This window comes from Stenella coeruleoalba (genome assembly GCF_951394435.1).
Source record: "Stenella coeruleoalba genome assembly, chromosome: 18".
Lineage (NCBI taxonomy): Eukaryota > Metazoa > Chordata > Mammalia > Artiodactyla > Delphinidae > Stenella > Stenella coeruleoalba.
This window is the reverse complement of record NC_137164.1, coordinates 44,615,982-45,192,697: the sequence shown is the minus strand read 5'-3', so window position 1 is coordinate 45,192,697 and position 576,716 is coordinate 44,615,982. Positions and strand designations below refer to the sequence as shown.

Sequence of the window (576,716 nt, the reverse complement as noted above, 5' to 3'; positions counted from 1 at the left end):
GCCCAAGGGATATACAAAGAGTTAGCATTCTAAACTACAACAAAAATGAAATTTTAATGTTAATTTGTATGAAGGCTTTACAAAAAACATTAAGAATTTCAAGCAAAGAATTGTCATCCTAAGTATAAAATTATCTACAAGATAAAAAAGTAATTATTTCCTCATTATATCATTAGCCTCTTTATAATTTTTTCTTATCCTCTTCTAATATTTTCACTTCTCTATGAACAAACATATGTCTATATATGTATATAATGCTTATATATATATATATATATATAATGTGTATATATATATGTATTGTATATACACACACACACATACATTGATATGTAATATTATGTTGGAAAATACAAGAAAGTGTTTGCTTAGCTAAATAGAAAATTAGTTTATATTGCCCTTCCTCACATGCTTTATTCTCAGCTTAACACTTAGATATCTTTTCAACAACTTAAAATCACTGCTCCTTCTGTTCTTCACCATGAATTTCACTGCACACCTGAACTCTGAGTTAAACCATTCTGATTATTAAGATGAGGATTTTTGAAGAAAACAGAAACAGGAAAATAACCAAAATTTCTGCCAAAGTGAATGTACATCAATAGTCAGATGGAATTGAGTAATGGCTGCCCTAGAGATGGGCATAGATGCCCTCCTTTGCCAGAGTCATCACCACTCCTTAATGTTTTATGCCAGTCCACTTCATGCACTTACCTGCCAGGCTATTACAGGCAATTACATTTGAAACCCCTGATAAATATTGAAAGTGGCTAGAAGCTCTTCAAGGGGAATCATTTGTTAAAATTCAATTCCCTTTCATGATAAAAAAAAAAAAAACCCAAAACTAAACAAACTAAGAATAGAAGGAAAGTACCTCAATATAATAAAGGCATATATGAAAAATCCACAGCCAACATTATACTCAGTGGTGAAAGACAAGCTTTTCCTCTAAGATCAAGAACAAGGCAAGGATGCCTGCTCTCACACTTCTGTTCACATTGCACTAGAAGTCCTAGCCAGAGCAATTAGGTGAGAACAAAAGGCATCCAAATTGGAAAGGAAGAAGTAAGATTATCTCTGTTCATAGATGACATGATCTTATATGAGAAAACTCTAAAAGTTTTACCTAAAAAAACCTGTTAGAACTAATAAACAAACTTAGCAAAGATGGCAGGATACAAAATATACACACAAAAAGCAGTTACATCTCTGTACATTAACAATAAAAAATCTGAAAAGGAAATTAAGAGAACAATTCCATTTACAGTGTCATCAAAAACAATAAAATACTTAGGTATAAACTTAACCAAGGAGATAGAAGACTTTTAAGTGAAAACTACATGACACTGCTGAAAGAAATTGAAGAAAAAAAACAATAAATGGAAAGACATCCCACGTTCATGGATTAGAACACTTAATCTTGTTAAGAAGTCAAAACTATCCGAAGTGATCTGAAGATTCAATGTAATCCTTATTAAAATTCCAATGTTATTTTTGCAGAAATAGAAAATATCATCATAAAAGTTTTATGTCATCTCAAGGGACTTTCAATAGCCATAATAATCTTGAAAAAGAAGAACAAAGTTAGAGGTCTTATACTTCCTGTTTCCAAAACTTACCACAAAGGTACAGTAATAAAAACAGGGTGATGCTGACATAAAGACAAACATAGCCCAATTGGTATAGAATAGAGAGCCCAGAAATAAACCCTTGCATGTATAGTCAAGTGATTTTCCATAAGAGAGCCATGGTCATTCAGTGGGAAAAGGACCATTTTCTCAACAAATAACATTGAGAAAACTAAATATCTAGAGGTAAAATAATGAAATTGGATCTTTACCTTACACTATTTGGGAAAAATAACAAAAAATAATCTAACTAAAAATAAAAAACTATAAATATTAAATAACTGTAAAACTCCTAAAAGGAAACATGGAGGAAAAGCTTCAAGGCATTGGATTTGGTGACAGTTTCTTGGATATGGCACCAAAAAACAAGCAATTAAGGAAAAGATAGATAAGTTGGACTTCATCAAAACTAAAATCTTTTGTGCATCAAAGACCTCTATCAACAGAGTGAATATTAAACCCAAATAATGACAGAAAATATTTGCAAATCTCATATATGGTAAGAAATTAATACCCAGAACCTATAAAGAATGCCTATAACTCAAGAACAAAAAAAAAAAAAACCCTAGATAACCCAATCACAAAATAGGAAAAGGACATGAATGGATATCTACCTGTAGAAAATATAAAATAAGTACTTAAAAAGATGTTCAATGGCTATTTATAATGAGGTGGATAGACATAGAGTCTGTCATACAGAGTGAAGTAAGTCAGAAAGAGAAAGACAAATACCATATGCTAACACATATATATGGAATTTAAGGAAAAAAAAATGTCATGAAGAACCTAGGGGTAAGACAGGAATAAAGACACAGACCTACTGGAGAACGGACTTGAGGATATGGGGAGGGGAATGGGTGAGCTGTGACAAAGCGAGAGAGAGGCATGGACATATATACACTACCAAACATAAGGTAGATAGCTAGTGGGAAGCAGCCACATAGCACAGGGATATCAGCTCGGTGCTTTGTGGCCACCTGGAGGGGTGGGATAGGGAGGGTGGGAGGGAGGGAGATGCAAGAGGGAAAAGATATGGGAACATATGTATATGTATAACTGATTCACTTTGTTATAAAGCAGAAACTAACACACCATTGTAAAGCAATTATACCCCAATAAAGATGTTAAAAAAATAAAATAAAATAAAAAAATAAAGAAGATGTTGGGGGTAAAAAAAAAAGATGCTCAATGTCTCTAGTCATTAAGGAAATGAAAATCAAAACCACAATGAGACACCACTTCACACCCATTAGGATGACAATTATGAAAAACAAAACAAAACCCAGAAAATAGAAGATAACAAGTGCTGGTGAGGATGTGGAGAAATCAGAACCCTTGGGAATTGCTGATGGGAATGTAAAATGATTATAGCAGCTATGGAAAACAGTATGGAAGTTCCTCAAACGTTAAACATAGAATTACCATAATATATGGCAATTGCTTTTCTGGGTATATACCCAAAATAATTGAAAGCATGGATTTAAACAAATAATTGTACACCCATGTTTATAGTAGCATTAGCTGCAATAGCCAGGTTATACTGCAAAGCTAGAAGAAACCCAAGTTTCCATTTACAGATGAGTAGACAAATGAAATGTGACATACATATATATATATATATACACAATGCAATATTACTCAGCCTTAAGAAGGAACGAAATTCTGACACATGCTACAACATGGATGAAGTTTGAAGACATTACACTAAGTGAAATAAGCTAATCACAAAAGGGCAAATATTGTATGATTCCACATATATTAGGTACCTAGAGAAGTCAACTTCATAGAGACAGAAAGGAGAATGGTGGTTGCCAGGGGCTGAGTGGAGGGAGAAATAGGCAGTTATTGTTTAATGAGTACAGAGATTCAGTTTGAAAAGATGAAAATATTCTGGAGATGGAGAATGAAGATGGTTGTGTAACATTGTGAATGTACCTAGAGCCACAGATCTGTACACTTAAGAATGGTTAAACTGGCAATTTTTATGTTATATATATTTTACCACAATGAACAAAAAGTGGGCAACTGTTTGCAAAGAAGAATAGAATAACAGAGGTAATGGAAGACAAGGAATGTAAAGAGATAGGCTGTCTGGACTTGGGAGTAAATTTTAGACAGAGGGTGGAAAATGCAGCAGAGAGACATTTTGGGGGAAGCATTTACTGTTTGTGTAGAAAATATGGAGAATAGTAAAGAACTGAGCAGAGATAATTTTTCAAAATCTTTTGCTTTATATTAAAAATTCATTTTCTTTTATTAATAGTCTCAGAGATATGTCAGTAATGAACTACATTGCTTGTAATTTATTTTGGTTGATGGACTCTTTTTATTTTTGTGAATCCACATCGATTTTTACACAAATCCCAGGTATGTTGAGGTTACACACTTGTTTGTTCAACACTTATTAAGAACCTACTATATCTCCTTTTAAGGTAATTTCAGATATTAGAGAACAGGAATTTAAGATACATATTAAAAGTGTTTATTCTTGCCTTCTGAAATAACATGAAGGAGACTTGTACATATCCTCCTTTGAGTTGACATTATCCTAAATATCCCCAAAAATGTTTGTAGATTTTTTTTGAAGCATTAGATCTTTCCATATTTGATTTGCTCACTTAGAAAAACAAATTGAAACATTAAAAAACAAGGAATGACCTCTTTTGGTGGAGAAGTGCTAAATGTTCTATTTTTAAAACAACAAATGAACAGAGAAATGGAAAAGGGCAGAATAAACATTTCATTTGACAATCTGTCACATACAAAATCGAGCAGCGAGCCTGTGATGAACGGACCGCTACCACAGATGAACCGCTACATATGGAAGGAACAATAATTTCTCCTCGAATGCTCTTGCTTTTATTCTTCTTCCACAATTCTCTGTAAACTTCCAATCGCACAGCATACAAGCATCAATAGAGGGGAAAATGAAGACATGGCAAATTCAAGAGCAAATGTGTAAATTTAATTTACCACTGAAGAATATGAGAAATGTGCATAGAGAGGTTGAAATTATGTTTTCATCCTTTAAGATAACAAGAGTTTTCAGCCTTCTATTGAAATAAGTTCAATAGGAGAAGCTTCTTTTTTTTTTCAAAACACTTTAAAGTTAAAATTCAATTGGAATATCGAATTAGCTTTCTTCTCAGGGAAACCCCACAATTTATCTATTCTTCTTGAAAGATTGCTTTGTTTTTTTTTTCAAGAAGAAAGAAAGTTCTGATGAAAATCCTACAAATGTTTGGATTGATGCTATCAAAACAATGCATGATCTCTTTAGTGTACCTGAACCCCTTGTTCCACTCAGCAAAACTTTTCTTGGCCTTTGGACAGCTCTCATTCCCATTTGGTTTTATGACTCTCAACCTTTTCAAGACCACTGCCTAATAACTTTCCACTCTCCTCTTTCTCCTGTAAAGGAACTCGTCAGCTTATGGCCTTAACTGAACTTATCAGAAACCCACTGCTTTGCATTTTACCTTCTTACCTATATCTGGAAACATCCTATTTCCTTTACAAAAAAGTGCTTAAACTCATTAAATGTCAGATTTTCACCTGTAAACTGGGGTAATATAGGATGGTATATGAATTGATTAGAGTTAATAATAATAGGTGTATTACTCAGGATTCTCCAGAGAAACAGAATCAGTAGGAGAGAGAGAGAGAGAGGTTTATTTTGGGAATTGTTGGCTTACACAGTTATGGAAGCTGAGAAGTTCCACAATCTGATGTCTGCAAGCTGTTGGAAAGTCAGAAAATCCAGTGGTGTCATTTAGTCTAAGTCCAAAGGTGTTAGAATCCAGGACTGATGTTGCAAGTCCTGGTCTGAATACAGAAGTCCAAGAACCAGGAGTTCTGACATAGAGGGCAGGAGAAGATGGATGTGTCAGCTCAAGTAGAGAGAGAGAGAGAGAATTCACCTTTTCTTTGCCTTTTTGTTCTGTTCAAGCCCTCAGTGGATTGGATGATGATAGGGAGGATGATCTTCTTTACCAATTCAAGTGCTAAGCTCCTCCAGGAACAGCTTCACAGACACACCTCGAAAAAATGTTTTACCAGCTATCTGGACATCCTGTCTAGTTGACATATAAAATTAACTATCCCAATAGCTTAAATGTATTGAGTGCATTATGTGCCGAGCACTGTTTGCTGTCTAACCTTGGGAACTACACCATGGTCCAGAGGTTAAAGCCCTGGATTCTGGATTCAAACTGCCTGGTTTGAAATCTTGCCAATTATTTTCTGCCAATTATTACCACATCATCATGGGCAGGTTACTTCACTTCAGTGTATTCATCTGTAAATCATAGTACCTACAGGGGCTTCCCTGGTGGCGCAGTGGTTGAGAATTTGCCTGCTAATGCAGGGGACACGGGTTCGAGCCCTGGTCTGGGAGGATCCCACATGCCGCGGAGCAACTAGGCCCGTGAGCCACAACTACTGAGCCTGCGTGTCTGGAGCCTGTGCTCCGCAACAAGAGGCCGTGATAGTGAGAGGCCCGCACACCGCTATGAAGAGTGGCCTCCGCTTGCCACAACTAGAGAAAGCCCTCGCACAGAAACGAAGACCCAACACAGCAAAAATAAATAAATTAATTAATAAACTCCTACCCCCAACATCTTAAAAAAAAAAATTATAGTACCTACCTCATAGGGCTCTTATGAGGAGTAAATGAGTTATTAATAGTAACTGCTGTTTGTTAAATAAAAATATACTTACATAGAATGAATGCATCACATTTTAAATACTTATCAAGTGCTTGAATATCATGAACACTTAATAAAAATTAAGTTATTATTCATCTGTGTTTAGGTATATTATTTTTTATAGTATTGATGCGGTTGGTAACTGAAAAACAGAGTCATTAAAGCAGGAGTGAAAGACAACACCTAGAGGTCTGACTTAACAAGACCATCCTTCTCCCTGGCCAGTCACAGGACTGATGTTTCTGTAATAGCTGGAGAGAGTCGTGGGGGTGGGCAGGGTCTTCTGTGAGAATGAATATAGTCTTCTTAGGAATTTTTGCTGTTCTCCTTTTCCACATATCGGGACTTCCTCCAGCTCAGGCACTGTGGAGAAGAAATACAATTGCAAATTCTCTGACCTCTGTAGTATCTTTTCCTAATAACCTGGGGGGGGGGGGGTCACAATGCACAGTTGGAGACATACTGGTTTAAGTTATATTTTCTCTAATGGTTGATGAGTGTGTCATATGGGACAAAATCAAAAGCCATCCTGGGGTTGAGACGTATTGCGTTTATTGCTTTTCTGTTATCTACAATGTGCCTTGCTCTGTCAGCAAAGGCTATTAGATTGGTCTTTGATAATTTGCTTTTCTAACTCCTGTTAGTTATTACTCTGCAATCTTAGTGTTTACGAATTGATTTTCTGATGATATGCTCCAATATTTTTCCATATACTAAAGCTAACATGTACTGGTCTATAATTTCTAGCATTTAGAAAAAAATTAAACAAATCTTTATAAAGATTTCTCTTCTCCTTTAAGCATCTCTCCCAACACCTATACATCCTCAGAATAACTCAGCCAATTTATTATTACACTGCAGGGTGGTTGCCATCAGTCCTGCTGAGAAAAGCACATACATGTATTCTAGGTGATTAGACTTTACTGCTTGTATTTAATCTTGTTATCCTTCCTTTTTATCTCTCTCTTTTACTCCTTCTTCTCCCCACCTCTCTACCTTCTCTCTTCTTTCCTTTGTTATACAAGTAAAAATAAAGGCCATGTGAAAAAGTACTTGCTATGAACTTCCTTTAAGTTTCTATCCCTCCCATAATGAAATACTGGTAAACACCTCCCATTCCAAGTCCACTGCACAATGCTACTCCTCTCAGAGCCACTTAAAAACCAAATTCAAAGTCCTGGGAAGATCTAGGAACAAGCTAGAGCTGAGGCTGTCTTGGATCTGTAGCCATATAGATATAGATATATATACCAGAAGACACACACACACAACTGAAACAAAAATTTTGCAAGCAGAATGTAACTTTATTGCATGTGATAAAGGCTATTTTCTAGTCTATTCTATTTCAATATAAAAAAATCTACTAAATTCATTTAATAAGCTACCAATGATTTGTGATTTGCAGTTTGAAGAACCCTGCTCTAGAGGTGTCTGGACAAAAGGGTTAAAAAGCCTGCCTGAAAAACTCAAAGTAATACATGACATTAAAATAGAAGTCTTTCTCTTTTCATGCAGAGTTTTTTGTGTGTGTCTGTGTATGTTGTGTATGTGTGTGTGTACATGTATATGTGTGCCACGTGATAATACACTGCTTATTTATTTTAAAAAACAAAATATTTTTCTAAAAATTGTACCAGGCAACACATCAGGATACTTGCCTAATAGGAAAGCTCTTTCCATGTAGCTGCAGCCACTGTTGTTGTTGTCCTTTTGCTTAGGGAACACAGAGAAATGAGATCTATCCTCTGTATTAATTTATGTGGTGTGTATTAAAGGCATTAGGAAAAAAGTGAACTGGAGGGGTTTCACCTTTGCAAAGTTTGGTTTCAAAGTCTAGAATTTGAATTTTGCTATTGACTGGGTAATGAAACAAATTCAATCTTGTTTTAATGACATTTAATATTAATTCTTCCTCTCTTCTTTTTTACAGGCTCCGGACGCGCAGGCTCAGCGGCCATGGCTCACGGGCCCAGCTGCTTCGCGGCATGTGGGATCTTTCCGGACCGGGGCACGAACCCGCATCCCCTGCATTGGCAGGCGGACTCGCAACCACTGCGTCACCAGGGAAGCCCTCCCACTCTTCTTTTAAAAAATAAGCTGAACTTGATTCTTAGGTAAGTGATATTTACATTTGTTTCACATGTAAATTACATATTTGTGCACATACAAATGTGTGCACGCTAGTGCACTCTGCTTGTACTTTTGATGTTTTATTCTCATTATGAAGAACCTGGAGTAACAAAGCTGAGAACTGCCATTATTAAAACGGAAAGAAAGCATCGGAATTGAACATGATAGTAACAAATAAGATTTTGAGAGAGCAGAAGGAATTGTAATTAAAAGACAAAGAAGAACCTAGGACTCAGCCATGTAGAAAGCAAACCCTGGCAAGCAAAAACATTAGAGTCACATACAAGATTCATTAGGTTGAACAGAAGCAGCAAAATCCCAGTGTGCGACTAGAAAAGATGCAGACGTTAGATTTAGAAAATGAGGGTGATTTTAGTTGAAGAAGTGAATGGCTCTAGGCTGGCACTAAGAGATATTTAAAAATATAGGACTAGTTTTGGGGACTGAGTTTGGGAGGAGTTGTCAGTGTTAGGATGAAAGGGAAACAGTGCCAGATCAGAAGAATCCTGTTTTGTAGCACAGGAAGGAGTAGATGCAGGAAAGTGGCTGCTCAACTTGTTGGTTTCCTTTCACTCAAGTTTGTGCCCAATCAGAGTGCCTCTACAATCAGCAAAATGTAGAATATGAGAAACTCCACGGATTCTCGCTCTTTCAACAAATGATTTACAAGGGGGAACACATACAGTGAAAGAGTTAGGAGATCTATCAACCAAAAGTAATGCATGGACCTTCCTTGCATCCCAATTTGAACAAATTAACTCAGAAAAAACTGTATGAGACTGACTATTGGGGAAATTTGATTTCCCCAACATTTGATGATATTAAGGAAATACCATGAATTTTTGAGGTGTGATGGTATTGTGAATGTATTAATAAACAGTGCTTATTTTTCAGTAGTACATGTTAAAATACTTAGGGATGACATTATACGATATCTGAGGTTTTCTTCAAAGTAAAGCCATATTACAGGCAGGTTCAGGTAGACGATAAATTTTCCAAGGCCCAGGAAAGGAGTGTTTGCTGAGAATTTTGTCTCCAAATGGGTGAGCCACAGAAATTCTGATTCTGTGATTATGAAGAGAATCAATCATGCTCTATGTGTGACATTATGACAATATTTCAGAGGTCTTTATTAATACCCATTTATCAATTATTATTAATTATAACTTATCTAAGTGTGCCTAGGAAAAAACCCTTGATATGAGGATTTCCCGCTATATCTTTGTTCCTGCTCTTTTTCTGCACCCTCCTTGTCACTGTCCCCACATACTTCACCATCATCTCTGTAAGTTCAAAGGCTGTGTTGTCTTCCAGCTCAAATGCCATCCCTACAAGAAGCCTCAAATTGTTCCCTTCTATGGATGAGACTCTGTCTTGACCCCTTTTATGACATTTACACACTCTGCAACATTCTGTAGCTGTGTCTCTACATGTTCCTATCCTCAACTGAACCAGGAGCTTCTTGAAGACAGGGTCCATTCCAATCTGCTATGTCTTTGTATCCAGTCACATTCAGTGCTTTGCTTGGCCTGAAGAGGGCCTCAGTGAATGTCTATTGACTGATTTAAATGAATAAATGGTGAGCGAAAATGTTTCCAGGAAACATCTGCAAGGAAAGGCGAAAGCAAAACAACAGCATCACTTTGGATTGCTGTAAAGTAGTCTTCAGAGATGAAGAGATTCTTCGAGACTTAATTAACAATAAAAACTTCAACAACTCATAACAGCAGCTAGTTTTAGTTGCAGCTTTGCCACAGAGCATCCTTCGCTTTCAATAGCAGATCAATGGCCGCATTTTGTAGAATGGTTTGCTCATAAACTGTCAAAATCCAAACAGCTCTTTGGGACATAAAGTAAGATAAACTGAAGTGGAATCAGCTATCCTGAAAGTTAAACTACTCTTCTAAGTACAGAATGCATGTTTACTGTTTCATGAGCCTGTTGGTAGTTTCCCTAAAATGACCAACATTAGAACCTTGGAAACATTTTGCAGATTACACCATAGCCATTCTTGTCTTTTCTCCTCTGTAACGATTCTATAATGTGTTCATTATGGGAAAGCACACCCTAACAATGCCTCATTGCATTTGAAGGGAGCAATGTTTGAAAGAATTGCTGTGAGTCCAACAATCATTAAGAGATCATGATGTACAGACCAAAACTTCTTTTCAGAGAAGTTAAGTTGCAGAAAGGCTCCAGGGCTGTATACTGTTTGGGCTAGTTTATACCCTGCTGCTAAATACTTCAGTGGTTGGAATAAAAACTGTCAAAGAATTTTAAGTTATTTGATGTTTTAAAAATTCTTATTTTAAAATAATGCAGAATAATAATATTGACACTCTTTAAGTTAAGGGATAATTGCAAAAGATTTTTTTAAATGTACAAATCTAATTATTGCAGCATAATTGCAGAGAAAAACAGAAGGGAATAATTTTTGATTCTACATGAGGTAATGAAATAAGTAACCATCAGACAGTGAACATTTTATTTGTTTTCACAGTAGTCTTGACAGGTAGATGGATGTGGAGAGACTGGCTATTTTCTCCTCAAATTCTTTCCTTTGGGCCGGGACTCAGGCGGGGCAAGTGAGACATCTAGGGATACAAAATATGAGGAGGCACCCGTTCTCAGGTTCCTGCAAATACCAATCCTGCACTCACAAGACTCTGCCCTTGCCTGACCTTGAGAATGAGGGACTCCTTAAGTTTTCATGCTAAGCACCTTTCTTGTTTCACCCTAGTTCCAGCACATTTCTTGCTGGGTAATTAGACATTTCCCAGCCTCCCAAATTAGGAGTTTACTTGTGACCAAATTCTGTCCCATGAAATAGAGATGGAAGAAGTGTTTGCCCCTTCCAGTTGTGATCTATGAAATCCTCTGAATTACCATCCTCTGTGGTATTTTTTCTGTTTTTCAGCTGAATAGAGAGGACTTTAAGGACCTAGGTGAGGGCAGAGCCACAATTTGGAAGGAATCTGGGTTGCTGACTTGCACCTTAGAGAAGAAATGCTCAAGAGAGCTACCTCAGCAGGTATGCCTGTGTTAGGTGCTCAAGTGAGTGAAAAATAAACTTTTGTTATCTTAAGACAGTAAAATTTGGAAGTTGTCAAGCGTTTAGCCTCAGATTTGTGGTAGGTATAATTCACATTTTTCTGGAGGAAACTGAGGCTCAGAGAGCTTGAGTTAGCTGCCTAAGGTCATATAGCCTGTGATGGTAAATCTAGGAGTTGAACTCTAGTCTATCTGACTCCAAAGTTCATGCTTGTTCAACCTGCTCCCATTATGTTCTAGACATTACTGGAAGTGACTACCAAGAATATACTCAATGAAGGCAGCAAATCTTTCCAAATATGTATGCAATGTGATAGTTTCTCCAACTCATGAAACCATAGAGGTTTTAAGTTAAGATGAAATGCCACTGAATGCCACTCGAATGGCATTGTCCTTTTCAGTAAGCCATTTTGGGTAGGTAAATTTACTTGCAAAAGGCAGCCCTGTTGTTTGGATTTAAGCAATTCCAGAAAGCTTCTCCCACCCCACCCCCCTCTACACACACATTATAGCCCCTGCTTTCCCCTTTAGTTCACCAGATCCTTCCAGAAGCTGGCTCTGGTTTCCATTAGGTTCAGCCCAAAGATTGTGGCATGCAAAAGTTGATGAAATAATAACATGTCATAGAGAAGAAATATTCCCCCTTCTTCTTTATTGATCCCCAAATTTTTCTGGGAAAAACTCCTATTCAAACAATGAAGCCATTATTATCTATTTGTTACCCTTGCAAAAGAGAGCTCATTTAGAGATCTATAATCTGCAATATGAACAGATATACAGGGTCTGTTTGCTTTTTTGTGGAGAGAGGGGGCAAGCCAATTACAGGGAGCAACACAGAGACAAGGGCAGGAGCACAGCCTGTGGAAGTCCACTTTTGATTCATTTCTTAGCACATTAGCACTCCAAACAATGAGGTTACCATTTTTTCTCTCCTCAGAGCAAATCAGCAAGGAGAGATGTGGGCTCAAAAATAAAACAATGAGATATCTTTTACTTCTCCATGGTTTTAATGAATCGCTCTATGGCAGTTTCCCTCCCAATGTTTCCTAACTGGGAAATGTGGAAACATCTACCTTTCTATATTGTTTCTTTTACAATTGGATAAATAAGGACTCAACATAACGTAAATGTTGGCTTCCTTAATTGAAATAGTGAAGTAATGTGGCCTGATGGAAGACCACAGTATTTGCTTTTGGAAGAGTGTGGTTATTTTTTCTGGTTCCTTTAAATACTAGATAAATAATAGAAACATCATCGAATGTCTCTAAGACTCTATTTCCCATTTATAAATTGAACACATTAGTAATACCTGAATCACAAGGTAAAATGATACAGATATCCTTATAATAAAATTGATCATGGAGGATAAAATTAAACCATTTGTATGATAGTGCTAATTATGGATATTCTTTTATTTCTCTGTTTTTCAGGTTTTGTGATGTCACAGTAAACTGAGGTATATACAGACATAGAGCTAACAAGAAATGAGAATCTTTTTTAAAGGGCACTGCTTACTTGGTTTGGCCAGCGAAAGCACCACAAGTTTGATTACAGTTTTCAGGTAGAATGACTTTTCTAGATATCCTTTCAACCATTTTTTCTCCACCTACCCTGGGAACTCCAATAGAGAAAAAAATATGCCTGTACTGTTCTCTTTCATAACTTCAGCCTCTAGAAAAGAACTTTCTAAAAATACACACATTCCTAGTATTCTGTTCTAGATACATTCCTCATCACACTAGCTAATTTTATCCACTCTCAAGATTTCAAACCATATTTATGCTGAAGAATCTAAAGTATGTATCTCCTGATCTCTTGATGTCCTGATATATATATACATACACCCTTTCCCACACTCAGCCATCTGTGTACATATCCTATTGAATTTTCTGCAGATATTTTTTTAAATTTTTTATTTTTATACAATTTTTAAGGGTACTTTCCATTTACAGTTACTGCAAAATATTGGCTATAGTCCCCGTGTTGTACAATACATCCTTGAGCCTATCTTACACTCAATAGTTTGTGTCTCCCATTTCCCCCATTATACTGCCCCACACAACTGGTAACCGCTAGTTTGTTCTCTATATGCGTCTGCTTCTTTTTTGTTATATTTACTAGTTTGTTGTATATTTTAATTATTTTTTTAATAAATTTATTTATTTTATTTATTTATTTTTGGCTGCATTGGGTCTTCATTGCTACTCTTCATTTTGGTGCGTGGGCTTCTCGTTGCGGTGGCTTCTCTTGTTGCAGGGCATGGGATCTAGGCATGCAGGCTTAGTAGTTGCGGTGTGCAGGCTCAGTAGTTGTGCACGGGCTTGGCTGCTCCGCGGCATGTGAGATCTTCCCAGGCCAGGGCTCGAACCTGTGTCCCCTGCATTGGCAGGCGGATTCTTAACCACTGCTCCACCAGGGAAGTCCTGTTGTATTCTTTAGATTCTGCTTATGTGATGTGATATCATACAGTATTTGTCTTTCCCTGTCTGGCTTATTTCACTTAGCATAATGCCCTTCAAGTCCATCCATGTTCTGCAGATATTCTTTTTTTTTTTTTCTGCAGATATTCTTAAACTCAACAGCCAACAGGGATCTCTTGACCTTCTCCCAAATTCTTACTTTTTCTGCTTTTCTTTCACCAAATGATGACACCATTCTTCAACTAAGACAGGAGTCATCAAACTACAGCCAGAGGGTTAAATTTGGACCACTGTGAATTTGGCCTGCTTGAAAATAAAGTTGCATTGGAGCACTGCCATCCCATACATTCACACACTGTTTCTGGCTGCTTTTGCACTTACAACCACAGAGTTGAGTAGTTGCAACAGAGATCTTATGACCTACAACCTTAAAATATTACCTGCTCCTACACAGAAAGAGTTTGCCAATCCCTGATCTAGGGCAACCAAGGAAGAAATCCAGGACAGATCATTGATGTCACCCCAAGCCCTGTCCCTCATTCCCTCATCCAATTAATTTCCATATCCAGTCATTTTTACCTCCTAACTAGTTCCTCAGTTCTCTCTCTGTCTCTGTTTTTACTATCATTGAGGCCTAGTTTGGGCCCTGATCAATTTTATCCAGACTATTACAGTATCCTAACTGCCCTTCCTGCCATTATTCTCGATCATCCTATAACTATCCTCCACACTTTAGTCAGAATCACTAATTAAAAAATAAATTTGATTCTATCCTCCATTCCAAAAATTCCCTTTTGGCTCTCTAACAACCAAAGGATTAACTGTCATTGCCATGACATAGCCTACAAGAATTTGTCACCTTTAAATATCTGTGGCTTCATCATCCACCACTCCTTGCTCTATTTTAGTCTTTAGCGTCACGAAACTACTTACCGTTCCCCTTCAGGCAATTTGCTATTCCTCACTTGAGTTTATGTCTTTGTTCATGCTGCCCTTTCTTTCTGGAATGCCCTCCCAATTCCCCACCTTACCGCACCTGACCAATATGCACACATTTTTTCATTCTCACTTGTTATAGCCAAGGATGGATCCCATCTGAGAAAACAGAGTCCTCAACTTCTCCATCTTAGTGACATGGATTTATTTAATCCAGAATCCCTTTGTTTAAGCTAGTTTGGGTCTGCGATTGTGTTTTGCTTTTTCACTTATAACCAAAAGAATTATACTACTAAATATCCTCAATACCCTAAGAGTACCTTGAAGAGAGGAACTGTGCTTTACACATCTTTGTTTCTTCATTGTCTCATGGAGTGCCTAACACATAAGAGCATCTGAAAAAATATTTCCTTAATTAATAAATATATTTGTAGCAAAGGCTTGAAATTACTCTATGATGTAAAGCCTATCTAAATCAATAAATTTACTCTAGTTTAAAATGACTGAACTTACACTGGGGATTGACTAGGAATTGAAAGTCATATAAATTCACCAATATATAACCAGTTTACACAACCAATGATAAATAATATTCAGTATGTTTTTTTTGTTTGTTTGTTTGTTTTGCGGTACGCAGGCCTTTCACTGTTGTGGCCTCTCCCATTGCGGAGCACAGGCTCCGGACGCGCAGGCTCAGCTGCCATGGCTCACGGGCCCAGCCGCTCCACGGCATGTGGGATCCTCCCGGACCAGAGCACAAACCCGTGTCCCCTGCATCGGCAGGTGGACTCTCAACCACTGCGCCACCAGGGAAGCCCTTCAGTAGGATTTTGACAGCCACTTCTAATCTACTCTCACTAGGAAACTATCATAATCTTGTACCTATGGAAAATGTCCCTCCCTGTTTTTATCCAGTTGTTTAATTTGTTTTCACTGGGTCTGTGCCATCTTCTCATCTCCTGCATCTTACATTGTTCTAGGTTTTATTGAGATTTCTAGACAATACTGGTTTTCAACATGTTTAACTTAAAACATTGAAAGAAACATTTTTATTCTCCCCAAAATTCCATTTTAAGTCAGACTATTCATTCAGTGTATTTACTGAATTACTAATGCAATACTTCACAAGTCTGGGTAACCCTATTAATTCCAATGCTTACTTTGAACAATGTCTCCTGCCTGTTAGCCCAAGAAGAAATTCTCTTTTGGTAAACCTGTACTGGAAGAACTTCATTCTATTGCACTGCAGCTTTCTTTCTTTTTCTCATGGAAATGAGAAAAATTTTACAGTCACTTCCAATTTTCTTATTTTTTTTCCATCAAAGTCACCATATGCATTTCTACCAATTTATGACTCCGGCAGCTTCTGCTCCAGATCAGCAGATCTTAGTTGCTGTATCTTTCTGGACACACCTGTCTCTCTGTTTGCTCTGAAACCTCAGCTCTCTGAAGAGTCAATGAACAGTCCTTGATTTTCTGTTTGTCCAGTTTCTTCTTGCAAGGATAGAAGTGATGACTTCCAAGCTCTTTACATGTTGAGTCACAAGTCAGCCCATGCTTTTTAAAGAGTAAGAGAATTGTATCTGGGACTGAAGATAAACTGTCCCAATTCATGTAAACTGATAATCCAATTATATTTTAGATGTCACTAAACATATATGTCAGCTTTCAGAAATCGTGATTTTAACATTTAAGCTTCATGCCTGCTTTAAGAGATCTAAATCACAATAGTATTCGAAAAAAATAAATAACTGCTCTTCCAATAGTTTTACCACTCATGTGCTAGTCATGATATCTGCCTGATCAAAACTTGATCTAAAGGAAATGGCTCTGACCATATGGTCACCTATTATGGATGACACTACCCAGGAAGAAATGGAGATTCTGACTTAAGAGATAGGAATTTGGAAAGGCAGAGGGAATTAATCACTAGTGGTGGGAGAAGTAGCTAAAAGAATATACCACCAGAAACCATTATGCAGAGAAGAAACAAAGAGGGGTGAAGGTCACAAGTGAGTCAAATACATAAGGAAGCAGGATACAAGTAGGCAGATGCTTTGAGGGAAGAGCAGAAGGTGTGGTGGTGAGAAAAAGCAGCACAAACCCAGAAGAGAGCAGACTGAAGGGAGTACCAAATCCCACCAGCAGTAGGTACTTGAGGGGAAGGGGAAGCGGGGGTGGGGGGTGCGAGGTGTGGTCATGCTCCTGCTGTTAGAATTCCAGAGAAGCCTGTGGGGTTTTGAAAGCTACCCTACACCACAAGCAGCACCAATTCTTACAGCAGTGAAGATCAACCCTATTGTGGTTCCAGCTGCAATTGAGTTCTGCTTGGTTCCTTTTCCTGGGGTTTTTTTGGTTTGTTTTTCGTTTTGGGAGTGTGTGTGTTTTTGTTTGTTTGTTTTTGGTAAAATCTACTTGGCTAAAGGTCTTAATTCTTTATTCCGAAATGTATCCAGATAATAAACATTTTTATCACTTAAAATAACTTGATCATGCTTCCCTGGTGGCGCAGTGGTTGAGAGTCTGCCTGCCGATGCAGGGGACACGGGTTCGTGCCCCGGTCTGTGAAGATCCCACATGCCGTGGAGCGGCTGGGCCCGTGAGCCATGGCCGCTGAGCCTGCGCGTCCGGAGCCTGTGCTCCGCAACGGGAGAGGCCACAACAGTGAGAGGCCTGCGTACAGAAAATAAATAAATAAATAAAAATAAAAATAACTTGATCAACTCTGTTCCATAAACTTAGAGTTTATCCAGGGGATGAAAAGTCAGACCAAATGTCAAATTTTAAGTAAAAGAAAAAATTTCCATACCAAACATAAAATAGATAGCTAGTGGGAAGCAGCCGCATAGCACAGGGAGATCAGCTCGGTGCTTTGTGATCACCTAGAGGGGTGGGATAGGGAGGGTGGGAGGGAGGGAGATGCAAGAGGAAAGAGATATGGGTACATATGTATATGTATAACTGATTCACTTTGTTATAAAGCAGAACCTAACACACCTATAATTGTAAAGCAATTATACTCCAATAAATATGTTAAAAAATAAAATAAAAATAATCACATAAAAAAAATTCCATAGTGTTTATCTTGAAACCTTTTCAACATCTTTTCTATTCATGTGCTTCTTCATAGACACTTTACCATCCTCCAGCTTCCATGATGTTAATTAATAAGAACAAAATGTTAATGCATACGTGGATGTTAATGGTGGGTTAATGTGTCAGTTTTTCCTAGGTAACATATTTGCTTTTGAAAGTTTTTCCACAGTACAGATGGAGGCTGGAATCAGATAAAAAATGTATTATGGTTATGATTAATGTCATTCCGTTTTTACCCAGGTGCTGCTTTGGAACTCATGCTGGTAGCCTTGGAAAAGAAGTTATATTTGTCCCACATTGTTATACAACTGGATGCTCCAGCTGTCAGAATTAAGTAATTGTTGATTGAATACATTTCAATCAAATCAATATTTTGATGAGTCCCTCTATTTTGTGCATTTGTTTCACAATGCTTTTTTTTTTGCTATACAATAGGTCCTTGTTGGTTACCTGTTTTAAATATAGCAGTGTGTACATGTCAATCCCAGACTCCCACAATGTAAATTTATGAGGCCTTTAATATTCTCTTTCACATGACTCTCTAGATTTCTTGTATAGGGCACCTTAAACCCATTTACTTTTTGTAAGATTCTACCATTGCATTTTTCACATATCCACATATCACAATTCATTCTTACACAACATAATAAAACACTTCAAAATTTCTCCTCCCTATTCTTCCCCTCCCTTTTTCTATTCCCTTGATATTATCCAATTTCAAACATTTAAGCTAATCCAAAGAATAAGAGAAAATTCAAGAATTTTTTTCAAGATTCATAAATAAGATTCAACTTAGAATTTAGAACATTCAACTTTCACTTAACTTTTGGAAGCTACACTAAATTTTTAAAAAAGGATTTCCTTCCTTTTGCAGCAGTGGATTTCTTTTTTGTAAACTACGCTTGGAAAAACACTAGATATTCTACAGAAAACCTCAAGTGCCTTCTCATGTAATAGGGTGAAGACCAGTAGACAGTGCCAAGACAGAAATCTCTTGAAGAAAGAATCTTACTACTAACAACAAAAAGTCTAAAATAGAATTTAATACAGTAGATACCCATATACTTCCAGTCCTAAGTATATCACACAATCAGTGAACTACTATTACTATTAGAAAATCAATAGAGCTGAATAAATAGTAGTATGATCTTATAATTCAAAAACTAAAAATAAGTGCCACTATTTTTTGTTTAACCAGTTTTATTGCTCTACGACCTAATGATGTAGAACACTTATTTTCCAAAAGAATTTAGGATCATTGTTATGTAGCAAGTAATTTCATGAGAAGGTTCGACCTCCACTCAGAGAGTTGATCAAACTTCCACAGTGCCAGACCATTAAGTCATTTTTGTTTCCTCCCTCAGTACCTGCCCTCCAAAGTGCATACTCTGCAGGTTAATCCACAGGACATAGTGAAAATGCCCAGATGTTCTCTGGAGTAATCCAACCCTGCATACTGATCAATCAGAGAATACATTGTCTTGCATACTGATCAGCCTTGAAAAATAAGGTTCACTAGCAGTAAAATGGAGAATGAAAGCAATCATCCACTTAAATTTGGACGTAAACATGATTTACCTCAAATACCCAGACAACTGCATAAAAGTAAGAGTTGTTACAGTTTTGGTTTTGTTTTAATTCTAATTTTCTGGGTAATTGCTTTGGATCTTTTCCTTTTGCTCGCGTAGACCTTGGGAAGGTCATATTAGTCCTATAAACCTGTAAAGGAGTAATTTGAAATACCATAAATAACAGAATATATGGGCACATATTTATTTAGGTTCTTTAAAATAAAAATATAAATTATTCACATATTTATATGCTCTCAGGTTATAGGTGATTATCACTGTGCAAAATATTGTACCATGGATTCAATTTCTATTACATTTATACTAGCACACTATGATTTATAATCCTGTGAAGACTCATGTATTGCAAAAACATTTAGAGAAGTATGTAATGTACACCAAATGGAAGAAAAATCTGCTTTTTTAAGGAATATATAAATGCATCCTAAGTGCATGCCATTTGATTCATATACAGCAGCTTTCAAACGATGCATGCAGTTCACAAGCTATTGGTAAGCATGCCTATTCGGAATATAAGGATAAATATGTGATGGAATATGGGAACATTTGATAAAGTATGATAGGTATCAAAAGTCAATAGTTATAAAAATTATTTATTGCTTACTTAGCGAAGCTTGTATAACTCTGTTTTTGTTAACATTTAAAGAGACAAAATAAGAGCTAAGACTAATTTTAAATTTCTTTTATGTTTTCTATTATATTTCTAACTTGTATTCTAATTAGGAACTCCCAAAGATCAAGAATCCCCAGCTTCCTTGAGCAGCTGGACTCCCAGCTGGGCATGTTGTATGTGTAACAGCTTCAGTAATTTCCTTTCTTTTCATGTGTCTTTTCTCTAGGTTAGCTGCATTGTTTAGAATGAGATTTCCTTTGCAGTCAGTACTGTGTCTATTGTTTTGTTAAACAACCTGCTTTATAAACTCACATTTTACTTATTTTAATCATTACTAAAAATTTTTTGGATCAAACTCTTCTTGCAAAAGCCCTTTATTTTTACCATTATTTGAATATAAACTCAAATATATTTAAAATAATCGTTAAGTATTTTATATAATATGATATTTAACAAAAGGTTGATCATTATAAACACATTAAACTTTGTGATGCATAATCACAATTTGAAATAGCTTTTATTATTTAGTTTCCTAATAGAATACAGAAGACATATTGAGTAATGATAATTAAAGAATATTCATTTTAGAGCTTAGAGACCCTTCAATTTAAAGCAAATCATAGATGATTGAAGGGTTAAAATATAATCTGAATGAACAGAATTGGGATTTTTACTCTGGAGTAGAAGTGGTTAAAGTTTGACTTTATAACAGTGGAAAATAAGTCAATCACCCAGTGCACGGATACAAAATTTCAGTCTAATCTTAAACAAGAAGATGCCACTTCAAATTTCTCTCCTCTCACTGCCCTTCCCTGGAGTTTTTCCTCCTTGGTATAGGCCATTCTAACCTAGGTATACAGATACAGCTGCATGATCACAAGAGGAATTCATAGAGAATACTGACTAACACAGCCATGCTGTGTTCCGTATTTGTATGACACAATCATTTATAGTACTTAACTCTGAACAATAAACGCTATGTATCAGTCCTTCACGATATTTAAAGAACTTGGAATCATAGGCAAAAAGGCCTGAGTTTTAGGATTTTTTTTTCTGCCCTAGAATCACATCTGTTGTTCAGAGTCTCATAACCCATTAAACATATCTCAGTCACTTAAAGAAAAATTTCCTAACTCATTCCCTAAATCAAATTGATTGAGAATCTAGAAGAGTGAAAGAGGGGACGATGTTTTATAAGAGCTGATTTCATATCTTTTCATATCTAGAATTAAATAGTTCATGTAAGGAGGGATCATAGAGATCATTAGATTCAGAACATTCTTTTCACCTGCTAATTTGCTAGTTGGCTTTGGATAACTAAAAGATATGGCTTATGGCAGTGCCTTAAAAAAAACTCAACAAAATTACCTCCCTCCCTCCAACCCCTGGAAAGTGGTGATCTTTTACTGTCTTCACAGATTTGCCTTTTCTAGGATATCATATACTTGGAATCATGTGGTATGTAGCCTTTTCAGATTGGCTTCTTTCATGCAATAATATGCATTTACGGCTCCTCCTTGTTATTTCTTTTTATCACTGAATCATATTCCATTGTCTGGATGTACCACAGTTTATTTATCCATTTACCTACTGAAGGACACCTTTGTTGCTTCCAAATTTTGGTAATTATGAATAAATCTGCTATAAACATCTGTGTGCAGGTTTTTTTTGTGGAGATAAGTTTTCGACTCTTTTGGGTGAATACCAAAGAGTATGATTATTGCATCATACAGTAAGAGTATGTTGAGTTTTGTAAGAAATCACCAAACTATCTTCCCAAATGGCTATACTATTTTGCATTCCCAGCAGCAATGAATGAGAGTTCCTGTTGCTACACATCTTCACCACACTTGGTGTTTTCCCAACATTAGCCATTCTAACAGATATGTAATTGTAGCTCATTGTTTTAATTTGCATTTCCTTAAACAATGTGTAATGTGGAGCATCTTTTCATATGCTATTTACCATCTATATATCTTCTTTGGCAAGCTGTTTATTAAGGTCACTAGCCCATTTTAAAATCTGGTTGTTTGTTTTCTCATTGTTGAATTGTAAGTGTTCTTTGTATATTTTTGGATAACAGTTCTTTATTAGATGTGTCCTTTGGAATATTTTATTCTTTTTATGGCTTCTTTTCTCATTCTGTTAACATTGTCTTTTGTGGAGCAAAAGTTTTTAATTTTAATGAAGTCCATCTTATCAATTTTTTTTTCATACACAATGTCTTTGGTGTTGTACTTAAAAAGTCATTGCCATACCCAAGGCCATCTAGGTATTTTCCTATGTTATCTTCTAGGAATTTTATAGGATTTTATTTTTTGCACTTTACATTTAGGTCTATGACTCACTTTGAGTTAAGTCTGAGAAGGGTAGAAGGTCTGTTCTAGATTCATTTTTTTACATTGGATGTCCAATTGTTCCAGCACCATTTGTTGAAAGACAATCTTTGCTTCATTGTATTGGCTTTGCTTCTTTGTCAAAGGTCAGTCGATTATAATTATATGGATCTATTTCTGTGATCTCTGTTCTCTTCCATTGATCTATTTGTCTATTCTTTCGCCAGTACCACACTGTCTTAATTACTGTAGCTTTATAGTAAGTCTTGAAGTTGGGTAACGTGAGCCCTCTAACTTTGTTCTCTTTCAGTATTATGTCAGTTATTCTGTGTCTTTTGACTCTCCATATACACTTTAGAATCAGTTTGTTGATATCCATAAAATAACTTGCTAGGATTTTGACTGAGACTGCAATGAATCTATAGATCAAATTGGGAAGAACTGACATCTTGACAATATTGGGTCTTCCCTTCCATAAACATGAAATTTCTCTTCATTTATTTGGTTCTTCTTTGATTGTGTTCATCAGAGTTTCAGAGTTTTCTTCATACAGATCTTGTAAGTATTTTGTTAGATTTATACCTAAGTATTTAATTTTTTGGATGCTAATGTAGACGGTATTGTGTTTATAATTTCGAATTCCACTTTGTTGTTGGTATAGGAAAGCAATTGATTTTTGATATTAACCTTGTTATAATTGCTCATTAGTTCCAGTTTTTCTATTGATCCTTTCTAATTTTCTACATAGATGTGTTTCTTTTTTTACTTGTTTTAATAATTTTGTTGAGAGAGACTTCTTGTATGCTACAAAAATGTAATAAAAATTGAGAAATGAAAATTTTAATATAATTCTCAGACAGTTAAAATTTTCTAATTTTAGGGAGTTTGTAGAGTTCTTCCCATATAGTAGAAATTCCGTCTTTCACTTAGGAGCCATATTTAGTAATTTAATAGCAAAAAAAAAATAGGGGTATTAGGGCAAAGAGTTAAGTTAATGCAAATACAACAAAAAGTCCAACAGAAGTTGCTTAAAGGGTTGTTTTCTTTTTTCATGTGGCGAGGCTTCCTTGCTTCATATGATTATTCAGAAACCTATGCTTCCTCCATTTTCTACTATTCTCTAGGATGTATTTCTAATTTCTGTGAAAGCTGTGTCTCATCTGCGTTCTTACACTTGTGAGGGGTATAAGTATGAAGAAGCAAGAACACAGACACAAGTTGTGACACAGCTTTGACCCTGAAATGTTTTAAGAACTAGATCTGGAATTGGCAGCCACCATTTATGGTCACATGCCATTGCCAAGAATTTAGTCACATGGTCACAACTAACTGCATGCCATGGGGTGAATAGGAAATGTATTCCTAGAGAGACATGCCAGCTACCACTCTATTACTATGCAAGAAGGTGACAACTTACTTGGCTAGACAATTAGCAATCTTTGCCAGAGTAAGTTAAAGCAGAGAATGATGATGATGATGATGATGATGAAGAAGAAGAAGATAAACATACCAATCTTGACCATTTTATTTTAACTTAAAACCAAGTCTATATTTATTTATAAATATTCCAATATAGGGCAAATACTTTCCTTTGAAAATGGACCTATCCCAATAAAACCCAACATAATCTTTCTTCCATTAATTATATTCATAATGCATTTCTATGATATTATGTATTGATTTTCTTACAGTGAATTAAACTCACAAAGCAATATGATTACAAAATAACTTTTAGATTTATATTTTCTGCATTTTTTGTAGCTCTCTTGTCCCCATCTGAATTGACACCATTTTAATGACATTTTTAAATTTTATAATGTTTTACTTATATGAAAAATCTTTATGCAATATACTATTAAATTATATTTTTACAATAATAAGAACAATTGCCAAAACAGATTCAAGAACAAGCAACTGACCCTGCGTAAGTACTCTGCTCACCTGGCAGGAGCAGAAAGGGGCTGGAAGTTCTAGAAATTCACCAACGGTTGTGAGCATCCCCTGTGCCAGTAGCATCAGTTCCTGCATTGTATCAAAGGAATACTCAATGTCAGTTAATCTAAGGAGTTGTTTGTAATACATTTTTTTAAAGGGAACTTTATTATTTTGATTTATAAAATCAAAATTTTATATTTTGGCTGCGTTGGGTCTTCATTGCTGCACGCGGGTTTTCTCTAGTTGCGGCGAGCGGGGGCTACTCTTCGCTGCGGTGCGTGGGCTTCTCATTGCGGTGGCTTCTCTTATTGCGGAGCACGGGCTCTAGGTGCGCAGGCTTCAGTAGTTGTGGCTCGGAGGCTCTAGAGCGCAGGCTCAGTAGCTGTGGCACACGGGCTTAGCTGCTCCGTGGCATGTGGGATCTTCCCGGACCAGGGCTCGAACCCGTGTCTCCTGCATTGGCAGGCAGATTCTTAACCATTGCGTCATCAGAGAAGCTCCTAAGGAGTTGTTTAAATGGAGATTAATTCACAGAGGGTTTTTTTTGTTTTTTTTTTGTGTATTTTTTACTGCAATTAGAGATGTTTGTCTATGGTGGCATATGGTCCTAAAAATAATTGGAGAATAAAGTATTTTCTTGTTGACTGTTGATAGGAGTGTACAGATCTAAGGCTGAACTAAAAATATGCTTACATTCGTACACCAGCATGGTTTATCTGATTTGCATGTAAGCACTGCTACATTATGTCTATTTCAATTTCGTGTAACTATAGGTTTGCCATTTAGAAGTATAAATATCCTGAGAATTTTTGCATGTGGTAGGTTATATCTAGTGATTGTATTATCCTTTAAATGTGATATATAGCTTCAAGAACAGGAAAACATTCACATTACAGTAACATGACTGTTCGTATTAACAGCCACAGATAAAGGAGTTCCCCATCTGATGAGGGTGAAAATATTGTCGTATATACCAAACCTATTCAAAATACTATTGTATATACCAAACCCATTCTTTAATTCAGTAGTTCTCAAACTGTGTGTCTTCAACAGCAGCATTAGCAATACCAGAGAACTTGCTAGAAAGGAAGATTCTTACATGCACTCCAGGCTCACAGAATTAGAAACCCTCAGATAAGGTGCAGTAATCAATTACACCAAATCCTCAAAGACCTCTCAGAGGAGAGTTGAGACTGTTCCCCACAGCACTCTGCACCTACGTCTGCATCTACAGCACCCATGAGTGTGTGCTTCTGTGTCTGTCTGTGCAGATTTTCTTCTGCAGTCTTCCTCCCCTCACTTCTGTTTTTCAAATTTACCAACACATTGACAGCAACACCAAAGTCTAGCCCAAAGTGATTCTAGTAGAGCAGTATGGCTTCTGGATTGGTTGCCTGTCTGGGTTCTAGAAACTCATCATTTTAGTAACAAGTCCCTTTATTTTCTATTATTTGTTCCAGCAGAATTAACATTAGGAAAATTATTTTTTGAAAAAGGAAGAAAACAGGTATTCCTAAAGAACAATAAAGGGTTTATCTGTTATTTGCATTTTAGTATTCAATTTATAAAGTGTTTACTGAACATTCAATATGCATCTAGCACGGTGACATACATTAGGGATAAGAGAACATTTCCAACGTGTATTCAATATTTTTTATCTTACACTTGTGATGGACACAAAGGTTATACAATTCTGCCAATCTTACACAAGGTAGCACTTACTAAGGCAGTTCCAAGATTTCGTAATAATGTAGGTTCTTCTATAAAATTTACCCAGTGTGATACTATTATTTTTAGCTGACAAATTTTGAATGGGTTTCAAAGATTGGTAACATTTTCATATTTATTATCAAATCATTAATTTCTAGAATTATCTTTTAATAATATATTATATTAATTAACATTTAGATTAAAGATATCTAATTATATGTCTCATCTTAATTTTTTCTTCAATATGGACCAGCAGTATTATTAGAGTTGTTCTTTGTATAACAATTTTCTGACATTCCCAAAGGTATTGTTGGACCAAACTTATTATCATTTATACTAGTCTATGTTACAGATTTTTCTCCATTAGCTTAAAAATGTTTGCCAGCGTCTCATAAACCTACTAAATCTGGATATATGTTTCTTAAATGATATTATTTTCCAGGTGGGTTTTCCTGGTTATTGTCAAATCAAGTAATCATGACTCAGTTACTTTAAAAATTGAAACAAAACAGTTTATAATTCATTATTTCACAAAGGTATGCCTATTTCATGACAACTACACCTTTATTATTGGCATAACAGAAAAAAGGCTCTTGTGGTGAAAAATGAGAAGAAATTAAGTTGGCAGTTTAGAATGGGGAATGACACTTAAAGTGAGCTCTGTGATTCATGTCGAATAATCTATCCTTCTAACATATTCAGCAGCTAATTATAATGCTCCTCTAAATCAATCTGGTTTATAACCATATTTTTTAAAAGACTACTCTTCAAAAGCTAAATATAGCCCCAGACTCCTCAAAATTAGAGTGTTTCCAGGAAAATGGTGACTTTAAAAGAAATGTTCTAAATGTCAAATTTGGACAGTTGAAACCCTAGAAGTGATAGCGCTCAATGAGTCAAGAATTTATTCTATAATACATTTACATTTAAGGTTCTGAGCAAAATCGCAACGACTTGTCCTAATTTTGGAGATCTCATTGCCTTTTTCTGCAGTGCTGGCTTACTGGTTGTGCATTTTAACTATAGTTCATCTCTGTGATGAAATGGCACACATATGTTTCTCTTAAAAATACCTTTTCACCTAGATAATTGAGAGCTGCACTCTAAATTTCTACAAAAAAGCAGTTTGCCTCATTGATCCTTTACCTGTTAAGGTAAAACAAAGTAGAATAACTAGGACTAAGTATTTTCAATATACTGGCCTGAATTGCCTCTAAAATCTAGGGTTTTCTGAAGGTTGGAACTATATAGTAATAAATATAGAAATAATAATCCTACATAATATATCCTCAAACCAAACTTATTACCTTACTTAAGTCTTTTTTTAAATGAAGTATAGTTGATTTACAATGTTGTGTTAGCTTCAGGTGTACAGCAAAGTGATTCAGTAATACATGTATATATATCCATTCTTTTCCAGATTCTTTTCCCATATAGGTTATTACAGAATATTGAGTAGAGTTCACTGTGCAATCCAGTAGGTCCTCGTTGATCATCTATTTTATCTATAGTAGTGTGTATCTGTTAATCCCAAACTCCTAATTTATCTCTCACCTCCCACTTCCCCTTTGGTAACCATAAGTTTGTTTTCTATGTCTCTAACTATCACTTCCATCTTAAAAATATATTAATTGTATTCATTTTTTTAAACTGGCAATGGGAAGGTGACAAGAACCCAAAGAAAAATATTGTAAGTATTCAAGAACCTACCAAATTAACATAACTTAACATTCTACCAACTATTATAAATTGAGAATACTAAATTCTCTGAAATATCTCTAAACTCCAACTTTAGGTTTGGTTATGTAGGGTACAGCATCATTCACTATTCGGTGTTAAAACATGCATTGAGTTGTTTCCATTTATACTGCATCAAAGCAGTTGAAATCCAATTGAAAAGTTTCTTTAGACAGCCATTGTGTGGGAACATGATGTCAATATTAATAAAGGCTGAATTTCCCCTTGGCTCACTTCTTACAGATAAGCTTTTCAATAATACACTGCTTGCACCAAAGGTCTGATGGGACTGGGAATAGTAAAAAACACTAATAAAAGAATGTTGAATGTTTTTATATTAAATTTCCCCACAGGCAAACTGAAAAGCCTACTTAGAGAACGCCAATCAACATGGCACTTATTAAATGTAACAAGAGTCCTGTTACAACAGATCTTTAAAGTCCTAAAAATGAATTAGGAAATAGGGACAAAAGACAAATGTGCATTCATTTTTAAGTGTAAGCCCTGGACATCTCACTTGATGTGCACTAAATTGGCCCTGGCTTATTTGATCTTCAAAAACCACCCATTTATGTGAGCTCACAACTTTTAAAATTCTTTTACTTAAAAGAAGTAGTAGACTCTTTTACCTAAAATGAATTCTAGATATTTGTCTTACTAACCTATCCAGCAGAAAAAAAAGATTTATACAGAAATTGTCATATTCTACTTATTTAAAAAATAATAAAAGAAATAAAACACCAGGACAGTGACTAAAGTAATAACTGGATAAGCTGGAGATAAAGAAGCAGTTGTTTAAATTATTGAATGTGAACCTAGCAGATGTAGTGCAACTTAGAGTAAAAATAAACACTTGAGATTCTTGAATATTTTTTCAAAATAACAACTCAGGGTTTGTTGTCTATTCACGGACTCACCAACCATCACTCTTATCTGAAGTTAAGCAGTATTAAGGTGGTGACAAATATATTAAATCTGCCCATCTCTGAGAACTAGAACCCCAGGCTGAGACTAACTTGGGGTCAGCAGTGGGGAAAAAAAAAAAAACCTCAGTTGCTAAACATTAGTTATTTCTCAAAGATAGAAGAGAAAATGGGAGACTTCAGGATAAAAAGTAATGGCTTAGGGACTTCCCTGGTGGCGCAGTGGTTGAGAGTCCGCCTGCCCATGCAGGGGACGCAGGTTCGTGCCGCGGTCTGGGAAGATCCCACATGCCGCGGAGCGGCTGGGCCCGTGAGCCATGGCCGCTGAGCCTGTGCGTCCGCAGCCTGTGCTCCGCAACGAGAAAGGCCACAACAGTGAGAGGCCCGAGTACCAAAAAAAAAAAAAAAAAAGTAATGGCTTAGGACCATTTTTTTTTTTATTATGGCTTCTAGAATTCTATTAAATCTCATGATGTTTTTATTTCCTTGGAAAACAAAGAACGTTCCACAAAGGAACGTCCCATAAAATCAAATTAAATTTCCCAATGTCCAGGAAAATAAGATTTTTTTTAAGTGGGCATTATTATGATAAATTCCAGAATAGCATAAATGACATACATCTCCTACCATTCTTCAACAAAAATACATTGATTGTATACAATGTATTTGACACTATATGTTTGTATATGTATATATGTATACAAAGCATTTTTAAAAAGCATTTATACTTTAAAAAAATTGAACAAGTCTTTCAAATACAGTTAGTCATTCAACTTACTTGGATTTCTCTATAAAAATTAAGCAAAATTTTAGTTAAAACTTACAGAAGATGATAGAATCTTTGAATTTCAATTTATGGATTAAGAGGTAAAGCTACTTGCCTTTATGGAATACCTAAATAATTTATCAGCATGACTTTCACTGAATTTTATATTACAAGTGAAGTTTGCCAAGATGCAAAAAATTGGTCAGGATATATAATATTTTTATTTAGAGTATAATGTATTTCTTTTCAAATTCAATTTGAATCCTCAGTGTGGAGAGAATTTCAAGAGTGGGCTCAACTTTTGGACACTTTCAGAGCCGTGGCAAGTTCTGGATTTTTATTGATGCTTTGATCAGAATACAATTTATCTATTTTGAAATACAGTAAGGTTATTTTTTCACAAACATCATATACTAACTCTATTTTCTTTACTGGCACTGTTTTATGTCAATTCATACAGTTTTGTAACTTTATGTTGATCACTAATAAGAATCTGTTGTGAATATAGAGCTTTTTCTCTGATCTACTGTTTGAATTTATAGGATTTATTTTTGCTTTGGGTTGTGGAATTTATTACAACTAAAGTGTAATTCTGTTATTTGTAAGGTCCTATAAGAAAAGATTCATATCTGAACCCTCTTGGTATCTTACCTGGTGCCTATCATCAGACCTTACAATTTGTAGATACTTAATTAAAATATTTTCTTAGTAATAATAACCATGTGATTTTTTTCCTAAGGAAGATACTGAAACATAATCTAAAAGTATCATGAACTGAATTTGTTTAAAGTCTTTACTTTTAAAATCATTTACATAATATTACAACCCTGATGTTCCAGTTTTGAACTCTGTCATTTTCGGTACAATTAAAATTACAATTAAGATAGGTTAAGTCTAGTTCAATAAGACTTTCTCTTTTTGTAAACACCAAAATTTCATTCAACTACACATAAATACATTTTATTCTTTTCTTGAAAACAATGGTAACAAAGTGGCACCTCATTCTTACTCCGTCTTATTCTTTGGGATTTTTTTCATGGCATTTGTATCCTGGTGGCTGATTTTATAGTGTAGGCAGTTTGGTTGTTCCAAGTGAAGTGGGAAAATGGCATTTAATGGTAATTGAAGCTAAAAATCAGATTAGCATGACAACTAAAACAAACAAAAACAAAAACTCTAAGTTTTTCTCTTCCCTTTTGATCTAAAATGAAACTTCACAAAAGCATATGTTTCCTCTATATGGAAGGGGGAACTTACTCTAATTATTTACACAAGTTCTCAGAGCATCTGCTCATACTTGTTTGTTAAACAGTTCTTACATTTGATTTCATTGGTAGACCTACACTAGCATCCCTGAAGATCACATAATTATGCAAAGTTTCTTCGTAAACTGCAAATCGGTGTAATGTTACTTCTCTAGAGTAAACTGGGACCCTACTACATTGCTCATTGCCACAATTTTAATTACTCAGATACCAATGTAATTTGGTCTATGAAAAAGATGTCACATATAGCCTTTAAGTGGCCATATATCTGTGTGTCTTTAAATTTATACTGAACTTTTCTATTTTCCCTAAACTTCTATTTCGTCTTAAGTATGAAAGATGAAAATAAATATTTAAAAGTAAATAGCAGCTTAAATCTTTCTATTTTTTTTCTACTGGATTATCTTTTTTTTTTTTTTTTAATTCCTCAGTTTCCACAGATTCTAACAACTAACATTTTGGAAATGTAAGTCCAGACTTGATCTTGTACAGCTATAATATTGCTTTGTGTCCCTTGTATATAATACAACTTCCACTCCAGTTATATATGTTTATATTTTACAAATCCTGCCATTGGTAACTTCTGATGCAATGTTGCAATAATATTTGGATTATGCACCAAAGTGTGAACACTTTTAAGAATATTCAAAATTTAAAAAAGGAAAAACATAACATTATTGTTTATGTTTAAAATATACTGTTCTTTTATTTAAACTCAGTTCAGTACATGGACAGAAATGTATGGAGACAACAGTTTTATGTAAATACTTAATATGAGGTAAAGATTTTAAAAAATCTAAGCATTGCAGTTAATTGTTTGTGATGGTTTCATGTAGTTCTTTATAAATAAGAAATAATATTTAAAAATGAATACCAGAACATGTCAAAGTGATCTATATATAATCAAATAAAAATCAGACAATTTGAAGGCAAATTATTCTAAAGTGCTTCTAAGTTTCACCCACTCATGTCTCCGACATTTCTTTTCCTGTTACTAAATTTGACAAAAAGATCTTTGAAAAAGGGAAGAAAAAAGATTTTTTTTTTTTTTGACATTAGACTTCTGAGCCTCAGTATCTTCTGTCTGTAATTTGAGAATAGATGTTCATCTTATCTGGTTATCATAGAAAATCAGATGATTAAAAACTAAGTAGAAACTGTGAAGACATAAATATGATGTTATATGTGGAAGGAGAAATTTATTTGATCTTATATAAAACTAGTTATCAGTAAAAACATAACAGGGCTAATCTAGAAAACAATATTCAATGCATTTACCTAGCCCAACAATGAGGTTTAATTGGGGTATTTTACATATATGCTCAAATCTTCATTTGTATGGTAACATGGTCTAGTGATTAGTACACTGATTACAAGTGAAAACTTCAAGTCCGTTTTCAGTACCATTACTCACCATTTATACTCTGTGGGGGAATTTTTAAAACTTCATGTCCATATTTTTCTAACTACAAAATACTTGTCACAAAATTAAAGGATGTCTGAGAGTGAATAATGTTTGCTCTTACCTCTGTGGAGAGAAGCACCATAGAAATACAGTTCAAAATTTAAAACATCACCAATGTGATGTTCAAGTTGAAAGTTTCACAAAGTAAAGAGAAAAAGATGACATCCATTTCAGCTTTTTCTCTTTCCTTGAATTTCTGATTTATATGACTCAAAAGGTTAATCTTAGTAAAGCACAGGGAAAAGATAGTTATCCAAGTGATATTTTTAGCCATTTCTACAGGTATGATATATTAAAGGGTGCATTTAGGAGGCCAAGAAATTTAGGAAGATAACACACATTGCAGTTTTAACATTGCTGACTTCTTGTCCTAGATACAAAATGATCAACTTGGAAAGCCATGATTATAGTCAGAATTTGACTAGAAGAGACAATAAGAAGACCATAATTTCAATTCAGTTCTTTTTAACCCAAAGTTATTGGGCACCCATTCTGTAACTGGTAACCATTTTCCAAATCATAAGTAAGTACACAGGGATGGAAGAAATCCAGTGAGGTGAGGGGGAAGAAAAGTTGATTAAGATGTCTTCAAGGAGCCTAAAGTCTTGTGAGGCAGACATATTTAAACATGTAAATAGTGCAAGGCAGAATCAAGTAATTGCCATTTAGAGGTTCAAAGTGCTTTGAGAGCCCATAGGAAGAAGTAATTAATTCTGACTTGTACTGTGGGGAAAGCTCCACGGAAAAGAGCTTTTGAAAAAGGCCTTGAAAGAGATGTAGTAATTTGGTGGGTTGAGAAGGAGAGGACATTCCATGCTGAGTCAGGAACATCAGCAAAAAGGTACAAGGTCTCTCTCAGGCCTCTACGAGCCAGACAGAAAAGCTTATATATTTTAATTGGAAATTTCTCTAACAGTAAAGCAGCAATGCAAAGACTGATTTTTGTATTTTCTTTTTCTTTATATATTCTTATCAAACAATTTATCTAGGATTTTTGGCATTCTGACAAAACTCTTTACAACGCTAGTGCAAAATAGTTTTCCTTGCACTTTAATGCTTGTGTGTTTCAAATTTAAACAGTATTTATAGCAAGTTAATTTCTAATCAATAATTATATGTATTTGAAGAAATGCATAACTTCATTTCCTATAAACAGATATTTTCTAGTTTAATTTATTAGATGAAACTCATTTATATAAAGCAGGCCTTGTTTCCCTATGAAATTTGAGATGCATTTTACCAGATTGTTTGAGTTGAAATGTTTGGTAAGGAAGCAGTAAAATAAATATAAACATCATTGCATGCTGGATATTTAAATGAGCTATAAAATTAAACTTGAAGCCAAACTTCCAGCATCTTGTAACATTGTTCCTAACCACATGAAGTCCAGAACTTTAACCCTTTTACTTACCTTGCAGTAGGAGAAAGAGAATGTTTTTTTCTTTTTTAATCTTTAGAATCATTTTTAAAGAGTCTTTATACCAAATAAAAATTGGAATCATTATTTTAAATATTACATGAATGTTTGGGAAACAAGGAGCCAATGCTTCATTAATTTACTTTATTAATAGTTATTTTAAATGGAAAACATTGTGTTAAGATATAGTTGGTAACAATAATAGATTTGTCCAAAGGAATGAAGGACCTCATTATTTAAAAATGTTTCTTCTTATAGCTACTACTAAAGCTACCCTGCCTACATTTTACTGGTCATTATTTTTAAAGAGAAATCCTAAAGTAAATTCATTTCTTTTTATTTTTCTTGTTTTACCTACAAATTTTCAGTGTATATTCCTAATATTACAATAAGCAAGGTTAATGTGATTACCAAGAACCATGAAAACATACCTATTATCCTTTATGCCTGCACAGTCCAAAGCACATCTCTGGACCCAGGTTGGAGTTGTAACAATGGATTGTTACATGTGCTGGCAATGGATTAGATCCTGTGGCTGATGAGCTGGCGGAAAATCGAGAAAACAGCTTTCTGGGCCAGTTGGGACTGAAAGACAAGCAGACAGGAAGCTAAAGGCTCTGCTGTGATGCATCATCATATCCGGCAGCCCAGGATGGAAACCGGAACTCCTAGACAAGAGCAAAGAGGTGACGGCCATCAGGAGACAGCTGTTCCCGAACTGTAACCCAAGAAGCACACGTATTCGATTAAGAAAGTATTCTTTAACCAAATATGTGTGAAAAATTCTGCATAGTGTGACCCTTTCCAGAGTAGTTGTGAAGTACATTATCAAACAAAACACATAAATAAATACTTCAGTAAAGCAATCTGATTAACTTTCCTGAAGCTGTGTTTTCTCGCGCTTAAGCATGGAACAATTTCTTGGAACACACTTCTTGTTATTCAGACCACCAATTGGAAAATGTTGCCTTATGACATTCAATTTGTACAATATTAACTCACTTTTTAAAATAAGATTCAAAAACAGAGTTTAGAGCGCTTCCCTTGTGGCGCAGTGGTTGAGAGTCCGCCTGCCCATGCAGGGGATACGGGTTCGTGCCCCGGTCTGCGAAGATCCCACATGCCGCGGAGCGGCTGGGCCCGTGAACCATGGCCGCTGAGCCTGCGCGTCCGGAGCCTGTTGCTCCGCAACGAGAGAGGCCACATCAGTGAGAGGCCCGCGTACCGCAACAACAACAACAAAAATACCAGATGAAGTTAGTATGCAAAATCATCATTATATTAATTGACAGACTGAGAAAAATAATAAAGCTTTTATGGGCAAATGGATTTCAAAATATAAGTTTCCAGTAGTTTGGCAGAAAAATAAATGATGGAAATGAAAACATTTTGAGAGATTGTTCATACTATAAGTTCTCATAAACAACTACTAGAAACCAGTAAGAGTCTCTGTAGTCTCTAGTATTCCCAGTTGAGATTTTCATCAAAAGGTCTGTTTCTGAGATTCAGTAAATAATATGTCACCACAGTGGATAGACAGATTCTACCAAATATTAACCCTGTTAGCATCGTGTCTTCAGGGTTCAGCGCTGACCATCACTTCAGGTTATGCAAAGTGTTCAAATGACAAATCGGGTAATGCCCATTTTCGCTGATAACCAACCATTGCAAACATCCCAGTCTTTTGTCAACACAGCTGGTTTGGAGCCATCCATCAGTGCTGGGAGTTCTGTCATATGCATTTAACTTCAGCAGCAGCCAGCAGCTCAAAGTCTTTTTACTAAACACTGTCATTGCCACTGTGAGGATGGGGAAAAGACAAAGCTAAAGTGTTTTTTTAGGTTTTGCTTTGTTTTTTAACTCGTCATTATGAGCTGTTATTATGATGATTTTTTTCTTTGTTGAATCACTGACTCTGGTGTGGAAGGCAGGAAACCTTTATAGGTAATCTGCCATACTGCTTCCTGAAATTCTATAAAGTCTTTGATTGGGAAGTAAGGGTCTGAGTTAGTTCATAACAATTGCTGCATTGCTTGTTTTAAATTCCAAAGTGGAACAATGTGCCTTCCCCAGGACAATATTCATACCATATGCTTCTTAATGTTTTGATTCTCTAGGGTACAGTTGAGCAATCTGAACATCAGATAATGTGTTCTATCCTCCCCAGCACCCAGGTCATATTCTGGGAATAAATTAGGCTTAAAGAAGTTCATTGACTCTTTTAGGCCACTGGGGTACTATTTAAGGAATCACATGTCGAGGACAAAGGGTGTTGCTGTCTTTCCAATATCTGGAATAAAGATTTATTTCAAGCCTTGGCAGATGAATGGACCAGCTAATTGTCCACAGTTTAGTCTTTGGCTACAATATGCATATACATACTTTTGGAGAAGGTGATCATATCCAGTGCATATTGAGATATGGTGAAGGGCAAAGGGGGATGTTTCAAGACATCATGAATCAATAATGAGATCAATTCATATATTAGCATATCATGTACTTGACATGTTCAAATTTCTTGGTTTTATTATTTGTTTGAAGAGATAAAGTTTTAACAAAGAGGTTATTACTTCAGATGGACTCTAGTATATTCAAGGAGATGAAGTCAACCTAAGTGAAAACACATTTGATAGTTTAGGTCTATTTGAAAGAGAATTTCTTTTATGAGAGAGAAAACTGCAAAGACAGAAAGAATGCCTTGAACATATAACTAATAAAAATATCTTTCCTTCAAAGGGCTCAAAGCATTTTAATAAGTTAACTTGCCCTTATAACTTCTTTGTCAGAATTTTGAAACCATAAAACAAACAGAAACTAAACCATCTTTATGTTTATTGTCTGATGAGAGGGGAAAATGTCTTTGCTAAAGAGAAGGATCCTCTTTGAAAGATTTGCTGCTATGCAACTTGCCTTTTCAGTCCCTGACTCTGACTTTTCACACATGAAAAAATAAATAAATGTACACATCTCTTTACTGCCTAAGCTCATCTTACGGAACATTTTTTTTTTCTCTGCCCATTTAGCATGAGTTTCTGAGACCCATTGTGCACAAAGATTACTGTGTCATTGATTAAACCTGTGACTAAGGATGAGCAAATAATTTATCATTTTAGTTGTCTCTTAAAAGTTGATAATTAGGATGATACCTGTTTTTACTCTTGATGATATCCTAATTATGTTAGAGGTTGTAAAAGTATTTTCCAATTGCTTGCACTGTAGGGAGAACCAAACTGGAAGAACAAATGAAGCAACTGCCACAGGAGCAAAGTAACAAACTCAAAATAACATGAAACAAATTGGATATATAATTACTGAAGGAATGAGTACTGGGAGGGTGAAATATAACAGGCTTCACAGGGAAGGGAAATTGGAAGTCTTACTAGAAGTAAATGATAGTGAAATGCCAAAAAACACTGAGTATTAACTGTATTAACTGAGCTTTCAATGAAAAAAAAATTGACTGTAAAAAATAATGGGATTTTATTTATTAAAAAGCAGCAAAAAAAAATAGAACAAAAGTACAAAAGCAGAGTCTAATTTAATGTATTGGCATCAATCCATCAAACATAGACCAGTCCGGTTTTCCAATGCTGATCTAAAACCCCATGGATCAGTAAAGAATTCAGACTTCTTTATACCACAACCGATACTACCTTAGTCTAAATCACCATTATTTCTCCCATGATATTCTTCCATCTGGTCTTTCTGCCCTCACTCTGGACTCCTCTATAATGTATTCTCAACATAGCAGCTAAAGTGCTATTTTTAAATGTTAAGATTCATGTCACCTGCAGTTCCAAACCCTTCAATGGTTTTCTATCCCACTGAGAGTAACAGGCAAATTTCTAACAAGTCCATGTGAACTGCCCTCTTTATGCTCCCATTACCTTTGTTTTGGGGTTTTTGTTTTGTTTTTTACTGGTTTTTGAATTTAATTTTTATTTTATATTGGAGTATAGTTGATTTACAATGACAAGGTGATTACATGACCTAATCACCTCCCAAAGGCCCCAACCATCCAATAACATGACCTTGGAGTTTAGCTTTTAATACATGAATTTTAGGATGACACTGACATTCAGTCTATAGCACACACCAACAATATTCCCACCTTAGGGCCTTTGCACTGGCTGATCCCTCCACCTGCAACACTCTTCCCTCAGGAAATAAAGGCCATCTCTTTTTCACCTCTTTCAAGTGTTTGCTTGAATGCTAACTTCTTGATGGCTCTTATCTTCACCAACCCATTTAAATTTATAATCCACTTACCACACCCACCTTCATCTGTGTATTCTTGATTTCTCCCACCATGCTCCTTATTTTCCATTTCAGAGATCCCTTTCTAGAATTCCAACATATTATAAAATTTATTTAATTATGTCTATTTTATGCACACCACCCTCCACCATTAGAATGTAAGTTCCAGAAGGGCAGATTTTTTTTTTTCTGTTGGTATAGTAGGTTGGTTATGGACACTGATATATTTCAATTACCTTGAAACATTCCAGGCTTTCAGTCTTATATTACTTGAAGACACGTAATATAAGAGAAACAAGTATTACAAGAAAGAAAAGGGTTGTATTCTAGTCATTTTTGTAATCTCTCACTTTAATTCAGCATTTAGTTCATAATATTTATTCAATATAAGTTTGCTGAACTGAACTAAATCTCTAAGAATTTTTTAAAATTTCTAAGTTGATTTTTTAAGAAAATGTAACTAATATTCCAGGGATGAATGGCAGTTGAAATTTTTGCCAGAGACTGTGGGGAGTTTTATTGCCTTTGGTCTTTTAAACACTGCTATTCTCAGATTTTTTGTTTGCCTGTTTTTTTCTATGATCAAACTAGTACTCAAACTTATAAGCAAATGTTACATTTAATTTATATTTGATTATACTTAATCTATGCTGCAAGCCTAGTTTTTTTTTTTTTTTAATTTTTAAAATTTATTTATTTATTTTTGGCTGTGTTGGGTCTTCATTTCTGTGCAAGGACTTTCTCTAGTTGCGGCAACTGGGGGCCACTCTTCATCGCGGTGCGCGGGCCTCTCACTATCGCGGCCTCTCTTGTTGCTGAGCACAGGCTCCAGACGCGCAGGCTCAGTAATTGTGGCTCACGGGCCTAGTTGCTCTGTGGCATGTGGGATCTTTCCAGACCAGGGCTCGAACCTGTGTCCCCTGCATTGGCAGGCAGATTCTCAATGACTGCGCCACCAGGGAAGGCCACAAGCCTAGATTTTTTTAAAGAATGTATGTTTGTTCCATTTGGTTGTTTGTGTTATTTTTTGTCCCTTGTGGAACTGAACTCTTCAGAATTTTATCTGTGATTCTATTTGCCATTGTTTTGTCTGATCTGGAATTTGGTCACAAATAATTTCTTTTTGAGTCATCTTTTAAATAGTAGAATTCATGTAAGAAAATTCTTCTCTCTGCATTGTACTAAGAGTTACAATAAAATATGTCAATCCTGAAGAAAATATACTACAAGCATCTGTGGAATTGAGAAAAATACTATGGCATACCTGTATTTTATGGAATTAGAATTACCAGTTGATAATAAGAATACAGATCATAATTAGTTTGGGAATCCTTTGGGTTTTGTGTATGAGTGTGTGTCTGTGTTTGCGTGTGTGTGTGTGTGTGCATGTGTATATATATGTGTATGGGGGGTCATACACACTTGTTTTTGATGGTGGTAGTGGTGGCAGCAGTTGTGATGTCCTTATTTTTGTTTTTCAGAAAGAGACAAAGGATTGGTAACGTAAAGAAAGTAAAGGCAGTAAGTAATCACAAATTGGACTTCAAGCAGGAGGAGTCCTGAAGTGCTATAGAAATTGAAAGGAAAGGTTGAAATAAGTTGAATTTATAGAATGCTCCTTTAAATAGCATTTCTTATAAATTATATTAATTGCCAAATTTAAGTCTGGTTTTCTATTTTGTGTTTGAATTCTCATTGCTACACCCTTTTAGAAGAAAAGCAAAACATATTTTTATGAACACATCAATAAGTTGTCTAGTTGCACTCTATTTTCTGGGTGGAAAATTCACTTTCTCTGGCTAGTCTAAAACCCTTCACTGAAATTTTCTATTAATTTCATTGGATTTTAAAAACCTTCTGTTCCACGGGGAATAATTTTTGACTCATTCACGGAAGGAATCAACTGAGAAAAATGTTATACTGCATTAGGATCTAGGCCTCTTGTGAAACTGAAGTGGTTTTGAGTGTGTAAAAAATTAGTGTATCCTAATGTTCTGTATTTGGGAAACCAGATGTAAAAACGAGAAGAAACCAAATCTAAACTGCTAATAAAAATGTATTATGCAACAAAGAGTAATATGAGTTTCAGATTCTGATCCTAACTTTTGGAATCTTGCTATATCAATTTCCATGGGATTTCAAGTCAGCTGAAAAATTACCTAATATGTGTGTGCTATGTGCGTCACACTTTTTAAATCATTTAAAGAGATGAAAATGAACCATTTGGAATGTCTACTGAATATATGTGTGAATTTTTAAAAGACAAAACAATAGTTTTGGAAGGTAGCATAATCTGCATCTTTCCCTCATGTTATGTCATAGGTATGAAGAAACAGGTTTTAACCAGCCTCATAAGCAGCAAGTTCAAATCAGAGTAATAGATCATTTTCTCCTCTTAATCATTTGACATTTTGGAATTTAGTAATAGTATACTACAGTAATGCTTTTGAAGACAGACTGTTGATTTATAGCAATATGTTACAGAAATCATATTCTACAGTTTACAAAAAGAAATTTTCCATTAATATATAATGGATATTAAATTATTAAGCAGAAATAATTTTCTTATTTACTAATCTACTTGAATGTCCATATCCATCTCTCCCCCTCAAAAAATTAAAAAAAACTCTGTCAGAATGGAAAATTTTGTTTTGAAAAATCTTTTAAATTTTTTTATATCAGTTGCCAATAAAAACTAAAAGCAATCCTTTGTTTTAGCAATAATTTCCTAATTATTTAGGTAACAATTCATAGTTTTTTAAAATTTGTCTTCTTATTTATATTTATTGGTTGATATAATTTTTAATACAAAATCCTTCTTTTCATATTTCCAAGTGTCCTTGTTTGATCACTTTTCTCATGGCAGTTTTTTTTTTTTTAATCTGAACTCACAAACGTTGGTTCTGAAAATTGGAAAAGCTCTAGTGATTCTATGATGGGGTTCATAGATGCCACAGTTTGATATATGAATTATGCTATAACTCTAAAAATCATAACATTTACAATTCTGAAAGAGTTACCAAGTCTATGATTTATTCCAAAATATAATGCTGCTTTAACGTCTTGCTTTCCTGATCTTCTGATTGTGATGGGTTGATGGGGTAGTCTTGTGATTCATGAGGATGGCTCATTCATTATTTTTGAGTGGGATAAAGATAGTAGAGCTTATTTATAACTCCCTTAATTGTCTGAAGCTAGAGATGGTGGTATAAAATTCTACAACTTAGTTTGCCCTATTCTTGCTTATGTTGTATCACAAGGACAAAGATTCATTAAAGAGACCTTTAAAATGTGTTAATCTAGGTACTTTAATGAAATTTGTTTGCAAGGCAACCTATCCCACTTATTATGCTTAGTAGTATTCATACATAATGGTAATGTGACTGTTCATCTCTAAACCATTAAGGAAAGAAATATGAGAAAAGGGGGCATGATGATTAATTTGGGGTGGATGGCTTAGAAGTTTTTTGCCTTTTAAAGCAAACTATGCTTCTCTTACTTAGCCTTTTTTAAAAAACATTAAAAATTTGAATTAAAATATGCAGTAGACCAGGAACACTGTAAAATTGAGAATATACGTAGTATTTATCACCATGAATAAAGTATGTGAAATAAAATTAATGCATAGTTTCTAAGAAGTTAAAGGTTTCAGTATTTCATAAATATTATATCTAAAAATTAATGTCTTTTAAGAATATTTTTCCTATAGTTTAACATTCTTTATATTGTCAACCCTCTTTCTCTCCTTTCTCAGGGAAATAAATGTCCTAGATCTTTTATGATTAATCATCCCACTGTGCTTTAGATCTCATATTGTCCTTTGAATTATCATTTTTTTCCCTTCTTTTGTCTTTACTCATTCCTCTATTCTAGCTAGTTCCCCAAATACTAAATATATGCAACAAACCATGGCAATATGGCTATGAATCAAACCATCCCAAAACGTAGTGGCTTAAAATCCATGAAGATTTAGATTTTGCTCATTAATCTGAAATTTGGACAGGGACCAGCATGACTAGCTCTCTTGTAATCCTCTCAGTATCAGTGGTGATGGTTCAAAGGTTGAAGACTAGAATCATCTGAAACTTGCTGTCTCACAGGTTGGGAGGTTGATGTGGGCTGAAATGTAGTTCAAGCTCTCAGCCTGAACACCTCTCCATGTGGCCTGAGTTTCTTCACAATATCATGGCTGGATTAAGGGACAGCACCTCAGGAGAGAGGAATCCAGACAGAAACCAAATCACTTTAATGACCTTGCTTCCAAAATCACGGAGCATCACTTCCATGGCATTATATTCATAGAGGCATCCAAGAAGACCTGCCCAATTTTCGTTTAATTTAATTTTTACTTTATATTTGAGTATAGTTGATTTACTATGTTGCATTAGTTTCAGGTTACAGCAAAGTGATTCAGTTATATGTATACATATATCCATTCTTTTTCAGATTCTTTTCCCATATATGTTATTACAGAATATTGAGTAGAGTTCCCTGTGCTATACAGTAGGTCCTTGTTGGTTATCTATTTTATATATAGTAGTGTGTATATGTTAATTCCAAATTTCTAATTTATCCCTCCCCCACTATCTTTCCTCTTTGCTAACTGTAAGTTTGGTTTCAAAGCCTGTGAGTCTGCTTCTGATTTCCAAATAAGTTCATTTGTATTGCCTTTTTATATTTCACATATAAGTAATATCATGTGATATTTATCTTTCTCTGTCTGACTTACTTCACTTAGGATGATAATCTCTAGGTCCATCCATATTGCTGCAAATGGCATTATTTCATTCTTTTTTTATGGATGACTAATATTCCATTATATATATGTACCACATCTTCCTTACCCATTCTTCTGCCAGTGGACATTTAGGTTTCTTCCATGGCTATTGTAAATAGTGCTGCAGTGAACATTGGGGTACATGTATTTTTTTGAATTATGGTTTCCTCTGGATATATGTCCAGGAGTGGTGTTGCTGGGTCATATGGTAGCTCTATTTTTAGTTTTTTAAAGAACCTCCATACTGTTCTCCATAGTGGTTGTACCAAATTATATTCCCACCAACAGTGTAGGAGGGTTCCCTTTTCTCCACACCCTGCCTAGCATTTATTGTTTGTAGATTTTTTGATGATGGCCATTCTGACCAGTGTGAGCTGAGACCTCATTGTAGTTTTGATTTGCATTTCTCTAATAATTAGCGATGTTGAACATTTTTCACGTGCTTCTTGCCCATCTTTGTGTCTGCTTTGGAGAAATGTCTATTTAGATCTTCTGCCCATTTTTTGATTGGGTTGTTTGTTTTTTTGATATTGAGCTGCATGAGCTGTTTGTACATTTTGTAGATTAATCCCTTGTTGGTTGCATTGTTTGCAAATATTTTCTCCCATTCTGTGGGTTGTCTTTTTGTTTTGTTATGGTTTCCTCTGCTGTGCAAAAGCTTTTAAGTTTAATTAGGTCTCATTTGTTTATTTTTGTTTTTATTTTCATTACTCTAGGAGGGGGTCCAAAAAGATATTGCTGTAATTTATGTCAAAGCATATTCTGTCTAGGTTTTCCTCTAAGAGTTTTATAGTATCCAGTCTTACATTTAGGTCTTTCATCCATTTTGTGTTTATTTTTGTGTATGGTGTTAGAGAATGTTCTAATTTCATTCTTTTACATGTAGCTGTCCAGTTTTCCCAGCACCACTTATTGAAGAGACTGTCTTTTCTCCATTGTATATTCTTGCCTCCTTTGTTGTAGATTAATTGACCATAGGTGTGTGGGTTTATCTCTGGCCTTTCTATCCTGTTCCATTGATCTATATTTCTGTTTCTGTGCCAGTACCATACTGTTTTGACTACTTGGTAGTATAGTTTGAAGTCAGGGAGCCTGATTCCTCCAGCTTTGTTTTTATTTCTCAGGATTGCTTTGGCTATTTGGGATCATTTGTGTTTCCATACAAATGTTAAAATTTTTTGTTCCAGTTCTGTGAAAACTGCCATTGGTAATTTAGTAGGGATTGCATTGAATCTGTAGATTGCCTTCAGTTGCATAGTCACTTTGATAATATTGATTCTTCCAAACCAAGAACGTGGTTTATCTTTCCATCTGTTTGTGTCATCTTCAATTTCTTTCATCAGTGTCTTATAGTTTTCAGAATACAGGTCTTTTGCCTCCTTAGGTAGGTTTATTCTTAGGTATTTTACTTTTTTGATGTGATAGTAAGTGGGATTAGTTCTTAATTTCTCTTTCTGCTCTTTCCTTGTTAGTGTATAGAAATGAAAGAGATTACTGTGTATTAATTTTATATCCTGTAACTTTGCAGAGCTCATAAATGAATTCAGTAAAGTTGCAAGACCTGCCCAATTGTAATAGAAGGTTAAATAGATCTACTTCTTGATGGAGTACTGGCAATGTACTGAAAGAGCTTGAGAGAGAAGTACTGCTGTGGCCATATCTGCAAAATGCAGTCTTTCAGTCTGTCCATAAGAATTCATATTCCCCACATGTAATATGGGGAATATGAATTCTCACCCTCCTCCAAGAACCCCCTAAAATCCCATTTTAGAATCAGACTCATGCTCAGATATCAGGATCTCTTCATCTAAATCAAGTATGGGTACTGATGAGGCCCCTCTGGAACATTTCTTCAAGTATAGTCCCTTCAGTACAGTTCTCAATCTGAAGACCTGAGAACTAAAGAGCTATCTCTTCTTCTCCACTCCCAACATATAATTGTGAGACAGACCTTGATAACCACTATAGACACTTCCATCAGAAAAGGGGAAACGGGGCCTACAGTAGTCACTAATCCACAGAAATTCTGAAATCCAGCTGGATAACCCATTGCTAGTTCCTGGATTGGGCTCAGTACTACTGCCTGGAGATCCATCATAGCTCTTTGCTCTTTGGACTCTTGGGTCTGCCTTCTGGGACACCCTTCATTAATCCATAAAAAGTGGCTGGGATTTTGCCACTGAGTACTTTTCTCAATCTCCTTCTTGCCCTTAGTAGTATGGGGATCCAAATATCTCTTTTCATCTCCTTATCTGTGTTTGTTAGTTCAAGTCGGCAGTATTTCTAGTAGTAAAGCTCTCTTTAAACTTTGTGAATTTCCTATGACTGCTACTGGATTTTGGTCCATTAAACAAAGGGCACACCCATAATAAGCGATTTTCTAACTTAGGCTTCCTGTAAGGTTGTTGATTGACATTATCCCTAAGATTCTTAGATTCTTAGAGTCATCTTTGATTTGATCTCTGTTCTGAAACTCTTTCTATATTTGAGAATCATGTTGTGGTTCAGTCTTGTAGTTTTAACTCAGTAAGTCTGGGCTCCTTCATATATTTTCTAAATTTTGCTGGAAAATAGAATTATTCCTTTTTAATCTATTTCTCTTCTCTCATTTTATAATATCAACAAGAAGCCGAGTGGACTTTCAGTATTTTTCCTGAAAACCTCCTTATCATCTAATTTATCATCTATCTACGAATCATCTAATTTATCAGGAATTTTACTCTTTTCCATGTCATCACAAGCAATAGGGCTGCTAAATTTTCTGTTACTACATAACAAGAATTCCCTTGCTTCCAGATACCCACAACATTTTTGTCACTTTTGTTTAAACCCTTACTAACAGCCTCCTCGGGGGCTATTAATTTTTTTTAACAAAAATCCTTTAACAAAATGCTCTTCTCAAAGTTTTTCCAGCTTCTACCTACTGCCTGATCCCAAAGCAAGTTTTAGGCTTTGTTATAGCAGCATACCACCTCAAGTACCAAAATCTGTTCCTATAATTATGGCTGTACAACAAACCATCACCAAAACTTAGTTTCTCTATATATTCATATGTAATATGTATATATAAATATTGCATAATATTGCCAAATCTGCAATCTGGGCAAGTTCAACAGAGATAGCTCATGTCTCTACTACTCAAAGGCTGGGAGCTGGAATCATCTATAAGATATTCAACTACATGTTCAGAAGTTGATGCTGGCTGTCACCCGAGATTTTTTAGTGGAGGCTATCTACATCTGACCATATCATATGGCTTGCATAGCCTCACACATGGTTGTTGCTTTGAAAGGCAAGCATTCCAAAATAGGTAGACAAGCAGAAGCTAGATCTCCTTTATGACCTAGCCTTCAGAGATACTCATTGTCATTTCCTCCACTTTCCATACATCATGCATCACAAAGGCCACATCAGTTTCAATGGCAGGAGAAATAGAGTCTGCTTCTTGATGGAAGAGTAGCAAAGTTCTGCAAGAGAATGTGGAACCAGAATTATTGCTCTCTATTATTCAAAAATACAGTCTTATAGTCTGTCACATATTATTACTATTTCCTTACCTTAAATTCCTATCTCAACTAACTGTAATCTTGCTTCTTATCCTTACCTTTAAAACAAAGAAACAAACTTGCACTCAGCTAAGAGGACCAATGATCTTCAACCTTTCATAGAAGTTAATGATTTTCAGTCTTCAAATTGTTTGATTTATATGCTTTATTTGACAATATTGGTAATCACCCAATTCATGAAATATATTCTCTATTGTCCTCTGCCTCTATACTGAGTATCATCTTTGATCATTTTCCTCGAATATTCTTTGTCAATAACTGATGTCTTTTTTTTTTTTTTTTGCCTGCTCCTTAAAAGTAGTTTTCTCGGGCTTCCCTGGTGGCACAGTGGTTGAGAGTCCACCTGCCGATGCAGGGGACACAGGTTCGTGCCCCAGTCTGGGAGGATCTCACATGCCGCAGAGTGGCTGGGCCCGTGAGCCAAGTAATTTTCTCCAAAACTTGGACTTCAGTTCATTGCTCTTCTTATTCTGCATTTTCCTCTAAGCAATCTTCTAAAACTGAGTCTCCAGTATGTATTTCCACTTGCTACTTCTTTCTTAAATTTGAGATTCCAAAAATTGATTGGACATTTCAACATGAGAATTTCACAGCTACTTTATATTCAACATTTATAAAACCCAGGCTCTGTATCTTCACTCATAAAATGTAATCCTCTTCTCATATTTCCCAACTTGGCTAAAGCTTTTACTCTTCACTAAATCCCAACATAAAAAATCTAGTCTTCTACCTTCTGCCTTCAACAGTACAAAGTGAAACAGATTTATTTCTGTCTTATGGCTCACACACCCAGCTTGAGGACAGGGCCCTATAGCATCTTGTTCAACCTATATCCAGGTAAATTTCCCACCTAGGTTGCACTAATCATCCAAACTATATCAGAGCCTAAAAATGCACTTTATACTCACATAACTTTGCTCACATTTTTACTCCTATTTTAAATTGTTCCCACTCATCATCAGTCTGGGAATCATGAGTACATCCTCCATTATTCCACAGATATCCCCTCTCTAACAAAACCCATTTGACTTCTCAATAACTTCTTAACAAAAATAACAACTTGCTCCTTTGTGGTCATACACTATTTTTGTGTCAGTCTCCACAAAACTGTGAGCTTCCTGCGGTCAAGAACGATTTATTATTAATCTCTCACTCCTTTACATGTATAATTACAAGTCACCAATTTTAATCTAATTGACTTTTAAACAATCTACACTGTTACCTTAACTTTGACTTCTACAAATTACCTTGCTACACTTAACTCATACTTTGGAATATTTTCTATTGAACAAAGTTTGAAGTAAATGTAATGGAAATATTTGACAACTGCCATATGTGTTTTGGTAGCATTTCCATCTCTGTATGTTTAGCAGTGTTTGTGCAAAGATATGAGTATTTTATTGTGGTGGTTTTCAAACTGTGCTCCACGGAACCCCTCCATGGAGGAGCCTCAGTAGCTTCTCTGAGCAGGGGCTTGATTATGCAGAATCTAAGCACAGCCTTTCTTACCTGTCAACCCACCAGAACAATTTTACAGATTAGACTTTTGGACACATCTTTATTTTAGAAAGGTTTCTATTATTGAAATATTTTAAAGCACTGTTTATTGATTTTTGCCTTTATTCTTTTTGTTTTCTTAAAGAGCTAAACTGGACAAAAAAGACTAATAGTACTGAAAGAAATGGTTAGCCTCATAATTTATGGATAATTTGTTAGACATTAAAAAAATCTCAGTTGGCTGTCCCAGAACTTAAAGCTGTTGAATACATGTGCAACTATGACAAAAGAGAACAGAATTTAAGAATATAAAATAAATTGCAGAGATTTTTCTGAAAAGCAAACTATTTCAATAATTAGAGATTTTATAACATTTTATCACTGTGGAAAAGAAATCTGCACTTATAAATATCATATGTTGTTTGATTTTCACATCTCTGACTTTAACTTTTTAGAAATATATTTTTATATAAGTATGGAAGATGTCCTCCATTCATAAGTGATTAATTAGTTGAACTGAAATGATGAAAGTTCTGTTTCAAGATTATGTGTCTTCTATAATAACACATTAACATCACTTGTAAAATCCATGGACTTTTAGGAATCTTATGAGAGGGTCTACATTTCATTGTGCCTTAACCGACCCACCCATCTTCTATACTTTATTTCCCCAGGGATGGGAATGGGACTCTACAAACCAAATTTCTCTTTTGCCAACTGGCCCTCCCTTAGGCTGCTAATCATGAGTGCCTGAGGGAACCTACAGGAGAAAAAGAGAAAGTGGGGCATCATTCTCTCCTGTTTGTTTTCAACTACTCTCAACAACACCCAGCAGAGCTTCTTTACCCTGACCGACAATCACAGATTGCTCCAGTAGCAGTAATTGATTTGTTTGCAGTTGTTCCAACACTTCCAGAAATAACCTCATCAAACCCTCCAGAGACAGTGATATCAGTTGCCTGATACCCCCTCCTTGAATTGAATTGGGTACCAGCCTCATACAATCCCTCTTCCCAGCTTAGAGACCCCACACCATCGAAGTAGACCCACCCCCATCGAAGACCCCACCCACAACCTCCTCAAGCGACTGAGTTATGGCTTCTCTAAGACTCAAGTTTAATAATACTAACCTCTTTCTTTGGTTCACCTAGTCCTAGGGGTGAAAGCTGCTTCTTATGGTTACCTCTTACCTCTTTGTTTTCTAAAAAGCAAGGAGGTAATGTTACTTTATTTTTCCTTTGTATATTATAGGCATTAATAGGAATATGTTGGATAAAACAAAATAGTATACTGTTTTGATATTATTTATATTTTCCTCCAAAGTTACCTACAGTAGTTTTGTTTAACACATTTATATATTCATACATTTTAACCTTGCCAATGTTAAAATTCCTAAAATTTTAACTGTAGTTCATAAAACTAACTTATTGTCCTCAAATAACCTCATTTTATATGCTAATTCTTTCCTCTGTCTCTTTTGCCTAAGGAGAGTCAAACTTTCCCTGGGGCGATAGGGCATTTGTCCAGTGATGTATAGAGTAACCTGTACTTTCCAATGTCTTAGAGACATTCCTGAGAAGAAGAGAGAATGATGACCTCCATTTTGTATAATGTTTCCAGAAACTTTGCTCATTTATTTCCATCTGTTTGTCAGAGCTAGGTCAACCCTAAAGATACTCCCTCTCACCCCCTTTTTTTTTTTTTTTTTTTGTACAAAGGAAGAAAGGCAAACAAATATTTAGTTAAACACAGACTGGGACATTCAAGAAAAAGGTGATCCTATTGATAATAGGAAACTTAGCAGCCATAACAGTTTCACTATCGAATACATATCAGTCACTCAAATAACAATTATATAAATGTTTTAAGTTTTCCTTGTAAAATGAACTTTTAATGTTGGCAGGTGCTTGAATCAGGCATGAATTTCCAAGGAAAATATTTAGAGTACCTTTGGATGCACTTGAATACAGAAAGAAAGGCTGTTTTATTAACATATATACACTACTATATATAAAATAGATAACCAACAAGGACCTACTGTATAGCACAGGGAAGTATACTCAATATTTTATAATAACCTATAAGAGAAAAGAATCTGAAAAAGAATATATATTTTATATATATATATATATATATATACTATGTATGTATGTATAACTGATCACTGTGCTGTATCCCTGAAACTAACACAAAATTTGAAACAAGAAACTTCACACTAATGTTTGAAATTACATAGAAATTGTAAGAATAGAAAGATAAGGTGGATATTGAAAAGTGGAAAAAGTAGAATTTGAACATAAAATTACAGTCTGAAAAGTTGGAGGGGTATAAGGCAGCAGGTAAGTTTTAACTTATCTATTGTAAATTTAACATGTGAATCTTATCTTTTTAGGAAGATACATTGCAAGAGAGTATAGACAGCATTTCTGAAACATGAGAGTGAGTTACAACTCAGGATGGTGAGGTAGCAGACAGGAAGAAGTAGAAGCAGATTTTCTGGTATGTTCCTCATAGTTTGGTAATATGAGTGACAGTGGAATAGAGAAAAGATGAACAGAGTAGAGGTCTCACATCTTTCATTTCTATAATATTTTCAGTATATATACTTCTGAGTTTTTAAAATACAAACCATCAAACACAGCTAGTGTCATGTACTCCAAATTTACTTTGGATATGACTTAAGGTTAACAGTGACAAAGAATGGAGTTTGAGTTCCTATTCTTTTGCATATGATTTTAAGATTATGAAAAATGTGAGGTCAAAAAGTCCTTATCCATTAGTTCTGAAAATGCCCTCATTTGACCGTGATTGACAATTTTTGACAATGATTGACGGACTCTGTAAGCCGTGATAAAAAATGACAGCCTTGAGTATTTTGAACAAGTTATATTTTAAAGGAATTAAGTTGCTAATGGATTAACAGTGGTCAATGAAGAAGGAGCGGGCCATTACTTTTTATGGATTACGGGATTATCATTCCTTATAGAACATTGACAGTGATTCTCACAAGTCCTTCCTGAGATTCCAATGCAACAGAATTCTCTTTCAGATAAGATTTTCCTTTATGTGAAGCCCAAGTTAACCTGTTAGTTCACTCACTATGCTTTAGGATGTTGATAATTCACTGCAGAACACTGAGGTCCTCTTTTCATAGTCTAATATCATCTTTCTGAATACACACATAGTACTTTTTCTCAAACTCATGAAAAATGACAGGACAATTAAACCAAAATCATATCCAGATATCACACTCCCTCTGGACTCAGATTCACATTATTATTATAATTCTGACTAGTTTTCTAATGAGTTAACAAATTCTTTGATCTTGTAGCATAAAGTTAATGTACCCATTTTTAGTTCTTAAAGAAAATCAAGCTTCTACTATGAGCTTCATTCATCTAGGCTCTTATCTAGGAAAAAAGGATGATTTTTGCAGTATCTAAGGCACATAAGAGTCAAGCCAAGTAACTTTTCAACAAATCTCTCAGTAAAATTTTGTCCCCTAAGAAAATGCTTTTTCTTAAACTTCTCCAATTTTGTCAATAGTATTAATATACTTTAAATAAATAATTATCAGCATTTATTCATCTTGCTTTTTCACTCTCTACAGCCAGTTCCAGTTTGTTTCTAAATATTGCTAACTTTCTTTCTATAACATTTCTTGTATTCTTCATTTTCTTCTAATTTCCACAGTCATCACCTTTTCTGTTGTTCATATCATTAAGAGTAGATAATACAATGGCTTCCATTAGGTCCAAAACCAAATTGTCACCAATGCAAAATAAGGAAATCATGCTTAACAGCAGTAACATGTATGGAAAAGCACAGGAGTAGTGGTTGACAATACATTTAATGTTGAGCAAAAAGCTTATTATCCCAGGTTGCATATTAGAAAGACAAGCATTAAAAAATTAAGTTTAGGACAATACGATATAACAAGCTTTGGGATTTCATGATCTAGATTTGAATCTTGATTGTGTGATCTTAACTCACAGTTAGATTTCTCATCTGCAGAATGGAGATAATAATAATAACTATCATTTATTTTGTGTTTATCATGAGCCAGGCAATAAGTGCTTTATATGTCTCACTTCATTTAACCTTCATAGTAACCCTACTAAATAAATAACATTATTATCCTCACATTACAGAGGAAAATATTAAGTCTGAAGATGGCAAATTAATTTTTTTCCAGTATCACACAAGTAATATGTGACAGAACATGAATTCTAAGCTCTGGCCTCTGATATCAGAGCCTGTGGTTTCATCATTGAGACTTGAGTGAGATTATGCATGTTCACAACTGACATGGGTCAGGTACATAGCAATTGTTTAGCAAAAGTTGGTTTCATTTCCTTGTAATTTTGTGACAGGGGAAAACGTTTTGTATTCTACTACAAGTTAATCACTGAAGGAATGTTGCCTATAAGCTTAAATTATACATAATGGCCCATCTCTGGGAACCCTGCTTCCCAGGTAATGAGCATTAAGTTAAAATACTGTTTAGCTCACAGGAAACATCCTGACCAGTTCCACCTGTGAATGACTGCAGGGAAGAAGAAATTAACACATCCCCTCCAGAGGCTGATGGGAACCAGGAAGTGTTTGACTTTCCTCCCTCCCCTTTTAGTATAAAAGGAGCCTGAATTCTAACTCAGGCAAGATGATTCCTTGGGGCACGAGCCCACCATCTTCTTGGTTACATGGCTTTCTGAATAAAGTCGTTAATCCTCACCCCAACAACTCTTCTCTTGATTATTGGCCTGTCATGCGGCGAGCTTAGACTTGGTAACAATTTCATTATATAGTGTGCTTGTTGGAACATACTTTAGCTACTAGATTCATTTCAAGCTTCCGCATTAAGAATGCGTTGTCATCTGAAGTGAGCTAAACCCTTTGAAGAATGAGTAGGAAATTGAAATGCATCATACGTAGCCACAGTGAAGTGTTGGGCATGTTCAGTCTGAAGGAAAAAGGACACTGAAAGCACATGATACCTGACTTCAAGGTAAAAAGAAAGAAAGACAGAGAGAGAGACAGAGAGAGAGAGAGAGAGAGTGTTGTATATGACCCCAACAGAATAGAACTTGATGGGTGAATAAAATATTTATTTTAAATCATTGGGAAAGTTCTTTCTAGTAAACAGAATTGCCCAAGGGTGGATGGACTTCCTCAGGAAAAAATATTCCGATTGTTTTCTGAAACACAAAAGAAGCATACTACACATGGCCTTGGTTACATTCAGAGTCTTTGGCTAGAATCATCTTTTTATGAGATTGCTGGTTGAATACTTGAGCTCAATTATATCATCATGCTTTCCATCCTTTGTCAAGCTCTACCCAGGGCCCAAACGTGATAGCCCTCAGCCACTTGTCTTACCGGTACCCTATCGTCCTCTCATCTTCACAGTTTTGGTGTCCCATCACTCTCCTAATTGTTTCCCCACTGCTACATCTTTTGTCAATACTTTCCATTTGTTTGCCAGAAACTCTGATCCATTATTAACAAACTACTGTATAGCATCATTCTCTTCACCCAGTGCCCTATTTGCCTACTTGTCTACAAAAATGTGACATTCTCATGAATCAAACTTTCCTCCTGTTTCACGCCCCTGTGTCAGCAGCCCACTTTCCCCCATCTTTGTACCACAGGGTTAAGACATGGGTTTAGCTTCTTGACCTTCGGGGCCATTCCAAACAATTACTCTTTAATTCCCCACAAGCATGTCTTCAAGGCTCCTGTCATGTAGCTATGTAGCCCTCTGTCTATCCTTGCTGTTTTCTTAAAGTCTCAACATTTTTTGAGAATTTTGCTATTTTGCTCACTAGTTGACTAGGCAGATTGTAATATATACATTACTGAGTAATCCATGCATTGTGGACTAGCCCTTCAGTTCCTTGCTCTTCATATCTCCAGGTTCCTTTTCTTCTGCTGTCTTTCAGAAGTGTATTTCCAAGATTATACTCTAGATAATTCTCACAGCTGTCATTGAGCCTGACATACACCAAAAAATGTATCTGGTTAATACATTATCCCCTTATGTTACCCTACCCAGATTCACTGTTGGAATTGAAACTTGAACATCTCACTTCAAACATCTCAATTTATCTGATTCAAATCTCCTATGCTTTTCTCTTACTCTTTACAACCTCTTTCTCTGATCCTCCTGGACAATTTCTGTCTCCCATCTGAAATTTACCTCCTTCCCTAGGTGCTTTAGATTCCATGACCCATCTTTTCAGTTGCTTAGTTGCTTTTATTCTTTTGTTTCTTACTCTCATTCTTTCATCTTATGCTGAAAAAAATCAGCTTCTGGAAAGACTCAAGCCCTTCCCATCTTAAAACGATGTCACCCTTGAACAAACATTCTCCTCTAGCCACCATTACTGGTCCCCTTTGTAGGTAAAAGTCTTGAAACTTCTTGAAAAAACCCTACAGTTGGTATTTCCACTTCCTTTCATCCCATTCATTCCTTATCCCACTCTAATCTGGCTTCTGGCTCCCCGCTTTCACTGAATCTACTTGCACTGATATCTACATTGCCCTCAGTGTACCAGATCCAGTGAAATATTTGCTGTGTTCATCTCACTTCATCTCTCTATGGCAATTATTATGTTGAACATACATTCCTTCCTGAAATCCTCTTCCCTCTGAGCTTCTGTGAACCTTCTCTCCTAGAGTCCCTCCTTTCTCTCTGTTTTTCCTCTTCTATCATCTTCCAGTACTCTTGTTTCTCCACCTAGATTTAATATATTATATACTCTCCCTAAAAGACCATAGGCAAATTCAAAACATTCAGCTACCACACATGCACTGGTAGTTCTCAATTTCCAGGCAAGGAATAGCAGAATCAGAGCACCACCCTTCTGTATCAGACTGCTTTGTAAACATCTCCACATGTCTGAACCACATGCCACTGCCTAAACTCAACTTTTCAGCCTTTCACCGGAAACTTCTTCTCTTCCTTTGCTGCCCATCTCAGCGTCTGGCACCATGTTGTCCCAGTCAGAAATGTGAGTCATTTTGCATTTCTTTCTTTCTTCTCCCTGCATCTACTCTGTCACAAGGTATTATTTCATTTATTTAAAAACATTTTATCAAGCACTTGTTATATACTATGACAGAAGAAAGATGCATAGAAAAGGAATTAGACAATAATGCGGATGCGATGTTATGAAAATACATGTAAGCTCAGAGAGTCGGATTGAGTAGGCTTGCTTCACATCTCCAAGCCCATCTTTGTCCTCTCCTTTCCTTTTCCACAGTCACTCCTGCTTTTCTTCTACTTTGCTGCAGTTCTATGCAGTCTGGACCCTTTAATCTGTCTTCCTCACTGTTGTCACAGTGACCTTTACAAAATGCCATTTGATCACGTCACTGGCTGACTTTCCAACCTTAAGTGGTTCTCAAGGCTGTCATGCTGTAGTTCACAGTTCACGGCTGAACATCCGTGTAGTTCAGCCCTTCACATTTAGGCCCTGGACTTGTTTCCAACCTCATCTTCGACCATTGCTTCACTTGTTTTCAGGTCTTCCTCACATGGTGTCTTTTACCTGGAGCATGTGAGATTGTTTCATACCTCTGCACCTTCTCACTTATTATTGCCTTTTCCTAGAATACACCTTCCCTTATTATGCTCATCCAGCTAATTTCCAGGATGTCTTTCCTGATGAGCACTACCTCAAGCCTTATCTATCCTTCCTTTGCTTCCATATCTCCTTTTGCATACAATTCTGATGGCAATTATCAATTCATTCACCAAGTATTTATTGAGCACCATATATCATGCTTTAATTTACCTGTCTTTTTTCTACACCACACTGTAAGTTCCCTGAGTGGAAAGATTATATTTTATTTTAGGGTGGAGTCCCAGAACCTAGTATAGGTATATAAAGAGATGGCATGCAATAAATATATGTTAAATGAATGGGTTCCCATCACAAGAGTCACTGAAAGAAGTATATTGTATTAATGGAATTTATTGGGAGACCCATCACTAGTTACTAGGATCTCTGGTCCTAGAACCAGGCTGTTTATATGAACCATAGGTTTAACACATTAACTCTATGTCCTTGGAGAGTTTAATCTCCACTCCTATAAATGTAGATAATAGTAGTCTCTACCTTACAGAATTGTTAGACGATTACATTAATTCATACACATACATATAATGCACTTAAAACAGGGTCTGGCCATAGTAAGAATTCAATAAATATCAGAAATAGTTGTAACCAGAGGTCCAACGCCCACAAAGTGTCTACTTCATTATTAGACATTAGGCTTCAGAATCAGACATCTTGTTGATTTAGCTGATCTTCAACATTCCTTCAAACTCTAAGGTTCTAGGTATATATGATAATCGTCACACATTTCATGTAGTATTTGAATAATGTCATACAGAGTGAAGTAAGTCAGAAAGAGAAAAACAAATACCGAATGCTAATGCACATATATGGAATTTTAAAAAGTGGTACTGATGAACCTAGTGGCAGGGCAGGAATAAAGATGCAGATGTAGAGAACAGACTTGAGGGCATGAGGGGCAGGGGAAGCTGGGATGAAGTGAGAGAGTAGCACTGACATACATACACTACCAAATGTACAAAGGATGGCTAGTGGGAAGCTGCAACATAGCATAGGGAGATCAGCTCGATGCTTTGTGATAGCCTAGAGGGGTGAGATAGGGAGGATGGAGGGAGGCTCAAGAGGGAGGGGATAAGGGGATATATGTATACATATAGCTGATTCACTTTGTTGTACAGCAGAAACTAACACAACATTGTAAAGCATTTATACTCTAATAAAGATGTGAAAAAAAGTAAATTAAAAAATTAAAAACTATAACCTTCATTGTAAATAATACCAAATTCTTTTTGGTGGAACAGTGGGAGGACTGAAAGTAAGCTAGATCTGATACATGCCAATTACAATTAATTACAGAAATTAATTTAGTATTTAGTCTGACCTCATTCCCTACTGACTTATCTCCTCATTCCCTATTGAGCTTATGATTTATAGGAAAATTATAAATCAATTTTTTCAAAGCCTGATAGCATGTGGAAAATTCAGGTATGATCCAGGTAGGTCTCTATGACCTAGGTATGACTCTAGAAGCAGGAAGAATCTTAAGACAGTGTTATAACTTGATGCCTGATGAATAGTTGAACAAGTGTTCCTAATATTCTTTCTGCATTTCAAGAGTACTAAATAAATAATCATTAAAATTTGTGTTATCCCTTCATCTTTGCTTTCTCTTTCTCTCATCTTTGCTTTCTCTCAAGAATTTAGTTTGTTCCCTTTACTACATTGACTGTGCTAAGCTTACCATCCCAAAACATTCTACCAGCTCCAATAAACCAACTCAAATGCACCACAAAAATACCTAAAAACTTGCAATATCTTGACTGATGTTGAGTAAGCCTTGAATAGGGATGTGGAGCGTGGAAATTCAACAGTTAAATATTATATATATTAGTATAAAACTTGAATATTCAGGACTTCCCTGGTGGTACAGTGATTAAGAATCCACCTGCCAATGCAGGGGACACAGGTTCAAGGAAGATCCCACATGACATGGAGCAACTAAGCCCATGCACCACAACTACTGAGCCTGCGTTAGAGCCCGTGAACCACAACTACTGAGCCCACGTGCCACCACTACTGAAGCCTATGCACCTGGAGCCCGTGCTCCACAACAAAGAGAAGCCACTGCAATGAGAAGCCTGCTCACTGCAACGAAGAGTAGCTCCCACTCACTGCAACTAGAGAAAGCCCGTGTACAGCAACAAAGACCCATGCAGCCAAAAATAAATAAATAATTTTTTTTTAATTGAATATTCGGGGCTTCCCTGGTGGCACAATGGTTGAGAGTCCGCCTGCCGATGCAGGGGACACGGGTTCGTGCCCTGGTCCAGGAAGATCCCACATGCCGCAGAGCGGCTGGGCCCGTGAGCCATGGCCACTGAGCCTGCACGTCCGGAGCCTGTGCTCCGCAACGGGAGAGGCCACAGCAGTGAGAGGCCCGCATACCGCAAAAAAAAAAAAAAAAAAATTGAATATTCAAATATCCTAACCATCTACAAAAGGTTTTATCATTATTATTGGTTATAGAATTTTCTGTTTTTAGATTTATTAATTCATTCAATAATGGTTTTTGGATTTTCAATTACTACCTGATATATGCCAGACACCATTTTACTACTGGGGATACAACATAGTACGAAAGAGGCAACAATTCTTACCTTCATGGTGCTTAAATACATAAGTATACAAACATAAATATATGTGCTTTATATATCCTATAATATACGGCAAATTAGTAAGAGAAAAGATGAGCTAATAAAATATAGCATCAGGATTTAAACTGACAATTCACACAAAAACATAATAAGCATGTGGGAAATATTTCAGTAATCAAATGGAAATTTTAAAAAATGAAATACAAATTTCCACTTTCAAATAGGCAAAACATATATACATATATACATACATATATATGTTTTGCTGTAGTTTATGAGAAAAAAATTGACAATATGTAGAAAGACTTAAAAACATGCATATTCCTCGATTCAGAAATTCTTGAACTAAGAATATGACATAAGAATTTTTTATATAAAATTTGTTATTTTTATTTGCTTGTGCCGGGTCTTAGTTGCTGCGTGTGGACTCCTTAGTTGTGGCAGGCGAACTCTTAGTTGCAGCATGCATGTGGGATCTAATTCCCTGGCCAGAAATCAAACCCAGGCCCCCTGCACTGGGAGCTTGGAGTCTTAGCCACTGTGTCACCAGAGAAGTCCCAAATTTGTTATTTTTAAATTTGTTTGTTACTACATTTTTGATTTTTTTCTTCCAGTTTTATTGAGATATAGCTGGCATACAGCACTGTATAAGTTTAAGGTGCACAGCATAATGATTACATACATCATGAAATGTTCATCACAATAAGTTTGGTGAACATCGATCATCTCACATAGATACAAAATTAAGCAAATAAAAAATTTTTTCTTGTAGTGAGAACTCTTGGCTTTACTCTCTTAACAATTTTCATACATAATATACAGCAATGATAGTTACATTTATCATATTGTACAGTGCATCTCATACTTATTTATCTTATAACTGAAAGTACATACATTTTGACTGCCTTCAGCCAATTCCCCCTACCCTCACACCCCAACTCTGGTAACCACAAATCCGATCTCTTTTCTGTGAGTTTGTTTGTTTGTTTTTCAAGTATTAATATAATTGACCTATAACACTATGATAGTTCCTGTTATACAACGTAGTGATTTACTATTTCTATATATTTAAAAATTATGACCATTGTTAAGTCTAGTTATATGTCACCATACAAAGATATTACATAGTTATTGATTATATTACCCACTATGTATTTTTCATACCCATGATTCATTGATTTTGCAACTGGAAGTATATACCTCTTAATCTCCCTCAACTATTTCTTTCCTCCCCTCATCTCTCTCCCCTTTGGCAATCACCTGTTTATTCTCTGGGCCTTGCAGTCTGTCTGTCACTAGATCCACCACTCTTAACCAGCCATTGTCCTAAGCTGCCGCTCCATGAAAGAATACAAGAATGTTCCCTGAAACATTGTAACAGCAAAAGAAAGCAGAAAGGAAATTGTATACTCAACAGTAGCAGATGAGTTAAATAAATTATGACTTATCCATACACAATGGAAGACTAGTCAGCTTTTAAAATGTTTTATATTATATTTGCTGACAGGATATATTGTTGTATTTTTTTAAAGTGTACTCAAAAATAGGCATTCAGTGGGATTCCATTATGAGGATAGTGAGATTTTAACCTTTTTGTTTTGTTTTATTTGCTTTTACTTATTTTTCCTCAACAAAAATAACTTGCTTTCATAATAATAATAATATATTATTATATACTTATAACATGTAGTCCATGCCTGGCTTTTACAGTTAAGATTCTGGTGCCAAAACTGGGCAATAATACTACACTAGATACAGAAGTCTGTCTTATTAAAGCTTTCATACTGGAGGTGTTACATTTTTAACATGAATCAATTTAATGTAAATATCTTATATATATTTTAAAGGGTCTGAAAGAGAAGTACCTTTCTAAACATACCTACGTAGTTTTCTGGCAAAAATTCCTAAAATATCTTTTACTCATTAAAATCTCAAGAGGACTACACAAATTATATTAGTGCCTGAACTGCAAAAAGCCATAATGAACTTAATATTATTACTTTCCAAAATATAGACCAGTTCTTAATAGACTATTTTACAATAGGAAGTGCCTTTGGGAGTCAGTATAACAAAATTAAGATCAGTTTATAAAGCCTTACAAAAGGTCTGGTGGCAGCATTAAAATGTCCAGTGTAATTATTTGTAAGTTCTTTTATTGACACATCATCTTCATTCCCAGGCTTGGTTTGTAATGAAGTGGACTGACAGATCTCTGACTTTTCTTCCAGAAATTGCATTTGTATTGTGCTGTTTTCCTAATATATAAAGGCTACTTAAATTTATCTTAGTCAAAGTCAAACTTAAACTTGTTAGAGCTGAGATGGGAGACTGTTCAAAGTTTGTCTTCAGTTATTTAATCTGAAAGTAGTTACTGAGGCAAATTCAAACATAGTCATCATGCTGTCAGCTCCAATGGGCAGGAGATCCTTCAGTGGCTTATTCTTCTAAATAGTCTTCTCTACACAGTCCAGATTGAGACCCCTGCTACCCAAGGTGGAGTCTGCCAGTCCATCTCTTTACATCTTCAGGAGTTTGGTTTCTGTTTGGTCTCTGTTCTCAAATCTAGCATCCTTCTTACTTTCCTCTTAATGTTCAAGGCTGGCTAAAGCAGATGCTACTTTTATCACATGGTGTAGTCTAATGCAGAGATTGGTCAAACAATTTTGAACATCTAAGGGCATATGTATATCATCAAAAATTTGAAATTAAAATGACATTGAGATTTAATAACCAGGTCCTTTAGAAATACACCTCCGTGACTTCCCCGGTGGAGCAGTGGTTAAGAATCCGCCTGCCAATGAAGGGGACACAGGTTTGAGTCCTGGTCTGGGAAGATCCCACATGCCATGGAGCAACTAAGTCCCATGGGCCACAATGACTGAGCCTGCACTCTAGAGCCCACAAGCCACAACTACTGAGCCTGCATGCCACAACTACTGAAACCCGCGAGCCTAGAGCCCATGCTCCGCAACAAGAGAAGCTACCACAATGAGAAGCCGGTGCACTGCAACAAAGAGTAGTCCCCACTCGCTGCAACTAGAGAAAGCCCACGAGCAGCAACAAAACCCAATGCAGCTGAAAATAAATAAATAAATTTATTTTAAAAAGAAGAAAAGAAATACCCCTTGGGTTTTTTCTATAGTGAATTTTCTTAAAGACACTAAACACCCTCTTCAGTGCTCTGTTTTTAAAAATAAGTCATATTACAATGCCTCAGAATGATTTGTATCAATAAATATAATGTTTATAATTAAATACAGAAATATTTATGAAAATGCACTTTATATTCTGAGTTGTTTCATATTTGTAAGCAAAAAATCTTGAGGATGTCTCGGTAGTTCCATATTCATTGTCATAGCAGTGCTCACCAAGATTTGGAAATGATTTCTTGTTAAGATAAGACTTTCTAAGAGAAAGCCTAAAAGAAAATTTATTCCTAAAGTAGGATGAGAAAGGCCTCTGATTGCTAGGGAAACTACTGGGAGAGTTGAGTTACGTGAAGGTCTGAGGATGTGTGGTGGCTATTGATCAGAACTGATATCAGTTTTCAATATTAGACATCTTTTCTGCTGGCTCTTGAAGTGAAAACTTTTCTCTGGTCTTGAGATCTGCCTGTTGCTATGCTTGGGTAGAAGAAATAATTACTTTTGAGAAAAGCTCTTTTACAATTTCTGACCAAATTTTTTGTTTCTTCTATGACTTCTATGTTGATTACTCTATTTTCCAACTCTTAAAAATAAAAGATCAATGATAATATTCCTCTTCTCTCTATTGGTATGTGGCTAGCCTTCCAAAGAAAAAAGTGGCTCCTATTAGTAAAAGATATATTTAGAGAGAAGTTGGATTCTTTCTTATTTTACTTGAAAAAACTGTGTATCAAAAGAGTAAAAGTTATGGTCAACTTTCAGTGCTAAAACAGATATCGCTGGAAAAGAAAAGCATACATTTTAATATAGTCACAAGAACCCAGTCTGTCAAAAAAAATTCTTAAATCTTATCATCGGCTGTTTCTCACATGTCAATTCATGGATGAAGGGTACATTGTACATAAATAGTCCATGCTGAGTGAAGCAGTTAATTAACAATAGTAACCCACTTAATATTAGTCAAAGGAGTAGCTTCCCACAGGAAAGATTGTACTGGACTTGAAGTCATCACTCGAGTCATTTAAATTGCCATTGGGTAAAGCATCAGAGGACAGACAGTAGAGAATACACCTTCACTGGCAGAAAGATGGGGTGGAGAGAAGGCGTAAGAAAAATAAAGACAGATTAAACTTACTGAGAGGTTTATGGTATGAAATTTATTTTTCTGATTCTTGAAGAAAATTTAAATGATATATCATTTTACGCTTCTGTACTTTTATTGTTGCCTAGTATTACCTAATTTTTCTTTAAATGAAATACATGAGGCAAATAACTTGTGGGAGAAATTAGTTATGGTCTGGCAGCTCAATCTACTTGAATGTTTTGAGATCTTCTATCTGAGATGTGTACATAAAACTTAACTGTACATGTAAATATTATAAATAATGTTTTATCCAATTTACTGTTATTAAAGATTCCCTTAAGATTTAAGAGTTTAATCACTGTACTTCTCCACCATTATGGTGTGCCTCACATCAATTACTTAATTCTAGGCATAGATTTCTATTCTTAGAAGCTTTATTGAAGTCCCCTAGTCAAAAAAAAATAATCCATATTGGAATGTTAGTGGTAAACCTCAGTTGCATAAATAATGGTGATCCTGTGTAATGAATAATTTAGTCACACTTTAAAAATAATTCATCAGCAACATGTGAGTAGGAAACAGGATGAAGTACTAGCATATGACTGCTATCCAGATATTACTACATGCAGAATGTTGCATTTTATGACATCACTTTGTTAAACTATGCTTCCTTGCCCTTATGGGCTTCATCAAAAATCAATAGTTTTAGAAAGCCATAGCACTGACATCCCACTCAAGCTTGAACAGGTGAAATTTGAGTAAATGTAGTTCAATCAGTGATCTCTTACCAGCAACTAAATCTAGAGTCTGGGTACGGTGAGTGACAAGATTATAGCCAATTCCCAATCTGCTAGTTAACCATTATCTTTCTAGTATAAATCCGGCACCACCTTTGAGTTTATGTATCTGTCCTCCTCTAGTTTGATATCTAACTCAGTGGTTCTCAATTAGAGGTGATTTTGCACACACACACACACACACACACATACACACACACACACACACACCCCACCTCCCACCTCATCCCTGATTTACATTTGGAAATGCCTGGAGGCATTTTTAGTTGTCACTCTGGGTGGGAGAGCATCTAGCAGGTAGAGGCCACAGATGTTGCTATATATTCTACAAAGCACAGGATGACCCTCACAGTGAACATCTTCTGACCCAAAATGCACATACGTGCCTACGATGAGAGACCCTTGTGACTTACTCAAGGGTCCTCATCCTTCATTAGAGACAAAATCCTGGATGGTTTTAGGCTTCCGTCCGACTTGTTTTAAGCTATGAGAAAATCTTTAGGGAACAAAAGTGTGGCAAAGACCCTACCATTCTAGATTAGACCATATAAACTCAGAGTCTAAGAAGGACATGGCAGGTGATACATACAAGTTAGGCAGTCAGGATCCTGTGTGCCACGTGCTGCCGGTTTTAAGGGAGAAGCCCCTGTCCAGCTCCAGGAACTTGAAGCCAGGCAGGAGCAAAGGTTTACTGGTATCAGAGCTGCTAATAAAAATTAATTCTCTTTTAAAAAGAGAAGCCAGAAATCTTGTTTTTTTAAAATGTGAAGTCCCTTATATTTTAAATGTTTTTGGTTCTATTTTTAACAGACCAGGAAGACCAAACAAAATACACCTGGGGATCAAATTCAGTCTTCTCACCATCAGTTTTTTTACCTCTCTTCCCCGTACTGATTTTCATGGGTGTATTCATTCATTCATTCTGTTCACTTAACAGACACTAATTGAGAATCTATTATGTTGATGGTGGGAAAATAATGAGGATTATACATGAGCACACAGAATTCTTCACTTTTCTGAAGTGGTGAGTTTCTTGTTCACTGTCTATCCTTCACTAAGGATCAAGCTGACTCTTTTATGACTCTTAGTAATGTGTTTTGAATTAGTTGATCAATTGATTGATTGACCTTATTTCATTCCCTTAGCAACTCTTCCTATTACAATGGAAATATATACCTGGATCTCTTATTCTTCAATTAGCAACTCAGAGCAACTCAGGGACAGTGCTTTGAAAATTAAAAGTACTAAATTTAATGACTTAGAGATGTTCTACTCAACAATTCATATCTTCCATCTCTTCTTCATTTTCTTCAACTCATTTTTTAAATTTTTAACTTATGCCCATCTCTATTTTATCACAACTAAATGACTTATGGACTTAGGACTAAATATTTTAAAACTACTTTACTTTGGTCCCATTCCAGGCACAGCACTCTTAAAACCCTTAGAAATCCCTAAACAAAAGAGTGATAAAGTGTCCTGATGTTCATAACAAACCCCTTTCCACCACACTTGAGTTTATGTTAATGAGGTGACTTTTAGAAAGAATCTAAGGAAGGGGTTTTGTTGCCAGGGGAAACAACCATGTGATTAGTGGGTTGGAACTTTCAGTCCCACCCCCTTGTACTCCAGGGAGAGAGAGGCTGGAGGTTGAATTAATAGCCAATGGCCAAAGATTTAATCAATCATGCTTACATAATGAAACCTCCATAAAAACCCAAAAGGATGAGGGTGGGCAAGCTTCTGGGTGAGTGAACACATGGGGATGGGTGGAGTACAGAGAAAGCATAGAAGCTCTGAGCCCCTACCCACATACCTTTACCTCTTCTTCTCAATGTTCATCTGTATCTTTTATAATACTCTTTAAAATAAACCAGTAAACATTAAAAAAAAATTAAAAAATGAAAGTACTTTAAAGAGTACAAACAGATTCTGGTAGAATGAAAATTTTGTCTCTAAAATCAATGTCATTTGCATAGACCCTGTTATACTGATTTGTGTGTTTTGGACTATGTCCTAAGAACCTTGTACCTAATAACTCATCTGATTCTTTCAACAATCCTGGGAGATTATTTTCATTTTGTAAATGAGGAAACTGAGTTATAGATAAGTTAAGGGACTTGATCATTATCACACAGCTGGTAAGTTTTGAAGCCAGAATCTGAATCCTGGCCATCCATAAAAGCCATTGCTCTTCACTATTATGCCATAAAGATCAACAGAATAAACATGTGGACTTAAAGTTGGGATAGGAGGGCAAAACTAGAAGAAAGAACAGGTTCTGCACTTCACCCTTCCCAGCGAGTCTCTGTAGAGTTTAATTCTTGCTCTATCTTAAGGCTCTGACACACACACACACACACACACACACACACACGCACACGCACACGCACACGCACACGCACACACACACAACATTCATATGGAGTCAGACGTCAGACCTCTAAAAAGCTTACATTCTGGATGACCCAGAGCCACAGTGCTGAGTCTGAGCCACATTTCTGCTTTCTGCGAGGCTGTGTTAACACTGGCTGTCTATCCTCACTCCGTGATGATGAGAATTAGGTTAAGTAATTTTTGTCTTCCACACTCTCTTCCAAGTAATTAACCTAATTTATACACAGTTTTATCTTTTAAAACTAACACCGTCATCAACTGCAATTGTTATTTAGCTCAAATCCAGACTACTGAATCTCTTGTATATTTGCAGATTTTTAACAATTAAATTTCTCTACTTGCAAGTTTCAATTTTAGATAAGAAAAAAATAACCTCAAAAAGAGGTTAAGAGTAAGATTTTTGTGTAAGATTTATTTTTTACCTAATTTAGAAACCCACTTAAATATGTATGCATTCTAAAAATATGAAAGAAACAAGACATTTTTGGTTTACTTTTTTTTATAGTAGTGTGTATATGTTAATTCCAAACTCCTAATTTGTTCCGTCCCCCCCCTCAAGACTTATTTTTGAATTAAGGCTTATTCTCAGGCGACTCAAGGAAAGAATTTTCTTAAAAAAAAAAAAACAACACTGTTTCTGTACAGTAAAGGGGACTCATTGCATTAGTTGCTTACAGTATTAAGAAACTAATAATTGTTTTTTATGCTTTTCATGCCTCTTAATTTAGTAAACATATAATTGAAAAGCAAAATTTCACAATAAAATAATATAATTTAGTTCCTGTTGCTATGAGAAAGTAAAGGGTTTCCTCCTACTTTCGTTTATTAATTTTCAAATAATGTTTAAGGGCTTGTAATGATAGTTCTTTACAAGGTAGTAAATATACAGTTATCCAGACTGGGTTGAAAACTAATTACCGTTAGAAACTGAAGCATTTAGGCTTGTTATTTCTGCAAATCAAACGACTCCAAATACAATTTTCATTTTAAATCCAATGTGCAATGATCCAGGGATAGCCTCTTAATGCAAACCATAATCTAAAACATCTCTCTTTCTTATTATTGTTGGTAAGCAAGCCAAATGGAACTTTCAAATGTGGCTTGGAAAACAGAAGTTGGGGAGACAGGTAGTGAAAGCAACAATTTGAAAGAACAAAAGAAAAAAATGAAGCTATTCAAAAACTTTAAAATTTCTTTCAATGCAAATTTGTGGAAAGGGGGAAAGGAAGAAAATACATTATCTAAAGGAAAATATCAAACACTATACAAATTAGGAGATATGTCCAAGACTAAGTGAATAGGGTTTTCTATAATTCTCACTGACACTGCTTGCTGTAAATCCTTTTCCAGTGATTTTTTAAAAATTAATTTATTTATTTTTGGCTGTGTTGGGTCGTCGTTTCTGTGCGAGGGCTTTCTCTAGTTGTAGCAAGCCGGGACCACTTTCCATCGCCGAGCGCGGGCCTCTCACTGTCGCGGCCTCTCTTGTTACGGAACACAGGCTCCAGATGCTCAGACTCAGTAGTTGTGGCTCACGGGCCTAGTTACTCCGCGGCATGTGGGATCTTCCCAGACCAGGACTCGAACCCGTGTCCCCTGCATTGGCAGGAGGACTCTCAACCACTGCACCACCAGGGAAGCCCTCCAGTGATTTTTTTTTAACAGAGCCACACGTTTCAAAATTAGTGTTAGCATAAGGTAAAGTAGTAAGAGTAGGAATGGGGAGTTTTACTATTCAAAAGGAAACTGAAAGTATGAGAACATAAGATATCCCATATTTTTATTCATATTTTTAAATGATCATATCATGTTAGATTTTCAAAGTTATTTCTAGACAAGCCCTTTAAAAAGACACGTGAGGGTTTTATTGCCACTGAATAGTTCCAAGACTTAGAAATTAAAAAGTTAAAACACATTGCAGATATAAAAATAAAAACACTGCAAATGTATAGTAAAATTGTGTTGATGCTTATTACTGTTTTTTAAATGAATTAGGTGACCACCAGAATACATATGTCAAGTGAAAGTGAAGAAATTATTGAAAATGTTTGTGCTTGTGGGTTTGAGTCAGGGTATGGGGAGATCAAAGGGGGAAAAATTAACTTTGAAAAATTAAAATATTTGATTTAATAGCAAGCTGGCTGTGCTATTTTAGAAACAAAAAAGTGACAATTGATGTATATTGTGTAATATCAAAAACAATTGCATATGCACTGACTTCATGACTGTAGACAGAAAGGGATTCAAAGTCAACAGCAATCCTATGAAACAGTCTTTAAAAGTTTACACAAGATGATAATGTATGCAATTGACATGTTCTTGAAAAGTTATGGGCAAACATAATTTTTACACTAAAGCTTTTTGTCATGCTAGGAGAGAAAACATTTTAAAAGAAATTCCCTTTAAGAAGGATTAAAATTTCTATTTTAATCCTTCTGTAAAATAATCTTATTTTAGTATTTATCATTTATTTGGTAAACTGGTTCACATGGAGATATACTTTTTGGTAATGAATTCTTACTTGTCAAAAAGTAAATTCCTTTAGGGCTAACTCCAATTTGTGTTTGTTTATTTTTGTCCCATGTTTTAAACACTTTCTTTATTTTTGAATACTACTCAATGATGGCAATTACTGGTGAGCAGGAAATAAAGTAGAAGAATAAGAAATGTGGCTGGATGGATGAAAGTGGAATGAAATGTTCATTCCCTTGGGCAACTTGACACCATTGACATAAAGTGGTAGAGGAAAGAGACTGATTCACCCACTGTAATATGTATCTTTTCCTTCCCAACTTTGTCCCAACTCTCCATTAGAATACTTAAGAAAGTGACATCACTGCTTAAGAGACAAGAAATTTGAATCTGACATCTTTCCATTCCCCATTCAATAACAATAGCAGAAAACCACAATAATGACAACACTAATATTTATTGAACAATTACTGTGTCACTATGAAAAGCTGAACATACACCTCCACTCTCTCACCCATCACTTTTCTCCATGAGACTACTACTATTTTGTATTATACTTATTTTACACATATATTGTCTTTCTCTCTCCACTAAAATGTACATTCCAAGAATACCCTTAATGAGAAAGTTAAATAAGCAACACAACGTTAAATAAGCAACACAAAATCCACCCCTTCGATTTGTTTATTTTTATGTGAGATAATTATTTTCCTGCCACATTTTAGTAGAAATATTTTGTTTCCTACAAACCTGGGGAAAAGGCAGGGGATTAGTTAACGTAAAGAACTTAATATAAGAGTAAATGTGGAGTGTAAGAATAATAGAATGAGGCTGTGTGGTTGAATTTTAGAGAATGAGATGTTAGGAAAGGTAGGAGGGGCCAGACTGCCTTCAGTGGTGCATCATGATGGAAAGGCTACATATAATGAGGACCCATCATCGATTTTAAACATGGAAGAACCTGATTCAAGTTTTCAACAGCTATTCCTGGGTACATTGAGAATAGTAGACTTTGGCCAGAGTAGGGCTACAAAATAGAATCCTGGAGACAAGTTAGGAGAGGACTGCAGTAAGCCAGACAGAAGATGGTGATGCAGCAGAAATAAAAAGGTAGAGTGGACACATACACATAATGATGGTAGAACCAACATGATTTTCTTTTTTTTTTTTAATTTTTATTGGAGTATAGTTGATTTACAATGTTGTGTTATTTTTTTATTACTATTCTTTTCCCATATAGGCCATTACAGAGTATTGAGTAGAGTTCCCTGTGCTATACAGGAGGTTCTTGTTAGTTATCTATTTAATATATAGTATTGTATATATGTCAATCCCGATCTCCCAATTTATCCCTTCCCCCCCTTATCCCCTGGTAATCATAAGTTTGTTTTCTACATTCGTGGCTCTACTTCTGTTCTGTAAATAAGTTCATTTGTACCCTTTTTATTTTAGATTCCACATATAAGCGATATCATATAATATTTATCTTTCTGTGTCTGACTTACTTCACTCAGTATGATAATCTCTAGGTCCATCCATGTTGCTGCAAATGGCATTGTTTTATTCTTTTTTATGGCTGAGTAATATTCTATTGTGAATATGTACCACATCTTCTTTATCCATTCCTCTGTTGATAGACATTTAGATTGCTTCCATGTCCTGGCTATTGTAAATAGTGCTGCAGTGAACATCTGGGTGCACGTATCTTTTCGAATTATAGAACCAACATGATTTTCTAATTGATCTCACTAAAAGTAAGCTCCATGAAAGCAGGAATTTTCTCTCTCTTGTTCATTGTGAATCCCTGGTATCTGCAAGAGCCTGGCACATAAAGATGGTCTATTTGTAAATAGTGTAATAGAATATTTAATTTTTGTGTTTGGTTTGGTTTTTAGTGGCTTTAGTCAGCAAAATTAGAAGATGGCAACCTGATGTTAGTCCACAGAGTGTGTGTATATATATATATATATATATATATATATATATAGGGGAGGGTGGGGGAAGAGGGCTACTTTACTGAAAACCAAATGCCTTGGAACCATTGTTCTAAAATACACCCTTTTAAAAATCATCTCTTAGCATCCAATTAAAGCTGAAAATAGTAGATGGAGGGCTCAGGAGTTTTCACTGTATATATATATATAGATATAGATAGATAGATAGATAGATAGATAGATAGATAGATATAGATGTATATGAAGGGGTACATGTGTGGATAACTGGTACCACCTATATTCATATTAACTCTGTTCTATCTTTCCTAAGCAAGAGTAAGGTAAGCATATGCCTTTTCAAGCACTGAAAAAAGTAATCCCCTTTTTAATGATGAAAGTAATATAACTCTAATATCCATACCAATGAGAGATCCTTTGCAATGAAAAAATACTTTGCTTTTTAACTTTAAGTTATTGTTTTTAGAAACACAAAAGCTTTTCAGCCTTTATCTATAATTTCTCCTAAATTTGGCTAAGTTTAATTACTTTCCATAATAAACCTTCTAACTGTGAGACTGGTTTCTAAGTCACTACTGTAGTCACAGCAATGACCTCAATAATCAGAGTATCTCTCTTGTGGATATTTCTAAATAGAACTGATGCAATTTTCCAGTCTAATTTATATAAAAGGAACTCATCTAGGCCAAATAATATTCTTCGGTGTTTGTATTGGAAGAAAATATGGAAACCTTCTTAACATTCAGGAACAGTTCTTACTCTATAGATTATGACATTCTATTTATATTGTATTGGAAATTCATAACATATTTTCTTTAGCTATTGACTTGCAAAATAAGGTCATATAATGTGAAATGGATTTTTTACATAATCAAGTAGGTGAATGTTATATATCCTCACAGATTATTCCTTTAGAATCAATTATATTCAAACATTGTATAACAAGAATTTAAATCTTTATAGGAATGTAAAGTAATTATTGTTATGTGGATGGCTAAACTGGAAATTGTGCAACTCACTTCACAACACATGTGGTTGTCTTGTCAAGGATAAACTTGGGCTACTCCAGTGTCTAACAGAAATGTGCACAAATATTGTGGAATAAAGCATGACAGTATTACTTGACCCATTCAGATTTGTTTCCTTTAGCTAAATAGACTCATTTTTTCAAGGGCTTTGACATTATTCATTCATTTGTATTGCAGACATGAACCTAAAGTGACTGCTGCTCTTTGTGAATATCTAAAGACACCATGTCTCTCTGATAATGGCAAGTTAAGAAAGGAAACTTCTAAGTATGGATGTATTATTATTTTGAATTATTTCAAATGGAACTCAGCTGATTTCCCTACAAAATTAAAGCAACATGGTAGCATGTCCTCTTTCTTGATCAAAATAATTGCTTCTTAGATATAAAGTATAATATTTATGCAAAGTTGAAGACAGTATATGAAAAGTTTTCAAAAATCGAAATTATGCAATGCAAAACTTAAACTCCTTTGAGTTGTCAAGTCAGAGTCTGTAATTGCTCCTTTAATGACTGGTAATTGTTACTATTTTTATCCTCTTAGTTTTTTTCTTGTTTTTTTTTGTTTGTTTGTTTTGTTTTTGTGGTACGCGGGCCTCTCACTGTTGTGGCCTCTCCCGTTGCGGAGCACAGGCTCCGAACGCGCAGGCTCAGCGGCCATGGCTCACAGGCCCAGCTGCTCCGCAGCATGTGGGATCTTCCCGGACCGGGGCAGGAACCCATGACCACTGCATGGGCAGGTGGACTCTCAACCACTGCGCCACCAGGGAAGCCCTATCCTCTTAGTTTTTAAACAAAAGCCTGTGGTCCATGTCCTTAAGAAGTAAACAAACAGTAATAAAGCTGAAAGAAAAAGAAAAAGAGCAAAACTCATAGAAGCAGTGTTGGAGCAGTGCTTAGCAGCCCTGTCTCTGCCTTAGACTCCCCGCACTTGAGTTCTGGCTCAGCTATTTACAGAAATGTGGTGGTGACTTTGGCCAAGTGGCTTAACCTATTTTTGCCCATGTCTTTTCACCTGTAGAATGGGAATAGTAATAGTATCTATCTCACAGTGTTGTAAAACCTAAATGAGTTAATATTTACAAAGTTCTTACTAAGTGCCCAGAAAATTCTAAAAATGGTTATTGTCTAATATAGATAACATTCTTTTATCAAAATAAAACTTTATCACACAAAGTATAATAATAGTAACTCTGATTTCCATTTACCAAGAAGGGAGTTTTGAAATAATGAGAAACTGCTGAAACATGGCAATGGTAATCCAATCAAAAGAGAGTTACCAAAACAAACAAACAAAAACAAGGTATGGGGCTTCCCTGGTGGCGCAGTGGTTGAGAGTCCGCCTGCCGATGCAGGGGACACGGGTTCGTGCCTCGGTCCGGGAAGAGCCCACCTGCTGCGGAGCGGCTGGGCCTGTGAGCCATGGCCGCTGAGCCTGCGCGTCCGGAGCCTGTGCTCCGCAACGGGAGAGGCCACGACAGTGAGAAGCCCGCGTACCACAAAAAAAAAAAAAAAAAAAAAAAACAAGGTATGATATAAATTATCTTTAGTCTCTTCCTTATCATGAAAATTAGCATCAGGAACTTTGCTGAAGCACTTTAATTATCATTATGTCAAAACACAGATAAAACCTATAAAATATTGGTTTTCTGTATTATGCTGAAAATCATGATTTGAGTTGAGGTATAACTGAAATACATTTTCTTCTTTGTATAAAATATTACTGACAGTTATCAAAAAAATTAAGGAACTCTTTAATAATTAGTTTTAATAAAGACCAAAAATCTTCTGGAAAATAACTTTTTGAATAGCAAGCCAGCCCCTAACAATAGTGGGCCTATACCAGAGTATAACTGAAGACCCACAGAACATATGTTTAAATAGGTGAAGGTTGTAAAACAGGTTGACAAACTATTAAGTAAAATACATCTTCCCACCTTGACAAATATACTTCATAACAACCGGAATGGCCAGATACAAATTTAATAGACCCCTCAGACCCCTTGGAGATCCACAGCTGACTTCGATCTCTAGCACCTCTCCCTGATCACCTGCTCCTTCTCATCCTACCCGGCCAGCACCACAGGGTTGCCTTGGCATGCATTTAGAAGCCCCAAGCCTCATACCAATACTCAATCCTCACCTTCCTCAAATATTTGCCCTCTGGTCAACTTTCAGACCTACAAGTGGCCCAGTTAGTCCTCAGAAATTCAGATCCCAAGAATAGGCATGTGCTCCCTCTTACGCACTCCTCCCGCCCTCCCTATCCCACCCCTCTAGGTGGTCAAAAAGCACCGAGCTGATCTCCCTGTGCAATGCAGCTGCTTCCCACTAGCTATCTATTTTACATTTGGTGATGCATATGTCAATGCTACTCTCTCACTTCGTCCCAGCTTACCCTTCCCCCTCCCCATGTGCTCAAGTCCATTCTCTCTGTCTGCCCCTATGTTCATCAGAACCTTTCTTTTTTTTTTTTTTCTATATATAAGTGTTAGCATACGGTATTTTTCTCTTTCTGACTTACTTCACTCTGTATGACAGACTCTAGGTCCATCCACCTCACTACAGGTAACTCAATTTCGTTTCTTTTTATGGCTGAGTACTATTCCATTGTATATATGTGCCACATCTTCTTTATCAATTCATCTGTCAGTGGACACTTAGGTTGCTTCCATGTCCTGGCTATTGTAAATAGAGCTGCAATGAACATTGTGGTACATGTCTCTTTTTGAACTATGGTTTTCTTAGGATATATGCCCAGTAGTGGGATTGCTGGGTCATGATTTATTTTTTTGAACAAATAATTTTTTAACACGACCCATGTCCCAAGTACTTTGCTAAGTTCTCAGGATTAAGAGGAAAAAGAAGAAGAAAAAACACAGTTAAGATCTTTGTTTTCCTTTAGTTTTTAGTAAGAAGACAATAAACAAAATAATTATATATTTTAATCAGTGCTATAATGAAAATAAAAATGGTTGCTTATTTGAGCTTCTAATTAAGATTGAATGGTCTAGGAACAAGGTGATATTAGGTTAGAAACCTGAAAGATGATAAGGAATGAGACAAGTAAAGAACATGAGGAAGACTATTCCAAGCAGAGAGAATGACATGACTAGAGGAAACTTGGTTTTAAAGAAACAGAAAGAAAGCCAGTGTGAGTGGCAAGCAGTGAATAAGGGAGAGAATTGGGTGAGGATAAAGTTGTCATCACATTGAGATGCTGTAGAAATGAGGTTAGGGAGTTTGGACCTTTAATGTTAGAGGAAACCATAGAAATGTTTTAATTATAGCAGTAAATGGTTAAATATATATTTTCAATAGATTGTTCTGATTATTTTACTAGAATGGGTTGTGGAAGAAGCAAAGAATGAAATGAGGGAGAATTGCTAAGAAACGCTGTGGTGGTCCAGGTGAGAGCTGCTGGTCAACCTGGGCTGAGGGAGTGACAATGGAGATGGAGAGAAGGAGCAAGGGTAGACTGTTGACGAGGTGGATGTGATGGAGAAGCGGGGGAGAGGGATTAGTATGACTCCGTGTGGGGGGGGGCCTTGAACATACGTGCATAGCAGCACCATTAACAGCCACTCTTCTCTGAGCTTTTCTGGCTACAAACCACTCAAAGTTTGGTCACACCTAAAGTCTCAATTCTTCAGAGAACCCTTCCCTGACACATCCATCTGTGGTATAAGTCCCTATAGGTATTGTCTCATAACACCCATCATGATACTTACTATGTTTAGTCATTGTTTTTTTGTGATTTTTTTTTCTAATTCTCTTTACCCAGTAGACTTGTCTATTTATTCATTGCATTATCCCTAACATTTAGCAAAAGTTTGGTACACGGTGAATGCTCAATAACTGTGTACTGAATAAATAACTGAATAAATAAATTCCTAATTTTTTCTCACTTCTTACTCCACCATATATTTCCCATCTAGAATCTGCAAATTAGAGAGAGAGAGAGAGAGAGAGAGAGAGAGAGAGAGAGAGAGAGAGAGAGAGAGAGAGAGAGGGGTACTGAACAGTACCAACAGTCCAATCAATTAAAATGTTAGAACATTTTAGGGTAGTATCTATACGATACTGTAATGGTGGAGACATGGCATTCTACATTTGTCAAAACCCATAGAACTATACAACACAAAAACTGAACCCTAATGTAAACTCTAGACTTCAGTTAATAACAATGTATTAATATCCATTCTTCAATTATAACAAATGTACCACAGTAATTCAAGATGTTAATAATAGAAGAAACAAAAGGGGGCATAGGGGTATACATGGGAGCTCTTTGTACTTTCTGTTTAATTTTTCTGTAAAACTAAAACTACTCTTAAAAATAGTGCTTATTAATTTTTAAAGTGCTAGAGAAGGGAAATGTGTCCTAAGAGAGTTGTTTATGGATCAGTTACAGGGGGAAATTCTTCTTTCTTCCTATGCCCAATACTCACCAAGGGTCTCATCTCATTTCCAGTTGTTTTCCCTATCCACTTACTTGTGAGTGATAAATGCAATGAAACAGTAGATGTCTTGAAATTCATGCACAGGCAATTTCTAGTAAAATGGATTGTGTTCCACCAATTATTTCAAATTCAGTTGTAAGGAACTCTGATATACCTGCTTTTCAATATAGGCAGTGTTATCACGTGGGGCTTGGGTGCCAGGTTGGGTTGGTTTATTCCAAAAAGGAGAAAAAAAGAGAGAAGGAGAAGAAAAGCCACTAAATATTTCTAACCACTTGCTATGTGTCAATAACATATACGCCCATGTATTTTTTTTTTTTTTCCTGAAGTACGCAGGCCTCTCACTGTTGTGGCCTCTCCCGTTGTGGAGCACAGGCTCAGCGGCCATGGCTCACTGGCCCAGCCGCTCCACGGCATGTGGGATCTTCCCAGACCAGGGCACGAACCCGTGTCCCCTGCATCAGCAGGCGGACTCTCAACCACTGCGCCACCAGGGAAGCCCCGCCCATGTATTTTTAAATCTACTCAGCACATTTGGAGCTAGTTATTATTATTGGTATTTTGTAGTTGAGGAAACAAAGATTTAAAGACGTTGAAAACTTGTCCTGAGTCACAAAACATGGAAATGGCAAATTAGTCTTTCAGTGAAGGGAGTGGAGTTACTTAGATTGAGATAGGAAATAAAAGCAAACTACATGTATATGCCAGGGATATTTGAATGTTAAATTTTAATAATTTCAGTAATATTTATATTAATATTACTGGTTTTAAAATTCCCAGAGAAGATATTTTGTATAATTACTTGATATGATATATTTAAAGACTGAAATTTAAAAATCATCACTAAAGATTTTCTACCTCAGCTAAGATGTCTTTTCTGTCTACTCTCTTCTTTTTGATAGAATAATAATCACTTCCTATCACACACAGAGTAATTCTCCATGTGCATAAATGCCTATCCTAGTGCCTCTTCCACAGGCTAAATATTTAGCCCAGTCTTACAAAAAAATCTAGTCCTGAATATTGTGCAGTTTGTTCTATGAGAAGATAAACCAGAGATCATTGATATGCCAGTGCGTAAAACAAAACTCTTACCAAAAATCATCCTTTCATTGGATCATTTTGCAGGGACTTGTGTAATGATGTGTAGTGTGAATTATGTTTTTGAAATATTGGGATATGCATTCTGTTTTAATTTCCTTGTACTGTCTTCTGTGTAATCTTCCCACAGGCCTCCATGTAGATATGGAGGTAGGGGTGGAATGGGGGGCCAAGGAGGAAAGAAGGATTAGAATTGTCAGATCAGGGATGCAAAAATAAAGAGTCACTACTTGGTTTCTGAAGTTCATAATAGGAAGTTGCAGCAAAACATTAATTTTGAGAGAGAAATTTTGTTTGGGGGAAATGAATTCTCTATATTCTTTAATGCTCATCAATACATTAGGATGAAGTCAAGAGGAATAACACATTTCTTCCAAAGTGAAGAGAGGATATCTCTTCTTGCTATAATCTAAATGTATAGACCCATTGTCCTACAGAGAATGTGGTTATGATATAGGACAGTGAGTTTAACATATTTTGACTAAAGCCCTCAGAAAAAATGCATTGTGTCTCATGATTCAGTATACAAGAAGAGATGTAAAATGAATATATAACCATAGCTAAATAAATGTCTTAAAATGGAAACTTTTTGAAATAATAATTTAAATTTATTTTGTCCTGATATTTTCTTTTCTTTTTTTTTTTTTTTAAATAGGCTGGAGGGCACAATTTGCTAAGGTGTTTCAACCTGAAGTTTGAGAGACACTGACAGGTGGAGGGATGTCTTTAGAAACATCCACATGAAGGGAATTCTAATAGCAGAGAAGCTTCGGAGTTTCTTGTTCTTTTTCCCCCCGTTTGATGTTCCTAATGAAGGGCACTTGCCAGGCTGTCCAGACCCATCCTGGTGGTATCGACATCATGGCGAACCCAGTGGTCCAGCATGGTTAGGAAAAGGGAGAGCCTGGATTTTGTTCTCCGAAACTGTCCTTGGACCACATGCAGCATTATCAAGGCCTAAGCATTTTCATGCACACCCAGCAGGAACACATAGTATCAGAAATAAACTAGTGGGTGTGGGCAGCATTGGCGGGGCTGAAGGGGGCCTCTGAGGTAAGACTACAGAGAGGATTGCTGAGGTTGCTCTCATATGGCTTCTGAGCCAGCGTAGGTCATGGTGACCAAGGCCTTCACCAGATCAAGGGAGAGCCCAGACCATGAGTTGTACCAACAGCAGACATTAACTTAACAACAAAGGACAGAATTCATCATACCTCAGAGGTCACACCAACCTTGTTTTTTAATAGAAATGGCCAAAATAGGCAGATAGTAGGGTCTGTTTCATACACACCTTCCAAGACTCCCGTGGGTACATCCCTTTAGGGAACCTAACTGACATCCAGAATGCTCGCTGGGAGAGAATCTGGGTAGTGTAGTTTTTAGCTTTCCATTACAGAAAGTGAGTGAAATGAAAGTCCTCCACTTCTAGAATGCAGTTAAGAAATTAACTATACTAATAATATTAATAATGATAATAAAAACTCAGAAGTGTAAGAGATTAAATGTCCATCAAAAGAGAAGTTATTGGATCAATCATAGTATTTCTGTCTAATAAAATAAAGTTATTGAAAAATAATGGTGATTTATGAGTACAAGAATCATTCAATTCTTTCATCCAACAAATGTTTATTAAGTTTCACTCTATAAGATGCATTATTAAATGGAAAAGGCTTAAAGTCATGTTATATGACCCCATATGCAATTAAAAATCGGAATATATGTATGTATATGTCAGGCCAGGCTTTCCATGGATTATTTCATTTAATTATCCAGACAACTTGTTATCCCCACTTCCCGGATGAGATAGATGAGGCATAAAGATATCAAGTAATTAGTCCAGTGTGAATTAACTTGTCCCATGGGGAATAACGCCAAGATTTAAACCCAGACACACTAATGACAGAATGGGAAGTTATAATAATTTAGCTTAAAGTTATAGGTAATCTGTACTGTTTTGAGTTATTCAAAGACCATCTCATTAATTTGGATTTTCAATGTGCTGGTATAATTCTGTAGGGAACCATTTTGAAGTTTTGGCTTTGTTCTCTTCATTAATAAGGACATATTTTTCAGTATTTTCTAATTAGCAATTTCAAAGACAGTTTTAAATCTGGATACAAGAAGTGAATTGTCAATTTGCAGGTAACTTTACTCACATCTTCCCTATTTAATCATTTGCTCAAAAAATGGTGCTAATGTGATCTATGTATAAATATACTAGTTACATCACAGTGTTAGCTACACAATTCTCACATAACAAAACCACTTACATAGTTATCATATACTTTTTAAACTTTATTGAGTTATAATTGATATAAATATTTTACTTTAACTGTGGTTTTGAAAAAAGAGATAAAATTATTTCAGATCAGTTTAATTAGTTGCTTTTTAAAATATTTAATAATTAATTACTATGAGACTTATAGTACCCTGAAATCAAATGTTTAGTTTTTCAGATCTAATTGTATATGTTCTTTGGATGTATCTATTACTTATTAAAAATATTACCCAAATTACTACTTTTATTTAGACACCTGTAAAAATGTTATAAAAAAAGCAACCTGTGGGGCTTCCCTGGTGGCACAGTGGTTGAGGGTCCGCCTGCCGATGCAGAGGACACGGGTTCGTGCCCCGGTCCGGGAGGGTCCCACATGCCGCGGAGCGGCTGGGGCCGTGAGCCCTGGCCGCTGAGCGTACCCTCCGGAGCCTGTGCTCCGCAACGGGAGAGGCCACAACAGTGAGAGGCCCGCGTACCGCAAAAAAAAAGCAACCTGTACCCCTAACCAGGGCACTAGTTATGTCTTGGTCATCTTGTCCTTTTATACACTTTTTCCGGAAGCTCTTCTGTTTTCATGACAGTAACTGGTTTGATGCCTTGATTTCTCCCCAACCCATACATTTCTAACTTGTTTTTCACACGAGCTACATTCCTATACCTGTAGCTGCCATGTAGGATCCAGAAGACAGAGAGCTTCTTCTGTATTATTTTTTTATGCATCCCCACTGTCATTATGTGTGTCTAATGCACAGCAAGAACTTAAATATTTGTTAAATAAAATGAATAAACGAATGCAGCTTCTGAGTAAATAATGCCGCTTTATTCATTAAGGTAAAAACTATATTCAATACCTGCTTTGTACCAGGTTTTATGCTAGACTCTAAAAACACAAATATGAGCAATACACAGTCTTTTCATAGAGGAGTTCAAGATCGATTTGAAGTACTAAATATGTAAACAAAAATCTAATATGCTATTTTATATGCTAGGAAAATAATTTGGTTGAATATAACTTAAACAATTAATTGTGTCAAATATGACTTAATCAATCTAAAATGTGTGTCAAGAGTTTTCTTAAAACCTCCTTCGTATAGAGTAAGACTTTAGGTCTTTCTTTATTATTTGTCTCACATGAAATATATATACAGATCTGAAAGACTAAGCCAAATTCAATTATCAGAGGCCCATCCGGAGTAGATGGAGGGGAAATGAGTCTCCCCAAGCAGGGGGTAGACCATAGAGGGAAGGTAGAGGGAGAGGGGTAGCACTTTGAAACTGACAGGGATGGTTGGTTGCCCATCTTGTTAGGGAGGGGTGTGGACTAGAAGAGGCGGCAAACAGCTTAGGAGAGCTGAATCAAAGAGATGCTGGGAACAAAGGAATCAAGATCAGAGGAAATGAAGAAAAGGGTCATATTTATCCTTGGCGTGTTTCTCCTTTCTTCAGGTCTCCATTTCCACATATTTGTTCTCTCCTTTCCTGAGCCTAAATCAACCTCTATTTCTCCCTCCTGCAATTCTTAGTCTCATCTCAAATTCTACAATATCTGAACTTAAGTATGATTATATTTGTTTGAAAGAAATATATAGCTATATTTCTTCGGTATTTTTGTTATTTAAGTGAGCGAAATGTACTATATATTTGTCCTTAACAAAACTTGTCATTTTCTTTTTACTTCTATGTAGCTCTTAAATATTTTTCCTTAAACATTTACTTCCATTTAGCTCTAGATTTAAAACAAGAAGTTTTTTCACTCCTGATACTCATAAACCTTAAATTATGTGATATCTAGTCAACTATGTTGTAACTTTCTTTTCAAATATGAATATTTTAGCTCTTGAGACTTTGCTTCCTGGAGTATATCATATTCCACCAAAGAGTATTTTAAACTAGCATCTCAGGTAAGCTTTCAGCAGAACCCAAGTTTTCTCTGCCCACCCCTTCTTGTTGCTCTTAACCTGCAACAACTTAATCCTTGCTCTGAGTGATTACTCAATAATTATTTTGTGGAAGGCTGAAAAGATTGCCTGAGGGCCTTCCACCTGCAAGTCTGGCCCTGATGCTAACCTGGGGTGTGGAGTAAGGGAGGGGGTGAACTGAATCTGTTCTTGGTGATTCAGGTTTTTAGTTAGCTGGAAGTGTCAGATGTGTGAAACTATTTACAGACAAGTATCGAAAAGAAACATTTCTGAATCAATTAGAGGCATGTGAAATGTACACCATCCTTTTCAGCCAATCACAGAAGACGAAAGGTATCCCAGCAGTATTGTAGAATGATTTAGTTTTAGAAGGATGGTTCTCAGACAAACATGTATCCAAGCATCCACTTTGTGCCTTGAATGAGCCAGAGTTACTGTAATCGTTACCAGCTCTCTTCTTTTTTTCCAACACGTTCACATATCAGAAAGTTGAGTTCATGTAGTTTTTGATTTCTATGTCATGCAAAATGAGATGCATATTTAATGACACGAGAAATTATGCAGTGTTCAAAAATAGGAAATCCAGAAAATGAAGGCATAAAGGTAAAAAAAAAATCACAGCTAAGTATACATAAATTGAAAGAATGCTCAATTAGAACAAAATGCCAATTCTGGCTTCTAAAACTAGGTTACTTCTTAAATACAAGAGCTATATTAAAGATTATGACAAGTAATCTAATTAGATAACAACACTGGAGTTTAGAAAAACCAACATAAATCTCATTACAAAGGGATAAAAATATTTTGGATCCATACTACTTGGTGAGGATATTCTCAAGCAACTGTTTGGTGGTGAGCTTTTAGGAAATAGAATAGCAAGAGAAGTGGTAGAAGATAAACAAGGAAAGTAAGGAGACTACAGAAAAAGTGGATAAAAAATGAGACATGCTTCAAAAGGGCCAAAATATTAAGTTGATGACTAATGTGATAAAATTTTATAACACAGGTTCACGTGCTTAAAATAAAAGTAAATTTACTTGAATAACTTTAGGAGATCAGTAAATGATTAAAAGAACAACAAATATAAGTCACATTTTCCCTCCAACTCTGTTAAATTTCTAGACTTGAATAAGTAAGTGCTCTGGACCCAAACTTAATATTACCTATTTAAAAGACTCTAACTTAACATTAGGAGATCCCAGACTCTACAATTAACATCCATAAACCATTAGCATAAACTAGTTCTGAACTGGTTTATAGGATTTGAATATCTATGACACTGCCTATATCCTTCTGGTCCTATACATTTTTTTCTGGGACATAATTGCCTGACTCCTCAAAATTCTATCTCATACTTAATTATATGTATGTGTAAATTTCTGTGCTGTGTAATTGAATATAGCAAGTGCTGGACATTTATTCATTATGATATCTACAAATAAAGTGAAAAATTACTTAGCTCCAGAAAACTGAAAAATAGAAAAAAATCATTTATACAAGGCATAAAATTAAGTGGTAACTAGGACGTCAAGACAGAAAGAATATAGCAAAATCTTCATCTTAAAATCCCAAGGCTTTTTTTCCCCCACGTACATTTGTTTGTGTTAAAGTTTTTAGCATCATAAGTATGAAAGGAATGAATGCAGATATTTTCAATTTTTTGTCTACAATATCCTTTTTTAAAAGAAATTGAATCAGCTAGAGAGTTAAATTTTCTATGTGAAACACCACAGAGAAACTGAACAAGTATAGAAAGTGAAAACGGTGATGTGGCATAATTATGAAAACTTCGAGAAGAGTCATGGCAAGTACAAATTGATTATAGACTTTAGTCTTATTTGTTGTGACATTTGGGGAACAAAGATTTAGAAATGCATGTCAGGGAAATGTTCACACACTATCCTATTCCGGTGGTCCTAGTTTCATTGGGGATTTGCATATATTCTTAAAATTATTTTACAGCTCTTTGACAATTTTCAAACAACTCTGGGACCTCAGCCTACTTAGAATGAATGTAAAATAATGAAAGAGGAATGCACAGGATGGGAACGGCTTTTCCCAAGATCTCACCCTCAGAACTGCCACAGCCTACAGAATAGCCTGGGGCTAGTCACAACCTCAGCCTGTCAGTTTCCTCACCAGGGAAATGGGACAACAACATTTCTCTATCTGGTAGAAGTGTTAGGAGAACTAATTAATCTTTAGAAAGGGCTTTGAAATTCTTGGATAAAAGGTACTCAGTAAGTGCAAAGTGTTATTATGATTATTTTAATAGTTATGATTACCGAGTTATTAAATGTGCACTGGTCTACTGCCCTGCAAATTCTAGTCTGCCTGGGCGCTGTGGATAACATAGAAAATGGATTAAAATACCTAACTTTAATGACTTTTAATTTGGTTTACAGTATGACATGGGTGGGCAGGACAGGTATCTTTTTATGTATTTCTATTCCTCCATATTTAAAATTAGCTTTTGTTTTTAAATTCTAATGGTGAAGTCCTATTTAATAGGTGAAAGGTACTAAATAGTGCCTTTTATCCCAAAGAGTCATGAAGTCATTCAGTGCTGAGTTCCACAAACTACCAGAACAGTACAAGTGTAGTCTGCACCAGCTACTCCTGGAAGAAGCAAACCCTGTTGCTTGGGGGACAACAAGAAAGAGATTTGAAGGGTTTAGTGACCTGTATTCTCAGTAAGCCTTCCCTGCTTTATCCAGCTTTTAACCAAGACTCTGCTTGACATGATGGGGAGAAAGTCGGGCAGATTTAACAAAGCAGCACAGGGACTTCCCTGGTGGTGCAGTGGTTAAGAATCCACCTGCCAATGCAGGGTACCCGGGTTCGATCCCTGGTGCGGAAAGATCCCACATGCCACGGAGCAACGAAGCCCATGTGCCACAACTGCTGAGCCTGCGCTCTAGAGCCCATGAGCCACAGCCACAACTCCTGAAGCCTGTGCTCTGCAACAAGAGAAGCCACGGCAATGAGAAGCCTACGCACAGCAACGATGAGTAACCCCCGCTCACCACAACTAGAGAAAGCCCGCATGGAGCAACAAAGACCCAACGCAGCCAAAAATAAATAAATAAATAAATATATATATATATTTTAAAAAATGGAATACATTTAAAAACAACAAAAAACAAAGCAGCATGTTGGGAGTTGCGGGTAATGGCATGGATCCGAAAGTAAGAATTTCAAAGGAAGGTTTTTAACTATAGTAGAGAAAATCGGTATGGAGTAATCAAAATGAGTCAAAAACTCACCTGTATGTTCATTTAGATTTTTAAAAATCCAGTGGTGAGGAATGGGGGGAACATAAAGAAATACAAGGAAACTGGTGTCAACATAAAATATTTTAAATCAAGAAAACTCTCAGTGGTTATACCCCAATTAAAAAAAAGAGAGAGAGAGAGAACTCTCAGTGGTGGAACAAAGTATTTCAAGTTTTAATCATTTGGGTTTCTTGAACCTTCCATTTATCATAAGTGTTCCTCTCTCATGAATCCGCATTACATGATAATATACAGAGGGATAAAGAATAAGTACATGCATGAAAAATATTTATAAATCAGAATCTGATTTTATCTTTGTGTTTTGTATATCTCAGTCTGATGGAAAATAGAAAACTGTTTCCTCTAATCTAATTGTGTCTCATCTGTGTGCCACAAAACAAACGTGAAATCCAGGAATTTTTAGAAATCACAAGAATTATAATACTGAGTCCCAATTAACTAACATATTGAACTAGTGGGAAATAATCATTACTGCAAGAAAGTTAAGAACTTTATTCTAAATGTAGAAAACTGAGATCACTTGTCACAGATAAGGTGCCTATAATAAAATAAATACAATAGGAGATCTCAATAGTTTATTTAAATCCAAAAGAGAAAGTGAACTCAATTTCCATGCATCTGGAGAGTCTATGCTGTGAACTCTGCAAGTGAGGTTCATTACATTATGTTAGGGGAGAGTGATCAAGGTTATGAATTTTCTTCACTCTTGTGCCCTTCAAAGTCACCAGTTTACAGGATATTTGGAAGACGCTGAAGCAGAAAATGGATATCTAGTTTGCTTTGATGCAAGCAGATGGCCAGGTCATGGAAACTCTTTGAGAAGATATCCTCGGCTGCCTTTTTTTTTTTTTTTTTTTTTATATAAAAGCTAACAAGTTTCTTAGAAAAATGGAAACATTTAGGACTAAAAACACAATTACTTCCTACAGCTGTTATGAGGACAGGACAAGATGGTACATTTAAAGCATTTAGCATGGTGCCTGCATGTAGTGAGAACTCAATAAATGTAAAGTATTATTATCATATGAAAATTGAATTTGATGTATGGGAGGGATGAGGACTGTGGGCTTCTGCTCAATTTAAGGGGCACATTCCAGTGGTCCCAGCTGTGCGAAGGTAGAATATGCTGCCTCAAGAAACAATAAAATCTCCATCTCAAGAGAATTCCCAGAGTAGGCTGGAATGTTACCTGGCAATGCTTTAATCTAGAATTCACACTTTAAATGGGTAAATAGATGATTGTCTCCAGGTTGAAAGTAATATTTTCCTCCATCTGGAGATTCATTGATGCCAAGTTCTCCATTTTTTATATATATATATATATATATATATATATTTTTTTTTTTTTTTTTGCGGTACGCGGGCCACTCACTGTTGTGGCCTCTCCCGTTGTGTAGCACAGGCTCCGGACGTGCAGGCTCAGCGGCCATGGCTCACGGGCCCAGGCGCTCCGGGGCATGTGGGATCCTCCCGGACCGGGGCACGAACCCGTGTCCCCTGCATCGGCAGGCGGACTCTCAACCACTGCACCGCCACCAGGGAAGCCCTCCATCATATTTTAAAATCTAGACATTTATGTCTAACTTTTTTAAAATTGAAGTGTAGTTGATTTACAATGTTGTGTTAGTTCTTAGGTGTACAAAAAAGTGAATATATATATATATATATTATTTTTCAGATTATTTTCCATTATAGGTTATGACAAGATATTGAATATAGTTCCCTGTGCTATACAGTAGGTCCTTGTTTATCTATTTTATATATAGTACTGTGTATCTGTTAATCCCAAACTCCTAATTTATCCCTCTCCCCCCCCCTTTCCCCTTTGGTTACCATATGTTTGTTTTCTATGTCTGTGAGTCTATTTCTGTTTTGTAAATAAGTTCATTTGTATCATTTTTTTAGATTCTACATACAAGTGATATCAAAAAGTGTCTAGCATTTTTTTTAAACTAAGTTGCTTTGAAGTCATATCAGTTAATGACAATTTCTGCACAGTAAATAAAACAGTAAAACCTTTTTAAAAGAGAAAGAGAGAATCTATCCTGACCCAGGCACATGCTGCTTCTCCTGGCCCCTCCTGAACACGCACCCGGCTTCTGTTCATCCTGCCGACCATGCCACATAGACTCTTATTGTTGGGGGAAAAAAATGGAAGCATTTATAATTGAATTTATGCGTCATATTTTGTGTTATCAATGGTTATTGTGGTAAAATATATATACCATAAAATTTACCATCTAATCATTGTTGAGTGGCATTCAGTACATTCACAATATTGTGCAACAATTCATCCATGTCCAGAACCTCTTCATCTTCCCAAGCAGAGATGCCTTCCCCATTAAACAGTAACTCCCCAGTCTCCATTCCCCCCAGACCCTGGTAATCGCTACTCTATTTTATGTCTCTATGAATTTGGCTATTCTGGTAACTCATATAAATGGGATAATACAATATTTGTCTTTTCTGCTGGTATTTTCATGTCAAGATTTTTTGTTAATAAAAAGACTGCCTTAATATCTCTGGCTATGTGGATAAAGTCTGGGCCCAGCTTAGATTCACCTTGTCTCTTAAAGTTCCTTGTCGTCCACAAAATTGCTTACAGACACCTTCGGTATGGACTCAAAAAAGAATTGTGCCGTAACTGGATAGACCTTAAAACAAACAAGAAAATCTTAGACTTCTAAACACGGTATTAGTGATGTGACCAGAGTATGTTAATGGCTGATACTAAGCTTTTAATTGTGCACTCCTGCAAGGGTAAATTTGCCTAAACCACTTTGGATCTGCCATTGTGTTGCTCCTTTAATGCATCTTTAATGCATCTAAAAGTTAATAAGCTATCGTTATTCATTATTCATTTATGACCAAAAAAATCGTAAAGCCTATTTACAAAAAGATTTCTTATCATTTGACCAACTTTTGCAAAGCATGGATACTCTTGTCTAATTCTTATCTTTAGTCAGAGTCAAATTTTTCTCAGGATTTATACGCTTTGTTGGTTTGGTTTCATTCCATTGTGATTTTTTCTTTAATGTTTCTGTGATTTGGGACTTTTTTATGTTGTGAGGATCAAGAAAGGGTTTATAAGCCCCAGTAGGTGGAAGTTCAGAGATAAGTAGGCTCCACTGTTGGTGGATTTAGTGGTGACTCCTTTTTCTTTCTGCTCTGCTCTCTGGGATATCTGCTTCAACTCAAGTCTCCTTTCCAACACGACTGCTGAATGTCTGCCAGAAGCAGTCAGGACCACATTCCCCCACTGCCACCTGTAGAGACAGTGAGAATACGTACTTCTGTCTAAGCATCCCAAATGGGAACACCAAGATTCTTTGTACTCCTAAAGACCATGCCCACCACCCCTGGACGTATGACAGTGATCCAGAGACTAAAAGAATGTGCCTACTGGCTTAAGGCAACTGAGGACTATTGCTGGGGAGCAGTCAACATTTTCCAAGGTACCTGGGCCACCCTACTGAGTTAATTCTTGGAAGGGGAAAGAGGAACAGGAAGGAATGGGTGCAGATCCATCACAGTATGACTTATTCTCACATCCCATGAATAAAATGCAGAAATATTTTTTAACTTATTTAAAATTACATTGGGAAGTATGAGACAATTATGGTCTCAGGTGGAATATTCCAACTAGTTAGCTCTTTACTACTTACAAAGCTTGGCCATACAACCTTTTAATTGCCTAATATATAAATCTGGGAAAACAGTGATAATATCTGGATAAAGGATGGCACACAGAACACAAAAAATGACTCTCATGTATTTTCTCGTTGTCATAGGATAAGAAAATAAGATGCCTGAAAAGGCAGAGTTTGTCTCTACAAAGAAATATCTCATCTATTCAATCAGTGATTTCAATCTTTATTTCTAGCATAGGAACACTTTCTCCTAGTAAAGTGGAATAAAGAAAAATAAAATGCAAATCCAAGAAAGTTACTCTGGTTCATTTGAGGTAGAAAATCCTGAATACCTTCCTACACTTATTCTCCTCCTTCTAGCAATTATATTGCTCTCTGCTTATTTTTGCAATTAAGATAGGAAGAGCACTAGTGGAAAGTTAGAACACATGCAAAAATCTGGACTCTCCTTTCAAATTTTTTAGTATATGCCTTTGGAAATGTCACTTAGGGTAGGATTTCCTCTCCCAATTTCAAAAAACCAGGCCCTTATACCGATTTCAAAATTCATTCATTTGGTTAAAATGTTAAAACCTCAGATATTACATTTAAATATATACCTCCAGCTCTGTCTCTGGCTTTACAGAGAACCGAGTACCCAGGCCAACCTTTAAAAACAACTAAAAATTTTGATAAAGTAATTTTTAAAAATCTTCTTAAACACATCCATTAGTTGGTGAGAAAGTAAGATATTCTGAGACCAAGAAGTAAATGAAAAGGGGAAATTCAAGGTAGAAGCAGAACAGTAAAACCTGGTTTAGGCTGTGGGCATTAAATACATAGATAAATTCCAGCTTTCAGTTTCCGGACCATGCTGTCTCCTCCCTCTTTGCCTTTCCTTGACTGCTTGTGGAACATGGCCAAGGCTGAAGAAAGCAGGGGAGTCAAGGAATTGGTGGTATGTTGGGGGTTCAAAGACATATCAGAAACTGGTGGGGTTGAGGATGCAGTTTGTCTCAGGAGGTGGAGTGGGGCTGGGGGTCAGCTGAGCAGTCAGCAGAGGAGGAGGTGGCAAGACCACAGTCTGCGAACACAGCAGAAAGCCAAGGCCAAGGAGGTAGCTAGCATGTTGGGGATATTGATCACATACAAGAAGACTGGACAAGTAAGTAAATACATTGAGCGTAATGGAAGTCAGGTTTTTTCATTATCAGAACACAGAGTGTGGTGAAACTAAGCTAGAATGAACACAGTGGTATTACTGGATTGGGAATGGAAATATACACACTCACAGGAGAGATAGATGCTAGCTAGTTAGCTACTTAGCTAGCTAGCTAGCTAGCTAGATGTTAGAAATAGATGGAAATAGATATAGGAACATAAATCTGTGTGTGACAAATGTTTTTTCTGATTATTTGTTTATAAATATGCATTACACCCATACATTCCCTACCTTGTTTACTGAGAGAGCCTAGAAACAACAAGACATACATAACAATGAGCACATTGAACACCCAGATCTTGGTTTACTATGTACGATCATCCACAAAGAACTGGGGTTCCTGGTAGAACTGGTAGAATAGCTAATTCCAGGACTGGGACATGAAAAGCACAGGATGGACCTGGATCTTGTGCCAAAAATAAAGGAACCTCCGAAGAATGATAGCGGCATGTCAATATGACAGCAGCCAGCTGGAATAGGCTCTAACTGCCAAATCTCGGCCAATTTTAACATGAAAATAAGAATAATAAATGGATTACAATGATTTAAATAAAGTAATAAATATTTTGGGAAGAAGAAAATGCCCCTTTTTACAATGGAATGACAACTTGTAAATATAGAAAGAATAATGGAAGTAGATGAGTATTATTTGGCAGTCACCACAGTGCTGGTTGATTCAGGTAAGTCATAAATAGATATTAAAAGGCAAGGGAAGAAAGTACAAAATTTAAAAGGTGGTACAAATAAAACCACAAAATACGATGATAGATATAAAACAAAAATATTAGTGATTACAGTATGTGTAATTGGACTAAATGACTCATTTAAAAGACAAAGAGTGGGCTTCCCTGGTGGCGCAGTGGTTGAGAGTCCACCTGCCGATGCAGGGGACACGGGTTCATGCCCGGTCCGAGAAGATCCCACATGCTGGGGAGCGGCTGGGCCCGTGAGCCATGAGCGCTGAGCCTGCGCGTTCGGAGCCTGTGCTCCGCAACGGGAGAGGCCACAACAGTGAGAGGCCAGCGTACCACAAAAAAAAAAAAAAAAAAAAAAAAAGACAAAGAGTATCCTACTGGATTTAAAATAAAGGCAAATCCTCAAAAGGGATTAAAGACTTTAATGTGAGACCCAAAACTATAAAATTATAAAAGAAGAAAACATAGGGCAAAAGTTTCAGAACTCAGGATTTGGCAATGATTTCTTAGATATGACACCAAACGCACAACAGTAACAACATCAAAAATAGATAAATGGGACTACATCAAACTTAAAAACGTCTGTGCAGCAAAGGAAACAATAGAGTGAAAGCAATCTCCAAAATGGGAGAAAATATTTGCAAACCATACATGTTAATATCCAGAACATACAAAGAACCCACACAACTTAACAAGAAAGATATACTCCGGAGAAGATATACAAATGGCCAACCAGCATATGAAAAGATGCTCAACATCACTAATTATCAGGAAAATGTAAATCAAACCCCCAATGAGAAATCACCTCACACCCTATAGGATAGCTACTATTTTTAAAAAGGGGGAAATAGGTGCTGGTAGAAATTAGAAAACCAGAACTCTTGTGCACTACTGGTGGGAATGTACAATGATACAGCCACTATGGGAAACGGTGTGAAGATTCCTCAAAAAATTAAAAATAGATATACCATGTAATCTAGGAATCTCAGTCGTTGGCATATATCCAAAAAGATTGAAAACAGGATCTCGAAGAGATAGTTGCACATCCATGTTCACTGCAGCATTGTTAACTATAGCTAAGAGGTGGAAGCTACACAAATGTCCATTCAATGGATAAATGGATAAAGAAAATGTGGTAAAAAAAAAAAAAAACTCAGGCACAGTCCAATTCTGACTATTCATACCACGTGACATGGGGCTCAACAGGAACAGAAGCTGAACTGCTCTGACGATGGAGCAGAGATGAGAGTCTGGAGATGGGAATTGAGCAACTCTTTCAATGCTATCATGTTGAGTATGATTCTGTCTAATGAGAGAAATCTGTTCCCAGTGGAGACCTCAAGTAAAGAGTTTTACAGCATTCTCAAGTAAAAACAAAACAAGCACCCAGAGAAGCCATACTAAGTTTATAGGTAGAGTAGGCAGCATTACCTACCACGCACTGAGTGAAGGCAACATTTTGTTTCTCTAGTTGATAAAATTGCAGAGAAAGTAAAAGTCAAACAAGAAAGTAATCAAACTGGGTTTTGGGGACTAAATATAAGGAGCCAACTGCTCAGCCCAGCCTAGCAGAGAACCAGGAGAAAGTGATCCACAGGCCTAGGGCTATGCAAAGCAGAAATCAGTCACTCAGGCACTCAAAAGTACTGCTGACGTCCCCCTACCTGGGGGAAGATTTTCCTTTAAAAGGGAAAGAACAAACATTTGCATTAGAATCTCATATATGGTGTTTCTGGTTTGCTGTGTTAACACTTTTTTGCCTAAGTCTAGTACAATTGTAGGTAATTCTCACTTCTTAAGAGGAACTTGATTATTCTTAAAGAAACTTTTATTTTTTGTTTTGTAAAGTATTAGAAAAATTCATTGGTCAAGACAAGTGAATATTATTAAGTATGACTTGGTTATCACATATAGGGAGTGGTGTTCCTTTATTTATTACAGAATCTGAATTTATGTTTTCCAAGTACGTTTCATTTCCATCTGTTTGAAACTATTTAACATCTCCCTCCATATGTAAGTGCTATTTGTATCAAAGTGCATACCAAAGACTTTGGGAAAAAATTTATTTAAAATAAATATATTCTCTCAGAAAAAAGAAAATGTAGAGCATACATACAATGGAATATTATTCAGCCTTAAAAAAGAAATAAATCCTGTCATATGCTACAACATAGATAAACCTTGAGGGCATTATGCTAAGTGGAATAAGCCAGTCGCAAAAATACAAACACCAAATGCTTCCACTCAGGTGAGGTATCTAAAGCAGTCAAACTCATAGAAACAGAAAGTACAACGTGGTTACCAGATGCTGGCAGGGAGGGGGAAATGGGGGTTGTTGTTTATGGGCACAGAGTTTCAGTTTTGCAAGATGAAGAGGTTCTAGAGATCTGATACATAACAATGTACATATAGTTAACATGACTGTACTGGGCACTTAAAAATGGTACAAATGCTAAATTTTATGGTATATGTATTTTATCACAATTTAAAAAACATATCAATTGGTAACAGAAAGAAAGAGAGAGGGAGAGGGAGAGAAAGAAAGGAAGGAAAGAAGGAAGGAAGGAAGAGAGGGAGGAAGGGGGCTCCATAGTGTTTACAGAGACACCGTAAAATATAACAACACTGAAAAGATAAAATAAATGGATTGTAAGGATTATAACTGGTGACTACTAAGCAAATTTTAAAAGCCAGATGTGTTTATAAAAATATATTAGACAAAATAGACTTAAGGAAAAATATAGTAGCAGAGAAAGTGATAGTCACTTAAAAATAACATTTCAAATCACCAGAAAGACAGATGAGTTCTAATCTTGTTTCACCTAACAACGGACCTCAAATTATTTAAAGCAAGACATCACAGAACTATAAGAACTAGACTAATTTACATTGAGAGATTGTAACAATTTTCTTAATAATGATAAATCATATAGTCAAAAAATCAGTAAAATTATGAAAGCTTGAACCACAAAATTAACTAGGTTAACTTAAAGAAGCACATAGAACACAGAGCCCAAAATTATATACTTTCTTTTAAAGCACACATAAAGTATTTAAGAATACTGGTTAAAGTTGTATTATATAAACCACTACTCTAAGAATTCCTCAATCTTGGCATTATTGACATTTTTGTCTGGATAATTCTTTGTTGTGCATTGTAGGATATTTATCAGCATTCCTGACCTCTACCCCACTAGATGCCAGTAGCACTCCCTTTGCCCACCTCTCCCCACCCACCTATCTCTGCTGTGAAAAACATCAGTTTCCACTGTATTAAAGACTTAAATGTATAAAGGAAAAATCAAAATTTTTAAAAAAACTAAAGAATAATTTTGTGCTCTTAGGGTAGGGAAAATTTCTTATGCAAGACACAAAAAGAGAAGTCTATAAAGAAAAGAATAAGAATTAGACTACATTCAAATTAAGAATGTCTACTCATCAAAAACTATCCCAAAGAAAATACAAGCCACAGAGAGGGGGAAATAAATTTTCAACAAATATAACTGCCAAAGAATTAGTATTCAGAATACATAAATAAATTCTATGCATCAAAAAGAAAAACATAAATGGTGCAATTCTTAATGGGCAAAAGTGTAGACATTTGACAGAAGGAAATCCAAAAGGCCAAAAAGCATATGAGAAAATTCTCAAACTTTTTAATAAGGAAATGTAAATTAAAACTGCAGTTGGTTTCCATTTCATACCCACCTGGATGCCAAATTTGAAAAGTTTCAGATTATCAGGTATTATGACAGATATAGAACAATTTTTGAAATGTAAATTGATATAATAATTTGGAAAACCATTGACCTTATCTAATCAATTTGAAGATGTGTACACCCTACAATTATGCAAGTCTGCTCCTAGGTATATACCCTAGTGTCTAAGTCTGCTCAGGCTGCCATAAAAAATATCATAGACTGGGTGGCTCAAACAACAGAAAATTTGTTTCTCACCGTTCTGAAGGCTGGGAAGTGCAAGATCAAGATGATTGGTCTCTAGCGAGAGCACCCTTCCTAGCTTGCAGACAGCTGTCTCCTTCCTGTGTTCTTACATGGCCTTCCTTTCTCTTCCTCTTCTTATAAATTGACCAATCCTATCAGATTAAGACCACACCTTAATGACTTCATTTAATCTTAATTATCTACTAAATTCTCTATGTCCAAATATTGTCACATTGGGTGTTTAGACTTTGAAATGTGAATTTGAATTTGGGGGACACAATTCAGTCCATAATACCTAGAGAATGTTTTGCATACGTCCACCAGTTAACATGTACAAGAATATTCACAGCTAACACAACTGCCTGGTGAAACCCCAGCTGAACTAATCTGTTAATCATCAGACACATAAAAAAGCCACTGTAAAACATACAACCCAGCTGAGCTGACCCAGACCAGAAGTACCATCCCAGCCTTCCCATAAAACCACAAAATAAATGAACTAGTGAGTTTTTCTTTTTTTTAAACCACAAAGTTCTGGGTTGTATTGTTATGCAGAAAAAGTTAACTATAATAGTAGACAAGATATTCTAAATGTCTCTGAATTTACGCAGACTTCAAATCTATCCAACTTGAATCTAATGAACATATGCTTGTTACATGCATGTGTGCCATTTTCTGGGATTATATAGGACAACCCCCATTCTCTAGATGATGAGATGAAAAAATGAGATAAAACCCATCAAAATTTAAACTTCCCAAGGTAAAAATAGTAGTTCAAGGCAATAATTTTAATAGATTTCACAAGACATTGAATTAGTAGCTAAATAGTATACAAAATAAATGATAAGAAAAGCATTTAGGCTCAAATTATTAGGAAATTATTAAAGAAAAGGTATAATGCAATATTTAATTCATTTATTCCTTAATATTTCATTCATTCAACATTTGTTTTGTCATTCAGGTGGAGATTAATCTGTATCTTGAACAAAGCAAAGTTCAATTTGAGGATTGTTTTATGTTAAGCATCATGTTAAGAGATGATTAAGAAATGATTGAGACCCATTCCCCGTCATTAATGAAGACAGATAGATAAAGCATAATAAATAATAAAATAGAGATATACACAGGATAATGTGATAGCATAGACATGAGATAGTTTGCTCTTTTGTGGGTTTGGAGAATCTTTCTTGGAGAGTTATCCTGAAAGGGGAGAAAGAGTTAGCTAAGCAAATAAATTCTGAGATACTCATAAGCAAAAGCCAGATATGTGAAATAACACGGTACATACATATTACTTGTAGTAGGCCAATTATCATTCAATGAATACTGTATACCTTCTATATGTAATCACTATACTGGACAGAGAATACAATAAGGAATAAAATAGAAATGTGCTAAAAGAACTTATTACCAGTAGATACAGTCACACAAGAAAAAAGTTAACAATCCAAAGGAAAATTAAAAGTTATGAAAAACACTATCAAGAAAGAGAAAAGAGTGCTGTTAAAAGTCTAATAAGAAGCAATAGAAGTATTTTTACCACAGGAATAGCATGATTTAATTTACAAATTCAGCACTTTAGACTTTCTAAAATAAAAATCACACATGAGGGGCTTCCCTGGTGGCGCAGTGGTTCAGAGTCCGCCTGCCGATGCAGGGGACACGGGTTCGTGCCCCGGTCCGGGAAGATCCCACATGCCGCGGAGCGGCTAGGCCCTGAGCCATGGCCACTGAGCCTGCGCGTCCGGAGCCTGTGCTCCGCAACGGGAGAGGCCACAACAGTGAGAGGTCCGCGTACCGGGGGGGGAAAAAAAAAAAAATCACACATGAGAGTATTCAAATACAAAACAGAAAAGGAAAAGAAGGTTTTTAGGTCAGGCTCAGTACTATCTTGGACTTCATTCTGTCAGTTCTGAATGGTCAGTTTCACTGTAATCCTCAGACCCTTCCAATTACCAGATGCCTTGGTAATGTCATCACCAACTTTTTTTGGAGACAGACCCAGGGGGCCGATCTTGGGGGCCAGGGCAGACGTGGCCCCATTGAAGAGTTTGAAGTATACATGCATGGCCAGATTTATATGGAAGATATATTCAAGTTCCAGTGTGGATCCAAATATAGTGTAGATGGATGAAGGGCAAGATTGGGAAAGGGAGTCAGCTAGGGGGCTCTAGCAACATCCAAGCAAGAAAAGGTGAAGACTTGAGAATCATAAATTTCCTTTTGCACCAGAAGGAGTGTCATTAGAGAATATAGACCAAGTACATGAGGAGTGGGGTCTAGCATTAGAGGAAGATTTAGAATTATCACTGAAGGAAGACAAGATGGAGCTGATCCAGGGCACATCAAAGGATTGTTGAATGGCCCTCTATTGGTACAGGAGATGATACATTTTCATAGTTGTATAGCAGACCTCTGATGATTTTTCTGTCTAGCACTTCTCAACCTTTCTTCTGGAAAAGTGTCCCCCATCTAGAAAACTCCACAGCCTCCACATTCAGCATATCCCTCAAGTGTGAGCTTCAGTGCTCTTAAATTACTCTGTCTCTTTGGCTACAGTGAGTGAACTGTGAGTGAATATTTGTCTCAATCCCAAGACCTGTACAATCAGTGATAATTAACATATCCAGAACCAGGCACAAGTCAAAGTTTTTTATATTAACTTATTTAATTATCATAAAAATGCAATGAAGTAGGTACAATTATTATCTCATTTTTTCAGGCAAGGAAATTGAGGCACAAGATGGAAACTTGTCCTAGGTCACACACAGGCCAGGTTTTGAATTCTAGGTGTGTTACTTCACATCCCATACATTCTTAACCACTATCTAATACGGCCCCTGACAAGTTTCTTCTCCCAGAAATATATATCTGCCCCAAGGTGATTCAATCAAAGCTCTGTCTTGGATTTCTGAACTTAAGGATCAGGAAAGCTAAACTCAATCCATCTCTGGTGGTAGAGTTAGAAGCACCGGGCATGGTTGCTGCTAGGTACCATGAATGCAGCTGTATGGGAAGAAGCCAGACTGAGAAACTGAGGAAGGCATCTAGAAAAATGTGTCTTTAGGGATCAGAAATGATATGAGGTAAGGTTTGAATCTCTGGCTGTAGTCATCTCTGAGACCAACTGGAGACCTGACCAACCTATTAACATGATGACATGAGCTCATTCAGCACCCTTTCTGGATAAAGTAGCTTAAATTTAAAGCTGGCAACTGAGAGTCATGAGTAATTAAGAATACTAATCTGCATAGCTGTGGAAGCATCTTTAGCAATGCTCCGTCATCCAGAGGGACAGCAGACTGCTGTGTGAGTCCTGGCCAGGGATTCACCAGGCAGTTATGCTAGGAAGCCAGAGATGCAAATAAGTTGAGCGTGTGAAAGATAGTCAGGTGGGAAAATAAGAGATTCAGAAGGGAGTATATCATAGTGGGGTAGACTGGGCAAGTAATTTAACCTCTCAAGCCTCAGTTTCCTTATATTTGTTTTGGGATAATAGTAATTGCCTACCTTTCTCATGTGCTGTGAGAATTAAATGAGATAATTTATATAAAATATTTAACACAGTGCCAGGCTATAGTAATCTCTCCATAAATGTTATTGTTTTAGTTGAGGTATGTACCCAGTGCTATGGGAGCATAGATCCTCGGAGAAGGGGTTGCTTGAGGTGATATTGAAGGACAAATGAGGTCGGGTAGGTAAAAGGAGGCAGATATTCCCTACTTTTATGTTCCATGCCCATCTGTTCATCCCCTAATTTACAATACAGGTGATACTAGCCTCTCCTATACACATTCCATAGGGGCTAAAGTCATACTCCAGAAAATGTAAATAGATGGCTTCAGTGATAAACTCTAAGTAACATGCAAAGCCAATAAAGACCAAAAATTAAATCCAAATTGCTGCTCTGAATTTAAATTTTCAGTTTTTTTTCTTTGCAACCAAAATGCATAATTCTTAAAGCATTAGTATACATGTAATTGCTTCATCGCTGATGAAATCTCTCCTACCTGTACCAAAAGTGATTTCAGCTTGTACTTTTGCAATGAATGATGAAGAAACTTCCAGATGGAGAGGTTTAATTTGTGAGATTTTCCCTAGTCTATTCACATTGGCTTTAACTTCCATTTTAAATTACAGAGAGAATTCCCAAAATTTCAAAGAGCCCCAAGAGATCCAGTGAAACAGCTAATCTCTTTCTAGGAGCATGCTAACAAAAGCAATTTCTTACTGAGCTATATGCTACCCAGTGGGACTGATAATGAATCTGCATTATGGTAACCTTTATAAGAAGGGAATATAAGAAGACCTTTTGGGGAGGTGTATTTATTAGGTGGGGAATGTGTCTTTCCGCATGTGGATTCTTCTGTTTAGATCCACTATTCACTCAACTATGCCAAGAAAGACCTTCTGTCTTTCTGCTTTCAGCACCTCCTCTGAATTTATAGTACCCATCCTATTACATACCACGATGTCAGTAAATATCAAACACCAATGTGCTGTACAGCTTTCTTAGTGTTCAATTTCTCTCATTTAGAAAATGCACTAGATTTGCATAGCTGATTGCAGGCTTTATACTCATTTCCCTCTAAGATTTATAGAGTTCAAACTTGTTAACACAGAATACTGTGTTTGTTTGTTTGTTTATAAATTGGAGAAGAGGGAAAAAACAACTTGTATGTCGTCAACCAAGTATAGAGAAGCGGCATTTACTGGGAGTCTCCTACAGAGGGCACCTTCACCTTATTGGAAACCCAACTGCAAGAGAAACTCAATGGTTACCAGAGAAATAACAAAATCTTAAAGTCAGAAGCACTCCCTTGTTTGTGCTAACCAGTTTTCTTCTCTATAGTATCTTTGTTACCTTATCTTTAATGGAAAAGAACTGGCACCCTGTATAATCATTTATAGATATGGGCCTGTAACACTAACTTATTATTATGTTCAGTTTGCCTGTGGGAGAGCTGGAGATAGCTGTTCATATTACCTCAGAGGCAACCGATCAATGAAAGGAAGGGAAGGACAAGTTTTGAGCTGCCTTTTTGCAAAAATGTCCTTTATACAACAGAAGATATTTTTAAAGCATTATATCAGAAAACAAAGGCTGATAATAAAGTGTTTACAAAACAAACTTTTGCCGTGTTATTATGATTGTTAAGTGCTTTTAGACTGAAATTACTTAAATGGAAACGAAAAGTAAATAACTTTTGGATACAAAAAGTACTATGAGTTATAGGCTATAAATCTAAAGAAGTAATTGCTATTTTGAAAACTCTGAAAATAGGCATGTGGGAGTATGTGTGTGTGCTGCAAAGAAATTCCTTGAAACTGTTTCTGTGTATCTAAACAACTGTGAAAAGATATTTTATTGATCAAGTTATAATAAGAGATTATCAAACTATAAAAATATAAGTACTTTTTAAGAGAAAATATGATTTTTAAAAATGATCAGAGTAAGTGCCTTTCACATCTAGAGGACTTCAAATACAGCATTAATTTGTTGTTGATTTTGAATATCTTATGTCTCATGATGGCTAATCATATTAACATACATAAATCCAGTATGTATAAACATCACTTTGTATATTTACCTTTGACAGTTCCTGATTGGGAGGCTTCTTTTGGGTATTCAATAAGTGGTAGTCAGATTTATGAGGATATTTGGCTAAGAAAACTTATCAAGAAACTGATGATGATTATTCCTAAATATTAAGATTAAAAGCAACATTGAAGACATGAGTTTATTTCTTTACATTTGTATATAAAATGCTGTTTGTTTAGTTACTGAATGCACCATCTGATACCTATTATATTTACAATGATGCTTATCAATTGTAATTATTAATTCCGTGTTTTCGTATTCTGTGCCTAGAAGTAATTAAACTTCCAAATGCTACTCTTGGCATATAGTATTTAGGGACATTTTAGTTTTCTTTTAACTTAAGCTTGAAATAGATTACAAATAAGTGTAAATGAGTTTTAGCTATTAAAATTAATTTGATCTTATGTCTTTTTTAATGCTTTATCTGGTCAAGATCCAAAGCTTTCTGTTAGGATCAAAATTCAGGCTATTGGAAATTTTAATTCTTCTTTAGTAATAATTATCATTATTTGTCAATCAAATCACTTACATAAAAGTATAACAAAGAATAGCCTGGAAAGTATGTACTTAAATGTATGCACACACTCTTATCAATGTGTTTCAAAAATCAGTTAAATTAGTTTCTGTGGGAAAAAGACCCATCTTCTTGTTCAGCTGAGTTGATGGCCTTGTTCTAGAAAATACCTAGAGTAAGGCCCTAATCACCTGTCCAGGCGTTCCTGCCACGTTGTTGACATTTCCTGGTGTTCAGTGGTGTCTCCCATTCTGTTGCATTCCAGAGCTCAAGGCGCTTCTTTGAAGACACAAGGCCATTCAAGTCTTCTTGACTTTGCAGCTTCACTCTAAAGGGAGAGTAAATGAAAAAGCCACGCAGTTCAGACAATTTAAATGGGGCAGCCGGAAGGCATGGTATTGCTCTGTTGGGAATTGCTTGTGAGTGATCCCTGAATCATCTCTTGGAAAAGAAGTAGAGAGTGAACTTTCTGAAACCAGGTTGAAAAAAGGATAGGAGAAAGAGGCTGTCTAGTCCTCTGTGGAAAAGCAAACCAAGGCTAGTAAGGCACTACAGATAAGCAATGTGTTTACGTGATCGACTGCAGGTTTGATGCCTGATTTTGCAAAACACTTCAACAGGTGACTTTTACTGGTGGATACTGCCATGTTCTAACCTAAGGAAACCAGTGGTAGTCACAAAAGCCAAGGAACCCCAGGGGTTTTTACAGTTTGACTAACTTTCTAACGTCACAAACTGGTTAAGTATTTCTCAAGATCTCAAAATCTTGTTCCTGAAATAACAGTATTTCCCCAATTCTTTTTTAGAATTCTCCCTTCTACTCATGATGCATTGTAGTACATAAGCACATACATCTAAGCAGTCACTGAGAACACATCTAGTGGCTCTATTAGACCTTATAGAAATGCATTATACAGGGGTAGAAACAGGCAGAGAAGCATGAGTCTAGACCCAAATGTGTCAGTCTATTATTTTCTCAGTTCCCTTACATATGAAATGAAAAAAAATATTTTCCTTTGCTGATGTCAAAATAGTCTCCTTCAAGGATAGCTAGGGGGAAGAAAATCAATGAGAACTTGAATCTAATACCTGTCTTAGGCCTCAACTCCTGTGAGTATAAAGAGAAGTTCTCATATTTTGCTAATTGTTAATTTCCTCTTTTGCAAGATCAGAGATGAGTGCAACGGACTGGGAATGTTCTGAGCTTGCCTCTGAGCTCTGAGGGGAAGAGCAGAGAACCATTTGTGATTTCAAGCATGGTCATTGGAAGGGGAAATGGCAAATGAAATCTGCAATCCAAGGATTAGATGATCTGCGGACTCCCCTAATGCGAAATTTCAATGATGTTATGGTCAAAAGACTCAACTGAGATAATCTATATGAAATTCTGATCAGGATGAATATCTTTTTCTTCTTTACATCCTCAGCAACCAGTATACAATCAGTACACAAATAAATGAGCTTTGTTATGAATATTGAAGTGATGGCAGTGTTGAAACAAAACCATACAAATCCTTGCATACACCCTCTGCTTACTCACATTTGGGAAGTAGAGCTTCTTTCACACACAAACTTAAATACTTTTCCTCATCATCTGTAGCAGCACTTCAGAGTATATTTTCACTTATATTTTCAGTCTTGATGAAGACTCCTCAATGGCTCCTTGAATGACTAACAAGATTCTTTCTTTATGGGTCCCAGATACAAGCCTTTGTTATAGGACTAAAATTCTCTTTTCCAGCTCTTTGAAACCCAATTTATTCGCATCTCGAGATTTTTGCCTTGAGAATTTTCCTAAATTAGCTATATATTAGAACAAAAATGAGCATAACTAAAATTTTGTTAGTCTTCAACATCCTGGTCTGAATCAAATGATATATTATTTGGGGAATGAGCAGTTTATACAATTTGGAGACAAAGGAAATGGGTGGAATAATGTAGAAGCAGTTTTAATTATCCAGCTAACTTTTACTGAGCACCCAGCAAGTGCTGAGCATTATATTCTCTATCTGAAAGGAATGGAAATGACTTGAGACCACCTGAAGAGAAACATATCAACAAGTGTAAAAGCCTAAGATAATTGCCTTACCCACTGGAATGTATGGTGACAGTTATTATCTGCAAAGATTCCTGGATGTGCTGAATGTTGTGTCAATCAATAAATTATAAAATCTGACTTATACAGGAAATAGTTGTTTTCTTTAGTTCTTTTTTTAATTACACAAGTGGGGCTATGCTGGACATGTGAATGAACTGAACTCTGGTTCAAAAACTAAAATGACTTTGCAACACATGGGGAAAGCATGAGGCTGAGGATGGCAGTAGTGCAACCCCTTCCCTGAGTACACTCAGAGTCTGTACTTTGATTATGTTAAACAAGAATAAAGAGGCCTGTGAAGAATTCTTAGAAAGTAGTTTCTTATATAACACCCTGCTAGTATCCCACAGTCCTCTCCTGAAAACTGGTGGAGTGAGGGGTTGATCTGGGATAATCTACTCAAGTAAAAAATTAATAACAACAACTTGGAACTTGGCGAAGACATTATCAGTAGAGCGTTGTATTACTCTCTGTACTGGTAATTTTTTAAACGGTTAATTTCTAATTAATTTCTAAGTCTTATTTTTACTAGTTGAAGTATAGTTAATTTACAGCGTGTGATAGTTTCAAGTGTACAGCAAAGTGATTCAGTTATACATACATGTATATATATGTGTGTGTGTGCTTTTTCAGATTATTTTCCATGATAGGTTATTACAAGATATTGAGTGTACTTCTCTGTGCTATACAGTAAGTCCTTGTTGAGTACCTATTTTATTTATAGTAGTGTGTGTATGTTAATCCCAAACTCCTAATTTATCTCTCCCCCTGCACCCCAACTCACATCCCCTTTGGTAACCATAAGTTTGTTTTCTATGTCTTAAGTCTATTTCTGTTTTGTAAATAAGTTCATTTGTGCTATTTTTTTAGATGGCCTGGTACATTCTCAGAGCAGTTGTGTTCATCATTTTCCATTCCGTTGTTCAAAACTGTGTCTCCGTCTCAGGATTTAACCTTTGCTAAAGCATAGGTCTGAGACAGTCACAACAAAATACCTTCCCCTTAAAAACTAGGACTTCAGAGCCCTGTTAAATCAAAAGAAAAATTCTTTCTCTCCTCCCCAGTCTCACAGCCCTCAGGATTTTAAATGGTAATGACCAGTTCATTTGAGAAAATGGCATTTTAGTGCTTCCCCTCACGAGCTCTTAAGGCATATAAGGTGTCTCTTTCCCAGGGATGTGCACCTCCTTTTGTTTTCTGGCATTACTGGAACTGACCTGGCATGGATCACTGGGTGAGCAGGCAATCTTAAACACTTCTCATATAAATTACTGGTTCCTTTCTAAGTGCAATTGCTCACAGGGTAATATACCATTTCACAACTCTGATAGCAAAGTCTCTTCATTCTACTGGGTTCCACACACCCCCAGGAAATGAACAGACAAAAAGACTGATGGCCGTGTGAACCTCAGAAATGTACAGTCTGGTTCAACCTCGGGTATGTACCTCGTGAGCACTTTGGTATCTTTCAACTCTATTCCCTTCTTTGACTCCTCTCAAATCCTCTTTTCCTGCTTTAAAACCCATCAACAAAAACAAAAATATCAACATGACACACCTATGTGAACACTATAAAAAGCAAAGCAGTAACGAATACTATTTTTCAAAGTAAATTCTATTTTTCAAATTTTCCAGAAAAGAAAATAATGCTCACATTTTATGCTCTACATTTATTAGGTAGAAATGACCCATCTAGCTCCCATGCCAAAGAGGCTTACCATTAATTGAGCACTCCAAGATTCACTGGTTGCTCATCATCGCCACATTTTCCAAACCAATGTCTTTTTCCCATGAACTCTAATGACAAGGTGTGTTTTTACTGACAGTTGACTTGGATCAGAGCTTGCAGGATTGTATTTCAGGTTGTGACTCTGTAAAACCCTGTAACTTTCTTTGAAGTTAAACAGTGTCAATCTGTTTCCATGTCTGAATAACTCTTAGAAGAGCCTGCCTGACCCAAGTCAACTCTCTGAAACACACTATTTCCCCATAATTGATGTTCCAAATGAATGTCCTTTCATAATAAAATGTGCTGGAAAACAAAACAGCTTTGCATCCTGCACAAGTTGCATCATAATTAAATTTTATTTTATCCCATCGAGGCATGCTAAATGTTGAGCAAAATATAATTTTAAGTAATTTGTTTGTATTCTTATCTGTAGGAGTTGGAAATTAACAGCATTGCTAGTTCGCGTTTACTGTTAAGCCTGGAGAGCGGAGAGATTGCTTTGCAAACATTACAGTTATTATGTCTGCAGTTGGTACTCTTTGTATAAATTATTGATCAGCCAGCTTATTTTTCTTTCTGCTTAATGGATATTATAGCATAGTTGTTTACAACGCTATAGTTAAGGTTGTGTCAGCACTTCCATTATAATAAACCCCCTCTGTTACAGGGGGTTTATAACTTGTTGTAAAAATTTGCTCTGGGCTGAAACTTGGCATACAAGATCTCGAGCTGGAAGGTGGCAATTGTTATTCTTTCAACTTAAAAAAAAAAATCTCTTTGTTCTGAAGGGCAATAAATAAATAAACAGTTTATTCTTTTTTAACAATCCTTGAAATTTCTGACTTCAAATAGAACAATTTTTATAGACTATTTGTTGGCCAATGACCTCTTCTTTTATTTAATAAAGCAAAGAGAAAGAAAAAGGACCAAGATAATAAGTTAAAACAAAAACAGAAAAGCAGACAGTGAATCAGTAGAAACTTTTATAATTAAGTTTAATACATTTCTCCTAACATTGCAAAATCACACCATAATTTATGCTTTAAATTAAACATGCATTTACACTATGTAAGACTTCTTTCCACCCCCGTTCCCAACTATGTATCCCTCGAGCAATTCATACATCTTAATACTGATATTCTTTAGAGAAAAATGAGCTTTTGGTTATTTAAAAAGAAAGGAGTATGACAATTAGAAAATGCCATATATGAAAAGGTGCAATTGAAGGTACAATAGTTCCTAGAAAACTAGGGATTTAAATATCTGCCTGACTTTTTGACCTTTAATCCAGTCTGCCATCCCTCTTACCATTTAAGAGATGAAGGGAATTAATCTCAATTTATATCATTATTTTTGCTGCTTTCTTTTATGATCCAACTCTAAAATGATCTTGCTGTGGCTTGTTTGTTTTTTATCACATATTTGCCTGTGCAACTCTTAATACCAACCCCCAGATGGAATTAGGACACTTAACACTGGAAGTAAGTAGTGATGGGAAAGTATAACCAAATTATCAGGGAGAGTTGACTACTTGTCGTAGAAATGATGCAGTTTGGAGTAAGGAAAACCAGTCCATGATGATTTTTTTCTTTGTAACTGTTCTCTTTGTTCCTCTAACTATTCTCCTTTCTCTCCCCCGACATGGGTTTAGAGATTTCTTACAATATGCTCCATAACCAGCAAAGTATTTTCGGCCAACATGTCACCTTCATTTTGAACCAGGAGAAAACGGGGTGAGGATAGAAGATTAGGGAGGGAGGAACAGTAATGCCAAATTGTGCCATTTGGTTCTGACATCTATGTAAATGTGAACATGAATAGGTAATTACTACATGTGTTCAGTAAGCATACATATATGGTCCATGCATTTCCATGCTGGAAAACAAGTCAGAGTTACTTATGACCATTTTGATCACTCCTTTATTAAGAACGGCAATTTGTAATAAAAAGTTAGAGCGCTTCAAGTTATAGCGTGTTCAGCTCCCCACCTTCTGTCCTTTGGGTAATTTATCACCAAGCTCTCTGCACCTGATTAGAGAATGTATCCTTGAGATAAAAGTCTTATTCCTTGTTTGAGGAGGGACAGGAACTGGAAAAGAGGGAGACTGTAGAAATGAGACACTAAGTCAGAAGTTGGAACCCCAGGTGGGGGGAGCAGAGACAGAAAGTGTAGAGGTACGGAAGTCTTTGCTTAAGGTAGTTAGGGTTTATCTGCTGAGCTGATTGGTGAGGTCGTGTGTCTGAGTTAAAAAGGCTTGAGAGAGTTACTTGGCATAATTTCTCCATCTTCAATGATTTACTACTGAAGTGCAAACATCAATTTTGGACTCTCTCCTGAGAAACGTTTAACAAAGTCAGTCAACTACTGGTACCCTGTTATCTTTCTAGATTTGCCAAACTTGGAGAGCTGCTTTATAAACCTCTGCCTGAAGTTTGTCTTTTTTTTTTTTTTTTTCTGTTAAGGAAACAGGTCCATTAGTAAATACACAGATGTAAAAATCATCTTCCTCTTTACTTCGCCGTTGTGATATATCTTAGAATTGTTCAGAAGTGCACCCTATTGTGAAAGCTATTTGTGCCGGGTGTGCTAATGCACTCTTTGATTGAGTGAATTAGCAGTCATAACAATCTGGCAGTCTGGCCATAGAAGTGTGCTCAAGTTGATTTGTATTATGGCTGGACTGGAAAATCTAGTGTTAGTTGTTTTTTGCCCTGGGGCATTGTTTGTACCAAACTCCACTTTTCATTTAATTTTCCAATATATTTTGAAAGATTGAAATGCTTGTGATCAACATTTGATCCACTTGCATTATTTAAAAAAGAATTCTGAAAGTAATTTCAGATTCCAAAAAACCTTGCTTTCAATTAGAGTAAACATAATTAGAGTGACGTCGTGCTCGGAATGGTAAGTCTCCCTTTGAATCTATTAAGCATGTTATCTCCTTGTCCTGTCACTGAAAGGAATTCAGTATATATCTGAGGTATACATCTGTATTTTTCTGTTCATGCTTCTAATAGAACTTGGGGAAAAATTAAAAGAATAAAATTGCACAGAACCTTTTCTTGTTGTCCTTTCTGCATATTCCCAAATTGTTTCTGCTTCATTTAGTGATGCTATAAAAAGAGGATACTCAAAGCTTTCAGGAAATTTTGAGATATTCAAGAAACATTCAGATATGTATTGCCTTTAAGTTATTAGAACATTTTAGTTTTTTTAATATTCTATGAAATCCACATTTTCAATCTTAATTATATCAATTGCTATATTGAAACCCTAAAAATTTAAAGACATGACTTATCCTAGCTTTGTCAATATTTGTATCTTTCTTACAATCCTCTGCTTTGCAGTCATTTACCAGAATTATAATGCAGCATGAATATAACTTTAAAATGACTATTGATTACAGAGAAAGCTTTGTGAAATCATTTAGTCAGTTTCCCCACTTGAGAAATCAGTGAATAAAATAGGTCAATAGATAAGGATGGAATGGATGTAATACAGTGCTATGCCTCCCTGGGTTATAAAAAGGGTCAAAAATGAATCCCCATAGAATTCATGGTTTTATACTCATAAAATAAAATGATACTTACCAAATCCCAACTCTAAGTCCACCTTTCTACAGATTTATTCTTCATTTTTAAAGCACAGGTTTTGAAAGTATATTTTTATGTTTCCCTGTTTCAACAGAAGCATTTCCTTGTCACTGTCCCTTTTAACCAAATAGGATGCCCTCATCTTCAGGCTAAAGTGCCTGTTGTTATCCAGGTATTCACCGGGACTTTTGCTGCAACAGCTAGTCTGTATTTTCTCAGTCTCCTGCGACCTTACAGCTCTTCTCAAAACTGCATTTCCTACTGAACTGAACTCTGTCTCCTGTGCCGATTTTTGTTAAGTAATAGATGGTGAGCCCTGAGACCACTCTCTCTATTAGTTCCATTCACAGGGATGTCTTCGGGGGCACGGAAGGAGGGGGAAGGGGAAGGGAGGGGCCAGGAGGGGGCAGAGGGAGGGAAGAAAATACCCTCCCTGAACTGGTACAAGCTCAGCTTCAAACGATATCCTAGGAAAGAAATTAAAGACTTCTTAATTAGTGCAGCAATTAAGCTTTCTTGGTAGCATTTTAATCAGCATAGGCCCTATCAAAGGACAAACAGAACAATTTGCAGGTCTTTGAATTTTAAACAGTCTTATTGATTTTAGCACAATACGTCTTCACAACACACAGGGAGAATTTTCTAATATCAGTTACAGTACTCTGAGTTATGCTTATGCAAATTGAGTGCAGGTTGGAGAGGAGGAGATGGAAGGAGAGGACCTGAACCAAACAGAGATGTAAAACAATAAACAAACAAGACAAAAGCTTGGAAACCTAAAGATGTGATAGGAAGAGTGGGAATTTGAAATCTGTGCAATTGATTTATCTGCTGTTATGAAATACCATTTGCCTTAATCTCTGGTAATATTTCTCAAAAAAAAAATAAATAAAAAGAAGAAAAGAAACTTGAATTTTTCCAGGCTTTTCTTTCCTACATATTTTAATTTCCATTATGTGCCTTTTCTAATCCTATTGTTTGATCACCGGGGTATGTGGTAGTTCCTAAAAAATGGTTTAGAGATCTGAGATGGGGGGTGAGGGGAAGGAAGTTCCCATTCAGGTAGGGGCAGGCGCCCCAAGCCCTGCCTCTGAATGGAGCACGTGCTGGGAGACGCAGGGTTCCCTGCAGAAAATTTGGACTTTGCTTTGATGCTGGGTGGGATTATGGCTTGGTCAGCTATCATTACTTCCTGTCCGTGGCTTCGGAGTGTGGCAGGTATTAGGTGAGTGACAGTTTAAGGAAATATGAGAAACGAGAATGCTTAGAGCAGATTTGGGGCATTTAATTTTGATTTTTTCCATTTGTGGGTCTAGAATTTAAAACGAAGAAACTGGTTTAGCATATTAAAAACTAGAGCAGAGTTTATTAAAGTTGTGCATGCAATTCCAAAATAAAATTAGTAGACATAAACACTTAAAGTGTTCTGATGTATGTGATATATATCCAATCCCTATTTTTAATTGAAGTCAGATAAGAGGAATGAAAATTAATATAAATTATTTCTGGATATATCAAACTACATTGGCTAACTAGGCAAAACAACTGTATACACTTTAGCTACCTTATAGAAGTTAATCTACTTTTTGGCAACAATCAACTTTCTGAATTCTTATGACCCAGGAAAGACTCCTGATATAACTGCTATGCCCCAAAAAGTTTAGTATAAACTTTAGACTTTAGACTAATTAGTCAACAGTGCCATATTTCCCTATAAATATTTCCTGCACCTTTTGACACTAAACTTCAAAAAGGTTAAATAATTAAAATGATAAAAAGAAACGTGATAATAATTTCAACACTACACTGTGAACCCGATGCTAATAGTTTATTTTTAAAATCTGTCAAATGTTAAAGCACTGTTTCTATCTTGTAAAGTTAATGAACATGTGCAGACAGGTTTAAAGCACAATTATTTAAGATTCCTAGAGATATAAACAGAGAACAGACTTGACCTATGCTCAAATCACAGGTTGGTCAAAAATCCTTGAATAAATAGTACTTTCATGCAACAAGTTAGAAAAGGGAAGAAAAGCAGAGAGGAAGGCAAAGAGCAAGAGAGTCTAAACTCAGCCTAGTGTTTTTAAGCATAGCCTCCCTTTCTGCCTTTACAAGTCAGCTAGCGAGCTTTGTTTTTGTTCTTTTCATTATTTACAAAACATATTTCTACAAACTGAGGACTTTCCCAAAATACAGTGATACTTTTCAAATACAATATATGTGTGTGTAGATACGTGTGTGTGTGTATATACACACACACACATAGTTACTCACCTAACACATTAGCAACTAGCCTTGGGTTTTAAACGATATGAGGATGGTTGGCGTCTGTGCAAGACAGGTGAATTAATTATAGAGTGCTAGGTAAGAAAAATTAGTGTGTTGTTTCCCCCCCACTTTCTAAATCTTCAAGGGTGCCTTATCTCTTCGAATTCTCTCGGTATGATTGGCATTTCTAACCTGCCTTTGGGGCGAAAGTGAAGTTATTCTCAACCATCCATATAATGGCAAGCATTTCTTTCTTTCCACAATCTATTAGGAAATGAGGGATTGAATGCAGAGCATTCCATGATTCTTAAGCGATTTCAGACTGACTTTTTTCCCACAACTTGAAAACTCTCCTGGAATTTTTCACTATCTTTAAACAAATAAATAATTGAACCGACAGATAAAATAATCAGATGCAGAAAATATGCGCTTTGCTTCCACATGGATTTTCCTCAGAATAATTTCTTAATTATCATGAAGGGAGAGGATGTGTTTTCATTTATATCTCATTGCAAAAAACGAGCAGAGATACATCCTAAATCCTTGAAGGAGAGCTCGGAGCGCTCTGGCTCCTCTTTAAGTTGGCAGACGATTGCTCAGAAGGTTTTGGAAAAAATTACGAGTCTTCGCGGAAGAAATGGAATATTAAGACATGCAGTCTAACGGTAGTAGAAGAGAAAGAAGTAGATGATCCCTCTTTCCGATCGCCACTTCTGTGTCCGGGCTTTTCCTCTCCGTCCCTCCCATAGTTTCTTACTTATCCTCCCCCTCCCCTCCTCCTTTTCTCGCTCCCTCGCTTTCCCTGGGTCTCGCGCTCTCGGAGTCTCTGCTCCGAGTTCCTGGTTGGATAATTTGGGTTAATACTAGTGAGTGAGGTTTTTGCGGCTTCAAAGGGTATTTCAAGTTTCCGGAGCTCCTCCCCTCTGCACCGTGTGACAACAACAACTCGTCCAGCCGGCAGCCTGCACTTTTCAGCTCATTTTCTCTCTGTCATTCCCCGCTCAATCTTTGATCAATGTACTTGCCAGGGAGAACCCAAGTCCTTCAAACCTCCTCCTTTTCACCTTCATCCTTAACTTTGTGCTAGAGCGGGACCCACACAACAACAGCCGACCCTCCCCGCCCCCACCTCCAAACCAGCCCCCGATCCCAGCCCCCGGAGAGGACTCGCATTTCGACTTGCGGGACACTTTTGTGCGTTTCTCTCTAGAGCGCCTCTCGCGCTCGCCCCTCCTGCGCTCGCTCTTTCTTACCCTCACCTCCTTTTTCCCCCCTTCTCTCCCTTTCTCCTTGTCGTTCTCTCTCAGAGTTGTTGTTGTGGCCCCCTAGCTCCTTCTCCCCCCCGCCCCCCTTTTTCTCCTTGCCCTCCCCGGGGTGTGTGGCAACTTTTTCCCTCGCTTCTCCTTCTGTTTCCCCTTATATGTGACCATGGCAGTGCCGGCGGCTTTGATCCCTCCGACCCAGCTGGTCCCCACTCAGCCCCCGATCTCCACGTCTGCTTCCTCCTCCGGCACCACCACCTCCACCTCCTCAGCGACCTCGTCTCCGGCTCCGTCCATCGGGCCCCCGGCGTCCTCAGGGCCAACTCTGTTCCGGCCGGAGCCCATCGCTTCGGCGGCGGCGGCGGCGGCGGCGGCGGCGGCGGCCACAGTCACCTCCACCGGCGGCGGCAGCGGAGGCGGCGGCGGCAGCGCGGGCAACGGAGGCGGCGGCGGCAGCAACTGCAACCCCAACCCCAGCCTGGCGACCGCCAGCGGCGGCGGCGGTGGCGGCGGCGGCGGCGGCGGCGGCGCCTCCAGCACCCCCATCAACGCGAGCGCGGGCAGCAGCAGCAGCAGCAGTAGCAGCAGCAGCAGCAGCAGTAGCAGCAGCAGCAGCAGCAGCAGCAGTAGCAGCAGCTGCGGGCCCCTCCCCGGGAAACCGGTGTACTCGACCCCGTCCCCAGTGGAAAACACCCCCCAGAATAATGAGTGCAAAATGGTGGATCTGAGGGGGGCCAAAGTGGCTTCCTTCACGGTGGAGGGCTGCGAGCTGATCTGCCTGCCCCAGGCTTTCGACCTGTTCCTGAAGCACTTGGTGGGGGGCTTACACACCGTCTACACCAAGCTGAAGCGGCTAGAGATCACGCCCGTGGTGTGCAATGTGGAACAGGTTCGCATCCTGAGGGGACTGGGCGCCATCCAGCCCGGAGTGAACCGCTGCAAACTCATCTCCAGGAAGGACTTCGAGACCCTCTACAATGACTGCACCAACGCAAGGTAAAGAGCGGGGGGCAGCCTCCGCCGCCCGGGGTCCCTTCCCACCGGTCTCCTCGCCCTTCCCTCGCTCCCTTCAGGGCGCCGCTCGCTCCGCGCGCCCGCGAGCCGCGCGCTCCGCCGAGCGCGGCCCTCTCCTCTCTTTCCTCGGGGCTCGCCGGCCGCTCCCGACCCTCGGAGAAGTTGGCACCTCACCCTGCCCAGACCGCGCTCTTCCGGCCGGGTCCACCCCTTGCTGGCCCGGGAGCGGAGGCGCAGCCGCTGTTGCACGCGAGAACCCCAAGCCTCCGGGCAGAGGGGGCGGGAAGGAGGAGGACGGTGCCTTTCCAGGGGCCACAGCGCCCTTCCTGGGCCGCGCCGGCGTCAGGGGACCCCTCTCAGCGCGGCCGCCCGTGTGCGCGCTCCCTCGGACCCGGGTTCCACCGCAAGGCGCGGGGCACTGGCCTGGCTGCTCGGAGGCGCCAGGCGGCATCCCGGGGGCGGAGGGAGGTCGTGACCCTGCTCGGCAGGGTTCGAGGAGCGGGAAGACGCGCTCCGGGTGAGGGCCCCGCGAGGTAGCCTTGGGAGTGGGTCACTTGGAGGTCGGGAGGGGGACGGCCCCAGAGGCCGAGAGGCCGGCGCAATCCCGGGGGACCCAAAGCGAGTTCAGCTCCGAAGCCCCTAGGGCAAGCCCGCGGAGGGGAGGGATCTGTGTGTGCGCGCATCTGTGCGTGTGTCCGCGTGTGAGCGTGTGCGTGTGCAAAGAAGATGAAGGGGTACGTTTGCCCCGGGGCAGACGCGAGGGGACCGTCAGGGTCCCTTCCGTAGGGGGAGGTGACCGGGTGCCTGAGACTCTTGGAAGCTGAACCGGAGAGATGGGGAAGGAAGACCACAGCTTGCTTTCTCGCTCTCTCTCCAAACTGTTCTTTTTTTCTTTTCCTTTTTTATCCCTTTTCTTTTCTTTTCTTTCTTTCTTTTTTTCTTTTTTTTTTTTTTTTTAAGGGTTAGTAGCTCACGCAATGAGCAGGTGCAGGCTTTGCACTGGGATGCTCTGTGTACCTGAATACCGGTGCCATGGCTTCCCCAGCCCGGCAAAGCGCGGGAACTCTATAGAGGCCACGGGACCTGGAGCCAGGCCCGACCAGTTTTATGCTAATGAACGCTCACTGGGGGAGGATCTACCGAGAGGGGGCGGGAGTAGGGTAACTTGGCAGTTTCGGGGTAGAAGTGATCATTCCACCCGCTCTCACGGTTCCGTCTTGTCCCTATCGTTGGCTGCAGAGGGGAAAGTTCAGAGATACCGGGTAAAAGCGAGTAGGGAAAGTTGGAGTCTAGAAGTGAGCGCGTGGGAACTGCGCGCAAAATGTGTGCAGCGACTTCGGTACCTTCCAAATAAGTTTAAGGATCGGGAGAAGAAGCGGAGTTTTACTTCTTTTGGGTGTGTTCCCCTAGGAGAGCTAGGGAAACAGAGGCGGCAAGGAAAGGCGCAGGACTAGACCAGAAGGAAACCGGGGTAGAAAAGCCCCTAGCTATTTCTTCCTTGGGAGAAGACTTCTGGCTAGTGCCCCCGGAAGACTGGAAGACGAAAAAGACTCGAATTCCAACCCAGTAAATGTCTTACCCTGACCTAGCCAGAAACTCTTTTCCGTGTTTATTTGCCATTCTTTGCATCGGGCCATGGGTGTATATCTGGGTTTTGAACCTTTATTTCTACTATTTTTGGGTGAATGCTGAGCGCCCGCGTGTGTGTACGCGCACGCGTGCCCAAGAGTCTGGACAGGTGGCAGTAAAGATTGAGGGGGAATCTTGATCACTAAACGTCATTTACGGAGATAATTGGAGTTCTTGGGTGTTCAGAAGATAACATATTTGCAAAAAATCTACTGTTAAAACAAGTTGAATCAGGGCAGAAAATTGTTGCGGAGTTGTTATAAAGAATGCTAGTCAAAATTTGAAGCCAGTTCAGATATGATTGCGGTGAAATTGCCTACCTATCCAGTAGATTGGTGAAGCGCTGTTTTTCTTAGTAACCAAACCACTCTTCTCTTGAATCTTCTTTGTGTGTTTCTTACAGCACACACTGTACTAGATAATTAATGGCCATTTCGCATAACACGCAAAAAAATTGGTGGAGAAAACTCCCTTCAGAGACTGCAATGTTATAATCAATTTAAAGCAGGTAGTGTTACACCACTTACAATTATTCTCTTGGTGTTTTGTGTTTTTTTTCCAGAAATTTCTGAAAATATGGAATTTTCAGGTTTTGGAATTGAAGTCCTCACCATATGGTTGCAGAATATTCTTAAAGTTATTAGGAAATAATTTTAAAGTATTTTTTCCCTGAGGTTAACAAAGCCTCTGGAGTTAAAACTTTCAGAGCCAAGATAAGTTAAATCCAGTAAAACTGTTTATCCCTTCAAAAATATCTCATCAGTACTCTAATTATATTTCAATCACCTCGTTTTAATACTTTACAATGAAATGTGTTATTCCAAAACTCTATTTCAGGTTAAAGTTAAATGTGGTAAGTTTGTTGATTTACTATTGCATTTTGATCTTTTATCAACTACAAGACTTTCTCAAACCTAAACACATGCAAATACTGAAGAAGATGTGTAGTTGTAGATATCTGCCTAGGTTTTCCTAATTCTGCCACTGACTAAGAAAATAGAAAACTTATCATTGAACTCCCTCTCACCAAAATATACTGTTTGCATTGTGATGCATTATTTTTTAGTGATAATTACAAGTGTTACTGTCTTATTTCTCAGCGTTGGAAACAATACCTAAAATATTTTTATCTTGAATTTACAAAACTAAAATTACCCTTTTCATTCAAGTCCAGTTTATGCCCTTACTACTAAGATCCTTTTTCATTCATCTATATATATTGATTTCTTTCATTATGGTTTCTTTCTCCTCTGGCTACTTAAGAGACTATCTAAAGGAATAATTGATGCAAAAGATAAGAGGAACTGTGCAGAAAGGCAAACTATATAAAATAATATGTACATAGTGTGCAAGAAACATTAAATCTTAGCACTCTCAGCTTTTTACAGAACATGTATTTAATTATGTCTCTTAAGAGTATTTAGATACCAGAGAATCTGAGGAACCAAAATTTTTGATGTTAAGGAAAAGAAGCGTTCATAAGCTTGCTCAAAGTGGCTCAGTAAGTTAGTAACAAACCTCGGAGTGGATTTAATTTGCTTGGGGCTATTGCATCAGTGTGCTATCTATGAAAACTAGAATAAATGTTGAAGCCATCTGTCATTACCACAAGGAGATGAAACAGAGACTGTCACCTCCTTGATAGTAAAGCTAAATAAAATAGGGGTCTCAAAGCATGAAAGAAAATATAAGGAAATATATTTAAAAGTTGTCAGAGGACAAAGTCTGACCTTGATCACCTTCCTCTAATTATTATTTTTCAACTAAACATTAGTTGCATGAACTTGGCTGTTGCAACAGAGGTCACTTAATTAACTGGTAACCATTAAACAACAACAACAAAAAAGAAAAGTAATTATGTACATGGTCAAGTCTCTGAGTCAGTTGCTTGTTTGTAGATTTGGGTTAGCATTCAATTTTCTGTGAATTCAGGTAATAAAAAGTGACTGTTCTATTTTGTCATCAAAAATAATTTTTTTTTTTTTTTGAGCATTGCCAGAAGTTGATTTTGTCTCAGGATCTTCCAAACCAGCTTGTGATTTGGGTCCTACGTAGCCCTAGATTTATGAAGTTTTTAACTTGGAAAGATTCCAGTTAGTTTTATCAGACATTTTATATAAATATACATATATTTACAAACAGTATTCTTTTGTCTTAAAAGTCAGTACCATCTATTGACAGGAAATTGAGAGACTACGTGTCTTTTTTTGTCCAGTGGTAATATATGAATGCAGTTTTAGTGTAAGAAATATAAAATATTTTCCAATTCTTGGCTCTTTTTTTGTCAGAAGATTTTTAAAATAAAAATAGCATATTTATTTAACATTTCCTCCGTTGCATGCTATTCAATGGCACGGACTTATGCATTTATGCCTCGATGTAGAAAGTTTCAACACAATACAGACTCCCTTCTCACAGATAATTATGATACTTAGCACAGAGAAATTCAAAACTTACTTCAAATGAAGAGAGACTATGCTTTTGAAGTTTTTGTATTACAGTCTATTAATGGCTCCTGTAAAGCCTGATGTCTCGTCGTATAACATTTCAAGAAAAATATGGCATAATTAGAAGAGTAGGGCCTAAAATGTGAAAGTTTTTTGGTTCCATCACTTATCTCTGCACACTTTTTAAATGTTGGTAAATTGCAGTTTAATAACTAATACATAAATAAAATCTAAGAATATGCTCACCTCGGATTTACCTTGTTTAATCACATTATGTTGCAAGATACAAATTCTCAAGTTATTTGGATAATATCTTTCAAATCTGTTTTTTTTTTTCCCTTGGAGTTAGTCTCCAGTGATATCATAATCATTATTGTCACATAGTGCACATAGTTATGAGGATGAAGATGGTTTACTTTCTGAACTCCACGGTTAATGTCCTGAGACACTTAATTTGATTTGCACATTTAATATTTTATTTTGTGATGATTCAAATATTATGTATAATAAACTACAAGACAGGCTTATTTTTTTCTTGTCAGAGTTTTCTTGCATAAAATTTTTGTATTTGCATTTAAGGCAGAATTTTTAAACTTCATTTAGTCTAAATCTGCTGTTTTTTTTGTTTAATCTACCACATTTCACAGAAGTTGCATATAAATTATTGAGACCAATATTAGCCACTCTCTTTGCCTCACTACCTTCCCCAACCTTCTGAGTTGTGACACCCAATATTGATTAAAGTCTAGGCTGGATTTGAGCATAAATCACTCTTCTCTTTGGTGATTTACCATGTGTGATTCACTAGCATACAAAAACATAATATGCTTTATTGTTTCTCATTTGCTGTTTTGTTTTTGGAATGTGTAGCATTTGTAGCTTAATGTGCTTAATGTGCAACCAAGAAGTTGTTATTTTAGGAACAATTTGTGCTTTGACTGTCAATTAGTATTATTTTACCTTTCCAAGTTACTTTACTAAATTGTTTCATACAGTTGCCTTTGTTAATCAAGTAAAATAATCATTTAAATTGCATTGTATTAGCAACATAGAACACATGTATTGCAAAATATAATAAGAAATGAAACTCTCACAGGTTGTAAGCTGTCTCCCTTTGAATCTTTGTCTGAAGAAATTAGTTTGAAATATGCCTTCTTAAATAGGTACAGGTGAGTCTTCTAGATTTCACTAAACACTTTGGTTTTAAGGTTTTCGTTACTTGATTCTTTAGAAAAGTTCAACTTTGCCTGAATTTAATCTTTCCAAGATTTCATTTTCAGATTGTTCACCAAGGGGAAAAAAAAAATCACATCAATTTATATACCTTTAAAATGACCAAAAAATGTGAAAAAATTGATATTAACTATTTGGATATTTTAACATGTATTTAAGATAAAGTTTTATCATTTTATGTTTGAATTGTTATGAGAATAGAATGACCTTAGCATGTGCCAGCATGTGCCATTCTCTTTACTGAGTTACTGCACTGTGATTGGTCAGTCGTGTGTGTGTGTGTGTGTGTGTGTGTGTGTGTGTGTGAATGCTGCAGCTAAAAATTCAGTTAAGAATACATTAAAAATACATTTATATTTATATTTTCAGACTTAGAGACTGCATTAAGGAGGCTCTTTTCCATTATATTTGTTGTGTTCAATAATTTATTTTTTAATGAAGAAAACCTGACTTAAAAGCCCACCAAATGGGGCTTAGATAAGTGGACTATCAAAGGCTCTGATCTGCACAGATACATGTATCTCAGGCATACCAGTGGCTCTGTGAGCCCACATTGTCCTCAAATTCCTTTACTTTCCTTCTCCTCAACTTGTCAGAAGTATTTCCAATCAAAAGTATTTTTTTTTTGCTATAGTATCTGTCCTTTAAATAACTTTTAATTGCTGATATTTGCTTTTTAGAATACATCACAGTATAGAAGTGTCTCAATTAGAATAGTGAGATTAGCTTACCAAATTATTTCTTTGGAAAGCAGGAACACCAAGGATAGTATATTTATATTTGGTCTAGTAGTTAGTTATTATATTCAGTCTAGTAATTAGTTATTATTAGATTAAGTGGTGGATCATTTTATATTGATGCACCTATTTACTTTGGGAAGGTTTTTGAGAATCTTTTAAGAGGGGGTCTATTACAGATACCTGTACAATTTAAATGTACATATTTATTTTATAAGTATTAATATCCATATAATCATATATAGAGAATGATGCAAATCACTACATGATCCTAAATCAGAGACCTTGAGCCAGGTGCATTTTAAATTTCTTGTGTGTTCTGATTTGGATTTATCTTATAAGATAGGAGGATTCTAATTCACTCATTTAAAAAAAATTTGCATGTGGGTTTTTCTAAATTGGATATAGAAATGTCCAATGACTGAACTTTGTTAAAGGTGTGGCCCTGTTGCTTTCTGATTCATATTAGCTTGGAGTTGATCCAGGATATCAAGCTGGGATTCTTTTGCACGTTTAAATGTACGTGACTTGAGTGGAAGCTGTCAAAGACAACTTACTAAACTGGAAAACTCACTGTGTATTTAATTTGTCTTATATTTTTGTGCTTATAAACATATTGTAGTGTCTAAAAGTCTGCAGCATGGCAACACACTGAATAGCCAGCTGTTTTAAAAAAAGTTTTAGAGAGTAGTGATTAAAAAAAAAAAACAGTTTAACTGAAGCATCTAAAACATGTTATTATCTAAGATGAATACACTACCTAGAATATAGTACATGTTTCTTGCAAGAAATAGGAATTGTTTACTATGATTTGAAGACTAAAAGTAATTTAACTATAGGTAGATTAATAATAATCTTGCAGTGGATTTTGAAGGTAGTATATATATTTAACAAAAAATTGGATATGCTTTTCAAGCATGATTTTCTCAAAGCAAATATTGAAATGGGCAACAAAGTAGATTGGTTACTTTTGGTTAGTAACATTGAAGAATTGAGGAATGTTTTCCTTTCCTTAGAATAAATGAAGGGAGGGGTAAACGAAGTATTAAAAGTCACAATGTAACTTATCTTTGAATTTATATATGGTATCAAATGTTTCTAAATAATTAGATTACCCCTGTAGTCACAACAGGAAAAAACAATGCTTTTCTTCAAGGACAAGGAAAATATATCAGGAAAGAAAGAGTACTAGTCAAAAGGGAATTATTTTATAGAAGCACATACAATCATTTGCAGTAAATACTTGCTAGTTCAGTTTAAGGGATATGGTCATTTCTTAAGTAAAGGTAATGATAATCTCTAGAGTATATTAATCAAGAAATATTTCATTACATTCACATATCAAGCAGATGAAGTATTTTGTTAAAATCTTAAACTGATTGTATTCAGAAATTGTATTAATAGCAGCAGTAGGTCAGCTGTTTTATTCATAGCCTTATATTTTAAAAACATTTTGTTTATGTATGAACAAATCACTGAAGCTGTAACTAATCTTTGAACCCATCACAGCTCTGCTAAAATAGACTGATATATTCAACAGTATTAATTCTTATTTTATATTTAAAATATCTGTTTTTTTAGCTTAATTTTTGGAAATGATATATATGTCTTAAGTTAGGCAGTTTGTAGCTTAATAGTGCCTCTGGATTTTAAATGAATAATTTGGAGCACTTTTCTTTGTAATATCACTGTTCACACATTTTATACTAGGATGAATGTTCTTGTGTATGCAACAAGTATAAAATTTCTATCAGTATTCAAGAGATCTTTGTGGTGGATATTTTTGTTTATGTTAAGCTTAGCCCATTTGTGGTCTATGTATTTATGCTTAAGTAATTATAATCCCTTTATTAGAAAAGCTTTTACGTATATTATTTGTGTTTGTACACACACACACACACACACGAGAGGCATGTAGAACATAGGGCCAGAAGACCAACAAGTTACTTATAAAAATAGCTTAATTTTGCTTTCTGTAATTCATTTAATATAAAATAACACATGAAAAGCCAATTCTACTTTAGTGAATGACCATAGAAAACTATATTTAAAATTACTTTTAGGGTGAAAGATGTAGTTTATATTTAAATGTTTTAAAATATAATTATAAATATAACATTATATGGCTATTAAGACAGTGATTAAACACTTATCTTGATTTTCCTAGACCTTTATTTTTATGATAACTAAGATATACTTTTAATTCTCTACAAAAAATATTTATAACTAATAAGTATTTTATTGTATGAAATCGACATTAAACTATTAGGTACTAGAATCTGTACATTACTGAAGAACCTTTAAAGTGCTTGATGTCATAGCACCATTTCTTTTATTGGTTTATTTCATTGCTGCTTGCACTTTGGAGCAAGCATATCCTTTAAAATCAGTGGATAAATGATAGGAAAACAATATCATAATCTGAGAAAAAAAGATTGCTCTTCTAAAAGCTTTGCCATCAATGAGATGAGTTAGGAATGAGGTCAATGGGTTAATCTGCAGGTCTACATAAGGAGATGTGTATTACCACTTCTTGCAGTGGACTGTAACTGTCTTTGAAAACACCTGGTAGAGGTCCAGTTAAATTGAAATCAATTACTTTCTCAATCATTCCATGGCATATGTCAAGTCATTACGTCATTGGTAAAAGTGCAAGCATGCATGCATTTTTTTTGCAAAGCAGGAAGAAGCTTATAAAACAGTGATTGCTTAAAGGACTCTGCTTCATCTAAGCTTGAGGGATTAAAAAAAAATCACTTGGACATAGTAACTTAAAATGACATTTGATAAGAAGTTCATCTTTGCATTTAGTTATCTAAGTAAAAACAATATTTCACATTCCTTTCTGCATCATCTGGTATGTATATATACTTAAAAGTTAGTGAGAATGGTTTCAAAATATTTTATGACATGTGACCTCTGACACCTTTATTCTTATTTTCTAAGAACCCTCTGACAAGTATATATTATAATCAAAGATGAATATATGTCTGCTCTTCACTGATTTTTTTTTTTCTTCACACCATTGACAGTACATGCAGATTTGAACTTGTAGCCAGGAACAGTGCTTCCATGCTTCAAATTGCCAGAAGACCCCCAGGGATGGAAACTTGACCTGCTTTTATGAAACCATAGAATTACATTTATACAAGTTACCCCATGGGAAAGGAATGAACTGATCCCAATTCAAACCTTAATATTGGAGCCTTCTGGGTCAAATTTGATTTTTCTTTCTGTTAACACCTGTTTAGCTCCCAAATTTAGTAACTATATATTCTTAGGAAATTTACAAAATACTATTCATGAATGGCATTTCACAGTTAAGCCAAAGTGCCATCAGAATTTGGCAGCTATTCAAGATTTCACATGTGACTAAGATGCTACTTTTTAAAACAAAATATCTACCTTTCAAATATATATGCTAGATGTTAAAAGGTTAAACATAAATGTGTTTAATTGGACATGGGAACATTTATTTTGTACTTTTTTTAATTAATTTCTCTCCACAGAAGAGTCAGCCCAAGTAGGGGAAGAAACTTTTTTTCAGGGAGTTATTCCCTATGATAACATTTCAGAATACAGATTTTTATATGAGTATATTTAATTTTTCTTAGATTCACATTTTGAGAGGTTAAAGTTCTTATTGTATTTTTAGCTGGATCACTTGAAAGTTTTCAGAAGGCTCCCTTTGCCACTAGCAATAGCAAATGAAGATCACTGACAAATTTTATATGTAAAGGCCATTTTTATTTTAGTTATGTGGACTGGGGCTAAGTTGGAAAACTAAAATTAATCATAGGTACAAAATAAAGAGGTATTTAGGTATGTATAGTTTGCTTAATTTCTGGAATATCAAAATGCTATATCATATATCTATATATATATATAAATGGATAATGTATATAAAATGGTAGGCTTATAATATCTCTGCCTATAATGGGTGATATTAAATGACTACCATTAGATTTAGAACCTACCTCTTCATATAGAACAACTTGCTCTTGATCTTATATATACAGAAACATTTTATAAAAGGTAAAGCAACACATATACATATATATCCCCCACTCAAGTATATGCAATGACAAAAAATAATTCCATGATTGGATTTTGGAATTGAGGTTAGCAAGTTCCTTTTCCAATAAAAATTAGAGAGAATTTCAAAGATCTTTCACTTCCTTTTTCACTTAACATTGGTAAAATCATTTGGATAATTGGCTATTTCCTTACAAGAACTAAACATAAAAATTCCTAATAAGAATGGTTATAACAAATCAATTCTTGGAGTGTGGAAGAAAAACATTGAGATTTCCAGTGAAAGGAATACCACTTTTCTTACTATCATAAGTCATGATTATCAAGGAGAAAATATTTAGGGTTTTAAACATATGTTGCTTATTTTTTATTGGCTGTTCTGTGACAAAAAAAGAAAGCTCCTTAACTTTCACTGTAAGCTAACAGTTTTCTGCCTTGCCTCAACACATCATTTGAATGAAGCTGAAAATTAAGTCAATCATTTGGATGTTTCCTAAGATCACTCTGTTGCCATATTTATAAAATAGCAACATTGATTAAATATTTCATTTAATTTAAAAGTTTGACCCAACTAGTTTCATGGTTATTTGACATGGCAATTGGTCTGCACATTCTCTGACTGTGAAGGAAGGAATGGAGGGAGGCAGATCACGTGACTGCACAACTTCATGCTGTTCTTAAAAGGAATCTAGTTAGGAAAGGCAGCTTATTCTGACTTTTGTAATGGCGATAATATGAAGTTTCTATGACCTTTGTCTTCCAGTGGCACTTTGCAGCTCAATTTCTAATAACGATTGATAGTATACCAAATGAACTGCAAAACAAAACAAAACAAAAAAACCCCAAAACACCTTAAAAAAATCTTGCTATAAAGTGTGTGAAAGGAGAGGTGGAGCTTTTATATTTTAGATAATTCTCTGTAAGTAGAGTGATCCTTAATTTTGCACAGAATTCTACATCGTACCTCATATAGGAAGCCTTTAGACGCCAAACTAAATTTCATCCTCTTAAATATCTTTATCATCTAAATTGTCCTCATAATAAATCCTCTTTATTTTTGGTAGACACTCTAGTGAAATTTTGCATGAAATATAAATCCATATTTACCCATAGCTATCTATCCAAAAACAGAACAAGCTGGGTTTTTGAGCTTTTGATATTTAGATTGGATTCCTCTAATTCAACAGAGTGAAAATATGGTTTATTTTTATTTATTTTCTTCTAATTTAGGAAATGACATTAAAATGGTATATATTTGATCTGAAGTAAACTTTTTTGCTCTTGCTTTTGGGGAGTGGGTTAAATAAGGGCCCATGACAGGGATGCTGTTTGTTTTTCACAAAAGTTGTTTGTGATTTCAGGTACTCTTGGGAAATCTCTTGATCAGATTCACATCTGTTCCTGTCAAAGTGGGTGCTAAGATACCGGTCACCCAGCAACCATGTCCAAGAGGGAATTGGGCCGATAATAACTTCAAAAAGGAATGACAGATGCTAGATTAGGATGAAAGACAAAACGCATGAAAAATGAGCTTGTTAGAATCAAAAATTTGTTCAAGCACCTTTATGCAAATTAAATGAATATTGAATATTTGCATGCATTTCTACTTTTTCATTTGATTGAAAAGAAAAGAATAGCACATTTAAACTCACAAATGTGACTTTTTCTTTTGTACTAATCAGCATACAAAGCTGAATCTCTTTTTTAAAAAAAATCAGATTAGCCACCTGGGTTCTTATATCTCTACTAAGTATATTGCAATGTTTTTTGTATAACAATGGTACTCTTTGGGACAACTTAGTTTATCTAATTTTTTTCAGAATAAGCAGTCTCGTGTGAAGGTTATTTTAGATAAATATAAATCTATTTCTTGAGAAAGCATTTCAAAAGTAACCTTATCCTATTGTCCTTGAAATTGGTTAATGTACATTAATAAAAGATCACTCAAGATGAATTCACACCAAAAGCACAGGCTTCTCATTGACAGGTTAAATAACAATGCATTAAAGTAAAGCAAGGTAGTATTCCTGAAATGAAAAGTAGACAGAAAGATCGCTTCAAAATTTAAGATGCTTTTTGATATATTACTAGTTTTTCTATTGAATTGTTTACATACTAATCAGAATTTAGAAGAGCCTGATAAAATGTAGTGATTGAGAGAGGTTTCTGAGTCTTGGTTTAGCGATGTATAATGTGGTCACGTAGAGAAATTGATTTTCTTCAGAAATTAATTAATTTTTCATATCGCCCTAAGCTGCAGTTAAAAAGAGTGCATACTTGTCTGTTTTTTCCAGAAATATTGCCTAATCATATTAATACCATTGCCCCAAGGATGAAAAGATAATTGTACAAATGCATTTGGAAATATGTATCACTGAGTATTTATGATTAAATTATGCAAATGACCTAGCTCTCATCCTTTCCAGACCCAGATTGTCTAATTAGGATTGATATGCTGAATAGATGTTCCAGAATTTGAATACAAGCATGTCCAAGGAGCAGAAAATTGGAAATGACAAGGCTGAAATCCAAAGAAAAGTGTCTTTCGTTTCTATACTGTGTTAATATGCTGTTAGCAGTTGAGGGTTTTTTCCCTCCCTTTGGCTATTTTGTGACTCATATGTCCATATTAGAAGCAAGTATGCAAAATGAATTGAACTTCAGCAAAAAGCATTTCATTTCTATTTGGTGCTTATATAAAGATAATAATTCCCTTGTCATTCAAAAAGAACATCACTATTAAGTTGCTTCAAACAGTGTAAACTTAACCTTAACTGAGTGAAGTTTTAAAAAACTTCCTTTGTATTGGTATCAAACCTTTATTTCAAAGCTAGCTATCCAAACTTCATGGCATACCGTTGCAGTATTTTCTAAGGATGTGCTTTCTTGAATCTACAGTTTATTCATTTATTCATTTACTTAAATACCTATCCCCTTATATTTGGAGAAAAGTTTTCCAGTAACAGTTCTGATTAGCGGGAAAAAAGCAGCACTTTAAATGTAACAATGTTTGAATTTGAGGTCCTCAGCAGGCTTTCTCCCTCACTGATTACACTCATTCATCTTAGATGGAGGGGTGGTAGTGAGGGGGTAGGAAGGGACTGAACTGTCAGGACTCCAGCCTTTGTTAAGCAGCGGGTAGTCACTGCCTCTGAACCCGCCTGGCTCCTGCTTTCCATCTGCAGGATGATGGATTGCTATGTTTAATACATTTCAGCTTTTGTCTGTCATAGTATGGACAGACAGTACTATCAGTGATTTCAACAGTGATTAGGGAACAGTTTCAAATCCCTCCTATTGGCCAGACAGCTTCCAGGAACATCTGATGAAACATATTCATTGGCACTCTCACCATGTAAGAGTATAGTTTAACTAGGCAGAGATTGTACATTCACTGTTTAAACCAGTGCTGAAGCCCACTGAGAATTTTACTGGACCATATATCCACTTTAGGACAAAGTTACACGTGACAATATTGTAACAACATTGGGGTCTCAAACTAAAATATTTATCTCAAGTAGTCCCAAGGTAAGATAAATTTGTATTCTTTAAATAGTAACAGCATGTGTTTAACGGCAGAACTGTATTCCATAGACTATGATGTCAATTGTTGCTACTCATCAATATTGAGCTGTCCAGCTATATTGGGAGGGTAGAATGTGAGGACTATGTTAAAACAATAAGACATGACATGGCATGTGCTATTCTGGGATTTGCTGAGCTGTGAGTGCTTTGTGGTTCACAAGTCCAAAGAGTGAATGATTTCAACAACCAGAACACCACTATGTACAGCTCAATATTTTCCCTGGAGTGTTTTATTCTATTTATAAAACTGGTGCTAAGAAAATACAATTATCTAAAGGAAACCAAAATATTCTTTTAAACCATTGGTAACTTAGGCAAAGTTTTATTTGGAAAATTGGACATATCTAAATCAATAGAATTTTACTAATACTATTACAATGGACCAAATGTAATGTAAATTACAAAGTAAATTTAAAAGTGTATTCTGAGCATGGAGTTGCAACTCTCTGAAAAAACAGGTAATTATCAAAATACTTAATTCAGCCAAAATTTTGCAACAAAAATCTAAATCAGGAAGAGACACGTGTTTTCAACTAATCTCTATTAATAGGAAAGATTAAAGAAAAAGTTTAGATAAGTTAGCCCCAAATATTCAATGAGAATAAGAACTCCAGAATATAACATAAGTCCCCAATTATATTTTCTCTTACTGATATGGCTCTTACATTGCAAAATTTTCACCTGAGATCCTTTCAGTAAAGGTTTCTCATTTTGAATATGGTTACAAATACACAAACGCACAAATTCACGCATACACGGCATACCATGTTTCTTTTTAACCAGTTCAATAGCTAAACTTGTTGGCATGTTGACATTGCTGATTTAGTAGTAAGGGCAGGTGGGGCTGTGCCTCCTGTGAGAGTTATACAAACATTCATATATTTTGCAGCTTACCTTGTTCTTTTTTTTTTTTTTGCATCTTTATTGGAGTATAATTGCTTTACAATGGTGTGTTAGTTTCTGCTTCATAACAAAGTGAATCAGTTATACATATACATATGTTCCCATATCTCTTCCCTCTTGGGTTATCTTGTTCTTTGCTTTATTTTAAAGCTTGTCTTATTGAAACGGTGTTCAGCATAAAAATTGTGCCTTCATTCAGCCTATTCTACAGGAGTCATTCGTCCAAGTAAATCGAAGGTATAGCTCATAGTAGACTTCTGTACAGAAATTGCATAACTGAGTTTAAGTAAATCTAGATTTTTAATCAAAGCTGTTCACAATTTATATAGCACATGTAAAATAATGTACCACCCCTCAACAACTGCCTAATCATTCTAATGTGTGGTTGTCACATCTTTAGTCGTAGAGTATTGCATATTCATTTATTGCCTTCATAGTGTGGGTGGGGGACAGGTGGAGAAGTGGCAAAGCGTTTATTCTTTTAGAGAAAAATAAGGTATTAGGGGACAGCTATTAGCAGGTCACACCCCCTGAAATCACTGTGATGTGCGGAATTTCTACCAAGTCAAATGGAAATGCATGGATGAGGCAACTAGAGTTCAGGTTCTGAGCTTTGAGCTCTCAGCAGCAGATTGAATGGAAGAAGAGGCAATGTTGAGTCAATACTCTGTTCTAAAGCAGAACCATCTCATGGGATGGCTGTCCTTACCTTGCTCTGTTCCTTCCCTTAACTATTTGTTAATAATTTTTAAGGGGGTAATCAATAATCAGTAGAAATTTAGGATTAAGGATCTGGCTGGGGGATAAACCTTTAAGAGAGGAAAGGAGCTCTTATACCGTATAAAATCTATAGACACTTTCCCTCCAAATGTTATAGAAAATGTGTTTGGCAAATGCAAATGTGTAGTTTGCCCATAGGTGAACTATTCAGAATCGTACCTCCTGTAACCTTGGGAGTGTGTGTGTGTGTGTGTGTGTGTGTGTGTGTGTGTGTGCGCGCGCGCGCGCGCATGCGCACATGCATGCGTCCACATGTATACTGTAGGTTGCCAACCCCTGTTATACACATTGTTAGTCCTATGTTTAGTTAAACACCATAATTATCAAGTAATACAAGTCATTTGTCTTACTGTGGTTAAACAAAGAAAAAAACGTGTGCTAAAAACTAAATGAATGAGTTTCTCAGGAAGCTAAACGAACAAGTTTGTTGTCTGAAATGTTTCAGAGTGGAGGAAGCTTAGAACACCCTTTAATCTATTCCATCCATCTCTGGCCACAGTGAGAGTGCACTGGCTTCTGTGTGTGTGCACAGCAGCTCTGGGCTTAGCGTCCAGCTTTTACTGTTTGGTGGATCCACAGTTTGGGGGAAAATAACGAGTCAGGCCGGCAGGTTCAACTTCTTTTTTCTCAGGAGCTTCCTATAATGATTCCACCTCTAATGAGGTGAATTACTACTGCATGAAAAAGGAGAAAAAAGGGTTTTGGCCATCTTAGCTAATAAATCACATTGACTGCATGGCTGATCAGATCAATTGTGCATAAATCAGTGCCTTAAAGAGTCTTAAACTAAGATTCTACCAAAGACCAATCGATACACCGGCTTGTGTAAAGGCATGGTCTCTTGCCCATAGCAAACTGAACAGGAGTCCACAATATTGAAACAGTTAATATGCTGTCAGATGTTGAAATGAATGTTTTCAGATCTCAAGGGCACGACTGTGATGAGTAAAGCAGTTGTGACTGGGTTGCGTCAACTAATATGTTTTTGTCTTTTCTAGTTCACTTTTATTTGTTAGCAAGAAAATGTAATTCTCAATACATATACGAAAACTAAGTTTTGAAAACTTTATCAACAAGTGTAAGTTTGGGGAATTGTTTCCCACAAAGATATTATTATGTTATTTCAAAAAGAAATTATTATGGCTATCCAAGAGGAGTATTTCATTACGATAATAGCTGTAGATTTGAGATTTACTAATCTATAGAAAACCTGGGGTCATGAGAACAATCTGGAAACTTGATTTCAAGTTCTGATTCTATCAGTTACTAACGGGGAGATGTTGGATTAGTCAGCTGGAACTTTCATACTGTCAAATGTAAAATAGGGATAGTAAAGATAACTTTTCTATTTATTTTAAAAGAAGGTTGTGAGGATAAGAATGTGATAATAATTATTTGAAAGCACTTCAGAAATAGTAAGGTGCTTTTCAAGAGTTGTTATCTGTTTAGAATTCCCATTACTTTTTAAAAAATTGAGACATAATCTACATATTGTGTAAAGTTTAAGGTTTACAATTATATACTTCAAAGTTGCTAAGAGACTAGATCTTATATGTTCTCACCCAGCTATGTTATTTTACCAGAACCATGCACAAAAGCATAAAGAAAAATTTATTTTGGTTTTTGCTGTCACACTCTTCTCCTCTTTCTAAGGAAGTAACAGTGAAATCACAACTATTAAAAGGAACTTGTGAATTCTGAAAAATTAGTCTTTTTATAAATATAAAGTTTATTAAAGTTTTATTGCCATTAACTTTCAGACATTTTAAATAACAATTTAACATGACAAAATCTTTGAAAAGCAAGAAAAGATGAAATATAGCCATAGCATCTGCAAAGGAAATAACTTATTTTATTTCAGGGAGTATGACATCCAATAGCTACAGTAACCGCTATGCAATTCACTATAAAAACGGGAGATTCTAATAAGTTTACATCAGGTTTCTCTTCCTTTTCTTTTTGCTAAATCAGGTATTATTGAATCTTTGATTTCGTTTTAAGTTGCCTAGAGCATTCTATTATAGTTAAGTCCATAGGATTTTTTTTAACCAAATATATAATTTATAATTATTCTCTACCAAGCATCTCAAAATCCTCCCAAATGATTATTTTCTGGAGTCTCCTGTTTTGAAAATAAATTTGGGATAGGCATTCAAGCATCTTAACATGAAATTTGGTGTCTGCCAAATATTTTGTGAACTCATCAATATAATATAATGTTGTCTATCTCAGAATACTACTTGTTCTGCCTTTGTCTGTAGATTTATAACAATGTCTTGACATTTTTGTAAATTATGTAACACACATAGTTTCTCCCTTGTTATATTGTGAAATTTAGTAGGTTGTTGAAATTGGATCTGATTGATTTTCTCCTTGGCATTTGTCTACAAAAGCATCTCATGTCTGAAATTCTCCAGAGGAGGGGAAATCCAGGAGGATTTCTTTTGCTGCATTCTTCCTTTATGTATCTAAAGTTTTGAAATATTTGTGATCTGCTGTTAACAGTTTTAAATGTAGTTATGGAGATGCTTGCTGATAGAAGACGGTCTGGTTATTTCTTGAACTCATCAATTAATTTTAAAACTTGAAGAAATTTAATTTCTGGTGACTAAAAATTACCTCCCTGTGATTTTTCTAGACTATTATCTTGCATTTATCTTGTTAAAATTCTCAGGTACTTTCTGGCACATAGTAGGCACTCATTACAAGTAAAATTTACTTTCTTAGAGAATTTTTGTTTGCATATTATTGAATTATATTAAAATACTTTTATGAGATTCTTAGTTTTAGGGAATTTTGGTTATAACCAAGAAATTAAAGCATGAATAGAAATATATATGTTTTAGATTTTTATGTAGAAATAAAAAATAAAATGAAAGTATATTTAACATTAGTTCTTAAGTATAATATAAGGTGTCAAATTCTGGAATGTATCCCATGTTTTTGTAGTAGTTTAAGCACAAATAGTTACACTTTGTGTTTCTTCATATATGTATAATTTAATAAGATTGAGATTTTACCTTTATCTCTATTATTATTATGGTTTATCAGATTAATTATGAAAGGTCACAAAACTTATAATTTTTGAAGTGTGTACAAATTTGAATTGAGTATATTCATATGCAGTTTAAAACATTACTATTGATAATAAAAATTACAGTTACGATTATTAGTGATTACTGTTTGCTAGATGTTATCTCTTTCATTCCCCATAGTAACCCTAAGAGGTAGGTTCTACCTGCTTTTAAAGAAAGATAAAGGTACTAAGGCTCAGAGCAGTTAATTAACTTTACCAAGGGCATACAGCTAGTACATGGCGAGTAGAGGAAACAGAATCCAAGAAATTTCATTCCAGAACTTTTATTTTCTATTTTTCTATTCAAATAATACTTAATCCATGACTCTAATCTAGATTGAAGTTTGAAGATTATAAATTATTTGGAAATAATAGTAATAATATAATTTTCTTTAAAATATTCAAGATGCCACTCCTATTACTGAGAGGTTATCATTCCCAACAGATATAAATAGGTTATTCTTGAAAGCTTGAAAACCACTCATCTGGGCATGTATTTGAGATTTAAACATCATTTGTATAGTAGATAAAGTCTGCTATAGGCAGAGTTTGTGACAACACTTCCCAGTTTTAAACTGGGAAGTAGCCATGGACAATTTGGGGTGGTGCCTGTTTTCTTTCACATGTTGTCCTTTAGAATAAGCTTCCTCATCCCATCTTAATCATCCACGTGGATGCAGTCTTCCATCCAAGTTGCTTGCCATTCTTTTTGGTGTCTTTAGATCTTTTTTTTAAACTTCTTTTTCACAGCAGAAAAAAAGTACTTTGCTGTTTTGTATCCTCATACTCCATATGAAGAACTTGTTTATCAGATTGGCACATTGCTGAGATTTGCAAGTTCCCTGGTGGGGTAGGTGCGTCATTTTGTTCATTTACATCTATTCACTTTAATCAAGTGTGGGAAATAATGTTTTTTAACCAGGTAAATATCATGTGGGAAAAGTGATGGAACCCTTGTCCCAGGATATCTATAGTTAAGATAAGGAGTTCATGTTGGTAAGAGCTAAATATTTTGAGTATTTCTGTTAATGTTTAGTGTCTCATCAAAGTATTGCATATGTGATATATGGCACAACTCAGGAACAAAACGGTGTCATTTCGTACTTAAGAGAGAAGGTATAGAGTTTATAAATAGTATTTAGCAATGACAGCTGTAATTCTGATGGTGGTTTGCTAAATTACATCAACTGTGTGTTGAAAAAGTGGCACGTGCCTTGATGTTTCTATAGTTTTCTGCCCATTCCTCTTTGACCTTACTAGCGGACTCGTTACAATGCTTTTCCACTGCCACCCTTCTACTATTGCCCTGGTTGCCTGTCCAGGATGATTTGAACTATTTCCTCACAACCTTGTTATTTCAAATTAACAATATTATGTGAAATAAAGTAAATTTATGGAAGTAAGTTCATTCACTAGTTCTGCTATGAATTTTAAGTATATTGTTCAGTTGTAAATTCCATTAGTTCATGCTCTTAGGATTCTCAAACCTTTACTTCTTCCTTTGTAACTTTCAGTGCTAAGATTCAGGGGAGAGCCTCTTCTATGGAAAGCCAAGAATGGGCTGAAGGAAGCAGCACCATTTTCACTTCTGCTAGAGACCTCTGTCTTAGAGATCTGACTTTGCGGTTTTCTCCAACAATCAAATCGAAATTTGATTCTTTACATTTATGACTTCCCTAAGGAGACAGTCACACTGTTTCACAAACAGTGTGCTCATTTAAATGCTTGTTAGAAGTACACATATCAGGTTTAAGCATTAGGCAAAGCTTCCTGTAACCTTAACAATAAATGTCTTTCTAAATGATCCTAACGTGTGTCGTCCATCGTCCACATGCTTTTTCCTTCGCTCAACATACTGTTGCATCAAAGAGCACTTCAGTTGGGTCTTGATATATAGAATATTTGAACTGAACTTTTTTTCACTTGTATGTGTCTAGTAAACAAGAAACGCTTCTTGTGGAAATTTAAATTTTATTATAGTGTAGCAAATTTGGAATTTAAAGTACTGTTGTTTTCAAAATTGAATAGAGTCCTAGAAGCATCAAGACTGTATTTTAAATCACTTTCAGGTAATACAGGACAGTAAAAAAGAAGCCATATACACGTTTCATAAAGTGGTGGTTTCAATATTGGAATGTTAGAAGCACGTCTGGTCCACTGTGAAATGTTATTGAAAATTAAGATTCTTTTAAATGAGCTACATCTCACCTGAGCTCACTTTGTTTGCCAGTGTTCTAACAAGACATCCGGAAGACTTTGACAAGTCAGAAAAATAGATAGCTACCTCTTGACTGGAAAATCATTTTTCAGTCTATTATCAAGCTTGCTGAGTAAATTGTTGGAAAAATATTTTAAGGTTTAGCTTTGAATAATAGGTGAGTATTTAAGTGTCTCTTTTTTTTTTTTCTTATCTCCACTAACATTCCGTATAATCCTTTGATTCTTTGCCATCTTATTTCCCAGTCTCTTTTGGGATTCATTCTCTTCCTGCACTCTTCACTTTCCTCAGCTCTCAGTGTCCTTTACAAAGTTTGCCTTATGATATTTCCTATTCTGTTATCAACACAGTTTTTTGTGCACTTACGGTATGCCAGGCACAACCTAGGTATCTCACTTAATTCTCACAACAGTCCTATCCTCATTTTATAGAGGAGGGTACTGAGTTACAGAGAAGTTAAATAAATCACCCAAGGCAGCGAGTGTTAAATGAGAAGGTGACATCAGGGCTTCTAATTCCAGATCCTACACTCCTAACTACTAAAAGACTCCTATCCTAAGGAAAATTGCATACACCCATTTTGAGCTTCAGCTTTCTCACTTGCCCGTCAGGGAGCATAAAACCTAACCAACAAGAAGCGGATTTACAGAAGGGAGGTCAAAAGTTAAATGCCATAGCAAACTACGTAGAGGTTAGTAGGAATACACAGAGGTTAGTAGGAATACATAGAGGGTACTAGGAATACATAGAGATTAGTAGGAATTCAATAAATATCCTTTGCCAGGTCCTATTTGGGAAAGAGAATTCAAGAATTAGCACTTATAGTCAGGCAATGGAAAAGCCATGGTGTTGACTTCCTGTTGGCAGTTTTTCAGTGACCTTAGAAAGCCGTAGACTGGTTTTCCCCATTCCTAGACAGTCAGTCCTACTCAGTAAGCAATGCTTGTTTGTCTCCAATGTCACAAACAGATATGTTTGTTTAGAGCAGACTCAAGGCTGGCAGTTGTAACTAAATATAATTTTCATCTACATTTCACAGTTTATTCATGGTGAGAAGTGCTTCTATTCAAGCATCCTTCCAGTGGGCTAAAAAAAATGGGCATATCCTGTCACTGACCAAGAGTTTCAACTTTAGGGTTTTAGGAAAGATGAAATTGAATAGAGAATTGCTTTCTCATTAGAAAATAGGTAGAGTTATTTTTAAAGTTCTATTTTGAGTTGCCGTACCACACACACACACACACACACACACACACACACACACACACACACATATATATATATATATATATATAATTATTATATTAATGCTGTCAGAAATCCTGGGAGGAAAATATTGCAGTACATAGAAAAGAATTTAGAAGACAATAAATAATAAATAAATAAACAAACAAGTAAATAAAATGGTTCAATATCTACAAAGTTTTTCTAGTTAAAATCTTGTGATTTTATGGTGCCACATATTTTGTGCTCCAGAAAACATTATGGCTATCAGGAAAATGAAAGTCCTCTTTATGAAAATTACTCTTGGAGCATCCTAAAACATACTGTAAAATACTCCCTTGGGCATGTAGAATAACGGTGCCACCATAATGTAGATACAGACTAGGAATTTTTTGGTGTTCTTCCTTAATTTTACACATGCTCTTTATCATTTTTTAAGACAGAAAGAAAAGTGATAAAGTTTTCGTCCAAGTTCATAAGTCATATCTCTCTTGAAGTCCAAGCTTAAAAACATGAATATGAAGAAAATTAAAATCAAATTTATCCGCTCAGATACTTGTGTGGCCTTTAGGACTTGACTGCATTCTTTTTACATATTTTTTTGCCTTGCTCTATTTTCCTTTTATCAATCTCTTCTCCTTTTATTAATTTTGCATTTTTCATTGTTCTTTATCCTAATTTTGTAGTATTAGCAAAGGATGTGTCTACATTAATGAATTTAGGTATTCTGAAATTAAAGCAAAATAAACAGACATAAATGTACAAATGCCTAGAATGATAACTATAAAAAATGGCCCCTGTTATTTTCCAGGGATTGGTCGTTGGCCTGGCTGGAGATTGGAGATCGGGTTATATCTGTTAATCAGGAGTCAGAGATTGGGTTGCAAATGGAGATATTGGCAAAAGCTCAGGAAGGGCTCTATGTTGTAACATTAAGGAATTTGAACACTATATGGTAGATAATGAAAAATCATTGGTAGATTTTTTTCTTTTGGGAGATTTTTAATTGGAAGAGTGATATGACTGGATTTGTGTTTTGGACAGATAACTGTGACCCTAGGAAGTGTGAATTAGTAGCATTTTAAACTAGAGACTATAACAATAATCCAGTTGGAAATAACTAAGGCAGCAGTAGTGGAGTTTGAGGGAGGAAAACAGAAAGAAGAGAAATTAAATTAAAATGGATTTAGTAAGATGTTCGGGGAAGGAAGAATGAGTTGGGATTAACTTTTGAGTGTTTGATGAACAAGGCTCTCGGTCATAAGACCATGAAGAGAAGGTTTTGGTGAATATAAGTAATTCCATTTCAAAGGCTTTAAGTTCGAGATGCTTGTAAATTATCCAGGTGATGTCAAAAACACATATTGAGGATTCATGGGAAAAATCAGGAGTGAAGCCATCGATTTTGTTGTGAACTTTTGAAGAAATATTGAGGGAGAAGTTAGGAGCTGCGGGTTGTGGCTGTCAAATAATGAATAAGGTTTTCTGAAGGATTTGATAATTACTTTATGAATTGACAAAATTTTAATACTCTCTCTGATATTAAAAAACACTGTTGGTTGTCTCTTCTGGTTTAAATAACTTTTTGAAACCACATACATGAAATTTTTACATTAAAAATTATTCGTTATTCCCAGAGGTCAGATATTATTTTTCCATTATGAATTATTCAGAGTTAAATGGCAGTCAGAGGTAGAGACTTACAAAGAGCAGGTCCTTCTATGCTGCTGAGTCATGATTGTGACTCTAAGAAATAGCTTCATTGTGTCTGATTCTAAGCTTGTAATAATAATGAGTGTCAAAAGATGAGAACATTCTGTACCGGAATTTGAAAAATACCACTGATTAAAAATGAAAGCTCTGTTAACACAGCTCACCTGAAACTCTCAGCTGGCCTTTTGGTAAGAAAGCCACTGCAAACCACTGAGTTTGGCTCCAAGGAAGGCAGCAACAGATCCAACTTGAAGAGTGAGTTTATGGGCTGACACTGGGTGATTTAATCCAATGCTAGAAGGCAGGACCAGTGTTAAGGACTGTGTTTTAAAATCAACATTAACAATTATGAACAGCAAAAGAATATCATGATACCATTTAAAAAGCAAGAGGGTATGATCTACTGTAAATCAATCTCAACATTGATAAAATAAGATTGCTTCAGAATTACTTTTAAACTCAATATTCTCATACCAGATGCCTTATAAACAACAATGAACTTTGTTTTTGGTGACATGTTTCTTTCAAGGAATTGGTACCAGAATTTTAGTTCCTATATCCTCATTTTATTAATAATACTATTTAATCATAGCTAGCCAATCTAATTCTTAGAGTCTGTATAAGAGAAAGTCTTCTGCACTAAATTGTTGAGTTTTTTGTATGCACAAAGTGTCTTCTTTAAATAGGAGAATATATTTATAATCAAAAATAATTTAGAGAGCTATTACAGTTATATTTATTGGGGAATAATGCACTGAGATTACTGAACTCCTTTTTGCTAAGATTCCTCTATTAATGTGACTGTCTAGTGCAGCACAAAAATTATATATTCAGCCACAAAGTTTTACCTGCAAACTTCAAAATATCTATCAGCTTTTGATTAACAAAAATTATCCCACTCAGCATGAGTCTATCAGTTTGCATTTAGTTTTGAGTATATATATATATATATATATATATATATATATGTCTTTATTGAATTTGTTACAATATTGCTTCTGTTTTATGTTTTTTTTTTTTTGGCCACGAGGCATGTGGGATCTTAGTTCCCCGATCAGGGATCGAACCTGCACCCCCTGCATTGGAAGGCGAAGTCTTAACCACTGGATCGTGAGGGAAATCCCTGAGTTTATATTTTTATTGTATCTGTTTACTAATAATTAAATGCACTATCATCATGATTTTGAAGTTTAAGCTTTTCTAGCCTTTTGTAGGTAGGCACTGCTTAGAGTTTTCATACTGACAGGTCTACTTGCCAGCCTTTATTCTTTTCCTCTAAAAAGGTCACTATTGATTTGATTGGTGAGGGAATATAAGTGGTGTTAACTTTTTCTGTTTGTTTGTGTGTTTAGTTCATTTTAGGGTTTACCAATGTTGACCATCTATACTTTATACCTACCTGGGAGAGAGCAGTGATAACTGGGAATCGTAATTACCCATATTTCCAGCTCAGATGTTGTTATATTCTCACCACTTAACTTCAGCAGAATGTTAAAAAGCATATTTTAGAAACACTACTTTCCAACTGAATAAATAATACCTTCCCTGAATGTGTATAAATATAGGATATCTTTACCACTGAAGTTGGTGAGTTACAGTTTCATAGTAAGTTTACCCAAAAGTGTTCAAGAAAGAAAGGTTCTATATATTATCATACGTGTAAAGTTACTCAATGCATAGAGATTTAATTTAAAATAAATTCCTAATGAGGGAGTATATTTAGTAAATATTCTCTTACATTTGCTACTAGAGAATGCTGCATATGCATTTTGTCCTTAATCTTTCCTATTTCACATTGTTATTACTCTCCCTTTACTGCTCAACAGAACTCAAAATAATGTATGTGTGTATGTGTGTGCATGCATGAAGTGATGGTAGTTTTCCATCTGTTTTATGCATCTATTCAATGCATATTTGTTACACACTAAATAGGTGACAGGCATTTTTCTAGGTGCTTTGAATACACCAGTGAGTATAACAGACAAAAACTCTGCCTTCATGGGGCCTATATTCTAGCGGCCAGGGTTGGGGTGGACAGACAGATGATAAATAATAAGCATAATAAGTAAGCAAATCACATAGTTTTAAGGTGATAAATACGATAAAAACAGATTGGGTGAGGGAAGTTTGAAGTGTGTGTGCAATGGGACGGTTGAAATTTTAAATAAAGTGGTCAGAGTAGGCCTCATTGAGAAAATGATATTTGAGTCAATATTTAAAGGAGATGTGAAGAGCCCAAAGGCATTTTAACAAAGCATATTTCTCTTGGCATTTTCTCTGGCTTTGATTTCCAGCTTAGGAAAGGAGGGAAGTGTGGGTCAGAGTTACTGCGATGAGGCTTTTCCTTATATATAAGTAGGGAAAGGTTAAAAATTTATCGCAATTCTAAGGTACAAGAACATAAAATAAAATACAGCTAAAACTTAGGTTTTTAAAATCTGTCTCTGCCTCTTGCTGGCTCTTTGATCTTAGGCAGTTTTTTAAACACTGTAAGATTCAGCTTACTCATCTCTAAAAGTCAGATAATAATACTTATATTAAATAAAATCATTCCTATTAAGCACTTAGTACAGTGACTGACATTAACTACTCAATAAACATTAAGCATTAATTTTTTAATTTAATATTTTAACCTTAGTTTTTGAAAATGCAGAATTTTTCAAAGTCTACCAAGTGGAGCTTTCTTTCTAAAGAGAAATTTTTGAGTATTAAGAATTTTCCCTTATGGTACATTGTTTTTCTTTATGGTCAAAGGAATAAAATGTGTGATTGGGAAGATTTGCATACATTATTATTAGGCAATATCTGATCAAAACAAGGTAAGACTGTTACCAATACCCCAAGCTGAGTACCTAGGATCAAGTCTGTATTTAAGGGTTCTGTCCTTATTTGGTGTTTCATAGAAATATTTTAATTTCTCAAGTTGATAAATAGACTCAAGTGATTGCTATTCATTTAGCTTGTGTTAAGAAATATTTAAAGTCCTAAAGACAATAGAGGACTTCCAGGTCTGGATAACTTTAAAAGGCACTAGAACATTTCTAGTAGAATATTAGAAAGCCAGTCTATTATGCTTTAATGTAAACTTTCTTATTGTGATATTTCCTTTGCTATTGACTTTCATCATGCCCAGGATGGCATAGGTAGGCCAACCATAACATTTACTGGCAAAACTGGAACACTCTTAGAATAAACACAGGCAGTATTAACAATTATGTTAGGACAACAGGTAAAATCTAGGACCATCCCGGGCAAATAGGTTGTAGGGTCATGGAGCTACAGAGCAACTTTTTCACCAACACGTAGAAGTTCTAGCCAGTAGTTTAGGGATGAGCAGTCTTAAAAAAGTATGAGATAATTGTTACCTCAGGGATAATTTGAGTAGACAAAACAAAATTACCTTCCTTGGAGACAGGCCAGGAGAGCAGAATTCTTACCCTTGTTTTTTATTTTCATTTTAATAAGGGTTATAGAGTTTCTCATGAATGCCAGTGGTTACAAAATTGATTAAAAGCTCATTTTAATTTATACTTCTTAAGACATCTTTTTTTAGTTGACTTCTTCAAGTCTTTTTGCTCCATTTCTTGTATTTCTACACATCTCAATAAACAAGGCCTACATTTGCCTTGGCAAGCTTTAGGTATCTCATTTACCAAGAGTACAGGCCGGTTTGTTTTTGAATAGACTGGTAGTTACTGTTTTCAAATAGCTGCCTTTCGTCTGTTTTGGTCTTCTGTGACCACATGGGCCAACATTCCCAATGTTTTAGCCACAGTCTTCACCAGCAAATATGTTAGAAGACTAAAGACTTGGGTAGGGAGTTGGGGAGAAACAGGAAAATTTTGTCAGGCTTGCTTTTTCTGTCTCCTTGTGCTCTGTCTGACCAGCAAATTTCTGGACCAAGCCTCAACATTAAATTCCTCCACCGTGCGTGGACAACCAGAGAGAAAGAAGAGGTGGGATAAGGAAGGAGTCAAAAAAGCAGAGGTAAAAACACAATGGAGCATTTTCAGAATGCTAATACATCAGTAACTATTTAGCTTCCAAAAGTTATGCTGCTCCTCTGATTCTCAAATCAAGAATATATGCATAATGGAATATTACTCAGCCATAAAAAGAAACAAAATTGAGTTATTTGTAGTGAGGTGGACGGACCTAGAGTCTGTCATACAGAGTGAAGTAAGTCAGGAAGAGAAAGACAAATACCGTACGCTAACACATATATATGGAATCTAAGAAAAAAAAAATGTCATGAAGAACCTAGGGGAAAGACAGGAATAAAGACACAGACCTACTAGAGAATGGACTTGAGGATATGGGGAGGGGGAAGGGTAAGCTGTGACAAAGCGCGAGAGAGGCATGGACATATATACACTACCAAACGTAAGGTAGATAGCTAGTGGGAAGCAGCCGCGTAGCACAGGGAGATCAGCTCGGTGCTTTGTCACCACCTAGAGAGGTGGGATAGGGAGGGTGGGAGGGAGGGAGACGCAGGAGGGAAGAGATATGGGAACATATGTATATGTATAACTGATTCACTTTGTTATAAAGCAGAAACTAACACACCATTGTAAAGCAATTATACTCCAATAAAGATGGCAAAAAAATAAGAATATATGCATTATTTCTATGATCTCAAATGAGTATTATTGCCAATATCATATTAGAGTCCCAGTTATTTTACAATGTCATGTTAGTTTCAGGTGTACAGCACAATGATTCAGTTTATATATATTCTTTTTTAGATTCTCTTTCACTGTAAGGTTATTATAAAATATTGAGTATAGTTTCCTGTGCTATATAGTAGGACCTTGCTGTTTATCTATTTTATATATAGTAGCGTGTATATGTTAATCCCAACCTCTTAATTTATCCCTCCTCCCCCTTTCCCCCGGTAACCACAAGTTTGTTTTCTATGTCTGTGAGTCTCTTTCTGTTTTGTAAATAAGTTCATTTGCATCTTTTCTTTGTTTTTTTAAAGATTCCACATATAAGTGATATCATTTGATGTTTGTCTTTCTCTTTCTGGCTTACTTCACTTAGTATGATAATCCCTGGCTCCATCCATCTTGCTGCAAATGGAAAGTCACAATTTTTAAAAATTATTTTTATTACTATTAGTATAGTATTTTTTTTTATAACTTTATTACTTTTGGCTGCTTTGGGTCTTCATTGCTGCGTGCAGGCTTTCTCTAGTTGCTGCGAGCAGGGACTACTCTTTGTTGTGGTGCGTGGGCTTCTCTTGTTGCGGAGCACAGGCTCTAGAGCGTGGGCTTCAACAGATGTGGCACGTGGGCTCAGTAGTTGTGGCTCGTGGGCTCTAGAGCACAGGCTCAGTAGTTGTGGCATGCGGGCTCAGTAGTTGTGGTGCACGGGCTTAGCTGCTCCGTGGCATGTGGGATCTTCCCGGAGCAGGGCTCGAACCCGTGTCCCCTGCATTGGCAGGAGGATTCTTAACCACTGTGCCACCAGGAAAGCCCGAGAGTCACAATTTTTGAGATGGGAAAAACTAAACCAATTTTAATAGTGCATCAAAAAATACTATGTCATTGAAATTCTAAGATGGCTACACCTTTTATAAAGAGAGAGTGGGTCAAATGCAGGCTAGAGAGAGAGATGTTGTGAGGAAACAGAGGCATAAAAAAGTGTGTGGAACTATTTGCTGAATTCTTCAGGTTCTGACTTCATTCTTGGGACTACTTTCTATTATATAGGTAGTGATTCCAGAAATGATGCCCCATTATAGTATTTTTAGAGGTGCTCTTGGGCACCATAGCTCTAGATAGTAGAGATTAGGTGGATATTCAGGGTCTTTGAGGCTGGTTTACTTCACTGACTTGTTATATGAGAAACTTGCATCATCCATTTTGCCTCTAATCACGTTTTCCATTTCTGGTGTGTACTTCGCTCATAACCCCAGTTTTATAACACTTGCTGTATCAGCACCCATTCTCTTTCCAGTGCTCAGTTTTAAACAGCCTCATTACGAAAAATATAGTACTTAAAAACACGGCACAAATGTGGATTACTGCAGCACAAGATTAAAGAGATTATTGAGAAATGCAGTGGCTGCTGAAATAACTTTATCCTAAAGGGCATTTCACTATTTTAATTGATTTTTTTTTCTGTCTATTTTATTAAAAGGGTCCTTGGAGAAGGTAAATGGTAGATTACTTCCGGAAACAAAGGAACACTTAACTTATCTGTTATGACTACCAATGTGTCCATACTTTCCTAAAGTTAAACATTTTCTCATCATTTCAGAATAGCTTATAATGATGAATAAAATGATGTGGACCAGTTAGTTCTAACTCTAGCTAGGGCCTACTTGATTTCTAAATATCATGTGCAATTTGGGAAAATTCACATAAGTTTTACTTATCTGTGGCAGCTTTTTGACAAGAATAGGGCTCACAATTTATTGTGTCAAATACAATCACTATTAAAATATTTTCTTATTTTAACTTCCGAAAGCCATACCTCGCCAAAATTGCACGACACTATCAGAGGTCTTTACAATATCTCTAAGTTACAAAAGTTTAGATGACTAAATAGTCTTATAAATCTCAGCGACTCAAAAGCTTATAAAGCCCTCAGGCTCTCTTGCCAAATCCCAAAGCTGGTGTGGACTCTGGATTGTGATGTTCATACAAGTTCAGATAGTTAAGTTTAAAGTTCAAATATCATTACCCCCTCCCTAAATTGGCTGATGTAAAAAAAAACAAAACATGATGTTACATGATGTGTTTGTAAATCATAGTTTTAGTCTAGCCACACCTCTGTTTTCTACTAGTCTGCTTATACTTCAAGTGATGGTATGTGCAGATTAGGTTTATGACACTTTCAAATAAAATTCAGTTTACGTATATTTTCCTCTCATACGTAGAAGGAAAACCTTGGGTCTTTGTCATTTAGACACAGGGAGACAAAATAAAATGTGTGGAAGTGAGGGGTCTTCATGGCCTCTCAAAATACCACAGCTCTGTGTTTGAGTGGGTGGGATCCACATCCAGAAGACCACAGAACGCATAACTGAGTGAATTCCTGCTGCAGGCACCCCTCAGCTGATCTTCCCCAATCTTCCTGACCCATCCCTACACATGGATCCAGTGCTCTGGGATTCTTTTACATCAGTGTTGCCTCTTCCCTACAAAATATTTTCTTTCCTTGTGGTCTTCAAAAGTTTTTTCTCAAATAGATCTAAGGAGGGAACATTTTGAAGGAGTGACAACTTCTCTGTTAATATCTTTCTGAAGCCATATGGGCTTCATTTTCTCAAAAAAAAAGGAATTCAGTTCACTTTTCTTAATTGCCTTCTCTCAAAAAAAAAAGACAAAGAAAAAATGCAGAAACATTTATTTCTTTCCTTTTTAGAATCAGTAGGAGATATTTAAGTATAAAAACAAAGTAATTCAGTGTTAGCTTTCCTGTTTAATTTAACCAAATACATTAAAATGAGAATAAACAAAATGAGAGAAGAAATGGATTCAATTGAACCTAACAGGCTGGATACCACACCTTCTCTAACATTTTTATATTTCAGTTAGTGGAAAGTGTCACTTTGAGAAGCTAAATTGATCCAGATCTGTCATTTGAAGAAGTTCCTCTTCTATCATAACAAAAAAATTTTAGCTTGTTCTAATTCTAACTAGCATCTACTTGATTTTTAAATATCATTTGCTATTTGGCAAAAATGAATATAAGTTTTACTTATCTACAGCTGCTTTTTGGTAAGAGTGGAGATTGCAACTTATTTTATCAGAACCTACTATTAAAACATTTTCTTAGCTTAACTTTTCCTCCTACTTCCCACATTAAAGAAAAATAGCAAAGCACACTTCTTTTTTATGTTTATGTAAACCCCAGGCATTTCAACTAATGCTTACTTTTGACAATATCTAACATGTTGGAGTCAAATTATTTTACTATTGGGGAGAACAATATGCCCATTTTAAAAATGAATTGTTGCCTTGTTGTTTGTATTCAAGAGCGATAGTATACATTTAGAAGAAATAAATATTCTCTCCTTTTGTCAATAAGAGATCCACTTCATTTATTCCTATTTAGTTGTCTTCTTTTTGTTGGGATTTAGACTAATGAGAAAATCTCCGAAAGATTCTTGACTGTCTAAACACCAAGCACGCAAATGCTTCTTAATAGAAATAACACAAGAAATGCGTTCAAAGACAATACGTCGCCTGAGAAATTCTTGTGTGCTGACAGCTCTCCAACAGTGTTGTCACAGCAGGAAGACATCAGTTGAAGAAACAGATAGTGACCTCAAAAAAAGTCTGGTCAGCAGTGTGGACAGGGTTTCACAAGATTATAAATCACCCCAGGGTCACTCTGTTCCCACCATAAAGAGAGCATGGTCGTTTTATTGTAATCTAATAAGAGATGGGAGCAAAGGACAGCTCCAGTGTGTGTTTGCAAAAAAAAAAAAAAAAAAATTCTTGATTACAGTTTCAAAACTATACAGTTTCCCTGCTATTGAAGTGCAGATTATAGGGGTTAAGGCCATGTTAGTATTGGATTACCTTTTATAGCTGTATGTTATCCTCCGCTTCATGAATCAGAAAGTACTTAAATTAAAGTGAACATTTGGGAGTAATCCCAGTATGGAGCATGGTGATAGAAAATTAATCATGATTTGGTGATAGATTATTAAGCCTTTCATTGGAAGGGGGTCTTTCACAGAATTAGTGAAGTAACTCTCGAGTGGGTATATATATTAATATGGAATAATACCCATGTATACAACAAGTTACGTTAGGATTGGTTTCATGCGGAAATGATTTAATAGAAGAAAACATGCTTTTATATAAAACTGTGTAAAAGAGATACAAACATTAAGTCTGGAGTGAATTACTAGCAGATTTGACTGTTTCTTGTATTCTTAATCTTTTTTATAATACTAACTTGTATTTGTTAGTTTACATGTTTATTTTTATATGCTGTTTAACTAAGTGGGTACTAAATATTTTAAATAACCTATTCTGACACGAGTGAAGCTAACAGTTTTATCTTTAAAATATTTAGGAATCAGAAAATCACTCTAATTAGTTTAAGGGTTACTGAGGAAATGGTAGCCAAAAATTTGAAGTAAAACTCTAGCTTTGGTGACATTTAAAAATGAAACATCCCTCTTTATTTGCCCTAACAACACTTCATGTGGTGGTGAAAAGAAGGCTTTAACTTTATTCAGTCATTTTATCATTGTACTTAAGCTTTGTCTTCAGCACTATTTGATTTATATACATTTCTGGGACCATAATCAGACGTCCTACCAGTTAAATGGATTTTATTCCCTAACTTATCGCCTTCGCTTTGTCAGTTTTTTCCTCTGGAACCATGCTGACATCTAGAGATAAGTCCTATCAGTCTTAGGCTATTGACTGAATTTTGATTGTGAAGAAGCCATCACTTAGAGAAAAACAGAGTGAGGCGTTATTGCCAAGGATATATTTTATGTTACGGGTCCAAAACACAAAGGTAAATAAGATGGAGTCTGTAGCTCTTCATTTTTTATTAGGCATGAGATGGACTTTGCAGGCTATGTTCATTGTCTGTTTTCCTTTTCCCTGTAGAAGTCACAGACCCCATGGTTTTCCTGTCATTTACTTTCTTGAGCAGAGATGAATGTGAAAGGGAATACAGACTCTCGAAGGATATTAGACTGGTCGGTTAAACATAGTGGGTCTTTAATTCATCTCAGTTATTTTCTAGTTGTCAGTTTCTCTTTGTTTCTTCCTCATTTATATATGCTTAAGTAGGTGAGGAAGCAGATTTCAACTGTGTCTCTTTGTCTCATAATGTCTCCAGTGCTGCCAAAAAGTGCCATTCCATGAACTGGAAACTGGAAATGATCAATAATATCTAGACAGGTTTCTTTCCTTTTCAAATATAGAAAACACTACTTTTGTGACTTTCACAGCCTCCTTCCATAGAACAAAAGCTGTGAATGTCATTGCAAATTCAAGCCAAACGTCACCAGGACAATAGTAACCAAATCCTTATTCTAACTTATTCTAACTTTTACTGTCTCCCAATGACTGCAATAAGAATTTTGCATATAGAAATAAGATATACTTGATCTCAATATCTCAGACCTCTTCTGAATCTGTAATGTTGCAGATGAGTTTCTTACTCTTATTTTCTTTTCAGTATTTATTATAGTAACAATGTAAATGAATATATCCACTTAAAATATACGGTGATTTTAGGAGAGTAAGCTATTTGATTTCCTATATGTAGAAGACATATCATCGATCATTCATAGCAGAAATACTTCTCTATGTCTACGCTCTCCCTAGCTAAAGCTTATAAATTAATTCACAACAATCCCCATCAAACACTGAAATTTCCCATATAACTAAGACTTGCACATAGTCATCTCTTTTACATATGTATTTTTTCTTGGTAATCTTTATTGCTAGACGGTCTCAAATAGAATGTAAATGCAAATGCCAACATGTATTTTTGTTAGTGGCACTGAATAGACTGCTTAAGGTTGAAAAACAAATGTACTTACTTTGATTTATCACTTGTGACATTAGCATGTACCATACTGCTCTCTGGGAAACAAAATGGTTGCACCTGAGGACAGTGATATAAACACTACTTTGATTATTTGAAACAAACCATTAGGCTTTGATGAAAGAACTATTACCATGGTGGGTCCTGTACAGGGAGAGAGTGCTTGGATATAATGGATGAGCAGTCTGCAATTACTTGTTTAGAATTTAAAGAAGTCAGAGCTTAGTTTTTAGGAGGAAATAGACATATAAAGTGAATTGAGTTTTATATGAATTTATATGGTAGAATTTTTACAGCTAGTACATCCTCAGTTGCAGTAACTCTATCTGTAAAATCAAATTCATTCAAATTAGATAAACTTATCCTAGTGCCAAATTAATTGTGATTTTAAATGAAGTCTAAAATTATTCTATTACATCTTTCAAAAAGAATTTCCCACATGGAATTTTGTTAATTTCCATCTAGAGACTAAAAGGTGTTTTCTTTTACTTACACTTTTAAATGCACATACATACACATACACAAAATTAAACCTAGTTATGAATTGAATTTATCCTATATGATTTGTAGCAACTTTACATAATTAAAACATATAGATGATATATAGATAGATATAGATATATATACACCCCCAACTACCTATCTACTAAAATTCCCCAATACATGGACATTTTATTTCAAAGTCATAAGTTAAGCTAAAATATTTAAGTTCCTGAGAAGGGTAACTCTTCTAACTTTCTAACATTAGTACATTAGTGTGGATTAAATGTCAGATTAGACAATTTTATCTAATATTGAAAACAGAATTCAGGGAATAGGATTTAAGTAAGTTTATGTGGGAGGGGAGTATGGAAAATGAGAGGGCAGGAGGGGACAAGTGGATACATGAACGTCAGCAATAGCTTTAATGAGTGGAGGGTTCGGGAACCCAGAGGCAAGCCGAAAGACTGCAGGTCTTAGATATTGGAGAGTGCAGGACAGAAGTGAGGGAGAATGGGCCATTCAAGGATGAGCCACCGCAAGCGAAGGACTGTCTGACTGAGAGGGCAGGACAGAACCACATGAGGACCACACAATGAAGAATAACCCAGTCTTTTCCCCAATCTTGCATAAGCCTGCTCTAAAACCTCATAACCTACTTCTGTGAACAGTGATGAGTATTTTCCACCCTGTGTCTTATTCAAATAATTTGCTTTTGTAGATGCACATTAGGCTGATGCTGAGGTTTTATGGTTGAATATATGATTTGATGCTCTACACCTTGGTTTGTAGTACAAAAAGTACAAAAGTTTAAAAAAGATGTTTTAAAACATTATTTTGATTAATCTGCATTCCATTTGGAGGTAGACGGCACAGGTACAATTAGCTTCATACACCCAGGAGGAAATGTGGGTTTCACAGGGAGCGAAAGAACTTGCTTAAGGTCAAGGACAGTAAGCTGCAGAGAGAGAAGCAGAACTTGGATGTTATCTTTTGGTCTAGTGGGCCTTCTGTTAACTTGTGATGCAGCTTTCCACTTTTGAAAGATTGTGGTTTCCTGATTCAGAGGCTTTAAGTCTTCATCAGAAGAGTTTAGCACAGAAAACAATGCCAGAAAAATTTTCCCTATGTGATTTTACTTGCAGTGTATTTCTGTCTTCTTTATGAGTAAATTTTGTTTGCAGAGGGGAGGAAGGATGGCTTCTGCTTTATGGCATTAAAGATAACCAACTTGTGTTGCACTTATTGGCACAGCACCTGAATTTACATACCTATATTGCAGAATTCCTTTTTTCCCAACCCAGTTAAACAAAAGCTATCAGAAGAATTATAAATTTATCAAATAAACTCAGGTGACTATTAAATGATTTTATGAGATTAATGGCACCGTTCTTTGTTGCTGTCCACTCCACAGTGCAATCGCTCTAAAATTCAGTTGCTAATTTTCCAAAAAAAGAAGCAGAGACAATTGCCATGAAAAAGGATTTGCTATTTAATTGGTGCCTTAAAATCAGGGAAGTTGGAAACCTTAATCAGCTATATATTTATGACTTTTTTCTCTATTCTTTTCCCTCTACTTCAACTGGCATGCAAGTCTGAAGTTTTATTATCAGTGACATAAATTAAATTGTAAATGTTAAAAGGGCACTGTCCCATTGAAGGTGAATCCAATGTTTTTATAAACTGAATAAGGAACGTTCTATCAATGACCTTATTCTTCTGAAGTACGTTGACAATCCTTTGATGTAGTCATCACTCCTTTGCTCTCAGCTTCATTCTTTGCGCCTGCTGGCGCTTCTGCTATTATGGAATCATTTCCTGGTTGAATGAATGTTTTCTCAAGTTTGGAACTTAGTACACAACCCAGGGATGCCTTACCAATTAAGCCGCACATTTATTTTGTTTTTAACTAGCCTGGCATTGAAGGCTGTATTCTCCAAATTAATGAAGCCCATGTTGTAATGATTCGTTTTAGATTCCTACAACCAGTGTGTTATAAGAGGAGGTGATCTAGTTTGTAAGGGCCCTGTAAGTCTATAGGCTCCAGATCCAGCCTTGCCTACATCCCTGAGACCGTGATTAGAACATAACCTCCATAGATACTGGTAAGTTGGAACTATTCAAGCTGTTTAGAGGCATAAAATTGGATTTGTGCTCTAGAGTTTGGAATCTAAGCCTGTACCAACTTTTTCCTCTTCTGCTCTATCTCTTTATTTTCAATCAAAAATCATTTTAAATTTAGATGATAAAAGTGGGCCTAGCATATTAGAACCCATTATCAAGATGATAATAATCCCATTCTCTTAGATGTTCTTAATCACTGTCCTAGTGGAATTTGAATGTCCTATGGGAACTCTCTATGGAGTTAATTGGAAAGCATTCGGAAGACTTAGGTTCAGGGTTTGTGATGCTTCCTTATTCCAACCTATGGTTAATGAGAATCTAAGCAATCATCCCTAGCTGAGTAGTTAACACACATTCTATGAGGGTCTTCTTGGTTAGACACTCTTCTAGGTGCTGGAGATAAAATGGTAAATAAAGCACTAGTTTCTGTCCTCAAGGGTCTAGCACAGAACATAGTTATAAATGTATAAACATGTAGGTAAACTAGGCATAATTACATATAATAAACCATATTTTATTTTTGTTTTTAACAGCTTTATTGAGGTCAATTAATATAAAATCTACACATATGTAATGTACACAATTTGATGTAAAGTTTCAATTATGCAAGATGAATGTGTTCTACAGATATGCCCTACAACATAGCTCCTATAGTTAATAATGTTCTATTGTGCTCTGAAAATTTGTTGAGAGTAGATCTCATGTTAAGTGTTCTAACCTTACTTTATTTTACTTGCACCTTCATCCACACACAATTACAGGTTGTTATGGTAGCAGAGGAAGGGTGCCCAAAGAAGTCTCTATGGGATGGCATGGACAAGTGTGGAGATGGGAGGGCAAGCAGGTTATATATGCTTCTGGCTGAGGTGATATCTCAGCTGAGTTTCAAAGGAGGACTAAAGGGAGGGAAAGCATCTGGGCACATGAGATGGCATGAGCACAAGCTTGCAGATAAGAAACAGTTTGTATAGCTTACAAAACTGCAAACATTTTCAGGAAGAGGAGAAGGAGAAAATTCTTGAAAGATAGGAAAGGTCCAGATTAAAGGAAGTTTCTTTCACTTTTTTCCCTGGACTGATTTAATTTAGAATCATTTCAAAAAAAGCAAAACCAAACCTAAAACTAGTGTTTATCTAGAAAAGCAGTATACCATACACAATCAGCGTCAGGAAAGGAAATAATCAAGTTGACAAATATGCTTTGTATTGATATGTATATACTATATGCAACATTATTTTGTTGCTATAAAAAAGTTTCTTTTCATATTAAGCAGTCAAATTGACATTTCAATACACATTTTAGCTTCTAGTTTTTAAGATGCAGAATGTGGGATCTAGATGGATATGCCGAAGGCAATGGACTCAGGGTGTTAATTCTTTCCATTGCTTTAGTTTTACATGTGCATGGATACAGCTGTTTCTGCTGTTGCCAGATGTTAGACCAGGGGCTCCAAGAAGCTTTTCCATATATCAGCTGTTTCCCAGAGGTAAAGTATTATAACACATAATAACATTCTTGAAATATAAAGGCAAGTTGTCTTTATTTTTAGGTGTCAATCATAAATATATTGAATAAATATGCGTCCACACAAAAACTTGTACACAAGTGTTCGTAACAGTCCAAACAAAGAAACAACCCAAATGTCCATCAACTGATGAATAGCTAAATAAAATGTGGCATATCTATACAATGGAATATTATTCAGCATTAAAAGGAAATGAAGTGCAGATGCATGCTACAACATGGATAAACCTTGAAAACATTATGCTAAGTGAAAGAAACCAGTCACTAAAGACCACATGCTATACGATTCCATTTGTAGAAATTGACCAGAATAGGCAAAATTACAGGGATTTAAAGTAGATTAGTGGCTGCCTATGGCTACAGGGTAGAGTGGAGAGTGACTGCTAATGGGTATGGGATTTCTTTTAGGGGGATAAACATATTCTAAAATTAGATTGTGGTGACGCTGGGCATCTCTGTAAATACACTAAAATCATTGAATTGCACACTTTGAATGGATGAATGTACAATATGTGAATTATTTCTCCATAAAGCTATGAAAAAAAGAGTGATATATTGAAAGCTTGGATAAGGAGGTGAGATAAATAATGCAAAAGTATCAACTATGCAAATGTTTCTTCTTTATAATGTTCTTAAATAAAATATAGAGACTAAATTAGTAACTAAAAGAACAAACTAAATGTGAAACACATAATTAATAACACTATTAAGGGCATCTTTTTCATTGTTTCATTTAAATTTTTTTAACCTTTAATCCATCAATTTGGGTGAGGTATGAAAATTAATAAATTAATAGCTCTCTTACCTCCCAAGCCAATCAGTGATGCATTTCCCATTTCTCCTCCTGTGAGAGTCTCCTTAATTTACGGCTTGATTATTTGGAACATTCTTTGAATTTAATAGTATGTTTTCCTTCAATTATTAAAATAAATTTTAAACAACAGTGTTAAAATTCCCACGTTTACAAATGTATAAAATGGTGATAACCTCAGCCCTATATTGCTGGAGGAAATGAATGTTTTTGGACAGAGCTTCTACTTTATTGACTTTATGATAGGCAAAACACATGCATTTTAGGGCAAATTCCCCCATTGTGTAAACTACTCCCTGGGAGTAAGTAAGAAATTATATTAACTCTTTTGATGAAGTAGTAATTGAAATAATACCCTAGTGACTTAGGGTCATCTAAAGTTGCTAAAGAAACTAAATGGAGAATTGTAGTTTAGCTGAAAGCTGAACTCTAGTTGCAGACCTAGAAAATACTAAATAAAAATCAAGTTGGCCATGGCTTAGTTTGCCCCATTGGTTCTTTTCTTCCCTCTCTCCTTCTCTCCCGATCCCTCACCCTCTCACTCTCCCATTTATTTATTTCTTATTCCTTATGAACATATTCACTGAGTCCCTGCCACATGCTGGGCACACATTACTCTTTCTACAGCAGGAGTTTCACTTCTCATTACTTAGCCTATTTTTTTTTTTTTTTTTTTTTTTTGCGGTACGCGAGCCTTTCACTGTTGTGGCCTCTCCCGTTGCGGAGCACAGGCTCCGGATGCGCAGGCTCAGTGGCCATGGCTCAGGGCCTAGCCGCTCCGCGGCATGTGGGATCTTCCCGGACCGGGGCACGAACCCGTGTCCCCTGCATCGGCAGGAGGACTCTCAACCACTGCGCCACCAGGGAAGCCCTTTTTTTTTTTTTTTCACCTCTCATTACTTAGTATATTTTTGTTGCTTTCCTGACATTCAGCTATCGATTGTTTGTTCAGAGTATTAGGAAAAGTTCCTCTCCTCTTTCCCAAATTGTAGTGTGTCAACTTGTTATAGGAAATGGTTAGCATCATTTTACTCCTTCACTTTCTAAGTAATTGTTTGATCTTAGGTATACCTTTCTGAGTCCCAGCTGACTCATCTTAGTAGTATAGTAATAATAATAATAATATACAATGTTCATGGTTATTATGCAGATAAAGCTTAATGACCATGTGTCTTTATTTTTAAATCTTGGCTGATTGTAGACAGTAAATGACAACTCTTTATTGAAGACTCTATATACATAATACCACACTAGGTAATAACAGTTTCACAGAAGAAATGGATTACAGTTTCAGATCAATTTCTAGAAACTTACATTTCTTTTTCTTATTTAGAATAATATAATTTTATTACTTCTTTTATTACATGGTATGTGGTGACAGGTTGAAGGGATTTTGAGCTAATGGAAAAAAAATAGTGCTATCTCTCTTTGATATCCAATGAAAAATTGGAATTTACAAAGTAAATTTTGGCAAGTTTTGGTTATAATTCCTGTCAATTATCCTTGTATTTTGAGTGGGGGAAATGTATTTCAATAATTGTACATAATTTTTTTTTTTTTGCAGAAAGCATCAGCCTTCAGATGAAAAACCTTTTAAACTAGTATCATTTACCCTCCATTTGTTGATGAATTTGGAACACTTTCATATGATTTGCACAGTGATTATCCTATAACTATGTTGGCATAGCAAGCATTTTGGTTTTTTCAAGTTTATAATAACTTGGCTTGAATGCCTTTTTAAAAACAATCAAGATACAGATAAGTTTCATCTACAATCGCTTTCTTATAGCTCTAAGTTTAATGCTACCTTTGGCTATTTGTGATATAACACGTTAAATGACTTTCTCAGCTGCTCCATATTTTAGATACAAATTTAACATTCAGGAGTATTTCATTATATGACGGTTTTGATTATAATACCAAAATAAAAGAAAATGCATTTCTCAGCGCATCAGTGAAAAAGTTTAAATAAGTTAATCACATGTCTTTTATGAGGCCTTTCATTTCATAGCTCGATAGCTTTGTAAAGTTCCATTGTCACTTTTTAGTATCATTATGTGCATGCATCTAGAAATGGGAGGTTTAGCTAAGATATGAGGCCCTTTTTATTTCTGATTTGAACACATTGACCCTTTCCTTTGTCTTAATAAGTAGAATAACTCTGATTCCTGGATTTTTTTAAATGGAAACATGGGATTGAATAATTTTGCTGTCTTTATAGCCTGCAAAAAAGGGCATTTTGAAGCAAGTGATGCTTTTGTCTTTTATGTTTGTGTACAGAATAGGGATAAAAACCCATTTCTTGAATATTTTATTTTTCTTATTTATAAAGTTAATGATACTCTGCAGAAAATTATGAGTCAAAACATGCCACCACCTTTGTGGAGGTAACTGTGTTATTATCTATGATATAGTCCCCCAAAGGTATATTTCTATGTAGACTTTTTGTAACTATAAAACTATAAGTTCAAATATGTAAAAATGTATTTATTCTTTATGCATAATATATTATTTTCAAATTATGATTTGGCTTCTTTTCTCTTTTATAGAATTATTAACAGTGAAAATAAGTTTTTGTTTTAACTAATTAATTAATTATTATTTCATTTAATTCTTTCCTCTTTCCTTTGAAATCACAAAATGGACTATTAGCCACTTATTCCATCATGGAGACTTTGAAAAAATAGTACATCCTAACCTTCATCTTAAATTGTGGTTCTAAAGTGACAGGTTAATTTTGAATTCAGTTTTGATTGAGCATATGCCACTTTTTACATGCTTTACATAACTAAAATAGAGCTGTCTTTAGAAATCCTTGTATTAGGGAAATGAACTCTAACCAAGGTAGATTTTCTTCAATACATGCCTTTTCAAATTCATTGCAACTTTTTGGAAACATGCAGTGTATTAGACATACTAAAGAGACACAAGGGGTATGAGAGAACAGTACCAAGTGCAAATAAGAGCACTTTTCCTTAATTTAAGCTTTCCATTAGAAGGGCCTTGAAGAAAACAAAGGAATTCTTAGTGTTACTTTTCCTGTTTCAAAGGTAGTTGTAGTAATATTAATCCATGTAACATTCTGCAAGATGCAATTTTGATCTTTTGTAGATAGCACTGTTCACTACAAATAGAGTGGCATTCCCATTTCTTTTCCATGTATAGTATCATTTAATTTAACATAGGCTACTTTCATAAATGATACTAAAAGAATCCTAAGCATATTTAAGATTGGATATCATTGAAATGTGTATGTGTGTGAGTATGTGTGTGTCTGGGCGCATGTGTGTGAGTGCAAGAGTATAATTTTACTGGTTTATATTTTAAGAGAGAGGAAAGGAAGTGGATGATATTCCACGTGTTTAACAGTTACCAAAAAGGATTTACTAAACAATATCGTGGTAAGGATACTGTGAATATCTTAAATGGTTTAAACCACAGGGTGATGCTTGGATAGAAGAGCAAAAATAAAAATGATGTCTTACTGTAACTTAAAACAATAGTGATACTCATAATTCAAGTGCATAGGTCTAAAAAAAGAAGAGGTTTTCCTAAGCATTTCCATCTTATAGGAACGTTTCAAGTATAACTTAAAGACTGAACGTTGTGTGGAAGGAGAATGCAGATGGTTTAGAAAATAATATTTTAATGAACAAGCTACTTCTTATTTAGAATCTTAGAATAACCAGACTAAGAAGGGACCTCAGAATCATCTACTTAACTTCCTCAGTTTACAGATGAGGGACTGAGTCTCACAGACAGGCTTCATGACCCAAAAGGAGAGGAAGACTCTATAATATTGGAGGAATGTTGGAAGTGGAGGACAACCATAGAGGAAGGATCTATTGTAATACATAGACAATTTCATAATCATTGTGATGCACTCTTCTTTATTATAAGAGTTCCATTAGAAAAGGGACTGGAAACTAATGGTATGATTCATTTCACAATATATTTTGAGACTTTAAAAATGGATAGCAATTAAAAACTGCCAAATGTCCAGTGGGGGAGAAAAAGGCACAATTGTAGATGAAGTGTAACTTGCTATGGAAGATTTGAGAGCTGAAAGACTGACTTGGTACTCCACCTTCAAAGACAGTTTTGCACACAGTGGTACCCACTTGTGGAGCTGGATAAAAGGTTGATGGAAAATCACTATTTAATCTTACATATGGTTTTCTGGTCATCCCTGACCATCTCTGTTGTTTCCTGTCTCACAGAGAAGTTTTGAGGCTATGCATAGGGAGTTTATTCAACTTTTAGAGCAAAGAAAATTAGGTGAGTTCCAGGTGTAATGCTTATCATATCTTGTGAATTACATCATATCTCAACTTCTCTACTCCTTGGAGGCTTCAAATGTAATCTTATTCCAGTTTCAGTATTGAAAAAAAAAATCTTTTCTCTAAGGTATTCTTTTTCTTTCGTCTCACATTTTTGTTGTTGTTTTGTTTTTGGCTTGTTGGGCTGTTGTTAAGGGGGAGTGAAACCCTTTTTATTTCATCATTTAGCATAAAAATTTAAAAAGAATTTAAGTCTTAATATTAAGATAGGATTTTGATGGCAAAGTAGTGGACATTTTACTGAATTGAATTCTTAAAATTTCAAAATATGCCAATAACCTGATAGAAACTTACATATTATATATGATATATGTACCTACCTATGTGGGAAAAAGCTGTTTGTTACTAGATAGGCACTGTTACATCTATAGTATGTGGATAAATAAGTTATTTTTCAATTCTAGTAAAATAGAAAAAAAATAAGACTAAATCAGTTAAAAGGAACTAAACTGCATAAAAGGATTAATCTACTGAAGTCTATGTTCACAAATTGGAGAAGCGGATGAACTCTTGAATGGGGCCATCACTTCAGGCAGTTTGATTAGTAATCTGTAAAGATACATCTTCTACTGTGTCCACTTATGAACTTTTCCAGAGTGGGTCCTGGCTTTCTCAGGCTGTGTCTTCATGAGCAGACAGATTTGGCCACTTTGAAATACAGCTATCAGCTCTAAGGATCTTTTGGGCCTGTGTTCTGGTCTAGAACTCAGGTATTAGATTGGCAAGGTTCGTGCGTATCTTTCATTTGAGACGTGATTCATGGTGTGATGAGATCATCAAAAGAGAAGGCTGAAACACCTTTTTCCTTCCCATGTTTGTTTTCTCTTTTGCTTGTTCCATTTGAATATAATTGCCCTGCTACCACTGTCAAACAGTTTTTAGAGGACAATTGATAATTCTATCTTTTCTTCATAGAAATCATACGAGGAAAATGATCAATTAGAAAAGAACACTTCTAATGCTCTTTATACATTTGAGTATGGATTTATAACTGTATGTTTCTCTACTTGTGATTTTAATTGATTTGCATTTCCAAAAAGGTATATTAATATTTTAATTTGACATATATTGAGTTCTTTTTTTTAATCCCAGGTTTAATGCCTTTGTCCAAAGTGAAGTCATCAAGAGAGTATTATATGAAACCTAAAAATTGAAACTTCAAAAATTCTAATGTATTCCTTAGCACTAGGAATAGAATCCAAGCATCCTACCATGACCTAGAAGCCCTACGCAAAGCTTCAGCTAGATTCTGTCGCATCCTTGGGAATTAAAAAAAGTCGTCTCATAAGCAACCAAATCCACTCAGTAGCAGGAGGATATTGCCACTGACTGTGTGAAGCAAAGCTTGCCTCTTCTTGGCTGCATGTTAGGGTAAGGGCGTGGTGACAGGCACTGGGGGCTTCCTTAGCAGGCCCACACACTTCTCTGACAAGGTTGTAGATCCAGTTTCCTTCCACAGAAAGTCTGCCCCCTAATACCCCCTAATACCTTCCTGTGAGTAATTTCAGTCTTATCCATTGGGTGTCAGTTCAATGAAACTGAGCCATTTCTGGTTCATCCTAACATTGCCCACATCTTTTCACCCTAGACACCCTTTGTCATGCTATGTTATTGTTGTTTCAGATCTTATCAATATCTAAAAGTATCTTATTTGTTTTCTTAGTTTTGTTTTCTCCTCATTAGTATGTAAATTCTTCTTTGTTTTTTCACTGTTGGATTCTTAGTGCTGAGAATAGCACCTGGTACTTCGTAAGGAATCAATTAATGTTTGTTAAACGAATAATGAAACAGTACCTTTACACTCTCTAATTTGCTCTTATTCTCTCAGTAATAGAGAATGGAGTTTGTACATGCTTATTATTTTTGCTGGAGGATGGAAAGGAGGGTATAAAGAAAGGATCAGTTCTTAATGTATTTTTACATCTGCTAGAGAAGTACCAAGTGATACCTATGACCCGGAAAAAGGCTTTTAGCTAGAGGCTGCCAATCTCAGTCCAGGACCACATAAAATAAAAAGACAGAGGGTGCCATGACACTCTGTCAGGTTCTGTGCTGGATATTTTCCATGTGCCCCTCAGATCCATACTACATCCTTTGCCACTTGGCCCTGCGCTCCAGGAGCCAGATTTTTATGGACTGTCTTACTGGTCTCTCTTGCCCTCTGGTTCCTGGATGTGTTCAGCCAATGGAAAGTGCCAGCTGAGATCAGCAGGAGAGAGTGGGGTCAGGACATTTAGTTCCCTTTCTCCCTTCTTGCTGCCTTAATGAAGGATGGCTTCACCCCTCCTCCAATATCCACAGTCCTTGCAGGGCAGCCCCCTCTGGCTGCAGTAACCATTCCACCACCTTGCCCTTTTAGATTTCTCACACCTGGCAGCCCCAGGGTACCACACTCTCCCTTACTGGTTTACTTCATCTCTGTTGATGCTTTTGAAAGTACTCTCTAGGCCATGTAACTCTTCTCTGTTACAGCATTTGAATGGACCATACCTGTGCTGAGACCCTGATAGATACACGTCCCTTCCAAGTGTTGTACTGGAAACATCACTCTTAGACATGTTATAATCCCGGGATGTAGTGTAGAGTCTGTGCATACCTCCATGACTTGGACCATTCCACTTATCTGGGTCATGGTTTGTCCTATCAACAGAGTAGAAAGGTTGGATTAGATGACCCTCAATGTTCTTTCCAGTTTTTTTTTTTTTTTTTTTTTTTGCAGTATGCGGGCCTCTCACTGTTGTGGCCTCTCCCATTGCGGAGCACAGGCTCCGGACGCACAGGCTCAGCGGCCATGGCTCATGGGCCCAGCCGCTCCACGGCATGTGGGATCTTCCTGGACCGGGGCACGAACCCGTGTCCCCTGCATCGGCAGACGGACTCTCAACCACTGCGCCACCAGGCGTAGTTTTAGTATTATATATTTCCCTCTCCTCATCTTTATTTTTCTTCACATACACAAACTTGCCTTTTCCCAAGAAGTACAATCCAGGCAAAAGTGGGACATGCCACTGAATTTTATGACAGTATTGCTTAACTACGTCTATCATTTATACAAAGATAGTGTCTTTTCCAAAGGAGTAGTATTCATATTGTTATTACATTATTAACTTACTAATATAGATATGTAGATATTTTTATTCACATATTTGATTTATCAGCTTGATTTATCAGCTATTTTCTAAATTTTGTTAGTTTTAAGACAATCTTTTCTTTCTTTCTTTCTTTTTTGGTTAATCTGAACTTTAAAACCTGGTAGAGGGGCTTCACTGGTAGCGCAGTGGTTGAGAGTCCGCCTGCTGATGCAGAGGACACGGGTTCTTGCCCGGGTCCGGGAAGATCCCACATGCCGTGGAGTGGCTGGGCCCGTGAGCCATGGCCGCTGAGCCTGCGCGTCCAGAGCCTGTGCTCCGCAACAGGAGAGGCCACGACAGTGAGAGGCCCGCATACCGCAATTAAAAAAAAAAAAAAACCTGGTAGAAATGTTAACTTTTTCTTATGTTGACAAAGCCTAAAATTCATGGTTATGCATGTTTAGCATTAAGTATTATACCTTTAATGTGAAATTTTGCTTATATCATTTATTAAGTTTTATTCACTTGGGGAAATGTCACACCACTTCCCTAAAAACCACTTGAAACATCGCTCAAATCAGTGTTCTGAAAGGCAGTTACTGTTTGTTGTTGTTGTTGTTTTTATCACTCTACCCTTTAATACCTTTTCCAGTTATTTTAAATTCTGATATGCCTAGTTGCCTTTCCTTTTATAAATGGCTATTAGTGCTATTACCACCTTGTTTAAAAATGTGTTATTTCACAGACTGAGTCTGTATGTGAGAAAAAGTGGTTCACCAAGTTAAGGAACAGTGTTATTTTAGGCAATGGTAATACTGAATAACATTGTGCATCTAAGCCTGACTCTTTCTCCGCTCCTTCCATTTTTTTAGAGGCACGTGAATACTTTCAAACCCACACCTAGAAAACAGTCTGTGGTCGTTTTTACTTGGACAGTCTTGCTCCAAGGAATATTTGGACATTAGCATAAAGGTTGCACATGTTATACAAAGTGTAATTAAAGAAGCTTTGATCCCCAAATGTCAACTAGCTTGCTAAGTGTCATAACAAAGTGTCAAGCATCTGGTATACAGTTAATTTGTAGTCATTAACTCCATATTGTTGATGTGACAGTTTGTTAGCAAAGCAAGCTTGACAGTTGCATTTTGTTCTTGATTGACACCTACAGACCTCCGCACCCGTTTAGTTTACATTCCTGTTGAGGTTTCCTCAGGTTACATTTTTACTGCTTAATTTCCCCCAACTTATTAGTTGAAATGCTGGTAAACTTTTAAAAACATATGCTATGTTAGCACAGAATTTCACATTTCAACTCTAAAATGTTCTAAATTTATAATAATGCTGGAAATAAAGAAATACTTGATGATTTTTATTTGGAACCTAAAGATTTGTTCAAGTAATACGACAACCCGTGCATTATTCTGATGCATAATTGTCACAAATAACATATTTATAATATAACAATTGCTATGGCAATTAATCTAGTCAGCACTAATTTCTTGTACAGTTCCATTAATATTTCCACTTTTCAAAGGCTCAGAAAACAGATAACTGGATACTTCATCATATTCTTAATTGCATTGATTTAATCCAAAGAGTCCATTACAATCTAATTTCAGTCCTTTAATGTTTTAAAATTTTACTTGTATTGAATTATATGCAACTTGTTTGATGCCAGGTTTTTACCACTGTTATTAATAGAATCCCATTTTAAAATGTTTTATAAGATACTTCATTCCTTACTTTCATATATTCTCTTATTATATCAATCCTGCATTCATATATGTAGGGTATTATGTTAGTGAATTGTGTGAAGTAAGAATCAAATATATTTTTATAATATACTAGAATATATAATTAATACAATCATAGTATGTGAATTGATGGAAATAACTTATTTAATTCCTGCAGTTTGGGTTGGTTGTGTAGCTAAGCTAAGCAATATGTGTAATTCATAAACCCACAAAGTTGTGGCAACAATCAGAAAGTTTCGTTCACCAAAGGTCATTTTTTTTTACTGCCTTTTTTGGAGAACTTTGACTTTATGGACAAACACAATGAAACTGACAGATGAAAGTTTTTAAATTTATATCCACTTCATCTCATTTATTTTCCCCTAGCAGATAAGGCCGTAGTTAATTCATTTGTTGACAAGATCATAATCCACTTCTTTTACCACTTGCATTAATTCTATCCTTTGCCCTCAAATAATACAAGAATACAACATTACAGTACAGAGAGTCCCTGGCCTGGGGCCTGAAGTCTGAATTCAGTCCTTCATTTTGTCCCCACTTTGCCATATCACCTTGAATAGATATTTTTATTTATTTAGGCTTCATGTTTCTTGATCGGTAAAATGAAATCACTGGGCTAGATCATCTCATATGTTTCTTCTAAGTCTAAAAATTATAAATTCACATGTTATTTTACATTATGATTAGGAAAGGGCTATCCATTTAAATATTGATATGATGTGCCTCTAGAACTTGTGCTTTTGAGCATTGTATGTTTTAACCTACCTGACTTTTCCAGCACATCACTAGTCTGTTAGATGACTTGAATGAGGACTAGTCAAATGAAATTATGTTGCAATTTTGCTCTTTAACCTGTTCCATGGTATTGTTGCTTCCCTTTCCCAGTTGTACTGTCTTTGAGTTGGTGGAGGAGTGAATTCTCCTTTAGAATGAAGGCAAGGAACCTCATTTGTGGCAAAATGAGAAGATAGCTGTGGGTGGAGATGAGAACAAGGATCTGGAGAATGATGGGACTGCAGCTTGAGTGTGAGCTCTCGGCTCTGATTGCTAGCTTGATCGCATGGTAAGACCTTAGGCAAGTAACTCAACTCATAGGATCCTTGTTTCTTTATGCTAAGTGTAGACTGATACCTGCCTTGTAGAATTTTGTGATATTAAATGACACTGATTGTGGGTAAAACATCTGATCCTTGGTAGGTGCTCTATAAATGGTAGTCATGTTTACTAACTTAGTAAACTTAGACTACTTTCAAGTTCAATTCAGTCGCTCTTTCTCTCTGTGAAAGAAAAAAGGTAAAACCCATTTCGTAGGACTGACGTTCGTGTGAGGACTGAGTGCTGTGCCTAGAACATAGTAGGTACTTAATAAATACTTTAATGTATAAAGTCCATTATCTTTGTTTGAAATTCTAAATATGTTTAAGGAACTAGGCATATCAGACAACGTTTTAGTAGAAACCAAGTGTAAAACCTATAGAGAGAAGTTTGACTTGGCAGTAATTGTATGGAAGAGTAGGTATGAGTTTTCACATCTAACAAAAGTGGGCATAGGACAGATCAAGAAATTTGAGACTGCTGGTCTGTGGTGTTATTTAGCAGTTATGTGGAATCGTGATTGGATCACCAAAGTGTGATTTCATTGGGTAATAACTCAGTGACAGTTTAGGTGATGTAAATAACTGAGTTATAAATGCAGTCATGATAGAGGGAATAAGCATTTTCCAGATATCTTTTTGTGTGTGTGCGTTGCCCATGACTTTAGCCTCTTCTTATTAAGAGAAATCCCAAATTACATGGTAGCACAGATTTGATTGGTTACTATATAATAATATATAAAATACACATTAATAGGGCATTTATATTAAATGCCTGAGTCAATTGGAAATAGACTTCAGGGAACTGTTACCTTATTTATTTTAATTTATGTACATGATGACACCATTCTGATGCCCCCTAACCATCACTGACTTGTCTTCTAATACTGATCAGAGTACGTAAGTTTGGAATAAAGATAATGTTTTTAATCTAAGCTCATCAAGATAAGAATACACTTTTAAGAGTGGAAGTTGATTAAATACTATCAAAACCGCCATAAGTGTGCAAAATTATTCTATAGCTCTAGGCTTTTAAAGAAAGACAACAGGGCTTCCCTTGTGGCGCAGTGGTTGAGAGTCCGCCTGCTGATGCAGGGGACGCGGGTTCGTGTCCCGGTCTGGGAAGACCCCACATGCCATGGAGCGGCTGGGCCCGTGAGCCATGGCTTCTGAGCCTGCGCATCTGGAGCCTGTGCTCCACAACGGGAGAGGTCACAAAAGTGAGGGGCCCGTGTACCGCAAAAAAAAAGAAAAAAAAAAAGACAGCAAAACAGACATGAAAATGTAACATCAGAATGTACTATGCTGATATATTCTGTGAGAGAGGCAAGTGGAAATCAAGGATCATGAATAGGTCAATTTATATCCTTAAGAGTGGAAACTCATTTTTGTAAATTACAGTGCGTATAAAATTAGAGCTCTATGCCTAATATTTAAATATATATATTCCTTGAGTTTAACCAATTGTGAAATATATCAATAAATCATAAATCCAGAGTAAAAATAAAATATGTGGAAGGCCACTGTGATCCTTGCAATTAGTACTGGGAGCACAATTTTAAACAGTTGTAGGACAACTTAATTTGTGAGTCAATTTCTAAAGATTTTAACCACATAGAAAGGCAGAAAAATGTGTAAACTTGTAGACAATGAGGAGAAATAAGGAAAATACTGTTCAGTTCATGCTGCTTTAACTTATAAACACTTAAGATCAACTTGTAATGAAAGAGTCAGTTTTAAAATAACTTTTAACAGCTTATATAGATTTTCAGTTTCCAAAAATATTTTTAACAAATATTAACTAATTTGCTCTTCATATGAAGATATTATTAAGCTTATTTTATAAAAGTAGAAACTGAGGCTTAAGGGACTATATCAAGAGATTCTTCTATTGCCTGCATGTTACTTGCGCTCTACAGCAAAATGGCAGGTAAAATAACAAAGAGATAACAGGAGGGGAATATTGCTCGCTTCATATGCTCAAAATCGAAGTACACTCATGATTTTTCCAAGACTTTTCTCTGTGGTTTCTTGATGTTAAGTTAGATACTCTCAAAGATGTCAGAGGTTGAATAATTAAATGGTAAACTAGTGGTCTGTGGAGGTAATGCAGCTCTCTGAGAGAGCTTTATTTCTGTTAGTCTATAGCTGTGATGAAAAAATCAGATGGTCCCTATCCAGGACTTGGAAACTGCTTTAATTTCAAGAAACATTTTATTTCATAGGGATTTGTGTTTTATATTCAATCATTGTGTAGTATATATTAGACATATGAAACATTTCTGTTACAGGCTTCTTTGGTACAGTATCAATTAGGCATTTTATAATTTCAAATTAATATTTAAAAAATTATTTTAATACTTTACCCTCTGATAATTCTACCTAGGTCTTGTTGGAGAACTCTAGGACCAGTCTTGAAGAAAACCTTTTATGTGTATACATGTAATACAATATCAAAGAAAATCATAATCCAAATTTTGATATATTTAGTCAAAGTTAATAAATTAATAATAAACTTCTTTGCTTGGCAAATATAATCAGATAGCTCAGATTAGGTTAGATGTTGATGTAGCTGTAGCTATATAACTATAGCTATAGATACATATATATATGCGTACATATATGTGAGTTAGTATAGAAGGGAGGTGAACTAGTTCTCTTATCTCCTTCAAACCAATATTATAAAATATTCACAAGATGTTATTGAAAAAACATTCTGATTCATTAGAATGCTTATCCATACTGATTTTCTTGTTGAGCTGGGACATTGGTAATCTATACTAATGAGTAGAAGAGCCATCGCAGATTATAGCATTTTGGGAATTAGCAACTAAGCAAAACACACAATTAAAGAATCAAGGGCATCATAAAATGTACTGCATCATAAAACCTACTTGTTCATTTATTTTGACAAGTGTAGTTTAATTTAAATTATTTATGGTGCTTTGTACTCCACAAGTAACTGTAACGTAGTGAATTCTGTTAAAAATAATGAAGTTGAAGCTGTATGAGCTTTTAGTTACGATTGTGCTAAAAGATTAGGGCGGTCAATTTATCTTTTCTCTGCCATTTCTACAGGCAAATTCATAGTATTCTTTCTCCCTATTCAAAATTTAAAAAGTCACCTGAGTCTATATCTTGTCAATGCTTTTATAACTTATGCCTTAATTAATGAATTCTTTGGGAATGAGGCTCTTTTACAAACAACTCATGCTAAACAAAATTCCCCACAAATCCAGTGATTTGTTGTAGGTATTCACTAGTCTACTAAATCGCATTATCCCTGTTAAAGTTAACACATTGGTGGTTACATATGATAAAAATATTTGCTTGACTGGACTTCTATTGTAAAGAATATTATGACAGAAAAGGACACTGATTGGGCATTAGATAAACCTGAGTTCAAATCTTGATCTCTTCCATGTTCTCTAACTTTTCTCATATCTGTAGGTAGATTAATTCTTTGTAAATGATAAGATTCTGTGAGTGGTCAATAACATAACCAAAGTATTTAGTACAGTCCCTGGTATTTAATAGGCTCTCGGTATGTGTTAGTTGTTGTTATATTAAATATTGTTAACCTCTGCAAAATTGTGGAATTAACAAAGTTGGTCTTCAAATCAGCTTCCCCTTTTAATAATTGTGTGTGTTATTTTTCTTTCAGTGATGGTGACTTTGTTCTCTCTATACCTCCACCCCAACGAACACACACAGAGTATTCTCTACCATGGTGTTCTTGAACACTAGAAAACTACCTAATCTTTACTACTCCCTCCTCAGCCTGTTTCTCTGAGGATTCTGAACACAAGGAGTTGAGCATTCGAGAAGTAGGCAAATAAATCTGTGTCTTTTCTCTTTAGCTTCTTTTAACATTAGGATCTGCATATTAGTTCATATTTAATTATAATATCACCATATACTTGCTCTCCTTACTGCTATATCTCGATACTTATATGTCCCATTTGTTTGTGTATTGAAGAATTATGTCATTTGAGGACATACATTTTGTTATAAAGTTGTTATTATATAAGACTGTGTCCCATGTAGAAGGCAGGACATCTTTGTTTGGAAAGAAGAAAAAAATGATATTACTGTATGTTTAGGAATAATAACATTTATTTTTTTCCTTCTTATAATATTTTCCTTATATATTGAGTACACTGTCTTCTTGAGTTTTATTTATTAATTAGTGGCACCATTTTCAATGTAATCTTGAGTGCTCATATTAATATTAAGATTTCTAAGTACATTTTTCAGGATAAAGGATTTTTTTTCCTTTTCACCTGTTTTCTATTTGAGGTATATTATGAATATCTCATCAGATTAAAGATTTTGATAGTCATGAAGTTATTACTAAGAACATAAATGACAAAACTTTATAAAAGTATAACAATCAATCATTCATTTTATTTCTCCCTTATGAAAACATTTAAAGCATATAAATGGTCTATGCTTTACAGTATCCTTCAGAATTACAACTATGTTAAGAAATCTAATCTGTATGCATCAGTGTTCATTCCCGTGTTTGTGCTGGCTTTAAGTAGCAGCACTGCTTTTAATTGTGAGGTTTTAAGTTCTGCAATTAAGATTTACCCTTTTTACTAAGAGGGTTGAGTGATAGTTTTTGATTTACTTTAGACAGTTTAGACAAATTATATTTAAAAGAGCATAAAGATGCACAGAGCATTTCCTGATTCAGAGAAGGTCAAAGTGTCTTAGTTGCATTTTTGAAAGTTTTACCTTGAATAACTAATGATACTTCTTATTATATTGGCTCAGCCTTGCTTAAGACATACAAGTAGGATGTCAAACTGCTCCAAAACATCAACTCCTTTGAAAGCAGTGACCAAATGACCTTGACAGAATAGGGAACATGATATTTAATATCTTATGATATTATATTAAAATTACCAGAAAGAGATTACATTAGTGCCTCCAAAGATGCTTCTGTTTCTCTTTTGATTACTTTTGTGTTTATGAAGATAATGAGAGTTCTTTGCAAACTACTAGAAAATTTGTTTAGAGCTTTGACCATAGCAAAAGTATTGTAGAAATTTTGCAAACAGATGTTTAATTTAATCAAGGGAGACTATAACATGGATAACTGTGGTCAATAATGAAAGCTGAGGTCACAGAAACAGGTTTGTGGAATACTAACAACAAAAAAATCTCTTGGAGACTTTCTAGAAGCAGCACATTAATGAGGGACTACAAATATGAAATAGCATTTAAATTAATTCCTGAAAAATCTGAAGATACTGTGTAAAGCAGTGAGAAAAGCATTTCAAAAGTGTAGAAATTCGAGCAAAAGCAGTTTGAGCTCTGCTTGTCATGTGTTGGTGTGGTGGGCCAATTGGTCCAAAGTTGGAGGATATCAGAGGTAAGGTAATGGTCAGATCATGGAAGATCTACGTGTCAGCATACTAAGCACGTGAGATATATGATTCGGGTTGTGTTTTTAGACTAAATAAATTACTCTGGGAACATCATTTGATGGGGGAGATGTTACCACTAAGGAGAGCATTCAGGAGACAATGGTGATCTTTACGGTTTGAAATTGTGAGGAGATTTTAGGCTTAATTTACCCAGGCAGTGTCAGTTGAGACATAGACAATATGATAGATCTAAGAAATATTTGAGCTTTGGACTGGGAGACATTGCCAGCTTGTTTGGACAGGAGTAAAAATTGGGATGTGGATTAATATCTTAGAAACATTTTTTTAATCTATATTTTCTCTGTTGATTTGTAGAAAATTAATCACCAAATGTTGATATTAGCATCCATGTGATGTAGTGACTGAAGAGAAACTATTAGATTCTTATTTTCAGAAATATTTATAAACAAAAGGAGTAATAGCTTAAAATAAAAACTTATTTTTTGGCTTTAAGACAATAAAATTTTACTTTGACCAATCTTAAAGCCACATGCTTCTGTTTTCTCCATGAGTTTGTTAATGGCAAATAACAGCTGCTATTTTTACATATTCAGGGATTTTTTTTTTCTGTTTTGCAATCTGTGATAAATACTGGCAGAGCATTATAAAATGACAGGGGTGCTGAAAGTGCGAATGAACTGGCAAACATGAGGTTCCACTATTTATTTTAATCTCACTGAAGCTACAGTTCTGAGTTATAAATATATTAGCAAATAATTTTATTGGCATGTTTTTGTGAGTTTTTTGGATATACGCCCATTATTTTAATAGCCAGTTGTTAATTTAACGTACATATTAAAAGTGCTGATATAAGGATACTGATTTAACTTGTTCATTCTGTTCTGCAAAAGCAGAGACCGCCTTCGGCAAAACTGCAAAATGCCATAAGTACCTCTTTTGTGCCTTCCTGCAGTTCCTTCCTGGAAGGTAACTCTGCCCTGGAGTTTTCATATTGCCACCATCTACTTCCCTTGTGTCCTGGGCTCCCATGATGATTTTCTCTCCTTCTTTCTTATACTACAACATAAACTCGTGTCTACTTTATCATGTTTAGATTCATAATCAACTGATGAAATAAATTAACTAGTTGTGGGATGTTCCTGAAAAGGGCATGACATTTTGGAAGGACTCTATCTTTTTGTATTTAATTCCCATAAACCACTCTCTCCATGGAGCTTTTAGACTCAGTAGAGGAGGGTGATGATATCATCATAGGTTAATAAAGGAAATATCTGGAGGCAAGTAGACCAAGAGTTGTTAATAATATTGTGAGATAATAGTGAGCTTTGAGAAATCTGATCAGGAAACTCTTCATAACATGTAATACTGCTTAGACTTAAATAATTTTATTTTGATTAGAATGACATTAACAAGTGCTGATATGTAATAGGTAATGCTTAAGTTTTTCTGCTTAAGTCTTTATACTTAGGGTAATTACCAATGGTTTATAAGGCAAAAACATTTAACAAATAGAGCAAAATTTTTCCTAGTTAAAAATAATGGAAAAAATTAAATTGTCAGACTATATTATCGTACATTTTAGGTGAATTCTGTGACAAGTAAGGTCTATTATTCCAGTGTGTAACATCAATGCCATAGATCAAAAGGAAACTTTATAATTCAGTGCTGTGATTCTAGAATGTCTCGTGAAAACTATGAAGTCTCAGCAAAACACTCTTGACCTTTATGGCTAGACACCTGGTCAATTTTAAATAATCTAGGATGACATTTCTTGGAATACCCTCAAAATTCCAATAAACTAAAGAATTGAAAAACATATCTCTTTTAAAAATTGTCCTCTATTATCATTGGATGAAAAGTCTCACAAAGAAAAGAATAGAGAAATAACGAAGTATTCAAATGCATTTTATTATCACATTTCCTGAGCAAATATGAGAACTGTGTGCTTTATGTCACTATACAAAGAGACAAAAATACCCCAAGAAAAATTACTAAAATTCCATCTAATTAAAAAAAAAGAAACAAGCATTTTCAGAAGAACTCTAATGGTAAACCAGGGTATTAGTTACATTTCAATTCTGTATTTCTGACATTTACAAGGACGACAGACAAAGCAGAAATAAAATGTTATGTGTTTTCCTCAAAAAACAAACCACAGCTGGTGGGTTTAATTTTCTTCCTACCAGCCTTGACAGCAGTCTTTTTAAATATTGAAAGTGTGAATTAAAGCTTCTGCAAAACAGTTGCCATATAAATTTCCTTAACCACTATTAATTATATATGAAGTATCAGAAAATTGTCCTGACCTCGTTGGGGTGGTTTTTAATATGCTGAAGATGGCAAATGTTGGATGCTTTGAGCTTACCAAAACCTCCCTGAGAAGATAGTTGAGTGTATACATCAGCCTGTCCTACAAACCATCACAAAATTCACCTTCAGGGGCTTCCCAGGTGGCACAGTGGTTGAGAGTCCGCCTGCCGATGCAGGGGACACGGGTTCGTGCCCCGGTCCGGGAAGATCCCACATGCCGCGGAGCGGCTGGGCCCGTGAGCCATGGCCGCTGAGCCTGTGCGTCCGGAGCCTGTGCTCCGCAACGGGAGAGGCCGCAGCGGTGAGAGGCCAGGGTACCGCCAAAAAAAAAAAAAAATTCACCTTCAGGGTTCCTTCCTTGATTCCTATTCTCATGGCACTTTGATGGTAATTAAATATAAATTCGAATTGAACTTTTATTGAGTCTCTACAATGGTGCTGTCTGATAGAACTTTCTCTAATGATGCAAATAGTCTATGCCTGCAGTGTTGAGTTCAGTAGTCACTGGCCATATGTGGCTGCTGAGTGCTTGGTATGTGGCAAAAGCATAATTGAGGATCTGAATTTTACATTTTATTTAGTTTTAATTAATTTTGATTTAGATAGACACCTAGCTAGTGGCACCTATATTGAGCAGTGAAGCTCCATAACATGGAAAGTACTGTGTTCCAGAGAAGATAAAACCAACCAACAAACGAACAAAAAAGACTTCCCATATCGTAGGGAAAATAAGATAAATATGTACGTAAATGATTGGATATAATGCAAATCAGAATGCTGTAACTAGATATACCAGAAAAACCAAAACAAGCAAAAAGTGGGGAGACACCAGTTCTAGTCTGTGATGGAAGAGAAGGGTTTATGAAATTAGTAAAAATTTAGACATGCTTTGTGTAGTACCTTGACAGTTGGACCTAATTTACAATGACATTCCAAGATGGAAGGAACTCTGTGAGTAAAATCGGGGCATTGGAGAGCTAGAGGGTATATCATGCATGTGATATCATGCTAGTGAGTGATAAGATTTAGCTGGAGGGTCAAAAAAGAGGAGCTTTGAATATTAGCTAGGGCCATCACATCAAGAACCTAAACAGGATCGGCAAAGTTACAGAAGGGAATCTCTAAAGAGGTAGGGAGGCCAAATAGGAGGTGGTGAAATAGCCCAGGCAAGAGGTATGAGTCCAGAATTCGAGTGGTGACAGTGATAAAGGAATGAAGGTGGGGCTTCCCTGGTGGCGCAGTGGTTGAGAGTCTGCCTGCTGATGCAGGGGACACGAGTTCGTACCCCGGTCCGGGAAGATCCCACATGCCGCGGAGCAGCTGGGCCTGTGAGCCGTGGCCGCTGAGCCTGCGCGTCCGGAGCCTGTGCTCCGCAACGGGAGAGGTCACAGCAGTGAGAGGCCCGCGTACTGCAAAAAAAAAAAAAAAAAAAAAAAAAAGAATGAAGGTGAAGGGCATGGATTTCTTGGGTGCCTTCTCCTACACCTGCTCATGGTAGCATATTAAACAAAAATGGGGTTATAACTCTATTCCTCCTGCACATGCTGTAGTCTTCTCAGCTTAGTACCTAATTATGTTTTATAGAAATGTACTGTCAATTACCCGGTCCTAGGCACAAACAGGTAAAGTTACAAAATGTCTAAGAATCTAGCAGGATCTAATGCTTTAAGGTTGGTTTTAAAGAGAGGGTGTTGAGATGTGAGGAAAGCTTTTCGCTATTAAATTACACTATTAGATAGTGAATGGATGGGAGGAATAAAAAGGAAATATACACTTTCTCTTGAGAAAGCTGATTTGAGCCTTATTTCATCTTTGCAGGTGGTGGAAAAACTTTAAAGCTCTCTCCATGAAATGAATGTCTAGTGGGTTTGATGGTCTTTTGTTTATGATTTTTTTTAATTTCCTTTTTTTTAATTGAAGTTGTGTTAGTTTCAGGTATACAGCAAAGTGATTCAGATATACATATATATATATATATATATATATATATGTACTTTTTCAGATTCTTTTCCCTTATAAGTTATTACAAGATACTGAGTATAGTTCCCTGTGCTATACAATAGGCTATCTATTTTATATATAGTAGTATGTATATGTTAATCCCAAACTTCTAATTTATCCCATTTTGACTTATTTTTGAATAAGAATTTTAAGAGTACTTTAAGTAGAAACTTCAAAATATAAGGGTAAGTGGTACATATAAGGAACCCTTAATCCTTATATATGGTAGTTACAATTTTTAAACTTGGATAATTTGCCTATTTATACTCATGGGCAAATGCATGAACTTGGTGCCATGTAAAGATTTGTCATATAGGATGTCTTTCAGTTTAGAATCTATAAATATGAATATAAAATGTTCAAATAAAGAAATGAGAACCCCAAATCTTTAGTAATTATCCTAGTTAAAAAAAACACCTAAAAAATATACATGAACACTTGTAAAATTTTGCCAAACTGTTAGATAGGGTGTTTGTTAAGAATCAGGTTGTGTAAGGACATTGCTAAACAGGATGTGAAAGCACCACCAGGCATCTTACAAATACTCAGCATATCAGAAATCAGACAAATGTTCAACGCAAAGTTTCAGCTTGTTCAAAAATGCTTTCTGATGTTGAACTGGTGTTTTTTTCCCCATAAATACCTCTCACTGGTATGCCTAAGTTTAAGAGAGGTTTCAAAATCGTACATGAGAACTTACCCTGAAATGTACTCATACACTTTGAACTTCTACTCTCAAGTTATTATCACAAACATTTTTCATATAATTAGGAAAGTTTATTTTTCATATACCCTGGGTAGATTTTGGAGGCAGAAGGATTTTGTTTTTTGCCAGCTGTTTGTTTAAACACGCAATTAAATCTCAATTAATACTGCTTCTCTGCATATTTTTTAAATTTTTCCTTCATGTATCCCTTGGCTTGTAAATGTGTGGGTGAGTTTTTTAATAAACCAAGCTCTTAGCAAATTTAAAATGATGGTAGCAGTTTTACATTTTGAGTGTGTGTGTGTCTCATACTCTGAACACAATTATATAGTCTTCATTCCTAATTAATTTTTGTTTTCATTATTCGCAAAAGGCTTCAGCTCTTTAGTTATTACATCTTCCTGGTTTTGATTTAAATATATCGCCTTGCTAAAATTTTATATATTCACTAGTTTATGTTAATGTAAAAAATAAAATATTTTTCTTTCTCTTGTCTGGATGAGAGAGTTACAACATGTTACATTTTCTGGTTGTCCTCTGTTTTTGCTAGCTTTAATCTTAAAGCTGAGAAAATGTCCAACTCTTTGTCTTTCAGTAATTTAGTTCCACCAGGACAGGTGAAATATGTCTTATTTATATTTACATATAAATGAATAACGATTCAAACAATTATTTAACATAAAGTAGAAAAAAAAAGGCATTAAATGAATTCACAAATCCAGTTGACCACTGCTTGTAACTCAGAGCCTGAGAGCTATATTTCTAAAGTTGTTTTTCCTCCCCTGTGTATAGGCTAAATTTAAATCTATTCTGGAATATAAGAAAAATAAAGGATGGTGAATATTTGTTAAAAAAGCAGACAATCTGAAAGGATTAAAATGCTTTAATCAGACAGAAAAAAAAGGCTTTGGCCACTTGATTAGGGCTGATTTCCACCATCTGCTTATACTTACTGAGGATCTAGCCCTGACTGAACACTAATTTGTGCACTTCCTAGAAATTGAAATCTCTCAGCAAGCAAATTAACAAGAGCAGGGATTCAGCAATAATGGAGCTCCTCGGCTTTTGTTTCCATCTGACAGATGGACAGGGTGTGCTCAAATTGAATTCAGCTTTAATTGCATTGTGCCATTTAAAATTTTATCTGCTCCACAGATTTTGTTTACAGGTTTCAGGATTCCAAACCTTTGGAAGTTTTTGTCTTTTTTTTTTTTTTTTTTTTTCAGTACTGGGGGAGATAAAGAACATTGTAATTCTGTGGGAGTGGGAGGTGTTCATTACAACTCCTTGCCCTGAAGGGTGGCACATTAAGAAAAGGAATTATGTTTTTTAAAGTCTGGGGCAAATGGGAAACAATTCAAAGTTTGCATATGTTCAAATATTGGCAGCTCATAAATAAAAGTAATCAGAAATGCTCCGTTTCCTATCTAAATAAGAAGGTAATTTGCCTTGTTTCAATTAAAGCGTTTCAAAGTTTGCCTGTTATCAGTCCATCACTTGGAACCTTGCACTCCTGAATTCTAGAGATAAACTTTTTTGTAAATGAATCATGATATTTTAAAATTACTTTTAGTTTCTGCTTGATTGACAGTCTTCAGATAGAAGTGACTTATATAAACTGTTCTTTTGAGCAGAGGTATAAAATACTAAATCATTTAGGCATGTCCTAAGCATTCCTGTGAATCTAACGCTGAAGATGCATTTGTTACAAAATTGCTTGTCAATCTACAAGCATTTCCTCATAAATCTATGGCTTAGTAGGTACTAAACTCTGACATTTCTGGTGGCAAACAGAGATCCTGAAAGCTTGAATATACCATCATAAGATTTGATTTGCACCCTATTTATGGGAAGATTGAAGACTTTCAGCTCTTAAGCACCTTGCCAAGAATGACTGAATTGGCTTTACATAAGGCAGATAGTTCAGAGTGAGGAAGCGGGGGAGGGTGGGCTGCCTGGGAGAGAAGGGTGGGCTTCTCCAACGTCTAGAAGATGCTGTCCTGTGTTTATCCGTAAGTTATATGTGTATAATGTGCACTGAAAAGCATCTCAAAATACTACTTTATCTACTTTAAAATACATAGTTTCTATGTGTTTTATTTAGCTTTATCCCATCATTTCCTTCTACTTAAGACTAATTTGTAAATGGCATATTAGCCATGTGCAATATCTCCTTGGAAATGGCAAGGTATACATTTGTTTATTATTGCAGAGGTCTCCTCCAGGGGACTTCTTAAATTATTATTAATAATTAAAATGATCAAAGAGCAGTATCTGAAGGACTTCACATTAGCCACTAAACTGTAGTTTGTGGATCAGGCAATTCCATTCTAGAAAACTGGCTTACATTTTATCAGAATGGACTGTTTTAATATTTTTCCGAGGTCTCAGTTCAATGAGGATTTTGAATCCTGGTTAAGAAATCAAGTGTAGGCGTTTCAGAGAACATCTTAGTTTTATAAAGTTTAGAAAAATCTCTTCTGATAATTCTTCACTTGCTGTGCCTACTTTCTTCATAGACAGACAGTGGGAAGAAAAGGTGCCTATTATGAAAGAGCAAATGTTATCATTGCTAAACAGAGAGCTTAACAATCTAGAAGGGACTCCATTCTAAAATTTTTAGCTTTTTAATGTCTTTTAAACAGGGCGTCACTGAAACTGATAGAGAAAGCTGATCTATAAAATACCTTGCTTCTTCTAATGTTTTCCCCTTGTGCTTTTCAAATTGCGTTTATTTATTTTACTCTTTTTAGCATTCTGGGTATGTCAAATTAGATCTTTCACCTTTTTATTCCCCTTTGCTTCCTTGCCTCCATTGGAAGCATCTGTGCTTTATTTTAGTTTCTTTCTTGGATATAATTCATAAAAATGATTGACTTTGTATATAATCATAGCAAGTGAGAGCAGAATGGAACCCTAGATATTATCTAGTCTAACTTACTCCTTTTACTGATGAGAAAACTGAGACCCAAGAGAGTTAAAATGAACTCACTTAAAGGCAACCCTGTGAGTTCTTGGAAAGGCCAGAATGAAGACCCAGGTCTCATGAATCCCTTATTAGTGAGATTTCTGGAAACACTAAAGACTTTATGACTCTGAATCCCCCAGCCTCAATAACTTTTAGTGCAGTCTTCACTGTAAATATAAATAGAAAAATATCCATAAGCTGAACATTTAATAAGGAAAATTAGAATATACAGACATATAAAACATATGTACAATTGAGACTTTTTTCCATCAGAAAAGGCAGAAATCATTATTTCTCATTGCCAGTAATGCCTGCTGCATTTATAAGTCATAGCCATATTTTTCTTTTTGGCCCTTCAACATATTTTCCATACCTAGAGTATAAGCATATATGTGCAGATTCATATGCTTCGATTTTTGGCAGTTTTCAGCACCACATGGCCAGAGTTGCGCCACGTTTACTTAATTGGGAATTCCATCAGGGACGTGTCAGTCAGGGTGCTGCATGCACCTCGTGTTCTGTTCTTGCCAACACGGTGGTTGAAAGCTGGTATGTGATATCTGTCTCGAGTTTATAGTCTGGTACAATAATGTCATTGCCCCATGTGGCAAATGGTGTAAGCTATTGTAAAACTGTTTGTCTATGTGATTAAGACATTGCTGCAGTGTGCAGCACCAGCCAATTACTTTTTTAATTTAATTATAGCAGAAAAAAGAGAATCGCAAAATAGAAATTCTTGTCGTAGGGAATATGTAAAATGTAAATTGAAGAGCCATGGAAATTTCATGCATTGGCAGCCTGATTTGTTTTTTATTTTCAACGTGTTTTAAAGACGGCGTTTCTTCAATGCCCTAAAATAAGACATAGCAGCATTTAGTAATTACTTAGTTCTACATCAAAATAATTATATATAGTATGCACTTGTGATCCCCTCCGCTATATATGAATGTAAAAATAAACACTTCAGGGCCTGTATCAGTTTGTACTTTTAGACAGTGTAAATAAAGCTGAATCTTCAACTTTCAAATTAAAACTGATAACCTAGGGCATTCAAGGCTTTTCTAAAGGAAGGGGGGAAACTTTAGCTTGCCTCAAAACAGGTTGTGTCTCTGGAATGCTTCTGGGACTAAAGAGATCAATTAAGTTTGTATAAACAAACAGTTGGAAAAAAGCTACTAAAACAACAGAGGAGAGAGCTCTCTATTGGGCTCCAGGGGCCTGGGGGAGCGAAGTTTCATTAACTGGATCTGAAGTCCTATGGCCTTCTATAAACAGGCATTAATTAAAGAATGTAAAAAATAAAGTTTCCGACCTTGCAATATGTTAATGATCATATGATTCAGGGCCCGGGGAAGGGGAAGAGCAGCAGAGGTCATAAAATAAGCATGAAGCATTTAATATGAGTGCTTGGCAGGGATTTCTGCAAATTAGTTGGTTATTTGCTGGTCCAAAGCAAATTAAGGTGATTTTGCTTCACTTGCTAATTTTTTATGTGCATGCTTGGCAAAATGTTTTTCACAAATGGATGAAGGTTATTGTTAATGGCATAATGAGAAATATTAACATATTTAAATAAACCCGAAAATTCTGACACACAACACAAGCATGCAGTTTTTATTTAACACAGACATTGAAATTCTATCAGGGACTGAAGATGATTTTCGATGAAATTATGGAACATGCCCAAGTCATAATGTTTAGCATTATGAATGCACCTTAAGAACTTATTTTCATAAGTTTGCACCAGTGTTTTTGAATAAAGGTTACAGGCGATCGTTGTGTATATATAGCAACTTCCTTTTAAAAATCAACTTTTGCAGTCATTCGTTTGATAATGGAGAGGGGAGAAATAAAACAGGTAAAAGTCTACCCTCAGTGGAAGGTACTACATTTCGGGATGGTTTTTCTGAGAGGTGGCATTTTTGAAATTTTGGGTTTGGTGACACGCAGCCTGCTGTCTTGACTGACTGACTTCTCTCCGCCTAGTGTTATTTTAATTTTGACGGGGATAAATGATTCTGTGCTTAGGGATTCCTATTTGCTTCCCCTTAATGGTTTTACTTTATCTGAGTACTCCAAGTTGTGTTAAAAAATTGGAGCCACTTCTCTAGAAGACTCTTGAAATGAGAGTGAAGCTGTTCTGTCACTTTAATTACCACGAAGTTGCACAGACACACCGAATTTGGCAACAGAGCCTTAGATAGAAGGTGGGGCTGGAGTAGGATGCTACTATTGACATTGTTCTGTTACAGCAATTTTAGATGGACAAATTGCAGTTGAGAAAATTTCATGACTCGGTAAAATGAGCAATGATGACATCTGTGGATGCGGGTCTGTTCATATCTTTGCAGAGCCTTTAGGGAAATAAATATCTCGGAACATTCGGTGAAGTGAAGCTCACTCAATAAATCAACCTGACACAATAACACTTCTGGCACATGAGCCCTACTTCTCCCCAGCAACACCTACCCCTCTGTGTTCCTGTGCTACCAAATGGTGTCTCCCCACAGGCCTCTAAATCAAATCAGAGCACACAAATACAGTGAGAATTTATTGGGAATTGGTTTTGTTCGGCAAAAACATTACTTATTAGATGAACTGAAATGCTAATAAGTTTTGACCCTTTAAGGACTGAGGCAGTTCAGGTGATGTGCTGGTTGGTGGAAGGTGTCTAGAATGATCTTAAGAGGAACATCTTACCGTGAGGTGTCCTAAGTTTTATGAGGATTAAATTTCTAATTTTCAGCTGGGTATTTTCTTTTCACATGACATGTATCATTTCAGAACACCACATTTTCTTTTTTAAATGCTTCAGGGTGAAATTAGGCTATTTGTGTTAGTAATCCTTAAAGTAAAATAAAACACAAAAGCTAAAGGGTTCTTAGGTGCCTGCATGCCTCTGTCTGCGTGTGTATTAAAGCAGTTTTGAGTGAAAAAAGTATAGAGTAGCCCAATAATGACAATATGCAACTAAATATTTCTACCATAATTAGTAGAATGATTATATATCAGGTAAGAAAGTGAGAAAGGAGATCATTAACATGAATCATATTAGAACTATTAATACATGTGAGAGGATTATATTAGTTTAGATTTATCTGAGCTTTCTATGTTTGAAATAAGAAGAGAATGTTCATTTTTCTTTCTAAGGGAAAAAGAATAGCTGGTTTCTGTTTTCATTATAAATTTCTTTTAATAGAGATAATGGTTGAAGAGGATCAATAGGAAAAACCAATTTCCTATTTGTAAATATCCTTAGCTCTCCTTGGGAAAAACTATTCTACAAGGCAAAGTTTAATGGTGTATTTTCTAATTGAAGATGTTTACACGAACTGTTCAGCATACCATATAGTCCTCTATACAAATGGTGTGATGTGTCTCTATGTGATTTTCTTTTTTTGGGTGATTTCCTAATTAACTGTAGCCTTTATAATTAGCTTGAAATATAATATTTCTAGTGTGTTTACCTGCTGAGTCACTTTTTCGAATAAATATGCCTTGGGAGATGTTGGAAATATTTCTGGAAGGAATGTTTGTAACCTTAAATCGTTAAACTGAAACGTGTCATGGCCTTTCCAGTGGGAATTACTGATACTAAAAATTTGGTGGTAGGTCAAAACTTTGTCATCGGTCAGATTTGTAGAAGTGATTGTATAATATACTATGTGTTATTGAAAAGGAAAAAAAATAAATAAGACTTTTATAATAACCATAGATAGTTTTACCTGTTTATAGTTTTGATCTGTAAGGAATGATTCTACTCTCCATTTTTTATTCAACTGAAAGAAAGCTTTTGTAGCATTATTTAATATTTTACTATAATCTGGTACGAAAAGACAAGTAATGTTATTCTAACTCCTTTTGCATGAAGAAAGTGACAATACCCAAAGAATTGAAGCAATTTTTAAACTTGCAGCATTAGGAAGGTTAATGGTTATAAAATATGAAAAGCTAAAAGGGATTTCCTGAAATTGTCTTGTCCAATAATATAAGGCATTCCAGAAAAAGGGTTGCTTACTCCTGTATTAAAACTCCTGGGAAAACAAGTCTACAACCTTGCCTGGATGTTCACGTCTCATAATACCTTTCTTAAGAAATAGTTTTTTAATGTTTAGCCTAATTTCTTCTTGCAATAAATTAGTCATTCTAATAACTGTCCACCACATAAGCACCCATTTACATGCTAGTTACCATGCGAAGCTAAGTACATGAGCTTTTTTATTTGATCCTTCTAACAGTCTTATAGGACAGATGTTATAGTCCTGATATTAGAGCTGCAAAACTGATGTGTGAAGAGGTTAAATATCTTGATCAAGTTTATATAAGTAATAGGAGGCTTGGGTTGGATATTTGGTTGATTTCAAAATCTGATTTGTTTTGGTTTTTGATTTTTGTCAGTAACACAAATGCCTAGGACCATTTATTGCCCTATGTCAGGCAGAATGCTAGGTGCATATAGAGCAGAATCATATGGTTTCTTTACTACAGTTTTTGGAGGAACTCTGAATAAACGACTTCAGTGTAAAATGAGCATGCTGTGAGATTACGGACAGAGTTACTAGTTCTGCCTTGGAGAGAAAGAAGGCCTTGGAGAAGAGCTGGGAGTTGAACTGAGTCATGATGTATATATAAGTAAAAAGGCAAAAAAAGGCAATGAGTCAAGAAAATAAACAAGGTACGATGTGGGAATACAGGAAGTTCTGTCGGTGAATTGTACAGGATTTGGGAGAACCATTAAGAAATGAGGTCGTTAAGCTAGAAATGTGAACTCACTCCGGTCTTTACAGCATTCTTTAAGTACTTGAGTCCCATTAGTGTCATGTCTTTAGCTTAAAAGACCTCATTCCTTTATGTTCTGATCATTTTTCTTTGTAAGTGGAGAAGCCAATCTGGACAAGTGCTTCTAAGTAAGAAATAGACGTCACTGGGACCTGTGATACCTCATTTCATACTCTTTTTTTTTTTTTTTTTGCGGTACGCGTACCTCTCACTGTTGTGGCCTCTCCCGTTGCGGAGCACAGGCTCTGGACGCGCAGGCTCAGCGGCCATGGCTTACGGGCCCAGCCGCTCCATGGCATGTGGGATCCTCCCGGACCGGGGTACGAACCCGTGTTTCCTGCATTGGCAGGCAGACTCTCAACCACTGCGCCACCAGGGAAGCCCCATACTCATATTTATATTATTCAGTGAAATAAAATTTCGTATTAATTACCTGGGAATTCAAAAAATGTTTTGTTTGATTCAGTGAAATTTTCTTTTAACCGTTTATGGCTCCGGTATAAAAACACTGTATTCGGGCTTCTCTCGTGGCGCAGTGGTTGAGAGTCCGCCTGCCGATGCAGGGGACACGGGTTCGTGCCCCGGTCCGGGAGGATCCCACATGCCGCGGAGCGGCTGGGCCCATGAGCCATGGCTGCTGAGCCTGCGCGTCCGGAGCCTGTGCTCCGCAACGGGAGAGGCCACAACAGTGAGAGGCCCACGTACGGCAAAAACAAAAAACAAAAAAAAACCCCACTGTATTCTAGATACGTTATTTGCTGGCCAGGTTTGAAATATGGTTAAGATTACCTGGAAAAAGAAGACCTTGAATCCTACAAAATGAGGTTCCTCATTAAAGGGCGTTAAGTTTTTTGTTTTTTGTTTTTATTTTTTTACTTAAAATGATGGAAAACTTAAAACATTTGTACTTGAATGTCAATTCAAAATTTTAAAAATTCATATAAGGAATTCTCTGTATATTCACCTTTTAAAAGTGGCTTTCATTTGTTCTAAAGGAGATTAGTAAGTAAACCTATGTGACGATGACAGAACATCTTGATATAGGGATACCATGTCAATGTGCTGTTGTTGGTCAGCCCTGGTCCTTGAAAGACTGCTTTTTATGGAATAATGCATAGCTATGCACTTGAGAAAGTGGTAAAGGAACCACTGAAGTTATAGACGAATTGGGGTCATTGAACATCTGGTCATGCAGGTCATCTTATTGAATCTCAGGTTTCTAACCTCTTAAGTGAGTTGACGGAGAGTATGGGCTTGGACTGGCTGGGCTAATATCCTGCCTTTGCCACTGATTAGCTCTGGGACTTCAAGAAAGTTACTTAACTTCTCTAACCCTTTCTTTATCTTTAGGATAATAATTTGACCAAATCTCACAGATTATGGCAAACACATTATGGTATGTAAAGTTCTTAGCAAAATTCTTGCCTCATAATTAGATCTCAAAAATATTTATTAAAAATTATCATTAATGGAAATGAAAAGGTTTTAGGACCAGAAGAATGATGTGGGTTCCAGCTCCACTTCTCGTCCTCATTAGCTGTATGTATTTGGTGTGACCTTGTCAAGTTACTTAAACTTTCTGAGTCTCAATGTTTTCACTTAAAAAGAGATCTCATGCATTGAGAAGTAAACTAAATAAAATAGATGCTCAGATGGCTAATTCAGATGATTTCCCTTTTACCTTAATAGTCAAGAGCAAGGGATCAGAAAGTTTCAATGAATGGAGGCTGAGATGGGAAATCTCTCATCCCAGATGTGGGATGCAAGTTTAATTCAGATCCTTTCTCCACTTTGAAAAGCTTTGAAGAGTCTATCACTTTTTTCTTGACTCCTAAAGATTTAGTTAGCCAGCTTTGGAATGAAAGTAATGGAAGTTCCGTTCTTCAATAAATAGGTGTTCTAATGTTATCCTTCCTAAAAAAGTCAACCTGAAGATAGTTGAGAATTTCAGACATTTAAGTAAAACTGATAACTAGTTTTACTCTTTATTCTATTTTCTGCTTTAACCATAACACTACTCTTGGAACAAGTTTATGGATGTTTTCATGTGACCCTCACCATTTCAGTTAAACGTTAAAAAATGTATTTTTCTCACTTCATTTGGTACTTCTTCAATTGAAGGTGGCTACCACAAAGGCTAAAAAGATGTTCCAAGAGAGACGCCTTTAGTATTTTGTAGCTTTCAGATTATTCCATTTTGTTCAGCTTACCTTTCCCTGTCATTCCGTTGCCTCCATTTTCATGAAGAGTCAGGAAGAATTCATGCATGTTCTCCCAGTTACCTGATATTAATATTTCTTCCCAGTAGAACGTGGCCTATCAGAACTAAGACCTAAGAACTTAATGTCTCAAAAATAGTATGAAGTCTAGGTGAAGCAGAATGATGGCCAGCCACCACTAAGAGTATAGCTCTTTGTAATGGTATGCTCATGTATTATATTTCCATTTAACAGAGGGTAACACTGAGCATAAGATGACTGTGGGTTGAAATATGTTAACATTTTATTAGGCTGAATTCTCATTCTAACATCTTAAAATTTTCATAAAGTGAGTTCTGTAATATTCTTTGTTTAACATGTATTGTATATAAAATATTTTCAGGATTTACTCTCTAATATCAAAACTAAACGTATCCTTCATCTTTATGGAAATAGAAGAGAATTAGTCACTATCTTCAGAATTAAGTAAAAGTTGATTGATAATTATCCCTATTGTTTTTTTTTTTCCCCTATTGCCTGGATTCCAGGTATGTGTGTTTCTGTTTGTGTATGTGTCTTGTGGGTGTGTGTGTCTTTGCCAAACGCTTATTTTAGAAGCTATGTTTCTTTTAAATCAACAACATTGTTCTGCTTTTATTTAATTATTCTATCTACATTAAGTTTTGGAAACCGGAATGGAACATAATATGTCCCTTATTCAGAGAAGTTTACTGGACGTAGAAGTTATAGTAAATTGTATTGTTCTGGGTTTTATATGAAATGTGAAGAAATATTAATGTGGTTCCACTTGTATAATCTAGTAAGGAAGCAAGATCTATAGGATAAGAAACTAAGAAGAAAAATAATTGAAAGGAAAAACAAAGGATGAGTTACAAAGACAGACACAATCACAGGTGCCAAGTGAGTGATATAATCGAAGATGATTACTGGATGGAGGAGAAGGTGACCTTTCCATGAGCTGAGGTGGTTTTGGAAGAAGGGGGTTCTAGCTGGTGCTAGACTTTACAATCCTGACCCAGACTTGGTAGTTGGATATATGAGATGAGCAAACTGTATTGGAGCTATCTGCTTTTCTAACATACTTAAGTTTGGCTGGACAATGCTAGTTTTGGTGAAAATTTTATGGCTCATCAAAATATTTATAAACCCATTTAAATTTGTATTTAATTATTTTTTTACTTAAAATGATGGGAAACTAAGAATTCACTTGGAAGGTCATAACTTCAAGAATTAGTTCTACACTGTTATTGTATAATAAATTATCAAGAAAATAGAGGTTCAGCATTAGCATAGGGAGATAACATGAATTCATCTAATGTAAACCTTTGTTAGGTATCCAAAGACAACTGCTTGCACATGGCATGCTTTTATCTATAAGCATTGAAAGTTAGCCCTGAAGAATAATCTAGATCAGGCTAAAGGATGATCACTATAATATGCTTGAGCTAATTTTGGCCCATTAGATATCAACACACGCTCTATATGCTATGTTGGGAAGATCTGGAACTCATTGTCATGTCAGAGTTTCAGACAGCTATTTGGTTTGGGGTTATTTTTAGGCAACATAATGGGTCATTTGAAGACCTAATAATATGAGTTTTGTTTGGCAGATTCTATGTTCATATGTTGTTGATATGGATCATTTAGCCTATACTTCAATTACTAGGGGTTCTCTGAACTGTTTTGTAAATTTAGAGATAGTTGCTTTGATCCGGCCATAGAATAAAACAAGAACACCTAACTAAATAGCGACTAAATAGCCTTTCATCTTCCCTTCAAAGCAAGGAAAAAAAAAATCATTGCAAAGTAATGCTCTTCTTGCTTCTTAGATTTTTGACTTCCCCAATCACCTGAAAGTTACTAACATTAGTTTGACTTGCAAAGTCAATATTTGTAAAAATTCTTCTACGTAAGAGAGACTGAATTGAATGAAATACTATTTTTCAATTATGCTTTTGGGTAGTTTTTATTGTAATCCTTCCATTCTCACAGTATTTAACTCAGAGTTTCTGCTTTTCGCTTTACAAATGATGTAAAAGAAAAAAGATCTTCCTTAAATACAGCATTCCTAATCACCAAATGTTTATTAAATCTCTCCATGCATGCATTATGCCAAATGTCAAAGAGTAAAACGGTAAATCAAGTCAGCAAAAGAGTTATATGGACTCTTTTTTCTTCATGCTTCAAAATCGTAATTTGTGATCCAAAGGAGGCATTTTAGAATTGGTCTCGTTGCATATAGTGGAACATTTAGAGAAGTTTCAGTTCAAAACTTTCATGCATTAAGAAAAGCTATGCAGTAAAATCACTGAAAGGTATATAGATTTGACTAGAGCATTCATTTGTTTTTCTTTTGCACTGTTAGGAAAAAAAAAGTCTGTTTCAAATCCTATTTGTCCCTTATCTCTGTTTGTTCAGTTGTTTTTAATATCACATACTGAAAGAATTTCAATAGCAGTTTCACCATGAAGTCATTTGTTATCCTTCAGCAGGCTTTTGCCTACTGAATTGTAAAGCAGTTCTGACTATTTGCATCCTCCAGATGGAGCGGCATATAAACACTCCGAGATATTTCTGGTAAGTATGAAAAAAATATCTTATTTGTCCTTTCTGAGAATAAATAAGAGAATGTCAAATTTTATAGACTAATAAATTTGTATGCCGGCAGTGACATTGAATCCCTCATGGCCTGCAATGTCACAGACCCTGAGAAACACCATTTTTTTTTGTTTGTTTGTTTCAAATGAATACTAGATAGAAGCTCAATAAAAAGCCAGAATTTGATTGCATTGTTTATGTTTGCCCAATATTCTAATTCAGTTGCAATTTGCCATGAGGAAATGCAATTTACATGTTTCCCAGGCTTATTGCACAGCAGTCACTCACACATACATGCTAGCGTATGTCAGAAACAACTCCACGAATGGGTTAAGATGCCCTTTAGCATGAGTCTGCAACAACTGCCCTCACCCCCACCCCATTTTAAGATTAATTTTTATGATATACTCTTAGAGCTGTGGAAACATGGGCTAGGAAAAGGGGTAACCTAAACATCTAAACTTTTACATAGAAAAACTTTTGATATGTGTATATATGTTGACTTACTCCCAAACATGTGATTGACTCAGAAATGGTACTCTGCAAGGGATACTTCGGGCTACATCAGTTTAAGCAAATCTTTATGCACTTTTCCAACTTAGGAGTAAATTTGTTTCTTATATTTAAATCAATATGCATAATGTAGGGTGTCTAATCTTCATATTCAGTTAAATAACTAACCTCCGCAGCATCAGCAGTGATTGACAGTTTAATACTGCTTTTGCACTTACCAGTTTTTGTATTACACCTTCTAATTTCTTCCTAAATTAAATGCATTGTGCTCAAAACAGAATAGTCATATATTTCACAAAGTAAACAAGATTAAATAATTTCACAGATAAATATGTATATGAAGCACTGAGAATTTAACTTTGCTTACTTTATCCATGTGCAAAAAAAGGAGTCTTGTGAACTGAATACAGCCTGATTGTTTTCCACTCTGATTTTTCTGAAGAAAGAATTTTAATAAGTAATACATAATATTCCTTTTCTTTCATTGGGGCAATTAAAACAGAACTTAGTATCATATTTGTCAGTATTGATTTGACTTATGGAATAAATTTCTCTAAGTGAGTTTTAGTTGAATGAAAGTACATCTGAGATATAAATATTTAAAATCAATTTTAATAATACTTAAGAATGGATGTTTATAAGGGTTTGAAAACACAGGCTATTTAAGTTATTACAAAAGCATGTCTTTATGCATTTTCTCATATTGTGATGTAAAAAAGGATGGGGTTCAACTTAGGTTTATTATTCTTATTACGATGTATTAGCCAAACAAGCCTAACTGTCCTTGATTTCTTCAAAAGTAGCCTTTCTAAAATTAAAAGTACAGTGTACCTTACCTTCTATGAGCAGATATAGAGGTAGATGAGGAGATGTTTGTGTGTGTAGTAGAGGGTGCTATGGCAGCAAGTACAAAGATATGTCTTTACACATTTGATTTTTTTATTTGGAAATTATCACTTTGATACTAAATCCTTTGATTCAAGTTATATGTCTGTGTATGAATGTATCTGTCTCTGTGTATATATATAAAAACACACACATACCCACACATGATGCCACAGGTGTGGCACAGCAGCTATATGGCTATAGGATTCAGGTAGACTTACAGTCTGTGCAGACCCACAGAAAGTATGAATTGGAAAGAATTTTAGAGCAACTCTAATCTAATCTCCTTGTTTTATAGATTGATTATCAAATTGATTCCCAGAAAAGTTAAAATGGTACAGACTGGATCAGCTCTCACATCTATGGATTCTAAGTCCTGGCATCTTTCCTCCACACTGGCTCTTTGATTCTGGCATTATTATATCAGTGAACTGCTTTGAAAATCTTTAGTGGACTAACATTCAACCTGCTGCCCAACTACAACCTCAGTTACTATCAATACTATGAATACTATATATATATATATATATATATATATATATACACACACACACACACACACAAACGTATAATACATTCATATACATCTATTATATATGTGTATAGTATAATATATTCTATTATATATGTGTGTATGTGTACCATATACTAAATATATACACTATGCAAACTATATAAATACTGGTTTAAGTATTGCTAAATTCTAGACACCACTGTCTCACTTTTATTTCAAAAAATAGTTCAAAAAAAGTCCTATTTGAAGGTCCTTTCAGTTATTAAGTCTCCCAAACATCTATCTTTTGTTTATTGACACGGGCCTCCCAGATTTCCGTTCTTTTTGTTCAACTGTAGTAAATTTGGCATTAAAGGGTGATATTCGATCCTTGCTTCCTTTATAGAGTTGCACCAAAGTCAATGAGAATTTTACACGAAAATAAAGGATAAACTATGGCCCTGGAGTAGTCATTTAAGACTGCAGAACAGACCCACAAGACTAAGTTCAGTGCCTGGTAAAGGGTTTGTGCTAAATTTAACATTGCAGAAGAGTTTCCAGCTGTTGCCTTGCTATGAAGGAGGAGAGCTGCTTTTATGACAGATTACTGTCCTCAGGAGAAAGAGGGAAGTGGAGCGGTGCCACATCTCCAGTCCACAGAGTGCTCTGCATATTCTGTGGCACTGATTTGAGAAGGCTCATAACTTTAATGGCTCCCTTTATCAGTTGTCATGAGTCTCGGCTGAAAATCCTAAGACCTGGGAAGGGAAGAACAGGAATGGGTATAACTTTAGATGTCGAAAATACCATATTAAAATAAAATTACCTTTTTGTAAATTTCACACTGATGTTAAGTCCCTTGTGGTTTGTCACTCTCGCTAAAGTAACACAACTAGACTTTATTTGCCAGCTGTACTTAAAGATCTGGGTTTTATGTTTTTAAAAATGTCATCTATTCCTTCAATCACTTGTAAGTCCCCTCTAATCTCTTTTTAATGTAAGCACACTGGAGTTTTCTCTTTTGTTTGCTGCCCTTGCATTATTTACTTTGATCTGCTGTGAGAAAATCTGAAAGTGTGTTGTCCTAAATGCTAGCATCTCACCAACAAGATTTGAGGCCTTGTAGTTCGCATGGAAGAAAAGGCTCTTGTGTGAAGACACAGGTTTTGTTTAGTTCTCTCTCCCTGGTGGGAGCCTTAATTGCATTTTCTCTCTCTCACAGTGGCTGGCTAAGGAGTGCCTGCCTTCCCTGCTGATGCTGAAGTTTTCAAGCTCTATTACTCTATGACGGAGAAAATTCCTTGGTCCAGGAAGAAAAGGGTCAGATTAAAAAAAAAAAAGTGTTTAAATAAGTATTGTCAATTTACCATGCACAATAAACAGAAAGGAAGAAACAAGAGAAAGCCTTAATGTTTTTCCACCTGAAATTCTTGTGGAAGTTTTATGTAACCCAGTTTATAAAATATCTGATTCTAAATATCATGAAGAGGCTTAGTCCTCAGAGCAAAGAGGTTATACTTAGTATAACCAGTAAACAAAAAACTATTAATTTTTGCCCTTTCTTAGGCATTCTAGGTGTCTTTCTAAGTCTATCAATCTATCTATCTATGATTAAAATATATATTCTGAAGGGTATTTCTGGAGTTAATTATTTACATATATGCCATTTTCAGCTAAGTTGTAAACATCTAGTTTTATTAACCTTTCACTTTCTATTTTGACTTTCTGAGCATACAAGTGATGTGCTTGAATTCGTACATCTGAAATGAATATTTTAATTTTCTTCCCATCTGACAAAGTATACTTCACCTTCACTGGCTTTGAAGCTATAGCTGCCATGTCTGCTTCCACTTTCTGTGTTTTTCATCCTGATAGGATACAAGGCAATAATAGAATCTACTTAACATTTTCAATTTCAATGTATCTTAAATATGGAAGCTCTACTATTTGTAATGAGGTGGATGGACCTAGAGTCTGTCATGCAGAATGAAGTAAGTCAGAAAGAGAAAGACAAATACCGTATGCTAACACATATATATGGAATTTAAGAAAAAAAATGTCATGAAGAACCTAGGGGTAAGACAGGAATAAAGACACTAACCTACTAGAGAATGGACTTGAGTATATGGGGAGGGGGAAGGGTAAGCTGTGACAAAGTGAGAGAGTGGCATGGACATATATACACTACCAAAAGTAAAATAGATAGCTAGTGGGAAGCAGCTGCATAGCACAGGGAGATCAGCTCATTTCTTTGTGACCACATAGAGGGGTGGGATAGGGAGGGTGGGAGGGAGGGAGACGCAAGAGGGAGGAGATATGGGAACATATGTATATGTATAACTGATTCACTTTGTTATAAAGCAGAAACTAACACATCATTGTAAAGCAATTATACTCCAATGAAGATGTAAAAAAAAAATAGTAAAGACAAAAGTTAGGAGGAGCCTCTACTAGATTAACAGAATAGAGAGGATGCTAAAAGGACGTTTAAAAATGACTTAGAGGCCACAACAGTGAGAGGCCCGCGTACCACAAAAAAAGACTTATTTTACCATTAGAAACTGGGTATAGATACAACTTTATGAATTAGATTACCTTTGTCCCCCAAAACATTTCGGAATATTGCTTTACGACAACTAAAGGACAATTCTGGATTAAAAAAAAAGAAAAAAATATGGAAGCTCTACTGATCTTCATTCACAACAATGCTTGTTTATTGTTTGAGGCTTAAATGTCTTTATGTATATATACATAAACTAATTGTGTTTTTTAAAACCTATGTCTTGTTATTCTGACTGAAATTGGTTACTCAAGCATATATTTTATTTTGCAAGGCTGTATTTTATTTCTATTGTTTACTCTTAAGTCTTGGTGTCTTAGGCTCTCTGCTGCCTTCTTAACTTTTCCATTCATAAGCTGTATTCCTTTTCTTCTCATTTTTTCTTCTCCTGTAGCCTCCTTATACTCATACTTGCTCTGTTCCAAGCCTTTCTTCACAAGTGCCTGCACCTCACGGTACTTCCTGAATTGTCTGATCTTTGTTACTTGTCTGCAAGTGAGTTGAGAGAGGGACCATTTTAATCCAGAGATAGCAGTGGCATTTTTGATGGATAGGTGAGTAGACACCATGGAAAAATTCATGATAGGAAATAGTATAGGATTTTTTGGTTGATTAGAGAGGAAAAGAGGAGATGTTAGGAATTTGAGTATTTGAAGAGAAGGAAGATGCTGAAAGGAAAATGTGAAGATACCTTTCTAGAGGTTGGGATTATGGATTTTAACTCTGACCGTTCTCTCTCATTAGTAATCACTGGGCCTTTCACGTTTTGTGCAATGAGCTGAACCCAGTCAACAGAGTCTTTTCAGCTATATTGAAAAGCAGTGATCCAACACATGAAGTGAAAACATCTCCTTGATACAAGAGTACACATGGCTTTAAGAACACATTAACATTATAAGGCAGATATGATTGTTATTAAAAACAGCATCAGGAAGACTATTCTTGCTTTATTATCTTTAAACTGGTTAGTAATGTAAAGGGAACCTTCTAAAAACTATTTTAAATGCATAATATGTATCTGAACACTGGGTACTTTTTTGGGTTGGCTTTAGGATGGTGATTTTTAAATGTTTACAGCAATCACATTTGGGTCCTAACAGCGTTTTTGTTTTTGTTTTATTTTTTTCATTGAATTATTAGCTAGCAGATAACATAGAGAGGTATACTTCCCTAATTTTGTTCTTCCTAATTAGTGAAAAATAACATATAATTGAGGCAAATAAAGATATAACAGGATTTCTTAATTTTGAGGAGTATATATATTTAAGTTTGAGAATTCAAGAGCTAATTGGACCCTTATTAATTTTGTGTTTCAAAACACTCATATTTTAGACTGTCAAAATTGAAAATAAGGAATGAATTGTATTTTAGGGAGTTCAAAGGACTCTATTAGCATATTTTATTTTCCTGGAATCCCATTATATGGTTTAGTAAATACTTCTTAAAGTTCCTCCTTTTTCTGTTTACCATCACTCTACTTATTTATTTCAGAAGGAAGAAAGTTGTCAGTTAGGATCCATATATTGCTGAAGTCTTAGAACAGATCTAGATAATTCAGCAAATGGCTATTCTGTTTATCAGCCCCTTTTATTATGATAGAAATTCTTTATGATGAAGGCTAGGGAACCTGATTATTTTTTTAAATAGGTCAAGAAATGGATCAGAAAATCTTCAGGGGATTTATCTCTGTTTCTAGTACTTCATAATGACAAAACTGTCTTTGGCTAATGAGCATGTCTAGATGAATTCAAATATGTAGAGAAAGGGTAGGAGAGGGCAGTGGATGTCTAAGAGAATTGGTATAATTGCAGTGATTGAATTCAAAAGATTGGAAGATTGGAGATAGTTTGAGAGAAGTAGAAAGTGACAGAGCCCAGTATGTTAACCCAAATATATTCTGTTTTCTTAGAGTGAGTGTAAATCTCATAAACATAAGGAAAAATAGACCATTTTGTGTACCAATTTAGAACTAAAATAAATTCCCGACAACTCTCTGGCCTTAAAATTTCCATGTTCTCTTTCTTACATGAGCACCATATTTGTTCCATTTTTATTTTAGTACTACATTTACCCAATTACCCATTTTCTAGGCATTGACTGAAACAGTTTCTTGAGCATATTTATGGAACAGGCACTGTTTTGCCTACAAATTGAAATTCTAGTAGTTAAAAAATATCTTAAACATAAGAGATTGGAAATCAGTGAAAATATACTTTTTGCATATATTATTTATTTATTTATTCATATACTTGATATCACCATTACAAATCCAAATATTATGCTCAGGTATATGTCACCTTTAAAAAAAATTAAATTTACTATATTGTTTTTTTTACGTTCTTACTTCTGTGCTAATACTTATTTTAACTTTGGGTTTTGTTACTTTACCTTGGGGAACCTCTCCTCCATCTTCCAGGGTAAGAGCCAACCTTATGTTAGTCAGTAAAGACAGTAGGGTTAATATTATCTTGTTTCCATTTTTATGCCTCTCAAAAGGAAAACAAATCATCCTTAAATATAACCTAAATTACATTTTATGTCTTTCCTTGATATTTTCTTCCATTCATTGTTCAAATGCCAGCTCCAGTGACACTTTCTCTGGGAAACTTTTCCTGCCCAGTTACTCTGAGCAGGAATTAAGTATAGCATAGAAAGGTATTTAAATTTCAATTGCTCCTCTTATAATCTGTCCTAACCATTTGTTCTCCTGTGCCCTTTCTATTAAATGTTGTGTACCAGAGGGCAGGTACTGTCTGTTGTCATGTCTGTATTCTGGTTACCTGGAACAATATCTGAGCCAGAACAGCTCAGTAGATATTAAATTAATTCAATCCTTCTATAATGATTGTTTAAATTCTTTTATCTTACATTTGGGGATCTCTGTCTATCCTCTGATAGGAAAATATAAGTAGAGGTCTTGATCTTGTTTTTATATAATACCAACTAAGTTTCAACTGTTTCTTGTCTGTAGGAAAATTTAAAATCCCATTTCTAGAACTTAATTTGAAAGTTTAGGCTGAGAATGAGAATGCAAATTGATAGTGATTAGCTAGTTTGCATTAGTTTTTGTTGGTGTTGTTGCCTTTTATTTTTTCATGAAGGCATCAGGAAGGATCGAATTTAGACATCTTTACCTTTGAGTGTTAGATCCAAGAATCTCTTACATGTTCTAATCTTTCTGGTGATAATATCCTACCTCCTTTCTGTGTGCAAGTGCATGTGTGTGTGTTTGTATGTATAGCCGCTGACTGACCAGATATGAAGCAACAGCTTTGTTATCTTTGATCCTGTCCTTTACTTGTCAACCAGTCTCTTGTTATTGATTCTTCTTGTAATAGGCTTGGGGGATTTTGAAGAAGTTGTGTTTTGTTCTTTTAAATGTTGGTAAAAGTATTCCTCTTACTTGGAAGGAATTATATAAAATAATTTTGATTTTGGTTAACAAATTCATCCCTGCCCCCTACAATAGCACAGCCTGATAATACATATTTTTTACACTATCTAAATTTCAAACATGCACTAATAACTATCATAAATAAATATCTCACTCTTCCTAAGATTGTTAGGTATGAGAGGGAAACTAAGAAAGTCAATTCAGTTAACACACATGAGAACTATGGGGGAAAAGGAATGTACATAGATGTCTAAGACAGTTCTTGACTCAGCGATTCTTATGGAAGATTCATAAGTATACTAATAACTTTAATACAAGGCAGTATTTGATATAAATTTTACCAATGATATAAGATTTGCATAACAGGAAACACAAAAATGGGTGGTTGCATTTGAGAAGAGGTGGCCAGAGATGGGAAGGAGGGAGACAGGGAGATTTTGCTGCGTTTTGAAGACTTCAGTAGAGTTACCTGGGAGTAAAGGGGAAAGGAGGAAAAGTAGAGGGAATACAAGTAACTCTATGGCTCCATGAAATAGAACTGGTTTTGTCTTGTTTTGTTATTTTCATCAATTGAGCTTCTAATATGGTCTGAGTTGTATGCACAGCACTCTGCAAGGATTAATTCATTACAGACAAAGAGGCCCAAAGAAGTGCCTTAACCAAACTATGCCTTACCATTTTCTGCATCCTATTGTCTAAATTATGATATTAAAATATGAGCAGTTAAAATATAATTATGATGTTAAAATGTTAGTTGTTAACATATAGCTGTTCTTTTTCAAATATCTCTGAGTGGGTGAAGTCAAGTTTTCTTATAAAATTCAAAATCTAATTCTCAAAACTTTTATTCTTGCTTGTTTTATATATTTAAGTATTTAGCTCATTGTTTATATGTTAAAGACTTGTATTTTCAGTGTACCTGTAGTTTAAGAAAGTTTGTTAGATGGGACAAAAGAAAAGGCATCAAAGCTAAATTTTGTAAAATGGCATCAAAATTTTGCTGAAAGATAGGAACAACTTCCTTTTCTAAATCTGTTCATTTGGAGTGCTAAAATTAAATACCACACGAAACTCCAACTTTCACCTATCCACCTTCCTTTAGTAATCATATGATAAATGAATGGCATGTTAGACCAGTGTTCCTCCTAAGATAACAAGCTTATGGAGTATAACGGGGGAAATTTATTCCAAGTTATGTTTATTGGAAACATTCTTTAAGTGGACTTGATAAATACATGCAGTTCTGGGAGGTTCTTCGTATCTTAAGAGAGATGATATCTATATAAATCAGTAGAGGAAAAGTTGTAGTTTACATTTCTTTAATTTATTATAAAAAGAAATTTTTGTCAGATACAAATAGACTTTATTATAAGAAAATAAATTATGTCTTTTGAAAGCTAGGGCTTTTACTAAATTTCTAAACTTAAAATTTTCTTAAAATTGGAGGCATTTGGTCAACATTGTAGAGCTATAATCCACAGAATATTCATTAAAGAGCTACTGAATGTTCCCATTTATCACTGAGGGGAAATTTGAAAATATAAATCACTCAGTTAATTCTTTTAACATTTGCTCTGTAGTCGAAGGTGAAGATGAGTAAAGTATATATCTTTAAAATATAACTTCATTTGAGTTGTATAAAAATCAAAGTATCAAAAATTAGAAAAAAGTGGATTAATTGTCAAAAATCCAGCTTCCAGTGCTATTAAGGCGGCCCAGTGTATTGGGATGAAGCGTCCTCAGTTGGAAACTGAAAGGATTACCTAATTGATTTATAAGGTCCAGTTCAATTATAAATGTTTTATTTTATAACTCACTGATAATTTGCATATACACTAAACCAATGTTGAGAATAATGGGAATATTATACACAAACATTTAAAATTTTAAATGACTGGCAGAGGTCAGTGAGCCTTTTATAGTTTGTCTAGTGAAAAAAAAAGAACTTAGGGAAAAATATAGCCCCAATCTGCAAGTTTGGATTAATTTTTATTTTTTAACTAGTGAACAGGTGTAGATGTCATCATTCTGTTATATAATTACATATAGATTCACACAGCTTGTTAAAAATCTAGAGTATTATAATTGAGCACAGTTCCTTTCTTAGTCACACATGATTTTCCTAGAACAGGGGAAATGATACCAAGTTTGGTCAATGCCTACAACTCACCATGAAAAATTTGAAAATTTTGTCCATTTAATCTTCCTAATAACGCTATGATGTATTATAGGTATCGTTAGTCCCATTTCAATAATGAGGAGACTGAGACTCATTGTTCAAGTTACAGACCAGATTGGTGGAGACAAGGCTACAAGTCCTGAATGTCATGATGCAGCTCTGTCTCCCAGAAGAAGATGGAGCTGCTCTCTGAGCTCCCATTTACTCCATTTGAAGAAATGCACCTGAAAATAACAAGGGGGTGATTGCTGTAAATCGCGGAAGCAGGACAGTGAAATGCAATTGCTAATAGGAATTGTGGGATGCTGAGAGAACAAACAGTAAAATTTTAGTTGATCATGAAGATAGAAAAAGACTTCCTAGGCCTGGAGAGCTTTGAGGATGCTTATCAGATGTTTGCATCATAGGCCAAAAGGCTTCTGAGATTTCTGAGACAGGGTGGGAGTGGGGAATAAGGAAGGAAGAACAAGTTGTACACATCAAGTCAGATGAGAAGTCATTTAGTGGAGGTGAACAATGAAGACTAAAAAAAAAAAAAAAATTACCAGTGAGTTGCAAAGTAAAAGCAATAGCAGGGTTTATTTGGGTGGGGGGGCGGGTAGAAGAAACAGCAATTTCCAATGTGGGCAAGTAGGATTCAAACATACTTTTTATTTTTCTTCAGTAATGAAATGGAATGGTATGTAAGAAGGTGCTCCCCCAAAAGTTAGAAGGCAGCAGTAAAGACAGTTTCACATAATTTTATGAATAATACATTTTTACCAAAGGCAACTGATCCAGGACTCCAGGAAATCAAAGATTGAGAGTCCCCCTTTCTTTATCACTTATAATAGCATCATCCAGACTAAAAACACTAGAATAACATTACACACTGGAATAGCATTACACAATCAAAATTTTATAAATCAATATGTTAACAAAATATTGCATTAAAATAACATCTAAAGTTATAATACTGCATTATTTAATTTTTCTTAAGTGTTATAATTAAATAAATATGTAAACTTAATTCTATATTGGGCTTGTATGTGAAAATTGGTCCTGTTGACTCTCACTTCTGTAATCTGACCATTCAAAAGGCCTGAAAATCAAAGGTTTATCTGGAATACCTCCTAAAAATAGCAGTAAAATGTGGTCTCACGATGGTGCTGCCAACCCTGATTGTGAAACATTTTTCTGTGGACTATTTCCCTTATAGATTGTGCCCATTAAAAATGTTTCTGCTAAAATTTGTAGTGTAATAGTGACTTTGAGAAATACACAGGAAGGAAGGAAATGTTTGATCAAATTACTGCTTAATTATTCCAAAGCTAGAGTGACTGGCTTTGTTTTGCCCTCCTTTACTGAGTAACTTCTGATGCAATCAAACTGAAAGTCAGGAAATTAACTTTTATGGAAATTGAGTCATGCATTAAATGCATTTCCAAGTCTGATACTGTTTATTTAGCAACCAGTAAAACTGAACTGAGCTGTACTATGAGTTGAAGGATCAGTACTTCAAATAAGCAATTCTGCTTCCTTCGTTATCCTTACACTTGGCTGGCCAAAGAGTCTCTAGGAATTTTGTATTTTTATACTGCTATTTAAAAGAGAGAATACAATGTTTAAGCTATTATGGTTTAAGAGTTTTTAGTTATGTTTACCTACAATGAAAAAGAATTAATGAAATTCTTTCTATATACTACCTATTGTTGCTTCATTTTTTTTTTCCTTTCCTTTTTATAGTGGCCTTCAGATAACCTTAACACCACAAAGGGAAGTCTGCCACAACTATATTCACTTCAGACTTTACATTTTACAACTAAGACCATGTTGCATATAAATAGAAAACAACTTCCTATAGGATAGCAAATGTATGTATGTCTTTGTATGTGTATGTTCATATCTATCTAACCATATATATCCATCCATCTAGCTAGCTAGCTACCTAACTATATTTATAGAAAGAGACTCAAATAAATACAAAGATCTTAAAACTTTTCTTGATTATACTGAGACAGCAAACAGTGAAGTGGACATACCATTATCTTTTCAAAATTCATGTCACAAGCTTAATTACTTAGTTTGTCTGTATGGCCATAGTCCCATGATAATTACTGTTGTCTGTCCATTTTCTGACGTTTGTCAGTATGTTGTACCACATTTACACCATCTTTCAGTCATATCTTTTGGTGAGAGTAATGGTGCAGATTCCATATTGCTCTTGGTCTGGCAATATATTTGTAGAGACCTAGACACAGTGGTCTTCCTAATTGTGGTCTGTGTTGATGCATCATCAGTTTACTTTTGTAGAAAGTTATAGTGACCCATTTTCTTCCTGGCTGTGGAATCATGCCTTACAGTTTTCTGAAGAAAAGTTGGATTTGTTAGACTGTAGTGTCTTTCAAGAGTATTTGAGGACACATACCTGGAAAGTTTGTTCTAGAATGGATATCATCAAGTCTAATGCAAGAGCACATTGACTTGGAGTTATATTAACCCAGGAACAGGTCAAAAGTTATTCAGCTTTTTAGCTTAACTTTCTACATCTGTAAACTGTGGATAGTAATGACTTCTTCAGAGATATGGTGTCAGAACAAAATGGAATAATGTACCAGGTTTCTGTCATATAATATGCAGTCAAGAGATGTTTGTTCCTTTTACTTCCCACATAAAAAAAAAATTTTTTTTAATTGTAGTGGGAAAGAACATCATCACTTTCACTCTGACACCTGCAGAGTGCCTTACAGCCTGCAGATAAAGGGAGTCATTTCCATCCAAAGAACACTTTATGTTATATTTTCAAGTCTATTTGCATATTGATGATAGAAAGCCTCCATTCTATGAAGTAGAGACAGGACCAGATTATTGTGTAATGTGCAAAATATGGAATTAATTTTTACCATCTTAGAAGGTAATTGCTTGATTTTCTGACTTTTTTTCATAGTAGACTATACGTGGTACATTTACGGTATAAATTCTAGTTATCTATACCAATTTGTAGTTGAACAGTACTGCAATTCTCACTGATTAACACGAACATCTGAAAATATGATTTTACTTCAGGGTACTGTTAACCCAGAGAGTCACACCACCGAATATCATTTTGAAAATGTGTTTATTAAAAACATTTATTTGACATTAGAACAGCTTGCTTTGTTTTTTTTTTTTTGTTTGTTTGTTTTGTTTTTTAGAGTCATAAGATTTATTACTTACAAAAATAGATAACTAATAAGAACCTACTGTATAGCCCAGGGAATTGTACTCAATGCTCTGTGGTGACCTAAATGGGAAGGAAATCTAAAAAGGAGGGAATATATGTATACGTATAACTGATTCACTTTGCTGTACAGCAGAAACCAACACAACATTGTAAAGCAGCTATACTCCAACAAAAATTAATTTAAAAAGATTTATTACTTACAGATTTCAGAAGCAAGGGGATACAGTGAGCCAGGGGAAGGACAGCCCTCCACCCCAGGTCACAAGCCAGCCTGAGATAGAGCAGGGTAGCAAGCACCTAGTACTTACAAGGTGATTGGGGTGGAGGCTACTAACTTTTCACAGGCTTAACTCTAAGTGGTTATTTTATTTTATTTTTTAAAAAAACCTCAACTCTACATTTTTTAAATTTTTTATTTTTTTATTGGGGTATAGTTGTTTTACAGTGTCGTGTTAATTTCTACTGTACAGGGAAGTGGAGTTCCCTGTGCTATACAGCATGTTCTTATTAGTTATCTATTTTATACACATTAGTATATATGTCAATCCCAATCTCCCAGTTCATCCCCCCCCCCATCACTCTTTGTTGTTGTCATTGTTCTTTTGTGGTCTTTTTTTTTGGACAGACAATAGAGTGACTGGACTATGCCATTACTCTATTTATAGGAAGTAAAATTAAAGCCTTAAAGACAAATGTGCATAGTTTGTGAACAAATGCAAAACAACAACTTTAATGGCGATTATTTGTATGCCATTTCCATTGGTTTACTCCAAAGATATATCCTCAATGATAATAAAGTAATAAAAGATTGTTTTCACAGCTGTTTGTCTTTGATTACATATTTCTTTGAAGTACTGTAATAAGACAGACTTTGAACCTGGAAAGAGATCAAATAATGAATTGTTCTGCTTTGTGAAGCTTAAGAGGGGATTTTATTGTCGAAACATATAGTGCAACATATTTTTTCTTCTAACGGTTAAATAATGGTTGAAAGTACTATGAGATCATTACAGATGGACTAGATTAAAGGGCTTGGGGCCAAGTGTGAGTGATCGTTACCAAAAAATTGGTGCTTTGGTCTTAAAAGTTGGATGTTATAATTACCAAATATTTCATTGGTTTACTTTTGAGTTAAAATAGGATATTATATAGATGATAGAATATATTCTCATATTTATAATATTTTTATCTACAGACAGTATAAAACAAAATTCCTGAATCCCAAGAGACTTGTTCCAAATTTCTTATCTACTACAGGTTTAGGCAGATTAAATTATGTGATTCTGTAAACTAAACTAAATGTCCTTAGATAAAAGAACATTAACAAGCATCATGTGGTTTTTTTCTTTTATCTAAAATAACAATTTAGAAAATGCAGCAAAAAGTTCAGTTGTAACACTTTAAATAGATTTTCAAATGTTGCATATTAATATAGTTATAATTATTGTTATTTCCACCTAAATTTTCTCTTATGAATTGCTTACTATTTTGGGCTGAGCAGACATATGGTGGGTATTACAGAATAGTAGAATCAGGCATAATCATTGTAGCATTTTGTTTTGGTTCAACCTAGGTTCTACGTATTACATAATGTGATTGTAAAGCAAATGGTAATAGAGTAGCCATTTCAATATTGTATATTATGTTACTAAAGTTATATTGAAACAAAAGACTGTTTTTGTAAATACTGAAAATTTCCTGACTATTTTAGAGTGAAAGAATAACATTTATATGACTATTTGGGGATCTAATTGACTCAGTTTAATATTTTTTCCAAACTAGTTTTTGTTGTATTTAGAAGAAACTTTTTTCTTTGTTTAAGACATAAACCTTTCAAATGATAATTTTCTTGGAATGCTAGACAAAGGAATATTGTAACTTTAGAGATTTTTATGATGAAGGTGTGTTTAAGAGATGTCACTTTGATATTTTTACATTATGTCCTACATTTGTCAGCTAAAACCAGGATATTGCCTCAATGAGAAAAAGCATGTTCTGCACTTGTCAAAAGGCAGTAAGTAATGATTAAAATAGCAGTGTGAAACGCTAGGAGATTAAAGTGATGCTAATGATAAGTGAGAGAAGAAAAGGGCAAGCTATATTTTAATCCCTGGGAGAATGGTTAATGACTTCTATTGCCTGAGATTAAACTAAACCTGTCTCATCAGCTTTTTCTGCCTGGTGAAAAAAAGCTCTCTGCACTTTAATTTATTAAAGTCTTTTAAGGAAGCACATTGATCTACAGAGGTTAAACTTTTAAAAATTGTGCAAAATACACACAAATGCTTTAACAAAAGTGTGATTTTGTTGCTTTTAGGCATGCTCACAGATTTATAAAGAATTCATTGTCTGTGCCTTAGTATGTTTAATTGAGGAATACTAATTACTTAAAGTAGAAAGTTTGTTCCTTTAAAAAACCAGAACATATTCATATTACTGTGTAGGCAAGGGGCAAGTACACTGTAGAGGATATCAGTCTATATGAAGAGATTAAATTACAGAAGTAATTATGACATGGCTTGTTCGGGATAATACATGTACTGTTCAGAAAAATGAAATCCTTTTTTTAAAAACGCTTGAACACTCTAGTAAATTATAATCTTTAAATGGACCAATTTTGTTAACTTTAGTCTATTTTTGCGAATTTTGACTTTTTTGATAATCTAATTGGTTGTCTAATTCTGGCATAGACTTTTTTTCATCCTCTCCTCACCCTCAGCCATGATGTCCACCTTTATTCAACTAACATTTATCTTTATGCAACTAATATTAACCTTATTCTAGTGGGATAAAACGTGTGTGTGAGTGTGTGTGTGTGTGTGTATGTGTGTGTGTGAGTACTCTTGCATGTGTGCACTTAATGGTGTGGAGATAAGAATGTGGAAAATTACAAAAAATTCACCCAAACCCTTTCTATAAGTTTGCAGGCCATATACTTAACATTTACCAACACTATATCCTAATTGTTTTAGGTTATCTATCATAAACATAATAATTCCACCAGATCAGGTAATAGTAGTTTACTGATTCATTGTTATAAGGGGAAAAGTTATTTTGACTTTCTAGAATGGTACACTTCTACTTTCTAGAGTTCTGTAAGTACTACTGTGGTTCAAAAGTTACTGATTTATTGCAAAAGTGGATTCTTATTTGCACTTAAAAAGTCAAAGGACCTTTTAATTCAACTATTTCATGGCAGGGTGTATCTCAACTTAGAAGAAATTTTTCATTCGATCATTCTGGAAATGTTTTTTGATTTTTTTTTTTTTTTTTTTTTTTTTGCTTTTGGTGATGATGTTCTTTGTTATCTCATTATTAATACTCCTCAACCTTAAGAGTATATTTCTTTCAACTGACTAAACCAAGAACCACAAGTAAGATCTTTTCTAAAATTTCATTATCTAAAATATTTTTAAAACTTTATTTTGTATGTAACTTTTTAGGCTAGGGAGTTTAAACGCAATATATCCTTTGATGTTAATGAAACACCAATTTTTCTGAAGGCCATGTAGCCCTAATGAGCAGCTTCTTATAAAAGAACATTTAATCAAGGTTTATTTTTAACTTGTTTAAACAGATCTAATAGTTTGTGCTGATTTCATTTCAGTATAATAATTGCTAGCAATCCTATTAGTAAGTCCTGGTACAGGGAAGTTAACACAAATTCCAATCTAATGAGAGTAGTGTTACAGCAAAAACGTGTAGTCAAGGAAAGATCTGTATTATATTGGACAGAGGCACCTGGCTATTCTGTCCATAGTTTTATTTCCATAAAATTCTCAGTTCTGAATTGCTAATATTTACATGGATTTTATTAGCTTTAGTTAACATAGATTCAAGGGGGGGAAAGTTAATGAAAACAACACTTATTTTAGAGGGGCATTTTGAGAAAAGAAATTATATTTGCCAACCAAGCATATTTTGGTATAGCTCATTTTCTTATAATAAAGCTTATTATATAACTTAGTTATAATTTGTACCTAGAGCACATATAAAAATCAATCTTCTTTCCTTCTTGAGCTTCAGATTGGAGAAAATGAAATGTTACTGGATTATGGGACTTATAAATGTCATAATTGATGGAATTAAGGGACAATTTAGACTAGCAGAAAATAGTTTTTAAAATAAGTGACAAAAAAGTCTGGTTAAGAACCAAATGTTTTAAATGCCATTGACTTGCTATTAGAATTGACTTAAAACAACATTATGATACTTTAGGTTGTTCAATAATGTGAAGATTTCATTACATTCAAGAATGAAACAACAAAAGCCAGAAGGAAGACTCTCTTTGATAGTGAAAATGGAAAAAGCCAAGGATTTCAGGCCTAGTAATGAAGTGAATATCTGCCAAGTTCAGGTTATAATCTTTTAAACTTTTTATTACTTAATATGACATAGTGACATTTAAAATATGGAGAAGTTGAAGATAAATAATCTGGAGTGAATGGCAGAATTGATTTAAAATTTTAAAGCTGTACTAAAAGTATTCTAATGCACTGAAGGGCATTTGTAAGTTATTCATTGTTTATAGGTTTCTGATTAGAATTCCAAAGCATAATGTATTATAACTTGCTTTTCCCATGATGGAGAAAGAATATTGTCTGTAGAAAATAGTGGATAGTAAAATTTAGCCTCTTTTTCCATGTAAATTATCTGCTTTTTGTGAAAGTGCTTTATGCATAGGATCATGCTGCATGCTATTAGTTTCAATCAATAACTGATATATTTGGTCTTCCTGGAAGATTTCTTTCTGAAGATTATCATTTATTGTTCCAAAAAAGTTAAAATTAGAGTAGTACTGTGAGAAGTGTGAGTTTTATATCTTTGATATAAAGAATAATTTTTCACAAGAGTACTAAAATCGTGCTATTCTGGTAACCTGATAATTTGTCTCATTTACTACATTTGGTAACAGAGCATCCAGGTTACATTCTGTTTTTCAGAAAAATGACCCTAACAAAGTAAATATCACAATCAACAAGGGTGGTTGATGACAGTGTAGATTCACTGGGCTCATCCTAGATACGCTGAATTTCACAATCTGGAGGTGGAACTGAGAAATTCATATTTTTAAAGAAGTTCCACAGGTGTTTCTACTGCACACACAAGTTTGAGAATTACTATTTTTAAAAAAGTACAAAAAAAAAAAAATGGGGCTTCCCTGGTGGCACAGTGGTTGAGAGTCCGCCTGCCGATGCAGGGGACACGGGTTCGTGCCCCGGTCCGGGAAGATCCCACATGCCGCGGAGCGGCTGGGCCCGTCCGTGAGCCATGGCCGCTGAGCCTGCGCGTCCGGAGCCTGTGCTCTGCAACGGGAGAGGCCACACAGTGAGAGGCCCGCGTACCGCAAAAAAAAAAAAAAGTACCAACTATAGGCAAAATGGGAAGGGTCCATTTTTAGCACTTTGCACCTAAAATGAGCCTAGAAGACTAAGTAAGATATTCTGCATGGAATGTTTGTATCAAATCTTAAAGCAGTTAGAAAAAAATTTAGAAAGACGTGTGGCTTTAAATAAGTTGAGTATATAGCACATAGATGTCAAATTTAGGGCATCTTCCACTGACACTGTATACTCCAATGAATTATGTCATCTAGCTCAAGTCCCTATTCTATCTTAACTGCAAACAGATGCACACTATTTGTATTGAATGCTTATACATGTTGCATTCTGAATACTAAGTTGGAATGTATTTACAAATCTTAAAGAACAGCGATGTTTAATGCACAGGTCACCATAGAAACTAATTAATAACTTTTATTTCTGTCAAGCTAAAGTAGTCTAATACAAATGAAAATTGTGGCAAAGGAATCATAGTATCAAAACTAAGACAAAAAGCACCAACAGTCAGCAAGTGTGCAATTGAAATACGTAGTGACAAGTAACTCAGTGGTGGCTTGTTCTTAATTTCACTAATTATGATGTTAAAAAACTGTCCAGATAGAGTCCACATTTTCCTTGAGCTGTTTCAACAATTTAAATGGAATTTGGCAAACAATAGAAGTAGTATAACAGCTATCAAACAATGCCAGGAAAGGTTTTCTGCTTAAAGATTATTCCATATTTTATTCCAGCTGCCTTATTTTGTTCTAAAATTACTTGTCTTTTTTGAATTAGGAAAGAAAAAAAAAAAACAAATAGCATCTGTATAGCTCACTCATTGTGCTCAGGATCATGGAACTGTTCTTTATAGGACTTTAAAAACTGTATAAACTGTAATATTTTATTTTCTTGAGGGCAAGTACTATATATTTTCTATTTTTTTCCAATCACATTTATTGAATGTGTTTTCACCTTAAGAAAAGCAATATTTAAGTATGAAGAATGAAGTTTCATTACATCTTGGCATATTCCACTCCTTCCTACCTTCATGGAGCTTCTCCCTGGCCTGGTCATTAGAGAAATGACATCCCTTTTGGGGCTTATACTCATTCCACAAAGAGAAGATGGACAATAGGTGATCTATAAGACATCTTTGTTTTGATTATGGCATGTTTTATTTCAGAGAGTGATGTTGTAAATATATCTAATGATTAAGAACATTGAAATAAAAGAAATATAGTATCATGATTGACCCATTAGCATCATTAGGAGGGAATGCTGAGGGTTATATTATTGAAATAATTTTAATGAAAATATACTTATTCTGAAATTTTAATTATATGATAGCCCATAATAACACCAATAGTAATAATAGGAATTTCAAAACTTAAACACATAGAAAATAAACTATCACTAAAAAGGCTAAATTTTGCTTAGGAGACTAAATTGTATGTTATTGGAGAATATTGCTTATTTGCTGCTTAAAATATCCTTAATTTTAAGAAATCACATTCTTCTCATCTCATTGAAACTTACACAGAAGAAAAAGTGTTAAAGGGCTAGGAAAATATTATTTCATCATTCTTGTTCCATTAGAATTCACTTGGGTGGCTGAGAAAATGGTTTATGGATTAGAGAGAGAAGAACAAGCTAAAACATTTCATACCTTCATCTCTGATAAATTCCCCAAACTCATTCTTTGCATCTGAGCCATAAATAACAACCATGCTTTTTGCTAAAAAGAGCTTTTTTCCTACACCAGGTCTTTTGTCTTGGAGATGAATGCTATAATAAATTTGAAGTCTTAGGGGGGCATTGTTTGAACTATAACATTATGGTTTACAACTGTTGCTTCTATTATGAGGAGGATAAAAAGCGGCTATGAAGCTTGATCTCTGTCATAGAAATGGATTAATATTTCAGTCTTCAGTGTGGGTCAAGTGTATGATTCTCCCCAAAGCAATTCACCATGATTAATTTTTATTATGTGGGCATTCATATTCTGTTTATATTCTTTTGTATTTTATCCGCCCATGGAATCACTCCTTGAAATACTATAACTTAGATTTGTTTTTCACATAATAGTAGAGACACAGAATTTTTAGATTCTTACTAAAGTTTTAATAAAACCTTATGGAAAGAAGTGTCTAAAATTTCTTTTTTCTTAAAATTATATGAATAACTTAAACAGTAGTAGAAACTTAAATGATTGTATCAGTAATAATATTAAATTGGTTTACTGATAAACAGTTATAAATAGTATGATATTGCCAAGTAGTATGATATTTTAATTTTGCAGTGATTATATAACTAATCATTAGGAAAATGTAGTGTCACTGGGGGAAAATAGTATAAAGGTGTGATGTTTAAGGTCTGCTTTATCTGAAGGGAGGATCTTATCTAGAAAATAAGATTTCTCTGTCGACTTTTATTACCTTACTCGATCAATCTAGCCTATGCTAATCACTACAAAACTTTGAAAACCAACTTTTTGGCTCTTATATAAGTGAGAGCTTTCTTTCCCTTTCTTAGGAGGAAACAAACTTTTTATGCATAAGTAATTTCATGTATTGAAATTGTTCTTTTCAGGACTTTTATTCTTTTCTAGGTTTTGAGAAATTCAAGGAACTTCAAAATATTACCTTTCAGTACTTATATTAATAATTCCTACAAAGTGTTTGTAAGAGCAATTAACAAGTCTTATGCCTTTATGTCACAAGTTACTGTTGCGGGCCTACTGCCTGCCACCCACATGTCAGTCATAAATTTAGGTGGTTCATGACTCCCACCTGCAGGGAGCTTGGCATCAGGTATAGGCAGTTACATGGGGAGAAAAAATTACAGTCACTGCGATAAGAGATAATAGAGGTTACATGATGTTTGGTGCAACTATATACAATTTAGTTTTGGTAGGCAGTAGGTCTCAAACCTGGCTGCACCTCAGAAAATCCTGGGCTGCTTTTAAAAATACTGAGGCCTAGACGCCACCTCCCACCAACTACGTAGGAATCTCAAGGGGTGAGTGAAGCCAGGCCATTGGAGCTTTTAAAGCCTTCCCAGGTGTTTATAGATCTTAATGTGCTTCCAGGTTTGAAAGTTGCTAGACTAGAGCTGAGAGCAGAAAGAGAAAGAGTAGAGAAGAGAGGGGGTGGGGAGGGGTGAGAAGGGAATTTGGAGGAGAGAGTAGGATAGTGGTTATGAGCAGGAACTTGAGAGTTAGTCGGAACCTGTTTTAGACCCTGACCCTGTCACTCTCTAATCCTGTGATTTTAGGTAAGTTAATTATCCCTGGGAACATTACTTATAAAAGCAGCGGTCTTAAAACCCACTTCCTAGGGTTGATAGGAAGAGTAAATAAGATAGCGTATGACAGCATTTCAACAGTGCCAGGTACGTACAATGACAAATATTATTATTACTGTTTAAAGATGGGCTGGAGTGATAGGGGAGAGATGATAGAGGCTCTCATTTACTGAGTTTGGATTATATCCTCAAAGTATGAGGAAATATTACTCATGAGGAAGATTTTTAAGACAGCTCATTACACAGCCAAATTTGCATGGTATAAGTAAAATCCTAGCAGCCAAGTAGGGAACAAATTGGACAGTGTAGTACAAATGGAGGCAAGAAGGCTAGTTAGAAGACTTTTTTAAACAAACCATGTAGAAAATAAATACGGTCTTTAGTGGGGCCGTGACTACAGGAATGGAAATGGATGTGAGAGTTCCTTAAGGAGTAGAACTAGTGGAATTCAGTCACAGATTAGATGCTTGTTGGTGGGACAGGATGGAAGGAACAGGTGAAGTCAAAAGTTAATGTCTTATAGGGCTTCCCTGGTGGTGCAGTGGTTGAGAGTCCATCTGCTGATGCAGGGGACACGAGTTCGTGCCCCGGTCTGGGAAGATCCCACATGCCGCGGGGCGGCTGGGCCCATGAGCCATGGCCGCTGAGCCTGTGCATCCGGAGCCTGTGCTCCGCAACAGGAGAGGCCACAACAGAGAGGCCCGTGTACTGCAAAAAAAAAAAAGTTAATGTCTTATAAATGCCTGGTTTGTAGGACTTGATGGATGGTGCAGCAGGAAGGGAATACAAAAGCAGGAACAGAATTGGGAAAAGCTGACAAATTCATGGAGCTGTTATATTTGTGATAACTATGGAATAGCCAAGCGGTGGTATCCAGAGTTAGTTGACTGTGTTGATATCAATGGGGGACCACTTATTACCTCACTTGAAATTTGGAATAAATGGAAACTCCTGGGTATGATGTTTTAGAGAGAGAGGGAAGACCTAAGAATGAAACTGAGTAATATTTACTTTTAAGGAAAAGCAGGAGAGGATTCAATGTAAAAGGGAGGCATGGTAAAAGATATAGAAAGACAATCAATTACAGTGTTGTTGCAAAAATTAAAAAAAAAACCCAATATATTTCATGATGTAAATGGTTGTCAAGATGCCTAAGAAATCAGTCTACTGAGAATTCTCCTAGTGGAGATGGAATAGTCAGATATTTACGTCATTGGCATATCTTTAAACCCTAAAAAGAAGAGAGCTTTCATGTGTTAAGAATATATTTATTGAGCACCTATTATATGCACAGCACTAGATCAGGCAATTATTAGATACCTGAAGAGAAACAGATCAAACTGATATGCTGGTGAACCACATCCCAAGGAAAACAACATTTTCAGACTTCATCACTGCCTTCACTCTTATATTTAGTTTGAAACTTTTGGGGGCTTGTTAATATTTTTTTTATGCTTTTATTGAACATTTTATTTAAGTTATGTTTACAGTTTTATACAATTAAGTGTACTGTAATTCTTTTGAGTAGGATGTGTGGGTATGCGATAGTTTTTTGGTCTTTATAATTAATATAACATAATATAATAAAGGCATTGACTATTGTGGTGAGAGTAAAATTAGTTAAAAATTAAGTGCACACATAAAGGCAACTAATTATTGATATTATTTATAGTGGTACTGATATTCTTACTTAAATGCTGCATTTTTTTAATGTCCTAAATGCTGGTACAGTCTGCCCTCAACATCCATATGCAGAACCCATGGACATGGAACCCGTGGAATAGGAGGACCAACTGTACTACTCCACTTTATGTAAGGGACTTGAGCATTTGCAGATTTTGGTATCTGCAGGGTCCTGGAACAAATCCCCAGTGGATACCAAAGTGTGACTGTATTTGCTCTACAGCCATTCATCTTTATATCCTGGTGCCTAAATGTTTGCTAAATGAATGGATGAGTGAATAAAAAATATTGCAATAAGGCAAAGAAGGGCATTTTTGCTCCTGAATATTATGAAAAGGTTAATTTGTATTTTAAATCCAACAACTGTATTAAATTCAAAAAACATGTAATTATTTTGACTAGCATTTTCTGTTGAGCATGAGCCTTTATAAATGATATTCCAGTCACTTTTATTTTTATGATCAGTTATAGGCTTTATTATTTCTAAATGTAATCTGCTGTGCAAAGACACATAGAGGAAGGAATGTAGAATCTCCAATTAAGACTGGGATAACTTTGATTAGAGGTCAGCATAATATTAAGCACTTAAATATTCCAACCAAACAAACAAACAAAAACAACCAAACAGGCTGAAACACAGCTTGACCACTCAGATTTTATATTTTAAATCAGTATCATAGGGTTTTAGCATTTATGAACAAAGATATCTTGGAAATAACTGTCATATTTTATAAACCAGAGTGACAGGCTGCAGGGCCAGCTGTCGAGAGCACAGGCTTTGGAACCCAGCTGCCTGGATTTCAAACTAGACTTCGACACTTACCAACCATATAAGTTTGGATTTATCAGCTAAATGTTCTGTGCCTCAGTTTTATAATCTGGAAAATGGGCACAATAACATTGTATTTAATAAAGCAGTTCTAATGATTAAATGAGTTAGTATATGTATGATGTTTCAAACAAGCTCAACTAAATAAGATTCTATATAAGTGTTAAATGTCTATGATGAAGATTTTGACACTGGGCTCAGAGACTGTGAAGTCAAAGCAACATATATGGGAGATGATACCCAAAACAAAGCAGTCTTTAAACTTGTCTTTCCTTATCTGTGTTGTGAGCAGTTTTATATACCAGTGATGAGCCATTTGTGCTTGTTTGTAGTTTTATATGAACTGCAGTGATTAAGGAAAAATTATATTGTTAATGTGGTTCAATAAAGCCAAATTTAAAATTTTAATTTTAAAAATATACCTCTTCCTAAGATGCACATTCCTAAATCATTTTCTGTCACATCATTTTTTTAATTATGTAAGTTTCAAGTATACCGCATAATAGTTCAAAAACATGTATACACTATGGAGTAATCACCACCATAAGTCTAGTTACCATCCATCACCACACAGCTGAACCCTTTACCCATTTCACTCCCCTCCACCCCCCTTCCCCTCTGGTAACCACTAATCTGGTCTCTGTATCTATGCGTTTATTTTTCTTAAATTTTGTTTTTGTTTGTTTTAGATTCCAAATACGAGTAAAATCATATGGTATCTGTCTTTCTCTGTCTGACTTACCTTACACAGCATAATACCCTCAAGGTCCATCCAAGTTGTTTTAAGTGGCAGGATTTCATTACATTTTATGGCTGAGCAGTATTCCATTGTAAATATACACCACATCTGCTATATTCATTCATCTGTTGATGGACACTTAGGTTGTTTCCATATCTTGGCTATTTTAAATAATGAGGTAATGAACATAGGGGGCATATATCTTTTCAAATTAGTGTTTTCATGTTTTGCAGATAAATACTCAGAAACAGAAGAGCTGGGTCATATGGTAGTTCTATTCTTACTTTTCTGAGGAATCTCCATAATGTTTTCTATAGTGGCTGCACCAATTGACATTCCCACCAGCATATACGAGGGTTCTCTTTTCTCCATATCTTCTCCAGCATTGTTATTTCTTGACTTTTTCGATAATAGCCATTTTTGACAGGTGTGAGGTGATATCTCGTTGTGGTTTTGATTTGTATTTTCCTGATAATTGGTGAGGTTGAGCATCTTTTTATGTGTCTGTTGGCCATGTGTATGTTTTCTTTGGAAAAATATCTATTCAGATCTTCTGCCTATTTTTTAATTGGGTTGTTTGTTTTTTTGTTGTCGAGTTGTATGAATTTTTTTTATTTTTTTGGAGGTACGCGGCCTCTCACTGTTGTGGCCTCTCCCGTTGCGGAGCACAGGCTCCGGACGCGCAGGCTCAGCGGCCATGGCTCACGGGCCCAGCCACTCCACGGCATGTGGGATCTTCCTGGACCGGGGCACGAACCCATGTCCCCTGCATGGGCAGGCGGACTCTCAACCACTGCGCCACCAGGGAAGCCCTGTATGAATTCTTTTAATATTTTGGATGTTAACCCCTTACCAGATATATGATTTACAAATATCTTCTCCGTTTCAGTAGGTTGCCTTTTTGTTTTGACAGTGGTTTCCTTCCTTGTGCAGAAGCTTTTTAGTTTGATGTAGTCCCGTTTGTTTACTTTTGCTTTTGTTTCCCTTGCCTTCAGAGTCAAATTGACAAAAACATTGCTGAGACCAACGTCATTAAGGTTACGGCCTGTGTTTTCTTCTAGGAATTTTATGGTTTGAGGTCTTACGTTCAAAGTCTTTAATACATTTTGAATTAATTTTTGTGTGGTGTGTGATAGTCACATCATTTCTGTCACTTCATTTCAATTGCTTCATAGCACTTACCCATATCTGATACTTTCTTGCTCACTAGTTTTTGTTCAGTTGTTCAGCTGTAGTGTAAATCCAGCATGGCAGGACCTTTACTTGTCTTTTCACACCTGAACACAGAGAGCTCAGAAAAGTGCCTAGGACACAGTAGGCCCTCAATAAAATGTGTTGGGTGAATTAAGGTATTGTCATAACCTAATCCAATGACATGGGGGGAGTAAGTTTGATTTGAACTCTACTGAACTGATAGTGCATTTGTAGACAATATTTGATTAAAGTACCAGCCCCCCCCCCCTCCTTGTACCAGTTGTTTTACCTCACTGAGTCTCAGTTTTCTGGTCTGTATAATTAATACAGTTAATATAATAATATAGGCCTTTAAGGTTGTAGTGAGGATAAAACAAGTTAATAATGCACTTCACAGCCACTTAATTATCACTATTATTATCAATAGTAGTAGCAATATTCTTACTTAAAATCATATTTTAGAAAATTTATTAATATACGCAATAGCTATTAAATCATCTATGCTTTAGATATTTTTATTAATGAAGTTAACCAAACAGTGTTGAAATGTTACATGTGGCTTGATTATTTTTCTTGATAATATTCTAACGATCCCCTACTCTTGATTTTATTATAAAAGTTATAAATACCATACTGTTGTTTAGGTCCTGGCTTCTCAGTATATGGCTCTGGAACCCACAGCATCAGCATTACCTGTGACTTTATTAAGAATGTGGAATCCCAGGCCCCACTTCCTATCTATTGAATCAGCATCTGCACTTTAGTAATCCCCCCACCCCGGGTGGTTTGTATGCATATTAATGTTGGGGAAGCATTAGTTTTAGGTGATATTTTTATTTTTTATTTATTTGCGGTACGCGGGCCTCTTACTGTTGTGGCCTCTCCCGTTGCGGAGCAACAGGCTCCGGACGCGCAGGCTCAGCGGCCATGGCTCACGGGCCCAGCTGCTCCGCAGCATGTGGGATCCTCCCGGACCGGGGCACGAACCCGTGTCCCCTGCATCGGCAGGCGGACTCTCAACCACTGCGCCACCAGGGAAGCCCTAGGTGATATTTTTAAAGGAGGATAAGTATTTTAGAAATCTGAGGAAAGGAAAAAAGATCATGCAAATATTTCCCACTAAGCCAAGACAATTCGTGTAACTTCCTGAGAAACAATGATTGTAGGGTAGTTCAACTTAGAGTTTTTAAACTGAGAGTAAAGAGGGGTTTGTAGACACCATCTGCTAGAGGAGATTTGTGCCTATTGCATAACATAGGGCCCCTCTGAGCAGGCTGTAACAAGTCCAGGCAAAATTGTCCTCTTATACAACTTGTACCTTCCTCTGTCCTATACTGTGAATTATAAAAGTGTGAAAACATAATGAATATTATCAGAATATTTAATAATAAGGATAAAATAATAATTTAAGAAAACAATTCCCCAAGGGACTAAAGATTAGGATTAAAATGAGAGTTAGTGTAGCATAGAGGTAATTCAACATTTGATTAAGGACTTAATCTACTTATCTTTATTCAATTCAAGTTTTTTTCAAATTATTAAGATTTGGTGAAATGAGAGTTATTTTTAGATGTTCTTGCCCCAGAGTATAAGAATAGATGAAACAGGATAAAAGGACATACGATCTGAAGGATTTAAGGTAACACTGATGTAGAGACAAAGGATTATGAACATGATTACATTATATTCTGTAAGTTTCCTGAATCTGAAGTGCCATGTCAGGATTCTCTGATGTTTATGAAAGAAGTTATAGTTGAATGTGCCAAGTGCATGATGACTGGACTGTGTGATGAAGATGAAGAGATTGGGGTGAAAAGTAAGAGAAATAAAGAAAAACAGATAGAATTCTGATAATTGAATTGTATTTGGAAAGACAAATTGGTCAACGGCACTAAGGGGGGAAAAAAACCTTCACAAAACTACATCATGTCTTTGAGTTCATAAATATGCCAGTATCCATTTTTTCATTATTAGTAGACAAGGCTATGTCCTTTCCTTTGATGACGGTAACGAGTTCTATGACATTGCCACTTTGAGTTCTTGCTTCATTAGATTGGGTGACTGTTTATTTGAAATTGTAATGAAATATTTACTTTATAGAGCTATAAGGATTAACTGTGATAATTGAGTGAGGCTGATCTGGAGCTTTCAGTGTAATCGGCCCCCCTTGTTTGAATACAGAGCGCAGTGAGAATGAAGGAGCAAGTGAGTGTGTTTCTGCCTGTCACTTTCTTTCTACATGTTGCTTTTTCTTCTGAAGATAAGTGGCCCTAATGCTGAACAAATACTGGAAATCAGAAGCCACTGAGAATCATTCGCCTCTCGCTTTCCCATGGCAGCATGATAGACGCTCAATCAAAGAACCCCCTCCTCTCCGTAAAGCAACAATTTTGTCACCACGAGCAAATCCAATTGAAAAGTCCCTTGGCCTGAGAGGAGAACTCCAGTTGTCAGAATCAGCAAACAGAATGAAAAGAGCTAAGAGGAGTAAATTGGCACCTGGGGCCGCCGTGGTAGCCTGTGATAGGCTGGGGCATTGTGTTGGGTAGACATTCAGCCATTTTCAGATATAATGGGAGAAATTAATGCAAATGAGTCAATGGAATGAAATGCATTTTAATGCAGATTTGAGGGACTATCCCAAACTGCTTGATAACAAGTCTCTTTAAGAAAAGGCTTACATTGTGAGGACTCATTTTTTCCCCATTTCTTCTCACTAGTGCCTCATAAGGGCCTTTTGTTCTCTAAGTAAACTCTTTCTAAACTATTGACATTGCTCATTTATGTGAATTTCAGATTTTTTTTTTTTTTTTTTCCTGACAAAGTAGCCTTGGGTGATCTGGGAAAACGTTAATTGCGAGAGGACAAGGAAACGGGCTGAAACAAGAAATGTAATCATTAAGTGTAATGTTGCAGTTGTCTATGCCTCATTATAACATGCATACAAGGCAATAAAATGCATGTTTCACAAACAAATCTTTTGACAACTATAGTTCAAGAGCCTCCAGCTGTCCTGCTTTTTTACATCTATTTCTCTTGGTTTAGTAATCATTATTGAAGCTTAACTTTGGATTCCCAGAATAGTCCTTCATATTATGCAAGAACTGGGGAGATTTTAGAGAATAAAAAGTTTGTTTTAAAAATTTAAAAAATATTTGTTTCCCAAAGTTAACCAGAATTTCTCACTAATGTTTTGTTTTGAAAATGACACTTAATAATGGTGGGAGGGTGGGAGGGATCAACTCAATGTCAACAAACAGACACTCCTTTCACAAACCAATATTTAAAATATTTAGCTCCTTTAGTCTTTCTTTGCACGAAGAAAAAGCACTTGTTGAAAAATAAGGCTTCACCTTCCACGTTTAGGTTCGTTATGGTTTCTCTGGACTATAAATGCCATCTCATAATTTTTTTAAGGGACAAAAATAGTTAATCAGATGAGAAGGTCATCAAGTGTAAGTACAGCTTGAAACTGGTGAACTGTCAGACTCACAAGTAAAGCAGCCAGAATGGGGGTTAAAAAAAAAAAAAAGGTAACAGATTCAGCATTGTCCAAAAGTTCCAGACCAGTGATTAATGTGTAAGATAATGGACTTGGGAAATGAGTAAACACTCCCCATGCTCCCTGCTTTGTGCTTGAACGACTTGATGACAAGGGCAGAGCAAGGTGAGAATTTAAACAGGACCACAGGAAAAAGAAAAAGACAAAGGCTAGCAACAACACATGTGAGGGAGGGGAGTTTGTTGGTTTGCAGTATGGAAGGTACATAATAACTTTCTTCAAAGCAGGCATTAACTGTGTAATAATTTCAACTTCAACATGGGTGCAGAATTACTTGTAGAAATGATATGCTACTCAGTCATTTTTTAATACAGCAGATATTTATACTTACCTGTTTTCATTTATTTGTTCACTTCAACAGCCCCATTAAGAATTGAGTTACATATTCCATGCTCAGGAAGAGAGGATACTGTGTTTTGGTTTTGTTTGTTTGTTTTTGTTTTTTTAATGTTATTGGAGTATAGTTGATTTACAGTGTTGTGTTAATTTCTGTTGTACAGCAAAGTGATTCAGTTATACATATGTATATTATTTTCCATATTCTTTTCCATTATGGTTTACCACAGGATATTGAATACAGTTCCCTGTGCTATACAGTAGGACCTTGTTATTTATCCATCCTATATGTAATAGTTTGCATCTGCTAATCCCAAACTCCTAATGAAGATACTGCATTTTCATTAAGTGGTGCATTCCAAAGTATTTCAGGCTATTACTTAAAGAATTGTCTAGACACATTTGGGGGCATTTTTCTACAGAAAGATTTCAAGACCTAAATGCACATCTGTTTGTTGCACCGCATTTCTTAGAAGTCAATCACTGGAACTAGAAACATAGATTAATTTATACTTGTGTTTCTATGTATTTTGTACATTAAATCCTTTATTCAGGATTTGAGATTGCATCTTCCTAAATCTGCTTTATGTATTCAACCTTGAAAAGCCTGATGATAAAGAAGTTCTGTTGTGATGATCGACAACCGACTTGCTGCTTTCAAAGCACTTTAAAAAATCATTTTGGTTTCTTAACAATAGACCTGTGAGACTGGTATTATTACACCCATTTCAGTGACTAGGAAAACAATCAGAGAGTAAATGATTTGCTCAGGCTAGACAGCGAGGGCTCTACAGAGCTAGGACTTGGCCACTGATCCATGTTATTTTACGAAAGCCCCCAAAAAAATGCTTGTAAAAATCAAATAATATACTTTTATTGCTCCTGCTTTAGTGCTTTTGGCATTTGGGGCATTAAAATAGCTTTTCTTAATTTTGCTTTTGATCCTGAGACTTGAATTACTATGTATTGATTTAAGTGATATTTTAACATTTAATTGAATGCATGTTTATTATGAGTTACTGAGGCATAATATTAATTATTCAAGCTAAATAAACTATTTTTGCTTTATGTCAATAATGAGCCCTTTCAAAAATCTTCAAACGTGTGATACATTTTTACTGGAACTTTTAATACCTATTTCTCATGTTTTATGCATTGAATTTTATTAACAAGTAATCAGATAGTGCCCGTATATGAGTTTTTGGTTACAAATATATTATGTGGGCCGTTTTTTCTCCTGATCCTTCAAATTCACTATTGTCATTCTCACAAGCAAAAGGCAGCCATGCAAGTATATCCCCAATTTGGCATTTCTATGATATTTCTATTTGGTCCTTTTTAGTTTAAAGCAAACTTTTTAAATGTGTTCTGAAAGTTATGATTATTTCTTTTAGAAAATCAATTATGAATTTCAGATCTTTCTATTAAATATACTGTGCTTCTGAAGTTCTTTATTTATAGTTTTACCCTAAAGCTTATTGCTTTGTATTATAATTATCTCTTTTTATATCGGTCTTCCTTGTTAGACTGTGAGTTCATCCAGTTAGAAGGATCATTTTCTCTATCTTGATCTTTGTTTCTTTGATTCCTAATACAGTGTCTAGGACATAGTTGGCATTCAACATAGTATTTTTTACTAAACTAAAATATTTTTTCTGTTTTGAAAACCAACCCTAAACCGTAATCTAAGTTCTTTCATCATTCTGAGAAAGTTCAAAGCTGATTTTTAAAATTCTTACAAATGATAAAGGTGGATGTTCAACTCTCTGAACCCTGAAACAGATATAAATGGAATCCCAGTAAGTCGGATCCAAGTACACTGCTAAATATCTTGTTTAGGCTCTTTAGGATTTTTGAATTGAAATAATGTAACATTTTTCTTTAACATTTCACACTTTGGTGTTTTTCACCTTGTACTGACTTAACTAACAAATTACTGATCTGTAGTGAATAGTCATTCTGTTCTTTTGCCAGAGTATAATAATTTAAAAAGTAGGTATTTGCATATATTTGTTTCTAATGCCATGGTTAAAATAAATACTTTTGAAATTTATGTGAAAGGAGGAGGGTAGCCAAGAGACAGACTGAATTGAATTTGAAGACTGAATATACAAGTTCATCTCTATTCTTAGACATTAATTTATGGAATGTAATATCTCATATTTTTAAAGATCCATGTGTAGAAATGGATAGCTGCATTATTCCCTCTTCATCTACCTAATTGAAAGTTAGAATACATGCATTCTAGCCCAGGTTATACTGCTTAGTAGCCTTGGGACATCTCTGAACCTCAGGTGTGCCATTTGTAAAAGAAGACAAATTGGATTTGACTTAGAGACCTTCCCACATCTACCACTAACGCTGAGACCTTGAACAAGTGATTCACACTTCTGGGCCTCAGTTTTCCCCACTGCAAAAGGAGAAAGTTAAGATTAATTGCAAGCTTTGGTCAGAGTAATAAAATTCACACCCATTTGGTATGGTACACTATTGTAGCAATTTAAACTTGAGGAATACAGTTCCTGTGATAGCCATTTGGTACCTTTTCATTAGCATTACTATTCTGATGAGGGTCCACGTTTAAGCATCTTAACTATATAACAGCATTAGTGTTTGAAATATCTTTTTTTTTTTCAGTTCATGTGGTCTGTTAATAAATGCCCATAAAATAAACAGATCTTTCTTTTTATGCCATATTTGACTGATGTCTGCTTTAAAGAAATAAGCTGTATGAACTGGTGAGATATTCGCGGTTACGCTATTGAACACGCTTATTCAATATTAGCCAAGTTGAGTGTTTCTAGGCAACATCTCAGTATGTATAATTACCCTGAAGATGATAAAACAAAACTCATAGACAAAGTTAATCGTTTTTCTTGCTAACTTTCAAAGAGAACATTGAGATACAGTATTTTATGATGATCATTTCCTTGTCTTTTTGTCCTTCTACTGGATACAAACAGAATTATATTAAATGTGATGTGAGCAAAGGACAAAATGACATTTAATGATTGGTAATACATTGGTCTTATCCTTCCACCTCTTTGTTTTTATCTTGTTCATCAGACTTGCCTGCGATTCAGCGGATTACCAGAGAGTGGAGTTTTCCCCGTCTTGCCAAGTTGTGATGTACTCTATATTTGTGACAATTTTCCTGGCTTGTCTCAAAGATATAATTTGGCCTATATTTGTCTTTAATTGAATATTTTTTGAGAATTTCATGAAATACTTTAGGACATGTGAGACACCCTGGGGTATTACAAAATCTGGGCTGGAAAGCATTGGCCCAGAGAATGGTTACTAAATTCTGACAGCTGTTGGGTCAACGGGCTAAGCCATTTAACCTCCATAAAGCTCATTTTCCTTATCTGTAAAACAAAACTCTTAGTGCTGACCTATTTCATGGTTCAGGTTGGCAGCCCTAGAAAATATTGGGAGTAATCATCCCCTTGTGAAGTATTAACTCCTACGTGTCACAAAGACGTATCCAGCACAGTGCAAGATACTTCAGTGAGTGGCAGTGAAGGGGGCAAGTGGGAATAAACTGTTACTTGTAGACTGGCAGGAACTGCAAAGACAGTCTCAGATTTTAAGAGGTATGTATTGAGGATCTTCATGTTAGGGTCACTGGGTGGTGCCAGAAGGGAAATGGGCATGATCAGAAAGGAAGCACTAATCAGGTGAGCTGGCTGTGAAATTCCTTTATAAAGCATTAATAGAACAGTTTTGAACTTTGTTTCAGAAAGTCATTACTTATTTCGCTGAAACAGGATATAAAGAAGAGAGAGAGAAAATGAGGAAAAGAAAAGCATTCTAGTAGAAAATGAACAGTGTGATTAAAGAAGATGTTAATCATGAGTCCAGTGATGGCAGAATTAGGTGGCTCCTGATTTAACATATTACGTTATTCTGACTTCTTGTACCTGTGGCCTCAACAAATTAGAGTATTTTGAAACAATGAAACGTTTAGTCATATGTTGACTATGAGAGTTAATAGAGTTAATTGTATTACTTTTGTATGATTTGTACACATAGCAATCAATATTTCTTGTGTAGTAGGTAAGAACTCGTGACAGCTTGCTATTCTATGGGTCTTGCTAAGTGTGGGTAGCTGATCACAGTGACTTTTATTTTAAAAAGGAAATATGGAATAATCCGAAAAAAATAAACCATCACAGATAATTGAGAATTGATTATATTTCACACACTCCAGAGGTGGAAAATTCTAAAGCTCTCTTCCATTTGCAGAAGGAGTAAGGTAGCCTAGTAGTAAACATCGAGTACAATTTTCTCTATACTGATGCTAGAACAATGTCAACAATCTATGAACATTTGTGTTGTTTCAGATTTTGGATATATTTTGTTATTTCAGTATCTAGATAAAATGATAAAGAGAGACATTTAAAAAACTTGCATACTTATTGCTTTAAGCTATTACATCTTCCAGCAGATGTTGAAATAAAGATTAGCCTTTTTTTGCATGTGGTAGTGCACAAACCTTTTAAAGGACCTATGAATTATTGCTTTGGTTCAGCATGAGTGCAGTAAGAAGAAATGTACCTCATCTGTAATACACTGTGTAGACTAATATCAGCTCCTTTTTTCTTATATTGCAGCGAGATATTGATCTGGTAAAATGGTACCATATTGGAGCTGTCTGTTGTGGTATTCATCATGCTGTCACATCCCGAGTGCCTTGGAGTTATTGGAAAGTGGAATTGAGAGAGTTCTGTCATTTGGTGTGACAGTCCATTCACAGGCCAGTCACTACGATATTTGCAGTGGTTTGCTTATTTTTCTAGCCGGGCTAGCTTTGGCCTTTGTAACAAGAAGGGCTTTCTATTGTCCTATGCATAGTGGTATTAATGGATCAGGTTTAACAGTTCTTTAGTTTGTCTTCCTAGTATAACATGACTCTTTTCTAGTCACTGCTCACACCTGCTGCCTGTCCCTATGCTGATGCATTGGGCTTTTTCCTTTGGGACCAGTATGTCTGAGTGTGGCTTCAAGCCCCCTAGGCTTTTATCTGATGGTGGTGAGGAGGTAAAAGATGAACTTTTATATGTAGAAAGCATTTCTTTCTTCCCACACTAAAATATCAGTTAATGTTAAAAGCTTTCAAAAATATAAAAGATACTGTCAATCTTCAATGACTAGATTAGGCAGTTTGAATGAATTATTTTTGTTTTGGATTCTTGCTGGCAACCTGATGATTTTAATAGAATGTCATGTTTTCTAAAAAAGCAGGAATGAAAGATTTTGTTTGGGGAAATAATTATTATCTACTAAAGAGTGTTAATATAAAATATATAAAGTGTTGATCATCTTTAGAAAGATAAGTTCCTGAAATTCTCAGTAACTGAAATTTCAGCTGTAGCTAAGTAACTGAGCGAGAAAAGATAGAGACAGTTTCCTGGTTTGTAGGAGTTTAAATGTAATTTAAATAGTTGAATAATGTCAAAGGAGGTGACTATTTTGATAGACAGTAATGTAAAAATTATGGCTACTGGAAACCAAGACTATAGTACTTTGGAAAAAGTATACTTTAAAATTGGCAGCTGAACAGAACTAAATATGCAAATATATTAAGTATTTAACATATGATTGTGCACTATTGTTAGTACACATTCACAGCAAGCACCATAATAGCCCAGAAGGAGCCTTTAGAGCGTTTATTAGCTATGACATGAATTTATATTCAGAGTTATCCATATGTTTTCTATGCTATTCTTTAAAATGTCCACTCATTTGCTATTTTGCTTTAGGGAGATTAAAACCTCTGAGAAGATGGCATTTCAGTGACTTGTCTGTTCTTTCTCCACCTAGTATTTTAATTTATATCATATTGATTATAAAAGAAATGCTGAAGGAATCACAGAAACAAGAATGAGATTTTTGAAATCTCAATAAACAACACAGTAAATTTGATGTTATGTAATTATGGAATTCACTTCTAAAGGCTTTAAATATAAAGTAAGAAAATGGTGACAAATGTTTATCCACAGTGACTGTGTAAGTTTTGTGTAGAAATACTGATTTTTCATCTTAGTGACATATTTGGCTTAGTTTGCCTTATTGCTTGATATGAGATGAAGTGTACTATTGTAACAGGTGAGAAGCCATAAAATTTAATATTTTGTTCACCTATAATCTGTTGTTGTAAGATATTAGTGTTTGCCTTCTCACTTTCACATTGACTCTTTTGGTTGCTACATATTTTTGAAGACACATTTTTTTTTTTTTTAGATAATTTACATACACTACACCTTACATTAGGGCAAGTTAGAGGTGAATATTTATTTCAAGTGAATCAGCATGTTAGATACTTACCATTTGGTCAAGATTATAAGGTACAGTCATTAAATAATTTTTGTATCCTATGGAAGATTTAGATCAACAAGCTCTTCCCTTATTGGAAAGGGCAGAATAGTAATGCTTTTGGCAAAGCCATTATTGTGCTATTGGTATTCACTAGAATGGACAGAAATAGAACATCACTGCCCTCTGTAAACAGTTTCAATTTGATCTGTGTACATGATAAAAATCTTGGCTTCTCAATGCATTTAGGTGCTGTCATAGCTGTTGTTGCCAAATAAGAATGCGGTGTGATGTTATTATAGTAAACAGCACTTAAGCACAGCTGGCAGAATTGATCAGGGCCACATTAGAGTGAACTTCAACAGATGACTGACGCAGCAGAAACAATAACTGAATATGCAAACAGTTTTTGCAGTGAATGCTCTTGGGATCAGGCACCATTATTTTTGACTTTGAACAGGGAAAAGGGGCAGATTTGTAACCTCCTTCCATACAGAAGCGTTCTGGGTATTATGTAAACATCTGACTGCCATTTATAATGGTGGTTAGTTACAATGCAAAACTGTAGCCTCCCCTGACTATTTACATTCCATTAATTATTAAAGGAGAAAAACATAAACATCAGATAACTTTGTTTAATGTTTCACATAGGTTTTTTTTTTGAGCCGTCTTTTTTCAATTAATGTTAGTCATCAAGAATTTCTGATTTAACTTGGACAGCAATGTGTGTGTTTCATTGATGATTCCCACCCCTTCCGTTGATTATTACAAGAGCTAACTGTGTGAACTGCATATTGCTGTTTTATTATTGTAATGATTGAATTCCTAAAAGCAAATAAGGGGCTTCCCTGGTGGTGCAGTGGTTGAGAGTCTGCCTGTCGATGCAGGGGACAAGGGTTCGTGTCCCGGTCCGGGAAGATCCCACATGCCGTGGAGCGGCTGGGCCCGTGAGCCATGGCCGCTGAGCCTGCGTGTCCAGAGCCTGTGCTCCGCAACGGGAGAGGCCACAACAGTGAGAGGCCCGCGTACCGCAAAAAAAAAAAAAAAAAAAAAAAAAAAAAGCAAATAAAGTAGAAATATCAGGCAACATTTATTCATGATATTTCTTTTATTCTTGGTTTTAAGGTCAATTTACATTTTGCTAATTACTAAAAATATGAAAAAGCCATGCAAGTAATAGGGAGAACAATTAAACAGCACTTTTATTTCCCACTTTAGCATTGAATTATTGAATTCTAAATAAACAATTTGCATTTTAAAGAAAATTAAACACTTATTTTTATAATACACTCCACTTAAGACACAGGCTAAATAAAATAGTACATTAACTTGCCATTAAGTGGTCCATTTCCTTGAGATACTAACTTTTCCCATATTTTTTGTTACATTATTAATTTCTCTCTCATTTATTCATCCATTCATATAAATGGATGCATTTATTAATTAAAAAGAAACAGGTGTGACATTGTAGCAATGTAAGGTACAGTTTCTCAGCCCAAGGATTAAGAAGACAATCAAAAATAAATAATTATTACATGGCAGGGTCAGTGATTGCTATTGGAATGTAGATATAGGGTAACTCAAGAAGCCCCAATATATCAGGGAAAGCTTCCTGGAGGAGGTGATGTTTGAATGTAGACTCTAAGATTGAGTCAAAAGTGGGAAAGAGAGGAAGGAAAAGAGTGCCGCTGGCAAAGGAAAAGCGCAAAAGAAAGCAAGGATGAAAGGGAATAAGACATAATTCATGAATTCTGTATGATATTCATGCCCAACAGAGAGCCTGACACATAGTTGTTTCCATAAATAGTTGTTTGAAAGCATAAACCTTTGAGTTAGGGAAAGGTGTTATTTTTGTCTTCAAGTTGGCTATACTTCCTACTGGTGCTCCCCTATCTTTCATCATTCATCTACCCCTTGCTGTCTGTGAATTTCCTCCCTCTGCTCAGAAATGGGTCTGAAGAATTCAGATTTAGAAAAATAACGGTATTGTGGAAAGATGGGACCACCTATATAATGATCAGACCCCAGTGCATAATGAAAATATGGGGCCCCGTGTTCAAAGATTATTAAGAATTTCAAGATGGCGGCAGAGAACATTACGCCAAGCCCTGGGGCCTTCTGAATGCGGGTTCCTGTGGATAGCATATGTCTTGGAAAGCCATGCAGTCTCCAAATCCTCAGCTTCCCACTTGTTTGCCTTTTATTTCCCACCCTCACAGTGCTTATTTTTAAAATTGACTATAATGACTGTGGTGTTGAGTTGTTGTGAGGCTTAGAGATAATGTTGATGAAAGCTTTGGTCCCTAGTTGGTTTCAGAGAATGGTAAAAATGACTAAAAGTTTTCCATGTTTTGTTCCTTTCAACAATATTTATATTTTATCAGTGTGATATGTTTTAAATCGAAGAATGATTTAATCGTGCATTTAAAAGACATTCTTGGACTGCTGTCATCTGAAAGGAGGACACAGGAAAATTTGTGAAAATATTAACAATAATAATAGTAATAATAATAATAGTTTATATTTATTGAGAGCTTACTCTGTGCTAAGTACTGTGCAAAGTGCTGGCATTTGCAGAATTTTCCATCATTCATTTGGTGTATTCACACAGCTCTTATCTGATGTGTTCAACTTTTCTTGACAGACTGAAATAAAATCTTAAAAAAGTATTCTAACATTATATATAAATAGAAACTAGTGATTGTACATTTTTAGACAAATTGAAATCTTGATATTTTACACATTATGTAGGTATTTGGATTTTGGATTGGTGAACAGGAAAAAAAATAGAAAATATTTAAAGTACTTAGATATTCTAGTTGGTGTCATTTTCACATTTCTGGGAAAATAAAGAGGAATTAGTGAACTTAATGATGCTACGAAGAACTGCACATTAGTTAAGAAAATGCATTGTGTAGGTTTGAAGTGTTTGCATTATTATCCGAGCTAATAAAAAGGCACTGGTCTTTGAAAATATGAGAAGCATATTTCTAATCATTTTGCACATGGCAGAGACAAAGATCTGAGAGTGACGGATGCTGTGGCAGTAGATGGAAAGGAACCCATTGATCTTTATCCATTGGTGCTCTCACATTGATCCCAATGGTGCAGGGTGTTCTGGAGATGATACAGAAAGCAGCACCAGGAACATCATCCTGATGGGGCAAGCAGTCCCTCCTCCTGGTTTCCCCTCAGTAGATTTCCCTGTTTAAAACTAAGAGGCTGAGCTGTGCTTTCTTCATCTGTAAATGATCCTCAAGTGACATTTTCTCTTGAAAATCTTTTAGCTGCTACTTACAGTGATCAGCTCTTTGACTTTAGCATATGGTCTCAAGGCTGTCCTTCACACTACTTTCTTTGTCTTAGGTAATGTCTCCCAACACCCTAGCTAAGCAATGACATTGCTACCCTGCTTCAGTGTGTACTTCATTTTCCTACCTCAGTATTGTTTTATGGCTTTTTTTTTTTGAGGTTCCATCAACTGAATATGGTTCACTCATGTTTATCTGAACCAATGCATGTGTAAAGCTGGCCAGTCAGTAATAAATTTGAAGTTTAATTTGTATGGCAAAGATATCCTAAATTTACTTAATCTTTTTATAGTTAAGAGTCATCAGGCTGTCCCCAAAAGTTCTCCCTATTGCTTTTCACTTCTCCCCAGAATAGCTGGTTTGTTTATGGGGCAGGATCATGCGTAGACTGGGTGAGCCCTTTCTAACACCTCAGGAATGTGAAAATTGACCAGGGTGGTCTTGAAATTCTTACCTGAAATACTCACGGCTTCTTGGCTCTGAGAAAGTTGCTATAGTGCCATACAAGGGCCCATTAGAGCATAGTTCAATTAGAATCCCGAGGGAAATGAGGCTTGGAAGGCAGAACTAAAATTTCCCTGCTTCCTCCCATGAACCCAGGAGAGACACTGTGAAGGTAAATATAGCTCCTGAATTTATCTAAACCAAATATGTACTGAGGAAAGTCCTAGAATCCCCTAGGGCATCCCTGTATGCAGGCGAGCTTGGGCATAAGCGCTTTTTCAGTAGGGAAATTTGATTTTAAGAATTCTTATTTATTAATTCTACACAGTGTGCTGATTAAAATCACACAATTTAGTTTTAAACCTCATGGCTGTAAGTATGTTGAACTGTAGGTAATGTTTTCCTATAAAAGCTAGTTACTGTATAAAACAGATATTATGTATCAAATAGCTATTCATACATACAAATATAATATAAAACAGATACATGCAAAAATAGTGTTTACAGTTGCATATATAACTTCTCAATGCATGTCTGTTACTAGAGAAATGTGTGCTTCCAAAAGCTGAATCTTTTTGGGAGGAAATATTTGCTACCCTGTATTTACGATATGTCTTAAAATATACTTAAATAAGTAAATTGACTATAAATGGACATAGCTTTAGTTTGTAGTTAGTGAGATTATTAGAGGAGTCTTAACTGTTTTTTGTGAAGGAACCCAGAAACTTCTATAAAGTAAAATGGATCAAGGTTGGTACCAGCCACTCAAAGACTTGATCAGATAACAAAGCTCATCTGCAGATACCTTCGGATTTCTTTTACCATTTCTTTTAACTGAGTTGCTAAAGATGGGCACAGCAAGGAATGGGTTGCTTGTTGCCACAGAGGCATAAGAGAGTTCCAAACAGGTCCTTAGTGGTAAGGTTGTACGGTGTCTTGGGAATTTTTGCAGTGGATTTCATCTTACTGAAATCCTTATGTCTTTTTGGGGGGCTTAATTTAAAAATATACATATATATCACAGGTAAGTGATGTCACTCCATCAGTGACCAATCAAAATCCAAAGGTAATTGATTTTCATATTCTTCACCTCTAAGTTTCCACTTTCTTGTCCATAAAGGGAAGGACTTAATCTCTACATTCTTTTTTATCTCTATTTATGAGTTTCCTCTTCATTAACTTACATTTTGGAAGAATGTTCCTTGTCAATGATGTCACTTATGACATAATAATTACTCTTTAAGAGTATAAATAAAAGTTGTTAAGTTGTAAATATGAATGACCCTAATGTTTTGGGATGTGGTGGAGGAACATGGCAACTGCCTTATTTTTCCTGCAAGACACTAGAAAGCCCACCAGTTTTCTTGGGAGTGGGCACCCTGTTTTGTGTAGCTAATGGTAGTTTTCACTGTTGCTGTGCCCAGGTTGGTGAATTTTAAAACCACTCCTTTTGTAACATTGTCTTTGGGGCACAGAGTTGCACAGCTATGCAAGGTCGTTATATGATCTTTGCACTGCTTCATGATTGGTTCTCCAGCAAGATTCACACTGAATTATTTCTTAATCTGGATGACACATTTGAATGACACAGATTTGTTGGTGGAAACCTGAAATCTATAAAGTTATGTTTCATCCAGCTTTCTGTGCCATGCCATGGTGATTTAGACATCTATTAGGATTATATATTATGACAGTATAATGCAACTTGTATATTCACCAAGTAGCAAGAAATTATTGCTTTTCTTCTCTTTGATACTGTGAGGTCAAATCTTCTGATGTGCATACTGAAGTTTGTATGATAATTATCTTTTGGAGAAGTCACTACTAAACAACATTCATTTTTCATAAGCATTTATGTGGCTTTTACATATGTTCTCATGATAATCTCTAGAAGAACTTGAAGGAAAAAGAAGAGGTAAACTGAAGTGGGGACAGATGAATTCTTCACTAAATTATGGAAATAAAAAGTGGACAGAGACTTGTTTTGAAAAACTATAAAGCTAATGAGAACAATCTTTCATAATATCAGCGCCATATAGTTTACAACCTAATTGGATAACAGCGACTTAATTTGACATTCACCTCAATCTGTAATGCAGATAGTATAACTACCAATTTATATATGTATATATGTATATACAGATTCAGAGATGTTGATTTGCCCAAAGTAAATGAAAAAGTAAAACAAAGCTTCTGATTCCAAGTCTAATACTTGTTTTAACCAAACCTTGTTTGGTTGCTCATATAATTCATGGTTTACTCCAAGACAAAACTGGTGGAACATAAAAGAAAAATTCTGGAGTTTGCTTGGGCTTACCTACACTTTTAATTTATGCTGCTTCAATAATTTAAAACAGTCATAGAATCCCCTTTCTTTTTTGTGTGGGTTCTCATAAAATTACATAAAAAATTTTTAATAGTTTTTGTAGAAGTTATTTAAACCTCAACCCTAGTGGTCACCAATGTGCAATATTCTTCAAAGATAGTTGTTAAATCTGTGATTGAATATTCTTAGCAGCATATTCTTGTTGTTTGGCCACTTACTGTAAGTGTTCTTGCTTTCTTGAGGAAGGATCTATTTGTTCCTTGTTCCTATTTGGAAGGGCTACACTAATCTCTCATGAGCATGATGATCCTCTATATATTTGAAGACTGACAAGTTGATTCTTTTGATTCTCCTGCCCTCCAGGCATGAGCTATCCCATGCAGAGGATGGTGAGAGTTTTAGGTGCCTTGTTTCGGACACTGTACTTCATTCTCTTGCAAGTTTCTAAACTTCATTGCTAAATAAAATATATAAGGTGGTGGTCAGTTTATCCAAAGATTATCATTTCCAAATCATCAAAGTGTTCAACTTTTCAGTGTTGCTTTTTCTACCACTTAGGAGGGAGTCTGTCAGCGCAACTAATAAATTTATTAATTGCAGTACTTTCAGTAAAGTGAGATTTTCACCACATGTCAGGATAATAAAATTTCCTTATTCACACCTTATCTGTCCTCTGTGCTGTTGAGCTTCGGAAGTGAGAAGAAGGCAAAAAAGGCATGTGGCTCCTTTGTTGTATTTTCTCTTACTTTCCAAGGTTTGGGGCTTCTATCAGCCTGATAAAATTTTTCTGTACACCATTGACTCCTGATATAATTAGGAGAAGCTGAGATCACAGGGAAAGAAATATAACTACACAAGGATTGAATCATTTTATTTGAAAGAGACTCAAAAAGTTCCTTTTAAATATATCTTTTATCTTGTGCTAACATGAACATATTAGAAAACATTAAAAAAATTTTTCAAACATCTATATCAATCTTCCTCAAATGATTTTATAAAATCATAAGAACTGTCGAAAGATATTTAGGAAATGCAAATTGCCTAAGGAATTAAGTCCCACCTCTCTTCCCTGGCATAGAATATCTTCTAAATAAGTTTCATTCCTGAGCTTTGCCATTTACCAGCTCAGGAGACTTGGGCAAGATACTTAAATTCTCTTCATATTCTTATCTGCAAGAAAGGGCATATCCACCTCATAGAGTTCTTGGAAGGATTATACAAAAAAGTAAACAGCAAAGTCTCTGGCTCCTTGCCTTTAATAATCTGAACAGCAGCCCTTGACTTGAGACAGACCAGGCAGTCTTGTCACTGTTTCTCAAATATACTGTCATGATTTCTATCTCCATGTCTTAACTATATTGGTGTCTCCTGCCTTGGCTTTTCTCTCCAATCTGTTCCACATATCTAGAGCTTGCTCTGTTTTGGGTTCCGTAAAGGCATTCCCTGATTATTCCTTCTTCTAGTGATCTGTCCTTCTTTTTTTACATTCACATGACACTAAGTTTGTCAATTATTTCAGAACTAAGTTAAGTGTATTGTATAGTCTTGTTTAACTTCTGTCTTAGGGACATGTATGTCTTGCTTTCCATGCGATTGGAAACTTATTCCTCAACTTTGTTAAGCATACCACTGTGCAAATACCAAGACCTCAATAATGGTTATTTAAAGAGATGTCCAATCAAGAAGCCAGTATTTTGGCCCTTATAATACATTTGTTATGTGACCTTAGGGGAAGAAACTTTGCCATAAGCTCCATAAATATCTTTGGAGAAATGGCATATGGAGTAAAAAGTATTAAAATACCTTTAGAGAGGAGATACTAAGTAAGAACAAGAGAAAAAGTGAAGGCAAATTCTACTTATTTGAGAATTTTATATACTGATCCCTCTGCATACTGACCTTTGGAGAATCTTCTGGAATAAAGAAAAAGATTGAAATATTTCTAGCCTCTTAGGAAAAAATACAAGATGAAGAAGGTAATGATATTGAGATATTCAAACCAAGGTGACATTTGCAAGAGTCGGCAATTCTGGAAAGGGAGTAGAAACAAATACCTTTACTAATAGTAAAACATCTTTTTGATTTTCATTGTCAACTCTGTTTGGCTGAGAGAACCAAAAATAAAATATCTGTTTGTATTTTTCTTCTTTTTATTTTTTTCCAAGGGAGTAAATATTGTAACTATAGAGTTTCAATTTTAAAATCATGAATAGGGCTTTCCTGGTGGCGCAGTGATTGAGAATCTGCCAATGCAGGGGACACCGGTTTGAGCCCTGGTCTGGGAAGATCCTACATGCCACGGAGCAACTAGGCCGGTTGCCACAACTACTGAGCCTGCGCATCTGGAGCTTGTGCTCCACAACAAGAGAGGCCGCGACAGTAAGAGGCCCGCGCACTGCGATGAAGAGTGGCCCCTGCTCACCGCAACTAGAGAAAGCCCTCACACAGAAACAAAGACCCAACACAGCCAAAATAAAAAAAAAAAAAAAAAAAAAAAAAAAAAATTGGATCATATAAAAATAATCATGAATAAATTTTAGGAATATCTCGTGTTAAATAAACTAATCAAGTTTGTGTTTGATGGTGATTAGAACATTTTGCATGTTACAGTTTCAACAGTAGTTTGCTATTTGGAGAAATGAGAAGGAAGAATGAAAGGCTAGTAAAGACCATTGATACTTAGAAGCTGAACTGAGGAAAATGCTAATTTTTTTAGTAGTTGAATTTCCATAGATTATTAGTAAAAACTCGGTTTCCATGAGCTATATTATCATTTATTTTTTCCATTTTAAGTGATTATGTCTAGGTGTTGTTTCCTATGAGATTATTTTCTATATTATTCTTTGGCTAAATGGCTTATTTTTTCCATACGTGCTATAATAGCCTAGAAAATAATGGAAGAAATGTTACCTGGCCAAAAAGATTTGGGAAGGGTAATTATTTGTTTTAATATCTACCCATTATGTCTGTTTAATAATTTTATTTTTTATAGATTTAAATGTTAATAGAATTAACTCACATTTAAAAATTAGCCAACAGAGTAATTTCTGATATATTTTAGATGAATCATTAATTTTATCAAGCATTTTGAAGGAATATTGTGTTATTTTTTTATTCTTTTCAACAGAAAAATGAAAATAAAATATTAAAGAAAATAAACAGGTAAATTGTGGGATTTTCTCCTAATAAAATGTCTCAATTTCTTTTCATTTAAAAACTTCCCCAATGGATTGGGAGTTTGCGATTAGCAGATGCAAACTATTATATATAGAATGGAAAAACAACAGGGTCCTATTATATAGCACAGGGAATTATATTCAACATCCTGTGATAAACCATAATAGAAAAGAATATGAAAAAGAATGTGCACATATATATATGTATATATATATGTATGTAAAACTGAATCACTTTGCTGCATAGCAGAAATTATCACATTATAAATCAACTATACTTTAATAAAATAAATTAAAAAAATAAAATAAAAAACTTCCCCCTAATGATGAGACAGAATTGAAGTTCTTTCCTAGAAAAACAATGAGATAAAGTTCTTGTTTGATCAATTTTTTTTAATGCCAGTCTGTTGTTACTTAGCATCACTTGATAAGGCACTTACCTGTGGGCATTTTGCCTTTCTTTTTTCCTTCCAATAAGCAAAACAAGAATCAATTATTGAATGCCTTCCACGTGTTTGGTACTCTGTACAGTAGAAGGATGTGTCAAATATGCCATAGGCATTGTTTCAAGGAACTAGTTTGAACTTAGGTTGGAAGATAATATATATATAGCAAGTCAACTCTGCAAGAAAATAGAATAATAAAAACAGCATTTGCATTAAGAGAGGAATATATATATTATAAATTCAAAAAAAGAAAAAAAGAAGGGGAAGATATATTCCATTTCTCCTCCGAGTTATAATAGTTAGTATTAGCTTTTTGTAAGAAAACTAATTCCCACTAATGTTTTATTTTGAGAATGTGTTACCACCGTTCTACTATGGGCCATTTCACGTCATGTTTAGTCATATGAAATAAGAAGTGATATACCTCACTTATGTATAAAGGACAAATGGCAGGTAGCAATGACTTTTATTTTTAAATAATTTTGAAAATATTGAATAGAATATTTAAATCAATATTTGAATTTATTTTTTTTTCAATGTGAAAAAGGACCACACATTATACATTGTATTGTCATGTGACTATATGATCACTATAAGGAGGTTCCAGTAATCTTTCCCTTTGAGATTATTATGTACTGAGAAGTGACTGCTGGGAGATATTAAATGTATACATGAGGCAGTAGTTATGTCTCATCCAGCTTCACTGTTGATGCTCTTACATATGTATCGTTTAACTCTTTGAGAGTTGGTCCACCAATTTGCATTATCTTAGCAGAAGCACAGCTTTTCTTTCAAGCACACTCATGTGACTTTAAATAAATCAGAATTCTACTGAGGGATTTTTTTTTTTTAAGTAGCCTGGAGTTTGCTTTCTCTGTATTTTTAAAATTTAAAACAATATCTCAGTCTAAAGTGTTTAGTTTTTCATTCAGTATGCTGTATGATTGCTTAATTTTAAATGTGAATAAAATGGTAGACGAACTTTGTAAAGAAAAATACTTGTTAAAGGTAAATACTCTTAAAATGATGCAGTTTTGTTTCACGGTAAATTTTTTTTTTGATCGGTAAAGGAGTATAGTATTTGGAATTCATTTTATTTGATGTAGTAGTAAAAAATGGCTTGAAGAAGATATGCCAGATGTGTGATTTGGCTGTCTTCATCAGTCTTGAGAAAATAGAGTGAGCAAAGGATAAATCCAATAGATGTTGAATTACTTTTGCGTGTGGGATTCCAGTTAATGAGACAATGTCTGGATGCAATTATTTGGAAAGTTCTTGACCTTTTATTTGTACAAGTTGATATAATTATCATTTCATGAGGAATGGTTTTGAAATTCTCAATCCAATTTTAGTCGTCTGTTTATAGTGTGTCTTTTACTTCAGGAATCCTGGAAGTGTTTCCTACTTTTAACTTCTACACTGTATCTTCAAAAGCTCATGTGATTAGCTTCAAAGTGTCTTAGTTTAAGTTCTCATCTCAAACAATTATTCTTGCTTAGTTCCAAAGAGAAGTTTGAACAGTATTCTGTGATCCCCCGTTCAAACACCCTCTTATTGTTTCTTTTTGTATTTAATGACAAAAAAGAAAAAAAAAAACAAGAGAGGGAAAATAAATGCACTCATAATAGTTCTTATCAGCCAGCTAACCAAACTTAACAGTCAAGTGACAACTTCAAAAGCCATTTGTGGCTTGTAGCTCCCAATTTCTCCAGCTGTCCTTTTTGAGCAGAGTGGCCACTGTGGCTCTTGAGCTCTTGAAATGTTGACAGTCCAAATTGAGGTACGCTGTAACTGTATTGTGCAAACCACATTTAGAAAAGATGGTAGGAAAAAAGAATGTGAAATATCTCAATAATTTTCATATTAATTACATGTTAAAAGATAATGTCTTGGCTATCCTGAGTTAAGTAAAATATGTTATTAATTTAATTTCAATTTTTTAAAGATCATTACTGAAAAATATAAAATATCCTATGAGGTTTGCATTATATTTTTATTGGACAATGTTGTTCTAGACACATGTTCATTCTCCTTAAAAACTGTTCACTCCTCAAGCCATGATGATTTCATCTTTTCTTTTCATTGACCAATTTCTCGTCATAGTCATTGATTCACCCGTCTCTTCCATCTTTACAACTTCTTGTATGTTGGCTTCCACAAAAATTCTACTGACATTTGTCAACTTCCTCTGAAAGTAACAAGCAACCTTCAAAGTTGCCAGTTTGTCTCAGTTTTTGTCCTGTTAAACTTTCTGTTTTTATCTCCAGCATTTGGCAGTTTTCTTTTAAAATTTTCATTATACTGGTTTTCATCCTGTCATTCTGATCCCCTCTTCCCTGAATTCTGTTCCTCAACTAATATTGTAAATGGGTTTTCTTTGGCTAAGGAACAGTTTATAGTCCTTTTTATCAGACTGCTAACATTGGGAGTAGCGTGGGACAAAATCCATTCTCACCTCACTTACCCTGCCTTAATACCCCATTTTACCTACATTTCACAAGGTTGAGGTTTACATCTCCCTGTTGGTGGAGAATCACTTCCATGGTGACTGACTTTACTGATAAATATATATCAGACCCTTCAAGCACGTTGGAATAATCAAGAGCTATTCTTTCTTAAAATATAAAAAAAATTTATGATTTGAATTATTATCTCTGGGCAGATGACTTCCAAATATATGTCCCTCTCTCTCCTGAGCACTAGTAGGACATGTCCAATTACTTGATGAATGTCATATAAATTCCATGACCAAAATATATTCAAAATTGATCTTCACTTTCATCTTTGTTCTTCTTTCTGTTTCCAAGGGGATCATTTTTATTTTAGCCAGGGCTCTAATATTTTCATTTATTATTAATAGAGAGTTTTCTTTCACTTGAAGTCTGCATTTCGTAAACTATTCTATCAAGAATTGTAAATTATAAGCTCTCTACCTTTATACCTCATATTCTCCCAACTTCACCATTCCTATTGTCTCTAGCCTATAATATTGCTGATACATTTGGGACATCTTAGATTTCAGGACAAATGATGCTTCTAAGTGATCTCCTTGCTCACAGTCTCTCCATTTATATTGAAAACAAACTAACAATGGCAAAATAAATGAACCAAAAAAAAAAACCCCAAAACCCTTCCATAGTTACTGATTGGTTATAAAAATAAAGATTATTCTTTTTTTAAAAAAAATTAAGGCTTTTTGTGAATTGTTTCCAAACTACTTCTAGATTTATCTCTTACTTCTCCAGTTTAAATGATGTCTTAGCTAACCTAAGCGACTTGTTGTTGTTTATAAATATTCTACATTGTGTGGTTTTTATGCCTTTGCTTTTTGTCCCTATGACAGGAATGCACCTTCTCTGCCTAAATCCTCCTTGCCAAGGTCTTCAATTCCAAGTCCCTCTCTGTTCCAGAGCTCTCTCAAATGCCACCTCCTTCAAGCATACTTTGAAAGTTTCTCTTCTGAACTTTCAAACCTCTTTCTCCCAACTTTTAAAAATGTCATTTAATACCGTGTTTATGGTGTTATAGTTATCCATAAACATGCTTTTTATTCTACTTACTCTCAGGAAAACAAGACCCATGTCTGACTCAACTTTGTACTCTGCACAGTAGAGCACAGATGATGTAATACGTCATGTACTATAAAAGTTAAGGAAATATTGACTAAATGAATGAATGTACTCATGTACATCAGATCCGTTAAGAAAACTTACTGTCATTGATCTAATCTTATTGATGTTTTTCTATTCTATGCATACTTGTAGGCTAACTGTCGAAAAAGAGCACGCGTTTGTGTGGATTTGACTCCAACTTTCTCACAAAAAGTAACAATGTACTTTGAATGTATTAGAATGCTCTTATGTCTTTCCTTCTGTCCTCTTACCCTCTCAAAAATACCAGACGGTACTCCACTTGTTTTTCTGCAGTCATGAATTTCTATGTTCATCTATTTTTTCAATTACGGTTTTTGGTCAAATGTGTTTTTTTTTCTTAAATTCTTATTAAGCTTTTCCATGTGTCTTTCTGGTTTCATCAGTTATATTGCCCCTGTGTTCAAGGCCTTTGTCATTATAGTTCAGTGAGGGTCTACCGCCATATCCTGTATAAGTAACCAATGAAGTTTTGAATGAATTTTATGTGTAATTGGTCATAGTGATAATCTGTTCCTCTAAGGCAAGTCACAAAGAGCCTAGGCGATATTTTTTCCTATTCCTGTAAGCTTAATTTTCAATGATAATTATTATTTGGTCAGTGGAAACAGCCACAGCTCTTCTCTTAAACTCTGGTTCTTCAAAACTCTTTGCTGATACTTGAGGTAGTTGTCCAGAAAATACATGCATACTTCTAACACTCTGTTGACATTTACTTTACTCTGTTGACGCAGCTCAGTGCTTTCTGGTGGATAGGACCATGAAGATAGAGTTTTAGAGCATTTTATATGACCTTTTAATAAAAAGTGAGATGTGAAATAACCAGCAATCATTCACAGCTGCCAAAAATGGCATGCAGGATGCCTTCACCTTCACTGACAGCCACAGTCGGTCTCAACTACTTGATATTATCTAAAACAAATTTCTATTCTGTTGTGTTATTAGAAAAAAAGATGGGTTGTATTATGAAAATATGGGTAAAATTTTGAAATGGATTACTTCCTGGGAAGTAAAAATAGTTGGACTTTTTTCCCTCAGAGTCAAAACTACTTGTAGAATAAGGAAACTGTTGGGTGAAGAAAACTAGCCCTTTCAGGCCCCTGGGTCCCATCTGAGCAATGCCTTTAAACAGATAAGAAGGGGTATATATTCAACAGTGTTTTATTTTATTTTTTTAAATTGATGGGTGTACTTTAATTGACTTACATGAAAAAAAGGATTTTATGGACTCAGGTTATATATAAAATATTCATTTTAAGAGAATAATATGAATTCTTTATGATGATAGATGAATAATTTTGAAAAATACTGTCATTAATAAAACGTGACCCTTTGGTGTAAAACTGTAAGGTGATCAGCTTACTTCTAGGAAGTAACCAACCCCTTGGGATACTCTGACGATTTGGTGATCTTTTCTTTTTTTCTTTTTTTTTTTTTGCGGTACGCGGGCCTCTCACTGTTGTGGCCTCTCCCGTTGCGGAGCACAGGCTCCGGACGCGCAGGCCCAGCGGCCATGGCTCACGGGCCCAGCCGCTCCACGGCATGTGGGATCTTCCCGGACCGGGGCACGAACCCGTGTCCCCTGCATCGGCAGGCGGACTCTCAACCACTGCGCCACCAGGGAAGCCCCTGGTGATATTTATATATTTAAGGAGCTCTTGCTCCCTAGTGCTGTCCAATTACTTTCTGGTGAAAAATAATTTCAATAACTCATAATATTCATAATACATACTAGTCCAGTGTTAATGTTATCATTGCCGGTCCAAAGAATGAATACATCAAATAGCAGTAACAATTTAAAGTAAAATAAAACATAAGTACATACGCTATATTGTTTTCCCTTTATTATTTCTGAACATTTCTTTCTAAAGGACCTTGCTATATGTTTAGAATGTATTCTGGAAATGATATTGGGGAAATAGTTCCAGTTAGAGAAAATGATATGAATAAATATAGAGAAGTGGGGAATATTAGTGGGAATAAAGAGAAGGAATTGGTGAAAGAAAATGCTAGAACAGGTGTTAAGGATCAGACCATAATGAGATTTCAGCAACGTGCTAAGGGGTTTGGAAATACCTTGTAGGGGAGGGAGTGGGTAAAGTGTTTCTGGAAGGGTCTAGATAGTAGATATTATAGGCTTTGCGAGCCATATGGTCTCTGTTGCAACTACTCAACTTTGCCACTGTAGTGCCAAAGCAACCATGGAAAATCCGTGAACAAATGAACGTGGCTGTGTTCCAATAAAACTGCATTTAGGAAAACAGGTAGGCAAGATTTGCCCTGCACACTGTAATTTACTCACCTCTGCTCTAAAGAATAGGGAGCCAACAGATGGCTTTTTAAGCAAAGAAGAGGGGTAATTAAACCAAAGGTCGAACTGGGGCAGGAGAAGAGAGAACGAAGGGCAGGGATAGATTAGATAGAACCTTTGAAATAGAGCTGATACATTTCGTGAAAAATTCAAGGTAAATTCAAGAAGTGGGCTTTCCTATTCTTGAAAGTGGATGAAACAGTAGATAACGATGGAATCAAGATCACTAAAATCTTGGCAGGCTGGAATGGTAGATCACATATAGGTAATATAAAATTAATAGAGGTGAATGTAAGATCCTGTATGGGAAGAGTTTGAAATGGTTTATTTAATAATATTATGTGTGAAAATGATTTGGAGATTGTAGTTGACTGCAAGCTCAATTGTGAGTTGACAGTTTAAGGAGGCAGCATGAAAAAGGAAAAGGGCTCTGAGATTACCTCAGAAGAATCCTTGGAATTACAAGAACTAAAAGCATTTATTCTATCTGATCTTAATAATAACTTCTGAACAATAAAGCCATGTGTTTTTCTCTTTATGGAGAAGTGATTTTGAGAAATCCAGGGCTAAGTTTCTTACAAGAGGGCATCCAGTTTAATTGAGCATATTTTCTCTTAATTTCCCAATATTTTACACCCAAGTGATTCTGACATAGAGTCTACTATTATTTGAGTGTTAATGCTACAGCCATGAGAATTAGCTAGGATGGCTAATAACATCTATAACAACCTTACATACATACATGTATGTATAATATATACCCGCATAATATTTAGGAACAGATTTAAATTAGACAACATTGCACAAAAGAAGTACACATCTCGTTTGAATGGATTTTTTGACTTTGCATGCATGACCCCTATGCTTATTACAAATATATTCAGAATTAGGCAACTTGTCCTTTATGTGATTGAAAACATATGTTTTACACAATTTTTTATTGCTTCTATGTACTTAGCTTTTAACCTAGGAAAAAGAAATGTGTAAATAGTTTAAATGATTCCTCTTGGAGAACAGGTTTGTACAGAGTAGAGTAGACTGGTAGCCCCAGGTGATAACTCTTGCCCTTTCTTGGAACTTTTGTACCTTTTGGTTGCTTTATTTTTCTTGTTATAAAATTAATAAGGCTGATCAATGCTCCTCGTACCATAAGGGAATGTCTTTGATCTTACATATTCTTTTATAGAAGTAATACACATATCCAGAATAATTTGGTAAGACAGTTTTTGAGAAGACCAGTAATAAAATGTTTATTCCATAGTATTAGATTTACAGTGCTGAATACACAGCATTTTTACATGAAGGTGGAATTAGTAGTGTATGTTTCTGCAACCCAGATACCCATCAGGTTTAATCTGCTTTAAAGCCTTGTTGTAAACAATTTTAGGAAGTACTGTAATTTTTGTTGTATGTTGAATATTACTAATTACCTAATGTTGTTCTTCTAGCACGATTGAAAACTTCATCGCCTTACATATATACACTAATGAATTTGCATGTGCCTATTTTATTGTTAACTGATGCTAAAGTTTCTGTCCCCAGGTCTCTCACTGTGCTTTGTTATCCTTTTGCATAGCTTCCATAAGCCCTGAGTAATATTTTAATAATATTAAGTGATGTAACATAAATAGCAGTGTGTTGGCATGGAAATAGTGTTTTGATATCTTCATTTGATGGATATCAATACTGATTACTCCTGATGGACCATTATCACCTAAGACTCTTGTCAGGGTTATTGCCATATTGATGTTTTCCTTCCAGAAAATATATTTGATTTTTTCAGGAACAGTGTCCTCTTATTTAATCATTACTGTGTGTGACTTTTGAAATAATTATCTCAAAATTATATGCTTGAAATGAAATTTTACCTAACCTAGATTTTTTCTGTTCCTCTTGACATTCTAATCTATCAATATTTTCTGTCATGTGTGTGGCCGAGAATGTGGACTTTGGTTCAGAAATGCCGGTTCAGACCTGATTATTAATCAAGACATGGGTATGAAAAATAAAAAGAAGCTCATTCATTTGGGGAATAATTAATTTTAACCAAGTTTGCACTCTGGGACTTGAAACAGTTTCACCTCATCTGTACAACTGTTTAATGCAAAATCTCCAATATAAGTGAAGTGCCCTAGGTGATCTGTTGAATTTTTCTCCCTTTTTTGTCCATCACTCCTAGATCTTTTGTGTTCTGTTGCTCATAATTCCTCCATCAGTCTGAGGTGAATTATTTTATAGCACAAAGTCAATAAAGAAAATAAAGCCTACCATATGATTTTCATTCACTTTCTATGGAATGGAATAAGGTAGCTAATTATCATAATTCACTTACATAGTTAAAAAATCTCAGTAACAAAACAGAATCTGAACAGGTGGTTTGTATTGAAGAAATAAAATAAGCTTTATTGTTTTAGCCTAGGACAATTCTTTTTCTATTACACATTACTTGGGTAGAATAAAGTAGACAGCTCATGCTGAGAAAACTGAAATGTAGAGAATGCAAGGGTTAAAACGCAGACAGTACACCCAGGAGTGTCACAGGCATGGATCTCTGAAAATTACGATGAACCATCCAATTTGAATGAATCAAAAGCATTAGCTGGTCTGTTGTTTGCTTTCAGTTTTGAAAGGCATTTTATAAGTTGAGCATGCTAATGATTTCATATCTCTGATCACATTTATAAAGGCATTTATTTCTCTTATGTTAAATGTATTTATAAGGGTTTAGTGACAATTACTTTTAAGTAAATTTTATTTACTTTCTAAGTTTAATTACTTAACAAGTATATATTTTTTTCTCTTTTGAAGCACAGTTTTTGTAAAGTGAAAATATTTATGATTATGCTGGTATAGTCCTTAAGGTCCCCTACTCATTTCCTTAGACTCCTTGAGAATGACATCCACCTAAAGGCATCTCTCCTCATAATTTGACACTTAACCTGACATCTTTAGGTTTGAATTTGGGGAATTCCAATTTTGGGTTCTAAATATGGAAGCATTTCCAAATAGATATGATCATAGTTTTGTCAAGTATAAAAAAGTAAGGTAAAATCCATAGTATTACCAAATAAAATGTTCTGACTACTGAAATTAAATCAAATGCTTTCTTTTTGTACTGGAGTAGATGTACTCCATGGAAAATTAGTGCTTTATGAAAGGCACTTCTTCCTATTTTTTCATTTAATTGACATAAAAGAGACAGTATGTATTCAGACGCAGTCATTTTTGAGAGTGCTGATACATTCGTATATTTTAATTGTAGAAGTGCTGGACATGAGCAGTGTTTTGCATTAAATTCCACACCTGATCACATGCCTGTTGGAAGATTTCCAGAGTATGCTCTGGAAGGGACTGTTGCTTCCAAGTTGTGCCACTGAAATTAAGATCTACTCCCCAGAGAAGACAAGTGAATTAACACAGTATGCTTTATGCACAATGAAAACAAACTGATCTGGGTTACTACTTTGCTTAGAACTGTGAAAAGTACAATAACATGTACTTACAGCTGAATGAGTGAATTCTATTTTTACCTTAAGCATAGAATCGATGATTTACTATGTGGTTTTGTTTTAGATTCTTCTGACATGTTAAGATTCTCTGAAAAGGTAGTTAGTTATACTAACTCTATTCCAGAGAAACATTCTCTGGCCATTCCATTTTCAACTTTTTATTACACATGAAATAGGCTAATCATTGATAGCAAGATATTAATGTTAAAAAATCAACAAAAGTGTATAGCCTACCTCTTTGTATTTTGCTTGCATGCATCAAACACATTTTAATAAAAAGAAATCATCAATGCCATACCATTACCAAACAAACAATAATCACTCAGACATGAAGAAGTATTCAAAGACTAGAAGATTTTGGTGGTGAAGACAGGGGAAATAATAGAAATATGCACCAGGGCTGTTGGAATATCTTGTAGGGAATATCTAGAAAATTAGATTAATCAAGGAGCAGACATTTGGAAGAAAGTTTGTGTGAATGCCTGACAGTCTTGCTCTTTCCCTCATTTCAAATGTTGGCAGGGTAGCAGGCAGCTCCAAGGGAAATGTGCTCCTTTCATACTTGAGTAATTGATGAATTGTATGCAATATGCAAATGAGAATCCATAAATCTTATGAATGACAGCTTAATTTATGTGAGCCTTAATGAATGCAGGATTAGATTTTAATTAAATATCCTCAAAGGCACCCTGAGTAGTAGATTTTTTAGGCCTTGTTTTTTGAAAACTTGTTTCTCAAGCAATACATCTTACAAAAGCAGAAAATGAGGCAAAGGACTTAACCTATATTTTAGTAGTAAACATTGTTTCATTTCACATAGGAAACAGCAAATTCAACTGATAACTCCTTAATAAAATACGTACAGATCTCTTTATTTTGTACACATTTCACTAAATTTGATTACTTTTAATTACTGTTGGTCTCTGATATCATATGCTATTTTTAATTATAAGAGAGTTATTAAAACTTTACCAAAAAATACACTAGAGCTGAAGAGTTGTTTAATAAAAGATTGTATTAGATAGATAAACATTCGAAGTATCAAATCTAATTTGACTAAAATAAAGTCTTCCTAACCATTTTTTCTTTTTCAAAATTGCCTCTCTAGACAATATCTAATGAGATAAGATGATAAATAAGACTATTTCATACATGATATTTAATAAGGAGAATTGCATACTAAAATTAGACTGAAATGATGTATACTCCTGTGGAATAGTTATTTCCTTTATTCACTTTAATACCTTGAACTTAAATGTAGGTTTTCCATTGAATGTATATAAGATGACAAACATCATTTTACATTTCTGGTAGGCATCTACTTTTTGAATTAGAATTTTCCTAATTTAGTTAGGTTAAAATGCACATATGATTTGGTGTTTAGAGATCTTAAACATTTGTTTCTTTCACTTCAGGTATTTTCTTGTTAAATTACATTGGGCTTACTTTTTAGTCCCCATTAGTTGTCCCAGCTAAATCAGTTTTAAACTCTGATATAAAAGTATTACTTTGAGTTTTTTCTTGGTAATGCTACAAGTGCCTATGTGAATATAAGTAGAAAAAATTACACATTTTTCTCTCTTAAGTGAAACTAACTTATATAGCTTCAAAATGTAGTTTATTAAACTTCCAGTGTTACAGGATGAATAAATTCTGGGGATCTCACGGACATCATGTTGACTATAGTTAACAATACTGTAGTATATGCTTGAAAATTGCTGAGAGTAGGTCTTCAGTGTTCTCACCACACGCACACAAGATATGAGGTGTTGGATGTGTTAACTAACCTTATTGTGATAATCATTTCACAATATACACATATATCAAGTCATTAAGTTGTACACCTCAAACATATACAATGCTATACATCAATAAAGCTGGGGAATAATGCAGTTTGTTCACCTAGTGTCTGTATAGGTGTGTAGGTGTGAATTTCATTGAGAAGAATAGAAGTTTAAATATGGTAGTCAGTCAGAGGCTTTTACTAGAGCTGAGCTTCTGAGGTGGAGGTATCTGGAAAGGCCTTGAAATTACATGCACAAGTTTTGGTATATAACCATGTGTTCATTTTACTGACTTGATGAGTATATAACCTTCCACAGGTTTTCAAAGGGATTCATTATCTAAACAAATAAGCTACTATAATGAACAAAGTAACAGCAAATACATAACTTACTGAAGCAAAGTATATCTATGTAAAACCAGACAAAAACATGTAATCCATGCCTTATAAACCATATAACTTTGTAAAGGATCAATCATGTGTAAACATGCTTTCCTTAACTCTTTTGTTACAAATTTCTTTTTAAATACAGTATGATTTATTTTCAGAACAATATTTAAGTAAAATATCCTGCATTTTTGTTTTATTTTCCATGATTATTGCCATCTTAAATATTGTGGTGAATTAAGGAGCCCATTTCTCTAATAATTATCATCAATTCTATCTAATCTATTTATGCAAAGAACACCTACTGACCAAAGTTAAATTTATATGTGCAAATAAGATGACAAAATAGTTCTAGAGAAGATATTTAAAAGTATTTTAGAAAACAACAAAATTTAACTGACTTTAAATTTCCTGTAAAGTTATATTTTACATATGTAATTTAATGTAAATATAGAGTTGCAAATTGTTACATGTTACTAAATTTGGATGTTCAGTTTTTATTTCAATCTGTCATTTTACATATATATTATATACGTATTACGTAGTTCATACAATTTGATCAACTATATTGTGATTGTGCCAGTCCCTTTCCTTAAAGTTAATAAGCAAATGTAAGGTAACATAGTGGACTAAAAGAAGGAACGAACTTACACTTGAATGAAATTAGAGTTTCTAAGATGAGCTTTAAAATTAGAATTTCATATTCAAGTCAGTTCACATTTATTTTCTCTCTCTTTCATCTTCTTTGTTGAAACTCAACTGAATCTGTGGCTTTATTTTCTTAAAGACTCCATTGCTCAAAACAGTTAAATCTGTAGCAATAAAAATACGTTTTTTGGAGATAACCCTCTTATTATGGTTTTGATGAGACTTGTTTGGCTGGAAAATTTTGAAACCTTTTTTGCTATACTAATTTCATTCCCAAAGCAGTTATTTTCAAAATTTTGGTTTCTAAATACTTTTAACAGGTTTGGTTTGACTAAGAGATAAGTTATAACCCACACAGACTGCATATATTTTTGTCTGTCATGGCATTCTTTGCCAATTATAATATCCCTTGCTTAGACATATTTGCATTTGCAGTTGGGATTGTTGGAGAGAATTGTTTTTTCGTAAATCCAGAAGTTATAGTTAGTTGTGATTGACCTTTATTATAACATTGAGATTCATTGATGAAGAAATATTTATCAGTTGAGTAATTTAGACTGTCAATTCTTTGGAAACTTTTATTCCTCTAATGTGGTCTTCATTGGAGCTAATTGGAACTTTCTTTCAAAATCAAAATGGCCATAAATCATACAGAATTTTATTTGCTTGTTCCTTTACTATTTTTTCTCTGTTTAAAACTCTAGGCATAATGTAGTTAGTTTCACTTATTATTAAAGCTAAGATAAATTTCCTATGTGTTGTTAGATATAAATAATTAATACTTGATTCAGCTGACTTTGAAATGATTCATCTACTTTGCTGTGTGTGAAAGTAGGAAAAATTTAGAAAGGGAAGTATATAATGTCTATGCAGCATTTCAAGAGAGCCTCCAACTCATTTTGAACAACAGGTTACAGAGGAGGTTTTAGGTAAATTTTTTTTTTTTTTTTCCGGTACGCGGGCCTCTCACTGCTGTGGCCTCTCCCGTTGCGGAGCACAGGCTCCGGACGCGCAGGCTCAGCGGCCATGGCTCACGGGCCCAGCCGCTCCGCAACATGTGGGATCTTCCCGGACTGGGGCACGAACCCGTGTCCCCTGCATCGGCAGGCAGACTCTCAACCACTGCGCCACCAGGGAAGCCATTTAGGTAAATTTTGATGATTTCAAGGTTTTGTGTTGGTCAGTTGGAGTAATTTAGTAATTTGAACTGGCACGCATCAAATATATTAATCACTGTAAATGCAATTACATTGGTTTATACACAAAAAGATCACCTAGCAGAGATTATTTGCCTAGTTGAGGATCACCAGCTGGAGCTGTCCAAGTATAGAAAACTGTTTTCAATACATTTTTGGAGAAGGTTTTCAAATTACTTTTCACTTGAACTAAAGGGGATAAATATAGTCATAAACCCCTTAGAAGTTCTTATGATATACATCGTTTTATATTTGAAACTTACTTTGAAAATTAAAATGTTTGAAATAGTTCCCATTAGATAGGAATTTATATTTCTGCTTTTCTTAGGTCCAAGTGAATGCCTGCAAATTGTTTTCAATATTGAAAAATCTATTCAGTCTATTTGAAGAATTTTTGCTCTACCCATCAAAATATTCTGAAAGGAAAGTGAAAACAAAAATACAAAATAATAATCTGTCATTTAAATTGTTAATAGAAGAGGACTGATATGGGATTAGAAAATTAGTTTTAAACAACTACACCTTAGTAAATCAGAGTCTGTCAGCCATATTTTAAAAAGAGCAATCAATATTTGAATCTTCTGTTCGGTAATGATTACAACCAAATTTAGTTATTGTGTCAAATGCAAGTGAACATCAAAAGAACTTTGCAAAATTACTGCTCAGATAGCTATTTATCTGTGCTGTCTGAATTTGTAAAATATCTTAAAACATGACAGCAAATATTTGGGGTACCAAGTTTACTAAGATACATCTTAGTACCTTTAATTTTGTTTAAGATAGATAAATGTACAGCTGTTCTCCAATGTTGACACCATAAGCTATGGGAAAAGATTAAAACAAACCTGGAAACTCCTAGCACATTCTGCTCTTCCCATTTATAGAAGTATTCAGATGGTCCTGTGGCACTGCTTCACAAAATCTCCAAATAACCGTTATTCCATCACCAACCCCGGCTCCCAAGTATTGAGGGAGGGACGATCAGAACTCTCCCACTTATCCTCTGCCCATATGCCCACATTCAACCTACTTACTTGGAGAAAACTGAGAATAGTAGATTTAAACCCCATTGTTTGGATGCAGATACTGAGCCCAGAAACTTTTGGATCATACTAACAAGCAAAAGCAGAAACCTGTAACTCTTGACTCAACATCAAAACCTCTTTCCTCATCTTGTGAAACTGACTGATATATTATGACTGACTTTTTAGTTCTTCATCAACATATTTAGAACTCTTATTACTGGGAAGGTGAAATAATAAATGAGAAAATGGTGTATATCTGCTTTGGAATCATTTTAAATGAATAAAAACTTCTATATTGATATAAGCCACACTCACTACAATGATATTTGTCACGTGTTATTATCTAGGAATACCCTTCTTTCAATTTTCAACCAAATTTCAACCCATTTCCTATCAAGAAAGCTATTAAATAATTTTTTTCATGTTCAGTATGATTTAGTCACAAGAGACTGCAATTAGAAATCCACAGGAATTTCACATGTAAGGGACCCCATCTCACACTCATTGAAAGGAAATGCCATTTTATGAATTATTTTTTAAAATAAAGAAACAAGCAATCCTATGTTTCTATCCAAAGATATGAAATCTCATAGGAAATCTGCATTTGTTATCAGTCTCAGGAAGCTTCAAGGTGGGGGACTCTAGTGTTATGAGGAGGAAACAAAAATATACGGAACTTAAAATCATTAAGAATGTCACGAAGAAAAGCAAAAGGAAGATGGTTTCCTCATTTTATCCTGTGTTACTATATATAATATAGAAACTTGTTTATAGCAAATGGCATATGCTGGCTGCATACTACTAAGGAATATTCCCTTCTAATAAAATATATAAATTATTCAGAATAATAACTTAAAGGTATAAACTTATAATTACCTAAGAGCATAGTTTCTAATTTTATTATTATAATAGATACACTATTCAAAGGAATTATTAAAGCATTCAGGCATATACTCATAACTTTAATTGTCTATATTAGACCCCTTAAGAAGTAAAATGCTTTAATACACTCAAGAATTTTCATCTAAAATCTTTTATATGGATGTTATATATTTTTTCCAACAGAATTTTAGGGAACAAAAAATACTAATAGAATTTCTGAATTGTTTTATGATATTACAAAATAAATAACAAGATAAGTTAAAAAAAAATTCACTGGGATTTCCCTGTTGGTGCAGTGGTTAAGAATCCGCCTGCCAATGCAGGGGACACAGGTTCGATCCCTGGTCCAGGAGGATCCCACATGCCCCGGAGCAACTAAGCCCGTGTGCCACAGCTACTGAGCCTGCACTCTAGAGCTCGCGTGCCACAACTTCTGAGCCCATGCACCACAACTGCTGAAGCCCGCGTGCTCTAGGGCCTGTGCTCTGCAACAAGAGAAGCCACTGCAATGAGAAGCCTGCACAATGCAATGAAGAGTAGTCCCTGCTTGCCGCAACTAGAAAAAACCCACATGCAGCTATGAAGACCCAATGTAGCCAAATATATATATATATATATATATATATATATATATATATATATAATAATTCATTGCACTGCAGATTTAGTGAAACAAAATTGGGAGAAAATAAGGACTAGTTTTTTTTTAATCTTCAAAGGACTCGGTGATTATTTTTGTTCTTTTGAGATAGTGGCTGAAAATGAAAAATTGAGATTGACCCTTAATTGTAACATTGCTATCAGAAGCCTCTAACACCAAGCTGATTTTAATGTATACAAAGTCATATAATTATAAAATTTGGAATACCCCTAGTTACCAAATGAATAAAAGTGGCATTTAAGTGTTTGGCCCTTTAATCCAGAGCCCTTAGTAGATGAAAATATGTTCATCTTTTACCTCCCCTAGTGATAATTATAATTGTATTGTTGGCTCACATTTCTTGACTCTTGTGTAATTTAGCTCTGTCAGCATTAATCTCTTGGCTGTTCACATCAGTGGAACTAAATGTCTGCTTAATATTATGTAGGTTAGACGGTTGTCATCCTAGTTGGGGAAGAGCAATGAAAGAATTTACTGTAGTATTAATCAAATGTATTATAAGGGCACTGGGCCTAATATCTGAACATTTATACTACAGCGAAATCAGATTTTATCACTTGCATGTTTGGAAATAGATTTTTACTTTCTTCGTGTAGAGGATCAGTGATGGATTTGTTTCTTAAATATCCATAGGTTACTTTTCCTTATTTTTCCAACCAGTGTTATTATTGTTTACTGTACAGTATTTATAACAGGAAATAGCAGAGGATCATCAAGAGAAATGCTTTTTATAAAGCAGATTTACATTTTCCTTTCAGTGTTTGATCACAGTTATATTTATCTGGGGGTAGGAATATTCTGACAGGTATGGGAGGGGAACTGCTTGATATAAAGTCACTACTGCAGGAAAATGAACCTTTTGGTAAAGACATCTTAGTTTGAAATGATAAGTAAAGTACAGAGAACATAACTATGTGCTATTATGTATCATTTTATTACCTTTATGCTGATCTTGATCTTTTATATGGATAGCAAAGCATTGGCAAAGGAAGACTAAATAGAGACATTTGTATAATACATCTTCGGCTGCAATGTAATCCTTACATCGAGGACTAGTTAGCAAGCAAAGGATTCATATTTCATTAAAATACAAAGAGTATTCTTTATAGAATCTGAAAACTTAAACACTGTGGAGTGCTTTGGAATTTTAAATGAATGGTTTCCATTTATATTACATTTTAATTTACTTAGTCAAACACATTTGTTAAACATGATTATGAGCTGAGCCTTGAACCAGACATAATGGCTGAAAATAGGGCAGCAACGTGTGTCTTTTGCCTGAGAGACAGAACAGATCATATTTGGAGAATGGAAAAGGATGCTGTTCAGAGGAAAAGATTTAAGATTAATAAGACAGCAGGCAAATAAACATTATTGATAGGTCGGTAGAAACCCAAACTTCTTATACTGCCAAGCTCTCAGAGTTCATCTCTTTCCTTTCTCTCCCTTACAAGCTGAAATCCAGCCATACTCACTTTCCTTTGTTTTCCTGATCAGAACAAAGTTGTTAGGTTCTTTGTACTCACTATCCGTTTGCCTGGAACTCTTCCCTCTTTTATTGCACAGCTGGTAGCTTCTTAATACTTAAGCCTCACCTTCTTAGAGAAGTCTTCCTTGCCCTACTAATCTAAAGGCACCATTTTTGTAGTCTATTCATCTATTTATTTTTGTCTTTCTCTGCCCAGAACCTTCCCTGGTAGGTATCGGGTTGACCAAGAAGTTCGTTCGGGTTTTTCCATAACATCTTACAGAAAAACCTGAATGAACTTTTTGGCCAACCCATAAACTTTCAATAAATGTTGAATGAATGACAAAACAGCAAAGATAAATACAGGAATAAAGGTGGAAACAGTCACTGTATTTCAGTGAGGCTTCAAGGGGCAGTTACTTTTTAAATCCAAGTTTGATGGAAGAAGAGATGATAACTCCTCTCTCACCCAACAGGAAAAATATTGATAATGACATAATACATACAAAGCATGGAGGCTGTGAAGACAGTGTAGACAATATCAGGCAGTTTTGATTTCTGGAAGAGAATCTATGCATTTAACTCCAGCACAACAAATATTGTAACGTGAATACAAATGTAATTAGTTGGTGAGAATTTGGGCTAAGAAGTTGGTAAAGGGGCCAAAAGGCCAAAAGAAGAGGCTTCGAGATGCTACAGTAAGATAAAGGAGTTGTGGTATTCCTTGAGCAGCAAATCCTATGAACAAATTAGCCATTCTCATATTAGGTCAAAGGCAGCCTTTCAAAGGTGGCCTGCAAAGGTTTCATTTATTTTTCTTCTTGAAAAGTAGCACCAGAGGTTGCATTTACACAGAAGAAGGAGCCTGTTTTAAATACAAATAATCATAATTTAAGCTTTTAACCTTAATTATCAGTTAAATTCTCGAAGGCTTTAGTTGATTGTTGAAAGCAAGATACTAAAAACTGTGGATGACAGAGGTGATGGGTTTAAATACCAATGGAAGGAGTAAGAGCAGTTGAGAAAGAAAGCTCAGGGCTTCCCTGGTGGCGCAGTGGTTGAGAGTCCGCCTGACGATGCAGGGGACAAGGGTTCGTGCCCCAGTCCGCGAAGATCCCACATGCCGCGGAGCGCCTGGGTCCATGAGCGCACCGCAAGAAGGAAAGCTCCACTAAAAGTGGAGGCATGAGAGCTGCCACGTTATAATTTTCCGGAAGCTTGCTTTGCTATTACTCAATCATCTTGCCCGATGATCTTTATTTGAAAAGTAGTGGGTAGGATAGATAGTACTTGGGAGATGTTGACAGAGGAACCAGTTATTTGGAAATAAGCACCTAATTAATGAAATATCAAATGAAATAGCAAATAAAATGAAAAAGAAACGGTATCTTTGAATACATGACTAACTGGACTTGGGATGGAGAGTGTGTTTCAGTGATGGGAATCATTGAATTTCAGATTAGAAAGAGGCCTCAGCAGTGAGTGAGCTAAAACCTGTACCAAACGCCAGTTGTCTGTTTTACAGTATCCCTGATAATTTGAATAAGTGGTCCAACTTCTGCTTGACGTCTGAAGGGACAAGGATTTCAGAAGAAGATAATTTTTGCCTCTATTTCTCAACAGGTCCTTTCTATGTTTGGCCGAAATACTCTTCCCCTTTATCTTTAAGCTCAGACATAAAAGGAATGAATTCAATCTGTCTTTTATTTGGTTACCTTATATTAAATGTTGTAAGTTTCCTATTATGTTCTAATCTCCTTTCAAAGCTTTTATTTTTCATGTGGACCATACCGTCTCTTTTTTTTAAAAATTTATTTACTTAATTTATTTTTTATTTTTGGCTGCATCGGGTCTTCGTTGCTGCGCGTGGGCTTTCTCTAGTTGCAGCGAGCAGGGGTTACTCTTTGTTTTGGTGCACAGGTTTCTCATTGTGGTGGCTTCTCTTGTTGCAGAGCATGGGCTCTAGGTGCGTGGACTCCAGTAGTTGTGGTGTGGTGGCTCATACTTGTGGCTCATGGACTTTAGAGCTCAGGTTCAGTAGTTGTGGCACATGGGCTTAGTTGCTCCGTGGCATGTGGGATCTTCCTGGACCAGGGCTCGAACCCTTGTCCCCTGCATTGGCTGGCGGATTTTTAACCACTGTGCCACCAGGGAAGCCCCCATATCTTCTCTTTCCTCTTCTTTTGTTCTGAATTTTGAACCCTTCAAATCTGTATTTATTCTTTTCTGGTATATGCTAAGTGATCAATGATTTTTTTTCAAACATCAGGAGTCAACAGCCCTGAATAGCAGCAGACAAGGTCAGAATGGCTTACCCCCTCGGTTACTCTAATTAACATTCATTGTCACACTTGATTTCTGGGATTTTTTTTTTAATTTCTTTGGATTAATAATTCCTAATATTTTTAGCTAAAGAAAGGAAAGGGATGTTAGTCTCATCTAACATCTGAGATTTGAGTGGAAATAATGAGCCTAATGATTCATATGGCAAGTCTCAAATGTAACTGTACATCCAATGGGATATATCAAAGAATGGGCTATCATTGAATTCAGAAATGGTAGGAATCTGAAAGAAACTAGATTTTTTTTTCCTTTGACTTTATATTTATCTTCCCCCGAAAGTTGTCATGAAACGCACAGTTTACATTATGATAAAAAACTTACATACTGGGCTTCCCTGGTGGCGCAGTGGTTGAGAGTCCGCCTGCCAATGCAGGGGACGCGGGTTCGTGCCCCGGTTCGGGAGGATCCCGCATGCCGCGGAGCGGCTGCGCCTGTGGGCCATGGCCGCTGGGCCTGCGCGTCCGGAGCCTGTTCTCCGCGACGGGAGAGGCCACAGCGGTGAGAGGCCCGCGTACCGCAAAAAAAAAAAAAAAAAAAAAAAAAAAAAAAACTTACATATTATTTAATGTAAAAACATTAAAAAGTATAAATGAGAAATAAATCTAAGAGATGGAGTTATACTTGAGCATGGACTAATAGAAATAAAATTTTGTAATACTTGACCCTTTGTTTCTTACAAACTAAGTGCCAGAGATAGAGGCATGGTGTGTGTGTGTGTGTGTGTGTGTGTGTGTGTGTGTGTGTGTGTGCGCGCGCGCGCATGTGCGCGTGCGTGTGCACACGATTACATACTCAGGTCCTTGCAGTATCTGAGAGACTGTATTTTCATTTCTGGTCATCACCTTAGCGAACTAATCAATGAGGCATGAACTGCTATCTGCAGTGAAAGAAATGAAAAATAAACCAGAGATAATCCCTCAGTTAAAAGGTTATTCTGTGTGATAAAAGCTATTTTGTTAATTTATTTACTTACTGGTACAGTGAGATAAAGTGAAAGTACAATTAGGGAATTCTCGTTGAAAGGATTTTAAAGGGCAATGATGACTTAATATTTTGTATTATTTGATTGACACTTAAGAGTATTTTTAAACTAAAAGTTTTTGTAGCACATAAAATTCTAAATTGTCTTGCTTTAGTTTATTGTGTATTTTAAATTTCATACATAATTACATAATATAGTTGATTATTCAATAAAAATAATCCTTAGATGAATCATAACATTTAATATTAGATCCCTTAATTTAATGAAGGATGGTTATTTTTCAGAAAGGTGGTTCCTGTATTTTAATGTATCCTGGTAATTTAATGTATAGTGTATAATTTTTTGAAATATTAATTTATTTCTTCTCCAGGTGATTTATCCCACAAACATAACTTTATTTTTCAGTTAGTTGCCAGACTGTGTTGAATTCTGGAGAAATATAAATAAGTAGAAGATAGTTATTGCATTTAAAGGCTTCATGTGCCTAGACAGAAATGATACATAAATTATTATACTGACTTGGTAAGTATTATGGATGTGGGTGGAAGCTGGTGAGCCACATGTACATGGGAGATTAGGGAAGGAATTGATGTAAACTGGCTCAGGGTTTCTCCCATGGACAATTGATGGAAAGGGCATTTTAGGCAGAAGGATTAGCATCTCCAAAGCAAGGACATATGAAAGTAATTAGGTACCAACTACAGACTGAGGGTGGGAAAGTTTTGAGAAATTACACTGGAAAGAAATTGAGATGTTAGATTTTAAAGTTAAAGGGTCTGGTATGCTATGATAAGAAATCTGGTGAGCTGTGGAAGATTTGCAGAATGCACTGAAGGTGCTGGAATGTTTTTTCTGTATAGATCACTTAGGTCAGTACACCACAGGGACACAAGGGAAAGGACTTGAGATAAGGCAGGAGCCATGTGAATGAAGAAAAGGGTGAATTAAGAAATATCATAGGTAGAATCAATAGAATCTGGTGACCATCGAATTGAGAAGTAGAAATTACACTAAAGGAGATAGAGGAATTGGGATCACCCCTGTGTCTGGCTTTGGAAATTGGATACATTATGGTTTATTAACAGATATATGGAATACAATAGGTAATGTGATGCAGGTTCAGGGTGAAAGATAAAAAGTTTACTTTTGCCATTGAATTTGAAGTGCTTGTGACATTTCAGATGTCCAGTACACAAATGGAAAGACAGCTTTGGAACTCAAGAGAAAAGGGATTCCATATATATGTGTTAGCATACGGTATTTGTTTTTCTCTTTCTGACTTACTTCACTCTGTATGACAGACTCTAGGTCCATCCACCTCACTTAAAACCTTTTGCACAGCAAAGGAAACCATAAACAAGACGAAAAGACCACCCTCAGAATGGGAGAAAATATTTGCAAATGAATCAACTGACAAAGGATTAATCTCCAAAATTTACAAGCAGCTCGTGCAGCTCAGTATCAAAAAAACAAACAACCCAATCCAAACATGAGTAGACCTAAATAGACATTTCTCCAAAGAAGATATACAGATTGCCAACAAACACATGAAAGCATGCTCAGCATCACTAATCATTAGAGAAATTCAGATCAAAACTACAATGAGGTTATCACCTCACACCAGTCAGAATGGCCATCATCAAAAAATCTACAAACAATAAATGCTGGAGAGGGTGTGAAGAAAAGGGAACCCTCTTGCACTGTTGGTGGGAATGTAAATTGATACAGCTACTATGGAAAACAGTATGGAAGTTCCTTAAAAAACTAAAGCTAGAACTACCATACGACCGAGCAATCCCACTCCTGGGCCTATACCCTGAGAAAACCATAATTCAAAAAGAGTCACATGCCACAATGTTCATCACAGCTCTATTTACAATAGCCAGGACATGGAAGCAACCTAAGTGTCCATCGACAGATGAATGGATAAAGAAGATGTGGCACATATATATGGAATCTAAAAAAAAAAAAAAAACGTTCTGAAGAACCTAGGGGCAGGACAGGAATAAAGACATGGATGTAGAGAATGGACCTGAGGACACAGGGATGGGGAAGGGTAAGCTGGGACAAAGTGAGAGAGTGGCATGGACATATATACACTATCAAATGTAAAATAGATAGCTAGTGGGAAGCAGCCGCATTGCACAGGGAGATCAGCTTGGTGCTTTGTGACCACCTAGAGGGGCGGGATAGGGAGGGTGGGAGGGAGACGCAAGAGGAAGGGGTTATGGGGATATATGTATACGTATAGCTGATTCACTTTGTTGTACAGCAGAAAGTAACACAACATTGTAAAGCAATTATACTCCAATAAAGATGTTAAAAAAAAACGGGAGAAAAGGGAAACATCATTTCTAATTTTTTAGAAGTTTGTTTTAATCATTGATGAATTAGACATCAATTTCATTTTTAAGCTGATCTAGAAATTATTGTGGGGTATAAAACTTTTCCATCTGAGAACTAGAATTTTGGTTACTTTCTCAGAAACAAGGGCCAAAGAAAGTTAATATTTAGAGCCCACTAATTCTCCTACTAGACTGAAAGTTACCTTTTTACTTACCTAGTCTATTTGAGTTCCTTTCCTCACTGGAAAATACTCTTCATTTATATAACCCATATTCACTGATAGGTATTGACAGCTATTAAAATTCCTGTTTAATGTCTTTACTCAGTGAAATCAGGCAGGGAAGGAGGAAGAACAGTAACATTAAAATAGAAATGGGATGAAGATAATGGCACAAATTGGGAAACTACATTTTTAGATTGGAAAAATGTACCCTTGGAAATCAGAGAATACACTGAGTTAGCTTTTTCCTGTACTTTCACTGTTCACATTCTCCTTATTAGGCACTTTATGATAGTATTACCTTCTTTGACCATTTTATTTCAGATTTTAAAATTTTATCTGCCATGGCATCGCTTGAAGTTGTTAGGGAAGGGAAGATGTGGCTTCCAAAAGTTTAAGTGACTTGCCAAGGTCACACATCTAATAAGTGACAGCTTCCTTCTTCTGATCCATGGCCAAGTGACCTATTGTCACTATTATTCAGAGGCACCATGTTATGATGGGGTAAGCATAGGCTTTGAAATGAGAGATACATGGGTCTGACACAAAAATCTGAAATTCATGAGTCATGCTGTTGGACCAGTCAGCTTCAATTTCTTCATCTGAGAAGTAGAGATAATATCTGCCTTCTAGGACAGTTGGAATTTAAGTGAGATGAGATACCTTAGTCACCCCGGTACATAGTAGGTGTCCTGCCTATGTTAGCTTTCCTTCTTCATCAGTCAATTCAGTCTTAACTCCTTATGTTCTCAAACTGGGAGAAAAGAGGAGCAGTGAACCCACTATCAATATCTTAAAAGTTAGGTCAGTTGTTAGGCCAGGAGTCCCCTTGCTTATTTCATTTTTTCACTCCACGGTCTTTCCATCCTTTCTATTTTACGGTACACTTTTAAAATTTTAATCTCCCTTATTGGTGTCCTATATATTTGTTGCAAATATTGATGACAGGCTTCTTAAAAACCAATCTAGAATTAAACCTGATATTATTCGTATTACTATAAGGGGAGTTGGGTGGAAATATTAAACCTGTATTTTCATAAGGAATCATATATATTTAATAAATTGCAGCACATCTCTTATTGTCTGTATTTAGTCTGGCAGTCTCTACAATGTGTGTTACTATATGTAAACACATATACCTACACAACTGAATCTTGACTAATAATTGACTTACTTGAACCAGTTAAAGTATGAAAAAATTGCTATTTTAAACCTTGTTTTACTTTTCAAAATGCTATTATTCTGGGAAGTTGCATTTTAAGGACAGCTGTTTTTACAGTGCCTAATGCCCTGGATTTTCTGGAGTTGTCCCTATTTCTTCATTCAGTTAACATTTTTTGAACTCCTCTTATATGTTGGGCACAATTCTGATTTCTTCTCATTGTTATGCTAAGACCTGTTGTTACTATAACCAAGATCTCATCCACATGATATACCACTAATATTGGACTCACTGAAACTGTTTCTATGAAAGTGTACATAAAGCCGATAGAGGATAATATTCCGGAGGAAATAATATAACTGAGCATCTATTTAAGCAATGCAGTTAGAATTTGAAAGTAATTAATAATAGTTAATTTGTGATATATATGCTATTTATTTTAAGCATCTCTAAGACAATTTGAAAGGGTGTCAAGTAATAATGGAATAACTTATTATATCATCCTTACTATAATATTAGTTTTGTAATATTGTAGTTGAACATTAGGAATTGAAAAAAGACTAAACCTAAATTACTTCCATAATGCTTATTTATGAATATTAGAAACTATATTTTTCTCTTTATTTGTTCCTGGATATAGTCCCTTTTTTAAAAAACTTTGTTATAAAAGTACAAATTTTTGAAAACTGGATTTAGAACAGAAATGCTAATACTCCTTTGACTAAAAGAGGTGAGAATGTTATTACTACAGTTTAATTCATTATTTATCATGCTGCAGTTACAGAAATAACATATCTCAATTAGTAAATTTAAATACCTTAATTGCCTATAGAAGTACATGAAAAAAATGTCTTAAGTGACATTACATTTTAAAACAGGTTACTACGAGAATTTAGTAACATGAATTAGTTAAATGTAAGATCATCTAAATCTATGATCATTTAAATCATCAGCTCATGAATAATCGATCTAGGAACTTTTATTTTTTGTGGGATTGGGCCTTATCTAGAAAAAAACTTTGGTATTGATATAATTATAAGACAACAATAATATGTTTCTGTAGTTTACCATTTATTCCATGTTTTATGCACGTTCAGACTATTGAATTAATCTCCGAAACAATAAAAAGACATTCTTTACTAGAAATAGCCTGCTTTGCCTTGGCTGTGTGGCAAAATGACATTAGGGAACATACATGGTTGTTGAACCTGATTGCTTTAGCAGCCCTCGGGTTGATAGTATCAGGTTCCAGCTTGCCCTGCTGGGTCAACGTGGACCCAGGCCTTTAAAGAGAAAAGTTCAGGGAAAGTTCACTTCTATTGTTTTACCATGGTTACAAAACAGAGAGGGGAAAAAAAAAAAGAAAAAGAAAAGAAATCTTGGGTTTGTGACCTGTTGCTGCCGTGAGTCCTTTTCTGTGTTCTTTCTGTTTTTGTCAATTAAATATTGCAACAGAGAAAATTAAAACTTAGAGGAATCTATAATGAATACAAGCCAAAATATACTCTGTTATCACTCATAGCTAACCCCCAGATATATTCAATGACTGTTGGTGTCATTGCATCAAGTGTTTAGATTAGTTTAATTTCATTTAAAGCATTATTTCAATTTTTCCTCAGTAAGAAGTTTAAAATTTGTAAGGTTATAGTAGGAAAGATTTGTTGATTTTAGAGGGCAAGGGGAATAACTTATTAAAAGTAATTTAACTTTGATTAAATTTGTTGAAATAAAGTGTTGTTTTAACTCGAAGAGGGAGATCATAATTTATTATTTTATTCTGGCTGTAAACTAAAGCAACATTTTCATTTAAAAGAATTTGTTTACCTTAAATGGTAAGGAGTTGTGATATGTAAGGGCCAGCATGACCTTGCTTGGAGCAAACTGAGTGTTTTTTGAATATAGGTAAAAATTCAAACAAATTCAAAATCCTAAGTTTAGGCTATATTTGCAAATTGTGGAAATTTTGTTCTAAAAATATTTACTAAGTGTTAGTTGTGAGGAAGGTCAATGCCATCTAGTTTACTACATATTTTGTTCTGTGAGCCTGTAAAATATTATGATTAAAGCAATACAGTTGGAGCAGTTATTTTATTTTAAAAATGATAATTTTAATGATACCCATATTGTAGGATGTTATCTGTATAACCCAGACAGAATCACGGCTTGATGATATTTCAATCTAATTTTTGTCCACATTTTATTTTTTACTATGAATTTATGTTTTTTAAAAAGTTTTCAAATGGAAGTTCTAATGAAAATGGCTTTTTTTCAGAAAGCAGATGATTTATTTAAGAATACATTTTCAAATTATTAAATATATATACATTTACATAGATAGATATTTCTTTAAGTAACAATAGTATGAGTCACTTTAGAATTTTTATAGTCATACTTTAAAATACTGTTTTACTTTTTATTTGTTGTGCATGGTAATGCTTAGTTTCCAGAGGTGAGAATTCAGAGAGGGAGGTACATATTAGAGAATTAAGATAACAGAGTAAGATGAATCTTTGTAACTTTTTAGAATGACACTATCTCTGTTATGTGCTCATTTGTTTATTGATCCTTTGCAGTTTTGATTAGCATAATTTATTTTCCTTGAAGTTATCTGTGCCAGACATAGAACTGAGCTTTTTCATGATCTAGATGGATAGTAGTGAAGGAAAAGGGAGAGATTTAAGTATCTATTTAAATTAATCACAATGTAGAAAGCACCAAAAACATTTCTTCTGTAAATTTTATCATATCATCTATATTATTCAAAAATAACATTTCTGCAACTCTTTGTATAAATGCCTGAACATACTTCCAGTAACACCCAGATATAACAAAATTTTAAATGGTCTCCATACTGCTTATTTTAGCATCTAAAAGATCGTTTTTAAAAAACTAATTCTGACTGTATTTAGAAATGATGATCTTAATCTGTGATCCACACATTTTCAATATGGTTTCTTCATATGTTAAAATTGGAAAATATTTAATTTCTAGCATATAGCATGTTTAACATTGCTGATTATCACTTCAGAATTAAAAAGACTGCTTGAATAACTATATCAGGCAGCTGGTTGCAAGTAACTTATGACTTTTGAATTCAGAGGTCATCTAGTCCTTCACCTACCGTCAGACAGTACTTACCTCAGCGAGTCAGGATAAATGGCTGCTCTCAGATGTTAAAAACCATCAAGAAAAGAGTCTACAGAGATTTTACCTGATAATCTATGCTAATGTTTAACTTCTCTAATGAGAGGAAGAAGTATTCTTTTCATATCTCATCTACGTACGTCCCTCCTGTTGCAGTTTAAGGGTTGATACTTTTTTTTAATGTTATTTTCCTGCTCTTTATTACTGTGTGTTCTGAATTTATTATTGGACAGATTTTTCCAGTGCATGAACTGTTAGAAATAAATCTCATGCATTTTCAAGAATCCAGCCTACTATATGACCTAAACATATAATGCTTAACTTCAGTGGCCTTGAAACCATGTTTTCTTGCTCTTTAGAACCACTTTCTTCATAAATAAAGAGATATAATTGTTTAATTTATCTAGAATAACAGTTTAGGGGAATTGCTTGATCCATTCCTGCTCCAGTGCAATGAATAACTGTAATACAAATTGGTTAAAAAACATTTAAGTTTTCTATAATTTACCCCAGAAGCCAACTTTAAAGTTTCTTTCAAAGAGAAATTCTCCAAAGACTCTCAAGACCCAATGCAATTTTTAAGTAAATTGTATGCTTTGCAGATATTCTGCTGGATTCATTTATTCTATTTTTTCATATAAGAATCTATATGAAGAGTCAGGAAAGGAAACGTTGGATGTTTTTAAAGTATTCTGTCATGTGTTTTACTACCTGACAACCTTAAATTGATATTTATTCAAAACCACTTTTTGTCTTTTTTAAAAATTCTATGTCTTTCAACTACGTGCAGTCCAAAAATTTAAACCCCTTAGTGTGGCTTAAAAGATACTTTTTTTTTTTTTTTTGCGGTACGCGGGCCTCTCACTGGTGTGGCCTCTCCCGTTGCGGAGCACAAGCCCCGGACGCGCAGGCTCAGCGGCCATGGCTCACGGGCCCAGCCGCTCCGCGGCATGTGGAATCCTCCTGGACCGGGGCACGAACCTGTGTCCCCTGCATCGGCAGGCGGACTCTCAACCACTGCGCCACCAGGGAAGCCCCTAAAAGATACTTTTTGATTAGCTCTTGTTTATTTTAATATCCTTTTTTTTCATAACACTCCCATCCCACTCATCAGATATAGCTTCATGCTTGCAGTCCAGATACAGGGCCCACAGAAATTCTAGCTCTCACTCATCTCTGGGACTTTCTGTGCTACTCTTCCAATCCCTTCCAATATTTCAATTTCCATGGCACTTTTTATTTGAAATTTGGCAAAAATGGGAGGTCCTTGAAATGGATTCCATAAAGCAAAATGCAAGTTTTTAAGAGAAAATCAATTAATTAATTTATCTACACAAAATTATTGCAAGTTCAAGGATTATAGTCCTGTTGAAGTCAAGGGTTGTCATTTTCTTTCTTTTCTATCCCCCTTTAGACACATATGGTCTTGGACTGTATTATATTATCACATTTAAATACTATGATCACATTTAAATGAAAGATTTTCGTGCAACTAAAGTGCCTGTTCAAATCTTTTGCTCATTTTCTACAATGGAATCTTTTCGTCTTCTTATTATTGAGTTGCAAGAATTCTTTCTATATCCTGAATCCAAGTTCTATATCAGATACGTATTTAGTAAATACATCTTTATAAATGTATTTGTAAATACATATAATTTTCTCCCTGCTAAAAAGAAATAGATAAAATATTTTATTACTCAAGGGCAAACTTTATATATTTTGGTGATCAATCAATATTAAAAAACAATATCCGTATAAGTAAAGTTTGGCTATGAATAAGTTTTAATCATTTAAAAAATATTCAAGTGGGGCTTCCCTGGTGGCGCACTGGTTGAGAGTCCGCCTGCCGATGCGGGGGGCGCGGGTTCGTGCCCCGGTCCGGGAGGATCCCACATGTCGCGGAGCGGCTGGGCCCATGAGCCATGGCCACTGAGCCTGCATGTCCGGAGCCTGTACTCTGCAACGGGAGAGCCACAACAGTGAGAGGCCCGCGTACCGCAAAAAAAAAAAAAAAAAAAAAAAAAATTCAAGAACCATTAGAAAAATGGTTCACAAGATAGCAATCGTAAGCAAAATTTTAAGATTATGTAGAAAAGAAGTTGACTAAAAAAATCCCAATACTTGAAAGACATTAGTTTGCTGATTTGAAGTCTTGCATAAGCGTTTTAGTCCAAAGTAAAATATTCAGTGTCTCTCTCCAGATCTGTATTTGGAAAAAGAGATTATATAGACTAAAGGGTCATTTTCGTAATTAATATGATCATACTCTTGTTTCACAGGAATACGTTGAGAAGTGAAAAACAATTAATAAATCAACTGTTTTGACTCCACTGCATCAAGCTCATTTTTTTTTTAAACACAATGACAATACTTCAACTGATGCCATTTACATTTCTTTTTTTTAATTAATTAATTTAATTTATTTATTTTTGGCTTTGTTGGGTATTCGTTGCTGCACGTGGACTTCTCATTGCAGTGGCTTCTCTTGTTGCAGAGCACTGGCTCTAGGTGCACGGGCTTCAGTAGTTGTGGCTCGCAGGCTCTAGAGCGCAGGCTCAGTAGCTGTGGCGCATAGACTTAGTTGCTCTGCCGCATATGGGATCTTCCCGGACCAGGGCTTGAACCCACATCCCCTGCATTGGCAGGCGTATTCTTAACCACTGTGCCACCAGGGAAGCCCCGTCAAGCTCATTTTAATATTAGTTTTTAATTTGACTTTATGGCATGTCAATTGATTGATTTGGTGTTATAGATAGAGGTATAGGAATAAACCATGCAGAAGAGATAGTTTGTATTTTGTATGCTTAATGAATCCTTGATCAGGATTTTGTTTCTGATGCTTCTTCGTTTCTGGTTTTAGTAGAAATCGCTAATCCCTTGCTATAAAGCTTTAGGGGGCCTCATTTATAGGTGATTAGTAACTTTTGAAAAAATAACTTATATTAGTCTCCAAGTATATTATCATTTTTTTCCATTTCAATGAGACTGGTGAAATTCTCTTATGTGCTCTCTTTCAAGATTAAAAGACAAATAGTAGGTTCTGTTTATAAAACACTATGTGCCCTTGAATATTTGTTTGCATACCCATCTCTTCTTCGCCACTTTCGTTGCCCTCTATAGCCTGTCATCATAGTTTATTTAAATTTCTTCATTATCTTCTAGCAAAGGTTCCACTTTCTAGTCTTTCTCCACAACTTCACATTTAGCACCAACTTACATTTCATTTCTTTGCTTCAAGTTGTCACTTTTCTATAAATCTAGCCTTCTAGCTAGGCCTTTAAGGCCCTTGGAAATCTGATTACAAATTATTCTTTTAACTTCATCTTGCTTAGATATAAGAGCCTCATTATTATTTCTAAGCAAATTTTATTTCATGACTGTTTTCTACATCTTTTCTCTGGAATTATTTGCCTCTCCTCACATCCTTTCCAGATTCCAATCCTTCCAGTGAATTCACCAAATCAAATATCAACTATTTTAGGAAATTTATAGTTACTCTGTCTCCTCAGTGTTCAATATCTGCCCTTGGCTGCAATACATACAGGCTCATACTCAAGGCTAGCCCAGTGCAAAGTGGAAATGTGGGACCCCTTATGATAAGAATTCAAAATGGTGACAGCAGAGCCTTAAATCCAGTGCAAGAATCTCTCTTAAGCACAGGCCCAGTCGCATGCTCTGTTGACACTTTCTCAAGAAGTGCTTCCATAGCGTACAGTTCACACCCTTACTGCCTATCACTTACCACATAATATTTGTGGCGTGTATGTGTCTGTCACCCCTAGAGCTTGTGATTTCCATGAAGAAACACACCATGTATTAATCTTCTCTGAAGTTCTATAACCTTATAAATGTCCTCACAGGAAGAAAAGGCTCACTAAACTGTATTGAATTCAATGTGAAGAAAACTGTGGAGAGAAAAGCATTCAAAGGTGTATTTCTCCAAGACTTACATATTAAATAATTTTGGGAAATAATAATCTCCCAAATATTTTTCAGAAAATAATTTTCAGAAATTAAAATGAAAATCATGGTTTATCAATAAGATCTTTAAGACAATTTCGATAATCAAAGCAAACCTTTAATACTGAAGCAGATTCATTGTAAATGTGAGAACTCAGTTTGAAATAGATTGCAAAGAATCATTTTAGAATATACAGTTTTAAGTTGATTCTAATATGAACATGGATGCATTTTAACATTATTCAACATTTTGTAGTACTTCAAGTAAGAATGCACATTTTATTCAGAAAAATAGAATAAAATTGTGTAGTGGAAGAAAATTACCATAAGCAAATAAAATTATTCTGAAAAAATATCTTGGCCAGTGAAATCATAAGGAAAACATCGTAGTTCATGTTTGTGAAGGAACTAATTTTATTTCTATATCAAATCAGCATGTTAAAAGCATGGAAGATGTCCAAGTAATCACATAACATGTTTTTGCTAAATTTCAGATACTAAAAAAAGAAATAGCAAGCAAATTGAGAAATTATGTCTCACTGTTTTGCTCATTTCAAATTTGAATATTTGCAAATATGCTATCTTGTTGGGATTTTAATTAAGGAGATGTTATTTTTAAAAATGCAGTTTTGTCATTTGTAATAAAAATACAAAATGCATATATTTTGTCCAATAGATTTCAATCAATATTAACTTCTTAAATTTAAGCAGAATTAATAATACATGTACAGCTAGTTTTTTGCCCCTTTCTATTTTCCTTATTCTTCATAAAATCTCAATGAAGATATATATAATAAAATGCCATTTAAAAATTCTGAAACGGGGCTTCCCTGGTGGCGCAGTGGTTGAGAGTCCGCCTGCCGATTCAGGGGACAAGGGTTCGTGCCCCGGTCCGGGAAGATCCCACATGCCGTGGAGCGGCTCGGCCCGTGAGACATGGCCGCTGAGCCTGCGTGTCCGGAGCCTGTGCTCCGCAACGGGAGAGGCCACAACAGTGAGAGGCCCGCGTACCGCAAAAAAATAAAATAAAAATAAATAAATAAATAAATAAGTAAAGAGCCATTTGATCTATGGATGGAAATGGCAGGTCTGATGGGAACTTAACAGCAGAAATAACTTTTTCTTCTGAAATAACTTTTTCTTCTAAGTCCTAGCTAATGATGGGATTGGAGAAGTTTCTTTAGTAGTTAACAAATTACCCATCCACCTATGCATTCATTTATAGGCTTGGGTTGTGTGAATTTGGTGAAGAATTCAAATTCATAGAAACAGTTTTTGAATAAATTCACTTTTAATGATGTTTAATAATGATTTTTTAAACGTTGTTTAAACCATTGTCTCCCATAAACTTTAGCCGCCCCTATCTACTCACTATAGGCAAATACTCATTTACAAATAGGATAGTTTCTTTAAATGAACCCCAGTGTCCCCGAATTGTAGCCAATAACATTCTGGTCACTAAATAGTGCTGTAGAACCAATCTTTTCTTTTTTTTCTGGACATGGACTTTATTCTTATTTCCAATGAGGATTCTTTAGATAAATAAAGGTCAAATCTCAACATAAAATACCATTACTAGAATAAAATCAAGTCCAGGACTTAGGCCAATTTACCTTGACAATAATAACTGGATACTTAGTAGCTATTTGATAGTTTTCAGTCCTGTCCTAGACCTGTCTTAATCACCATTATCTGCAAACATAATTGATCATTCTTTATATATGTGCTAGTAAATACAGGTTAGAGCTTTTTACCATACCACTATCATAAAAATACAACGATAAAATAATATTTTAATCAAAATTTATCAGATAATTTACTACATTGATTTTAGCAACAAGGAAGCATATTTGTAATAAATATATTTTAATTTTTATTAAAGCCTGTTTATTTCTACCCTTCCTTATTTGAAAAGCGATTAAATGCCACCATTAACTAGGTTAAAAGTGAGTTTTTATTACTTTGTTTTAAAGTCAGTAAAACATTTTGTCCTGTAATAACTTCATTTTAAGTCTCTATCCACCTCTTTCTCCTCATACTTGGACAGATTATTTTGGACCATTTGTCAGTAATCAAATTGCAATCTTTAGTCAGTCAAGGTTTATCAGTACATCCAAATCTTAACGTGTAGGCTCCACATAATTGGTACCATCATTCAAAATGCAACTTTTTCTCCTCTTCTCCCTTAAGAATGAACGAAGAATTAGCTGCGGGGAGCAGATTTGCTCTGATTAGGAGCCTGCTGTTATTCTTATGCAGATTCCTGACTCTACCCACAGGAGTCAAAGGCTTCGGGTCTCAGTATGTTTACTTCTGATGCATTATATCAGCAGTTGAACGGTGTCCTATATATGCTCTTAACATTTTAAGTAGTTATAACAAATAACTATCGTATTTATGATGCATCTTGCATAGTCAGTCTTAACTGCTGCAACAAGCAACACCAAAATCTCAGCGGCTTATGACAACAAACATTTATTTCTAGTTCACGATGGCATATGTAACATCTGCTCACATTCCCATGGCCATAGTAAGTCCTAGAGCCAAGACCAAAGTAAAAGGAGTGGAAAACCTTCTACACTGAAGAAGTGTACTTTTCTCATACACTTTTCCTCAGGAAAGCATAGCAAGGACATCGAGGGGACAGCTAACCAATAATAGCATGTATCAGTCAATGTGAATTTATTAAATGCCTACTATCCTTTGACTCTGCTAATATCCGGATGCCATACAAGTAAGAAAATTACTTAGAGTTCTGCTTTAAAATTGAATTTTTGAAAAGAGAACATTTTTAAAAAGTGAGAAAAACCTAACCAATTACTATTTTTAAATCTAGATTGAGATGGCAATAAATATGTTAGAATATAGGTTGTTAAACAGATATTTGAAAATCCAGTCATATACATTCTAAATTAGTTCCTGAATAAGAGTGGCAAGGCTCTTTAAAATGATTCTCATATAACCTCTTGGAATGTTATAGTCTAATAATTTTTTCTCTTGTGCAAAATTTGTCTGAACTGATTAAATTGACTTCAGAAGGGATCTATTTTTTTCCTCACTAATTTTAAAGAAGTAATTTATGGTTTAGTCCTTAAAATTAACTCTCCATTTGGCAGCATCATTTATGCTGCTGTCAGCACCACCTTTTCCTAAGATAATTATTATCATGTGTTTCAGGAAAGATGTTAGGGTGTATTTCAATGCTTTTATTTTTTTAATCAGCATTGTTCCTTGTCTCAATAAATCTCTGCTCTTGTACAAGTTCAATGCTAACTTTTGCGTGACAGTATTTTCTGCTTCAATGTGGAGGAAAAATAAATTTACAGTAATTGCTTTCAGAGGTTTATTGTCTTATAGGACTGTTGTAAGAAAATAGGATGCAAAGCGTTTGTTAATGTTTGCTTGCTAAGCTATTGAAGGTAGATGTTTATATAAGCCCAGAATTATTTTCTTTCTTCCCTGGTTCATAGTACTCTAAGTTAATCAAGAATATAATTCACTGGTGGCAAACTTTTGGAAATGATTTTGCAAGAAATATAGGTTTAAATACACTATATAATTTTCACTTCAATTTACTACCATAAAGTTGAAATTTACATGAAAATGATGTGCAATTTAGAGGCCTTTTAAATTGAGAACTTATTTCATATTTTTGAAAGTACTTTAAATGTGAATAATTTGAGTGTTGCAGATACATTCCTTGTACCTTGCTTAATTTTTAAAACAGAATGGTGTAGCATGGGATAGAATGGGGAGAACATGGATATTTGCATAGCTTCATTCGTGCATGTGTTAAAAATGTTCTTTTGGTAAGAAGAAAGAGGAGGAAAAGTTTAAGGCAGAAACTAAAGCTTGCTTACTGTGTGCACAGGTACATGCATGAGCGCGCGTGTGTGTGTATAAACATATATACTTCTGTAATATGGAGTTGGCTGTGTTGCCAATGGCAGCTCTGAAGCCGGAGGGGTTAGATTGTGGAGCGGTGTCATGGCACTTGGTCATCACATAGAAGATTAAATATTTCTGCAATGCTGTAGAGAGCAGTAAACCAGGAATTTAGGCTTCCATTCTCAAAACAACTATAAATTCAAACACTATGAAACAGCATGAAATTGAACAAACATTTACACCTCATTACAAAATCTGGGTTTTTCCTTATACTTCCTTTCTTTGGATTAATATACCATTCTGTTTTCCTACCTACACTTTATCATCTCACATAGGATCCATTTGGATTTTTATTTTCATCTTTCTACCTCACTGAAACCTTATTTCTTTTTATTTCTATTTCTTCTCCAAACCCTAGTTACTTCCTTAATTACCTCATATCAATTTGCCTTTCATTCTATCACTCTTTCTCATTTCCTTTTGTATTTGATCTTTCTGGATTCTGTGCTTTGATGTTTAAGTGAGTTCACATATATCTGAACCAAGAGCCATCAAATAGAAAATCTTTTGTAATAGGATATGGAGTGATATGCATCATTATATCCTGGGAAGACTAAGTGGTGAATAAAGTGGGATCATTTTGGGAAAACAACTGTGTCTAAAATTATAAATGTAATAATTATCTACTACTATACTGAATTATTAAATCTCAGATTTAAATATATACCTACCTAAGAAAATATCTTGATCATGTAGTAATTTAAAAAGCATCATATTTATTGGTTTCATATACATTCCTATATATATATAACTATATGTGGAAAAAAAAACTACTTAAATGAATCTGTGTTTCTGTGAAATAACACTGCTGTCTTGCATGCCAGTTAATAGCTTTTTGTGTGCCATTCATTTCTGCATGTATACATGTATCAGTCCTTCTTCAAGTTATTAATATCTCCTATGTGCTTAAAGATCAAGGAGAGACCTGGTAGAGGCTTATTAGCAAGTTTGATTTTAGATTTTAGGTCAAGAACTGGTTTTGTATTTTTAATCTATAATTCAGGAAAACTTACTAGAAAATAATTCACTAAGTGAAAGTTAAAATTTAGGAGCCTTTAAATTAACTCCACTTAATTTAAAATTAATGGATTTTGCTTTTAACTTATTAAAAGGTTAATTTACTTTGAACTTCTCTTAACCAATTAAAAGGTAAGATGGGGTGAGAGATGTGAAAAGTTTGGAAACACCAACTTGCCTTAATTGTCATTTTCAAATATAAAGTTTGCATTATGTACTCTAGTTCCACAGAGGGGGAAAAAGGAAAGGAAATCTTCCTTTCCAAATAGTAGAATATTAGTATATCCATGCATACAGGGCTAGTCCCGCTGTCCCAGGGATCTAACCTACTCTACGACACTTCCTTAAATGTAACTGTGTAAATTAAGGCTGTTCATTACTCATTATATGTTCCTGAACTTCCTCTCTGAACAGCAGGAATGCCTCCTAGTTTGCTGAGATCAGTTTTTTTCTTTGTCTTTTCTGTTTCCCTGTTCTCGATCCATTTGCCATCCCCATTGGCTTCAGCATGTGTGGAGAATGCCAGCATGTGTCCAGGCTGTGTGTGTGTGCATGCACACACACACTTGTGTGCTTTTCACAGAATCTTGGAGTTCATTAGTCTAGAAGGGCAGGCAAACAGGGACTAGAAAACAACAGAAAAGGTACAATTAAAACTAAGACCATGAAATCAACTGTTTTCAGCATTACAAATTCAAGAATATAGCAAAATAAGAGAAGCATTGCTTTTAAGTTTTTGATGCTAATCAATGAACATTTTGACATAAAGTTACACTGTAGCATTTTATATATTTGACTGTAAAATTTGGTTGGGAGAGTTGATACAACTTTTGGCATTTTCTTCAAATATTTCTTCAAACCTCATGAAGAGTTTTGTGTGAAAGTTGAAAACAAGATAAATTCCTTGGTTGATTCAAAACATCTTCTATAGCAAAATTCTACCATTGTCTTTTTTCATCTTGTTCAGATTGATGTCTTACATACTAAGAGGCTCTCTGCTCATAAACTACTCACCAGACACCCCTCCATTCAGAAAGAGTAAATCCTGTCAATTAAGCCAACAAAAAAGAGTGTGAGGCATCTATACCAAAGAGGCCATGTCTTGTAGAAAGATGTGTTACTCATTCTTACCCAAACAGGGAGGCCTTGAGATTTAATAAAATTTATTGTTGAGGTCTAATTTATTGTTGAGGTCTAGAAGCCCTGTGTTTCAAAAACTGAAAAGCTGGTTTTCAGAAAAGTCACGCTAAATATGAATGAAAAATGAAATATAATTCAAAAATTGACCACTTCAAGGTGTAATTAAAGGTGAGAGCTTTTTATGTAGTTAGCAATCCTAATATCGTCATTCATTTTTTAAAATTTCTTTTTGGCTGCATTGGGTCTTTGTTGCTGCGTGTGGGCTTTCTCTAGTTGTGGTAAGCAAGGGCTACTCTTCTTTGCGGTGCACGGGTTTCTCATTGCGGTGGCTTCTCTTGTTGTGGAACATGAGCTCTAGGTGCGTAGACTTCAGTAGTCGTGTCACGCGGGCTCAGTAGCTGTGGCTTGAGGGCTCTAAAGCGCAGGCTCAGTAGTTGTGGCGCACAGGCTTATTTGCTCTGTGGCATGTGGGATCTTCCTGGACCAGGGATTGAACCCTTGTCCCCTGCATTGGCAGGCGGGTTCTTAACCACTGCGCCACCAGGGAAGTCCCTCTATTCATTTTTTATCATGTTTTTTTTCTTTAAATATTTGATGTAATATTTTGTGATAAAAATATTTCTTTGTATTTGCAGCTCCCCTTAATATATAAGAGTTTTGGAAGCTGAACTTGTCCTAAGCTTTTCAACTTGTGGAAAGGAAATAGCCAAGTTATAAGTTCTAGGCAATAAAGTCTAGATGTTATGCTCCTAATAGGCAAGCAGTTTAAGGACCTATTTTAATTATTTATTTTTACTTCATACTAATGCTTCTAAAATAAAATACTCTTCTATATATATATGCAATTTTCTACTAACGTATTCAGAGCAGTACATGTTTGTTTCTCTTGGTTTTTGAAAAGTAATTTTTCTTTTAATACCACTGAAACCATCTCTGGATTTTCTATTTCAGTGTTTTTCTGATTCTAAAAAAATGTTCATTGCCAAATATTTAGAAAATTTCAAGAAACAAGTAAGAAAGCAAAGATACAATCACATATAAGAAGAAAACCACTGATAGCATGTATAAAATATGATCATACTGTAGTCTAATTTGTTATAAAACATAAAAATCTATGACAGACGTGTTTCTGTATCCTTTTATCTAGCTTTCTAATATATAATTTTAATGACCTATTGGAATTTCAGTCTAGGATACACTGTAATTTATTCAACTCAATACATTTGTATTAACATCTAAGGTTTTATTCTTACATAGCCTCTGTCTCACATTACCTCAGGATGAATTCTTAGATTTGTCAGTTTGAAAGTATTGAGCTAAAAGTATTCAAATTTAAAATTTTGATACATTAGACAAAATGGGCCCTGAGAAATATTATGCAATATACATACTTCTACTAGTATAGTGTCAGTATTTTTTTAGCTTTGCCAATGTGATGGACATAATTGATATTTTATACTTGATTTGATCTTTAATTCCTTATTTACTAGTGAGGCTGCATATTTTTATAGGTTAATTAACTATTATTTTTGATTTTTTTTGCTGTTCATATTTTTTGCCATTTAATATTGGATTCTTCATTGTTTATAAATCAAGCTCAAGAATCCTTTGCTTTTGATTTATATATTTTCCTATCTTGTTACTTATCTTTCAACATTAGCTTTCCTAAATATGTTTTTAATTTCTGTACAGATAATTCAGTCAATCTTTTTTTTAATAGTTTCTAGCACTAATGCCATGCTTATAAAGTTCTATCTTATCTCAAGGATAGTTTTTTTCTATTTTTTGCTTTTTTTGCAATTTTTTCTGCAATTGTTAAGCATGTAATTACTTAATCTACTTCTTTAAATGCATAAAATGCAAACCTATCTGAACTTTTCAAATAACTAGCAAATTGTTCTGACACCATACTTTATGTAATATAGACTTCTAGTGGATTGAAATGTAATAATTTGAGACTTTTTTATATAACCATGTGTATGTAAGGTGGAATCTGTGAGAATAAAGTTTAACCCAAAGATGGTTTATTTTTGATGATGTAGAAGCATAGATTAAACCAAATGATTAGAAATGTACACTTTATTATGGAAGTGTGAAATAAATTTTCAAGTACGTATGTCTAGGTTTTTTAAACTAAATTCAGAAATGTGCATATTTAGAAGTGGGATGCCTTGGTTGATGATTTCAAGAGCCACAGATTGCCATCAACTTAAAAATTTATGGAGTATTCTCTTTCCAACCACATCATTTTGAAGAGCGAAGACAGATTCAGAGCATTCAGTTAGAGGTAGGATAATGCAAAGAGGGCAATAACTCAGCAGCCTTCCACTTTATCATCATTATCAAATTGACACCATACAAAACACTCTGACATGCCATAGCCCCAGCCTCTCAGGCACTTAAATAGCTACTAAGGCAGTGTAGACTTCAATGGCCATAGATCAGCAATAAGCATCTGTTTTTTCCTCCATGCACTCATTCATTCATTTGTTTTCATTTAATAGATATTTATTGAGTCCTTACTTTGTGCCAGACACTCTTCCTATATTCTGGGAATACAGTGGTGAACAAAACACATTCAAATATCCTTGCCTACATAGAGCCTATCTGGACGGATATTACTAATAAATAAATAAGTATGTGGTATTCCTAAACAACACTCAGGCTAAAAAGACGTCAGAGTGCGGGAGGTGAACTATTAACTGAACCCAGTGCCATGTTGTATGGGGGCTGGGGAAGGAGGCATAAAGACGTGTTACTGAAGAGTATTCTAGAAAGTAGCAATAGCAAGTGCAAAGGTATGGAGGCAAGCTTTCAAAATAGTAAATACATTTCAAAATAATAAATATATTTAGAGTTGTAGATGAGAAATACAGCCTTGAAAGTGAATTTCAAAAATCATGTACAAATGGATATTTACTTCTGATGTAAATTTCTTCAGGGTGGAAACATTTTTATGATTAGCATCGTGATTCAGAGTGGACTGTGGCTCGGTCAGATGTGGTTCTATTTATCTCAGTCCATGACCTAGTCAAGTTACTTATTCTCCCTCCCATAATCATTCCATCCATCTGTAAAAGGGGTATAATGATAATATTTATCTGATAGAGCTATTGTGATGATGAAATCATATAATGCATGTCAGAGTGTTTAGCATAATGACAATCACATAGTAAATTCAGCTATTATTAGATATAAAAATTTGGGGGCATAATAAGAAAATCTACAAACAACAAGTGCTGGAAAGGGTGTGGAGAAAAATGAATCTTCTTGCACTGTTGGTAGCAATGTAAATTGATACAGCCACTACGGAGAACAGTATGGCAGTTCCTTAAAAAACTAAAAATAGAATTACCATGTGACCCAGCAATCCCACTACTAGGCATATACCCAGAGAAAACCATAATTCAAAAAGACACATGCACCCCGATGTTCATTGTAGCACTATTTACCATAGCCAGGTCATGGAAGCAACCTAGATGCCCATCGACAGACGAATGGATAAAGAAGATGTGGTACATATATACAATGGAATATTAAGCAGCCATAAAAAGGAACAAAATTGGGTCATTTATAGAGACGTGGATAGACCTAGACACTGTCATAGAGTGAAGCAAGTCAGAAAGAGAAAAAAAAGTATCATATATTAACACATATATGTGGAATCTAGAAAAATTGTACAGATGAACTGTTTTGCAAGGCAGAAATAGAGACACAGATGTAGAGAACAAATGTATGGACACCAAGGAGGGAAAGTGAGGGGTGGTGGTGGTGGGATGAATTGGGATACTGGGATTGACATATATACACTAATATGTATAAAATAGATAACTAATAAGAACCTGCTATATAAAAAAAATTTTTAATCTCTTTCTTGACAATAGCAGCAAACTTAATTTTCACTCTAATCTCATGAAAATCTGCAAAATTGTGGGCCATTATACTTCATGAACTATCACAAGTATGAATGTTATAATTAGATCATACATTTCCTTTCTTGAATGTCCCATTTAGACACTCAATATTTGCCTTGCCTCTTACAACATGATCTGCACTTACCAAGCTTACCCACTCCTTTCGGTTGAGTTTCACTATTGGACACACACTATTAGCTGCCCATTATATGGGAAATGGCAGGGGGACAGTGGTGCTCAAAGGCCTTACAATACACCTGGGACTGTAAAACACGTAAGAAACATAATAAATCCATCAAAATGGCCTAGAAATACTGTGCAGATGGAACATTCATTGAAGCCTTAGCCCACCCACCATTCCTCATGCTCTATGTACTTTTTTGCCTTGGAGCCCTTGACCTTGCCATTCAAAAACCTTTAACACCTTCTTCTCACCTTATCTCCCTCAGTCAAAATCACACTCCTGTTTCAAGACTTACCACAAATGCCACTTCTTTCTTTATATTATCTGAAAATTTATCCTCTTTAAAAATAATCACTTGAGACTTCGTGTCATAAAATAACTGCATATTTTACAAACAAGGAGCTTCTTTTCGAGAAAGTGTTGCAATTTTGTGTCCTTCTCTCTGTCATGGCATATACGATGGGTCTTACCACCCAGTGGCTACCCAGCACATGTCTGTGGGCTCTAATAATGTGGGAAGGAACACAATGGAGTAAATCATCAGATCTATAGCCATGGACTTTGAGAGACGTTTTTCTGACCATGAAGCTGAGGCAGAATTTTCAATATCAGAAAGTCTTCTAACAAAGAGAAAGATAAAGAAATTGACCAAAATATGGAACTCTTTATGTTCTGTTTTAAAAAGTCAAAGTGTAATAGACTGCTCTATAATAAAATGTCCAGCACAAGACTTAATCAAGAAAGTTTTTCCATTTGAACTAATGAATAAGAAAATTTATACTTTTATTCGTAGTAACACTATATTTCAACATGTCTTTGCCTCAGTTTTCATATTTATAAAACAAAAATAATAATGTCTCCATCTCACAAAATTAGCCCTCAGAAGTGCTCAAAAGAATTCCTGTTGCACAAAAATAGGCCAGCTTTAAATGTAAACTATTATTACTTAGTCAATTTAAACAACAAAATTAAGGCAAAACTTTTTAGTATTTTAAATTATGATTTGGGAACGAATAAATAAATTAGAGAATATAGGAATTATTAGCATAATGATTGGGATTTTAAAAGCAGCCTCTGCACAGTATTGCAGGGGAAATAATCCCATGATAAAACAATGTCTATTCAAGCTTGAAAGGACATTTGCCAACGTCTTCTTCAACTCTGTGGTGCAGGCAGTTTACATCATAATTTTTTATAATATCAAACATTAGTATTAAAAGACCATTCATTAAAGAAAACATTTTCATAAAGTATTAAATAGAATTCAATTAATGTAAATAATACTAATAGCAATGTTTGGTGCTTATGTAACATCTATGTCAGGTAATGTATTAAGCATGTTATTGAATCTCTATAGGCTAGAAACAGCATAGCTTTGCCTGTCTTAATCTAATCCTTTCATTAGTTCATAGGCCCAGAATCCTCCTGGGAGTATCAGAAAGTTGTCAGGAGATCTCTGAATTCTGGGGCTGGTATCTGAATCTCTGTGCTTCATAACTACATTTCTTGACAGCTCCCCATGTGTTACACAGTGGAGGAGAATGGAGGATGTATTTTTTTTTTTTCTAACAGGTTTCTCAAATAAATTAGTTATGTACATTTTCTCCAGAGGTAGCAAACAAATAACTTGTCAGTGAAGGGTGAAAACACACATTTTAGTTTGAGTCAGCCATCTTACCTCTGCATTCACAAGCAGGAAGACAAGATTTTCTGAGTTCTGGCTTAGTAGATCCTGCTTTTAACCCTCATTTGAAACTACATCTCAAAAGATCAAGAGTTTAAGATAAATATTGTTTCTACTTCTGTGACTTATGTGTGAAAATGCTTATACCAAATTGTTGTTGTGTGTGTGTGTGTGTGTGTGTAGATTTAGTTACTTTGCCAGAAATTTATGGTTGTGATTACTTTAGAACATAAAGACTGATGCACACTTATTATAGCTTTTTCATTCCTTATTGTTGGTTAGCTATCCTTTCCTTACAAAATATTTTTTCTCGTATATTCAAAGCATATAGTAGCAACTTTGGTTAAGATTGAGATTATAAATATTATAGAAAAATGAAATAAAACTCATTTGAGTCATTTATGAATTTCCTTTTATGGATACACACCCCTGTTAAAGTAAACTTTTTTAAGGGGGATAGATCAGCTACTGGTTGGAGTCAGATTTTATCTACAGAGTTAATTACATAACACCAACTTGGGCTCCTTTTTAGTTCCTCTAAAATGTAACATCACAAAAAAGATACATTTAAAGTAATTAAATGAATCATAATGTTCTGAAGACATTTAACCAAAAATCAGAGCCTATTACATGTCTTAACATTTTTCTTAAGGTCAGAAGAATGGAGACAGTATGGAGAGATGAGATAATGACCTATGAAACTATTTGAAAATGATCATGTGCTAGACTGTGTGATACTAACCATTTTAGGAAAGGAAAGATGTACATGGGTTTGAGTAATTCAGCATGTCATTACGGAAGTGTGTGTGTGTGTGTGTGTGTGTGTGTGTGTGTGTGTGTGTGTAAGGCAGGGATGTGCCTCTGTGGTCTTTTCTTACTTAACAACCCCTCCTCTTCTTCAGTTGACTAATTCCTGTTTGCTCACACCTCATCTTCCCTGAGGTATTTAACAAGATTTATTGTAACTATATATGTATCTATTGGGCTGACCAAAAAGTTCATTCAGGTTTTTACTACGATGTTATGGAAAAACCTGTACTTTTTGGCCAATCCAGTAATTCCCCCAAATCGATTGAAAGTTACTTAAAGTCAGGGGTGGTATCTTGTTAGTATTTCCAGCTCACATTGGAGGGTCAGGCACATTAACATTTGTTTGTTGACTAAATTAACCAACAAATATGGAACAGAGGCAGATTTCATGCTCAGGGCTTGGCTTCTAGACCAGATTGCCTTTGTTCACAAGTATTACTTTTTTTAAAGACTTAATTGTTTTTAGATCAGTTTTAGGTTTACAGCAAAAGGTACAGAGAATTTCCATATAGTTCCTTCTACACATGCGTAGCCTCCCACTTTATCAACATCCTCCACTAGAGGGGTACATTTGTTACATTTGATGAACTTACATTGACACATCATAATCACTCAAAGTCCATCTTTTACAGTAGGGTTCATTCTTGGTGTTGTACACTCCATGGGTTTGGACAAATGTATACACCATTATAGTATCACACAGAGTATTTTTACTGTCATAAAAAGCCTATGTGCTGTGCCTATTTATCCTTCCCCCTACCCAACTCCACTCTATTACTTTTTATGTGTGGCATATTGAGTAAGGCATTTTACTTTCTTGTATTTCAGTTTCCTCATCAGTTAAATAAGGATAACAATAATACCTGTCTTAAAGGTGTGTTATGATTATTAAAAGAGTTAGATGACATAGTGAACTTAGCACAGGGCCTAGGGGTTAGACAACATAATACAACTGTGACTATTTTATTATTTAATGTACTATTCCAAAATAAAATGAAAACATTTGGGAACAGGGCATTCAGAGTGTTGGAAATGGCATCTCCTACAGAGAAGAATTGGATATTATTTTGAGATTAGAGCAATGAACATATATTGGGGCCAAATTCAAGATGATCTGCAAAAACAGAGCCATTGCACATATATGAACAGGGTTATGGTATGTCCCAGTGAGATAAAAGACTAAATACGTTACTTTTTGTTCAAACAAAATATAACCAATGTTAATTGCAGAGAAGATGTAGTCATTTGAAATTCAAACAGAAAAATTACAAGAAATGAAACTTTTTTCTTTGTGACTAGGAGTCCAGAGGTTAAATAAAAGATTGGTTTAGATATTGAATGTCTTAGCTGGAATATTTTTTAATATTAAATTTAAATTTTATAGAATATGGTTTTGAAGTATGACAGAAACTGTGAGAAAGAGGACAATAAAGTACTAACTCATCCCAAAACTTTAAGAAAGCCATTTACAATTGTTTCCCATTATTTTAGGATTTTCCCCTTAGGGGATTTCAGTCATTCTTTACAGATAATTTTGAAACAGATGTGCTGTGGGTAGATTTATCTGTAGCTTGGAAGGCTTATGGGAAGTAGAGAAAATAGTAAGGTGATTAAAAGGTTAAAACTATTTGGCTTTCTAGACAAACATGTCATTAAATTCAATTTACAAACAGTATCCTCTTTGTAAGAAATATCATGTATGTTGATGTATAACGTATGCAATGGAAAGGTAAAAATAAATAGTATTAAAATTTTATATTCTTTAATTTAAACTTTAAATTACATTAAATTACTCTTAATTCCACAAAATATTTAAAAAATATGAATATACTTTTGAGATAAATCACTATATATACTTTATAAAGTATAATTTACCATTGATGTGAATAAATAACTCAAATTGAGAGGAGAATATGAGATCTCTAATTTGATAAAAACTTAATATCAAAAAATATATTCATTAAGTAAGAAATCCATGATTAATATATTAAGTCTAAGATTAATATAACTAATGCATTTCATGGATTTTAAATAATCTTCTTAGTGTGGCTATCACGTATAGATCCTATGAAAGGGGAGTGGGGACTTAAAAACTTTAGGAGCTAGATTATCCTAAGTATGTAACCTGTCAAACAGAGACTCTCTTTAGGATATTGGACTGTAATTAATTGTTAACACAATATGCAAATGCTTAAGTATAGCTTAGTTACATTCCAGTATGTTTTAACTTTTATTTTGGGGCAATTCCTATTCAGTATTTAATAGCTCCAACAGAGCTGGAGACCTCAGAAATTTTGTCAATGACCTTTGAAACGGGATTCATATAAAATAAATTTCCTGTACTACTTGAGTTTTGAAGTCAGAGTCAGCAATAATTCCTCCTCACAAGAGTAGCTAATTTCAGCTCTTATTTGTTTTCTGTTTGTAATGATTTCAGTTTACTCGTGTTAACCTTGTGTTTTGAGTAATTATCAACTCATATCAACTCTATAGAATATGTGAATTGCTGCTTTTCTTGTCTCTGGAGAATACTTCTCATGTGACAATTGTCATATGACCTATGACACAGAGCATGGCTTCGTAATGTTGAGAGATGAGGAATTTTTATAATTTGAGTATAATCATACTGTGAGCACAAGTCTCTAAACAGATTCCCTGGAAATAACAGGTTTCATGGTAAACTAAGTTTTAGTAAATGCCTATTTCACCATGTTCTTAGAGATTTATAGTACATTCTAGCATAGTGAAAGCTCTGAGAAATTGATCCACAAAACAAAAATATTAAAAGCTTTAGGAAGGGGACTTCCCTGGTGGCGCAGTGGTTAAGAATCCGCCTGCCAATGCAGGGGACACGGTTTGACCCCTCGTCCGGGAAGATCCCACATGCCACAGAGCAACTAAGCCCGTGAGCCACAACTACTGAGCCTGCACTCTAGAGCTGGCAAGCCACAACTACTGAGCCTGCGTGCCACAACTACTGAAGCCCCCGCGCCTAGAGCCCGTGCTCCGCAACAAGAGAAGCCACCGCAATGAGAAGCCTACTCACCTCAATGAAGTGTAGCCCCGGCTCACCGCAACTAGAGAAATCCTGCGTGCAGCAACGAAGACCCAGTGCTGCCAAAAATAAATAAACAAACAAATAAACTTATTTAAAAAAAGACTTTAGGAATTTGTGAAGTTTTTCCACAAAATATATGTATGATTAATAAGTTTAATGGGGCATTTGCCAAGTTTATTTGAGCACAGAACCTTTTTTAAAATTTATTTTTAGCTCTTTTTTACAGGAAATTTTATTTTGTGTATTTGTATATGTATCTGTTCAGTTAATGTATAGAATTGCCTACTGTCTTAGTCTTGCTCAGGTTGCCAAACAAAATAGCATAAACTGGGTTGCTTAAAGAACAGAAATTTTTCTCATAGTTCTGGAGGCTGACAGTCTGAGATCAGGGTGCCAGCATGGTCAGTTTTGGGGAGGGCTCTCTTCATGGGTTGTAGACAGCTGCCTTGTCACTGTGTCCCCACAGGGCTGAGAGAGAGCAAGCAAGCTCCCTGGCATCTCTACTTATAAGAACACTAATCCTTTCATGAGGGTCTTACTGATAGGTCCTCATCTAAGCCTAATTACCTACCAAAGGCCCAATCTCCAAATACCATCACATTGGGGTTAGGGCTTCAACATAGGAATTTGGGGGGAATATAATTCAGTCTATAACACCTGCCATGTAAAGAGTTGAGGGAATGTTATGTGTTTCGTGCTTATAAGCCAGTAATCTGTATGCTTTCCAAGTGTACAGCTGGCAAAATTTCAAGTGCTTGCCCCATGGGGCTCGGTATTTTGGTGATGGTGGAAAACATCTCTTTTATGAGTTAGTTCATAACCTATTTGTACTGAGAAGTACACATGTCTGGGACACACACCTACACAGAAAATGCAAAAATGTGTCTAAACAAATGTGGGATACGAGATTGAGAAAGTGTTCAAGTTTGTCATCATTGCAAAAAGTAATGTATCTTTCAAAATTTTGCCAACTGTAGAAAAAAAGTTCATGCAAAGGGAAAATAATGCTAATCATAAAAAAAAGGCTAATCAGCCTTTCAGAAAACTGAAAAAAAAGATTCAACTAGCAAGTTAACAAGATCCTTCTAAGGGAAAACTACCCATTTATAACCTGAGTATTATAAATCTGCTATGACTTTTGGTGAAATGTATACATACATTAATCTTGGGAAGTTCTTTGTGTTCTTTTATTTTGATGTATCTATTTCATGAGGTTGATTTGATCTGGAAGATATTAATGAGTATTTGTACTTTTCATATTTTAGATTAATTTTATAGTTCTCACAAGGGTAATATTTTTACATATAATCACCTGCTTTTTATTGGATATTTTAGAACTGATATGGAAAAAAAAAGAAAGATAAAGAGGATAAATTATATCTGGTTTCTGCTATGGCTAGAGGTAATCCTCAGGCACTGATCAAGTTTAGCCAGAATCGTGATTTGTCCACAATTTGAAATATATGGCCAGAGTACTGAAGTGTTAAACAAATTAATTTTAAAAATTGTCTTCATATGTTAAATGTAGTACATGCTTATGACAGAGAAACTAAAATCTTCAGATGTAGAAAAACTGTAATTCTCCATCCAGTGATAATCCCTCCTAATAGTCTACTATGTTTCCTTCTAGTCTTTCTTTTTTTTATATGCATATTTATTGCATTTTTTACTTAATTTCTCTCTCTTGTGCTCTGGTATGCCATATGTGCAGGTTTGTATCTTGCTTTTTCACTTAGAACATAAGCATTTTTTTCTGTTAGCATAAATTACTCATAAACATCCCCACTTTTTGTGACTCCATAGTGTTCAAGTGGGTATATAAATCATTAAGCAAAGTGTACTTTTTCAGTCAGAAATAATAATATATATATGGCTTATATATGTGAATATATATATTTCTCGTATTTCTTGGCTTGGTTTTGTAGAAGTTTACTAGAAAAAATTATGCAAGATATAAGCACACAATTGGCGCTTTCCTGGGGTGAATAGATTGGAGAGGGCAAATGAACTCTTGTAGATTAATGGAGCAAGACTCCTTCACCCCTAAATGCTTGTTGTGTCCCAAGACTAAAATCAATGCTCACTTGCTGCCATGTATTTTTCTTCTTAATTGTTATCCCACAGGCTATTTAATTTTATCTTCCCCCTCAAAGAAAGGAGTGTCTCTATTTTAAAACTCTAATATCTAGCTCATTACTTGTTGTACAGTAGCTCCTTTCTTTTAGACAGATGGTTGAAGGAATTGAATGATTGAATGGAACCCTTCTTTCGTTTCTCTAGACAGATAGGACTTAGAACCCAAATTTCTGTTTAGCAGCTACTTTTGCATTTCCCAGTTTATAGCCATCACAATCTCTTTCTGGATTTCACGGGCCTCTCTGCTCCAAATCTCAGGAGGAGAATGGAACTTAATTTCTTCAAAAGTACTGAAGAGGTTAACAGAAAATGGTGTTTGTGGAGGTTAGGAGTTGAAAAAAATGTACTGTACCTTCCTGTAGTATTTCAAATGCCTCTCACTCTTTTGATGCACTTAGCCTCTTTAAGTTAGATTTTGACTTCACTGTGAGTAAGCACACTAAATGAACTAGGGAGAGTTGGTAAACATCGTACAGTTGAGGGAGAGAGAGAAATTAGCCTGAGACTGATTTAATGATGTAGAGTAAGGAGAGACGTCTACCCAGTGATCTGTCTGAAAAAGAAAACTTTTTCAATCAGAACTGCAGGAAAGGATGTGCCAGAGTGGATTCCTACCAAGTGTGAGAATCCACTGTATCCACTGTGAGATGCCAACTGTGGCCATCTCTAAGTGATTGCTCTGCTCTTTTAATGCAAATGGTTGAAAATACTAAAGGGTGTACTATGGCTCATGTGTGAAGCTTGCCACAAACAATTACCAAAGTCATAAATTTTGATTTCAGTCAAGCTATTAAGAGTAATAATTTATTTAAGTGAGGTCTTCTGCTTTGATTAGAACTAAGAGAGTTCAGCTGCTCTGATCCTTTGGGGGTAAAGCTGGGTTACTGGTGTAGTAAGGAGGCTTGAAGGTGTCTGCTGTTGAGGCAACTGATCATTCCCAAAAGAAGTGCTTTTGCTAATTCTTTCACTTCCTCTTTTCAGTTAAGTTATTCTTTTTCTTTCCAAGTACAACTTATTTCTAACAAAGCAAGCAGGTCCACTTTTTAAAAAAAATCTTGATTTAATCAGTTATTCAGAGACATTAGGTGGCTTGATCAAGGCCACACCTCATAGTAAAGAGGTGGAGCCAGTATTTAAAGCTAGATGTGTCAAGACAATACAACCCATGCTTTTGACCACGGTACTACACAGCTTCTCCTGGAAGTTCCCTAAAGCTCTACTGAAAGTAATTTAAATATTCAAGTATTTTATAATTAAGTTATCTTCCTAGATCTTCTGGAGTTAAACCCTCTAACAGTTAGTGACCAAGACTGCAGTAAGGGTAAAACATCAAGGCTGTCAATAAGGGGACCTAACTTAGGTCTTGAAGGGATAGAGGAAAGTCTTGTTAATAAATAAACCATCTAACTTCCTCTACACCAGGAAGTCTTGTATAACTCCAAGAAGAGCTTCCCTCTTGTTCTTAGGCAAAAGGATAAATGACTTGGCTTTTCTTCCAAATCTTTCTGTGGAGCGCCCCCCTGCCCCCATTCTCAATTCTTTGCATAGATATCTCAAGATTGTACTCTCCCCTAATAGTAAAGTAATCCCTAGTAGGGTGTGAGTAGATGGCTTTAGGGTGCTACCACCACCAAGGGTATTTGCATTTTAATGGAAGGCTTTAAAAGATCTTAAAGCTTCAAGACTAAAAGCAGTAAATCTCTATTAGTGGAATTGGAGGCAGTGTGATAGATTGGGCAGGAGCTATCTGGGGTAAAGAGAGCCCACTGGGTCTTTTCTAATCACAGTGTGAAATAAAGTGTTCCCACTTAGTAGCCTGAATTCTGCTTCCAGAGTGAGGGCTGTGAGGACAGCTCCTGTGGCCTCAGTAATAAAGTACTGCTAAACAGTTTCACCTTCTTTAAAAGCAAAACAAATTAAAGAACTAAAACTTTCAAATCTTAACTTCCTTTTCCTTTCCCACTTTCTCCACAGCATCTTGCTTGAGATCTCTCAATACTTGTATTCTTTTTCTCTGAGCTTCATATGTGCATTTCGCTTCTTTAGACTCAGAATCCCAAACTTTTTTTGCATCTCACTTTTCATTTCCTGGAAACATGGAGACTACTGGAATTGATGAGGAATTTGAAGAATTGGGCTTACTAAATTGGGTTAAAATGTATTTAAATACATACAGTGAGCCAGGCACTGAGCTGTTTTAAGGACAAAAGACATATTTTATATACTTTCTGCCATACAGTCTTGGGAGTGAAACAAATATACAGATTAATATAGTCAGGGCAGAAAGGGCTATAATAGAGTTGCTCACCATGAGCTGTCATAGTGCATAGAAGGAATACTCACTAGAAGTGGCTAGTTAGAAGGATGATGAAGGTTTAGTCAGGTAAAATGGGGATGAGAATGGAATGTAGTAAAAGGCTTTGATGGCAAAGGAGGCAGGTTGCGATAGAGGTAGTGTAATAGGAGACCAAAAGGTGGTGTCAGAGGAGACCAAAGCAACATGGGACATTGTTAATAAATTCATTAGGGCCAAATATAAACCATGAATGTGGGAATAAAAGGAAGAGATTGGAAAAGTAGACAGGGGCCAAATATTGGAAGGCCTTGGTACTGTGTTAAGGAGTGTCAATGCTCTAGGGAACTACTGATATCTTTAAGCAGTTGGAAAACATGATTAAATTTGCATTTAAAAAATCATTCCAAAATCAGTATGGAAAGTTATCTAGACTTCACTCGAGGCTCTAGAGTGGGACAAAGCTGGAGGTATGTCTTGGAAGAGCTGTGATAGTAGATCAAATAAGAAAGGAAGGGATTGATCTGGAATATAGGTGTGGGGATAGGAAGAATGGGTAGAGAGATAACTTCCATTGGGATGGTGCTTGAATGTACAGAGGAAGGGAAAGACAGCTGAGTGCTGGATTTTTGGCTTAGTTAATTATGTGACATTTTGCTGAACCAAGGAAAAATAGGTTTTAATGGAGAAGATGCTGAATTCAGATTTGGGCAAGCTGAATCTTAGATTATTATAGAACATCCAAGCAGGTATTTCCAGTAGACAGGCATTAATCTGTCTGAATCCCAGGAGGAAGCTTTAGGCAGTAGATAATATATTTAGCTGTTATTTCTTAACATATCAGTAATGTTTATGAAAGAGATTACTCAGGGAGAACGGAGACTATCAGAGGGCTGTTGATGGTCTTATGGCAAATAACAGGAGTTAAGGAATCAGCTTAGATGAAGAGTAATAATGAAGAATAAGAATAAGTAGCCAGAGAGATGCTTCAGAATACACAGGGCAGTGTCCTTATTGGTTAGCAAAGCAAATGCACAATTTACTTGCTCTTGGTTCAAAGACCTCCAGGGTCTGGCCCTAGGCAGTAAGTCTAACGGTATGGATTTCTGCCCCTCATTTTATTTGACCTGTTTCAACTCACTGGAAAAAATCTTGTACATTCATACATTTTCATGTTTCACTTCCTTTCATACATTCTCACTGGAGTGTGCTTTTCTTCCGTTCTTTTTCCTCTCCATGTCCAACCCATCCTTCAGAATTTTCTTCTAACCTCCCAGGACCATGAAATCTTATCTCTAACAGGGAACATATCATCATCCAGCCTAACTTCCCATTAGTGTTCAGGTTGCAACTTGCTTAGGACACAGCACATTCTAGTTTGCACCCTAGTTCTTTCTGCACTACATATGTCCCTTTGGCAAGAGTATAAGTTCCTGAAGACTAAGAACCCATTCTCCCAAATTAGCCTCCATGGTGCACTGCTTTGAAAACAGAAAGAGCTTACTAATATTTGTTAAATGACTACATATATTACTTACACTAAATAATAGAGGTAGGATCTTTGAATCTTCTGATGAGACAAAGGCTCTCAGCTGAAGCTGACATGGAGATGTTAACTTATTAAGGATGTATCTGGAGGTTTTGATATGTCCTGGCACATATTGGCCAGAAAAATGATGGAAAAGCCTTTCATAAATGTATATTCATGATACAGAGGCAGGCAGTGGCAACAATGTGAATTATCTTTGTTTCAAAAGTTGCTAATACTGTATTCTTCATGTTTTCCTTATACAAGGATGGTGAATACTTGTATCCTTTTCACCTTCTGCTTTTATAACTTTAAAACTTATCATTGTACAATAGGCAGGCAAAGGAGAAGTACTGCTGAAACACAAAGTATTTTTATTTATCCTAAAGGCAGATATAAGATGCTACACTGGCAGTTTCTAAATGATGTTCTACAAATAATCCGAAGCCTTTCCAATGTATTTTAGCAGATTTAAAGTAAGGCAACCTAGTGGGGCTATTCATTTAAATAGAATAAGGGTTAAATGATAACTTGACTTATCTTTTAAATGACAAAAAATAAAGAAATTGCAAGACCTTTTCACACATTACATATGTATTGTCATCTATCATCTAGATATCAGGCTAGCAGTGCGAAGTAATAAAACATATCATCGAAAAATGTGCTATAGGTCTGAATCACTCTTTCATTCCACCTCCCAGCTAACTGTAGTATTAAATCAAACAAGCAGAACATTTCCTTAGGCAGCCATTGCCTTTTAATTTCCTGAAGAACCTTAAAATATCATTCATTACAAGTACTACACATATTTGGTTTTTAAAATTCTCATAAATCAATAGCAGGCTGACTGTAATAATTATTACAAGTTAGTGCATAATTTTCGTGCTGAAGGCTGCATGCAGAACTTTAGCATATGCAAACGAGGCAATTCAAACTGTGTATAGATATTAATATGAAGAAGCAGGTAACGAGGTGCAGGCTATGAATTATGCATCAAGAGTGGCTGATCTTCAATGAGGAAAATGAATTCAGCATGTAATCTAATTAGTGATGGAAGTCTATTACATCTAACTGCAAAAGCAACTGTCCTTGAAACAAATTTATTTACAGTCCATGTTACCACTTGAAACAACTTTGAAATGATGTGTAAGACAACAGCTTAATTGTAAAAATTTTTTGTTTGTTTGTTTCAGTTCTAGACCTGGAAGGCCTCCTAAGAGGACTCAAAGTGTCACCTCCCCAGAGAACTCTCATATCATGCCACATTCTGTCCCAGGCCTTATGTCTCCTGGGATAATCCCACCAACAGGTAAGAGTGCTACCTATTGATACCGAAAATATTCAAAATCAGCCAGTGCCATAGATATTCACCCTCATCAGTTATATTTTGTTCACACTAAGATAATGTTACTGATGAGAATTTATTTCAAAACTGCATTATGATTATCATCATTTCTTCATTTGAAATAAAATTAAAGAAGTTTAATTGAACACAGTTCTAGGAGTTATTCTAATTAATCCTCTTGCTAATATCAAATGACAAATTCTTATCCCTAATTTCCTGTTAAGGAATTGAAGCTCAGAGAGAATCAGTAACTTTCCCAAGGTCAGTCAGCTGGTCACTGGCAGTGGTTATTCAAACTCAGGTCTCTGGATTCTAAGTTTATATTTCATTCCACAAAAACTCACAAAATAGATTAGCATGCATCCAAACAAAAGACTATAACCATGCCAAATAGAAATATCTCCTGTTTCTCCCAAACTATTTCTGTTAGAAGCATTTGAAGGATGTTTATCACTAGAATTTTGAAAATGTACAAGTAAAAGAATAGTCTCGACCACAAAAGCTCTGTACCATAAACAACTTTCATAATGTGCTGCATGCAAAAACAGCTCATTTGATTTTCACCACCTGGATGTGTTCATTAATTCTTTTATATACTTACACATGTCTGCCCACTTTCCATGTTTCATCCAGACTCAGAGCAAATTAAAATTATGATAATAATGATATTATTATTATATAACATATAGTATTTATTAATCCTTGCCATCACGAAAGTTTATTGAGGAGATAGATGTATAAACAGCTAATTGTCATTTCACACGACTGAAACAGGAAAGATAATCTGGCAAGATAAGGAGAAAGTCTTAATTTTTTTCTCTGAATTCCCATATAAATGTTTGCTTTTTCTTTTGTAACATTTGTCTTTCTCTAGGCTGTAATATAATCATGGGTATCTTATTTCACATTCCATACTTTGTTGAAAGCTCCCTGGAAGCAATGGCTCTTTTAACTCACCTTTATTTTTGTGGCAGCATCTGAACAGTTGGTTCACTTTTGTGCACCTTTATCAAGTACCCGCTGAGTTGAATTTGAAGTTATTCATTTTATATATTTAACATTTTTTTAAGGTACCAAAGGTTCTTAAAAGTAAATAATTCACATTCCAAAGAAGAGTTGTATCTTTATGCTAATGTTTGCAGATGAAAAATTGAGAAACAAAAAAGTAAAATCCATAGCTGAAAACAACCCAGTTACAGAGCAGGTATCATCATTTCTATTCGTTTACTTTAGTCATGATTCACAGGCTACTGAATCCTACTGCCTGAAATTCTAATTTCAAATTTGATATTTCAAAAAGGAATAGGTAGCGTTTTGTTAAGGCTTAACTGTTTTTATTTAACTAGATAAAATTTCCTGATTTGCAGATTTGGCCGGGGCGGGGGTGGGACGTTTGTACTACAGTCAAGATGGAAAGAAGATCTTAATTTTTCATGTTTTATGACTGAAAGACTCAGGTGTGCTAGAAGAAAGACAGAAGAGTCTTGACTTAACTTCTCAATGAATACGTTTTGGGGCTTTAAAAAAATAATCATTTTAACAATCATTATTTTACATTTGATAAGTTTGTGTTGATTCTCACTAATCACAGTTATATTTTGGGTGAAAAGTATTCTAGATTGTTTTTGTATTAAAATAGAAAAGGTCTGGTTCCAAATTGCCTGCCAACATTTTAAGGTGAAAACAATAAATACTTCACTACCTAAGCATTGGTGAGATAAGGTGATGTCATCAGAATCTAAGAATAGCAGCACCTCACATAATTAAGACCATAAAGTAACTTTGGGGTAAGTGAAGTTTCTAAACAACTGAAGATCATAAGCTGAAACTCAAAATCAAAATATTAAGTCACAATTTACAATAGCCAGGACATGGAAGCAACCTAAGTGTCCATTCACAGATGAATGGATAAAGAAGATGTGGCATATATATAAAATGGAATATTAATCAGCCATAAAAAGAAACAAAATTGAGCTATTTGTAGTGAGGTGGATGGACCTAGGGTCTGTCATACAGAGTGAAGTAAGTCAGAAAAAGAAAAAGAAATACTGCATGCTAACACATATATATGGAATCTAAAAAAAAAAAAAAAAATTCTGATGAACCTAGGGGCAGGACAGGAATAAACATGCATATGTAGAGAATGGACTTGAGGATATGGGGAGGGGGAAGGGTAAGCTGGGACGAAGTGAGAGAGTGGCATTGACATATATACACTACCAAATGTAAAATAGATAGCTAGTGGGAAGCAGCTGCATCGCACAGGGAGATCAACTGTGTGCTTTGTGACCACCTAGAGAGGTGGGATAGGGAGGGTGGGAGGGAGATGCAAGAGGGAGGGGATATGGGGATATATGTATATGTATAGCTGATTCACTTTGTTATACAGCAGCAGCTAACACAACATTGTAAAGCAATTATACTCCAATAAAGATGTTAAAAAAATATTAAGTCATTTTTGATAGATCCCTTTCTGAAATATTTTACACAATTCCCTAGCTTGGTGAACAGAGATACTGAAGATAGCTTAAACTTGACACATTATTATGGACATTCATTTTTGAAGCAGGATCATTTCATGTATTTCAATTGCTGTGCTGTCTCCTCATACATGCTTTTTAAACTTTTGTTCTTCCTGATATGTTGTGAGCCCAGAAACCAGGGTTTCTCTCAAACTTATTAAGCATTACATTGAAACAGACCTTCATGAGTCATGTTCCAGAGAAAGATGAAGAAATGGAGACTCAACAGGAGAGCAGATTAGATTTGAAGAAGTGGCTTTTGGACAGTTTAATACTCTATAGAGCCCAGGGAATGTCTTTAAAACAGGGCGTGTAAGCTCACTTTTGCCTATTTCACTTAATTCAATTTTTATGCATTTGTCCAAAGATTTGAAGCTGCCATATATTTGACTGTTGCACATGAATTGTGCTGTCTTACTATACTCAATATGATTGCTCTTTTTACACAAAATTTTTCTAGATGGAGAAGTTTAGATTTTAGAGAATACAGAATAATATCTTCATCCCTTGGAGAATGTCATTCACTGTCTTAAAACATTAACTGGAAATTTGATCATCTTAAAGAAATCTTATAGTTCTCAAGAGCATGTAACACTTTCTCCCAAGGAGTAATTTTACTTGGGGAATATAATTCAATATGGACATATAGACTTTTTGTCCCAAGACTTTATTTATATTTGCTACTTTCTTTAAAAATAAAATGTTATTTTTTTCCCACAAGATGGGAAAGATGAAATGTGCTATTTTTTTAAAACAATGAAGAACTTATATGTCAACATTTTTGACATTAAGCAAACTAGTTTGAGGACATTTCTACTATATTTTTGACCTGTGAGTTTGAGTTTAAAATTTTTTTTCCAGGAGTCTATATCAGTATCTTTTAAAGACTTGGAAATCATTTTTCTAAAACTAGCAAAACAAACAAACAAACATATAGATCTCAAAAAATAAAAAGAAAAACAAAGAAAGAAGAAAACAACCCACCCTCAAATCTCAAATCCTTTCTAAGATTTATATCATCGACTGACTATAAACATTGAACTGTGATTTTTGTACTCCAAGTATTACCATTTGAAAAGCATAAAAGATGCAGATTTACCTTCAAGATTGCCAAAATTGATCCTGTGAAAAAATTTATTTATTTTGACAATTTATAAAAATCTGTCAATTTGTTTCTAATCATTCCCTCATTTTTCTTTTCAACAATTGAACATTGGAGTTAAATAATAATCTTTCCTTGAGGAATCTGTTTTGCAGAAAAAATTCTGACTATTTTTATATTTTTAAAAAGTGTCTTTCCAGCTCTAAGATTATGTATTTAAGTATCTATAATATGAAAAGAAAAAACTTTGAGATTGCTTATGGAGATTTTGTTTGCCACTTTGGTTGTTCAAGTGGGCTTGTGTGTAACCTTTGAAGGGGGCGTGGGCAGATGGTGATAATTTCCAAATTTATGGTTGTCACTGGATGCCATAGCAACCAGAAGTGGAAGTTAATGAAAGAAAGAAGTCTCTTTGTCGAGTCTCACAACACAACACCTCCTGTAGTGCTCCCTACATTTATTTGGACTGAGCACATGTCATAAATCATTTTTGAAAATAAATACCAGTTTAGAATAAATTCATCCTAGCAACAGAGTTCCAATAATATTCATACTTTTTACAGAATCATGTGTATTTTACAATTAAGGAAAGGGTTATTTAGAATTCTAAATACTCCCCTCCTGTGCCAGGAGTGCAACTTGGAGAGCATATTTGGCCAACTTACTGATTTTATCTTTAGGGTAGAATGCAAACTAGTTTTGAAATACAGTTTTCGTGTAAGTATTAAGAAGTAACTCAGTGAGTCTCAGATATTTGCATTTAACATTAAAAAACTTATCCATTACCTCATTTTTTCAAATATATTCAAATTAAATGAATGAATGATTCATAGTTTTGCTTCTTAGATACATCTTTTCTCTCACTGTGACCTCGTAGGCACATAATCAATATGCATTCAGGATAAAAAAAGAAAGAAATTGTGAACACACATGTACTATGCTTAAAAGGTAAGAACTTATAAATGCAATTTTACCATTTTGAAAATAATACTAGACCAGGGCAATATTAACCAGAGTTCATCCCATTGAAACATTCTTTTCTTAAAAAAGAAAAAAAAAAAGATGATAAGAAAGTATACTCATGTGGATTTATAATTCAAAGACATATTTTCGAAGTTTATATTCTTTATTTTTCTTGCTAAATATTACCAACTAACCAACAACAACATCCAAACTACCTATTTTTGTAGTATCAGCATTTGTAATATTTTAAATTCATTAAGCATTTCAACTTCTGAGGAAAAAATTAGTGTGTAAATATGTTTTGCATATTGAGAAGTGTATCATAACAAATGCATTGTATTCCCTGGGGAGACTTACAAGTAAGCATAACAGAAAAATGCACAAGTAAAACAGTCACAAATGGATTGATCTTCACTCACAAATTAAAACATAGTAATCTATTGAATGTCTCACTCAAAGAGTAAGTAAGATACAAACTATTTAAACCACTGAAGTTTATGTAGTATGTGTAAGTATGCATTTTCATAAATTTATATGTAGGGAATATTTGTGAAAGTTTAATCACTGGACATTTTGAGGGTAATGCATTTAGCTTATCAGTATTTCATGTATGTTTCCCTTTAAATTTTTCTTGAAGAGAAAAATTAAGTAATATATCTTCTTTTTCCCATTTTGGAAGGCCAGCCTAATACCAAACTTCATCATGTAATGTATTTAGTCTTAAAACTTGTATTGAACACTCTATTAGTTTCCTGTGGCTGCCGTAACAAATTACCACATACTTGGTGACTAAAGTAAATAAAAATTAATTCAGAATTCTGGAGAAGTTCAAAATCAACTATCACTGGGCCAAACCAAGCTATCGGTAGGGCCACACTCCCTCTGGAGGCTCTTTGGGAGCTTCTGTTTCACTGCTTCTGAGTTTCTGGAGACTGCCAGCTTTCCTTGGTTTGTGGCTCTAATTTCTACCTTGTCGTGTGTATGTGTGTGTGTGTGTGTGTGTGTGTATGTGTGTGTATAACTTCTTCCTCTGCGTCTCTTGAAAGGATACTTGGGATTGTATTTAGGGTCCATCAAATAATCCAGGATCATCTCCCCATCTCAAAATCATCAACGTAATCACATCTGCAAAGACTCTTTATCCATATAAAGTGGTATTCCCAGGTTGCCAGATTTAGGATGTGGGCATAACTTTGGGGGTCATTATCAGCCTTGCACACCCAGAAAGTCCCTGGTTGAGATATTATGAGGGGCCCAAGTGTGGTGTGGAAGAAACGCATACCAACAGATTTTGGTGATTTTTTGTTTACTATAGTATCCCATTATGTATAATACGGCTTGCCACAAAGCAGATATTCAAAATAAATATTTGTTCAATGAATATGGCTAATATATGTTTAGCAAAGGATTTCTGAGAGACATGATTATGCCTCAGAGTTACAAATTTAAACACTGGTGTTATAATGCAGCTTATAAAATCCTATTAAGTACAATTAGGCTCCAGATTAAAGATGCCGAGTCTAGTGCCTAAAGGAGGTGCACTCGGGAAATGGAGGGCATTATTTATTTGTTTGTTTGTGGGTTATGATGGCTACATTTAAGCATTGTCATCATCCATTGATGAAATTTATACCTCTAGACTGATGCTCTAAAGAAGCAATATTTTCAGGAATAAAATGGCAACATAGAACATACTAGCCTTTAAAATTCCTGCATATATGTACTTGTACCCACAGTATCTTGATATAGAACTAATTTAATCCATACGTGAATAAAATGTAGCTCATAATATAACTAAATGCAAATATAGCTTTGGTATGAGGGATTAGATAATATATTTATTAAATATACATTATATATGTATATATTATATACACATCATAATCAAACATTTCAGTCAAATCATAATATGCCCTGCTTATTACTAGCATAGAAATTTATAAAAATCTTTATTTTCTAATCTCTTAGGGCAGATCTGTTATTTTAGATTTAATTACATAACCACATATTACTAGACTTCTGGACAGGCCTCTCATCTATTTAATTTAGAAGAAAATTACAGTCCTTTTTTCCCTAATTTGTTTCCCTCTTCCCAGTTTCTATTGAGTTCTGTAGTCTCTTATGCCTACACTGGACTGGACTCAGTTATAATCTACTTAAACTTCTCTCTCAGTAGATTTGCAGTAACGAAGTTGCTAATATACTTAATTGACTAATTGCAAGGTATTTGCTTCTTTTTTAGTAATATGATGCCTCCTTTGACAGAAGAGAAGTTTATTTACAGAAAAGCAAATCAGATTTTAAGAGTCAATTTTTGATTATGATGGTGGATGGTGTGTGGATTTAGCGGGAGCTTTGTGGATTATCCATTTATCTGTGGGATTCTCATATAGGGTTCTAGTCCCTTGGTTATACAAAATGTCACATGTTGTCTTTTATTCCTTGCTCTAATTTCTTGACCCGTAGGAGGTGCTATTACTATCTTATTTCCTTCCCTAACCAAGGGAAGTGAGAAATACATTAAATAATGTTCATTCAGGAAAAACAACCAACTCTGCTATAGATATATTTTGAGTATTCCTAAAGATGTTGTAGAACAAAAAGTCATACAAGATAAACAGAATTCTTTGTTTAATCTCCTTCTCTGTCTTTGATAGACTTTCCCCCCTTTGGCTAACTTCCAAGCTTCAGTTTCTTCCCCTAATGAAGTGATCTAGCTTTGTTATTAAGGATTTAAAATTTCATGCTGAAATTTCTTTATATTTTCTCCATGCATATTGGAGATACATTTTACACCGTTATGCTCTTCTTTGTAAAGAAGTAGAGTTGCTAATTGCAAGTGTTGACAGGACCAGACATTTCAAATAAACTTGGCAAATGTCAGAAAAATAGCAGTGTTAATAAAACCTGAATTCGATTTCCTAAAACATTCAGTGCCCTAGTCATGAATGAACTTAAGACCTGATTTGAAAACATTCTACATAAAAAACACTGAAAGATTTTATTTGGTTATGCAGTCGTATACACCAATGTTGTACAGAGTGAAGTAAGTCAGAAAGAGAAAAACAAATACCGTATGCTAACACATATATATGGAATCTTAAAAAAAAAAAAAAATGGTTCTGAAGAACGCAGGGGCAGGACAGGAATAAAGACGCAGACATAGAGAAAGGACTTGAGGACCTGGGGAGGGGGAAGGGTAACCTGGGATGAAGTGAGAGAGTGGCATGGACATATATACACTCCCAAATGTAAAATAGATAGCTAGTGGGAAGCAGCCACATAGCATATGGAGATCAGCTCAGTGCTTTGTGACCACCTAGAGAGGTGGGATAGGGAGGGTGGGAGGGAGCCGCAAGAGGGAGTAGATATAGGTATATATGTATATGTATAGCTGATTCACTTTGTTATAAAGCAGAAACTAACACACCATTGTAAAGCAATTATACTCCAAGAAAGATGTTAAAAAAAAAAACAAAACAACAACATTGTGATAGAACTTCTGAAAGTGCTAATACATCTAAGCTTAATGGATAGGAATATAAAATCCAGAGAAAGGGTGACAACAATACAATTTTACTCTGCACTTCAGATGACATCTGGAATATTATATTCAGTTACGGCATTGCAATTTTTAGTAGGACATTGACAGACTGTGAGAATTAAGAGAATAGCCCAGAAAATAGGGTTTTGGAAATATGGTGATGTTTAGTCTTAAGAAGACTTATAGAGGGTCTGAAGGTGGATGCTAGAGTAGATTCATACTGTGCTCTTCCAAGGACAGAAATTTAACTGATAAACAGTAATTACAGAGAGGTCTGCATTGGCTTCCATAAGAAAGAGCCTTGCTGCAAGGAAAACGATCTAAAAGTGAAGTTTATTACTCATAAAACCTTAATTTTTCCTTCTGACAGAAGGGTTCAATAGGAAAGGGGGGTAAAAAGTTGTTAGCCATAGTACTTATGTTTAATTACTTTTATGGGCTATATTGTTCATGGTACAAAAGTGTAATAGTTAAAAAAAAAATCCTTCATTGCTGGACCATCAGCCAAATCTGAAGGTAATTTTGCATTGGAGGGAGGTAGATTGAATAAGGCAATCTTGTTCCCTTCTAGTTATAAAATTTGATGATTCTATTTTACTTCACTTTGAATTATTCTAAACTTGACATGGTGCCTTTCTGGTTAAAGGGCATCCATCCTTTCAGGGTTTTATACTCATATTCTTTCATAGTTATTGAGTAATTTTTAAAAATTACTTTTGAGATGAATGCTTCATATCTACAAGCTATCATACTGTTTGTTACACTGGTTTTCATGGATGGAATATTAACTCATAGGCAAGACTGTGACTATGGTAGGCTCACAAATATTTTTTTTCCAATTAAAAGAAATTTTAAAATGTTTTTTCCTCCTTTGTTCTCGCGGACATTCTTTTAAGAGTACTCTGTGAAGGGGTCCATAGCTATAAGATTGATAGGAGAAAATGACAATCATTTAATATTATATAAGATAATTTTTTTTTAGCTGTGGTGGGATTTGGAATGATGGATGGAAAAAATAGTATTATTTTAACCAGTAAAGATCATCAGAATTGATAGCAGAAAATATGACTCTTAAGGGGATTTAAATGAAAGACCTTGAACTTTACTGTAAATTTCTTTGATTTGACTTTCCACTTTAAAATATAAAGTCTCCAAGGAGGAGTCATTTCTCTTTTTCTTATTGGAGTATAGTTGATTTACAATGTTGTGTTAATTTCTGTTACATAGCAAAGTGATTCAGTTATACATATGTATATATTCTTTTTTATATTCTTTTCCATTATGGTTTATCTCAGGATATTGAATATAGTTCCCTGTCAATTCTTGAAATTTATGGAAATCTTCCAAAGATACAACTTTTAAAAAGTGTAATAATTGAGCCAGTCGAATATTTTGATCCTTATTTCCTTCATCTATAAAAAAAGAATCTTTTCATTATGTCAAAATTATTTTTCTCATTAAATTTCCATGAATGTCAAATGACACAATTTATAACAGTATTCTGTAAATGATGAAGCTAGACAAAGATAAAGTGTTATTATCGTAATTAAACAGGCTGATCCAAGTGTTACTGACTATGATTGCTGACTCTCTATGCTCATTCCTTTGGATTTAAGAATAAAATTGATAACAAAAAAAAAAAGTATAGCTTAGGTTTAAGAAGTCTTAGCTTGGCAAATTCAAATTCATATAAATGTGCACTCTATAGATATTCCCAGTAGAGGTAGTGAACATTAAAATCTGGTTATTACATGTTTACTTTTCAGGGCTTAATGACAATAAATTCTTTTTATAAATTTTTATTTTTGGGCAGAATAAGACTTATGGATATGAAATATCATTGCTACTGTTATAATATGTGTTCAAACTGTCGTAGTCATATATTGGTTTTAGAAATATGCACACTGCAAATGCTAGTGGACCTTAAAAATGAAGATTGCTTTCAATTGATTATAGCTGTATGTTGTGCTATTAATTATTGGAAATGAATTGACATATACTGTAAACAATAAGCCAGTTTTCAAAATGATAAAACTGTAACCTAATTCAATAAATTGAATCAGATTACGCAAACACTTTTGCACTTCATTAAGGAAGTAGTCAGTATAATTAATTTGAGAGCATTTTATCATGTTCACTTGTTGATATATGGCTAAGGATATATATACAGTAGTTTAAACTATTTCCAGATGTACTTTTGTGCCATTTCACATTTTAACTAAAGTTACCATAAGCTGAATTCCTAGAGAAGGCCAAAATGGATTTGATTCTTTTATCTTTGCTGCTTTTAGAATACAATGAGTAGGTTATGATTTTCTTTAAAGACATATAATTTTTTTAAACAACATGACATGGTGATGTGGCTCCTAACTTGGAACTGAAAAGTCTGGCTTTCATTCTCTTCTTCATCACTTCTAGCAATGTGACTGTGGCTAACACTGTCTGGCCTCAGTCATCACAAGGTAGATACTAGTACCTAAAACATCATTTTAGAGAGGAGGAAAAAATGCTAGGAGACTTGTCCAAAATTTCACTATTATGTGCTAGAGACAGTTTTCAATTCAAATTTTCTGACTCCAATTTATTGGTTATTTTCCTACATCAAGCTGCCTTCTGAAATACTTAACTTTATCATGTATAAACCAAACATCATAAGATCTGCCTTATCTCCTACTTGGTATGACTTTGTGAAGAACAAATGAACTAATGTATCACAAAACGCTTTGCAAAGTCTTATATATAGCAAGATGTCATCTGCTATTTAGTTTTATTACAATGATTCTCGAAACAGGACTTTTGCCTTGTTCCAAATAGAATACCAGTTATTTATCTCTCAGTTTGAACACATCAATTCTGGGAATGATGAGCCTTTCCCTATATTTATGGAATTGGTTTGTAATCATTTTCTCAGTTTTTAAAAAATTGCTTTTGTATCTTCCAATTAGCTCAAATAAAATATTTTTCTCCTGATACAATCTTCTCATGTTGACGGTTACTTTTTGATCTTCATGGTATGTAGAATTTTATGATTCATATTTAATTCGCTGAAATGCCTCCTAATGTCAAATCCTTTGATGGAATATCATTCAATCAAACATATTCCCATTAGTTTTCATTTAAGAAATGCAAATATATGTGGAGAAACTATTTTTCTAAATACATATTTTCTAATGATTTGAGTTTGCCTCCTGAGATGTAAGGATATGACTTAAAGGAACAGTGTGGAGTTTTTTTTGTTTGTTTGTTTTTTGTGGTATGCGGGCCTCTCACTGCTGTGGCCTCTCCCGTTGCGGAGCACAGGCTCCGGACGCGCAGGCCCAGCGGCCATGGCTCATGGGCCTAGCCGCTCCACGGCATGTGGGATCTTCCCGGACCGGGGCACGAACCCGTGTCCCCTGCATCGGCAGGCGGACTCTCAACCACTGCGCCACCAGGGAAGCCCCAGCGTGGAGTTTTTAAGCATTAAAGGTGATGTAAGACTCTTTGTCTCTTCCAAAGGGCTATGAGATTATAAGTTGCTATTTTGGGTTAGACTTAAAAATGCGATGCTATATCATCAAGATTCTCTTTAAACATGTATAGTATTTAATGTTAAAGTCAATAAAATGTTTAATCCCTCTGATAACACGTATTCCCTAGAAGTCAATTTTTGAGCGGTTCTTTTCCCTGTTAAAACATCTAGTTGAAAACTATTTTTTAAATGTGAAAATGTAGCATTGTGAAGGTTTTCAAAGTCTGTTCTTCTATTTGGATACCTTCACTCACAAATTAAAGCAGTAAATGCCTTTTGTATTATTTATTATCTTGTATTGCTTAATGAAATCCTTCTAGGGGATTATTATATTAGGGTAAAAACATTTCAGAAGAGTTATACAGAACCATGTTAATTCAAAGGAATATAAATGCAAGTATCTCTAAATTCCAAGAAAATTAATCTCTTACTATTAGAATATAACAGTATTTTGAAGTTATTTGAGCAAGAGATCCATCTCATCATACGTAACCTTTAAGTTACTTATTGAATAAATTATATTTAAGGATACCATTCCAAGGAGAACCTGTTACCATATGACCTGTCCATATGAGTTGTCTTTTTGATTTATAACTGCAATTGCTTTCTCGGCATGGATTTCATGACATAATAATATTCTATGAATTTTTGAAATTACAGTGAGCTTCACATCAATCATCTCTAATAAAATACTATATGTATCAATGAGAGAGGACTACTGGAAGGTAGACATTTTAGAAATATGCACTTCTCCCAAATACCAATATTGTTATTTTAATGAAATGGGCAGATTGCTTTTTTTTGATATTCTTTAAATTGATCGTAAAAATGGTCAGCGTCATCACTCCCATCAGCTCGCTATTCTATATTCTTAACAGTAATCTTTATTTTCCTTGAAAGTGTTAACTGTCCATGCAGTTAATTTTGCCTAGACCACTGTTGTTCTTGGCCTGAATTCAAGGAAATATACTGCTTCTGGGGGTCCTAGGCATTAATGTCTTAAATTTCAGGATTCTCGTTAAACACATGTAACATGGGCTACCATTATTTGTCCATGTTTCTTTTATCTGTAAGAATCAGAGAGATTTAAAGTGAAATCTTAGCTATGTAAAGAATTGTGTGTGTGGCTGTATTTTCCTCCACTTTCTCTTCACAAAATATTGTTGGAAATACCTTGAGTTATAGTCTTTCATGCGTAAATATTTATGCTATTCTATGTGAAAAAAATCGGTACCTAGAATTTGCCATTAGCATGGATTTCTTAAAGACAACGTGCATTTCTTAAGTAACATATTTGGAAAACCTATGAATACATTCAAAGACAGCTTTAGTTTTTAGAAAATGTTTTTAAAAACTTTTTCAAATTTAGAGTCTTAACCATGTGGCTTAGAAAAGCCATGCCCATATTGCAGATGTAAAACACAAAAAGAGAATATTTTCACGAGTGAAAATATTTAAGATTTTCTTTAAAATTGTTGTTTGAGTTAATCTACAGGGTACTTCTTGTATGTCTTCTTTATAGATATTCTTGCAGTTACATTGTGTATTTACTATAAGACTTTGTCTATACATACTATCCAATGGAAAGAAATAAAACCAACTTATCAGATACATGTACATTTTACTGAAAAATTGCAAGCACTTTTATACGTAGAAACAGTAGCTATGTCTATACTTTTTACCAATCTGTGTTGAGTTGCTAGCATGTTACCTGGTCAAAGCATTGTTAACTTAAAATGATTTAATCAATCAATATAGTTAATTGGTTAAAATAAGGCGGGGTGCAAACATCTACTGAGTAACTATTACATGGTAGGAAATTTGCTAATATCTAAAGATTAATTTATTTTTCATGTCAAACTATGAAGGAGGTCTTGCTTATCCCATTTTACCTACACATAAACTAAGGCACGATAGCTTAAATAACTTGCTCAAGTTGAAGAGAAGACCTCACTTGGGGCTGAACTCAGGAATGAGTAATTATAAACCCTGTTATCAGTGTATCATCCATTCCAAGGAATGCATTAATCTCCTTAGAGGCTATTTATATTTTGAATAGAATTGAAACAGGGTGAATTGAAATAAAAGATTTTTTTAAAAGGATAGAGTCTAATTCTTAAAGAATATGTCAAATTTTTATTAACATGCTTAATCTTAGTTAGAAAAACTCACACCACAACTTCATGTATTGGACAGATGAATCATATTCTCGTATTGTAGGCATTCTAAACACTGGTTTAATATTGGGTGGAAGCTTAAATTATTTTAAAATAGTTTATATTTTAAATAGTTGAGATGTTCAGTGCTTTGATTTGGAGGCTTAGTATAGAGGCAGCAAAAGAATAGAGTGAGTGATGTCAAAAATTATATTTCAGAATTTATAATCAAGCTTAATTGCTTAATAAGCCACTGTGTTTGAATTTTAATTCTAACCTGGCCATCCTTTTATTAAGCATTTGTGGAAAAGCCTATTAAGCCTTTTTTTATTTAAAACATTGCACTTTGCTAAATAATGTAATGCTAACAGACCAACAAGTGTTTCATGCTATTAGAGTTATTTCTGAACTTTATGAATAGTCAAGGATAGTGTAGTATTACTTGTTAAGTCCAAAGCATACTATTCTATCCTAAATAATTAAAGAAAATTTCTTAACTTTTGTTAATCATTTACTCTTTGGGCTTTCATTTGCCCTATTCTTCATTAGTAGTAAATCTCTATGCTATTACTTATTTGTGCAATTGATATACTACCTGGTTGAGGCATTGTAACAACTGGCTTCCAAGGGCAGTTCAGTGTAGGCTCTATGACTCCAAGAATTATAGCAATACTTTTCACTATACTTTATAAAACACTATCCTGTTTGATATAATTGGCAAAATAGTTGAAGCTATATTTGAGATATTTAATTCTTAAGTTATTATTGTAACATTTTGGAAAATAGAAAATTACATAACTTGTAATTCTACTGTGTCATGTACCATATTTCCTTTTTGTTTATAAATGCTGAGTCCTTGCTCACTTATATACTAAATATGTACCAGAATATCCTATGTCTTTCTATTTTTCAATATGCGGTGAACCAGTTGTTTATAAATATAGTATACTATCTCAGAGCAAATATGGTGGATTCACAGTTTCATCATTGGCATCATTACAAATTTTATATCAGTCTTCAAAACCTAGGTTTAGGATTCTTTTATTCCCCTTTGTATTGTATCTGTAATAATTGTGAGCACTTGAATTTTTACCAGTTTCACATTAAGATCTCAATGAACAGGAAATAGAAACAATTTCAATAATTTATGCCTATTAAGCATTTCAAATTCTACATTTATGTTATTATGCTATTTCATCCTGTTTTTCAAAGGGGAAAAAAAGTTGTTTCTGAAATTCTTAAAGAGTTTAGTCTTGATAGAAAAATGAAACTGTAGCATTTTTTATTTTACATTAAATCTCAAAATCCAAATAAAAGATTTGAATATTAGGATCTTGCTTAATTTTGACAATTGTCTTAAAGTGAATTTAGTGTTTAATGAAATTTTCTGGACTGATAACTCAAGACCTGAAGGGAACAATTCTAGTAGTGAGAAAGTAATTTTCTGGCCTAATTACACCTTCGACCTCACTACAAAGTCTGTCAACAAAAGTGCCAGGTTTGATCATGATTTTTTTTGATGTGTATTCCCCAATCTACCTCACACAGGAGACTTTTAACAGTAGCATTTGGTATTTGCAACCTAACTAAGATTTTACATCTGAGAATCAAACCTCAGTGTACTGTTGCCAGTAGATGAGTCCCTTAAATCCCTTTTAGAGTTGAAAAATTATATGAGTATTAGTGAACTTTACATATTGCGCTCTTTGGAAACCTGCATGGCTATATTATTTGAGATGGCCATGCAAATTATATCAAGTATTAGCAAATGAATGATGAAAAAATTGAACAGCTGCAGTCTCTAGAATCTATTTCTTATCTGTATTCACTCTAAAGGCCTACAGAGTTCTAAAATTTGGGAATCTATACAACTAGCCTCTTATGGTGATGTGGGTCCCTGATTAGCCTCAACCACTAAATACATTTCCTTAAATTTCTGAGTCTGGGTGTCCTTATATTTCAGTGATATAATAGTTTATGTTTAATTGTTTAGATGTTAACTCTTGAATACTTTCTCCAATAACTTCTTGACCAGAAGACTTTAACTGCTGCATTAAAGATCTGTCGATGTTTTTCATATGAACCCAAATTTTGCTCCCCAACCTGAATTACCTATCCTCTCAGCCTAGCCTTTTTTGCCTTCTCTTCCTCCTCTTCCCCCTTCCCTTGTTGAATTTTATTTAAAATAGTTTAAATGTCAAGGTTGTTAGTGAAACCTTGTGTTTAGTGGAGGCTACAGTCTGATTAGAGAAACAAAGTAGTGAAAGGTAACTGATTGATGTTATTGAGTTATTGTCTCGGCTCTTTCTGATTTTAATTCCTCCATCTACTTCTGATAAATATTTTTCTCAGAGTAGTTACACACACAGATACACGCACTCACACACATTCCTAATTTCTAAACAAGTAAGGGGTGTATAGTCATTAAACACAATATCTTAAATTTGCAGCTAATCAGAAATAAATATTTGTTATCATGAAACATACACATATCAGAAGTCACTTTTGGAATACACACTTTAGAAATGGTTATTAATGTATTCAACAAATATTTATCCTGAGTTTTAGGAGTTAAAAGATAAATGACATTGCTACTCAATAAACTGTAATTGAGGGTACAAAGAGGCAATTACCAAGAGAGATATACAAAAGCACTATAGGTTTTGTAAAGAAGAAGAGGAAACGAGGGGTTAACAGGATAATCATTGTCATCACTGTGGAAAGTGGCATCTGATATTGGCTTAAAATGGATATGATTTGATGAAAAAATTTATTTGTATAAGCACAAGTATATGAAAAATAAATTTGATAACATTTTTGTGAAAAAAAAGATCGGGTTTTACATTGATCACGAGTATGATACGACTGAAGGTTCAAAGCAATTATTGGCTGACTAATGAATGTATAATTTTCAAATCATTAAAGTATTAGTAATTGTTACCATCTATTGGGATTTATTATATTTCAGTTAGTAAGTTCTTTTATGTGTATTAGCTCATTTAATCCCTGTAATATGTCTTTGGGTAGTTATTATGGTTTTCATTTTACAGATGAGTAAATTTTGGCACTGATTTTTCTTGCTCAAGACTGTTAACCTGACTGCCAAGCCTGTCTCCTAATTCACTGTGCAACAGCCTTGTATTCTTATCAGCAGCATTGTGTTCATTTATGGTTATTATATTTGATCATGATTTTTAAAAATATCTATTCACCAATAATCCATTTCACTGTAGACTTTTTTTTAACACTGACATTTGAGGTTTTTAACCTAAGTATGATCTTTGCTTCTGGGACTAAAACCTCGATGTACTATTGCCAATATGGTGATTCACTTAAGTCCATTTTAAATTTGATAAATTATGTGGGTATTAATGAGCTCTACGTATTGTACTGTTTTGGCAGCAGCCTTGCTTGCTTAGACCATATCAACAGTATTGTGTCCATTTATGGTTATTATGTCTTGAGAGACCACAATAGAAAACAGTTTGTCCAAACTGGGTAATCAGAACTGGAAGTTATTTTCATAAGATTGGTTGAGGGAAATGAACATTTTTAGAAAAGAAATGGGGCTTTAGGGAAAGGGCATGCTTGCTGTCTTTGGATATTTAATAAAGGATATAGATTAATTGTTCATTGTTCTAGAAGGTAGGGCAAATAAGTGTCACTCATGAAAAAGAAAGACTTATGGGGCAAAAAAGAAAGTTCCAAATATTAGCCCACTGAGAAAACGTGTGGCCCACCAGGCTTTGATATCTCATTATAAATGTCTTGACTATTCTCTCCCAGGTGTGTTACAGAGGATTTCTTTTACATTTAGGATAGTTTCATAAATATTATTATTATTAGTAGTAGTAGTTCTAAGATTCAATATGCTGACAAAATAAAAATAAATTATTCCATGGAGTCATTTTATCTAAAATTTTTTTGATATTTTATTTTGGAAACATATAATCTAGCAAGTTTCACAAGTTTATATTCCTTTCCAATATTATACAGAAACAATGTAATTATTAAATTAGTTGTTTGAAATCTGAAATACACACATTTGATTAAATCAAGTTTAGATATATTAATTTGGGTAATTTTATACATGATTTTCTATTTGAGTAACACTTCATTAATCACTCTATTGTGTAGAAATGGCCGTAACATTCCAGGGCACGGTTTAAACAATGTTCATTCTTCTTTCCTGATGTTTAAATTTATCCTTTGGCAGATCTAGGCAACAAAATAATAAAAAACATTATATTTTACCTAATGCATTAATTTTAAAAGATCCCAGGAAATTGATTTTGCTATGTAGTAAGACATGTTCTAGTGATTAAGTTCATGTTTACTCAAAATGATGCAGCCAAAGTATTACTGTTATACATTATAATAAGCAATTAGGAAAACTTATAGAGAGATTTAAACATTTCTTTTTTTCTTTTCACTGTTTAGATTTTGTTCTATAGTGATCTTGTATCCTTTTTCATTTTTATTATCACTTTTATCCATAATACTTTCCAAACCATTGTACATACATCACTGGATATTAGATATTTGTACTTGAATTTCCTATTGTCATTTCAAACTTGTCAATGACTAAAATTGAACCCATTATTATTTCTTCAATACCAAACTCAGCTGATTTTTCTGTTTTTCTTAATGGTAACTTATGTTTTAAATAATCACACAGGCTAAAGAGCTGAGAGTGTTCCTATAACTGCTAAGGCAATCTAACAAAACCAAAAGCAGCTTACACAGAAAACAGAATATTATTTTACAGATTCATTTAAAGCTCTAACTTATTTTTTAAGCATTCATACCTTATGTCATATTATATCCCAACAGCTTTTTGTGATACATAATAAAACCCCAGTTCACAAATGAGGAAATTGGGACTCAGGTTTGCTGCTCAAAATTAGAAAAGCTAGAAAATGGCAAAGTGAAAATTTGAATCCATAACTACACACCCCTGATCTTTCTATTGTATTCCTTTAAGGGGCTATTATTGTCATACGACCCTGATATGTTTGCTTACCTTACCTCTAGTAAGAATAGAATAGTTTTGTTATTTATTATAACTGTAGATCAAATTATTACTAAAAATATTTCTAATAGTTAAACCTCAAGTGAATATACACATTTTGTGTCAGATCTGAAATATTGACATGCTATATAGTCAAAACCCTTGTATATAATTATAACCCTTCTAACATTAAGCAGGTGACTGGACTACATATAAGTCAGGCATAAAATGCCCTGAATGTTGCAACATAGTGAATCAAGCAAATTACCAAAGGCAAAGCTCATTTTGTGCTCTGGGCAATTTCTGCTGCCAGCACTTATACATCAAAACTTCACTCAATGTACGATTGATTTTATTTTATTTTGTTTATTTTTAATTCCCTACAGCAAGCTATGTTAGCTTTGTAGAATGCTGTCCGCATCATTAGGTTCCTAAGAAATTATAGTTGTTTCAGTCATGGTTGACCAAAATATTATTCCCTTCTTATAGACCATGGATATTGGTTCTTGGATTGGTACCACTGAGCTGAAATTGTGTAAGGCTAGTGACTCAAATACACAACACACAAAGAGAAAGCATCAATGTTATTAGAAATATGAGCATCCGAAGAATAATGCTGTAAAATCAGCCGGGCAGTGGCCATTAAAGATATTCTCCAGTTTAAGGAAAGAGGTTCAGATTAAAGTATGAAAGTCCGGTCTTAAGACAGGAATGAATTCCTGTGTAAAATGATACATGTCTTCCTTTCACAGTTGCTTTTTATGCTGCTTTAAAACATGTCAAAATAATCCCCAACAGAGGAGCCTAAAAGGAATGTCAGCTCTGTGGTTATGTAAATCGAATTGAGTGCTTTACAGCAGGTTTAAGATTTTTATAACTCAGAAGTTGTTAACAGCCAGCTGGTTTGTATCTGTTTTTTATGGTTATTCTTGTCATATGCAGCCTCCACAATTTTTAATTATATTTTATGGTATGTGTTTTCCTCCTTTAGAATCCCTTAGCCACTCTTTGCTTCACAAGATATTTTCCACTGGGAAGGGAACAAGCACAGTGAAGGGAACAAGCACAGATATTCCCATCATTGGAAATACAGTTGTATAATTACTTACCACTAACAGCTCTATAGTGTGAAATGCAAGTAACTTTCCATTGCAAACACATAACCTTCTATTAGAGCATTGAAACTGCTTTAATGTAATAAGAGCTGCTTGAAAGTTTGTGAGCTGCCCCTCCCTAGTAAGTCAGAAACATGATGATTGTGCCACACTTTGTATTTCAAGTTTCTAAAAAAATGATATATAGATCTTTCTTTTTTCTCTTTCTTTTTTCCTTCCTTCCCTCCCTCCATCCCTCCCTTCCTCCTTCCCTCTATCTCTCCCTCTCTTCCTCTTTCTTTCTTTCCATTTCTCTCACTTTTTGGGTAATCATCGTGTAAATTGATACCTGCCTCATAGTTAAGTTCTAAACACATACTTTGTTTCCTAATTTTGATTACACAGAAAGATAGTAACTTCCTTTGTATTATGGTTCTAAGAATCTCATACTCTGGTTACAAGGTATTGCTTATAACCTCAAAGGTATTAATGAGTTTTCCTGAGATTTTGGATACCCTAACTAGAAAGTGGGGCTAATATTCAGATTTTTCTTTTAAGGAAAATGAAGTGAGTAGAGAAAAATGTTTGGAATCTGAAAGAAATATTTAAAATAATTAAAAATATGCACATTTATCAAGGGAGTGTGTGTGCTTGTTTCACAGAGACATTTTTAGAGAAATCAAATCTTTGAAACAATACACACTATTTTTGTATTACTCCTTTGCAAAATGAAAATATGCCAAGAAAACTTATTCTTCAAATCACAGAATTTCCAGATTTGGGAATACAATGATGTAAGTTTTAGGCATTTAAACAACTAAAAGAGAATATATTACTGATAATATTTCAGACATGGTAAGAATATTCAGACCAAGTGAAGGAGATTAAAAATATGTAACTATGATTTGATATGCATTATATAAATATTGCTGAATCTAGATTATTCAAATTTCACATCAATTTTGACTGTGTCATAGGAAATCCATGATGCATAATATGCAATGGAAACAAAATATTTTATTATCTTATCCTAAGAACTGATTATGTAATCCAATTTTATTACTTTGATTGGCTAAATCAATATGATTATTATCACCAAACAGTATGTTCAAACATAACTTTTAGTGGCTTATATCATAGATATACCATTTTTAAGCTCCTAGAGTTAAGGTTCAGAAATGTTTATTTTGAGCCATTGAACACTTATATATTAGCATTAGAGTATTTAATAGAAGTTAGTATTTTTTTCTCCTTAGGACTAGGCATCTAAGTACATTTTTATTGACTTTGTCTAGAACTATTTAGGTTCATAAATGTGCTTTTGAAACTAAATTAAGACCACGAGGTAGATTTGTATGTTAATTATTTTGAGATTTGTTGCATCTTGTACTATATATATGTGTGTCTGTGTATGCCAGAAAGTCAAATGAGCATCAGAGGAAATCGTGGAAAAGGATAAAGAAGTGTTTTTTGAATGCCAGCCATGTACAAGGCACTGGACTAGGAGGCATTTTATATCCTGTCTGTCATTCACTTCTCACAAAAATGCTATACAGTGTGTGCAGTTAGCCTGGCTTTAACATGAAGAATCCAAGTCTCAAGTTAGTTAATTTGCTCAAAAGGCCATAGCTAAGATGCTAAGAAGTAGAGGAGGCAACTTTTGATCCGAGATATCTATATCTATATCTGTCTATATATATATCTATATCATCTTCTTTCCCAGAAATACAGATTGACTGCTCAGAAATGTTTGGAGATAGGAAGATGTTTTGAATTTTTATGGGGAAGCTAATTTGTCAGCATTAAAGAGATATGATGACACTTTAGGTAAAAGAACTAACATTTATAATTTAAAAACAATATTTGGGAAGGAGAAATAAAAGAGAAAAAAATTGGGGAAAGAAAAGAAAACAAGATTGGTTAGAGAAGAATCAGCAAAATGTGTTCAAATTTTTGGTAAGATAAACCAGACAGGGAAGATTTACACTAGACTTAGAGTGGGTGCCTTAAAAAGCAGTTCAATTAGCTGTTTTTCCAGGACTAAGGAGTTATTAACTTACAAACAGAAGTTTTGGCCTGCTGCTCTATTCAGTAAGCAGAAGAAAAATTATAAACCAATGATCAGATTAAGGAAAATAAACAGTTGAACCGAAGTATAATTGGGTTGAACAGAAGTATAATTAGGGCATATGGAGAGGAAGAATACAGAAAGAGGGAATGAGCAAAGTTTGACATAGCTGTAGGAGGTCTCACTCAGACTGGCAAGATGTAGCCCACCAACGAGGTCAAGATAACATGAAACTGGACTGAATTGAATGAGAAGAAAGAGGCAAGAACAGTTTACTGTAAAGACCCATATCTTAAATCCCAAATAGCTTAATTTAAAAAATTTGTTCCCCATACCCTGGGGCCTCTTGACTTCTGAGATGGCCCACACTCTGTCTATGGAGTGTTTTTTTCTCTAAATAAATCCACTTCTTACCTAAAAAAAAAAAAAAAAAAAAAAAATTGTTAATGGTAAACTTTGAAGTGTGTCACAGAAGTGTCAAGCTCTTTAAATTATTGGCCAATTAAAATTTACCTTTTAATTTTCTTCCTAATTTATGTGCTTTGCAAAAATTGTGACCCTTCCAAAATTTTCCTTTAATCACTTTTTCTTCTTTGACTGATTAATTTAAACAAGGGTGACATTTAATAAAGTTTTCTTGAGAATGTGAATGAAATTCAAATACCAACAAATTAAAGCAGATAAAAGAGAGAAGGAAAAGAATGAAATAATATTGTTATTCAGGATTGTGGTTATTCAGAGCACTAAAGAGTTTAAATGTCATTTCTAACTTTTTTTTTTTTTTTTGGTTAAGAAAGGGGTATCACCAATATCAACCTGCTACACCTTGGTGAAGAGTTTACCATATAATATCTTGATTTCTATATTCAAGGGATCAAATCTCATTGGGAGATAAATTTTACTCATAGAGTAATTAATAGTAATGATGATATAATAACATAGCATAGCATCATGGTATATGTGCCATATGAGTCGGGGAAGCAATAAGGGCTTAGAAGTTCAGAGGCTATAATCCTCACAGCTGTAGCCATCTCAGAAGGCTTCTTGCAGAAAGTAAAACACCCTGTTTTCAACTATTTCAAAGGAACAATCTGGAAAATTTCTAGTCTTGCATCTTTAACTTTTCTTTAAATTTGACTAAGCTACAGTAGAGGTCACATTCCACACACACACACAAAAATCGATACTGACATACGGACCCCAAGAAGAATCAGACATCTGTACACATGGCAAAGTAAAAGGTACTCCTTAACAGGAGATAAGCCTCCAGATTTTCCTCTAAGCCTGTCTTCCTTCATTCTTTCTTCAACTCCCTGTCAAATAGCCATTTTATCATTTTACACTATGTTAGAAGGATTTTTGTTTCCTCAACCTTCCTATGTCTTCACTCTCTGTGTATTTGGAATCACTTTGTGAGCTAATGGCCAGAATGTTGACATTTCAGACTTAAAGTGAATTTGACATTTGTGAAATTCATCATTTATGAAACTTTACGTTCCCAAACATTTCTATGTACTTGTGCATTACAGTTGCACTCGGGGGTCAGTCTTTTAGTTCACTGAGGCCCATTTAGAGTGTAGAAGTTTAGGGTGTGAACTCTGGAGTGGACAGGTCCAATTTGAATTCTGACTGCCCCATTTATTTGTTGTATAATTTGAGGCGGTAACTAATCCCTTTGCACTTCATTCTTCTCATCTCGAATAATTTGTGTGTGTGTGTATGTTTATGCATACACATGCATACTACACATACTATAGATATAGTACAATTATTAGTATAGTGCTTACCCTACAGTGCTTTCTAAATGGTGATTTTGGTTTTTGAAAACTCAATGTAATTTGTCAGTTCTGAAATTTTTGTTTATAACTGAGAAAATAGTATTTAGAAGAAATGATAGTAAATACTTCAGAAATGTTTAATTTTAAAGACCGTGATCTCTTGGTATGTGTAGTAGATAGATAAGTAGACAGAAAGTATATTTAGAGAGGGATATTCAACCTGAGGCTCTGTTTTTGTAGTCTTAATGTTCCAATATTTCAAGCATATCAGGAAAGAAAAGCACCGTAAGGCAAAGTTTTAAGAAGGCCATGCCGTCCTAGGGGTAAGATAACTCAGGTGTCAGGTGCACCCATTACCATAGGTAAAGGGACTCAGGGAGTGCTGGGCCTGCCCTTGCTCTGTCTGCAAAGTGAACTAGCCCCTGAGATCAGAGGAAATGACAGATTAAGGAGCAGTGCAGGTGCTGAATTTAATGACAATCTTACTTCACTCCGGCTTAGGTTATTTTTTTTTGTTCTTTGGTTAGAATTTACTTTTAGTTCTTTGGTAAATGCAGTGTTGACTTTAGGACCAGCTGATGTTTGGAGGTGCTGTGCTGGGGTGAGTGTATTTTCTTCTGAGTAAATTTGAAAGAGTATGTTTCTTTGGAGTATGAACTCGGGGGTGGGTTTATTGTGCTGTTTTCTCCAGAGGCCTTGGAGGAGGACAATTTCTGTCACCAGGTGATAGGTCTTAAGTTGACCATGTGAAATTAATATTTTATAGGCTAAAATTGGTCAAATATCAGTGATTTCATACAGTTCAACCAAGCATGTGATTTTGCTAATTTCAGAATCTAGACTTAGAATATGTAGCAAGATGAGTTTCATTTATTTTGAGTTGTGAGGATATTTGGATAAATTGTTGGAACTTTAAGCTGTCTTCTTCACTTATATATCATAATGACCATCTCATCCACACTTCTACATTTTCTGGATTTTTCTTTTCTTGTAGTGTTTTCATTTATTCATTCATTCAAAACCAGAATGCTTACTCTATGGAGAGAACGAGAGAGCAAAAAGAAAATTTAATGAGTCATGGCCTCTGCCTTCAATGAACTCAGTGTAGTTGGTTAAACTGGTAATTAAATAATTACAACATAATTCAGTAATAGCCATAGTTTAGATTTCTGCAAAATTGAGAGGTTGAGGCAGAGGAAGACATAATCAACTCTGTCTCAGTGAAACAAGAAAACTTTTTCTAGAAGGTGATAAGTGATTTTGGTGTTCATGCATAAGAAGGAGAAAGGGTATTCCTGGCAAAGAAAACAGTGAATGCAAAGGGATCAGATACTAAAAATGAAAGATTGTTCTTTGCGGTTTTACATAGAATATAAAGTGGGGTCAGAGCAGTGACATGTTGGTGATGTACCTGGAAAGGTAGGTGAAGGACAGATTATGAAAGCATTAATATCGCCATGAATAAGGTATTTGGATCTTGTGGTATAGGCAATGGGCGATGTCAAAAATGTTAAAGCAGAGAAATGGAATGATTTAATTTTGTGTTTAGAAAGACAAGATAGTCTGTGGTGGGGGAAAGGAATAAAAAAGAAAGAGCAACTATTTATCAGGGTGCTGATAAAGAATGGAAATCCGTACTAGTATTCAGTATTGCTTTCTAACCATCTAGATGAAGAGGCAGTAGCCTCACTCTTCCATTTGTGTGGCCTAGTGCCTTGCCGGTTCTAAAGGCAGATCAATGACACCATATATAATCTTTACAATCATGTGCATTTATTAGATGCCTGTGTCATATGAAACATAAGTTGTAATACAGTGTAATATGACAAATGTCAATTAAGTAGTTCCTCAGAACCTCAGGTGCAAATTCAGCAAGGCTTCATTCATTTATTAAAAGTCTAGTATAGGGCTTCCCTGGTGGCGCAGTGGTTGAGAGCCCGCCTGCCGATGCAGGGGACGCGGGTTCGTGCCCCGGTCTGGGAAGATCCCACATGCCGCGGAGCGGCTGGGCCCGTGAGCCATGGCCACTGAGCCTGTGCGTCTGCAGCCTGTGCTCCGCAACGGGAGAGGCCACAGCAGTGAGAGGCCCGCGTACTGCAAAAAAAAAAAAAAAAAAAAGTCTAGTATATACCAGAGATAGTGCTAGAAGTTAGTAATAAAATATTGGATAAGACATGGTGCCTGCCTCATGAATATGCATTATAAATATAATCTTATGAACATATGAATATCTGGGTATATGTGTGTGCTCATGTGTGTGTATGATACTAGTACAAATACAGCTTTCAGTTACCTAAAATTATATTCCAAATGTTTTCATAATATATTCAGAATCTTATGATGCAAAAATGTCTCAAAACTAAAAAATGAATTGCTATATTCCAGTTTTTCATTTTCATTCTTAAAGATGTATTAAAGTAATGAAATCAACTTAGCCCGTTAATTTAGACCTTTGTTTAAATATCAGTGGTTCCAAATAATCCCAAAAACCATAACCAAGCATACTTCTTACCCGAAATGCTTCTCCTTTTGAAGAGGCTATCTCCTTCACCTATTCCTCTGATGCTTTCTCGTCTTCCTCCATTAATTTCTCTCTCCTTTTTTTTTTTTGGTGTCTTCAATCTCCATTTGCAATTCACATCTTATCTCTTCCCACCAGTACACTCAGTTCTTCATTACTTAAAAAAAATGTATACCTCAGCAAAGCTGTCTTGCTCTCTTCATCAGGCTGCTTGAAAGAATCATGTACATTTGTTGCCTCTCTTCCCCTCATTTTGTTTGTCTCTGAACTTTCCAGCTTTTGCACCTTCTTTCCTGTGGCCTGTTCTCTTGAAAGCTGCCTCTGATCTTGCCCTCTCACTCCCACCCCTTATTGCATGTAGGTAAGCCCAGGCAATGTTGGAGGATTTGCCATGGTCTCTCATTTTTCTTCTCTGGGAAACTTATTGACCCTTAACAGTTAACTAAAACATACATTGCTAAAATCTAATCTCAGGCAATCGTTCCTCACCTCAAATGCAACATGCTCAAAAGGTGAACTCCCAATCTTGCATTTTCCTGTGTTCTTGGTTATTTTTAATATTGGAGTTAGTTTATAATATCGTCTTGCCCTCTGGACTGTACCAGTCATCTTTAAGTTCTCCTCTTCAGACCTAAAGTCTACTTAGAGATCAAACTTTCTTTCTGAAATGATTCTGATACCTGTCCCCTCTTCTGCACACTTGCCTTCTCTTCCTTTCCAGCTCTGGCAATCTTGTGCTTGGACCAGTACAATGTTTCCCTGCTATGCTGGTTTCTCTCTCTCTCACAGTTTGCTCTAAATTTATCCTGAAGTGGCAAAAAATAAGTTTAGATAGGAAATATTATGGATCCATTAAGAAAATCTATTATTTATTAATACCTACTCTACTCAAGGTGTAATGTGTGTGTGTGTAAAAATATATTCATGTGTATATAAAAGTATATTAGTTTGCTATTGCTGCTGTAACAAATTACCACAAATTTAGTGGCTTGTAAGGCAACACAAATTTATTATATTATTCTGAAGGTCAGAAGTATGAAATGAGTTTTACAGACTAAAATCAAGCTGTTTGCATGGCTGTGTTCTTTCTGGAGGCTCTAGGGGTGAATGGTTTTCCTTGCTTTCTCCAGGTTCTAGAGACCACCCACCTTTCTTGGTTTATTGGTCTCTTCCTTCATCATCTGAGCATATCCCTCCAACCTCTGCTTCCATCATCACATCTTCTTTTTCTGACTTTTACCCTCTTGCTACCCTCTTATAAGAACTTTTGTGATTATAGTGGGCCTACATGGATAATCCAGGACAAACTTCCCATCTCAAGATCCTTAACTGACTTAATCACATCTACAAAGCTTTACTGACCCTGTAAGATAAAATACCCACAGGTTCCAGGAATGGAACTTTGTGGGTGGATGGGGGTGCACACTATCCTCTTTCCAGTAATAAGTTAATCTTCACTACAACCCTAAGTATTATGTCCGTTTTACAGATGGTGGAACTGAAGCTCAGAGGAGTGAAGCCCAGCTAATAAGTTATACATTCAAGTTCTGAACTGAGGTCCACCACATTACTTCTTCTGTACAACTTCCAATTTAATTGTGCCATGTACTGTATTAGGTATTGGGGGATATCACTATCTCAAACAATGAAATTATGGAGATACATGTCTAATTGGTAGGGTTGTAAGTAAAGCACGTAGCCATAGTCACCTTCGGTGCTCTGATGAGGTCCCCACAGCTTATGAAGGAAGCCTAGGGGATAAAGGGGGGTTATGGATCAGCTCTGACCAAGATACTTCCTTTCTCAAATACCATTGGTCCCAGAGCATAAAAGTATTGGAGTGGCATGTAAGCACATTTATGAAGTGACACCAATCTTCATTTTCAGATCTACATCCTACTAGTTTCCCCACCCAATGTGTCTTACACCATAAACATTATACTGTCCATACAAGTCCAGCATGTTCTAAGCTTTGTCCCATTGCTCACTATTTCTTTTCTTTTCTTTTCCTTTTTTTTTAACCTTGAAATAATTATTTTCCTCAGTTCTATCAACCAAAATCTCTACCTATATTTCAAAAGTTATCTCAAATACTACATCCTACCTGAAGCTTTCCTGGACACCCTAGCCTTAATTAATTTTTATGATCTTGAATTACGATAGAAGCACTGTGTACTTCTAATACAACTCATACATTCTCTCTTGTGTTATAGATAATTGTATATGTGTCTACCCAACTAAAATGTAAGTTTGTTCCTTCTTACCTTCCTCCCTTTCTTCGTTCCCTTCCCTCCTTTCTCTTTCATGTTTCTTCCTTATTTCCTTCTTTTCTTTCTTCATAACTTTCTTCAACATATATTATGCAACTCCTCCATGTTGATCCCTGTTTTCGATACTGACAGTGTGTCTGTGAACAAGCAGAGACATTGTCAGTATCAAAATCTCTACCCTCATTGAGTTTACATTTTTAAGAGCAGGGATCATGTTGTACCCATTTTTAATTCATTTTAGCCCCTGGGACATGGTACATACTTAATAAGTTATGATTTGAATTTAATATCTATGAGTATTAAAATTTAACTGGAAATTCCCACAGTCATAGCCTACTCATAGACTTTCAAAAGATCTATGATAATAGTTCTTTATTGAAATCAAGGAATATTTGATTGAGTGCCTATGTTTTCATTTACTTTTCCTCCTGAGATTGCATATTTTGTATTACAATGATTACCAAAACTGTATTTTGCTTCTAGGAAAAAAATATAAAACAGATTATATAATAGTTCAAATGACTTTGTAAGTTTTTAGTAGCAATAAAAATCAGTAAGATACTTAAGTAATTGCCAGTGAAATTTACCTCATTTGTAATGAATTACTTTTCATAATTGAATGTCAGAGCCATTCCTGTTTGTATGTATCCTACAAGTAAGTCTTAAAAGTCAAATTAAGTTAAAATAATTTATCTTAAGAATTATTAACATCAAATAATTCTGATCAATTTATTATGATGAAGATGCACTGTCAGTTTTAGTTATGATGTGAATAAATGTGTGTGTTGAAAGATCATATGTAGTTGTCTACTTTTATCAGAACGCCTTGAACAATTAGAATTCAGGAAGACAGACTTTAGAGTCTCTTAGAATTCTACAAGTTCCTGATTTCCTGTTTTAAAAATTGATTTGGCCTCCCATTATCACACAGAAAGAAATGTAGGAATGTTTCTCTGTGTTCCGGATGCGCAGGCTCAGCGGCCATGGCTCACGGGCCCAGCCACTCCGCGGCATGTGGGATCTTCGCGGACCGGGACACGAACCCGCGTCCCCTGTATCGGCAGGCAAACTCTCAACCACTGCGTCACCAGGGAAGCCCAGGAATGTTTCTTGATTAAGAATATGCTTAAACTAGATCTATTTATCAAGTGCCCTGAAAACCCAAATATCTTGTTATCTATTAGAATAATATATTTATTATTTAATTTAAATCATGCTTAGAAGTTAACAGTTAAATCCTTTAACTTCTATTCAGTAAATGATATCTCTATGAAGGTGTTTGATGAAGCTTGATACTGAGAGCAAATAATGTAAGGAAATGGGGAAAAATATACTTTTCTGAGAACAGACATGCTTCTCTTTAGATAATAAGAGACCCATCTAGCGAACTGCTGTTATAATATACCAAGTACTTCTTATATACTGTATTACTTGACAATTAGAAATTTCCCATGAAACAGAACTAGCCATTGACTGTGAAATCAATGCAATGGTAGATGTAACATTGCTGATCGGAATTTGGTACGCACTGATTTATATTTTCTTATGGAATAGTGGGGAAATAGCTATGGCATTTTTATCCATTTAGATCTTCTTTTATTTTTTTCTCCACTATTCCTGGATATTTCACTTTGAATAAACAGTACATATAAAAATAATAAATATATTTAAGGGGATCAAATATGTGTTTAAAGAACCTATGTGTGCCTGTTGGGGGTAGCTGAAAGTGCTTGACCTGTCAGTGGAGAAAGAGATATGCTAGCTTGGTTCTATCCTCTATTCATAATGTGAGACTGGGTTAGGAGATTCTGCTTTCCGAGACACTGCCAACTCTTATGTCTGAATCTGATAATTTGGTTACTATATATTTAAAATCTAAACTTATCCTTTGAGATTTTTGTTAGGTAATGTTGCTTGTGTCCATGCAACTGGATCTCTTTTTTGATGTGACTTTACCATAATATATGTCTTGTCATAAAATATCTTTGGAGTCAAGATGTATGTGTAATAATAATGTATAATGTAATGATAATGCAAATCCTTTTGTAGTTTTTGCAAAATATATATTCCCTTTGATTAGAACATATATTAAAATTGTTTCCATCATCTTAAAATCATTTTCCTTATGACATTGACTTGTGAATATTAGTGTCTTTTGATGTCAGAGGACAATAACAATAGCCTACATATATGGAGTGCTTTTGTTGTGCCATGCACAATTGAAGTTCATTGCGTGTATTCACTCATATGATTTTTTTAAATTAATTAATTTATTTATTTTTGGGTGTGTTGGGTCTTCGTTTCTGTGCGAGGGCTTTCTCTAGTTGTGGCAAGCGGGGGCCACTCTTCATCGCGGTGCGCGGGCCTCTCACTATCGCGGCCTCTCCTGTTGCGGAGCACAGGCTCCAGACGCGCATGCTCAGTAATTGTGGCTCACGGGCCCAGTTGCTCCGCGGCATGTGGGATCTTCCCGGACCAGGGTTCGAACCCGTGTCCCCTGCATTGGCAGGCAGATTCTCAACCACTGTGCCACCAGGGAAGCCGCACTCATTTTGATTTTGATAACCACCATAATATGTAGGTACTTTTATCAGTCTTATTTCCAAGGCAGTTAAGTGAGTTGTCTAAGGTCGTTTAGTAAGTTGTGGATTCAAATTTTATACACTCTTGAAATTTGATCCAGAGTTCATTCATGCAAGTACTTATAAAATTCTTTATGAGGAATATGATTTTATACCAGGTTCTGTTATTGATCCTGGGAAATACAGTTGAAGTAACAGATTCATGGGAGTGATGTCATGGGCCTGGCTCTGCCATTTGTTCTCCACAAGTAGTGTCAGCTCTGTCAGTAGTGGGGATAGTAATGCAAAAAAAGGCAGCGAAGGACCGTCTCTGATGGACTGATAGCAAGATGAAGGAACAAAACTGTCATTATGAAACACCTATGTCCATTTTTCACACATCCTATGTCATTTAATGTTCTCACCAATTCTGTGAGAGACAGGCAACACATGATCGTCTCTATTATAGCTGGGGTAAGTTAATTGAAATTGTCAGAAATTAGGTCTTGCAAACAGAGGCCATCTACCCAATGACAGAGGGTGGACCGAATCTCAGATCTTAGACTGCAAATCCTATATTCTTTGTCCGAAGCCATATTTCTGCTATTGCCCTCAATTTTTATACTTCATTAAACTTTTTCATTTTACTGTTGATGATAGCAAAGATGGAAGTGAGGAAGAGACCAAACAGCAATGACATGGCAATAGACGTGTGAATGCTTAAAGCTACTGTTGCCTCTCTCTCTCCCCTCAACCCTCTCAGTCAGTTTCTTTCTCTCTCATTCTCTTCCCTCTCTTCAGCTCTGCAGTTGCTGCTTCAAGTTTTCCTACACTGGTCTGCATCCTTAAGAAAAAAGAACATGAATCCAATAGTTTTAGTACTGCATCAAAGCATTGAAAAATATCACTACCAGCTTTAGCCACTTCACTATCACGAGAAATATTTAAATGACTGTTTGATATAGCTCAAAAGTGACCAGTTCCTTGGTGTCACATTCCGTAACAATTTATAAATTTGATTGTCCAGCAATCGAATGAAGGACAACATCTTATTATTCATTCTATAGGCATGCCATCTTATTGTTTATTCTATAGATATCTCCAGCTAGGTGTGGAAAAGGAAGCTCAAAGCAATTGAGTGCTATTTCATGTTTCTGTTCCTGGTAGCTCTAAATGTAAAACTCAAGGTCACTATTGTAATTTTATAGAACTTTTCTGTACAAGGACTTCATTATGAGAAGTAAAATAGTGCCTTGAGAAAAACAATGATATTATCCTCTGAATCTAGGTACATTCTCACTGTTGAGCAAGCATGGGACAGATTTAAAATGATGGAAGATTTAGAATAGCAATGTATTTGGGCTTCTATTTGAGGCTGTTGACAATTTTCTTCAATATTCCCCAATAAGCTTTTATTGCAGGTCTTGTTAGTTGCTACCCAATAACCCCTTATCAGTCTCTTCCTTTATAACAAAGCCCTAATTTTATTAAGAAATTCACATTTTTCTCCAACCATAAACTGGCATGATCAGGTGATATAATTATGACTAATGAGTTCTGAGGGGTGATTCGTTAAGGTGTCTCTTGAGAAAGAAGTCTTTGTGTGATAAAGAGAAATATATAGAATAAATAGCTCCTCACTTTTTTGCTTGGATGCCTAAAATTATTGTAGCCAACTTTCTAACATGGAGATATTTTCCAATATATTGAGGCTAGCAGAAAGGAAGTATGGAAATAATTTGGGTCCTCGACATGGTTGACCTACTGACTTAACCAACTCTAGCTGTGCTCCTGAAATTTTTTTTTAGAAGGACTGCTATGGTTTTAGGATTATATTATTATTATTATTATGTAATTTGGTGATTTTTTTCTTACTTGCTCTCTGCTTTCCCACCCAACTTCACAGCTCATGCCTTACAATGTAATGATAAAATATGTCAAGACTTCACATTTGTGACAGTGTGCAGATTGTTTCATTGTCATCCTAGTATCATTGTTATTATCATGTTTATAAAGTGATATGATAGTGTCAGATGACAGACATGAAGTCAAAATCACTTTCATTACTTAATATGATAAGCATGGCATCCCAACAAAATCAAAATTTGGCTGTAGCCTCAGGTATATTTAATGCTACCCATGCCTTTCCTGTTTTTTGTTCATCTGCTTTTTGCTTAGCAGTTTCTACCAGATGCCAGGATATTGGTAAATAGTAATGATATATATTCTGTGTTTTTTGGAATTTATCAGGATACACAATGAAATGGAGATTTTATTGTTTTTTTTCCTTTCAGAGTTTAATCAGAGTGTATTTACTGCTGCAAGTGCAGACCTAGAAGTTACTTTTCTCTCACTAAAATATTCAAGTGTGGCTTTCTTATGATTATTGCAAATTTTCAGGTACATTGAATAAAACAAAATAATATAGATCTTTTTCGCCACTATGTGATATACATAAATTCCTTTTGAGGTATTGTTAGTGTGTCTTTGAACACTTTGCAATTTTCCACATGACTAAAATTGACAAAAGATATGGATCTTTTGTAATAATGACTAAACTTGTACATATTGCTCAGATTTTCACACCAAAATGAAGAAAGTTGGTGGAATGGGTCGCTTGCGAAATACTTAGCTTTTTAATGACATATATTAGACTCTCTGTGATTACCAACACTCTACTGTTGTCTTATTAGTCACTTTTTAGTGGCTGAAGAAAATTTGTTTTGACTGTCTCATTGTTTGGAAGAAAAGCTGTTGCAGAAGTTTTATGTCTGTTTTTGGTTCTGTTAAACTGGAAAGGGCATATTCCTGTCTCAAAGGCTTTTCTTCAAGGACTTACAAGCCAGAGCTCAGTGTCTGAGTTTGTTTCCAAACTTGAATTTCTCGAGTTTCAGAGAGACAGACTTCTATTAGGCCACCGGGCTAGCACAGCAATGTTTAGATATTATTTCAATCAAAGAACTGTGTTCCATTACTCTAGGATCTATGTCAAGCTGTGGATTAGGTTAAAAAACCAACAAAAGCTCCTGGTGGTTGAAAGATTATAAGTATTTTGCTACATTACTACATTGCAGGCATGAGCACGTTCTTTCAGGATTTTAGAGTTTCACAACGTTACAATTAATTAATTGTGTCTATCTAGGTAAAACACTAGTCAGAGTTACCGTCTGCACTTTTAATAAATCCTTTGAATTCCCTTGATCTTTCTTTTTTCTTATCCTCTCTGTGTACTGTAGCAAAACTTTCCCAAACCCATAAAACTTTGATTAATGGAATAAAGAATTAGATTTGAGATACCTGTTTTTGTTACTCTCCCATGCTTCTCTGACCTTGGGGTCACTTTCTAAATGTACCTCAGCCTTTTTCAAAAACTGGTAAATTAAATAAACTGAAATTTATATAAAGCATGACCATCCTTGCTGTTACTAAGTTCTTTATCCACAAATGTATACAACTAGCCATTTACTATACACATTCAAATACAGTGTTTCTGTTCTAGTAGTTTACGTTCCTTCATTTTCTTCACCTTTTCATTCTTTTGCTCCCCAACTACATGCATGCATACAAATTAGGTAGAAAATAGAGTGGGGCAAAAAAAATCGTTTATCATTGACAGTGTTTTTCACTGTAACCTTTGGGTAGCACTTCTTGCTTTCTTGCATGAAATCAAAAACTATTCATTGATTCTAAAACCCTCTACTAATTAATAACAACGAATTGCCTCACTCTGCTTCAGTTTCTGGATATCCAGGTTTAACTATGCTTTTGGAAAACCTGTGTTTTTATCCTCAATTTTCTATGCAAAGAACGCAACATTTTTTTCCATTCGGAATTTACATTAAATCATCTTTAATTTCTAGGTTTTCCACTTTCTCCTTAGTCTCTCTCTCTCTCTCTCTCTCTCTCTCTCTCTCTCTCTCTCTCTCTTTCTCTCTCTCTTGGCAAATATAGAAAAGAAGCAAAGTTGCTACTATCAACGTGCTTCAGCCTCGACCCTGGGAGAACTCAGTGTCTCCCAGCTGTGTGAAGTGTATCTCTTAGTAGGGACCCTGGTCCTGCTTTCACCTGGTGCTGCCAGTGTAAGCAGCTATCATGTTCGGATTCAAAGGTGACCCGAGATAGCATCCTGGGGACATGTCCCTGGAATGAAGTAGAGCCCAATTCTGTCCATGTGCTGCCAGGTGGGAAGAGGGTTGGGTGTCCTGCTGAGAGCGTTGTGATTTGTGGGTAGGATCTGGTAGGGGTGTCCAGTTCAGAGCATCAAGCCAACCCTCTTTCCTTTCTGTTTAAGAGTATCTAAAGTAAGATGCAGAACATGGCTTCTTCCCTTTCTCACAGCTTGGGTAACTCTGTTGGTGATGTGAGGATCTGTATCTTATTTATGCTGTGGTGTGGAGATTAAGATGTTGCAGTTGAGGCTATGATAACTTTTATACTCAATACAATGCCTCCTGAAAAAAGGAGGGTTTTTAAAATTTAATTCTTACTTTATATTGGGGTATAGTTGATTTACAATGTTGTGTTTGTTTCCAGTGTACAGCAAACAGATTCATGTATACATACCCACTTCATATCTAGAGATACATAGACTGAAAGTGAGGAGATGGAAAAAGGTATTCCATGCAAATGGAAATCAAAAGAAAGCTGGAGTAGCAATACTCATATCAGACAAAAAGGGAGATTTAGTTCAGAAGAACTCAGTTCATTTTCTTCTCTAGAAAATAATGAAAAAAAAAAACTATTCACAGGCCATTGTTGGATGAGAGTATCAGCTAAAAACATAGACTTGTTCTTAAAAATTTTAATTGCATAATGATAACATGAATTATTTCACTGCTAGTATTTTTGATTCTGAAAATAAAAGAAGGATTTTTTTGGTGTGTCTAAAACAGGGCAGACAGTACATAGATAATGTACTTATTTACGATACATTTAATGAATTTTAAATCTACAGTGGACTTTGTGCACCAATGGTGAGATGACAAAGCATCATATTTTGCTAAGTTGGAGACCCAATTTAAGAGTTAGATTTGCAAAAACTACATGTCTTCTTCCTCCCTTTTGTAGTTTTACATTTAGCTAGAGAGGTTGTTCTCTAAGATTCAACACCTAAATAATGAATTTTTTTATATTGTTCAAAGCTGACCTCTGCTTTTAGAAAAGTTTATCTGCACTTTCTCATCTGTTTAGAAACATACATTTTTGGTTAAGAGATCGAAGACAATCTCTCTTTGTCTTTTTTTTTTTTTTCCCCCTGAGCTAGGGAGGTTGAGATAAAAAAGAATGACTGCTTTAAAAGTCACACATGGCTGTAATTTAAGATTTTTTTCCTCTCATTGTCCGTAACAGTTGAAAGAAACCTTCAATGAAAGTTTATTAACTAGGCCAATGCCTGAGGCAATAAAGGTTCATTTATTACCAGTTTCTTGGCTGTTTTTCTTCTTCTATTTTTCGGTTAAACTCATAGCGTAAGATAATACTTCACAAAATTAAACCTTTGACCTTCTGTAGAGTTAAGTCTCCTTTGATTAGATAAAGTAACAATTTATGGTCCAGCATGAGGTTGCACATGAAATGAATAATGCAATAGACTCCGTGTGGACTGAGAATCTATTGCTTTTGAAAAGATGAATGCTGTTTAAAGGGGGAAAAGTCCGCTTAAGTGTGTTGTCTTTATTCAGTGTGCACTTTAGCAATATTTCAAAAGGGTTTACTTCCAAGATAAAGTTATGTTTGAATTTTCTAATTCTCAGAAGGAAGATGTATGGCAAAAATACTGCTAAAAGCTTTGTAACTCTTTGTGGGACTGTCTTATGTGTGATTATGCCACGCACTCCAGGTATTAACAAAAGCTGAATTATAAAATAGTCGCATGAGGAAAATGACCATTGCTTTTACAAATGGAGTGGGACAATTAGCATAGCATAACTCGCGATAACATGATGAGCTACTATTAACATGACTTAAATTGATATTTGATAAGTTTTGATGGGACAATTAGCATAGCATAACTCGCGATAACATGATGAGCTACTATTAACATGACTTAAATTGATATTTGATAAGTTTTACCAACAAGAAGCAGAGCGACAAGAATAAAATAAAATCATAATAATATTAAGCTAGGTTCTTAATTTTTAAACCAACCCATAGGAGTTCAGTTTTTGGTTATTATGATATAGCAACTTTGGTGAATAACAGTAATGTTTTAAATTTTGTTTTGCTTAAGTCATGTTATACTTTTGAAATTCCATAACGCGTTGCCAGAAGAGTGATTGGATATGATTTTCCAGATATTCCTCTCATTTTTCCACGTGCTCTTTTCAAAATTATTTGGCAAAATTGAGAAAAGTCTCAAATCAGTCAGTGAAAATATTGTATTGGAATTGTCTAATGACTCCAGAATAGATACACATGCTTTCAGACTCAGAGTTGATGTTTATTTCTATCTTCAGCTCCGTGGAGGTAGAGAAATGTGTACACAGCACAGGTTCGTGTTTCACACGAAGCTGTTGTGATTAGCTGGTTGTTTAAATTACTAATTGACATGCAGAAGTTGAATGCTTGAGAGAAGTGTTTTAGTTTTAGTTTGGTTTTTTTTCAATTAGCTTAAATTATTTAAGATGAACAAATCTACTGCAGTGATTTAGTTTCTTTTAATAGAATCTCATGGTACAACATAAATTAGGTCAAGAGAAGCCATTGGATCAGTGCAACTATAGACTTTGCTCATAAATGAAGAGATGTAAGGAAAATGGAAGATTTGCTCTGACTTACTACTGTTTTGAAATAAAGTAAAAGGTTCTATCGGAATGTACAAAAGACTAGCATTTATTGCCATGTTAGAAGTTAGATATTTCTTTCTGTTGTAATGCTTTTGCAGCAAAAAAAAAAAAAAAAAAAAAGAAATGAATAGTGCAATGCCAACCATTGGTAATTCTTTGACATCCACCTGCTCTGTTCGTAGGTGAGCTGGGTTGAATATATGCATCAAACCTCAGAAGGGAAATAGTTTTGAACATAGACAGCATTTATTTCCTGAACAATAAAGTACAAATTTGCCTCAGAATCAGACAATTTAAGTAACTTGTCTAAATTACACTAAAAAAATTAAGTAACCTGACTATGATTACAAAGGCATGCCATGATTAAGGCTTCATGCCATCCTCTAGGAGATGGCGACCACTTGAGGCTATGGACTGAGAGCTATATTTCTTTGTAATCTTCCTTGTCATGTGGCAGTATTTATTTTTCTAAATTAATCAGGATTATTCTTTTCCATAGTCCAACTTTAAAACTGCAACTAAAATCCTACGTTTCCAAGCACTACAATTGGGCTCTCACACTTCATATTTTTCTTGAAATCACATAGGGAAAATATATTTCTTGTCGGCTGATTATGGAGATTCAATGAGATGGTGATATAAATGTAAGAACCCAATGACAAAAGTGTGAAGAATATATTGCTTCAAATAGTCCTTCCATTCCTATCCTATTGTTATTCAGTGAATATGGCTATATATTTTTCTCTACCCAGACCCTGACCTCTATTTAAAAAGTGTGTATGTGTCATTATATATATATAAAATGGTGTGTGTGTGTATATATATAGTAATATATATATATATATATTTCTTGAGTCTTTTCCTTTATATTACTATATCAGAAAAAATTTTTGGCCACATCGTCTCCAGCTATTTCTGTCTCATTGGGTAACTCCCCCAAACAAAACTTGCATGTAAAAATGACCACCTCTATTATAATTTTTTTCTCATATCCTCTCCTCACCAACAAGCACACACTGACAGAGCCCTACATGCTACCAGGATTCTGGAAAAAGAAAAAAAAGAGACTTATTGAAGTATCAAAGGAGTTAGAAGAGCATTTACATGGTGTTGAGAAAAGTAGGAGAACATTTGGAAAGACTATTCTTAGGCTGAAATGCCAGTGAGGTGACTTTGGCAGGAAATTAAATTTATGACACCGTTTCCTCTTTTCACTTATTATACTGCCTGAACTGTCACCAATATATTGACAAGTAGCCTCTTTTAAAAACATCCTTTCACAATGTCACATACTGTCAGCTACTCTCAGGTTGGTAAGAGCCACCTGCCTGGGGCCAATGCTTTGAGTAATTTGGGGTGATGAGTCATGTACATAGTAAGAAGTATTGGGCCTTAGACAAATATGAGAACATCCAATGCCCAGTTTAGTGGAGAATGGAATAATAATAATGAGAAGAGCACTTTAAAGAAAGTTCAAGACAAATGTTACCTCTTTCAATTTGGTTCTATTTATAATTTTTTCTATATTCAAGATATAGAGAGGAAAATAATTTATGTGCCTTTCTCCTTTTCCTTGTTGCTCTGTATCTAAAATATAGGACTCAGGGTAATATTATAAGCAATATATTTCACCAGTAGTACAGGTTAAAAGTTTTGTGCACAGAGTTGAATGACCGTTGTTTCTGTGGCAGATATATTCAAAATTTTATAAAACGGAATCACAACTGAACATTTAGGTCAGGTTTTTAAGTGGAATCAACTTATACTTGTGGCATCATCTGAGTGTCTGTAACCTTGGTTTCCTGTGCAATCCATAAGCTACTTGAGAAAAGAGGATTCATTTTCCTTCAATGATTCCATAGTTTACTGTATTGTGTACTTTTCTTTTTTCGCTTATTGACAGAGGCAGTGTGGCCAATGCTGAAGTGGGAGTTAGGGGAATTGGGCTTAATCTATCATTATTTAATGGTGTGGCTTTATAGAAATGATTAACCTCGCTGCCCCTAAATCTCATCATCAGTAAAATAAAAGGGTCGCAGTAGATAAAGTCTTTCTCATGTCTATGTTTTATAAGTCCAGACTCCAAGTGGCTGTTAAGAAATAGTTTTCTAAAGGTGGTAATGTTAACAGATAGAGTCGAAGTGAAAGTTATATATTCAAGACCTTGTTGTGTCAGGTTAAACTTTTCATAAATTATCTATTTTCTTATTTTAAATCATAGTAATTTAAACATTTGAATTGATTCTGTATCATCCTGATTCTATGAGTTAGTGATTAGAAGTTGAGTGTTTCAAAAACTTCCATGGAAGTTTCTCAGTGATTTTACATGTGGCCAAATAACATCAAGATGGGGTCCCCTCCCCCTGACTTCACTACTGCTATTTCTTCCTAAACTCTGGGAGACTGTAGATTTTAAGCTAATCAGAAAAGAATGCTAAACTTGATGTCTACTCGATTTATTAGTGATTATCAATATTATAATAAACTCTTTCTGTATATTTCTCCAAATTAGTAGTTTTTTTTGTTAATTGACACATTTAAAAATCTAATTTAATCAATTGAAAAACTGGAAACTGATATAGGGAGTGTTTCCATTAGCAGCCTCTAAGATCAATTTTCCTTTTCTCTGCAGAATATAAATGTGTTTCAAAGGGCAAGAAAAATCAGTCTAATGGACATTAGGAGACAAACTCACACTCAAAATCTTCAGTCTACCCTGCTTTACAATTAAGTTACTTATTCTAGTTGATTATCATTGCTGTTATTTCATCATTCAAGGGTGAGGACAGGCATAGTTCAATCACAATTTCTGTTTATTTAGAAAGTATTGAGAAATAAAATAACTGGGAAAATTAGTTTCAGTTTTTTAGACAGCTGGTATTTAAATAAGGATAGGAAGAAGACATGGTGGAAAAAGGTACTGGTGTTTTCAAGTTGTTATATTGAGCCAAGAGTTCTTCTAAGACTTGGAGTGATTTCAGCTGAGTTGTAATTCAAACTCATGTAGAGCCTACAATGCACCTTCAACAGAGTTTTGCAAAGAGTCTATAGGATCTGTCAGGAACAGAAAGATTACTTCACAGTAATGACTGTTGAATTGAACTATGCTTTCTGATGTTTTACTTTCTGAATTGAATTGTTGGACAAGATTAATTGCACACAGTGAGAGTTTTAAATGAATGACTATGTAAAGCATTAAGTATCTCTGTAGGCCACTTGGGGGAGAAAAAGCTAGAAGGTTTAAATGAATAAATGTATTTAAGGCACAGAATGCCTGGGCTAATTTTAAAATTCCTTTACTAACATCCTTTATTGAAAATAGAAACCCACTTTATTCATCTGTCTTTGTTATATTGCTCTAGCTGAAGTAATTTAATATTCCTGCTTTCCACTAATCTTGTAGTTCAACAGAAGTAAACAATAGGTTTCATAAATTAAAAATACACTCTTCTGAACATGCTTATAAGATTAAAAAAACAAGGCTGTAAACATTTATGACTGAAACAAACTAGATTGTTCAAATACTGCCATGATGTATCATGTATATCAATATGGCACTGATATCAGTTAGAATGCAAACAAGGTTTTAAATGATGTGCCCCTTCATTTCAGCTGGAGAATCCGCTTCACACCATCTGCCTATCAGATGGTTAGGAACCAGGGCTGCGTATTAATGCCACATGTTCGATTTTCCTCCTTCTTGTAATGGTTAGATTCATATTGCTAATAGCTGTGCATGAGCACTGTCGATGAAATTTCTGTGACGGTGGAGTGATGAGATATTTATAAGCTGCCTGTCTCCCTGAATAAGCAATAGGAAGAATGCCAGACATAAATAACTTATCAATTCCAGAATATTAATAATAACTACTATTGGCTATAAATGAGTGCATGTTAGAGTACTTTTTTCTACATTTGGGTAAAGTGACATAGCCTAATAAAAAGTCTATCATATGGAAGCTTTGAATGCTTACTATCTCTTGCTTATAACTAATTTTATTTAGCCATTAGGTCTTGGGAAATGCATTTTATATGGAATGTGATGTAAAAGTAGACAACATATCAAACATTTGGAAGTCATCTTGATGTCTTTGAAACCAAAGATCAAAGATTAGACCTTTCAAGTTAATGAGCAAACAAACAGATCAGAGAAAGAATTTGACAGCAATATGTCTCTTTTATTGATATTTATAATCTATAGTTGTAATCTGCTCTTTATAACTAGGGGTATTAACTTATTTGAAAAAATAGAATGGGGATACTTTTCCCTTTTTAGAGAAAGCAATCAGGATTGTATAACAGCATTTGAAGGATTTAAAGGCTGTTTTGATGAAAGTTGAGAGCAGAAGAAAAATGCTATCTTTGCAAAGCAAAATAAGGCTCTCAAGGAATAATAATGCCTGCTTCCCTCCCAAATGATAAACCCATGGATTGGTCTCAGGATATTGAATTGAAGTAGCAAAGGGTTTGTATCAATATAGCACAGAGTGGAGACAGTCATTTTATGATAAATTTGATCAGTGTAGGCTACTAAATCAAATAATTTGATAGAAGCATGATTTTCAGGTGTCCATTTGTCAAATGTTTAAATTTTCACCATACACTGTTAGATAACTTTTGTCATATTTGCATTTTTGTGAATAACTGAACAAAGGTAAAACTAAATGACATGATGGATATTACAGGTTACTTGATAATATTTACTACCATTTTCAGAGGGCTTAGTATGTGCCCATGCTGTTGTGTACATTATTTTACCTTTATTCCCCACAATACTGCTATGAGGTCAGAACTGATATCTCTGCTTTAAAGACAGGAATTTGGAAGCCTTAGGAATTACATAACTTGCTGCAGTAGTTCATATAAATTTGAAGCATGTTGTCCAAAGTTTGTATGGCTTTTTGGAGTGTTTTGTTTTCCAATGACTTTATGTTTACTCCTTATATGATACTGAGTTTACATAGCTAGGAATTTCCATGCCAGTCACTGTTTCAACAAGAACTTTAAAAGGTTTTCATGGACCATCAAAAAATAAAAGTACAAGTAGGGCTTTCCCGGTGGCGCAGTGGTTGAGAGTCCGCCTGCCGATGCAGGGGACACGGGTTTGTGCCCCGGTCTGGGAAGATTCCACATGCCGCGGAGCGGCTGGGCCCGTGAGCCATGGCCGCTGCCTGCGCGTCCAGCCTGTGCTCAGCAACGGAGAGGCCGCAACAGTGAGAGGCCCGCGTACCGCAAAAAAAAAAAAAAAAAAAAAAAGAAAGGAAAAGAAAAAAAAGTACAAGTAAAAGAAATCTATAAGCCAAGATAAATATAAAGAATTTCTAACAATAGCTGGTTAAAAAAGTAATATAAAATTTGCTCTGAAGGAGTAGAACAGAATGGAGCCTGCTGCAATGAGTTTGTAGCATAATTCAAACACTACTATGACAAGCTGTTTTTCTAAATGTGTGTAAAAATCTATTCATTCTTTTGAATTGTAAGTGGTAGAGTTCCTGAAGATCAAGTAGAAAAAAAAGAAGCCTAAATATTTTTGCATGACATAAGGCCTATGGGCTTTAGCCTAAGTTTGATGTACAGTCCCTTTTCTGAGGGCCAAAAGAAGGTCTACGAGTTGCACAGTATATGACTTATTATCCTTTCTCTGAAGGAAAACATGTTTTTTAAACCAACTATCTCTCAATACATTATTTTATCAATGGCAAAAGAATTTTAAGTATACATTAAAGTTTCCCCATTGCTGATGATAAAATTGGATTTAGAACCTTTTAAAATAAAATGAAATTATACTACATTTGACTTCTCAGTTTAGTGTATGTTTTTGTCTTTGTGTGTGAGATACTATAATTGTTCTTGGAAAGTGTAAAAAGAAAGTTTCGTGAGGTAAAATAGATGGGTTAATCATTCCTAAGTGTAAGAAAACCTTTGTTCATTTATTTGTTTCTTCACCATACACACACACATGCATTACGTAATATATATGTAATTTTTCTCTCAATGAGAGAAGGAAACCTGGTGAAAATTTTACCTGATTGAAGAATCTGGAGAAATTACCCAAGCTGTTTAATTAACAATTACTGTATATACCAAATAGATTCGTATATGTAAGTGGTTGGTTGAGTTAATAACGTGCATGACTACTGGATCTATAACACACAGAAGTGCTGTGTTACCTGGCTGGCCTCCTTGCTTCTGCTCTGCAAGGGTAGAGGCGCAGAAGACTCATTTTTCCAAAGTCTGCATCACACTACAGCAGTATGTCTTAGATTCTGATTATTGGTCCAACCTGTTTTGTATTTTAACAAGTTTCCTTGTTGATTCTTAAGCATACTCACTTTCAGAAACCACCACAGAGATGATCTACCTAGCTAAAAAGCTTTTACTGTAAGGTGTAGACACACTTTAATAATGTACACTACTGTCATCAAATAATCTAAGGGCAGGGAGCATCAGAATCAAGCTACTGAAAGATAAAAATACAGATTCCTCAGTCCATCTCAGAGATAGGGTCTATGAATGTGGCCCCAAGGAAGATAACCTTCAACTTTACCACACTGCAGCTGTATTTGATGTAGATTATCACTTGGAGAAACGCTGGATTACCTAGTTCTAAGGGAAAAATGGCTTGTTTTGATTAAGAAGAGTTAAAAGCAGTCATAAATTCACTGCTTCAGGGTGGGATATTGAAGGAGAATATGCTGAAGTCTGATTATGAGGCAGGTGGAGAAGAGTTCTAAGTGAGAAAGTGTTATGGAGGGAGGAAAAGTGTGTGGTAAATGTTATGGGTTGCCAATGTTTACACAAGCAGACCATTCTTTTCTTAAAAATTTTTATTTCATTTTGCAGTATAGTTGATTTACAATGTTGTGTTAGTTTCAGGTATACAGCAAAGTGATTCAGTTACATATATATATATATATATATATATATATATATATATATATATATATACCTTTTCATATTCTTTTTCACTATAGGTTATTACAGGATATTGAATATAGTTCAGTATAGCTCAAGGACCTATACAGCAGGTCCTTGTTGTTTATTTTATATATAGTAGAGTGTATCTGTTAATCCCAATTTGCTAATTTACCCTCCATCCCACCTTTCTCCTTTGGTAACATTGTTTGTTTCCTAAGCTGTGAGTCTGATTCTGTTTTGTAAATGAGTTCATTTGTATCATTTTCTTAGATTCCACATATAAGTGCTATCACATGATATTTGTCTTTCTCTGACTTACTTCACTTGGTATAATAATCTCTAGGTGCATGCATGTTGCACAGGTAGAGCATTCTTGATTGCATAGGAAGTGTTTTTACAATGTGAACTCTCTATGAAGTATAGACCAAAAACTAGTGTTATTTTGTGAATTTATTACACTTATTTTTTCAAAGGCAGCTTCAATAGGGAACAAACTATACAATGGGACCTCTTTCTAGAGTGAGTGCATAGATTCTAAAATAAGTTTTTACTAGAGACAGCAAGTTGGAGGGAATTTGAGAATTACATAAGAGATTTGAAAGGGCCATGGCAAGGCCAACAGGAAGTGCAATCAATGCAGAGGTGAGTGTGAGACTTTCATGATTCTCTCCAGTCCTAGGCAGATGTAGCTTTGGAAAGTAAATGCTTTTTATTAAATTAATGAGATTTGCTACTCCTAGTATATTTACATTGACTGTAATATGAACATAATGTTTTAAATTACTTACATGGATATTGTCAAAATAATGTCCTTATTTCTCCTGTGGCTTTCCATGTAATCCAGTTTGAGAAGTGTTTTTTCATTCAGTGACAATTTGTGCCAGGCTTTGTGCTCAATGTTTGGGATACATATACTAAGAAAGTATTTCTGTCCTTTCAGTGTTATAACCTAGTCGGAGGAGCTAGCCCTACACCGACCCCCCTGAGCAACACCCCCCGCCCCAAAAAAAGGAGCAATAAAGAGTTTGAGTGAGTTTCTGTTCTCAGATTGCACATTAAAGTGACCTGAGGAACAGTAAAATCAACCAAAATATACAGATGGATGTGTCCGAACCAGAATCTCAGTTGGTAGGACTCAGTTCTTTGCATGGTTTTAAAGCCCTGTGGGTGATTCTGATGCACAGAGAATGCAGACTTTCATTCAACAGGGCTGAGAACACAAGTAAGTGGACCACTAGCTCTACTCTTGAGGAGTAGGGTGGAGAAGGTCAGCTCTTTAAAAGAAGTGAGTCTTAGGCTGATTCTTGAAGTGTTGGAGCTCTTTCCCAGGTAGATTGAAGAGTCAGGGTCCTGAGCCTGCTCCTCCTAGAGCATCATATTTAAGCCTCACATGACAGATGCAAGGACAGATCTGGGGCAGGGGACTAGAGAGATTTTCTAGAAAGTCTGAACAGCATGTGCAAAGTCTGGCTTGAAAGAGGAAATGTAGTCCACTAGAGGTTGTGAAAGACCCCGATATGTCTGGAGCACACAGAGCAAAGGAGACCTGGGGGAAAGATAATGCCACACAGATAAGCAGGGTACTTGAGCACACAGGGCCCTGACAGACACATGAAGCACCCACCTTGTTCCTCAGAGCAGGCATCAAATGCCAGGGTTAGCTTTTTGTTTTCATAAGGTCACGTTGACTGCAGTATGAATCATAAGAGATTGGAGGTAGGGAAAGTGGAAGCTGTTAAGAAATAATTACAAGACTCCAGGGAACAAAAAGTGGCAGCTTACACTAGGGGAAGCCAGGGGAGATGGAGAAAATTGTCTGAGTGTGAAAGCTATTAAAGAATTAAATTTGAGAACCCATCAAACAGTTAGGTGAGTTAGTGAAACTTAAATCAGCAACTGTTGCAAATGTCATAGCTTTCTTCTTGCTTTCATGAAACTGGACTGAAAATAGAATATTTCAAAAGTATTATGGTTATAGCATGTGTGTGTCACATACACATCTATCTGTTGGAATTTGCATTAGAAGTGTAAACCTAAGGGGGAAAAAACTGTCAAATGGAAAAAGAGAAGAGTACCATAAATAAGATCAGATAAATAATAAAATTGTGAAAAACATTTTTAAAAGTCAAGGGTTAATGCCGGCAGCTGAGGAGAAGCAGGATACTTCTAGCTGAGGGAGGCTGCAGCCAGCCCACTGTATCCTGCTTGAGTCATAGCTAGGACTGGGCTTGACTTGCTGCAGTAAAAACTAGAACACAAGGCCTGCCTAGTTTTTACTAAACATTATGTGGCATTCTTCACATAGTTTATCTTATTTAATCCTTCTATTATCCCTTTGTGAATAAGATGACTTTACAGATGAAGAAACCATACTTAAGAAGATTTTATAGCTTGTGTAAGGCCATATCAAGCATAGTTATGTTTCATGCTACTGAGCTTGATTCAGTTCTATCCAATAATAACAATCATATCTCAAGTGGTAGTTTTTTCTTTCTTATTTGAATACTATGGAACAAGATTTACCTGCCACATAAATCAAAGATAAAGACCCTAGACGTGTCATAAATTGGATATGGGACAACACCAGGCAATGAAGGGAAAGGACAAGTGGGATGTTCACATTGGTGACAAGGCGAAACTGAGGAAGAGAGATTTTCTGGGAAACACAAAGAGAATTTTAAGAGAACAGGAAAGAAAATCTTCTGAAACATCTTTGAAGGAAATGAGTAACTGGGGAGAAAATTCAATCATAGGAAGATGAGAGAATCAGTTCAAGTTGGGACTTAAAAGGCAATAAGTGTTCAGTGGAGACCCAGATGAATTCTTTGAGTTCAGATCAGTGCCTTTTTAGGGGGCAGTTACCAGTTTGTCATGCAAAGAGTCAGTCTGAAGGTCTTGTTGCGTTGGGGTGAAAGTTGTCAAGGTCTCTTTGGTCTGATCTGAAGGAAAGGTGAAGTATTCTCCTAACCTCAAAAAAGAAAAAAAAAAAGCAGAGGTTTCTAGGGAAAAAGACCTTCTAATTCCTGAGGCTGCAACTTATTTGCTATAGTAACTAGAAGTGGGGAGGAAAAGAGGGAGAGAGGTTTCAGTCTCAAATCCACCAGCTGCAAGTGGAAATAAATCATACATAAATTCAAAGCAGGCTGAAGCGCTGTAGCCAGAAATTCTGAAGCAACATAGCAAAAGGAGTATGAGGGTGTGGGTGGGTGTGTGTGTATATCCTCTCATAGACTGTCAGAGTTTTAGAGTTAGCAGAGATCATTCACACGTTTCAGTGTCTTTCATTTTGCAGATGAAGGATGTCGGATGAAGTGAATTGACTCGGTAAAAGTTCACACGTTTAAGGAAAACAAATCGCTCCTGTGCTCCAAAACCTCTGCTGGTTACCTAGAGCCTGTACCTAAAGCCAGGTCTTCACTTTTTGATCTTCCGTATCTGGCCTCAAACTATTTTTTCTAATCTCATGATCACTGCCACCTCCCGTTTTCTGGATGAACAGAGACAAACTTTCTGGAGACGGTGTGGCATAGTGGTTAGAAAGGTCAACTCTGGGACTAGAATACTGGAGGATGACAAGTAGGGGAAGTGAATCACAGGACTAGAATGTTCCAGACAAAGGCAATGGCAATTGCAAAAGCACGGGCTTGAAGAGGCAGGGCACGTGTGGGTACTGGGGCCACGTTCAGCATAGGGGGAGTATGGCATGAGAATAGGGAAACTTTGGGTGATTAGGTAGGTTTCCAATTTTAGTGAAAAGCTTTGTGAGTTAAGCTAAGCAGTTCAGATTGCCTCCACCACCACCACCACCCACCCCCCCTGTAGGCAGCTGTAGAGGATTTGGAGCCAGGAATGACATGTTCAGATGGGTTTGTTTGAGGGCGAATTCTGTCTGCATTTCTACTACTCTCCTTCTGTGTACGAATCATGCTTTTGCTAATATTGAATATGGGAGTTCGGAGAGCACTCTATGATATCAACATAGTTTCACTGGTTAGCTGGGAATGAATATATGATATCAGAGTGCTGCATAAAGGAAGCAGATACTTCAATATGTTGTATATGTGTTTTATAAAGCACATGGATTCTTACATGAAAAATCAGAATTTGAATTACCTCATTTTTAATTTATTCTTTGAAGGTTTGACAGCAGCAGCTGCAGCAGCTGCCGCTGCTACCAATGCAGCGATCGCCGAAGCAATGAAGGTGAAAAAAATCAAATTAGAAGCTATGAGCAACTATCATGCCAGTAGTAACCAACATGGAGCAGATTCTGAAAATGGGGACATGAATTCAAGTGTCGGTAAGTTTTATGTTCACTGAAACTTACTGTGATCATTTTGCTACTCAATGACTTTCTTTTCCAGAACAAAATTATTGGCTACCTGTTCAAGAAGTTGGACCCTTTAGCTTTGAAAATAGTGTACATTTTGAAGAAACCACTTAGCCTAACAACACACACTCTAAATAAATAATTAGCAACATTATTTTTAAATGTAGGCATTAACTTTATGTCTGCAACCTCTACTGTAAGAATTCAGTTAACATCTTTCATAATACAAATAAGTTCTAATAGTCAGAATTCAAAAATATTTATTATAGGTAAGATGGCAGAAGAATATTTACAAACAAAACCACACACTAGTTTTTTTATTCTTAACGCATTGGTTATCAAATAAGAAATGTGCCTTAGCAGCAAAACATATAAACTTAATCTTTCCATGTACTGCCAAGAATAAGAATTATGCTGATAATTAATTCTTTCTGTATACATCCATTATCAGTTTCTCTTATTTAAAAAATGCCACTTTAATTTCTTAATTTGATCTTTTTCTTTCTTGAGGTATGGAGGGATGGAAAGTTAACCATTACTGTTTAAACCAAAAAGGAACAGCTTTCTCTTTGCAGAATTAATCTGGGTAATTTGTTTTGTCAAACACAACTTCAAATGAGAGTTAAATTTTTATTGATGATATCTTTAGCGTCTGTGTGTTTGTGACATAAAACATTTTTTTCTGCCACTGCACTGTATTATTTCCCTTTAAAATGTAGAAATCATGCTCAAAATATAATTGAGCAAGAGAAATTTGGATGCAAGATGTACACAAGACTATATCCAACATACATGTTCATGAGGGACACAATAATTTATGGAAGTTCAATTAGATTTCCTTTTCTGTGCAACATTTTAACAGATTATTTCTTTAGCTAATCAGCAGCTCCCTACTTTCAGTCCATTGACCTACAGGTATGGGGCGTGTATGAAGGAATACTGTGGACTTCAGTGATAGTCATTTTCACAACTGTTCATGGAATCATGTGCTAGATATGAGTAACCTAGTAGGAAGTAATTTTAAAACATATACACAAAACACAAAATACCACCACTTCAGTGATGCCAAAGAGCAGCTTCTAATGTAAAAAGGGGAAAAATAGAACTTTTCAACAGAACTAGACAAGAGAAATAGAAAAGGAGAGGCGTTAATGGCTTTGACTTGAGAGTATGATAAAGAAGGAGGTAGCAATTCTTGGACAAAAAGATGTGGAAGAAAGCCAAAGACACGGCTCAAAATCTGAAAAGGACTAAGGGAAGTGCCAGCATTCGCATTTGCAGTGCTTCTATTGAGAAGATGGAGGGCGATGGATGCTTTAGGGCATAGTTTACACACATCAATTTAAACTTTTAAAAGTTAAAAACGATACTGAAGTAAAATGAAGGAATTGTAATTCTGTTTTTAGAACTATTGACTACATATTATTTTAAAATACTAGTCTTTTACTTTGCCCAGTAAAACAGAGCAAAATTGGACACTTTTAAAAACAAGTAATTGGCCACTCTAAACTATAGTTGTGATTCCAAAGCATGATTTAGATTGTTTTCAAAATTTTAGGAGAGTAAGCCTTTAATGTGGGCTGTTGTTGGTAGCTGGTGTTGTGAGGAGGGATCGTTAAGTTAGGCAATTTAATAACACTTGAACAAAATATATTAAAACATTATACCTCTGTCAAATTTCCTGAGCAGCAGAACAGAAGCTGGCTTTGGAGAAACCAACAGGCATAAGATAAAGAGACCATAGCTCATAATTAAGTGTTGGCATACACTTAATATTTGATATTATGGAATAATACTTGCCCTCTGACCAAATTGTGCTTATCATAGTTATTTGGATAGCTAGGCTATCATAATGACTTAAACTAAGAAACAATTTAAATTTGCTTTTTAGTTGGAAGAAATCACTTTTCTTCCATTAAGGTATTCACTTGCTAGTTTATATTGCTTCTTTTTTTTTTTTTTGACACCCATCATCCAATTTGAACCAGAAACGGAAATTTATTTGAATTTTCCTAGAGGGTCTTAATATTTTGAGATTGTGTTAACATTAGTGCCATTGCTAGTCCCTAAAGCTCATGGATCATGTATGTTAGAAATCTGTAGCTGATTTGGGGGGAAATGTTATCCATTGTCATTTTTATTCTATTCTCACACATTACTGTCCTCTAAGAATTTGTGATTTATCACCCTTCCTGAGCACACCCCCTGTCCCCTTCTTCTTCACCTAGAGATCAGGGAAAGAGAGTTTAGGGGAGGGATGGGGTAGAGTGGGGGAAGGTACAGAGCAATGGTGGGGATGGGAGGCTGAGCTTGCATAGATCACGGCAATTTTGAGCAATTGCTTTAAATGGACTCCAGTCTTCTCTGGTTCTGAGGATAGTGCCTGCCTCATGGTAAGTGTTCAATAACTATTTGCTCCGTGACTTTGGAAAGTTATGTGAACTTTCTGAGCCTCGCATTCCACATCTGAAAAATGGCATAGAAAATAGTATCTGCATCGTGAGAATGAAAGGAAATCATATTTGACAAGTGCTTATCATTTTATTCATTACAGTGTCTGTTTATCACATTTTTTTGGTCACCCATAATGTTAGTCATGTGGGTATTGCTTTTGTTATTATTTCTCCCAACTTACCCTCCTGAAAATCACCTTCTTCCTCTTTTTACAGCCACTGACTGCTTCCTCCTCTGTTTTCCTATTCTCTCTGCTAGGTATTATTTGTTAAGCTGCAGGCCTGTGAGGAAATTTGGGGGTAGCTGTGACGTCATTTGGATTTTGTTGTATGTTTGATTTTAGCTTATTCTAGGAACACAAAAATAATCCTAACACAGCCTCAGCACTCAAGGGGCGTACACTCCTATGGGTAGGGTGGTTAAGTAAGCAGACAGTCATAACAGGATGCAGTGGATCCCCCAGGAACATCAGCTAGCACGAGGCGCTTAGGAAGTGGTATTGAAACCTATGAATTCCAGGAGGTATCCCAAGAATCTCAGAAGCCTTATATTTCAGAATACAAATGTACAGCTCTCACGAATCTGTCACTTGGCCCTTGGAAGTAGCGAAACCCCTCAGAGAGGTGCTACTTAAATGATGTATTGTTACTACTCAGCCCTGCCCAAATCCAGTGACATTTCTGAAGTCAATTCAGGGTTCTATTTTCCCTTATACTCATCTGGCTCACGCGTTATTTAAATGTTTCAGGCTTCTCTATGTAGAAACACTGTTTCCCCCGCCCCACTTCCTTACTCCTTGGTTGTAAGTAAATCCTTAGTGCTGCTAGAAAATAGAATTTTTTCTTTGCTTGGTTTCATTTCATTTGGCTTGATGAGGTGAAGGAATATTCTTATTATAGAAGACCCTCTCTAGTTCTTAATATGAATTGTAAAAATTAGCCAGAAAAAAAGGTGTTTGAAGAAACCTATGACACTGACAAATAATTATTTTATATCCCAATTTTACGTGGTAACCTTGAGCTTGCATCTTTCCAACAGAATGATAACTTTAGGAAGAAGTGAGGACTTCAGGATAGATCTGAGTGAGGCATCAGCAGGCTGAGTAAAATATATGGCTGTGTCGCCATTCTCCCTCATCCACAATCAATTGGATTCTTTTAGTTTAATATTTACTTGCTAAGATGAGATGCTAGTCTGCATGGTGATAAACAGTCTGCTCCTGGCATCTGAAGGTGACCTGTCAGTTCATATGGACAAATCTCCTGCTTACTGAAATGTACAAAATAAATCATTAAAGCAGGCAGGTGCTCATTCCCAGATTTAAATCACCATAGATTTATGATTTGAATTAATGCTTCATTTGGCCATAGAAATAGATGCTGAGACAAATGATATGCACTGGTTGGGGTTTCCATACTGTAGCCATCCTGATATTGATTACTGAGATGTCTTTGCAATCTCTTGTTTATATCAAGTACTATCTTGTGACAGGTTGGCTGATATGAGCTACATTGCAGATAAGAAGGAAAAATGTCCTGGATTCTTTTTAGTGGCAACGCTATCCACAACATACAGGCCAGATAAATTGCTATTTTTTTGCTTTAAGGACTGATCTACATAACCAGCTTAAAAAATGCTGCTTGGAAATTGGGACTGGGATATTGGAAAAGCAGAATTTAAAACCGGTGAACTCAAGGTCAATTTCATAGTCTCTATAGCTATGTTTTATCTGCTTATCTTCTTTTTTTTGGCATCATGCACATTTTTGAAGGTACTAAATTAATCACAATCGATTTAATCTAAATAAAGGAAACTTAATTTTACTTCTAGTTTTTAACTGCTATATAAATATTGACATAGTGAGCATCTCTTAGTAGTTTCTCTGTTATTTAAATGCTTGCTAAACCTAATATCTTACCCCCTTAACTAATGACAACAAAGGAAACGACTCTAAAGATAAATACGTTAAATATTATTCCCAAGTGCAAGAGTTTGTGGACTATAATTTACCAAGAGGCAGGAAAAGACTGCATTTTTACTTCTCTTAACATTTTATTTAAGGAAAACACTATGTACACAGTTTAAAGAATACTCGGAGGATTTAAGAGGGACCTTTGCCACAAGCTAATATCTGACTCATAGAACTGGTAAACAGCTATCAACAATAGTAGATTGCTTGCTTAGTAGGAAATGAGTTCATATCTATTCAAAATGTGATCTCAAAACAGATGTCCCAAGAAAATCTTATTGTTTAAACTATAGTCATAACCCCCGAACTGCTGTTATTTCTTTAAGGAAGTGAAGTAATCTTAAGACTTCAGAATTTCTGTCTCTGAACACCATGTAAAGTAGGCAAGAATACCCTAATGCAGTGATCCACAAACTTGAACACATTTCATATGCCTGAAATGTAGGATTCTTTTGCATTTTTCAAACTTGCAATAGTTACAAAGATATAGGAGTTTCAAGTAAAAACAAGAGCTTGAGTTTGGGATTAAACAGCTGTGTTCATCAATGGTATTCCTTACTCCTTACCTCTGTCCATCAACCAACAAAACAAAACAATGAAAAAAAAAATGCTAGGCAGATAGGGAGATAAAATTATCTTCCCTGGCTGACCATCCCCTTATCTTTTTTTTTTTTAACCATTCCCAAAGAAATAAAATAGTTTACATTGCAGTCATTTCCTTTCTTCTATCTCATGTGTCTATTTAGAAGGAAAAATTAATTTTATGATTTCAGGAAAAAGTCTTGGAGACCTTGAGAAAGCAAATAAAAGGAAACTGAGAACACAGGCCACCAAGCAGAGCTCTGTAGTTGCACATTGGATTCTCTGCTTTGGCAATGTTAATGAACCTCAAATCCTTCCTATAATTAGATGAGGGAATTGCTTATATTTTCAAACAGATGATGCTGCTATAATGAAACGATTGACAGGGAATTTAAGAGTGTCTACAGTAGTCATTTGGTTTCTGTTATTAAAAAAAAAAGTTTAAAAAGAAGATTGGCTTTAGACATAGGTCCTGAGAGAGGTAGTAATTTACATAGCATGCTATGACAGGTGTCTTTGTATAGGAAGGAAATAAAATGGAAGACTAGAGAAATGATGGGCAGGTATAGCAATTTTTGGGGGAGGGGGTGTCCTATGCTTATTCTGTGTAGATTCTTTAAAAGGGGCCGAGACTCAAGAGATGGATCCGGATTGAGTGCACAGCTGTAACTGCTGATGAGCTAATTGCTCCTTATCTCTCAGCCCCATTCATCTTCATTTTTTACCAATTACTGAGAATTATCTGTGTTCTCAGTTGGATATGAGAGTTAATCCTTTTTGGTTAAGCTGGCAGTACTGTGAGCAGATTCCAAATCGGAGGGTGAAAAAGCCAAAGCAAGCTTGCTCTAAAAATGTCTCCAGTTCAATTACAGTATCACTGATTCATAAGAAATTTGCCATTGTTTAACAGATTAAATGTGGAATTTTTTTTTTAACTTTCTTAATGTTTCTTTGCCTAACAATGATTGTTAAGATCCTTCTTCCTGTCTGATGAGTAAAATTTAATAATATTAACAGCCAGGGTCTTGTAAACATGGAAACACACAAGACTACCCTAAAAGGCCAAAAAAATTCTGACGCATGAAATGAGAAGTATTTTAGAACTGATAGCTTTCAATTTATATGTAAACACTTTTAATCTATGCCTTTGCTCTCTGTGGCTTCTCATATGGTGAGGAAAGTATGTCCAAACATAAACCTTTTCACAAATGTCACATTAGTGGAATTTTAATGGAAGGACCACATAAGCATCTCCTAAAAGTGTAGGAACTGCCATGGTTTGTAATTCAATTGATGGTGAATAAGCCATATGGTTCACATCATTTCCTATGCAAAAGATGTCTTCATATCCTGACATTTCACACAAAATTGCTTATTCCAGCAATGAAAAGCTAAAAAGTAGTAAGCTATGCTTTCATAATTTTCAATGCATTTTTAAATATTTAATATTTCTGGCATTTCTTCTTCATTAAATATTTTAAATAAGGTAATCTAATGTGAAAATATAAAGAATAAATAGCTAATTTAAGACAAAATTATCATTTGAATAACTTTTAGTATGATCAAACAAGTCCTTCTAGATGCTTCCAAAAGCAGAGATTGGGGAGCAGAGAGCAAAATATGTCAGAAGATTCAGCTTCTAGTAATAACACTGCTAATAAATAACTTAGCTAGTTAGGTCTCTTAATTTCTCAGATTTCTTATTTAATAAATAAGGAGCTTGATGCCCAGTCAACCCCTTGGTTCTAAAATTCTTTGATTTTTGAAATGAGTAGAAGATAAAAGGCAAGAAGTTATTCTTTACAGTGATTTCTAAAATGAAATACAAAACTGAAACAACCTAAATGTTCAAAACATGCCATCATTATGTATATTGTAACACATCATTTCACAGATTATGTAACCATTACACATGACAGATAATGGTGGAAAATATTTATTTTGAATATAAGAAAAAAAGAGGCACATGCAGTAATAACTGGTCATTTTATTAAGCTCTTTTTCATGATTTTCTAGAAAGTGCTTGGCATCATTTTGCATTTTTTCTCATAACATATTTTGGATCTTTATTGTGCATATAAAAGAATAAAAACATTAGTGATCATAACAGGGCACTATGGAAAAAATACATTTCCATATTAAAAAGAACACTCTTCTCATTTAAAAATATTTGAGCATGTATTTCTGAATCCACTCCTATATGTAAAGAAAATCATTAGAGTATGAACAATAACATATACTAGTTTTCTGTATGAATTATTAAATGTATTGTATGGTGTAGATAAGCAGAATGCAGAGAATATTTCCACTTTTTCTGTAGTGTCTGTTTCATTTTCATAAAAAAATTTTTAATTTATATGGACAGTTGGAGAGCATAAGTAGAAAATATTAGCCCAATGTTTTCCTTTTGGTTTTAGTATTGTGTATTGCTTACTCCAACTAATGACAGGATAATGAAATAAACTGATAATATAAGCATTTCATACTAAGAAATATAAATTAAATGATTTTATCTGATGCTCTATCCTTGTGTAATCATAAAACATAAGGATATGTAACATATATCCAATTGGATATGCTATATGGTAGACTCCATCACATTCTAGGAGATTGAATGCATTTATTACAGCCTTCAGTTTTCATTGAGGAAAGCCCTAAATATGATCGTCAACCTACATCAACATGCTATAATGTTTATAGGACCTTCAAAGGAACATATAGTGGGAGCAAACTTTTCAGTTTAAAATAACCCCAGGCCTTATTCAATCTTTTTAAGATCAGGTAACTCTTATTTTTTTCATTAATATGATCCTCCATTATTTTATCTTATATTTTAACTTCATATGATTGATGACATATGATTAAAATAAACCTTCAATGTTGTGTTCTGTAAATTATAATGTTTGATGATATAAATCTTTAAATATCTCATGATAACCTAACATTAGAGAACATATTCTTTGAGCTGTCACTAAGGGTGTTGTTCATGGTTTAACATTTTGTGAGCGTGAGCACACAAGTTTCTAACTCTGAGCCCAATGCCTGTCATCAGACTTAGCATCTTGCATTTATTTGACTGTGATTCCTCTCTGCACTGTCCAAATATTCCAAAAGTGTACAAAGCCATTTGTATGAACCATGGCATGTCCAACTGAATACAAAATATAATAACTTAGTGATAATAAGTAAATAATATAGTAGTCGACATGAATGTCTAAAAATGTCAATTCACTTATGAAGAAATAATGTGGCATACATCATCTTGCAGGCTTTTAGTACCCCCCTCCCCCAGATGAACCTGGATCATTTGGAAGATAGGAAAAATAGAGGATTTAAATATGGTTTTCTTTAACAGCAGGTCATAATGGAAACACAGACCCTTCCATTCAGTGCTGAGAGAATTACCAGTTTGATAATGATTAGGAATGTTGTTATTAAAACAGTATGTGCAGTTCATTTTCAACAGTTTTGAATTAGAGTCTGCACTAATGAAACGGATACGGTTTCCTTCACAAAGGGCAGATCTGTTAGTTAATATCGCTGCAGCAGTGCCTCCCAGACCATGCCTTTAGCTCTATTTGTATTTCACAGCATGATAAGCAAAGAGTGTTGATTTTCAAGGATCCTGCTGATGAAAGGTAATGGCATTATTACATCTTTATCTCAAAAGCAGAACTGAGTGGTAAATGATTTTTTTTCTCTGTTGCACAAAAGATTTCTTGGTTAGAAAGCCTTTTTTATTTCTTTACATCGTTTTCGTCTTGGAAATGATATGTTATTATTTAATGTCTGCACAGCAAGCTTGAAAGCACCTAATAGCGAATGGATTGGAAGTGAAGTACCTCCTGCTCACAGATATGGATCTTCTCAGTCACACGCTGTACCAGCTGTCATCCCAGCCATACTGCTGTGATTTAATTAGTCTGTTTATGTCCTTTCTAATAATATTTCCATCTCTATGAAAGGGCAAATGCGACAGGGACTTTTTCCCTTTCTGGTTCTGCAGACTGAAGAATGTGGCCTACATCTGATATGTGAGGACACGGGATTGAATCACCGTTCCTGTCACTTCAAGCTGTTGATAAATTGTTCAGCCAAGAAGTGTACTTACTTCCTTGGGGTCATATGTAGGCAGGGAGTAATAATCTGCATAGGGACAAAGAAGAGAGGATATTTGTGTATACGTGAGCATGTGTGTATCCAGTCATCTATGTATGTATGTGTGTGTACACACACGCTTATGCAAATACACATATATGTGCATGGGGGTATTCTAAATTTAAAACAATTTATAAGACCATGTGAACCCTGCATTTTTATCAATGCCGTGCGTGTCTTTAGGGCACACATTTAAGTTTTTTTCATCAATTGATTTCATACAAAATTACAACATTTCAGGAATTCTTGGAAAGGTTTTTCCTTTTTCTAAATGAAAATTCAAATAACAAGTCATTTACCTGGAATTTTACTTGTACAACTGCATCGATTGGGGGCTTTGGAGAGATCTTTGTTTTATACAGGTATTACATTTTAGGATATCCAGGGAAGGAAGACTTCACCATCTTCATAAGACATTTAATAGTTATATTTTTACTTAAACTTTTTCTAGAAAGTATTTTTAACTGAAAAGGATAGCTCAGGTTCAAAACAAACTAACTACCACACACTTATATAAGAATGCATAAGTTAATAAACAAACATAAAAGAGATATGACATTATTAAATATAATGTGGTGATTGATAGTCTATACTCAGGCACTATGCTGTTTGAGTGATTCAAGCCTACTTCAAAACGCAGTGGCCTTGTAAACATTCTTGATTCTGCCTTAGGATTCTGTGACCTTCTAATGTTTCGTGAGACACAGATCCGTATAATAGAGATGGGGGGAAAATGATTTCTAAAACCAGTCTCAGTTCGTTTTAACTTCATTCATATTTCTCTTAGAAAGAAACATCTACCTCTTTTATAAATAAGTGGTTAACTAATTCTCTGTGTTTTAGCTGCTTTTTGGAAATAAATTGCTTTTTCTTTACTTTATGGTTTGTGTAAGTGCTGAAATTGTGTTACAAGGTTTTCTGAGATATCTTCTTTCTGGGTTATCTCACTTTTGTTTTTATATTTCTGTTTTTCCTCTCTCATCTTTTACATTTGAATAATCCAACTACATTTTTGGAGTGGGACTTGTTAAAACAATGAGTATATTGACAAAGTAAATCCAATATTCATTTTACGTGAAAATATCAAGGTTAAAAATGCTAATCTTACAAAGGTGGTCAAATTGTTTTAAAATGATTTCCTTTAGCAATCTAAATGTCAGCCTCCTAGAGTTGCCAGTTGTAATGCACACGGCATGTATTTAGTTTCTTTTTGCGCTTTCATGTACCTACCACTGTCAAACCTATGCCTACATCAAGAGGAAAGGTCAGGTTCTAAAATCGTTTAAAATAAATATATCAAAATAAGCGTCAAAATTAGAAAATGTCTTATATCTATGAGTAAATGATAAGACTATTTTCAATCCTTTAGAGTCCTCTTCTAGATAATATATTACCTTAGCAATTAAATAGCTAGATATCACACTACACACACACATACGCACACACGCGAATGTGCACTCACACACACAAGTACCCATATATTTCAGCTCTCAAGAAACTCTCATTAACTTACTACTAGTATAAGCTGAATTTATGAAATATATTTATTTTTAAAATTATTTTATTTTGGAAAAAATATCGAAATACTTATTTGGCTATCTTTCCCCTCAGGTGTAATTTCACTGTTTCCTCTACATTTGCTATACTGAGGAACGTAAATGTTGATGATTAAGTTATCTTGACATGAACCATTTTGATGCTTTGAAAAAACTCACCATGAAGCATTTGATGGTATTTTTTATTAATTGGATAAATGAATTGTGAGATGTGTGATTGCATGATGAGGTACTCATTTAGTTGTTGCTTTTTGCTTTTACTAATCTCTGTCATATTGGATTTATAAATGGAATGGAGTGACCTTTGAAACTGTGATGGAAATGAAGAGATAAACACAACTTGAAAGGACAAACCAATTAATATCAATGTGTTAGTTACACATACATGAGGAATTTTAATCCTTTGCTCTCTACAGTAAATTTGTGAATCATTTGTAGAGAAAAGGAGCACACTTTTTGATAGTTAAGGATTTTAATCTTACATTTTCCTAAATTTTTTAAATTTTATGTAACATTATTATATAGATAACACACAGTTAGCTTGTTTTTTGTGCATGAAATGTTGGCACTACCTTGGAAAGATTGACAAGATCCCCTTTTAACAAAAAAGTTAACCATATACACACAGATATTCAAACATGTACACATATAAGGCACATGTACACATATAACATGATCTAAAATCATATTATATATTTTTAAATAAATATATTGTAATCTTGATTATAGTAAATCTTGAATAGACCTCTCTTTTGTAAATTTAGACTCATAACTGATCCTCTGCCATTGACCATAGATTACTTTCTAAAAAAATCCAGATTCAGGAATCATAAATAAAGCATTTATTATTTTAACCTCAGGAATCATAAATAAAGCATTTATTATTTTAACTTGTTGACCTGTAATTTTAAGAAATATTTTTCAAAATCAATAATATACTTGAGTATGCTTTTAAAATAAAATCTGAATAGCCAATTTATACTTTGTTCTTACCTCATGCTTTCTTTCTTTGCCTTCCCCCTTTTTTAATCTAATTGGGCTTATTTTTATAAAAATGAAAAAAACAAGCCAGTTCTGCTGTGGTGTGAATTTTAGAACACTTGTACATTCTATCCCCTTTAATAGCTTAATTATAGAATATAATCAATTTAATATACAGGTTTTGAAATATTGCCATTGATGCACAACAAGGAAAAAAGTAATACAAGCTTGACATTTTAAAACACCAGCATTGAAAGACTTTCACTTCTAATTGATTTTTAAAAGAGTTCCCTGGTAAAGTGAGCTCAGAAATGTTTATAACAGCTTTGGCAACCTTCCAAAATGTTTATCACAAAGTGTAACTCAGCAGTTTCTAAGTTCTCCCATCAACTGAGAAAGATGTGTCCTGTAATTGGCTTAATCTATGCTGATATTAAACCCCTCACAGAGACATCATGTTTTTTTGAAGACATAAATTCTCAAAATGGTTAGTTCAAAATAAGAAGCGTTTTACTTTTGTAAATTGGAGAGAAATTGTTAAGAAGTAAGTTATGGATGAGCAAAGGATATGTACCTTTTACATTTTGATGAAAATATGCATTTTCTTCTCCTTCACTTTTAAAAAATCTGTTGACCTTCAAAAGTTTGGTAAAATTGACAAAAAGGTGATTTTTTAGGCATGTTAATATCATACCGCTCCTTATGGTTGATTGTAGGTGTGAAAAACTTCCTCTGACAGCCAAAATAATTAATGGACATGATATCCATTCTATTTTAACAAGCAAGCAGACCGAAATACAGTAATATTGACCTCAAGCAATTACGTTAAAAGGCTACTGCTAAGTATTTCAGGAAAAATGATTCCGTTGACTAGTTGTTTGTCAGTTCCTGTATGTTTTTTTATTGATTGCTTTTGGATATATGGCCCCATGATTGAAAATGTTGCTGGTAATATCTTCTCTTTATAGTACCAAACCTACTTGCTGTGATTGATGAGATAAATTTACACAGAAGTGCATATACAATTTTATGTAGATCACTACTTTCTAATAATATTAATTTGTAGTGAGGTGTTTTTTTGAAATTAAGTCAGAGTAGTAGGCAACTTCATAACAATTTTATTCTTCCAGGTCTTTCCTTATTGTGTATTATTTTCTCATTTGTGATTCAGAGCAATAATGTGATATTTCAAAGTATGATCAGACAGAATGAGTCATCTATTTGTAAAAATTTCTGTTTAAGATGAAGACTGTACAACATCTACTCATTCTCATAGGAATCTGGAGAGATTTGTGGTTTGAAATTTCTGTATCATAAACTCGTGGTGCAGGCAGTATTACATTTAGTCAATAACCAGGAATTCTGATTAGTTGGATATAAGTCACTAATGTTGAGAAATAAACGTAACAAAAACAATGAATAGAAAAGAAACGAATTGATAGAAACAGGTAAGGAAGTCATTCAGTAGACAATTGTACCTAATTTGTCAAAACAATGCATCACCTAATACAAGTTGCGTCTGAGAAATAGATTTGCATGACAATGTCCCTCAATACCAAAATCACATCTGTTTTTCTCTAAATTTGAACTATAAAACCATATTAAAAACAAATATTTAAATGTCACATACCCTCGAATCACACATATATATATATATATATATATATATATGCACATTCATCCATCTATCTATCTATCTATCTATCTATCTATATACTTGCTTTTACACTATTCAAAACTCAAGGCACTATTCTTTCCTAATTTATTTATTTATTTTTGGCTGTGTTGGGTCTTTGTTTCTGCGTGCGGGCTTTCTCTAGTTGTGGTGAGCCGGGGCTACTCTTCATTGCCGTGCGTGGGCTTCTCATTGCGGTGGCTTCTCTTTTTGCAGAGCATGGGCTCTAAGCACGCAGGCTCTAGATGTAGTCATGGCATGCGTGCTCAGTAGTTGTGGCTTACAGGCTCTAGAGCACAGGCTCAGTAGTTGTGGCATGCAGGTTCAGTAGTTGTGGCACACAGGCTCATTTGCTCCGCGGCATGTGGGATCTTCCTGGACCAGGGCTCAAACCCGTGTCCCCTGCATTGGCAGGTGGATTCTTAGCCACTGCACCACTAGGGAAGTCCCTCTTTCCTAATTTAGATGAAAACAAAACAAAACAAATACCCCTCATGTGATGTAGTTCGACATTGTTTTTGTTTCCTTATAACCACAGATAGTTTCCTAGTATAGTCATATACTCATATTTTACCTCAAATTCTAATGTGTACCTAATCTTCATGCCTACAGGTTTCCAGTGATGTGCTGATTTCCTTTTCTATCAGTCCTCACACTGCACCAAACTGTGTTAGTACTCTGTAATGTTTACTGCTGCCTCCCCAAAAGGAGTAATTGGAAGGGGTGGAGGCATAGAGAGAGAGCAAGAGTTAGAGACAATGAGAGAGAGAGAGAGAGAGAGAGAGGTGGGGAGAGAGGGAAAAGAGAGAGAGAGAGAGAATGAGAACATTTAAGTGAAAACTGAGAGGCAACACAACTTTGTGTTTAGTGTTGAGAGCACAAAATATGGTGCCTAACTGCCTGGGTGTAAAGTGTGGCTCTGTTCTTCTTAACGACATTTTTGGCATCTTAGCACTTTTGTGTCTCAGTTTCCTCATCTGTATGATAGGTATAATAATTATAAATATTTCATAGGGACCTTGGGGATTATTTGTGTTAAATTACTTCTCAGAACGCGATGGAACACATTGTAAGCATTATACTAAAGTTTATTAATTAGAAAATAAAAATAACATAATAAAGTGCATGCACACACATACACACTCACAAATATCTTCTGAAATGTTGGGAGTTTCTAGTATTCCCAATGTCTCAGCATTATTTGAAGCCCTATTTCCTCCTCTACATGCCTCAGCATTCCATACTTATCCAGGATCTGCACTATTTGATCCTGATTGAATATATCCAAAGGGTGTTTTATTGACTATTTGCTGCATTCTGAGCCTAGTGTAGTGTTCAGGAAATATGCTACCAGGTTTAGATTACATTACTTCTCCTGTATAAAGCACACATATATAGGAAGAATGAGGTTGTCAGTTGTTTCATTGGCACATTTTTTTTTTAGAAATCAATAATCTGCTTGTAAACTTTTTTTTTTTTTTTTTTTTTTTTTTTGCGTTACGCGGGCCTCTCCCTGTTGTGGCCTTTCCCGTTGCGGAGCACAGGCTCCGGACGCGCAGGCTCAGCGGCCATGGCTCACGGGCCCAGCCGCTCCGCGGCATGTGGGATCTTCCCGGACCAGGGCACGAACCCGTGTCGCCTGCATGGGCAGGCGGACTCTCAACCACTGCGCCACCAGGGAAGCCCCAGCTTGTAAACTTTTAATTGAAAAGTTTTGTCTAATTTTATGTTATCAGACAAAATATGTACTCCAACTCTAAAAACAGACATTACTTTATTCAGTGCACATAAGACTTCCTTTAATTATCCCTTAATAAGCTTGGTTTAACTGGGATTTACGGAAGAACAGTGGTCATTAACATTAGCCAGATTAAGACTGTGTTAATTACTATTGATAGATAAAATAACGTTCTAAAGTGCTTTAAATTATTCCTATACTTATGAATTGGAAGTAAGTTTCAAGCTTTTAAAGAGAAGTTATATTTTATTTATACTTTAAATTGAATATTGATTTTTATACAGGTATGTAGACATAACAACACATGATTTCATGGTTTAAATTTACAGCTTCTTTATGTTTACCATGAATAAGGGATAATCTTAAAATATATCATTCTGGATAATTTCCTAAGATATAGAAATGTTCACATTTACTTTTATGATTCATGTTATATGATTTTAGTTAGAAACAAATACATATCTTAATTATAATTAACTTCAAAACACTTAGTTACTTCCTTTTTAGCAATTGATAGATGCAAATGTTTTCTTCTATCTTGAAAAGAATTTTTAGAATTGTGGCATTTTATATTAATGTTGTATTTTCTTGTTTATTGCTCCCCTTTGTGTCTATTTTCAGTATCATATTTGGGGTTAATAATACCTGAAGTTTAGCTAGTTTTTTTTCCCTCCATGTATCAGTTCTTAGAGTTTCCGAAATGAAACTTTGGCTTAGAGTTGGAAGACATATTATAATGTAACTTTTTTGGAGATAAACTTCTGTTATGATGGCGTGGTCCTCAGAAGTTTGCCCAGGCTTTTGAATGATGACTGTCACTTCACCAATATCAGTTATTTTCCTAAAATGAACATTGTTAAGTCCCATTGTTTTTTACCTAAGGCTGCCTTTTGGATCTAACCTATAAAACCTAGAGTTTCTTTGCCCCAGTCTGGAAAATGATGTAGAATATTAGATGTGTAGAGATTTTGAGTTTACCCTATGTAATCGACATGAATAATATGTAATAATACTGGAAACTATCAATTTTGGAAGCAGCATTTCACATTCAATTTTGTGAATAAAGAAGCCTAAGTTAAAAAAAAAAAACCAACACATTATATCAAGTGAAGTATTTCTCAGGATTCCAGAAATAGTTTCTGTCACTCATCCCTACTTCCATTTTCTTGGAACTGCTCTTTTAATATATATATACACATATATGTATCCATATCCATGTATGTATTTAATGTTATTCAAAGCAGGTCAACAACCCATGAACTCTAGATTGCTAAGACCAAAGCAATTCTCCTGCTTTTCATCATACAGAAAATTATGCAATCCACGAATTAAATTTTATAGATAGTGTTAACATCATATCCTTTGCCCTGCATGATTTAGAGTACTCTCATCCATTTAAAGATCCATACCAAGAATTTTAGTATTCGTCCCAGGCAAAATGTATTGTAAAGTAATACAATTTCATGCCCCAGCATGGACTCTGACTTTGGTCAGTCTTCCCCAAATTTAGTAAATAGCAACCTTTCAAAAAATTGTTAAGCCACATGCTCAATCTAGAAAATTTGGAATCAACCTTGACATGGCTCCCTGCCCCTGTCTTGCAAATACTTTCTTATGTAGTACGCCGCCATATGGGTTTATTCTTCCTCCAAACCATACCTAGGATTCATTTTCCTCTCCACACTGCCTCCACTGCCTATGTGGCAACCCACACTAGTCCCCCGCAGCGTGGCCCCTGCAATAACCCCTAATTCAGTCTTCCCACTTGCACTTTTTATCTTTTATCATCCTCTCTTGTTATAACAGCTCCTGTGATGACTGTAAATCATAAATTGATTCATGAGATTTGCCTTTTAAAAAGCTTTCATTGGCTTTTCATTGTACTTAGAGTAAAACTCAACTTTCTTCACATGGCCAAAAAGACCCTGCATAATAAAGAATGTGTTTCATTTCTCCTCCCCAAACCCTTCTGGATTATTCTTCCCTTTCCATCTTCTCTCCATACTGGCCTTTCTTCAATTCTGTAAACATACACACCTTCCTTCCCCAGTATTCTTAATTCTGACCAGTAGGCCAGAATTCTTTTTGTTCTTGACTTCCTAGCTCCTATTCATTTTCCAGTTCCTGCTTTAATGTCTTCCCTGAATGATAAATTTAAGTTAGTTCTCCAACTCTGCCCTTAACCCATTCCATTCCATATCAACTTGTTCTTTCTGTAGCACTTTGAAAAGTTCATAATGATATCTTTATTTGCAAGTTTGTTTGCTTCATGCCCATCCTGATACACGAGCATCCCAGCTTGACAAGGGCAGAACTGGCTTGGCTGCACTGACTGGCATGTGCTGTTAGTATATTGTTGTTCAATAAATTCTCCAAGGGGAAAATGGTGGGATGTTGGAACTAAAAGAAGACTTGAGCTAGCTTTGATATATACAACCTCTGAGTTTGGGCAGCTGGGAGTAGTGAGCTGGAGCTGGCCCACCAGAGTCAATTGTCAAATTGTCAAAAATTCTTTAAGCTTATTGTTAAAAAAAAAAAATCACTATTAAAATTTAAATTATATAAATTTAGAAGTAAATAAAAACAGGGGTAATAAATACTCAAGACTTAAAAAAAACCCAAAAAATAAAAAACAAACCTCCTGAATGAATGTTTCATGAATGAGTGCTCAGTTAGGCCAGAATACCTTTGTACACATATCTTTGTTACTGCTAGCTTTCTCTTTACTCAAGGAATTCCTCTACATTTTTACCAGTTAGAATATTTCCTCCATTTTAGAGATAGGTTCAAGCTGCATTTTGTTCAGTGTCAGCATTCCAGGGTTTTATTATGGAAAGTTTTTATTCTCATTTTCACATCTACTTTTTCATTTTCATTTAATCTGAGACATAAAATGTTAATATTGTTGGCATTTCCATTTTACAGATGAGTAAATTGAATCTCAGAGGAGATCATTTCTTGCCTGACATTTTGTGACTTTTAAGGTGGCGTTACTGGAGGTAGGGTCCGCTGTTTGGACTTCTACTTTAGTGTTCATTCCAGGTTATTAAAATAGGGAAAAGAAGGTTCATTCATTTTTAAAAATATTAAATTAGAAATCCAGAAACTTGCTCTCCAGTTTAGTTTTTCCAGTACCTAGCTCAGGTGGCTTTGAAGACATAATGATACCTTTCTTTATCTTACTTTACTAAGTTTGGTTAATTGCAGGGCTCAGAATGAAGAGCTTTCAATTTATACAATTCTCTGATTACATAATGTAATATAACATAAGTAAACAGTATCTTTAAGTCACTGAAATCAACCTCCATGCTATGGAGAGGGGAGGTGAGATAGTACTATAGCAATTTAGGAGCAAAATATATTAAAGCATTAAAATTTTTGTGGATATAATTCATCAATTATGGAGAATTTGAAAAGAAAATTTGAGTGGATATCCTACCAACTTTATTATTTATCACTATTCATTTTTTTACCCTTGTCCAACAAATTGTCCTAAAAATATAAAAACAAAAAATCATTTGTGATTCTGTGCCCTTTTTAATAACTATCTTTTAATTCATCCTCCTACAGTTGTCCCTCAAATAATAGGTATTCGCTACATCTGAGCTATTTTACACGATATGTTTCTTGGATTATACTATAAACTCTTTGTGGCAGGGACCTTGTCTTTTTATATGCTCTATAAAGCACCGTGCATACCTAGGGAATTTTATGAATAATAATAAAAAAAGAGGGAAAAAAGCTTTCATCAGCAGTGTTTTATTTTGCATGTGAATTTAGGGATGAATTCATGCTATTATCCATATTTCTGGAGAAACACCTCCTTATATTACAAAAATGGACTATGAAGAAAGCATGTAATATTAAATCTGAAAATTTACATTGCTGGTATAGGAAAAATAAATGAAGCAATACAATTTGCTGTTTCCCGTCCATTATAAAAATATTGCCAAGTCTGGCATGTGGTTCATAAAATCAAACATTTTCTCACACAGCTGTGCATGAGGAAATGAAATACTGCAGGTATAAGAAACCACCTGTTTGCCAGAACAGGAGTTTCAAAAAAGATAAACACCAGAATTTTATATGGGTCCCTGTTGAAGGTCTATTCTACTATTAATACTAAAACCTTAACTCTTGTTCTTCAAACAGGTGTTTTACATGTGAATTGAAGTCTGAATAAACCCATGGATGATTCACTAATAAACACCATCGGTTTTTCTATTCAGTATACAGGATGATATTGAATACAACTGTCAAAGATAATTTCACAACCAATCCAGTTTTAAATGCCCAAATTACAACAAACCACAAATTCCTGTTTACTCAACATGCTCTTCTTTCCCTCCTTTATCTTAGTTGCAAAATTCTCATGAACTTGACAGTGTTCTCCCTTGGTGAAGAGAATGTCTGAAATATGCCATAAATCATAGTGAGCTACTAGAGAAATTCAAATTGCTGTAAGCACAAGTGCCAAGGGACTGCTTATGTACTGCCTGAGCCATAATGCAACGTTCACAACGAGATCATTGCATCATAATCTCATTCTCACTGTGATTTGCGTTGTGCGTAGGGGGCTCAAATGTCAGAGAGAGAGAGAGACGAGAGTGAGTGTCAGGTTAGATTTCTCTCCTATTTTACATTAAACAAATGATCAGAAAAACACATTAACCTGGATCAAATATTTCAGAAATTAAAACTTCTCCAAAGTTTCCTCTGTATAGGACATTTCTTGATACGTTTCATGCAGATAGGTTTAGCATCAGAATTTCTAGGGACAGTTGAGAGACCTTTTAATATATTTTTGCTTCTTGTTGATGAAGCGTTATCAAATGAGCAGTGTATTCATACCATAAACATCCAACTTAATGAAGGTGTCTGTCAAACAAACAAAACCCAAGAATATTTCTAATAATGTAAAATTATCCATATTTGAAAAAATCTTGAAAAATTGCAGTTATGTCCAAACTACATGTCTTTGTGTTATTATAATAGATTGACTTTTCACCAGTGCATATGCATGCAGAAGTACATATGTACATGTATGTTTCTGTTACTGACATGGATGGTCTCTATTTAAGATTCATGTTTGGGAACTAATAGATGCTTTTTAGTTTGTTCCTATATACAATTGTATTCAATGACTAAAAATAAAAAAATGGAAATAATTTTTGCCACATCTTTACTTTCTGGATGAAGGGATAAAAGAATGGCCTTGAGCTAAATAGTCAATGATATGTGACTGTCATCACTTTCATAGTCAAGAGAGTAGAATGCTAATGTAAAACATAACTTAGAATATAATATTTATAAGCCCCTATGAAACATACAAATATCCCCACTTTGTTGATTACTTCTCATTTAATATTTGAACAGATAGGTATTATCATCTATTTCTACTTAGTGGTTAAAAAGGTTTACAGAATCCTAAATATTATGCAGTCCAAACTCCATCTTTTCAATGTGGAAATTCTAGGAAGGCAATCATATCAACTGCAAATTAGAACACTTTTTTTCCCTTCTCTCAGGATAGTTTTGCTACTTATTTTATATTTTGGTAGCTCATCTGAGTGAACTACCCAATCTTTGAAAACAAGTTGAATATTAGTTTCTTGCTTTTGGATTTATGGAGTATGTCTCTCTTATTTCTCTCTCATGCATGCTGTTCTCTGGGGTATCTTGAAGTATATTTATCAAGACGAAAATGTTTCCTTCTTTTACTAACTTAATATTGAAAAAGTATTTTTAATTATGTATTTTTTTGTATCTATTAAGATAAAAAGTCAATTTCTGAAGACCTCAGCTTACTAGTTGTGTTTACTAGCTAATATTACATACATGTATTTCAGTCTTCAATCTAGACTAAAGGAACATTGTTCCTTATTTATTTCTAATTTTTAGTCTCCATAGTTCTCATCTAAGGACTGGACACATAATAATCTACATATTTATTATCATATTTACCAGTGGCTTAGAATAAAATTTATTATAGTACTGTTGCTTAACACCTCTGTTATAAAATGTTTTTTTGTTTTAAAGAAAGGGTTATTACTTTTCTCCTTTCAGGTTTAAAATAAAGCAAAAGAGAACAAGAAACTCAATTTTTACATTTTGTCCAAATTTGAATGTGGATTAGATCTCCTTTCATATCTTCCTCAATTACACAATGTCTTCTTAAAGGAAGATACAGTTTTAGACCCAAACCTTTGTACCTTTATATCCCCAAACTAGACCCTTACATTCCATGGTATGTATGCAGTAAATTCCCTATGGACCATGCACCTAAAGGCTCCTGTTTTCCCAATGGCACGGATCACTAAATAATTATTATAAAAATATAATAGAATGAATTTGGCATACTCAAGCCAATGTATTTTCCTTTTGAAGTACCACTATGTTTTAGTTCTCACTGATTTTAGAATAATTTAGTTTTAAGTCAAATTAAGGGAACAAATATACCATATTCCTCATTTGGAATATCATTCACTCTTGAACTAATCTGAGACATTTTAAAAATGAATATTTTAATTGATCTATTTATATTTGAAGACTTGAGAATAAAGTTAAATTTTAAGAATGTTCCAGTAGCCATATGGTAATAAATGCCATATACAAGTATAACTTGGAGTGAAAGTGTCATCTGGGATGCATTATAGTCTATAAAATCAGAAGTTCTGAAATTGCACCCTAGTTCTGTTGCATATTACCTTCTTAGCTAAGTCCACATATTCTTTTTTTTTTTTTTTTTTTGTAAAATGGACATAGAATGCTTATCTATCTTAGGAAAACTCAGGGCGATGGGGGCTCTGCAGAATCCACAAAAAGTGCAAGGATCAGCATTTGGGCAGCTGTCCCTCACACTTTCCCCTTATTCCTATCCCCTTGGAGAGCCCAACAGTGTTGAGACGCAAGGGAAACCCAGAAATAGAAAAATAGCAGAGAGAAAGGCAGAGGGGCAGTGAAAGTGCCAAAAAGAAAAAAAGTTAATAGAACAAACTAGCTGTCTTTCCCTATTGCAGGACCCAAGCCAGAAACCAAGATTCAGGTAGGAGGAAGGAGATACTTTAACTTGGATATGAAATTAACATTTTGATTTAGACTACATTTTAAATACTGAAAGGGATCAGAGGTCTGTGGGATTTGTCTTCAAAGGACAGAGAAAGGAAAGATTACAGACTATGTGAGGTGGAGTGGTCAATAGAAAAAATAAAGAATTTTTTCATTGAGACCATTCCTGAATACATGTATCTATTTCTTATGTCATTCTCTCTCCCACAATAGTTGAAGAACATGGTGCTAGGCTGAGGGACTGAAGGATGTGGGCTTGGCATGAATGAGGACTGGACTAACCTACAGGCAGAGGAACCCAGACTCAGGATGATCTGACAGATGATGTCTATGTGTGGAACTAAAATTGAAAGTCTGGCAGGCAGTCCAGATGAGGTGTCAAACCAAAGGGGAGAGAGACAGAACCTAAGCAGAGAGCAGCAGGATGAGAAATGGGAACACCAGATCTGGCAGAAGTTTCAAAATGAAGATGGGAAATGGGACATCAAGAAGTTTTTGATTTACTGGCACAGAGTTATAGGCACATTTTACACTTAGCCCAATAGCCTTAGCTGGCAAGACTGGTCATCCAGCTTAGATACCACCTGTTATCTCTATTACAAATATATTAAAGTTATTTCTAATTCATAATACAAATCATTCCCACGAATGTGGAAATTATGAGAGAATGGCATGTTGATGAGTTAATGCTCATCATTTAATAGTTCTGGGCATCAGTCTTCATTTCTAAAATGAGGGAATGAATGCAATAATTTTCAAAATTTCTTGTTTAAAAATTCTTTGATTTTTATATGACCCCTGTTCCTTTGAAATTGCACACCTGATATGCTCTATGAATTTTGTTGGTATCTTATAATTTATCATGTTTTAACTATTCTCCATAAGGTACTGGCCCTGAAATAGGATTATACGTGTTATTGCTGGTAAAAATCTTTGTATATACTTAGCGAAATAAGTTTACCATGAGTATTTTTTCAAGAGTAGAATTTTATCAAGAACATTTTTTCTGGAAGAATTAAAACACCAATAGCCAAATTTCTAAGAGACAAATCCTAATCATATTTGATGATAATTGAAGTTAAACCTGGCTTTTAAAGTCAGGTATATTTTAGTGCAATATTTCTTACAGACTTTCTTTCTTCCAAGTAACAGTTATATCAGAAATGCATTTATTTGAGGCACTTAGAAAAACTATTTTAGAATTACATGGGTTAGTAACTGTACAACGTTAACTCACTTATATTAAGATCACAGCATATAAGGTGTCATGTTTTATACAAAACAGTAATGAGCCTGTACAGTTGAATTTAAAATGGGAATTTTTAATATCAAATAGAAGACATGCAAAGTAAGGATTAAATTTTCATGTTGTGAAAAAGTTACGCAGGTGAACACCTTGTTTTTACGAGTTTAAAGTATAGTCTGAATAAATCTATGAAAAGCTCTTTTTTAAGCGCAATTATTTGCTATAATGTGTAATTTTTCCTTCCCTTTATGTTTATTTTAATTTTAATGTGAAAGAAATGATCATCCCATTTTCTTTGAAAGTGACATAAAGGTAAAACCACAAATCTCTTGAAAGAATTCCTTTGCTCTCAATCACATGAATGTTGTTGGAACAAAATTTTGCCACCTGCCAGAGGCTTTAAAAACTAAATCAAAAGGCTCACTGCTTCAAAATACTCAAACTAAAGGTAGGCTTCTTGATAAAGATGTAATGACTAGATTATTCTCATCATACAGTTATTATTGTGCAGCAAAATTGATGGATCTTCTGCTACCTTTCACTAGAAAATAATTCATAAATGAAAATGAAAATATTTAAATCACAAATAGTTATATTATTCTTTCATTCTACCTGAAAAATAGAATTGGGTTATGAAATTCAGGGTATCTCCCTATGTTAGTGTTAAAACTTCCCGAAAGATAAAAGAAGAATAAACGCGAAGTATTTCTAACAGTAGTTAAAACAATTCAGTGTTAGCATGCTTCATTAACTGTTTGCATACAAGACAAAAGTGCTTTCTGATGAAGCAGAAAACCAACTTGGGACCAATTTTCCACAACATAAATTCAACACTCATTCTACCTCTTGATACCTTTGTATTCAAACTACCAGGAAGGTTCTTTATATCTGTCATATTGGTAATCATTTTAGTACTCCTATTTTAGATTCTCTAATCCTTGAAAATAATTCCAGTTTAGGACCTTTATTTCCTGAGAATAAGCTTAAGATTAACATTTACTATTTTTTTAAAATAAATGTGAATTAATTGCACTGACAGCTGTCAAACTGCTTTAGTAAGAATCAATTCTTACCATGTAAGAAACATGGTAAACAGAGTATTAAAATGGGCAGCTTAAACAAAATCTTCGTTACATTCAATTTTTTTAAAAAAAATTATTAAAGGTTACATTCAATTTATTCTCTGTCCCTCTGTCTTTCTGTCTCTGTCTATATATATATAGATATGTATCATAATGCCTATGATGTATTATTGCAAATTTCATCATTGTATGTAATATCATTTATTTTGATACCAAAAGAAGAAGAGTTAGCACCTTTGTAAACTAGCAAAGGAAGGGAGTGCTAAGTTGGAGAAACACCATTATTGATCATTGTGTCTGAAAATGCAGCCTCAGTGGTAGGTGTGTCACTTCTGCCAGACCATCACAGCATAACTACAAAGTACTATCAGACACAATGAAGACATCCACAGTCCCTGTAGAGTACAGTTATTCAGTTTGGTACATCATCTTTTGTCTTCAGCAGCAATGTTTAAAAATCACTTTCACTTACACAGAGTGAGAATCTGGAAGACAATGTGTCTTCTTCCCTTCTCCATATTCTTTTCTAGATTTTGCATGGGGAAAGAAAGGGACACTGTAACCTGTTTTCTTCATTAATGAAAGTGTAATTTAGAGTTGGTGAACAGGGTGAATCAAATCTTAATCTTTCACAATGTCATTCAACATCTGTCTCTTAAGGTACTGTGAGCCAGCTTTTTTTGTGGGAAAGAATGTCTTTGATAAAAACTTGAGAATATTGTATGAATACCTATTTTATTATATGGAAAGGAATCAATTTCTAGATATCTACACTATAAAATGTTACTTTAGCATGTTTAAAATATTCAAAAGCTATACTCAAATTTACACTAAACTGAATATTTTAACTCTTAGAATTTTAAAATATTTCTAATTACTGACCTTTTTTGGATTTCAGAAAGAGAAATTAGTCATACCCAAATATTTCCTATGGCAATAAAAAATCACATCCTGTTATTTATCTCTTTCAGAAATGAACATCATATTGTATTAAAATAGTGCATGATTCAAACCAGGGAATATACTCCTAGTATGAAGAACATGTTGAAGTAGTGGAAAAGTTTAGTATTTTTAAAATATGATTATTGATTCAGTGAACTAAATATATTAAACATGTAAAACATTAGATTCTTTTAATATACGGGCATACTCATCTATGGATTTTTCCTGAAATGTTTAATGTAAATCAGGACTTTTATCGAATCAGGTTTTAAATCAGTCCACTACTTAGGTAACATTTTAATATAATGCATGTGATTAAAGTGAGCCACATCTCTAGTGGTTCTGGAATTCAAGCCGTTCTGCATAAATATTGCTTCATACATGTCTATATTTATAGACTACCTTGTCAATGGGGGGGGAACCTAAATGAGATCAAAGGAAGTATTTGTGTTTACTATTTTGATTCAAATACTAGTGGGCAAAATAGCTCCTTTGAAAGTCCCTTTGTTTTGACTTATTAGCAGGATATGATGTTAGAGATGTTAAGATAGTGCCTTTGATGTAGGAGGAGCTAAATGAGTGAATAGCTCCTTTGCCATTTGACACCTGGCTTGTCTAAGGTGTGGAGATTTTACTGGTTGAGATAACTTCTCTTTAGAAACCAAGAATCAAGCTGGGACAAAATATATTTTTATTTTTCTGTTTTGGTTATATCATGTTGATTAGTCTTAATTCTTAAAAGGGCCCAAATGATTGGAAACCATAAAAACAGAATCCCAGTACTTGGATATTTTACCTTTCCAAAGTAGTGTTTAACAGTTTAGCCTCATGAAAAGTTGTCCATTCTTTGAGTGCGTGGATGACAAAGTTGGTAGAGTTACAATTAGCATTCAGTCTTCAATGGTTCTGTTTGGCCTATGGAATATCAAAGAAGTTAAGTTCCACTGCAGAAAGTTCAAGAATTCACTTTGTTTATTTGTCTTTTAGAACATTTAGTTCATTTTTTTTAACTTAATAATCAGTTGATTTGATGTTTCTCAATTTAATAAGTATTTCTATGGTAACTATGCATTCAGGTTTTTAAAGTGTTGTTTGAAATACAAAATAAATGAAAAAATCAACCAATTGGAAAATAAGTTATGAAAACGTCAATAATTACTGAAGATTGTTAAATTACATGGTTTATATTGCATTTTACTATTCATTGAATATGGTAACATTAAACTTTATAGGTAGAATTTTTTAAAATATATTCATTACATAAGACAATTTTTGTGAACTTATCATATCAACTCCCTCATAATCTGACCTAATAGCTTAACTAGAAGAGACTGACTAGACATGTCATCTCAACAGTTATATTAGATTCAACATTGATCGAGATATCAATATTTTCAAAGCTACTCTCACATTCTTTCAAAAATACAAATAGGCTTTCATTCTCCTTTGTAATAAAGAAACAACATGTAATGTTCAAAATTTTATTTACACTGGACATAGTATATATATCACATATATGTCACATACATAATTTAGTTTGATTAAAACATAAATTTTGTACTAATGTATTATTTCCAACATACAAAATATATTTCTCTCAGTGGGCAATACATATAAAATATTAGCTGTTAGAACATTTATCCCATTTATAATTGGCTAACATATAATGCTTTAAAAGTGGTTATTTGTATAAACCAGACACTATTCTATTTTAGACTTTGCATGTAACAGAGGAAGGAGAACAAGTTATATGCTTCTTAACATGACGGAATTCTTCAGCTCCACTATCACGGCCTTGCGGAGAGGTACTTTATTTTCCTAAAATAAACCTTGAAAGTGATGCCCAGCCCAGCCACTCAATGCAGACATTTAACACTCACCAGGAGGGAGGTTTGGTGTGCTGAGCCCACTAAGTTTTAGATCTCAGAAGGGGCTTTACATCCTGTGGTGTAGGCACACTTCTTTCAGTGGAAAGTATGCCATTAAAACACTGCCCTCTTGCAGTGACTTTAAACCAGTGTATTTGGAATTGTTTTTATTCACTACACAGCATGATAAGCATTTTGGATTTTCCTGATTTAACATTGATTTAAATCCAATATGTCAAAAATTATTTTCAGTTTTTGCCAAAAAAACAACCATTATTCCAGGATAGTTACACTCACATATTTATGTACCCACACATTTAAAAAACAAAAATGAAACAATAGTAGATGGAAATATACTAAGTTAAGCAAAGAGAAACTGATCTTAACTTCTGTCAATTCCATAACCAATTGAATAGATGATATAAAGGATTCACTGTGAATAAAAGAAAGCATGTAATAGAATAAAATAATTTTACTGATTAACTTAATATTCAAAGAGATTATTTTGGCATCATGGAAGCACATTCTCAATGAAAACATTGTGCGTTGTATTATTAACTCATAACATATGATCTCCATTTCTGCCTCCCTAGATTTCTACCCCACCATGGGATAGAAACAATGTGGACTCACACATTTATTTTATTAATTAGAAATCACTACCTAATATAATTATTCTGGCAAGCACATGGTGAGTACTGAAAATATTATTGAGAGAATTTCTCCATTTAACTCCGGTGTTAAAAAGATTTGCATGTCTAAAACTGCCTTGATTAGATATTGTTTTTGATGACTCTGCTCAGTGTTTTAGTATATGCACATTAAGCATGAGGACTTTTAGCACGTCTGAAGTAACATCTGCTCTGTCTTTTTGTTGCTGGGTTCATGGTATAATTATCTCTATATTTCACCAAATACAATTTTGCTCCCATGACGGACAAAGCAGCATGAAGAAAACATAAATAATTGCAGATTAGAGAAACAGAAGGCAAAGTGGGTGTAGATGGCTTTGATAAAAAAGGGTTAAGGAGAATAGAAGGTCAGCTCATTGTTAAGAAAAAAGGAGGCAGTTAAAATTAGATAGAGTCTTTGTAATTAAAGAAAACACACACAGATTTTTCTTTTAACAATGTTTCCTATTTGGCCAAATAGTTTAGTGACTTGCAGTGTTGTAGTTTGTTTTGTATTTATTTAGAAAACCCTTTAAGAAATATCCATGCTTGGATACACAAAACAAAATTTAATTATTAGAGGAAATGTTGGGAAGATATAGGAGGTTTTGTGTTTAGTTTCCCAGAGTGTAAAACACTCTCTTTTCGACAGTACCACTTTTTTTTTTTAACATCTTTATTGGAGTATAATTGCTCTACAATTGTGTATTAGTTTCTGCTGTATAACAAAGTGAATCAGCCATACATATACATATATCCCCATATCCCCTCCGTCTTGCGGCTCCCTCTTACCCTCCCTAGAGGTTACCCTCTAGGTTGTAACCTGATAATCCACTTTCACCGTGCCTTCAAATAACTATTCATCAATATATTTGCGTGAGGTAATAGTATTCCCTTCGTATTAGATTTATGTTAAATTTGGGACTATTTACTGTATGAAATATCTGACTGTTTAGCATTGTACAAATTATGTAAAATAATATTATATAATTTACACAACATACATAAAAGAGCCAAATGTTGATATAGTATGTTTTGACAACTGACAACAAAATTTATTGTACACTTTCTTAAAATATTCTGTAGGTTTGGTGATTGCATTAGCTTCACGGGTGTGAAATGCCATTTTCCTCATCTTTTACTTTTAGACTACAAACCATAAAGCATTTTGAAATGATAATAGGGTATCACTTTGGCACTTAACTTTATTTGTATGATAAAAAGTCCTCAGAAGTCTTTAAAAACAGCAATAATGTTCTGTTTTTGTTTCTTTATAAAAAAGATAGAGGAAGGAGATTCTGATCTAACAGGTACTCACCAAGTAGTGTAAAATAGGTGAAAATGTCAAAACATATTTCCTATTCCATTCTATATCTGAAGCATAAAATTCATATATCAACTTGAACAATTACAAGACAAATAAAAAAAGAAAATCCAGAAAGCAAAACAAAGTTAGTAATAAATTACTATGTAGTATGATGTTGAAGGACAGTTTAAAAGATAAGTATGCAATACAACATAAATAATTTAAAAAATAATATATTCTTCCCATGATGTGTTTTTCTATTGACAAAAGGGAGACAAAATATTTCTGTTTTAGTGGTTTTCACCTAGATGGCAGGCTTATCAGATATTAATCACTCTGATAATGCCTGGGAGACTTTCCCATCTCCCTGTGGATTCCAGAAGTTCTTACCAGCTTGCCTCAGGCAGGCAAAAAGGTTGTAAAATGGGCAGAGGCATTTGTAAATAAACCATTTCCAGAAAAGTGCCATGAACCAACACTATGTTATTTGCCTACTAATTCTTTGAACTGTGCTGGATTAATAGAGAGTATAAGATAAAACTACTTTGGAACATATGTGATTATTTAAATTGGATTTTTCCTGGAATCATGGAATCTGAGTCAAAGGGACCATATAGTTCAGGTAGTTCAAAGTTTTTCAATCCTAACAGCACATTAGAATATTCTGAGGTGCGAGGGGTGTCTTAAAAAAGTACCTGGACTTACTTCAAACCAGCAAGATCATAATCTCTAAGAGTAGGATTCTATGTATTTTTTTTTTTTAAGTTCCAGGTGATTTCAGTAAAAAGCCAGTTTTGAAAATTACTGAATTCTAGTCTAATTAACTTTTCATGATTTGAGGCCCCTTTACATGTGTTTGTCAGTATAAACTTGAAAACCATTAGTTATCTCATATCCATTACACGATTCCATCTGTGGAAAACTTTTGACTATTAAAAAGTGTTTATATAATTTATACACAATGACCATTCTGAACATAACAGCCTTTTAGATATTTCTATGTGACATGGATTCCTGGATCCTCATTTTATGGCTTCATAATGATAAGTGCAAGCAAATCAAAATCACGTGGAAAGTTTGTATTAAGCTAAATATATCCACCTATACCTCAAGATTTGGGCAAGTATAATTTGAAAAGCTAGAAACATTTTCCAGCCGAATTAGCTTCTATGACCATTATTTGTGAATGAATATCTTTTGTACATGCTTTGCAGTATTTTGAAGAGAAGCTCTGAAATTTGTTTTGACTTGACCAAGCTAGTGAACAGAAGGATTTGAATCTACCAGTTTTGATTTTGAAATCTATATTCTTTCTACATCAGTGTGTTTCTCATTGGTCATAGGTAATCAAGCATATCTGAATCTTTTAGTTACACTATTTTTGGTGACAAATGCACAAATAATCATATTTTCTCCTTCTGTGGTTTCAAATAACTGATTAAGATATTGAGATATTGTCATATGATTTTTTTTTGGCCCTACTCCTTAATGCCACTGACCATGATTTGATACTCAGAATGGAAGTTATAATAAAGAGTTTTATTTGCTTTCTCACTTCATATATTTTCTATCTTTATTATTCAAACCCTTTTTCACATTAGATTTCAGTCCTCTAAATTTCCTTATTTGTGTGTGTGTGTGTGTGTGTGTGTGTATAAAGAAGTAATACAACGAATCTGAAAGTTGTTATTTTTATATACACACACAATAAAATGTTTAATATTGGCATAATTAGTATGGAATCAATGAGTATGACCATTTTCACATTAATAAAGTTACTGATTCAAAATAACATAAATACAGAGTAGGAAGGTGCATCATTCAGGAGAGTTGAAGTCAATTTTATTTGCCTGCACACATAATAATACACACATGGAGAGATATCTTAATTTATCTTTCCTGCTGTACCATTTCAGTTCGAGAAAGGCATATGGCTTTGTAAAATTCCTTTAAACTCTGAAAATGGTACGTGAGTAGATGGGATACAAAACTGCTGTCTGTTGCTTTAGTTCAGAACAAAGGGGTAGCATTTTCTTTCCCAGAAAGCCCAGGAATTGTTTGATAGTATTTCTGCCATTCAGGTTGTAGAGTTCATAAATCTCTTTTAATGCCAGAATTACATTACATTTAATGAAATTTTACTCCTAATTCATTTGATTTAGCTATTCACTTGCCTCTAATTTGTGGGTCAGAGAATTTCAGCAATTTTGTCTGAAGTGGTATTAGATTGTTTTAAATATGTGATTAGTGCAGTTCTGCCATTCTGTTAAAACTCAATTTTGAAATGAATGCTCATTTATCTCTTTATTTATATTATCAGTGTGAAGCTTGAAATTATAATAATATTGTCAAGTTTTGACTTATTTTATCCTTAGATTTTTTTTTTTTTTTTTTGCGGTACGTGGGCCTCTCACTGCTATGACCTCTCCTGTTGCGGAGCACAGGCTCCGGACGCGGAGGCCCAGCAGCCATGGCTCACGGGCCCAGCCGCTCCGCAGCATGTGGGATCCTCCCGGACCGGGGCACGAACCCGCGTCTACTGCATCGGCAGGCGGACTCTCAACCACTGCGCCACCAGGGAAGCCCTATCCTTAGATTTTAATGATAGAGTTGTGTGGTTCAGGAAAGTGATATGTTTTGAGCTGTATCCCGATATAAATAAGAAATTTATGCAAATATAGGGAAGGAGAACTCTAAGACTTTCAAAGGATGAGTACTAACCCTGATTTGAGAATGAATAATTTGTCAGAGTAACTGGAGGTAATTTTGTACTAAGATTATTTTCCTTTACAAATGTGGAAAATTAGCAGATTTCTGGTGCTTGGGAGTACTGTTCCCACATAATTTTCACTACTGCTGAAGGAAGGTCTCTGTTGAGTTGGAATTAGAAATATGAAAATAGGTTTTCTATTTTCAATACATGGTAAATGATAGTTCAAGTTGGAAAAGTGTTGAAAATACAATTTTTGAAGTATGTAGTGGCTTAAATAGCCTTTTGAGGACTGGCAACTTAATCATGACCCAATTGAACATTATTTGAGGGCAAGATTTATGATGTAAACCATTTAATAAAGAGTTGTGTATATACATTTTCCACAACACAAATGCAGTTTATAGAATAGACAAGTAAACATTAATACATTTTAGGTAGTAAAATTTATCAAAATATTTACATCGTCTCCAGTTTTAGATCTTTACAAGTTCCCGGTGACTACAGTACAAGGAAACAGTATTACAGCTACTGCATATTAGTAGAAGATGTTTACCTAATTTTATTTCTGTCCTCTTCATTCAGTAAAAGGATTCTGCTCACATTAATAATTGTGTCGTCAACTACTGAGCAATTCCTATGGATGAACAAGCCATTGTGCTTACATGTGTCAGCCATTCAGCACAACAATGTGACAAGGAGGCAGGGAGAGTGATGGTCATGTCCTCACCTAGGAGGTAACTGAGACACCGAGAGGTCAAACAAATTCCCTGATGTCATACACTTGGACGTGGCTGAGCTAAGATTTGAAACCTGATTGGTTGCCAAAGTCTGCACACCCAGCAGGGTGAACTGGTGGCAGTGAAATCATGAGAGAGGTGGGGAAGAGACTGGGGAGGGCTTTTCCAATAATGTTTGTCCTTACTGGGAAAAAAAAATATGTACATTTAAACTTCTGCAGCAAGTGGTAGGTATTACACCACATTGGTGTACAAATACGCATAGTGTTGTTTTATAATAGAGAATACTACCTCAAACAAGTGCCATGAGATTCTAGGTCAGTAAGGCCCTTAAAACCTGCTGCATCACAAAAATGGTACCTTACTAGACTAATTAGAGAAGTAAACCAATATAAATAAATTGGAAGTGACTGGTTGATTTCAGTGACATTTATTATTCAAAATACCAGTTTTCCTTAAGCTTGATTTTAGATTTAATTTTTAATCTTTTGGAATTGAAAATAAATGTTAAATTTAAATGTAATGTTGTTGAACCCTCCTTTTATGTCCCCCTCCTAGTGCCACAACCTTTCCTTCAAAGGTCTAGCTACCTATTTAGCCACAAAGTTTTCTATTTATTTATTTTTTGCAGTTCTGTAAATTCAAACTTGCTGTTTCCTCTGCCAGTGATGTCATTTTTCCTTCATTAGACTACATTTCTAATGTTCTCTTTTCTATGGAGAACTTCCCCACTCAAGAGAGCATGCACTTGACCTAGAGTGCCTTGTTCATACCTGGAAATGGCAAATGAAGATGTATCCCTAATACAACATAATGAGATAATTTTACTCTTTGAGCTTCATGATGCCATTGTTTCAATTTTCAAAAAACAACATAGTCTTCCTTCTATCATTCATTTCTTTGTATACTTTCTAAAATTCACATAGATTACAGTTATTATAAGCACAATGCATTGAACCGTATATATGAAGACAGTGTGTATAAACCACACATTTCTGCTTTGCTTCTCAAATCCTCAAAATGTATAAACACTACGGTATTTTCTTCTTCCACTGATAGACTGTGAGCACCTTGAGGGCCAAACTGTCTCCTCTCTGTATTCACCAGTGTTTGGAGTAGGGACTCACATGCAGTGACAACTCAGTAATTGAATTAAATGAAAAATGAGTTAATGAGTAAGAATCATGAAAACAAAGAAAAATTAAACTACTTTATTTTTTAAGATATACTATTTCCAATTAAAGCCTAAAAAAACAAGGCTTGAAAGAAGAGCATAATTTGAGATCATCTACTCATCAACCACTGACCTAGAGTGCCTAGAAGAAAACAGAGTTCAAGGTTAGTGTCTCTGCCTGTGGCAAATTGTTTTTTGAGGAGGTGCTCAGTTTGGGACATCTCAAATTTCAAATCTCTAAAAGGAATTCTTGGTCTTCCTACCCCAGATCTGCTCATTCCTCAATCTTCTCATCTCCATTATTGGTAACTGCATGTTTCTACTTACTTGCTCATGCCCCAAATCTTGGAGCCATCTTTGACTCCTGCCTCTCTTATACCCACATCTAATGTATCCCCAGATCCACCCATCTCTTACCCTTTCATCACCTCTTGCCTGGATCAGTGTGAAGGCCTTCTAACCTGATTCCCTGCTTCCTGGCAACTGGCAGAGTAGTCCTGTGAACACCTATGTCAGACCAGGTCACTCCTCTGCGTATAACTATCTCAGTTCTTCCCATTTCATGTAGAGTAAAATAATAAAAGTCCTCTTGATAGCCTGTAATCTAATGCATGATGGGCTCCTGGCTTCTTCTCCACTCTGACTGCCTTCCCTCCCACTCTCATTGTCACTCACTCAACTTTAGCCACTCTGGCCTCCCTGTCTTTTCTCAGATACCCCAGGAATGCTCCTGCCTTAGAGTCTTTGCATTGCTGTTAACCTCTTCTTGAAATCCTCTTCTCCATAGATCTTGTTCTCTTGTCTCCTTCAAATGTGACCTTCTTTTTAAGACTTTTATCAACAACCCTATTTTATTTTATTTTATTATTTTTTTATATATTTATTTATTTATTTGCGGTACGCGGGCCTCTCACTGCTGTGGCCTCTCACGTTGCGGAGCACAGGCTCCGGACGCGCAGGCTCAGCGGCCATGGCTCACGGGCCCAGCCGCTCCGCGGCATGTGGGATCTTTCCGGACTGGGCCACGAACCCGTGTCCCCTGCGTCGGCAGGCGGACTCTATCACTGCGCCACCAGGGAAGGCCCCTCCTTTCGTGCTTTACATTCTCCATGGCATTTCACAATCTGATGTGCCATGTAATTTATCTAGCATAAGATTATTCAAATGTCAGCCTCATGGGAACTGGGATTTTGTCGTCCAATTTGCTCATTGCTAATTCCAGTGCCTAGAACAGTGTCTGCAACCAATATTTGTTGAAAGAATGAATTAACAAGGGATAGATGTTTTGGAGCACAAAAACATATAGCAATAATATTGCTGAACAGATTTAACTAAGACAAACTCTGAGCATGTCCATTGTTCTTTAATGAATGCATTGTTTTTCAGTTAGATCTAAGGGTAAAACAAGGCCCTCCAAATTTCTTTGCACAGAGTAAGTGATGAAATAGTTAAAACATTTATTTTCTAAATGTGACATGCTCTAGGAACTACACATCACTTTGGCTCATGTTTACACATTATGGTACTATAACTGCTTAAAATGTAGGAATTTTAATTGAATTTTATGGCTGGTCTACATTGTTGATAGTAATTTCTATGTTATAGCTTATGAGTTTAGTCATAGAAGGATACAGAGAAATTTCCATTGATATAATAAAATATCTATAAAAGCAAAATGGTGTTTCCTTAGTAGGTAGTTATGTTATATATCTCCAAATCTCTGAACATTTAATTATAAAAGAACACATTTGAGCACGAATATTTAGTAAATGGAATAACTTTCTTTAAGACAATAAGAATCAATGATGTATTCCTAGATCTATTATATAAAGTATATGTTTTTAAGAAACCATTTTGTATTATATAAAGTGCCACAGTCATATATTTTTAAGCAGGAGCCCACGACTTCCCCTGAATTTCCTTATTAGTGATACCCATAATCAAGCAGTTTATTTCTTTTTATGTTTAGGTATTTCAGATATGTTTAATATGTGTGATTTGTCAATTGAATCTAATGTAACATACCACAAGAATTATGAAAAGCTGTACTTATATTCTTTCATCTTTTTTAAAAAATTTAATTTATATTGGTAGGAACACACAGCAGGAGATCCACCCTCTTAAATTTTTAAGTGTACAACACAGTACTGTTAACTATAGGTACAATGTTGTACAATAGATCTCTGATTCTTATGCATTTTGTTTAACTAAAACTTTATGCCTGTTGTTTAGCAGCACCTTATTTCCCATTGTCCCCAGCTAAATGGAATAAGCCAGTCACAGAAGGGCACATACTGAATGATCCCACTTACAGGAGACATCTAAAATTGTCAAATTTATGTTATCGTCTTCTATTCCATTTTTTTAAATGGCCACATAGGTTTTTTTTTTTAATAGATCTTTATTGGCGTATAATTGCTTCACAATACTGTGTTAGTTTCTGTTGAACAACAAAGCAAATCAGCCATATGCATACACATGTCCCCATATCCCCTCCCTCTTGAGCCTCCCTCCCATCCTCCCTATCCCACCCCTCTAGGTCATCGCAGAGCACAGAGCCGATCTTCCTGCACTATGCTGCTGATTCCCACCAGCCAACTATTTTACATTTGGTAGAGTATATATGTCGATGCTACTCTCACTTCACCCCAGCTTCGCCCTTCCACCCCTGTCCTCAAGCCCATTCTCTATGCCTACCTCTTTATTCCTGCCCTGCAACTAGGTTCATCAGTACCACTTTTTTTTTTTTTAGATTCCATATATATGCGTTAGCATATGGTATTTGTTTTTCTCTTTCTGACTTACTTCATTCTGTATGACAGACTCTAGGTCCATCCACGTCACTACATAGGTTTTTAATTGGAAAATATATTATTAACCTATGCTTACAGTAATCAAGTAATTAACTGAAAAATTCAAGATTCTATTTTTCTTAGGAACATTGAAAATTTTAAGCTTTCCAAAAGCACATGCATTAATCGAATTTAACGTGAACCCAGAGTGATTCTTCTCCATAGTTAGTAATAGATATTTAAGATATTTTACTTACTTCACCATGGGAAACGATGATGAAAAATGGGACTATTCCATCATTATTGACCTTTAAAACCCCTTACATTAGAATTATGAATACTTTTGGCTGAAAGCATACATTATCTTGCTATTTTCTTTTTCTTCTGTATATTCCCACTCAACAGCATATTCTTGAATATTGAAATGGACAACATTCATTTGACAGTTTGCCGTCTAAAAATTAATTTTTTTGTACTTGCTTTGGTTGCATCTGGGAACCTAGAAATGAAATTTTGGTAGAAATAAAAATGCCACTGGGAATATTATTGATTACCTGGAATGTGTGGCTTTCATTTACCAGTTATGACATATTAGCTGAGTCATCTAGAAATGAGTTGGCTTCTATTCTTTCAATTGTTGATATAACAGATCATTTAGATCCATTGTTTATAGCAGCTTTCAGATGATCTTAATATTTTAGAACATAAAATATCTGATGAATTCTATAGAATCTAGACAATCTGAAAAATGTTTCCAGAGTATATTAACATCTCTGAATTGTAAGTGGTCACAAAACATTTGTTTGAACATTTATATTATTTTCAACAAAAAGGTATTCCTCCCCTTCTTTCTTAGCTGCTAACTTAAAAACAATAAAAATAAAAACAACCCCCCGAATTTTTTATGTTGTCTCAGATTCATTCCTGGCTTTAGTCGGTCAAACATTACACAAACTCCCATGCTAATTTTTCCTCTCATTCTACGGTGATGTGGTCTTATGCATTACTGTTGTGCACTCTTCTTGTTTCTAAAAATCTGAACTCTGAGGCAGCTCCTTAGTGAGTTCATTTGTTGTTAAATTCTATGATGTTTCCTAGACTCCAGAGCATCACATAATGCTAATTATAGTGCATCGCCTTTATTTGGAATGCCAGTTCACGGAATGCCTATTCTGGACCACGCACTGGGTAAGCCTAGGTGTTACAGAGACTAAAGATGGAAGCTTAAGGAACCCCTTGGTTCCTCCTTGGAGGAATATTGCATTTTCCTTATTAAAACTGAGGTGGTCGAGTTCTGCTTGGTTTTCTAGAACTTACCAGCTTTAAATTGTACTCCCTTTTCTTTTAATGTGCATAGTATATTAACTATTTTTTAATTTGTTTTTAAATCTGCTCCTCTCAAGTCTAATATTTCTTAAGAATGGCCATAATTTCCTTTCTATAATTTTATAAACTCCAAATTGACATGGACATTTTTTTTTTTTCCAGGCACTTCTTTTTCCTTCTCCTCCACTTCCTCCTGATAACACCTGTTATATGACAGGTGCTTTGTATACACTCATTATCTAATCTGTGTGATAATGTGATACTTATCCTTGGTTATTGTTATATTACACATGAGAGACTGAGGCTCACACAGCTTCTTTAACATCTCATCCCCATTTCATTTCTGTCTGACTTCAACACCTGAAGTCAGTCACCTGATCTTAACCTTGACTTTTCTGCTTAATAATTGCTGTCTTTATCAGTTACCTAGTTCTACAAGTTTGATGCTTCATGTTCATCATCTTACTTAATTCTGTGCTTGCTCTTGAATAGGTATTATCCCCGCTTTCCAGATGAAGTGTTTGAGGTACAGAGTGAATCTTTATGCTTAAGGCTGTGAAGATAATATTTAAGTCACCTCTAACTTTTGCCAAGTTATATGCGTTGTCTGCCACCTCAAAATGACTAATAACTGATTTTTCCTAGTGAGGTAAAATTAAGTCTAGAGGAAAAAAGTTCCCTTTCTTATTACTACCTTGTTTTAGATTCAATTGTTGGCATGGACGTAATGAGTTTTCTGTAAAAAACTTTAGAGCAACTTTTCTAATCTTGTACTTATTGTCTGAAGTAATACTAGGATAGTATTTGAGTTTCTAAATTAATACATAACCCGGATGTTCTAAAAAGTCCTAAAATGTTATCAGATATAGCAGCAGTTCTTGAAGTGTGGACCCATGGAAAGGAGGGTTCCCAAGGGCTCAGGGAGTTCAACAGGTCAAAAATTTTTTTTCATAATAATACTAAGACCTTAATTACTATTTAAAGACTCATTCTCTCATGAGTATACACTTAAGTTTTTTAGAAACTAGATGATTTGTTACACCACAACAGATTAAATGCAGAAGTGGGTATGAAAATTCAACTGACTCCTCTTAAGCCAGACATTAAAGAATTTTGCAAAAGTGTACATTTTGGGGAAGATATATTTATTTCTCACAAAACATGTTATTTATGCTAATATGCAATGAACTTGTAGTTATTTTTAATCAATCACTAAATAATTTTTAAATTCTCAATTTTCTTTTCTAACACGATAAGTATTGACAGGTATGACCAATGTGCATAAAGAGATTCTGAAACCAAAGTGTTTGAGAATCACTGATATAGAGAGCCATGTATTATAAACAAGACCCTTGACGTTTAGAATCTATATTAAAAAACCTGTATCTACCTACAGTAAGTTTTACTCCAGGATTTTCTTTAAAAATGTTTGTAGTCCATGATGGTAGTGAGAAGAAGAAAGAAAAAGTCTCAAATGAGAAACTTGGAAATCTTAGACATGCTAAAGCATGGTCTCAAGGAAGATTGATGATGGAGATAAACACAAAGTTATTTTCAATATGAAGAAATACTCCTTATGACTTTCATTCTGAACTATATGGTAAATGGCCAAGCTAAGATTTAAGACTGTTGTTGAACCAATAGGCCTGTTGTATATTTATCCATCAAATTTTAATTATTTGGAACGAAGAAACAGTCCAATAAGCACATACTGAACATGTAGTATACACAGATAAATCCCTTCTCTCTAGTCAAAGCAAGGTTTTACTTCATTAAGCCATTTCTCCTCTCTAAATATTTTAAAATACAATGTAAGTATGACTTTTACATAAAATCAAGGGGACTGATTTCCTTTGACTCTCTTTGTAAATTCATGATGTAGGGAGTCGGCATTTAGTGATATTCAAGATTTTGCATATGTTTATAATAGGTTGTCTTTCTATTTTTGATATGTGAAGTTTAAAGCACACCGTGTAGCTTGTGACCCCAAGAATACTTTATGTTTTTTAATCTGAAGAGAAGCCATAATGTTTTTTTTAATATTAATTTGCACCTCTTTAGATTTCCACAGAGGACATTTTTAAAATTTATGTGTAGCATAAACACTTCTTTTAGTTAATTGTAGAAGTTTAACACTGACTATATTTACAGCCCCGTAGGTATAGTTGAAAATTTACATATTAAACATAGTTGCTCTCTGGCATGGTTTAAGAAAATGATCTGTGTTCTTAATTATACCTTCAGCATAAAAGCGCGAATGTCATTTACTGAAATGTAAAGAGGAAATCAGTGATGATGAAGATAATGATGATCATAATATAAAGCATATTAATTATATTACGTTGGCAAATTTTGTTCTTTTTTCAGTATTTGATCATTTTACATTTAATGAGGCTGTGAGTTGATGTTTATTTCAACATGATGAAAATGCTAGACTCATAATTAGTTTCACAGCTATTTTATATCTTTTTAGGTGAATCAAAACTTTAATATCAATGAATTCAAAGCACATTTCCAAACTAAAGTAAGGAGTGTATAACCATGTTTATACTTTTTGTAGTGATTAACTTTAGAATCAAATACTGATTTGTAGTGTACAAAATGAGTATGTAATATGGCTTAATGAAGACAACTTGGTGGTTCATTTGCTGTGTGTAGCGAAATTAAAGTTTCTTACTTTTAAAAGACATACTATGAAAAGCTGAAAAGGAATAGTCTCATGATATTTAAAGCTATAAAACTAATAGTTATCAATATTTTTCAGTTAATATTTGTCCTTTCCTTAAGCAGTTTTAAGGATACTTAAAGCATAGTCCAAAATTAGAGTTGACAATTGCAAATACAAACCAACCAACACAGTAATAAAATCAATACTTACATTTCCCTTGAGGCCACTATTTACTGTTTGCTGCACCATTTCCTTAATGGAATGGCAGTTATGTTTGCAGAAACCTTGTAACTACCATTTTTATGTTTTAACTAAAAGCAGTTTTTTTTTTTTTTTTTTTTTTTTTTTTTTTTTTGTGGTACGCGGGCCTCTCACTGTTGTGGCCTCTCCCGTGTGGAGCACAGGCTCCGGACGTGCAGGCTCAGCGGCCATGGCTCACGGGCCCAGCCGCTCCGCGGCATGTGGGATCTTCCCGGACCGGGGCACGAACCCGTGTCCCCTGCATTGGCAGGCGGACTCTCAACCACTGCGCCACCAGGGAAGCCCAGAGCAGCTTTCTTGAAGAAGTATGATATAGAAATTCGTAAGCTACTGTTAAAAATAGTCATAACCATTTAGTAGTCAATATGAGTGCAGGGAAAGAAACCTTTCTCTTTAAAAATATTTTTCTGATAAACACTGACACATTTCATAATGCAGTAATATTTTTCTAATAATGGCAATATGTCCTTTATGTCTTCATTATGGTCAACTTAATTTGTAAATAGCAAGCTATACTTAAACAATTTGTGAAGTTTAAATGAACATGCAATTACTGGGGTACATTTCGTTTTGGGGTTGATTTTGACAGTGTACTGTAAAAACATAAAAGGAAGGAGGGGAGTAAGGCAAATTAGCAGTTTATTTTACTCCACACATTCGAATGAGTTTCAAAATGTAATTGGAAAAATGATTTACTAATCTCCTTTAGTTGATTTTTCTTTTCTTGCTGTTATGCTGTTATGATTGTACAAAGATTTTCTTTTTTTAGTTATTATTTTGTATTTTTTATAAAAAAATTACTTCAGAAGTGAAATATACCTACTATTCCATCGTATTGTCTATATCTCTTTTTTTACCATAATTTCCATTGCATTTGAAATTAAGTAATATTAATATGGCATTTCATGTCAATTATTTTAACAGATTTAAATATTTCTAGGATTTAATCAAAGTTAAAATATAATTTATCTTCACCTTTTATTCTGGTTTTGTCTTAAAGATAGTAATAACATGAGTCATCCAAGATGGAAGGGTATGTTTTACCTCCCAGAGGAATTTATGCATGGCCAAACTTTGTTCTTATTAGTAACTGTACAGGCTAAAGTAGAGAAGTTTTGTGAACAGAATTCATGGCCCTTTTTTAGAGAACATGTTTGAAACAGGATATTGAAAATAAAGTCCATTGGCCAACTCAGGTCTTTTTACATGATGATGTCAGCAACTATGTTGTGTGATAAAGCTGCAATATTTTCATGACAAAGAAAATTTCATATCCACATCTTTAATAAATGAAGAAGAAAAAAGTGTCCTTACTCAATTCATATATTCCCATCAGAACCTTTTAGCTTCTCTCAAACTGTAAATATTGAGAGTAAGATCAGAATGAAAGTGGTGTTGCATCAAAATTAATCGCTGAAGTTATTACATTGTCTCATGTATCCTGTATTCGGGCTTTTCACACAAAGCTTTGAAGAGCCCTACAGGACCAACCAAATGTAATTGATACAGAATCATTGCTTCACAACAGCTGCAGTAACAAGGTTCTGCAGCTTTTACTTTAATCTACCTTTCTGTCTGAGAGTTTATTATGTTTTTGAATTTATTCTTTTGTAGATCTGGGAGCTATCTTTTTTTATGGAAATTAATCTTTTTAGAAGATTTGTACTCTCTTTTTCAAACACTAATACATTCATTCAAGTATCCTATTATTCAGATCCAGCTGGCTTTTATCTGGTGATATTTACTTCAAAAAGCCAAGCTAAATGGTATCATAGATTAATTCTCAGGGCACAGGAAAGCTTTTTTAGAGAAAAACATGATTTGGTAATTACTTGAAATACCATAATAAAAATCACAGAAAATGTCAAAAATGTATTGTATAATCCTTCATAACAGTAAACTTCAAAAAGTTGTTTCATTGAAAATGTGGTATTCTAAGTCCATCATAATTTTCATTTCAGTCAAACATAACTGGAAAGTTTGCTTGGGGTTCTAATAAACTCTATGATGAATTTTAGGTTTATATTGTTTGTTCACACAAAGCAGTGAAACTTCAAAAGGGACATTATCCACTGCTATCTCTTACATAAATCAAACTGGAAATAAGACACGTTTTACAATTCAATTTAAGATCCCACTGAGACAATAATGTTGCAAGCTGTGCATTTTGCAAAGTAATATAGTAATGTCTAGTTTGCATTTTTGAAAAACCAGATTAATCACACTTTATTGAATATGTTAGAGCAAACCCAAAATTCATCTATTATTAAAAACTTGTGCAACAAACACAAACTATATTTTATACATAAAGGACAAACTCATTTATTCATTAGGATAAAACACTTGGAGTTTGCATTTTGTAACCATGAAAGAAATGACATTTGCTATGGGGGCTGTTTTGAATTTTTAAAAGCAGTCTATGCAGAGTAAGCTGCTTGAAAATGTATTTTAGCACGTTTACCTCGTCTTAAAGCCTCCAGATAAATATAGAATTTAACTTGAAAATTTTGGAGTAAGAAAACAAAAATCATTAAAGTAAATGATATGAGCTATAGAGACATCTTCTACAAATAAAAATCATATTGCGTTTTATTTTACATGTTAGCAACTTAAAATAATATGATCATTTTATGGATTTGATAAGAAAAATAAAATCCTCCTCAGGCAAAATGAAGGATTATCATGCTTTGTGATATTATCAAGCTAAAGAAAATAAGTACTTTTTGCATGTATATATTTGGATGTACAATTTTAATAAGACATTCTATATAGCATTGGAAATCAAAATTTTTATGGCATCATTTAGAAATTATTACCTACATAATATATATTGTTATTTTTGAAGTCAGTATTGAGGAATTCTAGTGAATATAAGAATTGTGAATAGTGAAGAAAAGTGAATAGCAAGAATAGTGGCTAAGGCTGAGATGTATTTTTACTGGTGCATATTTTTCAATGTCAGGATAGTAAACACTGTTTTGCTCTCTACGGATGTGTATAATATTCTATATGATAACAGTTATTGAAGGTGCTACAGAATAGTAATATATATTCTGCACAGAATAGAAGTAGCAATATATTAAAACACATTCCCAGATTAAATTTTTCAATAAAATATTAAAGCCAAACTTGTTATATTTCAGAAACCTTATTATTAAATCATGAATTTGGGGGGAATATTTCCTTTTTGTGTCACTCAGAGCATCCCCCCAATTTGCTTTCCTAAGAATTCTACATAACCCATATTCACTGGTAAGCTGTTACCTCCTATTAAGAAAGAGTAAATTATATCTTTTATGTGAAGACTTCCAAACAAGATACACATAGTGTTCCTTTTATTGTGGAAAATCTCTAGAGTGCATATATAAAAGGAATTAGTTTACAAGTCACTGGAGTCAGATATGGGGAAGAGTATGCAGTATATCCTCACTCGATATAATTGTTTTGTCATGTCTGCCTCTGGAAACCAATTTGTTCTTCAGTCATCATCTTAGAAAACTCTAATGATAAAGAACACAATATTTTTTTTTCTATTTTATCAATTTTCCAGTGGCATGAAATATGAGAATCAGGATTCTTGCCCTGGTCATATCAGTGTCGATATGGTGGATGACAGAACTTGGGACGATTATTCCTGATGATAAGTTCCTTTTCCTCCTTCTGACTATCTGATACATCACGTTAATCATATCTTTCCCCTGCCTAAGATGATGATCAAACTCATCATCCTGACATCTGAAAACTTTCATTCTCATCTCCCTACCCTACCTAATTCTTTCTGACTCCTGATGTGTTCCTAATATGTACATTCTCCTCCAGTCAATTGAACTACCCACCTGTCATCCAGATCCACCATTAATGTTTGTCTTTGCTTCATCGCACAGTCCAGGCAATTCTCTCAAGTAGGTGTGCTCTGTGTGGTACAGTGGGAAGGATTTAGGACCACGGGTCAGGCAAATAAGTGTGATCGAGTCCAGCTCTTCACCTGAAGACTTATGCGACCTCAAGCATTTCGTTTTATCATCTTGAACCTCAGTTTCTTCTGCTGTAAAAGGAGAGGATGGTGCTTGATGGTGTTATCTTCCCAGCAAACTCTTCCCAATCTACCCTCCTAACATACATGCTTACACACATATGTCATGTATATGCAAAAATTCTTTCATCCCTATATGACAGATATTTCATTTCATGTGTCATGTCACTTTATTTATTTGCTTATTATTTTTTCTACCCACTTCCCAATGAGAATATAAACTCCCTGAGGATATAGATTTTTATCTGCTTTATTCACTGCTATATTCCCATCGCTTGCAACATTGCCTGGCATGTAGTAGGTGTTTGATATATGTTAAAAGAACGAAAGAATGAATGACTTTTGTGTCTGTTTTGTACTACAACATTCTATGGTTCAAATATATACAGAAAAATAAATTGTATGTTGTGTAGTGATGTTTAAATATAATTTTTTATTCCTTGGCCTGTATACCATAATATTCTTGGTATTTGGTTCTCTTTTTATGATTATATGTTGATATTTTAAAAATTATTTATCTTCTATTTATATTTTTTCTATTTGCTATGACTGCATCATAATCTTAATAGTCTGTGGTTTCTTCCCCTTTCTTTCCAAGATTTTCAATATGCAGTATTAACTTGAATCTTTGGGTAAACAAGAACATGAAATCTTTTTCAAGGCCAGAATTTAAACATATGTTAATATGAACCTGAGTAAATGCACATCATGGAGTGATTTTCAAAAATTATTTTCACAGTCAGTAGAGATTTGACATATTTAAAATTAAGCCTCTATTCTTAACACTTTAAAAATTTATTAGATTTAAAATAGATAACAATATATTGATATAAATATTTCAAATAATCCCACATAGTATTGACACACATAAACCATTAAAAACAAATCACTTTAAAATTTTTGCTTATAGCTGTGTCCATACAATAATTATAATTTTGTGAAAATAGTTCAAATATATAAGGTGCAAAACATATTCCAGATGCTTTTTTGTGAAAAGTAGCTCATTATAGGAAGCATTAGAACAAAATTTCAAAAAAGAAGCTCTTGAGTAGTTAATTTGTTTTGAAAAATTGTTTAGCCTACTAACTGAAGTCTTAACTAGTTTTTTTAATATATTATTTTAATTAAGAGCAACATTTAACAAGGTGTATTTGCCCAGGTGTTAGGCCAGGTACATCTAAACGAGACCATCTGTGACTGTGGACGATGGTCCTAACATTCCGTGTGAATGATGTGAGAGAATGTACATGATAGAACAGAACAGACTAGAAGTAGAAATGGTGCCATATATTAATTTTGGAGGAGATATTGAAATTATTCAAGACAAGTTTTTGTGATCACAAAGGAAACTAACAGATCATTATAATTTTTTATTACAGAGTATTTTTGCAGTTAGATAGCTATTTATTGTTCAATAATTAAGGACCCTCTTAGAAGATAATTATTTTTAATAGGTAGAATTCTTTTTACACTGAAAATATTTAAAATACAATAACTTCATTATAGATAAAGATAATTTGGGTAGATGTTATTTTTGTAAGTTCAAGATTTTTGAAAGTTTTATTTATTTAAGTACTTGAGAAAAGATGGTAATTTCATCATTCATCATTTATTTTTCAATAAAGCATGTGTCTTTTTAATATTGATGCTGAGAAAAATTGTTGAAGAAAAGAAAAATAATGAATATGACTGATTTATCCAAATATCAATCACCCTGTGTGGGCGTTTTTTTTTTTTTTTAATTAACATAAAACCTGTGTTTAGCACTCAATTCTGACAACTGAATCATTGGTTCATTAGTTTGGTCAAATCATTAAGTTGGTTGTATTCTCTCATATTTTTCATTGGTGACATTATGGTTATAACAATTGCACTAGATAATTTTTGAAATAAGAAATGAATAGGACTTCCCTGGTGGCACAGTGGTTAAGAATCTGCCTGGCCAGTTCAGGGGAGACGGGTTCGAGCCCTGGTCAAGGAAGATCCCACATGCCGCGGAGCAACTAAGCCCGTGTGCTACAACGACTAAGCCTGTGTGCCACAACTACTGAAGCCCGTGTGCCTAGAGCCCTGCTCCGCAACAAGAGAAGCCACTGCAATGAGAAGACCATGCACCATCACAAGGAGTAGCCCTCGCTTTCCTCAACTAGAGAAAAGCCTGCGTGCAGCAGCAAAGACCCAATGCAGCCAAAAATAAATTAATTAATTAATTTTAAAAATGAATAAAGATGTTTAAGTTTTACTTTATATTGACCCATGAGTGTTGATATTGTCAGAAAGTCAATCCTCATTTCAAAACAGTTTCTAACTATTTCTCTTCTTCTAATTCACATTGTCATACCAATCTAGAAAAGCGTATTGTATCCATTTATTCTTGGGATAAAGATGAATGCTTTTATATTTAATTCCTGAATTGGAATTAAATTAGAAATAAATTTGTCCATATTACTACTCATCTTTCTAAGTATATTTTTATCACCAGCAACTGAAATTTTAGTGGTCATTTTGACCTTGAAAATCTCCTGCTGCGTCTGCCCATGAAAAACTGATGAAAAGTGCTTTGAATAGTATGTCTTCACTACATATAATAGAAGCTATGGAAAGAATGATTTGGTTTTGTATAAACAGTAGCTTTCAACACACCTGCCATCTGCATGTAATCTACCACTAGGATATAATATTATTTCTATGGCCCTTCAAATCTGCTGAGTTCTTTGTGATATGTAGTCCCTTGATTTAAAGCTGCATCTCTCCATAGTGTTCTTAAGGGGGACCTTGTAATTACTGGATATTACAATTATTTGTCATACTATAAGTTGGACTAATGGCACCTTTTCAAACTATGCTTAGTTGTGTCTATTTGGTTTTTTGTCTCTGTTTAGGCTATCTACCTAAGTCGTAGTTAGGATTGTTAAATCTTTAAATCCAATGATAATGTTCTACATTTATTCACTCAGTATTAATTGAGGACCCAACATCTGTCAGGCATTCACGTTGACCATTTTATTTAAAAGAATATTATAGCTTACCAGTAAGTGGGGAGAGTTGAAATTATAAAAATGCATTGATACCCATTAGTGTTAAGAACTTACTGTAGGAGTCATATACCTAATTTTGCTTATTCCTGCTCAGCTTCCTAGGCTTTATTTTTAAGTCATCCAGCTTGGCTTGTTTGGGCCTTATTCTGTGGCTTTCAGTAGAAATACACTTTTAGGAGAAATACCTTTATACTTTCTATACCCTCTTCAAGCATCATGGCTTAATCTCCCACTTACAAATCAAAGACATCCAAATCTTCCTCACTGGGCATCTGCTTTCCTTCCAAATTTCAATGCCATATTTCCAGTGCTTGTTGTCAGTCTCATTTGAGTGATTCTGAAATATCTCATATTCAACAAGTCCAGAATCAAATGGATTTCTATTCATAATGAAACCTGATCTTCCTCATAAAGGTGATTAAAAGCTGGTATTGTGAGTTCAGAATTCCAAGATCTAAATCCCAGGGCAAGTTTAATCAACTTTAATAATACTAATGTGGATCTATCTCAGAGGTTCTAAAGATTCATTGTGATAGTGCATATAAAAGCTGAACATAGTGAGTGACACACTGGAAGCAGATGATACATATTAGATATCATCATTGTCATCACCATTATCACCATCTTCATTGCATCATTAATAATATCACCGTATCCCCAACTGTTAACTAGATACTGAAGTTACCTCTCACATTTTACTCTTTTCATCTCCATTTGTATCCAAATGATTATCACATTCTAAGAAGTTTATTTCTAAAATATTAGACATATTTCCTATTCTTCATCTTCTCTATCTTTTATTCCAGTCAAAGGATAAGATTATGTGCATATATGCTATATCTATCTCTCTTTTCTGTTATAAGCTGGTCAAGGACAAAGGCTATAGCTTATCATTTTTTAATGCCACAGTGAAATTTATCACATGTGAATGTAAGAATTGGTCTGGGTTTGCAACTCTCGACTCAAAAACTGACAGAGTTAGTCCTACTTTGTTAAATGCTGAGGATACAGTGACGAGCAAAAGAGGCATAAGCCTGATCATTTGGTGCTTACGTTAAGAAAAGAAATGTTGGGTCTTTTACTTAATAACAATGGGAAACAGTTGAAGTCCTCTAAGCAGGGGAGTGACAATGTAAGATTTGTACTTAAAAGTAATGATGGTCCTGGAATATGATTACAACAGCAGAGAGAGAAACAAAGTAGAGATAAATCACATTGATGAAATCAACAGGAATTGGACATCCGTGGCACACAGAGAAAGAGGAGGAGATAAAGATGATTCCTAGGTTTGTGGCTTATACAACTATCTGGTGATGTCATTCTTTGAGGCTAACCAGGTTTGGGGAGAAGATAATTTAACACTTAGATCCATGCATATGAGAAATATCAAAAGAATTCCATGAGCCTGTTATCCTACCTATAAGAGTTTTATGCTTTTTAGAAAATTAAATAGCAATTTTGGCTCAAGTGAGAAGATTTTTCAATTTCAACATAAATAATTTGAAATTGAAATGTTATATGAAACACTGGAAGTTAAAACTGATTTCAACTGACCATGAGCAATACTTAAATGTGAACATAAAATTGCTAATATTGTATACCATGGCTTTGAGTACTCTAGTAACAGTATAGAAAGTATATTAACTTGAAATTTTATTTGATGTAATTGTAACCCTATAGGGAAATTGCAATATCTTTAGAGTGGAGAATTTCTAGTTCATTTGTTTGCCTAATGGAAAAATAATTTGATGAGTTAAAATGGGAAGAGGTAGAAATTCATTGACATTGGCTATGAGAAAGGTTAAAAGATGCAGTTAAATTAACATGGACACACTATACCAAACTGCTTTATTCTGAAGAATTTTATGTATTTATTTTAGATTGGAAAGCTTAAATATGTTCCTAGTATTGTTATTTCTACACTGTCCGTAATAGCATTATACTTTAGCTGTAGAAATTAACCTATCTGTTGCAATATCTTAATTTCCACTGAATAGAAACATTTGACTCTTGCTTAGAGTCGTCCATATCAACAAGACACCCAAATATTTAGTCAATACAATTAATGTAGCTACTATTTGTTTCCTATACTGAGTTCTATGTAACTATTTACCAGTCTGAGTCTGCATTTGTTTGTTTTGTTTTGTTTTGTTTGGGGGATCTATTTTACCTCATTAACACTTAGAACATAGTGCTAATGAGTCCAAAGAAAACAACAGCATCAAAAAGCAAAGTGTTTCTGATATAATTATCTTTGTCTTCTCCACATTAAGTATTTAACCTTTTATCTTTATAGTAATGGCCTTCTTTCTTTTATTTTAAGTTCCATCAAAACTTTCTGGAATTTGGTATGAAATAAGGGAAAATATGTAAAATACTGTATTCTTTATATAATAATTTATTCTAATAACTTTCATGAGTTCAAAATCAAGGTTATTTAAATGGACACTGTTGTCTATTTTTAGTTTCCTAATTCTGTTCCAGTTTTCCATGATTCCTCAAAGATTCTCAGTGTAATTGTTTTTAATAATATCTGCCTGTTCTTCAAGTATCCATTTATGTAGCCCATCTGACATTAATGAATTGAACTTCAGCTCTGATTTTACAATTTGCTTCTTATTCTTGCAAGTTAGTCATTAGCCATAGCAAATAATATTCAAGCAAAATTTTAAAAATAAACAGTTCTGATTTCCAGTATTTCGTGTGCCACTTTGTGCAACAGCTTAACTTATGCTACTTTCAACAACACTGTGGAGTATGTAAGGCAATAGAAGTATCTCAACTTGATGAAATTTAGCTAATATCATAGTTCTGCTGAGTCCAGGGACACTGATAGCACCAGTATTATATTATCACCATTACATATAAAATAAAATATTTCAAAACAGTTCTGCATTCAAAAGAAAACAACACAGGTAAAATAGAAACCTCCTTGTATGGCAAGAGTTTTAAATTTCTAGTTAACAAATATGTAACACTCAGAGTTAGGTTTAGTTAATGACAGATAACTAAAGAAAAAGCCTATTTCTGGGAAAGTAACATGTTTTCCTAAATGACTCATATTTATTGGCAGTGGGATAGTTAGAATTCATGACAATATTATTCTTTCTCTCTAAGAAAAAATAGCACTTCCAAATCAAACAGGATATGTGTGCAAATATAAATTTTAAACTCTGGAAATGGCCTGCTCTGTGGACATTATTGTGCAATACCAATTAGGAGGTGTTTGTGCTGTTTTCTTTGCTAAACCACTGTACTTAAACTGGAACATTTTAAATTGTTACCCAATTAATAGTACCCTTTACAGATTGCTTCTTCCTCATTTTAAAATAAAGCAATTTGATAAAGTTGAACCAAAACACCAGAAGATTTCAGTGTTTCTACTTGCTAAAGTAGATCACTGAGCTCAGATTGTTATCCAGAAAAAGATTTAAAAGATTACATTATAGTAATTCATGAAAGGACTGTTTCTCCTATTTATGCAAAGTACTAGTATTACTGCTGACGTTTCCTATCCCATTTTTTATTAGGGTGAAGTTTATCCTCTAAAAGACAATAACTTGTTTATTCTCACCTACCGCTGAAGTAACAGCTGAACATCTGTAGCATCTGAGACTAGTATTTACTTTTCCTTAGCAGTCTTGATTCCATTGTTAAGATGGCATTCACATCCTTCTAAGTGGTCTCCAATGGTATGGAGTAAATGCCCGCTCTTGCCATCATTTTCATTGTAAACGAATCTTGACAATGTCAGGTTCCCGTCACAGTCTATCAGTGTCACTCACTAAACTGTGGTGTGACCGTTAGTCCCTTTGAGATTTGCCTCCTTTATCAGGGTCAGCCTGTGGGAAAATCTGAACAAATAGTTACATATCAACTAGGTATAAAAGATAATGACATTTAAATATACTTTTACTATTTTAATGCATGGTGGTTTAAAAGGCATTTCTTTTCTACAGATCACTTTAACTTTGTGTTTGATTACTTTACATGCACTCTGTCCAAAATTCATTAAAAAATATACAGTGGCCTTCTCTTTTGGAACCTATTACTTATTGGCTATGTTTAGGATTCAGTAATAAATGTAATTATTTGGGCTAGGATTTTAATCAGTACCACTGATATACATACCCATAGTTTTTTTTTTTTTTTAATTAAAGAGAAACAGTAACAATATCCTTACCCAAAGCAGTTTTCATTTCCTTTCCTACATAAAAATTGTGTTCCAAAAAATGATCTTCTTTCTTTTATTAATGATTATCTCCACATTTAATCATTCTTTATTTTTTTATGTAATCTTTTTTTTTGAACTTCTGTCTCAATTGAAAAAGTTTCAGTTGATTTGTGAAATAACATTTCAAATGTTGAGCATTCATATTTCTTTCCCTTTCTATCAGTTTTTTACAGGAATCAGTTACTAAAATTCTACTTATAATATAGTCATATTTGTTTTTGGTTCTACTGAATATGCTATGTAACAAGATATTAAATAGAAATTTTCCTCTGGTTCCACACAAGAACAAAAGGGACCAAGTACTTCTCAATTTAAAAAAAGTAAATACCAATCAGTACTTATTAATAGCAGCTGAACCAGAGTTGCTATCTTAACTATCACTCCAGACTCCACAGACGGTCTCTTCCTCCATTTATAAGAGGGGAAGACCAACACAAGGGAGGAGATTCGGAGAAAACATTGTAGTGAAAAGACAGCACTTAATGGAGGGAGCTATGGCTTAGTGATTCCTTTTTGATAGTACTTCCTCACCACCAAGTTCAGGGAGAGGAGTTTCAAGAGAATTACTCAATGATTACAGATGCCTCCACCTCATTTCATAGCTGGATGTCTGCTTTGGTGTGAACTGATCTGCTTTCTGTACATGTTTGAGCAAGGGGAGAAAGTATTGAGGAGAGGTGACAGAATAGAGAGTGGACATCATCAGAACAAAAGGACCCACACCAGAAGGGCCTTAGTTTCAAGAGACCATGGCAGTTTGGGGAGCTTAGAAGAGCAGGAAGCTGCAGGAGATTTCCATTGTCAGGGACTTGTGCAGTTAGGAAGCTCCCCTGGAAGACCCCGTTAATGATCATTACTTGGCAGGGAATACTTGGCATTTAGGCACCTTCCACCTGGGAGATGTCAATGGCCAATAGGCATAGCCATAGAAGCAACAGTGCAGGGAGGACTTGAGCAGGAACTGGTTGGATGGGAGACTTTCACCCTCCCACCCAAGAGAATAGATGGAAAAGCTGTCCAAGCCCCTCTGTCTTCCAGCTCCCTAGGCCCTAGGGCTGGCAAGTGGTGATGGAGATGAGGATGCAGAGAGTGGTGTTAAGTAGAATGGATTTTCTTATACTCAAAATCTGCTCAAGGTTATTAAGGGGCAGAGGTATGCCTTAACAGAGCATATCTGAAGGCAGTAATTAGAGGAAAAATTAAGCTAGTTTATATTTGTTATCCATCAGTTCTGTTTGAGAACCTGTTTACCTTTAAAGTAGGAATGGCTTCAAAATTTAAGGGTTTCGGGCTCCCCTGGTGGCGCAGTGGTTGAGAGTCCGCCTGCCGATGCAGGGGACATGGGTTCGTGCCCCGGTCCAGGAAGATCCCACATGCCGCGGAGCAGCTGGGCCCGTGAGCCATGGCCGCTGGGCCTGCGCGTCCGGAGCCTGTGCTCCACAACGGGAGAGGCCACAGCAGTGAGAGGCCCGCATACCGCAAAAAAAAAAAAAAAAAATTTAAGGGTTTCTCCCCAAAGTAGTCTATTTCTCTGTTTATAACCTGATCCATCATAAAATATGTATCATAAAATACCATAAAAATATAAAATGGAAGGATACAAAATATAGTCTGAGCTCAGAAAAAGACTAAGATAGTCCACCAAGCTATTTACTTTTTCAGAACCTACGACTATGTTTTAAAGTTGGGGGTGCAGAGGATGTAAGCAGGGAACGTCCCATACCTATGCCTTATGAATCAGAATTTCAGTTACACTGAACCTTAAAATCACCTTGCTTGTCCCTGAGAAATACACATCTTTTACAGGAAAGGAAACCTAAACACACACAATTACTTTTTGTATATAAGTTCCATATATTTGCATATATAATTATAGATATATTCTTACTATCGGTATAATTAGGCAGAGTAAATAAACTGTTTCAGATTATATAAATGCATAATTAATAGCTTTTAGCTAGAGACAAAACAGGTAATCAGGTGTTAATTTCAATTTTTCCTCTTGTGTTCATGTGCCCACTTACATCTGTTTGCTGTAAGATGGTACATTTGTTAATTCTCACTCCACCAAAATCACACCATTGCATGAGGAGCTGGCCTTCCTGATGCTTGTGGTTACACTACTTAACTTCATCATGTAACAGCTGCCTGTGTGTTCTGCCGTCAGTCAGAGCACAGATTTATTTCCACCCGTGTAAACAGGTGTCTAGCCTGAGATTGTTCCCATGCTTCTCCACAATATGTGTTTAGGACTAGGTGTGGGAGATCCTCTCTCCCTTTAATCCTTACCTCCAACACATTGAAATATGGATATAGAGTCTAGATAATCAAACAGCTGGATGCGCTGAATCTTTTCATGAGCTCATGACCAATTTCCTTGGTTCAAAACCATTTTATATATTTATCAAATGTCTGAGTTTTTGCATACACATCTCTATCCCCTATTATAGAGTATGTTCTTTAAGGATACTAGGGCTAGATCAAGTTTGTCTTTTTATTCCATTGTAAAGTCAAAGAAATGGTAGGATTCTACAAGAATGGAAGAGGAGAAAAGAATCAATTCTTTTCTGTTTCTCTGTAACTCTCCTTACCAACTGTTAGAACTTTTCTTATATGCGAAATCTGCTGTCTCCTGTAAGTTTTCATGCAGTCATAATAATAAGCTTTAATCTTAAAGGTGTATGTGTGTATGCATGTTTGTGTGTAGGCTCACACATAGATACTGGCTTATATCAAATATATTGGCTTAAACCAAAGCACTTGAAATTATACATTTAATAACTATGGGCGTGTCTTGTTCTGAAGTGGCCTATTTTCAATACTTATTTATTCATGCTAATAGAGGAGAAGGATGTTATAAATTAAGCAAAACTCACTTACAACTGACTTGGTTATATATTGTATATTTTTCATTGATATAAGAGTGAAATTGAAGTATATTGGGAAAATGGCTTTTCCTGTTTATTAACTGGTAATCTAGATGTAAATAAAAGAAATTGGCTCAATTGGACAGAGAAACAAAAGTAGATAATAGGTATAAGCAGAACTCAAACTCAATCCAAAATAATGAATATGAATATTTTTCCCTCCTCCATATATTAGTTAATATTTGTTAACCTCAAAAATGCAATCTACTATGAAAATGTAATCCTTGGATATTTTAAATGAAATATAAAGAGAAAATTATCTATTATTTATAAATTTCCAATGCAGTTCCCATATTCAATACCATTTATTCCAAAGTGTTATTTCTATATCCAAATAGTTGGTGATTATGCTTTAACTCTTGTTTTAAATGATAACATAAAAAGTAAATATGAAAGGAAGAATTTTGCATATACTTTGATAAAGGCAATATAAAGTGAAAATGTTTAAAACGTTTTGTCACTGAATGCTTTCTTGACATAATATGTTCAAAAAATTTTATATACTTACAGCTTTTGCATGTTTGACTAGGACCTTGGTATAAAGCGTCAAAAAAGTCACAAGTAGAGAAATAAGCTGTATAAATTTGTGAATATAGAAGTGAACTTTTATATCATAGTGTAGGAGCAAGCTGGAGAGATTGCTTTTATGTGAGTCATTTCTGTATGAAGCTATAAACTTTTTTTTTTAGCCAAAAGCTGTCCTGGTTTCTTGTAAAATAATAAAGATATCCATTTTAATTGATTCTCTTCATTGTTTAATAAAATTGCTTTGTCTGATTGCTGAAGAATTTGAATTGAGTTTTCATTACCCACTTCTGAACAATTTACTCTAAGATCCAGACAGTATTGAGCTAATGAGTTTGAATTTATATTGAACCTTAACTGTCTTCCTGAAGTAAATGGAAAAAAAAATCATGGCAGCAACTAAGTATTCTTCATGAAAAACTATGTCTTAGAGATTTTACAATGAGGCTTTTAATAGAGCTAAAACATTTAAATTGGAGTTTTACCTACTTTGCTGTTTCTAAGCATATTATATGAAAATACGGTTTCTTTTCCTTTTTTAAGAAATGAAAACTCATAAGCTGACAGGGATATTACAGAAACTTTCTTTCAAGTGGGCAGTTTGTATAGTCAACAGATTCAGTTAAACAATAAATTAATGGTAAAATAATTTAATCTGAGAACATGCCTAAATTGAAATGATATATAAAAACCTTCCAAGGAGTACCCTATTAAGGTGTTTCAAGATCTGTTTAATCTGGGACGTGGCCATGATGTTGAAATACACGCCCTTAAAGGTACTGTTCTGACTTTGGCACCTGTATTGCCACCGTCATAAACCTAAGTTTCTCTGCAGTTGAAAACAAGAGATACATTTATTGATTCACACACATTTAATTTATTGCTTTGATATTATTATCTTTTGTAAATGATCTTTGTGTTCCCTGGAGCATGTCTAACCAAGCTGGGCATTTAATGATTCTATGTTTAGGATTTTCTGTGGAATTAAATTAGGAACTTTAACTCTGAAGGGTGACTGGGATTCTATTATACAAGGATGACTTTGGGTTCTATAACTATCAGTGTGCTTCAGTTCCAAGAAGTAATTAATTCTCTAGGTATATAATAGAATCTATTTTATATTAAGTTGGTTAGTCAAACAGGAGTAGACTTCATAAATAGGCTACCTGTTGTAAAAATGTTATTTTTCAGAAAATTTGAGACTGTATTTAAGAAATAGAAAAACAAAAGGAAAATATGGTTTAGGGGAAATTTACTTACTTGAGCTTATTTCCCAAGAAATCACTGAGCCAATCTCCAAATGTGATATATATTTTTTTCACATCTTTATTGGAATATAATTGCTTTACAATGGTGTGTTAGCTTCTGTTGTATAACAAAGTGAATCAGCTATACATATACATATATCCCCATATCCCCTCCCTCTTGTGCGTCCCTCCCACCCTCCCTATCCCACCCCTCTAGGTGGTCACAGAGCACTGAGCTGATCTGCCTGTGCTATGCGGCTGCTTCCCACTAGCTATCTATTTTACATTTGCTAGTGTATATATATCCATGCCACTGTCTCACTTTGCCCCATCTTCCCCTTCCCCCTCCCCGTGTCCTCAAGTCCATTCTCTACGTCTGATATGTTTTTTAAAACCTCATTTCCAATTATTCATTAGAAGATTTGGAATAATATTGTATCCAAATAATTGATATTCATTCCCCACAGGCAGCAGTGAAGGTTCTTGGGAAAAGGAAACACTGTACTCTTCCCCACCCCGGGGATCTCAGGCTTCTGTTACCTGCCCCCGCATACCTAGAGCACTTAGCCTTCCAGTCAGTCATCCTCTCCGCCATCTTCAGCAGAGCCACCTTCTGCCAAGTTGTACGATGGCATTTTTTAGCACTAAAAATGAAAGTTGCAAAGAATAAAAAAATCTAATGATCAGATAGTGAAATATAGGACATAGTAGATAGGTACACTACATTTAGACAGCTAAACGTGATAAAGAAAACCATAGTATTTTAAACAAGAATTAGACTGATCTGAAGAATAATGTAGCAAAGAACTGTTTGTATTAAACACAAATGAAAAGTGGTGAGTGATAAAACATGGCACCAAACTGGCTAGCTTTAAGCCTAATTTCCCTAAGTGATAAGTGGGTACTGTTGCATGCAAAGAGGACAAATATTTTTCCTTTGACTCTCATTATTAGAACATTTTATAATGCTTCAATTTTCAATGATTTATATCCTTAGCCATTTTAATTAATGATATATACCATGTTTCATTGTTTTACTTGAATAGAGAAATGATGATATATGTGTATTTTTTACAGGACTGGAACTGCCTTTTATGATGATGCCCCACCCTCTAATTCCTGTCAGCCTACCTCCAGCATCTGTCACCATGGCAATGAGCCAGATGAACCATCTCAGCACCATTGCCAATATGGCGGCAGCAGCACAAGTTCAGAGTCCCCCATCCAGAGTTGAGACATCTGTTATTAAGGTAATTGTTTAATTACATGATTGATTTGCCTTAAGCCAAAATCATCTTAAGCCACCATCACTCAATCCATTTTTCTTACTCCACAAGTAGTTCTAACTCTAAAAAGCTAAGCGATAGTGAATAGATTATGAGAAAAAAAAGTCACTTATAGTAATTAGAACCAGGGGTACAGTATTTAGGCAGTATTAGGCTAACTTGAAGTTCTCTATTATATCTACTAAGGGAGAGATGAACATAGCATTTTAAATGATATACTTCAAATTGTGTGTATGTGCTTATATGCATGGTTGTGTTTGTGTTTGTGTGTATGTGTGTATGTGTGTGTGGTGTTATGAGCCATAAGGTGTGGGAAATGGTATCTGATTTGTTTTCAGAAGACCAGAAGGGTTAAATTATGGTTCTGCCACTTAACTAGCTATGTCACCTTGGGCATGTAGCTAAATCTTTCTGATTATTTCTACACTAAAAAAATGCGTAATACAGTGTGGGTGTAAAAACTAAATGAAATAATAAAATTGAAATTTTTTGTAAATTCAAAAATACACAGTAAGTGGAAGATAACATTACTGTTATACAGGTATCACATATGTGTATATATACACACTTCTCTGGCTCTCTCTGTATATGTGTGTGGGGGGGGTATGTGTATACTTTTAAATATGTGTGTGTGTATACTTTTTCATTCATATTATTTTATAATGTATATTTAAATCAAAGTACTTTATTTATTTATTTATTACTGGAGTATAATTGCTTCACAATGCTATGTTAGTTTCCACTGCACAACAAAGTGAACCAGCTACATGTATACATATATCCCCTCCCTCTTGGACCTCCCTCCCACCCACCCCATCCCACCCATCTAGGTCGTCACAGAGCACCGAGCTGAGCTCCTTGTGCTATACAACAGGTTCTCACTAGCCATCCATTTTACACATGGTAGTGTATATATGTCAATCCCAGTTTCCCAATTCATCCCACCCTCTCCTTCCCCCTCTGTGTCCACCCATCCATCCTCTACTTCTGCGTCTCTATTCCTGCCCTGAAAATAGGTTCATCCGTACCATTTGCATTGTCAGAATAGATTATTAATTTTTAAACTAAGTAAAAGATACCTCATGCTGCATTATCCGTATTTGACATAATTATTATCTTGTTTTTCTGAATATAATACATGTGAGTTTAGGGGAGTCTCTGGAGCATATTTTACATAGAAGGCCTTGTTACAATTCTTATTCATTGCTGGTGGTAATGCAAAATGGTATGGCCATTTTAGTAGATGGTTTGGTGGTTTCTAATGAAACTAAACATACTCTTACCCTACAACCGTATAATTTTTATCAAAAGGAGTTGAAAATTTAGGTCTATACAAAAATTTGTCCATGGGTATTTATAGCAGCTGTTTTCATAATTGCCAAAATTTGGAAGCAACCAAGATGCCTTTCAAGAGGTGACTGGATAAAAAAATTGTGTACCTCCATGTGCGATGACTTTGTTGTTTGCCATTTGTGACAATGTGGTTGGGCCTGGAGGGTATTATACTTAGTGAAATAAGTCAGACAGAAAAAGACAAATACTGTATGTTTTCACTTATATGTGGAATCTAAAAAATAAAACAAATGAACAAATAGAACAGAAACAGATTCACATATACAGAGAACAAACTAGTGGTTACCAGAAGGGAGAGGGTTGGGAGGGAGGGTCAAAATAGGTGAAGGGGATTAGAGGTACTGAACTACTAGGTATAAATAAGTAGGCTACAAGAATGTAATGTACAGCACAGAAAATATAGTCAATATTTTGTCATAACTTTGTATGGAGAGTAATCTATAAAAATATCGAATTACTGTGTTGTACGCCTGAAACTAACATTGTAAGTCAGCTATACTTCCAAAAACTGAATTAGCATTTGTTAAGTGAGTGAGCCATGGTTCAACAACAGACCACAAGAAAAAATGAAATAGAGAAGTTTATTACTCACAGGTCATGGAGGAAGTACTTGGCATGCCTCAGGGGACCAGACAGGGGGGTCAAGGCAGAGTGCAGACGGAGAGAACAAGGCAGGACCTGAGGCAAATGGCTTTATTAGGAACCATGGGTGGGGTATTTCAGGATTTCCAGGCTGGGGCTGGATTGGTCAATTCAAACCAAAAGAGTAGGGTTTTGGTAAGTCTCCCAGGGGTCTTATTTAAGAAGACTGTTGATCACAAGGGCTTTTGGGGAAGTCATACCAGGGACTTACATTTGCTTATGACTTTGGCTGCTGTCTAGAGCATGCACTTGCATGAAGGGGGCTAGTGTCAGTTTAAGGTCCCTGTAGGCCACGTGGTCAAACAAAATGGATGCTGAAGCAGCAATACCACAGAGTAGCTTAGCTGAATGCTCACCACCATACAATGGAATATTATTCAGAGCTAAAAAGCAATGAACTATCAAGCCATGAAAAGGTATGGAGGAAACTCAAATGCCCACTGCTAAGTTGAAGAAGCTAGTTTGAAAAGGCTACACACTGTATTGTTTCAAGTGTAGGACACTTTGGAAAAGGCAAAACTATGGAGATCCTAAAAAGATCAGTGGTTGCTAGTGGGTGGGAATAGAGGATGAAAAGATGGAGAACAGGGGGTTTTTAGGGCAATGAAAATACTCTATATGGTATTATTGTGATGCATTCAAGTCATTATACATTTTGTAAAGACCCTGTCATTACTTATATAGAAAGTTGAATAATATGCAAGTAGGAATTTTTCATATAATAATACTCTATAAACAAAGATGTGTACTTGCTCCTTAAATAATTTTCGGAAGAATCCTTACCAGAGGAAAATAACAAGAAATATCACAGGAGGCCAAGCTCAGCTACCAAAATATTCTTTCCTGAGAGAATGCCACTGAATGCTACATTGTCATCAGTGAGGGAACCGATTTATTTATCAAGATATCGATTCAATTTATGATCAATTTTGATAATAGTTATTACTGAGAATTCAACATTCTCATTGTCTCACTCATTCGAAGCAGTGTTTAGTAAACTCATATGATACATATTAATTAAACTTAATTCAGGGGAAATTTTTATTTTCCCCAAAGAAAATGGTTGACTCTTATGTCACTTTAAAGAGTAAGGGGCCCAAGTGGGTAATTAGAATAGAGCCTACAAGTTTGTTTGCCTGAAAAGATTCTAAATATGAAGGCCAATTAAAAGTGAAATGTTAAATACCAAAGATTTACCCCCACTGGAAGAAATGATAAAACAAGAGAAAATAGGCTTTGAGGGATGGTCCATATGCAGGAATGTGCTATTTACATTTTTTGACAGTAATGACAAGAATTAAAATTAAAACTCAACCCAAATGAGAATAGCAAAAAGAATTTGTAGGACAGAAGAAAAGCAAAAACATAGCTCTCAGAGTTACAAGCTTAAAAAAATGTTTTGTTATCTATTTCTACGAACTAAAGGAACTCCAATGATTTTCTTATAAACCTATTTATGAAAATGTACCTACCAGTTCAAGCAGTAGAGCAGGGTCTGCAAGCTGCTGAACTTGGGTAAAACCTACGCTGCTGTCAGTTTTTGGATGGACCATGAATTAAGAATGATTTTACATTTTTAACTGGTTGGAAAAAAAATCAAAAGAAGAATAATCCTTCATGACACATGAAAATTATATGGAATTCAAATTTTAGTGTCCATAAATAAAGTTTTCTGGATATTAGCCACACTCTAATTTACATAATGTCTATGGTACTTTCAAATACAAAGGCAGTGTTGAATAAAATATTTGCTAGCTAGCTTTTTATAGGAAAATTTTGCTAATCCTTGAGTTCTGATTAACTCAAACCCATGTGGATCTTAGGCTGTGGTAAATGGAAGCAGCACAAACTAAACTGTCAAACACCATAAAGCCATAGGATTTGGCATTGAAAGGAAAAGAAATTAAAAGCATTGAGGAAAAGAAAATTATATAGGTGAGGACAGTACCACCATGACATTGTTATTTACTTTAAATGCAAGCCTCCATGACAGTCTGCTAAAGTACTGAATTTAGATTTTCTCTGGTTGATTGTCTTGGACTACTGTAAATATTTTAGTAAGGTAACTTTGAGGAGGGAGGAAAAGGACATATACTGTTTATACAATAATAATTCTACCTTAAATCCCAAATAGCTAAATGTCTAAGATTATATTAAATCATTAGACATTCTGTATTAGTCTATTATGTATCAGTGAAACCCATACACTTTTACTGTTTAATATTCATAGAACATGAAGAGTCATAGGCTTGGGATGTTAGGTGTTTTGTAATCCAGCTCCCTCCGTGGTGGAGAAAGCATTCCTGCATCCTCTCTACCCATTTTTATATATCTATTTTATAGAAGGCCTATTCTATTTTCAGCAAATTTAAGAGTGTGAAGGTATTAATTGATCAAATTAAAATTTTCCTCTCAATAGCTTCTACTTTAACTTTATTTTCTTGGAAAAAATGTCTCCTAATTCTTCTGTGTTCTAACTATTTAAATATTTAAGTCCTCTGCTATAGTACCTGTGGTGTTTCTTTTTTCCAGACCAAAATTCTAATTTCTTCTGACAATTTTTCATCAAGCCTCTTGGTTGACCTTCCTTTTCTTAAATAAGCCCCCTCCTCACTACCCCTCTCCTGCATATTACTCTAGAAGTGAACCCATCAGTGAAGAGACCAGAACTAACATAAACCTCAGTTTGGACAATAGTTTATAAATTTAGTCATAGTTCATAACTATTTTTGCTAGTTGAATGTGTGACTCGGTAAATCTCATGCATTTTTGACATGAAATTCTACTAAGCCAATTCTTTATCTTTTACTTGTATTAGGAATTTGCATTTATCCATATTAATTTTTTTTTATTTTCCAGTCTATTGATTTAGGCTCTTTAGATATTCTTGAGTGTTAATATTCCAAACTATCATATTAGCTATTTATACCATCTTTGTATCATTTCCAAATTGTAAAAGGATTGTATTACTTTAAATCACTGAGGAAAATAAACAGTATAAATCAAGAGATCAATTCCTCTTGTCATTAGAGATTTTCTAATAGGCTGAAATGTTCTACTAATTGGTTCTCTTTGGGAATCATTCATCAAGTAACCCCAAATCCCCCTGAATGAATCAATATTTTTCTCACTTTTATTTAATAAATTCACAATGATATCATAAGGATTTTTAAAAAATGGTTCTTTCTGAAATAAAAAGAAAATTAAAAAGAAGCAAGACAACATATTTTAGTGGTTTAAAACATGGATTCTGGAGGAAGACTTCCTGGGTTTATATTCCAGCTCTGCCATCTCCTAGTCTTATGACCTTGTAAAAGTCACTTAATATCCCTGTCTTTGTTTCCTTTTCCGTACAATGGGGATTATATCATTATTACCTCATCAGGTTGTCATAATGAGTAAATTAGTATTTATAAAATCATTAGAAGACTTTCTATAGTGACATTATCTTCATATTATCACTGGTTTATTTTCCCCCCAAGTATTCACAATCTTCTGTTTAAAAATAAGTTCTAGAATTTTATAGGGAATCTGTGTCAGGCTTTTGAAATATAGTTGCAATTATATAGTAAGACCTCTCTCTCTGTCTCTCTCACGCTCTTTTGCTTGTTCAACCCTTTTCACCTAACAAAAGTAGTGTATTTTGCTTTTGGTGGGTTTGCTAGTTCAGTAGTATATAAAGCAGACTTTTTTTTTTTTTAAAGCAGACTTTTAAATGTATTTTTTTTCCAGATTTCACTTTTCTTTAGTGATAATATGGAATTGTTTTTGAGAAATTTGGCAACATTCATATTATTCTACATTACTGAATAATCTTTCCTCACATGCCACATTACAGCATTTTTCTGAGAACAGGGAATATGACTTAACTTTGTTAGTTTTCTCTGCCAATCTGCTGTTTTGTGTGTGTGTGTGTGAGTGTGTGTGTGTGTGTGTGTGTGTGTGTGTGTGAGAGAGAGAGAGAGAGAGAAATAGAGATTGTTTATGACATTCTCATTTAAAGAATTAAACATTGAAAAAAATTTTAAATACAATGTATACATTTTCCATTCTCTAATACTTTTTTTCAAAACAGGTCCCTAAAATGCTATATCAGTAAATAGGACTTTACTTGCATGAAGTTCAAAATGTTTAAAGATCATAAAAACTAGAACCAGAGTAACCAGATTCTTGAAGTAGATTAAAAAATCTTACAGCAATGTCATTTACCTCATGTTTGCTTTGGGTTACAGAATAGTTTATCTTGGGACAACCATAAATAACTCTAGATGTATGCATCACTTTTAAACTTTTTTTTTTTTGCAAAAAAACTATTTCGTCTAAATTTTACCTGGATTTAGAGAAACAGTTAAGTCTTCTCTCTTCATGTTTATTTGGGTATTGATATTAAATATGAAAAGAGAATGCTAACAAGAAAAAGGAAGTATTAAAACACAACTACCACTAAGGATGCCATACATCAGTGTATTGAAATATAAAACATATTTAGATCCATGAGTTTATAATAATACTAAATATAATACAATTCTCCCTTGGAGAATTCTAGGGAATTGATTCTTTTAAAGGACAAATAAGGGTTTAAATAAAGGATAAAGGGGTGGAGTCAAGCATTTTCCTGCCTTTCCCATACAGACTGTCCCTCAGGATAACACAATGATGCATGAGAGAAACTTTCTATTCATATAAATAAATGAGTATGGAATGAAATATTGCAAATAAATGAGTATGGAATGATATATTTCGAATCCATCAAATTGCACGTCCTAATGAAGTGATGAATCTGGGCTATGATTATCAGTGGTGGCTGGCATCATAAAATGCAACCAAGAAGACATTATGCACTTCCAGTGAAAGCATACACCACCATCTATGAAGTACTCTTGCCCCCAGATCAACTTGAATCAAGCATCCAGGTGCACTTACGCCAGAAATTCAGAGGACAGAGGAACACCGAGACGAATTAGACCCATCAAGGAACTGTAAGCAGTTCATAGAGGTGGTGGCCACTTAGAACATACACAGTGCCTTAACTAGATAAAAAGTTGGCTTTAAACATTTGGCACGAACAGAGTGATGCCAATTGATGGCAATGCTGGCCAAATCAGAACTTACCATTTCTTCCTTGCTCTCCTCCCTCTATTCTACCTACTTGACTATAGAAAAGGAGGGACTTCTCTTTTAATTAAGATAATAGTATTTATTATTACAGAAGCCTGAGGTATAACTTCTGAGTCGAGACTGTCTTTTGCCGCTCAAAGTAACTGTAGGAGTTTATATTACCAAATAAGAATCTGGAAAGTTACTAGGCTGCCTGAATTTTCATACAGATATGGGAAAAATATAGTTCCCTATCAACACTGAATAAGTTTGAAGAGACAGTAGGAGAATAAAATGATGTTGTTTATGACTACACTCATGGGTCTTACCACTTTCCCATTTAGCAAAATTGAGTATTTCTTGAGTATCATCATCAAAACAAATAAAAAGAGCTATGTAAATATCCCTTGAAGCCTCAATTTAGAACTCTGAGTTAAGGAGTTTTGATGGTGGCTACCAGATATTCTACCAGATGCAAGTATGTTAGGTTTGTTTATGTCTTCCAGAAGTACTTTTTAACATTTTCCTAAACCCAGAATCCCAATCTTATTATTTATCCTTTCAGTTCACTTTTCCAGAATAAGAGAATATGGGTGTCACAATCAGTGTGTATGATTCTGGATTTCACTAACAGTATTTACTAGCTGATGATATATGCTCCATGAGGGAAAGGAGTTTTGTCAGTTTTGTTTACTTACGTGTAACCAGAGCCTAGAACACTGGCATATATTAAGTGCTTAGTAAATATTCTCTGAACGAATGAAGTCTGAGTTGTGTTAAAGCTCAGGAGTTTAGGTTTTATAAAGTGCTAGTCAACTTCAATTTCATAAGATAAAAGTTGTATTAAGATAAATTATTAGAATATCTTCTCCCCACTTCTATAACATACTCAATAAGGGAATTGCTAACTGATAAAGAGATGAAAATGAAGATAATTAAAGAGAGCAATATAAAGTAAAGCTAAATGAAATAACCCATTTAGAGAAATAAGTTGTGATTATTTAATCTTACTCTAAGAAAATATTTTAAGTTGATAAAATATAATGCATTTTGTGGTGGAGATGAGGCAGCAGACACAATACATTTTTTAATGTTTAATTAATCACGTGTGTAATACTGAATATTTTATATGTTTTATTTAATTTTTATTTAATTTATTTTTTTATTGAAGTACAGTTGATTTACAATGTTGTGTTAGCTTTGGTTGTACAGCAAAGTGATTCAGCTATATATGTAGATAGGTATATATTCAGCTAGATATATGTATATATGTTCTTTTTCAGATTCTTTTTCCTTATAGGTTATTACAAAATATTGAGTATGGTTCCCTGTGCTATATAGTAGGTCCTTGTTGGTTATCTATTTTATATATAGTAGTGTGTATATGTTAATCCCAAACTCCTTTTTATTTTGGAATTTTAGAATTCATTGTTTTAAATTCCACCTTTGATTCTGAATTGTGGTAGAGACCAATACTTCTTGTTCTACCTAGAGGCAATAAATGCAGCTTTCCCTTTATTGTTATTCTGATACCATTAGTTTATTAGTATGACCTTTTTTTTTTCAGTGAGAGTGTATTCCTCTTACATTTTCATTTATTATTGTGGCTAGTTTTATAAAGATGGAACACTGCAAAAGATTGTGTTTTATTGATTGGTGGAGTTATGATGCAGGACTGTAAAGCAGTGTGTTGAAGTATTAAATTAAATATTCTTCCTCTTTGTCCTACTTTAGGGCCATTTTGGAGGTTAAAGGGTCTCACACAAATGAAATGATAAATCCAGTTTACATAGTTTCCCTATAGACATTGAACTGCTTCTTTCTTATTATGTCTGAATAAAACTCATTATCTATTTTGTTTCAGTAATAATTATGAGATTCTCTCCTAAGCAATTCTTTACTGTCTCCATTATTCTCCATCTTATAGCATACTCTGGAAAGGCAAGCATATAAATATGATAAAAGAATTAAGCTGTTGAAATAAATTAATTTATTGTGCAACAATGTATTCAAATCTTACTTGCTCAATGGATTTTACTTTAATGAAATTCTTCAAAGAACAATACATCATGTTCCAAAGATTGAAATTATACATTAAGTGAAATGACTGAATATGTTGTGTCTCAGTTTATAGAAAGTTTCAATTAAATACTTAAGCTTCTAAAGCATAAAAATTTGCATAAATTAAAATATTTCTTTAAGTAAAAGTATTAAATATTGTCTGTATCCTTTGTTCTTAGACAAAAAATATAATTAAAGTAAAAATAAGCTAAAGCTAAAATAAATACTACAATTTCACCTATGTTTCCTAAGCCTTAAATTATGATTTAATATTATTTTACATTAAGATTTTAATCTAGCTTATTTTTGACTTAGTTTATTATGTGACCTTTAGAGTGTTATGAATGTATAAGTGAATAAGTGAATAATGCATGAATGAAAAGAATCATCAAGGAAAACTTTTACAGTTAAATAAAATTGACTAATGAAAAAATTGTTATACTTATGTGGAAAATAAATAAATAATTGTTCAATGGCACAATCATTGTTACTAGAGTTTTGTGCACTAAATATTTACATATTTTATGAGTTAAATATCTCAGGAAAAAATCAGTTTCTCATGCTTTCCATTAGTGCCACTGAGAAATCTATTATGACAGGAAACTCAGACTTGCAAAATGATTTTAGAGGGATTGATTTATTTCAAGATTGCACTTTACCTCTGTTTGGCTAAACACATGCCACTGAAAATATGATCACTTACATAATTATTCAGAGGAATATTAAAATGTATTGATGGATAAACATTGATTGAGTGACTTTGGGAGAAAATAGAATGGCTAATTTAGAAAATTTTATTTATATAAAAATATAATAATGTTGTTTCCTAAATATATACCATGTGTTTCTGCATAATCCAAGCGTTAAGAATTAGATGTATTAGGAATTAGCTTTAAAGCTTATCAAACTTATGTACCTCTTTATCAGAATTTCGAGAAATCAAGGTTAGACTCTATATCATGTATATCTGGTCATGTATGCAGTTAACTATAGCATGGCTTATTAATACATTTATACAGACTAAAAAGGAGTTCTATACAGTTTTATAAATCCATACTCTATAATAAATGCACAGATATTCCAAAAATGATACAAACTCCAGCCTTTGAATGCTGCACAGAAGCCAAGATTATCCTTTGATTTGTGATTGCAAAGACTTGATGTGAACTTTATTGCCTTATTTTTAAATTAAAAATTGTGGGATATTTGTGCAATTGAATATATTAAAAAGTAAAAAAGGTAAACTATTAATACATGCGATAACCTGAATGAATCTAAAAAACATTTCGTTGTGTAAAAAAAACCAGACATAAAAAGTATGTACTATATGAGTCCATTTTTATGAAATTCTAGAACCAGCCAAACTACTCCCTGGTGATAGAATTCAGAAAGACGTTGCTTCTGGGGATAGAAGGAATAGACTGGGAAGGGGCATGAGAAATCTTTCTGGGGTTATGGAAACAGTCTAGATCTCGACAAAACTCATCAAACTGAACACATAATAAATGTACAGTTTGAAGCTGCTTCATAGTTTAAGGTAGGGGTGAATGTTAAGAAGAAAGATTTATAATCCCAGCTGCTTTTAAATTATAATTAGAAGATAGGAAGTAACTTTTGGCATCCAGATGTGGATTCTCCGCTCTTTTAAATCGTATATGTGTTTGTTTTTTAGAAATGTAGGTCATTTGTTTGCCATGTGAACTAAAGAACTTATACCATTTAGAAGCATAGCTTGTTTGATTTATTTATTGTGGAAAAAATAACTAATATTGTGTTCATTTTGCATGTTGAGACATAGAGTTTAAAAATACGTCTTGCAACTTTTGAGAGTAGAATTTAGTTGACATTTTTCTTTTTTCCTTTTGGTACAATATTGTTTGACCTGGCAAATTATTTGTTGTAAAGTTCCTTTTGGGACTATTTTTTTATTTTATGGTATATATATTGAGAAACAGTTTTATGTATGGATTTTGGAAGAGGGCTTAGCTATCTTGAGGGTTACTTTCATTTTATTTGTCATGATCCTCAAGAATAGAACCTCTGTTGAAGATGTTTATTGACAATGTGTAGGACTGAAAAATTAAAAGGGTATGAAACAAGTGGTGCTCAGTCTTGGATATACATTAAAATCGCCTGGAGAGCATTAAAAAATACTGGCTTCTGGGCCCCCCTTCAGACTCAGTGTATAAGGTTGCTGTGAGAAAGTACAACAAACTGGGTGGCTTAAAACAACAGAAATTTATACCCTCACATTTCTGGAGTCAAAAGCAAGATGTCAGCAGTACCATGCTCCCTCTGAAATTCTAGGTAGAATCCTTCCTTGCATCTCCATAGTTTCGCCTGGTGGCTGGCAATCCTTGGCAATCCTTGGCTTGCAGCTGCAGAGCTCAGATCTCTACCTCATCTTCACATGACATTTTTCCCTCTTCACAATTTTTCCATTTTTCACATTTTTCCAATATCTTCACAATGTCCTCTTGTGAAGACATCTGTCATGTTGGATGAAGAGCCCACCCTACTTTAATATTACCTCATTGTAACTAATTTCATCTGCAAAGACCCTATTTCCAAATGCTTACATTCATAGGTATTGGGGGTCAGGACTTCAATCATTTTGGAGGGACACAATTCAACTCATGACCTTCAGTAAGCCAGAATCTTGGGGAGTAAAGCCCAGGCATAGGCATGTTGAAGAACTTCCCAGGTGATTCTAATTCAAAGTAGAATTGCAACCCATCACAAGGCTTAAAGGAACTTTTGAGTTTGAAGACATATATGACCCTCTTTCTCTGTTAGTACAAAGCCTTGTGTGTCTTCCATATTACATTAGCCTTTGATATTTTGAAAACAGCCTCCTACAGGCCGATTCCATTTTAGAACTTTTTTCTTTTAAAAAGTCTGCTTTTTTTCATATTTGCATCTTTGCACTCTAATCAGGAATAATTTACTTATTATTTATTATGTATCATGTATCAGTTTATTTGTACACTTCCAAATATTTATGAATTATTGAAAAGACTGTTCTTCAAGGCCTGTGTGTGTTGATAGCTGAAGCTATAAACATCTTGTTGCTCGAAGAAAATATTAACAAATGAGTATCTTATTTCTTAATCAGTAACTCTATTTATAATAGCTCATTGGAGACAGTTATACAATACATTTGCACATTGGTCTCATAGGGAAGGTGCAAAACTTAAAGGGGAAGGTATGGAGTGGGACCTGAGTGTTAACATAGAACAGTATCAGGAAACATGATACCAGGTTTCCCTGGGATAAAACTAATACATATTTCATGAATTTTCCCTAATATATTTGTGTGGTTGCATTGGAGCTAGGAGTCTGAAAATTATTAGAATCAAAGAAAATTGTTCAAATGTTAAATAATAATAGATTTCTATGATGCCTTAAAATGTAACTAAGTATATCCAGAGCAGCCCCATAATGAAATAGGTGTTAACAATGCCTCCGGTATTATTATTATGATGTCATGGTGATAATCTGTGTGTTAAATGATCCTAGACACTTGCTGAAGCAATATAATTTATTTAAAGATTTTTTAAATTAATAATTGTCTAGAATTAAAACCTGCTTTGTTCTGTTAATTCTTTGTTGTCTAATGGTTCTAAACTGGATGTCTTTTTTGATCTCTCCTTTTACCCAAAGAAGGCATGACATTTACCATTACTACAGCGATGTTCACCTATAGAGCCATTTTCCTTTCTATTCTTTCCTTACTTTGACTTTTCTCAAGATAAAAGGTGTCGTTTAATCCAAATAAATGTTGATGAAAAAATGTGTTTGTCTTCACGTATCTATAGAATTAAGAAAAATCAACATTCCTTAAGCAAAGGTCCAATGTATTTACCTCTTTTCTCCCCCCTCCTCACCCCCCAACCATGGTGGTGTAGGAGCGTGTTCCCGACAGCCCCTCGCCTGCCCCCTCCCTGGAGGAGGGCCGAAGGCCTGGCAGCCACCCATCATCACACCGCAGCAGCAGCGTATCCAGCTCCCCAGCCCGGACTGAGAGCTCCTCGGACAGAATCCGTAGGTGTCGTACTTCCACTTGTCACCATTTTAAACTTTATTAGGTGCAGCTGGCTTTTTTAATCAAAATGCCCTCATTCCAAATAGATCTCAGATGTATCATGTTCTGACGCTCTGTAGCAATAGCCATCTCTCAAAATTATGTCTCCCAGTTTGCAATATCATGAGGTATGGTACTACATTAACAGGTTCTGATATAAACTCCCTCTCTTTGATGCCACACATAAAGATTTGAGCTATGAAACAGTTAGAGAAAGTAAGTAACCTTCTAGGTTAGTTTCTGAGGTAAACACCTCCAACTCTCAAATACCTAGCGTCCAAGTATACTGTTTATGGTTTATTCCTCTTCGTTCCTTTAATCCCATCCCTGCCATTTTTTAAAATTCAGTAATTTTTAAACTTCATCCTTGTATTGACAAAGACATCCACAAAGAGGAATAAAAGAAATAGAATTCAAAATAACTGATTTTTAAAACATTTTGTAGTCATTCAGAAGATCAATAGATTGAAGAGTGTGAAATTGGTTAAATTTTAGGATTTGAATTAGTAACAGTCAATAATGCATATTATCATCACATGTTATTATTATTAAATTCTAAAAAGTAAGGTTATATTTTATTTCATGATCACATTTTCAGATATTTAATCCTGGTCCTTATGGCCAAGAAAATTAAGAGTAAAGTTAATACACCATTCAATTAACTGGTTATTTTTTGTATGTACAATAATCTAATATTATTTACCAATAAAATGAGCATATTAACAGACTACCTTGGTTGCTAAAACCAATACTTACTGTATTGTTTACAGACTTTAGTTATTATTTTAGGAAATCATGCTTATAGCATAAACTTCATTTAATTACACAAAATTTATTGAAGTTATTTGGTTGTTGAGAATATCTTCATAATAGAAAAAAGCATTTCTTAGAAAGTGTCTTTATAAGCTATAAAGGAAAGTTTGCATATCCTCAATATAGATACTGTGGAGGTGGATAACATAAATATTGGTCAAATTGTATGTAATAAAATTATTTTTAAAATAGTCAATCATTGACAATTACATAGAATTCAATGTAATTCTAAATATGTATACTTTATTTAGCCTGTTTATATTTCCCTAAGTTTGTAAGAGATGATTATTACTGTTTATTAATAAAAATGGATATAGCACTTGATAATCATTGCCAAATCAATTATATTTCTGGGGCTGGTAAACCTCAGTTAACACTACTTCAAAGCATTTTTCAAATAAAATATTTTCGATATGCCTTTGTGCCATGCTGTCGTTAGAATCAGAAATTTAATAATGAATATTTGGTTTCATGTCTAATGCTTTTTAAGGTATCATTGGAAAGGAGCTGTCCTAGAAAAGAAAATTATATTTTTTTCATAATAATCAGAAATACAGACAAATAGGGAAAGATTTGAGAGTTTTGATATACAGTCTTTGTTTTACTAATCATATTTTAAAATTCTTGATAGAAACAAAGTAATTACTTTTGCATGCATGGACTACCATAATTGTCCAAATGGAAATATTGACACATGTACACACACGTGTACACATATATGCATATACACACATACATGTGCAAATGTATGCATATTTATTTTTAACTTTAGACTAACATAAAAAATTCAAAAATAATTAAAAATTCTTAAATATTTACCATCCAGTTTCACTCAATCAGTTGATCTTTCTGAAAGATATACCTGATAAAAGCCTAATGCCACCTTATTGTCCTTATCACAGACACTGTGCTTCTTTACCTCAAATACTCCATTGTTTATTTTGTACAAACAAGGAATTTCCCTTACATAACCACAGAATAGTGGTTAAAATCAGGAAATTAAGACTATTATCATACTATTCTATAAGCTGCACACCTTATTCAAATTTCACCAGCTTTCCCACTATTATTTTTTCCTTTTTTTCCTGACTAATATTTTTAATAATAAGAGATTTTTCTTTCCTGGTCCAAAATCCAATCCTGGATCACATGTTGAAATTACTTGTCATGTGCCCTTAATCCTTTTAAATCTGAAATGGTTCCTTAATCTTTTTTATCTTTCAGTACCTTGACATTTTTGGAGAATGCATACCATTTATTTTATAGAATGTCCCTCAGGTTGGAAATTTTTGATGTTTTCTCATAATTTGACTTAAGTTATGTATTTTTGGCAGGAATGACACAGGCATGATAGTGTGTCCTTCTCAGTGCATGATTTCAGAAGATATATGATATTTTGCCAATACTTGTGATAACCATCACTTGGCTGAGTTAGTGACTGACTTCTAGATTTCTCTCTTGTAAAGTTCCTTTTTAAGTTGTTTTTAACCTTTGTAGATAATAAGTATCTTGTGAGGAGATATCTTAACATTATGTAAATGTTCTATTCTTCATCAAACTTTCACTTCACTACTTTCACAATTGTTCATTGAAGATTCTTCCCTGAAACAATTATTACTATGGTGATTTCCAAATGGTAATTCCTAACATAGTCTTATATATTATTTTATACACATTTTAAAACTATACTTTTTGCAGTGAAAGTAAGGTTTTATGGAATGATTTTTCTTCAAAATTTTTGCACAAAACCAAGATTTTCATGGGCAATTTATTAAGAAATTTATTGACTGGATTGTGATCATAAGGATATTTGATCATCTGCTTTATCATTTCAGTAGTGACAGGTTACTCTTAATAGTTCAAGAAAGAAATTATTGTTTCTAATCATTCAACCATTTAATAGGTATTAATTGGGCTCTTTTATTTTTAAATTTGAGTTCAAATCCCAATTTTTAAAGAAGTACTTTGATATCTGTGAAACTTCGTGTTTTATTGACTAGAATAGGACTCTTGAAACAGCTATGTCAGTGCCTTAACTTGTTGAAAACACTATTTGCCCTCTCATGCCACTAGAATTTTTTTTAAATTATGTTTTAACTTTATAGTATTAAAGAGTGTTCTAACGTTAAGGTTGCAGTTTTTGCAGAGTTAAGGAAGGTTATATGCTAAGGAGAGAATGTGATACACTAGATAAAGCTTGAATATTTCATTTGTAATGGTTATAGGGGTATGGCCATTCAAAAGTATTCCAGACATGAGAAAATATACATATTTTATGTGAAATAAAAATAAGATAAAGCAGTTTCATTTTCAATATATTTCTGCTTGTTCTCAAAAATTATCATAGTTATCAGTTCTCACAGTGTTCAACTTAGAGATAGATTATAATTTTAAAGTTACACCATGGTATTATATTTATTTCTGAGTCCAAAAGAATTTAAATAAGTTATTTGAATATTGTATATTATGGTGTTTTAGTCTTTATTATTTTGTTTCTGACTTGACAGCTGTCCATCAGAATGGTTTGTCCATGAACCAGATGCTGATGGGTTTATCACCAAACGTACTCCCTGGGCCCAAAGAGGGAGATTTGGCTGGTCATGACATGGGACATGAGTCAAAAAGGATGCATATTGAAAAAGGTAATATATGATTATAAGGTCTTGTTTTTCCTGCTCAACATATGAACTAGGTTTTAATCATAGAACAACGTATATTTCTAGATTATATTAGAAGATGGCATATAAACATTTAAAAAACCTATAATATTAAGTAAAATGCCTATTCAACAAAAAAGAAATATGAATGAGACATATTTATCTTAAACAACAGGTAAATGTTCATTTATTTTCCAGTACGTTTAAAAAAAGAGAATTGTTTGTTTTAATTGTTATCTCTGAGTTCCTCAAGGACTATAGTTGTTCTTTCTCTGTGCTTTTAGGGTCAATTGTCATTTTACTTAGCATAATAGAGCAAGGACAATATACAAAGGATTATTATGATTATTTTTTGGATTAAAAGACACATGGTCATTTGATCAACCAAGAAATATAGTGAATCTTATCAACCAATGTACTAGTAGTTGTTTCTAAAGTGTATGCAACAAATAACAAAGCCAAGATTGTGCAAAGCTGTGAGAGTTTCCTATTTATATTTTATTTGTACCAGCCTAACTCATTTTCACAGGCAAAAATTTGTCTTTTCATGCCTTATTTCATGAAATACTTTCATGGAGAATTGAAATATTATTTTACATGCATGTTGGAAATTTATGCTATTGGATGCAAATTAATGTTTTCAAATGGTAAATTTAAATTGGGACCACTGCAGCCCTGCCATATCTTTTTCATCTTAATTTAATATTTTCAAATTTTATTAATAATATAGACTGGATACTTTGACTGTCTTTTTTGACATGAATATCAAGTAATCAACGTTATGAAAAGGATTGTTTCTTTGGAAAACATAATTATACAAAAGGTACAATTCATTGGCTGTCAAAAAGGAAGATAAGTAAAATTGGCTATTTAGATAATCAGAATGACATGATTGGAGAAAGACTGAGTTTAGGTGGACCAACCATTTTTCCTCGAAAATGACTATTCACAAAAAGTAAAAATGCTTACATAAACATTTTTCTGTTCAACATGAAAACAGCTCTGCTGAGTCCTTAGGAAGAAAGAACACTGCATTTCTATAAATTAAATTATCGGCATTATGCAATTAATAAGAAAATGGTAATCTTTTCTAGGTGCTAACATGTCAAAATCTAGGCATATTTGAGAGCAGCATTAAGGTAACTTCCTAATTATTTATTTTAAAATTCGCTTTCAAATATTATCACAAAGCTGGGTGGAACATATACAAGTGCATCAGTGAACAAGATTGCCTCTAAATGTCTAATTCTAATTTTCTGTGAGTTCTTCTTCAAAAATGAAGAAAAATATATAATGCCTATGTATCTTTTGACATATACCTTTTATATTTAATCAAAAACAAATTTGAGGAAACATTATGGAAATTTTTATAGTAATAAAATATAAAACTGCATAGATGATTTAAGTTTTAAGTAAGAATATTGAAATATAAAAATTCATTATTTGGATTAAGTAGCCATTCTCCACTAGGGTTCTATGAAAGAATGAAGCCCTATAGAAAATGATTTTAGTGATTCATTTCTCAGTTTTCCCATAGATGCTACATAGCTAGTTTCACTTGAAATGCATAAGAGAGAAGTTTTATGATATACAGTGGTTGTCAGGATATTAGGGTTTAGTTCTCTTGCAGAACCTTGGTGAAAAAAGGTTGGGAGTGAAATATAAAAGCCTGGAGGTGGTAGTGAAGAGACCACCAAAGAAATGACCAATAATATGATTGGAATAATGAATCTCACTGGAATTTTTGGTGGGAGCTTTCTACACTCTCATGTTTCAAGTTGAGTTGACTATAATTTTTGTAACTTTCTTTTTCCGTGAGTCTTCAGTTCTGTCTGCCTATCTGCCCATCATCTGTCTATATACCCATCATCTATTTGTTACTACTATTTTAACTTTGCCATCATAGAGCCTTTCCTGAGATACCATACTAGGTTGATATAGGGATCCCACTGCTGGTGTTCCTGTGTGCCTGCCCTCCAAATCTTCATAACAACATTTTCCTTGTTATTTGGAAGTTATTTTTTCATTGGTCTGCTTCCAGTACTAGACTGTATACGCCTTGGAGTCATGTGTGTATTACATTTGCTTTAAACAGACTAGACAATCTATGAATGCATATTGATCTGTGCTAAATTACTAGAAGATTCTAAGAGATGGTGAAAGTTAAAATAACTGCGATGATGAAAGGCAAAAGGTGGAATTTCATAACCTTTAGAACATACATTTATATGAAACAGTAGAATGTTCTGGCCAGGAATATACACAAAAACTTTCTATATCACTAATGGTACTTCTTATCACATCTTAAGTTTTTTAAATGGTTTTGCTGTCAGAATAAAGACCTTGATCATATCCCAACAGTTTTTCAATATTTTAATGTATATTTTATAAAGGAAAGTAAGTTTTTAATATTCTCCCTAGAAATGTGAAACTACCTTTAAACTCATAATTTCAAATGTAGTTATGGAATCGTGGACATTGTAATAGATTTTGATACTCTTACAGTAAGAATTTTATTATATGATGCTCATCTCTTTTATGTACTCTCTTTTATGTATTTTTCAGCATACTGAATTAATAGTAAATATTCATAGGCTTTCTAGATTGATAGGGTCTACTAAATTAAAAATTGTTTTCTTTCATGACTACATTTATCATGTGCTGCATACTTGCCCTGTAAATTTCTTACTACACATATCTGTATTAAAACAAGTGACTTCATTTAGAGACATTTGTAGAGAAATTAATTACATGTTTGTGTCATTTTAGGCTTGAACTTCTTAAATGTAATTTGCTGCCGACCACTTTAAATCATTCAAAAGATAACAATTCTTAAGAAAACATTGATGGGCTTCCCTGGTGGCACAGCGGTTGAGAGTCCGCCTGCCGATGCAGGGGACAGGGGTTCGTACCCCGGTCCGGGAAGATCCCACATGCCGCGGAGCGGCTGGGCCCGTGAGCCATGGCCGCTGAGCCTGCGCGTCCGGAGCCTGTGCTCCGCAACGGGAGAGGCCACAGCAGTGAGAGGCCCGCGTACCGCAAAAAAAAAAAAAAAAAAAAAAAAAAAAGAGATACCAAAATTAGTTTGTATGCTGAGAATCACTGTGGTCTAAAATCTTAATCACCAGTAACTTTTAAGCATTTTAAAATCTTCTTAATATTAAAAAGCTATTGACTTTATTAGAATATTTACGTCACTATTAGTTGAAGGACCAGTGGCTTTACAGGTGTTAGAACTCAGAAGTACTAAGTGCTGAGTAAATTTGCTACTTAGTTTTTAAAATAAAAACACTCTAATGGGTTTTTGAACCCAGGAAGAGTTTAATTAAAGTACATTCAAAATATAAATATGAAAAACAAGTTAGTGTATCAAGAAGTAATAGACATATAATATTGTTTCAAGCATCCCAAGTGTAAGGAGAAATGATTTTAATAGTATGAACTTTGACTAAAATTAGGAGTTTGTCAAGGATATGTGCTGAGGAAATCTATGATACAGCTCATAGCCTCAAAACCAATTTTATGTCTTTTAACTTTTCCAAACATACTGCAAGTTCTCTAGAGCTTTCTGGATTTTAAAAACATTGCTGATTTTTACCCTCAGTCTAAATTTAGTGGAATAGGCAGTACTAATTGACATTTTCTTTTTTTTTAATTGAAGTATAGTTGATTTACAATGTTGTGTTAGTTTCTGGTGTACAGCAAAAGTGATTCAGCTTTATATATATGAAACAATGAAAGAATTACATATGTATATGTATGTATATATATAATATATTATTTCTCAGATTCTTTTCCAATATAGGGTTATTATATGATATTGAGTATAGTTTCCTGTCCTATACAGTAGGACCCTTTTGTTTATCTATTTTATATAAAGAAGTGTGTAAATGTTAATCCCAAACTCCTAATTTATCCCTCCCCCTACCCTTTCCCCTTTGGTAACCATGAGTTTTTTTCTATGCCTGTGAGTCTGTTTCTGTTTTGTAAATAAGCTCATTTGTATCTTTTTTTTTTTTTTAGATTCCACATATAAGAGATATCACATGATATTTGTCTTTCTGTCTTACTTCACTTAGTATGATAATCTCTAGGTCCATCCATGTTGCTGTAAATGGCATTATTTTATTCTTCTTTATGGCTGAGCAATATTCCATTGTATATATGTACCACATCTTCTTTATCCATTTATCTGTCAATGGACACTTAGGTTGCTTCCATGACTTGGGTATTCTATGAACATTGGGGTGCATGTACATTTTAATTAGAGTTTTCTCTGAATATATGCCCGGCATTTAAATTATATAAATAGGCTCCCTGTTTCTTTATGCTGCACTTCTCTCTTTATCCCCACAAAATCTGTCTCTTGGTGCTAATTTACAGTGTTACTTCTCTTATGCATAATTTTTTCCCTGGTTTTTCTAAAATTGCTTTAATTGCTGCTATTTCCAACACATTTTTGAGCATGTTTTATACCTTGCACGTAGTTTCACATGCACATTTTTGTTACTATGGAATTTATCTAATTTTTTGCTAACCAAAAATCAAATGTATGCTACAGATATGATACTGTATGCTACAGTATCAGCTTTTTTCCAATTATAGAAAATGTGCGCATTTATAATTGGAGCTAAGTACTGGATACCTAATTTATGTTAGTGTATTTCAGTCTTGGACTAAATAAACCAAAATGATATAATCAAAATTTACTGAATGTCAGATATGTGAAATAAACCATATGAAATACAAAACTTCCCTTCTTCTTTTGCTGCTACAGTTGCACAGAATTTTTCTTCATATATATTCTAATTTTCCCTATGGTTGAGGCTTTTCCCTTTATTTGTTTTCATAAAAAATATGACAACTTTCATTGGTGACTCCTGACATTTTATTTTTTATTTTTCATTTTTTCTAATTATATATATTTTTATTGAAGTATAGTTGATGTACAATATTATGTTACAGCTGTACAATATAGTGATTCACAATTTTAAGTTATACTCCATTTATAGTTATTATAAAATATTGGCTATATTCCCTGTGTTGTACAATATATCCTTGTAGATTATTCCATATATAATAGTTTGTATCTCTTGCCATTTTAGAAGCAGCAATAATTTAAGATGAGGCAGGAAATACAGGGGATTTGCTTCAGGCCATGAAACATTTCTTTTGTCACATATTCTTCCTTGGCAGTGCCCAATATTTCCAATGGTTAACAGACTTGTATGGAAGGTTCTCATTTTGGTATTCTGAATTTGAGGACAAAGCACTAAAGGCAATAAAGTAGTTAGCAAACTGGCCATATTGGGATACCCTCTTATTAATGCTTTATTCTTAGCATCCAACCTTGTGGACCACTTTCCTACAAAACATCTTTCTTAAATGACTGCCATCACTTTTTTCCTATTTGTGGAAATAATTTTTTTGAAATATATTTCCTTTTGCACATTTCTCGTTGTTTAAAAATTCTACTTTTAGGATTGTCTTCAAAAATGACTTCCTTTTTTCAATTCTAGATTAACATTACACAAATTAATTTATAGTAAATATCATACACACATATATCAAAAATCTGAACCTGTTAGTATCTCATGTGACTATATAGATGTACACAGAGTGAAAAACGCTTTTCTTTAGAAATTTCTATATTTTGGTAATGTTAGCACACTATATGTGAGCCACTTATAAAATGAACTACCTCAATGTTACCTAAAGTTTACATTTTCCAGGAATTTATTATTATGTAATTAATATGAACATTACTAAAAGAAATAGGGCCATTTATTGATGCCGAAGATGTCAGTTGCTTCTCCAGGACATCCATAACTTTAGGTTTTAAAAACTTTTTTGGACACTTAGAAAGTTGAATCATGTTACCACTGCTGATAATTTTCATGAACTAAATGCTATTAGCGAGTATTTAGTTTTGGATACATTATAAATAATAATATACATTTATAATAATTTTACTTACTGTAATAGTTTTACTTTTACTTAGTCAGATGAAATGTCTTTTCCCCATGGAAAAAACAGAATAGACTATTAGTTATTCCACTTATTCAGCTTTATTTTTTTGAGCTTTTTTGATAGGCACAGAATGACTCACTTCCTCACTGTTTAAGAAATATTTTTATGTAGTCATGCCAATAGCTAATATTTTTATAGCATTAAAAGTGAGGTAGGAGTAAATTACTAGTAGATTAACATATTAGCTCCACATACAAATTTGCTTCATGTAATGATTTATTTATGAATTATTATAAATTATTTTATTCCCTTCATTTAAGATGTTTATTGACTTAATGAATTGATTATCTCTAATTTTTAATTTTGGAATTTATTTGCATATTGCTTAAACCATGGATTTCTATTTTTTCTAGTTTCAAGTTGAAATTTTACATATTCTGGTGTAGAAGTGATCTAAAGGGAATGTGTACATTCTTCTGTATGTTTATTTGAGAATTAGCTCAACTTCAAACTTCATTTTGGAAATATTATATCCTATATTTTTTAGTGAAGCTAAAACAATTTTTCTTTTGTATATTTTTATTTCATACATGGGCAAATATGTATGTTTCTAAAAGAACTACAAAACACTGTCCTTTCTTCCCTGATTAGACATATTAAGAAATGTACAAAAAAATAGGCCATTAAAAGTTCAGTGACTCAGAGAGCTTTCTTAATCTTTTTTATCTAAACTGATAGCAAAATATAAATGCCAGTTTCTGCAGATAAGCTTCGTGTGATGTTGTTTTTGTAGAACAAAACAGGAGATATCTACAATCTCATATGTTTCAACCTAATACTTTTGAACATTTTTCTATTCTGAGATGTAAATTAGAATTTCTTCTGAAGAGCTTAATAAAAAAAGAAAAAAAATGACATTTAAAAATATTTCCAATCTTGCCTAATATTCACAGTCTGCTTTTATTGAACCTTTTTAATATTCTTACATGTGCTTATGTGTGCCCCTGCACATGGGCAAACACACAGGGCTTTATCTTCATTTGATAGATGAGGGAGTGATACTACTTTGAATGCTATGTTATGAGTTAAGAAGCAAAGTAATAGCCCCCTTGTCTCTTGTGCTTGAAGCAGTTTGAATTCCTCCATCAACTTGATGGAATGATTTAACACATCATTCAGCCTTGTTTGCAGGACCTGTAAGGTGACAGCAAAGCTGAGGTAAATCTTAAAGATATGGGAACTAATTTGGAGGAGTTTATATAACACATTAGATGAAAGGTCAATATGGAACTCATGGCTATTATGTTTAAATGCATAAAAACCTGATAGTATTTTGAACATATTTTAAAAGAGATATTGCCCACCCATTCTGGAGAACTGGGTATGATGTTTTCCTCTGACTTTTCCTTATCTATTACCACTTATTCTTGTGCCTTTTGGCAAACTATTCCTAGAAATTTGTGTGATAACTTCAGCATATGAAAATCTGTTTTGTTCCAGTAGAAGCTATATTTTAAACTTTCCTTAAATTTTTACATTACCATTGTCGCTAGTATATTATGCTACAGTTTCAGAATATTAAACAAGTACAATTGTTTTAACTACTGTGAAATTGACAGATGAAGCTGAAAACCAAAAGCACCTTTCATGGGATTTTAAACACTATTTTCCTCCATATGCCATCCCAATTATTATTTAGATATTACATTCCTAATTTACTGTTAAGGTTGATTAGAATTCAAGCCTCTCAAAAGCATGCACCAAAGGTCTTGGGCTGTAGAAAACATTTTTATAAAATAATCCATTAATGCAGAGGAGTGCAACTAAATTAGTTAGCAATTTGCTGAGCATGAATTAATGAATAGAGCTTCTTCCAGCTCCCAGAGTTGTAATTTTCATAATAACCTCAGACCTTTATTTGGCAGGTTGTTTAGTTTTTTCGTTTGAAGGTTTTCATTAGTCTAATGAGGACTGTGCAAGGGCGAGCAGTCAGCACAATTTACATGGGGAAGCTATCATAATAAATGAAGCAATTTGAATAACACGCAAGGGTTTATGCAACAAGATAAGAAGAGATTGTAGAGTGAGATTTAGAGGTAACCAATACATTAGACCAACTAATAACTGAAGTAATCCCAATAAAAGGCTTAAGTGAAAGGAATGAAATTAATGATATATACAAAGTTGTAATGATATGATACATGATTCATTAGATTAATAAAATAAGTATTCAATTGTTTTTAGTGCTTTTCGTCTAAGCTTTGTTTGTATCAGGCATTTTAATTAGGTTTGTTCACTGGATCACTTTGCTTAGTTAACTTTTAGACCATAGCTGAGGTTTTTAATGATATCTTTTCTTTCTTATTTACACTTTATAGCCTTGATAGTTCATTGAATTAATTATATGCAATATATTGTGTATGGAGATGGTTTTTAAAAGTAATTGCATATAGCTCCACCTAAGTGGTGATTATACTTTAAGTATGAATGCCCAGTATGTTTCTCAGTTTTTAAAAACAACTGTTTTTTGCTTCTACTTTTGATAAAGTACCTTTATAAGTAGTTGACAAAGGTTGTGGTGTCCTATAATTCACACCAAATTGTAATAACTAAGATTTTTTAATTGCTAAATTCCCAGATTAAGAAGAGTCACTCATAAAAGACATTATTAGAAATTATTCATTTATAGTCAATGTAATTCTTTAAGATACAATAGAAAATGTGTCTTAAAAATAGCTATAATTTTATTTTCTTCTTTACATGTCTTTCTATTGAAAAATGAATTTTTGTTTGGATTGGTTTGAGAATTAAAACTTTTATGCAAGTAATTCAGTCTGAATGTTCAGCATCCTTTTATAAGAGATGAAGAAAGAGTTGATAGGATTTTTTTTTTTAATTCTATAGCAAGTGACATAAAACTTTAGAAAGCAGATTTCATGTTTGATATGTGAAGTCAAATTACTTTAAAACTAAGTAAAATGTAATTTTCAATGTCATTATGTATCAGCCTTTATAAGGTCACACCTTGAGGGAATTCCTCTTCTAGTTAAATATCTGTGATAAGTGGCCCAAATCAGTGGACTTTTATGAAGTATTTGCCATTCTGTTGTTCCCTTCTTCTGAGTTTGGAAGTCCTGGCATGTATCTTTACCCCAGTTTCAAATCACAGTCTCTTGCTGTAGGTAAATTAATGGATAATTATATTCCTTCTTTGTTTATGAAGGAAACAAGTGGTTTAGCCTTCTTACATTTGTGAATATGTTAAAAGACGGTTAGGATATATTTAAAAAATAATGATGGCTCTATATTTCAAACTTGTAATTATATTTATCTTTAAGGTTTAGCCTTTGAAAAGGGGCAACATTGAATTCTTTCATGGACTATATTTTGTTAATTTCTTTTCAGTAAAAACTACTTCCAGAAAATGAAGTTGTTTTCTTTCTTTTTCTTTCTTCCTTTCTCTCTCTCTTTCTTTTTTCTTTCTTTCTTTCTTTCTTTCTTTCTTTCTTTCTTTCCTTCTTTCCTTCTGCATTTGAAGTATATGAATACAGATTTAAATATAATTTTGTATCTTGATATTATCTTTGTATGAATTATAAAACTGGGATAACTATTAAATATTTTGTGGTTGCTAGTGGAGCATAAAAATAAATATATAATTCTTTGAGTTATACCTATCAATTTGCTGTATAATTGACTTTATAATTTATTTGTTATTTATGAATATTATTACTATCTATTCTATCATGACCAAAACTAACCTAAGGCTTTTGTGAAAAAAGTTTGAGTTCACAAAGCAATTTCATTATTCATTTAAGAAGCAATTTTCACTGGAAGCACTCTAGCACAGGGGTAAAGAGCATAGTCTGAGAATTAGACCTCTTTGTATTCAAGTCCAGGTTAAAGTTGTAAACCTGGTACATTATATAACATCCTTGGCCTTCAGTTTTTCATCTGTGAAAATAGACAAATAGTACCTGAAATATAATCACAAAGTTTTGTTATGGGAATTAAGCGCTCAGCCTGTATGATATATTGTATACATGGTAGGTCCCTTCAGGAAAGAGACTGTGCGTAGGAACAGAATTCAAGGTGTGACTGGAGAGGATAATGCAGTAATCCAGGGCTTAGTAGAAGCCGTGCTGTCACATTTTGGTGCTCCATCTGATCTGCTTGCTGGGGCATTCAGTTGACTGATCCATCCAGAGGACACAGACACATCTTGAAGTGACACAGATCAGAGAGCAAGGTAGAGAGGGTGGACAGTGAATATGGAGCAGACTGACAGGAATCATAAGTCACTGCATTTCACGCTCGGTGAATGCGAGTTTGGGTCTGTGTTATTTACAACAAGATCTGCAGTGTCTGTCACTATGGTGCGCTGTAATGCATTACATAAAGGGGTGAATGGTTTATCTGATCAGTGGTCATTTGATGTAAGTAGTAACACCAAAGAGAAGATCACAATTCCAAGAAACATTTGTGGAAGGATATGGAATAGTTTTATAGCTGTAATCTCATACCTTTAAATAAATCATTGTAAATCGTTTCTTAGCAGCATTCTAACAAATTTACCATTTATTAAAAAAAAGCAAGCAATTTTCTCTGTATTTCTTCATGTCTTCATTAATTCAGCAAACGATTTGCAATTACCTGCTATATGGCAGGCACAGTGTTTGTTGCTGAGAATTCAGAGATGAATTTTAAATGAAGGACATAAGACATTGTTCTTTTCTTTTTTTAAGGCATACTAATGAGAAGCTTTTGAATTAAATTGATGATACCGAGGGACAATCCTATATATAGGAGTTATTCAAAAATGCCATACTTCTTGCCATACTTTGCCTAAATGTAAACTCTATTAAAAAATGGCTATGTGTCTCGTGGCTTTGTTGTTTCCTTCCATTTTATTGGCCATCATGAATACACAGGAAGTTTTCCATTCCACCTCCTCTACAGTCATGCAACAGGTGTAGTTTTACACCTGAAGCTAGATTGAGAATTGTCATAGACAGTGGTGTGCATTGCTTTACAGGTAACAATGAGACAATTTTAGGAAACAGATATGCAGTAAATCATTATTGTGTTAAAGGATGTTATCATGTTATCTCTCATGACAAGGGAGAGGACGTGGCACTTCTTGGCGACCTTTAACAGAAATAGTCCTTTTAAACCTAGATCTAAGGATGGAATGCCTTTCTGAGTTTTGCTATTTACAGATAGGATGGAAGACCAGACATGACCTACATCATAAATTGTCTTGCAATTGGGGTGGGGGGTGGATTTTTGAAGACAAATAATGCCACATTCTCCAAATCAGTGTTCTCTCCACTTATGCTATCTAAAATAAAATCCAAATCTAGGCAGGTGGGCAATTTAAGGGTAGTGTATTTCCTTATCTCACAAGATTTAAGTTAGATACTCTATGCATCACTTAGAAAAGTATTTGGAACAGTTATCTGTTCAAGAATGTTGGTTCCCTTTGTCTACAGAGAAAGAAATCAAGAATTTAATTATGTCTCCATACATGGAAATAAAAGCATTATGCAAATCAAGTTTTTTTTTTCTGTAGTTTTCCTCTAAACTGCAATTTACATATTTGTTCTTGAGGTTTTTTTAGTTAGTTTTGTTTTAATCTAAGTATTTTGAGTTTTCAGTTTATATCATCTTTACTAGGATCCAGCTTAAAGAAAAAACAACATTGGATTATAAATCTATAAAAGACTCCAATAAAGGATGCATGCTAATGCCAGTTTCTCCTCCAAACATTACTCAGAGGCCAAAGTCAATAGGATTAAATTTTTCTTCTGTTGCTTTTGAGTTTCTAATGATGAACCTAAATCCTTTCAATCCCAACATAATCATAGCTCATGCTGCATCCTAACTTAAATGCAATATTCAAGTTTAGGCAGCGGGTGGAAGGAGAGAGAAGTCTATTCCAGTAATATTGGAGACAGCCTCCTTTTTTTTTTTTGTTTACTATTAATTCATATTCCTCAAGGGTCTCCAATCTTTTATTTCATATATATATATATTTGATTCCACTATAATTCTTTTTATTCTAAGAGCCTTCATAGGCTTGGAATAATTGCTAATGATGCAAATAGCTGAGATTATAGTCCTCTCAAAATGTCCATTTATTGTCCAAATTGAATCCTACTTTTGGCTTCAAATAGCCAAAGCTCTAGGTTTTCTTTTTAAAGGTAGACTAGCCTTAGGATTATTTTTTTCCATAGTACATGGAAGGTACAATGAGAAACTCTAAAGTTAGAATTCAAATTAGAGTTTATATTTTCTCTTTGAAGAAAAATTTGTCTTCTTACAGCATTCATGTATGAAACACTGATGGACTGAACACTGTCAATGTTTCAGGAATCATGGCAGTGGATGGAGAAGAACTAGTCCCATTCTCATTGGTTTAGACCAGCCCCCAAAGAGAAATATTTATCTATCAGGAAAGAATTTTAAGAGGGAAGTTCAGAATCATGAAAGTGACATGATCAATAGTCAATAGGACACTATCAACACATGTATTTCTTTCTTTCTACCAATTATTTATGGCTAATAATTTAAATCTCCACCACCAAATGAGAAAAACTACAGTTATGTATGAAATTAATTCAGATGATTAAAGACGGTTATTTTTACTTTTTTCACATAATAGATTTCTCTCTGTACAATGGTACATTTTTTTATAATTCGTTTACAATCTTGCAATTTGTAATGTCGAAGAAAAGAACTGGGCAAAGATCAGTGATTTTGCCATAAATGTCAATAAGTTTTTTAAAGGATGTTAAGCTAAAGGATATTAGAGTGGAATACTGTAGTAACTCATTTTTAGAACCCTTAGAATCAACATAATTAAAATCAATCGCAAAGCAAATTTCACAGGGTATATTTTTTTTAGATAACAAAAATTTAACTCTTAACAAGTAAAACTGTCACTGATATTCCAAGCAAAAATGTTATGCTTTTACCTTGTTTTCATTTAATTATGGCAGAAGACCTCTGTTTAATGACAGCAAATAATTCATATGATATTATCAATAATAATGTAATGTAATTAAACTAGTATATATAAACTGTAATATGTAGAGTAAGTTTATGTATACAAATTGCAAATCCAATATGCATCTTGCAAAGAAAAAAAATTAATCCAGATCTTAAATAGTCAAGTAATGAATGTTTTCTTTGATATTTTCCATAATTTACCTTTTTATTGAAGGTCTTGTATAGTCTATTTGTATAATGAAATATTAAGGTAAGCCATGACAGTTTTTTAAAAATCATAATCATTAAGAGAAATTAAGTCAGACATAAGAGAAAGTTTAAGAGCCAATAGAATATCATTCCAGAAAACCATAAAAATACTTCCTTGAGTAACTGATACTCAGTATCATCCAAGGAAGCAATCTTTCTTTGCTTAGTGTTGGCTAGTTAATACCATACACCTGATTGCAAAGCATTCTAAAGTGAAATTTCTATGGAACCTTATATACTAGGACTTTATAAAGAACAAAATAATCAATGAACTTCATTTTCTACAAATACTAGCATCATAGTTTGCACCTATTACTTACAAAAATATTTCTAGGGAAATAAAGTTCAGAATATTGTTTCTTTCCTACTTCATGAAAAATGCTATGAAATATAATAATTTGTATTTAACAAAACTTAAAATAAAGAACATGTATTAATAGGACATGTATGTGTAAAGAAAGGGCTTATGGGATTAATAGATAACCACCATATAGATTTTTATTTATGTTGGTGATCAATCAATTACTTGAAAAATACCTCCAATTTTAGCTTAGAAAATATTGTAGAACTTGATTAGTAAGTTTGCTACCTATGATATTTTTATGGTAGACCAAATATCCTAATTTGTGTGAGTAACATAAATTTAAATAAAATAAAAACCTACAAATCGCCATAATGTCCACAGAGCTATAAGATTTCAAAAAAATTTTTATTGTATCATAAGAATTATGATGTTATATAGAATGAAAGCACCGTAAAAAATCTGGATTTTTTTATATATAGTATCAGTTCCATTTATTAATGATAGTTATGGTGATATTTGTTTTTGTGATAACCCACATATAATATCTGTCCTAGGAATGACATGACCAAAGGCATTTGTAATTATATTTACTTCTGAAAGATTATGGTTTATAGTTAAAACAAAAGAGGCATCCTGTCATTTTCTAAACCCGTTAAATGTGACAGAATCTATTTTTCTGCCAACTTGTGAGGACCAGGCAGTGAGCAAATTTGCTGTGGTCAGCTAAGTGTAACCACTGAGCAGGAAAGTGAATTTAATAATGCATTATTGTTCTTCACTGAAGGTGAACTGTTACAGTGCCTTTGTTATAGCCGACTTTGCCTCTGCTTAGGTTTCCAGATGCTGTGTAGCTTACCTGCTTAAAATCTCTAATGCATGATAAAATGTAGCAGGTATACTTTTATATTAACATAAATGCATCATTTTTAGGGCCATAATACTGAATCTAACTGGAAATATTTTCTAATTATATTGTCTTGTGAATTCATGTTATAAATAAGCATTTGCTATATAATATAGAATAAGTGACATAGAAGTAGAAATTCATAAAGCTTATCTTATACTATTGGTGATTTATTTTGTTGATACTGAAAAGAACTTTCTAATATTTTATGATATGATAAAGAATATCATCTTTTAAATCAAGTTTATTTTATTTTCCATATTTTAAAACAAACTAAAAAATAGAAGAAACTCTTGAAAATAGATTCAGTTCTCCCATAACTACAGTTTTTTAATACCCTTTCTTTTCCAGTTCTAACTTATTTTGATGCTTTCTTTTTAAATGCATTGATTAACTGTAGAATTTTCATAACATTTTTAGCTCTCATTGAGTTGAAAAATGCATGGTAAAGAATTCAAGTTTGCTGTGATTTTTCTTTTTCTATTTTGTCCAAGTTCAATTCATTAAAAAATAAAATAGAATACGTAGAAGATAATGTCTTGAAAGAATTAGAAAGAAATGTAAGCTTTATTTAGGAAATCAAAACATGAGGAATGTATGCATGTAGATTACTTATATCATTGTAAATTCTCATATTGATAGAGTTTCCTGTCATTAAGATTTTCAAAGAGCTCATGAAAATATTGCAAGTTGTAGGCTCCTGTTAGCTTAACATGATATAGATTCATAGTTGGGAATCGAACAGTTAATTTGGAAGTTATCTCTCAGAGATTTTTTTTTTCTAGTGAGTCTTTTGAAGGAGATGTTTCTTATAATCCGTAACTGAAAAGCACACAAAACCTAATCTCTGGTGTCACTGCTGAACTTTATGGGAAAGAGGCTAAGAAGAGCATTTTTCTGAATATCAGGAGCACCCATCAATGAATATCACTACAGACCATAGAACATGCAAGTTCCAGAGGCAGGAGGAAACCAGGAGTTGACTAAAAAAAAATAGCAGCTAGACCCAGTGTGAGAATACTTTTATAGAACAGTAAATAAGAAAGCGATTTCCACCATTGTTTTTCTCTTAACAAATAGAGCTCTGTGAATATAGTAGAACCATAACAGTTTTAGCTACATTTGCACTCTAACATATAAATATTAAATATTTTGACTCTATTCAGTAATTACAAAATAAAATATAATCAACTGTGCAGTCTTGAAGAAAGAGAAATGAATTATAGTGTGATGGTAAATATAAATACTTACTTTCTAAAATGATTTAAACTCTTTAATTACACTGTTAACAATGTTAGTCCTTCCTTTTATTTTATTAATTTTTTTAATCATATACATTTCAGATGTACAGCATTATAATTCAACATCTGTATATACTACAAAGCGATCACCAGAAGTCTAGCTCTTATCCATCACCATACAGTTGACCTCTTCAACAATTTTGCCCACACCCAACCCCCTTCCCCTCTGATCTGTTTTCTGCATCTATGAGTTCACTTTTGTTTCATTTTGTTTGTTGGTTGGTTTTGTTTTAGTTACAAAACTTTTTTTTAGATTCTCCTTATGAGAGAGATCATAAGACATTTGTCTTTCTTTGTCTGATTTACTTTGTTTAGTGTAATAACCTCTAGGTCCATCTGTGTTATTGCAAATGGCTGAACAGTATTTCAGTTTATGGCTGAGTAGTATTCCATTGTATTACATATATACCACTCCTTCTTTATCCATTCACCTATTGACAGACACTTAGATTGTTTCCATATATATCTTGCCTATTGTGCATAATGCTTCAGTAAACATAGGAATGTATATATCTTTTCAAATTAATGTTTTCATGTTCTTTGGATAAATATCCAGAAGTGGAAAAGCTGAATTATATGGTAGTTTTATTCTTAATTTTTTGAGGAAACTCCATACTGTTTTCCACAGTGGCTGCACCAATTTACAGTCCCCCCAGCAGTGTACGAGAGTCCCTTTTTCTCCACATCTTCCCCAACACGTGTTATTCCTTGTCTTTTTGATAATAGCCATTCTAACAGGTGTGAGATATCTGTTTCTGTGTCAGTATCATACTGTTTTGATGAGGTTAGTTTTGTAGTAGTTTGACATCAGGGACCATGATACCTCCAACTTTGTTCTTCTTTCTCAGTATTGTTTTGGCTATTCAAGGTCTCTGTTGGTTCCATACAAATTTTAGAATTACTTATTCTAGTTCTGTGAAATATGCCATTGCCATATTGATAGGGATTACATTGAATCTATAGATTGTTTTGGGTAGTATTGACATTTTAACAATATTCATTTTTCTAATCCATGAGCATGAAATGTCTTTCCATTTTTTTGTATCTTCTTAAGTTTCTTTCATCCATGCCTTATAGTTTTCAGTGTACAAGTCTTTCACCTCCTAGTTGGTCTTCCTTTAAAAAGGACAGGAAAGATTAAACAAAATTGAAATGCAACAAATACATGTTTAACTTGATGCTGAAATCTTGATTTAAAACAAAATAAAAGTAGACTTCCTTAGGCAAGAAAGGTGCCTAACACTTGAAACTTCAGTCAATCTTAAAGATTTTTCTTTTTAAACTAAATTTGTGATATAGCTTGCAGTTTCTAAAAATCTTCAGAAACTTCTGCAGGTTGATTTTCAGCTGTAGGTTGATTTTTCCCCAGTAATTTTCTCTGGGGAAATTCATGTGAAAGTTTGTTTATTTCAGACTGCTGATTTTCTTAGCACTTGAGGTTCTTTTTTTTTTTTCCCACAGATGTAGTGTTAAAGAAAGCCAGCACATTATCCCAGTTCTTCAGGACCTATTTTCATGGGTCCCGCCTCTCTTTTTAGATCTTCAGGAGCCTCATTCCCTCATTTTTGGATATTAGAGTCTTCTTTAGCCACTGTAGAGTTTATGGCTGCGTCTTATGGTCTCATGGAATTAATTACATGGTTCTTATTTAATATCTTCAGAGGAGTAAAATGTACTAGTGAGAAATACATTCACTCTATACCATTCAAACTAAATCCCAACGTTCGTTAGTCACTTCAAATGTAGTATTGAAATATCTAACTTACTACAGGAATTACATGATTCTGTGTAAGTGGAGTGTCAGCGTTTCCTTCCAAGTTCACAATCTCTTATCTGTGTTCTCTCTAATCCCTTTCCTTGCTCAGAATTCTTATATAGGTAGGGAGGACCTTCCAAAGTTTCTTTTGTCACTCCTGCCTCTTCAAACACTGCAGACAAAATCAGTTTTGCATAAAGTAATTCTCCTTGGAGGAAAACAAACAGAACAACAACACAAACAAACAAAAACTCATAGAACTACACTTATCTCTTTCCTAATAAAATGATGAAATTGATGATAGCTTCAGGTATTTTATCTTAAAAGTTCAAATAATTAGATTTTTAACCTTAGTATTATTTTAATTCCTTCTATACTCTAGCCTTGAGAAACAATCAATGTGAAGTATCTAAAAGCAGTGGCCTTGGGTGGGGCACCTATCTTTAAAGGTCAAACAATAGTGTACCCTGACATCCAGTTGATGGGTGGTTATGTTTGCAGGTCTAGAGAAGTAGGAAAGGGTTCAATGAAAATTCAGAAGCTGGCATATCCGATGCATAAAATGATTTGGATTCTTGTGGGGTATATTTAGGGAAAACGCTAGTATCACTCATGTATTTATGATTTCAGTAGGAAGAGTTTGATGGAAATATATAAATATACATATATATACACAAATATATGCATTTTCTGTACATTTCTAGAAAATGGCAAATATGTATTGAGCAGCTACTCTGCATCAGGCATCATACCAGATACTGGAGGTACAAAGAGGAACAGGGCATCACAAGGGGCACAATTTCTAATAAGGAAAACAAACATGAGACAAAATTATAGTGTGATAAATCTAACAACTACAGTATATCCAAGGTGGCATCAAAGAAGGAATGATTAAGTATGAAGGAGCCATTGAAGGCTTTGTTGTATCTCTCCTTAGAAGTAGACATTGTAACAACATAGACATTCCTGAAATTTCTTTCCTTCACCCTCCTCTCCTTTTTCCCCTTTATTTTTACCAACAACTATTCATTTTTTGTTTTTTAACATCTTTATTGGAGTATAATTGCTTGACAATGGTGTGTTAGTTTCTGCTGTATAACAAAGTGAATCAGCTATGCATATACATATATCCCCATATCTCCTCCCTCTTGCATCTCCCTCCCACCCTCCCTATCCCACTCCTCTAGGTGGTCACAAAGCACCGAGCTGATCTCTCTGTGCCATGTGGCTGCTTCCCACTAGCTATCTATTTTACGTTTGGTAGTGTATACATGTCAATGCTACTCTCTCACTTGGTCCCAGCTTACCCTTCCCCCTCCCCGTGACCTCAAGTCCATTCTTTACATCTGCGTCTTTATTCCTGTCGTGCCCCTAGGTTCTTCAGAACCATTTGCAAATATTTTTTTAAAGGGTACTTAGGAAAAAATTAGGGAAAGGGAACTTTTTTTTTTCTTTCTTATCTCTAAAATCAGGGGAGTTGAAATGGTCTTATTTCTTTGTGTGTGTGTTTTTTTTAAATTGGAATATAGTTGATTTACAATGTTGTGCTAGTTTCAGGTGTACAGAAAAGTGAATCAGTTATACATATATCCACTTTTTTTTTTTTAGAGTCTTTCCCCCTATAGGTCATTACAGAGTACTGAGTAGAGTTCCCTGTGCTATACAGTATCCTTATTAGTTGTCTATGTTATATATAGTATAGTAGTTTGTATATAAGGATTTCCTGATTATGGAAGGGAGGCAGGTTGGGGAGGGCACACTGAGTTAGAGTACCCTTAAGCACAGTGAAAGAAATTTAGTGCATATGAAGAAGGTTTTTCATCTAAGAAATAGTTGACATGGGTCTCATTGAAGCCTGAGGACCAAGCACTGGGATAGCTCCTGGGGGCACAGTGCTGAATAAGATGTAAAAAAAAAAAAAAAAAAGCCTCTGTAAATGTGGAGTTTATCTTCTCATCAGAGGTCAACTATAAACAAGCGAACAACTACTAGGGAAGCGAACATATGAAGGAATATCAAATGGTATTTTGTGCTATGAGCAATACAAAATGGGGTCATGTGATAAGAACAGGGCGGGGCATTATGAGTAAAGATGACCCCAAGAGGCCTCTCTGGGGTACTATTTGAACTGATGTCTGAATGACAAGACAATGCCTGGCAGCCAGGGAAAGTCCAGAGATGGGAGGGGAGTTATTTTAGGCAAAGGGACAAGCAGGTCCATGGCCCTGAGCAGAAAGAGCCTTCATGAAACCTGGTGGCTGGCACATAAAGATTAAGGTGGAAAACATGGTAAGGAGTCCGGAAGGTAGGGAGGTACCAGATCATTTGTACTCTGTGATGAGAAGTTTGTATTTCTTAAGCACCCATTGAGGATTTTAAGCAGGGGAATGACATAATTTTAAGTGGCTTTTGTGCTGCAAATATATAATGGGGTGGGAGGACTAAAATTGAAGAAGAAACTAGTTAAGTGGCTGTTAAAGAGTGTAGGTGAGAAATGCTGGTGACTTTGACTAAGGTGTTGGCAATTAAAATGGAGAGAAATGGATTGCTTGGAGTGGTGCTGAATGGGTTTGCTTGGAGATTTAATAATGGAGAGCATGATAGCAAAAGAGAAATCAGAGTCTCTTACATTGAGGTGTGAGCCTTTTGTGAAGTCCATGAGGGTTACCACTTTCAACCCATCATGCAGTTGAGTGCCCATACAGACAAAACACTCAAAGTATTTGTTAAGTGAATGCATTCCATATCATGCTTAAGCTTGGATTTGAGGAATGACATTTGTCATACAATTACAACAAAGTTAAAATACTTATATTCATAGCCACTTGGTAGAAAATGCCGTCAAGAAATTGATTGATAAATATCTTTCTTCTCCCATATGCTCTGTTTCCCACAGCACACTGCCTGTCAGTAGTTTTCTAAGTATTTTACATTAAGCCCTAAGGTTTTGAGAGGAGAGGATGTCTCAAGAATGAGGTGAGATGAGATCACAGCATTCCATGGACTAATCCTTTAACCAAAGTAGCTCTGCCTAGAACTTTAGGGATAAAATTTCACTTAAAAAAGGATTCGCCTGCTAAAAATATTTAAAGTGTTTTAAATCGACTTTTTTAGTAAATTTACTAATTTTAAAAACCATTTAACTTAGACTATCACTTACACTGTTTTCTTTCTTTTTTTTTTTTTTTACGGAATGTTAACTTTAGTTACATCTATATTTGTTAAATTTTCACTATAATATAGTTTAGGAGGATCAAATCAATACATTCCCCTTAATCATTTACCCTTAAAATGAGAGTAAATAAAATTCTTTATCAAATAAAACAAATATGGGCAGTAGTCACTCAAGGAAAAATACTTTAACGACCATGTTTAACCATTTTCAACTCTAATTTTGGTGCAGAATTTTCACTCATTATTTTATAAAGAAACTCTCCAACAAACTAAAATGTGTACATTTAAATGCATCTTTTCCCTCTAGCCAACTTGGGAGAAAATGTTAAACCATTGTTTGACACTTTTAAAGACTTCTTTAGATTATTATTGAATCTTCAAAATATTTATACAAATATTTTCAGTTGCCATAAGATTTTATTAAGGTTTAATGTATTTTGGGAAGTTATCAAAAGTGAAGATTGGCAATCTTGACTTCAATAAAGTAAATAAAGTGCAAACCAAGCCATTTAAGTGTTCATAGCAAATATTTTAAAGCAAAATATACTCAGCATCAAAGCGCTGACTTGGGAAAAATTCATCTGAATTAATTTTAGCGTTTTGTAATCCACAGAACCTGTTAAGGAACTTACCATGTCTATAAAATAAAGCAAATGTACTGTTAATTTCCATATCAAGTTTTCTGAGACTGTCTCATTTTTTCATGACCAAAATTTGATACTCATTTTCACTACTTTATTATTGATTGGTTACTTAATAAAAGTTTTCCAAATCATAGTAAAAAATCTTAGTAATATGTTATTTGTAAGTTCTTAAGCATGGTACAAACCATTTGGGAGTTTTAATTTTGTAAAGAAAATTTACATGATAGATGCCCATTATTATGTCTATAACATCTAAAAATATAATCAATGTCTAGAAGAAAATGTCTTTAAGGTTTTCTTACACCAAATTTTTTTTTTTTTTTTTTTTTTTTGCGTTACGCGGGCCTCTCTCTATTGTGGCCTACTGCCGTTGCGGAGCACAGGCTCCGGACACGCAGGCTCAGCGGCCGTGGCTCACGGGCCCAGCTGCTCCGTGGCATGTGGGATCTTCCCGGACTGGGGCACGAACCCGTGTCCCCTGCATCAGCAGGCGGACTCTCAACCACTGCGCCACCAGGGAAGCCCTCTTACACCAAATTTTAATCAGAATTTTGCATTGTACAATATTATGACATAACAAGATACTAATATATTGATAATATTAAGCTTGGTTTTCTAAAGATCATTGTTCTGCATTATAAAATTAAATTACATAAAATATTTTATACTTACTACAATAATTTTAAGAAACATACAGATGCTCTAATATGTTAAGTATTGTTCTTGGAGTTAAGATGTCAAAGTTTTCTTGTCCCTTTTCTTTTAGCTTGTTGTTCTCACCTCTTTTATTTTATTTTATTTTATTTTTTTGCGGTATGCGGGCCTCTCACTGTTGTGGCCTCTCCCGTTGTGGAGCACAGGCTCTGGACGCGCAGGCTCAGCGGCCATGGCTCACGGGCCCAGCTGCTCCGCGGCATGTGGGATCTTCCCGGACCGGGGCACGAACCCGTGTCCCCTGCATCGGCAGGCGGACTCTCAACCACTGCGCCACCAGGGAAGTCCTCTCACCTCTTTTAGAGGAAAAGAAAATTATCTATAACGTATCTAGATAATTTATCTAGAATTTCAGCAGGTTTATTTGTTTTGGAAAACTTACAGACAGAAACAAAGTAAAGGCACAATTTTATTTTAGTGGGTTCATTTAAGTGATAAATTTAAACTTTTTCCCCTTTCAAATAGTATGTATACACTATTAAAAATATGGGTTGTAACTTTAATATTTCATGACATTATATAACAATGGAATTTACAGTTTTTATCATCATCAATATTACTTCATCATCCTCTGGCTCTTTTAGAAGTTTTTCTTTTTCCTAATCTAAGATTTAGAATATTTTATTGTAAAATCTAGATGCTGTTTATTTCTTTTCATTCTACATAGCTGCAATTCCTGACTTTGGAAACCATCAAAATATCGTTTACCCTTTAGAAGCTAAAAGATCTGGTGTTGATATTTTGGCTAATTTTAGAAGTAAAATGTCAATATATAATTCAAGAATTTTTTTCCTTTTCTTTATGATTTGTGTAGATATTATTAAGGTAATAAATATTACTCAATGATTCCAAATCCATCAACAAAGTAAGCACACAGTTAAGATATCAAGGATAATTAGATCTTAAAAACAAATAAATATTTCTTGAAAGATTCTGGTCCTTTCCTTGTTGCTATTGATGTTTGTATTTTTCCATCATTTTATGTGTTCCCTGTTTAGTATACCTTCTGTCTATCAAGAAAGTCAACAATAATAAAAATGTAAATCCACATAAAATATGTTGCCTCTCATTGAGAGAACATTTCAAAGATTTTTTTATCAGTTCTTCATTTTTCCCCTGTCAGATGCTGAAATCTTTTACTACCCCTCATATTGCACAGAAATGCAGGTCCACTGATACTGTCTTCTTGTAGCTAAGCTGTGAAGAAGTCAAAATTTCATTTTGTAAAGGCAGTTATCATGAAGAGTGCCGCAGGCCCAGGTTATTGGTCCTTATTGAGCAAACCTGAAGATAAGATGTCTAATTTCCTGACCAAGCTTCTAGTGTGTTTATGTGAGTCTTTCTTTCTATGCAAGTGGGGGTGGGGTGGGAAGAGAGAGAGAGAAGGGGTTCTTGTATAAAATGTTGAAAAAAGTGTTGGAAAGACCCTTAAACTAATTTTAATGAGAATACTTAAAGTGGCATATTCGAATTTAATATGGTCTTGAAATAACTGTGGTCAAGTTTTTTTTTTCTTTTTTTATTTAAGTATAGTTGATTTACAATGTTTCAGGTGTACAGGAAAGTGATTCAGTTGTATATATACATATTATTTTTCAGATTCTTTTCCATTATACAAGATATTGAATATAGTTCTCTGTGCTATAGAGTAGGTCCTTGTTGTTTATCTATTTTAAATATAGTAGTGTATATCTGTTAATGCCAAATCTCCAAGTTTTAATAATGATTTCAATATCATAGTGCTTAAGCCTAATTTGAAGCACTGAGAAAAATAGGCAAACAAGTAATGGTCAAGCTTGGAGTTTTCTCTTGACTTTGTTTTACTATTTTATGTCTTTTCCTTTTCTCATGATATTTTTTAGTTTGAAATAAAAGGAATTACATATGAGACTTTCTTTTATTCCTTTGGATGCTGACCTACAAATAGTCTGATGAGCGAAATGGAATAAAAATTGCTCTAACTGCAATTAGTGGAAAAGACAGAAAAAAAAATCTTCTGAAATATGCTTTGAAGGGCTTTTCTGTGACTCAGAGTTTCCATTATATTCTCCGATTCTCCTAACCATTAAAAAAAAAGTTACTGTATCGCTTTTTGTATTTTTCCAAAAAAAAATGTTTCAAACATCTTTTCTGACTAGTTGCTCTAAAAACAGTAGTTTACTCATCAAAGTAGGTAAACTCAAAATATGTTGTTTCTAATAGGGTAAAAATGTCTCCCAGTGTTTTTTGGATTCACTTGCCATTAATTTTTCTGAATATAATATACCTGATATATAGGAAAGTGCATCATATTATTTGAAATTAGGCAGAACCTTGTAAATTCCATTTGACACCCCCAAAATAAAATTAATTGAGAAATATATTAATATATAACTTGCTACCATCACATATATCCCAATTATTTTGAGGTACTAAAGCAAATACAAAGTGGAAGAGATAATTAGGGCTACTGTCATGGATTATTAAGACAAAAGCATTTTTTCCTAAAGTTATTATTATCCTCATGATTCAGTCAATAATGGGAAGGAGAAGGAAGTCAATTGGTATTTACTGAATGCTTACTATATACTAGAAATCTTTAAGCTTATGAACATATTAGAGATTTTCTTTTCCTTTCAGGTTTTCCCAAAATCTCATCTTTCGTCGGTAGTGTAAGCTTTTCATAATTAAGTACTGTGAAGGACAGACTTCTTAGTTTTTATTTTGGTAAAGCTTTTCCAATTACTTTGTGTTGGTGTTGGAGACACCCCTCTAGATTGCTTTTGGTGGAACAATTTAACACGTAAATAGTAAATGTTAGAAAGTGGGGTATAAATATTTGAAAAAGTAAACTGATTTAAAATTTTCATAATTTGTTTTACTTTTTTCATCTCTCTCAGTATTTCTAAAATTAAAACCAATTTTTAAATTGAAAGGCAATATATCTTTTTCTCAAAATTCTCTTCCAGGGATAGATTTTAATAACATAGTCTTACAACGCAATATATGTGAAAACCCCAAAGAACTATTGTCAGCTAAATTGTCTTTACAAAATGGCAAAAATATCAGTAAAGACTTAACAACTGGCAATGTTCAACCAAGGACTTTATCATTGTTTCATTGTCATAGGTCTTATAAAAAGTGATTCAATAATATGATTAGCTGGGGTTCCCTGGTGGCGCAGTGGTTGAGAGTCCGCCTGCCGATGCAGGGGACACGGGTACGTGCCCCGGTCCGGGAAGATCCCACATGCCGCGGAGCGGCTGGGCCCGTGAGCCATGGCCGTTGAGCCTGCGCGTCCGGAGCCTGTGCTCCAGAAACGGGAGAGGCCACAACAGTGAGAGGCCCACATACCGCAAATAAATAAATAAATAAATAATATGATTAGCTTATTTTCTGCTTTCTGAATGAAAGAGGAAAATGATCCTTACAATAATAGCAAGAATTTATTAAGTACCTACTATATGCCAGACACAGCATGCACTTATATTTATATTAATATGGTTCTTCATCAAGACAACTATATAAAAACATTGTATTTATTTTAAGAGTGAGACCTAAAAACTCAGTATCATGGAACAGGCATTCAAAAGAGGTCTTCAAGTCATAAGGCTGTGTTTTCCGTTTACCAACCCGTTTTGAGTACAACACCTCTGAGAACAAACAAGCACACAAAATGGCAACACTTATAACGTAACTACTTAAAATCATTAGACATGTAACTCATATTTTCCTATAACGTTAGCTTTGTGTATTTATCTCAAGGGCTGATTTTTGTTTATCCGTTCCTTTCTTCTTATGTTTTAATATTTCAGGCGTTAACAGGCCAAGTCCTATTTCTGAGTTAATATTTTAAAAAAGAAACAATGATGATCTCATTATGCAAATACATTTATTAAGCAGAGTTTCACTTTGTTTATCTAATATGAGATTAGGGAATTTCAGAATTCATTCTAGAGGTCTTCATCCACAGTTGCATAACTCTTAATGACTTGCCATTTGAGTTTTTCTTCAGTTCCCATATGTTTATGCAAGGACAAACATCTCTTTTTTGTTTATAAGGTTGTAAACACCTCCATAGACCTTCCTTCATTAGGAGAATGTGAACACAGTGTATTTGAAATTCAGTTATGTTCTGAAATAATTTGAGTGAGTTTAACAATGTATATTTATACATGGGTAATAAATGTAACATTTATAAGACAAAAAATTCACATAAAACTTATTCTTTGTTAAACTATATAACTTTTCTTGAAAGCTAGAAAAGCACTCCTCTCTCAATAAAGAGATGTCTAAATGTTCATATCCACAGGATGCCTGGTATTATTGTCTAACAAGAGGAAGATACCTACACATAATTATCTTATTTTTGTTATTGTTATTATGTATTTTTTTTCTACCTCACTTTACACCTCCTAACATCTTCCTCTGTCCTCCACCCTCATGTTGATCATAAGAAGGGAAGAAGAAGAAAAAAAAAAAACCTGAAAAATGATAGTCTGAAACCAACCTAGAAATTACCTTATGAAATCCTTTTATTAAAAAAAAATAAAATGGAGAAGAAATGAAAATTATTTTTACAAATGAAAAATCTGATTTGTCTTTACCTTTCTGCATTTACTTACTCAACAAATATGCATTGAATGTCAATCCCATGACATGCTATGATGTCAAAGTATTAGTTTCTTTCTTTTTTTTTTATAAATTTATTTATTTATTTATTTTTGGCTGCGTTGGGTCTTCATTGCTGTGCACAGGCTTTCTCTAGTTGCAGCGAGCAGGGTCTACTCTTTGTTGCAGTGCACGGGCTTCTCATTGCGGTGGCTCCTCTTGTTGCGGAGCACGGGCTCTAGGCATGTGGGCTTCAGTAGTTGTGTCTCGTGGGCTCCGTAGTTGTGGCTCATGGGCTTAGTTGCTCCGTGGCATGTGGGATCTTCCTGGACCAGGGCTTGAACCTGTGTCCCCTGCATTGGCATGCAGATTCTTAACCACTGTGCCACCAGGGAAGCCCCAAAGTATTAGTTTCTAATATTAAGGTTTTTATTATTATTTTTTTAACCACAAGATGATCAGGAAATATGGGTTGCTCGTCTTTCTTTTCTCTTCCCTCTGTGAAATCATTAGAGATCTTTAATCATTTAAGAGCTTCTTTAGCAAAAGAAACAAGTAAAGTGACACTGAGAAGGCAAGTAGGCACCTACAGACAAGTGATTACCTTAAGAGTGGGCTTCAAGCTCACCCCTTCCCTAGAGTTTCTCTCCAACCCTTTTCCTTTTCCTACAAAGAACAGCGTTGTAACCTCTTTTAAAATTTAAGTAACTTTAAAAAAATTTGACTTCATCTAAAGAATATAGGATAACTTTCAGGTGTTATTAAAGAAGAGAATAAAATAATATATATTTTAAAACAATCACTACCAAACCATGTAAGTTAGAAAATTATAGAACAAACAAAAAAGAGTACGTAGGGGCAGTGATCAGAACATATTTTTCCCTTTCTGCGAGGGTAGCATGCCCTAGAATTGATATATAGCATTGGGAGAGGTTTATTTGTTGTTCCAGGCCCTTCTCTAAGTAGTAAAACAAATAACATTAATTTTTCCTTAGTGTTCCAAGGCACACAGAGTCGAAAAGCTTTACATGCTTTCCGTAATTGTGTTGTGTTACTCATTCAAATTTTACTACTTCAATTTTTCGTCTGCAATATTTAGTTGTTTTGCATTTATTTAATATAGTATACTCTAATTTTATTTAAAAGTTATTTCAAAAAAATCTGTAACAGTGAAAGAGCCAATATAATGCAAATATTGTTTTTAACTGTAACCTAAGTAATTTGATAGAAAAGATCTATATACGGAAGTCTTTTCCTTTGAGTATAAATTGAACCTTGTTAATGTGACTCTGCTTGCTTTCTAATGGCCATTTTGCTAAAATACTGGTCCCCAAATTTTGTTTCCCAAAATGTTTGTTTTCTACAGTATCAGTTACTTTAGATCTGATCTTTGGGAAGAAAGTAAAATACTTACAAGGAGAATGCAGACTTTTTGAAACTTTATAATATCAAGTAATTAAGGAATTGTGATTGGCTGAACTTGCATTTAAAATGAATGGTAATATGTAGATGCAGCTAGATTATACCCTTTGACAAAATGATATATTATAAAGCTTTCTGAAGTCTTTAGTAAATATTTTCTAAAGTCATTTTCCAGGAACATAGCATTAGAGAGAGAATACAGACCTCAAGGCAGGTGGATCTGGCTCTAAGTCCCAATTGCTGCATTATGAGAGGTATAATAATAAACCAATAGAAATATCTAAATCTAAATATTGTTTGAAGCACTTTATGAAAACACATAATAAAATAAGCACAGCCTTTGGCACATAGTAAGTGCTTTATTTATTCCTCCCCCTCTGTTTCAGTAACTCCAGTCTTACTTGTGGTAAGCTTATAAATTTCTTTTATCACTTATCTATTAAGATAAAAGGTCTTTTCTTAGTGGTATGGTTGACAATTAATAAAATTCACTATATGTGAGAATACATAATAATGTACATGCTGACAGTAGAGACACTAATTTGACTTTTAAAAATATTAGTATTAATAGCTACCATTTATAGAACATATAATGTGGGACAATTACTGAGTTTTCTCTGTTATCTTTAATCCTCACTGTAAGCTGCAAGGTGGATGTTATTATCCTTACTTTACAGATGAGGTTCTGGGAGGTTAAATGACTTGTTCAGGGTGACACAATTGTCCTGCAGGGAAACTGGAATTGGAATCATGGATTCTGTTTCTGAAACCTTCTTTTTCCTGAAGCAATCTTACTCCTTGAAGAGAAGACATACCACACAGTTGATGGAATTAACATAAATAGGTGAATGTATTAATTTGAATTCTAAATTACAGTCTCATCATCTGTATCCATCACTTCAAATACTCTGGTATAATCACTGAATTGCTCTAAACAATTTGTTCATGTTCTTATGTCTGTATGAACTGTGTATCATTGCTGAGCTTTGGAAAACAAACCAGAATATCTTTATTTCTGTGCTTAATCTCCTTGAAAATTTTAACTGAAAATATTGGGCTATTCTTTTTTTTTTTTTTTTTGCCGTACACAGACCTCTCACTGTTTGGGCTCTTCTTTACCATGAAATTTTGTTGATCAGCTTTACAATTTATAATGTTTAAATTCACAAAGAATTCATGGTAAATGATATTTGCATTTTTATACTTGAATCATTGTTTGCCATGAAATTGGTATGCACCATCTTGAATTATTTGATGATATGTGTAAGAGTGAAGGGATTCTTTTAAAAAGCCTTAACAAATTTACCAAAGGCAGTTCAAAGACCTTTATCATTTTTTTTTGTTAGTAACTTCCATTCTCATGTCATTTGTTTTAGTTTTTACTACCTTCTTCCTCCCAAAAAAGAAATCACTTTGGAAATGGAAAAAATTGTTTCAAATCATTGGCAAAACTTAATGACTTCTGACTGCTGTGATATGTTAATGTAAGCCAGACCAAATGTTCCTCAGCTGCATATTTGGTGTTGTTCACTGGGAACTGGCAAGATTTATGAAAGCCCAGTGGCAAAGACTGTGCTCACATGCCTCTCATTGTAATTGTTTCCCATATTCAGTGATGAAGGACTGTTAGGGAAGAAAATATCAACTTTTCAGGGACTAGTCATTTAGACTCAAATAGAATGCTATTTCACCTCTGATTTACTATGGCATTCTCATGACATCTAAGTTATCAAAGTTCTTTAAACTTTTCTACCTCAATTCTTAGAGATATAATCTGTGACTTTTCAAGGTGCTCTGAAGTTACAAAACAAAAAAAGGAAGTGATTTGGTTTCAGTAATTTATAACTATAAGATACTTACTTTAACTTATATTTAAAAAATGAAAACTTATTTTATCAGTTATGTGTATCGCAAATATACACACATTACTACTTTTATCAACTTTTAACCTCTTTTTAAAAGTAGTGGAAGGCAATTCACATTCTCAAAAAAAGTAAGTGTTAAATATAAGTACCTACTTATAATTATTAAAATGCTAGTTACTGTTCAGAAGGATGAATAAAAGGGAGTGTTTTAAATATCTGATGAAGATATTTCAAAGATGTTAATAACAGATCTAATACCAGATGAATATAATAGTCAAAGTTTAAGCTTTCCGTGGAAGAATTGAGCCTTAGGCAGATTCTAAACCTGAGAGTAATAGCAAGCCCCAGAAGACTTCACTGAGAAGACAGGATTTTGATTCAAAGGAAGTCTTAAATGTATGACAAGAATTGACAACAAATAGCTTTGTAATACTAGTATTCAGTACAGGACACCCTGTTCTTACATAACGGTAAATGTTCATTGTAAGTATTCTTTGCAATAGTCATACATATTTTTACCATCATGGTAGAACAATACTTCCTTCACAACTATTGCATTTAAAACTAAGTCATAATCTAACCTGTATATGCTGCCTATTATGTACTAAGCAGTAGTTGAAGTTGACGTGTACTAATTTGCTTAGTCCTAAGATGACTTTTGGAGATAGGTAATATTATTTTTCCCATTTTGCTGATTAAGAAACAAAGTTGCAGAAAGAATCTAGAGTCAATATTTGTGATCTTAAACTGAATATGATATTGCTTTTCAACTTAGGTTGTCTTTTGGGAAATATGTCAATAGTTATTTGCTTCCATTATAATATGATAAGAAAAAGGAATTGCTAATGATGACAGAAAGATCTCACATATTTATTCAAATGCTTTTTCACACACTATGAAATTTTATCCACATAAAGACTCAGTAAACTATTTAGTGATTGAAAAAGGATGAATGTATTTTCATTTTTCTTATGTTTTAGCATGTAATATCAAAAGACTAGCTATGTATTGTTAAAAGGGTCAGCCTCTGCATTATTCAATATTGAACTCCTTAATTATGTATCTCTGTAAAATAAAAGGAAAAGTGCTGACAGAATGCAGAAGAAAAATCTAAATTTTTTTTTTGCAATAACTGTTACACAGATAGTATAAAGCAATATTTTTGTCCTTGAAATGTTTAGAAGTATTGACATTCTGTCCACTAAATTGTCAGCTTGTCTTTAAGGTTAGAGCTTCTAAGTCCTTAGCATTTAACAGACTGACATTGATCTCTTGGTTGTTCAAACTTGTATACCACCAGCAAGCTGGACTTGATTTTGAAGCAGGGCATTTAAAATTTTGCCCTTGATGATGATATGTCATAATTTCCATCGACTATGCTAGGATTATTTGCATTGAATGTCTAGCCTTTAAGTATGGTTCCAAATATTCCACCAATATTAAACTTTTTGATAAACTCAATGTTAGAAAAATTTCTTATGTATTAAGGGACAATTCAGTGGATAATAAAATACAGATACAAAAGCAAAAGAAAGTAACAAATTGGTTCTAGTCTGACATATACTTCAGAAACCAGTGTTATAAGGATGTTCACAATGCTTATTAGCATCATTTTGTTTTGATAAACAAAACAAATTGTTTAATAACTTTGTCATGTTTATGGAAATACTTCCAAGAAAAAAATCTAGTAACAAAATTCTAGTAACAAAATTCATTTGTTACTTTTTAAATAAAGTGTGTCAGTGGGAAAAATAATTTATAGGATTTGAAATAATATTTATTAATTCTGGACAATAACTGGACTTTCCAGATAATATTTTCATTGTTCCGTTAGTTGGTTAAAGAATCACAAGAAATGGCAGTGAATTTTTTTTTTTTAAGATTTCTTTGACTCCCTCCACCCACAGGCTCTGAGCAAGGCAGTAAATAGTCCATTTTTGTTAATGAAGCTTCCCTCATACAGCTGGGATTGTTTAATATTTTACGAGTGTTACTTTGTTTTGCTCTCAACGATCTCAGGCAGTTAAGGATTTATGAATCGTGTTTTTCTCAGCCCATCTGCGGTTTCCTATCTTCCCTGGCCTTGAGAATATGTTTAAATTTATTAAAGCGAAGCAAAGGCTCATTATTTCAAAGGAGAGCCAAAGTGACACAGTGAATTGGTTATTAATGGAAAGGCACTGCCATAGGGCGATTGAAATTTAATGATATCCTACAAGAAAAAAATGAGGGTGTCACTTTCCAAAAAGTCATGCTAAATGCCAGCCTTTTTAAGGTCCTGCCGCTAATTTTATGCCTACGCACAGTAATGTTTTCAAAAGCGTTTAGGAAACACGGACCAGTGACTGTACTGATTATCCTTTTCACCTTCGCGCCTGTTCCAAATGGGTTTGTGCAGTGAGCGATTTAATCTCTAAATATAGGGAACATTAAAAAAAAAATAACATTGCTGTTTTTCACAAGCTAAGGGCCTTTTGCAATCCTCCAGAGATGGACTTGCAAATATGTTATCTCCATATGCTCTCAGTAAGCTCTCAAACTGGCGCATCACCAAAAAAGAAAAAAAAAAAAATCAATCCCTTGATTTTTATTTCTGTCATTCAAAAGATATTTTAATGTCATAGTCTATAAACTATATTTATTAATATTCAGATAACATTACGTTTGTGCTACAATATGGGACTTGGTGTAATTTTAAGTTTTCCTTATTTAACTTAGTCATTTTATTGAATTACACTGTTGACGCACTAACATACCATTTCTTTATCTCCCCCCATTTAATGTAAACCAGAGACATCTATCTATTACTAGGGATGTTTTTTTGATAAATTGAAATGTTCCTTATAGAGTTACTCTCAGTAATTTCCTGTATTAATCGAAATACCCCTTAATTATTTTTAAAGTTATTTCAAATTCCTCTGGAAAAAAATTGACATGATAATATCCCAATCATGCTTCAGAACGTTAGATGGGATTCCATAAGGATTCCTGAAAGCATACTATTCCTTTTACAGTTTTTGCTTTATTTGAATTTTTCTACCTGTGCGTTAATTGGTGACCCTAATATTCTACCTCTGTATCACTTTCAAATATATATTGATATTTGAAGAGGGGTGACTGTGTGCATTCCAGGAAATGGCAGTTTAGATTTAGGGATCTTGTTCAGTTAGACTTGGGATTCAGCAATTTAAGCAATACATTAATTCCATGAAGTAAATATAATATGAACATTTTTAATTCTGGAACAGCAATAGGTCCGTTTTTTATACATCTTTACTTACTACTGCTGAATATAAACTAAAATGTAAATGGTGCATTTGACAGGCACTGTAGTAACATATAATTTTCTCATACTGCATCTGGTAATATTAAATTGTCTACTGGTGGCAAACACACTTTTGGATGTAGAATAGTATGAGTTCTTTTTCCTGTTTTATGGCAAAATATGTTTTCCGAGAATTTCTGAAGTTAATTTATAAAAATTAAATTTACACTAAATTCAGAATTACGTTAACAAGATTTTATAACTTGTGATCACACGTTGGGGAACTTTTCATTTATTCTGGGTCAGAGTGTGAATCTGAAGAGACGAGAAAAATGTTCAAATCTAAGAGACAGTAATGTGTCTTATAGGAGAAAAATCACTTGGAATAGGGTGTCAGGGATCCACAATTTAAGTTTCTCTGGATCCTGACTCTCTTTAAGAGTAAACTTATCATTCTATAATCTTCCTAACAAAGACATAAACACTCCAGCTACATCTATTTTGATTGTTTTACGACAGTTTACTGGAGGCTGAGCAATGACAGATTTCTTCATTGTCTTTTTGCCAAAATTTGTCCTTTAAGTCATTTTTGTTGACTGCCCCTTTTAGCAGCTCACCTCACAATGAGAGAGAAGACAATTAATGGGAGGGTGATTTATCACTGCCAAAAACTGTCAAGGACTTCAGTTGTAGCTGGAGAAAAAGCAATTTCACATTATGGCATTTCATTCTGAATACATTGTATTTACAGCTCACAGTTTTATTTTCAGAGCCTATTATCAGGTGAAACAGTTGCATCTGAAATGTTGTTTGTGACATAGGTGACCTGTTAGGATTTGATAAGTATTTACGCCAGAGCACAAGGGGCTCACACATCTGCTGTTGGCAGAAGCAATGGAAAAAAATAACCTGGAAATGAGGCGTTTGATTTTTCTGGTTCCTACACTCGAGCATCTGTTGCTATAATTAAGTGGAATTCAGTAATTGCAGAGCAATGGTGAAATAAACATATGCATTCTTGCCAGCTTTTAGGATTTGGTGTCCTTTCAGTAGGAGAGACAAGCAAAGTGACTTCAATAAGAACAAAGGGTTTTGTAGCAAAGTTTAATAACTAACTTTTTGGTAGAAGAGAAAAAAAGAATGCCAGGTCAGAAAATGATTTCATCAGAAAGTGAAATAGTATAGTTTTACAAGAAGGAAGTTCCTGCAACATGCAGCCTTTGGAACAAACTCTGCATCTATAAGCATGTCAAAAGGGTTAAACACCAAACCCGAGTAAGTTATATCATGGGGGAATAACAAAAATAGGTTTATTATTAATCTTAATGGTATTGTGCCATGAAAAAGAGATTACAGTGAAATTCATTTAATAAGCTAAAGAAGTACATTTGGTAAGTTGTAAGAAATCAGTATGTTTTCATTGGAGCTTGACTTTTAAAAGCAATATGATGGATTATTTGGGGGCTAAAGTAATGCTCTCATCAAAATAGAAAGTGATTCTTAACAGTGCTGGGGACAAGGGCAAGCAGTGAGATGGGCTGTAGCACTTTTTTGAATTACAATCCACAAGCCTTGCCCCTGCTCTCCAGGTACTTCTGAGAATCTTGGAAAAGGACCCCAGATGTCTCCCAAGGTATTTTTGTTCCCATGTACTTTGCAGAGAAAGTCTTGCCTATGAAACAAAGATACCCTGCTTATGAATACTGTATATACTTACTAAAATTCTTTAGTCAATATGTTTTATGCCCCATTAGTTATTTAAAACAATTCAAATTCTTCCACACAGTAGAACAATTTGGATTTGGTTGTTATACTGTAGTAGTTTGCGGTTTCCTGGAAATGTCACATGACAAATTCTATTGTGCTATAAATACCTGCAAAACAATGACTTTTGGAAGGAGAAAATGTGAACTTCAAGCTCTCATGAAATCAAAGTATTAGTATTCATTTTTTTAAGTTTTAAGTGGATTTCATTATTATTAGTAAGGACAGTATGGTGGCTAATAAGCTAAGCTACAGCGTCACTGTGACGCCCTTGCTCTGTCAGCCATTTGAGAAGGACTGTGAGTTTAAATATAGAAGAAGCTGGCTTCATATGTGATTTGGCATTTTTATTTGATACTTTGGCTTCAGATGATCACTTAACTTTCTGGGTGAAGAAAAGACATGAGGAGTCAACCATGAAGAAATGAAAATGATGGATTATGGCTTCATAATGTCAACAAATGTTGTGTGTCTGCTTAGAAGAGAGCTTCTTTTTTTCCTTACACTTCTTTTTCAAGAAGTGGCTTTAAAATGTGTTTTAAAATAGGTTCAATATTTTTAATTCTCGTTGGATTGTATTGAATAGTAAGGAGATTTAGAGCTATAATAAGTCCATATCTATATCATCTAATCTATATATTCATATTCATATCTATATATTTAATATGGGAAAGTCACAACCTATTATAGAAGAAACTGAAAGAAAAATATCATCCCTGCCCTCTATTTGTTTACAAAAGACTTACTAACCACAGCAAACTTTTACACAGCACACACTATATGCCAAGTGCTATTCTAAATACTACAGATATAATAACAGCCTCATAGCAATGTTTTAGACAGTCACATTACTGTTATTACCCCCATTTTACAGATGAAGATAACAAGGCAGAGCTCAAGGCCCTGTGACCAGTAGGTAGCCCACAGGTCTGGGAATTGAATCCAAAAGAGCCTAGAGGTTAGAAGTGCCATAACTCAAGTGCATGAATGTTTTACACGTGGGGAATATAGTATGTATGTATATACATACTATAGGTTGTGATGTGGTGACGAGAGCATGGCATTCTTGCACTTAATCCTTACAATAATTTTCTGAAGTTGGTATCATTTTATCACCATTCTAATGGTGAGGAAATTGAGGTTTAGAGATGATTAATAGATTTTCTAAGACTCAGAGCTTAAGAATGACATTATCAGGAAGAAACCCAAATTTGACCTCTTCTAGTGCCTTTTGCTCTCTGAACTGCCATATGCTACATTTAGCCTTATTTCAGTTTATTGCTAAAATCTTTTTCTTACATGTAAATATTAAAAAAAAAAAGTAATGGTGATGTAGTGGCCAGATAAATTTTCTTGATTAGGTGTATATCAATTTCTGTTCAAATGTTTAATCCTGCCCATATGTGTATGCTACGTTGATTAGGACCCAAACATTTGAACAATAGATTCGCTGAAACTTTAGTGGTAAAGTGTTACAAAGTCCTCAGAAGTCTTCCTTTTATCAGTTGTGAATATAATTGGCATTTCTTTAATGAAAACTTTAAAATTCTTTGTTTTGTACTTATTTTAAAACAGTTTGTTAATAAAAGTATTAAAATATGAATAGAAGTAATATTACCTAAGTGAAATTACTGTAGACAGTGGAGCATAATGGTTGAAAGCATAAGCTCTCAATTCAGGACAATTTAGATTCCACTTCCTACTCCATTTAATAGTGAAGATGCTATTAAATTGTGGTGGTTACTTAGCTACATTAATCCTCATTTTCCAAATGTGAAAAACAGGAATAATAAGTACCTGCTTTGGGGAGAAGATGTAAGAATAATTGAATAATGTATAGACATGGGTAACTATCATTCCTATCAACTTTCATCATCATCAATCATCCCTAAAACAGGTAGCCACGAATTGATCAACAGGTATGTTACAAAAATTCACTTGTGCATTGTTTGAAAGTTGAACCATCTTTTTCTCCCATAGAATAACATCATAAATATAGATTAGAGCTAATTGAAAGAATACTATCAGCTCATTAGTGATACCCTATAAATTTGTTATGAGTTAAATAGGATCTCTGGAAAAACCAGAGCTAGACTATTTGAAACAATTATAATAAAGGATGGTACTAATCCTATTGTATAAAACATGAGTCAGCAAACTTTCTCTGTAAAGGCCCAGATAGTAAATATTTTAGAATTTGTGGGCCATATGGTCTCTGTCACACCACTCAACTCTGCTGTTGTAGTGTGAACGCAGCCATAGATTACAAATAAATGAACGATTGTGGCTTTGTTTCAGTAAAACTTTATGGACACTGAAATTTGAATTTCATATAATTTTCAGGTGCCACAAAATATTATTCACTCTTATTTTATTTTTTCAATCATTTCAAAATTCAAAAGCCATTCTCTGCTTGCAGGCTACACAAAAAACAGGTGGTGGGCTGGATTTGGCCTATAGCCATAGTTTGCCCACCTCTGACATGAAACATGATTTTGTCTCTCCTGAACTTTTTCCTTAAAATATTTTATTCCAGTCACCTTTGTCAGTCTTTCATCTCCCAGAGATGTAAAAGGTTCTAAAAATTGGAATTGATTGTTTTCACAAGAAGTCCAAAGACACATGGACAAGGCCAGAGTGTGGATAACTTGGAACTTAGAAGTCCAGGTACAAGATAGCATCACAACCTAACAGTGTTCTGCTTTGGTGCAAGCCAGTTAGCACTTCAAGCCCAGACTTCTCATGTTGAAAGCAGGGGAAATAATCTCATATTTAACAGGCTTGCTGTAAGGAACAAATGAAATACTATATATATATTTTTATTTTTATTTTATTTTATTTTTTGCGGTATGTGGGCCTCTCACTGTTGTGGCCTACTCCCGTTGCGGAGCACAGGCTCCAGATGCACAGGCTCAGTGGCCATGGCTCACGGGCCTAGCCGCTCTGCGGCATGTGAGATCTTCCTGGACTGGGGCGCGAACCCGTGTCCCCTGCATCGGCAGGCGGACTCTCAACCACTGCGCCACCAGGGAAGACCTGAAATACTATTTTAAATGATCATAAGTTAGAAAACACTGTGCTATTGCACAATTCAAGAAGTTTGAGATATGAGTACCTCAGTATATGATGGTTTTCAGTATCTGTACTCTGAGTCTCTGTATTAGTTTTGTAGGGCTGCCTGAACAAAATACCACAGACTGCATGGCTTAAACAACAGAAATTTATTTTTTCACAGTTCTGGGGGCCCAGAAGTGCAAAATCAAGGTGTGGCACTTTTAGTTTTTCCTAAGGTTTCTCTCCTTGGCTTGCAGACTCTGCCTTCACACCGTGTCTTCACATGGCCTTTCCTTTGTGAGCTAGCATAGCTGGTATTTCTTCCTCTTCTAATAAGGACACTAGTGTTGTTGGATTAGGGCCCCACCTTTGTGACCTCATTTAACCTTGATTACCCCCTTAAAGACCCTATCTCCAAATACAGTCACATTGAGGATTAGGGCTTCAACAAATGAATTTTAAGGTGACACAATTCAGCCCAGTCCATAACAGTTCAACTTAATGATTAAATGGTCCATAAATCAAGGTAGGTAGCCAAGCCAAATCCCCTTAGACATAAGGCAGAGTCTAACATAGAAGATAGGCAGTGTTATTATAAGGATATACCTTATAATAGCTTATTTAGTCTCAAAATGCAATATCTGCATTATTTCTATCTGAGATAAATTTAAATAGAATTATATTACATTGAATTTTTACTTTTGTTGTTTTCTTTCTTCTTTTTTATTTTGCACTTTGTATAGGAAAATAGAATGCCAAGGAGTAAAATTAATTTGCTTTATAGAGATTGATTTTTGACCTGTGAGTAAGGTTAAAACAGCAAAAGCTTTTAACTCTAGGAATAACGAGTAGTGCTTCAGGACTTTTGGCTGTGTTTATGCAGGAAACTTTTGCCAAGGTACACAATATTGTTTTCCCTAATGCCCTCTACTCTTTATTACTTTCCTTTGCTGAAGATTAGATTATTTATTTCCTGAATGTTTGTTTGCTATCTATCATGTAGACCTTTTTGTTTGTCTTTAGTTGATTAAGTCATGTGTCAGCTTCTACTCATGTCATTGCTTTTGGTGGAGTAAAACAGATTGCTCTGGGAATCATCAACCTTGAGGGAATTTACATAGTGCTATTTTGATATTGAACAAAAATTCAAAAATCCTAATTGTTCTCTCTCACTACTTCTGTAAATTAGTCTTCAGATATTTCAGAAGGTTTTTGGTTTTCATAAACAGCTACATCCAATGTTAATTTAATACATATGTATTTGATTTCTAAAAAGGCATGGCAGAAGATAACGTAGTCTTGAAAATCTACAAGTCCTACAAAAAACATAGACTGACAGGGGTTTAATGGACGCACATTTATAATCAAGCCCCTGTTGACAACCATTACTTGAAGAGTCAGTTAGATAGTTAACTTCTAAATTCTCTTAAGCCAAAAAGTGGCAGTTGAGTTAATTTTGTCAATAATATGTAGATTCATGTTATGGGATGTAGTTTGCGAAGAACCTAGTGAAGGCCATAGAAGTAATTTTAATTGAGTTTTTACAACCATTTGATAACAGTGTTTTGATCACTGTAATTAGGGCAGCATTCCAACAGTGGCCATAAAATCTGTGACTAATCCACGGAGTCACCCAGTCCCTGTCATATATTTTTTAATGGCCCATGTTACTGGGAATTATTACAGCTTTCTAGTGATAATTTTTAAAGAGAGAAACTTTGTGGACACAAAAGATGAATAGAAGTTTAAAACTTATGTTTGTAAAGACACTTAATAAAACATCTCACTAAGTATATAATGGAGTTTACTCACTTATTTATAATGACTGTTCAGACTCTTAAATCATATACATATAAATATATAGTTATGTGTATATGTATGTATGATACTGATGAATATTCTAACTTTCCTTGCTTAATGTTTGCAGGGCACTTACAGATGCTAGAATAATCTCTAATGTTTTTGCTCAATCTGCTCTGGAGATGGATGAAATAAATAGTTTAAACTAATTAATGTAACACCAGCTGTTACAAGTGCTTGGCAGACGTCTGTGTGTTTTGATGGGCAGGGAGCGGCTGTTGTACTTGACTTTATTTTCGTACAATGTTGATCACAGTGTAAGCTGGAATAAATGACAAGCTGAAAGAAGAAACAGAGGATGAATTACATGTAATGCAAAATAAATACCATCTTCTTCTTCTCTAAAAATATATAATTTTTAAAGCTAATGAATGGAGAAACTGTTGTGCTGGAATTCACCAAGTCATAAAGCCTTTGATAGCTGTTAGGTTAAACATGCCCGGTAATTCTATGCAGCAAACAAAAAGCTGCTAAAATACAGGTATGTGAACTTGGACACTGTCCTTGGTTTTCCAAAGAACCTATCTGAGTTGCAGGTATGCAGTGACAGCTAATCGTTTGAGACCCTCTTTCTGCTAATTAAATGCCTTTAGAAAAAAATAAGAAACATTGTAGTCATCTGGAACAAGTTGTGAAATTATTTTAATTATATTATTTTAGCAAGTGGAAAGGAGGTATTGGGTTTTATTGCTTGGTGATAATGAATGTTACTGTTTTTAAGTTTCTGTGGAGTACTAGAGTATCCTTCTTATATATCCGATTCCCTTGTGAAAAAAAAAAAAAGGAATTCACAGCCCAAACCCTAAGTGGGAATTGTTCATTGGAATGGTATCCTTGTGAGGAGAGTTTTGTTTGTGAACTTACAATGGAGAAAAATGCTTCTGCCCATATGCTTATAGTTTCCATAAGACTTTAGAAGTATAAATAGCCTCCTAACTTTTAAAGTTGGAGGGCACAATCATTGTGCTCTGGCAGAGAAACAGTGGTTGTTATCTCAGTATGTGCCAGCATTAAAATAACAATGTCATTGTACAGATTGTTACCCTGTGAATTTGTCTAATAAGTTATAACAACGTGTGCTGGGCAGATGGCAAGTGTGCTCCTGAAAAAAACTGATGGATGGGATATGATGTCATCAATGAGATGACAAGGTTCACAAGGTACTTGACCTCCAAGAATAAGTCCTAACTGGTTAGAATTCTAAATGGTGAACTTTGGTGACACTAGCTAAATGGGAAATATGTGCAATTTGTATTTCTTTATAGTGGTGTTTACCCCCTTCACTGAACTCCGCATAATGGGATTTTGTCCCCGAAGACTCAGAGATATTGTTGGAGGGTTGCACCCTGTAACCTTACGAGGATTTCAAATACAAAATCCACACATCTAAACTTTAACAAAATCACAGTGAATGTTATTTATGAAGTCAGGTTCAGAGCTTTCCCTTTTTTATATGTATATATGCAGAAAGAACTTAGTTAAGACATCCCATTAATTTTAACATGTTATCACAAAACAGCAAAGTGCTGACTCCGTGGAAATATTCAATGCATAAAATTAAACTTTTATATTTTCATTAAAATATGTTTCTATATATACAAGCTTAAAATAAGCTCTTGTCAGAGATCCTGATGTTGTCTTTATACTTTAATTATGACTTTACTTGAACTTACATATGACAAACCTAAACACATTAACACTTTTATTTCAATATTATCATTTTAAAATTTCAAATGACTTCACAATCTATTTCATATCACCTGTGTGATATGACCTCGGAATTTACATTGGCCTGGCAAATGTATTCTGGATAGAGATCATAACAAGTATGATTACAGATAGGGGGGCTCAGAGGAAATATGGGCAAAACATGCTAATAGGATATGTATATTGTGTGAAATAGAATAAAAAAGACCCAACTGTTGATAATTGTTTTGCGGAAAGAAGGTTGACTGATCAAAAAATCTGGCCCAGAAGAAAATACTGTAGTTGTATTAAAGAAAGGACCAAGCAGCAAAGCACAAACTCCCATTTTTAAACATTCTCACATCAGATTTTATCCATAAGCTGGCAAAAATTCTAAGGTCTAACAAAAGTAAATTGCCATAAGTGTGGTGGGCTACGTTGTTGTTTTTGTTCATTTTGAATAACTGAGCTCAGGTTATTAACAGTGAAGATGTTTTAAAAAATGAGATAAGTACTTTATTATTGAAGGAGATGAAAAATATACACATATCACTGTGACTAGCATAAAGGATATGCGTGTTTTTGTGGCATATTCTGGAAGACTTGTTAAGTGCTTGGAACAGTAATTTGATTATGAAATATGTTATCAGGCACACATATATATATATATATCAATTCTATCAGTGTTAAAGAGGAAACATAGAGATAATATCTATAGCTCGAAATTTAATGAAGTTATAAAACTAGTAATTTTATCAACTGAATGAATTTACAGTAAGATAAATCACCCCATGACGTTCATTTGTTTGGTAACTTTATATGAATTTGTAGTGGCAGTAGAAGATGAAGAAATGTAGTATTTTAATGTATTCCATATTTTTGATATAAATTCTAACTGTAAATAGAGTGCTGAGGGTTTCTTAATCACTTTAAGTTGACAGCAAAGTTTAGCTTATAGTTGCAAATGTTATAACAATGAATTAATTTTAGAGCAATTACTATGGTAATATAGATTATAATTTAGATTCAGTCTTATCTCTGGATATATAAAAGCCTATATGTTTAAACCAGTTCTAAACTTTATAAGTTTATACTATTATGTGTTAATATTGCCTAGTTGATTAGCATAATTAAACATTACTCTGTCAATGTATATCAAGCAATCAAAAGGGCTTATGCAATTATTTGATAAATTATTCAAATGGATTTGCTATTTTTAATATAAATGAAATAACAGAACCCATATCTCATACCACATTGACACTCAGTATTGATTATATGGCTAAACCATTTTCAAGGGCTGACTTTACTTAATCTGATCTTTTTTTCTGTCTGAGGAAGATAAAATATTAATACAAGGTAAATGAGTGCTCACTGAACTTGCCATATGGCCTCTGTGGAGGCCAGAGGGGCCTGGGCAGCCTATGGACTTGCCATATGGGCCTAGAGGGAAAAGGTAAGTATTACACAGAGAACAAATCTACCATATGGACTGGGTGGAGCCCTTGAGACTCTAAATACTTCCTTATACTGGAGCATTTTCACAAAAGAATAAAAAGCACATAAATAATACATTATACAAAAACCCTTGAAAATGGATCAATTGTTTAGATTTAATATGATGCTTTCAAGCAATGTCCAGAGCATATAAATAATCATGGTTTACTTTGAAATGGCAAAGAGGATCATCAATCATTTACCCCTGACATTTTTACATTGCATTTAACATCTGTTCCATAATAGCATGGTACAGTAATACACTTAACATCATATTATACACTGAACCTAAACAAATAAATATAGCACTAAATTAGAGTTTCTGAAAGTTTGCCTTGCTTCTATGGATATTTTTGCAAATACTGAATTATCTACCCCTTCCATCATTTGAATTTTTTGTTATTATACAAGCAGGTGAAATTAAACAAATGGCAAAAACAATTTTCTTGGTACAATCAAACCTCATTAATTTTGTTTCTGCTAATATGGAATTTATGATAATTCAGCTTGGGCTTGATAAAGTTTACCTTTGTACTAGATATGAAGAAAAGATTTGCTCAGCCAATTATTAGTATAAACAAGATAACAATGAACATGTTTAACCCACTTAAGAGAGCATACTTTTAAAGGATTTTAGGACATTAATTGAATGCAAATATATACTGCTAATAACAAATGAGTCTAATTTAGTCTTTGAAACAGGTCTTGTAGTACCTGTACTTGTTAGCAGATGGTTCCAATTACTGTATATACTTCCAAAGTCTGTGCATATTTCTTTGTAGTGTTCTATTTCTTATACTTTTTTTGAATTTAGCCATTTCCACTAATCATTTTCTCACTTTATTTTGCAAAGCATCTATGTTTCTGTTTTTGTGTGTGTTTTTTAACATGTATAATCCTTAAAAAAAAGATTACTTTTCTAGCTTTTCTTTAAAGGCATAATGCTTCTTCTGTGGGTTCCTATAATTGGGTTTTTATAATTGAAACAACAAAAGGCTTATAAGAATCAATTCAGAAACACAACTGTTTGGCAAATGTGGATACATCTGAAATTATATTTCAAGTTGTTCTTTGCAATTCTTTATGGCCAATTTACATATGAAAACACTTATTCATACAAGATTTTGATAAGTTCAGGATCTGGTATCATTGGATTGAGTTTATTCATATTTTGAAATCCAAGAAATGTTTGTCAGAACAAAATTATCCAAATCTTTGGACTTTATTGGTCTATTAGACTGAATATTTATATTTCCTGTCAACTTCAGTGGTCTTTACACAGTCCTCATAGTTGCCATTTGATTTTTCCCTCTCTGTTTTGGAATTTTTCCTTTCTCCTGTGTTAGTTTTCCTCCTGATTCTCTAGAGGGAGATCAGAGCTTCTTCCTCTATTCCATTACTTTTCTCCTTTGACTTAATGGATGCTCGTTAATTCATGTTCTAAACCAAATGGAAAATCATAGGATTCTAAATTCAAAAAATTTGTAAGTATGAGGAATATGATGCACAGAAAGCTAGGCAGTAGTCAGGATGCCAAAGCAGACAGGTGGCAAGAATTTCTTGCAGGTGGTATGTAGCAAGTGAAGGCCTGTAAGCAATAGGCATTAGTGGATTCTGAAAAACAAATGTGTACACGTATTGGGGAACACTTGACCGTAGAGAATTAGTTTCTGTGTCGGATTTCCAAAACCAAAAATGATAAGATAGAAAATGTAAGAACCCTAAGCCAAGGGAAACTGAAATATTGAGTGTGGAACCAAAGCACAGGTTCTGGCATGGGATTGGCCCCAATTATAATATTAAGAATAAACCCTGTAGGAAAACAAGGCAGGAATACGATTACTAGAAGCAGTACTGAGGGCCACAGCAGATGAGTAGAGACAAATTCATACTGAGTTTTTGTTTGTTTAATCTCTTAGCTTGATATGCCTTATATTACTCCTTCAGCTGATACTAATCATTGCCTTCAATGATTACTGACATTTGAATCTCTGGTTTGGAGCTAAATGGCATGTGCGTGGAGGCAAAGGAAAGAAGAGAAGGTAATTATTACAATTCTAGATCTGGGTCTATAAGGAGCCAACAAGTTTTCTTCCTTTTTATTTTTTGGCCTTGTTTTTTTGTTTCTCAATCTTTATTTAGAAAGCAAGTAGAAATTCTCGGCTCAAAGTCTTTGGTAAGTAAAACAAATGTTTATCTCAACAGGAGTGTCATCAAGCCCTTATATTCCCTCCACCCTATACCTTGTTACATCCTGGAGGCTTCTTTCCAAATTTCTCAGTTTGGTTAATGTCACTACTTTTTCCTGGCTCTCAAACACACAAACTAAGACTTTCTATTTGACTTTGACTTCTTTTTTATTACACAGTTTAGTCACCAATTCCTATGAAATTCTTGCCAGCATCTCTAGGATTGGAACACCTGTTGATAACAAGGACTTAAATAGGAGTTTTCTAAATGGGCTGCCACCACTATACTCATATTTCTTCCATATTCTCATACTCTCATTGTCCACTCGTGATTTTCTAGAATTCTCATTGAAGCAAGGATTAGGACTGGTAATGGGCCTCTCTCATTGTTCTCTGTTACTATCAGCATTATTCCTATGAGGACTTCATGGGATATAGAACCAGGTAAGGTATGCAGTAGGAAAAAACCCTAAGTGATGAAATGGCATAAAATGTGATTTCACATTCTAGCTGTGTCCTTACTATGCAACTTTAGGAAAATTACTTCATCTCTATAAGATTCAGTTTCTTTTATGGTGAAAAAAGGGTAATACTATGCAAGGTTTTTTTGTGTGAGAATCACATAAAATAATGCATTCAAAGGTCTAGTGTATAGATAAAATAAAAGCATTTTACTGCAACATGGCTTATAATAGCAAATATTTTGGAACTAACTGAATGCTGCAATGGAAGAATGAATAAATAAAATAGAGTGTAGTTGTATAATCTAATTCCATACAGCACCTCAAATGAATAAATATATCTATATGAACCCATTTAGATAAGTCTGAAAAACATAATAAAAGTTGGAAAAAGATATTAATAGTATGATGTTATTTACGTAGGATTAGCCCAAAAGTGTGTTAAAGGTTACTCATGGTCTCACACAAATAGGAATATATCCAGATCTATATTTCTATATATTATTTATAACTATATAAACTAAAATGAAACACTACAAACTCATCATTTTAGTTGACTCTGAGAAGAAAGTGAATGGAATGGGACTGAGATTAATAAGATGATAGAAGGAGCAGCTGTGGAATTGGGCAATTAAGTGGTCGGTTTTTGAACATGTGAATTTCAAGATGCCTATTAGCTATCCCATGGGAAGATGTGAGTCCGGAGATGAGGGCAGATCAGGCAAAAGGTCTGAGCTAAAGATATAAATTTTGGAGCCATCAGCATATAGATGGTATTTAAAGGCATGGGTCTGAATGAGATCATGAGGAATGAGTATAGCAAAGGAAAAAGGTCAGAAGGTACCATGTAATGTTTTGAGATTGAAAAGATTAGATGAAAAGGAAAAGCAATAAAGAGACTAAGAAACTGCTATTGAGGTTCTGGGAGAAGAAGAGAGAATGGTGTCCTGGAAACCAAGTGAAGAAAGGGTTTCAAGAATGAAGGAATGATCAACCCATCAAGGGCTGCTGATAAGTCAAGTACAGGGAGGTCTGAGAATTGACTATTGGATATGGCAATATGGGCAACACAGCTAATTTTGATAAAAGTCATTTTATTAGGAAGGTAGGAATAAAATACTGACTAGAGTGGGCTCAAGATTATATCTTGGGGAGAAGGTGAGATTACAGAGTTTAGCCAATGCTTGAAAAGGGATATGAAAACTGGGACAGTAATTGGAGGGAAGGATGGTATCAAGGGAGATTTTCTTTTTTAGATTAGGTGGGTTATATTACAAAATGGCTATATACAGCTAGAAGTATTCAATAAAAGGGGAGAAAGTCTATTCAGAGAGGGCACAATTGTCCGAGCGATACCCTAATTATTTAGTAAAATTGAGACAGAGAAGAGAATGACTTACTTGATATTATCATTATTATTATTATTTTTGAAATGCTAGAATCCAGATTGAAATGCTTAGAGAAAATGTAAGCCAACCTTCGCCCCCTAAATTTGAAAGTCTACATTCAGGATGGAGATAAACTCAAATTACAGCCAAGTAATCAAGTAACAATATAATTTTTAGCACATTCTATCTTTAAGTCTATATGGCACTCAACTGAAACAATACAAAGAAGTAAAAGTTATTCTTTTGTTTTCATTATCTTTCTAAGAGAAAATAAAAATAGTGATAGTAAGCAGCATGAGAGCTCAAGACAGATGAAGCCCAAGATGAAGAAGAGATGGGAAGAAAAGTCTTGGCTATTCTAAATGAATGCAGGCCACATGAATGATGTTTTAAAATGTTTGGATTAAATTTACAGCTGAATTTGCTGGCCCACAGACAAGAGAGCCGATCGATGCGTAAACAAGCTAATGCAGTTATGATTCTTTTGAAAAATGGATAGAAGCTTATTTCACATAAGCTTGATAGTGACCCTGAGGATTCTAAACTCATTCTTTAAAGGAATTTCTTAGAAAACAGGATGGTAATCACTAGGACTGGCATGGGCATTCCAGGAAAACATTTTTTCAATTTAACCTCATTTGTTTGACTATCAGGGAAATGTGGGAATAAGATGAAGAGATTTCAGTAAAGATATAGATAAGTTTTTTTTAAATGTTTAATTGTTAATAATTAATAGATGATAGAGGAAAATATATTAACACTTGAAGGACCAAATCTAAAGTAGAGGGAGAGTCTAAAGCTTTGATATAAATTTTGAGACAATAAATTATCTTTTTAAAAAAATTATTTCTCCTCACCATATACTAAGATTTTAGCCATGCCTTAAGGCTTGTATCCTGATTATCCTTCATTCTGAACTGGATTTCTCCTCTTCCAGGAAGTCCAAGAATGAACTAAATGTTCTTACTTGCTGCGATATTCCTCTCTTCTTAGCTTTGTTAGAGTGCATATACTGTATTACATTGAATTTGTTATTCATCTATAAATATTTCTAGAAAGACTAACTTCTAATTTGGCTGATTTGTCAACTGAACCATTTGGCAAAATAAAATATATTCATATTTCAGGGTTACTTTGGTTTCCCAAAAACTCTGATGAAATTTAGCATTGTGAAAGTAATTTTGTTTGTGAAGGAAATATCTCCCTTTAGAATATCATGATTTTTTGAAGCTGTTGTTATCCTAGGCACTGTATTCAAATCTCTGTGGAGAATTTGTGTGCTATACACTAAAAGTTAGGGAATAGATTTTTAGAATACATGATAAGAGAAACAATGAGGACATTATATTTGATGATTCCCAACCAAAAGGAAGAGACTAATATAAATTCTTCCTGTAACTGCTAACCTGGGCCAAGGTAGGTAGGGTCTATATCAGAATCTTAAGAGTTACCTGTGAGTTTTGAAAATTCATATAAATATAACATTTTAACTTATCTTTATTATGATAGTTCTTCAAATATAAAGATAGTTATGATAGTAGTTATGATAGTTTTTCTAATATAAAATAACATTAAAGGGCAGTGAGAGTTTTTTCATGTTTATCAAGAGTGTAGGAGTAAAACCTGCACGTTTGGTTTGCTTGTTCAAATGTGAAGCACTTTCTAATAAGGCTGAAGATTTTAATTGTTTTCAAATTTTCCATCAGTATTGTCATTTATGAAATTATGTTTCAATACATATGCTACTTATAATTTCAATACATATGCTACATATGTTAATCTTAAAGTATATGGGACAGAAAGTGTTAGTAATATAGACAATAGCAGTAAAACTTCCAGTTTCTAACTGGATTCCTCATTCTTGTGAAATCTTACTATATAGGAAGGAAGAATAAGTAATGAAGGATAATTTATTATGTCAAATAAACTTATTACTTAATTGCCTAAAGCCTTTGGTGAGAGTTTTTAAAGTAAATTAATAATCTAAACATAGAATAGTTATTGACTAACTAAATATATCAATAGAAGAGTTCTACACACCTGAATACCTGTGTGTACCTAGGTAGTTATATAGCTATGTTCATATGTGTATATAGTCATTTATATGCATATATACATACATATAATATAGTTTTCTTTGAATTTCCTTCAAAAACATTAGATCTTATAGGGTTATTTTACCAATAGTAATAGAATTTATCTAAATCTTTCTTAATGTGCTGTTAAGAAGATTCTTTAACCAATATATATGCTCCAAATTTGAAAATTCTGGGTAAAACAAAATGCACAAAAATAGCCTGAAAGATTAATTTATTTCATTTTGAAATATTTTGAAACATTTTTTTATTTACTATACACATATATATTGAGAGCCTAGTAAGTGCAAGGCACTGCTAAAGGTACAGGGGACACAGTATCATCAATACAGAGAGGAATTTTGTCCTTAAGCAGCTTGCATTTTAATTAGAGGAGAGAAACCATAAATAAATATACAAGAAAATATAGGGTAGCAATAATGCCAGCTTGATTTGAATTGAACAAAACATGTCAGAGGAATGAATAGTAGGATGGTAGGATAAAATAGTTCTACATTCTCATGAGATGTATGTGATTAGAAAGAATGTGCCTTTTCTGCAAGATGATCAGCCACAGATAATCTGCTCCCAAACACCATGGACCACAACCTTGTGTCCAGAGCTCTTGCAATTCTTGCCCCCTTACTTCTCTGATGTCTACACTAGCCACTCTCCTCACACTAGGTGGGTCTCAGCCGCACCACCCTTCCTCAGTTCCCATAACACATGTTCTCTTTCTGGCTAAGATTCATCTAACTTGAATGCATACAGTCTTCATGATTTGAAAAAAAGAATCCTCAAAGTGAATCTGAGGCATCCATGCAATTAGACATATAGGATATAAAGTAGAAGATAACAGGAAATACTTTGATAGGAAACCATTGTTTGATGTTTTTTTTTAATTTGAATTTTTAAAGTAATTTTCACTTTTCAAGCAGTTTTTCCAATTAAATTAAAAACAGGTAATAAAGGGAAACTTATGCAAGATATCTCATTTCTGTGTCCAATTTCTGACCTTTTCTTGAGCCAACAGCTGTTTTTCTCTTAAACATAACACATTAAAAAGCTAGGAACAACAATTTTATAATTCTGACAATGTCATCTTTTTTCTTTGCTACAAAGAGCAAGTGGTTATAAATTGGAAATCAATTTTTTCAAACTTTCTATAGTAAAGGTCCAGGAATTTGCATTATGCTTTTATGCTCTGAGAGTTGCAAAATAGCAGCTGTGCTGTTCAAGAATCCCCTTCTCGCAAGGGAAGAATGCTGACAATGATATAAACATACACTCTTAACTTTTTATATTTCCCTAAATCCTAAAAATTAGTGCTCTCCTTTGCATTTGTATATGACTATGTTAGAAAGCAGTTACTTTTAAAGGAAGAAGTCATAAAATCTCAATAGGTAAAAGGGTTATAAACGTCCTATCAAGTTTAACGTCCTATCAATTTCCAGGGAATAGTTTCTATAATATTCCTGACAGGATGCTTCTTAATTTTGCATGGACACTCTCTGTCATGACAAATTTACTATTTTCCAAAGCAACCAACAGCACTTTTAGGTACATGAATCAGATCTTACCATTTTCTACCCATGCTTACTAGTCCCTTTTCTGCACAGGGTAGCTACAAATATATTAATTTTTTTAATTGGAATTTTAAAATTTAGAACTTTAAATATCGTAAATAATTTTTACATGCTAGGTTCACATTTCTCCAAAGACAATCCAAACTGAAAGCATTTTTTATTGTATACCTTTTCATTTGTTCAGATCCAACTAATTTAAAATGTAACCTCAGCAGAGATACATTTTTATTAATATAAGAACAAAGGACTTAATAAATTAACTAGTTTCGGAAATAAATTGCATCAGATATTCAACCAGTCAATACTAAAAATGTATAACATGCATTGAGGCATTGAGGTTACACAGATAAACAAGATGGCCAGAATTCCTTCTTTCTCCTTTTTTTCATGTTAAACACACCTAAGGAAACAAACCTGTAAAGAAGTATGTTTGATTATAATTGTCAATGAATTTGATCATCTGAAATAATCTTGGTAAGATAGTAATTAGTTTTTATGAATGGGAGGGGAAAAATGAATTGGTTCAAGCCAGTGAAACTGAAGGTGTAGATAGAGCTTGTAAGTATCATCTCAGGAGACTTTGTACGTTCACGTGCCATGCGCTCGGTCTCAAAATGGTTCGGCAAGGGAGGTGAGAGTGAAGGGACCTATTAGAACACACCTGTGGCTTAGAAGGAGTTCTTGTGCTTAGTAAATTAACAGAAATTAATTTATCTAGATCAGCATGCTGATGTCTAGATTAAGGCAGTGTCCCAGTAGCTTGGTGCATGGTATGTTATCAGAGTAGAGTGGTCACCAAGAACTATGCAAGTTCCCGGTACGAGGATGGAGTGACACTGATGGAGTCAGGAGAGGGTTGGGTCTGCTAGAGAAAGAATGACTTAGAAATCTAGATAAAGTTTTTGTGGTGGAAAGTGAGGCAATATCATGGCTAGGGTCGCATGATGATGAAATTCAGGAGAAGCTAAATTGGAACAAGTGCAGAAGACAATTTGGGACAATAGCCAAGGACTGATTGTAGCTGATCAATGGGTAAGGCATGGCACCTGCTCCTTCTGAAGTAAATCTCTTGGACAATAATTTTTTTTTGTTTGTTTGAAGAATCTTTAAGTACGCCTTGATTTTTTTACCTCATGAAATGCATGTGTCAATTTAAAAGTGACACTTTCATGGTTAAATATTTCTCACAAGGAGAGTATAGACCTTGTTTGTACGGTGGCATTAGGAAAAGGATTGGAGCGAAATTTACAGAAATTTACCTTGGTGAGCTACTTAAAGTTAGGGTTGGTGTTAAAGGTCTGTTATACTCATGGTTGGAGTTCTCTGGTCCCATATATGGAGAATCTGGAATTTCAGCTCTAAGATATCTTTGCTTCAAACATGAATAATCATAAATGTGACAGTGGAAGTTGTCAATTTGGGGGAATCTTGGCTGCTTAGGGTGACCATTAGGTGGATTTCCAGGGAATAAGTCAGACCTTGCTTAAAAATGAGTGAAATAGAAAATCTCTAAGTTTTCTTTCTACTCTGAGATAAAATAACTGTAGAATTATTTTCTTTTTTGGAGTGTATGTTACTTGTACATATCTGAGCACACATATTGTTAGACCTGCGCGGTCTCCTAGGAGTTTCGACTCGCCCAGGAAACAACAAGAGTCGGAAGTCGATGCAAAACGCAAGAGGTTTATTGAAGGCCGGTGCACCGGGGTTCCTTGGTCCTCACGCAGGAGGTCGAAGAAGGAACCTTTTTGGGCGCGAATATGTCAGTTTTATAGGTTCCCACTTCCCTGTATGTAAATTATAGATTTGGTTGTGTTCTCCTGCTGATTGGTCCCAGCTTAGGCTCGGACCAGAGAGGGAACTTATCCCCAGCTGTCTGATTGGTCTTTGACAGACACCTATTTTGTTTATCTCCCTCCTTCTCCCCAGCTGCCTGATTGGTCTTTGACAGACACCTATTTTGTTTATCTCCCTCCTTCTCCCCAGCTGCCTGATTGGTCTTTGACAGACACCTATTTTGTTTATCTCCCTCCTTCTCGGGAGGGGGCCGGACATCCTGGAAATTCACCCATTGTCTAAGAAGCCCCTATTGTCTGGAGAGTTCTTAATCATTAGCTGGAACAATGTCCCTCGAGTCCCACAATATCAAATACCTTTTTAAAATTGTGATAAATATCTTACATTTTACTCCTTGGATGTTTAAAGAACATAGGCTCTAGAGCAAGACTACATGGGTTCAAACCCGGCTCCTCTCCTTACTAGCCCAGATATCTTGGCAAGTTAATTAACTCATTTTTACCTCTATCTACTCAAGTGTAAAATGAGGATAACACTAGTAACAATCTAACTACTATTGTGAGGATTAAATGAGTTAATGCATGCAAAGTGCTTAGAACAATGCTTTGCACGCATAGGAAGCACTCTGTATATGCTAGTTATTTTGATGATACTGGTGATAATCTTTATCATACCAATACCTCTGACATTTTGAAAGAAGAATGAGTTAATAGAATCTTTCCTGACTGACCTTCCTTACTTTTTTTTTTTTTTTTTTTTTTTTTGCGATACGCGGGCCTCTCACTGCTGTGGCCTCTCCCGTTGCGGAGCCCAGGCTCCCGACGCGCAGGCTCAGCGGCCATGGCTCACGGGCCCAGCCGCTCCACGGCATGTGGGATCTTCCCGGACCGGGGCACGAAGCCGTGTCCCCTGCATCGGCAGGCGGACTCTCAACCACTGCGCCACCAGGGAAGCCCTGACTGACATTACTCTTATGTTAAAAACTTTATTATAGAAACTCTCAAACGTGCATAAAATTAGAAAAGGATAATGAACCCCCCCCATATACCTACCCATCATTCAGCTTTAACAGTGATCGTCTCAAGCCCAGTCTTGCTTCATAAATTCTCCCACCCAACTCCTCCTTTCCCCCAGAGAGTTCTGAAGCCGGTCCCAAACATATTTTATTTAATCAGTTGATGTTTCTTTATTTATTTCTAGTGTGTATCTCTTAAAGATAGGGACTCTTTTCCCTAAATCATAATCATATTATCATTATCACTCCTAAAATCCCTTGATATTTATTAAATATCCTGCCAGGTTTCACATTTCACAGATTGTCCTATGTGTACATGTGTTTGTGGGTATGCATATCCTTGGAGTCAAAATGTTCTTTTTCCCTGTATTTCCTCCAAATAAAATCCTTTTTTTGTGGGGGGAAAAAAGTCTTTATTGTTAAATAAATAAAGTGATAGTTTTTAGGGTCAATCACTTTTGAACTTGTTTTGTCTGAAAAATGAAATATGTGTACCAAACAACTTCCAAAGATATCTCACACTTTTGTAACTTCATGGTAATTTTAGTCCATGTGCAAATCAGGGTTTAAGGAATCCACAATGCCAGAACTATTCAATATTTCAGGGGAATAATTTGAGAATTTTGTTCTGTTGTATTCACTTAGCAATAAGATTCATTTTGGGTTAGGAGACTCATAAATGAAATATAAGTGGGCAGAGGTAACAAGAGAGAGCAGAATATCAAGCCATGGCACACCATGAGGGTGCCCAGTGTTCCTCGTCATTTTCTCTTTACTTCTCAAGGAATATTAATTTTGAAACGGCCTTGGATTTATGTGACAAATTCTCTCCCCACCCCCTGAAAATTCTCAAAGCACATTTCAGAAACTCATTTTTGGCAGATGAAAATTTAAGTAAATTGGCCAAGGTCACAGCACAATAAGGGCAGAGTTATCAAGGCAATGCAGTTTCCTGCTTTTTCCACCATCCATGAAATTAGAGTAACTCCACCCCTTAAAATGAAAGGGTCTACTTTTTTTTCTTTCTGAAATTATAAACCATGATTTGGAAATTTTTTTTACCATTAACTCAGACTCTCAAAAGTGGTCTTTTAAGGCTATGAAATGTTTGTGTGTGCATTATTTCAGCTACTACAACTGCATATATTACAACCTATACAATTTGCTTTAAAAGAAGAGTGGCTTTTTTGTTTGAGCTGATTTTCTTTTCATGAGGTATGACATGATGAAGAAGCTATCTGTAGGAACAAAACTAGTTCACTTTCTATGGGCAAGCACAAGCTGTAAAGTAGATTATTAAAGTACACAGAAATAGAAAGTTAGATCAGAAGTGATATTTTACTGTGAGGTCTTCTTTTGGCCTTATAAAATGAGAAAGAACTAACCTTGTTCTATTTCTGAGTCCTGAAAAAAGCCTCCTAGCAGGCATATCACCTTTAATTAGGTTTCTGCTTTTGGGAAGCATTCTACCAGCCCCCTTTCATTTATTTTTAATGATGTTATCACTAACAGGCAAACAGTCCCTTAATAAAACAAAAACAGTTTCTATATAAAGCCTGGTGTACATGTCCTGAGTCAGTCATCTAAAAACAAATGTTATGATTGTTTCCGTTGTGCTCTTAGAACCCTTAATGGCCCTACTGTGCAGATATGCAAAACATCAACCTAGGAAATATAACCGTGTCTGTTATGCAGATTTCAATAAATGCTTTCCCATATTCACTTGCAATATCAGCAGTGAGGTTAAACCTACAGGGTCATGGAAAAGACAGAAAGGTCAATTAAGTGGATTTTTTTGGCATAAGCTACACCAGCTCCTTCATAAATACTTACAGCTTAAGACTTTAAGAGACAAGCAGGGGTGAAAGCCACCCAAAATGTTTAAAAGTTAAATCAGTGTGTGTGTGTGTGTGTGTGTGTGTGTGTGTGTTTAATGTGTGGCACCATTGTATTTTGCCAAGAAATTCCAGTTTGTGGGAGGAAAAAAAATCTATGCACAGATGCCTGAGAATTTTAGTTTCATCTTCTCAATGGCCAAAGGACAATTTTGCTGTCAAGGCCAAGTTTAGAAATTAAAATTAATGTATAGCTTGATTTAGTGTTTCCTCCATACATAGATTTTGAAACACAAATGCAGAATAGACAGAAATTAAAGACTCTCTTTTGAGAATAATGGTAGAAAATATACACTTTCCCCTTAAATATACAAAGTTTCTTTAGGACACTTAGTATCCCTGTTTTCCTTGAACTGTTATCCCTGTGTGGTTTCCTCACAACCCTTTCACCTTCCCTGTTTAAATATTTCCCAGTATTCAATGCCCATTTCGAATGCACCTTGCCATGAAAATTTTATTTTTCTTCATTCTGCTGTCAACTTGCATCATCTAAGTATAATCTCTTCTTTTTCTAAATAACCACTGGGTGTCATTTGAATCAATCTTTTGGCACATACCCTTATTAGGATTATAATTGCATGTATTTTTTTTATCTTCTTCCTAGGGCTTCCTCCTAACCCAAGGTAATGTCTCTGAAATTGCCTTGTAATCAATAGAGAGGTTTCCCAGTAGAAAGTATTTTTAGTTTTATTCTCCTGGGTGTAGTAAGCAGAGTCTATATCCTTCTCATTTCAGCTTCTGCCTCATCTCATCTCATTCACATATTCTTTCAACAGATATCAATCAGTTCTTACCGTATGTTAGGGAGCTGCAATACATGTTCTATTTCTTCCCTTAAGGAGTGGTCCCGAACTTTTGTCAGCTTCTCAACAGCAAACAACCCATGATAGTTGCATATGTGTGTAATAAATACTTTATGCCTTAAATTAGGCAGAACTGTGAGCTTGGTGTATTTCTTAGCACACCTCCATCATCCTGCCAAAGATGCACTTACAATGATCTCCTTTGAGTATTAAATCTTCTCATTTGTTTACCCAAACTTGAAATCCAGAGTTCTAATACTGCTTCCAGTATATCCAAGCAATTAAGTGTTCTTATGCTTTTCAGTCTATTTCTCCAAAATCTGTACTATTTTCTTTTTGTGTAAGTAAATTTACCCATTTTCTTTAGGACCTGCTACCTGAAGAAAATCAGTAAACTAGTTCATCCTCTTTGGCCCTTTCTCAAGTTATTTCTATCATAGTCAATTTTAACTGTTCACTGAACTAACTCAGGTTTAGTTTATATATGGCAACTGTAATAATATACAGTAGTAATTTTATTATCAACATGATATTTCATCATCACAAGGCTCATTAGAGAGAAATAATATAGAAACCACAGGCTTATGGCTCATGGTACAATATTAAGTTTCCCTCCATGGCACATTGAAGCCAAGTTTACAATAGGAAATTTCGAATAAATTTAGTTATTTCTTAATTATTAATACTTTATATTTATTAGCATTTTATATTTCACAAAGCACTTTCATATACATAACCTAATTGGATTTGAACTACAGTCCCTTCAGTCTGTGGTCTTCATTTTAATAAATAGACCAAATGAGTCTCATAGAACATAACAGATGGATTCTTTGCTCAGTTATTTGCTAACACTTGGTAGAACCAGGACTTAAACTCACTCCTTCTGAATCTAGCCTGGGTTACTTCTCATTTTACTGTAACTGTATCACATTATGGTAACGATTTTATGTAAAAAAAAATGGAGTAATTTTAAATCCAGAATTTGGAAAGTGGGCTTAAAATTTAAAATATGAGAAAGGACTTATTTTGTGATATTCCTGGATATTTTATAAGAATTGGAATAGATACATGAAAGTTTGTGACCAGTTTTTGATTTAAGATTACATTGTGGCATCAGAATTATTAGTTCCTATTGTCAAATTAAATCCAGAGTGTCTCGAGTAAGAATGAACCATGGTTGAGGTGTGACTGAGCTCAATTTAAATGACTGTGTTTTACATTTGAATGTAAGTTTCAAACTTTTTAAACACCAATACTTAATTTTTTAAATTATTCATGCCTCTACTCCAGTTGGACAATGTGGCTGATGAGTTTCCAAAAACACCAGTAAACTTAACTTTATATACAATTGTGATGGGAATTTATCAAAATGACCAAGAAAAATTTTTATTTCTATAAATAACTATTCACTTCTCTATAGACAGTACCATATTCTCCAGAATTTTTGTCAACATTTTTTTTTACTTTACCAGTACAGAAATATAACAGTTTCATGCAAACTTTCAGATCACTTGTAAACATTAAATATGGAAATTTTTCCATTTTAATACTGCTGGTATCTACTTCACATTACTATGAATAAATGTGAATTCCCTTGGAATGTATGGTTTTCTAAAAGGGAGTATTTTTCTACTTGGACCTTATGATATAATAAAAGATATCAGAGACAAAGATACACACACACACACACACACACACACACACACACACACACACACACACTTGAAAACGAATATATAATTCAAACCCAAAGGGATTAGTTATGAAAATAACATATTAACAGGAAAGAAAACATTTTAAAAGTAGAGGCTCATTACTTTTTCAAACAACATTGTTCCTTAGGATATCCTGCTAAATTGTTATGTGTGATAAGATGGGATGGAAAAAAGCCTGTCTTACAGCGGCATCAATCTTAGTGATAGTCATTTATTGATAAGTGACTTAAAATATGAGTAGAATCATGAGATGAAATGATGAGAAGAATGAAATATCATTTTTTCATACTTTATTGATTTTGGAGTTTTAAAATATTTTCTTCTCTTTTTTACTTTCTCTTTATATTGTCCTTTATGTTCTAATTGATGTTAATTGATTATGTCTTGTTATAATTGTCATAATTATATTTGTTATAATTATTAAGATGTTAATCAGTAGCTTTTTCTGGTCAAAAGATGAAATCATTTGTTAGTTTATAATGTGCTGTTCTGTTTTCCTTTAGAAAATCACTGTAGTTCCCTAGAACTAAATTAAAATACAAGAATACTTTAAAGTTAATAACCACTCTTTCTTAGGACTTTAAAAACAACAAGAACTCTTTAGAGAATTGGCATAACTACTGACCCCTACGGTTGTGGAGTATTTAAAAAGATTATGCCCTAGTTAATGCAGCTTTCAAAAGTGCTTACTTTATTCCTAGGAAGATGTACCCATCATTGCATCAGTCCTCAGTGTTGTGAATGACTGTCTTATAAATTTTTCAAATTTTATTAGAATTTATCAAATTGTCTAATTTGATAAAATGAAGCAAGATAATTTGACTCCTTATAAAATAGAGTTTGTAAACCTAAGTATAATCAATAGCTTTCTCTGAAATTTCGTGTTTGTGTGACTCATTCTTTTTCAGATGTTAACGAGATATCCATAACTCTTTGGAATTTGTAATTAAGATATTGAAATTCAGATGCCAAATTGATGCACTATCACCCTCCAATCAATATAAGTGAAATTTCCACTTAACTAATTTTTCTGATTTCTTATAAGGAGTAACAGAGAATGTGTAATTTTAGATTTGAGTGATACTAGAGTTTGTCTCATTCAACCTGCTAGTTTTTTAAAATTGAGGAAATTGAAGCCTGAAGAAGTTGTCCCATGTCCAAAGTGGCTGTTACTAACTGAACACTGAATTATTTTCATTATACATCCCAATGTATTCAGAAAGTAGTGTGCACAGTTTTAGTTATCTATAGCTGTGGAACAAATGGCACTAAAACTTAGTGGCTTAAACCATCATACATTTAAAATCTCATGATTTCTGTGAATCAAAAATCTGGGTACAACTTAGCTGGATACCTCTGGTTTAAGGTCTCAAGAGTTTGCAGTTATGCCATCAGCGTGGCTTGCAGTCTCATCTAAAGGATTGACTGGGCACGGAGAATCTTTCAAGCCAACTCATGTGGTTTTTGGCAGCCCTGTCTCTTGTCCTTTGTCCCTGAGCAGGGCTGTCTCATGACATTACAGCTGGTTCCTCCATGGCAGGAAATATAAGGAAAGGGAGAGAGAGAGAGATGGAAACAGACTTTCTTCAGCTGAATCTTGGAGGTGACATCCCATCACATTTGCTTTATTCTGTTTGTTAGGTCTAACTCAGACTAAGGGAAAGGTTCTATATGGGATGTGAATAACAGCAGGGAGGAATCATCAGAGGTCATCCTGTAGGCTACTATATACCTGCCACCTGCTCAGAGAAAATACTTCCCCAGTACTTGTCAAGTAAATTAAAATACTTATTTATTAATTAAGTCTTTATAGTAAAACGTCTCAGGTAATGGAATTGGAATATGGACTCTTGGTTGAACAATAGTATTCTATATACATTATTCTTTCTGATTTTATACTGTGATTATGAAAAAGTATGCCCTTGTACTTATGAAATATGCAGTGAAGTCTTAAAGATTAAAGAGGGAAGATGGTTCAGACATACATACACATGCACAGAGCAAGAGACGGACAGAGACAGAGAAATAATTAAAGACCAAATATGGCAAAATGTAAACAATTGTTTAATTTGAGGAAGGAGTTAAATTTGTTTCCAAGGGCTGGTTTAATAAATTACCACAATAAAACAATAGAAATTCATTTTAAATTACCACAATAAAACAATAGAAATTTATTTTCTCATAGTTCTGGAGACCAGGGGTCTAAAATCAAGGTATCAGCATGATGAGCTCCCTCCAAGAGACGAAAAAGGAGAAACTGTTCTTTACCTCTTCTAGCTTCTGGTGGTTGTCAACATTCCTTGACTATAGCCCCCAAATTCCAATCTTTGTCTCCATCTCCACTTTGCCTCCTCCTCTTCTCTGTGGCCCTCTTCTGTGTCTCAAATTTCCCTCTGCCTTTCTCTTATAAGGGCACTTGTCATTGGATTTCGGGCTTATCCTACATCAGGATGATCTCATCTCAAGATCCTTAACTTAATCACACCTGCAAAAACCCTCTTTCCAAATAAGCTAGAATTACTGGGATCCAGGGATTGGGCATGGACTTATAGTGGGGACCGGGGGGCTACCATTCAATACACTACAGAAGTATATAGGGATTCTTTGTTCAATTCTTGCAACTTCTCCATAAGTTTACAATTATTTAAAAGCATAGTATCAAAGAACAAAAAACAGAGATTACATTGTCAAATGCCATAATAATTCAAAGAGAATAGCATCTGACAAACTAACTTTCTTTTAAAGATAAAACTTTAAAAAATGTACAGATATATCAAGCTGCAATAGGTGTTTTGTGAATTTGTGCTTCATCATCATTCATTGTTTGAAGTCAGTGGAGATTATGTGATGTCAAAACACTCTTCCATGTTGTCTGGCTTCTCAAACTTTTGCTTTAATCTTCTTAAGACATTTAGGATATCAAAGGTCACTTTTATTTCAAAAGGAATAACTGTGTTCCCAATTTTACTATCTTTGTAGGAAGACTGAGACTTTCTATGATGTTAATTGCCACAAGATGACAACTTTTTCTCAGACAGTAGGGTCTTGAAGCCCAAAGGAATATTTTTGTTTTGTTCGATCTTTGATTAATTTATTTGTCTTCTTTTCAAATATGTTTATTGATCTTAAGAATCACTCTTTTTTCATTTCTTTATAGCTGTCATTGTGCCCTAAATTTGATTGAGTGAAAGTGGCTTAGTGCAGTATCTCAACCATATAAAATGATAAATAAATGAATCTAATCACATAATACCATACTACATGATAGTCTGTTCACACTTACCTGAAGCCGTAAGGACAAAGATGAGCATTCCACTGAAGCAACTGCAGAAAAAAAAAAAATGACATTCACACACACACCCCACATATTCCTACACATAAACAAGGAACAATTTTAATCCTACATTGGGAAAAAATTGGAGTAGCTAACAGAATAATGATGGAAGACAAAATGTTTTACTAACTATAAGAATTAGCTACTTTACAATTGGAATCTGTCACTAGGGTCTAGATGAGCTCTTAAGACTTGCAAATTGTATTTTTTAACATCACTTCTCCAGTTTCTAGTACATTGTTTAAGTAGATATTGGTAGTATTAAGTAAATACATATATAAATGTATATATCATGAGTGATTAATGAATTAACTCACACAATAGCCAAACGTAGTCAAGCATAAATGTATTGGTTAAGTCAAGTAGTCATGGGAATTATGGAACTTATAATCAAATGTGTGTGTGTGTGTATACATACATTTGATGCTTTTTGCTTGGACAACCTTTAAGAATTGTGGAGTCATAGACTCTAATGCTGAAAGCAAACTCAGGTGGTCATCTGGTTCTATGCCTTTCTTCAAGAGACAAGCAATTATTATCCCCATGATCTATTAAGCCACACTTTCTTTAGTATGTGACAGCTAAGGTGATGCTGATCAAAAAATATAGCTCTTTATTCTTAAACAATTTCACATGCACATAGATGTTTAACAAGTGCCTTTGCAGAGCTATCATGAGAAAATGCTAGCAGCCTTGGTCTGGAGGAGTAATTTATGACAGCTAGGTAAATGGTGTCCAAGATCACCTTGATCATATTAGCCACGTAGTAGCCCTACCCCTGCACTGCAGGCTTTCTTTAACCCTGGTGACAAGAGTGATTAAAAAAATAAAGAACACAATGAGTCCTACGCAGGCTGCTAACTCTGTTTCTTCTTCTAGTACCTGCTGCCTCAGATCATCTGTCAGTAAGTTAACAGAGGAGGGAGTGGAAAGAGAAACTGCTAAGGAATGAGTGAGTGTGTATGAGAGCAGGGTAGTTAACAGAAGGCCTTGTGTCCATCACTCCCCTCCCCAACCTTTCTTCCCTTTTGGTTCATTAACTAGAAATGTGGAAAGGTGAGGGAGATGAATTTAACTTGTCCTGACATTAGTCAGAGACAGAGAAGTGCGGCAACTTCCAGAATATTTCTGCCCCAGAGAGAGGGAATTGGAAAAGGTGTTGTGTGGTTAGGTGTTGTAATGAAAAATAAAGAAATGATTCAGGAGAACAGTGGAATCAAATTATAAGCATAAAGGTAAGTGTGCTGAAGTTTTTAGCCACTTGCAAAATTAAGAGATATTATCAGGACTGTGCAAATATATTGCTCTAATTTTCCTGGGGTGAATTATGAAAATATTTACAAAATTGAGAATCCCACCCTGAATAAAATTTTCTCTGTGATATAATAGACTAAAATAAACCATAATAAGTATGTATTTTAAAATGTTTAAATAATAAAGAACTGAATAAGAAGATTTCACCGTGAGAGTAAAAAGAATTTGTATCTGGGCATTATTCTAAGTTGCTTACAATGTTGGAGAATGTTCAATAAACAAAGTAAAGGTTAATTTATCTTAGGTTTTATATTTGATTTTTGAAATGTTTTGAGAGTTGTATATTATTACCCTTTCTTTAGACCCCTTTTTCATGTTTAAAAAACTAGTTTTTCAATATGAGGTGAGAGGTATTCAGGGCCAAAAGAATTAGATCTTTAGTTTTCATGATATTGAATTATTCAATTATAATTGAGAAAGAATATATTTGATTCTAGTTTTTATTTTAGTCGTGGAATTAAAGGTTTTAATTGTATAGTCACTTGTAGATTCCTTAAGAATATATTTGAACAAATCATTGATATATAGGAAGGGTTAATTGAGAAAGAGACACTAATATACATAGCATTTCTCCTATATGAAGCTCTAGAAATACCCTATTGTCAATCCGAACAGAACAAACTAAAATGAGATAATTGGGAAGGTGCCCATAAAGTCAGCCTGAATATATTATCACAACTATATATGAGATAATATTTGTTTTAAAAAGATTCTATGGCACTGTAAACTCAGTCTCATTAGAGACTGCATTTAAGAGGCTTATAAAGTTACTCATTAATGTTATCTTGTTGTATCTCCACAGCTTTTTCATTAAAGAAAATTCAGCAGAAAGCATTTTCTCCTGATAGCAGGAACCAATTTGCAATAAATGTTCTGGAAACCACTAGGGAAGCCATTACTGAGGTCTAATAAAAACAGACAAGCGTAACTTGTTCTATATTTTTGTTTCAATCACATACAGATGAGACCCCGCTTTCCACACCAACTGCAAGAGACAGCCTTGACAAACTTTCTCTAACTGGGCACGGACAACCACTACCTCCAGGATTCCCATCTCCTTTTCTGTTTCCTGATGGATTGTCTTCCATAGAGACCCTTCTGACTAACATACAGGTAGGACTTTTTCACAGTCTGGGAGAAAGGAACGTGGAAGGCTCAGTTGTCTATTTTTCCCAAATTCATACTATTCCAGCTTAATCCATTCTTGAGACTGACTGAACCGTGGTATTGAAATTTTTCTAGCAATTTAAGATTTTAAACTTACTACACAAATCAAATTGGTTAGAAATACTCAAATATGTGTATATTACACACATTAATATACACACATTAAGGTGTACACACCTTAATGAAAACTTAGATGCAAATGACCTAGGCCTTTTAAAAATTATTCTGCCTAAATGCCTTCCTTATTGCCAATTAATGGGAGGAATCTAACTGTTTAAGTTTGTCTGATGTACTAAATGACAGTATACCAGTGCTAATAAATATTTAGCTATTTTTAAACTGTTGGCCTTTCGGTGAGGAAATGATATGTTTAGTCATTCAAATATGTCTAAAGTAAAAGAATCCAAAAAATCCCTTCTTTCATAAATAAGTTTATTTCAGTTAATAGGGTTTCTTCAAAGAATAGACTTCAAAAAGCCATACAAAACTTTCCACGGATTTCCTATGTAGTCTTCAGGATGTATATTTTACGTACAGTACATTATGAATCAAAAATACTTACAGTTAGCAATAACATAGAGCATGGAGCCAAAATAATAAGAGTGTTTGGGATAAAAGAAAGCATAATTTTCTTGCCCACACATGAAGTGGTCATGTGGACCCCAGATGGAGATTTTTGCCATCTACTTCAACACACTTGGAATAGCTAGTAGTAAGCATACGCTTACAGATACTGTGCTGGTAATTTTTTTTTTTTTTTAATCTTTGCTCAAGCACTCGATCCTTAGTGATATTTTTCTGTACACATTTCCTACCATATTAAACTTTCTCCCAGTAGAAATGTAATTAATTTTATTTACCCCTCCAAGGACATAACAGAAGGCCTTTAATGTAACATATCTTCTCATCTATTAATATGGCATTTTTAATACTAACGTAATTAGAGTCTCCAGAACTGTATTCAACTTTAAGGTTTTATATCTCAGTAATTGAAATAAATCATCAGTCTAGCCTAAATGTAATCAAGGCTAAATAATTGATTATATTTTAGAATAAACATAAAACTTATTTTTTTCAAAATTTGGCCCATATTATTGTTTTCCAAGGTAGAGTTTTTAATGAATTTCTCCTTTGTCAAATTAAATGCTTTCAGAAAATATCCCTCAAAGTTTTAAAATGGACACTCTGAGAAGTAAGGGAACAATTTATTTTCTTATGTATATAACCCCATATGAAGCTAAGCATTTAACTTAAATTTCTCCATTTAGGTGTCTGTATCTTCACTAACTAAAACCTCTTTAACCAGGAAAGTGGTAATTTAATTTCAATTTCAGCAGAGAAAACATTTCTGTGTAAACATTCACTAGTATAGACGAGCTTGCTCATCTGAAGAGTGGGTTTACACAGGGACCCTTGCATTGTGTGTGAAAACCACATCACTAAGTCAAATTCTGTCAGTTTGAGAGTGTTTTTCCACCCACCCCTGGCCAGTAATACCCAGACTGGAAATATCTGCATCACCTCAAATTGGAATTATTTCTTTAAAGAAAAAAAAAAGGAAACTTCAGTTTTAAAACGTACAAATTTTAGACAAATAATTTATTTCATTGAATATATCTCTAGATTTAATATACTCTCTAACCTTCCAACCAGCCTTGAGAGGTATATTTTAGGAAGAGTTGATGATAGGATGATCATCAAGGCAAACTAAGTTATTTATTTCTAGTCCCAAATCATAGGAAACTGTGTCTGATAAAGTTAGAACACTTACAATAAGAATACTTCATTTAAAATAAATTATGCTTGTTCACTTCAGTCTTGCATATATATAAGTATGTATATATATGTAGATATTATATATTTATATGTATGGATTTAATACCTATATACATGTATATGTGTATGTACATATGTGTACATAAGGTAAAATAAAGATGAAAAATCTTATTGAGTTCCATGCACAGTAATACAAACACACAATACATACATACATACATATATACATGTATATATATATATATATATATATATATATATACACACTCATTAGACACACATACTGGATTTATGTTCAGTAATGGCTTCACATTATTTTGCAAAAGGTCATAGATGCTAGCTCTTTTATTATTGACACATATATTGAGTTATAGTAATATCCTAGGAATGGTATAGAATGTTTAAACAGTCATGACCCTGGCTTATGCGGCATACAGTATAAATGTGTTTGCTGTCCAAATTCTAATTTGGGTAATTACATTCTGTCTACCTCAATTTCCTCTGCAATTTCAATTATATATAATGGGGTTCTCTGCTTTCTGTTTCAAATGGTAACACTCTTTTGGCGTGGTAAGTTTAAAGCTCCATATTTCCTTTGAAGGTATTTTATCACAATGACAATGAAAAAGAATTGAGTTAAAAATGTTTATATTTTTTACATCATACAATTTCATGTTTGAAACTAAAGGTTTTTTATGTATATTTGTTATTGTAATTAAACCCAAGACATTGGGTTATATTTAAATTTAGTGCACATAGACTCTATTTTTCCTTAAAGTTAATGACCAAACATCTCTTAAGAATAATTTAAGGAGTTATTGTTCTAATATTCAATAAGTAAATTTCATGATATTCTATAATTTGATAATTTTCAATTTAAAAATTTGTAATGATTACTACAGATGTCCTTTCCATAATGTGTTATCAGAATTGAATTTTCATAAATGTTATTTCGTAGTGCTTTAAAAGAGGGCCTGTGGAAAAATACTGTAGACCAGTATTTTAAAATATATATGTACTATATATAGTATAGAAAATACATATTTTATATATATCAATAGTATAGAAAAATATATGTAGTATAGAAAATATATATATATATTATATACCTTTAGGCACTAGATTTTTGCAACCTTCTAGAACTATACTGTTCTTTCTTAAAATTTGAGTGTTTCAGAAATTAAAAGTAATGAAGGATAAAGATATCTTCAGTAAAAGACAGCAATTTCACTTTAGTGAGAGATATGGATTCATTCTAGATTTTGCTTTTTAGGATTTTTAAAAATGTATTTTATATGGAATTTTATTTTATTTTTTTCAATGTGGGTAGTCTTTCATTATGGCTTCCTTAATCAAACACATCTGTGGAGAACTCCCTGTGAGATTATAGGTGAGGAAAGTAGAATTTTAGTGTCAATTTACTGGATGTGACACCTTCGATCATTGACTACCATTTGAACAAACTGAAAGGAGAATTTTACCTACTTACTCAATCTGAGCTTTCACGCTGTAAAGAATAACTGGGATCTATTTGTACATAGGACCAGGAACAAATGATTTACATTGTTTATCCTATTTACAAGAATTATTTTAAATAACTTACAAATATTAAAATAAGAATAGGTAAATAAGTAGAAAGGTAAAATAAGGTAGAGAATATGAAGTTTAGTTAGGGGTGAAGTTAGCACTAAAGATATATGCCATAAGGGGAGAGAGGATAGGAGTTTGGGTCAGTGTGGTTTGTCTATGTGGTGGTATTAAACAAACAGGGAAGACCTAAAAGGGATGTTAAAACCACAATGCATGGCAGTCCCAGATTGGTTCATTATGGTCTAATAAATAAACATAATCTAAATGTTGTATTTAAGAAGTATTCGTTACTTCTATATTTAAGGGAAGACAATGAAAAATAATTTGACCAGGGCTTCCCTGGTGGCGCAGTGGTTGAGAGTCCACCTGCCGATGTAGGGGACACGGGTTCGTGCCCCGGTCCGGGAAGATCCCACATGCCGCGGAGCGGCTGGGCCCGTGAGCCATGGCCGCTGAGCCTGCGCGTCCGGAGCCTGTTGTTCCGCAACGGGAGAGGCCACAACAGTGAGAGGCCTGTGTACCGCAAAAAAAAAAAAAAAAAAAAAAAAAAAAAATTGACCAAATATTCTGATTATACATATTCCAGTCTTTACATTTCAATGTCATGCCAGTAATGTTATAATTTATACATTTCAAAGAAATTAATCATTTTTCATTGGCATCATCAATACATATTTTTAATTATAACAGAGTCAGATAAGAGAATTAGAAGGAAACTTTTCGAAAAGGTAAACAAAATAGGACACTGGCTTCAAAATATGGGTAGACTAGAATCAGATATATTGGTCTTACATTATATCTTTTTATCTTTAATCATAATAATATATTAATCTTCTCCCCGTTTTTCCCATTACCAACTTGTGAAAAGAGATCATATAAAAAAAACCAGTAAAATATAGCCAGTATTTTTAACCCAGTTTACTATAATGAAGACAGTAGCATTAACCTCTTAAAAATCTGGACTCTATATTGTATTTACTAATTTATATTGTATACAACAACAATGATAATAACATAAATAGTAAAAACTAATATTTACTGAGTAATCTTAATGAGTCCTTATACAGGAAAAATACTCCTGTATAAGTCTCCTCTACTCTACTCCAACACTAGTTAACTTCTGATGCTTCTGATCAAGAAATGTCTGGTAGTTTTTCCCATACCAAGCAATTCTGCAACCCCAGCTGGGTGCCCTACAATTTAACTCAATTCTGGCACTATCTACCTAGAGATAGCATCAGATCTCACAGGTTAAGAGTTCAGTCCCACAAGACTGCACTCCTTGCCCCCATTTCCATTGTCAATTTTAAGTCCAGATTATAACCTGTGCTTGTGACCAAACAGCTACAGATTGGAGGTTCCCACCCCCCACCGCCATGAGTTCAATTAATTTGTTAGAGCAGCTCACAGAACTTAGGAAGATGTTTTACTTACTAAATACCCAGTTTATTATGGAAGATGAGAAAACCAAGGTCAAGAAGGAGCAGATGACTTGTCCAATATAACTCAGGAGCAGCCAGATAGAAGAGATGCATAGGGCAAGGTATGTGGGATGAGGCATAGAGCTTCTGTGCCCTCTGCACATGCCACCCAGCCAGTACCTCCGCATGCTGACCAATCCAGAAGCTCTCTGAACCTCACCCATCCTTTAGGGGCTTTCCAAAAGTCTACTTAGTAACAGAAACTCAGGTGTAGTTGCAAGGGGCTTATCGTGAATAACAGACGACCCATTTCACCTCTGTTGCTCTTATCACTTAGGAAATTCTACCCGTTGTAGGATCTCTAGACACCAATATCCAGTGTAGGATACCTAGAAGTGCTTTTGATGGAGAGGTCATTGTTAATCGACTTCGGAGAACAGTAACCATAACATTAAACCAAGTATAGCTATAACTTTTGTCACAAGAGCTGTGAAAATGTGTTAGTTGACACTGTGCTATTATATATTTTTTTCTGTCTATAAAAGTTCCTGGTTTCAAGGCACTCTATTCCTTCTCATCCTGGAAAGAAACAAAAGAAAAAAAAAAAGTTAAATAAGCTAGGGATTTCTTAGTCAACTTACTAGTTTGGGATCTTGGATAAGTCACCTGTTCCTTCTGGACCTTGGTTTTCTAATATTTAAAAGGTTTTAGTTAGAATAGGTGATGGCTAAAAATCTCCTCCAACTAAGTTATTTACTTTCATTAGAAGCAGCAAATTATTGAGCACAAATTTTGACACGTGAGTTTCAGTGACATTCATGGAACCTTACGTGTCATCTGATTCTGAAATAAATGTGTACAAAATACAAATATGGATTAAGTAAGCTTTTCTTCCTCTAGGATCTAACTAGCAAATTAAGAAATGTTTCTTTTATATCAGTATATCTTGTAGTTCCCTTATACAAACAGATATTTGTACTTCCTACGCTATAGAAATAGTTGAGATATTGCTAGATTAATCAGTGTCCTTAAATATATATATATGTATATTATATATATAATAGACTCATTCTCTGAAAATTATGGAAATAATTTAATTTACATGGTAGATCATTTCAGAAAACAAAAATGTTTGTGTATTATGACAACCATTATGCCTGACCTATAGAAAAGAAATTTGAGGTCAAACAACTGCTGTGTCATAGAGTAAGCTTAAAATGCATTTCTTCACAACTGTCATGGTCCAACTTCAACATCATGAGAACTGACCTCCCCTTGGAAGCAAATTCATGTTTTAAGCCCCGTGTATTTTACTGTCATCGTAGAATTTTCTTGATACTGCACGACCACATGAGACCCAGCATTTAGTGTGACCTTTTGCATATGATCTACCTGGAAAACTTACAGAAGTCACACAAATCTGAAAGTACTATTATCGGTGATGGTTAAAATGGTGTCCCAGTGATTTGTAGATGTTGTGAACACTACTTGCTATTGCTTTTCCCAGCTCCCTGCTGCACTGAAATTTAATCGGTTTTCTGTATTTTTTGCAGCAGAGCGGTCACAGGCAATACCATATTTTTTGCATATGCATCTGTTTGATTCTAGTGAAGATTTTTGTTCACACTGGACTTCTGATGTGCACTGATTTAAAGTCTAAAAATGAAACTTAATTTTATACAGCTTATAAGTATTCCCTAGATGGTATTGGATCCTATAAGCTAATATTTTTCAGACATAATCAGCAGGAATAGGTAATATATTACCATTAGTGACATTAGCAGCAACAGTAACAAAAGGAAACAGTAAATATAAATGTTCTTAGCAACTTCATACTTTACAACAAATATTAATATAAAATTACACAAATTAGAGTTGCAGCTTAACATTATTCAACATGTTTATTCATAATGATTGTTTCATATTTTAAAAATGCCAAAATATTGTGTTTTGTCAGCCAAGGACAATAATAGTTTAATAGTAATTTATTTTAAACAGCTACTGATAATACAACCAATCAACACATTAAGTGGTGCCAACATTGGCATCTTGCTAAATAATATCTAGACATTGCACAGAGAGTACATCTTTCAAAGATAAGTCAACAAGAGCAATCAGAGCAGAAAATTAGAATTTGGTATCTTAGAATTAAAATACAGCAAAACTAAAGTTTTAATTGGGGTGATCTAAAAGGGCACTTGATGTAATGATCTCTTTTATTTGTTACTAATTGTTTGTTTCTGATGAAGAAGAAACATACACAGGAATGTTACTGAATTAAGATGGCAGTTTTCTTAGCAGCTATGTTTTATTGCTAAAAACAAAATAGTAGGGAGGGATGAACTGCCACATAGAAATTCTCTGGTTTGTTTCATATCACAAGAATTAATCCATAAAACTCAGGGTCAGTAACAACAAATATGAAATAATTTATACGTGCTTGAAAAGAGACTTAAAATGGCTTGTGACAATGCTACATCAGTGGGCTGAGCTGAAGGTACATTCCTATTGCACTAACAAGTCAAGCTGGAGTTGAAATTCCTGAATCAAACTGCTTGTGGTATCTCCTGCAAAGGGGTCACATTCTAGAATATATCTACAATTGGCATTAACTTCCATTTCATTTCTAATTTCAATTGAAAAATTCAGCTGCTGATGTTCACAAACCAAAGCAAAACATCTTCTTCAAAACAGCATTTTGTATTGCTGAGTTGATAAGGATGGAAATTTTAGCTCCAATTTTTACTAATAAGTTTACTAATAATTTTCTAAAGCATCTTAGAAGAGAACACATGCAGAAGGCTTTGTATATGTTTTACATATTCTCATAATCTCATTTTCAAAAACCTGAGAATACTAATTTTTAAAAATAGAATACAGTCAAATTACATATATATGACTTTATGTCATATAAATAAATATAGTTTGCCTTCACCGTATGCTCTTGAATTATTATATATACTGTCAAATAGCCCCCTAAAAATTATCCTCTGTTTATAGCCATTTTGATTGCCTTTTTAAAAATAATGCACTATTAAGCCACTAAGTTTTGGATCCCTTACACATATTATGTAGCTCGAGAAAAATATACCAGTATTATAATTTCTATTCATCAAAATTTAAAAAGCTACTCTATGGTAGGCACTCTCTAGGTTTTAGGGACGTAGTACCCAATGAGAGAAAATGTCCCTGCCTCAGAGAGCTTAACTTTCAGTGGAGAAGATGCAACATAACGCACTAAATGAATAAATATATGACAAAATTACATAATAATGCTATGAAGAATTTTAAGGAGGGAATAAGCAGGTGAGTTTGGAGGGCTGTTCCAGATAGGATGGGAAGAGAAGGCCTTTCTTGAGTGGTGACGGAACAAACGTGCGATGAATGAAGGATGAGCCATGCAAACTCGGGAGAAAAAGCATTCAGGAGGGTATCAGAAAGATCCAAGTCCCTGGTGCAGAAACAAATCAGTGCCTTGAGAAACGAAAGGCCACTGGTGTCGCATATAATCTCAGTAGGGAGTAGTAGAGAATGAGCCCTGAGAGATAGGTGGGTACTGCCAGCATCACGTGGGCTTATATAAACTACGTCAGATAATTACACGTGGAACAGCTCCAGTCTAATTTTCTCCACGGTATTTATTTCTTAGACACGCTTATGTGCTACCCTCATATAGTTTTAAATCTAGATATTCTAATTAGAAGCAGTTGAACCTCCATGCCAAAAATATTTGTCTTTCTAAAATAGTTTAATTAAATTTAGATTTTTTTTTGCTTTAGTTATATTATTTGTCCTAGTGAGTACAGAGTGACTGCACAACAGGAGCCAAAGAATTTGATAAGTGGGTTGTTCTCTTTTAAAATACTTTAAAGTAATGAATGAAATGTGCTTCATACCAAAATATTACAATTCTGAATACCTTCTTTGTACAGGGGCTCTTGAAAGTTGCCATAGATAATGCCAGAGCTCAAGAAAAACAGGTTCAACTTGAAAAAACAGAACTGAAGATGGATTTTTTAAGGGAAAGAGAATTAAGGGAAACACTGGAGAAGCAGTTGGCGATGGAACAAAAGAATAGAGGTATTTTCAAACTTCCAACTAAGTCTAATACTTTATGTCAAATATTCAACATAACAATACTATGTTTCGTGATTTACTGTGAGACCGTAACTTTTTTGTTTTTACTTTTAGCTAAATTTTAGAGCAGGATTTGAATCCTGGGCTTACTGTGCTTCTTAATCTCCAAAGTACATTGTTTCTCTTCTGTTCATACCTCAGGGGGTTGAAATATATCAATTATATCATTAATCACATAATTTTTATTGCTTACAGCATTTAACAAATTCATAATTTTAAGATAAGAAGGTGCTCTGATAAGATGACAGCCATGAAGAAAAATTTTATATTCGTTCACAATTGCCCTTTGAAAAACTTAAAGTCATAAAGCTAAACTAGAAAATACTGATTATTCAGGCGAAGCAGATTTAGTAAGATATTTATCAACTGAAATGGGAGACTGATGAATATCTGAACAAATGACCAAAGTTGAGTGTTTGTATAATTTTCTTTCTGAATGACTCATTTTTATCCAACAAGGTCAAATACACATCAGAGTAGAAACTGATATGAATTTTTATTGGGTAAAAATAATGATATTATCAATCTATGATCTGCTTTTTACACACTTTACAGTGCATGTATAGATAATTTTGAAGGTCATTCATATTTATGTGTTTATTTTATGTATGAAATCGAAGAGTGTTTTCTTTACAACCACTTCCCGTTTGTCTCAGCTCTAAGGTTCTCCTCAGTATTCTAGAAGGGGGAGCTCCTTTTCTCTCATTTAATAAGTACTCATTATAAATACTCCACACTTTCTCCTTTGATATGTTTGACATGGTCATTTAAAAATCATTCTTTCTGTTTTGCTTTCAAAACTGGCAGGACTTAAAGGTTTTTCATTAGTTACTATGAAGCAACGCTAGTGGGTCCTGGGATGAGGCTGATTTGGGAAACTGTCACCCCAGGTGTATAGCACTGTTCTAAATAATGTGATTTCGCATAGATTTAGATACTAGAGTAATCAGAACAAGATAAACATTGATAGCAGGGTATGTTCTAAGTGAACATGGTTCATTCTGTGGAACGATCTTCGATGAGATAGCCATGTCTTGATTTTGTTCTCACTTGGAGAAGTGTTTTTTTTTAGAAGACTTAAAAGCAGACTCTTGAATTCCTAAAGTAACCTTTTGGTTACTTGAGAGACTTTCAGAATTTTGTTGGTTCACAACTGTTGGAAGATTTACATTCTGTTTTATTCCTTTAACCACTAGAGGTATAGGGCAAAATGTTTCACAGATCACATCATGCACCTCCCATTTAATTAATTATGAACACAAATTAAGAGTAATAACTATCAGTAATTATCTATTATGAGTGTGTCTATTGAAGCAGCATATTACCTTGAAGAGAGAACATGGCAATCCCATTTGCTTCAGTCACACAGGAGGAAGCAGTGAGCCGTCTATGGCAAGGCGCTGGATATTGAGCTTTCAGTGCCATGGGAGTACACAATCCAAATAAATAATTCAGAAATTACTGTTTCTTTTTAAAGGGACTTATAAACAATCATCTTTGGAAAGGGAAAGAGTAGGCAAGTAATTTTATTAAGATAAGCCTATGATTTTCACACTATTAAATAAAGGAAATTATCATTTATTTGAAACCAGTTTTGTTTTTCTTATAAGACTGTACTCAATGTACATTTTGATAAAATACAGTTTCTGTTAATATATAATACCAGCAACAACAAACCAGACAAGTTAATGGTCTGCCATCTTAATAATAATGATTATAAAAATGGGATTTGTGTAAATTAGAAATTGAAAGTAAAACTCTTACATGAGCCATTATTACCTTATTTTATATTTTGAGTAAATATTATGCTAAATAAAAAATGTTGTTCTTTAATCTGTAGTAAGTAATCATATAATAAACTTGGAATGATTACTTCTTGTGACTAACTCTACCAGAAGGATTTTCTAATACTGATTCTGTCACATTCACATCCACAATGTTTATCAACTATCCAAGAGCAAATTATTTCAGAGAAAGGACTTTTATGATTTCCATATGCTGATTGCTTACTTTATATATAGTATAAAAGTTAAAACAATGATCAATTATTGTATGTATGAAAGTACAGTTAACGTATATTTTGTGAGGAACATTTGTCATTATTTATTGATTACATGTTATATACAAATATATAAATTGTCCAGTAGGAGAAAAATTCATCATAGTTAACTTTTTGTATCATAAGCTACTTTTTTATATAAGTAGCAGTGAAGTTTTATACTCATCAGATTCCTGCAGAGTAAAAGTAAAACTTTCTTGAAATATGTTATAGTGCATATATATTTTCTATGAAGAAATTATTAATATCTCTAAGAAAATTGCAATAGCTTCATCCAAAAATATCTGCTTATATGTGTTAACAATAATTAAGATTATTTAGCTCCTCATATACAGTAATATTTGTTGCATTTTCTAAAATTTCAAGAAAGAGTTATTAAAAATTTTGCTGGTGCAACATCTTTGTAAAGCATTTATAGGGGAAATGCTCCATTTACTACTCAAAATTGATGCTTCATAAAGAGATAGGAGTCATAAAGTTTTGCACTATTCAGATTACTTTGTGTTAGTCTGATTCCAGGGCACAGACTAAGCCACAAAATATACTTAATCAGTCTTCCTTTATTAGTGAATAGAAATATCTATTAAAATTAGTTTCCCATTAAATCTGCCTCCACATATGACAATTAGAGTCAATCTTGTAATAGTTCAAAGCTAAATAAAAATTGGCCTCCTTAGATATTTTACTTAGATTTATTTTAGGTAAAAGTGGGTTGCTGTTTTTAAACTTCCTCTGCATAGACAGATGCAGTCCAGCAAGGAAAAAAAAAAAAGAAGAAGAACATTACATAAAACACAGACCATTTGTGGAAATTTGATCATTGCAAAAAATTTAAAATATAATAATGTACATATACTCTTTTCTAGCCATAGTTCAAAAGAGGCTAAAGAAGGAGAAGAAGGCAAAGAGAAAATTGCAGGAAGCACTTGAATTTGAGACAAAACGGCGTGAGCAAGCCGAACAAACACTAAAACAGGCAGCTTCAGCAGATAGTCTCAGGGTCTTAAATGGTAAGAGGATGCATCTTTATGCATGGCTAACTAACTTTCATTTTGAATACTCAAAAGGCAATTTTAGACATGTGTTTGTGGTTTTGTATATTTCTATGGCTTGTGATTCATTAAGCTCTGCTTGAAAGCAGGGTGGGAAGAAGAGTCATATGTGTTGGGGGAAATGTTTTATTTCATAGGTGCTTCCACAGTTTTGTTACTTCAGTATCTGAGACTTGACATTGCTTCTCTATTTAACCAAATCTGTCTGTACTGAAACATAATAAAATATTAATCTGAGAAGTTCCCAACCCCCCATCTCATTTCATGAACAATTTTGCATTATTTATCCATTCAAATCTTCTGATAGTTCTCATGGTTATAGTCTTTGTTCAAGCTTTAAAAGATGACAAAGATTTATGTAATTTTAATTCAGCACCAAAGTAACAGGTTGCTTTTTTAAAAAGGACAATGGGAATCAAATGAAATGTGTGTCACTCTTAACTTTCTGTGCTTTTAGACTCTCTGACCCCAGAGATAGAAGCTGACCGCAGTGGCGGCAGAACAGATGCCGAAAGGACAATACAAGGTAGGAATTTGCAAAAGGCTATAAATCTAGATCTTACTCTATGAGTTTTTCCTCCGCTTTAGCCTGCTATTCAAGCATGTAGCCTACCATCTGGGCCACATCAAAACAAGTTCAAACAAGGTCAAGTTCATCTTGCTTGTTTATATGAGTGAATTCATTTTGTGCTGATAGACTTTCTTTAAATTAACAGGTCATTTCTGTTTATACAATGCAATTAAAAAAGAATAATTAATTTTAAACAATGTATGATTTAATCTTGAACACAGTAAATGTGTTTTATTGAATGCTTGAAGCCCAATCTAATACATGAAGGGTTTATAAGTTCTATATCAGTAAATTCATGAGTTAATCAACTAGGTAGTTCTTAAAATTTGAAATTGTCTTCTTTTTGTTCTTGTGACATTACATGCAAAATAGGCCAGTTGAAAGCTAACAATAAATAAGATTGTTTGGTCTTATGTGGGTTTTCCAAATGTTCTGTGTGCCACTATATACATTTTAATAACACAAATCTGCTGAGCAAAATCATATATAGAATACTAAAGGGAGTTTTATTAAACACTCAGAAGAGCAAAATATTTATATTGCCGAGACCACACTATTAAGGAAAGAACAAAATCTGAAGGTAGCACTTATAGTCTAACATCTATTCTAGACAATAAACTCAATCTAACAGCATGAATACTAAACAGTAAAAAGAGCATTAAATGAAGGTGATTCTTCAAAGGGAAGCCTTGAACTGCTAAAATCCTCTCAATTGCTTTTATTTTGCATTTTAGGCTCAATCATTTTAGGGATATTGTTTGACGTTAATCATGGTACTTAATCAGTTTCAAAAGTATCATTCTTGGTTTAGTGTAAAGGAAATATAATGTTGTAAAGTATCATACATGCAATAAATAAAAATTGGAAACTTGAAACATTCCTGGAGAATGTTTTTTGCTTGTTGATTTTAACTGACATCATGATAATTATTTTTTAAATCCTAAGGCTTGAACCATATGTTATTATGAGACACCTTCTTGGATATACAAGATTAATGCACCTGTAGATGTAGAAAAGACTTCATTGTTTTAGAGCATTACGGACTTAGGTAAAATTATATATGTGGGTGCATCTAATATTATTAAAATCAAAAGATTTCTGTTGCATCTCCAAAGAATTGCACACACATGTAAACAATATGTGCTAATAACAAAGCCAGTCCTCTTTATCAGGGGCAATAACCTCAATACGGCCAATGTAGATAATCAGCCCTGGTTTGTGTGTTTGAGCACTACTCAGGCACTAACTTAGCTAATGTCCAAAGTGGTCTAAGGAAGCACATAAGTCTCTAGGTAGATGTGATATATAAATTATCCGATATCCACAGAATTCTCAAGGTGGTCAGAACTCAAACTAAGAAAAACTATAGACAATATATTCCTTCACACAAATGGGAGGTTTAAGAAAGGATTAGGCAATGATTAAACATTTTTGCATAGTTGACATAATATATAGTTCATGAGTTTGCTAATCAGCAATATTTTGCCCATCAATAAGGCCATAATTATTTTTATTTGAATTTGTAAAACTCCATATATTCAAATATATTAATATATTTCAATATAGATAAGATCTTGCTATCTAGGTTGAAGTTCTGACAACTCTCAATTTCTATTACGATTTACTTAATACTCTGAAGAAAAATTTTAATAATAAATTGCCTTCTTTTTGCCATCCGGAATGCTGTCAGTTGTATAACATAGAAAACCCACTCAAACAACTTAATGATTAAGGAAATGAAACATTTGAACACAATTATACATAGTTACTTTAAGCAAATATAAAATTTATGGGGTTATTTATTGCTTTGGTTTAATTGTAATATAAAACATTTTTTCACTTCATTCATTCATTCAGCTTGTCGATTAAAAAGATGGGTTCTTCAAGTCTAATATGAATGATCAGCAATATTCTACCTTTTGTATACTTGCACTTGGATTTAGTGATTTTCTTATACTGTTCATTGAAGAGTTTTCTGTAAAACATTTAACTAATATTAATGATTTTAATTACATAATATGATTTTTTTCTCAAATGTAATCTAAAAAAAAAACACTTTAGATGAATCTGCATTTCTATGTGTTAATTGCTAAAAGTTATTTCACTAGCACTTGAACTACCTAAGACTTTTAATATACAAAAACAGAGATCATCTTTTGCTACTTGAACCCCAGTAAATAAGCTCATTTGGCCCTTTGAAACTTTTTTTAAACCTGGAAACTAAATTCATAAATTTGGAAGCTAACAAAAATAACAAAATTAATGATGAATAGACAATATCGAAGAAAAAAAGACTGTATTTAGTAAAATTCGGAGCCTAAGATCAAGAATGGGAAAGGCAAAGAAGAAAGAGCCAGAATTCATTGCTAATTTGTGAAATGGCCTATGTCAGGCATTCTGGGAGCTATGAGCATGTGTTGCTTCACACTTCAAGAATGACACAAACACAGCCTTGTTCCCTTCACTTACTTTTTTCTCAGTGTCCCCAAGCCCAGGCATTATGATAGTCTTTGTATTCTTTCTTGCTCCCAATCCAATCATAACTGAAATTATGCTGCACTCCAAAATAAACTCAACTTAATTAGGAAAAAAAAGGGAAACTCACATTTCTTTATACTTGTCATATACTCCTTTATTTTTAACATTTTGGCAATAAATAAATGCCATGCTTGGCCCAGGAGTTAGTCACCTAGCAGTCAGGCACTTAAATACTACTCAGTGACCCCCAAATTGATGTTGCCTTGTCAGTATTTACTTATTTTATTTATTTTCTTAGGGGTAATTATTAATTATTGTTAACATTTTTATTGGAGTATAATTGCTTTACAGTGGTGTGTTAGTTTCTGCTTTATAACAAAGTGAATCAGTTATTCATATACATATATCCCCATATGTCTTCCCTCTTGCATCTGCCTCCCTCCCACCCTCTCTATCCCACCCTTCTAGCTGGTGACAAAGCACCGAGCTGATCTCTCTGTGCTATGCGACTGCTTCCCACTAGCTATCTATTTTACATTTGGTAGTGTATATATGTCCATGTCACTCTCTCACTTTGTCCCAGCTTACCCTTCTGCCTCCCCATGTCCTCAAGTCCATTCTCTAGTAGGTCTGTGTCTTTATTCCTGTCTTGCCCCTGGGTTCTTCACGACCTTTTTTTTTTTTTAGAGTCCATATATATGTGTTAGCGTACAGTATTTGTTTTTCTCTTTCTGACTTACTTCACTCTGTAAGACAGACTCTAGGTCCATCCACCTCACTACAAATAACTCAGTTTCCTTTCTTTTTAAGGCTGAGTAATATTCCATTGTCTATATATGTCACATCTTCTTTATCCATTCATCTGTCGATGGACACTTAGGTGGCTTCCATGTCCTAGCTATTGTAAATAGAGCTGCAATGAACATTGTGGTACATGACTCTTTGAATTATGGTTTTCTCAGGGTATATGCCCAGTAGTAGGATTGCTGGGTCGTATGGTAGTTCTATTTTTAGTTTTTTTAAGGAACCTCTATACTGTTCTCCATAGTGGCTGTATAAATTTACATTCCCACCAACAGTGTATGAGGGTTCCCTTTTCTCCACAGCCTCTCCAGAATTTATTATTTGTAGATTTTTTGATGATGGCCATTCTGACTGGTGTGAGATGCTACCGCATCGTAGTTTTTTTTGTTTGTCTGTTTTTTGTTTTTGTTTTTTTTTTGCGGTATGCAGGCCTCTCACTGTTGTGGCCTCCCGCGTTGCGGAGAACAGGCTCCGGACGTGCAGGCTCAGTGTCCATGGCTTACGGGCCTAGCTGCTCTGCGGCATGTGGGATCTTCCTGGACCGGGGCATGAACCCATACCCTCTGCATCGGCAGGTGGACTCTCAACCGCTGCGCCACCAGGGAAGCCCCACATTGTAGTTTTGATCTGCATTTCTCTAATGATTAATGATGTTGAGCATGCTTGCATGTGTTTGTTGGCAATCTGTATATCTTCTTTGGAGAAATGTCTATTTCGGTCTTCTGCGCATTTTTGGATTGGGTTGTTTGGTTTTTTTGATACTGAGCAGCATGTGCTGCTTGTGAATTTTAGAGATTAATCCTTTCTCAGTTGCTTCATTTGCAAATATTTTCTCCCATTATGAGGGCTGTCTTTTCATCTTGTTTATGGTTTCCTTTGCTGTGCAAAAGCTTTTAAGTTTCATTAGGTCCCATTTGTTTATTTTTGATTTTCTTTCCATTTCTCTAGGAGGTGGGTCAAAAAGGATCTTGCTGTGATTTATGTCATAGAGTGTTCTGCCTATGCTTTCCTCTAAGAGTTTGATAGTGTCTGGCCTTACATTTAGGTCTTTAATCCATTTTGAGTTTATTTTTGTGTATGGTGTTAGGGAGTGTTCTAATTTCATTCTTTTACATGTAGCTGTCCAGTTTTCCCAGCACCACTTATTGAAGAGGCTGTCATTTCTCCATTGTATATTCTTGCCTCCTTTATCAAAAATAAGATGACCAGGCTTCCCTGGTGGTGCAGTGGTTGAGAGTCCCCCTGCCAATGGAGAGGATATGGGTTCATGCCCCGGTCTGGGAAGATCCAACATGCCATGGAGTGGCTAGGCCTGTGAGCCATGGACACTGAGCCTGCGCATCTGGAGCCTGTGCTGCACAACAGGAGAGGCCACAACAGTGAGAGGCCCGCGCACCGCAAAAAGAAAATTAATAAATAAGATGACCATATGTGCGTGGGTTTTTCTCTGGACTTTCATCCTGTTCCATTAATCTATATTTCTGTTTTTGTGCCAGTACCATACTGTCTTGATTACCTTAGCTTTGTAGTATAGTCTGAAGTCTGGGAGCTTAATTCCTCTAGCTCCGTTTTTCTTTCTTAAGATTGCTTTGGTTATTCGGGGTCTTTTGTGTTTCCATACAAATTGTGAAATTTTTTGTTCTAGTTCTGTGAAAAATGCCAGTGGTAATTTTATAGGGATTGCATTGAATCTGTAGATTGCTTTTTGTGGTAAAGACTTTTCACAATGTTGATTCTTCCAATCCAAGAGCATGGTATATCTCTCCATCTGTTTGTATCATTTTTAATTTCTTTCATCAGTGTCTTATAATTTTCTGCATACAGGTCTTTTGTCTCCTTTGGTAGGTTTACTCGTAGATATTTTATTCTTTTTGCTGCAATGGTAAATGGGAGTGTTTTCTTAATTTCACTTTCAGATGTTTCATCATTAGTGTATAGGAATGCCAGAGATTTCTGTGCATTAATTTTGTATCCTGTTACTTTACCAAATTGATTGATTAGCTCTAGCAGTTTTCTGGTAGCATCTTTAGGATTCTCTATCTATAGTATCATGTCATCTGCAAAGAGTGACCGGTTTACTTCTTCTTTTCTGATTTGGATTCCTTTTATTTCTTTTTCTTCTCTGATTGCAGTGGCAAAACTTCCAAAACTATGTTGAATAATAGTGGTGAGTGTGGGCAACCTTGTTTTCAGTTTTTCACCATTGAGGACGATGTTGGCTGTGAGTTTGTCATATATGGCCTTTATTACCTTGAGAAAAGTTCCCTGTATGCCTACTTTCTGAAGGGTTTTTATCATAAATGGGTGTTGAATTTTGTCGAGAGCTTTTTCTCCATCTATTGAGATGATCATATGATCTTTCTCCTTCAATTTGTTAATATGGTGTATCACATTGATTGATTTGCGTATACTGAAGAATCCTTGTATTCCTGGGATAAACCCCACTTGATCATGGTGTATGGTCTTTTAATGTGCCGCTGGATTCTGTTTGCTAGGATGTTGTTGAGAATTTTTGCGTTTATGTTCATCAGTGATATTGGTCTGTAATTTTCTTTTTTTGTGACATCATTGTCTGGTTTTGGTATCAGGGTGATGGTGCCCTGGTAGAATGAGTTTGGGAGTGTTCCTCCCTCTGCTATATTTTGGAAGAGTTTGAGAAGTATAGGTGTTAGCTCTCCTCTAAATGTTTGATAGAATTCACCTGTGAAGCCATCTGGTCCTGGGCTTTTGTTTGTTGGAATATTTTTAATCACAGTTTCAATTTCAGTGCTTGTGATTGGTCTGTTCATATTTTCTATTTCTTCCTGTTTCAGTCTCGGAAGGTTGTGCTTTTCTAAGAATGTGTCCATTTCCTCCGAGTTGTCCATTTTATTGGCAAAGAGTTACTTGTAGTAATCTCTCATGGTCCTTTGTATTTCTGCAGTGTCAGTTGTTACTTTTCCTTTTTTCGTTTCTAATTCTATTGATTTGAGTCTTCTCCCTTTTTTTCTTGATGAGTATAGCTAATGGTTTATCAATTTTGTTTATCTTCTCAAAGAACCAGATTTTAGTTTTATTGATCTTTGCTATTGTTTCCTTCATTTCTTTTTCATTTATTTCTGATCTGAGCTTTATGATTCCTTTCTTTCTGCTAACTTTGGGATTTTTTTTTTGTTCTTCTTTCTCTAATTGCTCTAGGTGTAAGGTTAGGTTGTTTATTTGAGAAGTTTCTTGTTTTTAAGGGAGGACTGTATTGCTATAAAATTCCCTCTTAGAACTGCTTTTGCTGCATCCCATAGGTTTTGGGTCATCTTGTTTTCATTGTCATTTGTTTCTAGGTATTTTTTGATTTCCTCTTTGATTTCTTCAGTGATCCTTTGGTTATTTACTAGTGTATTGTTTAGCCTCCATGTGTTTGTATTTTTTACAGATTTTTTCCTGTAATTGATATCTAGTCTCATAGTGTTGTGCTCAGAAAAGATACTTTATACGATTTCAATTTTCTTAAATTTACCAAGGCTTGATTTGTGACCCAGGATATGATCTATCCTGGAGAATATTCCATGAGCCTTAGAGAAGAATGTGTATTCTGTTGTTTTGGGATGGAATGTCCTATAAATACCATTTAGGTCCATCTTGTTTAATGTACCATTTAAAGCTTGTGTTTCCATATTTATTTTCATTTTGGATGATCTATCCACTGGTGAAAGTTGGGTGTGAAAGTCCCCTACTATGACTGCGTTACTGTCGATTTCCCCTTTTATGGCTGTTAGTATTTGCTTTGTGTATTGAGGTGCTTATATGTTGGGTGCATAAATATTTACATTGTTATATCTTCTTCTTGGATCGATCCCTTGATCATTATGTAATTCCTTCTTTGTCTTTTGTAATAGTCTTTGTTTTAATGTCTATTTTGTCTGATATGAGAATTGCTACTCTGGCATTCTTTTCATTTCCTTTTACATGGAATATCTTTTTCCATCCCTCACTTTTAGTCTGTATGTGTCCCTAGGTCTGAAGTGGGTCTCTTGTAGACAGGATATATATGGGTCTTGTTTTTGTATCCATTCACCTGTTTATGTCTTTTAGTTGGAGCATTTAATCCATTTACATTTAAGGTAATTATCGATATGTATGTTCCTGTTACCATTTTCTTAATTGTTTTGGGTTTGTTACTGTAGGTCTTTTCTTCTCTTGTGTTTCCTGCCTAGAGAAGTTCCTTTAGCATTTGTTGTAAAGCTTGTTTGATGGTGCTGAATTCTCTTAGCTTTTGCTTGTCTGTAAAGTTTTTAATTTCTCTGTCAAATCTGAATGAGATTCTTGCTGGATAGAGTAATCTTGGTTGTAGGTTTTTCCCCTCATCACTTTAAATATGTCCTGCAACTCCCTTCTGGCTTGCAGAGTTTCTGTTGAAAGATCAGCTGCTAACCTTATGGGAATTCCCTTTTATGTTATTTGTTGGTTTTCCCTTCCTGCTTTTAAGATTTTTTCTTTGTATTTAATTTTGATAGTTTGGTTAATATGTGTCTTGACATGTTTCTCCTTGGATTTATCTCGTATGGGACTGTCTGTGCTCTCTGGACTTGATTATCTATTTCCTTTCCCATATTAGGGAAATTTTCAACTATAATGTCTTCAAATATTTTCTCAGTCCCTTTCTTTTCCTCTTCTTCTAGGACCCCTATAATTCGAATGTTGGTGCGTTTAATGTTGTCCCAGAAGTCTCTGAGACTGTCCTCAGTTCTTTTCATTCTTTTTCCTTATTCTGCTCTGCAGTAGTAATTTCCACTATTTTATCTTACAGGTCACTTATCCATTCTTCTGCCTCAGTTATTGTGCTATTGATCCCTTCTGGAGAATTTTTAATTTCATTTGTTGTGTTGTTCATCACTGTTTGTTTGCTCTTTAGTTCTTCTAGGTCCCTGTTAAATGTTTCTTTTATGATCTCCATTCTATTTCCAAGATTCTGGATCATATTTACTGTCATTATTCTGAATTCTTTTCAGGTAGACTGCCTATTTCCTCTTCATTTGTTAGATCTGGTGGGTTTTTACCTTGCTCCTTCATCTCCTGTGTTTTTCTTTGTCTTCTCATTTTCCTTAATTTATTTTGTTAGGGGTCTCCTTTTTGCAGGCTTCAGGTTCGTAGTTTGCGTTGTTTTTGGTGTCTGCCCCAGTGGCTAAGGTTGGTTCAGTGGGTTGTGTGGGCATCCTGGTGGAAGGGACTAGTTTCTGTGTTCTGGTGGATGAGGCTGGATCTTGTCTTTCTGGTGGGCAGGTCCATGTCTGATGGTGTGTTTTGGGGTGTCTGTTACCTTATTATGATTTTAGGCAGCCTCTCTGCTAATGGGTGGAGTTGTGTTCCTGTCTTGTTTGTTGTTTGGCATAGGGTGTCCAACACTGTAGCTTGCTGGTCGTTGAGTGGAGCCGGGTCTTGGTGCTGAGTTGGAGATCTCTGGGAGATTTTCACCATTTGATATTATGTGGAGTTGGGAGGTCTCTGGTGGACCAATGTCCTGAACTTGGCTCTCCCACCTCCCAGGCACAGCCCTGATGCCTGGCTGGAGCACCAAGAGCCTGTCATCCACACAGCTCCAAATAAAAGGGAGAAAAAAAGAAAGACAGAAAGGAAAAGATAAAATAAAATATAAAGTTATTAAGATAAATAACAAAAAAGAATTATTAAAAAAGAATTTTTTTAAGTAATTAAAAGAAAGAAGAGGACAACCAAACCCAAAAACAAATCCACCAATAATAACAAGCACTGATAACTATACTAAAACAAAACAAAACAAAAAAAACGGACAGACAGTCCTCTAGGACAAATGCTAAAAGCAAAACTATACAGACAAAATCACACACAGAAGCATACACATATATACTCACAAAAAGAGAAAAAGGGAAAACAAAATATATATCGTTGCTCCCAAAGTCCACCTCCTCAATTTCGGAGGATTTGTTGTCTATTCAGGTATTCCACAGATGCTGGGTACATCAAGTTGATTGTGAAGATTTAGTCCACTGCTCCTGAGGCTGCTGGGAGAGATTTCCCTGTCTCTTCTTTGTTCGCACAGCTCCCGGGGTTCAGCTTTGGATTTGGCCCTGCCTCTGCCTGTAGGTTGCCTGAGGGCGTCTGTTCTTCACTCAGACAGGACAGGGTTAAAGGAGCCACTGATTCAGGGGCTCTGGCTCACTCAGGCATGGGGGAGGGAGGGGTACGGATGTGGGGCGAACCTGCAGGGCAGAGGCTGGCGTGACGTTGCACCAGCCTGAGGCGTGCTGTGTGTTCTCCCTGGGAAGTTGTCCCTGGATCCCGGGACATTGGCAGTGCTGGGCTGCACAGGCTCCTGGGAGGGGAGGTGTGGATAGTGACCTGTGCTTGCACACAGGCTTCTTGGTGGCAGCAGCAGCAGTCTTAGCGTCTCATGCCCGTCTCAGGGGTCCGCGCTGATAGCCGTGGCTCGCGCCCATCTCTGGAGCTCCTTTAAGCAGCACCCTTAATCCCCCTCCTTGCGCACCAGGAAACAAAGAGGCAAGAAAAAGTCTCTTGCCTCTTCGGCAGCTCCAGACCTTTTCCCGGACTGCCTCCCGTCTAGCCGTGGCGCATTAGCCCCCTGCAGGCTGTGTTCACGCCGCCAACCCCAGTCCTCTCCCTGGGATCCGACCAAAGCCCGAGCCTCAGCTCCTAGCCCCTCCCGCCCCGGCGTGTGAGCAGACAAGTCTCTTGGGCTGGTGAGTGCTGGTCGGCACTGATCCTCTGTGCGGAAATCTCTCTGCTTTGCCCTCCACACCCCTGTTGCTGCGCTTTCCTCCGTGGCTCCGAAGCTCCCCCACTCTGCCCGCCGCAGTCTCCACCCGTGAAGGGGCTTCTAGTGTGTGGAAACCTTTCCTCCTTCACAGCTCCGTCCCACCCATGCGGGTCCCTTCCCTATTCTTTTGTCTCTGTTTTTTCTTTTTTTTTGGCCCTACCCAGGTACGTGGAGAGTTTCTTGCCTTTTGGGAGGTCTGAGGTCTTCTGCCAGCGTTCAGTAGGTGTTCTGTAGGAGTTGTTCCACATGTAGATATATTTCTGATGCATTTGTGCGGAAGAAGGTAATCTCCGCGTTTTACTCTTCCGCCGTCTTCCTCATCCGTATTTAGTAGCATCATTTCTGTAAAACTATAGAGGTGAGGAAGAGGAAAACAGAAAGCAGTTTAGGAAATGTTTCTGAGCATAGAGGCCCTATGCGATTGACTTACTTATCTTGAAAAGTAAGGTAAATCAACACATACTGCACAGGAATAATGTTTTTGTTGCTGATATTTCTAGTAACTAACTCAAAATTCATGAATGTGGTCATTTTATGAATTTAAAATTTAAAAAATTTAAAAACAGCTTGTTTCAGGAGCTGGATTTTATGGTAATTAACTCTCTCATGCCTGAGTCTTACAGAGTTATATGTCATGATTTGTTATGAAGTTTAAAAATTTATCTTACTTTAAAGCTTTTTGTAAGATATTTTGAATATATATATATATATACCATAGACAGAATTCATATAAATACTTATTTAACTATTTTTTGGACTAGTTAATAAATATCCTCCAAAACCTGAGCCACCACACATATAAATGCACATCCACACAAATGTATGCAGCCAAATCTATAACATTATGTGTTTCTTCAACTAAATCCTAATCTCTTCTTGTATTATTTTTTTTCTCACTCCATAGGCAATAGCATTCACTTCAATGATTTATTTAACTTATATATTTTAACAATTTTAAAAATATCTCTCCAGCCAATACAGACATCTCTTAAGAGTTCCAAATAATATCACATTTGTATTTGGCTGTCTCACAGGGACGTCAAAGTCCAGGGCACCAAACCTAAAGGATTCTTCACTCCTCCCTTCTGCAAACCTGTCTTCCTCTGTGTTCCTTCTCTATGGTTCCCACATCTGTCCAATCCAATATCCTCCTTAAATACAGTGAGGGAAGTGAAGCTTGACATTTCCCTCCCTTGCCTTCTACACATAATCGAAACTTTTGCCCTTCACTCTCTGTTCTTCTGTCATACTGGATTTTTTTTTTTCCGTAAAGCCTCACGTCTTTCTCCACCTACCAACTACATTTCCCCCTCTTTGCTGCTTTTACTTACCCATCCTTTAAGTCTCATCTTAGAAGTCACAACCTCCAGGAATGCTTTCCAGACTCCATACCTACCCCTGCAGCTTCTCCCTGCTCTATGGGTCTAGTTCCTCCACTTAGAGGTTCTTATCATACCTTTCTCTTCTTCACAATAGCAGCTGTTCATCGGTAGTTCCTTTTTTAATGTATTCTTCCTCCTTTCTCGGGATGGTAGCCAGGCAGGGAATGAACCAGGCCTGTTCTGTTCACCACTGTGCTCCTAGTGTCTATATGCTTGACACTTACATCCTAATATGTCAAACGTTTGTGTCACATTTATGGTCCCCAAATTTTGGACACATTGTGATGCTTGCTATATATTCCCCGAAGAAATTAGGACCTTTGTTAGATCTTGCGGATAGATGTTAAGGATCCCTATTGTCCTGACATTTTTCAGACATTGGTTGGAGATACTGATGGGAGGAAACGAAGGATAATATGATTCCTCCCAGGAAAGTCAGACTGACAAATTCTGGCAGAATTTTTCTATGTAAGAGCTGAATTAACAGAATGTGTTTTTTCTTCCTGTGTGCATTTCTAATGTTACTTTTTTCTTACACATTTGACCCAAGATTTGGATTCTGTGGATATTCACTTACATCCATTTTAAATTTATATTTAACTTAATATACCATAATCACATTTCTTAAATAACACTTTCTTCTTTGGTTTAATAATCATTAACCTCATGCTTCTTTCCTGATTTGTTTCCTATAATTTCAAATGGTTTAATCTCTGTATATTGTTTAGGTGTTCAATATATAGATATGAACTATAACATGGGAGAATCATGAATTAGTACTGTTTACTCTATGTCTTTTATAAATTTTCAAAAAGTCTAAAAAGTTCACTTGCAAAATAACAGCTTTCTGCTTTTTCCTTCTAAGTAAAAATCCATCCTCTTAAACCAAAAATTAATTGTTGAAATCACTGGGAATGTGGACCACAGTTCCTCTGACATCTTAGGATATCTGCAAGTTATGCTTGCAAAATCTTGACTCCACTTGAAAGTACATCTCTTTTATTTACATCCAATGTCCATAATCAAAACTGTTTGGCTTTTTATTCTATTTTTGACTGATCTCAGATCATAGAAAACCAGATGTTCTTCCAATCAAAGGACATAAAAGACTTGCCTTCAAATTAACAATCTTTTTGTTCCAATTTAAACATATCTTCTTTCTGTTTCCTAGATATGTGAAGATACATGCAAAATTTGAAAATTATTCATTTATTCAACAAATGTTTATTGAACACTGATGAAATGCCAAGCACACTTATATGATGTTACTGCCTTAGCACTGGGAAGGGGCTTTAAAGATAAATTAAATCTCTTCATTTTGCAAGAGAGGAAACCAAGGTTTAGTAAGGGTACATGACTCGATAAAGGTTACACAATGAGTTAATTGGAGATGGGAATACAACATGTCCAAATGTTTTTCACATCCCCTATTTTCTTCCCGATTGTTTTTAAATTAGGATTGTTAAAATATTGTTCTTTTAAACTATGTTATTATTATTTTTTGTTTAGTAACTTATAGATCCAAAACATTATAATGCATGTCAAATTTATGAGTGAAATTTGTATCTTTTCTCAAGCTATTTCTATTGAGTCAAATGTTCCAGCACATATTAAAAGTCCTAGTAATACATTTTCTTTTATTTAGACTTAGTGATATTACACAGTAAATGGAGTATTTGCTTATTAAAATAGTAAGGTGGATTAGGAGCTCATATTTATTGAGCCTTTCCTGTATATTCTAATTTAAATGTAAGATAACGAACATGCAGAATGGCTAATTAACATTCTCACATTTGCACTATGAGTTAGTGGGGTTGCTGACATTTAAATTCAGACTTATGACCTCAGAGTCTTTGTTCTTTCCTCCATGCTTTGCTCTCTGTATTTACGTGTCTCTCTTCTAGGATAGCTACTTGAAGTCCCGTCACTCATTGTGGTTAGAGAGCACATTGCCTGTTAATGACTTCAAAAATTCAAACAGTCTACTGATAGCAGCTAGAGAATGATGTGTAGTTGGAAAAAAATGTTTCTTTTCCAGCTTTTTACTTTTTAATCAGTCATTTATGCCTATACCATGTTTACAGACACTTCCAGACATGCTAGGGAAAACCTCATTCTAAATGAAGAAAGTGGCAATAAAAGAAATTAAGAGATTAATCATATTTAGATAAAAGATTTATCTACACCCCTACAACTTTGCATGCAATGAACTTAGGACAAATTTAAAATCAGACACAAATCCAATTTTGATTCAGTGTAAGACATTTGAAGAGCATTTTCATTTCTCCAACAGTATGTGGTTTAACAGAGTTGCTAAATGGTATCCCAAGACTTCTACACTGTGAAGGTTCTACGCTGAATCTTACATAAATTTACCATTTTAAAGATCTATATGAAAGTATGGTTTAAATTTGATTTCACATAATTGTCTTATGCATATTTCTATTTCTAATCCTTAAAAAAGACCCATAAGTTTAATGTGGGCTTGGAGGTTCTCTAGACACCTCTACAGAATCTACCAGTTAAGAAATGCTAGGAGTCAGGTCTAGATTCAAATCTTTGCTCCACTATTTTTTCGTATAGTAATTGCTTAACCTCAGAGCCTTACTGTGAGGATTAAATAAAGTAACCCATGTAAAGCACTGAGCATATGCTGAGCAATATAGTATGTACACAGTTAAGTTTTAGCTGTTAATATTAAATTTTATTATTACGAGTTAACATTTATAGTGCCTAGCAACTGGTAAACACTGAAGCTATTATTACTCTAACATATAATTTACTTTTCTATTTTTTAGAAAATTGGTCTCTATTTATAACATGATGTTGACTTAGTCTCACAGTAAAGTGTTTGCAGAAATTTACAAGAAATTTTTTGTCACCTGAACCTAATTTTCTATGTATAAAATGTCTTTATTTAGCTTAAAAGAGGGAGACTTTCATTTAAAAAAAAGGGAAGTTTGCTTAATACTGATTTCTGGGCTGCCTGCAGTGCATACTGACTATTGTTTATTCATTTAGAAAGTGTAATCACCTTAGGGATTGCCTCAAACTATTTTTCTTGATCTTAAAAAATAAATACTAGAATTATATTACTATGAACAAAAAAAAAATAATAAATTTATTTCTAGTCCCTTGGCACTGGTTTCTGTTGTTTGGCAGCATTTCAATGCAGCTAATCAATCTAAACAACATTGATTAAGTTGAACAAAAGATGATATTTATTGCAGGCATTAATCAATAAACATGCTAATGTTCCATAGTTATCATAGGTCATTGTTTACTCATTTAACTAGACAATAAGAGTTATTATTATTAAATAGAAAGTCTCAGTGATACTCATGAGTTGTAATATTTTATAAAATTTTAGAATAACATTTTCTTATAATTTCAGTATAACCATGTTTATTCTTTTAAGACATATATCAAAAAGTAAATCTTGTTTTTGAATGTAGGCAGATATGCTTAAACTCCAAATGCTGAAGGTCTCTTATAGGTCTGTTGGAAATGTCTTATGTAATTTCAACTAATTATACCTGAAATCAGACATGGTGAGAAGTATGAAGTTGCTCAAAATATTATTAAATAGTAATTCATTAGAATTATACTTACATAAAATTATTTTCGATGTGTTATTTCCATAGAGCTAATTTTCTAAACTCTTGGTTCTTACAAAAAAAAAAATTGTCATTTTTATATGTTTGTGTTGAGTTGTGACATAAAATGAGGTTTTGTGGTGTAATTTTAATTTTTATTCCATTGCCCAAATATTTAGGCAGAGTAAAGTAAGGCCAAATGATTGCGCATAGTTTGTAGTATATTCGACATCATATTTCCTAGTAAAGTAATATAATAGGTGGTAGGTGCTATAAGATTTTAGGGGATATAGGGAATATCAGGAAGAATGAATTGGAATTGGAGGCTTAGAGAGGGGAAATGGACATTGTACAACTAAATTGCTTTTAAGGATTGAAATAGAGCAGTTATTAATGGAAAATATAATAATATTTTGTTAGCATAGATAAAATTGAAAAATTGAATTAAATTGGCTTGTTCATGAACATGTTTTTGTCTTGGCTTGAATACTGTCTGAAGACCATAATCAAAGAATATTGATAAATGGAAATTGGGACAGATATTAGCAGGGGGGCCTAAAGATCAGTGCTAGATCCATGTTGACTTAACATCGTAACTAGTGATATGGAAGAGTGGTTAAACAGTGTGTCAATGAAAGTCACAGATGATCTTAATTTAGAAGGTGTAACATATATCTGTGTGGGCAGTGTAAATATGCAAAAGAAATCTAGGGAATTTAGAATTTCAGGATGAATGGAATGAGATTATCCTTGTAAGAAAGAAAATTTAATTTTAAGATCTATTTTTAGAAAATGTTAAAGAGCTCAACAAATATCAATGAGAATGTATGTCCACTTGTAACTTTTCATTGGACCATACTAACAGTGACTGGCTGCAGCACTACAGAAGTGTCAGAGAATAGGTAGGAAAATAGCCTCTGTCATTTTAATTTTATATGTATATTTATCAATGATACTTTTATTATTATGACTAACTAGACAGTTCAGGACATTGTTTTTCATTATGGTCAAGAAATTAATTTATTAGTTTTTAGACAATATATTATCACCTTCAGATTTAAGGAAAATTTATTTAAGTTTTTGCTTTGAGTATTTTTCACCCTTATTATCAAGGGAAAAATTTGATGGCCTTTGTATCCAATTAACTTGCTCACTGGAGATCGTAATAGTAGAAAATGTATATAAAGTCTACCGAAGCTGAAGACAGCTACCATTTAGTAATATAGATTTGTGGTTCATATTCATAAAATCTGTTTTCTCTTTTTATATTCACCCTTAGAAAGTAAAAATACCCTGGCCATCTATACATGTTTTCTTTTATTTTCTGAGAAATGTTATTGATACTTTAAGAGTTATAAAAGTGATCTGAAAATATTTAAATTACAGAAAAAGAACTCTCATTTTAAAGTCTATTCACTAAACTACAGAATTTGTATGAACAACATTTTAAGAATTGGTACATAAAAACATGATGATGGAAAGTATGTGATCAATTTATATCATGTATATGTCTAGACTTTTGAGATATATTATCCCCTTTGCTGTAAATTCTCCTTTAGAAAAAAAATGAAACATCATCATTTAGACTATAAATGTAAAAATGCTTATGGTGCATTATTCTACCTCCCATGGTTAGGGACAGAATGCAGACATGCCACAATAATGTTTTTTATTTCTACTGTTCGAACCATATTAATGAGAACATCATTTTGGAGAACTAATTATTTCTATTTGTCTTGTGTCACACTTTCTAATTCCCCTATATTAGCACAGCCAAAGCAAATTAATTGCTTTTCCAGCAGTTGAAACTTGTCCAAGAATGAGCTCACATTCCCTTCCAGTTTCCCTGTTTCTGGGAGTGCATTGTGTCAGAAATTTCTCTTGATACTTAACATAGTCTAGAGAATATCTTTACAGATTTCTGTTCGCTCACTGGATGAAATTTATAAGTTTAAGTGACCCACCAGGAAAGATAAAGTTCTTAGCTGCAAGATTATCCATCAAAACAGTTAAAGTGAAATTAAAATTAAATGAATGAATCTCACTGAAGCAAAAAAAGCAGTAATTAATGGTTCCCTTAATTGTCTTCATAAAATATTTGCATGGGTCTAATTTGCATAATTTGCAAGTATTAATTAATCTTTCAAAGGAATTTTGTGCTGAGAGAAGCCAAAAAATCTCTTTGTTTTATTTAACATCTAATGAAATATTTATCTTCTTTAATGAACTTCTCATCTTCATTAAAATAAAAATTGCACAAGTTTGTATGTTTTAAATGTTTTTATAATTGAAGTATTCAGAAAACCTCTTTAGACTTACAACAGCTGAAAAACAAACAAGCACATTATTTAGCATTCAGTATCATTTTACAACAGCAACACTTTAAAAAAAAGTCCAATTTCACTTTCTCGAAGGTGGCAAGGCAGTCAGTAAATGAATAAATGAATATAACTGTTTAGTTTTAAAAGTAAGATTTACAAAGACCCGATCATTTCTTTCAATGGTAATGATATTTTTATGCTGAAATAGTGGGCAACCAGAGGAGATAGATATATATATATATATATATGAAAAATCAGTATGTTTAGTTGTTTGGGAAATGGTTCATTGGTTGAAAATATTTTAGCTGTTTCAAAGAAATTAGTCCATTAAAATCCACTTGCTGTTTTTAATAACTGCTGGATTGACAGTATGTCCTGGAAGAAGCATTACAGTGCTAACTTTATTCTAAATCTGCCTGCTGAAGAAAGGCAGCAGGTGTTTCTTCTCTCACAAACTAAGGGATCATAGTGAAAAGCAAGAGATGTGTCTTGGGAGAAATGAAATCCAAAATTTCATCAAGTGCCAAATAGTATATATTCAAAAGAGGTGAGGAAGGGGATGAGGAAGGAGTCTGGAAGTTAAAAAGACATTAGGGAAGGGACGTTGGTGACCTGAGAATGGTACTCATCCTTTTTGATGCAGCAGTGATTCAGGATATTACAGAGAACACCGGTTAACTTTTCTAAAACAATTGCAAGTTTGCACAGCTTTTTCAAATACATTATTTGTGCTGATCTTCACAGCATGCCCATTTTATATTTGAGGAAACTGAGCAACATGGTCTTAAAGCAAATTGCTTGGAATCAGACTGTGAACTCAGGACCTTCTCATCCCTTTGACTCCATATGCCTTGCTCTTACATGACATCCATCTTTGTATCTCATGATAATTTATGAAGTGGCTGTGACTGGCTCAATGTTCAACCAAATAATGAGGGTGGCATAATTTTTTAAGGATTAAGATTTAAAATGCAAATATATACTAGTTCTTCCCGTGTAAAGTTTAGTAATGTGATAATATCAATTAAATTGACATTGGGGGCTTCCCTGGTGGAGCAGTGGTTTAGAGTCCTCCTGCCGGTACAGGGGAACACGGGTTCGTGCCCCGGTCCGGGAAGATCCCACATGCCGCGGAGCGGCTGGGCCCATGAGCCATGGCCACTGAGCCTGCACGTCCAGAGCCTGTGCTCCGCAACGGGAGAGGCCACAACAGGGAGATAACCTTGTACCGCAAAAAACAAAAAAAAAAGAAATTGACATTGGTTTCCTGTAGGATTCATCTTCAGGGAAGTAAAAAGGCATTTTCATTAAGCAATGGTTATTTTTTAGCCCTGAAATCACTCTCATAATTTGCAATTTCTCATGGAGTTTTCTCTAATATAAAAAGAAAAATAAATCCATTAGGTTATAAAGATAATTATTAATCAGTTACAAAGTAAATGCCAATACAGATTGTTTCTCTAGCATTAACATTGGTGATTTATTTAAATAACTGATTTCTAAATTATTAGAATTAACACTAAGACAATTTAGTCTTAGGAGAACAGTGTGGGACTGGAAGCCATAGTCTAGTATCGATACCACGATTCATTAATGTTGTGATTTTACCTGCTAAGACCTGCTCTATTGCTGATATTTTTATCCTTTCAAAATGGCAGAGACATGTGATTTTTTTATGAGTATAAACACACACACTCACACCCAAACAGTGTGTTCATGGTCCATTACGGGTACGTAGATTCTGGATACAGGCTGCTTGGGTTCGAATCTCCACACTGCTATTTATTATCTGTATAACATTGAGTGTGTAAATTAAACTATTTGATTATGAGAGTTCCTTATCCATAAAACATAGAAAATGATCATGATATTCACCTCACAGAGTTGTTACAGGGATCAAATGAATTAATATATGAACTTACAATTAATATAGGAACTTACAAGTAAGTAAAGGCTATGCTATAAAGAATTTGCTGTTTCTACAATTATGCACAAATTTAATATAATAGTACTTGCAATATTATTCATTTTTGGTGAACATTAAACATTATTTGGATTTTTAAAAATTATCTTAAGCCAATGAATTTTTTTTCAATATGTGGCACATACTTTTTCTTTTAGTATATTTTAAGCTGGAAAATGAAAATAATATTCACCAGCTTTTTCAAGGCATTTAAAAAATACATGACAAATTGTAGGTTGCAATATTTATGTCAATGTAAACAATATGGCTTAAGGAGATTTATTTTCAGCTCTGTATTATTACTTATCTCTTTTCAAATTAAAGATAAGCCAGTTGTTTTTGACTCATTTAAGATAAAAGTGTTAGAACTTCTTAATTTTTGTATTATATTTTGGCAAATTTCTTTTAATATGGTTTGTATTTTCATATAGTGTGGAGTAACTGCAGACTTTTTTAATTCATAGATAATCATACTCCAGAGATAGTAAATCTCCAAACACAGTTTCACCTAAGCTTACTAATTACACCTATAAAATGATGAATAATGGTTACAAATTATTGGATCTGACTCTCATTCTTTATTTATTTCTGCCTGGCAGAAAGAGCATTGGATGGGGAGATTTTAGACCATAAATTATTCCCATACATAATCAGGTGTGCTGTGTTTAACTTTGATTCTATATTATGGTTTTACATTTACTTATGAAATTTCCATTTTCACAGATTAAGATTAATTATTTGATTTCCATGATGAACTGGTATTTACTTGTGTTAATAATTTCAATGTGTTTATTTTTTCTTCATGGCTCATGCTGGCTAATATAGTTTTAGGTCTACCTTGTTCCAAGTTATCATAGTCTTTGGACTATTTTTATGTTTCTCCAGCAATGTTATATGAAATCTCAGAGTCTAGACTTTATCTCTAGTTTAAATGTTGGGAATAAAGAGAAATTTCACAAATGAGAAAAGATTAGATATAAGACAATAAGGATAGAAAGTACATTCCTTTTCTAAACCCACATATGGTTCTGGGTTCAAGCCAACTATTGCCCAAGTAGGACCATAAGTTTGGTATGACCATATACGTTTTCTAAGGTAACTCAAAGATACACATTTTTATATAAAATGACAGATTTTTTAAAAAATGTGGAAGCCTTAACACAATAAATGTTCATTTATGTTCTCTGATAATAGTAAAACAGAAAAAATTCTCTCAATAAAAAAAACTCATAGTATATCAGATTGTCAATATGTAAACCAAATTGAAAATAACAATAAATCACAAGTAAAGAGAACAGCTCTCCAAGCTTTTTAGAGTGAATGCAGTGACTTCCCCTAACTGCTTTGAATTCAGACATACTTTTGAGATAGAATTTTGAGGCCCACCTGCCCATATCTTTTTTTCAAATGTGTACAATTCAGATTTATTCCATTTTATCAGGCACTTTAGTGGTTTGATTATTGCAAAGGATTAAAAATGTGAATTTTTTTGTTTTCTAGATTCTAATTTTACTTCTTAATTTATTAGAATGAGGGCTTCCCTGGTGGCGCAGTGGTTGAGAGTCCGCCTGCCGATGCAGGGGACACGGGTTCGTGCCCCAGTCCGGGAAGATCCCACATGCCACGGAGCGGCTGGGCCCGTGAGCCATAGCTGCTGAGCCTGCGCGTCCGGAGCCTGTGCTCCGCAACGGGAGAGACCACAACAGTGAGGGGCCCGCGTACTGCAAAAAAAAAAAAAAGTTATTAGAATGAGATGAATTTAAATAAATGCAAAAGGTCATTTAATTTAAAGGTTTGGTTAATTATATAATGTAGCTCCTTGGCTTATATTTCCCTAAGAATTCAGAACCAGTCTTGGTTAACATATCCAAGTTTCAGTAAATGAAAAGAGTGAAGTAAATGTGGTAGATACAAAGAAAAATGTTAATGGCATAGAACTCATATGCTTATGGTCTTTTAGAATAGTAAATTTCTTATAATTCTTCATAGCTTTCCCGGGTGGACCTTATTGAGATATGTGATATATTTACACTAATTTTCCAAGGTTTATCAGCAGCAGAATCAAAATGTGACTGTAAGAAACTGTTTTTCCATATCATATTATCCCACTATCTGTAGATAGTTTATTGTAGCCTTACAATGAGTTAAAACGCAGGCAAACTTCGATTAGTGGCTTACAGCTCCTTGTTACACCTATTAATATAGCAAAGTAGGGCAAGGTGGCCCCATTGCATTGAACTGATTTTAGTGCAGGCTATACAGAAACCTCCTTACTGGCTCTCACAAAGTTACCCATGTCAAGTCCAAATTCATGGTCATCAATAAACCTTGGCTCCCACCGCAACAGATGATCCATTTGAAAGAAGTAAAAGCACTAAGGAATATGAGCTATCTTGTTAACAACAGAGCAAACTTCGTTTTGGTCCAAAGATGGGAAGAATATTTAACTTAGTTTCCACATTCTCTCATCTCATAATTTTACATCGACAACAAAAATCTTGACCGACTAATCCCAAAAGTTCTGATAGCATTGATCTATACAGTGAAAATGTTATGAAATTAAAATGTTATGAAAATCAATGCTTGAGTGGTTGTAAATAAACATACAAAAATTAGGTGAATATTTTTAGGAAGTTTATATACTTACATTTCAGTATAGCTAGATATTGGGGGAGTTGTTTTGTTTTAGTGAAGTCACATAAAAATTGTGGACTAACTGCCAACTTGGATCTCAAAAGCAGTTCTTGGGTGCCTTGTTTTCAATAGCATTTCAAAATGCAATTCTATTTCTTTATGAGAAAATTAGAACACAAGCATTTATTTAAATGGAACAATTCGCATAGAAAAGCTGTGAATTATCACAACTCAGTTGGCTCCTTTGCATGTTATTTTTACAAAACAAAGGTAATGCAAAAAACCTTTCCAAATATTTTCTTAATGTTAAAAATTTATAGTCAACAAAGGAGTAATTTTTTATCTCATCATTCCAAATCTATAGGCTTTATATATTTTAACACTTGAAGTGGTGCCTTTACATGAAGTATTAGGGAACAAGTATGCATGCAATTTTAGCAATGTTTAATGGATAAGTGACTGTTTAGAGACTTGAAAATAATGACTTTTATTGCTTTTTACTATTGACAGCATTTATGATTTCTCAATAAAACAAGTTAGCAGTGTGACAAACATAATAAAATATTGTTTTTCACATTTTTCTGCTTACTTTTAATTTTAGCTTCTTCTTTGCTGTAGTTTTTGTCTTCTCCCTCTCTAAACACTAACTGAAGGTCTACATTTTCATATGGTTAGGCTAATAAATACAGAATATAAAGATATCTCATGAAGGAAAATTCTAGCAGTGCCAAAACCATGAATTTAAGTTGTAATGAAACCTTAAAATTTCTGTTCTCATTACTTTCAATTAAGTATTTTTCAACTGCTCTCTCTTTGAAACTCCTCTAACTTTAACAACTCATTTCAATTACTGTAAAATCTTCACTACAGTGTGGAATGGAAAAGCATAGATAAACATGCTTTTCCAACATACCTTCCAGACTGCTATCAGTGTTCTCGTCTGAGAATTATCTCATGAACATTTGGCGAGAACAAAATTTTTAAATGGTTTCCTGTGAAAAATGAGTGTCATTTAAAAAAAATTATATATCTTCTTGGATTTTCAAAGTCCACGTTTTAGTATTTTGCAGACTCCAAAAGCCCTGCATTAAAATTAAACAATGTCTTGCTTTAAAACTGATATCTTTGACTAAAAATTTAAACTAGCACTTAACTTTAATACTAGTGTAGTTTTTGAGTTTTTTAACATATAATCTGCTGTAACTAATTCATCTTAACAAATGGTTAATACTTAAGTGCTGGGGCCAGAAAAAATGCAAAAGACATGGTATCTTTCCTAAATAATTCATACTCTCACGAGATACAGAGAAACATAAATAATTCTAATAAAATACATATTGAGTTAATTCCTATTGATAAAGCTGTGGGTGTCAAGGTGTTGTTCAGGGATGGTAAGAACTATAAGTCAAATTTTACTTATATAAAAATATGAAATATTTATACATTTAAATTTTTATATGAAACAGGAATAATTTTAACATTAAAATATGGCTATATCATGTGTCTACATTCCCTTTATTTAAAAAATAACATACTCTATAAACCTTTTAGGTAGCCAAACTTTGAAGTTTTTCCAGTGTAATTCATTTTTATATTTGTTGTTTATAAGAACTCACTAGTATACTATTGGGAACATACATGTTCCAAGGCATAAAATCAATTTAATAGATTAAATCTGAAATTTAGAAAACTTGATTTTTTTCTCAAAAACTATAACAGATCTATTGTTCTCTCTTAATGAATAACACTTTGATCTACTGCTTCTGAAATGTAAACAAAGTACATTCAGAACACAAACAAAGCAATTGATTCCAATTACATGATTGGTGAAGATTCATTTAAGTCTACATATGTAAGTCTAAATCTCTGAGAAGCCATATTATTGATATATTTTATATAATTTTTGCAAACAAGAGAAATAAATATTATGGCTGCTTCTGAGTATGGCTTTAAACAGATTCCTAAATAATATTTATTAAAATGGAAACCTGGTTCCCCTTGTTTTACATCTGAAATAAATATACTAAATCCTAAATACAATATAAACATTGTATAGGAGGAGTTGATAAAGAGTAAGAAGTGAAGAATGTAATGTATTCACAAATGAAGTAATGAAGATCCAAATTATGGTGGTGGGCAAAAAATAAATAGGAAGGTGCATTTGAAATGCAAGGGGAATCAAACTGCAGGGATTAGAAAATAGTGGTTGGTAATTTGAAATAGGTAATCTGGGAAAGAGATCCAGGCTAGAGTACAGGATGATGAGTTTGCCTTCCTGCTACTGGTTTTGATATGACAACTGGGCTTTTAGATAAGAGTTGAAGAGTATCCATCTAGGTAGACATAGAGCTGGCACTTGAATGTGAGGCGATTTCAATGTAAAGTCTAGACAAGAGACACATCTTTGGGCACCATTAAAGTCTTATGGAGAAAATATAGAATCTTTTTGCATAATGTTGATATTGCCATTCTTCTGAAAAGGCCAGAGTATCAAGCCACCCTCCCTCCACCCCAAGAAAAGATTATGATAAGTAACAAATGCAACATTGGGAAGCAAAGTATGTTCAAATGGTTATGAGTTAACAGATTTCTCTCACTTTGCACCATCCTTATTTGTGATGAATAACCTAATACATATTTTTTTAAATAGAGAAAAGATAATGTAGCTTTTTTTATGGCAGTTAGAAAGGATGGATTACTCAGCATTGAATTTTGTCCATTAAAGTGAGTGTAATAAAACTGGAACCAAAAAATTTCCAGTGCTATATTATATACATAAAATTAGAATAAAGAAGGCTAAAAATACATAGTGGTATATTAGATAATTCATATTTTGACTTAGTTATTTTGCATCTTTGTTGATTCTGCAGATTTTACCTATGACAAACTGTCAGTTCAACTTTGCATTAAGAGACATGTATTTTTCATGATATTGTTTCGTATGGTCCTTTCAAGTAATCAAACTGCATTGAATAGAGTCATAAAAAAATGCAGCAAACATTTACTCTCATTGTTAGCTTTTCCCTCTAATGCACTGATATTCTTTGCAATCATTTGAACAGTATAATGCACTCTTATTTTGATGAAGGGAAAGTAAAAATTACACTTATTTTTTTAGACTTGGTAAGTAAAGAAAAAGTGCTCATATAATAGTGTTCTGAATTATCACAACAAGTTTGTGATCTGCCAAAATAGTACTAGTCTTATTTTAAGCTTCAGGAGCACCATGATTTTTCAATACATAAGGCATTTGGTAATAGAGTCATCAAGAGTCTGGTTAGAGTTACAGCATTTAGAGAATCCTCATCTGAGTACTGAACTCCTAAACAGGACCTGTTAAAGAAGCCTGATAAAGTAGTGAACTCCTCATTCAGACACCATGATGCTATCTATCAAAGACTGGATGAGAAAAGGCAAGGTTTATTATCCAAGACTTACAACTTAATATTTTTATGCTGTACAAGTAAGTTACCTTAAAAAGAGGTGGAACTGAAGTCCAACTGAAATGAATCAGGGTTATTAAGATAAAATAAGCATTCCTGGTTGAACAATTTGGTATTGTCCAAGTGCAACTGAGAAATAGCCCTAAATTAAGAGTAGTGTATAGTCCCTATGGTAGAAAAATAAAGATTTTATTATAAAGTAGTTTTGACATAATCCTAGATGAGTTCCTTAAATTCATAATGTTTCTTGAAATCTAACCTTAATTCAGTATATAATGATCTACATGGTGATAAAACTTAATTTATTCATGTCACAATTGCTAGCGATGGGAGAATAAGGCAATACTGACAGTAACCACAGCCACAAGCTACTAATTTTAATGGAAATAGTGGCCTATATTACAATGACCCAGGGAAGAATTTCAAAATTGGCCTGAAACATATATATATCAGCATTTATCTTCCTTCTAAATATATGCACATTTATTATACTTAAGATGTTTATTTGTATAATTTTTGTGTTTATTTTTTGAAATTGTATTAAAGAAATTTGGCAATCTCATGGGATTTAATATATGCTGAAAACTAATTGGAACTTAAACATAAATTGTAAGTAAGTCTAGAGTGTTCAGATGTTTCCTGAAATTCTTTGTGTATACAGAGACAGAAAATTTATAAAATGCCAAATTGTCTATTAGCATTGCATATTTTTGTGATAGCACATTTTGTCTTTTTTTTATTACTTTCCATTTTAGAAAGCATTTAGTGTCTTACATTTATTATTGTTTGTGACTGTTTTGTTGATATTTTCCTGATCGATTTGCAAAGAATTATGTTTGTTTCCTTGGAAAACATGCAGTATAATAATATTGCTTCAAATATTGCAAGATACCAGATTTAACCAAAACTGAACTTAGCCAGTCACCACTACTGAACCAAAGATTCTGAAAAACATTACAAAGATTGTCTGATCTCTAGGTGGCTTTAATAGAGAGTCTAGAATTTTTTTTTCCTTCTCTTTCTTTTCTTTTTTGATAGCTCATTAAATTGTAACAATTCCAGCAGTATGGAGCTATAATATTTCCTAGGATGGTTACTTCTGTCACATTGGATCAAGTGATTTGATGATACAGTCATTATTCTGAAATAAGTTTAATATAAGGATTGGACTACTGAAAGTTACTGTCTTTAATTCTGAGAAGGTCACCATATATCGTGAAATAAGATCATCAATCTGTAAGGAATATCTATGTTTTATTCCTGATAGAATCAAAGTACCCTAAGGTAATACAAATAATTTCCACTTCCACAAAAATATATATATATTTTTAAAGAGCAAAACAAATCCTTTACAATTGTGAAAATAAATATTCTGTGATTTAAAATAACTTATTCCATTAGTAGCAAACCAGAGAGGTTTTTAAAATTTATTTTGATATAGTAAGACAAGAAATATTGTACTGGGAATTATGCAACTTGGTTTTGCTGTTTCTGTGAAATGCAGGCAGACTTCCAGGAGCACTCACAGGCAGCATTTGGCTTGGTGAGTTCCACAAGATGCAGAGTTGGGTTATCAATCTTTTCTGTGTTCTAAAAGAAAGCAAACTAAGATATACTAAAACACTGTAAGTCACAAGAACTGAAATATTTACCTGTGACATTGACCAGCACATCTTTCTTATAAAAGAAGGAGTATTTATTATACATTGTGGCACAACAAACTACTTTGAAACTTCATGGTTTACATCATTTATTACCTCACAGCTTCTGTATGTGAGGAATCTGGGAGTAGCTTAGCTGGGTCCTATGCTTCAGGTCTCTCTCAAGCTGCAAAAAAGTTTTGGCTGGGGCTGCAGTCATCTCTAGACTCAACTGAGTCAGGCTGTACTTCCAAGCTCAGTCATATGGCTGTTGGCATGCCTCACATCCTCAAGGGTTTTGTACTGAGGGTCCCAGGTCCTTGCTGGCTATTAGCCAGAAGCCATCATCAGTTCCTTGTCACCTGGACCCTTCCTAGGGCAACTCAGTACATGGTAACCTACTTCATCTGATCAAGCAAGTGAAAAGATCCAGAGAAAGAGTGTCTGCCAGCAGAAAGTCACAGTTTTTTATAGTCTCATCTTGGAAGTGACTTTTCATCACTTTTGCCATATTCTCTTCATTAGAAGCAAGTCACTAGATAAAGCCCACACTTAAAGGGGAGAGGTATCTCACAAGGATGTGACTGCCAGGTAGCAGGGGGCATTGCTAACCATCTTAGAGGATTCCTACCATAGAGAGCTATGCAAAAAATAAAATTGTCAAGTTACCTGGTGAGAATGGGATCGGACCAATGAGTATTATATAATTCAAATATTTTATAAGTTCAGGAATGTACGTATAGGTAGACCAGATGTCCACATCAGTCTTTGATGGAAACCTTATCCCTGGTTCATGTTTTAATGGGTATTTGCCAAAACTTGCCTGATCAACTCTGTTTGACAAACACTCAACTGATTCTCATATTCTTTCTTTAGATATGATAATTCTGTCAACACAGTTTCTTGTCTGTTTGATAATCTGTCTCTTTAATCTGTCTCTGCACATCTCTGAACTGATCCCTTATGTATTAGTTTTAGAGTTTAGTGCACAGAGAACTATCTTATTTAAGAGTTCTTGTATAGCATGTTAGTGTTCTCACCCACATGTGGTCTAAATACTTGATTCCATTGGATGAGATGTTAAGAAAACTATTCCCCACAAAAGTGCCATTTCTTTAGTTAAAAACAATTCTCATATTTACTGAAAACATTTGAGAGCTTTCATTGAAGTTTGACATTTGTTAAGTTTAGCACTAGACCAGAATTTTGGTTCAGCATTGTATAAATGTTAAATCAAGCTCTAGGTATTTAGAACTTTATTCATTCACAATTACTTCTCTAAACAAATATAATTTTATTAAAATTGCTGTATTAGTCATGCTATAAAAAATAGAGAAACATAAAAATGCTAAACTTTTAAAAGAAAAGTTCTGCCAAACTTAAAAGAAAATAACTAGGCTCTGATAAGAACTGCCCTTCTAATTGCCACCTTTGGTTTGTTCTCAAGAGATAACACATACATTTTTTCTGAAAACTCAATTTATTCACTGCAGATTTTGATTGTTTCTTGCAGTTCTAAAGGATACAGATGCTTGATTTGAAAGATCCTTGTTTCTCTTCTCTGCAGTATCTTATTTTTATCAAATAAGTCATCACTTTTTTATGCTCCATTTTTATTAAGCTTAGTAGACAATTTTTCCATCATCACTAAGGTTCAGATATACCCTCAAATGATTTCCTTCCATCCCTGTGTCTTAGTCTTTGTTCTCCCAGAAATGAATAGAAGAATGGAGAAAGTAATAAGAGATTCCATTGTGCTTCTCTTTGCTGAAGTTGGGAGGTCTCACCTTCCAATCAGGACAAGGTAACCTAAGTGCAAAGTACCCCATTCTCACTTGATGGTACATTAGCCTCTCTGATGAATTCTCACGTCTTACTAATGAATACTTGATTAGAACACACACAAAAAAATACTTTAGCATAGTAGACCTAGCAGCAATATAATTTTTCTTTGTTTTAGAAATAAAACAAAACTTTAACAATGTCTGCTTTTTGTTTTTGTTTCTCATAAACTTTTAAAAGATAACCTGTGCTTCAAACAGCTAAACAGAACAATATTTCTTTATACCAACAAGTGCACATTAGCATACACAGCCCTCACTAACTAACAAGTAATACAGTTAGGTAGACTTCATAAACTTTACAATTGTAAATTTACCATTCAAACATAATGGACCAAGAGACCAGAATCCAGCTTATATGCATACCCTCAGTCCACTAAGTTTCATGAATCTGAACCTGGTTTTTCTGAAGAACTCTATTAAGAAAATCACTAAGCATCATCTTACTATCTAATACTTGAATAGGACTTCTCAAAACCTTGCTCCTAAGCAGAAAACATATTTACCATGAGAATACTTCCCATATAATCAGTGAAAAAGTGTATGTGGATAGTGGACAGCGTAAACCTTCAACTAGTTATGAATAAATACCTGATATTGGTGATGTATTAAAATTTCATTTCACTTAGGCAAACTGTTTTATTTGTTAAATTTACATTTGAAAAAGTTGTACTTATAGAAAAGTTCAAAAATATTAAAACTCTTATAAGCATTTTACGATGATTCATTTATTGTTAATGTTTTGTTCCATGTGCTTTATAATTTTCTCTATCTGCGTAGTATTTTCTGAAGTATTTGAGAGTGAGATGTATAAATCATGGTTCTTTACCTGTTATATTTACGCAGACGTATTTCACAGGGTACTTATTAAAAATAAGGATGTTCTCTCATACATAAACACAGCATATTTATCAGCCCAGTAAATATTTCATTGACACAGTACTTTTATTCAAACTGACATTGAAATTCTAATTTTGTCATTTGACCCAATCATGTCCTTTATAACATTTATAACCTTCCTGAATCCAAATTAGGATCACATTATATTAAGTTGTAATTTCTCTTTAGTCTTTTTGATCTTGTGCATTTTCTTGGCCTTTTAAAAAAATTGTAAAATTGACTTTTTTGAAACAAAGTCTTAAGAGAATGTTTCTTATTTTGCATTTGATGTTTCCTCATGATTAGATCAGGTTGTGTATTCTAAGCCAGTATACTACCCAAGTGACGTTGTGTTCTTTTCAAGGTATAATATCCAAAGGTGCATAATATCCATCCCTCATTTTGTAATGTTACTTTGATAGTTTCTTCTGTATGTATTTATTGAGCACTTGCCAGGTTCCAGGCAATGTTCAAGGTGCTAGAAATACACAAAGTCATATGGTATGTTACCTACTCTTAAAGAGATTATAGCTAGACTTTAATCAATTTCTCTAAGATAGCAAAGCTGTACAAGTATTGGCATAGTGAAAACAACTTAGGAGAGGACAAGAGTTTGGATTCTATGACAAGTGTTGTAACAACACTTAGGTCCTAGTAATACAATGTATGGAATCCAAACCCTATCTGCATGAGTATAGGCTGATCGTTCACAACTAAAACATTTTGTCAGAGGGCTAATTTTTTAACATGAAGTATAGACTTGCCTGTTCCCTGTTGAATAGACAAGCAGTAGATAGTTGATGATGTTTTAAAAATCAAATTTGCTTGGTTGTAATCATGGAGATATGGTTTTAAGAACATTAAGTTCTTAAATAGATATCAGTTCATAGAACCACAGGGTCTAGATTTCTACCCCAATTGGGGAATATCCTTGAGTTACAGAATAAAAGATATTTAATACCCACTAAACCAAAATTATCTTAACCTTTGATAGTAAATTCCTCTTTGCCCACAGAGAGCATCAACATCATAGTTGAGCCTGAAGTTCAGGCAAAGGGACTCTTTAAGATACTGACAACAAGAATTTTTTTTTTTTTTTTTTTTTTTTTTGCGGTACGCGGGCCTCTCACTGTTGTGGCCTCTCCCGTTGCGGAGCACAGGCTCCGGACGCGCAGGCTCAGCGGCCATGGCTCACGGGCCCAGCCGCTCCGCAGCATATGGGATCCTCCCGGACCGGGGCACGAACCCGCGTCCCCTGCATTGGCAGGCGGACTCTCAACCACTGCGCCACCAGGGAAGCCCTGGAAAATGTATTTTGCCCAGGGCTGGAGTTGGCGAAATAACTCCAAGCTGGCTAAGATTAACCATAGCCATCTGCATATCTTCAAATGCCTTCTCTCCACGTTCTTCAGCTCAGCTTTCATTACTGGTTTGTCTGTTTAGTTTCCCATTTTAAAAGAATGTGTGATTAGATCAGGCTGCCCAGTGATGATTCCTTCTAGCTTCCCAAGAACTAAAGTCTAGTTCCACCTGTTCCAATTTGTCAAATTGTCAAAGTTCAGGTCTCTCCCCTATTAGTGTGCTTACCTAGAGTCTAATACAAAGTTTCTTCTCATGTAAAGGACAGGGATTCACTTTCATTATTTTTGTCTAAAAATGTGGTTATCTTTTAACCTATATATCATAACTTTAGATAATCCTCTGTTCTCAGACATGTTTTAAACTAGACTATGTTCTCTCATGTACTTTCTTCTCTGAAGAAAACTGAAAAATATTTAAAAGCAGTTCTCAATTATAAAACTATTTTTGTTTGCAATATTAGCTGCAGTCAAGAGCTTTACTTCATACTAGCCTTGTAATAAACATATTATCTACTCTGATTTCAAATGAGCTGGGCCATGTTGGTCTACTGAGTAATCCATTATCTACTGCTTGTACTAGTATGTTTGGCTTGTATAGACAGAATAACTTGGTGTGCCTTCTTACACATAGTCCGTGCCCACTCTCTAGAACGGCACTGGGTGCTTATAGAGAAAGCATTCAAAAGGGATCTGGGATTCAGTCCTCTCTCACTTTGACCCAGCTCTGTGGGCCTCAGGTTCTGCAGCTATCACCCTGAAATACCTAAAATTCAAAATCTTTTGCAACTTTTTCAGTTTTTACTTTTTCATTATATTTGAACACAACCTTGACTATAACTTCTGGAAATCACTGATACTGTTATTATCTGCATTTCATGAGAAGAAATGATATTTACCCAGTATTCTCTTGTAAAAGAGCTTGTGCTGAACATCAATCTCTCTTAAAATATTTCTCATGTTAAATGTAGACTTTGTGTCTCTGCTTCTTTGCCTCAGCAGTAGCAGAATGTTCTTACTCTAAATATAAAATTATAAAAAAAGCAAGAAACAATATTTTCTTTAATTAGCTTCTTCCTTTAGGGGTTTTAGAAGAAGGGTTATGACTTGACAAAGATCCTTCCCATCTGTTCCTGTTTGTTTGCTTTTATTTTGACTTCCTTTCGTTGTCTTATCAAATATCACATGAATCATTAACATTTGTTTTCATCACTTGTTTTGGTTTCCCTTACTTTTTATGATTAAGACATTCTGTTGAGAGAAGCTCAGGGTTACTATATTTCATATTGACCTAATATTATTTATGTAAATATTAAACTTTCTAGATGTATGATCTTATATGTTTGCCCTCTGTTATGTTCGTATTTTCCTCAGCTCTGGAGGGGTGAGATAAGGGCACATGCAACTGTTTTGTGAAAGCAGCAAACTTCATTAGATTACAGGTGTCTGGATATACGTTTTGAACAAATAGATGCCATTTTTAATAAAACTACTTTCTAACAGGAAATGTAATTTATTACGCCCTTTGTGCTAAAGGCAAGTAAAAGATCCTTGTGGATGTTTTTGCAAGGGAGTTCTATTCAAAACTGGAATATATACCTATTTGCCTACTGAGTAATACTTTTCAGTAACATACTCCCTTGTTAATGATTCCACTTAGTTTTCATACAATGAAAGCATTGGATTTCTGGTGTCAAGTAATTTGAAATGATTCCAATTTGTATGCCATCTTCTAATATAAAATCTCATCATATATTGTGATTGTTATTGAACAAACATCATTAGTTTTTTAAAGTAAATGATAAAGCTATTCAATACTTTAGTTTTATATATGGAATAAAAGCTAAATTATATATCTGTCTATATGCATTAGATGTTACAAATAACTACACATAAGAGTAGCTGCAAAAACATTAAATCAGTGTATACATATAACTGAATCACTTTGCTGTACACCTGAAACTAACACAACATTGTAAATCAACTATATTCTAATATAAAATAAAAATTAAATTTAAAACAGAACAAACTTAATTCATGAATACAAAACAGAACTGGAAATTTTGTGACATTCTCCATTTCTCCCTCCTTATCCACAGCTAACAAATAACTGATAGAATCTTTATGTTTAATGGTCTGAGCTGAAGATTTCAACTTTAATGTTAAAACCTGAGATTCATTTTTATCGAGAGTTTAAAATTTTTTCTTTAACTCATCTGTAGATCCAAATCTGCATAATAACAGTAAGCAGCATACAAAAATTCACACCTGCAATAAACTATTCAGTGACCTAGATACTTTCTTATACACCAAATTAGAGCTGTAAACATCAAATCACAATGAACTCTGGAACTATTAGGAATTTGTAATCTAAATAGCTTCACTCAGTGCCTACTCCCACATGCTTTTAATTAGAAGAGACTTTTTAATTAAGTACTCCCATGCACAAAGTGTCACTTGATGATTTTTTTCATATCAACCTCCCTTACGAAAGCAAATAATCATTGTGTCAACGGAAGATATTTTCTCTGAAACCAAACTATAAGAATTTTAGTTCTGATTTCAAGTTGTTCAGTTGAGGCTCTGCATACTAAAAGAAAACCTCTGTTTTCTGAGAAAATGGTGAGGGACAGATTCACAAAGCAAGGAGGCTGATGGTACCAAGGTATCCAAGAGTCAGTCCCTTACCTCTGCAAATCAGAGACAGGGTATTTCCTCCAGTGATCTTGCAATTGCTTATTAGAGGAAGTGACAGAATAGATTTGGGTTCACACAAATATCTAATCACTGCACTTCCATTCACTAGCTCTTTGAAAATGTGCCAGATAACTTAACATTTTTGAGCCTTAATATCCTATTTGTAAAAGGCACTAAGAATACCTATTTTTTTGAGTTGTTGAGAAGTTTAGATTTAAAATCTATAAAGTGCCCTGAACACAATAGGTGCTCAGAAAATATTAGCTATACTGTTGGTAATCATTATTGCCTTTATTGCCAGTTTACTTGATCTTAAAAAAGTTCTCATCCGTTTGAGATATCAAGGAATGATTGTTTCATAAACACTGCTCAGCATCAGGAAAACATATTTTTCTGTGGCCAACAAATGCAGAAATAAAGACAATATAGGAAATGGTGAGTAGGTGTGAGATTATCTAGTTAGAAGGGACGTATAATGCACAAAGGGCAGCCATTAAAACAAAACATGAATAAGCCTCTGAGTTTCCAGATGCAAACAACACACCTCTGAATAATGAAGTCTTAGCCATGAAAATACTCAGGGATTCCAATAATCTCCATCCTGCGCTTGTTTTTACGGGGCCTTCTCTAGGGCTCCATCACGTTGCCTGCTGTTTGAAGAGTTGGGGAAGGAAAGATTATTGGCACCATTATTACATAACGTAAAAAAACATGGCACAGTTTGAATTATGGGCCCATGTATTCTTCCTAGCACCCTTGCCATTCAGCTTGCTGTCCGGTGGTTTGTTATCAGAAGCCTGAGATAAACCTACAGTCCCATAACTCAGAAGCCTGCTGGTAGCTCTCTGGGTACATCCATATGTGGTTATTTGCTGCGGGTTGGCGGGCCAATATAACTTCTCTGGACCAACATAAAATTACTTTAAACCTTTTTTTTCTTACAGACTTTAAATTATCCATAAGTATGTTTTAATAAAGATGACAAAATTATATGGTAGAATTGCCTTGAAAGTTAGGCTCCATAGACAAAGGGAGAGGGAGTTACTCTCTAGGGTCTGTCTATGCCTGGTATGTTTCTGTTTCCAGGTAATTCTAAGGCAGATAATCTCTGATGTGTAAGTATTATTTAATCATGGAAATGCCTTAACTATAGCAGTTTGGATCTATTTTATAGCTGGCATCTTTAATGCTTGATGCTTTTGTCCATCTGTTAGGAACATTAGTCAAAAATTTAAAGAGACATTTATTAAAAGTAGATTATTATAGTAGATCAAGTACTGAGCACATAAATACAATGTATATAATTTTTATAAACATGCTTTGTATATGATCTAAAGGATCTTATAAAATAATTATTCATGCTATAATTTTAATTACTATATTTTTATTTTAAAATTTAGTTTCAGACAGACTTTAAAATTTCTAACATGCTAAAGGGAATTATTTTTAATACATAAGCATAAGTAATTGATTTCTCTGAAAGTTTAACATTTGAGACTGCATTAAAACTTTTAAGGCAAGCATCATGCTGAAGCACTCTCCTTCTGATACTAATGGGAAAAGAAATATGGCTGCTGCTTTTGCGGGTCTCGCCATGTAAGAAGCTTCCCATACGTAACTTCAAAGTGAGACAAAGTGCTATGGAGTTAATTCTTAGGGTGCTTGTGTTGGAGAGTAAATAGGAGACTCTATATAGAGAAGTTTAATAGATGGGAGCAACAATGTAAGTGGGGAAGGAGGAGGTACTTATCTTGAGGCATTAGAAGGAATAACAGGCCTGAATACTCCAAAGCAGTGCAGAGCTTGGTGTGCCATATGTAGAATGGCACACCATTCTATGAAAAGGAGAGCCAGGGTCACTGACTGAGGGAGAGGGGTAACATATAAGGTTAGAGAAGAAAGTCAGTAGCAAATTACATAGCACTTGGGTGAAGAATTTGGCTAGTGGACCTTTTAAAACAATGATTCATACTTAATGAATAATTTCTATATATCCATTCTTTGCTACTACATTCCTTCTACTTAATACGCTACAGACATCACAGAAGATTAGAAAACAATTTTTCAAAACTTTAATTTTTTTCTTTAACAACCTTTTTTTTTTTTTGACCGTGCCCTGTGGCTTGTGGAATCTTAGTTCTGCGACCAGGGATCGAACCTGGGCCCCCAGCAGTGGAAGCGAGGAGTTCTAACCACTGGACCACCAGCAAATCCCATAATTTTTTTTTCATTAATGTACCAAGATTCTTTAAAACTCCATAGAATGAAATGTTAATCTTGAGAAAATAATTTCTTTTCCACAAGTATTTTGAAGGACTTCACTGAATAAAATTTAAATTTAGGGGAAATTGAGAATGTTTCTCTCCGCCCGTCTAATCCTAGGAAACGTTGTCTATTTAAAAAAAAAGAAATAAGAATGAGAATGATATCCTCAACTTAAGTGAATACATGATAGAAATATTGAGATAATTGGAAGGAGAGAGAAGTAGGGATAAATTAAATAAGGACTAAAAATTAGAAAATTTTGGTTAAAAACATCAGTGTTCTACCTCTTTGGTTATTTCTATGACTAAATTTTAAAACAATTTAGTTGTTTTTCTTAATAAAACATTAAGATCAAAATTATCTTTTAATAGGTCCAGTTTTTAGCCACATGATACTAAGAATATGAAAGAAAAGTTTCAGTTTATTTTTATAATATTAGTTTATTAGGTTTATTTATCTACTTTGTATAAATCACATGAAAGCTATATCTGATTTATTCATTCATTCGTTCATTCAAACACATTTTATTGAACATATACTGGGTGCTTAGACTGTATTAATAAGCCAAACAGCATTCCATAACATCCTGGAAGTAATAGTCCAACTGTACAAATGACGCTAAGCTAAAACATGTTGTAGGAATATAAAACTTAGGCACACCAATATTTCTGTGAAGTAGAAAAATAGTTTAACATTGGTTTTAAGCTCCTTACTAATTACTGTATCTACCACAGATTATGTATAAGCACTCAATTAGCTTATCGTTGAAGGTGAAATCTGCAAATATTTAGACTCTCTATTTCCTAAATTTACTGTAGGCTATTTCTATTTCCTTATGCTTTAATTCTTGAAGCTATCAGACATTTTGCAAACATTTACATTACAATATACATTTAAAAAAATTTTGGAAAACTTTACTTTTCTGATTACCTTCTACTGTAGATATTAAAACGTGAAATTTAAACAGATTTTGTACAAATATTTCCAAGGTTTAGACCACACCACAAAGTGGACAGTTGGGAGAGTGTTACATTTGGGAAACAGGCTTATGTTTTGTTTTGTTTGTCCTCTGGATTTTTAATTCCTTATTTTTGCTTCATTCAAGTGGGTTTATTGAAGATTTGATTTACTTTTCTTTTTCACATAGCTGTGTGTTTCTCAATAGGTAAAAGCTGAGTAATATATTAATATTTAATTGTTCATTTAATCTCACTTCAAGGTGGAAAAGCTATAGTTCATTGATATTGATGAAATAACCCAAGTGGCTTTCACATAAATAGCAACAAATGTGCACAACTGTTACATTACACGGTATATTTAACAACACCTCTAAGAAGTAAGATGGGAGCTCAGTCTTTCCTGATGTAGATATATCTGAGTGCATTCAAAGAAAATTTGGTTCTGCAAGCTTGGAGGAAGTAATTGTCATTCAACAGAAATCAACTAGCTTTGCATATCAGTAAAACACATACACACACTCTTATCTATTTTCTGAGTGCTCTGTACTGATATCAAATATATATTTATGAGAACTAGAAACGTTGTATTCTTTTCAGTCACTTCAATTCAATGTAACTATGAAATTAACTTTGAGAATATGTGAAAAATGTTACTTCCTACATAAGTGAAGATAGAATAAAACCCACAAATTTTATATCAGGCTATGTAGTTTTTATATTCACATTTGTCCCCCAGATGTCATATAAGTAATTATTTTTTGTTGTTCATTTTTAGATGGAAGACTGTACTTGAAAACTACTGTCATGTACTGAATCTTTCCTGTTGAAGAAGTCCATGTTATAGTAAAGAACTTCGCAGTCAGACATTCGTCATTGGAAAGTTTGGGAAAAAAATAAAGTCCTTTTAAGGGAACTTCCTCAATTTTGTGTATTAATGTTCTTTAAAAGTTTAAGTATTCTACAAAAAAAAAAGTTTCCTTCATTGATTTTCACCTGTGGTTCATACCAGAGACCTGAGAATGTTTGTAAATGTACAAGTATCAAACTTCTTACAGTTAATAATTGCAACTTTGCTGCTGGACACTTGTATATGGAGTCAAAGGCAGGTCTCAATAAGACCTAGCTTTGTTTTTTTAATGGAATGAACCATTTTCCTCTTCTGAAAATTCTGTATCTGAGCACATCAAGAGACGCTTGTAGCACTGGTCACCCAGACTTACAGAATTATGTCCTCCAGAAACCAGCAAGAACACTTGGAAATGAACTTGTAGGGGACAGAGAGGATTCCTAAAAAGTCAATAAATCAAAGAGTAATATTCTGTTACATTCTATTTTAAACTCTCTAATTGTGGGTTTTCTCCTGAAGATTTTTGTTCATGTACTTTCCAAAAGACCAACAAATGGATATTGACAACAACCCCGTGAAATAACATTTTGCATACCTGAAAAGAAGCATTGGAGATAAGCCAAAAAGTTTCACCGAAGGTCTTTTTTCCTTAAAAATATATAAACGTAACATGTTTTCATTCCAAACTGGTAGTGGTATATAGAATTTAAAATGATCATTATGCTTCTTCTTCAAACTGTTGGTCACATGTACAGTATATAAACATAAAACATACAAGGAAGGTATTATGTATGCAGTAGTACACTAGAGTTTAGGAAAATGAAAATTTTAGAAAATACGTTTTGTCACCCTGTTGGTCAGAAAGACACCTTTCTGGTTTTAACGCATGCAGGCATGTAAATATTTGTCTGGAGTCACAGTATTAATGAATGAGATCTTAAGCATCTGGTGACATCAGAACTCTGTGTCAGCCACTTTTATTTGTATATTGAACCCTAGTTAGTGCCCCAAACTGCACTATTGAGAATGGACTGTGGCTGAACAGTAAATCAAAACACCAGAAATATTTTTATATGTTAATGTCATATTATGTTAATGTTGCTGAAAGACAAAACCTAACAAACCCTTGATCCTTGATGTATCAGTCCAATACCATGTAGCGCTGAGTGATAAAGTTAAAATGTGTTGTGCTTCCCACCCTGGTCAGAGGGAAGGGTGCCTACGTGTTATTTTCACTGTCTTTTTGAAAGTTACAGTATGTGTTTTCACTTTTGTGCAGATAACTGGAAGTCAAGCTACGAACAGTGCTTATTACATGCTGAAGTTACCTTCTCTTTGTTTTTACATATTTGGAGTTACACCTTTAAAGACTGATACGTGAATCAGTATAGTTGCTGGACATTTTATGATTTTGCTGTCATCTTACAATTTTATGATCATAACATTATTTATTACCATAAATAGCAAAATCTTAAATGACCAAGAAAACTAGCTTAAAAATGTTTAAAGATAGTTCTCATTGGGTATTAATGATTTGAAAAGAAATTAACATTATAGATACACTGGCACTAAGCTTCTATAGTTTTTTAGGTCTTCCTTGCAATACTGGAACATATTTCTTTTGTGTAGCTCGCTATTAACCAGCTAAGACCATTTTTAATGCAATAAAAAGGTTATATATACAGTTCCTATTTTTAGCTTGCTTAAAAGGGAGCAATATTTTTATTTAAAACACTGTTAGTAAATGCTTTGTAGAAACTTGGTTTTCTAAGCATAGTTCTTCCATAACCTTCTTTTGTTATTTGAGCACAAGAGATTCTATTCCTTGTTGTATGTATCTCTTGTTTTTCCCTGTATGCAGTCTTTAAAGGATTACAACACTTAAAACAGAGGAACTTGTGGCAAGCTTTTGAATCATACATTTTTTGAAAGTTTTTTTAAAAGCATACAACTTCCATAAGTAGTAAAATCAGCCATTGCTCCGCTTCTTGCATAGAGTCACCTGTTAAGTAGGTTAAATAGTTTTAAAATACATACTTTCCAGACCTTTGAGAATGTTTTAGTGTTTGGTTTGCTATAAAAGGAAATTTTAGCAAGGATTAAAGAAAAAAGCTATCAGCTATATGCTATGAGAGAATCTTACTAACATGTTGTAAATATTGCAAGTCATGAAATGTTATTTTAAGTCTGTAACTTAAGTTTTTTTCCCCTTTATTAGTTATACAGGTTGGTTTAAAATTTGTTTTTTGGTTTAAACAAGTAAAATTGTGCCCATTTTATGGTTTCCATGCTTTTGTAATCCTAAAATTATTAATGTCTGGTTGTTCTATATTATAACCACATTTGCGCTCTATGCAAGCCCTTGGAACAGAACATACTCATCTTCATGTAGGACCTATGAAAATTGTCTATTTTTATCTATATATTTAAAGTTTTCTAAAAATGATAAAAGGTTATTACGAATTTTGTTGTACAAAATCTGTACAAAAATCTGTTTTTACATCATAATGCAAGAATTGGAAATTTTTCTATGGTAGCCTAGTTCTTGAGCCTGGTTTCAATGTGAGAACCACGTTTACTGTTATTGTATTTAATTTTCTTTTTCTTTTCAACAATCTCCTAATAAAACTGTCTGAAATCTCCCTGTGACTTTATTTACAGTTCTTCTTTATTAAATTTTGTGAAATGCATAGCATTGAAGGAATATTCACTTTCTAATGGGAGGCATCTCAAAACAACATAAGTCAGCTCTTTACAATATGAAGGGAACAATGCTCAATGATTTTATTTAACATGCAACTGCTTCTATCTCTAATATGAATCACTGTGGTGAAAAACATCATAAAAGCACACTCTGTAGTTATTGTTTAACAAGCAGATTTTCCATATTTTGTTTCTTGCCAGCTAAGCAAACTGCCCACATATACATGATTTATTTATGTACATTTCTCAGTTTATGAAGCTGTTATTTGTACCTTTTTCCTTTATATTCTTATATTCCCATGATTCTTATTTCACAAAGCTTTGTGCTGAATAATGTAAAGTAGACATGTTGATGGAACAAAATATATTATTCCCATATCTATAAGAGTGTAGATTTGTAACTCTAACTCAGTGTTTTGCTTTCAGTCTCTATCATTGGAAAAAAATGCCTTTAGAAACTTTGCAATTCCTATAGCCTTTAATAATATATAAATGTTTTTATCAATCCACAATGCAGCACTCAAAGAAATACTGGGTTACTATCTCTGTGAATACTCTAAACATTCCCAAAAGAATGGAAAATGAATTTTTTTCTGTCTAAAGAGATTATTTCAATGAATTAACAAATTATGATTTATCCCTAATAAAACCTCAAATGTTTATATGACCATTACAAACACATTTTTGTCTTCTGTCCTCATATGTTTTTGTCAGTTAAGACTTGTACTAGAACATCATACAGCCTCTGGATGTTAGTGGCATTTGGTGATGATTTAAGGTTTCTCCCCATGTGTTTTTATTGGCATTAGCAAATTTACAATATGACAAAAGTTATTTATTACTAGAGAAGAGTAAATTATAAATAAAAGTTACATGGATTGCATTTTGACATATGAGAAGTAGGGATGTTAATAGAATTAAAATATTATTGTAAATGACATTGTAAATATATCACTTTTCCTCATGTGTAGGCTTGGTGCTAACATTTATCTTTCATATGTACAACTGGTATATAAAAGCTGAACCAAACCTCATTTATTCCTTTAAACAGATTCATTAATAAAGCCTCTGTTCTGCACAAAGCACTGTGCTAAATGTTGTAATGAATGAAAACATAGCTGTTTTCCCAGAGGAGCTTATAATTTTGTTGGAATAGGAAGTCTTACTTTCAGCAAGAGAAGATTCAGTCAGCATCTTCTAGGCTGTCATGGATATAGAGCTAGTATTAAGAGGGCATGGGCTTAGACGCCTTCCTACTAAGTGGTAACAATCTGGTGACCCATTTTGTACCTTCATCTTCTAGCGACTAATATAAGACAGTTTGGGGGTCAGACAATTCTGTAGAGCTTGAGAAAGGGGATGAATACATTTTCTTTTCATGTTATTTTTCATGTATTTCAGTCACATCACTCTTCTTACCAAGGCTCACAAACTTTGTTTTAAATAAGTAGTCTGTTTGCAAAAATCATCAACAAACAGTAAATTCCTAATATTCAGATTATTGAGTATAGAGGTACAATATTCAATTCTTATCATCCAGCATCTATGTGGCTAGGGCAAGTAATGGCCTAAAATGATTCAAACACAGAGCATAAATTCCTAAATGCCAAATGAGTGTGTTAGGTAATGAGTGACATTTGTAGTGGCAGCATCATTTACATTTATAGGTTGATGAGCTAGAGATTTTGGCTTGAAATATTGCATCTGTTAGGACTCCTTTGGTTGGCTGTAACAAAACGAATTCCTGCAAGTCTAAAGAACAAAAGGAATTGGTTAGGACGACGGAGGGATGCACATGGGACCTCAAGCCAGGATTGCAACCAACCCCCAGGGACCAGGGCTCCTCTTCAACTTCCATCTTTCTGCTCCTCTCAGTGACTCTGCTTCTTTCTCCTCTCATTGCTGACATATGTTCCTCTTGATTCCTCTATTATTCAGGAGCATACGACCACACCCACCGAAGTGAACCGATCATTTTTTCTCTCTTGTCTTAAGTCAGAATCCCTGAGTTCTAATTGTCTGGAGTCAGAGCACATGGCAGTAAGGTAGCTTGGCACTACAAATAGATGAATCTGAGGAATTTTAGAAACTACTGTGTCCAATTAAATTTGAATCTCTGGGGATCGGGGCTGTGGCATCGGGATATTTAAGTTCCTAGGGTGATTCTAATGAGCAGCTGAAGTTGAGGACCACTGTCTGGGAGGATGGCAAGTATTACATAGAAAATGACTAGTGGGCCTTCTGTTGTGGGGTAAGGGGGGTAGCTGGAGTGAGTGGGGGCCATTGTGAGCTATGCAGACACTATAAAGGACAACTAATAGTTCTTTAAAATCATAAAAATTACATAAAATCTATACAATAATTCATATATTTTAAAAAAGTAATTCTAGCATTGTGAATCTAATTCTGAATTGAATATGAATCTACAAACCTCCCAATCATGTTTAATAGAAGTCACATTATTTTTTCTAGATAAAATTATTGATTAATATGACCTTAGAACTAACTACACAGGGAGGTAAAAATTCTATTTCAATCATTACTGAAGCTTATTCCCTCTGAATGACCTCAGTCCAAACATTTTTCACAGTCCATACCATTTGGGGAGAACCCCTCGAGTTTTCATGCCTAGAATCTAGTTTTCGAGAAGCTGTCCTAAGCCCTTCCCTTTGGAGAGACTCCAGGTTTGTGGGAGAAAAAATTGACACAGTGTGGTGTAATTCTCAATGTGGAGGAGAGGAATATTTAAGACAATTAATTTGTAATTGGGAAATTACATGTGAAAGGAGGCAATGTTTCTATGCTTTATTTGAACTGGTAAAATGTCAATCAACACAAGTAGACTTGTGATAAGTTTTGCATACAGAACGTAATACCTGGAGCGACCATTGAAAGTGCTGTTATCAATATATATGCTCTACAAGAATACAGGTAAATCAAAATGGAATTCAACACTGTAGCAAGATTAGTGCCCAGATAAAAAGTAAATATTTTAGGGTAATTCATCAAGAACTTTAAGATAACTTTGCTAGTAGTTTCCACCTCTCTTAGGCACTTTGGCTGCTCTTTCAACAATGCTAATTGTGTGCCAAACTTTGTCTACTACTACAGATTAAGATAAGTTGGTTGATACATCTCTAGCACAATGCATCTCTATTTTCTACTTATTGGGTGTACTCACATCCAATAATATATTTCAAACTGATTTTTTTTTAATGTAGAAACTGAAATGGTAACTATTAAGTTGTTAACATTTGTTTTTAATTTTTTAATTTAATTTTTATTTTATATTGGAATATAGTTGGTTTACAATGTTGTGTTAGTTTCAGGTATACAGCAAAGTGATTCAGTTATACATATACATATATCCATTCTTTTTCAGATCCTTTTTCCATTTAGGTTATTACAGAACATTGAGTAGAGTTCCCTGTGCTATACAGTAGGTCCTTGTTGATTATCTATTTTATATATACAGTAGTGTGTATATGTTAATCCCAAGCTCCTAATTTATCCCTCCCCTACCAACATTTGTATTTTAGAAATCCCATTGTTAACTTCTACCTATACGTCGAGTGTGGGGAGCTGATGTTGATACCAGTCAGTTCTTTTTTACTAACTCATTTTTTTAGATTTACAAAGGAAAAGAGTCTCCCATTGAGATGGATCTTTTTTTTAAGTCCATCTGGTTGTTACGTGCCTCGGTTCATTATGATGAATGTCTTTTGGCTCCTTCCATTAATAAATTTTGATGTTTCTTAGTATATGCTTTACATGCTTTGCTTTCACTTTTCCCGCAGATAGCTACTATGAGATAATAGGTACACAACAGGGTCTATGAAAATGGGAAAGTTCTTGGAAAATGAAGTTCCCAGCAATGTCAACAGAACTGGTCAAGAATGGAGAATCAGATCAAGGAACCAACAGGCAAATCATCTAACAGAACAATGTAGTTTTAGGGGAGAACAGTCAAGATGGGGGTGGTAGAAAATTCTTAATTGACTAACATAAATGATGCTTTAGCATCAAGATTTGACAAGTATTTAAAGCTATCTCTAGGTTTTGGGGACACCGCCTCATCCCTGGGGAAGTTTTCACCTGCAGTTGCCTCAGTGTAGCCAAATGTACGTCTATTTTGGTAGGTTACTTAGGAGTCCTCTTTTATCTGCTGAGTATTCAGTGTTAGGCCCAGGGGTCTTCTGCTCATTCTTGCATCTGTACCACATGTATCCACAGTAAGCACTTAGGTATTCTTTACCCCAACAAACACCTCTAATGTTGGAGCATTGTTCCAAATGCAGCCAACCCTCCTTGTACCTTTGTCAGAAGAGTGAGCCAGACACACATTTCTACCAGGTGAAATTCTAGCCTGAGATAGACACTGGTCCTCTGTGTCCAATAACCTCAGATCCTCCGAGTGGTCCTCTTGAGGTGTCTTTAGATTTTAGATGAGAGACAGACACCTGTCACCTCCTATGGGTGATTGGAGGGGATTGGACCTAGAAAAAGCCACAGCCCTCAACAACAACAATCTGTTTACCTCAATTCTTTACCCCGTATCTTTCATCTCTTTTACAGTCTGTAGGTGTATGGACAGCTGAGGCCACAAAAGTAGTTTTCAGATAGCTATTTGCAAGCTCTGCATTGATGACCTTGCATCTTACCTTGGAAGGTGGTATCCATTTTATTCATTTATTGATTAATTTATCAAAAATTACCTTTAATATTTTGGAGATAATTATAGACTCAATGCAGTTATAAGAAATAATAAAGAGGCATCCCATATACACTTCACACATTTTCTTCAAGGATAACATTTTGCATAAATATAGTATAGTGTCAAAACCGGGAAATAAACATTGATATCACCTACCAACTTTATTCAGATTCCATCAGATTTACATGCACTCATTTGTGTGTGTGTTAAATATGTTTAGTTCTGTACAATCTTATCACAAGTGTAGATTCCTATGAGTGCCACCACAGTCCAGATACAGAATATTTCCATCACAGGGATCCCTCATGCTACCTTTTTATAGCTACAATCATTAATGTCTCTCCCTACCTTTCTGTATAAGTTAGGGTTCTCCAGAGAAACATAAACAATAGTGTAAATGCACACACATATAGGAAGGTACATGCTACCAGGCTCTGTAGAGTATGTAGGTCCTTCAAATGCCCCCACCCCTATTCCTCCAGTGGACCCTGTAGCCTGTAGAGAGGGAGTAGGTGAAATTCCCTCTGATGCCTGGTATATATTTGGGTCTAAGCCACCCACATGGATTGCAGCTGCTATTCAGCCCAACACATACCATGTGGTTGGAAAAAAGAAGGAATTGCAGCAGCCAGTGGGCTGAACTCAGAGAGGTTTGATTGGTGATCAGTCCAGCCCAGGACATTGACCCTTTGCATTAACAGTTAGGCTGTTCTAAAGGGATTAACTTTTTGACTTGGACAATGAGAAACTGAGGGGTGGATGATCATGAATAAGCACTGTGGGGTCAAAATATGTGGAAAGATGGTTGGGTTATCTTGCAAGAGACTGAGACAGTCCTCACTGTTTCAACCCACTAGTTCATCCCAGCCCTAAGCTGTGTATGGACCCTACCAACTTATACTTCAGTAAATACAACAGGTTAGGTACATAGACAATCAGCCAGCACAGTGCCTGGTTACAATGGTGTATTGTCAAGGATGCTGGATTGCCCTTGAAATACACTGACCTTGTTAATGCAGTAACAGAATGTCCTGTATATTCTATTTAATGCCCAAGGCAACTGCCAAATGAGTCTGGCACCACCCACCAGAGTTCCCAACTGGTGAGAAATTGGAAAATTGATTATATTGGCCCCCTCCCTCTGAGTGAAGGCTCTAAATATGCCCTGGCTTGTATGGATGCTATATCTGGCCTAACCCAAGCTTTGCTCTGTTGTTGGGCAAACCAGGATGCCACCATCACGGAATCAGAGAAACTGAGTACAATGTACCAATACCCTGGTGGAATCGACAGTGATCGTGGGTCACATATTAAAGGTCATGCTGTGCAAGACTGGGCAAAAGAACATGACATTGAATGGAGGCTCCATCTCTCCCATAATCTGAAAGCAGCAGGGTTGGTAGAAAGGAAGAATGGAATATCAAAGCAGCAGCTTAAATGACTAACAGGTAAAACTACCTTGGCCAGTGGACTAAGGTATTATCCCCCGCTTTAATACATTTAAATGAGCAACTAGTAGGGCCTACTGCTCCATATGCCAGACTGGGGACCCCTGTTGAGACACCCAACACTATAAAGTTATGGAAGTCATGGGAAACAACCATTGCCCCTTTTCTCACAGTAGATCAACACACTGTGCTGCTGAGAACACCATGTCCCATCATGCCTTGGGAAAGGTATTATCTACTGGAATTTGTAATGGGACAGCCCATTGGGATGGATGAGTTACTATGCACCCCTGTTTAAGGGGTTATGACTCAGTCTCCACTGGGGTCTTGTTGTCTAGCTACAAGCTGATGCTGTTGAAACTCACTACACCTGGAATAGAACACTCACCATTGAAAGAGGGAAGAAGGTGGGGGTCTTGGTCTGGCATATCTCACCCCCAGTCCATCTCCTTACACCTGACAGTGCTGCCTACCTCCACCAACGTGTGTAATATGCACAAACAAGTCATGTTCCTAAAGTGCCAGCTCCCTCTCCTCGAGGACAGGTGGACATGCTCTGTTTCCCACTGGTATGATTACTTGGCAATCATCTTTATTCCCTCCACTGGCCTGGAGGACATTATAACCGTTACTAAATCCACCCAGCAAACCTTGAATGAGAACCAGCAAAGCCTGTCCTTACTGAACACCGAAATGTCTCTAATGAGAAAAGCTGCCCTCCAAAACTGAATGGCCTTGGACATTATCACTGCCTCACAAAGAGGCACTTGTGCCAGTATCCAAACAGATTGTCGTGTGTCCAGACCTGAGGAGTCTGCTCATGTATCGTCTTTATTAAATCAAATGAGGGTGAAAGTGAATTTCCTGAATGATCCAACCCCCAGTCTAGGGGACTTAGTAGATCAGTGGTTTTATCATGAGGCTCTTGGTGGGAAAAATTGTTACTCATTTTGCACGTACCTATATTTGCATGTGCCTATATTGTTGCTGTGCAATCTGCCACCAATGCAGCCAGAGAGCCGCCAAATGTGCCACCTCCATTCTAATAAAACCCCTTGCTGACTGTTCAGGGCACATTGCAGGAAAGGGAACATGTGAGATTGTATGGGCCAGTCACAAGGGGCAGAGTTTTGAAGGAGGTTATTGAGAAGACGTGACCCTTAGTTGACCCTTGAGCTGGACCCAGGCAATTCGAATGCTTCTTACCCAGCCTCCTGTTCTTGGAATGTATGTTCTGCCCACCATTTCCACACAGCCTTGAAAAAGTAATATGTTGTTGAGACCATCTGGACTGTTTACAGCACTGAACCTGGTTAAGGCCTCTATATAACTGTTAAGATTCTAGTAGGTGGGTGCAAAGACCTACTTGTCTTGTAGCCACCCAAGGCAAGCATAGTAAGTAAGTTCCCTTGTTTCTCAAAACTGATACCTACCAATCTGGAGTTGTTTGCCTTTTTCTTTAGTCTCTTCTTGCCCTTCGTGTACAGGGACCAGTTTCAGATTATACCTGGGGAATTCCCGAGGTTTCAAACAAACATTTATTTTTTAGTAGTTGTAAAATATCTTTATTTCATACTCTTCTTTAAAAAAAAAGTATTTTTATTTAGTGTATAATTTTAGGTTCTCAGTAATTTTATCTTAGCAATTTCTATTTTACATTGACTTCTGGCATCCACTGATATTTTGAAAAGGTAGTTTGAATATTATTCTTTGTAGGGAATTTGTCTTTTCTCTCTGGATGTTTTTAATAATTTTTATTTGTCTTTGGTGCTTTGCAGCTTGAATATAATGTGTATAAGTACAAACTTATTTTTATTTATTATATTTGGGAACTGACGTCTCCCCCAATAATTGAGGAGGTGTTTTTCTTTAATTTTGAAATTTCTAAGCCGTTACCTCTCCAAAAAATGTTTCTGTTTTTTGTACTTTTTGCAACTTTCTGGAATCCTAATTTAGTTCTAAGTTAGACTTTTCTATTAACTTCTAGGTTTCTTAACCTTCATACACATATGCTGTTTCTTTAACTCTGCTTCAGATTTATCTTTCAATCTACTAAGTATACAGTTTGTTATTTAACACTTGCATATAATTTTTAATAGCAATTATTTTATTTTTCTTTTTAGAAATTCTATTTGTTTTTTTTCAAACCTTCTTAGTCATTCTTGATAGTCCCTCTTTATGTGTTTGGTTCTTTCATTTCTTTATGTATTGTGATATACATGTATAATATCACACTTTTATTCTGTTTCTAATAATTCAATATCATATTACTGAGGTCTGATTTTGCATTCATTGCATTTCTGATTCTCTCTAAAGCCTTATCTTAATATTTTTTTAAAAAATTTGGTTTGAATTCACGTTTATTAAAACTTTGTGGGAATCCTTTAAAATCTGGTTTAAGAATGTAGTACTCCATGGAGAATTTTTATTTCCTTTTGCTAAGTGCCTAGGAACACTTTACTTTAAATTTAAATTAACTTAAAGTTCCTAACTTGTAACCTCTTAGTTCACAGAGTTAGTGTAAATCTGAGTAATCATTTCGAAAGACAGGAGGGTGAGTCTAATTCTCCTGAAGTCTCAAATGAGAATTTCCTTCTCTACCCAGAGCCACAGCTGATACAAATCTTTTTCCTACATCTGTCTTGGATGTTTTCTACTTGAACCTTTTCACTGAGAGTATACTCATTTGAGTTCTAACTTCATGGGAAGTTCCCCAGTCTGACTTTATTTCCTGCCCCTCATAATCATGATGATTGTAGCTGAAGCTCTGTCACCATGGATTTATAGATGGCTCAGATAAACAAAGGCTTTTGCTCTTGGCCACTTCCCTGAAGGTCTTCTCTTTTATTCTGGCCTCAGAGTGACACCCTCATGTTTTAAATATTTAATCCAGCATTTGCTGGTTTTGTTTTTGTAACAGGGATGTTTCAGTGTGTTGGACTGTTATTATCAGAAGTTAATACTTACTACATAAAACTTAATTTTCAGACTCCTAAAATACAACTTATATTTAATACAAACATTAATCAATCAATTAACAGCAGTTAAACATTCATATATTATTCTATCATTATAAGGAATTAATGCTATGTGTAAAATTCTTAGTGTAACTTCAGGAATACAATAAATGCTGAAAAATGTCAATTATTATTATTAGAATAACACAATATGAAAGACACAATTTTGGACCTCAGGGAGTATATATGCTGTAATAAAATAAAAGGTTAAGATATAAATATTATATGTTGATTGCAATTCTAGAAAAATAGTGAATATATATAGTTTTAATATGTACATTTTCACATGAAAAATATTTATTTGGCATAATATATACATATATAAACTCTTAAGAAAACCTTCTCCTTTATGATTTTTCAGGATTATCCATTTTTGAAAATGAACACATTACTTTTTTTCCATCAGCAAGTTACTAGAGTTTGTTGATACTTTTTGAGAATTTACAACTATATTTTGCTTTTATCCTTGATTAAGTCAAGTTTCTGCCAAGCATGATGCAGCTCAACATTTCATTTTTTTCTCCCTCTTCCTCCCTTCCTCCCTCCCTCCCTGCCTTTCTTCCTTCCTTCCTTCCTGCCTCTCTTTCTTTCTTTTTCTTTCTTTCTTTCTTTTTCTTTCTTTCTTTCTTTCTTTCTTTCTTTTCTCTTTCTTTCTACAGAATTTAGAAACAGTAGATAACTTACCTACTATCTTTTTATGTATGTTACAAAAGTAGTTTTTTATTTCTTACTTATTGGTCTCTGTATTGTTATTGCTGTATATTGTATCACAACCTATGCTATAAATCACAACAACTACACTGTTATTATTTTTGTTAAAGCAGTCAACTACATTTTAAGGTTATTTAAATAATGAAAAAGAAATCTAATATTTACTTACAGAGTTATCATTTCCTATGAGCTTCATTCTTTTGGCAAACCGTTTTTTAAATTCAGTATCATTTCTCTTGTGCCTGAAGGACTTCTTTTTACATTTCTTTTAGTGTGAGTTTGCTGGTGATGAATTTTTTCAATTTTGTATGTCTCAAAAGCCTCTTTGCTTTCATTTTTGAAGGAAATTTCCATAAGTATAAAATTCTAGATTGACAGTTTTTTTTAAGTACTTTGATTTTACTGCTTTATTGTCTTTTCATTTACATTGTTTTTGACAAGAAATCTGTGCTCTTCCTTATCTTTATTCCACTGTAATGTGTCTTTTTCCTTTCTGTATGCTTTTAAAATGTTCTCTTTATTACATGTTATGTGCAATTTGATTATGATATACCTTTGTGTAGTTTCCTTTATATATTTCTCATGTTTGAGGTTTGCCGAGATTCTTAGTTCTTTTGGTTTATAGTTTTTATCAGGTTTGAGAAATTTGGAGCCAATATTTCTTGTAATTTTTTCTTCCACCCTTTCTCCTTTCTTCAGGTATTCTAATTGTACATATATTAGACTGCTTGGTCTTGTCCCACTGTTCAGGCTTTCTTCTGCAATTTTTAATCTTCTCTTAATTTCATCCAGTGATATTTTATCCCAGACATTTTTGTGTTATTTTCTAGAATGGTGATTTGGGTCCTTTGAAAAAATACATTCTGTGTCTAAATATGTTCAATATTTTGGAATGTATGCAATATAATTATACTGTCTTAATCCTTTGTCCTCTGATTCTAAGATCTACCAGCTCTGTGCAATTTTTAATTGATTGATTTTTCTCCTCCTTATATTTCAAGCATTTCTGCTTCATTGCATGCCAGGTAATTTATTATTATATGCCAGTCTTTGTGAATTTTACTTTATTAGATTCTGGATCGAGTTTTGTTCTTGGACAATGTGTCAGAGTCCTTAGGAACAGGCAGAGTTTCAATGATCCTCTAGGAAAACACAGAGGGCTCAACATATAGTCATACGCATGCCTATAACATATCATGAGGAAAGGATAAAAAGCAAAACCAGCAAAGGAGAAATGCATATAGGGCAAAGTTTGAAGGAAACCAGGGCCAAGCTTTCAAGGGTCCTCCCAGAGTGGAATCACAAAGGACATTCATAAAGCCCCCAGCAATGAGTTGTGACAACATGTTCCCAAGCAGGGAAGTACCCCCAGTCTGTCAAGTACCCAAATCCCATAGTCCTAGAGGGAAAGAATATGTGCAGCCTAAGCCATGTTTTTGTTTAACCAGTTTAGGCACAGTGAGTCACTTTTATCAGTTTATGATAGGAACTCTCCGCAGACCTAAGTTCCCAGATGCCAGTCGATGCCATCTTGCATGCAGGTCGATTGCTATGTTAACTCTTGTATACACATGCTATTGAGTTACTCAGAAACAGCTTCATTCCTTCCATTCTTGATTTGAATTTTGCTAGGTGGGGCTGGAGAACTCTTTTGTTTTGTGGTTAATTATTTCCCACTACTGAAGCAAGACACTTTGAGTACTTTATCCAACAGTGCATGAATTGTAGGTTTTAGAGTCTGGCTTGTAGGAATAGGCACTATTCCACAGACTGGTGAGCCTCAGGTTTAGTTCCCTCTTATTCTTGTGGATGTTTCTTTGCCAGCCTTACATAGTGTTGATCAGGACTGCTGAAAACTCAAAAGAAATACTCTATAGGTATCCTAATTTCTCTCTCTGTGCAATTCTTTCTTTGTTGGTACTCTGTTCTATGAACTCAGGTCCCTTTGTTCTCCCCAGACTCTGAGGTTTATCTCTTCAATCAGAAAGTCCTGCAGGCTGTGCCTGTCCCCCTGCTTGTGACTCAGACTGAAATCTCTCTCCATGTAGTAAGGCTTAGCAATCTGAACGTTTCTTTTGTTTATTTTCTTTCTCTCAGAGATCACTATCTTCTATTGCCAGATGTCTAAAGTCTTGAAAATTTTGTTTCACATATTTAGCATGTTAGTTATTTTGGGGCTGAAGGATAAATCTAGTCCCTATTATTCTATCTTGGCCAGAAGCTAAGATTTCTCAGGAAACATGAATTTAAATAGTTACATGTCATGGTATAGTGTAAGGAAGATATATTTAAATAGCCGCATTTTGAGGTCTATTACCAGGTTAGCCTCCAGTTACTCCTTTCTCTTTATCAGATTTTCTTCCTTTTTTTACCCTTGAAGGTTCCCATTCTCAGTCATCTGAACATTTTTTAGCTGTGCTACTTCTTATTTTGTTCTTTATATTTGAATGTCTTGAGATTTTTTGCTCAGAATATATAATTTTTTTTTTTACTTATACCATCCAACAAGGCTAGACTACCACCTTCTCTGTCCTACCTTTGTCTTGTTGCCTCCTTTTAATCTTAATTATGAATCAGGTCAGGTGCTAATTTCTTAGGAAGAATTTCTTGATGATCCTTCCTATTCAACTCACTCAACAAAGGTCACAACCCTTCTTGGCTTTCTCACAAGCCATTGGACTCTATGATTACATCTAAAATGATTTATAATGCTTTTTTTCCCCTTTGGCTTCTTTTCTTTGAATGTGAGTCTCTCGTGGAAACAAATTCTGTCTTCTTTTGTTATTTATGTCATAAATCCCAGCTCTGGGGATGATTTCTAATAGTTGATTAATAAATGTTTGTTAAAATCATTATGAAATTATGAACTGAACTAGCTCTAAAAAACGTTTTCTATCATTCAACATAACAACTTACTTTATAAATAAAAATGATTGCGGTCCAGTGAAAACAACAGTGCAGTTTTGTTAAGCATCCACAGAAAGATGCTTTAGGGCTACAGGAACATGGGGCTAAGCTCCTTGGTCAGGATGGACCAGTGAAGGTAGCAAGAATCAGGGATAAGCACAGAGCTGGCAGATATAACTGACATGAAGCAAGAAGAGGTGAAAATCTACATAGTTGGAGGGCACATGGTGTTGGCAAAAATAAAAAGGCACAATTCTTTGCCTTATAAATTCTTAACCTTAATTTATTTTATATCCCCTTAATGACACTACAGAAGAAATAGGAAAATCTAAGTAATGTATTTTAGAATGAATACAAATAATAATTATAATAATAATAGTAGTAGCTAACATTTATTGCACATTTACTTATGAACTATATGTTAAGCGCCCTCCTAAGAATTTGACGCACATAACCTCCTTTAAGCTTCACAGTAAGCTCTGAGGTAGACTCTTTTGCATCCACATTTTCAGGATGAGGAAGAGAGACTCAAAGAGATTAACAAGGGGCTTCCCTGGTGGCACAGTGGTTGAGAGGTCACCTGCCGATGCAGGGGACACGGGTTCGTGCCCCGGTCCAGGAAGATCCCACATGCCGCAGAGCGGCTGGGCCAGTGAGCCATGGCCGCTGAGCCTGCGTGTCCGGAGCCTGTGCTCTGCAATGGTAGAGGCCACAACAGTGAGAGGCCCACATATCGCAAAAAAAAAAAAAACAAAAACAAAAAAAGAGATTAACAAGCTGTCCTGTGTTCATGCAGCTAGTAAATGTCAAAACCAAGATGAGGATTTTTGAAGTCAGTGGTCTTAACCATTAGTTTATAATAGTCATGACTCACTAACTCTTGGTAGAAATCCCAGATCAAACTTCCTTGAGCAAAAACTAAAACTAAAACACAAAAAAGGAAAGTTTTTCAAATCCAGGATTATTTTAGCTTCTCACAGTTCGATTCAGAGCCTCGATGATGCAATCAGGACTCAATTAAAAAAAAAATCTCTCTAACAAGTCTTTCTCTTGTTTTCCTCTCTTTTTTAAGATACACACAAACCGTAATTCCTTCATGTAGTTTAGTCCTCCATGCAGCTAGATCCCATTGATAGAAAAATAGAAATTTTTTCTTCACCAACAGTGTGGGTAAAATAGCTAATTTTTTCACCAAAAAAAATTATCTCCTTCCATTGTGTAATGTAGTTATAGATAATTTTTCTTTCTTTTTTTTTTTTTTTTCAGATCAACAGTTTCAACGTAAAAGGATGTGACTGAATTCTAGCCAGTGGATTTGGGAGACAGCTCATATAGGCCATTTCTAGGTCTGGCCCTTTGAAATCTCCCATATAATCCTCTGTACTCTCTTTTTACCAGTGGGTGTTGCCTCAGAATGACACTGAAAAGCACATTTGATGATGAAATAGCTTGCTTTAGCCTATTTTCCTGAATGTCTATGTGAAATATAATACCATCTTCATCTTTCACCTATTTTTTTGGGTAAGAAATAACTTACTTTTAAAAACCATTGTTAAAAGTTAGTGTTACTTAAACAACAGAATAGTTTTTGGTTTGACTTTTAGGCCTAAATTTATTAATTTGTCCATGCCTGAAATTTGGCTAAGTGGAATTGCTACTGTGATTAACTTAAGTCTTGAGGTCACCCTTTGCGTTAGAGCAGACTCAAATCTACCTAAGTTGCTTGGACTCAGTCAGAATTGAAGAAGGGGATCATTTACTATAGATATACTGTAGTTTTTGTTGTTGTTGTTTTTTTAACCAGGAAAAATAAACCACAACAAAGTGGTAGATTATATCTACTATAATTTTTGATGAGAAGTTCATCAAATAAGTCATATTTTAAGCTTATAGCCTTCATGGCTTATTGACACATACTATCTCATTTTGTCATATGCCCTTGTGAATTGTGTAATATAGGTCATCTTATCCCCGTTTTACAGTTGAGGACAGAGTTGAGGAATGTTTAAGATACTTTTGTTTACTAAGTGTCTCTGAATTTGAGGGCAGATAGGTTTTTAATTCATTTGAGGTTGTATGTGATTGAGATAAAAGAAGTGATACTAAATAGGAAATAGTTGAAATCTCTACTCACTGACTTCCTCTTCTATGGAAAAAGAAGTTTTGTTTCCTGTCTCCTCCATTTGCTTGCTTACAGTATTCAGGTAACTGGTAAAGGTGAAAAATAAACAAAGGATAAAAATGATGAAGAAACGAGGAAGAGGAGGAAGTATAAAAAGAAAGTGGAAGAAGGAGATAGAGTGGGAAGTGGGAGAGGAGTGTACAACATGGAAAAAGAGAACAAATGAGAGCAGAAGTATGGGGAGGGATTTTGGTGGCTTAGAATGAGGGAAGAGAAAAGGCAGCTGCAGATTAACAGCAAGATTGGGAAGTGGAAATATGAGGAAGGAGGATTTTTAGGTACATTTTTATCACACTATTGGGCACAGTGTAAATACTCAAATTGTTTCCATTATTTTTGGCTATTGAAATATTGATATTTTAATGCAACCATGTGCAGAAACTAGTTAATGTTTACTATTAAGTAAACAGCTTTATTAGATTTAGATATATTGGAAAGTCAATGCACATATTTGAAAGTTAATCAGGTAGAGGTACTAGAAGAGATTTGAATACTTCTAACCCTAGTCTCTGTAGTTAAAACTTGTGTAGACATCAGTGCACATTATACTTGAATTTCTAATTACAGCAGGTTCCTAAAGACACAGCATTTCCTAACAAAGTATGTATCAAAAGGTGTGCAGTCTGGACTCAGAATATTCCAGACCCATTGCCACAATTTACAGTCTAAATTCACATTTGACTTTACAGGATCCTTAATTCAAATCTGATTGATTTTTTTTAGCTGTTTCAATTCATTCTTTGCCCTATGAGTAGTCATATTTGTAGATGAGTGTGCACTAGATACATTATTTTCTTGGCTTTTGAACAAATTTAGATGAATATTAGGAAATATCTTTCAAAGTGTGTTCACTGTTGTTCAGTTCTTATATTGAATACTGATTTCATGCTTGCCTGTCTTTTTGTGCTCAGAAAAAGAGTCACACAACTGTTTGTTAATAGACTGTAAAGTGATAACAACTCATATGTAGAGAAGGTAAAAATTTTTTTTTTGAGTGAAGACATCTTTATTTTATTTTATTGTTTTTAACAACTTTACAGAGTATAACTTCTTTACAATGTTGTGTTAGTTTCTACTTTATAACAAAGTGAATCAGTTATACATATACATATGTCCCCATATCTCTTCCCTCTTGCCTCCCCATCTCTCCCACCCTCCCTATCCCACCTCTCTAAGTGGGCACAAAGCACCGAGCTGATCTCCCTGTGCTATGTGGCTGCTTCCCACTAGTATCTATTTTACATTTGGTAGTGTATATGTGTCCATGCAACTCTCTCACTTTGTCCCAGCTTACCCTTCCCCCTCCCCGTATTCTCAAGTCCATTTGCTAGTAGGTCTGCATCTTTATTCCCTTCTTGTCCCTAGGTTCTTCTGACCATTATTTTTTCTTTTTTCTTTTTTTTTCCTTTTTTTTTTTTAGATTCCATATATATGTGTTAGCATTTGATATTTGTTTTTCTCTTTCTGACTTCACTCTGTATGACCGTCTCTAGGTCCATCCATCTCATTACAAATAACTCAGTTTCATTCCTTTTTATGGATGAGTAATATTCAATTGTATATATGTGCCATATCTTCTTTATCCATTCATCTGTTAATGGACACTTAGGTTGCTTCCATGTCCTGGCTATTGTAAATAGAGCTGCAATGAACATTGTGGTACATGACTCTTTTTGAATTATGGTTTTCTCAGGGTATATGCCCAGTAGTGAGATTGCTGGGTCCTATGGTATTTCTATTTTTAGTTTTTTAAGGAACTTCCGTTCTCCATAGTGGCTGTATCAACTTACATTCCCACCAACAGTGCAAGAGGGTTCCCTTTTCTCCACAACCTCTCCAGCATTTATTGCTTGTAGATTTTTTGATGATGGCCATTCTGAATGGTGTGAGATGATACCTCAATGCAGTTTTGATTTGCATTTCTCTAATGATTTATGACGTTGAGCATTCTTTCATGTGTTTGTTGGCAATCTGTATATCTTCTTTGGAGAAATGTCTATTTAGGTCTTCTGCCCATTTTTGGATTGGGTTGTTTTTGTTTTTTGATACTGAGCTGCATGAGTGACTTGTATGTTTTAAAGATGAATCCTTTGTCAGTTGCTTCATTTGCAAATATATACTCTCATTCTGAGGGTTGTCTTTTCATCTTGTTTATGGTTTCTTTTGCTGTGCAAAGCTTTTAAATTTCATTAGGTCCCATTTGTTTATTTTTGTTTTTAGTTCCATTTCTCCAGAAGGTGGGTCCAAAAGGATCTTTCTGTGATTTATGTCATAGAGTGTTCTGTCTACGTTTTCCTCTAAGAGTTTGGTGGTGTCTGGCCTGACATTTAGGTCTTTAATCCATTTTGAGTTTATTTTTGTGTATGGTGTTAAGGCGTGTTCTAATTTCATTCTTTTACATGCTGCTGTCCAGTTTTCCCAACACCAGTTATTGAAGAGGTTGTCTTTCCCCACTGTATATTCTTGCCTCCTTTATCAAAGATAAGATGACCATATGTACATGGGTTTATCTCTGGGCTTTCTGTCCTGTTCTATTGATCTATATTTCTGTTTTTGTGTCAGTACCATACTGTTTTGATTACTATAGTTTTGTAGTATAGTCTGAAGTCAGGGAGCCTGATTCCTCCAGCTCTGTTTTTTCTTTCTCAAGATTGCTTTGGCTATTCAGGGTCATTTGTGTTTCCATACAAATTGTGAATTTTTTTGTTCTAGTTCTGTGAAAAATGCCAGTGGTAGTTTGATAGGCATTGCATTGAATCTGTAGATTTCTTTGGGTAGTAGAGTCATTTTCTCAATGTTGATTCTTCCAGTCCAAGAACATGGTATATCTTTCCATCTCTATGTATCATCTTTAGTTTCTTTCATCAGTGTCTTATAATTTTCTGTATACAGGTCTTTTGTCTCCTTAGGTAGGTTTATTCCTAGATATTTTATTCATTTTGTTGCAGTGGTAAATGGGAGTGTTTTCTTAATTTCACTTTAAGATGTTTCATCATTAGTGTATAGGAATGCAAGAGATTTCTGTGCATTAATTTTGTATCCTGCTACTTTACCAAATCCATTGATTAGCTCTAGCAGTTTTTTGGTAGCATCTTTAGGATTCTGTATGTATAGTATCATGTCATCTGCAAACAGTGACAGCTTTACTTCTTCTTTTCCGATTTGGATTCCTTTTATTTCTTTTTCTTCTCTGATTGCTGTGGCTAAATCTTCCATAATTATGTGGAATAATAGTGCTGAGAGTGGGCAACCTTGTCTGGTTCCTGATCTTAGTGGAAATGATTTCAGTTTTTCACCATTGAGGACGATGTTGGCTGTGGGGTTGTCATATATGGCCTTTATTATGTTGAGGAGAGTTCCCTCTATGCCTACTTTCTTGAGGTTTTTTATCATAAATGGTTGTTGAATGTTGTCAAAAGCTTTCTCTACATCGCTACAGATGATCATATGGTTTTTCTAGGTCAATGTTTTAATATAGTGTATCATGTTGATGGACTGGCGTATATTGAAGAATCCTTGCATTCCTGGGATAAACCCCATTGGTCATAGTGTATGATCATTTTAATGTGCTTTTGGATTCTGCTTGCTAGTATTTTCTTGAGGACTTTTGCATCTATGTTTATCAGTGATATTGGTCTGCAGTTTTCTTTCTTTGTGACATCTTTGTCTGGTTTTAATATCAGAGTGATGGTGGCTTCATAGAATGAGTTTGGGAGTGTTCCACCCTCTGCTATATTTTGGAAGAGTTTGAGAAGGATAGGTGTGAGCTCTTCTCTAAATGTTTGATAGCATTCGCTTGTGAAGCCATTAGGTCCCGGGCTTTTGTTTGTTGGAAGATATTTAATCACAGTTTCAATTTCAGTGCTTCTGATTGGTCATATTTTCTATCTCTTCTTGGTTCACTCTCGGAAGGTTGTGCATTTCTAAGAATTTGTCCAATTCTTCCAAGTTGTCCATTTTATTGGCATATAGTTGCTTGTAGTAATCTCTCATAATCCTTTGTATTTCTGCAGTGTTAGTTGTTACTTCTCTTTCATTTCTAATTCTATTGATTTGAGTCTTCTCCCTGTTTTTCTTGATACATCTGACTAATGGTTTATCAATTTTGTTTATCTTCTCAAATGACCAGCTTTTAGTTTTATTGATCTTTTCTATCATTTCTGTCATTTCTTTTTCAATTATTTCTGATCTGATCCTTATGATTTCTTTCCTTCTGTTAAATTTGTTTGTTGTTGTTGTTGTTGTTTTTCTTCTTTCCCTAATTGCTTTTGGTGTAAGGTTAGGTTGTATTTGAGATGTTTCTTGTTTCTTAAGGTAGGATTGTATTGCTGTAAACTTCCCTCTTAGAACTGCTTTTGCTGCACCCCATTCGTTTTGCGTCATTGTGTTTTCAGTGACATTTATTTCTAGGTATTTTTTGATTTCCTCTTAGATTTCTTCAGTGATCTCTTTGTTATTAAGTAGTGTGTTGTTTACCCTCCATGTGTTTGTATTTCTTACAGATTATTTCCTGTAATTGATATCTAGTCTCATAGCGTTGTTGTTGGAAAAGATACTAGATACGATTTTAATTTTCTTAAATTTACCAAGGCTTGATTTGCGACCCAAGATATGGTCTATACTGAAGGATGTTCTAAGAGCAATTGAGAAGAATGTGTATTCTGTTGTTTTTGGATGAAATGTCCTATAAATATCAATTAAGTTCTTCTTTTTAATGTATGCTTTAAAGCTTGTGTTTCCTTATTTATTTTCATTTTGGATGATCTCTCCATTGGTGAAAGTAGGGTGTTAAAGTCCCCTACTGTGATTGTGTTACTTTTGGTTTCCCATTTTATAGCTGTTAGTATTTGCCTTATGTATTGAGGTGCTCCCATGTTGGGTGCATAAATATTTACAATTTATCTTCTTCTTGGATTGATCCCTCGATCATTATGTAGTGCCCTTCTTTGTCTCTTGTAATAGTCTTTGTTATAAAGTCTATTTTGTCTGATTTGAGAATTGCTACTCCAGCTTTCTTTTGATTTCCATTTGTATGGAATATTTTTTCCATCCCCTCACTTTCAGTCTGTATGTGGCCCTAGGTCTGAAGTGGGTCTCTTGTAGACAGCATATATATGGGTCTTGTTTTTGTATCCATTCAACCAGTCTATGTCTTTTGGTTGGAGCATTTAATCCATTTACATTTAAGGTAATTATCAATTTGTATGTTCCTATTACCATTTTCTTAATTGTTTTGGCTTTGTTATTGTAGGTTTTTTCCTTCTCTTGTGTTTCCTGCCTAGAAAAGTTCCTTTAGCATTTGTTGTAAAGCTGGTTTGGTGGTGCTGAATTCTCTTAGCTTTTGTTGGACTGTAAAGCTTTTAATTTCTCCGTTAAATCTGAATGAAATCGTTGCTGGGTAGAGTCATCTTGTTTGTAGTTTTTTCTCCTTCATCACTTTAAATATGTCCTGCCACTCCCTTCTGGCTTGCAGAGTTTCTTTTGAAAGATCAGCTGTTAACCTTATGGGGATTCCATTGTATGCTATTTGTTGTTTTTCCCTTGCTGATTTTAATATTTGTTCTTTGTATTTAATTTTTGATATTTTGATTAATATGTGTCTTGGCATGTTTCTCCTTGGATTTTTCCTGTATTGGACTCTTTGTGCTGCTGGACTTGACGATTTCCTTTCCCATATTTGGGAAGTTTTCAACTGTAATCTCTTCAAATATTTTATCAGTCCCTTTCTTTTTCTCTTCTTCTTCTGGGACCCGTATAATTAGAATGTTGGTGCATTCAATGTTTTCCAGAGGTCTCTGAGACTGTTCTCAATTCTTTTTATTCTTTTTTCTTTATTCTGCTCTGCACTAGTTATTTCCACTATTTTATCTTCCAGGTCACTTATCCATTCTTCTGCCTCAGTTATTCTGCTACTCATCCCTTCTAGAGGATTTTTAATTTCATTTACTGTGTTGCTCATCACTGATTGTTTGCTCTTTAGTTCTTCTAGGTCCTTGTTAAACGTTTCTTGTCTTTTCTCCACTCTATTTCCAAGATTTTAGATTATCTTTGCTAACATTATTCTGAATGCTTTTTCAGGTAGACAGCCTATTTCCTCTTCATTTTTTAGGCTTGATGGGTTTTTGCCTTTTTCCTTCATCTGCTGTGCATTTCTCTGTCTTCTCATTTTGCTTAACTTACCGTGTTTGGGGTCTGCTTTTCGTAGGCTGCAGGTTTGTAGTTTCTGTTGTTTTTGATGTCTGTCTCCAGTGGCTACGGTTGGTTCAGTGGGTTGTGTAGGCTTCCTGGTGGAGGGGACTAGTGCCTGCGTTCTGGTGGTTGAGGCCTGATCCTGTTTTTCTGGTGGGCTGGTCCATGTCTGGTGGTGTGTTTTGGGGTGTCTGTGGCCTTATTATGATTTTAGGCAGCCTGTGTGCTAATGGATGGGGTTGTGTTCCCGTCTTGCTAGTTGTTTGGCATAGGGTGTCCAGCACTGTAGCTTGCTGGTCGTTGAGTGGAGCTGGGTCTTGGTGTTAAGATGGAGATATCTGGGAGATTTTCACTGTTTGGTATTATGTGAAGCTATGAGGTCTCTTGTGGATCAGTGTCCTGAAGTTGGTTTTCCCACCTCAGAGGCACAGCCCTGATGCCTGGCTGGAGCACCAAGAGTCTGTTCTCCACACGGCTCAAAATAAAAGGGAGTAAAGAAAGAAAGAACAACATGAAATAGAAAAAGTAAAATAAAATAAAGTTATTAGAATAAAAAATAAAAAAATATTAAGATAAACTTTTTTTTAAGTAAAAACAAAACAAAACAAAAAATGGGTGAGAGAACACTTGGACAAATGGTAAAAGCACAGCTATACAGACAAAATCACACACAGAAGCATACACATGCACACTCACAAAAATAGAAAAAAAAATATATATATCGTTGTTCCCAAAGTCCACCTCTTCAACTTGGGATGATTCATTGTCTATTCAGGTATTCCACAGATGCAGGTACATCAAGTTGGTTGTGGAGCTTTAATCTGTTGCTTCTGAGGCTGCTGGGAGAAATTTCCCTTTCTCTTCTTTGTTCACACAGCTCCTGGGGTTTAGCTTTGGATTCGGACCCACCTCTGCCTATAGGTCGCCTGAGGTCGTCTGTTCTTCGCTCAGGACGGGGTTAAAGGAGCAGCTGATTCAGGGGCTCTGGCCCACTCAGGCCGGGGGGAGGGAGGGGTGCAGATGTGGGGCGAGCCTGTGGCAGCAGAGGCCAGCATGATGTTTCACCAGCCTGAGGCGCATCGTGTGTTCTTCTGGGGAAGTTGTCCCTGGATCATGGGACCCTGGCGGTGGCGGGCTGCACAGGCTCCCAGGAGGGCAGGTGTGGATAGTGATCTGTGCTTGCACACAGGCTTCTTGGTGGCGGCAGCAGCAGCCTTAGTGTCCCATGTCCACCTCTGGGGTCCGCGCTGATAGCCACATCTCGCGTCAGTCTCTAGAGCTCCTTTAAGTAGCCCCTTAATCCCCCTCCTCGCGCACCAGGAAACAAAGAGGCAAGAAAAAGTCTCTTGCCCCTTTGGCAGTTCCAGAACTTCTCCCAGACTCCCTTCCAGCTAGCTGTGGTGCATTAGCCCCCTTCAGGCTGTGTTCACGCAACCACCCCCATCCTCTCCTTGGGATCTGACCTCCGAAGCCGGAGCCTCAGCTGCCAGCCCCCACCTGCCCCAGTGGGTGAGCAGACAAGCCTCTCGGGCTGGTGAGTGCTGGTTGGCACTGATCCTCTGTGCAGAAATCTCTCCACTTTGTCCTCTGCACCCCTGTTGGTCTGCTCTCCTCCATGGCTCCAAAGCTTCCCCCCTCTGCCACCCGCAGTCTCCGCCCACGTAGGGGCTTCCTAGTGTGTGGAGACCGTTCCTCCTTCTCAGCTCCCGCCCACTGGTGCAGGTCCCATCCCTATTCTTTTGTCTCTGTTTTTCTTTTTCTTTTTTTGCCCTACCCAGGTACGTGGGGAGTTTGTTGCCTTTTGGGAGGTCTGAGGTCTTCTGCCAGCGTTCAGTAGGGTTTTATTTTGTAGAAGTTGTTCCACATGTAGATGTATTTCTGATGTATCTGTGGGAAGGAAGGTGATCTCCTCGTCTAACTCTCCCACCATCTTGAAGCTCCTCCTCTCGAGTTGAGAAGGTCAAATTTAATAAAGTTTTTATGAGCATATTCCTAGTTATATTTTGTAAACATAGAAGTATTTAATTTCAAAAGTTTTGGTCTCTTTGATAATCTGAAATTTATTATGAAATAAGAACTTGTGACTGAATTGTTTAATTTTAGTCAATTTTATGGCTAAGTTAATTAGGGAAACTTAGATATAACAAAAACATATTTGTAAGAGAAAGAAATATTTTTTTAAGGAAACCATTTTATAAATTGAAAATCCTCCAGTGAATAATCCTAGTACACTGACTGTGAGGAAATCAGTCAGGCTGCAGCATTTCAAGTACTTAAAATACTTACTTAGTTGAACCTTATATTTAATTTTTCTTAAAACTTAGTATTTGTATTCTTTTGGTTTGAAAAGTCATATAAGCTAACAGATTATTTCAGTTAGTTGGAACTTATTTTGATGCTATGTGGGAAGAAATCAATGCCTGAGTTCTCTGAGAAATAGACTCGAAGTTTGCATGCAGATGTTCATTGGGATGTATTCTTTGGATCAACAACTGGAAGAGTGAAGAAAATAAGACTGGACAAAGGAAGCAGTTGAAGTTCAGTGATGTTCAAAGAAGGGCCTCAGCCAATCCCAAAGGAGCTGGGATGACTCTACAAAGTTGTACAACATAAAGGCAAGAAAGGCTGGGCTCCATAGCCTTGCAGGAAGCAGTTATTAGAAATGTTTTTTTTTTTTTTTTCCCAGAAAGGGGGACATGATTTTCAATGAAAGTTTTGGAGAGGTACTCAAATAAATGATGTTAGTAGTTGATAAGTCCAACGGCTAAAGGAATGAGTCTCGAAGAGGGGACATGTGTGAACTATGATGGCATCCATTACTATTAAAAAACAACAACAACAACAAAGAAACTAGAAATATCTTCCCATATTGCACAGCTCAGTTTCAGAAACAAGAATATGGTTCACAATACAGCAACTCTATAGCAATAGATATTAATGAGCTTTCTCATCATATACTTAATGTTCTTTACCTTTTATCTTTTTTTTCTGCTTTGTACTTTTTCAGTTGTGTTCTGTCTCTGGTTTTCATTGCTGCAGCTACTGCTGTTACTGGCTAACTTATCTTTTAAATCATCTAAGTCTTCAGAGATAACACAGCATTCTTTCCGTGGGTCCTCCTTCTTTCTATACACTCTACTGTCTGCTTCTTACCTCACATTCTAATTCCCTAGGGGAGAGAATGCTATTGTTTTAGACCCTCACCATTCAATAAAATGTGTCTCTTGGGCAAATCTTTTGTGCTAGCACCACAGCTAGCCAGAAGGGAGTCCGGGAGAAGGGTTGATCTATATAAATGACTGCCTTTGAGTATGTGATGTGGCCAAATTAGTGAGATCACAGAGCATACAACATGATGATCTATTTATAAAGAACTTCCCAGAAAGAAGTTCTGAGTAAGGCAGGAAATAAGGGGCTACTCAATAGGGGTCGATTTAAACTGAAGCTCATTGCCTGGCTTACAAATTCATAGTAGAGACCCCCTTACAGGGATTTACCTCCCCCCATAATGTTTGACCCAGCTGGGATTATCAAATTTCACTCTGCATTTAACATTTAGGAAGATAGTTTAAAATGAAGATTGTTAGGGTAACAATAAACATTTTGTATCCATTAGGCTTCAGATAACAACACAACTCTAGTTAGTTTCAGAAGAAAGAGCTCTAAAGGAGGCGGCCAGATACTTACAAAACTTGAGGGTTGTTTGCCCACCTGGCTCCTGATTCAACTTCCAGGAATAACTCTCAGTACAACACCATGGAACTGGCTTATCAAAAGGGCTGCTTCCCCTGCTGTAATCAGGTCGTTAGGGAATAAAGCAATCTCTGACACAACACATATCAGCAAATGGACAGCACATACCTTCCCTGTTGGCACCAAAAACTATGGAAGAGGCACAGGCATCTATCCTACAGCCATCCCAGGAAAATCTGACCACATCCATAACCTTAAATGCAGCAGAAATAGGGGAGGCAGCAGAAGCAGAGTCTCTGCTTCATGATATTCACTTTCATCTTGCAAACTATTACAGATGCATCTACTTGCAGAAGATAATCCTACATGGAATCAAGAGGAAGGCAGTCTTGAGAAAGTTTCCCTATCTTCTAATCTACAATGAGTAAACTAACCTGAACCATCTGACAAAACCCTCAGTGAATCTGATACTGGTGTCCATGAACCACAAATTAAGAAAGCAAAGTATCAGATGGTAACTCATTGGGTAGAAGTTAGTGCATTCTAATAAAGGAAACAAGAAAGTTAATAGAGAGAATGATACTACCAAACATTAAAGAAGAATTAATACCAATCCTTCTCAAACTCTTCCAAAAAACAGGAAAGGAGTGACCTCTTCTAAACTTATGAGACCAGCATTATCCTGATACCAAAATGAGCCAAAGATGGCATAAGAAAAGAAAATTGCAGGCCAATATCCCTGATGAACATAACTTAAAAAGTCCTCAACAAGTTACTAGCAAACCAAGTTCAACAATACATTCAAAGGATCTTATGCCATGATTAAGTGGGATTTATTCCAGGGATGCAAGTATGATTCATCATCTGCAAATTAGTCAGTGTGAAACACCACATTAAAAAATTGAAGAGTGAAAATCAAATGACCATCTCAATAGATGAAAAAGTAGCATTTGACAATATTCAACATTCATTTATGATAAAAACTTTCAACAAAGTGGGCATAGAGGAAATGTACTGCAACATAATAAGGTCATATATGACAAGCCCACAGTTAACATCAGATTGAGTTTCTATATACTAATAATGAACTATCCAAAAGAGAAATTTTTTAAAATAATCTCATCAAAAAGAATAAAATACCTAGGAATAAATTTAAACAAAGAGGTGAAAACTTATATATTGAAAAGTATAAGACATTAATGAAAGAAATTGCAGAGTACACCAATAAATGGAAAAATATTCTGTATCCATGGATTGAAATAATCAATATTGTTAAAATATCCATACTACCCAAAGCAATGTACAGATTTAATATGCTCCCTGTCAAAATTCCAATGGTAATTTTCAAAGAAATAAAACAAATAATACTAAAATTTGTATGGAATCACAAAAAACACTGAATAGCCAAAGCAATCTTGAGAAAGAGCAACAAAGCTGAAGGCGTCATACTCTCTGATTTCAAACCATATTACAAAGCTATAGTAATTAAAACAGTATGGTGTTGGCACAAAAACAAACACATAGATCAATGGAACAGAATAGACAGCCCAGAGATAAAAAACCTATTCATATATGGTCAATTAATTTATGACAAAAGAGGCAAGAATATGCAATAGGGAAAGGACAATCTCTTTAATAAATGGTGCTGGGAAAACTGGACAGCCTCAGGCAAAACAATTAAATTGAACCACTATATTACACCAAACACACACACAAAAAACCCAAATAGATTAAAGACTTCAATTTAAGGCCTGCAACATGAAAACATAGATGGTATGTATGTACCTTGACAAAGGTCTTGACAATGATTTTTTGAATCTGATACCAAAAGCAAAAGCAACAAAAGCAAAAATAAATAAGTGGAACTATATTGTACTAAAAAGATCCTGCACAGCAAGGAAAGCCATCAACAAAATGAAAAGACAAGCTACTGAATGGGAAAAAGTATTTGCAAATCATTTATCTCATAATGGGCTAATATCCAAAATATGTGAAGAACACGTACATTTCAATAACAAAAAACAAACTGGTACCAAGTCCAAGCTCATACTTTTTGACAAGCCAATAAATCAAGAGACGAGTTGTTGGGACTTTATTTGAAAAGACAGCAGACTGAGAAGATGGTGGACTAGTGTTCCAAAGAACCATCTTACCCAAGTTAGAATTCAGGCTTCTTTTATACCAAAAGGGAGGGGATGTTGTTGGTTATTGCAAATTTCTTGGTGTTAAAATACTTTGTTTTTGCATCTCTCCATGTAGGTCAGGTCAGGATGTTCCTGTAACAAGACAAATGTTATTCTCTGTCTTGCAACTTTTTATCTCTATATGAATGGAAAAGTGTTGCACCTTTAAAAGTCAGAGCATTGAGAATGGGCTATCCTGTATATTTCAGGCTAATAAGCAACATTTTTAACTTGCTGCAAAAGTGGTAGAATACAAAGGTCAAAGTAAAAGAAACAGATCCAATATGGAGTCATATTTGTTCTTCCCCATTACAAAACAATCCAATTAAAAATGGGCAGAAGATCTGAATAGACATTTTTCCAAAGAAGACATATAGATGACCAACAGGTACATGAAAATATATTCAACATTGTTAATCACCTGGGAAATACAAATCAAAACCACAACGAGATATCACCTTATACATGTTAGAAAGGCTATTATCAAAAAGATAAGAAATAACAAGTGTCAACAAAGATATAGAGAAAGGAGAACCCTTGTGCTCTATTGGTGGGAATGTAAATTGGTACATCCAGCATGGAAAACAATGTGGATGTTCCTTAAAAAATTAAAAATTGAACTACTATATGACCCCAAAATTTTTCTTCTGTAGTATTTGTTCAAAGAAAATGAAAACACTAATTTGAAAATATATATGCTCTATATTCATTGCAGCATTATTCATAACAGTCAAGATATGGAGGGCTTCCCTGGTGGCGCAGTGGTTGAGAGTCCGCCTGCCAATGCAGGGGACACGGGTTCGTGCCCTGGTCCGGGAAGATCCCACATGTTGCGGAGCGGCTGGGCCTGTGAGCCATGACCACTGAGCCTGGGCGTCCGGAACCTGTGCTCCACAATGGGAGAGGCCACAACAGTGAGAGGCCCGTGTACCACAAAAAAAAAAAAAAAAGATGGAAACAACCTAAGTGTCCATCAATGAATGAATAGATAAAGAAACTGTGGTGTATATATATACAGTGGAATATGATTCAGCCATAAAAAGAATGATGTCTTGATATTTGCAAAAATATGGGAGGGCCTCAAGGGTATTATGTTTGAGAACTAAGTTAGACAGAGGTAGACTAATACCGTGACCTCTCTTATATGTGGAATCTAAAAAATAATAATAAAAGTTTATAGATGTGGAGAATAGAATGGTGGTTGTCAGAGGTCAGGGTGTGGGAGAAATGGGTGAAGGTGGTATAAATTTATTACAAAATACATAATTAATAGTGAGCTTTTTTAAAAAATGATCATTCAGAATATTAACCTGAAGATTTCTTAAAAAATAAAATTGTGAACAATTTAAATTTACAAAAATGTAGAGAAAAGTTATAAAATTATATATCAAATACCATATGTACCGTATATTCATTATGCTATATTTGTCATAATTATTTTCTATCACTTTTCTTAAAAGTAATAACATTTATGGATACAGTTAGAAACTCAGCCCATCCTTCCCCCTTTCTTACTTGCTCAAAAAAAAAAAAAAAGAACCAGGGTGGGTAGTAGGCTTTCTTAACATGTCTGGATTCTACAGTGTTATTAAATATGTCCTAATTACTTTAAAGTATATAAAGATACTATCTATGATTTTCCTTTTTCTTTTTGTAAAATATTTGTGGACTTTTAAATAGATACAGCATTGAATGTTATAGTTTATTAATCTTCGACCTTAAATATTACAATTTAAACTACTGGATAATATTGTCAACTACATTAAAACAATGGACTGATTACTTAATAAAATCATAGTTAATATGGCCCCAAGGCATATCATCCAGAATTCCTCTTTAGTGCTGTTTCCTGCCTTGTTTCTAAGGCTGATAAAGCAGAGAGGAAGGAGACAAGAGGAGATAATGCATGAAGCAGCAACACTGAGGGCAGCCAAGGCATCACTTAGCAATTGCCACTCACTCAGGGACAAATGTGCTACTTGCTTCTCTCACTGCACCCTTTGCCATAGGTGAAGTCCCATGAAATTAATACAATCTACAGATTTTTCCTTTTAATTTGTAAAATAAGAAAACTGGATAAAACCTATTGTGCTGTCACATGAGTTTCTGTAACACAAACTAGCTAACACACATTTGGTAAAAATGGGAATGTCACAGCAACATTGTATTGACTTGATTTTTCCCCACACCATTCCCCAGTTAATTAATCCAAGGGATTTAATTTAGGGGCAGAGGGGTTGGAAGAGATACCACACAGCTTTAGGTAATTACTAGATTCCACCTGCTCCTTCCATAACTCTTATCCTGACAGTGGCTCCTACATTCATTCCTTCTACAGCCCTGCACACAGACTGCTGATGTTCAGGAAGTGATGCTGAGCCTCAGAGAGATTTTCCCCTGACACTGACAATTCATTATGTGCCTGAATTTTCCCTATTATGGTAGGAAAAGAGATGTCAAATGCAAGGGACTTCTTAGTCTACAGTTGTTTAAATACGCCATCTTTCATATCCTTCTTCTCCCCCTATTCCCAAATCACCCCTTCTAAGGGAGGTAACACTGAAGAAGTTACCTGCTTGTTGGAAGATTTTCCCTCTGACCCTCTGTTCATGGTATCTGATTTATAAATTTGCTCATTGAATACTTTCAAAATCAGTAAAACATGCCTACTAATTTTTATGTGAAAACAAAGACCCTCTTATCTGGTCCAAGTGGTCTTGTTAGTTTTAAAAGACTAAAACTGGAAATGGGTCCTCATTTTTCCTTAGTGTAGACCTTCATGTGGTTTGCACTCAAGGGGCATTTCATCTGGGTAGTGAACAAAACTGGCTACTTTCCAAGGGCTCCCTTGAACTGGATTCATGCTGGAAGAATCTTGAAGGATGGTCATTTTCTGAAATAGTCATTTCACTTTTTTTTTTCTTTGAACTTGAGCGAGCTTTTCCATTTTTCACCAATAGAAGATTCAAGTCCTCTAGAACTTTGTTCCTTTGTTTCTCACCAGCTTTGTTTCAAATATTTTTCTGTTTAAAGCTGTTCTCTCTGCCTGTTGCAGGTCACAATCCACCAGCTGATCTTTGCTCATTGTTGGATAGTACAGGTAGGGAGTGATGAAGTACCTTTTCCCAATCATCCAGACAGTCTCTCCCTGACCTTTGCCCTATAACACCATTCCCCCCACCTCACAGACCTCATTCACTATTTGAGGATTTCTCATGGTTTTGTGACAGATGGAAATGTGATAAAGCAACCCTACTGACTTCATTCCAGAAGCAGTACACACTTTATCTCTAAATAAGAATTATTGGATATCTGGGGACTCCCGCACCAATAATTTAAGATGATGTTTCATCTTGAAGACACCGAGTACAGTTTTTCTGGTGGCGTCTTTAAAATCTTAGCATCATGGCCACTGCTATTCTTCTGCAGGGGGCTTGATACTGTTACTGAGCAAGGTTCTTGGACTCCTTAATCAATAGAAACTGATAAGTGTCCAGACAACAAATTCAGGCAAGGCTTTATCGGGAGCAAAAAAAACTAACAGGTTCCCTTGCTTGCTCCTTAGAGGAGGGGAGGGTGGGAGCTGGTCCCTTAAATCAGGTGAGGGTAGGGGCAGGATCAGGGGTCAGGGTGGAGGAGTAGCTTGGGTGGTCTGCCTACCCCCTTGGTGGCGCCATGTGCAGGGATCATGTGTAGTACCCTGCTTTTGCTCAGGACACCTCAGAAGTGGCAGTTGGGGTTTTAGTCTTTCTGTATCTTTCTGTCCATAATTTGCCCCAGCTGTACATGCATGTAGTTATTTCTAGTCCCTTATCGTTTCTTTGTATTCTGTTGCTCAAGGAGACATTTGCCAAGGTGCCAGCACTGTAGCAAAGGGTCCCAGCCTGTCTCAACACTACCATATACATATTAGTGGAGGAAAATATTAAGAACCTTTGATGGGGCATTATTTTAAGTCATGTTCTATCATCACATAATTATCTAATTGAATCAAAATCATAAACAACATTATGATGTATTATTAGACCCGTAATAAAAATAAAGAGATAAAGCCATGAAGTTTAGGTGATATTCCTGAGGTCACACAGCTAGAAAGTGGAGGAGTGAGTAATAGGATTCAATTTGTCCTACTCTACAATCATTCTCTCAAAAATCTTTCCATTATACCTGGCTACTTATTGTTTTTGTATATACATGAAATAATCAGGGAATGTTGTTAAATATATGTTTATTAGAAAAAAATTAATATCCAATAGGGCAGTTTAGATCAACATTTCACAAAATTGAATGATATTTTAAAGCACAAGCACTTCCATCAAACCCCATTGTTGTTTTAAACTCTTTTTAATTTAAAGTACTTCAGTATATACAAATATAAAAGGAAGGGTAAAAATCTTTTACTTATAACCCCAAGAACCAAACAATTTTATACACTAAATGAAGCAAACGCCAAAACACATAAACTCTAAATTCATATTATATTATGGTTGATGGTGTTGTGCTGAAATTAAATCATTCCTTACAGCAGCGGTGCCCAACCTTTTTGGCACCAGGGACCGGTTTCATGGAGGAAATGTTTTGCACAGACTGGGGTGGGGGTGGGGTATGGGAGGGGGTATGGTACAGGTGGTAATGCTAGTGATGGGGAACAATGGGGAGCAGCAGATGAAGCTTTGTTCGCTCGCCTGCCACTCATCTCCAGCTGTGTGGCCCAGTTCCTAACAGGCTGGAGGTGGGGGACCCCTGCCTTACAGAATGAATATGGTAATGACTGTTATAGTCAGACTCTTATATTTGACATACCTGTACTGCTGTTTGCTAGGGGATGGCACAAATATCTCACTACTACCTCCTTTTCAAACTACTGTGAAATCTTTTCCAGAATGTTCTAAGGTTATGTGGCATTTATTTGGCACAAAAGCATAGTTTACTAAAGCACCCTATATTAAATCTTCCTCTGTTCTTTTTCATCAAAGTGAGCCAACCCAAGTAAAAGGGTGTGATATACAAGTTGATGCAAACCTGATTGCCAGGCTGGACATTAAAATTTGAAGGTGTTTGTTGAACCAGATAACCCAGAGTATACATATGATAATTTTTTATAATGTTTTGGCTTTATATTATTTGCAATAATTTGGGGCTGATATACACCCTTCATGAACCTTAGTTTACTTATCCATAAAATTAAGATAAAAATAATAGCTACCTTATAAACTTATATAAATATTAAAAGAGTTAAAATGTGTTCAATCCTTAAAAAATATCTTTCACACTCAACTCTAAATAACTATTAACTTTTATTCTTAACAATTTTTATCCTAAAATGAACACAAGCTATTTTAGAAATTAGTATTAAAAGCTAACCAACAGGGCTTCCCTGGTGGCGCAGTGGTTGAGAGCCCGCATGCCGATGCAGGGGACGCGGGTTCGTGTCCCGGTTCGAGAGGATCCCACATGCCGTGGAGCAGCTGGGCCCGTGAGCTATGGCCACTGAGCCTGCGCGTCCGGAGGCTGTGCTCCGCAACGGGAGAAGCCACAACAGCGAGAGGGCCGCTTACCACAACAAAAAAAAAAAAAAAAAAAAAGCTAACCAACAAAACTCTTAGAAGAAAAACATAGACAGAACATTCTTTGATGTAAAATTGTAGCAAAATTTTTTTGGAGCTGCCTCCTAAAGCAAAGGAAAGAAAAGCAAAAATAAACAAATGGGACCTAATTAAATGTAAAAGATTTTGGAAAGGAAACCATCGACAAGATGAAAAGACAACCTATTGAATGGGAGAAAATATTTGCAAATGATATGACCAATAAGGGGTTAATACTGAAATATATAAACAGCTCATACAACTCAATATTTAAAAAAAAACCTAGTTGAAAAATGGGTAGAAGTCCTGAAGAGAAACTTTTCCAAAAAGATATACAGAGGGCCAACAGGCACATGAAAAGATGCTCAACATCTCTAAACATTAGAGAAACGCAAATCAAAACCACAATAAGATATCATCTCACAACTATCAGATAAGGGCACCATCAAAAAGAACACAAATAACAAATGTTGGTGAGGATATGCAGAAAAGGGAACCTTAGTACACTGTTGGTAGGGATGTAAACTGGTGTGGCCACTATGGAAAATAGTATGAAGTTTCCTCAAGAAACTAAAAATAAAACTACCATATGATCCAGCAATTCCATTCATGGGTATAAATCCAAAGAAAACAAAAGCAATGATTTGAAAAGATATAGTCACCTCAGTGTTCATAGCAGCATTATCTACAACAGCCAAGATATGGAAGCAACCTAAATGTCCATCAACAAGTGAATGGATAAAGAAGATGTGGTATATATATATATACCACATATATATATGGTATATATATACACATATACACATATATGGTATATATATACACATATACACACACACACACACATATATATATATATACACATATACACATGTGTATATATATATATACACACACAATGGATGATTACTTGGCCATGAAAAGGAATAAAATTCTGCCATTTGCAACAACATGGATGGACCTAACTGGTATTATGTTTAGTGAAATATGACAGAGAAAGACAAATACTGTCATCTATACATGTATTCTAAAAATTAAACAAATATATATAAGAATATAACAAAACAGAAACACACTCAGAGATACAGAGAACAAACTATGGTTACCAGTGGGGAGAGGGAAGGAAGGAAGGGCAATATAGTGGTAGGGGATTAAGAGGTACAAACTACTATGTGTAGAATATATAAAATACAGGAGCTTCAAGATGGCAGAACAGTAAGACATGGACATCACCTTCCTCCCGACAAATACATCAGAAATATATCTACATGTGGAACAACTCCTACAGAACACCTACTGAACGCTGGCAGAAGACTTCAGACCTCCCAAAATGCAAGAAACACCCCACATACCTGGGTAGGGCAAAAGAAAAAACAGAGACAAAAGAATAGGGATGGGACCTGCACCAGTGGGAGGGAGCTGTGAAGGAGGAAAGGTTTCCACACACTAGGAAGACCCTTCACAGGCGAGACTGCGGGTGACGGAGGAGGGAAGCTTCGGAGCCACGGAGGAGAGCTCAGCAACAGGGGTGCAGAGTGCAAAGTGGAGAGATTCCCGCATGGAGGATCGGTGCCAACCAGCATACACCAGCCTGAGAGGCTTGTCTGCTCACCCACCAGGACGTGGGGGGACTGAGAACTGAGGCTCAGGTTTCGAAGGTCAGATCCCAGGGAGAGGATGGGGTTGGCTGCGTGAATACAGCCTGAATGGGAGAAGTGTGCCACGGCTACCCGGGAGGAAGTCGGGGAAAATGTCTGGAGCTGCCGAAGAGGCAAGAGACTTTTTCTTGCCTCTTCGTTTCCTGGTGCGCGAGGAGAGGGGATTAAGAGCTCTGCTTAAAGGAGCTCCAGAGACGGGCGCAAGCTGCGGCTAACAGCGCGGACCGCAGAGACGGGCATGAGACGCTAAGGCTGCTGCTGCCACCACCAAGAAGCCTGTGTGCAAGCACAGGTCACTCTCCAAATCTCCCATCCTGGAAGCCTGTGCAGCCTGCCACTGCCAAGGTCCCGTGATCCAGGGACAATGTCCCCGGGAGAATGCATGGCGCGCCTCAGGCTGGTGCAACGTCATGCTGGCCTCTGATGCCACAGGCTCGCCCCGCAACCGTTCCCCTCCCTCCCCCCGGAATCAACTGCTCCTTTAATCCCGTCCTGTCCAAGTGAAGAACAGACGCCCTCAGGCTACCTACATGCAGAGGCGGGGCCAAATTCAAAGCTGAGCCCCAGGAGCTGTGCGAACAACGAAGAGAAAGGGAAATCTCTCCTAGCAGCCTCAGAAGCAGTGGATTAAATCTCCACAATCAACTTGAGGTACCCTGCAACTGTGGAATACCTGAACAGACAATGAACCATCCCAAATTGAGGAGGTGGACTTTGGGAGCAACAATATATATATATTTGTATGCTTCTGTGTGTGATTTTGTCTGTATAGCTTTGCTTTTAACATTTGTCCCAGGGTTCTGTCTGTCCCTTTTTTTTTTTTTTTTTTACTTAAAAATTTTTCTTTTCTTTTCTTTTCTTTTTTTTTTTTTTTTGTGATATGTTGACCCCTCACTGTTGTGGCCTCTCCCCCGGAGCACAGACTCTGGACACACAGGCTCAGTGGCCATGGCTCACGGGCCTAGTGGCTCCATGGCATGCGGGATCTTCCCGGTCCGGGGCAGGAACCCATGTCCCCTGCATCAGCAGGTGGACTCTCAACCACTGCACCACCAGGGAAGCCCCCAAAATTTTCTTTTCTTAATAATTATTTTTTATTTTACTAACTTTATTTTATTTTATGTTACATTATTTTATTTTATCTTCTTTCTTTCTTTTTCCTTTCTTTCTTTATTTCTTTCTTTCATTCTCCCTTTTATTGCGAGTTGCATGGATGACAGGCTTTCGATGCTCCAGTCAGACGTCAGGGCTCTGCCTCTGAGGTGGGAAAGCCGACTTCAGGACACTGGTCCACAAGAGACCTCCCAGGCCCATGGAACATCAAACAGGGAAAATCTCCCAGAGATCTCCATCTCAACACCAAGACCCAGCTCCACTCAATAACCAGCAAGCTACAGTGCTGGACACCATATGCCAAACAACTAGCAAGACAGGAACACAACCCCATCCATTAGCACACAGGCTGCCTAAAATCATAATAAGGCCACAGACACCCCAAAACACACCACCAGACGTGGACCTGTCCACCAGAAAGACAAGATCCAGTATCATCCACCAGAACACAGGCATTAGTCCCCTTGACCAGGAAGGCTACACAACCCACTGAACCAACCTTAGCGACTGAGGACAGACACCAAAAATAATGGGAACTATGAACTTGCAGCCTGCAAAAAGGAGACCCCAAACACAGTAAGTTAAGCAAAATGAGAAGACAGAGAAGCACACAGGAGATGAAGGAGCAAGGCAAAACCCCACTAGACCTAACAAATAAAGAGGAAATACGCAGTCTACCTGAAAAAGAATTCAGAATAATGATAGTCAAGATGACCCAGCATCTTGGAAATAGAATGGAGAAAATACAAGAAATGTTTAACAGGTACCCAGAAGAACTAAAAAGCAAACAAACAATGATGAACAACACAATAAATGGAATTAAAAATTCTCTAGAAGGGATCAATAGCAGAATAACTGAGGCAGAAGAATGGATAAGTGACCTGAAAGATAAAATAGTGGAAATATCTACTGCAGAGCAAAATAAAGAATGAAAAGAATTGAGGGCAGTCTCAGAGACCTCTGAGACAACATTAAACACAGCAACATTCAAATTAAATGGGTCCCAGAAGAAGAAGAGAAGAAAAAAGGGGCTGAGAAAATATTTGAAGAGATTATAGTTGAAAACTTCCCTAACATGGGAAAGGAAATAGTTAATCAACTTCAGTAATCACAGAGAGGCCCATACAGGATAAATCCAAGGAGAAACACACCAAGACACATATTAATTAAACTATCAAAAGTTACATACAAACAAAAAATATTAAAAGAAGCAAGGGAAAAACAACAAATAACACACCAGGAAATCCCTTTAAGGTTAACAGCTGATCTTTCCACAGAAACTCTGCAAGCCAGAAGGGAGGGGCAGGACATAGTTAAAGTAATGAAGGAGAAAACAACCAAGATTACTCTACCAAGCTAGGATCTCATTCAGATTTGACGGAGAAATTAAAAGCTTTACAGATTAGCAAAAGCTAAGAGAATTCAGCACCACCAAACCAGCTTTACAACAAATGCTAAAGAAACTTCCCTAGGCAGGAAACACAAGTGAAGGAAAAGACCTGCAATAACAAACACAAAACAATTAAGAAAATGGTAATAGGAACATACATATCGATAATTACCTTAAATGTAAATGGATTGAATGCTTCAACCAAAAGACATAGACTGGCTGAATGGATACAAAAACAAGACCCATATATATGCTGTCTACAAGAGCTCAACTTCAGACCTAGGGCCACATACAGACTAAAAGTGAGGGGTTGGAAAAAGATATTCCATGCAAATGGAAATCAAAAGAATGCTGGTGTAGCAAGTCTCATATCAGACAAAATAGACTTTAAAACAAAGACTATTATAAGAGACAAAGAAGGACATTACATAATGATCAAGGGATCAATCCAAGAAGACATAACAATTGTAAATATGTATGCACACAACACAGGAGCACCTCAATACATAAGGCAAATGCTAACAGCCATAAAAGGGGAAATCGACAGCAACACAATCATATGAGGGAAATATAACACCCCACTTTCACCAATGGAGAGATCATCCAAAATGAAAATAAATATGGAAACACAAGCTTAAATAATACATTAAACAAGATGGACTTAATGATATTTATAGGATATTCCATCCAAAAACAACAGAATACACATTCTTCTCAGATGCTCATGGAACATTCTCTAGGATAGATCATATCGTGGATCACAAATCAAGCCTGGGTAAATTTAAGAGAATTGAAATTGTATCAAGTATCTTTTCTGACCACAACACGATGAGACTAGATATCAATTACAGGAAAAAATCTGTAAAAAATACAAACACATGCAGGCTAAACAATACACTACTTAATAACAGAGATCACTGAAGAAATCAAAGAAGAAATTAAAAAATACCTAGAAACAAACGACAATGAACATACGACCACCCATAATGTATGGGATGCAGCAAAAGCAGTTCTAAGAGGTAAGTTTATAGCAATACAATCTTACATTAACAAACAGGAAACATCTTGAAAAAACAACCTAACCTTACACCTAAAGCACTTAGAGAAAGAAGAACAAAAAACCCCCCAAAGTTAGCAGAAGGAAAGAAATCATAAAGATCAGATCAGAAATAAATGAAAAAGAAACAAAGGAAACAATAACAAAGATCAATAAAACTAAAAGCTGGTTCTTTGAGAAGATAAACAAAATTGATAAACCATTAGCTAGACTCATCAAGAAAAAAAGGGAGAAGACCCAAATCAATAGAATTACAAATGAAACAGGAGAAATAACAACTGGCACTGCTGAAATACAAAGGGTCATGAGAGATTACTACAAGCAACTCTATGCCAAAAAAATGGACAACCTGGAAGAAATGGACAAATTCTTAGAAATACACACTCTTCCGAGTCTGAACCAGGAAGAAATAGAAAATATGAACAGACCATCACAAACACTGAAATTGAAACTGTGATTAAAAACTTTCCAACAAACAAAAGCCCAGGACCAGATGGCTTCACAAGAAAATTCTATCAAATATTTAGAGAAAAATTAACACTTATCCTTCTCAAACTCTTACAAAATATAGCAGAGGGAGGAACACTCCCAAACTCATTCTACAAAGCCACCAACACCCTGATACCAAAACCAGACAAAGATGTCACAATAAAGAAAACTATAGGCCAATATCACTGATGAACATAGATGCAAAAGTCCTCAACAAAATGCTTGCAAACAGAATCCAGCAGCACATTAACAGGATCATACACCATGATCAAGTGGGGTTTATGCCAGGAATGCAAGGATTCTTCAATATATGCAAATCAATCAATGTGTACACCATATTAACAAATTGAAGGAGAAAAAACATAGGATCATCTGAATAGATGCAGAGAAAGCTTTTGACAAAATTCAACACCCATTTATGATAAACCCCTCTAGAAAGTACACATAGAGGGAACTTTCCTCAAGGTAATAAAGGCCATATATGACAACCCCACAGCCAACATCATCCTCAATGGTGAAAAACTGAAACCATTTCCACTAAGATCAGGAAAAAGACAAGGTTGCCCACTCTCACACTATTATTCCACATAGTTTTGGAAGTTTTAGCCACAGCAATCAGAGAAGAAAAAGAAATAAAAGGAATCCAAATTGGAAAAGAAGTAAAGCTGTCACTGTTTGCAGTTGACATGATACTATACATTGAGAATCCTAAAGATGCTACCAGAATACTACTAGAGCTAATCAATTAATTTGGTGAAGTAGCAGGATACAAAATTAATGCACAGAAATCTCTGGTGTTCCTATACACAAATGATGAAACATCGGAAAGTGAAATTAAGAAAACACTCCCATTTACCATTGCAACAAAAAGAATAAAATATCTAGGAATAAACCTACCTAAGGAGACAAAAGACCTGTATGCAGAAAATAGAAGACACTGATGAAAGAAATTAAAGATGATACAAATAGATGGAGAGATATACAATATTCTTGGATTGGAAGAATCAACATTGTGAAAATGACTATACTACTCAAAGCAATCTACAGATTCAGTGCAATCCCTATCAAGCTACCAAGAGCAGTTTTCACAGAATTAGAACAAAAAATTTCACAACTTGTGTGGAAAAACAAAAGACCCCATATAGCCAAAGCAATCTCGAGAAAGAAAAACGGAGCTGGAGGAATCAGGCTCCCAGACTTCAGACTATAATACCAAGCTACAGTAATCAAGAAAGTATGGTACTGGCACAAAAACAGAAACATAGATCAATGGAACAGGAGAAAAGGAAGCCCAGAGAAAAACCCACGCACATATGGTCATCTTAGTTTTGATAAACGAGGCAAGAATATACAATAGAGAAAAGACTTCCTCTTCAATAAGTGGTGCTGGGAAAACCAGACAGCTACATGTAAAAGAATGAAATTAGAACAGTCCCTAACACCATACACAAGAATAAACTCAAAAAGGATTAAAGACCTAAATGTAAAGCCAGACACTGTCAAACTCTTAGAGGAAATCATAGGAAGAACACTCTATGACATAAATCACAGCAAGATCCTTTTTGACCCACCTCCTAGAGAAATGGAAAGAAAATCAAAAATAAACAAATGGGACCTAATGAAACTTAAAAGCTTTTGCACAGCAAAGGAAACCGTAAATAAGATGAAAAGACAGCCTGCAGAATTGGAGAAAGTATTTGCAAATGAAGCAACTGACAAAGGATGAATCTCCAAAATTTACAAGCAGCTCAATATCAAAAAATCAAACAACCGAATCCTAAAATGGGCAGAAGACCTCAATAGACATTTCTAAAGAAGATATACAGATTGCCAGCAAACACATGAAAGAATGCTCAACATTATTAATCATTAGATAAATTAAAACTACAATGAGATATCATCTCACACCACTCTGCATGGCCATCATCAAAAAAGCTAGAAATAAATGCTGCAGAGGGTGTGGAGAAAAGGGAACCCCCTTGCACTGTTGGTGGGAATGTAAATTGATACAGCCATTATGGAGAACAGTTTGGCAGTTCCTTAAAAACTACAAATAGAACTACCATATGACCCAGCAATCCCACTACTGGGCATATACCCTGAGAAAACCATAATTCAAAAAGAGTCATGTCCCACAATGTTCATTGCAGCTCTATTTACAATAGCCAGGACATTGAAGCTACATAAGTGTCCATCATTGGATGAATGTATAAAGAAGATTGGCACATAAATACAATGGAATATTACTCAGCCATAAAAAGAAACGAAATTGAGTTATTTGTAGTGAGGTGGATGGACCTAGAGTCTGTCATACAGAGTGAAGTAAGTCAGAAAGAGGAAAAAAAAAATACCGTATGGTAACACACATATATGGAATTAAAAAAAAAAAAGTTCTGAAGAATCTAGGGTCAAGAAGGGAATAAAGACACAGACCTACTAGAGAATGGACTTGAGGATACCGGGAGGGTATGGGACAGAGTGAGAGAATTTCATGGACATATATACACTACCAAACATAAAGTAGATAGCTAGTGGGAAGCAGCTGCATAGCACAGGGAGATCAGCTCAGCGCTTTGTGACCACCTAGAGGGGTGGGATAGGGGGTGTGCGAGGGAGGGAGATGCAAGAGGGAAGAGATATGGGGACATATGCATATGTATAACTGATACACTTTGTTATAAAACAGAAACTAACACACCATTGTAAATCAAATATACTCCAATAAAGATTTTAACAGAAAAAAATCAAGGATATATTGTATAGCACAGGGAATATAGCCAATGTTATATAATAATTTTAAGCGGAGTATAATCTATAAAAATACTGAATCATTATGTTGTGCACCTGAAACTAATATAATATTGTAAATCAACTATACTTCAGTTAATAAAGCAAAACAAAAATACTAACCAACCTCTGAGAATATATCCATAGCGTCCAGTATTATAGAAACCCAATTTGACAAATGCCATTTTGACTCTCTATACTATCTATGCCACAGAGCTGTGATTCACACATAACCATATTATACAGAATAATTATTTCCAGGTTAATTGCTTCTATTTTGCAAAAATAATTTCCTTACTTAAACGTATGAATATTTGAATAGGAAATTTCTGCTATTTACCTGTGTACAGGTTCAACTATTAAATCATCTGTCAAATTTTGAATATTTACATTTAAATATTCTGAGCTTTTTATCACAAGTGATCTGGCACTGTATTATTTTTCTTTTGAATTCCTAGAAAATTTGGACTGAAATGAGTTTGGCCAAAAATGTGGATTTGTATTGATATACTCTTTTCTTTTTCCTTATGTATAAATTATACATCTTTTAGAGTCATCACGTCTTATTGATTACTTTAAAAGGTTCAGACATTTCACAATTCCTATTTATTTGGATTCAGTCCAAAAAAGCTGTCAAATTATTCCACCCACTTTTTTCAAATTCTCTTTACCATGAGCCTCAAAGCTGTGGAAATTAGATGCATGATTACATGGGAAAGCAGATGTTGTGCTGACCCCAGTTGAGACAACCCATAGTCATTTGGGCTTCTCTTGTGAGCATGGACCCTATTGAAGCTCCATTTCCACAGGCCAATGGCAATGTCTTTTCCCCTCAAAGGTAGAAATTGTTTGCTATGTGAAACTCCTGAAAGAATGACACTCAATTTTCAAATGGGAGAGAGAATTGAGGACAGGCAAAGAATGAATTATCCTCCTTCTTCCCCCACAGATTTATGATAAATTAGTAATTCACTATTTTAAAATTTTTGTTTACTTTTTAACATTTTTATTTTATTTCAAGAAATAGAAGATCATAAAACTTTATGAGATTCATGTGTCATTTATTAAAAGTTGTAATCCTCAGTTCCACCTAGATAAAAATCATTAGAATATCACTAAATTTTATGAATTGTCAGGATATTTTTTTTTCTCCTTGCTGGAGAGTTAGTCATAAAAAGAAAAAGGAATATTAATTCAAACAAGAAACTTTAAGTTAGTTATTGAAAAAATCTCTACAAAAATCTATCAGTAATTATTTAATTCTTCTGCTGCTAGCCATTTACTATCAGAGTAAAACCATAATTTCTATCATACATACCACTTTCTCTTCAAGGAAAGAAAGGACAAAGTTTACTACAATCCAGTTTTCTTTGTAGAACTATTAGGTTACACGAAGACCCTATATCTATGTATTCCTTGCAGGCTTTTTCAACAAGATCACTTACAGCTTTGAGAATCAATTTTCCTAGCAATATCATGGCTTGCTTACATACTCAACTACATAAAATTTTTACTCATCTTTCTGGACTGTGTGTTCTAACTAATTAGTTCTACTGAATTCTGAACATTTTTAAAATGGTCCATATCATTTAAAAAGACAATGCAAGACTCTACAATGTCCAGCAGGATAAACTAACTTGGTGACAGCCCGATTATCACATTACTGCTTCCTACATGAAACATCTTCCAAAAGTTTTATAATTGAACTGTACAAAACAACAACTACCACATGAACCACAACAATGATAATGTCATCAACTGCATAAAGGAGATTAAATTCAGTAAAGATAATAATAGAAGTTTCCTGATATTCGGCTTGTACCAGATTGGTTTCAGTTCTCTGTAACATAGATGCTACTGATCACAAAGTAATTGTCAGGAAAAGAAAATCAGCCAGCTAGATCCTATGAGCTGATTAGCATAAGGGAAATCTACACTTGTGAACACAGACAAAACCTAGCTTTGCAGAACACAATGATTGTGATTGGCATAACTGTTTGACCCCTAGTTGAAGCGGGGATTCTTTTGGTTCCATTCTTCTTTTAGAGTCATTGTATGAAATGAAGGCAGAATGCTTCCATTCTAGCCCTTTCGATTTCTCTTCTCCCCTCTATTAGTCAGCTTATAAAACTCTAACTGGTAGCCCTAAGATACTGATTGTGTGATAAAGGAGCAAATGTTGCCATTGGAAACTTTAGTTTGGCTCATTTACTGTCCTGGAAACAACAACAAAAAGAAGCAAAAGAGAAATGTACTTTGTAAGTGCTTTAAAGAATGGCCAAAATGATGAAAACCAATCTAACAAAGAATCTATGAATCAAATAGCCAAGCACTTTGCTTTACACAATCAGTATCATTTCCCCTATCAGTTTAAAAATGATATTGAGACTGAAACTCACCTTTTATACAGTGTAAAAACAACTTACCTATTTATATCTGTGTATTTTACTGTTGTAGGGAGTAAATTCACTTTTATACAGTCTGCATGGTGATGTGTCTTGGATGACATTTCAACTGTGACTCAGCTTCCAACAACAAAATTCAGAATATGTTCCCGTCTAAAACTTATTTGCTGAAATTAGTGGTCATAAAATAGTTAAGATATATTGAACACTTACTTTATGCCAGCTTCTCTTCTAAGTGCTTTTACAAGTATTAACTCATTTGACCCTACCAAAGAGCCTATGAAAGAGGAATTAATATTATCCCCATTTTATAGACGAAGGCACTGAGAGCCAGTGAGGTAAATGTTCCCAGAGCTCATAAGTAATCAAACTGGAATTCAAAACCAGGCAGTCTTGCTTCAAATTCATTCTCCTAACCACGATATGAGACATGCCAATATAAAGTAAATGATTAAGGAGATAATATGGTACTGTGGAACTGGATTTAAAAGTTCCACAACCAAGCCTGAGCAAAATAGTTCATTGTACTGGAGCTCAGTTTTTCCATCTGTAAGCTAAGGGCATTATTTTCAAATTATATGTATAATTTATATAAATGTGTATTTTGATCTATTATGTATTGCATATGTATATTTTACAAATAAATTTTTTCTAGAATTAATGCTGATCTCCATTTATGCACTGTGTTGCATGGACCTCTTTACAACAATGAAAGTGTCCTAACTGCAAGTCTCTGCATGAGCATAATGTATCTACTTTCTCTCTGTACCCACTTTATAAGTGATAAGTGAGTTTACTTTTCCACTCTGAATTTGCTGCATTCCTTTTGTGCTATAACTTAGAGTATTCATTAACATATTTGGAATTTGCTGATGGCTAGGTTTTCTAAATTTTTTGTTCCAGTGAGAAAAGAAAAATTATGCCAGACACACTGTGGACACACAAATTATGTCCAATACTGTTCTCTTTCATTTTTTCAGTTTCATTGGGAAGTAACTGACATATATCACTGTATAAGTTTAAAGCATATAGCATGCTGGTTTGATTTACATATACTGTGAAGTGATCACCATAGTAGGTTTAGCTAACATCCATCTTCTCTTATAGATACAATAAGAAGAAAAGAAAGAGAGAAAAAAGGAAAATAATTTTCTTCTTATCAACACTGCTCCTGAACATTCATTGCAACCTTTACTACATCATTAAGAGGAAAATGAGCTCCACACAAAGATCATAAAACACTAAAGGTGAAGAGATTTTAAAATATAATAATCATATTCTAAAGCAATTATCTGAGAAATCAAACATAGCCATAAAAACAAACAAACAAACAAAAGTAAATAAAAATCATTTGGTAAAGCTGTTGGCCTTTCAGGTTATGATCAATTTTTATGGAAATTCCTTGTGAGAACTAAAATGAAAGTAAAGTGAGAAAATGATTTTAAAGCTTTGTGTCTTTCAGAGAGGTTATTCAAAACACATAAATATCATGCCCTTTCACCCCTGTGTGGTTAATATGAGGCCCCTTGTCTTAACTGAAACATATATGTAATTGAAGGAAATTAAAATAAATTAAAATTTCATATTTTGATGGATATTTAATGACTATCTTGATACCAATCTTGTGCTGCTCAGCAACAATAATCTTTCATTAATTCTCCACCACATTAATACAAAAGGAAAAAGAAGAAGAAAAAAAGAAACTTTTTCCCACTTCTTTGTTCATTCTTCTGAATCCAGCTAAATTTTCACCAAATACTTCCCTTGAAGTAGTCTATACCACCCCTGGCAACAAATTGGATTTAAGGGTCCACTTCCTTGTATCACTATATAAAAAGTGCTTTGTATCCTAGGCTCCCTTGCCTAGTGATTTCTTAGGATATGAAAATATGGTACGGCTTATAGGTACATGGGAGAAAATCTTATCACACTTCTGTGATGTATATCCCATACAGGAACAGTATGTGGTTATACCTTAGACTCATCAATTGGTGTTTTAAAAAACTCAGCAATTTTCACCCATGCCTTTCTTCTATATTTTGTGTGTGTGAGTGATGGTGCAAACTTTGAACTGAGTAAAATATTTTATCAATTATACTCATCATTTTATTCCTTACTATATATAATTTTTTTAAGCTGTTGTTTAGCTTTTTTCCTGTACCTTTCTATCGAAAGGATCGTTGATCATATTCAGGTTGTTAATATTTCATATCTGCTTGCTACAACCATATCATAGCCTGTCTTGCTGCCTCATTTTTATTTCATTCAATTGTATTTTGTTCATAGCTACTAGAAGGTGATTGCATACATTAGATAATGTGATCTGATCTCCTTTCCATTTGATAGGAGTATGTTTGTTAATGTGATTTAGTTACTTTTCCATGTGATACATTAGGTCAATTGTCTGACAGGACCACACAATATTTATTCCTAGCTAAATATATTATTAATTGCATTTTAATTCATACTTAAAATATACATATAATTCAAACATAGAGCATAATTTGGAGTATACTTCTATGAGTTTTGAAAATGCATACAGATATGTAACCATCACCATAATCAAGATACAGAATAGTTCCGTCACTCCCTAGAATGACATTATGCTGAACTTTTGAGTCAGTTTCTCCATCCAACCACTGATCTTTATTCTATTTCTATAACATTGTCTCTCCAAAATATCACATAGATGGAATCATATAATATATAATCTTCTCAGTCTGGCCACTCTCATCTGCATAATGTGTTTGTGATTTAGCCATGTTGTTTGGTATATCAATATATTTTTTCCTTTATTTTCTCTGAGTAATATTCCAATTTATCCACTCACTAGTCGAAGAACGTTGTTTCTAGTTTTTGATGATTATGAATAAAGCTGTTAAAACATGTGTGTACAGATTTTGGGGTTAATATAAGTTTACATTTCCTTTAGGTAAATACTTAGAAGTACAGTTACTGGGATATTTAGTAAGTACATGATCAGCTTCATAAGAAACTGCCCAGCTGTTTTCCAAAGTGACTGTACCAGTGTGCACTCCAACCAGCAGTGAAGGAGAATTCCAGCTACTTTACATCCTCTCTAGTACTTGATATGGTCTGATTTTTTTTTTTTTATGTTAACACTATGATAGATGTGTTAGGGAACCATTCACCAAAACGACCCGCCTTGGCCAGGCAGGAAAATAGCTGCTTGCCTGAGTTATCTCACAGCAGGAGATCCCAATAAGGAACACAGAACTGACAAGCTACCTACCGTCAGCCAAAACAATCTGGAAGGGGCCAAAAGGAGGGAAGAGTTGTCAAGCCATAATATGTCCTGTCAACCTCCCAGAAACCCTCACACTGGAATCCATCTTGGCTGATAGATGTGTGTGCCCCCAGGAAGGACTCTGAGGCAGACCAAATATGGGCACAAGCAAGATGACTGACCAGAGACAACCTGGAAAACTAGCCCCATTCCCATAAGACCTGAGACTGTGAGCCATGTGGCAGAGCAGTTCTCCTGGGTTCCCTTACACTCCTGCTCTCTGCATGAGCACCCCTTTCCAATAAAGTTTTTTTTGTATTTTCAATATGTGTGTCTCTTCGGACAATTCATTTCTGAGTGTTAGACAAGAGTTCACTCCCAGGCCCTGGAAGGGATCCCCCTCCAGTAACAGATGTAGAGGTATTTCATTGCAAATTTAAAAATAGCTTATTTGAGGTATAATGGATATAAAATAAACTAAGTAGTTACCATATCCTGTGTTCTTCATTTATTTATATAGATTCATATTTTCATTTGGTGTCATTTTGCTTCTGAAAAAAGGACTTTCTTTAACATTTTCTGTTGTATGGATCTCCTGGTGACAACTCCTTTAAGCTTTTAGCTGTTTTTTTTTTTTCTTTCAATACTTTAAATATGCTATCTGCTGTCTTTTCACTTGTATTATATCCAACAAAAACAATCTGCTGACATCTTCATTTTTGTTCCTCTGTTTATAATGTATTCTCCTCCCCTCTAGCTTTTAAAGTGTTTTATCACTGATTTTTAGCAACTGGATTATGAGGTGCAAGTTATCTTTATGTTTTTTTTAGGTGAAGTTTTCTTTATGGTTTTGTGTTTGGGGTTCTGTGGATCTACAGTTTTCTTTAAATTTGAAAACTTTGGGGTCATTATTTCTGCCATTTTTATCTATTCCTCTCTACTCTATTTTGGGGACTCTTAATTACATGTGGTTCAGAGCTCTGGAAGTTGTCTCACTTACTGATTCTCTATTCATTTAAAAAAATTCTCTCTGTTTCATTCTGGAAATTACTATCGCCAAATTCATTATGCTTTGTCTTCAAATTTACCAATCTTCTGTAATGTCTAATCAGCCAATAATTCCATCTAATGTAATTTTTATCTCACACATTGTAGTTTTCAACCTTAGAACTGTGATTTGGGTCTTTCTCTCACTCTTTAAAACATATTTATATAAGTGTCTGAACTTAACTTTTTGAACTTACGGAATACACAGTTTTAATGTCAATATCTGCTAATTCTAATATGTGTGTGGGTTCAGGGTCAGTTTTGATAGATTGATATTCCCCCCCTCATTTTAGGTCATATTTTCCTGCTTGTTTGCATGCCTGGTGACATTTTATTGGCAATTTTAACTTGGCACATTCTCAATATTTTGGTATTGTAAAATTCTTCAACTTTTTTCTCTGGGATGCAGTTACTTGGAAACAGTTTGATCTTTTCAGGTCTTGCTTTTGAGATTTATTAGTAGGACCTCACTCTAGGATCAATTATTACAATTGACAAAAGAACATTTTGTGTGCTCTACCCAATGTCCTGTTAATTATGAGATTTTCCAGTATAATTGGTGAGAACAGGCTCTTTTCCTAGCCTTGTATGAGTGCAGTGTACTGTCTCCTCTCATTTTTTCAGATGATTCTTTTCCCAACCTTGAGTAGTTTCCTCACATGTATGTGTGATCTGTACTCAGGTGAATACTGCAAAGAACTCCTCTCCGGATCTCCAGAGTTCTCTTTCTGTGCAAATCTCTCCTCTCTGTACTCCAGCATCTTTGAGCTCCCGGGATTCTTCACTTCAGAGTTTTCTGGTTAAACTGGTATTTTTCTTTTCTCCATATGCCACAGCTGGGAAACTCTCTCAAGTCTGTGAATGGGGGCAATCCTAAGGCTCACTTGCTTTTTTACCATCTCTCAAGGATCAATGTCCTTCATTGCTTTATGCCCAGTGTCTTGAAAACCACTTTGATATATTTTGTCTTTTTTGTTGCTGTTGCTTGAGGTAGGAAAGAAAATCAGGTCCCTGTTAATCCATCTTGATTGAGAGCAGAAGTCAACTCTGCTCATTTCTAAACCTCCTCAAATGTATGCTAAATTAAGAAAAGATGTCAAAACCCAAAAGGATAGAGAAAGTGTAGGAGGGATGATAGTTGAAAGGAATATTAAGGAAGTTTGGGATATGAAAAATAGATGAGCAAGTGGCATCTGATTTAGTTGAGCAGAGGAAACTTGAACCCAAGTACTTGCATTGCAAGCAGCCATTCAGAGTCAAAATGATTCATAGTTGGAGAATTCCACATTGTCTCAGAAACTCTGAGGAACTTCTTATTCAGAGCAAATATTTTATTACAAGAGAAATTCCTGGTTTAAAAGAAACAAAAAAGGTAGTGGAGGTGACGGTGGTTTCAATATCCAACAAGGAGCAAAACTCGTAGCCAATAACTCAGAGTTCCTTCTGTGGCCTCATTCATGTGTCTTTGTTAGCTCTAAGACAGAAAGGAGATAAATTTTCAAACTTTTGTTAAGAAAACTCTGTCAAATATGATCAAGATTGTAGAGGCAGGGACTGAGACCTCAAGGAAAGGGATCCTGGGCTTCTGCAGCTGGAGTCCCAGAGGTAAAGGACAGGCAGGAGAACCTGAGAGCAGTCAGTTTCAGAGTTCTCGAATCTGTATTTGGCTAGGGATGACGGTCGTATTTTTTCACCAGTTGTTCTTCAGTTCCAGGGCCAAACATAGAAGAAATAGATAACATTCTATAAAAGGGTACGTTAGACATCCATATACTTTACCAGCTCTCATATAATTCAAATAACTACCCCCTTTTTGCCCCTATACAAGATTGAATATATGTCTGAAGATGTTGAATTAGACAATCTCAGGATTTATGAACATCAAGCAGAGCTGAAGGCAAGAAAATTAAATTATCTCCTTACATAGCATGTAAGCATGACCTAGTTTTTTTCCTCTACTAAGTTCCCACAGTGCTGGCATTCAGGCTTACAACCTCAAGAAAGACACTGAAATGCTCCTCTGTGGGAAACTTGCTAGTCTAGGAGAAAAAGTTTCTGAAGACAGATATTTGGAAATCCCTCAGGGAAAGAGTGAAATCCCCACACACTTACCCTATGGTGAGGTTGACCAGTCTACACACCTTTACCATGCACACATTTTGATGACTCATTTTTTACATATGAAATAAGAGCCCATCGTTGGTCATCCTATTAATAACTTAGAGGAAACTTCTATCATGAAAAACAGCAAAACAAAGAAACAAAACAAACAATGCAAAAGTCAATTTTCATGAGCACAAATAAAGGAAAGATTCAGAGAAATTATAATGATATCTTCATAGAGGTAAAGTATAATACTCATCCACTAAAAAAGAAATAAGATGCTATCAAATACAAAAATTTAGAGAATAAAAAACTCAAAGAAATAAAAATATAGTTATTCCAGTGATAAAATTTTCCACTGATGTTGTAGGAGAGGAAGTTGAGAATTCTAAATGAAGTTAGGACAACTGGATTAAGAAATGGAAATTCTGAAAGAAATGGAAAGACATTAGGATATCAATACATGAGAGCTTATGAGTCACTAATAGGAATTGAAGAATGATAATGGAGAAAATGCAAAGGAAGAAATTATCAAGAAAATTTTACAAAATAAAAAAAGGTAAGATTATTTGTATCAATTTGACCCAAAGAGAGCCCAGCAAATTAATTGAAAAGACTGATACAAACATCAAGGCAAAGAATATGAACCTTTTCAAAACATCGGGGCAAAGAATATGAATCTTTTAAAGAAGGTAATATGTACGAATAAGCATACATACATACACATAGTTTATCTTTATTATTCATGAATTCCATACTTGCAAATTTTTCTAGTCAATAAAATTTATTGATAACTCCCAAATCAACATTCCCTGGGCTTTCTCATCATCCACGTAAATGAATGAGTGGTGAAAAATTTGAATCGCCCAGTGTGTATATTCCCAATTAAATTGAACAAGGCAGCACTGCCTTCTTGTTCCAT

At 34.8% G+C, this 576,716-nt stretch overlaps 1 protein-coding gene across 4 annotated transcripts; it reads left to right on the top strand.

Annotated features, from left to right (window-relative positions):
- Nucleotides 1-110,712: 110,712 nt before the first annotated feature.
- DACH1 (dachshund family transcription factor 1) lies at nt 110,713-523,132 on the top strand (the record flags this gene model as incomplete). 4 transcript variants are annotated; one of them, XM_079902824.1, is made up of 11 exons in its annotated part: nt 110,713-111,542; nt 284,648-284,763; nt 333,742-333,903; nt 391,982-392,154; nt 405,252-405,387; nt 408,748-408,882; nt 472,461-472,612; nt 481,386-481,533; nt 484,516-484,659; nt 485,159-485,227; nt 523,095-523,132. In XM_079902824.1, 11 exons carry the CDS (start codon nt 110,713-110,715, stop codon nt 523,130-523,132), a joined length of 2,103 nt encoding a protein of 700 aa, XP_079758950.1. The 4 variants fall into 4 exon arrangements, with proteins under 4 accessions (XP_079758950.1, XP_079758951.1, XP_079758952.1 ...); XM_079902825.1 differs by lacking the exon at nt 333,742-333,903; XM_079902826.1 differs by lacking the exons at nt 391,982-392,154; nt 405,252-405,387; nt 408,748-408,882.
- Between the last annotated feature and the right edge of the window lie 53,584 nt (nt 523,133-576,716).